The sequence below is a fragment of the Canis lupus genome, chromosome 15, assembly GCF_011100685.1.
Source record: "Canis lupus familiaris isolate Mischka breed German Shepherd chromosome 15, alternate assembly UU_Cfam_GSD_1.0, whole genome shotgun sequence".
Taxonomy (NCBI): Eukaryota; Metazoa; Chordata; class Mammalia; order Carnivora; family Canidae; genus Canis; species Canis lupus.
The window spans coordinates 40,026,660-40,566,035 of record NC_049236.1 but is presented as its reverse complement, the minus strand read 5'-3'; the positions used below and the strand labels follow the sequence as shown (position 1 = coordinate 40,566,035).

Here is a 539,376-nt window from a genome sequence, read left to right as displayed (position 1 = left end):
AAAGAAATTTATGATTAGCTATTGTCTTAGCTTGGGCTCCTGTAACAAAATGCCATAGACTGGACAGCATAAACAACAGACACTTATTTTCTCACTCTTCCAGAGAATTGAAATCTGAGATCAGGATGCCAGCAGATTTGGTTCCTGGTAAGAACTCTGTTCATGTTTGCAGATGGCCACCTTTTTAGGTGTGGCCTTACATGGTGGCAAGAGAGAACTCTGGTTTCTTCTTCTTAAAAGACATTAACCCTGCCATGGGGGCTCTACCCTTATGACCTCATGACAACCTAATTACCTCCAGAGGCCCACCTTCTAATACCATTTTATTGGGAGTTAGGGCTTCAACATATAAATTTGGGGGGAGGGTGGATGCAAACATTCAAATCATAACAGATACTGTTACAGACCCATAACTTCTGCCCTAGAGATAATAAAAGGGAGCAAAATAACTTTATGATCCACTTCGTAGGAAAAAAATTACTGGATTGACTCAATTAGGCAACCAGTCTACTGTTCGGATGGTTGAGAAATCTTACCCCTAAGAGATGGAAGCAGTACTAAAATCAGTATGTAACTCAATGGGGCATTTTATATGGAACCAAGGTAGAGTGGCACTAGTGGTCCCTCTAATATCTCTTGTGCCTTCAAAATCCTCACTGAAAGGGGGAAAAAAGAAGAGAATCAGTATAAAGTCTTGTTATAAGAGGAGCCATTTGCTTAGTATGATCAAGTTTTAGATCAATCCTGACTGTTTTCCCATACAATACATAAAATGTTTGCACTATATGCAGTTTTATAGGTTGTTCCTCAGTTCCTCGTAAAAATGGACATTAAGAGAATGATCCAATTATGTACAAAAAGCCTATAAAAATTTAGATCCTGAACCTAAAATTTGAGAACCAGATTTTGAATCTTACCTTGCCAAGATATTTGGAAGCCTTCTTCATTTAGCTATCACTCCATAAATATGGCATTTCTTGAGTGATAGAAATTTCTTAGATATACGGTCATCTGCAACAACATTTCAACTGAATACACACAAAAAACCCTGAGACTGTAGACTTTGTGGTTTCAACCCATGAAAAATAGATTCTGGAATAGGGACCCCTTTTTACCTTTGTCCCTTAAAGTGACTAGCAAAGTCCTGTCTGAACAGCAAGCTAGCGTCTCCTTCATTGATATCTCCCTATAAGTGTATAAAAATTTAAAAATCAAAGATGGTGACCAAAGCAAAGTGAATCTTTGTGAATTTGGAAATGCAGCCTCTTAAGTCTGAAGGGGTAGTTTGAGACCACTGAAGTTTCAGTGAATGGTGAGAGAAGCAAAGAGGATTAAATCAAGTTTCTGTTGTGTAAGTCTTTAGTGAAATTAGAGTTGGCACAGTTTTCTTTGAATCCGAGCCATATTTTGAAAACAAGGTGGGGCCACTGCCAAGAATAACCTGCCCTTTGACCACTGGGTATAAAGAAACTTAATAAGTTTTTGCAAATGCAGGACTTGTAGTCTCAGATGGGCCTCCTACTGTTATGGGTTGAATTATGTCCCCTCAAAAATGTATATGTCGAAGTCCTAACCCTAACCCTCAGTACCTTAGAACCTGACCTTATTTGAGAGAGGGTCTTTATAGAGATGATCAAGCCAAAATGAGATCATTAGGTGGAGGCAAAGGGCTTAGATTCTTAGGGCTGCTATAACAAATTGCCACAAACTGGGTGGCTTAAAACAACAGAAATTTATTTTCTTACAGCTCTGTAGTCATAAAGTCCAAGATCAAGGTGTCATGTTTTCTCTGAAGACTTTAGGGAAGAATTCTTCCTTCTATGCTGCTGGTGGTAACTAGCAATCCTTGGCATTGTTTAGTTTGTAGCTATATCACTCCAATCTCTGCCTACATTTTTACATGGTGTTCCCCTTTCTGTCTCTGTGTTCAAATTTCCCTCTTCTTATAAGGATACCAGTCATTGCATTAGGCCCCACCCTAATCCAGTATGATCTCATTTTAACTTAATTACATTTGCAAAGACCCTCATTGCAAATAAGGTCACATTCACAGTTACTGTGGCTTAGGATTTGAACATATATTTTTGGGGAACACAGTTCAGCCCACAACAGATGAGCAATCCAATCGGTGTCCATTACACAAAATTCAAACACTTTTGTTAGTTCCTGCCACTTTTGACTTTTCTTTGTCCTGGGATTAACTAGACCTTCTTATGCCAACAGCCTGACTTTTCAATCCCACTGTCTGTTAGCATACATCATCAGTCATCTCTTTTGTCATCCTTCTTATCTCTGAAGAAGGGTCTGGATAGGGTTATTGAATAAAATACAATTAAATTCGAATTTCAGCTGAATAATGGCTAATTTTATAGTTTAAGTATGTCCCAAATATTGCATGGGAGTCTTGAATTTTTATTTGCTAAATCTAGCAACCCATGTTCTGCACTTAAACACCTAAAAGTGTTCTAGATGGAGCATGTGTTCTCCAGGATGCCATCACACCAAAATATCTATACCTGACCTATCTTATTCAGTTAAATCACCTTTTTGTTGCCTGTTAGGATTTCAGTTTGAAACACCTAGTTTAGAGTTAGAAGCCACTTAGAAGGTGAAAGTTGGGTGGAAGGTGACCAGAGACTGAACTAAGGCAAAAATGTAGAGATGAAGAGAGGAAGGATGGATTTGAGAGCTATTAAGATACGGAATGAAGTATTTGATGCCTGTTTGAATGACCAGTTTCATTGTGGGCTACCAATTAGTTAATGGAAATAATAATAGAGAAGGAAATGAGGTTGTGGGGTGAGGTGGTAACTTTGTACTTAGTTGTGTTGGGTTTGGGGTGTCCTTTAGATGGTTGGATGTGGAATGCTCAGTGAAGAGGAGGGGCTGCAGATATAAGTTTAGAACTTTAAACATGTACTGAGATATGAAAGTTGAGATAGGAAAGTAGTTGGGATTTCCTAAAGAGAAACTATGGTGTTAGAAGAAAAGAAAATCCTGTGGAAGACCAATATTTAAACAGTAGAGAGAATCCAGCAAGAAAACAGATGTGATTAGGAAGTAGATGAACCAAGTAAGAAGATGGACAGACATGTTTGTGCATGGTAACATTGTAAAACATAAGAAAATAGTGGGATAGGACCTAAATATTCATCCATAGGGCATTGGGCAAATATATTTTACAACAAGCATACAATGAAACTCTAGACAGCTGAACAAAAAGTAAGGAAGCTTCTATGTACTGTTACAGAGGAATCTCAAAGACTTGTTACATTGTTAAGTGAAGAAAGAAAGGTGCAGGGGGGCCATCTATAGTATGTTGTGAATTCAGGCATAAAGAAGGGGAAATACGTATTGGGATTCATTTGTATATAAAGAGAAACAATCTCTGGAATGTTACACAAGGAGCTAGTATGAGTGGTCATTTATTGGGGGAAGGTAGGGATTGGTTAGATGAGGGGGCAGATGTGGGACAGAGAATTTTGACGATAATCATTTTTAGAGTCTTAGAATCTTCAGTTGGGTGAACATAACATGATACATAGTCTGTTTGAAATGTTACATCAATTGAAGAAGGAAGGAGGTAAGAAAGAGGAGAGGAAAGGAGGGAAGAAAAGGACGTGTTTAGATTCCACCAAGGTCTACCACAGGGTACTGGGAAGGCCATTTGGCTCAGGACATTTGGGAAAGGTCTCAAAATCACGTCTCCAAATGGAATTATACTTCCATTCACCAAGATTACATTTATCAGCAACTTTAAACTTGTGTCCTGTTATCAAGTATATTTTGAAGTAATGTTTTTATAAATACTTTAATTGCCCTTTCAATAGTATAATTTGTATACCATATTATGTTTTGTTTAAAAATTAACTTGTTGGGGGTCCCTGGGTGGTTCAGTTGGTTAAGCATCCAACTCTTGATTTTGGTTCAGGTTGTGATCTCAGGGTTTGTTAGATGGAGCACCGCATCAGACTCTGTGCTGGGAGGGGAGACTGTTTAGGATTCTCTCTCTCTCTCTCCCAGTCTCTAAAAAAATTGTTAAATTATTAACTTGTAAATATTTAAGAAAACCTGCACATCAAGTGACCATGTGTTTGCATTTATTTATTTTATAGAGTTGGGAGTTCCAGAAATAGTAATGGCCTGGACTTCTTTCTATGCGTTCCTGCATCAGACCTGACCCACTTGAGTTAATGACTGCATTTAGGAAAGCAGTCTTGGGTCTTCCATAACTTAAATATGATTCTTATTCATAGTAGGACCTCAAACCAAGTCAGTCTCATTAATTTTTATGTCTGGGTTGTTATACAAAAGTGTGTATTTGCAAACTGTTGCTTAGTTTGAACTGTGAAGATTTAAATGGAAACTTTGCTTCTACAATTTTTCTAGTATTGTTCAGTGGTTAGGAGTACTGGCTCCAGAACCAGACGGGGCTACATTCAGTCAGCTGCTCCAAATGTAAGCTGCAGTCATGGGCAAGTTAGTTAATTGTGATAAGTCTCTATATTCCCATCTGTAGCGTGGGTATAACAGTTGTTCCTATCAATTGTTATATCCACCTCATAGGGATATATATTGGGCAAATATATTTTACAAGATAAGAAAAAGTAAAAAAAAAATGTAGTAATGTCAAGCACTTAGAAACAGGGTCTGGCATATAATAGAAACTATGTACGTGTTGGCCATTATCCTTTTAGTAGAGTCCTAACAGGACCGGCAGTTTGGTGAGTGATGTGTTCAGTTCATTTGTTACTCAAACTACACATGATATCCCAGATGCCTAGATACATCAGGTGCTATGGTGACTTCTGGACAACAAAGCACAATCCCCATTTTCCATTTGCTAAAAACAAAAACAAAAACAAAAAAAACCCCCACACAACCCAAATATACAAATCTTTTAAAAAACCTTTGTGGATAGAGGGTCCCTAGCCCTTTATCTAAAGAGGGCTAAAGCAGGAATCTGGGCAGCCCCTGTGGCTCAGCAGTTTAGCGCTGCCTTTGGCCTGGAGTGTGATCCTGGAGGGGGGGAGGGGGGATCGAGTCCCCTGTTGGGCTCCCTGCATGGAGCCTTCCTGCTTCTCTCTCTGTCTCTAATAAATAAATAAAATCTTAAAAAAAAAAAAGCAGGAGTCCTCTGTGACTTACTTGCAAAGAACTCCCATCACTTCACAAGAATGAATAATACAAGGAGGTGTGTATTGAGGTCCCCAATGCCAGCTCTTCCTGCATATGCATCTGTGTGGCAATCCGAGCTGCCAACATTGGCATTGTATGGCGACATCAAGGACAGGGCTTGGTATGGAGACATACAGTTCCCAGAATTTGCCCTGTTGGCCCCCCATGGGGTGGCCTCTGTCCTGCTTTCCAAAAATTTTCCTCCAGCTAGTCTAAAGCTGAGATAATGAGCCTGTAAATTATTTACTTTGAAAATTCTGACTCTATTCTAGTTAAATCTTTTGTACACATTGTTAAATCACTTGCATAATATGAGAAACGTGGAGGGGGTCCTTCAGTGCATTCCTTTTCATTTTATTTAAAAGGAATTTATGGGGCTCTTTCACTTTGCATTAAGGATGAGAATGTGGAAGAAAGAAAGTGGGGTAAAAGTTAACATTTATTTAGCACTTTCTCTGTGCCTGGAAGTTTATATTTGTGTCTTTGTGGCGGGTGGGGGCGGGGGGAACCTAGACTAGACTAAGGTCTGTGAGGCCAAGGCCACATCACTACCCATCTGCATATGTACTGCAGCAACTAGCGCACTATCTTGTCTGTAGTAGGTGTTCCATGTACTGAACGATATGAATATATATATATATATATATATATATGTTATGTGTACACATGTCTGTCTATCCATCTGCCTAATTGGTGCTAAATCTCATGTCATTTAAAATTATAATTACCTTGGTCTCAGGGAAAGACCATACCAGAATTTCCATATCAAGTAACCGATTTTATACTTACAACCACAGGATAGCTGCAAAGCTAATTATTTTGTTATTATAGTCCTTTGACCATGAAGTTGTCTTTAGTGGTGTAGACTTAATTCATCTGTGGGTTTGATGAAAATAACTTTTTAATTAAAATAGTATCATTGAGCTTATTTTCATTATCCATAAAACAGAATTCCCTGTTTTCTTAGGGTGAAATTTGGGCATTGAAGAGCAGTTGGAGATAAAGCCATGCATATTGGAAAGTAGAGTGGTTGGGGGAGAGAGAAAGTGGGGTCACAGGAGATATATGTCTTAGACATTTTGGGTCAGGATTCAAAATTGAGATGAACTAATTGAAGACCTCATCTTCTAGGAGTTGTTTATGTCTTGTAATACTTTAAACATACATTAGGCCAGTGATTCCCAAAGTTTAGTCATTGTGCACTACCTTCACAATATTTGCTCCCAATATAGAGGGCTTCTAAAAGACAGGCAGCAAACTGAGATTTACCCTGAAAGTAATTAAAAGGAATGAAATGAATTTTCAAAGGAATAACTTTCTCCCCAGATAATTCAATATATTTTATTGCCTGTCTGAGCCCTCACCTAAAATGAGCCTCACCAAAAATTATATATATATATAATTGTATATAATATATATATCATCCCACTGTTTCAAAACATTTTGTTAGAGGATAAATTTCTCATAATTTTGACATTTGCTGCATGCACAATTTTTTGTTAGAAAAATGGAAGAAGAAGAAGAAAAAAAAAGAAAAATGGAAGAAGTAGTCTTCCATGCAGAAGTTTAGACATTTCAATTTAATGTGTCTGGTAGAGATTTTCCAGTTAAAAGCACACTGACCACAATGTCTTGCCCTCCCTTCACCTCTTATAATAAAAGAAAGTACCTTTTTAGGGGCCAACGGGGATAAGGGACCAATGGCCTATCGTAGTTCTAACATCAGTTACTGCTTTGGAAAAGTATCTTCTTTCATAGAAGCATCTACTGTCACTTGGGAGGAAGTCCCGAATATTGGTTCACAACCCTGATGATGTTTCTGGACTTAAGGGTTCTTCTTTCTAGAGGTCTTCCAGGCTATTGTCTATAGCTGTCAGTGCATTTTCCAGATAGGTCCTAGTTCTCCTTAATGCACGGCAGATCTCATCTCTCCCTGCACTTCATAGATACTTCAAGTCAAGGGCTGCAGAAATTTACTTGATAAAGGATTGCAGATTAGTACCAACCACATACTAATAGTAGAGTTGCATGAAATGCACATTTAACTTGTGTGTGAGAGAGTACAAATTGGAAACATGCCCAAATTGCCATGGTTGGTTTCTATCATGGCTTCTTCTGAGGCTGCTCTCAATTCTTTTACCTCTGGAAATCTTGAATGTTTTAAAAAAAAATTACGATTAGATCCCTTTTCTGTTTAATAGAGTGGTCGGTTTGTTAGAGATGTGTGTGTGTGTGTGTGTGTGTGTGTGAGAGAGAGAGAGAGAGAGAGAGAGAGAATCTGTGTCATGAATTCTTCCCCAGGTGGGGTGAGTTGAACTTTATTCCAACTCCATTGTTTTACTATCATAAGAATCCCAGTGGGAGGTCTTCATTCCTGAACAGACAAAACTCTTACAGTGCTGGCAATGCCAGCCACCCTACATATTCTCCAGTTTATTACTATGAAAGAACATAAATGTACATTCTTTTTTTTTTAAGATTTTATTTATTTATTCATGAGAGATACAGAGAGAGGTAGAGACACAGGCAGAGGGAGAAGCAGGATCCCTGCAGGGAGCCCGATGGGGAACTCAATTCTGAGACCCTGAGATATCACGACCCGAGCTGAAGGCAGATGCTCAACCACTGAGCCACCCAGGCATCCCATAAATGCACATTCTTATTAATATATATCTATACCTGAGCTCATAAAAATGACATCTAGGAATCTGAATTTTTTTTCTTAAATGGGCTTATAAGTGCATTGAGAATGTACCATATTCTTTTTTTTTTTAAAAGATTTATTTATTTGAGAGAGAGAGAGAGAAGACAAGCCAGGGGGAGGAGCAGAGGGAGAGAGAGAAGCAGATTCTCTCCTGAGCAGGGAGTCCGACTTGGGGCTTGATCCCAGGACCCTGAGATCATGACCTGAGCCAAAGGCAGATGCTTAACTGAGTGAGCCACCCAAGGCTCAGGTGCCCCAAGAGTGTATCATATTCTAAATAAATGCTCTCTAGATACAATTTTGGATATCAATTAAGGATTTCCTTTCATGTGCAAAAATTAAAGTGTTGATTACACACTAGCAGAAATAATAAAAGCTCTTTATTTATCAAACACTTAGAAAGCACTTACATGTCCTAGACACTATTCTAAATTGCTTTATAACAACTCATTTCAACTTTATTACAACCTTATGAGCACCTACTATGTGACTGTAAAGCATTGCACTTTATTACATTATTTCTTATTCTCACAATAATCCTGGAAGATACTTAGTAGTATTTCCAACGTTGTGACTACTGCTCAGAAATAAGAGGGACCCCAACCCCAAATTGGGTTTGCATGGCAAGACTGATGATGGCACATATATACCAAGAGGGTTTGGAAAGGTTTATTATATAATTAGACTTTTCTGGGAAAAGCAGGATGGCTCCTAAGGAGATGGCTTGAGAGAGAGCAAGGAAATGGGACTGGCTTGGGTGTTTTATTTTCTTTTGTTTTGTTTTATTTTGATAGGTAGGATTTGGGCCAGAGTGAGGATTTAGGGAATTTTGAACTTCCCATCAACATCAAAAGAGGGAGCATCTTGGCTTTCTCACCAGTTTTTCCACATGTAGGGAAAAAGGGGTGCAGCTTAAAAGCTCTCAGTAGTCAAACTTCAAAAAATGGAGTCAGATTATGTATTACACTGATTTTACCAATGAAGAAATTGAGATTCTATGAGATTATGTTTTGAATTAGGTATGATGTTAGATCAATCCTTTTATGTGTAATTTAGTCCACATTGTTCTGTGGTCACATACTAGGTACCCATCTTGAAAATGCACACCTCTCTGATTGAAAGGGAGTGAGAGACATAGGAAAACCAAAACACCATTGCAAATCTATCCATACCGATCGACTGGAAAAATAATGTAGCTTGGCATGGTGGAAGGAGCATGGCCTTTACAATTAGATTATTGTTTGGCTTTGCCTTGCTTTGCTTTGGATTTGTTCACCTTGCTGAGGCTTAGTGATACAGAATACCTCCAGTGACATGGAACTTTATGAGACATCCCATTCCGTTTTAGGAAATTTTTTTTGAAATTTCTTTCTTACATAATGGCATTGTGCTACATTAAGTATGGTCTATATATACATTCTTTGAACACTGGCATATCAAGACAAGTTGTCAGGAATTATAACGTATGAACACAACTGGCCATCTGGAGAAAATATGAAGGAGGACTTTGGGTATTAAAGAGTAGATATGGGGACAGTAAGAGCAAGTTCAACAACAGATGAGAGGAAGGCCATTCTCAGCCTTTTGGAAATCCAAAAGACACTGGAAATTACCCCAACTGAGGAAAAAGTTACAGTACTTAGAACATTCATTGATTATTCAGAATAATTTTGGTACAACACATTTGTTACTCAAATGTCACTTCAACGCTGTCCCAGGAAAGCTTAATTATCAGACTGGCTCTACATACAACAATTTTACAAGCCCCAAAGTAAATGCCTCTTTTGTAATTGTTCTGGCAAAAGTCCCAACTCTCATTGATCCACATTGGATCATGTACCCACATACCTGTCCATGAACCAATCACCGTTTTAATCACAGAACAATCACTCTTATCTGTTAGGCCTGAGTGACTCATTTGTGCACCCATGGTGTGTGGTAGTCAGCTTACCTGAACTGCATCGATGGAGAGCATGGTGGGGGGGGTAGATACCCATGCACACTGAAGCATTCCCTGAACTGAACAGTAAGAAAGTGATGCTGGGGAGGCGCAACAGCAGATGCTCATGACAGGTCTGCAAAGAGTGACCTGAATCAGTTTTCACTTACTTCTAACTGTGTGAGAACTCAGCATCTTCCTCAAAGGTAGCATTCACTTGGGCAATGCTTTGCTCTTCTTCCTCTCTCCCTGCTACCATGATTTCTTCAGCTTCTGGTCTTAATAGGTTTTCAGTAGATGGAGGGGAGATAGGACTCAAAGCATAGGCTTCCTTAGAGATACTGGGAGTTCAGGTAATCGTAGTATTCATAAGTCCCAATGCACAGAACCTAGTTCCAGGACCTTCATGCTGTGGATTCAGACCTTCCAGCACACATGCGTGCTTTCTCTATGACAGAGAAAATGGCTACTAACTACATCTTCAGAATTCTTTCATATTTATCATAGGCCATGTGTGCCTCTGATAATAATAGTAGTCATCATCTAAGGATTGCTTACAAATGAGTTTTTGGAACATTGCCTGTTCATAAGCTGGAAATTGCCTGTGAATTTGGAAATGTGAGCCAGCATTAACCTGACTAGACATGCTATTTTGGTCATAAACCAATAGAGTTTTATTTTCTTTTTCCTGTGTTTGACATAAATTCCTTTGCTCTATTTTTTTTTAAAAAGATTTTATTTATTTATTCATGAAAGACAGAGAGAGAGAGAGAGGCAGAGACACAGGCAGAGGAAGAAGCAGGCTCCATGCTGGGAGCCTGACGTGGGACTCAATCCGGGGTCTCTAGGATCAGGCCCTAGGCTGAAGGCGGCGCTAAACCACTGAGCCACCCAGGCCGCCCAATTCCTTTGCTCTAAATCATTTAACTATAGATACCCTTTCTTTCCGAGTTTTAAGTTTGTGGTGTATCTGTGATTTTAACCAATTTATCTTGCCTTTTCTGATCTATGTCTTAACTTACAGGGGATTCCAAATAGATGACAAATGTAAAGTCAATTTAAAGTGTCTAATGGAAAAAGAATAAAGTACTTGACTATCAGTATTCTTATAGCAAAATTTTCATAAAGATTATGATATCTCTTTGATTTCTCAATGTTTCAGAAGTACAGAGATGTCATTACAGAGGTATAATTACGAAGGTATCAAAACCAGGTTTTCCAATTTGGATTTAGAGATTTGTTTTAATTTACTATGCATCATTTCCAAGCTCCTTGACCTTCTAGATCCCCTAGACCATTCTTTTTTCTCTTTTCTTTTTAAAAATATATTTTTAGGGATCCCTGGGTGGCGCAGCGGTTTAGCGCCTGCCTTTGGCCCAGGGCGCTATCCTGGAGACACGGGATCGAATCCCACGTCGGGCTCCCGGTGCATGGAGCCTGCTTCTCCCTCTGCCTGTGTCTCTGCCTCTCTCTCTCTGTGTGACTATCATAAATAAATAAAAATTTTAAAAAATTTAAAAAATATATATATGTTTAAATTTATCTGACAGAGAGAGAGAGAGAGAGAAAGCACACGCATGTGAGCACAAGCAGGTAGAACAGCAGAGGGAGAGGGAGAAGCAGGCTCTCTGCTCAGCAGAAAGCCTGATATGGGGCTTTATCCCAGGATCCTGGGATCATGACCTGAGCTGAAGACAGACACTTAACCATCTGAGCCACCCAGGCAACCCCTTAGCCCATTCTTTTTTTTTTTTTAATAAATTTATTTTTATTGGTGTTCAATTTGTCAACATATAGAATAGCACCCAGTGCTCATCCCGTCAAGTGCCCCTCTCAGTGCCCGTCACCCAGTCACCCCCAACCCCGCCCACCTCCCCTTCCACCACCCCTAGTTCATTTCCCAGAGTTAGGAGTCTTTCATGTTCTGTCTCCCTTTCTGATATTTCCCACTTATTTTTTTCTCCTTTCCCCTTTATTCCCTTTCACTATTTTTATATTCCCCAAATGAATGAGAACATATAATGTTTGTCCTTCTCAGATTTGACTTATTTCACTCAGCATAATACCCTCCAGTTCCATCCACGTCTAAGCAAATGGTGGGTATTTGTCGTTTCTAATGGCTGAGTAATATTCCATTGTATACATAAAACCACATCTTCTTTATCCATTCATCTTTTGATGGACACCGAGGCTCCTTCCACAGTTAGGCTATTGTGGACATTGCTGCTATAAACATCGGGGTGCAGGTGTCCCGCCCTTAGCCCATTCTTAATGAATACATATACCAGCCATGGATACATACCACAGCAAACAGAGGGTGCAGGCAAGCTAATAATTTGGTTCCCCTTCAAAGTGATATTATTTAAGTTTGTATTCAATACCCCAGTCAAGCTTTCAGAGGAGACCCTTGGCTGACAGTTGATTGCAACCCTGTGTGAAACCATGAAGAAGAGTATCAAGGTAAGCCATGCCTGGATTCCTGACTCACAGAAACAGGGAGATAATAAACATGTGCTGTTTTAAGCCACTACATTTGCGGTACTTGTTACACAGCAATAGATTAATAAAGTACTGAGTTAACTAAACATATCTTTCAGAGACCTTACCATCTGTACTGGTCAGAACTCTTTGGGCTGCAGGCAACAGAAACCTACTCATATGTAAAAATGAGATTTATTGGCTGACATGCCTGAATGTCAAAGGGTATACCAAGTACCCTCAACCTCAAATCTACTAGAGGGGACTATAATTGACTCTTTTGGGGATATATGCCAGTATTGAACCAATCATTGTGTCTAGATGGATAGGGTGCTCTAAATAGATGGCTTGAGTTGCCCATATACGCTGGTAGTAGGGAAGCCTCACCATGAGGCTGAAAGCCTCACCATGTAATAATAGAGAGTTATAAAAAGGAAAATTGAAATTTCATTTCTAGAAGAGCAGGAAGTATATAGGGCAGGCAAAAGAGCAGCTGTCTACCATTCTGTCTTCTACCCAGCATTTCATGAAAATATTGCTTCCAACTTCATACAAACATTTCCAGAGAAAATCTGGTAAATATGGAGTACTAGGACTCTATAATTTTGGTGATTAAAAAAAACTTTTTACTTAACAATGGTGTGCATTGTAATACACACAGAAGAGTCCAGATGGGTGAGTTTTCATAAACTGAGTGTACCGTTATAGCCAGTACCCAGATCTAGAAATATTACCATCACCACAGAAGCCCTGCTGCATGCTCTTTTACAGTCATTATCCGCACTCCCCTTCCCCTTTCAAGGATAACCACTGTCCAGGAGCACCTGAGTGGCTCCATTGGTTGGTTGGTTTTGGCTCAGGTCATGATCTCACAAGTCATGTGATAGAGCCCTGTGTGGAGCCCTGCATGGAGCCACATGTCAGGTTTTGCTCCACTTGGAGTCCACTTGGGATTCTTTCCCTCATCCTGTCCCTCCTCCTCTGCCCCCTCAACCCCACTTATGTCTGTTCTCTCTCTCAAATAAATAAATAAATCTAAACAAACAAAAAAGAACCACTGTCCACTTCTAATAACATTGATTAATTTTGCCTATTTTAATATTTTATATAAAAGGAACAATAGTATATGCTCTCTTTCACTTTCGACTTCTTTACCCAACATTGTTTTCAAGATTCATCCATATTGCTATTATGGTTCTAAATTAGTCATTCCTATTTCTGTACAGAATTTCATTGTGTGACTACATTAAAATTTATTTATCCATTCTATTATTGATGTGCTCTCAGGAAATTTCCATTTTGGGGCAACTATTTAGAGTGCTGCTACAAACATGCTAGTACATGTTTTTTTGGGAACACATGTATGAATTTTTGTTAGTTATATAAATAGTAGAATTGTATACATTAACTTTAGTGCCAAACAATTTTCCAAGAGGTTGTGTCAATTTTTTAAATAATAAATTTATTTTTTATTGGTGTTCAATTTGCCATCATACAGAATAACACCCAGTGCTCATCCCTTCAAGTGCCCCCCTCAGTACCCGTCACCCATTCACCCCCACCCCCCACCCTCCTCCCCTTCCACCACCCCTAGTTCGTTTCTCAGAGTTAGGAGTCTTCATGTTCTGTCTCCCTTTCTGATATTTCCTACCCCTTTCTTCTCCCTTCCCTTCCACTATTATTTATATTCTCCAAATGAATGAGACCATATAATGTTTGTCCTTCTCCGATTGACTTATTTCACTCAGCATAATACCCTCCGGTTCCATCCATGTTGAAGCAAATGGTGGGTATTTGTCATTTCTAATGGTTGTGTCAATTTATATGCTCACTATTCGTGTATGTGGATTCTGATTGCTGCAAATCTTTGCCAAGTCCTAGTATTTTTCATCTTTTTCATTTTAGCCATTCTGGCAGGTTAGTTGTAATAACATATTATGGTTTTAATTTCTAATTCCCTGATGACTAATGAAGATTAACACTTTTTAATACACTTATTAGCTATTTGGTATCATTTTTAAAGTAAATCTTCTAGCTATTGTCCTATTGTCTTTTTCTTAATAATTTGTAGTTTATATATTCTGGATATAAATCATTTGTCAAATATATTATTGCAAATATCTTCTCCAACTTTATGGTTGCTTTTTCATTCATAACCTTGTCTTTTAATGAACAAAATTCTCAATTTTAACATAATCTAATTTATCAATTTTTCCTTTATGTTTAGTGGGTTTTATGTTCTATTTAAGAAACTTTTGCAAACCAATTGCAGCAATGTTTTATCATATCTCAGCGACACTTTAAGGGCCACAAATTTAGTGACTTCTCACTAATAATGGACATCAACTTAGGTTAATATTTCAGTTATTTTTGAAAGACCCTTGAGTTTTTTTGTTTGTGGGTAGAACCTGATTTAACCAGCAAATGTGTTTTGGAATGTTACATTTTAGTAAAATGTTATTTTCACCTATTTTTTGGAAGGTTATATTTTTCACTTTTCAAATTGGAAAGAAAACTCAAAGTGTTGGGCAGCCCTGGTGGTGCAGTGGTTTAGCACCACCTGTAGCCCAGGGCGTGATCCTGGAGACCCTGGATCGAGTCCCACGTCAAGCTCTCTGCATGGTGCCTGTTTCTGTCTCTGCCTCTCTCTGTGTCTCTATGAATAAATAAATAAATAAAATCTTAAAAATTTTTTTTAAAAAAGAAAACTCAAAGTAATATTTACTTTGTGAGAGATTGGCCTAAAGAAAAAAGCACCCATTTACTACAATGAGTTTTTGTTAGATGCTTTTTGGTAGCAAATCATTTACTCTCTCTTAGCCACAGTAAACACATCTGCAAGTTGGGGAATAATTCCTCACATGTCAATATCACAGTGTTTTTATGAAAATAACAGCAGCAGTAATAACAGTAACAATAAAATGATAAAATGCCTGCAATACACTAATTCTTTATGGTGTAATTACCATAGGAAGACACACTGTCAAGAAGTTTGGCAAATAAGAATGGGTATAACATAGAATCTGAGGCTTACTGCCCACTAAGAGTGATAGAAAGGTATCAAAAATGATTGCAATTATGAGGAAAATACAGTCTCTTCCATAAATTGTTCTGGTAAAACTGGATAGCTACATACAAAGGAATGAAACTGGTCCATTTTCTTATGCCATACACAAAAAAATAAAATCAAAATGGATTAAAGATGTAAACGTGAGACCCAAAACCATAAAATTCCTGGAAGAAAACATAGGCAGTATTTTTTGACATTGGCCATAGAAACATATTTTTAGATATGTCTCCTCAAGCAAGAGAAACAAAAGCCAAAATAAAGTATTGGGACTAAGTTAAAATAAGGCTTTTGTGCAGTGAAAGAAACCATCAACAAAACAAAAAGGCAACCTACTGAATGGAGAAGATATTTGCAAGTGATATATCTAGTAAGGGGTTAGTATCCAAAATATATAAAGAACTTACACAAGTAAATGGCCCCGCCAAAACAGTCTGATTAAAAATGAACAAAGGACTTGAGTAGACATTTTCCCAAAGAAGACATGCAGATGACCAATAGACACACGAAAAGATGCTCAACATAGTAATCATTATGGAAATGCAAATCAAAACCATAATGAGATATTACCTCATATCTGTCAGAATGGCTAGTATCAAAAAGACAAGATATAACAAGTGTTGGCAGAAGAAGTGGAGAAAAAGATGCACTGTTGTGAGAATACAAATTGGTGCAGCCACTGTAGAAAACAGTATGGAGATTCCTTAAAAAATTAAAAATAGAATTTTCATACATTCCAGTAATTCCATTACTGAATACTTACCCATATATAACAAAAACACTAATTTTTAAAAGACACTAATTTTTAAAAGACATATGCACCCCTATGTTTATTATAACTTCATTTACAATAGACAAGATATGGAAGCAACCCAAATGTCCATCCATGGATGAATGGGTAAAGAAGATGCGGTGTATATATATGGAATGGAATAATTAAAAAGGCATACAAAAGGGCCTTAAAGATCATGAAATCTTTTTTTAAAAGATTTTATTTATTTATTCATGAGACACACACACACACACACACACACACACACACACAGAGGCAGAGACATAGGCAGAGGGAGAAGCAGGCTCCACGTAGGGAGCCCTATATGGAACTTGATCCTGGGACTCCAGGACTACACCCTGGGCTGAAGGCAGGTGCTAAACCGCTGAGCCACCCAGGGATCCCCATGAAATCTTGAAAAGAAAAAAAAACCATGAAAGCATTTGCAACAAATGAATGGATCTAGAGGATATAATGCTAAGTGAAATAAGTCAGAGAAAGACAAATACCATATGATTTCACTTATGTGGACTTTAAGAAATTAGACAAATGAACAAAGAAGACAAACATATAAAACCAGGGCCTTATATACACAGAACAAACTGATGACTGCCAGATGGTAGGTGGGTGGGGGGCGGGTTGATGAAATAGATCAAGGGGAATAAGGGTGCACTTATTTTGGTGAGCACTGAGCAACGTATAGAATTGTGGAATCATTCTATCATACACTTGAAACTAAAATAAAATTGTAAATTATGCTTCAATAATAAAGATGTTCAAAAATGGAAGCAAGAAAGGGCTTTTTAGAGAAGGGGATCAGTAATTTTGCTTTGTTTTACTTAACTATTCTGTTGAGGTCTGTTCAAATATCTCCCTATTTCAACAAACCCCGAGATTTTTTTCAGGAAAAAAAATGATTGCAGTTTTTCATGAAGAAAGTTAATTTACCAGGGAGTAAACTCATTTGAATTTCTCTAGAGAAATCTTCTTTCTTATACACTTCTTCCCAAAAAACAGCAAAAGACTTAATAGAGTTACATGCCGATGATAAAACTAAGCCAGAGATAGAGCCAAATATATAAAATGTTTGGTAGTTGAATGCAAATCCTTAATCTGACACTAATATTTGATAACTTACACAAACTTGTGGTTCTGTTTTGTTAGTTTCTGCTCAGAATCTGGCTTTCTCATTGATTATTTTGGAAGGCTAACTACTTTTTTCAAAGCCTGCCATTAATTAAAGCCATTTTAGAACACTCTAAGCAGACAGCCCTTTATAAAGCCTATCAGAAAACCTGTCTGCTTACTTTTTAATGTTATTTTAAACCCAAAGTGGCATTAATCCTTCTTGGCATCACCTCACTTTAAAAGACTTTAGACTGTCTGAAATCATGATCACCTTCATGGAAGACTGTTGTCATAAGTTGTTTACATAGAAATGCCCTTGATATAGGCTTGCCAGAGTTAGCTAATAAAAATACAAGATGCCCAGTTACATTTGAATTTCAGATAAATATCAAATACTTTTTTAATATAAGTATGTTCCATTTTTATGCTTAAATTCAGATTTAGCTGGGCATCTTGTAATTTATCTGCAATCTCCACCCAGGTATTGAAGATAATTTAAAGAAAAGGATTTAAAAAAAAAAACTGCTTTGTATAAGTGGCATTACAGAACTAGAAAACACATCTAAATGATTTTTTTTTTTAAAAAGGATCACCTTATCTTAATATGAGACTTTACACCTCTATAGCCAAGAAAAGTATGCATCAGGAGACAACAAACCACAAAAATATGTGTATTTCATTAGCGTATACTGTTTATTACATCTTGACCAGTCTCTTAAACTAATAAAGTCCATTGTAACCTCTCTGAAGTCAGTCTAAGTTTATTTAATGAGTCAGATTGACTTAAAAAAAAACACTTTATGGAAGTATGATATGTAAAAAGTCATACATATTTAATATATACAACTCCGTGAGTTTGGGTAGGTCCACTGGTTTTATGCAAATATCGTAGGGAACAACGAATAAAACGAATAGAAAAAATGTACTACTATGCCAACAAATGAAATGGGGAATTTCCCATTGAAGATTAGTTTTAACTTTGATTAGTTCCTGGTCTCCACTTTGTTTCCTCTGATTTCAGTGGTGGAGAGGTACAAGAATCTGGAAGGGAGCGCCATAATGCCTCATGCCTTGTTTAACCATTATCTAGTACTAGCAACTTGTTCTTACATAACCCAAGCAGTAAAACACCATCAGCATACAGAGGACTTGACTTGATAGAAATGAGAGGGCTGGGACTGGGATGTATGAGGCATGCCTTCAGGAATTTTGTGTCCTTTTAAGTATTTTAATAATGCCTTATATACAGTCAGTGTTTTCCTGACACGGTATGCCTTCTATACTCAACATGAATTTCCTTTGAGTTACATTTCCTTATGCTCTTGGTAGCTATAGTTTTATATTTTAAGTGAAAGTTTACTTTTCAAAAAAAAAAAAAAAAAAGAAAGTTTACTTTTCTGTGGAAGGAAATTAATAGGGGAATTTTGCCAGAAGGCAGGCAAGGCAATAAGGAGGTTTTTTTGTTTTTTTTTTTGTACTGTCAATAAGAAGTATCTTTTAAAAACGTAGACTTTCTTTGATGAGCCAGTTTTTTTTTTTTTTTTTCAAGAATTGTATCTCAATGAGTACAAAGTGAGATTCCTGAAAGTTGGGAAAAAAGTTGAAGATTGTTACTGTTTTTGCAAATCTGATCTTGCAAATCTAAATCTTGCCTAAGGACAGAGAAATTAGGAGATTAAAGATAAAAGACTTGTTAAGAGATTCAAAGAAAATAAGCAAATAAAAAAGAAAAGAGAAAAGCAAAAGATTACATAAGAAAACACTTTATACACTATGTGACTTGGCTATAAATAATTATATAACCATAGTAAAACATATGCTGAATTTTTCTCTAACAAAAAATTATGATACATCTCTATGAGGAAAATTGGGGACAGGATGTGTGTGTGAAGATGAAGAAAGGAGGGACCTGATAAGGGCACTAAATCCTCAGTTTCCCTGGTAGGGGGGTAATAGAAAATACCTAAGCCTTAAAACATCAAGAAATAGCTATAGTACATAGCTACTTAGAAACCTGGGGTCAACACTAGAAGAAACAGCTAAAAGAATGAAAAACGGTTTTTCAGGAGTGAGGACTTGTCGGACGGGGGTGCTTTAGCTATAAGCCTTATAGTCTCATTTGACTTTTTAAAAATCATATACATGTATTAGCTTAATTAAATTAAAATTTTAATAAAACCAAGGACACCCCCCAATAAAACATGTCAAAATTTTTAAAATAATAAAACAAAAGGAGGGGACTGTTTTAGGGCATGGTGTGGGAATATATTCTTAGTTCCAAACATATTTTGTAAATAAATAAATAAGAAGACTTAGCTCCATCAATAGATTATAGAAAGATAGATATAATGTAGATATCCAGGTAGATATCCAGATAGGTATTAGAGAGATATATAAATATATATAGAGATATATAAATATATTACTCAGCCATAAAAAAGAATGATATTTTACCATTTATGACAAGGTAAATGGACCGAGACGGTATTGTGCTAAGTGAAATAAGTCACAGAACAACAAATACCATATTATATCATTTATATGTGGAATCAAAAAATAAACAAAAAGCAGAAATAGACCCATAAATCTAGAGAACAAATTGATGGCTGCCAGAAGGGAGGAGGGATGGGCAAAATGGGTGAAGGGGAATGGGAGATACAAGGTTCCCGTTATGGAGTGAATAAGTCATGGCAATAAATGGTAGGATCATAGGGGCTACAGTCAATTGTATTGTAATAGAGCTGTTTGGAGACAAATGGCAGCAACACTTGTGAGCTTGGCATAATGTATAGACTTGTTGAATGTTGTACACCTGGAACTAATGTAGCACTATGTGTCAACTATACTTCCATAAAAAAATGCAAAAAATAGACTTTAGGAGCATAACCTAGTCGTGAGGATGGGACTTTCTACCTTTCAGACTCAATCATGGTACGAGATCCACCTTAGGAAATTCTAGATACAGCTTGGCTTCCCCCACCTGGCTCTCTTGCTCAATCCTTTCCTGTTACATATTGGGGGTGAATAGCATTATTGCCTTTTGGAGGATTGCAAAGCACTAGCCTAACAAAGCTAATGTTTCTAGGACCAACGAACTCAGTTTTCCTAGAAATAAGCATGGGAATGAAGTTTTGAAGCCTAATGAACCTTTTTATGATCAGAGAATGAGTTGAGAAACTCAAACCTCCTTTCTGCCTTTGCTCTTTTCAAGAAGGTGAAGGGGCTTGTGATGGCACTGAGGGGGAAGGCTTTGGCCAGATTAAGCACACAGGGTGCTATGGGAAATAAATAAAATTGGACAGTAGATTCAGTTTAATGTGACTTTCAGAATTCTTTAGTCAACTTTCAAATTTGAGGGAGACAAGAGAAAGCTCTTAGTCTATTAGGTTAACACTTGGGTTTAGATTGGGGTGGGTGCTTTCCACGTGGCTAGCAAAATTCTTCCAACTTCTAGAATTTGAAAAACAGCCAGGGCTGAGCTGGGAGCATTTCTCACCACTGTGCTAAGCCAAGTTTCCCCTAGGACCCAATTATCTTTTGGCATCAAACAACCCTAGGCCAGTTAAAGTTTCAGCACTCCACCTGGTCTAGATGGCTGCCATTTTGGAGAAGAAAGGGGCAAAGGGGTTATTCACAGTGCCAGTGAGCAGAGCTCTCACAATGTGGGAAAGCATTCCTTCCCTTCTACCTTTACAAGAAAGGAAATTTGGGTGTTTGTGTTCTGCTATTGGCCCTTCTCCTTATCCCTGAGGCTCTGGGCCTATTTGGTATAGTAGATTGTTCTGTGCTAGTTCTGTTGCTGAGAGGACAACAATCCCTAGAGATGATTTTCTATTATTATAGATTTTTTTTGCTTTCTTCTTTTTAAAAAATATTTTTTTTATTTATTTATTTTGAGAGAGAGAGAGAGAGAGAGCACGAGCGAGCGAGAGGGAAGGGCAGAGGGAGAGGGAGACGCAGACTAGCAGGCTCTCTGCTGAGCGGACATAAGACTCCATCTCAGGATCATGACCTGAGCCAAAGGCAGATGCGTAACTGACTGAGCCACCCAGATACCCCTTTACTTTTCTTCTTAAGTCCTAGCTCTACAATGAGAATATAAGATTCTTGAAATTGAAGATGGTGAACAGATCTTTTGATCTGTTTATTTTATTTGATCTGATTCTATCATAGATCTTACACAATAGACCGTACTATATATGCTATGTGTTGATGATGACATTTACAAGTACTTTCCTCTATTTAAGCAGAATATTGAAAAATAGCCATCATAAAAAACCCGGGTTAGGTCTTCTTTTTGCTGATCTGCATATTCTAATTTTTCTACAATGACTGGGGGTGGGGGAGACCCTCTTCCTTCAATAACATTCTTGCCTCCTAAAAGGAAAAGGGGCCACAAATTGTATTGGAACATTAAAACTAATTTAAGTACACATATATATGTGTATATATATATACACATTAAAAAAATAGTTGAAGCTCTTTTATTGAATACTTTATGCCAGGAACTACTTTAAGCACTTGACATGTGTTAGCTCATTTAATCCTAAAAATTATTCTTGTAATCACTGATGTCTCACATTATATTAAGAAACATCCTATACTCAAAAGCTGGGCTATTTCCTGATTTTACGCAAGCAGACTGACATACTTACTTTATAATCCTAGTCATTATGATACAGTAACACCTGTCTGTACATTCATTTGAAAGGCTTTAGGGAAATGGTCAATATGTTGGCACAGAGGTGTGCCTTCACGCCATCGTGAAATCAGGACTCGTACATGTCACAAGTACAAACACAAGTGAACTAAAGAAATTATTTTTAATTAGTGGAGATTTTGAAACTGATGGTCTACTGGGTCCCACATCACTGCCTCATGACATAACAAGAACTCACTCACCAGGTGACAATTCTCCAAATATCCCCTCTGCTTAACTAATTCATAGTAAGGAGCATGGAGGGACCACACGTGCCCTTAAAATGATTCTATTTAAAGTGAAAGATAGCCTGTGTCATGGAGTTTTTGAGGTTGGCCTTCTAGCTCTGAGGATTCCCCCATCAGACGGGGCAATGGAAGCCACCTGAGATTCTCTGATCTTGCCAGGGAAGCGAAAATCATACGTAATGAAAGCAGAGAAGTTGGTGCCAACCCAAGGCCAACCCGTCACCCCACCCAAACCAGAAAAGCAGGAGCTGGATGCCATGGAATGTGCTAATTCCTCCTGCCAACCAGGCTGAGGGCTTCCTGATGAACAAATGGACTTGAGAGAACAGGTCGTGCCACTACTGTCAAACTGGAGCAGCCACTGCACGAATAACAGAATCTATCACTTTAAAGAAAATAATAATCATAAAGACTGTTAACAATGAAAACAATCCTACCTATTTAGATTGGCCTACTGACATTGTAAGAACATTTCTCCTCTGTGGCCCAGAGTGAAGAACAGATGCTATAGAGGGAAGAAGTAGGAGTAGCTATCGTTGGCAGAAAGAACAATCAGAATTTCGAAGCTGGGAAGTCCTAAGACCTTCCATTTCCCAAAGAGGAAACAGAGGCTCAAGAGCTTCAGAGACTTACCTGTGATGACACAGCACAGTCACTACCAGTATCCAGATTTCTGGACTTACTGTTCAGTGTGCTTTTCTCTTGGATATTACCTTTTTAAAAAAATAAAAATAAAATAACGTAACATTTCGGATAATGGAAAGTTTAGGAAAAAATTGCCCATGATCACAACTTTCCAATAACTACTGTCATTTTTGTTTTCTTCTAATGTCATTATTTTCAAGGCTTTAACGTAACTATAATCATTAATCATTTGTTTCTCTTTTTCAAACCAAAAGAATACGTGTTTTCTCCCTTAAAATTTAAGTGAATTTTTATGTTCCTATTATTACTTTTTTGTTGTTTCATATAGTTATGAACAGTTATATGAACTATATGTTCCTATAGTTAACATATAGTGTAATAATAGTTTCAGATATAGGGTTTAGTGATTCAGCACTTACATACAACCCCAAGTGCTCATCCCAAGTGTGGTCTTTAATCCCCATGACCCATTTAACACACTCATGCCCGTGCACCTCCCCTCCAGGATCTTCAGTGTGTTCGCTATAGTTAAGAGTTATGGTTTGCCTCTGTGTGTCTGTCTGTCTGTCCCCCTTTTCCCCTCACCATGTTCATGTGTTTCATTTCTTAAATTCCACATAAGAGTGAAGTCATATGGTTATTATTGAATGTCTGTAGACAGCAGTGTACCATTCCCTGTCCCACAGAACTAACGTTCTAGTGAGATAGAGATAGAATACATAAATAAGGAATGTACAATGTCCCCCAACCAATGAGGATAATTTATTTCTGAATAAAGGCCCTTGTGGGAGAAAATGTAGCTCATTTTCTCATAGGCTGAAATTGTAACTAGCATTAATTTCAATTGGAAAAACACTTTTTCTCGAAAGTCCATTTATGCTAAAAACAAAGCCAATCCTGTTAAAAATAGACACAATTCTACCACAGGTGAATAACTTTCCTAGGACTGTGCTCACAAAGCCTCTGTATGCTACCCAGTGTTTATGTAATTAAATGTTTTTTAAAAAAAGAGCAATAAAGAATAAAGACATGAATGAAAATGGTGTACAAGATGAATACTTCCATGAGTACTTTAAAGGGAGAAGCATGAGTGCTTATGCCAAACGTGCCGTGGCTTCCTAGCCCAAGAAGTCCAAATCCATCTTTCCGAATGTGAAGAATGACTCATGAGCTGAAATGAAGATATTACTTCTTTTAACATCCCCCCTACCTCTGCTGCAAATCCAGCACAGCAGAACTGAATAGAATCGTGGCAGGTAGTGGTAAGGAAACAAAAATTCAAAAATATTTTTAATATATTTTAATAAACATGTATGTAAATTATATGTACCTTGTGAGTACAGTCCTACAATTTATACATACACTATACATAGTATAGTGTACACATACATATATACATATATATATGTATGTATACTACTATACAGAGTATAACTAGTAGGCTAGAGTCTCTCTGGTTCAACCTCTTCTGGAAATGGCATTCAGTCTTTTGCTGGGGTGGTGGAGTAGCTGTTGCCCACGTGCCCAGGGTAGGGATAAAATTTCCTCATATATAGATTTTTCAACCAATTCTATTTTCAGCACCCCCGTCCCCAGCACTCTGTCCCCTTCAAGAACTATTGCTACTGCCAATTCCTGATCTTTTGGGGATTTGGGGGACACAAATAACCCTGCTTCCCAGGCTTCCTACTTTGTTGGCTTTAATTGTAGCTTCCTCTCTCTTCTAAGTAAGTTTCTACTTATTCATCTGCTTTCTAGCTCCCAAAATTTTATTCCTCTTCTTTTGTCTTTCATTCTGTTCCTCTTTTATGGCCTATGCTATTTTTGTTTCAGTACAGTCATGTCGTTGAGGTTTGAGAGGGAACAGAGGTGTATACGTGTTCAATCTGTCATGCTGTTTAAAAACTAGTTTTCTTTTAAATTGTAAAATATTTGCATACAGTTTAATGAATGATTATAAAGTGGGCAATCATTGACCAATGCTCAAATCAAGAGATAAGACGTTGCCAGCACCCTGAACACTCTTTATGTGTCCCTTCCAGAGGGCAATGAGCTCCCTCTCCCCAGAGATAATACCATTCTACCTTTTACGATTACAGCTTCCTTCTTTTTCCTTATGGTTTTACCACTGTTTGTAATCAGTGTGAAACAACACAGTCCAGTTTGGTCTATTTTGGAATTTTATATAGAGTCCTACAGTGCATATTCTTTTGTGTCTGACTTCTCTTGGCCAACTTTATCAAATTCTACTGTGTCATTGCACACATCCATTTTGATCATATGCGTATACTACAAACTCTTAATCCGTGTTACTGTGGATGCACTTTTGGGACTGTTTCCAGTTTCACATAAGCCTTATTGCTATGGATGTTCTTGTGTATACTCCTCAGTGCCCAGATACGTAAATTCCACTTGGTATACAACGAGAAGTGAAAATTTGGGGCCACACTGCATGAATACCTTCATCCTTATATTACCAGTCATTGTACAGAGTATTCATACCAACATTGCATGCATGTTTGCATGTTCCCACTGCCCTACATCCTCACCAATGCTTGGTGTTATTTGACTGTAGTTTTTGCCAATTTGGTATCTGTACAACCTGACATACTTAGCAGGAAATACAGTTGACCCTTGAACAACGTGGCTTTGTACTGTGTCTATCCACTTGTCAATGCATAGATTTTCAAAAAAATACAGAACAGTACTGTAAATGTATTTTCTCTTTCTTATGATTTTCTTAATAACATTTTCTTTTCTCTAGTTTATCCTATTGTAAAAATACAGTATATAATCTATATCTATATCTACACACACCATACAGAATATATGTTAACTAACTGTTAATATTATTGGTAAGGCTTCCTGTCAACAGCAGGCTATTATTCAGGGAGTCAAAGGTTATCTGTGGATTTCCACCATTCAGTTAGGGGCGTTGACCCTAACTGACCACACATTGGTCAAGAGTCAACTGTATTTTGCTTAGTTTTCCATGTATCTGCCATCACTTTATCACTCCCACTTTTTGAAAGAATTTTTAAAACTCCTCCCTCATCAAGGTCAAGCTGTAAGGCGATCTATATGCTTCATTGTTTTTTTCTTGGATATGTTCCACATAGAGCTTCCTAATCTCCCTGGATCCCCGGTTTCCTCACCCCCATGTCTTCCTCTTTCTGCATTTCTCCCTGCTTTTGTAGAGCACATTCTCCAGAAGCTTCATAAGAAATGTGTTTGAGAATACAATTTTGGAGACCTTGCATATTTGAAAACATCTTTATTGTCCTCTGACATTTGCTTGACAGTTTGACTGAGGTAGAATTTTAGGTTGGAAATAATTTTCTAAAGAATTTTGAAGGTACTTTATTGTCCGCTAGCTAACAATGTTGCTGTTGAAAAATCTGATGCGATTCTGATTTCTGATCTCTGTATGTGACTTCTTCTTTTTTTTTTTTTAATCTCTAGAACCATTTAGGCTTGTCTATGTATGAGGTTCTAACATTTCAGAATGTTAGGTCTTGATGTGGGTCTTTTTTCAAAAAAATATTTTATTTATCTATTTATTTAAGAAAGAGAGTGCATGTACTTGCAAGCCAGGAGAGGAGCAGAGTGAGGAAGACACAGAATCCCAAGCAGATTCTGTGCTGAGTATGGAGCCCAACATGGAGCTTGATCCCAGGATCCTGAGATCATGACCTGAGCTGAAATCCAGAGTCTGGTCGCTTAACCCATGTAGGCACCACGGTGCTCCTTTTTGTGGGTCTTTTTAAATTCACTATCTATATATTTGGTGAATACTTTCAATCTGAAGAATCATGTTCTCAAGATTTGGGGGAAATTTTTTAGAATTTTCCTTTGATAATTTCCTCCATGCAGGAAGCAAAGGGAAACCCTAAAATTGTAAAATCTTCTTTTAAAGATTTTATTTATTTATTTATTTATTTATTTATTTATTTATTTATTGAAAGATAGAGCATGAGCAGGAGAGATGGACAGAGGGAGAGGGAGAAGCAGACTCCTTGCTGCGCAGGGACCCCTCCATGCCAGGGCCCTGGGATCATGATCTGAGCTGAAGGCAGGATGCTTAACCGACTGAGCACCAAGCACTCTGTAATGTTTCTTTTCTAGTTTGTTTTTATCTCTGTCTTTCATGCAAAGGGTTTTTCTCTAATGGATAGTGATCCCTGACTATCCATTTGTATTAAGGAAAGAGGCACTAGAAACTAATGGGAAAGTGTGCGAAGGCTGGGCTCATTGATGAGAGGGCAACATTGTAGGATGGTCGGGGGGGGGGGGGGCGGCGGGCGGGCTGCTTTTTTATGGAACCCCTGAATGCCAGAATTCTCTTGGGCTGCTTGGTTACCTCAGGAAAAAATCCTCTCCAATCCTGCCTGAGGAAGGATACAAATCTGGGAGTCCTCATTCTGGGAGTCTCGTAGAGAAAAGAATGGGGAGGGTGTCTCGCCATTCATTATACAAATTTTCTCTAATCTCTGTCCGCTAGGAAACTGCCCCACTCTAGTCCTTAAGCTGTGATACAGGTGTCCTGAGCCAGAGGCTTTTGTTTGTTTTTTACTTTAACCTTTCCAGATTGTATCTGTAATTTTCCACCAAGAAGAAGGGAGAGGCACTTGCTTGACTACCGGTCCCAAAGCACTCCTTTTATTTTTTATTTTTATAAATTTATTTTTTATTGGTGTTCAATTTGCCAACATATAGAATAACACCCAGTGCGCATCCCATCAAGTGCCCACCTCAGTGCCCATCACCCAGTCACTCCCACCCCCCGCCCTCCTCTCCTTCCACCACCCTTAGTTCGTTTCCCAGAGTTAGGAGTCTTTCATGTTCTGTCTCCCTTTCTGATATTTCCCACTCATTTTTTCTCCATTCCCCTTTATATTCCCCAAATGAGTGAGACCATATAATGTTTGTCCTTCTCCGATTGACTTATTTCACTCAGCATAACACCCTCTAGTTCCATCCACGTCGAAACAAATGGTGGGTATTTGTCATTTCTAATGGCTGAGTAATATTCCATTGTATACATAAACCACATCTTCTTTATCCATTCATCTTTCGATGGAACCGAGGCTCCTTCCACAAGAATACAGTTGACCCTTTGACTATTGTGGACATTGCTGCTATAAGCATCGGGGTGCAGGTGTACGGGCGTTTCATTGCATCTGTATCTTTGGGGTAAATCCCCAGCAGTGCAATTGCTGGGTCGTAGGGCAGATCTATTTTTAACTCTTTGAAGAACCTCCACACAGTTTTCCAGAATGGCTGCACCAGTTCACATTCCCACCAACAGTGCAAGAGGGTTCCCCTTTCTCCACATCCTCTCCAACATTTGTGGTTTCCTGCTTTGTTAATTTTCCCCATTCTCACTGGTGTGAGGGGGTATCTCATTGTGGTTTTTATTTGTATTTCCCTGATGGCAAGTGATGCGGAGCATTTTCTCATGTGCTTATTGTCTATGTCTTCCTCTGTCTATGTCTATGTCTTTGTCTATGTCTTCCTCTGTGAGATTTCTGTTCATGTCTTTTGCCCATTTCATGATTGGATTGTTGTTTCTTTGGTGTTGAGTTTAATAAGTTCTTTATAGATCTTGGAAACTAGCCCTTTATCTGATGCGTCATTTGCAAATATCTTCTCCCATTCTGTAGGTTGTCTTTGGGTTTTGTTGACGGTATCTTTTACAATTGCACCCAAAAGCATAAGATACCTAGGAATAAACCTAACCAAAGAGGTAAAGGATCTATACCCTAAAAATTATAGAACACTTCTGAAAGAAATTGAGGAAGACACAAAGAGATGGAAAAATATTCCATGCTCATGGATTGGAAGAATTAATATTGTGAAAATGTCAATGTTACCCAGGGCAATTTACACGTTTAATGCAATCCCTATCAAAATAGCATGGACTTTCTTCAGAGAGTTGGAGCAAATTATTTTAAGATTTATGTGGAATCAGAAAAGACCTCGAATAGCCAGGGGAATATTAAAAAAGAAAACCATACCTGGGGGCATCACAATGCCAGATTTCAGGTTGTACTACAAAGCTGTGGTCATCAAGACAGTGTGGTACTGGCACAAAAACAGACACATAGATCAATGGAACAGAATAGAGAATCCAGAAGTGGACCCTCAATTTTATGGCCAACTAATATTCGACAAAGGAGGAAAGACTACCCACTGGAAAAAAGACAGTCTCTTCAATAAATGGTGCTAGGAAAATTGGACATCCACATGCAGAAGAATGAAACTAGACCACTCCCTTGCACCATACACAAAGATAAACTCAAAATGGATGAAAGATCTAAATGTGAGACAAGATTCCATCAAAATCCTAGAGGAGAACACAGGCAACACCTTTTTGAACTTGGCCACAGTAACTTCTTGCAAGATTCATCCATGAAGGCAAGAGAAACAAAAATGAACTATTGGGACTTCATCAAGATAAGAAGCTTTTGCACAGCAAAAGATACCGTCAACAAAGCACTCCTTAATATGAATCTTCTGGGTTTTCATTCTACCTCATACCCAACCTTTATAGAAGTATATGGCCCCTCCGATTTCTGACTCTTCCTTGGGCTATTATTGTACAAACTGCTTCGTTCTTATTGGCTTCCTTTCCTCAAGGTATTTCACAAGTGAGGAAAGCTGAAACCTATGTCACTTTCCCTTCGTCTGTCTGCATTCATTCTTCCCAAACTGTGGTGTTCATCTCATCTTGCCTTCACCCAGTCCTTATGGGCTGACACCTATTTTTACTCCTTTGATGCCATGTTAGTGGTAATTTATGAGGTACTGGGGTATGTACAAGGAATATATTTTAGTACATGTTTTTCTTTCTTTGTGTATAATTTTCTGTATCCAAAAGAAGACTTGAGATTCCTTGCAATAAAAGATACATACGTAGGAAAGGGTGAGACTTGGGGAAAACAACAAAAATCAAGTAGCAAAAGGAGGGAAATGTCTGTGCAAGAAAAGCAGGCTAAGGATCTGGGCTTTGATAGCACAAATATTGACCTTACTAATAAGCTGCTGTGGCAGTTTGCTAGAAGGAAAAATGTGAAGAGTTTCGTAGCCCCTATTATTTAGCAGGAAGCATACCAAGACATTAGATAAGACTTTTCCTGCTAAATGTATTGGGTTGGTAGATCCCATTATTTAGTAAAAGTACCTACCAAGACAACTCAGAATTGATTACATAGAGTTGGTTCGAGTGAGACTCAGATAAGAAAGACACAAAAAAAGATGTGTGTGGGAATAGAGATGCTAAGTACTGATTCATATACATCTTTCCCAACACAAATCATGTGACAATGGCAATTGTACTGAAATTTCCAACTTTACTCAATATTCCTAGGTGGAAGGATGTTAAGAAAGTACTCCTAGAGGAAATTGTGTACTTTTTATCTTTCTTTGCCAATTTAAAAAGATATTCTGAATTGTGATTGCTATTTCAAGGTAAATAGGCAGACAGTAGAAAAGTATATTGGTAGAACACTTTACTTTTCCTCTCAAAAACAAGAGGACCCCCCCCCCTTGGTAAGCATATGAGTAAATCTGGATTCAGGATCCAATAGAATCACTCTCAGATTTCCTAATTTCACTTCTGGAAATTTTGGGGGAAATTCTGGATGCCAACAAGCATCGTAAAGTAGGATCAGTACAGTAGATTTAGCATGTTTTTAAGGTAACAAACAGGGATAGGTTACAAAGATGGGCAAGCACAGTCCCTTTTCCCAAGGAGCTTATCTTCCATCCACAGGAGATAATAGAATGGCATAGACTTTTAACAGAGACACCTTTCAGAGTTTACCACCCTCCTACGTGGAGAACCAATCCCTCTTCCCTACCCTCAGGGTGAATCTATGCAGCCCATAATGAGAACCCTGCTCTTCTAGACAGGGATCAGATTAGATTAGATTAGAGGTCTGGGGACATGTAACCAAGGCTGCACCAAACGGATTTCTTCTCTCAGGTATTTATGTATTTATTTATTTATTTATTTATTTATTTATTTAAAAGATTTTATTTATTTATTCATGAGAGTCACAGAGAGAGATAGAGGGAGAAGCAGACTCCCTGCAGTGAGCCCGATGCCGGGGGTGGGGAGGGGGTAAGGGTGGGGGTGGGGTGGGGATGGGAATTGATCCCAGGACTCCAGGATCACGCCCTGAGCCAAAGGCAGAGGCTCAACCACTGAGCCATCCAGGGATTCAGAATTAGAATTCAAAGGTGCTGATGATTCTGTGCAGTCCACTGAATTAAGGGGATTTTTGACCGTGTACCTGTGGCAATGCAGAGAACACATCTGGAGAAAAAGAGGGAAAAAATTAAGCTGGCATATAGAATGGCTTTCCAGTTCCTGTTTTTGGACTCATAGCATCTATAAGATGCTCCTACATTAAGAGCCTTAATCAAAACAACTGCAATACTGTACTACCATGAAGGCCAACAAATGAGTATAAACATGCTACGAGAGCTAAAATAGTCGAGAGAGTATAGCAGGTGTACTGTAAAGCAGGTGGGATTAGGAGATCTTGTTTCCTGTTGAGTTTGAGTGCCAGGCACTGAGAACAGGAGAAAATGCTGTGTCTGTCCAAGAGAGTCATAATAAGTGCAATGATAGTAAATTTCACACAGTTGGCACATAATTCCAAGCCACATATTTGTTTAAATGATTGAACTGCTTGGCTTTAGCTTCTATTTCCTTCTTTATTTCCCTTTGAAAATGTTATACAAATAGCGCCAGCTCACAAAAAAATAAAATCTGAGATGGCTTTCTTTGCATACTGGCTTGGGTTAAATGCATTCTGTGGATTGTTTACCAAGGATCAGCTGGTAAATCATAAAGATGTATGACAATGAACAAGGAGGGCCTGAAGTAGAACTATGCCAGGTACTTTTGACTGGAGGGTCTATTTTACAGGAAAAACCCGGGAGTCACATTGCTTTACAAGAGTGACTCAGGTATTGTTAGTAATATTTCAAGGCAAGCCACCTAAAATATCACTGGAAATGATCTTGTTTTCCATATCTTAGCATCTTCATTTAAGTGTACATATTTATGTCTGCATTTTAACATCTATCTACATTTGAACTCTACAAAATATAGCATTGTGATTCGAAGAACAAATTCTGCTATCAGACCTGGAATAAAAATCTTAATTGTCACCATTTCCTTGGGCACATGTCTTTTTTGTTTGTTTGTTTGTTTTTGTTGTTGTTTTTTAAGATTTTATTTATTTATTCATGAAAGACACACAGAGAGAGGCAGAGACACAGGCAGAGAGAGAAGCAGGCCCTGTGCAGGGATCCCAATGCGGGACTCGATCCAGGGACTCCAGGATCATGCCCTGAACCAAAGGCAGATGCTTAACCACTGAGCCACCCGGGTGTCCCGGGCACATGTTTTCATCTTGCTAAGCCAGTTCCTTCATTTGAAAAATGGAGATGATTCCTACCTCAAGGGTAATTGTAAGAATTACACTAGTTAATTGCACAAGATGCTAAGCATGTTATATGTCACATAAAAAGGCTCCTTAAATAGGTATTATACTATTATAATTATACTATTATACTATCTCTATTAATAATATAGAAATTATCATGTTTAGAAGAGACTGTTCAGGATCAGAAATGTTTACTGAACGAAAAGACAGGCACCAATAGGTCAGATTTCTTCCTCTCCTTTGTGTTCTCTTACCTGCCTAAGAACTGGGACCCTCAACTCAGCGCACACTGTCACCAGAATCGCCCATTCATTTATCAAATAAAGCGGTCTAGAAACTAGGTGTATCTTCTGGTAAGAACCCGGACTGTTGAACTGTAAAGCTAAAAGTACAGGCGTGACAATCCTTGGACCCACGCCGCCTTATTTAAACGGTGCGTCCACTCAGGTGCCACTGGAGGCCCAGCGCTCCCTGCGGATCCGACGCCCGACGCAACCGGAGGCTCCAGTCCCCGTAGGTGTCCGCGGCGCTCGGCCTCCCGGCAGCCTAGCCCGAGCCGCACCTGCCCCGCCGAAGTCCCGGACGGAGGAGCTCGGCTGCTGCGGGGGGCGCAGAGGCCGCTGGCGGCGCCTTCCCGCGTCCTTACCTCCGCGGGGCCGGTCCGGGTCGGACACCTGCCGGCCGCCTCCGATCCCCGCCGCCCCGCCCGCCGCCCCGGGAATAAGAAGGGAGCGCGGGGCCGGTCGGGGTCCGACACCTGCCGGCCGCCTCCGATCCCCGCCGCCCCGCCCGCCGCGCCGGGAATAAGAGGGGAGCGCGGGGCCGGTCCGGGTCCGACACCTGCCGGCCGCCTCCGATCCCCGCCGCCCCGCCCGCCGCGCCGGGAATAAGAGGGGAGCGCGGGGCCGGTCCGGGTCCGACACCTGCCGGCCGCCTCCGATCCCCGCCGCCCCGCCCGCCGCGCCGGGAATAAGAGGGGAGCGCGGGGCCGGTCCGGGTCCGACACCTGCCGGCCGCCTCCGATCCCCGCCGCCCCGCCCGCCGCGCCGGGAATAAGAAGGGAGCGCGGGGCCGGTCGGGGTCCGACACCTGCCGGCCGCCTCCGATCCCCGCCGCCCCGCCCGCCGCACCGGGAATAAGAGGGGAGCGCGGGGCCGGTCCGGGTCCGACACCTGCCGGCCGCCTCCGATCCCCGCCGCCCCGCCCGCCGCGCCGGGAATAAGAGGGGAGCGCGGGGCCGGTCCGGGTCCGACACCTGCCGGCCGCCTCCGATCCCCGCCGCCCCGCCCGCCGCCCCGGGAATAAGAGGGGAGCGCGGGGCCGGTCGGGGTCCGACACCTGCCGGCCGCCTCCGATCCCCGCCGCCCCGCCCGCCGCGCCGGGAATAAGAGGGGAGCGCGGGGCCGGTCCGGGTCCGACACCTGCCGGCCGCCTCCGATCCCCGCCGCCCCGCCCGCCGCGCCGGGAATAAGAGGGGAGCGCGGGGCCGGTCCGGGTCCGACACCTGCCGGCCGCCTCCGATCCCCGCCGCCCCGCCCGCCGCGCCGGGAATAAGAGGGGAGCGCGGGGCCGGTCCGGGTCCGACACCTGCCGGCCGCCTCCGATCCCCGCCGCCCCGCCCGCCGCGCCGGGAATAAGAAGGGAGCGCGGGGCCGGTCGGGGTCCGACACCTGCCGGCCGCCTCCGATCCCCGCCGCCCCGCCCGCCGCGCCGGGAATAAGAAGGGAGCGCGGGGCCGGTCGGGGTCCGACACCTGCCGGCCGCCTCCGATCCCCGCCGCCCCGCCCGCCGCACCGGGAATAAGAGGGGAGCGCGGGGCCGGTCCGGGTCCGACACCTGCCGGCCGCCTCCGATCCCCGCCGCCCCGCCCGCCGCGCCGGGAATAAGAGGGGAGCGCGGGGCCGGTCCGGGTCCGACACCTGCCGGCCGCCTCCGATCCCCGCCGCCCCGCCCGCCGCGCCGGGAATAAGAAGGGAGCGCGGGGCCGGTCCGGGTCCGACACCTGCCGGCCGCCTCCGATCCCCGCCGCCCCGCCCGCCGCGCCGGGAGTAAGAAGGGAGCGCGGGGCCGGTCGGGCCGCTGGCCGCGGGGCCCGGGCTGTGAGCGCGGCAGGGCGAGCATGGGCGCGGCGCGGGGCATCGGCAGCTTCGCCGTGTGGGACTACGTGGTGTTCGCCGCGATGCTGCTCATCTCGGCCGCCATCGGCATCTACTACGCCTTCGCGGGGGGCGGCCAGCAGACGTCCAAGGACTTCCTGATGGGCGGCCGCAGGATGACCGCCGTGCCCGTGGCGTTGTCCCTCACCGCCAGCTTCATGTCGGCCGTCACCGTCCTGGGCACCCCCTCCGAGGTCTACCGTTTTGGGGCCATCTTCAGCATCTTCGCCATCACCTACTTCTTTGTGGTGGCCATCAGCGCCGAGGTCTTCCTCCCGGTGTTCTACAAGCTGGGGATCACCAGCACCTATGAGGTAGGGGGACAGTGGGCTGGGGACGAAGTGGACGGTCGGGAAGGGCTTTTCAGGATCGTGGGGGGATTTTCCGGGGAGGGGGGACCCACTACCGTAGCGGAATCTCTCCGCGTCCAGGTCCTCACCTCCGCTGCCCTCCCCTTTAGGTAGAGCCCGGTAGAGGCGACAGGATCTTGGAGGTGAGCTCAGCGAAGCAGGGCGGCTTCCGAAGTAAAGGGACTGATTCCGACTAGTGCTCCCTAAGGCCATTCCTTGTCTGCTTTAACATCTTTGATTCAGAGTCAAGGGGAAAGATTGTAGAACTTTTTATTTGGGGGAGAGCAAGTTGTTCAAGTCTTAGTCCCTCCTGGTCAAAAGGGACCCCCTTGTCCCAGGCCCACAGGCACCATTGTCAGTTCGTTCCCAGGACCCGGAATAGAATTTGCCGCCCCTCCCTTGGTGCCCTAACTCATCTCAGTACCTGGTGTGTGCGGCCAGATTCTACCACTCACTAGCTGGGTACACCTGGGTGACCCATTGTGCCCACTTTTTCATCCCAGAATGAAAATAATACCAATGACCCTACCCAGTCCTTGGGAGGATTAAATGAGGGGACTCAAGTGCAGCACTCACAGGAGTGTCTCCAGCCCAGCGAGTGAGGGATAAACGCTTGCTGGCTGAAAGTTTTTGTGGCGGTAGTGGCAGAGGTGGTCACCTTGGAGTCCCCCAGAGGATTTGGCCACAGGGCTCTTAGCCTCACCTTCTCCAAATGTGGAAAGATGATGAAGGAAAACCATGTCTCCTGTGGTTATAGTCTTTCTTCAGTTTTTGGAAGGAAAGGGCTTTGCAAAGATGGGGATGTTGGGTTTAGTTCAAAAAGCTATCAAATGGCACCTGGGTGGCTGGTAGTTAAGTGCCTCCCTTCAGCTCAGGGTGTGACCCCAGGGTCCTGGAATCAAGTCCCGTATCAGGGTCTCCACAGGGAGCTTGCCTCTCCCTCTCCCTCTCCCTGTGTCTCTCATGAATAAATAAATAAAATCTTAAAAAAGAAGAGCTGTGGAATGGGAGTGTGGGATGGGGGATAATAAAATCTCAGGGCAGTAGGGGGCCTGTTTAGTGCCCTCCGTGGTCTCCTTTACCGAGGTACTAGCCCATGAACAGCATGGACAAACCTGGTGTAGTTTCCTCTCTCACAGGTCATTATCCAGAGGATGCTGATGCTACTTCTTAGCAGTCACCTCAGTCTTTGAGTTTAGGTTACTGTCTCCTCTAAGTCACGGGAAGGTGATTTCCTAATGAGGCTGGCTCAACTGGTGCTGGCCATGGGGCCTCAATGGCACAAATGTTGGTGACAAAGTGCTTGGGCTATAGTGACGCCATCCAGGGCAAGGCCCCCGTGGGGCAGCAGTGCCTTCCCTTCACTCTGCCCATTGTGTTTGGGAAAGTTTAGTCATCATCCCTGAGGTGAGCAGGATGGAATTTCTCTGTTTTACTCATAGGTGGCAAATTGGCTGTTCCAGGCCAATCTCTGTTCTCTTTTTTTTTGACCCTTGCGGTGTTTTGAAAGAAAATTAATTTAACATTTATGATGTTGCAAGGTCAAATAGAATTCCAGATTCTAGCATCTTTTGAAAATTTAGAAGCCTGGTGACACTGGGCTCACATTCCCTGTGTGCAGAAACTCCAGTTTTAAGACCATGACTCTCACTCCCTGCTAATTTCTACATTGAGGCCTCATCATTGTCAGTGCCTAGTTACTTTTTTTTTTTTGGCCTTATGATAGAGAAACCTCTGTCTTCTTCATTTTGTCTTCCTCAAAAATGCAAAAGGGGAAAGGGAGAGGGGTGAAGGGGATACTTGGTTTGGAGGGAGATGTGAGAGGACTTATTTCTTAGTGGATATGAGGGATAGTCCAGTATTTTAATATACGAACATCTGGCCGATCCACTTGTGTGTGTTTCCTGATGAGCCCTTACCTTAGGCAGTTTGAGTCTGTGAGCTCTGCTCTGTAGTTAACTAACTCCAGGACTCAGAAAGAGCTCAAGAACCTGGCAAGAGGACTTCAGTCCCCAGAGGTGAATGCTCCTCTCATAAGCACTGACCTATGCCTCTTCGGAGCAGCGACATTAACTAAACCAGAAACAGAGTTCCCACATTTCTCCCGTGGTGGAGGCTGTTAGCAGGATTCCATCTAAAATGTCGCAAAAAGTTAATGTTTACTGAATGCTTAATACACATGTGGCACTGGGCAGCATGTTCTACACACGGTCATCATCCAACTCAGTACTCAAAAATGATCCTGAGGAGGGGGGGGGTTCCTCGGAGAGCCCCGTTCTGCAGATACAGTTAAGCTACAGAAGAGGATGAGGCCAAGTAGCCTGGAGGCCGTGCAGTGGTGTCTACTGGCTACTTCTAAGGCTTTGGTAAGTCTGTTTATGCCCCCCAGGCAGGGCTTATACATGCAGGGAGAACAGGAGAAGCAGAATAGAACACCTAGAGTCATGTTCATGCTGGCGGGTGCCCTGCAGCAGGTGTCAGCAAGGTTTGAGCACGTGCTTTGTCCCTGACAGTTGGCCACTGCAGACTCTTTCTTGTGCATATTTTTTGTTTGTTTTATGCTGAGAGTGGAACCATTTACACAGAATAACAAGTCCAGCATTGAGTGATACCCTGGCATTCTTGCTCAACTCCGAAATCTCTTTGTAAGAAACTTAAGAAATCTTATGTTTCTTTAGCTAGAATTGGCTGTTCAGAGCACATTTGTCATCTATTTATCCCTGTCTTCAAAGTTTAGGCCTGAGAGATGTTTATCCACTAGCAGACCTACAGACTAGTAGTATGATGCAGGAATCCAGTTTCATTCCCTGCTTCTGCAGGGTCTTTCTGGATCCATGAAATCTGTTTGTTGGAACTGAGCTTTCCAGGATATATGTGTATGTGTATGTATACATGTGTGCACATATATATGTATATATATGGATTATATTTATGTGTATATATTATTCATATGTAGTTATGTTAATATATATGTATGCTTATAATTGTGAATTAAGTATACCTGTGGATTTGGATACCAACTTCTTTTTTTAAAAAAAAAGATTTTATTTATTCATGAGAGACTCAGAGAAAGAGGCAGAGACACAGGCAGAGGGAGAGGCAGGCTCCTAACAGGAGCCTGGTGTGGGACTTGATCCCAGGTCCTGGGATTATGCCCTGAGCCTAATGGAGATGCTCAATCACTGGACCACCCAGGCGTCCCTGGATACCAACTTCTTAATATCTTAGTTTTGAATAATAGTTTATGATATTTCTCCATCCATTTATATCATTTGAGAGCCTCCAAACCCCTGCAAAGTAAGAGGGAAAAGAATTAATACTGTGATCCTCATTTTTAAGAGGAGGAGCTTGAGATCTTCAGTGACTACCCCGAGCTTGTGCCGTCTATGAGGGGGACTGGGTGGAGGGCTGGAACTCCTCCTAAACATGACACTGTGGTGTATAATTTTTTTCCCTGTCAATTGTTTTGGAAGGTCCCACTGTGTGTCAGTGCCACCTACTCACTCAAAGCCATGGTCAGTGTGCTAACTTATTTATTTAGAATAATATAGTTGTTCCCTGCCCAGGTTTGGGCATTGAACGGCTCTAGACTTGAATTGTGGTTCTGAGAGCTGTTAGGTTGCAATTTTGGTGTTCTCTCTGATCTCCGGTGCCCTCCCTGCTAAGAGGTATAATGGCCTCGGGGTTGTTGGGAGAACGTCCAGTGTACACAACGAGTACTCTATAGCCCTCACCTGTGATTCGAGAGCAAAAACATCTGGTGTCATTTCCCCTGATTATTACTTATGTCAGTTTTTCCTTCCTTTCCCCCCATGGTATATGAAAAGACTGTTTTCAGCTTTAAAATTCTAAGGGAGTAATAATATTCATGTTAAAGAAAATTTGAGATCCTAGCTTCCTTTTAACTCTAAAATTCTATGATTCTAGCTCTATAATATATTATGATATATAATGTAAGAGATGAGCAGACTATATTTTAAGATATAGCAGATGTCAAGGAGAATAGGAAAAATTAGCAGGGTTGTTGGCTTTGAACAGAAACTGACAGGCTGATTTAAGTAAAAAAAATAATAATTTATTTGGGAGGATATTGGGATAGCCCATAGAACAGAGTGAAAAACTGAACAAATAGTCTGTGAAAAGGACAGAAGCCAGAGAAGCCTCTTGAGGCCGCTGTCAGGATCAGTCTACTTCTGCTCCAATCATTTGTTCTTTATATTTTACCTCCAAGATCCAAATACCCATTGGAAAGAGGAGCCAATTGGCTGAGTGTGGGTCAGGTGACCCTCCCTGGGTCAGAAGAGGCAGGGCACCTCAATGGACAAGTCCATCACAATTGCCTGCTGTGGGAAATGGCTGATTCCCAAGTGAATCAGGGAGGTGTCTGAAGTCGATACCAAGAAAAAAAGAAGAACAGTGCTTTGCTCATTCTAAAAATGCAGAATATAATCCATTTATTTGATATTCTGGGAAAGCCAAAACTAGGGATGGAGAACAGATCAGTGATTGCCAAGGTTTGGGGGCTGGAGGGAAGTATGATCATAAAGAAACAACATACCAGAGTTCTCTGAGGGCAAGAGAACTGTCCAGTTCTCTGAGGGCAAGAGAACTGTCCTGTGTGTGTTAAACCCAGTGAACCATAATTTAAAGCGAGAGTAAATTTTGCTGTATGTAAAGAAAAATAGCAGGACATGACATAGGAATATGGAAGACAAATCCCTTATGAAGTTGCTTAAAATTTCTCTTCTAAAAATTTAAATTCAATGTAGTTAACATATAGTGAGTATATTATTAGTTTCGGGGGTAGAAGTTAATGATTCATCAGTCTTATCTAACACTCAGTGCTCTTCACGTCACGTGTCCTCCTTAATGACCGTCACCCCCTTACTCCATCCTCCCACCCTTCTTCCCCTCCGGCGACCCTCAATTTGTTTCCTATAGTTTAGAGTCTCATATGGTTTGCTTCCCTTTCTGTTTTTATCTTATTTTATTTTTTCCTCCCTTGACCTGTGTTCATCTGTTTTGTTTCTTAAATCCCACATACGATTGAAATCATATGGTATTCGTCTTTCTCTGAAATCTGACAGATTTCACTTAGCATAATACCCTCTAGTTTCATCCACATCTTGCAAATGGCAAGATTTTATTCTTTCTGATGGCTGAAGTTGCTTTGCATCTCTAACCCTTTTCCTTCTTACGCAGCCAATTTTTTTTTAGAGTAAGTAAAGTTTTCACGTATTAACCATTTTTTTCCTTTTTTTTTTTTTTTGGAAACAGTATTTAGAGCTTCGATTTAACAAATGTGTTCGTCTCTGTGGAACAGTCCTCTTCATTGTTCAAACAGTAAGTTACTCTCCACGAGCTTGCTTTACCTTTTGTTGTCTAAAATGTCGTCAACCAAGGCATCCAGGCTAAGCTTACACATGAAGGATAAAAAAAGAGGTGTTAAAAATAGGAGGAAACCAAAAAAGGGAAAACACTCATCGTTACACTGTGTCAACCCTTGAGATCATGAAAGAGTGTTTCAGCAAATGCCCCACTTCCTGGAAAAAATGATGGTTTAAGGGAATGCTAAATATTACATTAATCAAACAATAGTGATGTTGCTTCAGGAGCATGTGCCTTTTCCTATCCCACCTCCTCCTCCTCTTCTTCCCACCAAAGTGACTGAGGTGTTGTCACGGCCAAGATGACAACGATGTTTCAAAGAGCTGAGGTAGCTGATAGTAGGAATCGTAACAAAGAGAAAGCAACTAGTACAGTTTCATAGTATTTTTGCAGCATGTTTAGTAACAGGTTTGAAAAATAATAACTGACATGGGAAGACAATAGGATATAATTTCATTTGCTCAAGAGCATACTTAAAAAAAAATCAGTACTCTTTAAAAAAAGGAAACTTAAGCCCTGATTGAAGGAGTTACTGAGTGTAAGACAACAGAATCCTGCACTCTGAGGTTTTTAAAGTTTGAAAGTTTTTAAATGACGCAATCCAGTAGTACAAGGATATGTAAGTATAGATTTACTGGTTGACAAGAATGGAAAGCAAAGATTTGCCAAGCAATCAGTGACAGAGAACACTTTCTGCTTCTCATCCGGGTTGCCAGAGGCTTGTCATGATTGTTGTGTCATTCATATTGATCTTCCTCTTGGCAGCTGCGGGCTTTAGAGATGGGTTTGATAATGCAGGTCCAGGAAGGAGTTCTTGTTTGTTCTCGTCCCTATTTGTAATTCACTTCCCCAAACACAAGCTACCTAAGCATTTGTAAATGATTTAACTTGACTCTATTTTATATTTCTGTAAATTGCATAACTTATATTGGTCCTTAACGCTTCTGGCGTAAAAGCAAGGAACTCTTTGGGTCTGGTAGAGGTTCTGACACAGAACTGAGGGTGGTAGTTTGCATTTACCGACTGTTCAGACCCTCTTTGGATCATTTTTTAAAAGAAATTCCTACAATGAAAAGTGGGGAACAACTGTCAGGAAGATGTTCTGTGGTCACGTTTCCAAATCTTCAACTTGGTCGGGATAAGGACTGTGGAATGCTAGTTCATTCTTGCAAAAAAGAGGAAAGCTTTAGCATCTCCTATTTGAAGGACTTACTTCCATTGATATTCCATGTAATATAACCATACATCCAAGTATTATATAATATGGCTTTTTTCATAATATGTTTTCATAGAATAAACATAGAACCATAGGACAATAATATGTTTTTATAGAGTAAATCACATAGAATATATATGATATATTTGCAAGATCAAATGCAATAGAAATTATGTTCTGAGAAAAAAGACCATATTTATCATACTTCTGTATCCCTGATTGATAAATATTTGCTAGATGTATGAGTGAAAAATAATATATAATATAGAAAAGATGGAATACAGTTTTTGTTGGCTTTCGGGATTTTTTTAGTGCAAATGTATACTTTTGTTTAATTAATGAGCATGCAAACTTTTTAATATTGGTTTCCAAAATGTTCACTATTTTTCCAATTAGTTACATAGTGATTAATAATAGTTTGAAAGCATATGAATGAGGGACCATCTCCTTTTAAATTTGTATTCTTTCTTTCTAATTGTTTGCATTGAGGAGAATTGATATTAAGCTTAAGGTGATGGATCAGTGACTATCTGCTCTAAGCACCACGTGAAAAGTCCATCATTTTAACAAAGTTGGTGATATGAGATTTTCGTGACCTATGACCACATCACAAACAGAAAAGGAGTATAACATTTTTAAGTCACAAACAAATTTTATTAAGTATACTGAAACTACTGTTTTAATTCATTATTGAGTTTATAAAAAAAATTGGTGTTTTTTTTTTATAATTCATACAGTTTATTTGGTTTCTTTTTTTCCGTAGATTCTGTATACTGGAATCGTTATTTATGCCCCTGCCCTGGCTTTGAATCAAGGTACACTTTAGAATTACCCATTATGTCACTCACATTTTGGGGGTCATTTTTAATAGAACTTATTCTCACTTTGGGGAGATGGGGAGATGGAGGAATGTTTCCAGTAACCTGCATCAGCTTGAGGGGAGGAGCAAGATGAGTTTATTGTTTACTGTAGCAGCTTCTTTGGGTTCCTGGACTGATAGCTCCAAAAGACCTATGATTAATAGAAGGGCAGGCCTCCATTCCTTCAGGATGAATACCCACTATGGTCTAAGTCATGAATGGCTGCAGTTTCTTCCTTGGTGGCTATAATCTGGAGCTGCAATCAAAAGGCTTCTGTGTTACTCAGCTCCATCATAAAATCTGGCAGGGAGAGAGCTTTTCTTATTCTCATTTCTCATGTGGTCCAAAATGCAAGGGAAGGAGATCTATGCGATTTGAAATATCAGATCACTCTTAGTGACAAAAAATGAAAGATGGCGATGGTGTCCTTTTAAACAAATGGATGAAGACGGTCCTAACCAACATACTACTTACTCTACTCTGGATTTGGGCAGATCAAAGCCATGCCACTGGAATAGTTCACTGAGGCAAAGGTGCCTGTTAGTCATATCCTTAAAAGGCTTTGGGAGCACCCCATATCCTTTGTATTCTTATCAATCTGATGTGAGTTTATCTCTAAAACTTCCTTATAAAATGGACAAGTGGACTCTGATGGGAAAAATGTGATGCAGTTCCTGGAGTTAATATAAAATGGAAAAGCCCCACTAAATCCACACTCTTTCTTGCTTTCCTGTTAGGTAGACAGTAATTATTACCTGAGTTTATAAAGTACAACAGTATCATTACAAAGGACAATTCCATTATATAACATGCTCTTGAATTCTGAATGTCAGGCATGTTCCATGTCAATATTACCAACATCATGAAGGGATCATTTCATGTATAAAGAACTGAGCCATAAACTTCATAAGTTACCTATTGGCTATAAGTGTAATTAAAGATGTGACTTTAGGGTTTTAAAGTACAGTTCTGGCATCTATGAAGAAATCAAGGACTCTGTTCTTATCAATTTATTGAGCCATTCCCTAGGAATTAGGACCCAAGAGACTGCATTATTACCACTTGAATATCAGTTGTATATTTTACTGTGACCGAGGAAGTATGCACGAGCATAAATGTAGTACTTGGTGTGCAAAAGATGCTCCATAGAAAGTTGTTTAATGTTCTCTTGGTCCAATCACTTCTTTTTAACCTTTTTTTAAAAAAAATATAGAAAACTTCAAACATACACTGGAAAAAAAGAGAATGGTATGCTGAACTCTAACGTACCTTTAAGTCTACACTAAAAATGATCAACTCTTGGTTCAATTCACTGTTTCCCTCACTAGATTGTTTTGCTGTAAATCTGAAGCATTTCATCGTTTCATCTGAATTCAAAATCTTTTAAAAATAAGGAGATGCTAACTTTTTCCACTGAGGTATAACTGACACGTAACACTGTATTATATTATAATGATCCAAGATTTGTATATATTGCAAAATGACTACCACAATATCTAGTCAACATCAATCTTCATACATAGTTAGAAAACTTCTTTTTCTTGTGATGAGAGCTTTTAATATTTACCCACTTGGCAGCTTTCAAACACGCAATACAGAATTATTAATTATAGTCACTGTGCTGTCCATTACATCTCCATGACTTATGTATTTTATAACTGAAAGTTTGTACTAGGATGTGTTTTGTAAGCACAATTATACCATATTCATATCTAAAATGCTAACATTATTTTTAAAAATATCAAAATGAAGTTGGTGTTCAGATTTCCCTGATTTTTTTCAGTGTTTATTAGTTTCAGGATTCAAGCAAATTTATGTAATTGCAATTAGTTGATTTGTCTCTTAAGTTTCTCTTTCTTGCTTTTTTAAAAAAAGATTTTATTTATTTATTTGACAGAAAGAGAAAGCACAAGCGGGGAGGAGCAGATAGAAAGGGAGAAGGATGATGCAGGGCTCCATCCCAGGACCCCTGGCTCATGGCTTGAGCTGAAGGCAAATACTTAACCGACTGAGACATCCAAACACCCCTCTTTCTTGCTTTAAATTTTTTTTAAGTAGGCTCCACATCTAGTGTGATGCCCAATGCAGGGCTTGAACTTAACAACCCTGAGATCAAGACCTGAGCTGAGAGTGCTTAATTGACTGAGCCATCCAGGGACCCCTCTTGTTTTTTAAAATTAAAAACCATTTTTTGTTGAGATTCAGTTTATACATAACAAAATACACAGAAATTAAGTGTACAGTCAGACGAGCTTTAACAATTGTATACAGTTGTGTGATCACCACCCAATTCAAAATACAAACATTTTCAACTTCTAATCTCAGAAGACTTTTTTGTGCCTCCTTATAATAAATCCCCCCTGCCAACCCAGCTGCCACTTTCTGATTTTTATCACCCTAAATTGGTTTTCCTTGTCCTTTAGAGTTTGTGTAAATGGAATAATATAGTGCCTTTTTTTTTTTTTTTTTGGTAACTGGTTTCTTTTGCTCAACAAAATGTTTCTGAGATTCATTTGTTGCTATAAGTTGGTTCAGTTTAACATATTAGTTTCTTGATGCCTGGATAGAAGACTTAAAAAAGTAGATCCTAGCCAGCAATAGTTGTTTTAACCAATATTTTTCTTTTAGATATCATGGTAAAGCTCAGACCACCTCAATGACAAAAAATTTGGTCTTACTAAGGAATCTGCTTGATTGATAAACACTTTAGACCACACAATTAGCATTAGGTTACATACATCTTACAACAAATATTACCTCCTCTTGTTAAAATAAGCCAATGTGGAACTAGGAACGAAAAATGAGCTGTGCTTAAGTTCCTAAATATCACAGCATCACACTCATAGAAATCTTATCTTCCCCTTAAATAGTTCTCGTCCTATCAGATTTTTAAAATGTTAATAAAATAAAAACATCCCTGAAAATATATTACCAGAGAAAAGAGATTGAATACAACTACAAATAATTTGGGGGGGCAGCACTTAGTCTACTTCTTCCACACGTGATTTGTTGTCATCCCCTTTGAGAGATGACATCCCTTCTGTCATGGCAACATCACCATCATCAGCAGTGGGGTCGCCTTCATGGATAACAAGACCAGGTTTGGTCATCCTGTAGATCCTGGTAGCCTGTGTTTGGAGATCTGCTTTTGACACATTTTTATTTCTATTTCTACCTTGAACCCATGTAGTTAAACATACACCTGTTATGACCCAGAACAGGGCAGATGCGTGTATGAAATATAAGAGACACTGGGTTGTACCATTTTACGTGTCCACTGCACAATGTGTGCACATCCAAGTTACTCCAGGTGTGCTTTTGCCCTGGCTTTGAGTCAAGGTACATCTTAAATTTACGGATTATGTCACACATTCAGGACTAATTTATTATATAGGGAAACAATAGACTTTTGTATATTAATCTTGTATCCTGCAACCTTGCTATAATCACTTACTAGTTCCAGGGTTTTGTTTCATTGTTTTTTTTTTTTTTTTTACATCAATGATCATGTCATCTGTGAACAGAGAGAGTTTTATTTCTTCTTTCCCAGTCTATATACCTTTTGTTTCCTTTCTTGCCTTACTGCATTAGTAAGGACTTCTAGCACAATGTTAAGAAGGAGCAGTGAGAGGGGACATCCTTTTCTTGTACCTGATCTTAGTTGGAAAGGTTGGAGTCTCTCAGTATTAAGCAGGATGTTAGCTGTAGGATTTTTTAAAAAGTATTTTATTTATTTATTTATTTGAGAGAGAGAGTGAGTGAGCAGGGGCCATGGAGGGACAGAAGAAGAGGGAGCAGCTGACTCCCCACTGAGCAGGGAGCCCACCCTGGGACTCAATCCCAGCACCCCAGGAGCATGACCTGAGCCAAAGGCAGATGGTTAACCAACTGAACCACCCAGGTGCCCTTGCTGTAAGATTTTTGTAGACAGTCTTTATCAAGTTGAGAGACTTTTCCTTTATTCCTAGTTTTACCGAGAGATTTTATCATGGACATTGCATTTTGTGCAATGCTTTCTCTCCATCTTTTGATATGATCATGTGATATTTCTTTTTCAGTGTGTTGATATAATAGATTCCATTAATTGATTTTTAAATACTTGACTAGCCTTGCATACCTGGGATAAATCCCTCTTGGTCATGGTGTATAATTCTTTTTATACTCTTTTTGGATTCAATTTGCTAATCTTCAGTTTGTTGAGGATTTTTGCAACTGTGTTTGTGGGAAATATTGGTATGTAGTTTTCTTACAATGTCTTTATCTGGTTTTGGTATTAGAGCAACCCTGGCCTTATGGAATGAGTTAGGAAGTATTCCCTGTGCTTCTGTCTTCTGAAAGAGATTGCAGAGACTTGGTATAATTTCTTCCTTAAATTGATAGAAATTACCAGTCAACCCATTTGAGCCTAGAGCTTTCTGTTTTGAAAGGTTTTTAATTATTGATTCAATTCCTTTAATAGATATAGTCCTATTTAGATTATCTATTTCTTCTTGCATGAGTTTTGGCCCATTGTGTCTTTCAAGGAATTGGTCCATTTTATCTAGATTATCACATTTGTGGGCAAAGCTATTGTCCTTCCATTTAAAAAGAATGTAATATGCCCTCCACTTCTTAGATAAATGGTAGCAAATTATACAACTTTTCCCCTTCCTGGTTCCATCTTAGTAACATTTACAACTTGTCTGGTAGAATAGTGTGTTTATTTGAACCATGATGACACAAACTTTATGACCCAGTTCAGTCTGGATAACTACCTCATAGTATCAAGTTGTTTCATAGCTTTATTATAGCATAAAGGATTTTTCATGTATTTAATTTAGCCAATTTTGGATCTAGATATAGTCTCTGAGGATAGAAACCAGGTCCATTTAACTCATTGAGTAAAATTTTAAACTCCACTTGTTTGGGGGCATTTTATGAGATTTGGGCCTAGTTTTAGGCAAGAGTAGAGAGGAAAGTAGAAAGATAGGTACCCCATAAATGATATAGATTTCTACTGATGATTTTTTTGAGAAGTATTTTTATTTTACATGTTTCACAGTTATGCGTGCATTTTTCTTTTCTTTTTTCTTTTTTGCAGTCACAGGATTTGATCTGTGGGGCGCAGTAGTTGCAACAGGGGTGGTCTGCACATTCTACTGCACGCTGGTATGACAAGAACATTACTTCTTTCACTCACCCACTTGTTTTGCAAAATTGCAAATTCCAATAGTTGTATTCTACAAGCTGGGTTTCATACATGCTCTCCCTCTCCTGCCTCTCAACTTTACATTGATCATAACTGAAACTTTTGTCTTTTATTTGAACCATTGCAGTGGTCCTGAGTCTTGTCTCCTAATTCAGCCTTACTGTTGCTAAATTACTATAGTTGTGTTCATATTGTTCCTCAGCTTAGAAACCCGAGATAGGGATCCCTGGGTGGCGCAGCGGTTTGGCGCCTGCCTTTGGCCCAGGGCGCGATCCTGGAGACCCGCGATCGAATCCCACATTGGGCTCCCGGTGCATGGGGCCTGCTTCTCCCTCTGCCTGTGTTTCTGCCTCTCTCTCTCTCTCTCTCTCTCTGTGACTATCATAAAAAAAAAAAAAAAAGAAACCCAAGATAACTTTCCATAGCCTATAGGCAGGAATCATAGTAGAAATATATCACAACCAGATAGTATGGACACTGATTTTGGATGCTAGTCCCTAAGCAGTGGTGCAACTCTATGGCATATCTGATATACTAAGTCTTATGACTCTAGTTGCTGGATGTTTTAGAAGATGGGGATCTCAGGGAGGGAATAGTTCAGCCAAGGGCATAGGGACTGGAGGGAGACACTTGGGAAGTTTTTGGCAGTGGCTAGTACAAAACAATTTTAGTATTTCAAAAACTGGTATGACTTTCTATTTGCATACTTGATTGCATATCAGCCCTGCCTGTAAGATAAAATCTATGATATTGCCATCTGCAATTTGACTCTGAATTTTCTTCCCAGCAATATCCCTATACCATTTCACTCTGCTTCAAAATATTTATCTGGCCACACTCAACATGTCATGTACTTGGACTTATTTATACTTTTGCCCATGCTACTTTATCTTCTGGGATGAGCTTCATCTTTGCCTCTGCTTCTGTCTGAAGCCTTGGCTTAAATCACACTTTCTTTTGAAGGTTCTCCCAACCTTACTATCTACCACCTTAAGTGTATTCCTTGGCCAAGATCTATGTTTTCATTATTTTTGTCCAGCATAGTATATAAGCATGTAGATGATTAATAATGTCTGATACAAGCATTAATCCTAATATACTTTTCCCTCAAAGGGTGGTCTTAAAGCAGTTATCTGGACAGATGTTTTTCAAGTAGGGATCATGGTGGCTGGATTTGCATCTGTGATTATACAGGCTACGGTGATTCAAGGTGGGATCAGCACTATTCTAAATGATTCCTATAATGGTGGAAGATTAAACTTCTGGAAGTAAGTTGCTGTTTACCTTCTGGTCAATAGAACACACCTTTTATTTTTTTATTTTTCTGTAAAAATAATCTCATTGTTGAAATAGTAAATTTACATCAGAACACAAATAGATGGCTAAGAATGTGGTACAAAAAATTGAAGCTGACAAGTTAATGTGTAAAGGGTTTCCATAAGGTCTTTAACAGGTTAAAACAGTCAGATAGTTAGTTACCTGGTACTTAGGATGGTGCTTTCTCCTAAGAAAGGATTGATAGTGAAGGAGTGTTTTTCTTCCAAACATTAAAATCTGGAACTGGTCAAAGGGTAGAATAGAGTAATTCAGGAAGAGATAGTGTAGAAATAAGAAAAGAAACCTCTTAAGAGAAAAACACTAGAAGACCCTGTCATTTTGACAGCTTTTTGTTTCAAGCAGCATAGAGAATTTTTCTATTGATATTGCCCTGGCAATATATGGTATATTATTATTACATTTCATAACTGTATATGTGTATGAATATTTTATAATATTATATGTTATTTCTAGAGAATTGACTAGGGAGTTATGACTAATGTCTCAAGTCAGTATATTGTATGATTTAACATATCTTAAACAGCTACGTAGGCTTCTTAGAGAAAGACCAATAGCCCAGATATTTCATCACAAATATACCACACAACTTAAAAGAATATTTAAAACAACTTCCACTGTGGATCAGTAATATCATTCTTGTTATGTTCAACATGAAGAGGAACTCATTTTTACATGGACTGGCTAATTTCGTCTTTAAGCAGCCCTACTTTGAGACAGGCAACCTGAAATCACTGGCAAGAAGAAAGAAAAAATACTTCTAACTTGGTAGCTCTTTTTGGTTTGGTGAAAATGGTGCTAATGGTTAAGAAGAGCCTTTCAGAGATTGGACAGGGACAACATGTTAACTTGCAGAAATATTTTGAATTATAATGAATTAATTTCAACTATTTCAGTAATCTTTTTTTTAACCTCAAGATTCAGATTCTAAGGAAGAGCACCCCAATTGTCCTAGCTTGGGCATAATTCCATTCCTCAATTGGGGAAGAGCAGGACACACAAGATTTTAAGAAAGCATGATTATAATGCCATGGTAATTTTAGAACATGAAAATCTTTAAACTGCATTAACTGAGTTCTTAAGCTTGAATATAAATTAGAAGTATGACTGTACAGGTGCTGGAAGAGAAATTATATATGCAAAATGTATCAATTTTATGTTCATTTCAGTACCATACCTATTGCTGTTATGCACTAAAGAATTTCTCTGTTGCTCTCTTTTTAGTTTCATGCTCTTCTCTGATTATAGCATAGCAGACTTGTTTTTTAAAATTATTTATTTATTTAGTAGAGTTGTTTAAATAACAATTTCTAAGGTCACAGAACAATTTTTATGAAAGCTCAGAATAATTAGAACATTCATTTTCCCTTAATCCCCTCCAGAGTTTCTAGTTCTCTGAAAGTATCCATTTTTATTTCATTGAACTTAAGTTAGGAATATTTCTGCATTTTTTATTGCTTAATGAATTTGTACATATTTACATCTGTATGCATATTTGTGTAGGTATACATTGCTTGCTTCCAAAAAATATTCTAGGAGAATTTTCTGTAGTTTTTTGCTGATATTTCAGGTTTGTTTTCTGTTTCTTTTCATTTAGTTTTGATCCTAATCCTTTGCAAAGACATACATTCTGGACAATTATTATAGGAGGGACCTTCACATGGACCAGCATCTATGGTGTCAACCAATCCCAAGTGCAGAGATATATTTCCTGTAAAAGCAGATTCCAGGCAAAAATGTAAGCCAAACTATGGTATGGAAATCATTAATAACTATCAGTTGTCTTTATTGAGACTCTTTGATTAGTCAAGCTTTGCTCAGATTTAAGTCTTTTGTATCATGAAATTCCAAGAAATAAATGAGATATTTAGTTATAAAAGGATCAAGTAAAACAAAGTGGTACTGTATATTTTAAATCAGATATTTGAAATATTTAAAGTAAATCTTATCAAATAAATAAGCATTCATTGTGTTATCTATTTGCATAAGGAATTATGGAGGATAAAATTTTTATAAATATATGCTCTTATTGTGAAGGAACTTAACATCTAATTAGGAAAATATATACAAGTATGCAAAAAGTGAAATAACAGTAGAAAGGCGTGACAGCTCCATGGAACAATATAACAACGGAAGAAATGGTCCAGGACAATATATTGCTAGATATGCTGGTATATTTTATTTTTAGACACAGTCATGGGTTTATAACTCTGATCTAATACTTGCTACTTGAGTGATATTGGTCAGGTTACTTAGTCTTCCTGAGTCTCAGTTTCTAAACTTATAAATGAGCATAAGAAATATACATCTCATGAGATGTATTGTAAACTGCTGTGCTTGGCACACACTTAGTAGGAGTCCAGTAAATGTGACCTCTAATCATAGGACTGAAGACAGAGAATGAGTGAGAGATTCCTGTCAACCTGGAAGATCCTGAATAATGACCATATGTGGTCAAGTGGAGAACAGTGGGAGAACATTCCAGATAGACATTGATTTGGACACAGCCCAGAGGTCAGAAGGATGACATGGTCAGGGAATTCTCAGGCCCATCTTGGTTTGAGCAAAGAGCTGGTTCTTTCTCTCAGATCAGTACAGTGACTACCACTCCCCATGGTGATATATAAAGCTGGCTGAGCCCACAGACATTTAGGAACTTAAAAATTACAAATAGATTAAGAATAACAGGGTGGTTGGAGTAGGACAAGGAATGGAAATTCTATTTCTATTCAAAGGAGAACATGAAAATATTGTGATATCATATGTCATAACTCAATATATTGAGAGTAATTAGTTTAGACATTTTCTGTCTTTGGAAAATTCTATAGTAAAAGATCTACACAAAAATCAGTACAGTAACTGGATATAAAATCCTTCAAAAGTGAGCTGAGGAGTTCTGGTATTTTAAGGAACTTTGAAGTAATGTAATTTATACATCCAGTAATCCACTGGACTTTAAATCCATACTAGAGCTGATGCCTCTCCCATATTAATTGTGCATGTGCTCTTCTGTTGTTTTTTTGAAACATGAAACTCAAGTGGTCTATTTTATAACTAAGAGACCAGCATTAGAGCTCCTGAACTGTCTTAATAAGAAGCAATTTCCCTTGGAATGGCCCTGAGCAGACTCCCCAAGCTGAGAGGAACCATTTTATCCTATTTCTTAACACCGGCTCCAGGGGAAGAATGAATCCCAGTCAAAAAGTTAAGACCTACTGACATTGATTGATTCGGGACTGTATCAGATGTTGTTGATAAGTCATCTATGTGAATGGCATTTAAGTCAAATAAAACTATATAGTAAAATATTAAACTCAAATATGAACAAGGGTGTTTGAGCAGGAAAGTGTCTGGGTATATTTTCTGATGATTTGGAGAAGAGCTGTAGTTATATGCTATTTTTAGACAATAGCAAAACATACAGTAAATTTAGTCAGTCAAGGGAAAAGGCTAGCAATCTGTTGTTTCGCACCTGTTGAAGGTGGGTTCTCTTGAAACAGACTCTGAGATGGAAGTTGGCATGCTAGAGTCTGTGAGGGAATCACTACCTGTGGAAGAAAGCAAAGAGAAGAAAGCAGGATTGGCCGTAGAAGTTGGATTGTAATGCCTTCTCAGTCAAGGCCTTAGGGGAAGCCGTGAAGCTAGGCTGGCCCCAGATTTGTCCCAGGTTAGGATGAGGAGACTGGTCCTTTAAAATTGTGAATCCAGTAGTCATTGGAGACAGGCACCTCAGGGAAGGAGGCATGACTTTGGAGGTTGTACCTCTCTTCAGCCTAGGGCAGCTTGTTACACTATCCCCTACAGCACCACTGGGGGGAAAATGTAGATACCTCAGCGAGAGCAATGTTTACTATTCAACTGACTATCAAGACATAGAACTCAATGCCATTAGCACTCGTAATATCAATAACTACCTTTTAACAAATATTATTACATGCCAAGCACCGGGCTATATGATACATACTATTTCATCTTATAACTTTGTGAGGTAGGCATTGTTGTCTCTAGGTGTAAACGAAGAAGTGGAAGATCAGAGAAAATAAATTACTTGTCCAGGGTCACATATAGTAGAACCAAGATTTATGTTCATATCTGACCCCAGTGCAGTTATACAAACCTTTACAATCTCCTGGAACACATGCCAGGTATTATGATGTTGAATATTTGGGAAGATACCTGTTCAAGGAATGCAGGGTTGCCTTTCATACTTACTAGATGATATTACAAACCACATTTAAACAACTTTGATGAGTTGCTACGTAGATGCTAACAATGTTTAGCAGTTTATAACTGCATTACTTTTAATTTTTTATTTTTTTTATAACTGCATTACTTTTAAAAGGAAAATGAGTAATAGTTACTGCTCTGGTGACCCTTAAAAATCTTTATTTCATGACATGAAGCCCTGAAGTAGCATAACTGGATACCATTATGCAGCTGATAATGTTCATGGAACTCTGACCAGGAGGATACATTTATTCAATAGAGAACCCCCCCATCTATTCCAAGTATTTCCAAATACATTGTTGACTGACAGCAAAGGCAGAAGGTTAGGCTAGAATAAAATAGATAGCATTTTTTGATAACCAAAAGATAATGTGCATTTGTTGAGTAATCATGAAAATCTCTCCTGTTTATGTAACAAGTTTCCTAATCTTTGGGATGGAAATTACAATTGTCATTTGCTGGTTTGTTTTCATTTCCTTAGGTCTCTCTACATCAATCTTCTGGGACTCTGGGCAATTCTCATCTGCTCGGTGTTATGTGGGCTTGCCCTATATTCCAGGTACCATGACTGTGATCCTTGGACATCCAACAAAGTATCTGCACCAGACCAGGTTCAGTACCCTGTTTTACTTACATGTACAATAATGATATCCAGAAAGCTTATAATTGGCAGGACAGAGTCTTACTATTTTTGTAGAGAAACAGCAAATGAGTACAATATCATCACATTTAAATTTCTAGAAAGCATTTGGCAAAAATTTATTTTAGCAGGCATAGCAGAAATGAAGAATGCTGTATCCAAGATTAAAAGATTTAAATACCTGGAAAATTTCAAGCCTAGTGTTAAATAGAACTAGGTCAAGGCTGGGAGTAGAAATGTAAACACAGTTAAAGAAAAAAACCAAGCAAACACAAACCATGATAGTGTAAAACATTGTGTGTGTATTCTTAGATCACTTATTCATCAACGTTTTACCTTCCAGTTTTTAAATGATAGAGAAACAGATCTAATGAATGAACATTTATTGAGTATTAAGTATGAGATGAAATTCTGTGCCCAGAGCTTTGCATGATTTATCTCTTCTAGTTCTCATAAATAGTAGTTCTAATTTTAGGCATTAGGAAATGAGTAACTCACAGAGAGGTTATATTACTTGGCCAAGGTCACATAGCTGATAAATAAGAATAGTTGCAAGTACTCATCGTACTATTATAAATGCTTTATTTAAATTTCAACTTTGAACCCATAGTGCTATACTTTGAGGTAGGTGCCATGATTATCTCCCTTTCAAAGATGAGGAAACTTAAGTCATAGACAAGTTATATAATAGCCAGTAAACCTGGAACCAGATTTCAAGCCCAGGCAGGCTGCAGCCAGAGTCCTAACTTTAACCTCTATGCCTTATACCACCTTCCCAGAAAGTGTAGCTAGAATTCAAACCTAGGACTGCTGGACTTTGAAGCTTGAATTCCTTTTCTCAGAGTTCTTGCCAACATTATTTTCGGAGACGTTCTTCTAAATCAAGAGCCCAGGAGCCTCGTTAGATTGAAGATAGACTGGATTTTATGTTGATATAAATGCATCACATACTACTAGAAAAATGCAACTTTGTGTAATTGGAAAATTAGAGCCTTCTTGAGCTGTTCATCTGCACCCTATATTCACATGTATCCCTCTGTTCATAAATGGATCTTTCCCATTTGCTCAGATAATCTAAGAATCATGTTTGCTTTTCCCTTATATTCTCTCTTTCTGTGATTTTTGTCAATCTCCTTTTATTTGTATTTTATATCACGAAGACAATAAGGATGTTAAAAATGTTTCTCATGTATCCTCTCCTATCCTTGGATAACAACAACAAAAAATGTCTTACAAATTCCTACCCTTGAGACTCCTTGTCATAGACTGCATTCAGGATGTTTTTCATGCATGCACCTTTAAAGAGCCTGTGCTAATTTTTTTTTTAAAGGAATGCAGTTTCCTCCTACTTGGATGTTTCCAGTATTGTGTTAATTGTTGAGGAGCTAATTCAGTTAACATTTCCCTGGGGATACAATGGACATAAGGCACACTCTGTAGAAAGTCAGGTCAAAATCATAACCTGAGCAGAGCAAAGATACAGTTCTATGACACTCTGCTGGAGCTCACCCTGAGGAAGCAAGATTAATGTCTAGATATAATTTTACTATTTTTCCATCAGTCTCACCTGGCTGATTCTGTCCCCGAGGGGGCCATTCAGAATATGAAATATCACACCAAAGACTTTTGAGAAAGTTGATGTTAGGGTAGAGGATTTTAGATCTCATTATAACAATGACAATGGAAACTTGACTTTTGCTTATGTGTGGAATATTGTTAAGATATCTTGGGGAAATTGGGTCTTGATTTCATATACAGATAAGTGCTGTTCTTTCCGAGACTAAAAAAAATTAGTAAGCTTTGGATAAAGTGGAGACATTCTTAAAATGACACAGACCCTTGTAGCAGTGGACGGTGTTCTTTCATGTCCCATAACAAACTATTGTCAAATGAAATCAGAAAAGGCTGTTAAGATAGGACGTGACATCCACTCTGTACAATCAGAGACAGAATCAAGAATGTTTCAGTGCAAGTGAGGGGGGACCTCCTTCTAGAAAATTATCCTCTTAGGAACCTTTTGATTTAAAAAAAGCAGTTTTGTCAAAGACTGTCATGTAACATAGTACTGGAGTACTACACCTTCCCTTCCTTATTTAATATTTATTTTAAAGTAATTTATCAAAAATTAAGTTGATATCATGAACTTTTTAAAAAGAAGCAACTTCCTGAGGTTACTCCACTTGTCACTATGTCTCATACTGTATATGGCTATAATTACACTTTCAATCCTGAGTAGTGATTGAAGTTCTCAAAGATATCTTTGAGTCATCAAGTAAAGTTAAATGAATGCTGCTTACTTAAGCATAGAGATATGTAAAACATTTCCTTTAAAGTGATTTATTACTCTGAAGAATGAGAATAGCTACCTTTTATCAAGCATTTACTGTATTCCATGTACTATACTAAGAACTTTACATAGGTTATGTAATTTAACTTTTATAGCAAGTCTATGAGGTTAGTATTATTACCCCTATTTTACAGATGAGGAAACTGAGTCTTAGACAAGTAACAAAATCCATTTCTGTCTGAACTCAGAACCCATATCCTTAACTACTGTGCCATTCTTTCAAGAGTTAACACCAAAAGAGTTTACTTTTTCATATTTGGAAATTTCAATTATGTGGAATAGGTTCCTTTAATTCTTGATGAACACAAGATAAATGAGGCATTGGTTCATTTTATTTGATAGCAAATAGCACTTAGGAGTAAATTTTGGAATTTTTCAGCTCATGCCTTATTTGGTACTGGACATCTTGCAAGATTTTCCAGGACTTCCTGGACTTTTTGTGGCCTGTGCTTACAGCGGGACGTTAAGGTATGAACTATGACTCTAACAACACATGGTTTCCCCATTGGGATCTTTCTTTTGTTACTGGATATTTTGGGAGATAAAGCTGAATTCTGGACATGAGCACAAATGCCCCAACTTGGGTAATCTACTCCATGTATCCTTTCTGTTGGTCTCACTCTTATCCCTATGGACTGCCAATCTATTATCCTCAGTCTCCACTTTTAACTTGGTCTCTACTGTCTAATACATCATCACATACTCTGTAGAGTCACCATAATAATGATCAGTTGATGGTAGTTTTCACTGGTCATCAAAAATTGGTGCCTATAATCTTGGTTTGAAATGTATGTATAGCTGAAGTATGGTCAAATGGAAAATTAGAATGAAAACCTCCTATTACATGCTGAATAATATACACTGTTCAAAAAATCTTGTTCTGTATTTGAACTTATTCATTGTACTTTCTTCCAATGTTTGTGTCAGGGAATTCTTATTATTAACCATGTACAGCATATGTGTCTGAGGATCCAGGAAATTAATATTATTGATATTTATAACATAGATTTGTGAAAATTTATGACAGTCCTTTCTATACACAAAGAAAAATATATTTTAAAGTATATAGTAGTACTATACTACTATTATATAGTAGTACTATGTGGTCTGTGTGGATTCTTTCTATAGAAGCTGAGGATTTATTGCAAAGTGGAACCAATATAATATTGTTCTTTTTTGCCTATGGATCTTGCCTGAATCATTCTTGGATGATAACAGCTTCCAGAAAGAGGATGTTGTGATCATCAAAAATACGGCAGAAATCTGGTTATATTTCAGAAATGATAGTTTGTTCCCCCTGTCTTATTCCTATATAAAGTATTATTAAAGTTAAAATATAAATCAAGGGCGCCTGGTTGGCTCACTTGGCATGGGACTCCCTGCCCAGCTCAAACTCTCCCTCTCCCTATTCTCTGTCCTCCCACTCCTCCCTGCTTGTGCTCTCATAAATAAATAAATAAATAAATAAATAAATAAATAAATAAATAAATAAAATATTTTTAAAATAAAGTATTATATTTTATTATAAATATATATAATATATATAAAATCTCATAAATCAATTTTTCTCTTACAGCACAGTGTCCTCCAGTATTAATGCCTTAGCAGCAGTAACTGTGGAAGATCTAATTAAACCTCACTTCAGATCACTCTCAGAAAGGTCTCTCTCTTGGATTTCCCAGGGAATGAGTGAGTTTCCATTTCCATAATTCCATTTTGCCTCCAGGAGATGATTTTTAGAAATACCTGAAATTCTTTTCCATGGAAGATACAGAGTTAGAAAGTTAGAACTTCCAAGTATAAATGTATATATACATATGCATACCTCTGACTAAATGTAGTCATGCCATATTTGCAATCAAGATTTGAGGGACACTTCAAGCAATTAATTGTCAGGGGATCACAAGGAACAATTTCTAAGGTCCTTATATGGCTGTCCTTTTCTCACTTCTTCCTATCCCAAATTCTTAGCCACAGAAAATTATTCAACCTTTTTCCTTTTCAAACTTTAGCCAAGGGTTTTAAGAAATACCCTTAGCCAAGAGCCACACTTCTTCCTTATTACCTAAGAGAGCACTATCAGTTTAAAGTACATATATTTTCCATGTGTATGAATTGAAGATAAAGAAATAGTGTTCTGCTTTTTCACTTGATTATCTATTCGGTCTGTACATGTAGACTGACCTGGAGATAGTAATTTAAATTGTACAAGGAACTTCTATCGATAGATTGTAGGACCTTATTATGGGTTAAATATCAGTTGAATGGAAATATCAGTTTAAGACCTGAGTTCCCAGATGTCCCAAATGTAACAATCTGACTCAAAGAAATTTGTCTAGCATACTTCGTTCTTTATGTTTGACGTTGTGATCATATGTGTTCTGGAATGAGTGACTAACAGACTTGTTTTTTAAAAAGAATGTTTAACCTCAATCCAGTAACACTAATAGGCTGTCAAAGAAATAGTAAACAATATTCTATTTTGAGCCATAATTCTTTATGTAATTGTCTCGACTATAGCCTGGAATAAATACTTAATTTATATTCTTCAGTGTCCTTTAAATTTAAATAACATTGCATTGTTTTATTATGCACCCAATTTTAATCCTGGAGCATAATTTCAGAATGATACAATGTTTCCTGAAGAGTATTTAGATTGATTTATTATAGGATTATTGAAGCTGTATGATTTTAAATAGAAGCTTTTGAAGCCAGACAGACCCAATCTTGCTTTACCAATTTACTAGCTTCAAGTAAACCCAATAACCCAATACGGCTTGAATTTTTTGTATGAAAGATGGAACAAAAAATATTCATCTTGTGGGTACTATGAGGTTTAGAGATGATGAATATAAAATAAGAGGTACTAACTGGTGCTCAAGGAAGGATGTTGATAATAATAACAAATCAATTCTACTAGTATAGATGAGGTGTTCATTTACTTTGAAGGGTTATATATAAGTCATTGTCTTGAGGTATATATAGTAAGAACGTCATAGAGAATAACATGGCAAAAATAATTTGAATGTGTTTCCACTAACTTTGAATACCAAAACCCCACAGTGGTGACTAGTCATGAGCTATCAGAGAAGAATCAAGCTAAATATGTTAGAAATACTATTGACATTAGGATTTGGAGGCACAAAAAAATCATTGCGACATGAGCTCTTTGTAAAAACTTAATGCAAAATTTTCTTTCAGGTGCAATAAGGGTATTTACCCAATATATTTAACAAATTTGTGAGTGATAGTGTAAATAAGATAGATGTAAGGATGCACTAACTTTATGATGAGCAAAGTTATCAATTCTTTTTTGTGTGTGTTTTGATTTTGATGTGTGGGAAATTATATTGACAGATTTCAGGTGATTTGTGCTGAATGGAAATATTCAAAAATAAAAACCTGGAGGCGTGTGTGTAAGTTTTCCTATAATTTTAAAAGTAAAACATGTGTTTGGTGAAAATCTAGAAAATACTGAAAGCCAAAAGAGAAAAAAACATCCCATATTTCATAATCTAATCAGTAGTGGTGGCTTGAGAATTTCTATAAAGTTTGGGGAAACAATTTGGTAGGATGGGTAATATATTTGATACCATCTTTCTTTGTATTTAAGGAAAGGCTTAGAGATATTGATGGAGACAACAAGAGTGCTAGAGGTCTTAAACCACCCATTGGTATGGATTGTCACTTCCCAGAATAAATGAACACTTCAAATCAGAGGATGCTAATTTCTGATGTTTATTACTCCTTCCCCTCCCCCATCATGCCATACAGAGCAGAGCTGGATTGTGTCCTGTTTCTGGCAAACTGAAAACAGAGACCTGAGCCTTCCTTTATAAACAAATGTTTATGGAGGATTAGATTAATAACACAATAGTTCTTAGCTTTTAAGTCCCTATAGTTAATGCTAGGGATTTTTTTTTTACTTATATAACCTGATGTCATTAATCCTAGGTCACAATATCAGAATTTTCTTTCCTACTTGCACACTGCTGATCCTGTAGGAAAACACCTCTTCCTTTTTTTTTTGGCTGACTTGATGTATGTGGTCATTTTTCACCACAATCATATTAATTACTTTGAATCAAAGGTGGGGTAACTTATTCTGCTGAGAACTGTAATCCTCTGGGTCTGAATTTTACACTGGCTCTTATATCATCCATCTAGGTGTGCTGTTTGGAGTTCTGTGCATAGGAATGGCTGCACTGGCATCACTAATGGGAGCTTTGCTGCAGGTAAGAGCTGCTTCTTCAAGGTTTGAGTTATAAAAACTGAATTCTCCTTTTTTAAAAAAAATATTGGTATGACCGTCCTTCCAGTCTTCTCTATTCATCTGTACATAGCCATATCAAAGAACAGAGTTGACTAAATTCTTTAAAATTAAGCTTTCTATTTTGGTATAATTGTAGATGTATATGCAATTTAAAGAAATAATACAGAAAGATCCCATATACCCTTTACCTAGTTTTCCTCAATGGCATGAACTTATATTGATTTTTTTCCCTCTTTCCTTATGGATGTTCAGTTTCCTTATGGAAAATTTTCCATTGAAAAAAGACAACACCTATATAAAAGAATCAGTTAGGTAGGGTTTCTGGGTGGCTCAGTAATTTGGGCACCTGATTTGATTTTATCTCAGGTCATGATCTCAGGGTCAGGGGTTGACCCTGCTCAGCTCAGAGTCTGCTTGCCCCTTTCCCTCTGTTCCTCCCCCTGCTCTCTCTCTCTCTCTCTCTCTCACACACACACACACACTCTCTCTCTCTCTCTCAAATAAATAAAATATTTTTAAAAATCAGTTAGGCATATTTGTGTGAGCTTATTTCTGGTTTTTCTATTCTTTTCTATTAATCTATGTGTCTGTCCCTCTGCCAGTACTAGGTGGTCTTGATTTTTGTAGCTTTATCATAAGTCTAGAATCATGTACACTAACTCCTTCTACTGTATTCTTATTTTTCAAAATTGTTTTAGTTATTCCAGTTCCTTTGCCTTTCCATCTAAAGTTTAGAATGATAAACCATTAGCCACCCTTACTAAAAATAAAAGAGAAAGGACTCAAATTAATAAAATCACAAATGAAAAAGGAGAGATCACTACCAATACCAAGGAAATACAAACGATTTTTAAAACTTATTATGAGCAGCTATACACCAATAAATTAGGCAATCTAGAAGAAATGGATGCATTTCTGGAAAACCAAACTACCAAAACTGGAACAGGAAGAAATAGAAAACCTGAACAGGCCAATAACCAGGGAGGAAATTGAAGCAGTCATCAAAAACCTCCCAAGACACAAAAGTCCAGGGCCAGATGGCTTCCCAGGGGGAATTCTATCAAACGTTTAAAGAAGAAACAATACCTATTCTACTAAAGCTGTTCGGAAAGATAGAAAGAGATGGAATACTTCCAAACTCGTTCTATGAGGCCCGCATCACCTTAATTCCAAAACCAAAGACCCCACCAAAAAGAATTATGGACCAATATCCCTGAAGAACATGGATGCAAAGATTCTCAGCAAGATACTAGCCAAAAGGATCCAACAGTACATTAAGAAGATTATTCACTATGACCAAGTGGGATTTATCCCTGGGATGCAAGGCTGGTTCAACACTCATAAAACAATCAATGTGATTGATCATATCAACAAGAGAAAAAACAAGAACCATATGATCCTCTCAATAGATGTAGAAAAAGCATTTGACAAAATATAGCATCCATTCCTGATCAAAACTCTTCAGAGTAGGGGTAAAGGGAATATTCTTCAGCATCTTAAAAGCCGCCTACAAAAATCCCACAGCAAATCTCAGTCTCAATGCAGAAACACTGGGAGTCTTTCCCCTAAGATCAGGAACAAGACAGGGATGTCCACTCTCACCACTGCTATTCAACATAGTACTGGAAGTCCTAGCCTCAGTAATCAGGCAACAAAAAGACATTAAAGGCATTCAAATTGACAAAGAAGAAGTCAAACTCTCCCTCTTCGCAGATGACATGATACTGTACATAGAAAACCCAAAAGACTCCACCCCAAGATTGCTAGAACTCACACAGCAATTCGGCAGTGTGGCAGAATACAAAATCAATACCCAGAAATCAGTGGCATTTCTATACACTAACAATGAGACTGAAGAAAGAGAAATTAAGGAGTCAATCCCATTTACAATTGCACCCAAAAGCATAAGATACCTAGGAATAGACCTAACCAAAGAGGTAAAGAATCTATACCCTAAAAACTACAGAACACTTCTGAAAGAAATTGAGGAAGACACAAAGAGATGGAAAAATATTCCATGCTCATGGATTGGAAGAATTAATATTGTGAAAATGTCAATGTTACCCAGGGTAATTTACACGTTTAATGCAATCCATATCAAAATACCATGGACTTTCTTCAGAGAGTTGGAACAAATCATCTTAAGATTTGTGTGGAATCAGAAAAGACCCCAAATAGCCAGGGGATTTTTTTTAGCCACGGGAATATTAAAAAAGAAAACCATACCTGGGGGCATCACAATGCCAGCTTTCAGGTTGTACTACAAAGCTGTCGTCATCAAGACAGTGCGATACTGGCACAAAAACAGACACATAGATCAATGGAACAGAATAGAGAATCCAGAAATGGACCCTCAACTCTATGGTCAACTAATATTCGACAAAGCAGGAAAAACTATCCACTGGAAGAAAGTCTTTTCAATGAATAATCTGTATTTCTAAAAAATGTTGCTTAGATTTTGATACAATTGCATTAAACCTATATATTAATTTGGGGGAGAACTGACATCTTTACTATGTTGAATCTTTGAATCCATAAATATAGTATATCTCTTCAGGTATTTAGGTCTCTGATTTTTTTCATATCCATTGTGTAATTTTCAGTATATAAGTTCTGTATATGTTTAGTGAGATTTATGCTTCACAATTAAAAAATTTAGGTTTTTAAAAAAGATTTATTTGAGAGAGAGCAAGCATGAATGGGGATAGAGGCAGAGGGAGAGAATCTCAAGCAAACTCCCCACTGAGTGTGGAACCCAGTGAGGCGCTGGATCCCACAACCCTTCAGAACATGACCTGAGCCAAAATCTTGATTTGGATGTTTAACCAGCTGAGCCCCCAGGGGCCCCATAATTTTTTAAAAGTTTTTATTCTATTTCCAGTATATTAAGTAACATATACAGTGGTGTATTAGTTTCAGAGATACAATTTAGTGATTCAACAATTCCGTACATCACCTGGTTCTCATCATGACAAGTTTTTTCCTTCATCCCCATCCCCTGTTTAATCCATCCCCCAACCACCTCCCCTCTAGTAACCATCTGTTTGTTCTCTTTTGTTAAGAGTCTGTTTCTTGGTTCATCTCTCTTTCTCTCTCTCTCTTTTTTTTTACCTTTGCTGCTTTGTTTTGTTTCTTAAATTCCACATATGAGTAAAGTCATATGGTATTTGCCTTTCTCTGACCGACTTATTTCACATAGCATTATACTCTCATGCTCTATCCATGTCATTTAAATGGCAAGATTTCATTCTTTTTATGGTTGGCTACTATTCATATCTATTATATTGTGTTGTTTAATTTAGCCATTCTGATTGGTGTGAGGTGATATCTCCCTGTTGTTTTGGTTCACATTTCCCTGATGATGAGTGATGATGGGCATTTTTTAATGTGTCTGTTGGCTAGTATCTTCTTTGGAGAAGTGTTTGTTCATGTCTTCTGCCCATTTTTTATTGGGTTATTTGTTTTTTGGGTGTTGACTTTTATAATTTCTTTAAATATTTTGGATACAAACTCTTTATCAGATATGTCACTTGCAAAAATCTTCTCCCATTCAGTAAGTTGCCTTTTACTTTTGTGAATGGTTATCTTTACTATGCAGAGGCTTTTTATTTTGATGTAGTCCCAATGGTTTATTTTTGCTTTTGTTTCCTCTGCCTCCAGGGACCTATCTAGAGAGAAGTTGCTGTGGGCCATGTCAGAGAAGTTACTGCCTGTTCTCTCCTAGGATTTTTATGGTTTAAGGTCTCACATTTAGGACTTTCATCTATTTGAATTTATTTTCTGTGTAGTATTAGAAAGTGGTCCAGTTTCATTCTTTTGCAAGCTGCTGACCAGTTTTCCTGACACCATTTGTTGAAGAGACTGTTTTTTTCCCATTAGATAATCTTTACTGCTTTGTTGAAGATTAATTGACCATTTTCTGTTGTGTTTCATTGATCCATAGGTCTCTTTTTGCATTAGTATCACACTGTCTTGATCACTACAGCTTTGTAATATGACTTGAAGTCTGAAACTGTGATGCCTCGAGCTTTTTTTTTTTTCAAGCTTACTTTGGCTATTTGGCATCTTTTGTGGTTCCATATAAATTTTAGAATTGTATTTTGATAGTGATTGCATTAAATGTGTAGATTGGGTAGTATAGACATTTTGAGAATATCTGTTCTTCCAATCCATGAGAAGGGAATATATTTCCATTTCTTTGTGTCATCTTCAATGTATTTCATCAGTGCTTTATAGGTTTCAGAGAACAGGTGTTTCACTTCATTTGTTAAGTTTATTCCTAGCTATTTCATTGTTTTAGGTGTAATTGTAAATGGGATTGTTTTCTTAATTTGTCTTTCTTCTGCTTCTGCTTCATTATTGGTGTATAGAAATGCAACAGATTTGGAAGATCAGTTTGGTATCCTGCAACTTTATTCGCTGGTAATTGATCTGTTCAAATTTTCTATTTCTTCCTGTTTCAGTTTTCTTAGATTATGTTTCTAGGAATTTATTTCTTCTAGGTTGTCCAATTTGTTGTTTTCACAATATTCTCTTATAACTGTATTTCTGTGGTGTTGATTGTTATTTCTCCTCTCTCATTTGTAATTTTATTTATTTGAATCCTTTCTCTTTTTTTCTTGAGGCTTATCAGTTTTATTAATTTTTTCAAAGAACCAGGTCCTGGTTTTTATCAATCTGTTTTATGATTTTTTAGTTTCTGTATCAGTTTCTATATCATTTTTTCCTGCTCTAATCCTTATTGTTTCCTTCAATCTGCTGGTTTTAGGCATTGTTAATTTTTTTTTCTAGCTCATTTAGGTGTAATGTTAGGTTGTTTATTTGAGATTTTTCTTGCTTCTTGAGGTAGACCTATACTGCTATGAACTTCCCTCTTAGAACCACTTTCTGGAAAGCTTTTGAACCATTGTATTCTAATTTTCATTTGTTTCCATGTACTTTTATATTTCTTCTTTTGCTTCCTAGTTGACCCACTCATTATTTAGCATGATGTTATTTAACCTCCATGTATTCATGGTCTTTCAGATTTTTTTTTCTTGTGATTGACTTCTGGTTTCGTAGTGTTATGATCAAAAAAGATGCATGGTATGACCTAGATCTTTTTTAACTTGTTGAGGTTTGTTCTGTGGCTTAGTATGTGACCTACTCTGTAGAATGTTCCATGTGCACTTGAAAAGAATGTGTATTCTGCTGTTTGACAATTGAATGATTTGAATATATCTGTTAAATCCATCTGGTAGTGTGTCATTCAAAACCATTGTTTGCTTGATTTTCTGTTTAGATGATCTGTCCATTGTTGTAAGTGAGGTGTTAATATCCCCTAATATTATTGTATTACCATTAATTAGTGCATTTGTTTGTTACTAACTGTTTTATGTATTTTGACATCTTTACAATTATTATATCTTCTTGTTGGATTGTTCCTTTTATTATTATATAGTGTCCTTCTTTGTCTCTTATTAGAATCTTTTTTATTTTTAAAAGATTTTAAAAATTAATTAATTAATTAATTAATGGGGGAAGGGGCGAGGGAGAGGGTGAGAATCTCAAGCAGACTGTGCTGAGCATGGAGCCTGATGTGGGGTTCAATCTCACAACCCTGAGAGCATCACCTGAGCCAAAATCAAGCCACATGCTTACCTGACTGAGCCCACCCAAATGCTCTACAATCTTTTTTTTTAAGATTTTATTTATTTATTCAAAAAGAGACACAGAGAGAGAGAGAGAGAGAGAGGTGGGGACACAGGAAGATGGAGAAGCAGGGTCCACGCAGGGAGCCCGATGGAGGACTTGATCCCGGGTCTCCAGGTTCACTCCCTGGGATGAAGGCGGAGCTAAACTGCTGAGCCACCGGGCTGCCCTAGAATCTTTTTTTAAAGTCTAGTTTGTCTGATATAAGTATTGCCTCTCCAGCTTTCTTTTAACATCCATTTGCATATGGTTCTCCACCCTCTCATTTTTAATATGCAGGTGTGTTTAGGTCTAAAACGAGTCTCTTGCAAGAAACATATAGATGGATCTTGTTTTTTTTATCCTGTATTTTGATTGGGACATTTTTTCCATTTACATTTAAAGTAATTATTGATAGATATGTACTTATTGCCATTATATTACTTGTTTTGTGGTTGTTTCTGAAGACTTTCTCTGATCCTTTCTTGTCTTTTTTTCATGGTTTGCTGGTTTTCTTTTTCTTTCTTTTTCTTTTTTTTGCTGGTTTTCTTTAGTGATAAATTTAGGTTTCTTTCTCTTTATTCTTTGCATATTTATTAGCGTTTTTTGATTTGTGGTTACCATTAGATTTGTATATAACATCTTCTGCATATAGCAGTCTATATTAACTTTGAAACTATTCTTTACTCCTCTCCTCCTCAAGTTTCAGGTATATGTTGTCATATATTGCACCCTTTATTTTGTGAGTTCCTTAACTGATATTTTATAGAAATATTCACTTTTTATTCTTTTTGTGTTTCCTACCTTCATGCCATCACTTTTGATCTTTCCTTTCTACTCATAGAGTCCCCTTTAGTATTTCTTGCAGGGCTGGTTTAATGGTGATGAACTGCTTTAGTTTTTGTTTGTCTGAGAAACTCTTTATCTCTCCTTCTTTTCTGGATGATAGCCTTGTTGGATAGAATATTCTTGACTTTAAATTTTTCCCATTCAACATTTTGGATATATATCATGCCAGTCCTTTCTGACATGGGAAGTTTCTGCTGGAAAATCTGCTGATAGCCTTATGGGGTTTCCTTAATATGTAACTGTTGTCTTTTGTCTTGCTGCTTTTAAGATTCTTTTCTTTATAACTATATTTTGCCATTTTAATTACAATATGTCTTTGGTGTGGATATGCTTTTGTGGATTTTGTTGGGGATTCTCTGTGCCTCCTGGATCTGGATATCTGTTTCCTTTCCTAGATTAGGGAAGTTTTCAGCTATTCTTTCTTTTTTTTTTTCAGCTATTCTTTCTTTAGGTAAATTTTCTGCCCTCTCTTCTCTCTCTTCTTCTAGGATTCCTATAATATGAGTATTATTTGCTTGATGGAGTTACCAAGTTCTTTAAGTCTATTGTCATTTTTCATAATTTTTTTCTCTTTTTTGTTCAGCTTTATTACTTTCCATTAATATGTCTTTTAGGTCATTGATTTGTTCCTATGTTTCTTCCAGCCTGCTGTTCATTCCATCAGGAATGTTTCTGATTTCATTTATTAGGCCCTTTATCTCTACTATGTTATTCTTTATCTCTGTGCTAATGTGATAAGAAAAGCATATTTATGATTTCATTTATTGGGCCCTTTATCTCTGTTATGTTATTCCTTATTGCTGTGTTAATCTCTTTTCTCAAGTCCAGCAACTATTCTTTTTGTTTTTTTAATTTTTTTTTATTTATTTATGATAGTCACACAGAGAGAGAGAGAGAGAGAGAGAGAGAGAGAGGCAGAGACATAGGCAGAGGGAGAAGCAGGCTCCATGCACCGGGAGCCCGACGTGGGATTCGATCCCAGGTCTCCAGGATCGCGCCCTGGGCCAAAGGCAGGCGCCAAACCGCTGTGCCACCCAGGGATCCCCCAGCAACTATTCTTATGATCATTACTATAAATTCTCTATCAAGAATGTTACTTGTATCTGTTTCATTTAAATTCTAGCTGTGGCCTTGTCCCATTCTTTCATTTGGGGCAAATTCTTCTGTCCTCTCTCATCTAAATCTCCATGCCTGCTTCTGTGTGTTAGAAGAGTCAGCTACGCTTCTTGCTCTTGAAGCTAATGGCGTTATGAAGAAGAGGTTCTATAGCTCCCTGTGGTGTAGGGTCACCTGTTCGCCAGGGCCTGGTACTTCACAGAGTGTTTCCACTATGTGCTGGGTGCACTCTGCTGTGTGTCCTGGCCACTTTATCCCTCAGGCCAATTGTCTGCATAGGCTCTCTGCCTGTTGTGAGCAGTGTTTATTCCCTGACCTGGAATGTGGGGAATTTTAACTAGGTATACTCTGGTCTCCTTGTGAAATGTGACCTGTTGCCACAGCTGCCAGAACTGAGGCCCTACAGAATTCACAGGTAGGAAGACATGGTGTGGGCAGGGGTTAGGGCCAGTCTTCTGTGGGAGAGGTCCCACTGTAGTGGGACTGAGGCAAGTGTGACTGGGATGGGCAGTTCCAGTGGAGTGTGTGTGTAGGGGGATGTCTTGGTGTAAGCAAGTTAGGTAGTGAGCGTCAGCACTATGCCGGTGCCCACAGGTGGCCCTGTGTTTATGCTGAAGGGCAGTGGAGGCCAGTATCTTTGTTCCCAGAGGGGTCTCTCCATGAATGCTGCCTCTCTGGGACATGTTCCAAGAAAAGCAAATAACCTCCCCTACTGTGTGCCCCAGTTGCTCTTGAGGCTGTTTTCTTGCTGTATATTTTCTGGCTATTTGCCCTGCCTTCTCTCCAAGAGAAGCCCCAATGCCTCTGGGCTCTCCCCAGCCCACTGACCTTTAAAACTCTAGGCTTTAAGACCTGCTGGTTGCAAGAACTTCTGAAATTCAGCTCTTTTCACTCTCCAAGCCAATTACTCTAGGGAATTGTCTTCCTCATGCACTCTCCTGAGTGATAGTCTGTCTCTTGCCCTTCCCTGGGACCACAGCTCTCTTACCACCACAGTTGCCACAGTCTGTTTCTCTCCCAAACCATGTCTCTGCACTTCCTGCTTTCTCCCATGTGGTCTCTTCTCTACCTCTAGTTGTGGAGTTTGTTCTGCCTCTCTTCAAGTTGATTTCTGGAGTATGTAGGAGGAATTGATAGTTATAAAGTTGTATTCATGGGACAAGAGGATCCTAGGGTCCTCCTACTCTGCCACTATTTTCCGCCTTAATTTTTATGAGTCCTTATAAATGATATTGTATTTTTATTTTATTTTTTTTTTTTTTTAAATTTTTATTTATTTATGATAGTCACATCAGAGAGAGAGAGAGAGAGGCAGAGACACAGGCAGAGGGAGAAGCAGGCAGGCTCCATGCACTGGGAGCCCGATGTGGGATTCGATCCCAGGTCTCCAGGATCGCCCCCTGGGCCAAAGGCAGGCGCTAAACCGCTGCGCCACCCAGGGATCCCGATATTGTATTTTTAATGTTAGTGCCTATGTGTTTGTTAATATGTAGAAATACAATTGATATTTGTATATTTGTGTTGTATCCTGAGACCTTGCTGAATCTACTTATTAGTTCTTGGTATTTTCGACACAATCATGTCATCTTCAAACAGAGAGAGTTTTATTTCTTCCTTTCCAATCTGTATATATAGCTTCTCTTTCTTTATTGCACTGGCTTCAACTTCCATATAATATTGAATAAGAGTATTAAGAGTAGATACCCGTTCCTTGTCCCCCAGTCTGGATGAAAAAAAGCATTTAATCTTTCACTCTTAGATATAATGTTAGCTGTAAGACTTTAGTAGATGCCTTTACAAAATTGAGGAAATTCCCTATTTCCCATCTTTCTGAGAGTTTTTGTTTCTTATTATGGATGAATGTTGAATTTTGTCAAATGCTTTTCCTGCATTGATTGATATGGTAATATGATAGTTTTCTTTAGTCCTTTGACGTGATGAGTTACATTGATTGATTTTCAAATATTTAGCCAGCCTTGTATTCCTGGAATAAACTTCACTTGGTTGTGGTGTATATTTATTTTTATATATTTCTGAATTCTGTTAATATTGTGTTAAGGATTTTTGCATCATGAGGAATATTGATCTGTAGTTCTTTTTCATGTAATAGCTGTGTCTGGTTTTGACATCACAGTTATTCTAGCTTCATAAAATACATTGGGAATAATTCTCTGTTTTCTTTTTTTTATAATAATAAATTTATTTTTATTGGTGTTCGATTTGCCAACATACAGAATAACACCCAGTGCTCATCCCGTCAAGTGCCCCCCTCAGTACCCGTCACCCATCCATCCCCACCCCCCACCCTCCTCCCCTTCCACCACCCCCAGCTCATTTCCCAGAGTTAGGAGTCTTTATGTTCTGTCTCCCTTTCTGATGTTTCCCACCCATTTCTTCTCCCTTCCCTTCTATTCCCTTTCACTATTATTTATATTCCCCAAATGAATGAGAACATATAATGTTTGTCCTTCTCCGATTGACTCATTTAACTCAGCATAATACCCTCCAGGTCCATCCACGTTGAAGCAAATGGTGGGTATTTGTCATTTCTAATGGCTGAGTAATATTCCATTGTATACATAAACCACATCTTCTTTATCCATTCATCTTTCGATGGACACCGAGGCTCCTTCCACGTTTGGCTATTGTGGACATTGCTGCTATAAACTTTGGGGTGCAGGTGTCCCGGCATTTCACTGCATCTGTATCTTTGAGTAAATCCCCAGCAGTGCAATTGCTGGTTCGTAGGGCAGGTCTATTTTTAACTCTTTGAGGAACCTCCACACAGTTTTCCAGAGTGGCTGCACCAGTTCACATTCCCACCAACAGTGTAAGAGGGTTCCCTTTTCTCCGCATCCACTCCAACATTTGTGGTTTTCTGCCTTGTTAATTTCCCCCATTCTCACTGGTGTGAGGTGGTATCTCATTGTGGTTTTGATTTGTAATTCCCTGATGGCAAGTGACGCAGAGCATTTTCTCATGTGCATGTTGGCCATGTCTATGTCTTCCTCTGTGAGATTTCTCTTCATGTCTTTTGCCCATTTCATGATTGGATTATTTGTTTCTTTGCTGTTGAGTTTAATAAGTGCTTTATAGATCTTGGAAACTAGCCCTTTATCTGATAGGTCATTTGCAAATATCTTCTCCCATTCTGTAGGTTGTCTTTTAGTTTGGTTGACTGTATCCTTTGCTGTGCAAAAGCTTCTTATCTTGATGAAGTCCCAATAGTTCATTTTTGCTTTTGTTTCTTTTGCCTTCGTGGATGTATCTTGCAAGAAGTTACTGTGGCCGAGTTCAAGAAGGGTGTTGCCTGTGTTCTCCTCTAGGATTTGATGGACTCTTGTCTCACATTTAGATCTTTCATCCATTTTGAGTTTATCTTTGTGTATGGTGCAAGAGAGTGGTCTAGTTTCATTCTTCTGCATGTGGATGTCCAATTTTCCAGCACCATTTATTGAAGAGACTGTCTTTCTTCCAGTGGATAATATTTCCTCCTTTATTGAATATTAGTTGACCATAAAGTTGAGGGTCCACTTCTGGATTCTCTATTCTGTTCCATTGATCGATGTGTCTGTTTTTGTGCCAGTACCACACTGTCTTGATGACCACAGCTTTGTAGTACAACCTGAAATCTGGCATTGTGATGCCCCCAGCTATGGTTTTCTTTTTTAAAATTCCCCTGACTATTTGGGGTCTTTTCTGATTCCACACAAATCTTAAAATAATTTGTTCTAACTCTCTGAAGAAAGTCCATGGTATTTTGATAGGGATTGCATTAAACGTGTAAATTACCCTGGGTAACATTGACATTTTCACAGTATTAATTCTGCCAATCCATGAGCATGGAATATTTTTCCATCTCTTTGTGTCTTCCCCAATTTCTTTCAGAAGTGTTCTGTATTTTTTAGGGTATAGATCCTTTACCTCTTTGGTTAGGTTTATTCCTACGTATCTTATGCTTTTGGGTGCAATTGTAAATGGGATTGACTCCTTAATTTCTCTTTCTTCAGTCTCATTGTTAGTGTATAGAAATGCCACTCACTTCTGGGCATTGATTTTGTATCCTGCCACACTGCCAAATTGCTGTATGAGTTCTAGCAATCTTGGGGTGGAGGCTTTTGGGTTTTCCATGTACAGTATCATGTCATCTGCGAAGAGGGAGAGTTTGACTTCTTCTTTGCCCATTTGAATGCCTTTAATGTCTTTTTGTTGTCTGATTGCTGAGGCTAGGACTTCCAGTACCTATGTTGAATAGCAGTGGTGAGAGTGAACATCCCTGTCTTGTTCCTGATCTTAGGGGAAAGACTCCCAGTGCCTCCCCATTGAGAATTATATTTGCTGTGGGTTTTTCGTAGATGCCTTTTAAGATGTTGAGGAATATTCCCTCTATCCTTACACTCTGAAGAGTTTTGATCAGGAATGGATGCGGTATTTTGTCAAATGCTTTCTCTGCATCTATTGAGAGGATTGTATGGTTCTTGTTTTTTCTCTTGTTGATATGATCAATCACATTGATTGTTTTATGCGTGTTGAACCAGCCTTGTGTCCCGGGGATAAATCCTACTTGGTCATGGTGAATAATTTTCTTAATGTACTGTTGGATCCTTTTGCCTAGTATCTTGTTGAGAATTTTTGCATCCATGTTCATCAGGGATATTGGTCTGTAATTCTCCTTTTTTGTGGGGTCTTTGTCTGGTTTTGGAATTAAGGTGATGCTGGCCTCATAGAACGAGTTTGGAAGTACTCCATCTCTTTTCTATCTTTCCAAACAGCTTTAGTAGAAGAGGTATGGTTTCTTCTTTAAACGTTTGATAGAATTTCCCTGGGAAGCCATCTGGCCCTGGACTTTTGTGTCTTGGGAGGTTTTTGATGACTGCTTCAATTTCCTCCCTGGATATTGGCCTGTTCAGGTTTTCTATTTCTTCCTGTTCCAGTTTTGGTAGTTTGTGGCTTTCCAGAATTGCATCCATTTCTTCTAGATTGCCTAATTTATTGGCGTATAGCTGTTCATAAAATGTTTTTAAAATCGTTTGTATTTCCTTGGTGTTGGTAGTTATCTCTCCTTTCTCATTCATGATTTTATTAATTTGAGCCTTCTCTTTCTTCTTTTTAATAAGGCTGGCTAATGGTTTATCTATCTTATTAATTCCTTCAAAAAACCAACTCCTGGTTTTGTTGATCTGTTCCACACTTGGCAGTCTCTTTTTATTGGCATATTAGACCATCTTTTATACTTAATGTAATTATTGGTATGTTAGAGTGTAAGTCTGCCACTTTTTTATGTTTGTTCTTATTTTTTCCCCTTGCCTTCCTATGGGATACTTGCACATTTTTTAGAATCCATTTTTATTTAGCTGCATTGTTTTGAGTTTGCCTCTTAGTATATAGCATTTTCAATTGTTGCTTTAAGTAATACATTATATAAACTTGATACAATCTACTTGTCATTTTACCAGTTTGAGTATAAGACCCATATCTCCCTTTATGTCTGTTTATCTAGTTTTTAATACAGTTGTCAAATATTTACATAAAATTTCAATTATATTAAAATGTTATCATTTTTGCTTCAACAATGAAATGTACCTTAGAAAATTCAAGAGGAGAAGGAAAGCCTATTATATTTAGCCATATCTTTGCTTATTATATTCTTTCTTCTTTCCTGATATTCCAAGGTTCTTCCTTTTTATCATTTGTTTTCTTTTAGAGAACATTCCTTAGCCACTCTTTTAGCATAGATATACTAATAAAAATTGTGTTCATTTCCCTTCATCTTAATATGTATTGATGTCCCCTTTATTCTCAAAAGATATTTTTGTGGGGTATAGGATTCTGAGTCCACAGTTCTTTTTATCCAGCACTTAAAAAATATGTGCTACTTTCTTTTGGCTTCAATTATTTCTTGAAAAATTTGCTGTCACTCTGGTTATTTTCTTTATTTTTATTTTTTTAAATTTATTTTTTATTGGTGTTCAATTTGCCAACATATAGAATAACACCCAGTGCTCATCCCATAAAGTGCCCCCCTCAGTGCCTGTCACCCAGTCACCCCCACCCCCCGCCCACCTCCCCCTCCACCACCCCTAATTCGCTTCCCAGAGTGATTATTTTCCTCATATAGGCAAGGTGTCATTTTTCTCTGGCTACTTTCATTTTTTTTTTATTTTTTTTTCTGGCTACTTTTAGAATTTTTTCTTTGTTACTAGTTTTCAGAAATTTATTTCAGTGTATCTTGTCATGTATTTCTTTGGGTTTATCCCATTTGGAGTTTGCTCAACTTTTGAACCTGTAGGTTTATGTCTCTTGTAAAATTTGGGAAGTTCATACATTATTTCTTTGAGTACTTTTTAGCTTTGCTCTGTCTTTTCTCCTCTAGGGCTCTGATGACATGGATGTTAGATTTTTTTGTTATACTTACACAGATCCTGGAAACTAATTTCATTTTTTAAAAGACTATGTTCTCTCTATTGTTCAGATTGGGTAATTTCTATTGGGTTACCTTCCAGTTTGCTAATTCTTTCCTCTGTCTCTTCCTTTCTTTGTTGAACCCATCTATTGAGATTTTTATTTTATTTAGTATTCTTCAGTTAAAAAAATTTCCATTTGATTCTTTATATATGCTGTTTTTGCTGAGACAGTCTATTTTTTTCTAAGATCTTCTGTTTTTTTTTTTTTTTTTTCATTTATTTCTAGCATGTCCTAATTCCGGAAGCAGTCTTATTATGGCTGTCTTAAAATTTTGTCAAATAAGTCTGATATATCCATCACTTCTGTATTGGCATATATAAATGTCTTTTTTCATTCAGTTTAAGATCTTCCTAGTTCCTGCTCTAAAAAGGTGAATTTCAGTTGAAACCTGAACGTTTTCATATTATGTCATGGGACCCTAGATATTACTTACACCTTCTGTTTTAGTTTGCTTTCTCTGACACCACTTCAGCAGGGTAAGGGAAAATAATACTTTGTTACTGTCAGGTGGAGGTAGAAGCCCAGGTTCCCTATTTGGTCTCTATTAATACCCAGTAGAGTGACTTATTACTTCTCTGGGTGGAAGTAGTCTTCACTGACACCATGGTGAAGGTGATCTTGTCACTACTGGGCAATGTTGAAAGTCCTGATTCTCTGGTAGACCTCCTATGACCTTATCCCAGAAGGAATGGAAAGGGGTACTTTGTTATAGGCTTGTGGTGATGGAAACTAGGCTTCCTAGTTGGCCTTTTCTGATGTGTGTTAGGGGGAACACTTCATTCTATGATATTTGGCTGGAATTGTACAGTCATTTTCTAAAACTTTTCTGTCTTGTTTAGCTGCCCATTTTCTGATCTAGGTTTTGTGTCCCCCAACCTCCACACACCTGTTGTCATTTACCAGCTTCTTCAGCTCTAAGACTGGGATATATCAGGCAAAATAGATGCTCAGGGAACTCACCACTGTGTCATTCTTCATGTCCCAGAGGCCCTAGCCTGTCTGACCTTTTGTTATTCTCATGTTTGTTTTATATGTAATGTCCAGGATTTTTAGTTTTACAGCAGTATTCTTCTTCAGCATTTTCACTCTTTATGGTTTCAATTACCTATGGTCAATTGCAATCTGGAAGCAGGTGTTCCTCCTTCTGACTTGTCATCAGGTGGTCAACAGTAGCATAAACTGCATCATTTACCTCACTTCATTTCATCATGTAGGCCGTTAATCTCATATCATCACAAGAAGAGTGAATACAGTACAGTAAGTTATTTTGAGAGAGAGAGAGACCACAGTCATATAACTCACATTACAGTATATTATTATAATTATCCTATTTTATTATTAGTTATTGCTGTTAACCTCTTACCATGCCTAATTTATAAATTAAACTTTATCAAAGGTGTGTATATATATAGGAAAAAAATATAGTATATATAGTGTTCAGTACCATCTATGGTTTCAGGCATTCACTGGCGTTCTTAGAACAAATCACTTTCAGATAAGGTGGAGCAGACTACTGTATTAATAGGAAGAATAGGAAAAAAATATCTGCTTCATCTTTCCAGAAGTGGAAATACTTAATATTTTCCTGCCTAAGGTTTCCTTCTCTTTCTGTGGCATCTGCTAAATTTTTTGTTAGAGAACATTTTGTGTTGGAAAGCTCTTGCCTGCTTCTATGGAGGTGTTGGAACGTAGAGAACAAACTAATCTTTAGAATAGCCTCTTCTTTCTGAACCTTGCATGAATTACACTGTTTTTAGTGTCAAAACCTCAGCATAGACTTACCCACCCCTATCTGGGGTATTATTCAATTGTCTAAGTCTTATTTATTTTTCAAGTTTCAATATAAACATCCTTATACAAAAAGACCCTTTCTGTTCCCTGGATAAGTTTGAGTATCCCTCTTCTAAACATTCTCAAAGTACCTTGTGTTTCTCTTATTCTTATTTCCATGATCATACTTTATTGCAGTTATTTATATGATGTCTATTTTACTAAATAGTGTGTAATTCCATGAAGGTAAGAATTTTTTTGTCCAAAGTTGTATCAAATATCTGGTGTCTACTGCAGTGCTATGACATTTAACAAATTTGGATTGAATGTACTCATTTATGTATTTGCCCATAAACATCCACTTATCTGATTCACCCCAATTACTTCCTGGAACTTCTCTGGCCACATGACCACCTGGGCTCCCTCTCTGGGACTCCCGGACTTCCCCATCCAGAAAGTTGAAGGTCAAAACTAAGCAAAGCAGGTCCTCCAAACTCCTGCTTTAGATAGACCTAAGGCTTGGGTCCATTCTGATTGGTTATTGCTTATGGCATACCAGTTAGTAAAATAGTTTGATCTCATCCTGATTATATAAATTAATGAATGATGTCCAAAAGCTCCAAGCTTATCTAGCATATCTAAATGTGCTTTTTTCCATATTCTGCATTACTGCTTATAACTCTTATTGTGGTTGATTGGCCTTTTTTCATGTATCAGTTCTGGCCTGAGTATATACAGTGAGGTATTCTAGTACTGTCATCATAACCGCGGGCCAGTTCTTCCTTGCTTCATCTCTAACCAAGGTATTATTTCTTGAGACAGATCTTTTATGGGAGTATATTCCTTGTGCCTTCAAAACTGCCTCACAAGTCACACTGTCACGCCTGCTTCATGGGCCATGTGACTTATTTGACATTTTGTGGTGAAGTCTGTATTCCTTCCTACTGGGCTCTGGTTGGAGAGAAGTTGTGAAATGACTCCCCAGGATTATATTCCCAAAACATATCCTCCTCAAACACTAGCTCTTTGTCACCTGTATCCACACCCCATTCCCTAGTTCCACAAGGTAGGCTTTACATTTTTTTTTTTTTTAACCAAGAACTGCCATCTATATCCTATAAAATTTTTCTTGACTTGGTATTTTTTCTGTTTTACTGATTCTGTTATTAAGCCTCTTTACTCTGTAGACAAACCAGTGTGTTCACTAATCCTTATTTTATGGTTCTATTCACTCTTAAAAATTAGCCATTGGCTTATTGGGAACTCACATCTCTTGGAATTTTCAGTTTTTGCATTTCTCCATTATTCTCATTGTAATTGTAACTTTTTTTCTACTAGCATGATTTTTGGCATCTATACATCAAAGCAAAGGTTGCAGTTAGCCAATTCGATTTTATTTTATTTTTTATTTTTTATTTTTAAAGATTTTATTTATTTATTCATGAGAGAGAGAGAGAGAGAGAGAGAGAGAGAGAGAGAGAGGCAGAGACACAGGCAGAGGGAGAAGCAGGCTCCATGCAGGGAGCCTGATGTGGGACTTGATCCCTGGGCCTCTGGATCACGCCCTGGGCCAAAGGCAGGCGCTAAACCACTGGGCCACCGGGGCTGCCCTAGCCAATTAGATTTTAAATCTTTTTTGACATGATTTGATCAATCTTATTTTTTTAAATGATCATAGTTTTCATTTTAATTCCATTCTTTGGGAATCAAGGATGGCTTTCGGTTTCATTGCCAGCTGTGTTCACTTACAAATACTTATCCACAGTCTTGTTTTGCAAACGATTTTGAAACTATCAAAGCACAAAGAAGTGATGTGATTGATTATTATCACTTGCAAGAACAGTTGGGAGAAGTAGTATCTCTCTTGGCTGATGAATTCAAATAGGTGTTCCCATTGTCTTGTGATTCTATCTCTTTGTATTCTTCTTCCTTTGTTGAGGATACCTGAATGAATAGATGAATAGCTGAGATTGGGAAGCAGAAGCATTTCAAGTTCTGATCACCTATTTGCCAATGACAAGGGCGCCATGATTTTCAGAGGGAGATTGACTACTTTAAATCCTCATTCTGATGAAATTATTTTGAAACACTTGGTATTTGAGATTGCTAGTTGCTGACTTTTTATTATTTTTGCAGGCAGCACTCAGCATATTTGGCATGGTTGGTGGACCACTTCTGGGCTTGTTTGCTTTGGGCATTTTGGTTCCCTTTGCCAACTCAATTGTAAGTATAAAGAATGAATGTTGTGTAAAGCTTCTTTCCCAACAATAGTAGTGTCTCCACAATTTTTTCTCAGTTGGAAAGTTATAGTTGCTCTGATATCTGTCATTAGTGATGTGATGACTTAAAATACTCATACTGACTTCACTGGGGTATAAAATAAAGTGCTATGCACTGGGACTCTGCATATATGAAGCCAAATAGACACTGCCAAATTATATATTTTATAAATATTGTATAGCTAAATCATATATTACAACATAATTATATAACTAACAAAAATATAGAATATATAACATAACTAAAGAATATATATTATGGAACAATGTATATTGTATGTAATATGTATTATAACTATTATATAATATAACTAAAGGAGCAGCATTTATCTTTTTGCCCTTCTTGGAAAAATCACTAGGATTTATGTGATGAACATTTTTAAAATTTAAAAACAATTAATTAACATATAGTGCATTATTAGTTTCAGAGGTCACTAAACTCTGCCTCTGAAAATCACAAGGATTTAAAAAAAGGAGATCAGGGCAGCCTCCGTGGCTTAGCGGTTTAGCACTGCCTTCAGCCCAGGGCGTGATCCTGGAGACCTGGGATCAAGTCCCATGTCAGGCTCCCTGCGTGGAGCCTGCTTCTCCCTCTGCCTGTGTCTCTGCCTCTCCCTCTCTCTCTCTCTGTCTCTGTCTCTAATAAATAAATATAATCTAAAATAATAATAATAAATAAAGATAAATTTAAAAAGGAGATCAACAGGCTCAAACATGAAATATTTAAGGGCAATAGAGCTGAGGATACCTGTGAATAGCCAGAGTGCAGCAAAGAGAAGCAATAAGATAAACTCTTCACCACCTTGACCAGAGTGTTTATATTCCTGATATTTAAAGCTATGGTCCCAATATCATGGTCCCGGCCCCAGAGGTGTGATCATAATTGGGAATAAGTATCCAGAATGAGGTGATATCTCTTTTCCACATAGACACTTCTGTGCCTTTTTTAAAAAAGATTTTATTTATTCATTCACCAGAGACACACAGAGAGAGAGGCAGAGATACAGGCAGGAGGAGAAGCAGGCTCCACATAGGGAGCCTGATGTGGGACTCAATCCTAGGAATCCAGGATCATGCCCCCAGCCAAAAGCAGACGCTCAACCGTTGAGCCACTCAGTCATCCCACTTCTGTGCTTTGAAGTACTAAATTTTGTTTGGAATGAATGAAATTGAAGTTATTTCTATGAAAGCCAGGGGAAACTCCACTGAGTCAGTCCTGCTATAAGCTGAAGTTCAGGAAAAACTCATATGTGTGGTGGTTTCATACAGACATAGAATAACTTCAGAACTCTGATTTTACATTTGGAATTCCATTTTCTTCATGAGGCACTAGGGATTGGTAAGGTAGATACTAATAAAGGCTATTACTATTATTATTAATGGTATAATTCTTAAAGAAAATAATTCTCAGCAGATGGTGACGACACTTGTAGTAAGCATAGCATAATGTATAGAGATGCTGAATTACTGTGTTGTATCCTGAAACTAACATAACAATGTGTGTTGACTGTACTAAAAAATTTTTTTAAAGTAATTCTCAAAAAAAATTGTCAGTGAAATATCATATAAAAAGCTAGTTTGGTAGAAATGAATCACAATGAAAGAGAATAGTTTGAATTTACCTCAGAATGTTGAAGCTTTGATTAGACTCTTTGCATTATGAAATGCACAGTGCTTTGTTGAGTGTCTGAAACATTAGGAGAAACATTAGGACTTTTGGTTTTTGACATTTATAGCCACCATGGGTGGGTTGCCTCCAGAAAAGCTGCAGCAGACTAGGTCCCACATAATCTTTACTCAGGAGAAGTATGATACTATTCCCATCGTAGAAGGTACCCATTTTTACTATATCCATGTCTTTCATCAGCAGAATACCTACCCTTGCTTTGGAATGGACTTCCTGCCTCCCCCTCTCCCTCTATCCATCTCTCCCATCCTCTTCTTGTCCTTTTTTCTTTCCCTTCCTTTGCTTCTCCTTTCTCCCTCTTTCCCTCTCTTCCTCTCATTCATTCATTGAATATTTATGAACTAAGCACTGTCCTGGGAATAGAGAGCACTGAATATTTCTGCACTCGTGGGCTTTATGATTTTGTGGATCTTTGATCAAGCCATGGACAATACTGAGAATAAGCAAGTCTGGCCTGTCAACAGCTGGCCACACTACTATTCCAGCCTCATATTATTGCAAAAATTTATTGCATATCTGCTGTATGTCCAGCACTGTAGTTAAGTGCTTGGGTACCAAAACAAAACAAAATGTAATTCTGCTTTCAAGGTTCACAGCTTAATGAAAGAGCTCAAGTCTTTGTTCCTGACATAAATCCTCTGATCTTGTCATCAGCCTTCATTTTATCCCATCAACAGACCATTCTTTTTTCCTACCCTATGATTTTGCTTATGTTTCTCCCCTTACTTCATCTATTCCCCCCTGACCTCTCTATGGGGATCCCAAGGCACAAGCTGCCCTGACTTGTCTGGTCAGTATTCTTAAAGGAAGGGGGAGGGACACCTGGGTGGCTCAGCAGTTGAGTGTCTGCCTTTAGCTCAGGGTGTGACCCCGCAGTCCTGGGATCGAGTCCCACATCGGGCTCCCGGCATGGAGCCTGCTTTTCCTTCTGCCTGTGTCTCTGCCTCTCTCCCTCTGTGTCTCTCATGAATAAATGAATAAAATCTTTTTTTTAAAAAAAAGAAAGGGGGAAATTTTCACCACAGAAGAAGAAAGAGTCTTACCAGCTGAAGGTTTGCTTTTGTCCCCATCATTTGGAACCAGGGCTTAAGTCATTCAAGGTCTAACAGAACACATGGATACTGATGAAAAGCATAAATGAGGAACTCAGGTTTTCCAAAGATTGAGAAACCAAGTATCTTCCGAGAGGACATCTCTTCTTGTCTTTAGAAATACTTGGTGTGGTTGTACACACCAATCATTTGTGAAAACTGCTTCCTATTTTCCCCCTAATTATCCCGAAGCACAATTACAATCATGCATGTTGTTAAGTATGGGAATAAACTCTACATATGCTTTCCCCTTCATAGTCTCTTGTTGATTTGGCATACTATTTTTTCAGAGATTAAATAAAAATAAAGGGGGCAATTGACCTACTATCAACCATGTGATTGTTGTAGTTATTTGGGTGTGAAGAGAGGAGGAGGCTACAGCAGAGTGCTAGCTGTGGAAACAGAATAGACGGAATGAATTATGAGACTGACAAAACAAAAAGTAAGCAGGATAAGATAGGGATGTGGAAAGGGAATGGGGTTGTAGAGTGTCCAGGGCTCTGGGCTTAGGGATCAGTGGCCCATGCTGCCCTTTGCAAGAGGCAGGGACCTTGAGAAAAAGAAGGATTTTAGGAGAGAAGCCAGTAGATCTGGTTTAGGACCGTGTTGAGCTTAACTTTCTAATGTTAATTTCCATCTCAGAAAACTATATTATTTTTCTTTCAAAAACACTGTTGTTTTGCAGGGAGCACTTGCTGGTCTGATGGCTGGATTTGCTATTTCTTTGTGGGTTGGAATTGGAGCTCAACTTTATCCTCCACTGCCTGAGAGAACTATGCCATTAAGCCTTGAAACCTATGGCTGTAACAACACATACAATGCGACAAATTGGGTGACAACTACAGAAATGCCATTTACTAGTGCTTTTCAAGTACACAATGCTGAAAGGTATTGAATTAAGCTTTATAATGTCACATTTTAAAGAAATGCGTGTGACAGGTAGAGAACCCCAGTTGCTTTTTGTCTTGCTGCAGTGCTGTGATTTTCCCTAATTCTGAAATAGGTAGAGCCCTTGTGGCTTTCTGGCTGTAGTATTTTGTTCACAAACAGCAAAAATTGCTATATGTTCTTAATTTTGATAGATGCTTCTGCCTCACTTACAGAACTGAAGACTTGAATAGTGACAAAAAAATTCTGTTATGGGTAAATGCTACCAAATATCAGCTCTAGTTGAAAGCAAAATCATCTTTTTCAATTAAAAATGTTTTAAAATGAAAAGCAAAATTATAAAAGAAACTTTGCTTACATAGTTTTGAGGTATAGCCTTTATAGTCTAAAAGCTACAGTCATCTAAATATGTTAGATCATTGCCATTTGTTTAGGTTTAAAGATTCCAAATCTTTAGAGCACTGGCAATGAGTTGCAGTTGTGATCAACTCACTTGCTTGAGTTTTGTTTTTTTTTTTTTTTTAAACAGATTTTATTTATGTATTCATGAGAGACAGAGAGAGGCAGAGACATAAGCAAAGGGAGAAGCAGGTTCCCTGCAGGGAGCTCGATGTGGGACTTGATCCCAGGACCACGGGATCACGCCCTGAGCCTTAGGCAGATGCTGGGCCTCTGAGCCCAGCCACCCAGGCATCCTGACTTGCTAGAGTTTTCTGTATGCAGTGTACTTTTGGGCTTCTGGATCCTTATGTCATGTGATTTAATGAAATGATGTCTATCTGTTGGTAGGTGAGTGTTTTATAATATAGTGGACATAAGGGCAATACTTTAGTGGACAATTAAATGTCCAGCCTTAAAGCATAAACCCCTTGAAATATTCAAGGAATACAGAGATGAGGCTGCCACTCCCAAATTATTGCCTCCAGTTCCAGCTTTCCCAGAGTGAAACCATTAAAAACTCATTCCCTTTGGGTCAAGACATGGTGTCTCCCTCTTATACAGGATGCACTACTGAGAGAAGGAATGTGACTTACTATTAGTGATTCAGGTTCCAAGCAAAACTCAACTATGAGAATGCTTTTGCCAATGGAAGTTCAAGGCTGGTAAATGCTGCACAGGTAGAGAGAAAAGGTAGTTCCAGAGCTTGAGGCATATTTGGGGAGGTTTGACTAGGTGGGGTGCTTAATGTATTTCAGTGACAATTTGAAAGGTGGCAGTATGGCATAGATTTGGACTATGAATCAAAAGACCTGAGTTTTTCAGATGCTTTTGCTATTGTCTGGGGGAACTCAGAACAAGATAGTTGTCTGTATTTATTGTTTGTCCATTTAGATAACAACATCTGTCTTACCTTCCTCACAGAATTTTTGTATAGACCAAAGCAACAAATATTTATTGCCATGTATAACAGAAAATGAAACATGCAACAAAAGCACTTTGAAAAAAAAAGGGGGGGGGGTGAGGGGCAAGGAAATGCCGGGAGCAGTTTCGACAAGCACCAAAGCACTAATATATGTGGGGGAGGGGGGATGTAGTTGTTAGAATTAGAAAGGGAGAAAAAAATAATTGAAGGTACATGGGAGGACATTCAGGATGTCCTTGTTTTATGATTTTGCTTAGCATTTATCCTGATTGTGTAAATATCTCTCTTAATTTAAGAGTCTGCAGCAAAACAGTTATTTGGATTTGGAAACAAATAAATTAGCTGAAGTTTAGTATATGACTGGTACCATAATAACTGGTTTTATATGTTAGCTTACTTATAAAATAACAGGTAATAAGCAAGAATGCCTAAGAATGAACTATCTACGCAGTTCTTGGCTGGCCATTTAGGTAGTATCCCAAGAAAGCCTTCCCCTCCTATTCACAGTGGCTCCTGTCTACTAGGAAGTTATAGTTTAGCTGGAAAGAGTGTGCTAATATACAGAAAACAATTCAGTAAGTACAGTAAGTATAAAACTAGCATACAGGAAATAGTAATAAATACTTGATAAATATTTGTTAAAATAATGCATAGACATGGAGTGATTAGCATCAAGACTTTGGAAAGGTAGTAGTACTTGAAAGATACAGAGGTTGTCTAGAAGCAGAGGGTCTGGAAAGTTACAGAGAAACACCAGAAGGGAAATTGGGCGGGAAAATAAACACTTAAACAATATCCTGTGTTAAGTGGTATTCATAGGCGGTCGAGAGAGCAGAGAGGGTTCAAGCCTAACCCTTCCTAATGGAGTCAAGGAAACCTTCTCAGAGGAGGACTATGTGAGCTGGGGTTAATCAGGTGAGCAAGGTTTGGTGGGAAGGACAGAAGGAAGTGGGTATCACACGACAGAGAAGCAGTGTATGCAAAGGCATGGAGGTCTAAAGCCAATCTGGCATCGTAGTCGATCCCACTCAGTTTGGTGTTGCTAGACTAAGGTGGGGAGTAAACGACACAGCTGAAGATGAAACAGAATACCCTATGGTTGCCTAGATTCTGTGTTTCCATAACCTAGATTCAGTATTTAGTCTTTGATGTCCCAGTGCTTGTATGTATTGATAGATCATTGTAGTTTTAACTTACATTTCCTTGATGACCAGTTATGGTCAATATCTTTTTAGATGTTTTTTTGGCCATTGCCATCTAGATATCAACTTCTGTGACTTGTCTGTTGAAATCTTTGATCCAGTTTTAAATGGATTCTTAGGTTTTTTTCTTATTTATTTAGGAGTTTTTGATATGTTCTAGATACAAGATATATTTTGAAATAATTTTCTCCTGCTTTGTGTGTTGCCTTTTTACTCTCTGAATTATACTTTTTGGTAATCAGAATTTCATTTTAATTAAGTTCAACTTAATTAAAGTCTTTTTTTCTTTTAAGTTTTTATTTAAATACTAGTTAGTTAACACATAGTGTAATATTAGTTTCAGGATTAGAATTGAGTGATTTATCATTTACATAGAACACCCAATGCTCGTTACAACAAGATACCCATCACTCATTTAACCCATCCCTCCATCCACTTCCCCTCCAGTACACCTCAGTTTGTTCTCTATAGTTAAGAATCTGTTTTATGGTTTGCCTCTCCTTTTTACCCTTTTTGTTCATCTGTTTTGTTTCTTAAATTCCACATATAAGTGAAATCATAAGGTATTTGTCTTTCTCTGGCTGACTTACTTTGCTTAACATAATACAATCTAGCACCATCCACATTGTTGCAAATGACAAGATATTCATTTTCACGGTTAAGTAATATTCCATTGTATATATGTACCACATCTTTATTCATTCATCAGTCAATGGACTTTTGAGCTCTTTCCATAATTTGGCTATTGTTGATAATACTGCTATAAACATTGGGGCTCATGTATCTCTTCAAATCAGTATTTTTGTATCCTTTGGTAAATACCTAGTAGTGCAATTGCAGGATCATAGGGTAGTTCTGTGTTTAACTTTTTGAGGAACCTCCATACTGTTTTCCAGATTGGCTGCACCAACTTGCATTCCCACCAACAGTGTAAGAGGGTTTCCCTTTTTCCAAATCCTCATCAATATGTGTTGTTTGTTGTGCTGTTCATTTTAGTCATTCTGACAGGTGTGAGTTGATATACTATTGTAGTTTTGATTTGTATTTCCCTGATGATGAGTGATGTTGAGCATCTTTTTGTGTCTTCCAGCCATCTGGATGTCTTCTTTGGAGAAATTTCTATTCATGTCTTCTGTCAATTTCTTTTTTTTTAATTTATTTTTTTTTAATTTATTTTTTATTGGTGTTCAATTTACCAACATACAGAATAACCCCCAGTGCCCGTCACCCATTCACTCCCACCCCCCACCTCCTCCCCTTCTACCACCCCTAGTTCGTTTCCCAGAGTTAGCAGTCTTTACGTTCTGTCTCCCTTTCTGATATTTCCCACACATTTCTTCTCCCTTCCCTTATATTCCCTTTCACTATTATTTATATTCCCCAAATGAATGAGAACATATAATGTTTGTCCTTCTCTGACTGACTTACTTCACTCAGCATAATACCTTCCAGTTCCATCCACGTTGAAGCAAATGGTGGGTATTTGTCATTTCTAATAGCTGAGTAATATTCCATTGTATACATAAACCACATCTTCTTTATCCACTCATCTTTCGATGGACACCGAGGCTCCTTCCACAGTTTGGCTATTGTGGACATTGCTGCTAGAAACATCAGGGTGCAGGTGTCCCTGCATTTCATTGCATCTGTATCTTTGGGGTAAATCCCCAGCAGTGCAATTGCTGGGTCATAGGGCAGGTCTATTTTTAACTCTTTGAGGAACCTCCACACAGTTTTCCAGAGTGGCTGCACCAGTTCACATTCCCACCAACAGTGTAAGAGGGTTCCCTTTTCTCCGCATCCTCTCCAACATTTGTGGTTTCCTGCCTTGTTAATTTTCCCCATTCTCACTAGTGTGAGGTGGTATCTCATTGTGGTTTTGATTTGTATTTCCCTGATGGCAAGTGATGCAGAGCATTTTCTCATGTGCATGTTGGCCATGTCTATGTCTTCCTCTGTGAGATTTCTCTTCATGTCTTTTGCCCATTTCATGATTGGATTGTTTGTTTCTTTGGTGTTGAGTTTAATAAGTTCTTTATAGATCTTGGAAACTAGCCCTTTATCTGATAGGTCATTTGCAAATATCTTCTCCCATTCTGTAGGTTGTCTTTTAGTTTTGTTGACTGTATCCTCTGCTGTGCAAAAGCTTCTTATCTTGATGAAGTCCCAATAGTTCATTTTTGCTTTTGTTTCTTTTGCCTTCGTGGATGTATCTTGCAAGAAGTTACTGTGGCCGAGTTCAAAAAGGGTGTTGCCTGTGTTCTTCTCTAGGATTTTGATGGAATCTTGTCTCACATTTAGATCTTTCATCCATTTTGAGTTTATCTTTGTGTATGGTGCAAGAGAGTAGTCTAGTTTCATTCTTCTGCATGTGGATGTCCAATTTTCCCAGCATCATTTATTGAAGAGACTGTCTTTCTTCCAAGGGATAGTCTTTCCTCCTTTATCGAATATTAGTTGACCATAAAGTTCAGGGTCCACTTCTGGGTTCTCTATTCTGTTCCATTGATCTATGTGTCTGTTTTTGTGCCAGTACCACACTGTCTTGATGACCACAGCTTTGTAGTACAACCTGAAATCTGGCATTGTAATGCTATCTCTATCAAAATACCATGGACTTTCTTCAGAGAGTTAGAACAAATTATTTTAAGATTTGTGTGGAATCAGAAAAGACCCCAAATAGCCAGGGGAATTTTAAAAAAGAAAACCATATCTGGGGGCATCACAATGCCAGATTTCTGTCGATTTCTTAATTGGATTATTTGTTCTTTGGGTATTGAATTTGATGAGTTTTGTATAGATGTTGGATACTAGCCTTTGGATACTAGCCTTTGGATACTAGCCTTGCATACAGATCCTCCTCTTGGATCTGGTATGTCATTTGCAAATATCTTCTCCCATTCTGTTGGTTGCCTTTTGGTTTTGTTGACTGCTTCATTTGCTGTGCAGAAGCTTTTTATCTTGATGAAATTTCAATAGTTCATTTTTTTGCTTTTGTCTCCCTTGCCTCTGAAGATATGTCTAGCAAGAAGTTGCTATGGCCAAGGTTGAAGAGGTTGCTGTCTGTGTTCTTCTCTAGGATTTTGATGGATTCCTGTCTTACACTGAGGCCTTTCATCCATTTTGAGTTTATCTTTGTGAGTGGTACAAGAGAATGGTTCAGTTTCATTCTTCTGCATGTGACTGTCCAGTTTTCCCAGCAGCATTTATGGAAGATACTGTCTTTTTTCCGTTGGATATTCTTTCCAGCTTTGTCGAAGATTAGTTGACCATAGAGTTGAGGCTCTAATTCTGGGTTCTCTATTGTGTTCCATTGATCTATGTGTCTGTTTTGTGCCAGTACCACACTGTCTTGATGATTGCAGCTTTGTAATGGAGCTTGAAGCCTGGGATTGTGATGCCACCAGCTTTGGTTTTCTTTTTCAACATTCCTTTTTTTTTTTTTTTTTTTTTTTTCTTTTTCAACATTCCTCTGGTTATTGGGGCCTTTTCTGGTTCCATAAAAATTTTAGGATTATTTGTTTTAGCTCTTTGAAAAATGTCAATGATATTTTGATATGGGTTGCATTGAATGTATAAATTGCCCTGGGTAGCATGGACACTTTAACAATATTTATTCTTCCAATCCATGAACATGGAATGTTTTTCCATTTCTTTGTTTTCCTCGATTTCTTTCATAAGTGTTCCATAGTTTTCAGAGTACAGATCCTTTGCCTTTCTGCTTAGGTTTATTTGTAGGTATGTTATGGATTTTGGTGCAATTGTAAATGGGATCCATTCCTTAATTTCTTTTTCTTCTGTCTTGTTGTTAGTGTATAGAAATGTAACTGATTTCTGTGCATTGATTTTATATCCTGCCACATCGCTGAACTGTTGTATGAGTTCTAGCAATTTTGGGGTGGAGTCTTTTGGGTTTTCCGCATAAAATATCATGTCATCTGTGAAAGGAAAGAAAACCTGCAAACTCATTCTATGAGGTCAGCATAATCTTGATCCCCAAACCAAAGACCCCACCAAAAAAGAGAATTATAGACCAATATTCCTGATGAACATGGATGCTAAAATTCTCACCAAGGTACTAGCCAATGGGATCCAACAGTGCAAAATAGATTCTTCAGAACAACCAAGTGGGATTTATTCCTGGGCTGTAAAGGTGGCTCAACATTCGCAAATCAATCAGCATGATGCATCACATTAATAAAAGAAAGGACAAGAACACATTATTCTCTTCATTGATGCACAGAAAACATTTGACAAAATTCAGCATCCTTTCTTGATCGAAACTCTTCACAGTGTAGGGGAAAAGGGAACATACCTCAATATCATAAAGCCTTCTATGAAAAGCCCACAGTAAATGTCATTCTCAATGGGGAAAAACTGAAAGCTTTTCCCCTAAGGTCAGGAGCATGACAGAGATGCCCACGCTCACCACTGTTCTTCAAACGTCACTTCTTCACAAAGGCTTTCTTTGACCACACATTAGAGTGTAGTTCCTTTTTTCCACTCTGTTTCACATTACCTTGTTTTATGTTCCTTATAGCACTTTCCACCAGTGGAAATAATTATATTTATTAGTTTACTTGTTTGTTATATTTCTTTCTCCATGAGAATGCAAACTTTATGAGGGCAGGAGCCTTATAAACCTTTTTTTGTAGTAGACTTTCCAATGACAAGAACAGTGCCTGGGACATAAAGCAGAGTTGAATGAATACACATGGACATTTAGTATTATAGTATATGGTCAAGGTTAAGTCAAGATTTTAATTCTTTATCCAATAAGATAAAGTTAGAACAGCAGATTATGACATTAAAAACATTGTTAAATATTTTATTTTGACTTTGCCATGCATGACGATTATTGAGACTGCTGTAGTTGCTAGTAGCATCACATGAAATCTTACAGGTATGCTTTTGTTCTATTTTAGGACCCCACTGATGGATAACTGGTATTCTTTATCATATCTATACTTCAGTACTGTTGGAACTTTGGTAACGATGTTCATGGGAATGCTAATTAGTTTACCAACAGGTAACTTTCTAAATATTACTATTGTTGTATTTACCTCTTTTTAAAAAAGATTTTATTTATTTATTCATGAGAGACACACAGAGAGAGGCAAGACACAGGCAGAGGGAGAAGTAGGCTCCATGCAGGGAACCCGATATGGACTTGATCCCTGGACTCTGGGATCACACCCTGAGCCAAAGGCAGATGCTTAACTGCTGAGCCACCCCAGGCATCCCTGTATTTACCTCTATATTGGTTTTTATTATTTTTTAAATAAATTTATTTTTTATTGGTGTTCAATTTGACAACGTACAGAATAACACCCAGTGCTCATCCCGTCAAGTGCCCACCTCAGTGCCCGTCACCCAGTCACCCCCTCCCCCCGCCCACCTCCCCATCCACCACCCCTAGTTCGTTTCCCAGAGTTAGGAGTCTTTCACGTTCTGTCTCCCTTTCTGATCCTTTCTGATATTTCCCACTCATTTTTTCTCCTTTCCCCTTTATTCCCTTTCACTATTTTTTATATTACCCAAATGAATGAGACCATATAATGTTTGTCCTTCTCAGATTGACTTATTTCACTCAGCATAATACCCTCCAGTTCCATCCATGTCGAAGCAAATGGTGGGTATTTGTCGTTTCTAATGGCTGAGCAATATTCCATCTCTTTTATAGTATTTATGTTATTGCTCTATAGTCCTTTTAACAACTAGTTTACTTATTCCATTTTCCTCATGGAGATCTGAGTGCCTGTATTTGATTTGAAAGCAGAAGATTCTATCTGAACCTTTGTTCTGCTATTTACTAGCTGCATAAACTTAGGGAAGTCCATATAGCTACTCTGAGGCTCAGCGCTCTTATATGGTAAGTGAGGATGATGGTGATTGACTTGCCTATCTCACAGGTTGCTGTAAGATAAAAATAAAATGCTTGACAAAAATCATACATAGGTATCACAGTGCTAGGGATTTTACATGTGTTATTACAACAGTCCTGTGTCATGGTCTTTTCATTGTCCTAGGCTGACGTTTTAGACTGTAATGAAGTATACACATGTAAGGAATGATAATTACAGTCCTTACATCTAAACATAGGGTGAGGCTTTTTTTTTTCACATGTCCATAAACTTTAAAAACATTATTTAAAAAAAACAGACTGCTACTACACATAGTATTCATTGCTCTCTGGGATTGCTATAGAACTTTTATCCTGGGACTTCATTTTGTCCCCATTCTGTGAATTCCCTTGGTCTCCCTCCTGTGTTGGATTCTCTGCTGCCTATATCCCATTATTCTTAATTCTTGTTTATCCCCTTAATTGAATGGAGCACATCCGTTAGTGTGTCCTTGAGAAAGGGTAGACAAGAGGTTTTGAAGATGTGGTGTCCCCAGAAAAAAAAGATGTCTTTAATTCTCCCTTCTCCTCGATTGATCATTTGTTCAAGTAGAGAATCCTAAAAAAATAACTTTCTTGTTTCTGAGAGGATGTCTTAATTTCCTCTGAGCTCATTATGTTGTTATTGAGAATGCCAGGGGCATGCTACCTGCTGGCCCTTTGCATGTGATCCGTTTCACAATGACTGCTTTGCCCTAAGCCCTTGTGAGGGTCTTTTTGATCTGAAGACCCATGTCCTTCAGTTTGAGGACGTTCTTCTATATTATTTCTTTTGTAATTTCCCCTGATTTTCTGTTTTCTCTTTCTGGAAACTCTTAGTCCAATGTTTGAGTCTCAGACAGTTATCCTAATTTTCTTTTCTTTTCTCTCCTATCTTCCATCACTGTGTCTTTAGGTCTACCACATGGGATACTTTTCCAATTTCTTTTCCAATAATTCTCAAAGGAGCGCTCTGATCCAGTTTTAAGAATAGTCTGTAAGGAAAGGAGGGCAGGTAGGAAGCTATTGCAGTAATCCAGGTGAGCAATCATGGTGGCTCAAGCTCAAAGCAGGGTAGTAGTGGAGAGCTGGTGAGAAGTACGGGGCTCCTTGATTTCCTACATCCCCTCACCCCAGTACATTCATGGCAATCAGAGTGGGGGAAGCAGCCCCACTGCCCTCTTCATCAAATGTGCAATAACTGGTCAGAAATCCTATATATTGTCCTAGAATGTCTAATATCTTTGCTTTATGCTACAAAAAAGCTACCAACACTGTACCATTTGATAGAATTCTTTTTTTTAAAAGATTTTATTTATTTATTCATGAGAGACACAAAGAAAGAGGCAGAAACATAGGAAGAGGGAGAAGCAGGCTCTCTGTAGGGATCCCAATGTGAGACTCAACCACAGGACCCTGTGATCACAACCTAAGGTGAAAGCATAAGCTCAACCACTGAGCCACCCAGGTGTCCCCCACTTGATGGAATCCTATCAGTCATTGTTTTGTGGCTCCTAAAAAGCACTGCCTTTCAAACTTGTGTGATACTTATATTTATAATTAATAAATTATATTAATAATTGGTAATATTCATATAAGCATATCAACAATTATATTAATTATAATTATCATATATTACAATACATAATTATACATTTATAATAAAGTTTGTAGCTATTTATTACCTCTCAAACAGTTGTTTTAAACTATTCTTTCTTTTCAAAAAGGGCTTTACCTTTCTTCATAAATAAAATTATCAACACAATAGATTTATTCCTTTCTCTGTTTTCACATATTTTAAGACAGATTTTAAACTTCTTGTACCAATAACCCAATTATTCAGATCAGGAATACACCTAAACAATCTCCTTGTACTATTTGACCTTAGACTGTTACTCCACTCATTCATTTTTTTTTTTTTTTTTCCTTTAGGACACTGGGGTATCAGAGCATTCCCTTTGAGCACTCCCTTTTTCTTAAAAATTTTTTTCTGATGATCATATACAATCATATCTTTTGTTTTATAAAGTAATGCTTCATCTAGGTGAACAGGCATCCAGTGATAAAAAACAATTCAACTTTATTAATTTCACAAGTGACTTATTCTCACTTCACAGCAGTAGCGAGCACCTTGGGGGAAAAAATCTAGAAACATGAAATCCTAACTCTCCTTGGAATATAAATAGGAATACTAGGACTCAGTAAGAATTCAGGCCGTATAGATTTGGTTGGCATTTCATTTTCACCTAACCATGTACTGTGCACCGTGAGTGAGTCTGTCTCCTCATCCGTAAAGTGGAATAAATAATGCCCTAAGTAGACCCTGAGCTCTGACTGCAGTAATTGTTTTACTCATCTACAGGACCTAATAGAGTCTCTAGCCCATGGTAGGCACTCCACAGTGTTGAATGAATTAATTTAAAATTGATCCTGTCTCCAGAACACCAGAGGTTCCCATAATTAAAAGCCTAATTTTGTACTGAAGTGGTGTTCACAAATGTTAGAGGGCACGAAGAATACTTTGGAAATTTGGTAAAAATCAGGATTCAGTGGCCCCACCTCAGAGTTTCTGACAGTTTCTCCAGGTTGGAGTCCAGGAATCTGCATTTAAAGTACATCTGCTGAATGATTTGTACAAAAGTAGTTTGAAAACCATACAGTTTTAAAAAGCTTTATTTTTGATGTACAAATAAAATACCAAAACAAAGAATAATGTTAGGGAAGAGGAGTTGAATCAAACACCAATGATCATATTGATTTTTATTTAATTTATTCAATAATTCATAATTTCCTGCATTTCTTTATGCACATGTACGTTCATAGCCATCCAACTGGGGGAAAGGTACCACCTCTGTCTGAAGTAGAGACAAATGGCTTGATATTTCATTGGTGGATCATAGAGGATGTTTTTAAATAAGTTTCCCAACAGTTATGGGGCTCTTGGGTTAAGCACCATGTAAAGTAGGTGGCTTGCATTTAAGAGCCAACTCGTTCATCCTTAAACACTAGACTTATTTATCACAGTGAGCGGCTTGCAGAATCTGAGACTGAGAGAAGGGAAACAGTGAGCCAAGTCTTCAGCACTACGTAAAAGATTTTCTTTCTCTGTGTGTTTTATGAGTGCATAGAGTTGAACTTGCACAAGTTGGATGCTTGTATGATGGGCCATCACTGGGTGGTTAGGATATCTTTTTAACAATGAAAATAATGTAAATGTTTTTCAGGAGGAAGAAAACAAAACTTAGATCGCAGATTCCTACTAACCAAAGAGGACTTTTTATCCAATTTTGACATTTTTAAGAAGGTAAGTTGGCTTTCTTTCTCCTTAAATTAGTAAGACTGTGCTTTTATCACCAGGATAGAAGACTAGTTAGTCGTCAGATTCTCTTTTGAACTCTGATGGACAAGGAAGGAGCTTGCCTTATTCTTTGATGGTCTATTTCTGTTGTATCTCCCGTCTTCGATAGATTACAAAGCTGATTTAGAGAAGGAAAAGCAGTAACAATAATTTAGAATTGAATAGTGCCTTTTTCTAATCACTATGTTAACATTTTCTTTTAGAAGAAGCATATTTTAAGCTATAAATCTCACCCAGTAGAAGATGGTGGAACTGATAATCCTGCCTTCAACCATATTGAATTGAACTACACAGATCAAAGTGACAAGATCAGTGGGACTCATTTGTGACGTGCTGGTGACCTAGGTGATCTTAAACATTGATTTAGTTACATATGTTTTCTAAGATAATTGGATCAGGTTTAGATTTCTTTTTGAGGGGAGGGTTCTATTATGAGTAAAGTTTTGGTGGGAGGCTTTTGGGGAGTAAAATTTTGTTAAAGCAAAGTGCTGACTCTTCACTTACTATACTCATTAACTGTTGCTACTCTGGAGTTGAGTTTCAGCATCAGCATTTTCCTCTATTTCTCTCTTTTTTTTAAATGAAGCTGTAGTTTTAAAAGTTATGACCACATATATGCTGAAGGATTAATACACACATATACACACATACTTGATGGTCAAAAGACTATTCTTAAATTTGGGCATTATTGGAAATATTTTCCATGCATTTGATGCTAGCATATAAATTTCAGGTTTTGCCAAAATCAGAAGTAATACTGAAAAGAGCTTTTCTCCTTCTATGAGATACTCTATTTTTAGGAAACAATGAGGTGACAGATTTACATTGTCTAGATCTTTGCTTCTCATTGATTCATATCAGCCCTATCAGGGAGGATAGTAACCTTGGAACCAATTCTGGCTCAGGAGGGTGGTAGTCAAGAAGCATCCTGTTTGGGGCAGAACATGGGTCCCATGATGAATGTCTTTTTGGTGCTATGTATCCATTCTTGTGCCTTTTCACTAATTATCTGGAGCTCCTGGCTCACTGGCTGCTTATATTGCCTTACGCTCTGGTTCTTACACACAATCCTAGTTTCTCAGGTTGTGTTGTACACTTTACTCTGCTTGCCTTCCTATTTCCCTATTTACTCTATTGCCTTGGGTTTGTCTTGAGATGCCCCATGTGAATCATGCTACCCCAGACCTTGGTTCACTAAATTCCAGACTATAAATTAGAAACTCCTATGAGCCTGATATTAACAAAAGTACTTTCAACAGAGGTATTTAAGAATTTGGTGACCAAAGAACATTTATGTGATTCAGATGGTTAAATTCTGTGGAATTACATGATTATGTTGAATGATATTAATTTGCATGTCATCTAATTTGCAGTCAATTGATTTTAAAGGTACATAAGCTTAGGAGTCTTAAATTATGTGTATTCACCCATTTAAAGAGCTAAATTACATGGGCAAACACTACTGTTTTTTTAATGTTCTGGAATTATTAACCGTATGCTGTGTTCCATGCTTTAAAATTTCAAGTAGCAATCTCAAAGCTTGTTTTGTTAATTTTGCTGCATTTTTAACTAAAAGTTTGGTCACAGGCTTTTATCAATATTTCTTTTCTACAGTTGCCACATCTATTGTTTAGAAATGTGTTTCTTTTGTTTGTTTGTTTTACAATGTTTTAAAATAACGTGAGAAACATTTAGGCACATTAAAAATATTTTAGAATTAAATACTTTTTTGCTTATTTTCTCATATTTAGGAAAGTATGTTCTGTACATTTATAGGTTGCCAATTGAAAACATTAAGAAATCAAAGAAATAAAGTAGTGTTTATCTAAAGCAAAGAGATTTATATAACATTTAAATTAATGATGTGTTCAGATATTTCATATGTGTATAAATGTTATTTTTTAATCAACATATTTGTAAGCATACATCAAACTTTGTAAATCTTTCTACAATTTTTTAATGGGTAGGAAGATATAATCTTATTTGTTTTATGCAAGTGTGATTTGAACTCACTATTTACTAAGTGTAAGCACACGTCTGTAGAATGCTTCAATTTTGGAAATCAAAGTCCAGTTATTTAAATAATTCTTTTGTTTATCTAACTGCCGAGGGATATACAGTATGTTCGTAATGAGAGATCTGAGACTTCCATTCTTATTCACTTTTTTAAACAAAATATATCTTGTAACTTTGGGAACTGTTGGTATTTTTACCTTTATAAACACATAAGGGTGTCAGACCAAATTCTTAAGAAATAAAAGTACTGTTATTAATTATGAAATATAATTTATCTTATGTGAATCTTTGGGTAAAATCAAACAATGTAAAATGCTACCATATCATAATGTAAATGAATCATCTAATGTTCTTAATTATTTCTGAATCACAACAATCCCAACAGGAAGGAAAAGGAACATAACTAGTCTGTTTTCGTCATTGACAAATTGTATGACCTTGAATTTATCCTTAATCTCCTCTACTGATGGAATTTAAGACCAAATACTTAACTACCTTACAGAAATAATGTGAGTATAAAAGATCAGATAGCACTTTATTAGTTCAAATAATGTCACTTAACATTTTAATATGAATGGAAATCAAAATTTGAGTCAAGCTCACCTGCCAGTTTAAAAAAAAGACAAACTGTTCATAATTTGCAGTGTAATGATGTGGAGATAGTTCCTTCTCTAAAAAAATATGTGCCACAGAAATATTGAACTAGATTTAGGAATTAGCAAGATTATTCAGAGAGAATGAAACTTTAAGAAAGCTACAGACCAATTATATTCACTCAATAGAGAAATGAAAATTTTATATGCAGGATTTAAAATGGTATAAATGTATATGCATCTATTTGATTGCTTATGCATTAATGAACGTTTGGAAATATGTGAATACAGTTTTGGTTGTCACAGCTGGTGATGAGGTGCTACTGGCATCTAGGGATAGAATTCAGGGACGCTATCAAACATCCTATGACACATAGGCTAGCCCCTCTCCACAGCAAAAAATGCTCCTGCCTTGAATATCAGATTGTTGAGTTTAAGAAATCCTGTTTTAGAGGCTAAGGTTGCAATTGCAATTTTCCCTAAGTCACACATGTTGGTTTTGTTCCTTTAGGGAAATCACCTTGACTCTTCTATCTGATTATTCTCATCTACAGATTAGGATTAAGGTGTCACTGGCATATACCATGTTATGAAACAAAAAAATGACCATATATATTTTTCATAGCATTTTGAAAATATTAAGGAATATAAAATTGTAATTATGAAAACAACTCTTAAGAAAGTTTCATTTTGCAACATGATTTCCAACATTAATACATATTAAGATGAAGGAAATATTAAATATAGGAATATGAAGATTTCATAATTTTGTTTTATTTATGAAAACCTCAGAAATTGTAGTTAATTTGTTAACCACTCAGTGTCTGTCCATGATGTAGACTCAAGGGAGGGATGGACTTGAGATGAGGAATTAACTCTGTGTCAATTCCTGTAGAAAATTCTTAGTTTTTTCCAAGAATAGTTGATGATATAGAATCAACTGAGCGCACACACAGTACTGAAAATTCAGTACCCAGTTTAGCTATTGTAAAATTTACTTTTATATTTATGTGCCCATTGTGAAAAATCCTGAGGGAATTGAACTTAAGATGTAAAACATGTTTGCATGTCTGGCTTTTCAACTTGCTGATTAAACTCTCTACAAATGTCTTTGTTGTTGTCTTTTCTTGGGGAAGAAAATGTCAGATTGAATATAATTAAATTTATCAGCTTTTACAGAGAGTTATTTCCACTTTACCACATAAAGGACTCTTTATACTACATACATATTATAATATAAAAGTGTAAGCAAATAAACATGCAGGACTTTTTGTCACTGAAGAATATTTTATGCTTTAAGTTATTAACACTATTTGAAAATAAAAAGTAAGGTCTTCAAGAGTGAAAATTTCTTAGCCACTATCTCTTTGGATCTTCCCTCCTCCCATTTTCTCTGTAGTATAATTCTTTAACTTCTGTTAGAGGACTGGCATACCTCTTTATCCTATCCTCCATGTCTCCTATTCTGGTTCATATTTTCTATCTTTTTATATTTAAAAATTTCAGGATGTGTCCACACATATATATGAAAGGTCATTTTCTCTTCAGCTTCTCCTAACTGCTACTTAATCTATCCATTGAGTTTTCCATTTCAATGACTTTATTCTCTTCATTTTTAGAGTTGAATGTGCTTTTTCAAATTTTTCAAAGTTTCCTATTCTTTCCCAACATTGGGTTCTTCTTTCATTATGATTCCCAAATTATTCTTTTATCACTAATAATCTTAACCATATTTATTATTACTGTTATGTTATCTGAAACTCTTGATATGCTAATTCTTTTACTTGTTCATTTGCTTACTCTCCACCTTAGTGGTTTCTTTCCTCATGTAGTTGATCATTTAACTGAAAGTTTATCTTCAGCAGAGGTTGTAATTTTCCCAGTGAGTGTTCCCTGGGCTCCATTTAGTGAAAGTCTGTACAAAGAAGTGTCTAAATTATCTTTGGCTGTGCCCTTGTTTTAACTGCCTTCTACCAATCTTACATCATTATCTCAGGTTAGGGCTTCTGTCTTAGGTTCACAGTATCAATTTTCATCCCTTATCCACGCAAGGCCTGGGGTTTAGGGTTGGAGCCTCAGTTACTTTGTGCCCCATCAAAGACTTGGAAAGAGGCAAACTTTAAACCTCACTTTTTTTTTTTTTTTAAACCTCACTTTTAAATAATGGGGCAGTTCTTCAAGGCTTCAGGCTTTCAGGGATATTTGGAAGAGTGTTCTCACTCTTCCACATTCTGGAAGCAGAAACCTCATCTTTGCCCCTGTGAGGACCAAAGAACTCATCAAGAACTATACATACCTTCACAGGATGCTCAACATCTGCTGGTATCATTGCTATGGTTATGATTTTTTTAATTGAGGTAAAATTGGTATATAACATTATATTAGTTTGAAGTATAACCACATAATTTGGCATTTGCATACCCTGCAAAGTGATCCCCGTAATTAGTTACCATCTATCACTATACAGTTGGCACCCTTCGTTCTTTGCCCACCTCCCAACCCTCTTCCTTTCTGATAACCATCAAAATCATTTTTGTTTTTAAATATTTTATTTATTTATGGGGGAGAGAGAGAGACAGCGGAGCATGTGAGAGAGAGCACAAGTGGGGATGAGGGGCAGGCGGGGAGGGACAAGCAGACTCCCCACTGAGCAGGGAGCCTGATGTGGGGCTTGATCTCAGGACCCCAGGATCATGACCTGAGCTGAAGGGAGATGCTTAACCGAATGAGCCACCCAGGTGCCCCCAAAATAATTTTCTTTTCAATATTGGGACTGGTGTTTCCCTTTTTGTTTTTACAAGTTTGACTATGTATTAAAATTTTTGTTTTGTGACATATTTATCCAGAATTTCTGTGTTTATAGAAGAAGGGGGGCCCCCCTCTGTATGAGTATGGACCACAACTTTTTGAAAATCCTGTTCTTATTATTTTTTTCATTTTCTTAATCCTGGGCTATGGAAGCATAAGGAACTATTTAACACACTTAGCAATTCCGAAACAATGTGTAAAATAGGGTAATCTTTTATAAACTTAACACATGAATGCTGAGGTACATGGAGAGTCTTTTGTTTTTATATAAAAGCTTGATGAAGACATAATTCACACACCATACAGTCAACCAATTTGAAATATACAGCTTGATGCTTACTATATTCCCAGCATTATACAACCATTGCCACAATCTTAGAACATTTTCATCACCCACAAAAGCAGCCCCATATCCATTGTAGTCACTCCCCATTTTCTCCCAGCCCACTTAGCCCTAGGTGGCCACTGATCTACTTTCTGTCTTTACAGATTTGTCTATTCTGGTCATTTCATATAAATGAAATCACACAATATGTAGTCTCTTGTGACTGGCTTCTTTCACATAGCATGTTTTCAATGCTTATCCATGTCGTAGCATGTATCAGTACTTCATTTTTATAACCTTATGGCTATACCACATTTTATTTATCCATTTATCAGTTGAAAAACGTTTATATTTTTTCCGTGTTTAGGTTATTATGAATGATGATGCTCTGAACACTGTGTACAAGTTTTTGTGTGGACATATATTTTCATTTCTCTTGAGTATGTATCTCGCAGTGGAATCACTGGGTCATATGGTAACTATGCTTAACCATTTGAAGAACTGACAGTTTTCCAAAATATTTGCACATTTTACATTTCTATCAGCACTATCTAAGAGTTCTAATTTCTCTACATCTTGAAAAATGCTTGTTATTAACTATATTTTTTATTACAGCCATAGTGAGTGTGAAGTGGTATCTCATCATGGTTTTGACTTGCATTTCCCTAATAGTTAATGATGTTGAACATCTTTTATTGTTTATTGGTCATCTATGTGTCTTATTTGGAGATATGTCTATTTAGACCCTTTTTAATTGGCTTGTCTTTTTATTATTGAGTTGTAAGAGTTTTTTGCATATTCAATATTTGTCTTTTATCAAATAAAAAATGTGCAAACACTTCTTCCATTCTGAGGGTTGGAGAGTTTTCTTTTGATTGATAGTGTCTGAGTTATAGAGAAAAGTATTTTGAGACCTAAACAGAAGTAACTCTAATGTGATTTTAGAAAAATATAAAGCCTCCTAATCATATGCTTAAGGCAGAGTGGAAAACATGATGTTCGAATTAATAAGGCATGCAAAGTATGGTGCAATTTATCATAGGACCAGGTGTGAAGGTAGATGGAGGGGGAAAAAAGAAAGAGGTAGAGAGACAAAAGATAGGAGAGAGGTAAATATATAGATTTACCTTCCTGCTGAGGCCGTACATAGTGTCACTATGTAATGTTGCATAAAAGCTGGGATACCTAGGTGAAACCAAGACTGCAAAAAGGTGATAGGAGTCAATGAGTTGAAGAGACAAGGGGCTGGCTCAAGGAGGCCATCTACAGAGGAGATAATCAGGCAAAGAAGAAAGGTATGCGAGGAGGTTCTGTGGAAAGTATAATGGTGAGATAGAAAATTTAACCAATGACCTTCTGTATTCCCTGGAGCATTCATTTACCTCTTTGGCTCTTTCTCACATTCAAATAATCAGGTCTTTGATATTTATAGCTCAGAAAAGGGAGGCTTCAGGAAATGCCAGAGAAAAGAGGGATTTCTTCGAGGTTTTGAGTGTCAGAAGTCTACCCTTCTAGGTTAATAAGGATAAAATATCTTAGAAGATAAGAGCTTGGTTCTGAAACTTCTAGGGTAGAAATGGACCCCCTAAGATGGAAAGGTCTGAGAGAAGCAATGAGAATTAATTCATTGGTGTCTTAGAGGAGGGGTCTCTGTGCTCTACTCCATGTGCTGACCCAGGCATGGCAGCAGCAATGCCTGGCAGCAGTAGTTTGAAAACCAACACAACCCAGGCCCCAACTCCTAGTTAGAGATTAGAGCCACAAGACCCTAGTAAATACATAGCTAAGTGGTGTGTCTGGGCAGGCTGGGAACTTGGGGTGTTAGAAAAACTTTATCATGTTTCATGAGCACTGAAGCAGAAATTGCTACATTAGGTGTCCAGATGGATAGGACTTTCAATAGCTTCACAATTTCCTACAATCTAGTATAGTAGAAGAACAACACAATGATTTCTAAGCTCCCAAGGGCAGCACAGAGGTAAGGAAGAAAACGCTTATGAGAATCAGGCTCAAACAGGCTAAGATCTACTTAAACTAGCAATCAAGGATTTTATGGTTTCCAAACAGAACATGAGTATTATAAACTTAGAAATTAAAAAACAAAACAAAACAAAACAAAAACAACAACAACAACAAAAACAGGCAGGCGAAGGAGTGGTGATGGGAGGAAGAAATACCGTTCTCTTTTTAAGCAAGTAGTCAATAATCTAGCTAAAAATGGATTTCCGAGGGGAGGGGCAAGATGGCGGAAGAGTAGGGTCCCCAAATCACCTGTCCCCACCAAATTACCTAGATTAACCTTCAAATCATTCTGAAAATCTACAAATTCGGCCTGAGATTTAAAGAGAGAACAGCCGGAATGCTACAGTGAGAAGAGTTCGCTTCTATCAAGGTAGGAAGGGGGGGGGCGTGAAGAAATAAAGAAACAAAAGGCCTCCAAGGGGGAGGGGCCCGCGAGGAGCCGGGCTGAGGCCGGGGCGAGTGTCCCCAGGACAGGAGAGCCCCGTCCCGGAGAAGCAGGAGCTGCACCGACCTTCCCGGGCGGAAAGGGGCTCGCAGGGAGTTGGAGCAGGACCCAGGAGGGCGGGGATGCCCTCGGGCTCCCTGGGACACTAACAGACACCTGCGCCCCGGAGAGTGCGCCGAGCTCCCTAAGGGCTGCAGCGCGCACGGCGGGACCCGGAGCAGCTCGGAGGGGCTCGGGGGCGGCTCCGCGGAGGGGGCTGCGGGGCGGGAGCACGAATCCAACAGCGCAGGCTCCGGAGCACAGGGCGCCGGGACACAGCCCAGGATCCGGCCTCCCCCGGGACAGGCAGAGGCCGGGAGGGCCCAGGACAGCGAGGACGCTCCTGCCCCAGCTGAGCAGATCAGCGGCCCTGCCCCGGAGCCTCCAGGCCCTGCAGATGGAGAGCTCTGGAGCTACTGCGGGGGCTGACTCCAGGGCTCCAGAGCTGGCTGCCGCCACTGGGATTGTTCCTCCTGGGGCCTCACAGGGTAAACAACCCCCACTGAGTCTCACAGTGGCTTCACCAGATAAACAGGATAAACATAAGTCACTGAGCCCTACACCAGGCAGGGGGCAGAGCAGCTCCCCCAAGTGCTGACACCGGAAAATCAGCACAACAGGCCCCTCCCCCAGAAGACCAGCTAGACGGACAGGGGAAAAACAAATTATTGACCAAGCAACACTGGAAAGTTACAGGGGAAGTCAAGGGACTTACAGTATACAGAATCAGAGGATACTCCCCCGTGTTTTTTTTTTTTTTCTTTTTTCTTTTGATTTCTGTTTGCTTCCCCCACTCCCTTTTTTCCTTTTTTTCTTTTTTCTTTTTTTTTTCCTTTTTTCTTTTTTCTTTTCTTTCCTTCTTCCTCTTTTTCTCTTTTCCCAATACAACTTGTTTTTGGCCACTCTGCACTGAGCAAAATGACTAGAAGGAAAACCTCACCTCAAAAGAAAGAATCAGAAACAGTCCTCTCTCCCACAGAGTTACAAAATTTGGATTACAATTCAATGTCAGAAAGCCAATTGAGAAGCACTATTATAAAGCTACTGGTGACTCTAGAAAAAAGCATAAAGGACTCAAGAGACTTCATGACTGCAGAATTTAGATCGAATCAGGTAGAAATTAAAAATCAATCGAATGAGATGCAATCCAAACTAGAAGTCCTAACGACGAGGGTTAACAAGGTGGAAGAACAAGTGAGTGACAAAGAAGACAAGTTGATGGCAAAGAGGGAAACTGAGGAAAAAAGAGACAAACAAAGGACTATGAGGATAGATTTAGGGAAATAAATGACAGCCTGAGGAAGAAAAACCTACGTTTAATTGGGGTTCCCAAGGGCGCTGAATGGAACAGAGGTCCAGAATATGTATTTGAACAAATCATAGCTGAAAGCTTTCCTAATCTGGGAAGGGAAACAGGCATTTAGATCCAGGAAATAGAGAGATAACCCCCTAAAATCAATAAAAACCATTCAACACCTCGACATTTAATAGTTAAGCTTGCAAATTCCAAAGATAAAGAGAAGATCCTTAAAGCAGCAAGATACAAGAAATCCCTGACTTTTATGGGGAGGAGTATTAGGGTAACAGCAGACCTCTGCACAGAGACCTGGCAGGCCAGAAAGGGCTGGCAGGATATATTCAGGGTCCTAAATGAGAAGAACATGCAACCAAGAATACTTTATCCAGCAAGACTCTCATTCAGAATGGAAGGAGAGATAAAGAGCTTCCAAGACAGGAAGGAACTGAAAGGATATGTGACCTCCAAACCAGCTCTGCAAGAAATTTTAAGGGGACTCTCAAAATTCCCCTTTAAGAAGTCGTCCAATGGAACAATCCACAAAAACAAGGACTGAATAGATATCATGATGACACTAAACTCATACCTTTCAATAGTAACTCTGAACGTGAACGGGCTTAATGACCCCATCAAAAGGCGCAGGGTGTCAGACTAGATAAAAAAGCAGGACCCATCTATTTGCTGTCTACAAGAGACTCATTTTAGACAGAAGGACAGCCTGAAAATAAAAGGTTGGAGAACCATTTACCATTCAAATGGTCCTCAAAAGAAAGCAGGGTTAGCCATCCTTATATCAGATAAACTAAAATTTACCCCGAAGACTGTAGTGAGAAATGAAGAGGGACACTATACCATACTTAAAGGATCTATCCAACAAGAGGACTTAACAATCTTCAATATATATGCCCCGAATATGGGAGCTCTCAAATATATCAATCAATTAATAACCAAAGTTAAGACATACTTAGATAATAATACACTTATACTTGGTGACTTCAATCTAGCTCTTTCTATACTCGATAGGTCTTCTAAACAGAACATCTCCAAAGAAACGAGTTCTTAAATGATACACTGGACCAGATGGATTTCACAGATATCTACAGAACTTTACATCCAAACTCAACTGAAAGCACATTCTTCTGAAGTGCACATGGAACGTTCTCCAGAAGACCACATACTGGGTCACAAATCGGGTCTGAACCAATACCAAAAGATTGGGATCGACCCCTGCATATTCTCAGACCATAATGCCTTGAAATTAGCACTAAATCACAACAAGAAATTTGGAAGGGCTTCAAACACGTGAGGTTAAGGACCATCTTCCTAAAAGATGAAAGGGTCAACCAGGAAATTAGGGAAGAATTAAAAAGATTCATGGAAACTAATGAGAATGAATTACAACCACTCAAAATCTTTGGGATGCAGCAAAAGCAGTCCTGAAGGGGAAATACATCACAATACAAGCATCCATCCAAAAACTGGAAAAAACTCAAATACGAAAGCTAACCTTACACCTAAAGGAGCTAGAGATAAAACAGCAAATAGATCCTACACCCAGCAGAAGAAGAGAGTTAATAAAGATTCGAGCAGAACTCAATGAAATCGAGACCAGAAGAACTGTGGAACAGATCAACAGAACCAGGAGTTGGTTCTTTGAAAGAATTAATAAATAGATAAACCATTAGCCAGCCTTATTAAAAAGAAGAGAGAGAAGACTCAAATTAATAAAATCATGAATGAGAAAGGAGAGATCACTATCAACACCAAGGAAATACAAACGATTTTAAAAACATTTTATGAACAGCTATATGCCAATAAATTAGGCAATCTAGAAGAAATGGACACATACCTGGAAAGCCACAAACTACCAAAACTGGAACAGGAAGAAATAGAAAACCTGAACAGGCCAATATCCAGGGAGAAAATTGAAGCAGTCATCAAAAACCTCCCAAGACACAAAAGTCCAGGGCCAGATGGCTTCCCAGGGGAATTCTATCAAACGTTTAAAGAAGAAACCATACCTATTCTACTAAAGCTGTTTGGAAAGATAGAGATGGAGTACTTCCAAATTCATTCTATGAGGTCAGCATCACCTTAATTCCAAAACCAGACAAAGACCCCACAAAAAAGGAGAATTACAGGCCAATATCCCTGATGAACATGGATGCAAAAATTCTCAACAAGATACTAGGCAAAAGGATCCAACAGTACATTAAGAAAATTATTCACCATGACCAAGTAGGACTTATCCCCGAGACACAAGGCTGGTTCACCACTTGTAAAACAATCAATGTGATTCATCATATCAGCAAGAGAAAAACCAAGAACCATATGATCCTCTCAATAGATGCAGAGAAAGCATTTGACAAAATACCGCATCCATTCCTGATCAAAACTCTTCAGAGTGTAGGGATAGAGGGAATATTCCTCAACATCTTAAAAGGCAGCTACGAAAAACCAACAGCAAATATAATTCTCAATGGGGAGGCACTGGGAGCGTTTCCCCTAAGATCAGGAACAAGACAGGGATGTCCACTCTCACCACTGCTATTCAACATAGTACTGGAAGTCCTAGCCTCAGCAATCAGACCACAAAAAGACATTAAAGGCATTCAAATTGGCAAAGAAGTAGTCAAACTCTCCCTCTTCGCCGATGACATGATACTGTACATAGAAAACCCAAAAGCCTCCACCCCAAGATTGCTAGAACTCATACAGCAATTTGGCAGTGTGGCAGGATACAAAATCAATGCCCAGAAGTGAGTGACATTTCTATACACTAGCAATGAGACTGAAGAAAGAGAAATTAAGGAGTCAATCCCATTTACAATTGCACCCAAAAGCATAAGATACCTAGGAATAAACCTCACCAAAGAGGTAAAGGATCTATGCCCTAAAAAATACAGAACACTTCTGAAAGAAATTGGGGAAGACACAAAGAGATGGAAAAATATTCCATGCTCATGGATTGGCAGAATTAATATTATGAAAATGTCAATGTTACCCAGGGCAATTTACACATTTAATTCAATCCCTATCAAAATACCATGGACTTTATTCAGAGAGTTAGAACAAATTATTTTAAGATTTGTGTGGAATCAGAAAAGACCCTGAATAGCCAGGGGAATATTAAAAAAGAAAACCATATCTGGGGGCATCACAATGCCAGATTTCAGATTGTACTACAAAGCTGTGGTCATCAAGACAGTGTGGTACTGGCACAAAAACAGACACATAGATCAATGGAACAGAATAGAGAATCCAGAAGTGGACCCTCAACTTTATGGTCAACTAATATTCGATAAAGGAGGAAAGATTATCCACTGGAAGAAAGACAGTCTCTTCAATAGATGGTGCTGGGAAAATTGGACATCCACATGCAGAAGAATGAAACTAGACCACTCTCTTGCACCATACACAAAGATAAACTCAAAATGGATGAAAGATCTAAATGTGAGACAAGAGTCCATCAAATCCTAGAGGAGAACACAGGCAACACCCTTCTTGAACTCGGCCACAGTAACTTCTTGCAAGATACATCCACGAAGGCAAAAGAAACAAATAGCAAAAGAGCTATTGGGACTTCATCAAGATAAGAAGCTTTTGCACAGCAAAGGATACAGTCAACAAAACTCAAAGACAACCTACAGAATGGGAGAAGATATTTGCAAATGACATATCAGATAAAGGGCTAGTTTCCAAGATCTATAAAGAACTTCTTAAACTCAACACCAAAGAAACAAACAATCCAATCATGAAATGGGCAAAAGACATGAACAGAAATCTCACAGAGGAAGACATAGACATGGCCAACATGCACATGAGAAAATGCTCTGCGTCACTTGCCATCAGGGAATTACAAATCAAAACCACAATGAGATACCACCTCACACCAGTGAGAATGGGGGAAATTAACAAGGCAGGAAACCACAAATGTTGGAGAGGATGTGGAGAAAAGGGAACCCTCTTACACTGTTGGTGGGAATGTGAAATGGTGCAGCCACTCTGGAAAACTGTGTGGAGGTTCCTCAAAGAGTTAAAAAATAGACCTGCCCTACGACCCAGCAATTGCACTGCTGGGGATTTACCCCAAAGATACAGATGCAGTGAAACGCCGGGACACCTGCACCCCGATGTTTCTAGCAGCAATGTCCACAATAGCCAAACTGTGGAAGGAGCCTCAGTGTCCATAGAAAGATGAATGATAAAGAATGTGGTTTATGTATACAATGGAATATTAGCCATTAGAAATGACAAATACCCACCATTTGCTTCAATGTGGATGGACCTGGAGGGTATTATTCTGAATGAAATGAGTCAATCGGAGAAGGACAAACATTATATGGTCTCATTCATTTGGGGAATATAAATAATAGTGAAAGGGAATAGAAGGGAAGGGAGAAGAAATGTGTGGGAAATATCAGAAAGGGAGACAGAACATAAAGACACCTAACTCTGGGAAACGAGCTGGGGGTGGTGGAAGGGGAGGAGGGTGGGGGGGTGGGAGTGGATGGGTGACGGGCACTGAGGGGGGCACTTGACGGGATGAGCACTGGGTGTTATTCTGTATGATGGCAAATTGAATACCAATAAAAAATAAATTTATTATTAAAATATTAAAAAAAATAAAAATTGATTTCCATCTCAATGCGTTTTACGATCTCTTTTCTTAAATTTAGTCATCTGGGTCCACTGTTCTTAGCATCCCGAACAGAGTGTGGCCCAATAAATGCTTGTTGAATGAATGAATCAATACAATTCCTGTTTCTTAAAGCTTTCAATCACCTTTGGATTTGCTTGTTTTTAAGTGAGTGTCACTTGTTTAGTTCTCCAAGAAGCAGAGTCTAAGACAGAGTTTCACGTGTTTGCTCTTTATTAATGGAGAGCCTTTAGGATTAACACCTGTTGAAGGAAGACTAAAAAAACAGATCTGGACAGAGGTGGAGGTTGAGCTGCAGTGTTTATCCAAGAACAGTTTCTCCAGAGATTCTAAAGTGAGAGGAGCCCTTTAGAGTTATCCCAAGTTGGGCCAAGACAACTACAATTTCATGTTCCTGCATCAGTTAATCACTGATGTGGGTTATCACAGGAAGGGGCTTTGTCGTGGAGCAGGTGATCCTTTTAACGCAGCAGTTAAGAATGGTCTGAGAGAGGAACGCTGTCTGGCTTTACTACCCACAATGCCACGGCAAGAAGTCCTTCACTGAAGGAGGATCTCAGCAGTGTACTACAGTGTCCACTTAAAATATGCTTCTTCCAAAAGAAAATGTTAACATAGTGATTAGAAAAAGGCACTATTCAATTCTAAATTATTGTTACTGCTTTTCCTTCTCTAAATCAGCTTTGTAATCTATCGAAGGCGGGAGATACAACAGAAATAGACCATCAAAGAATAAGGCAAGCTCCTTCCTTGTCCATCAGAGTTCAAAAGAGAATCTGACGACTAACTAGTCTTCTATCCTGGTGATAAAAGCACAGTCTTACTAATTTAAGGAGAAAGAAAGCCAACTTACCTTCTTAAAAATGTCAAAATTGGATAAAAAGTCCTCTTTGGTTAGTAGGAATCTGCGATCTAAGTTTTGTTTTCTTCCTCCTGAAAAACATTTACATTATTTTCATTGTTAAAAAGATATCCTAACCACCCAGTGATGGCCCATCATACAAGCATCCAACTTGTGCAAGTTCAACTCTATGCACTCATAAAACACACAGAGAAAGAAAATCTTTTACGTAGTGCTGAAGACTTGGCTCACTGTTTCCCTTCTCTCAGTCTCAGATTCTGCAAGCCGCTCACTGTGATAAATAAGTCTAGTGTTTAAGGATGAACGAGTTGGCTCTTAAATGCAAGCCACCTACTTTACATGGTGCTTAACCCAAGAGCCCCATAACTGTTGGGAAACTTATTTAAAAACATCCTCTATGATCCACCAATGAAATATCAAGCCATTTGTCTACTTCAGACAGAGGTGGTACCTTTCCCCCAGTTGGATGGCTATGAACGTACATGTGCATAAAGAAATGCAGGAAATTATGAATTATTGAATAAATTAAATAAAAATCAATATGATCATTGGTGTTTGATTCAACTCCTCTTCCCTAACATTATTCTTTGTTTTGGTATTTTATTTGTACATCAAAAATAAAGCTTTTTAAAACTGTATGGTTTTCAAACTACTTTTGTACAAATCATTCAGCAGATGTACTTTAAATGCAGATTCCTGGACTCCAACCTGGAGAAACTGTCAGAAACTCTGAGGTGGGGCCACTGAATCCTGATTTTTACCAAATTTCCAAAGTATTCTTCGTGCCCTCTAACATTTGTGAACACCACTTCAGTACAAAATTAGGCTTTTAATTATGGGAACCTCTGGTGTTCTGGAGACAGGATCAATTTTAAATTAATTCATTCAACACTGTGGAGTGCCTACCATGGGCTAGAGACTCTATTAGGTCCTGTAGATGAGTAAAACAATTACTGCAGTCAGAGCTCAGGGTCTACTTAGGGCATTATTTATTCCACTTTACGGATAAGGAGACAGACTCACTCACGGTGCACAGTACATGGTTAGGTGAAAATGAAATGCCAACCAAATCTATACGGCCTGAATTCTTACTGAGTCCTAGTATTCCTATTTATATTCCAAGGAGAGTTAGGATTTCATGTTTCTAGATTTTTTCCCCCAAGGTGCTCGCTACTGCTGTGAAGTGAGAATAAGTCACTTGTGAAATTAATAAAGTTGAATTGTTTTTTATCACTGGATGCCTGTTCACCTAGATGAAGCATTACTTTATAAAACACCAGGGTGATATTCTCTAAAATATTGCACAGCCAGAGAAAACTAGGTTCGGCTTGAGTTGTAGGGTATATTAAAGTAATTCAAATTATATCAAAATATTGACTAGATCAGTAGTTTTCTAGTGGTCACTGGCCAACAGTATTAATACCACTTGAGTATTTGAAACAATTAAAATTCTCTGGCCCACCTTAGACCTACCAAATTAGGAACAACAGTGGTCCAGGTGATTGTAATGCATGCTAGAATAGTTTGAGAACTGCTGAACTAGATGATAATGAGCATTAGTAGGAAAAACAAACTGGGTTTATGACTAGCAAATAAACCATAAATGATTCCTTTGAAAATTGTTCAAATATTTACTCTATTTTGTTCACAGTATTTGGATATTTAACTTCAGCCCTCCAGTAGGATCACAACTTCCTAATTAGTGAGGCCTGAATGAATGAAAATTAAAAATTATCTCTTTGGGGGCCGATGTCTAGGCAAGCTGAGTGCAGCTCTACAGAGGACCACTAATAACAGTTCTGTATTTACCCTTCTCCCACTAGTGGATTGAGTATATCAAGTATTCAAAACCACTTGTGTAATGAATGTGTTGTTAAGCAAGCCTTCTTAAATTTTTTTGTGAAATTTATAAAACTGTTATGTAAATCTGGACAATTGATGGGCAATCTGGAGAAATTACTCAATATCCCTGTTGGATAAAACAATAGCGGTCATTTAAATCTGAGTCACTTTAATTTCTTCACTAGAGGATTAAAGTTAATGTCTTACACTTGTCCCTTTCACGATAAAATGTATTTACAGGAAAGTGAGCTTGAATCAGTTACATGCTATAAACCACCATGTCTCCCTCTCAGATTTATTTATTTATTTATTTATTTATTTATTTATTTATTTATTTATTTATTTATTTGAAGCAGCACTGAACACTTGACTGTAGGCGTCACACTCTGCTAGGCATTGAGGAAGGTTATGGTGTGGGGTTCTTGACCTCTATCATCTACAAGCTATGTGAGGGCACAACAGACATGCATGTGCTAGCTAAGCAAAGAGTCTGAGTGAACTTCCAGCAAGAGAGGAACTAGGGACATGACTTGTTGAGAGACGTACTTGTGGAACAGTTGGAGTTTGAGTTAGACCTTAAAGCTAGAGATGATCTGAACATGCAAAGAAGAGAGGGAATATGTTTTGCACGGAGTAGTACAAGCAAAGCTTTGGGAGGAGTGAAGGCATCCTCTCTTCTGGGGGTGTGAGAGGTAGCCCTGGCTAGCACGGAGATGGGACTGAGGTGAAAAATGTTGTGTAAGTAGAGTGGCCAGCTCTGAAGGCCAAGATGAAAGTGAGGTCTTTTACCAGAACTTTCCTGAGAATCATTTGAGGTTCTGGAGCATTGAATCTAGAAACATCTGCTGCCCGGCAGGGGCATTTGCTATCTTCTTAACCTGTCTCTACTGTACATTAGAATAATTACAGTGCTGACACTGAAGCAAACAAGAGAAGGGTACATGGGTTTCAATTTCCTTTAAGAACTTCTGGAAAGCTGGGACGCCTGGGTGGCTCAGCGGTTGAGTGTCTGCCTTTGGCTCAGGGCATGATCCCACAGTCCCGGGATTGAGTCCCACACTGGGCTCCCTCCATGAAGTCTGCTCCTCCCTCTGCCTGTGTCTCTGCCTCTCTCTGTGTGTCTCTCATGAATAAATAAACTCTTAAAAAAAAAAGGAACCTCCGGAAAGTGGTACATTTGTAGAAAGATGTCCTTTTAAAAAATCAGCAAAAATAAAATTTTGTCAGTTCCAAGATGAACCACCCTTGCTATTTGGATAACTTTATATCTCGAATCACTATTCCACTTCAAAGTGGAATCACTTTGAAGTCTCCAGATGGCTGAAGTTTTAATGAGGATTACAGTATTGAAGTAGGATATTTCTAATATTCTAGTCTCATAAAAACTTACAAGATTTGGTACATTAGAAAATCCTCAAATTATGGCATATTAAATATGCATGATATTTAAAATATTCCACCATCAAGACTGGGAAATAAAGTTTAACGTATTTTTTTATTTATTTATTTATGATAGTCACACACACACACACACAGAGAGGCAGAGACATAGGCAGAGGGAGAAGCAGGCTCCATGCACCGGGAGCCCGACGTGGGATTCGATCCCGGGTCTCCAGGATCGCGCCCTGGGCCAAAGGCAGGCGCTAAACTGCTGCGCCACCCAGAGATCCCAGTTTAACGTATTTTTTGATGGTTATATTATTTGTTTTTGCATGCATTCATCCAATAAACATTTGATTTCTTTTTTTTTTATTTTTCCAGTTTGTTGAGATATAATTGGCATACTGGGACATATACATGTAAGGTGTACAGCATAATATCTGACTTGCATATATTGTTGAAATGATTTAAGTTTAGTTAAAATTCATCATTGCCCATAGATACAAAATTTTTTTAAAGGTTGTTTTTCTTATGATGAGAACTTTAAAGATACACTCCGTTAAAAACTGAAATATCCATTCATCTTTTGATGGACACCGAGGCTCCTTCCACAGTTTGGCTATTGTGGACATTGCTGCTATAAGCATTGAGGTGCAGGAATGGACAAAGAAGCTGTGGTCTATGTATACAATGGAATATTACTCAGCCATTAGAAAAGACAAATACCCACTATTTGCTTCGACATGGACTGAACTGGAGGGTATTATGCTGAGTGAAATAAGTCAGTCAGAGAAGGACAAACATTATATGGTCTCATCCATTTGGGGAATATAAAACATAGTGAAAGGGAATAAAGGGGAAAGGAAAGAAAATGAGTGGGAAATATTAGTGAGGGTGACAGAGCGTGAGAGACCCCTAACTCTGGGAAATGAACAAGGGGTAGTGGAAAGGAAGGTGGGTGGGGGGAGGGGTGATGGGCACTGAGGGGGGCACTTGACGGGATGAGCACTATGTGTTATGCTATGTGTTGGCAAATCAAACTCCAATAAAAAATAGACTAAATGAATAAATAAATGAAAAAAGAACTGTGAAATATACCATAAAACAGTATTAATTATAGTCCTCCTGTTGTACATTATATCCCTAGTACTTATTTATATTTTTAAAATGTGATATAATAGATATAACATTATATTAGTTTTAGGTGTACTAGATAATTCAATATTTGTATATATTTTGAAATGATCACAGCAAGTCTAGTTAACATCCTTTTCGACAGCTATAATTTTTTCTTATATTGAAAACACTTAAGATTTATTCTCTAGCAACTTTCAAATATGAAATACAGTATTATTAACTATAATCACCGTGACATATATTATATCCCTCGGATTTTTTTATTTTATATATGGAAGTTTGTGCCTTTGACCACCTTCACCCATATCACTCATCCTCCACCTCTGACTACCATCAATCTGTCCTCCTTTTCTATGAGTTCAGTGTTGGGGATTTTGAGGAGTTAGTTTTTTAGCTTCCACATCTAAGTGAGATCATATAGTATTTGTTTTTCTCTTTCTGACTTATTTTGCTCAGCTGAATGCCCTCAAGGTCCACATGTGTTGTTGTTGCAAACGATAAGATTTCCTTCTTTTAACAGTTGAATAATATTCCATTATGTGTGTATCTACACTCACCACACACATCTATATACATAGCTATAAATGTATATATAGATATCTCATAATTTCTTTAGCCTTTCATTCATCAATAGACACTTAGGTTGCTTCCATGTCACGGCTATTATAAACAATTCCCCAATAAACACGAGTGTGCAGATAATTTTTTGAGTTAGTGTTTTTGTTTTCTTCGCATAAAATCCCAGAGTGAGGGGATACCTTATTGTGGTTTAGATTTGCACTTCTCTGATGATAGTGATGTTAAGCACCTTTTAATATGTCTGTTGGCCATCTGCATGTCCTTTTTGAAAAAAATGTCTGATCAGATCCTTGGCCGATTTTAATTGGATTTTTTATGGTTATTATATTAGTTCCTTTTTGATGGAAGTATAAATAACATACAATATTAGTTTTGGGTGCACAAAATACTGTTTCAACAATTCTATGCATTACTCAATCCATGATAATTGCAGTCATCATCTGTCACCATACAACGTTACTGCAATATTATTGACTATATTCCTTCCCTATGCTCTACTTCTTATCTCCATGACTTACTCATTTTGTAACTAGAAGTTTGTATCTCATAAGCTCTTTTATCTATCTCACCCATCTTTCTACCCACCTTCCCTGAGCAACCACTAGCTTGTTCTCTGTATTTTAGAGTCTGCTTTTTTTGTTTGTTTTATTTTTTAGAGTCCACATATAAGTGAAATCATAGGGTATTTGTCTTTTTCTGTCTTTTTTCATTTAGTATTATTTTAGGCCTATCCATATAGTCACAAATGGCAAGATCTTATCCTTCTTATGGCTGAATAATATTCCATTATATATATATATAATATTACAAAAGTGATATATAATATATATTCCATTAAATATAATATATATTATATACATATATATCACTTTTTTATCCATTCATCTATCAATGAACACCTGGGTTGCTTCCATATCTTGGCTTTTGTAAATAATCCTGTAATAAACATAGGGATACACATATTTTTTCAAATTAGAGTTTTTGTTTTCTTCAGTAAACATGCAGTAGTGGAAATATGGAATTACATTGTATTTCTATTTTTAATTTTTAAAAGAACTTCCATACTGTTTTCCAAAGTGGTTGCACCAGTTTACTCTTTCATTAACAGAGCACGAGGATTCCTTTCTCCACATCCTTGCCAACATTTGTTATTTCTTGTCCTTTTGAGTCTAGTCATTTTGACAGGTGTAAGGTGGTATCTCAATGTGGTTTCAATTTGCATTTCTGATAATTAGTGATTATAGTCCAATAGTAATAATTTTTGCACTTGTTTCCTGTGCCTCAGGAGACCTGTAGAAAATGTTGCTAATGCCCATGTCCAAGAGATAATCCTCTATATTTTCTCCTGGGAGTTTTATGTTCTCACATTCAGGTCTTTAATCCATTTTGAGCTTACATTTTTGTATATGGTGTTAGAAAGTGATCAAGTTTCAGCCTTCTGCATGTACCTATCCAGTTTTCCTACCACCATTTATGGAAGAGAGAGTCTTTCCCTCATTGTATATCCTTGCCTCTTTTGCTATAGATTAATAGGCAATATAAGCTTGAGTTTATTTCTGGACTCTATTTTATCCCATGGATATATGTGTTTATTTTTATGCCAGTACCATACTGTTTTGATTATTGTGTCTTTGTAGTATATCTTGAAATCTGAGGTTATGATAGCTCTAGCTGTGTTCCTTTTCTTTTCCTTAAGATTGCTTTGGCTATTCAGGGTCTCTTGTTCTGTACAAATTTTAGTATTATTTGTTCTAGTTCTGTTAAAAATGTTGAAATTTTGATAGGGATTGCATTGAAGCTGTAGATTGCTTTGGGGAGTATGGACATTTTAACAATATTAATTCTCCCAATGGGCATGCAATATATTTCCACTTCTTTGCATCATCTTCAATTTTTTTTTGATCTGTGTTTTATAGTTTTTAGACTACAGATCTTTCACCTCCTTGGTTAACTTTATTCCTAGGTATTTCATTATTTTTGGTGCAATTATAAATAGGATTGTTTTCTTAATTTCTCTTTCTGCCACTTTATTATTAGTGTATAGAAACAGCAGATTTTTGTATATTGGTTCTGTATCTTGCAACTTACTGAATTTATCAGTTCTAATAGTTTTTTTGTGTCATCTTTAGGATTTTATATATATAGTATGCCATCTGCAAATAGTGACAGGCTTACTTCTTCCTTACCAATTTGTATGCCTTTTATTTAATGTCTTATTGTTGCTGCTAGGTCTTTCAGTACTATGCAAATAAAAATGGTGAGAACAAACATTCTTGTTCTTGCCTTGTTCCTAATCTTAGAAGAAAAGCTCTCAGTTTTCATCATTGAATATAATGTTAGCTGTGGGTTTTTCCATATATGGCCTTTATTATGTTGAGTTGTCTTCTTTCTAAATCAACTTTGAGAGTTTTTTTTATCATGAATGGATGTTGTATTTTGTTAAATGCTTTTTATGCATCTATTGAAATGATCATATGGTTTTTATCTATTCTCTGGTGAATGTGACCTATCACATTGATTTGTGAATATTGAAACACAATTGTATCTCTGAAATAAATACTACTTGATTGTTGTAAATTATTTTCTTAAAATATATTGTTGAACTCAGTATGCTGATATTTTGTTGAGGATTTTTTGCATCTTTGTTCATCAGTGGTATTGACCTGTAGTTTTTTGTGGTGTTTTTTTTAAGATTTTTTATTTTATTTATTCATGAGAGACACAGTGACAAAGAGAGGCAGAGACACAGGCAGAGAGAGAAACAGGCTCCATGCAGGGAGCCCGACATGGGACTCAATCCCAAGTCTCCAGGATCACACCCTGGGCCAAAGGCAGCGCTAAACCACTGAGCCACCTGGGCTGCCCTCTTTTTTGTGGTGTTTTTGTCTGTCTTTTAATTCCAGCATAGTTAACATATAGTGTTATTATTAGTTTCATGTGTACACTATAGTGATTCAACAATTCTATACATTACTTAGCACTTACCGTAATAAGTGTACTCTTCAATCCCTGTCACTTATTTCACCCATTCCCTCACCCACCTTCCCTCTGGTAATCATCAGTTCTCTACAATTAAGAGTGTGATTCTTGGTTTGCCTCTTTTTTTTTCTTTGTTCGTTTGTTTTGTTTCTTAAATTCCATATATGAGTGAAATCATATGGTATTTGTTATCTCTGACTGACTTATTTCACTTAGCATTATACTCTCTAGATCCATCAATGACATTGCAATGGCTGAATAATATTCCATTATATATTTATATGCACATGTACCATATCTTCTTTATGCATTCATCTATCAGTGGACATGGGCTGCTATTATAATTTGGCTGTTGTAAATGATGCTGCAATAAATATAGGAGTGCATGTATCCCCTTCAATTAATGTTTTTTGTATTTTGGGGGTAAATATCTAGTAGTGTGATTACTGGGTCCTAGGGTAGTTCAACTTTTAACTTTGAGGAACCTTCATATTGTTTACCACAGTGGCTGCACCAGTTTTCATTCCCATCAACAGTGTAAGAGGTTTCCTTTTATTCCACATCCTTGACAAAAACTTTTGTTTCTTGTGTTGATTTTAGCCATTCTGACAGAGGTGAGGTGACATTTCTTTGTAGTTTTGATAATGACTGCCCGAGCATCTTTTCAATAGTGTCTATTGGCCATCTGTATGTCCTCTTTGGAGAAATGTCTATTCATGTCTTCTGCCTATTTTTAAATAGGATTATTTGTTTTTTGGGTATTGAGTTGTTACCAGTTTTTTATTCTGAATACTAACCCTTTATTGGATATGTCATTTGCAAATATCTTTTCCCATTCTGTAGGTTGTCTTTTAGTTTGTTGATTATTTTCTTTGTCGTGTGGAATCTTTTTATTTTGGTGTAGTCCCAATCGTTTAATTTTGCTTTTATTTCTCTTGCTTTAGGAGACCCATCTAGAAAAATGTTGCTACTGTCCATGTCATAGAAAGTACTGCCTGTGTTCTATTCTAGGACTTTTTTAATGGTTTGAAGTCTCACATTTAGGACTTTTATCCATTTTGAGTTTATTTTTGTATATAGTGTAAGAAAGTGGATCAGTTTCATCCTTTTACATGTACCTGTCTGGTTTTCCCAACAACATTCGTTGAAGAGACTTTTTCCCATTGCACATTCTCTCCTGCTTTGTTGATTAATTGACCATGGAATTGTGGGTTTATTTCTGGATTTTATATTCTGTTACATTGATCTATGTGTATTTTTGTGCCGGTACCATACTGTTTTAATTACTACAGCTTGTAATATAACTTGAAGTCTAGAATTGTGATACCACCAGCTTTGCTTTTCCTTTTCAAGATTGCTTTGGCTAGTCAGTGTCTTTTGTGGTTCCATATGAATTTTAGGATTGTTTGTTCTAGTTCTGAAAAAAATACTGTGGTGTTTTGATAGGGATTACATTAAATGTGTAGATTGCTCTGGGTAGTACAGACATTTTATGAATATTTGTTTTTCCAATCAATGAGAAGGGAGTATCTTTCCATTTCTTTGTGCCATCTTCAATTTCTTTCATCAGTGTTTTATAGTTTTTAGAGGGCAGATCTTTTACCTCTTCAGTTAGGTTTATTACTATTATATGTATTAGTGATTTTTGATTTATGGTTACCATCCAGTTTATATGGAACATCTTCTGCCGATAGCAGTCTGTATTAAGCTGATGGTTGCTTAATTTTTTTTTTTTTGGTTGGTTGATTAATTTTGAACTCATTCTTTGCTCCTTTCTCCTCCTTTATTCACATCCTTTTTGTTCTATGCTTCTCTTGACTGATTTTTACAGATTTGCTTAAATTTATTTTTTTTATTTTTGTGCTTTTTGTTTTTCTTAGTCTTATTTATGGTTTTATTTTCCACTCAGAGCCACCCTTAACATGTAGGGCTGGCTTAGTGGTCATAATTTTGTGGTCATAATTTACACTTTTGTTTTTCTGGGAAACTCTTACTCTCTCCTATCCTGAAAGATTACCTTGCTGGATAAAATATTCTTGGTTGCAGTTTTTCCCTTCCAGTACTTTAAATACATCATGCTACTTTCTTCTGATCTATAAAATTTCTGCTGAAAAATCACCTGATAGCCTTATGGGGTTTCCTTTGTATGTAATTGTTTTCTTTTCTCTTGCAACCTTTAAAATTATTTCTTTAGCACTGTGCTTCCTGTAGCCTACTATTTATTGTATTTTTTTAGTTCTTCATCTCTGATGTTATTTATCTTTTTGTCAAAGATCTCATTGATGCTCTCCACCTTTTTCTGAAGTCCTATGGGTATTTTTATGGGCATTACTTTAAATTCTGTATCAGGCATATTACTTATTTCTCCTTTCACTTGTATCTCCTGTTGCGATTTTGTCCTGTTCTTTCATTTGGGACATATTTTTCTGTCTCCTCATTTTGTCTGCCTCTTTGTGTCTACTTCTGTGTTAGGAAAGGCTTCTCTTGAAAGCAGAAGACCCATGAAAAAGAGGCCCTATAGTGACCTTCAGGGCAGTGTCCCCTGTTCACCAGAACCTGGCTCTTCAGGGGAGTCTCCTATGTGTGTTGCTTGCATCCTGCTATTGTGTCTGAGTTGCTTTTCTTTTCAGTCCAGATATCTGCACTGGCTCCTTGCCTTTTGTGGGCTGTGCTTGCTCTCTGTGATGTTAGTGAGACTCAGGCAGGCTGGCTTTGAGGGGCCATGACTACAGAAGGGTTTGTGCTGAGTGGTGGTGTTAGCAAAATTTGCACTGAGCCACCTGTCCTGGCCCTATCCTCCACAGCCCAGTGGCTTCTGGAAGCAAACCACACAGCAACTGAAGTGGCCAGGGACCTATAGCATCTGTTCATGCAGTAGCTGGGTATGGTGTCTGTGTGAGAAGTGTGGAGAAGTTTGGAACCTGGGGTATACAACGTCTCTGCATGCAGTGGCTGAATAGGGTGTGTGGGCTTTAGCAAGATTTGTGCAGAGCCACTAATCATAGGCCAGATCACCTGAAGTACAGTGGCCAGGAGCATACATGGCATTAAGAAAATTTGTGCTGAGCCCAGGGCCAAGGCCAGCAGGCTTGGAGTCCTCAGGAGAACTCATGGGCTGGGCTCTCTTCTAGCAGGTCAGGTAGCAAGGGTCTGTACAGTGCTGCCTCCTATACCTGGTTCTGTGTTTATCTTGGGGCAGGCGGAGGGGAGGAAAATGTCACTTGCCAGCTTCTTTGCTCCCTGAGAAGTCAGCCGACATGCTCCAAAATCAGTATAAACAGACTTCTCTCCTGTTATGTAAGCTGTTGCATCTATGTTGCCTCTCATTGGGCCGTTGTTTCTTTAAGCCAGGAGCCTGGCTGGCACTCACCCTCCCAATGCTGAGTCAGTTGACTTTTAAAGCCCCAGGCTCCAAGTGCCAGCGGTCGTACAATAAATAAACAAACAAACATATAAATAAATAAATAAATAAATAAATAAATAAATAAATAAAAGAAAAAATAATAAAATAAACAATTCCTGGGGATATAAGGCACAGCATATTGACTATAGTTAATAATATCGTATATTTGAAAGTTACTAAGAGAATGATCTTAACATTTCTCATCGCAAAAGAAAAAAATTTTGTAATTCTGTATGCTGATGGATATGAACTAGAGTTATTGTGGTGATCATTTTCTAATACATACACATTAAATTATTACATTGTGCACCTGCAACTAATATAATGTACATAAATTATATTGTGGTTAAAAATGTGATTATAAGAAATTTAAAAAATCTGCAGTAATAAAAAACAAACAAACAAACAAAGTCATGGGATTTAGCCCCTTCTAGTTTTCAAGACCAGACATTATAGGGATTCATTTTCTCCACGTGGGCTCCCTGGTGCTCTCCTTTCTGCAAGGCTGCAGCTCCCTCCCTCATACAGGCAGCTCCTGACACTGTTTTGCCCTTCCTAACCTCCCCAGTGAACTTCTGTACGTTTACTGGTGGAGTTTATTCTGTCTCTGGATCACTTTCTGGTTTATTTACTTAGATGTGAGTGACATCTGGTTGTAAACACGGGATGAGGGGAGCTTAGGGTTCTCCTACTCCCCATCTTCCCAAGGCTCTCCAGCATGATACCTCTGTTTTGTGTTTTGTTTTTCAAGATTGCACTAGCTATTCAGTGTCTTCTGTGGTTTCATACAAGCTTTAGGATTGTTCTAGTTCTGTGAAAAATGCTGTTGGTATTTTGATAGAGATTGCATTAAACCTGTAGATTGCTTTGGGAGTATGGACATTTTAACAATATTTGTCCTTCCAATCCATGAGAATGCCACTGATTTTTTTAAATGTTAATTGTTTCCTACAACTTTACTGAATTCGTTGATTAGATCTAACAGTTTTTTAGAATTTTAATCTATATATTTTCTCTCTATAAAATCTTCTGTAAATAGAGACAATTTTACTTCTTCCTTTGCATTTCTGATGTCTTTTATTTTTTTGTCTGACTGCAGTGGGTAGGACTTCAAGTGCTACGTTGAGTAGGAGTGGTAAGAATAGGCATCTTTGTTCTTGCTCTTAGAGGAATAGCTTTCAGCTTTTCACTATTGAGTATGTTAACTGAGGGATAGCCATATATGACCTTTATTATGTTGAAGTATGTGCCTTCTCTACGTAATTTGTTGGAAGTTATTATGAACAAATGTTGAATTTTCTCAAAAATTTTCTGTGCATCTATTGAAATAATCATGATTTTTTTCTATTGATGTGATGTATCACATTTATTGATTTGTGTATGTTGAACAATCATTGCACTCAGGGATAGATCCCACTGTATCATCGTGAAAGACCCTCTTTTTTAAAAAAAATATTTATTGAGAGATAGAGTATGCATAAGCAGGAGAGAGGGGCAGGAGGAGAGGGACAAGCAGACTCAGTGCTGAGTACAAGCCCAGGACTCTGGGATCATGACCTGAGCCCAATGCCGATGCTTAACCAACTGAGCCACCCAGGTTCCCCTGTGAATGATCCTCTTATGCTGCTGAATTCAGCTTACTGAGAATTTTTGCATCTTATTCATCAGGGACATTGGCCTGAAGTTTTCTTTCCTTATAGTGTCCTTCTTTGATTTTGGTATCAAAGTACTTCTAACCTTGCAAAATGAGTTTTATAGTCTTCTGTCTTATTTGATTTTTGTTAGGAAGATTTGAGAAGGATTGGCATTAATTCTTGCTTAAATATTTGGTAGACTATACCATTGAAGCCATCTGGCCTGGGCTTTTCTTCATTGGGAGATTTTTGAATGCTGATTTGATTACCTTATTAGAAATTGGTGTGTTCAGATTTTCTATTTCTTCCTGATTCAGTCTTGGTAGGTTGCATGTTTCTAGGAATGTTTTCATTTCTTCTAGGTACTCAAGTTTGTTGGCATGTGGTTGTTCTTAGTTGCCTTTTATGATCTTTATATTTCTGTAGATTCAGTTGTAATGTCTTTTTCATTTGTAATTTTTGTTGATTTAGTTTTGTTAAAAGTTTGTCAGTTTTAACAAAACGGTTTTATGAAAAGATAATCTTGAATTTTTTTCTATTTTTTATTTATGCTCTAATATTTCTTTCCTCTGCTACCTTTGGGCTGTTTTTATTCTGTTTCTAGTTCCTTATGGTGTAGAGGTAGGTTGTTTATTTGAACTAATTTCTTGTTTCTTAACGTAAGCATATGCTGTTATGAACTTCCCTCTTAGAACTGCTTTGTTGCATCCCATAGGTTCTAGTATATTGCGTTTCCATTTTCATTTGTTCCAAGTTATTTTTAATTTCTTCTTTGATCCATTGGTTGTTCAGGAGAACATTATTTAATCTCCATGCATTTATGAATTTTCCAGTTTCTCTCCTTTATTGATGCTAGTTTCATACCAGTATGGGCAGAGAAGATACTTGGTATGATTTCAGTCTTTCTGAATTTGCTAAAACTTATTTTGTAGTTTAACATATGGTCTATCCTAGAAAATGTTCCATGTGCCTTTGAGAAGAATGTGTCTTCTGGTGTTGTCAGAATGTTTCTTAGGTCCTTTAGGTCCATTTGGTCTATAGTGTTATTCAAATCTGCCGTTTCCTTTTGATTTTTTTTTTCTGTCTGGATGATCTATCCATTATTGAGAGTGGGTATTGAAGTCCCCAACTATTGTATTGCTGTTCATTTCTCCTTTTAGCTCTATTACCTTTGGTTTATATATTTAAGTATTCTGATGCTGGGTGCAAATATTTATAATTATTACATTTTCTAGATGGAGTAACCCCTTTATCATTCTTTGCCTTTTACCATTTTCGCTTAACACCTCTTTTGTCTGATAGAAGTATATCTACTCTTGAATTTTGTTTTGCTGGTTACCATTTATTTGAAATGTCTTTTCCTGTCTCTTCACTCAGTCTGATGTGTGTTTTTTAGGCAGCATATCATTGGATTTTGTTTTTGATGCATTTAGCCATTTTGTGTATTTTGAGGACCTGGATCAGGCAGACCTGCATCCCACCAAGCTTCCTGGTCATGGCTCTGCAGATAAATAAAACCACTGGATGGGACGACTTCTTGGGCATTGTAGCTGGTTGCTCATTTTTCCAAGATCTTACTGTTGGTTGTTGCAAGCCCCTCCACACTTTTCCACTCAATCAGATTTCCAGTGGTCAAGTCCTGCTGATTCATCTGTAATTCCTCTGGGGAAAATTGGAATGGGGACTGCTAAAAAGTAACCTACAACACTGGGGGTGCTGGATGTCCACACTGGGTTCTCTCCTCTCTCCCTGGAGGAACTGTAGGCTCAGGGGAGACCTGTTGGCATAGCACTGTACCAGTCTGGAGGAGGGGCAATATAGTCAGCATGTAGCTGTTTCTCTTACTCTTCCAATGTGTGGTTTTTTTTTTTTTTTTTTTTTTTTGGTCTCCATGTGGGGAGATAGAGAGTAAAGGAGGAAGAGAGGAAGAAAAGAACTGTATGTCAGAAACATATCAGGAATTGTGATCATAAGAAACACTTGGAATAGCAAAGGTGGAATCCACAGGCAAAAAAAAATTCTGGCTATAGTGTTAAGTTCAGTTTATGCTCAGACTAGATAGAAAGTGATACTTAAATGTTTACTTCTTTATCTTGACCAGTGTGTTCAGTAGTCCTCTACCTAGCTCTGAATGTTCATGGTCCATTCCAAATCCAAAGAGGGGCTCACAATTCTTTCCTTTGCCCCGGCTGCTCTCCCTGCCCCAAGGATTTATTGGGCTATGAGCATGGAGCTTCAGGCACAACAAACAAGAGTTACAGGTTGAGTCCAGTGCTGTGAGTTTTGTCTTATTGGAATGTCTCTTTCATTTCATCTCTTGAGACTTTTCATGGAAATTCCTCTCCCTGGGGTTGCTGTGAAGTATTTCACAGTCTACTTAGTCAATGATTGAAAAGAAAACTCTTTCAATGGCCTTTTGTCTTCAGTTTCCATAAAGTGTATCCTTAGTTTAGGCCCTGCTAGGGTTGGAATTTCACTCCTAGGAACACCAGGCCACAGAAAGACAAAACTAAGAAATAGTTGAAGTTCTGGTCTGCCCAAAGCCACTCTGACTGACTGCTTCTATATAAGCTAAGAAAACATCTAAGGTCTTTGGGAATCAATCAGCTGAAGAGAACACACATCTAAGAGGGGATAGTGTTTGATGGACATGGTAATGGGAACACTCTCATCCCTTTAGCTAACATAGGCAAGATGATAATATAGTTCAAGGGTAGGTTCTGCTATCTCCAGAACAAGAGTTACCACAACAGGAATGCTTAGAAATTTTTTTTTTTTTCCAAACAGATGGCTTCTTCCTTAGGATTAACAGACCAAACTAGTGTAAGCAGGGTAACTACGACAGCATAAGTGTCATTGGCTATATTTCCTTTTTCTTCAACAAAGTGTGTCAAGATCAACAAAGTGTGTGGCATTTTCCAAGTTTTTCTGAGTGATTTCTAATTAGTTGGGTTGGTACTCTAAAAAGGTAGCATAGAGACAAGATGGAAAAGGTGGATTTAGAAAAAATATAGTCTGTCTCAAAGGTGAAGTGATTTCTCAGGAGTGTGTGGGAGTAATAAACCTTTCTTTAAAGATCTCATTCTGATTTCTCTTATTTTATGAGAAAAAAACATGACAGAATTTCAGAAGGCCCAACTGAAAATATTCCGTGTGCATAAATTTATTTTAAATTTTATTGCATCACATTATACAAGCATTAAACATGGCTTCATGTTGATGATTATTTAAATGTGAAAATTTATCATTCATGTCATTACCCTTTTGGCTATTTACAGGTAAGGAATTTCTATGTACTTTATATATCTCTGTATTTGTATGTACATATGTAAGAATACATGACTATACATATGTACACACAGAAATACATCTATGGCCATACACATAGCTATAGATATGTCATATATAATAATCTCCTCAGAAAGATCTGAAATTAAAAAAAAAGAAAAAATTGTAAACAGGGTCTTGTCTGTATCATTTGGTGACATGGAATTAGGACATCACAACATTCTAGGAATGTGTGTCCAGGTGTCTGAATACCCTTATTCGCCCAGTGTCTGTAAAATTCATATGGGGTAGAATGCAAAAAAGGTAGCAAACAGGCTGAAAAACAGGCCCAGTATACAAGTTCCCCTTGGTTTTAAAAACTTGAGAATGTAACTGCCCATGATGTGCATGCTTGCTTGGTCAAGAATGGTCTATGGATAGATAGCAATTGTGTGCTGCAACGTGATTTCACAGCAGCATGATTTCCCAGGTAGTCCTTTAAGGGTGCTGACCCCCCTGCTGCTGCCAATGTCTGCGACATGCACTGCAGTTGCATTTTAGTCATTCACTTGAATGTGCTTTTGCACAGCTGGGAGAAGTAAACAGAATTCAGGTCCTTGGCTTGGAAATGAACTATTACCTAGGAAGAAAAAAGAAGGCATTGAAACCCTAGGTACACACAATGGCTTAAGAACACAGTGTACAATGGTTGGTTTGTACTCACCATGAGTCAAAGGCACTCAAAGAATTTGTAACCCCAAACTGAGTCAGGTATGGTATAAACATTATTGTGCCTGCTTTACAGATGAACAGACTGAGTCAGAAAGGCAGTCTGAAGCAAGGTGACATCCTGCCAACTGTTGGGGGAATAGAGACAGACAGACAAACACTATGCTTTCAAGCAAAAATTAGAAATGTCCTCTGGGGAGATAGCAGCCCTCAGTGATGAGGCCAGAAGAAACTCCCGACTGGTTACCAGCCCTGTAGCCCAACGTGGCCCCTAGATGGAGGTAATGCTACTGCTGCACCTTGGTCTCTAGCTACTGGAGCTCCTGGGAGCAGCTCTCTTCTCCGATGTCTGCCTCCTACCCTCAAACATGGCCACCTGGATAGTCACTCTTTCTCCTTGGATGGCTGACCAGAGCCAGAGAAGAGGTGATCAGAATGGGATTTGGGGCCAGGGGCTTGGAACCAATTCTAGGATCCCAGAAGGTTAAAGTTGCATAGGCTCTTAAAGTATTGCTCAGTCTAGCTTCTTTACTGTCGTAAAATGTGGAAATCAAATCCACATGAACACTCCATTCCAGGTCATACAGATAGAGAGTGGAAAAGTCTAGAATCTGGCAGACTATATAACAAAATAGTTAACAATAAGAACTCCGCCTAGTATTCTATAGCATTTTATTGTTTCACATGTGTCTCATATACATTGCCTTATTTGAGCTGCATATTGGTTCTGCCAAATGAGCAGGCTCAGAAAAATTAAGCAATTTTCCCAAAATCACAGACCCAAATGGCAGATCCGGGAAATGGGAAAATTACTGTTACAAAAAATGTCTTGCCTTTAGTGAGACCAAGGCCTACTTTGGAATTGAGGGTGGGGGTATTGTTCAATATCTATATACCACTCTTATCCCTGGGGGGTCTGGGTGATTTCCTCCAAGTCTACCCTCATCTCCCATTCATAACAGCCTCCTGGGCTCTTTACACAGATCTGGAACGACACAAATTCACTAACTTAACAACAAACATCTCTACAGATAGCTGCTACACATTAACTGGTATGGAAAGTGAAAAACCTAACTTTCCTTCCTGTATATTTAATTCTTTTAGAGGCCAAATTTTGAACAACATTTTCAAAGTTCATCTTCAAACCAGTGGAGACAGAGAAATTAAGGGTGAGGAAGGCAAAAGAAATGCCATAATGTCAGATTCACAGAGTACCAGAACTGAGAGCTCATCTAAGCATTTCATCGTTGAAGAAACTTAAGCCCAGAGGTTAATGGACTTGCCCAAGGACACACAGCCAATAGATTTGCCAGGGAGAAGGTTTCAAGACAACTTTCTGATAAGATATGTGGGAACATTCTGAAACTTCTTTACACTGTTTGTCGCCTTAATCCACTTAACCTTTATTGACTGAATTGCATTAATGGGTGCCATGTGCTTAATGCCATGTTAACTAGTAGGAAGGATAAAATTACCACCCAGAAAAACTTTCCTAAAGATGTTTACCATTCTGCTGGGGAAGCCTGATAACAGTTGGGAAAATCATAAATTAACAATACAGATCAATATATATGCCAATACATGTAGCACTGATGCAATAATCAGAGAAGTTTATAAGAAGTGAGTCTCACTGGGCTGATGAGTCTGGGGAAAACTTCTTAGAGGGTATGGTGTAACATGGATTATCCTGGGAAGAAACGATAAATGTTTCCATAGAAATGTTTCCTTCCTTCCATAGAGAGAAGGCCATCTTGGGTGGGATAAAAAGGTGGCTTTAATATCCTCAAGGCAACATGACTCTTCTTTCTGCTTAAGAAGAATCGCCAGACTGGGAGTAAAAGGGAGAGAGAAGGCTTATTTCAGGGAACACTGAGGCCAACTCCTAAAGGCATTGACTGCCAGGCCAAGAGTGGCATCGGAGGTAGATAAGAGTTGTAGGAATTATGTGCAAAGGGAAGAGAAAGTTAAATTACACAATTAAGAAACAATCTGGTTTGGGAAGCTTCTAAGGAGTTTGATTCCTATCAGTAGGACAATGGCAAGCTTTGATTCAAGGGAGTTTAAAGCATCCCTTTCAATCCAAGGAGAGGTTTTAGACTATGAGCACACCTCTCACCTACCTGGTCACGGCCACTCATTGTGGTGTGCTTTTCCATTTTTCTTCCTTTCCTTCCGTTCTTTCTGGAGACGCTCCAGTTCTGCTTCATACATCATCTCCTGAATCAAGTACTTCTCTCTTCTCATTCGATCCCTTAGATCTTTTGGGAGGTCTGGGATCAGATATGAAATGAGGTGCTTTATACAAAACACGAGATGCTAAAAACATAAAGGAGAATACAACACGTTAGATCTATTGCACCTCCTTAGCTGGAAAGAGATCTGGGAGGTGGTATAAGAACTCTCATTCCAGGGATGTGGAGCCTCTTGAGTGTCTGGAAAGTGGAATGAGGCCAGAGGATGTATGTGAGGAAAGAAGATCACAGGGATCGTGAGGACTGAACTTGGTCTGATAACACCTCACAGGGAATGAGGAAAGGAATCAGGAGAGAAGGTAGAGGAGTGGTCAGAGAATGCAAAGGAGAGCCAGAAGTACCTATACCATGGAGTCAGAAAACTCAGGGTTGAATCCTGGCTTTTATTACTTAAGAAATGTCTGCTTACCTGGGAAAAATTCACTCTGAGTTTCAATTTGCTCATGTATAGATCGGGCATTATTGTGAAAATCATAAGAAAATGTTTCAAAATGCTTTATCTATTGCTAAATTCACTTTGCCAATTTGACTGCAAGAATGATCAATAGGCCTTAAGAAAATGATCATTTCAGGAAGAAATTTTTTCTGGCACACTGCCACAAATTCTTTACACCTGACTTACTAACAGCTGAAACTAGAAACACTGTCATTTCTGTTTGTCTATATGATAATGACCAGTAAAGTACCAGATGATAATTTAAGAACTCTCATAATTCTAAAGTATTAGATAAGTGAATTCCCAGGAAGAACAGCTTATCTTTTCTTGGTTCCCTGGAATGAAGGAAAAAAAATGATGGAAGACGAGGTATAGGAAATGTCAAGTCTAAGGCAAGAGGCAGTCCTGGTTTGCATTAATCTGGCTTTAATATTATGTGACAGGAGATGAAATTTCCATTTATAAAGTACAGTCATAGAAATGCAAATGATTTCTAGTAGCAATTTTCTTAAAGACTAAAAGAAAACAGGCAATGTATTTTTACTGACATATAAGTAATTGCTAGGTAGATTTAAAGTTAATTTTGAGTCTTAGATAATGAATACTTATTTATGTCCTGAATGTAAGTAATGTCATGATGACACACAAAGAGAGGCTACCATTTGTGTGATACCCAACTTAGTTGTTTTCCAAACTATAGCCCCTGAACATCTACATCATAAAGAATCACCTCGGAGGGCTTGTGGAAAGCAAATGACAAACATGATGTATCTGAGTCTGTAGGAGTAGGGATGGAAAAAACTGCAATTTTCCTAACGTCGAATAACAATGGTCCTAGAACATTAGAATAATGATTTCTGATGTATCCACTAACAATCAACAATGGACTTTCAATCATTTCTTGGACAGCTCAAGGTGAAGAAAAAGATTTAAAAAAGAGGCTATATAATATTACTATAATACTTCTGAACATAAATAACCACGTTGAACGTTCTCACACTTGCATTCATGCATTATTCTTAGTTACTTAATTATGGCAAAGGAATTGGTTAAGAGAACATACCTCAAATACAATGATAAAAGCCAATCGAGCTGCTAGAACATGCCAGAATTGCAATGTGTAGCCATAGGGCACCAGTGAGTGCGGGGGGTCACGGTAGTCTCGGTATCTATAAATACATAGGAGAACAAATGTTATGTTCCGAACTATGATTTTCCTGACTCCCAAATCTCATTCATTCCCACATGTAGTCCTCATTCATGATAGATAGTTTAAAAAAGCTTCTCTATCCTAGACATTTGTCACTTATCCATTATTTTTTTCTTCTGGTAAAAGAGTATCTCTTCTCCTCTGGGGAATTATCCGTGTGGCTTAGGCAGGGCTCACCTTCATCCCTGATCCCAGTTCAAAAGATGACTCAGACGTGATCAATGAGACTCCTCATCAGGGCTTCTGTTAGAATGGTCATTTAGTGAATTATAATTAAATCCATCATAGACTGTGTGTGGAGAGAGTTTGCTTAGAATGAGGTCATGTGAGGGAAGCCTGGGTGGCTCAGCGGTTTAGCACCGCCTTCAGCCCAGGGCATGATCCTGGAGGCCCAGGATGGAGGCCCGCGTTGGGCTCCCTGCATGGAGCCTACTTCTCCCTCTGCCTGTGTCTCTGCCTCTCTCTCTCTCTCTCTCTCTCTCTGTCTCTCATGAATAAATAAATAAAATCTTAAAAAAAAAAAAGAATGAGGTCATGTGAAACAATGCAGAGCCAGTAGAGAAGCAGTGTCTTGCTGATGCTGCTGGAGGCTTGCGATCCAACCATTACTAACATTAGTATCATCCTGCCAACCTCCAGTTACCTGAACCAATGATGTTCTTTTTAAGTCAGTTTATACTGGATTTTTGCCACTTCCCACTAAAAAAGTCCTTTCTTTTAAAAAATTTTTTATTATTTTTTATTATTTTTTAAAAGTCCTTTCTAATATATGCTCCAACTATAACTTTTGAGTCTGCATCAAATTCCACAAATATTTGTTGAACACCCATTAGGAAGTAGGCACCTGTCCTAGGAACTTAAATCTGTGTGACTCCACTTTATTTTTGCCATTATCATTACTATCACAGGTAGAAAAACTGAAAAATTATTTTCCATATTATAGAGTTTCATGTTTCTTAGCCCAGTATTCTTTTCATTAGCCCCAGAAATGTGGAAAGATCTGGAGATGCTAATTCTTCTAATGCTTCTGTGTGTAAACACACCAAATTCCCATATCTGAGGAAAAGTTATGATTATCGAGGCGCTCATGTAAGATCGTACCTAACCTCAGGGTCAGCACTAAGTTGTGTGTGAGGATACAAGATAATTCCTGTGCAGAGCATCTTTTTTTTTTTTTTAATTACACACAATTGACATACAACGTTATATTGGTGTCAGGTATAGAACATACTGATTTGACAATTCTATACATTAGTGCTCATCACAATAAGTATAGTCACCATCTGTTATCATTCAATGTTAGCACAATATTGACTATATTTCTTATGCTTTACTTTTTCATCCTGGGACTTATTTTATAACTGGAAGTCTGTATCTCTTAATCCCCATTCTATTTAGCCTATTCCCCTACCCACTTCCCTCTGACAATCACCAGTGTGTTTAAGGGTCTGGTTTTTTTGTTCATTTATTTTTTTTTTAGGTTCCATATATAAGTGAAATCACATAGTATTTGTTTTTGTCTGGCTTATTTCACTTAGCATAATCTCCTCTAGGTCCATCCATAATGTCAAGATCTTGTTCTTTTTCATGGCTGAGTACTATTTCACTTTATGTATAAACTACCTCTTTAGGTACCTCAGCGGACTCTTGGGTTGCTCCATACCTTAGCTATTGTGAGCAATGCTTCAATAAAATGGGATACATGTATCTTTTCAAATCTGTTTTCGTTTTCTTTGGATAAATATCTAGTGTAGAATTACTAGAGTATATGGTATTTCTTATTTTTTGAGGAACCTCCATAATGTTTTCCACAGTGGTTGCACCTATTTACATTCCCACTAATAGTGCACAAGGATTCCCTTTTCCCCGTATCCCTGCTAACACTTATTTCTTGCCTTTTTGATACTAGCCATTCTGGCTGGTGTGAGGTGATATCCCATTGTGGTTTTGATTTGCATTTTGCTCATGGTTAGAGATGTTGAGTACCTTTTTATTTCTCTCATGGTCATCTGTATGTCTTCTTTGGGAAAATGTCTATTCAGATCCTCTGCCTATTTTTTTAATCTGATAGTTTCTCTTTTTTTGGTGTTAAGTTCTTTATATATTTTGGATATAAACCTCTTATCAGATGTATCAATTGCAAAAATCTACTCCCATTTACTAGGTTGCCATTTTTTAAAATTTAAATTCTATTAGCCAACACATAGTACATCATTAGTTTCAGATGTAGAGTTCAATTTCCTTTGCCTTGCAAAAGCTTTTTATTTCCATGTAGTCCCCATAGTTTATTTTTGCTTTGTTTTCCTTGCCTGAGAACACATATCCATAAATAATTTGCTGTGGTTGATGTCCAAGAGATTACTGCTCACCCAAACTCTCTTCCAGGAGTTTTATGGTTTCAGGTCTCATATTTAGGTCTTTAATCCATTCTGGGTTTATTTTTGTGTATGGTTATGAGAAAGTGGTTCAGTTTCATTATTTGCATGGAGCTGTCCAGTTTTCCCAACACCATTTGATTTTTTCCCCCACTGTATGTCTTGCCTCCTTTTTCATAGGTTAATTGACCACATAGATGTGGGGTTATTTCTGGACTGTCTATCCTTTTCCATTGATCTATTTGTCTTTTTTGTCCTGTGCAGAGTATTTTTGAAGAGTATTAAGGATTATAGAAATGAGCTGTCACTATTATCACAATCATCCTATTAATTATCATTAATACTTATGGTAAATAATAATAGTGTATTTATTTTGTCAGTAAAATTATATTTATGATGAGTATCTAGTGCTGAGATTAAAAATCAATCTATTAGTGCCTTTAAGCTGTTGGTTCTCTCTATAATGATGAGGATTAGGTAATTGCCTAGAACACTTTTATTCTGGTATATAGTTACATAAATAGCTCCTGTCAAAGGTCCAATTTATTCAAGAATAAAAGTTCTAACTTTCTTTTACTTTTTGCAGAGCACAACTAGTCAAGAATCAAAGTGTGTTTTCTACAATTAAAATAATGTGATTCCTATTGTCTTTAGCTACCTATATTTCAAATATAATCTGAATAAATATTCTAGAAGAAAAATGGCAGTATGCTTTTAATTATAGATATAGTTGGTTATTAGGTAAACATATATTTATAAAAGGAGGGGACCTGGGATGCCTGGGTGGCTCAGTGGTTGAGCGCCTGCCTTAGGCTCAGGTCATGATCCTGGGGTCCTGGGATCCAGTCCCGCTTCGGGCTCCCTGCAGGGAGCCTGCTTCTCTTTCTGCCTCTCTGTGTGTGTTTCTCATGAATAAATAATTTTTTTAAAAGGAGGGGACTTGAATATTTCAAGAGTTACCCTCATTAACTCCTTAAACTTAAAAAAAAATTTTAACTTTAAATTCAATTAGCCAACATAAAGTATATACTTAGTTACTTCACTAAAACAGAAAATTTTCAGAACCTACTGCTCCTTTCTTATTTATGCCTTAGCTGTGCTCTTGTGCCCTTCATGGTGACTGCTCAATCTCTCTTAGCTTCTCAGACTTTGTTCAGCTTTACTTTTGAAGAATATTAGTAAAGCTCTTTCTCCCCAGATCTCTTCTAAATTCATTGGGTAGAAAATCATGGTGTTATCCCCTAGACTGTTTCCAAAGACACCAATGTATTGTCCTCAAATTGCTGCTACACATTTGTAGCAAATAAATGAATTCATATATACATCTGTATAGTATAGTACAACCATTCATTAAAGTATGAGACTAGAAAGACGAAATATTTTTTATGACACAGTGAGAGAGATTATCAAACATGACTCTATTTGTAAAATTGGACATATATGCAAGTAGTTGCCCCTGCCCTCACTCCCATCCTACTGTTTGGCTCTCTGTGTTTCAGTTACCACATCCTCCCTGCCAGTCAGTAGGCACGTGATCTTCTTTTTATTGTCACAAGGTCAACGGTAGCCTAATCCTAGGGCACAATGCCTATATCATTTGCCTCACTTCATCTCCTCACATAGGCATTTTATCATCTCTTATCATCATGAGGTGAAGGGTGAGTACAGTGCTAGATATTTTGAGAGAGATACCGTATAGCTTTTCTTAACAGTATATTGTTATGATTATTGTTATAAATCTCTTACTGTGCCTAATTTATAAATTAAACTTTACTATGTAAGTGTGTAAAGAAAAAACATGGTATATATAGGTTTTGGTATCATTCAGTTTCAGGCATCCACTTGGGGTATTGGAATGTATCTCCCACCAATAATCGAAGACTACTGAAATGTGCGAAAATGAAAACACTTGTTTTTAGGTGGTGATCTTGCATTTTAATTAATGGATTTTTTATATTATTTAAATTAACATTTTTTACATTTTTAATATGTAGAAAGCACTTATATTCATGGTTACGGTGAGTTGGCAATATATCAGATAGTTTCTATACAGAGATCCAGTTGTTGAGAATCTATATCTCGGGATGCCTGCATGGCTCAGTGGTTGAGGATCTGCCTTGGGCTCAGGTCATGACCCCGGGGTCCTGGAATCGAGTCCTGCATTGGGCTCCCCGCAGGGAGCCTGCTTCTCCCTCTGCCTATATCTCTGCCTCTCTCTGTGTGTCTCTCATGAATAAATGAATAAATCTTAAAGAGAACATGCATCTGTTTGTTCAGCCCCTGTATAGTATACATCCATTTGTGGATCTATCACAGAGCTCTGCTAATTTGTGCACAAAGGAATGCAATGTACCTACACTGGCACTTAACTTCTGATTCTTGGTTTCAGATAGAAATTTTTAGGAAGTTCCAGTTTTCAGAAGCAGCAGGTCTCTGGCCTTCCTGCTCTCTAAAGCTACTGTATCATAAAGTCAAGTTTCTCTCTAGAAAACTTCTTATTGCTATTAGTGATGCTAATGAGTCTGGCTCTCTTGTGCTTCACTGCCCACAGCTGTCTCTCCAATCATGCACTCGCTGGAAAGCACACACAAACCAAGGCTGGGGTCTGCCTGATGTTATGATCTTAGGTAATTAATGAAACTTCTATGGACATCAGTTTTCCCTAGTAACACAATTAGGGTCTCTCCATCTCACCAGGATCTATAACTGTTGACTCTCACTCTTTTCTTTTAGCTTGCAGATGACTGTTTGAAGCAGAGCTCTCAGTTGAAGTGCTAGCCTACTTCTGATCCCACTGGCCTTTTCAATGAGGCAGGGGCTCGAGAGGTGCTCAGATGTCATTTGTGCCCCACACCTCTGTTTTTGATAGAGTGCTATTTTTTTTTTTTTTTTTTTTTGCCAAATGACAGTACATGTTTATTGTGCAAACAAAACACTTCCCTGGAAACAGACAGAAAGCCAAGCTTCAAAGCTAATTGAATCAATGTTTTACTTCTCTAATCTTCATTTAGTATCTTCAGAGAAACTAAGTGGTCCAGCGGTGTCAATGTTTGCAGGAATTTTTCCAAGTGAGTTAGAATTGTTTTCAAAACAAAACACTTGTAATTTCTTGGCTTCAATTTTACGTGTGGGAAAAGCAGGACGTTCCCACTTAGGTTATGGCTTGCAAACATTTTTTTTTCCACTTCCAGGTATACTTAATTCGTTCCCATTTTTAAAAATGTAAAAGTACATGTACATTTGAAAGAACGAGAGTGAACTTCAGATAACCGCCATCTAAGGTAAATCCTAGAACGTGGTTAGTAACTTAGAAATGCCTTGCTGGCAATCCCAGACACCCAGAGAGATAACTGCTATCTAATTTTCTGCTTTTCTTTATAGTTATACTACTTATGCAAGTGTTTCTGAGTAAAACTGCTGAGTTTGTCTGCTTTGAACTCTATATAAATGAAATCATAATGTATGTGTTATTTTGTGACTATACCTTTAATTAATATGCAATTTTTGAGTTCTCAATTCTATTCCATTTTCTATTTATTTGATTCTGTGACACCATTACACTGATTATAATTTTATACTAATTCTAACATAAAGTAAATCTCTACTATTATTCTTCAGAAGTATCTTGACTATTCTTCATCTTTTGCATTTCCATAGAACATTATTTTCAACTTCAGGTACAACCTCATCATATTTAATTTTTTAAACTAACCTCATTGATCCATTCATATTCTTCTCTCTAACCTTTATATTTATTTAATACTTAGTATGATAAACCCTCACTCATGTTTACCATGTAACGCAAGAATTAAAACATTTTCAGGAACTTAATTATACCTTACCCTCTTCTCCTGATTTGGCCTTGATGGTTTATATGTTTCAAGGAATTTATCCATTTCTTTGAGGCTGTCAAGTTGTTGGTATATAATTGTCCACTGGTCTCTTATGAGCCTTTGTTTTTCTGTGGTATCAGTTATCATGAAGTTCACTTCTCATTCATTTGAATATTTTTTTCTTGGAAAGTCTAGCTAAAGGTTCATCTATTTACTTATCTTTACAAAGAAGAACCACCTCCTAGTTTCATTGATCTTTTCTATTTGTTTTTAGTCTTATTTCTGCTCTGATTTTGTTACTTTCTTCCTTCTACTAACTTCATTCGTTTGTTCATTCATCTTTCCTTCCTTCCTTCTCCTGGAGGTATAAAGTTAGGTTGAGATTTTTCTTGTTTCTTGAGGTAGGCATTTATTGCTATGAACATTCCTCTTAGAATTGCTTTTACCGCATCTCATATGTTTTGGTACATTATATGTCTATTTCTAAATGTCTCTAGCTATGTCTTATTTCTCCTTTGACCCATTGGATGTTCAGTAGCATGTTTAATCTCCACATATTTGTGAGTTTTTCTAGTTTTCTTCTTGTAATTTCTCATTTCATACAATTGGCATTGGGATCAGAAGAGATGCTTCATGTGATTTCAATCTTCTTAAATTGTTTAAGACTTGTTTTGTGGCAGAACATGATCTATTCTATTTCTTTTTATTTTTAACTTAAATTCAATTAACATATGATGTATTATTAGTTTGAGGTTAGTGATTCATCAGTTGCATATAACATCCAGTGCATATTACATCAAGTACCCTCCTTAATGCCCATCACCCAGTTACCCTCATGATCTTCTGTTTTGTTTCTTAAATTCCACATATGAGTGAGATCATATGATAATCATCTTTCTCTGACTGATATATTTTGCTTAGCATAATACCCTCCAGTTCCATCCATGTCGATATAAATGGCAAGACTTCATTTTGATGGATGAGTAATATTCCTCTGTGTGTGTGTGTGTGTGTGTGTGTGTAAACACCATCTTCTTTATCCGCTCATCTATTGATGGACATTTGGGCTCTTTCCATAGTTTGGCTATTGTGGAAATTGCTGATGTAAACAATGGGGTGAGGTGCCCCTTAGGATCCCTATGTTTGTATCCTTTGGATAAATACCCAGTAGTGCAATTGCTGGGTCATAGGGTAGCTCTATTTTTAACTTCTTGAAGAACCTCCACATGTTTTCCAGAGTGGCTGCACCAGCTTGCATTCCCACCAACAGTGTAAGAGGTTCGTTCTCCTTTCTCCAAATCCTTGCCAACATCTGTTGTTTCCTGACTTGTTAATTTTAGCCATTCTCCCTGGTGTGAGGTGGTATCTCATTGTGGTTTTGATTTGTATTCTGGAGAATGTTTCACATGCACTTGAAATGTATGCATTCTGTTGCTTTTGGATCGAATGCTCTGTATATACCTATAAAATGTTGTACAGACCATTTATTTTATTGACTTTTCTGTCTGGATGATTTATCCTTTGTTGTAAGTGGGGTATTAAAGTTCTCTACTATTAGTTTAATGCTATCTATTTCTCCCTAGGTCTATTAATAATTGTTTTATATATCAGGTGTCTATTGGTTGGGTATGTTGGGAAATGTATCTTCTTGTTGGACTGACTAACCCTTTTATCATTATATAATGATCTTTGTCTATTACATTCTTTTAAAAAATCTGTATTTAAAGCAGACAACATAGTTATGTCAGCTTTCCTTAAGGTTTTATTTGCATGGAGTATCTTTTTTAATCCCTTCAGTTTCAGCCTATTTGTGTCCTTACATCAGAAGTGAGTCTCTTATAGGAAGCAAATAAATCAGTCTTGTCTTTTAATTCATTCAGCCACTCTGTCTTTTGATTGAAGAATTTATTTTAGAATTTACATTTAAAGTAGTTACTGATAGGTATGTACTTATTTGTTAATTATTTTCTGGCTATTTTGTAGTTCCTCTCTGTTCCTTTTCTTTTTTTTTTTTTTTCCTTGCTCTCTTCCTTTATGATTTGATGGCTTTCCTTAGTGGTGTGCTTGGATTCCTTTCTCTTTCATGAATCTATGAGGTTTTTTCTTTGTGGTTATTACAAGGCTTACATATAACAACTAACAGTTTATTTTAAGTTGATAATTATTTAGGTCAGATTACATTATGAAACTATATTTTTTACTCTACCTCCAACATTTTGTTCACATTTTCCATATTTTTATATCCCTTAACAAGTTAATGTAGTTATAATGATTATTACTAGTTTTGTCTTTTACCCTCATACTAACATTATAAATGATCATTTCCACTTATTTTCTATATATTTACCAGTGAAATTTATGCTTTCATCTATTTTCTTGTTACTAACTAGTACCCCTCCAGTTCAGCATAAAGAAATTTAACCTTAGAAATTAAAGGTTAATTCCTTTAACCTTTGTTAGGCTGGTCTGGTGGTGATGAAATCCTTTAGCTTTTGCTTGCCTGGAAAACTCTTCATTTCTCCTTCAGTTTTGAAGGACACTGTTGCTGAGCAGAATATTATTCATTGGCAGTTTTTTTTTCCTTTTGGCACTTTGAACAGATCATGCCATATCCTTCTGACCTATCAAGTTTCTACTGAGAAATCTGATCATTTTATTGGTGGGGGGGTTTCCCCTCATATGTAACAAGTTGTTTTTCTCTTACTGCTGTAAATATCCTTATCTTTAACTTTTGACATCTTCATTATGTCTTGGTGTGGGTCTCTTTGGATTACTCTTATTTGACTCCCTGGATCTGGATGTCTGGGTTCCACCTGAGAGATTCTGTTTTAATTTACTAGGTCACAGTTGGTCCAGAGGAGATTTTAAAATTCTCCAGTGGATTTTAATGCATGATCAAGGTTGAGAACCACTTCTTTAAACCCATTCAGTCAGAAAGGGCTGTCTAAGCAAAACCTCCCCATGGCAGAGCCAGCCCAGGTTTGGCTGAGTGCCATCCTCACCTGCAGTACTTGAGAGGAGTACCGGAGAACTCACTGCCATCAGACTCAGGCTCAGATCGGTTCTCAAAGTCAGAAATTCGAAACACAGATAAGCTGGCATTCACATAGCCAACCATGCACCTGAGAGAAAATGAATTCTATAATTAGAGCTCTGGTCACCTCTGCATCCAATTCACTGAAGTTTCTACTTCCTACAAACTCTTGCACTTATAAATGCCTTTAGCTGGATTTGCCTTGTCATAATCATTCAAATTAGGATACACTGAAAAACCCTCAGGAACAAGTCATTCTTTTATTCTAGTTCTTCTTGTTCAAAGTCATCATACAGACCATCACTATCCCAATTAATAGATGAAAGACAGTACTGCATGATTAGTATAAATTACAGGTAAGCCACAGTTTCTTTCCTTGATGATGTAAACACACATGCACACACAAACACATTCCTTTATTAATGAATACCTATATTCTCTCATAATACCCTGAATGTGACTGGTGTTACTATGCCTCCCCTCCAAACTCAAATCCCTTGCTATAGTCATGCTAGACTATATTCCCTGCATAAGCTTTCATATCTCTGTTCAGTTTGTCTTTTCTCTTGAGATTCCCTATTCATTTCTTTCTAAGTAGAAATTTTTCAATGACCAATTGAAATGGCACCCCATCTGGGAAGATGTCCTAATCTTCCCAGAAAAAGACTCATTTCTTCTTCTGTATGGTGCTGCCTATATCTAACTTCACCATTACCATACATATGGGTTTTCTTTAGATTGCAGGTGTTTTTTGGAGCAGAACAAGTGTCATAGGTATTTTTATATCCTAGGGCAGTTTTGTGTAGTGTAGGAATCCAGTAAATATCAAACTCAATTGACTTCATTTGAGGAAAGCTAAACTATCAGAGATAATATCACGGTCTTTAGAATGGATCAGAAATAAAGTTATTGCCTATATACCCTAGGGTTAATAAACTTACTGAGAACATGGCTTTTACTCTGTGCTAGGAGTCAGTATATTTCAATACTAAAAACTTGGGTTTGAGGGTCAAATTGTAGCTTTTCTGCTTTCTAACCATGCAAATTTAGTAAGTTATATAACTTCTTTAACTAACAAAAGTGACTACCTGATAGAGTCATTGTGGGGATTAAACAAAATGATACATGTAAAGCCAGGGACAGAGTGCTTAGCCTATAGCAAGATCTTAATTAAATGTGAGTGGCTACTATTAATTTATTTCTTGTACCTTGCAGAAGGTGCAATAAATAAATATTGATTTAATGAAAAAATCATAGCTTTCACATTCTCTCCATTAACTTGTCTGGCATGATTATTCCAAGATGCTGAACACCAAATCAAAATGATGACACAAACACAGACCTGATAGTACATGAGTTCTGTGTGTTGTCTTGCGCAAGACAAATCACTGAGGTTTTATCATGGCCTTAAAAAATGAACCAAGCAGAAGTACCCATTTATCAAGTCACTCATGGGTGAAACAAATGTTCAGTGGGTGTGTAACATGCCTTAATCCAACCAGCAGCAGGTCTCCCCTACCACTCTTTGGAAGGGTAATTTGGAATAATGTCTCCCTCCTCTTTGAACTGCCTGGAACAGGACATGAAAGCAAATTAGTGCTTTGATGATTATTAGCTGTCATAGAGAGTGAGCCGGTTTTTGTGAACTATAGAATACAGCAGAATCTTCTTAGGAGCTAAACAGTGGGAAAGGAAAGGAGCTCTGGAAACTGGCAGAAAACATGCCCAACATTGAAATGAAATATTCACAACCCCTCCTGCACTCTTTCTTACCTCCCAAGGCAGCCCTGTGGGTTTACTGAGATTAAGCAGTGGCCTAATGGCTGCTCTGTCCAAAAACTCGATTGAGAAAAAGCTAAATTTAAATAAAATACCAGCTTCATGGACAACACTCTACTTTCAAAATAAAGAGGATATATCTCTGACCTATTTATTAAGCATATTCATGTACTGTCAGTCATAAATCCAAGTTGAAAATGTGCCTTTGGCGGTTCTGTATTCCCGTGTACAAAGCATCACACATGGATCTAGTATGTGTCCATATAGTTATCAGCTGTGTAAGTCTTCCTTCCATTTCCTTTCCATAATCAGGGAAGGAGAGGGACTGCTAATATTGAACTGTCTGGGCATTTCTCAAAGTCTTTTCACTGCGGTAGAATCTTAGCTATTGTCCACAATAAATAGTTGAGGGTAGTCATCAATTCAGGGAAAGATTTCCCACAATTCCCTGTATGAAGTTCAGCCAATGGCATTCGTGTGTCAGTCTGGAGGAAACAGGCAGTAGCAGATCCCATGTCGATCCCTATCTGCTGTCAGGAGATCACTATGCCTCAATGTGGCACGCCACCAGCTCCAAGTTAGAGGAAAAATGAAGTAGTAACTAGAAAAAACTATCAGACCAAGGAAGGGTTTCTGTGAACATAAAAACACAAAGTTAATTTTCTTAAGGGGCTGGTAGAGGGCCCCTGAAGGTATTTCCAAGATAGGAGATTTAGAAAATATTTTATGTAAGGGTAGTATTGTTTGAATTATGATGCATGCCTCTTTCAAGTAAGTTCTGTGAAGACCACATTTATTTAAATATGAGAATTCTGGTTTAAAAATCATTCATGATGTACTGTTTCCAATCCTTTACTATAAGGAAAAAGATGAACTAATGATCATTAGTAATGAGTTTTAAGGGAAAGAAAAGAACTTGAAGTTGATTTTTGAATTTGTAGAATCCAGCTTAAACTGCAGAGTGTCTTTGAACTTTGCGATTAAATGTGCCTTTGTGTCACTATATCTAAAACCTCAAACAGAATGGGGATAGGGCCCAAACAATGAAAAAGCTAGAAGAAATAAGATCTGGTTTATGCATTTAGAGTCAAATGTGCCTTAGAGATAATAAATGACAAATTTATGAATTTATTTATAGATAGGCTAATAAGATGACAAAAGAAAGTGGACTTCTGACATTGCAATAAATATGACTGACTATATAAAGCATTGTCAGCTTTATGTTTTAAAACAAAACCTTGTAATTGGTTATGATGTTGATCTATTGACTTACAATTTGCAAAAATATATTCCTTATAATTTATTAAGATATTTGTGGTTTGTTCTGTGACAGTTTGAGCATTGTGCTCTTGATCAAGTCTCTAACTCCTTACGATCTTTTAGTTAGATCACTAAATCAGATATATACCTCACAATAATCCTAAGGCCTGCACATATTCTTAGAGAATGTTCCACAACTCTGGCCTGATAACAATGTAGTTAATTACATTCAATGGATAGGAGTGGAGGGCTCAAAATGATTTTTTTTGTGTTGTTTGAAAAATAATTTTAGTTTGTTGACTGAAATTTAACTCTGATCGACAGAACAATCTTATAGTATACACCTTCAATTTTGCTTCATAATTTCTATCTCCTGATGCATATCCAGAGATGACTTTAGTTCTCTAAGCACTTTTCTAGAGAGTTCAAGTGAAGATCTCCTGAAAGAGGAAGTGACTTTATTTTGCAAACACTGAATAATCTAATAAGCATGGACATTGGTCCAGGAATCTACCTAGGCAGGGTGCAGCAAAAATGCCTTAATAAATGTCTTAAGAGGAAAGATGAAACACTTGAAAGTTTCTTGTGTACCCACTGTGTGGAGAATATTGCCTCAAATCACGGTATTCCTCTCATGTTCAGATCTGGCTAGAAAATGAGAACGTCTTCCACTCTATGCCATGAAAATGCATTCACTGACCACTCATGATAGCAGTGAGATTGTGGTTGGAAGTCCCTCTGTCATAGGGACAAGGCATGTGACTGACTGACTCTGGGCATATGCATCAAACTCTCCTCTTTGGAGAAGCCAGCGAAAACTGAAAAAACAGTAAGAAGAAGGCATTGAGGCAGTCTGGAGTTTTGAGGTTGGCTTAGTTGGGGTACCCTTGATTTAGAGGCAGCTTCAATTGAAATGTGGCATTTCTATAGGTGAATGGGATCATAACAAGTGGAATTTGACTATGCACATACTACCCCAAAAGCCTTTGACATTCTAAAATTTGACAATGCTGCTCCGCCATGAGTTCAATCATTTCTAAAGTATTTCAAAATGGGCAAAAACAAAACAAAATAAAACAAAAACAAAAACAAAAACAAACCAAAAAACCTTAAAAAGGATAATAGTGTAGCTGGTGGAGCAGAAAATAAGATTCATGAATAAACTTATACAAATTTAACTATTTGAAAACAAGAAACATGACTAACAGATTAGAAGATAGAATGTAGATCTATAAACATTGAAAATGGCAGAAGTCTCTTAAGGGAAAGAGAAAGGTTATATGTAAAAAAAAATAGTCCAGGTGAGCCCCATAAAACTGAATCAAGGAGACTGTTAAATTTTAATCTCCATGAACATGTCTTAGCTCTAATAAACTGTCAACATTCTAAAGCTTTGATTCAGTATCAACTGCACATACATGTTCCTGCTTTATTTTTTGTGTTCCACCCAAACCAAGACAGGTTTCATTATATTTGCAATTGAGAAAAAAATTAAATAACCACTGGGACTTAAACCCCTGGGGAGTTTTCTCCTGTTAGATGAACTGGATAAACATTTATTGGCAATTGCCCCTGGGCCCTGTGGTTCAGGATGGAGAGCACTGTATGAGTCTAGGCTTTGCCTTCATGTGGGTTCTATCAGTTACTCTGCTTTGTGATTCTGGATTTAACCTCTCAATCTCCTTCTGTTCTTCAAAGTGAGGGTAATAATGCATGTCCCACTCCCAGGGTTGTTTTGAGAATCAAATGCAAAACAGACGGGAAAGTGGTTTAAACAAAGGCAAGCTTTTCTAGGCTCAGCCAAGCAGAGAATGTTGGCAATAGAATTAGAAAGAATAAGTGAATAGTATAACATGTCTTTAAATCTCTTAAAATGGGATGGTATGTTCACTTAAAGTTGCTAGATAATTAGTGTCTAATGGCCACATGATTATTATAGTAAAGAACTTTATAGAAGCCTCTTTGAATAGCTAGATAGTAAGCTTTATTACATTCAATCATCTATGCCTTAAAGCATTCATGTAGGATTAATAATGAAACTGGACCTAGGCTAGGGGTGCATGAATTTGGCTAACTTGATTTGGTAGCACTTTATTCCTTGGGGCTAATCCAACTACAGTGGTTATACAGGATTAGTTTAGTTCTGACTAGTAAACCAAGAGGCAGGGCTGCCTGTGTGAATTGTCATAGCCCACATGGGATAATTTCTGGGGTGTTAAAAAGACTCCCAAAACATACTCCACTGTGATCTACAGACATCTAAATCCCACAATTAGAACAGAATTATTTTATTTTTTGCCAAAGATTTTTTTCCCATTAAAGTATGTTAAATTTCTTGTCTCCGCCCAAGGTTATAGAAATGAAATCTAGGGGACATGTTTTAATTTTGCCTGGAATTTACCTGACCAGAAATACCCAGAAAGCTCTGGCTTTTGGGAATCACTTAGGTGATGCCATAGAATTGGATTTGCCTTGGGTAATATGTACATTGGTCAGGTCAATATCCAGGAAAGAATCATTCAGTTACTTATTCCACAAATATTTATAGAATACTTCTAGGGTACTTATCACATGGTTGCATATTTCCCATGTAGAACTTGCAAAGTCTCCATATGATGACACAAGAGGAATCAAATTGTAACTATCCTCTTACAAACTCATAAAGATGGCACAACTGTATACTAGAGCATGTGCTAATTTTTTTGGCTACACATACTAGCATAGCACCCATTTCTGAATTCACAGTAGGCAAGGGTCAGGGGTGGGAGAAATGATTAATTCCACCTAAAACGTGTATTATCTGTGTTGAGCCCCATCTTTTCAGTAGATGAGAATGTGTTTTCTTTGGCTGGTAGCGTCATCATAATTCTACCTCCCCCACTGCTGTCCTTCTCATCCTGGGTTACTCCAGTGCAGAAGCTTCTGTCTGAGTGTGCCAGCATCACACAGTGCATAGGAAATGGGGACTTCATGACAGTTTTAGGACAAACTTACTTTTGTCCAGCTTCTCCTTGGCCTGCACAAGGTCCATACTTATAAGCATACACCAAACGAGGGATAAAGTCAGATGTTATCGCTATGACAAATGCATTTGTAATAACAGAGAGAATGCCGATGCCTTCAAGGATTCCATACCAAATTCCTATTCAAAAAGAAGTGTTACCAGTGAGAATGGGGAAAATTAACAAGGCAGGAAACCACAAATGTTGGAGAGGATGTGGAGAAAGGGGAGCCCTCTTGCACTGTTGGTGGGAATGTGAACTGGTGCAGCCACTCTGGAAAACTGTGTGGAAGTTCCTCAAAGAGTTAAAAATAGATCTGCCCTACGAACCAGCAATTGCACTGCTGGGGATTTACCCCAAAGACACAGATGCAGTGAAACGCCGGGACACCTGCACGCCGATGTTTATAGCAGCAATGTCCACAACAGCCAAACTGTGGAAGGAGCCTTGGTGTCCATCGAAAGAGGAATGGACAAAAAAGCTGTGGTCTATGTATACAATGGAATATTACTCAGCCATTAGAAACAACATGGAACTGGAGGGTATTATGCTGAGTGAAATAAGTCAATCGGAGAAGGACAAACATATGGTCTCATTCATTTGGGGAATATAAAAAATAGTGAAAGGGAATAAAGGGGAAAGGAGAAAATGTGAGTGGGAAATATCAGAGAGGGAGACAGAACATAAGAGACTCCTAACTCTGGGAAACGAACAAGGGGTGGTAGAAAGGGAGGTGGGAGGGGGGTGGGGTGACTGGGTGTCGGGCACTGAGGGGGGCACTTGACGGGATGAGCAATGGGTGTTATTCTATTTGTTGGCAAATTGAACACCAATAAAAAATAAATTTATAAAAAAAGTGTTATATTAGTTCAAGACACAACAGCAGAAATAATAGTATAAAAACTACTGGGGAAACTAATTTTAACAGTCCTTTCAAATTACCCAATACTGACACTTGTAACCAAGAGTAAGAATTTGTACTTGCAGATGCTTTGGCTTTGAAGAAGTTTCTGTGGATGTGCTGATGCTCATGACTTACTGACTTGGTCAGGATCAAACGTAAGTCAGAGAGTTCTCATCAGCAATAAGGCACCAATACATTACCCAATAAGATGGGCACTCACACTGTCAAGTCACTACCAGGCTGGGAGCTCCTGAAGGGTGCAGACAGCTGGATGGGCCCAGCCCCTGTTGCGTTGACCCAGGGTAGGTGCTCACTGAATGTGGGTTTGTTTCATATGGAGGTTAAAGGCCACTGTGAGCCAAGACACACTGAGTGCCTGCTGGCTCTATACTAAGCATTTGATGCAGAAATGAATAAAAGATGGTCTCTGATCTCAAGCAGCACTCAAGAGGCTGCATCTGATTCAACTCAGCCTCTCCTGTCAAAGGCCAAAGCCATCTTCATCTTTAGAAAAACTGGATTGAGCTTTATGTGACTCAGGGAAACATTTGAGCAAGGGCAAAACAAAATAAAGCAAGTGGGAGATTACTTTAAAAAGGAAATAAGTGATAATAAATAAAAATTCTAGATTCCAAGTTCAAATAACCAAATTGAGTCTATTTAAGCACAAATTCTCCAGTACTGGAAATTATAAATTTCCAAATAGGCAGCTTTATTTCTTGTCTAACATTATTTAAAGCTAACATAATTATTCTTTTGCAAGAATAAGTTACTTCATCTTACATGGAAACCACTAGTAAAAAATTTAAGTTGATGTCTGTTTTTATTTTATCCACCAGATGGCTAATATCTTTAAAGAAAACATCAAATCCAACTTACCTATGTCTTTGGCCCTTGAAGCTAAAGGTCGCCTCCACTGTGTGACAAATTTGTAAGCATCCAGCCGAATTTCAATTATGTTATTCAGTAAGGCCAGAAGTGGTGCTAGGGGAAAAGCTGCCACGAAGATAGTTGTGAATCCAAACTGAAGAACTAGAGAAGAAATAACGAAAAAGAACTAAGAGTTTTGGTTTTTCCATTACTATTTTCAAAAGGATGATAATCTGAATACAAAAAGTACTTGGCTAAATGGATGATTGCATAGCTTGTTTTTGCCTTTTTAGACTATTTTAGAAAGTAACAACAAAATACTGTGATAATCACATCTATCAGCTCATTTAGTTTTCACAATAACCTACCCTTAGGTTCCTACATGTGAGGAAATAGAGGCATTAAGAGGCCAAGTAACTTGCTTGACACACAATTGAGAAGTAATTCTAATGTGAGTACTGTGGTTCCTGAGTCATGAAGAGCCTGTTGACTTCATCTCTGTGGCAATGCCACCTTCAGGGTGTTACCCATCTTTGATCACATTCATACCCCATGCCTATGCTGCTGGCTCTTCACCCACCAATAGGAACAGGCATCTCCCTTAGTTTTCTCCTTGGTTTCACCCTTCTGCTGACTTTCTTCTTTTCTTGGGTCAGTCCATCTACTCTCATGACCTCATTATCACTTCTCTGATAAGGATTCTCAATTTCCTCTCTCTCACCCTGAATCTTAGTGGGGAATTTCCAGTTGTCTGCTGTTATGCTATAGAAGCAACACTCTCCAAACCTTGATTCAATCATAAACCTCAATCTCATCTGTTCCTCCCTTCATGTCTTCCTTTCCATCAGATTAGTCTTGCATAAATACCAGGTCTCATCTAGCTTACCTTTCATGACCATTAGTCTCCACTCTTCCTACTAGAGGTCAGACTCTCACGTTCTAACGAACTTCTCTGCCTCAGACTTTCACCTCCCTCCCTCATCTCATTGCTGTCAATATTGGTTAAAGCCCATAATCAATCATATCAATCATCTCCCTATTTTGAATGTTTCAGAAGATTCTGTCTATAGATTAAATCTTAAACTTTTCACTGTGCCATTCAAGGATCTTCCAAACCTCATGTTCAAACATACCTCATGCCTGGACAGGTTTCCCAAATAATCCTCTATTTTAGTCACACTGGACTTCTGGTTTGATGGGGCCATATCATCTACTTAGTGTTTTTATTCATACGATGGTGAGATTCTATTCTTCCTTCAAGGGTAAGCTCCATGGGGCCTCTGGGGAACCTCTCATAATTGTAATTATTGCTTCCTTAGTAGCTCCTGCAACTCTGCTTATAGTGGAGAACTTACTTATTCTTTATTTTATGGCTCTTTTCCTGTATGTATGGTGCTGATTATTATGTTTAAATCTCTGATCTATTTTGAGTTCATTTTTTGTAAGTGATGTAAGACAGGAGTCCAATTTAATTTTTCTGCATGTGTCTATCCAGTTTTTCTAATACCATTTGTTGGAGACCATCCTTTCCCCATTAAGTATTCTTGGTTCTCTTGTCAAATATCAGTTGACCATACATGCAGGAGTTCCTATTTCATTCTATTTGTCTATATGTTTAATTTTATGGCAGTAAGATATGGTTTTTGTTACTATACTTATAACATAGTTTGAAATTAGGAAGTGTGATATTGTCAACTTTGTTCTTTTTCCACAGGGTTGTTTTGGCTATTCAGGGTTTTTGTGGTTCCATACAAATTTTAGTTTAGTTTTTGTTTGTTTGTTTCTGTGAAGAATGCCATTTGTATTTTAATGGAAATTGCACTGAATCTACAGACGGTTTTGGGTAGTATGGACATTTTAACAATATTAACTCTTTCAATCCATGAACACAGGATGTCTTTCCATTTGTGTCTTTTCAGTTTCATTCAGCAAAGTCCTGTAGGATTCATTGTACAGATCTGTCACTTCCTTGGTTAAATCTATTCCTAGGTACTGATTTTGATGCTCTTCTAAACGGACTAGTTTTATCTCTTTCAGATGTTTCATTATTAGTGTATAGAAACACAAATGATTTGTTGATTTTATACTGCAGCTTTACTGAAATTGTTGATTAGTGCTGACAGGTTTTTTTTTTTTTTTTTTGGTTGAATCTTTGAGATTTCCTATATATAAAATCATGAATTTCATTTGAAAATAGTGATAATTTTACTTCTTTTCTGATTTGGATGTCTTTTCTTTGTCTTGCTTAATTATTCTAGCTGGGATTTCCAGTACTTCATTGAATAAGAGTAGGGAGAGTGAATATCCTTGTCTTGTTCTTGATCTTAGAGGAAAAACTTTCAATTTTTTCTCCACTGAGTATGTTAGCTGTGGGTTTATCATATACAGTCTTTATTATGTTGAGGTATGTTCCTTCTATACCAAATCTGTTGAGAGTTTTTATAATGAAAGGGTGTTGTATTTTATCAAATGCTTTCTCTGAATCTGTTGAGATAATCATATGATTTTTCTCTCGCATTCTACTAATGTATTATATTCGACTTGCCTATTTTCAACCAGCCTGCATCCCAGGGATAAATCCCATTTGGTCATGGTGTTTGAGTTCAAGAAGATACTAAAATGATTAGTTTACTAATATTTTGTTGAGAATTTTTGCATTTATATTTATCCAGGATACTTGCTCATGGTTTTCATGTAGTATCCTTACCTGGGTTTGGTATCAGTATAATGCTGGGGTTGCAGAATGAGTTTGAAAATGTTCCCTCTTCTTTTTTTTGGAATAGTTTGAGAAGGATTTGTTATTAATTCTTCTTTAAATGTTTGGTAGAATTCACCAGTAAATCCATATGGTCCCAGGTTTGCTGTGGTAGGATATTTTTTATTACTGACTTAATCTCTTATTAGTGGTCTATTCAGATTTTCTATTCCTTCCTGATTCACTCTTACAGGTTTTATGTTTTTAGAAATCTATCCATTTCTTCTAGGTTATCTAATTTGTTGGCATGTAATTGTTCATTATAGTCTCATAATCCTATGTGTCTTTTTTCTTAGCTAAAGGTTTGTCAATTTTATTTTTTCGGAAAATCAGCTCTCAGTTTTGTTGATCTTGTCTATTGTTCTTCTGGTCTCTATTTCATTTATTTCTGTTTTGATCTTCATAATTTCCTTCCTTCTGGTAACTTTGGGCATAGTTCTTTTTTTCTAGTTCCTTGAGTATAGTTAGGATATTTGAGATCTTTAAAATTTCTTAATACATGCATTTATTGCTATAAACAGTATTCTCAAAAACTGTCTTTGTGATTTCTGAGAATGATGGCAGAGTAATAGGATGCTAAGCTCACCTTATAACTAGATATACCTAGTTAATGCCCACATCAGTATAAATAACCCAGAAAATGACCCAAAGATGGGCAGAACATACTTTCCACAGCTAATCATAGAGGACAGGCTATATCAAAAAAGAGTGAAGACACCATTGATAACCAAACTGACCTGTAAGACCATCCACTGGAGGAAGTGACACCACAGGCATGGAGAAAAGAGAAGAGTAGACTTCATATGATGCACCCCAGGTATGGGGAAACAGCCTTGGGAAGATGAATCCCCATAACATCTGGCTTTCTAAAAACTGATGAAGTGAAACACCTCTGGATTTCAAACAGTGGGGCGTAACACCTGGAACTTTTAAAAATTAGCAGCTCAGCTCTGGGAGATTTGGAGGGTGATAGGAAACTGAGTCCCTGCCTTTAAAGAGACAGCACAACAAATGACTCCATTGAGATACAGCATAAAAACAGCAATTGAAAAACACCTAGGATATATGGGAAATTTTATTTACTAATATCAAAGCATGTCCTGGAGAGGCAGGGATCTTCAGGAGACTTCTCCAAGAACAGAAGAGCTGGTTGAGTGCCATTTCCTTCCCTGTCTCCTAGCTTAGATACATGGATACCTGTGAAAATCATCATGAACACTTTCCACCTAGCTTGCTAACAGCTCACTCTGCTGCCATGCTCTCCTATGAACATGCCCCATCCAGCCCACCAGTGGCAGGAGTCCATTTAAGGCAGTTCCAAAGAGGTGGCATTGTGTAAGCAGCCTCCACAGTGGCCAGCAGTACTCCAAAGTGACTCATGCCCTGAGGAGAGGGGAAGATAAACCATAATTACCAGTCCAACTGCAACCCCAGCATTGGGCACATATCTGGTCTGACTGCAGGCCCCACCCAACAACAAAAGCCTCTCAGTGGACAAAGAAGTGGTGTACCGTACAATTTGGTGTGACTACAACCCTAGCAAATGCTTGGTTTGACCTACTCAAGCCCAAGATGGCCCCAGACTAGCCCACTAACAAAATAGAGACTAAATGGTGTCCACAACAAGCAAAGAGAGCTATTGAAGATGACTGAAGGCAAACATGGTTCAGCCCCAGTAGTATGGCATACAAAACGCACATAGGAGATACTCCTGAAGTGCCCAATTCTGGTGAACAGGGGACATTGCACTGTAGGTCAGTCCAGGATCTCTTCTTCAAAAGGCCACTACTTTCAAGACCAGGAGATGCAGTTGACTTTCTTAACACATAGAAACAGACACAGTGCGTTAGTTAGACAAAATGAGACAGAGGAATGTGTCCCAAATGAAAGAACAAAATCATAGCAAAAGAGCTATACAAACCAGAGATAAGCAATATGCCTGATAGAGAATTTAACGTATGGTCATAAAATACTCAGTGGACTTAAAAGTGGAGGATCTCAGTGACACTCCAAAGAAAGTGACAGAAAATATAAAAAAATGACCAATAAGACATGAAGAACTTAATAGCTGAACTTAAAAATACCCTATAGGAGATGAACATAGTAGATCAAGGGAAGCAAAAGTGACATGGAGGACAGAAACCTGGAAGACAACCAAACTGAATAGGAAAAAAATATATTAAAAAAATGAGACTAGATTAAGGGAATTTAGTGACATCATTAAGCAGAATAGCAGTCTCATTATGGGGATTCTAGAAGGAGAAGAAAGTAAAGGATGCAGAAAAGTTGAGAAATGAAACTGAAAACTTCCCAAATCTGGGGAAGGAAATAGAAGTCCAGATTTATGAGGCACAGAAAGCCCCCAACAAAATCAACCCAAAGGAGGTCCATACAAGACATATAATAATCAAAATGGCAAAAAGTAGCAATAAAGACAAAATTTTAAAAGCAGCAAGGGGAAAAAAATTACATACAAAGGAAACCCCATAAGGCTATCCAGTTGTTTTTTCAACAGAAACTTTTCAGGCCAGAAGAAAGTGGCATGATATACTCAAAGTGCTGCAAGGAAAAACTTGTGACCAAGAAAACTAATCCCCCAAGGCTGTTATTCAGAACAGAAGGAGAGATAAAGAATTTCCCAAATAAAACTTATAGGAATTCATCACCACTAAACCAGTCTTACAAGAAATTTTAAAGGGGATTCTCTGACTGGAAAGGAAAGACCAGAAGAAGGAAAAGTAGGAAGCACAAAAGCAGTAAAATTAAGTACATCTGTAAAAATCAAAATATTCACAAAATAAAAGGATGTAAAGTATGACACTATATATCTAAAATGTGGGGGAGAGGGAGAAAATTTAGTACTTTTAGAATGGGTTCAAACTTAAGTAACCACCAACTTAATATAGATTGCTATATGCATAAGATGCTATATATAAACCTAGTGGTAAACATGAATAAAAATCCGTAATATATATATACAAAAAAAATAGAAAGAAATACAAGTGTATCACCAAAGAAAGCCATAAACCTGTGAGAGAAGAGAGCAAGAGGAGAAACAGAATTACAAAACAACCATAAAAATCAATAACAAAATGGCACTAAGTACCTAAATATCAATTACTTTGTACACTGATTAAACAATCAAAAGACATAGGGTGACTGAATGATTAAAAAAGCAAGACCCATCCATATGCTGCCTACAAAAGATCCATTTCAGATGAAAAGACACATGCAGATTGAAAGTAAAGGGAAAAACATTTATCATGCAAATGAAAAGCAGGGTAGCAATATTTATGTCAGACAAAATAGACTTTAAAACAGACTGCTTAAATAAATTTAAAAACTAATAAAAATAAAAAATAAGCAGCGTGCAAAAATAGATACAAAAAAAACCACACACACACACAAAAGAAACCAGACTGTAACAAGAGAAAAAAGGACAACTACATATTTATAAACAATTCAATAAGAAGATACAATAATTATAAATATTTATGGGCCCAACATGGGAGCACTCAGATATATAAAGCAGCTATTAACAAACATAAAGGAAGTAATCAGTAATAGTACAAATAATAGTAGAAAAATCTACCACTCCATTTACATCAATGGATAGATGTTCCAAACAGAAAATCATCAAGGAAAGAGTGGCTTTGAATTGACACATTGGAAAAGATGGGTTTAACAGATACATTCAGAACATTCCAACCTAAAACAGCAGAATACATACTCTTTTCAAGTGCACACAGAACATTATCCAGAATAGATCACATTAGGCCACAAAACAAATCTCAACAAATTTGAAAGACTGAAATTATATTATAACTCTTTTCTGATTGCAATGCTATGAAACTAGAAATCAAACACAAGGAAAAATCTAGAAAGAACATAAATATATGGAAGTTAAATAATATGCTACTAAAAAATTAAATAAGTCAACCAAGAAAGCAAAGAGGAAATTAAAAAAAAATGCATGGAGACAAATGAAAATGAAAACACAGTGGTCCAAAATCTTTGGGATGCAGCAAAAGCTGTTCTAAGAGGGAAGATTATAGCAATACAGACCTACGTTGAAGCAAGAAAAACCTCAAATAAACAATCTAGCCATATACCTAAAGGAGCTAGAAAAAAAGAACAAACAAAACTCTAAACCAGTAGAAGGAAAAAAGTAATAAAGATTAGTGCAGAAATAAATGAAATAGAAAATTTAAAAAATATTAGAACAGATCAATGAAACCAGGAGATGATTTTTTTGGAAAGATCAATATAATGATAAACTTTTTGCCAGACTCATCAAAAAAAAAAAGAAAAAGAAAAAGACTCAAAATCAGAAATGAAAAAGGAGAAATAAGAACCAATACCACAGAGATACAAAGGATTATAAGAGAATATTATGAAAAATTACATGCCAAGAAATGGAACAAGCTAGAAGAAATAATTTCCTGGAAATATATAATCTCCTAAAACTGAATCAGGAGGAAATAGAAAATGTGATAGACTGATTACTAGCAACGAAACTGAATCAGTTATCAAACAACTTCCACCAAATGAAAAGTCCAGGACAGATAGCTTCACAGATGAATTCTATGAAACATTTAAGGAAGAGTTAATTCCTGTTCTTCTCAAACTACTCCAAAAAAACAGAAGAGAAAGGAAAACTTCCAAATTCATTCTATGAGGCCAGCATTACCCTGATACCAAAACCAGATAAAGACACTACATAAAAAGAGAACTACAAGCTATTATCTCATAAGTGCAATTATTCTCAACAAAATATTAGCAAACCAAATCCAACAATACATAAATAAATCATTCACCACGATCAGGTGGGATTCCTAGAATACAAGGGTGGTTTAATATTCATAAATCAATCAACATGATTTATCATGTCAATAAGAGAAAGGATAAAAACCAGATGTTCATTTCAATAGATGCAGAAAAGGCATTCAACAAATAAAACATCCACTCATGATAAAAAAAACAATCCTCAACAAAGTAGGTTTAGAGGGAATTTATCTCAACATAATAAAGGCCATATCTGAAAAACCCACAGCTAACATCATACTCAATGGTGAAAACAGAGCTTTTTCCCCTATGGTCAGGAACAAGACAAGGATGTCCACTCTCACCACTTTTATTCAACATAGTACTGGAAGTCCTAGGCACAGCAAGCAGACAAAAAGAAAAGGCATCCAAATTGCTAAGAAAGTAGTAAAGCTTTCATTATTTGCAGATTACATGATATATATATAGGAAACCATAAAGTCTTCACCAAAAAGCTACCAAAACTGATAAATGAATTCAGTAAAGTTGTGGAATGTAATATAAATATACATAAATCTGTTGTATTTCTACACACTAATAACAAAGTAAAAGAAAGAGAAGTTAGGAAAGCAATTCCATTTAACAATTGCGCCAAAAAATAATAAAATACCTAGGAATAAATTTAACCAAGGAAGTGAAAAACCTGTACTGTGAAAACTATAAAACATTGATCAAAAAAATTGAAGAGGATGCAAATGAAAATGTATTCCATGCTCACAGGTTGGGAGAATTAACATTATAAAAATGTCCACACTCCCCAAGGCAATCTGCAGGTTTAATGAAATCCCTATCAAAATACCAGCATCATTTTTCATAGAACTAAACTAATCCAAAAACCCAAAAATTTGTATGGAACCACAAAAGACCTTGAATAGCTAAAGCAATCTTGAAACAGAAGAACAAAACTAGACGTATCACAATCCCAGATTTCAAGATATACTACTAAGCTATAGTCATCAAAACAGTATGGTACAGGTGCAAAAGAGACACATAGATCATGGAACAGAATAGAGAGCCCAGAAATAAGCCCACAGTTATATGGTTAAGTCATCTACGATGGAGGAGACAAGAATGTGCAATGTGAAAAAAATCTCTTCAACAAATGTTGCTGGGAAAATTGGACAGCTACACATAAATGAATAAAATTGGACTACTTTCTCACTCTATATAGAAAAATAAACTCAAAATGGATTAAAGATCTAAATGTGAGATCTGAAACCATAAAAATCCTAAAAGAGAGCACAGGCAGTAATTTTTCCAACATTGGCCATAGTAACATTTTTCTAGATATGTCTTCTAAGGCAAGGGAAACAAAAGCAAAAATGAACTACTGAGAGTATATCAAAATAAAAAGCTTTTGCACAGCAAAGGAAACCATTAAGGAAACAAAAAGACAACCTAGTGAATTGGAGAAGATATTTGCAAATGATGAACCTGCTAAGGGATTAATATCCAAAATATATAAATAACTTAAAACAACACCAACCCCCCCCCCCCAACTAATGCAATGAAAAATTGGGCAGAAGACATGGAAGAAACATTTCTCCAAAAAGGACATACAGGGGCCCCTGGGTGTCTCAGTGGTTGAGCATCTATCTGCCTTTGGCTTGTGTCATGATCCTGGGGTCGTGGGATCGAGTCTCGCATCAGGCTCCCTGTGGGGAGCCTGCTTCTCCCTCTGCCTGTGTCTCTGCCTGTCTCTGTGTGTCTCTTGTGTATAAAGAAATAAAATCTTTTTAAAAAAGACATACAGATGGTGAATAGACGCATGAAGGGTGTTGAACATCACGCCATCAGGGAAATGCAAATCAAACCCACAATGAAATATTACCTCATACCCATCAGAATGACTAAAATAAAAACAACAAGTGTTAGGGAGGGTGTGGGGGAAGAAAGGAACCCTTGTACACTGTTGGTGGAAATGCAAACAAGTGCAGTCACTGTGGAAAACGGTATGGAGGTTCCTCAAAAAATTGAAAATACAATTATCATATGATTCAGTAATTCTACTACTGGGTATTTACCCAAAGACTACAAAAACACAAAATAAAAAAACAATGCACCCACCCCTATGTCTATTGCAGGATTACTTAAAATAGCTAAGACATGGAAGCAACCCAAAAGTCCACTGATAGATGCACTGAATGGATAAAGAAGGGGTGGTATTTATATACAATAGAATATTACTCAGCCATAAAAACACTGAAATCTTGCCATTTGCAACAACATGGTTGGACCTACAGGGTCTAATACTAAGTGAAATTGGTCAGAGAAAAACAAATACCATATGACTTAATTCATATTGGAGTTTAAGAAAAAAAACAAAGAAAAAAAAAAAAAGACCAAAAACCTTGACTCTTAAATATAGAGAACAAACTGGCAATTCCTGTGAAGGGAAGTGGGTAGGGTGATGAGTAAAATAGATGGGGATTAAAAGTACACTCATCATAGACGAGCACTGAGTAATGTACAGAACTGTACTGTACACCTGAAACTAATGTACGTTAATTGTACTGGAATTTTTTTTAAAAAACTGTCTTTCCTATACATTTTGGCATTTTGTATTTCCATTTTCATTTCTTTTGAAATACTTTATTTTCCTTTAGATTTCTTTGATCCATTGGTTGTTCAGAAGTGTGTTGTTTAGTTTCCAAAATTTGTAGATTTAAAGCTTTCCTCATTTTGAGTTTCATACCATTGGGGTTGGAATAGTTAGTTGGTATGATTTCAGTCCTCTTATTAAATTTGCTCATTTGTTTTGTGTCCTACCATATGATCTATCATGGAGAATATTCCATGTACATAAGAGAGAAATATGTATTCGGCTGCTATTGGAGGGAACATTCTATGTTTTATATGTGTTTAAGCCTACTTGGCCTAAAGTTTGGTTCGTTTCCAATGTTTCCTTGTTGATTGTCTACCTGGATGATCTATTCACTGCTGAGAGTGGAGTATTAAGTCCCCTGCTGTTATTATATTGATGTATTGATCCCTTTATTATTTTATAAGAGTTTTGTCTTGTTCCCATTTTTGCCTTGAATTCTATCTTGTCTGACACGAGTATGGCTAATCCTACTTTCCTTTGGTTTCTACTTGTATTCCTTTATGCTGAGTCCATGTGTGTCTTTAGAGCTGAAATGAGCCTCCTAATGGCAGCATATATTTGGCTCTTGTTTTTAATCCATCCAGTCGCTTTGTACCTTTTAATTAGTGAACTGAGTTCATTTACATTTAGAGTGACTATTGATATGTAAGGATTTACTACTGTCATCTTACCTTATGCCTTCTGGTTGTTTTGTACTTATATTGTTTATTTTTCCCTTTCTGTCTACCTCTTAAGTTTGTGTTTTCCACTGTGATATGCTCAGTCTTTTATTATGCTTCATGAATCAACTCCACATTTTTGCTTCATGGTTGCCATCTGGCTTATATAAAATATCTCATAGGCAAAACAGTCCATTTTATGCTGATAACAACTCATCTTCATTTGCCTATAAAGCCTCCACACTTTTTACTCCTCCCTTTTCATGTTTTTTTGATGTCACAATTTACCTTTTTATGCTGTAAGTTCACTAATAAAGTATAGTAGCTATAGTTATTTGTAATGCTTTTTTCTTTTAACCTTTATACTATAGTTAAAGGGTTAATACACTATCCTATTATAAGGTTAGTTTTCTATTCCAAATTCATTTTTTCACCTCTACCAGAGTTTTGTGTACCTTCATATGGTACCAAAGTCACCAATCAGCATCTTTTCGTTTCAGCTTGAAGAACTCTTTTAAGCATTTCTTGCAAGGCAGGTATAGTGGTGGTGTACTCCTTTAACTTTTGTTTGTATAGGAAAGCCTTAATTTCTCCTTCATATCTGAGGGATAACTGCCAGATAAAGTATTCTTAGTGGGTAATTTTTATCTTTCAGTAAATAAGCTGCTCTCTTGGCCTGTGGAGTTTCTGAGAAATCTGCTGCTAGCCTAATGAGGATTCCATTGCAGGTTACTTTTTCTCCCCCTGGATGCCTTTAAGATTCTTTATTACTGATTTTTGACATTTTCGTTATAATGTGTCTTGGAGAAGGTGTTTGGTTGATCTGTTTTGCATTGAGATAACATGGTGTTCTATTAGCTTTGTGCACTTGTATGTTCAATTCCTTTCCCTGATTTAGAAAGTTCTCAGCTATTTTTTCTTTAAATAAACTCTCTGACTCCCTCTCCCTCTCCTTATATTTGCTATTATGATTGAATCTGATACCTCTCATAGTGTTGCTCCATTTTTTAAAAATCTGAGTTCTCTATCCTCTTCTGAATTATTTCTATATTCATATCCTCAAAGTCATTTATTTTTTTCTTCCATCTGACCTTCTCTGTCACCTAATCCATGCTCTCTATTGCATTCTTCATCTTATTCACTGAATTCTTCTGCTCCAGAATTTCTACTTGGTTCTTTTTTAATAATTTTAATATCTTTGATAAAGACATCCTTCTGTTCATTAATTTTATTCCTGAACTCACTGAATTGCCTTTCTGAGTTTTTGTGAGCTGACTGGAATCCCAGGATCGAGTCCCACATCAGGCTCCCTGCATGGAGCCTGTTTCTCTCTCTGCCTATGTCTTTTCCTCTCTCTCTTTCTGTGTCTCTGATGAATAAATAAAATATTTTTAAAAAATAAAGAAAAAAAAGTATGACTAAGTATTTCCCTCAAGTTGCTGGGTTGGTGTAACAACTTTAACAATATCACCAAAAATCAGCAAAATTCACCACAGTAATAAAGAAGAAACATTTTAGTAGATTAGGAAAATTATTTGATAGAATTTAAGCTCTTCTTCTGTGTGAAGAAGAGAACATTGGGGAGTATCTGGGAGTAGAAATGCAAAAAAAAAAAAAAAAAAGAAAAGAAAAACCCTACATGTGCCTCAAGATGGAGGTGAGTATCAAAGAGAAACTCCACCTGCTGCATAATTTTGCTTCAGGTATACATTCTAGGAATACTCTACACAATGAAAATAGAGTTTACTACCTGTACCAACACAGAAGAATCTTATACACATGTTATTGAGTGAAAGAAGCCAGTTATAAATCAGTCCGTATTGTACAATTTCATTCACATGAAGATAAAAAAAAGGGCAAAATTAATCTATGGTATTAGAAATCAAGAGAGTGGTTAGTAAAGGTGTTATGACTTGGAGAGAAAGCAAAGAGCTTTCTTTGATAATGATATAATGATAACATTCTATTTCTTGATTGGCCACATGACATGGCAAACATTTTCTTTAAGGAGCCAGACAGTAAATATTTCAGGCATGGTAGGCCAGATAGTCTGTCAAAACTACTCAAGTCTATGGTTGGGCAAAACCAACTATAGATAATATGTAAATAAATGGATTTAGCTGTGAACCAATAAAACTTTATTTACAAAAACAGGCAGTAGACTCAATTTGGCCTGAAGGCTATAATTTGCCAAATTCTCACCTGTAGAGATTGGTAAATTTGTAAAATTTTATTAATCTGTACAGTTCTTTATATATTTTCTGAACTATATATTATACTTCAATGAATACATTTAAAAATATAAATAACAAAGCAGGGAAGTCATTAAGAAAACAAAATGAGAAGAACAGAAGGAAACAGGGTTCACTAGTCTGCTTGTGATGCTTCTGAGATTTGTTTCCTGCTGCAGCTACTGCAGTATTTGGAGCACTACTAATTCTAGCCACATAAAAGTTTCTTTTCAAGCACTCAATATACCAACATTATTGTTCATTTCCTTCTTTATGGGAGAAAGTCCAATAAAAGACCTCAAAATGGTTGGTTCTCTTAATGAATTTCCTTTATTAAATTTTATTATTAATGCCCACATTGATTTCTTCTCCTAAATCATATCATCCTCCAAGAAACATCACTAGATACTTAAGACATAAGCAATCTAATAACATTAAACATCAATTCCACCTCTCCTTTAATTTTCAGATTTTCCCAGAACTACTACTTTCAGAAGTCACACTCTCGCCCATCCCTAGCCACTCTTACCCCAATGTTACAGAGCCTAATCATAATTTTAAAAAGACAACAACTGGTACACACTCAATATATTTGCTAAGCAATTTTTTAAACTTCTCTCTCCTGGGAGAAAAGAACAGGGAAATAATAATGATGATACAAATAACATGTACCAAGTGTATCCTATGAGCCTCGTCATTGCTCTAAGCCCTTCTGTTCATTAACTCATTTAATCCACACAAAAACCCTCTGAGGTAGTTACTTTCATTATTATCCCCACTTCAGAGGTGAGAAAATTGAGATAGAGATTGTCCAAGGTTTCATAGTTAATAAGTAATAAGTGATAGAGTTAGGATCTGAACCCTGGTATTGTTTCCATGGCCTATGCTCTTGGATACATTGCTTGGGTACATGTACAACGTACAAGATAAATAGCGTGGGTTTGATTAATAAAGAAATCTAATTCCTTAAATGTAAGTGTAGCATAGCTTAAGTGTTCCCAGCTTCCTGCCATCCCCACCAAGAGAAATGGCTGCTCCCCATACCTGCTGCTGATGGATCCTGCAGCATCGACACTTTACTGCACTTACCCTTTATATCTCTAGCTTTCCCCCCTCTAGCCCATGGACTCTTTAAGAGTGGGGACCATGCCCTATTCCTTCTTGTAGCTCCAGTGCCAAACATAGCATCTGTTTGGACATAGCATAGCTCAATACATGTCTGCTAAATGAATGACTCAATCATGCTGTGAGTGATAACTCCCTTTTTTTTTTTTTTTTGGTTCACCAAGTTTTCCAACCCATTTTTGTTTCCTGGTGATTGATTACGAGGGACAGGACACGATGTCATGAAGAGGTTGAAGGCTTTTGGCAACATCTCAATGGATTGAGCTTCTTAAAGTAAGAAACTCCCTCCTCTGCATTCAGCTAGAGAACCCCTACACACTGCTTGCCTCAATGATAGAGGATGCATGTCTAGCTGAATATAGCTTGGGATCTAGAACTGGCATTTAGAATTAATAGGATAAAACAGGAGATTTGCATACTCATTTCTAAGTACTCATCGAAGAGTCCGTATGCATTCATGGGTTGAAGGTTGTAGTCCTTTTCCCACTGTGGGAAACTTATTTTCCTTTCAGGTCCGCGTTCTTGTCGTACTTTCCTTCTGGTCCACCAATTCTGAATTAACCTGCACAACAAGATCAATTCCTTAAAAAAGAAATAGATGACTATTCACAAGACCTAAGTTATAAGACAGAGTTCAAATACAGAACCACAGTTTAAAAATATTTAGGATAGGCTGCTAAGGAAATAAAAACCTTGGATTAGGAAGACAATATCAATGGCTATATCTCATGCATTTGCACTTGCAAATGAACAGAATGACTTTCTAACTATTCGTGAAATTGTCTCATGTTCCGTGTCTCCTTGGAAGTTTGGGTAGAGGACTAAGAACATCTAGAAACTGATCCTGTAGCACCATGGCAACACCCAGACCTCAGAGTAGAGGAAGGTTTGCCTAGCTGACTTAATTCAGGACCCATGGGCAGTCTTACCATGTGGACGCTGACCTGCATATTCTGACTGAGGGCCTGGAAGTTCTGCAAATCCACTAAATGCTTCCTCTTTTGGCACACTGAAGTCTGCGCATCCACAACTTGCCTGCTTTTAGTGTGAGCTCGACAGGGGCTCTGATTCCTGGTAAAATGCATCTTACACTGGTAAGGTTCTCACATTAATCCTCAATAACGTTCAGGAGTGCATCTTATGATATGGAACAGGGTTGAGGAAATGGGTGTGGGGATCAGGTCTGCATGCTATAGGGGACAAGGACAAGTTGAGGGGTAACCAAGAGTAGACATGCCTAAAATAGCCCCCAAACAAATTGTGAAATAAAGGAAATAATGGGGTGGGTATCAAAGACAAATGACCTCCTTCACAATTTTGCTCTCTATCCATATTAGACTAGAAGATAAAATGTTCTCTTGATGTCTCTGACATTTTAATAAATTATGGCTTATACTTTAAAGTAGCATGTAGTGCTAATTTTTAAATTTTATGCATTTATAAAAAAGCTTTATAGAAAACAGCAGGCACTTGGAAAACATTTTCTAGAAATAAATCTAAGAATGGAAAATTGCTGGCATAGGTTTTGAGAGCTAAGAGGTGACTTTTTCGAAGTGAACCAAGTTCTAGCTAATTGTTTTGGATGAGTGGTCCTCCTTGAAACCTAGAGTTCTCTAACCAAGCTGACATGAAAACCAGTAGGTGTGGAATTAAAGCAGAAATAGAAGTTGCTGATTTATGTTTCTTTAAAACTTCACTGACCAGAGCTAAACAAACAGAGCAGAAGTCAAGGTTACCTTTACAAAAATGATTCAACTTTTTGCCTGTTGTCATCAACTTAAACTATTATCAACTAGATGATCATAATTTTGCTGGTTAAGATATGTTGACTCCAGCTTCTTTTCTGCATCTCTAAACTTTCCTCTTTTCCATAAGTTCCTTTCCTGTACAGTTTGAATTTAAGGTCATTTAAAAAAATTACCAATCCTGATTTATCATGGGGGTGGGGGAGTAGAGCTCTATCTAGTTAATGGGTCATAACTAGTGAGAGCCTCGCAGTGCTAGAGCCTCAGGGTCGGAGGCATTATTTAAAGAAGCTGCAAGCAAGTGTTCAATATTTAGGGCCCCATGGAGACTTTGTTTAAAAGAATATTCACTATCTGTTGATACTCCTTATACTGAATCTTCCTAAAGAGCCAACGTTTATTACTTTCATGACTGCCTTTGAGTCACTGAGCATGAACACTGAGCTCTAGGCACCTGTACTGGCCTAACTGCTGAGTCTGCATTGCTTATCTTACTTGCCACACCTAGAAAAGCCAATAATGAGCAATGCTGCATCTCAATGGTAGAGGTCTATGGTACTTACGGGTAGCCAAGTTCCATGAAATTATTCCAGGTCTGCTTTAGCACCATTATAATACCCATTTGCATACAGAGATCAATAAGGCATCCACTAGGGTGGCACTGCAAGGTAAGCAAACACAGAGATTCCAGAATCAATGGAGAGGAAGAAAGAGTGTCTGGTTTCTAATCTGCACAAAGTTGCCCGAGGCTATTTACTGCAATGGGGTAGAAAATAAGGAGTGATGGAAGGATACAGACCTCTTCTAGTCTCCATCTGTTTATCAGCCTCAAGTAGGCACCTGGGTGTCCTGTAAATCTTCAACACACAGAAAAACAAACCATTAGTATCTGTAGGTCTAAGCTCTTGTTGACTATTATGCTCAGATTGGCACACCATCCAGTGAAAAGGACTGGTGTAGTCAGGTCTGAGAGAATCAGGAAACTCCAGGGCTGTTGTACGTACTGCAGCTCCTGGAATTCTCCAGGGAAAATTTTCCTTCTGAACTGTCTGGGCTGCTGACCACAGAGGCCAGCTCTTGCTGCTTGCATGTGACTCTGAACATTTTCTGTTAAATAAGTGCTCTGGCCTGTGTAACACACAGCATGTTGGACTGAAACACATTCTGATCTTTTTGAATAATAGTTAAAAAAAAAAAAACAGCTTTACTCTTTGACTAGAAGTCCACACTGACGTAGCTTGATACTGAGGGAAGCGACTGTATCTGTCCCATCAAAACCCAAAAGTCACCTGTTTCTGGTTCTTATCTCACAAAATATTTCCCAGTGCAAAGGAATTTATAGGACATTGACTACTTAACACAGGAGCCTTTCCCAATCCTAGCACTGCTGGATTCAGAAGCTGCCCACTCTCCTCTGGCATCCTGTGTCAGCCCTTTCCTGTCTGGATATCCTTCCCTCTGTGTGAAGGCAGATGTCCAGGACACACTGCAGGCCACCCTCCCCATTAGGCCCCCTGCTCATATAGATGTGAGATCCAGGGGCCTAACTCAGGTGCAGAGGGAGCCCACAGGTTTTAAAATCCATCCTTCACTTGTGCAAATGCTTTTCCTCTGTGAACCTTAGCAAGAAATGGTGCATAGGTCACTTGTGAGTGGAGCCACCGTTCTCCAGGAGGGGAATGGGAAGGGAGAGGAGGAGGCTGATCTCTTTTTACCCTTTTATAGATCACTCTAAAGGAGGTGCTCCTCTGTCACCCTCATCAGCGACCACTGAGTGCTCTGTCCCTGGCCTGCAGAACCATGGAGAGACCAGGTCCTTACCTTCCAAGGAAGAATGCGATGTAAAATGTGGAGCTGTTCAGATTGACAAACTGAAAGAGAAACATCTTCAGGGTGAAGCTGTTCTCCCACTCTGACTCTGTGCGAGGCTGTTCTGTGGACAAAAGGGGAGTAGAGCTTGCAAGGTTGCACTTGACCCCTCCTCAGCTCCCTCTGCCCCACTCCTTGTACACATAGGGTGGGAGCAGAGGTGTCCTAAGGGAGCCACAGGAGACCCCAGTTTGCCTATGTATGGCATGTGATGGAATGGACCACCCATGGGATCCTCAAGCTTGCAGAACAGTCCCAACAAGGGTGCAGGGAGCAGCACTGACTGATGTGTCGGAGGGTACGGAATATCTGGTTTGTTCTGCTGTGATGGGGTGTTCAAAGAGCCTGGAGGAGACAGCCAGGCTGAAGGGGCCTCATTCCCTTTTGCCCTTAATTTCCACCTGTGGGGTAGGGCCTGGGTGGGGTCAGGTCCCCTCCCGGCTCCTTATTAATTCCTTCTTCTCAAATTCTATTCTGGTGAAATGCCTGGTGCTGCTGCATAAGAGGGAGGCAGACCCCCTCTCAGAATGCTGAGACTCTCTGACTTCTGTGCCTGTCACCCTCATCCATCATTTTTCATTCTTATAGACAAATACCAAGGGGATGACCTCATTTTAGAGCTTTAATTGTATATCACCATCTGTATCTTACAGTATCCTGACCTCAGTCAGGCACCAATTCTCATCTCCTTGTATTTTGACTTCCATAAAGCAAATGCTCTTTGGACAGTGTTAGGAATCAAAATATGAATCAAACGTACAACTTGACACCTCACATCAAATGCACCTACCTTTCCTTCCCCAGGAACTGTATCCTCAACCCAAGCAACACCAAAGAAAATGTATTTAATGCCATCGTATGTTCTCTGTTTCCACATTTCCTAAGCTTCTAACTGCTTTTTACTATTTTACCCCATCAATTCCCTTTCCGCTAATTATCACTCAAAATGCTTGCTGCGAGCATATCTGAGAAGGGGAGGGAGAATCATATTTAACAAGGCTGTTGAAGGAAAAAAAAGACAAAGTATCTTTAAAGGGTTTTAGTTTTACTTCACTTCTGCTACTGAACTATTGGTTACACAGGAAGGTCTCTCAGGTTGTCAGGCAGCTGGGTGGGTGCCCAGGCATCCCAGCCACAGATGGGTCAGGGCTGTATCTCCCTGGCACCTTTGCCAGCCTGGATCAAGGTGCCACTGGACACAATCTGCCAAGGCAGTTACCTCTTCTGTGGATATAAGCCTCTTTCTGTCTTTTTGGGCAAGGGGTGGTAATGATGGAGGATTTTAATGACACTAAAAGAGACATGCCTGGTACCTAGCTAGCTCTGTATCTGGCAGATAGAAAAGCTCAATCAATGGCATCTTGTATTATAATGATTATTATAAATAAAGGCACTTTTGTGATTTCTTCCCCCTCCAGACAAGCTACCTATGGGAACGTGCTACAATAGGTGTATGTGTGTGGGAGCATGTAATTTTCTCAACTTGCATAGAGTAAAATGACTAATGTTTCATTAATAAAATTGGGACAATCTCTACATCTTGAAAATGTGGAAAATGTGCAGGGTACAGTCAGCTACCAGATTGTTCTAATGCTTTATGAAGTCAGAGAAGTGTTCTCAGGGGTGACTTGTCCAGATGAATGTTATTTCTATAAATGTCAGTAATGGTTAGGTGGCCTACATTCCTGGCAAAAGGCCCCCAGTCTTCAAAGCAATTAACCTTGCTGTGGATTCATGTGCCACGAAAACCTGATCCATCTCTAATTAAATAAAAATTATAGGTGATAGCAAATGAACTCTAAATGGCTCTGGGCATTTTATTCACTCCTTTTGTGCTACTATATTTTTTGTGCATGAAGAGAAAACCTGCTTTAAATTACATTAGCTCCTGAGAGATAATGTTTATGACTGGTTTGAAAGCTTTAAATAGGAATGATCCCCCAGTTACTAGATGTATTGAAAATGTCCTGTTGAAGGCAAAGAACTAATGTATGCAATTCAAAATAAAAAGAATATATTTCTTTTCAGCAGTGTTTCAGAGACATCTTTAAAAAGATAATTCCCAGACTACAATATTGTGCCATGAAATAAGAAGGGTCTCACTTACCTAAATTTGTCAGAAGAAGCGCAACTTTTTCATAGAGCTGTAAAATAAATTTCATATATTTAACAAAAAAACCCTGTTGATGCTATAAAATCCATAAGTATAAGGAAATAGGTAATCGAGTCATGAGTGAAAATAATTTCATTAACTGTTACTCAACAATGAAAACATTGTAAACAAACAGTTGTGTCCTTTCAGGGCAAGAAAGAAATGCACAAAGTCCCATTTTACTATTTTAAAAATCTCACTGTCTATGTGGGAGTGGATAATTCTGTGGCAACAGGGCTTGCTGCTTCTAATTGCCAGCTTGGTAAGGGATGCTGGGCAAATCACAACATCCCTGGACCTCGGCATCTCTAGGACTGATTCTGATGGTAAGATTTTGTAATCTCATTGTTTATGGACTGTTGTATTTTCTAAATGAGAGCATTCATAAATACAGAAGTAATGAAACCTTCCTGGGAACTCCTAAGGTTTTGATACTCTTGTTTTTCCATTAGTGCATCAGATGCATCCTTAACTCACCCAGCCATCTGGTAAATGGAGGGTCCTAAGAGGGAAGGGAAAGTGTGAGTGTGTGTGTGTGTGTGTGTGTGTGTGTGTATGTGTGTGAGTGCATCTGCACACATGTGTATGCATGTGTATATGGAAGTGCAGGGGTTACAGTTCAGGGAAAACCCAGCTCTAGGAGATTCCCCAGAAAGGGTATAAATCGAGAAAAAGAACAAGCGTCTTCTCTAAAATGAGAGATGGTAAGCTGGAAAGGAAAACTAGACAAAGGGATTGGAAAAACATGAAAATTAAGACCACATTTAGATTAAAAGAGTGAACATACATTGGTTAAAATTCCCTAGGCTGGAATTATGACTCTTCTTCCAGCCAGCAAGCTGTAGCGTTTGGGCACATTACCTCCTTTCTTCTTCAGACCACTGTTTTTCTTTTACGTGACTGAGAAAGGGTATTAGACTCATTGACCTTAAAAAGTCCTTCCAAACTTTTGAATTCTCTTATCCAAGACTTCTGCTAACTACAGAATTAGGTAAAATACTGATTGTAGGACTTTAAACTTTCAGCAAGGACTATAGTTTGCTATAGTAAGATAATTTATATGGTCAAGGTATCAAATTTTGTGTATAGAAGCCACAGGCTCTTGGAGTCAAAAACTAAAAGAAATTGGTGTGATTTTCAATAAGAAATCCTGTGGTACAGTCACACATTTTATCTGAAAAATACCGGTTAACCACAGATCAGGACAGATGTTTTAATAAACTATATTTTTACTGTTACAAATACACTCTATCATTAAAGTTAATTATGTAATTTTCAAGGAAAATTAGATTTGACTGGTGAGACACCCTTTTCAAAATACAATTTTTGATTATCCAGTTTATCCTTTCTGTCTTTTGTGTTGACACACTTTTGTCTATGTGCCTCACTTTGCATTTTTGTCCCACAGGTCTTCGTAGCTGGTGACATGCCAATGTTATTTTGGTTTGGACACTGAAAAAAATGGGACTCAAAAGAGGAGCAGCCTTGGAGTCAAAATATGATTAATATTAACCTTTTGAAAAATAAGGCAAAGTATACAAGGACATCACTGGAATCCATGGTATCTGTGAACATTTTGTAAATGTTGAAGATACACACAGATGGACAGTGAGGCTTTGAGCAGGATGCAACCACAAAGGGCACATAAGCAGAGGGCCTGACAGCCAGCAAGAGACCTTCAGATGAGTGCTTTCTGGAAAAGGTTTGATTTCTCATCAGGCAGTTGAGATAGAAATCATGGATGGTTTGTTCTGATAAAAGTGGTAGAAAATATGTTTCCAAACTGGATGCCACAAATTGTGAGTTAAAATCTGTGACTGTTGAAAAGCTTTCTAATCTTAGGTACATTTCCACAAGAAGCTATGAGTACTTCTATTTTGATCCTGTCTACCTAGTCAGTGCATGTGGGCTTGGTCTGATGCAAGCCGTATTTTCTGGTTCACTTTTTGGAATAAAACACTGTGGTTTTCACTGTTCAGAGTATAATGAAATAGCAGATTCTTATTGGTATGGCTGGGTAAAAAGGATGGTTATAACTTTTAGTTTCCTCCTGGGATATACTCTTTGTTGGCACCTTTTGTTTGTGACAACCATATTGAGATGTTCTTTGGTCCCTAGTGAAGAAGCATAGGATTTAAATGGTATGATAAGGAGCAAGAAAAGTCCAACCTATTCATTCCATCTCTGAAGGATTTATTTTTCAAGAAGAAATAAGATGAAAACTAGGAAGTGCCCCTTAGCCAGTCAATAAGAAGCATAATATTTTGTTGGGATTCAGAATACTTTTTTTTTTTTTTTGAAAGGGGGCTCTACTCTGGGAGCCCAATGTAGGGCTTGAACTCATGACCCTGAGATCAAGAGATGCTTAACTAAGTCACTCTGGTGCCCCCAAACGTAGAATATTTTTATCAAACAGATTTTATTTTTAAAGTACATACTACATAAGAGTAAATACATAACCCCCCCAAAACAAAAAAGAGTAAATACACATCATAAAATCTAGAAAATAGACACCCCTTATAGAGCTACTTCTTCAGTTAGGGTTGGACAACAGGGTATGTGACCTATAACAATATTATTTAAAAATTAGAGGCCGTACTGAACATAAGTTAAAAACCAATCTAGCTCTCAAGGTCTTTATATTCAATCAATGGAAAGTATTACTGATTCATGTTTAAATGGTTTTTTTTTTTTTTTTTTTTTTTTGGCAAGACCAGTATGGCCAAAATTTTAAATAGTTGAAAATAATTTATGTAGCTATAAAGATGCGTATTGTAGGGTCATGAAAATATCTTAAATTGAGTAATTTCAAAAGCCAGCAGATAGTTTCGTTATGAACTGGTCAAAACTACATTATAGTTACTAGTCTGTCATTTGTCACTTATGTGATACTTGCTTCTTAAGGACTTACTTTTTTATTTTTTGCATATTCTGATGAAAACCTTTCCAAACTATATTACACACTCAGTTGCCTTCATAATGAAACCTGCAAGGCTTTAGAGGGTAAGAGAGGACTATGAATGTGTGTGCTGAGCTGGGGATGTCATCAGAGAAGGGCTGAGGACAGTAAGCTGATTGCTTCTCACACAAAAAGGTCTTGGATGGTGCTTCTTTGAGAGTTCTTACGTATGTTTTTTTCTTTCTTTTCCCTTGCTATGGCTTGTATTTTCTGCCCTTGTCAGAATTCTTGCCTGAGTAACTTTCTGTATTTCTAGTCTGGTGTTGGTGAGAATTGGAACACCTAAGGTGTTCACCTGTACCTGAAATAAATGAAAATACCCCTTAAGTGTATTTGTAAGAATAGTACATGTGTAGACTATACATCATCCATTTTGGTGACTCTGAAATGCTTGTTAGATAAAACATGGAAACGCCTAGTAGTCTAGCTTCCAGCACATAGTAAGTGCTTTGTGTTGTCCATAACTATATAGTTTTCCCACTTCCTATGCTCCTTTCTCCATTTTTAGTTTACTTTCTCTTTTCTTGGTTGTGTCTCAGGAAGTAGAGATTGCGGGATTTCCAGTTAAAGCATGACTCTGACAACATTGGTATCTCTGCTCCAAATATATGAGCAGCCATGTATTTATAGAGTCATCACATGTATTTATTTCTTCAGATGTATAAATTAAATTTTAACAAGACATTAGAGAAAAAGAGAGCTTTAATTCATTGCAAATTACCTGGACGCAGAATCTTTCACTGCTCTGGCTGTTTGGTTAATTTCACTATGAATCACCCCCTTCTCAGTGCATATATTCCACGATTAGCTTTAAGGCTAGCAGAGTCCTGGAGGAGAGAGTGCCAGGGGTGCCACACATGCACTCTCAACCTCCACTTGACTGCAGAGTTACACAATCATATGTCAAGTGATCAACAACTACCCTTTTATCATTTTTAGAACTTCTGGATTCTGAAACTTATTTCTAAAATAATAAAGAATTTCCTGTGTATTTTAATAATAACAATAAATGGTAATAGTAATAGCAGTAATAATAAATCAACTACTTCATTAGTTTAGTGATTACTAGTTGACTTAATGCTAAATTAAGTTGTTTACTATTATTATTAATGTTTAAAAAGATTTTATTTATTTATTCATGAGGTACACAGAGAGAGGCAGAGACACAGGCAGAGGGAGAAGCAGGCTCCCTGCAGGGAGCCCCACGCAGGACTCAATCCCAGGATTCTGGGATCACGACCTGAGCTGAAGGCAGACTCTCAACCAATGAGCTCCCCAGGCATCCCCAATGTCAGTATTTTTATGTATAGGTTGACCTCAAATCTAACAATGTCAGCAAATAATGTTATTTGTTCTGAAAATAATAACAACAATTTACTGAGAGCCTACTATGTGCTAGGCCCTGTTCCAGACACAGGGAAATAGTAAGAGTAAAAAAAAAATAGCCAAAAGTTTTTGCCCTCATGGGCCTATATTCCAATGGAGAAGACATATAATATTAAATAAATTAAAAACAGCATATTTTAGGGTAATAAGTACCACAGAGAAACACAGAGCAGGCAAGGAGACAGGAAATTGTCAGGTGGCAGGAACAGGTTACAATTCTAAAACTGAGTGACCGTGGAAGCCTTGTATTAGAAAAGTAACATCTGAACAGAGACACGAAGGAGGTAAGGGAGCAAGCCATGCAGAGGCCATGGGGAAGCTATTCCAGGCAGAGAGACAGGCAAATAAAAAGCCCTGGAGTGAGAGCATGCCCAGCACATTTGGGGAACACAGGGAAGGCCAGCCTGGAGCAGGACGGGCAGAGTAAGCAGGGAGGAGACAAGGTCATACATGTTGCTGGGGCCAGAAGCAGAGGTCACAGGAAGACACGACCTTTTATTCTGACACAGGGGCTGGCTCACACGTAAGACACGCACATGAGCTGTTGTGAGGAGTCTAAACGTGGGAGCCAGGAGACCAGCTAGAGAGCCCCCAAGTGGGGGCTGCTGGGGTCATGGACCAAAGGGGGACTTGGAGATATGTGAGAAGTGCTCAAACGCTGGAGACAGACAGGGAGAGAAACAGAAGAGTCAAGGGTAAAGCTAAGGTTTCCAGCCTGAGCAGCTGCCTCAGGGGAAACTGGAGGGATCAACTCTGGAGGGAAAAGAGGGGATTTGGGTGAGGACAACGGGATGGGCAGTTGGATGTAGGAGTCGGGGGCTCAGCGGAGGCCTCCAGGCTGAAATACAGAGCTGGGAAAAGCCCGAAATTAACCCTAGCACCATCTTGAGGTGTCCCTTGAGGGTTAGCTTAAACAATGCTTTGGATACCTACCACTTTCCTGTCACTCAGAATCAGAAGGAAATGGTGGGAGGGGTGCCTGGGGGCTCAGGTCCTGATCTCGGGGTACTGGGATCAACCCCTACCTCACGTCATGGGCCCCCTGCTCATGCTCCCTCTTCTCTCTCAAATAGATGAATAAAATCTTTCAGACTCCTAAGTGCCTCCGTGGTTGAGCATCTGCCTTCAGCTCAGGTCCTGATAGATTCCCACTTTGGGCTCCCTGCTGGGAGCCTGCTTCTCCCTCTGCTTGTGTCTCTGCCCCTCTCTGTGTGTCTCTCATGAATAAATAAAATCTTAAAAAAAATAAAATCTTGGAGGAGGGGCAAGATGGCAGAAGAGTAAGGTCTCCAAATCACCTGTCCCCACCAAATTACCTAGATAACCTTCAAATTATCCTGAAAATCTACGAATTCGGCCTGAGATTTAAAGAGAGAACACCTGGAATGCTACAGTGAGAAGAGTTCGCGCTTCTATCAAGGTAGGAAGACGGGAAAAAAGAAATAAAGGAACAAAAGGCTTCTAAGGGGGAGGGGCCCCGCAAGGAGCCGGGCTAAGGCCGGGGCGAGTGTCCCCAGGACAGGAGAGCCCTGTCCCGGAGAAGCAGGAGCTGCACCAACCTTCCCGGGCGGAAAGGGGCTCCCAGGGAGTTGGAGCAGGACCCCAGGAGGGCAGGGATGCCCTCGGGCTCCCTGGGACACTAACAGACACCTGCGCCCCGGGAGAGCGTGCCAAGCTCCCTAAGGGCTGCAGCGCGCACGGCGGGACCCGGAGCAGCTCGGAGGGGCTCGGGCAGAGGAAGAGGCTCAGTGCGGAGGGGGCTGCGGGGCGGGAGCACGAATCCAACAGCGCAGGCTCCGGAGCACAGGGCGCCGGGACACAGCCCAGGATCCGGCCTCCCCTGGGGACAGGCAGAGGCCGGGAGGGCCCAGGACAGCAAGGACGCTCCTGCCCCGAGCTGAGCAGATCAGCGGCCCCGCCCCGGAGCCTCCAGGCCCTGCAGACGGAGAGCTCTGGAGTTACTGCGGGGGCTGACTCCAGGGCTCCAGAGCTGGCCCCGCCACTGCGGTTGTTCCTCCTGGGGCCTCACGGGGTAAACAACACCCACTGAGCCCTGCACCAGGCCGGGGGCAGAGCACCTCCCCCAAGTGCTAACACCTGAAAATCAACACAACAGACCCCCCCCCCCCCAGAAGACCAGCTAGACGGACAAGTTCCAGGGGAAGTCAAGGGACTTAAGGTATACAGAATCAGAAGATACATCCCCAGTGTTTTTTTGTTTTTTTTTTTGTTTTTTTTTTTTGTTTTTTGTTTTTTGTTTTTTGTTTTTTGCTTTTTGATTTGTTTGCTTCCCCCAACCCTTTTTTCCCCTTTCTTTCTTTTTCTATCTCTTTTTCTTCCTTTTTTTCTTTTTTCTTTTTCTCTTTTCTTTCCTTCTTTCTCTCCTCTCTTTTTCTCCTTTTCCCAAAAGAACTTGTTTTTGGCCACTCTGCACTGAGCAAGATGACTAGAAGGAAAACCTCACCTCAAAAGAAAGAATCAGAAACAGTCCTCTCTCCCACAGAGTTACAAAATCTGGATTACAATTCAATGTCAGAAAGCCAATTGAGAAGCACTATTATACAGCTACTGGGGGCTCTAGAAAAAAGCATAAAGGACTCAAGAGACTTCATGACTGCAGAATTTAGATCCAATCAGGTAGAAATTAAAAATCAATCGTTTGAGATGCAATCCAAACTAGAAGTCCTAACGACAAGGGTTAACGAGGTGGAAGAACGAGTGAGTGACATAGAAGACAAGTTGATGGCAAAAGGGGAAACTGAGGAAAAAAGAGACAAACAATTATAAGACCATGAAGATAGATATAAGACAGCCTGAGGAAGAAAAACCTACGTTTAATTGGGGTTCCTGAGGGCACCGAAAGGGACAGAGGGCCAGAATATGTATTTGGACAAATCATAGCTGAAAACTTTCCTAATCTGGGAAGGGAAACAGGCATTTAGATCCAGGAAATAGAGAGATCCCCCCCTAAAATCAATAAAAACCGTTCCACACCTCGACATTTAATAGTTAAGCTTGCAAATTCCAAAGATAAAGAGAAGATCCTTAAAGCAGCAAGAGACAAGAAATCCCTGACTTTTATGGGGAGGAGTATTAGGGTAACAGCAGACCTCTGCAGAGACCTGGCAGGCCAGAAAGGGCTGGCAGGATATATTCAGGGTCCTAAATGAGAAGAACATGCAACCAAGAATACTTTATCCAGCAAGGCTCTCATTCAAAATGGAAGGAGAGATAAAGAGCTTCCAAGACAGGCAGGCACTGAAAGAATATGTGCCCTCCAAACCAATTCTGCAAGAAATTTTAAGGGGGACTCTTAAAATTCCCCTTTAAGAAGAAGTTCAGTGGAACAATCCACAAAAACAAGGACTGAATAGATATCATGATGACACTAAACTCATACCTTTCAATAGTAACTCTGAACGTGAATGGGCTTAATGACCCCATCAAAAGGCGCAGGGTGTCAGACTGGATATAAAAGCAGGACCCATCTATTTGCTGTCTACAAGAGACTCATTTTAGACAGAAGGACACCTACAGCCTGAAAACAAAAGGTTGGAGAACCATTTACCATTCAAATGGTCCTCAAAAGAAAGCAGGGTTAGCCATCCTTATATCAGATAAACTAAAATTTACCCCGAAGACTGTAGTGAGAGATGAAGAGGGACACTATCTCATACTTAAAGGATCTATCCAACGAGAGGACTTAACAATCCTCAATATATATGTCCCGAATGTGGGAGCTGCCAAATATATAAATCAATTAATAACCAAAGTGAAGAAATACTTAGATAATAATACACTTATACTTGGTGACTTCAATCTAGCTCTTTCTATACTCGATAGGTCTTCTAAACAGAACATCTCCAAAGAAACGAGATCTTTAAATGATACACTGGACCAGATGGATTTCACAGATATCTACAGAACTTTACATCCAAACTCAACTGAAAGCACATTCTTCTGAAGTGCACATGGAACGTTCTCCAGAAGACCACATACTGGGTCACAAATCGGGTCTGAACCAATACCAAAAGATTGGGATCGTCCCCTGCATATTCTCAGACCATAATGCCTTGAAATTAGCACTAAATCACAACAAGAAGTTTGGAAGGGCTTCAAACACGTGAGGTTAAGGACCATCTTGCTAAAAGATGAAAGGGTCAACCAGGAAATTAAGGAAGAATTAAAAAGATTCATGGAAACAAATGAGAATGAAGATACAACCGTTCAAAATCTTTGGGATGCAGCAATAGCAGTCCTAAGGGGGAAATACATCGCAATACAAGCATCCATTCAAAAACTGGAAAGAACTCAAATACAAAAGCTAACCTTACACATAAAGGAGCTAGAGAAAAAACAGCAGATAGATCCTACACCCAACAGAAGAAGAGAGTTAATAACGATTCGAGCAGAACTCAATGAAATCGAGACCAGAATAACTGTGGAACAGATCAACAGAACCAGGAGTTGGTTCTTTGAAAGAATTAATAAGATAGATAAACCATTAGCTAGCCTTATAAAAAGAAGAGAGAGAAGACTCAAATTAATAAAATCATGAATGAGAAAGGAGAGATCACTACCAACACCAAGGAAATACAAACGATTTTAAAACATTATGAACAGCTATATGCCAATAAATGAGGCAATCTAGAAGAAATGGACGCATTCCTGGAAAGCCACAAACTACCAAAACTGGAACAGGAAGAAATACAAAACCTGAACAGGCCAATAACCAGGGAGAAACTTGAAGCGGTCATCAAAAACCTCCCAAGACACAAAAGTCCAGTGCCAGATGGCTTCCCAGGGGAATTCTAACAAACGTTTAAAGAAGAAACCATACCTATTCTATTAAAGCTGTTTGGAAAGATAGAAAGAGATGGAGTACTTCCAAATTCGTTCTATGAGGCCAGCATCACCTTAATTCCAAAACCAAAGACCCCACCAAAAAGGAGAATTACAGACCAATATCCCTGATGAACATGGATGCAAAAATTCTCAGCAAGATACTAGCCAAGAGGATCCAACAGTAGATGAAGAAAATTATTCACCATGACCAAGTAGGATTCATTCCCGGGACACAAGGCTGGTTCAACACTCGTAAAACAATCAATGTGATTCATCATATCAGCAAGAGAAAAACCAAGAACCATATGATCCTCTCAATAGATGCAGAGAAAGCATTTGACAAAATACAGCATCCATTCCTGATCAAAACTCTTCAGAGTGTAGGGATAGAGGGAACATTCCTCGACATCTTAAAAGCCATCTACAAAAAGCCCACAGCAAATATCATTCTCAATGGGGAAGCACTGGGAGCCTTTCCCCTAAGATCAGGAACAAGACAGGGTTGTCCACTCTCACCACTGCTATTCAACATAGTACTGGAAGTCCTAGCCTCAGCAATCAGACAACAAAAAGACATTAAAGGCATTCAAATTGGCAAAGAAGTCAAACTCTCTCTCTTCGCCAATGACATGACACTCTACATAGAAAACCCAAAAGCCTCCACCCCAAGATTGCTAGAACTCATACAGGAATTTGGTAGCGTGGCAGGATACAAAATCAATGCCCAGAAGTGAGTGGCATTTCTATACAATAACAATGAGACTGAAGAAAGAGAAATTAAGGAGTCAATCCCATTTACAATTGCACCCAAAAGTATAAGATACCTAGGAATAAACCTAACCAAAGAGGTAAAGGATCTATACCCTAAAACCTATAGAACACTTCTGAAAGAAATTGAGGAAGACACAAAGAGATGGAAAAATATTCCATGCTCATGGATTGGCAGAATTAATATTGTGAAAATGTCAATGTTACCGAGGGAAATTTACATGTTTAATGCAATACATATCAAAATACCATGGACTTTCTTCAGAGAGTTAGAACAAATTATTTTAAGATTTGTGTGGAATCCGAAAAGACCCTGAATAGCAAGGGGAATTTTAAAAAAGAAAACCATATTGGGGGCATCACAATGCCAGATTTCAGGTTGTACTACAAAGCTGTGGTCATCAAGACAGTGTGGTACTGGCACAAAAACAGACACATCGATCAATGGAACAGAATAGAGAATCCAGAAGTGGACCCTCAACTTTATGGTCAACTAATATTCGATAAAGGAGGAAAGACTATCCACTGGAAGAAAGACAGTTTCTTCAATAAATGGTGCTAGGAAAATTGGACATCCACATGCAGAAGAATGAACCACTCTTTCACCATACACAAAGATAAACTCAAAATGGATGAAAGATCTAAATGTGAGACAAGATTCCATCAAAATCCTAGAGGAGAACACAGGCAACACCCTTTTTGAACTCAGCCACAGTAACTTCTTGCAAGATACATCCACGAAGGCAAAAGAAACAAAAGCAAAAATGAACTATTGGAACTTCATCAAGATAAGAAGCTTTTGCACAGCAAAGGATACAGCCAACAAAACTAAAAGACAACCTACAGAATGGAGGAAGATATTTGCAAATGACATATCAGATAAAGGGCTAGTTTCCAAGATCTATAAAGAACTTCTTAAACTCAACACCAAAGAAACAAACAATCCAATCATGAAATGGGCAAAAGACATGAAGAGAAATCTCACAGAGGAAGACATAGACATGGCCAACACGCACATGAGAAAATGCTCTACATCACTTGCCATCAGGGAAATACAAATCAAAACCACAATGAGATACCACCTCACACTAGTGAGAATGGGGAAAATTAACAAGGCAGGAAACAACAAATGTTGGAGAGGGTGCGGAGAAAAGGGAACCCTCCTGCACTGTTGGTGGGAATGTGAACTGGTGCAGCCACTCTGGAAAACTGTGGAGGTTCCTCAAAGAGTTAAAAATAGACCTGCCCTATGACCCAGCAATTGCACTGTTGGGGATTTACCCCAAAGATACAGATGCAATGAAACGCCGGGACACCTGCACCCCGATGTTTCTAGCAGCAATGTCCACAATAGCCAAACTGTGGAAGGAGCCTTGGTGTCCATCAAAAGATGAATGGATAAAGAAGATGTGGTTTATGTATACAGTGGAATATTACTCAGCCATTAGAAATGACAAATACCCACCATTTGCTTCCACATGGATGGAACTGGAGGGTATTATGCTGAGTGAAGTAAGTCAATCTGAGAAGGACAAACATTATATGTTCTCATTCATTTGGGGAATATAAATAATAGTGAAAGGGAATATAAGGGAAGGGAGAAGAAATGTGTGGGAAATATCAGAAAGGGAGACAGAACATAAAGACTCCTAACTCTGGGAAACAAACTAGGGGTGGTGGAAGGGGAGGAGGGCCAGGGGTGGGGGTGAATGGGTGGCGGGCACTGAGGGGGGCACTTGACGGGATGAGCACTGGGTGTTATTATGTATGTTGGTAAATTGAACACCAATAAAAAACAAATTTAGTAAAAAAAATAAAATCTTTAAGAAAAACAAAAGGATATGGGAACCAACACTGTTGAACTATGTCACAGAGTCTGGTCTGGGCCTTCAAAATATGTTCTTTCTCTGAGTTTCTCCAAGGGGTATCCATACAGGGTTAACTCCCTGGGTAAATGAGGGAACTAAGATTTGGAGAGGGCTAGTAGCTTGCCTAATCTTCCCCCATAGGAAACCCTGGAGCTGAAATTTGCCTCAAGGCTTCTCAATCCATGGAACTGAGTGCATCTCCTGTCAGGCAGTTTGCTGCCCAGCCATCAGCTCTACATGACAGGCTGGGTCCCTCTCCCAAGAGAAGGAAACTGCAGCCCACATCTCTTCTCCATCAGGCTAGTTACCTGGTTATTCACTTACCACATTCAGCAGCATGATGATGCAGAAGTTGATGCACACAGCAGTCCCAGTGGTTGCAACCTGAGAGTTGTTCCTGATTAACGCCCACTTAAAGGCAGCGAATGTGCTGACAGTCACTACCCGGTAGATGACGATCCCAAACACGGCAGCGATCACCACACAGATCTGGGAGGAAGATGGAGACGCAGTGAGCACCAGCAGGGGAACGTCCCAGGAGGAGGTTTCGCTCCCCTGCAAAATCCCACCATTTGAAAACAAGGAAAGGAAATAAGGCAACAGTGGTATGGACTCGAGAAATCGCAATAAAATGCTTACTCTTCTTTGTGGTTAATACTCTCCTGCCTGTATTTTCTTTGTTGTTCAAACAGAAAAACCATAGTCCTCGAAAGCATAAACGCTGTAAGCTGGGGGGTAATGTCATATTGAGCAAGTATTAGATCGAGCATTTTTATTATAGAAATCTTATGATGTCATTCTTCTTTTGGATTGTTTTAGGATAAAAGCAAAGGCTTATTGGTGACATGTAGGACTCTATCTTGTTGAACGCCATGTTCTCTTGTGTCTGGGGCCTCCAGAACCTTTTGTTGTTTCAGATGGGCGCATCTTTAAGACCATTCCTTTGCCTAAAGTGCTGACCATCCCCTATGCCCATGCCAAATGCTCACATACATGTTTGTGCACGTGTGTACACACACACAGCTTGGTTAATATTTACTCCTTCATACCTCAGCTCAAGAATCCCTTCAGAACTAAAACTCTTCATGACCCTCAGACCTTCTAGTTGTTATATGGTACCTATACTCTTCTTTTAGCATCCAATTTATAATTTCTAACAATTTGTTAGTTTGATTATTGCCAGTTTCCCCCATCTAGAAAGTATAATAGTTCCCCACCCTGCTGCCCTTATTTATCTATGGGGGATATTTTTAAGGCACCCAGTGGAGACCTAATACCTCAGATAGTGCCAAACCCTATATACACCATATTTTTATGGGTATAATCTATGGGATTAACAACAGCAACTGATGATAAAAGAGGAAAATGCACTGTAATAAAGGCCATGTGAATATGGTCTCTGTCCCTCTCAAAATATCTTATTGTACTGTACTCACTCTTCTTGTGATGGTGTAAGACAATAAAATGCTCACACGATGAGATGAAATGAATAGGTATTGTGATTTAGCATTAGGCTACTACTGATCTTCTAAAGCTACGTTAGAAGGATCACTCGCTTCTAGCCTGGGGTTGACTGCAGGCACTAAATCCCAGAAGCAAAGCTGCAAATAAAGGGGGTGGGGACTATTATAAGCTCCATCAGGGCAGACATAACATCTGTTTTGCTTACCAGGGATTCTATAGTACCTTAGCATAATTACAGGTGCACAGTAAGCATCCAGCTATCAGTTGCTGAATAAGCCAACTGCGTGAGAGGTACGTAATTTCTTATTAATCAGCTATGAACTCCACATTGGGCAATACTTCTCTGAAGATTTCATGGTATGTGAAAAGAATACAACACATCTTCTATATACTGGGAATCTTAGACTCCAAAAAGTTTTGTGTCTTTCATTAGGTGATTCAGTGTATCAGAGTAAAGGCCTTCACCTACTTAGTTATCAAAAACTTTAAGCTGGGCCTCAGGATGGACTCTGCTGGTTTAGACATTGCTTTTCTTTATAGAAGCATTTCTCTGTTTCACACCAACTGTTTTTGGCTTCCTAATGAGTGACATGTTCGCTTGAGTATAAACTCTAGCTGGAACTGGCCAAAAACAACTGACCACATCTTAATCCTTGAGTTACTGCTAGGAAGATAGGGGAAATGTATATGGAATTTCAGACAATGTGGCAATATGGCGGAATGGACAGCTCACTGGACTCAGTCAGAAGTTGGGTCTGGGTCATAGCTCAGCTTCCACCTAGCATTGTGACTGTGGGCATGGAGTTTGTCCTCTCTGTGGCTTTGGCTTCCTATGCTCCATGTCACCCATATGAAGAGTAGAAAACACTTACTCTATGTCTACAGGTCTTGTAAGAAACAAAAAGCAAGACAATATCTATGAATGTCCTTAGGAAAGCCAAGGCTTGACACAATTGCTTACAGAGCAGTGTTGGTAGAAAGGTGTGGATTTGAATATTGGTCTGAGCCAAGGGACTGCTGGGCAGGCTGCCCACACTTTTGTCTCCCCGAGTTTATTTGGCTAAAAGGGGTCAGAGTGTCTAGATTTGCTGTCATCTTGTCCTTCCTCATCTAATGGTCTACAATACCTATTTACACACTCACCATTTGGAAAGAGGAAAGGAGAATCTTAACCACCCCTTACTGTTCTAAAATGATGCTTCTGAAAAATCAGCAAAAGTTTTGTTTGGTGATTAACAGGGTCAAAGTTGATTGCCCAATGACTTCTTTTTAGGAAAAGCCAACAATCCAGGTTCAAGTTAGTGTTTTTCAAAGCTGACATGACCATTATTGAATCTGGAAATCAATTTTAGGGGGATAGATCTGGCATTAATAAAAGACTATACTAAAAATAATAATCAGAGTATTGTATATTGCAGAGGTGAACACTGTTCAGTAACTCTGCTTAGTTTTGTGCATCTTCTGGCATAGCATATGCTGGGTCATGACAGAGGATGTGTTTCTTACACAGGGAGGCAAACAGAAAGAATTGGCACTCGGCTATCTACTGGCTGAATAAGCGCCTTCACCTTCTGGGCTCTGAGTTGTTCCATCTGTAATATGGGGACACCAGTCCCACTTCTGACCACCTCATGGAGTCATCGTGATGAATAAATAACAGAATGTGCAAAAATGTTTCGTAGAATTATGCAAATGCCTGATATGATTATTGTTGTTATCACACTACAGGTCTGTACTTTATGAAACAAAGAGTTTTGTAGAAAAGTTTCAAACCATAAAAAATATCCCAGATGCAGAAACAATAAGTCGGCTGCATTTATCTGCAAATGCTTGGTATGGTTCTGGCTTTCCCGAGATGGGATTCATTCGCTCCTTCTTGGAGTACTTAGCTTCAAACTGGGGCCGTATTTCTTCCTAAAGAACAGAGACACATTTTTTAATGCAATGGAGAGATATATACACAAAATAAAAAAATTAAGAAAACCCTTTTTTACTCTAATGTAACAAGCCGGAATCAACAGCTACCACTCTCATCAGTCAATCAGTGAGGTGGACTCAGAGACCTTAGGTTTAAATGTTTGGAAATTGGCCATTTGAAAAAAATCTAAAAGGGTGATGATCTAGACTTCTTATCACCAAGGCAATGCAAATTTAGACTAATAGTTAAGGGTCTCTGTTATCTTATTAAACTGTGAAGAAACAAATAGAATTAGCAAAGGGACCACCTCTCCTATCCCTAGCAGTTTGAAATAACTCCTAACCTTTTACATTTATTACCAGGGAATGATACAGACACCAGGGCAGAGAAAGTTTCTGAACAGCAAAATGTCTAGAATCCACATTGTGAGTTAGGACGGTGACATAAGCCATAGTTTTCTCCTACAATTAAAAAAAAAACAACTTTTTTTTTCAATTGAAGCAGCCAAAACCAAAGACTTCTATGTCTACAGGTCTCGTAGGAAACAAAAAGCAAGACAATAAATATGAATATACTTAGGAAAGCCAAGGCTTGACACAATTGTTTACAGAGCAGTGTCTGTAGAAAGGTATGGATTTGAATCTTGGTCTGAGCCAAGAGACCAAGGTAAAATCTACTTTTTAATAAATTCCTGTAGGAGTCATTCACCTTGAACCAGTAGATTTTCAATGTATTAATTGGTTTTTTGAAAACAAGGTAAACATCTTTCAAATCCAGTTAAAATCAAGGCAGCCCTAATTCTGAATCAAGTTGAAGTTTTGTTTCATTTAGTGGAGCCCCATCTATTGTGAAAAGCTTCTGACTAAAAAAGCAACTACGGGATTAGAAACAGGAAATCAGCAAGAGGGTATATACTAATGGGTTCTGGTTAGTTAAGTACCTCGTCTATGTGAATGTCTTACAAGAGGAGGGGAAATGAGTGGAAAATCTGGTGAAACAGAGATTGACTCAATCTAGGCAGAAACGCTCAGGACTTAGATGCAAAAGGCTGAGAGAGAGGGAAGACGGAGCTGCCACGAGAGAGGTTACAGATGACGGGCACAGTCTGGCCGTAGCCCATCTGTGTAGGAGGAAGGGCAGCCTCACTCCTGCTGCAGCATAAGCCCAGGGCTGGACTTCACCCAGTGACGGGCCATGGGTGAACGGCAGGGGGAGATGCAGCCCTAAACAGGTTCTGCTATCTTTTACTTATTTTAGGAAGTTACAACTTGAGAATATAAACAGAAAAGACCTGGAATCTTCTGGTTCTTTGGGGAACTCTGAATTGACTGGGCTATGAGTGACATCTAAGTTACTGAGTTCATTACCCAGGGACTTGAGGCCAATCCTGGAGCCAGACCTACAAGTCTGGGTGTCATGGGGATAAATTGCATCTCCCCTTGCCTCCCCCTGCAAATTCATTTGTCAAAGCCCTAATGGTCAATAAGTAACTCAGCATGTGACTGTCCTGGGACAGAGCCTTTCCAGAGGTAATTAAGGTCAAGTGATGTCATTAGAGTGGCCCCCTAATCCAACATGACTGGCTCTTTATACAAAATCTAGGCATGGACATGCACAGAGAAATGATGTGAATACACAGGAGGGAGGTGGCTGTCTATCAGCCATGGAGAGGAGCCTGCAACAGATCCTGCCCTCGGGAGGCACCAACTGTGCTAAGGCCTCGATCTCAGGCTTCTGGCTTTCAGAAATCTGAGCAACTAATTTCTTTCTGTTGCTTAAGCCACCCAGTCTGTGATCCTCTGTTAGGGCAGCCCCAGGCAACTAACGCCCTGGGTTATCCATGAAGAAGGCATACAGCAGGTTGGGGCTTTTCTGCCCAGCAATCTGAGTGCCACAGGCTTGTATATGAGGCATTTAGCCCCTTCCACCAAGGAGGCCTCTTGGGGAGTGATTTCTCCTGAGCATTTACCGACTTCCAATACTTCTAAGGCTTCACGGCTCTGGGCTCTGTCCAGGGTTCTGGAACGTTCACAGAAACCTGTCCTTGGAATTCTCTTACAAACTTTGCTTCCCTTGTCCCTCGAGCCGTAAAACTAGTATCTCCTGCTAAAGTAAAGTAAAGTAAAGTAAAGTAAAGTAAGTAAAGTAAAGTATAGTAAAGTAAAGTAAAGAAAAATTGCTACTAATTCTTCTGATGTGTCTACTGACAAGTGAAATGCTTCACTTAGCCATGGAGTCTTAATCTACTAAGCAATCACAATGTTGTCTCCTTTTAAATTCTGCTCATTTTTATACTACCCAAAGGTATTTTTCTTCTTTCTTTCTTTCTTTCTTTCTTTCTTTCTTTCTTTCTTTCTTTCTTTCTTTCTTCTTTCTTTCTTTCTCTCTTTTCTTCTTCTTTCTCCTTCTCCTTCTCCTCCTCCTCCTCCTCCTTCTTCTTCTTTTTTTTTTTTTTTTGCCAAGACAGGTATAAAAATGCTTTAGGGGCAACCTGACTTCTCACCCAGAGCCGAGAGTAATGACTTGGGAGGACTGTGTATTTGTCGATTTGCTTTTTGAAACAATCCGAGATCAATAAAACAAACCTCCTCTTCTTCCCAGTCAATCAGATCCCAGTCATAAGCAATTACGGCTCGCCGTCTTTTCCAGAACTCCAGGAAAACCGTGGCTGGAACAAGCAGAGAAATAAGAAGATGTGGTTAAATGAAACAAAGCTGTTAACTGTCACTGAATAATGAAGTCGTTGCAGAGAACGACAGTTGTTTGTGCAAGCATCCATGAATATCAGGATTTCTAGCTAAGCTTCATTTAACAAGGACCTTTTCTGAGAATTACTGAGCTGGTGTCAAACATAATGAAAAATTAAAGATTTCATTTAGAATTAAATTAAGCTGATTTGCAAGTCGAGGCAGGACAGACTTAGAATAACAAAGCTCCTGGGACATAAACATACAGAAAACCAAGTTACCAACATCTTTCTTACGGATAGAATATTTATTTTTAAAAGCAACGGGCAGGTAGGGGCATAAAAGCCAAAATAAAAACTGAGCAGTTTACATGCACTTGACTGGCAGTGATTTCTTGTCTCCCAAAGCCTCTGCACAACAGGATCTATGTAAAATGTATTTTACTATTTAATTGAAAGAAGCAATTTCACTCTACCCTTTTTCTCCAAACCATTCCTTTGTTGTCACATAAAAGTTTCCCTTGCATGCAAATTCTGTTAAGAACCTTTTTCATTGAGGTATATGGGTAGCTGGCCTTCCCACCCAGAGACATCTGGAGGTTTCTCCTTATTCAGCTAATGCCACTCAGTTCAATTATACAACAAGAGAGGGGAAATATCATCAAGACTTGACCTCGCTGCCTTGGAAGTCACAAGCCAAATGCCAGGACACACGATACATGCACATACACACACCATCACACTTTGAGGATGGCTGCAACTAAAGGTGAACATGGAACGGGTGGGTCTGTCACTCTTTAGCCTTTTGCTATAGTACTTAGACTAGCAGAGGCAAGGGTCAGGGCCAGCCCGGCAAGCAGGATTTTCTAATGTAGGCCTGTGTATTAACCCAAAAGTGTTAAGAAGGCTGTACACTTGTTCTCTGCCCCACCAATTATCTTGTCTTTGCATGCCCCCCTCACCCCGGGACAATTCTTTTAGTAAGTTCTCCGGTCGCTCGAGCAAATGGACTTTCTAAAGATTTTTCTCCTTTTTTTCTTTTTTTTTTTTTTTTTTGTCTCCAGAGTCTCCCCTGTCCTTGAAGGGACAATTCTTCACTAAGAGTCAGGACTGTCCCCTGTGGCCTCAAAGAGGCCCAACGGGGGACCATTCTGGGACAGCCCAGGCCACAGGATACCCTGTGCATCCAGGCTGTCTTACTGACTGCTGCTGCTGCTCCACCCAAGCCCTACCAACCCATCCGTGCATCTCATCTGAAGGAGCTGACGTCTAAGACAAATCAGGGGCTTTCAGAAACAGTCCATCACCTTTCTTCTCCCTAGCACGTGCTACATCCTGCTTGGAGGAGAGAGAAACTCTAACCAGTAATTCCCTTTCCTCTCTTCCATTCAAGAACTTGAGAGTATGAGAAGAAGAAACTAATTGCTTTTATAATTGCCATTCTTTTGTGTTTTTGTGTGAAAGTGCATTCTAAGAAGAATCTGCTGCTACCTCTAACCATGAACTAGGATCTCACCAAATATAGGTGGTCTCCTTTCAAGGCAAATCTTCAATCCCACACTCTTTATTATTCCATCTGTGATTTAAATCCCCTTGCCTAAACACTCACAGCCCTGGGAGCCCCCTGCACTTTGACTGTGCCTAGTTATGTGTGGCCTTATGTAGTGAATTCACATTTTCCTCTTTGTCTCCTTTGAAGCTGGTTTTATGTTAGCATATATAATTTGTCTTCTACTGCTAGATCACTCAGTACAATAAGTGTGATTAAAAAGTATTATTTCTTTGTTGGGTTGATTCTTACAAGACTTAAAAATTTCTAAGTGGTTTGTCACGGTTTTCTACTTTGCAAAATTCTTCCTGCAAAAAATTTTGGTCCAAAATACTTTTTTCAAAGTATCAGAAGGTTTAATCTCACTGCTCGTATTCCGAGCTCCTTAGATTCCAATCTATCTTTCTATACAAATAATGCTTTTTTTTTTTTTTTTTTTTTTTTAAACTTTTATTTATTTATGATAGGCACACAGTGAGAGAGAGAGAGGCAGAGACACAGGCAGAGGGAGAAGCAGGCTCCATGCACCGGGAGCCCGACGTGGGATTCGATCCCAGGTCTCCAGGACCGCGCCCTGGGCCAAAGGCAGGCGCCAAACCACTGCGCCACCCAGGGATCCCTGGATAATGCTTTTTTGAAAATGAGGTCTAGGCCTCGTCTGAGTGTCAGGGAGGCACACCAACTATAGAACAAGCCCCCATTTACCAGCACAGGATACAAGGCTCCTAATGACCCTGCTTGTGCCTACCTCTTTGCCCTAACTCATACTCTAGGCTCCAGGCTCCCTTACTAGCAGTCTTCACACCTGAGCTCTTACATCATTTTCTCAGCTTTGTCCATGCTATTTCTTCAGCTTATAATGTTCCATTTGGCCAAGTCCTACTCCTGCTTCCAGGTTTGGCCCTATGAGTTCTACAACCACTCCCTTTGAACCTTCTCTATACCCATGCTGAGCTGTGTAGGTAACTCTGGGTCAGTGCTGAGCATAGCACTCAGCATTTCAAAACAAGAGAAAAACTTTATCATTCCTATCACTAGTCATGGGCTTCTTGAGAATAAGGGCTATGTATTAGCTGCCCCTATATAACTGGGACCTAGCACAATGACTGGCATCCACAGAGGCACAGTAAATGGACAAATGACATGCTGTCATGAAAATGAATGCAATATGGCAAATTATTCTTTTCTTATTTATCTAGGCCCTATACAAAATTAGGGTAATTAGGGTATAAGTCTGAAAAACATGCAATTATATCTTGCGAATGCTTTATGCATCAGTGATGGTTAAATAATAAGTTACTAACATGAAAACTTAGTATCCTTCTCTTTTGCCTTGCAATAAAGTATCATTCTTTTTTCTTTTCTTTTCTTTCTTTCTTTTTTTTTTTTTTTTAGAGAGCGAGCGAGAAAGCAAGAGAGAGCACAGGAGCAGGGCAGGGGAAGGGCCAGAGATATATATAGAGAGAAAATGAATCTCAAGTAGGCTCCACACCTAGCACAGAAGCACAGAGCCCGACACTGGGCTCCATCTCACGACCCTGAGATCATGACCTAAGTCAAAATTAAGAGCTGGATGCTTAACTAACTGAACACCCAGGTGTGACAACAACATTCTGTTCTAATTATTACTCTTATGACCTTGTTGCATGGAACCTGAGGCAAGGACTTCCTTCCTTTGAGATGCATTATTGCCTTGTTCCACATAAAAGGACTATTGCTGGTGTTGCAGCCATCCACCTATGCTGTAGTTCTCAGATCTCCTTACTGTTAGATGTGGGCCAAAGGACAGTTCTCATCGGTGGAATGTGAACAGAAGTAATGTGATGTATGCCACTACTTGCCTGTTGATATCTTAAGACACTGAGGGTGCCTTTTCCACATTCTCTTTACCCTTTTGGATAGGTGGAACCCAAATGACTCAGGTGATATTATGCCAATGATGCCAAGGCCTGGGAGGATGGCCAACAACTTGTTTGTAGGAATAGGAGTCCCCAAATGACCATGTGATGGAGAGCTATCTGCCAGCCAGGAATGCTTACCCCATCTAATTACTGAGACACTGCACGAGGCATGAAGATGAAAAAAACTTACAAGTTACTTCTCTTACAGATTTTAAAATTTTTTTTTAACTTTTATTTATTTATGATAGTCACAGAGAGAGAGAGAGAGGCAGAGACACAGGCAGAGGGAGAAGCAGGCTCCATGCACCGGGAGCCTGACGTGGGATTCGATCCCGGGTCTCCAGGATCGCGCCCCGGGCCAAAGGCAGGCGCCAAACCGCTGCGCCACCCAGGGATCCCTCTTACAGATTTTAGATAGGGTGACATTGAGCCACAATATCTAAAACAGTATTAGTCTTAGTGATAAGATAGAGCTTTGCATGCTCTCATCTCTCTATACTCTCTTTTCTACTTTATACTACCTGTAGTACCAGTTAACCTACCCAAGAAGTTCATCTGAGGTGTTAACATTGGTGCCAAATAACAATCCCTTCACAACATTAGATAAATCTGAGACTTATGAATTTAAGTCTAGGTAGAATCATACACAGTTGAGAAGGTTGTCACATGTAGCCCATGAAGGATACAAATAGGACATAACAGTGTTCTGTAAGCCATGTTCCATTGCCATTTTCTTAAATTGAACAATTACTGTCAATTTCAAATGAATTTGTGGCAGACTTCTATGCATTTACCAAAACCATTTCTTGTCTTTCTAGGCATAGTTAGACTACATTTTCCAGTCTTTATGACAGTTAGATGTGGCCACATTTTGGCAAATGGAGAGTAAGCAGAAGTGATGATATATGTCAGCTTTGGACTAAAAAATTAGGAAGTGATTATGTAATCTCTATGCTTTTCTCCTTTTGAAGGGTGAGTGGAGAGGACTCTAAGGATCCAGAAGAAGATAGAGCCATAAAATAAAAGGAACCTGGGTACTTAAATGACCACATAGAAGTCTAACAACCAGAAACATGTGGTTGGGTTTCATGTGCATGTTTTTCTTTTTTTTAATGATTTATTTCATTATTTGAGAGAGTGTGAGAGAGCAAGTATGGGGGTGGGGGTTGGGAAGGGGGTGAATGCAGGCCTTGATCCCACAACCCTGAGATCATGACCTCAGTCAAAACCAAGAGTCAGACGCTTAACCTACTATGCCACCCAGGCGCCCCTCATGTGCATGGGTTCTGTTAAACATCTAGGTTTTGTTTTTTGTGTATTACAGCAGTTAACTGTAGTTATTCTAATGGATACAGGCTTTTTTGGAAAGTACAACTATGGTTAACATTTTGCAAACAGGAAGAAAAAAACCCACTGCGTTATTATTTTTGATGCCTTTTCTAAGGCATTTAGAGAGTCTTATGCAGGGAAATATCCCCTTTCAGCTGCATACTTTGGGTTCCATGGCAGGGTTGAGATACTGCACTGTTCAGTCATTTTAGGTCCTATGTTTTATTTTCTCAAAAGTCTGTCAAGGTGGGTATTATTTTCATCATCCTATGAATGAAGAATCTGAGATCCAAAGAAGTCACATGGCTAGTAAATTACAGAACTGGGATTTGAGCCAAATGTGGCTTTTTTTATTTTTTTATTTTTTGGTTGGGGGAACTTAAAACAGCACATTTATTCTTTTATAGTTTTAGAGGTTAGAATTTCAAAATCAAGGTGCTGGCAGTGTTAGTATCTATTGGAGGCTCTGAGGGAGAGTATCTTCTATGACTCTCTCCTAGCTCCTGGTAGTTGGTGGCAATTTTTGGCATCCCCTGGTTGCAGAAGTGTTATTCCGATTTCTTGTCTGTCTTCACATGGCATCCTAGCCTATGAGTGTCTGTCTCTCCATTTCCTATTCTTGTAAGGACACCAGCCATCCTGGGAATACAGTATGGCCTTGTCCTAACTTGATTACATCTTCAAAGACCTTATTTCCAAATAAAATCACTTGCATAGGCACCAGGAGCTAAGACTTACACTGTTTTGGAGGACACAATTCAAATCATAACAGAGTTATTTGGGCTATCAAAATGACCAGGGGAAACTAGCATTTAGGGTAAGAGTGAGGGATGCTACCTGTCTTGTAGCTAGAAGGTCACAGTCTAATCTGGGGCCTCTAATTTCTATTGAACCAAGAAGAGCCAAAAAGAAAAATAAAGCCTACTCTTTGAACCATAGGAGCACTTTGTTGTAACTAGTTATAAAAACCAAAGTACCATACCCCTGGTATAGTTCCCTGTGAGAGTCTGGCACTTACTCTCTATCCTTCCCTTAGGTCTATTCTTTTCTTCTGGAGGCCTGGAAAAACCCACATTTATTCTCAAAATTGCTAGGAATACATGATGCTAGTATTTTTGCCCTTTGGTAACATAATAGGTTTTCAAAGGCCTAATTTGATTCTTCATTTGGAAAATTTATAGCCTGGTAGTCCAGAAGAGAATTGTGTCTAATGCTAGAAAATTAATTATAAAGGCATGTTTACTTCTTATTTTTGAAAAAAAAAAATACCCAAGGGCTTTAAGATCCTATAGTTTAACTTCTTTCCTTAACTTGTCAAAAGATTATGTTCTATTTGTATAAAAACAAGAATTGAGCTGTGGCCAGCAATAAAATGAGTAGTATATAGGAAAAATAAAGGATGATTTTTATTTCGGTAAAGTGACCTGCTGTGTGATGATTCAAAGCATTTTGAGAAACTTGATCAGCATGATTCTCTTCCTAGGAAATCACACATAGTAATTTTTCTCCCAATTCTAATTTCCTTCTTTTTAAAAGTAAAATGAATAATACTAACAGATTTCATTATTTCAGTCCTTTATAACTTTCTGAGAATGTTCATTTAGAGAAGGTACAGGGGAGTTACATGGATGTGCTTCCCAAAAACTTAGAAATAGAGGAATGAGGTCACCCCCTGAGAGCTTAACTCATAAAATCTACACATAACGAATGAGCTTAGGGAGGAGTCACAAACTCAAATGCTACAATGACCAGATCAGTACAAAACCTAGAAGAGGAAACCACATAACAGGGAGTGGTCAGGAATGGGACCAGTGGGGAGTGTGAGTACCAAGTGATAGGTGTTCTTCAGTTTCCACTGATTACATTGTGGCCAGATATTCAATTTTTTTCAAAAGACACTGTAAACATGTACCTTCATGTGAACTATCTCAGTTTCAAAATCATAGTTTATTTGTATATTTTTAAAATTGGTGAGGGCCAGAGTATTTTTTAAAAGATTTTATTTATTTGAGAGAGTGGAGCATGAGAGAGAGTGCATGAGTAGCAGATGAAGGGCAGAGGGAGAGGGACAAACAGACACCCTACTGAATAGGGAACCCAATGTGGAGCTCAATCCCAGGACGCTGAGATCATGGCCTGAGCTACCTAGTGCCCTAGACCCAGAAGATTTTTATTAGTTGCTAATTTGCAACATCTGGAGTGGGCTTTGGCAATAATAATGCAAGTGAATGTAAATGAGTGAGTAGAGAGTTTGTAAAACACCCCAAAATGCCAAGATGAAGTTAATCTCAGGATCCAGGAAAAAATAGGAATGTGACTATATTTAAATGGAAGCTTAATTATTGGTATTAGAACCATTCTGGAGAAAGTTAATGTATCTAGATAGGGGGTTGCCAATCTGTAACTTAGGATAAACAAGGATCTTAGAATACAAATTTTGCAGTTTGAGCTAATGTAGGGTATTAAAGTGGTATCCTGACATAAACCCATCTCTAGGGGTATTCTATGAAATGAAATAAAGATGCCTAATATTCAGCAGAAAAAATAGTTCTTGCTCCTATTTTCCATTCATTTAACAGTTATTTACTGCATTCTTTTGATGTACTAGGGGTTTTGCTAGCTGCACCAGTTTCCAAGCTCAAACAGCAGATGATGAGTAATTTGGCTTCCTAAGTATTCTGATACAGGAAGACCAACTAGCTCTAGATGGTCATTATAAAATAATATTCTCTACCATATACTTGAATTTTCACATTCTGGATTATGCACTAGTGTTTGAAGAGTTCTGAAGAGGTGTCTGTAACCATAAGAGACTCTTAACCTTAGGAAACAAACTGAACTGGAGGAGAGGGGTGTAGGGGGATGAGATAACTGGCTGATGGACATTAAAGAGGGCACCTGATCTAATGAGCACTGGGTATTATGTAGGACTGGTGAATCACTGAACTCTACCTCTGAAAACCAATAATACATTATATGTTAATTAATTGAATGTAAATTTTAAAAAAGACTCCCTCCCCCACCCCAAAAAAAGAAGAGGTGTCTGTTTGCCCAAGTTCAATTATCTCTGGGTATTCAAAAGGTGCTTCTGAAAAAAAAAAGTGCTTCTGAACTGGTAAAAATGAGGCTACACCATGTCAGTTTCCCCAAGTAACTGCAATTGTTTGAGGCCCTGCCTCAGTGTATGCTTCCCTTCTATAAAAAGCCATCAAGCTGCAGGAGACTGAGGATTTTTGCTTCTACCCATAAGGATTAACTTCTCAATATAAGAAACTGTTTTCAGTACTGGACAAGAGATAATGCAGGACTGTGATCCTTGAGAGAAAAAAAATAAGTAAGGTAAGCCTTAAGATCACACCAGCTCATTGTTTGGAAGCCATTTACAGGATACAATTCAGGTGGAGGAACTCAGAGGTCTTACTGAGCTCGGGAGATTAGAGTGGGGAGAGTGAGGTGGCAAGAGTTTGTGGGGCAGAGTACCAGAGAGAAGGGAACTATGTTGAAAGAAAGCTCAAGGCATCAGTAACGAAGTCCTTTCTGCTCTTCACATGCATGGAGCAAAACTACATGAGGCTGTTTGATGGTAGCTAAACAATCCTCAGAATTCATAGAAAGAAAAAAAAGAGAAAAAATTCATGGAGATCTAAAAAAACGTTTACAATCTCACTAGTCAGAGTATGGAGATGTTGCAACACATAGCATGCATAAGAGGCCTCATAAAGGTCATCCCTTAGCAGTGGGTCTGGACCTAACCTAATAAGATAAAAACAAGTCTAAAGAAGATCTAACTGGACTGCAAGTGAATTAACTGCATACCTGAACAAAGTAAACAGTTAGGAAACATAATGAAAAACAAAATTCAACACTTTTCAGCATTTAATAAAAAATTACTAGACATACAAATAAGCAGGAAAATAAAGCCTATAAACAGGAGAAAATTCAACCAATCCCAGGGAGACAGCCCAGAACTGACAGAAATGATAGAATAAGGATGATAAAACAACTGTTATAAGTATGCTTTATATGTCAAGAAGGTAGATGAAAACATGAACACAACAAGGAGAATAATACCAGGCATAAAAAGTCCAACTGATTGAGATTTGAGAATGGAAAATGAAAGTTATGAAAAGAAAAATACAAAGGATAGATTAACAGAAGATTAGACTTCAAAAAAGATCAGTAAATCTGAAGACAAATCAATAGAAACAATACAAAAAGTAGATAACACAACGACTAAAAAACTGAAAAATGTGAACAAGGCATAAGTGACCTATAGAACAATACTAAGTGATTCTGGAAAAATTTCAAAATTGGATAAAAACGTAAACTTATTGATCTAAGAAACTTAATGAACCCCAATTGTAAGAAACACAAAGAAAATGACACAAAAGCACATATCAATCAAATTTCTTAGAATCAAAAGTAAAAAGTCTTCAAAGCAGACACAAAGAGAGGAAAATATTTTTTTTAAAGATTTTATTTATTTATTTGACAGAGAGAGTGAGCAAGCAAGCAGGGACAAAGGTAGGCAGAGGGAGAGAGAAGCAGGCTCCCCCCAGAGCAGGGAGCCTGATGCAGGGCTTGATCCCAGAACCCTGGGATTATGACCTGAGCCAAAGGCAGATGCTTAAGCAACTGAGCCACCCAGGAGCCCCCAAAGGAGGAAAATCTTATATAGAAAAAAAAAAAAAGAAAGAAAGAAAGAAAGAAAAGAAAGCAGATATCTTATAAAAACTGTGCAAACCTCCACGTAATGGAAAGGCATCCCTTAAGGCAGGGTTTTCAATCTTGACACAACTAACATTGTGTCAACTATTTTGATAATATAAGTCATTATTTTACATCACAGCATTCCATATGTTAGTGGCACTTTAATTTTCAGATTAAATGAGAATCTGAGATAAAACTATAGATGAGAATGCTGAGATAGAACTGTCAGATGATTTTCCAAAAGAAACTTAACTAGGCTATGTGACTTCAGGAAAAGATAGATTGTAAATTTAGCAATGTTTCTCAAACTCAACACTATTGATATCTCAGACCATTTGATTCCTTGTGTGTGGGGGTGTTGTTTTATGCATTGTATGATGTTTAGCAGCATCCCTGACTTCTGGGTACTGGATCCAGATGCCAATATCTTTCTCTCAGTTATGACAACCAAAAAATGTGTCTACACATTGCCTAAAGTCTCCTGAGAGGCAAAAAATCACTTCTGATTGAGAATCTGTGCTCTAAAGTATTGAAAGAAAACCCTGCCCACCTAGAATTCTATATCCAGCAACTATACCCATTCATGATAAAAACCCCATCCCCTAGAAATAGAAGTAAAATTCTTCAACTTGATAAAGGGGTATTTACAAAAATTTACATTTTCTATCATACTTAATAGTAAAAGACTTAATACTTTCCCCCCAACACTGAGAACAAGGGAAAGATGTCTGATACCATAACTTCTATCTAACATTATCTTGTCAGTGTAATAAGGCAAGAAAAAATTAAACCCATCTGGATTATTAAAAAAGAAACAAAATTATACTTATTTATAAATGTCATAATCATCCATGTTGAAAATCTCACGGAATCTACAAGAAAGCTGGTAGCAGCTATAAATGAGGATATTTATAGAATATGAGGTAAATGTACTAAAGTCAATTGCATTTTTATACAGTAGAAATGAGCAACTGGAAAGTAAAGTTACTGAAATAAAACTATTGATAAAAAGTCAAAAATACTAAATAAATAGTGATAAATTGAACAAAATATCCAAACCTGTACATTGAAAATAATTGCACAGAGAAATAATGAAATACTTAAATAAAAATTTAAATAATGTTCATAGATAGATATATTTGATATTGAGTTTTCAACCTTCCCAAAATGATCTCTTGATTCAACTCCATCACAGTAAAAATATTAACATCTTTTCTGGTAGAAACTGACAAATTGATTCTAAAATATACAGAGAAATGCAAAGTCCCTAAAATAGCCAAGACAATGTTTAAAACGACTAACACTTCAAGGATTACTATTATGCTATAATGATCAAGACAGTGTGTTATTGCCATAAAAGTACACATATCCCAAGAAACAAAAAACAAGGACTAGACAGCTTCACTGGTGAATTCTACCAAATATTTAAAGAAGAATTAATACTAATCCTTTCTCAAATTCTTCAAAAAAAATAGAAGAGGGGGTACCATTTCTTTTTTTTTAAAGATTTATTTATTTTAGAGAGACAGAAAGCAAGAATGAGCAAGTGGGGGGAAGTGGTAGAGGGAAAGAAACCCAAGCAGACTTCATGCTGAATGTGGAGCAGATGTGGGGTGTGATCCCATGACCTGGAGTTATGGCCTGAACTGAAATCCAGAATTGGATGCTTAACTGACTGAGCCACCCAGGTGCCCCAAGGAGGTACCATTTCTAAATTCATTTTGTGAGTCTAGAATTACCCTGATACCAAAACCAGACAAGGATGCTACAACAAAAGAAAATTACAGGGCAATATTGAGATGAATACAGATGCAAAATCCTCAACAAAATATTGGTAAATCACTGAGTTATATGTAAAGGGATAACTAAATTCTACTCCTGAAAGCAATATTACACTATATGTTAACAACCAGAATTTAAATAAAAACTTAAAAAAATTAAAAAGTAAAAAAGAAAATATTAGCAAACTAAACTTAACATTACAATAAACTGATCATTCACTGTGATCATGTGGGATTTACTCCAGGGATGCAAGGATGGTTCAATATCCATAAATCAATCAACATGATACACCACATTAACAAAATGAAGGATACAAATCTTATAATCATCTCAATAGATATAGAGAAAGCACTTGACAAAATTCAACGTTGATTTATGATAAAAACTCTCAACAAAGTGAGTGTAAAGGGAATGCACCTCAACATATTCAAGATCATGGAGGACAAGCCTACAACTACTAACGTTATACTTAATGGTGAGAAGCTGGAAGTTTTACCTCTAAGATCAAGAACAAGACAAGGATGCCTACTCTTACCACTTTTATCAACATAGTACTAGAAGTCCTAGCCACAGCAATTAGGGAAGAAAAAGAAATAAAAGGCATCCAAATTGAAAAGGAAGAAGTAAAACTGTTACTACTTGCAGATGACATGATACAGTGTGCAGAAAGACTAAAGATTCCAGTAAAAAAAAAAAAACTGTTAAAAAACATTAATAAACAAATTCAGGAAAGTTTCAGGATACAAAAACAATATATAAAATTTATATAATACATAGCTGCATCAAAAGAATAAAATAGCTAGGAATATATATATATATATATTCTATATATATATATATAGAATAGATTATATATATATATATATATAGAATAGATTATATATAGATATATATATATATAGAATAGATATATATATATATATATATATATATATCTATCTCCAAGGAGTTTGAAAGATCTGTACACTGAAAACTAAGACACAGTTAAGAAATTGAAAGAAGACACAATTAGAAGATACAAAGACACAAAGAAATTGAAGAAGACACAATTAAATGGAAAGATATTCCATGTTCATGGATTGGAAGAAATATTAATATTGTTAAAATGTCTATAAGCTATAGATTCAATAAAATCCCTATCAAAATTTCAATGGCATTTTTCACGGAAACAGAAAAAAAAAGAAACAATCCTAAAATTGTATGGGACCATAATAGACCCTAAATAGCCAAAGCAATCTTGAGAAAAAACAAAGGGAAGCATCACTCTTCCTTAAAGAACTACATATAGAAACTTTGAATTGTCATTAAAATAAGTTTATTTGTACATGCAGTCTAAACATAAAGAATAAAAGAAATCCCGTAAGCTGAGAGATACAGAGAACAGATTATGGTTTCCAGAAGTGGGGAGAAAGAGTGAAGGTGCTCAAAAGGTATGGATGTTTACTATAAAATATAAAACTATAAAATAAATGTCATGGGAATATAACATATAGCATAGTGATTATAATTAATAATACTCTATTGTTAGTTGCAAAGAGAGTAGATCTTAAAAGTTCTTAACAAGAAAAAAGTCTAAAATGATATGTGGTAATGGATGTTAATTAACTAGTGTTATTGCAGTAATCATTTTGCAGTGTAAGCAAATATTAAATTATTATGTTGTACACTTGAAACTAATATATCAATTATAGTTCAATAAAAATGATTTTTTTCAGGAGTACACATATAAACAAAAAACAATTCCAGATGTAGATCCACACACATGTGGGTAAATTTTGAGGAGGAAAAGGATAATCTTTCAAAAAGTGGTAATGGAACAACTGGCTATCCATTTATGCAAAGAAATAGATCTGACCTTCAACCTTAGATATAAAAATCAACTTGAAATAACCATGAATCTAAATATATGAGCTAAAACTATGAGCTTTTTATGAGAAGATATGGGACAAAATCTTAGAAACCTTGATTTTGGCAAAGATATCTTATTTTTTAAGATTTTATTTATTCATGATAGAGAGAGAGACACACACACAGGCAGAGACACAGGCAGAGGGAGAAGCAGGCTTCATACAGGGAGCCGATGTGGGACTCGATGCCAGGACTCCAGGATCATATCCTGGACCAATGGCAGGCGCTAAACTGCGGAGCCACCCAAGGATCCCTGGCAAAGATATCTTAAACAAAAAATTAAACGCATACACAGAAAAGAAAAAAAAAGTAAAACCTCTTGATTTTCTAAAGGCACTATTAAGAAAAGGAAATGCAAGCCTCAAAATGGGAAAAATATTTGCAAAAATATATAAAAAACGCTTTTAACTTAAAAGTAAGAAAATTCAATAACAAATGGATAGCATTTCTATACACTAACAATGAGAGTGAAGAAAGAGAAATTAAGGAGTCAATCCCATTTACAATTGCACCCAAAAGCATAAGGTACCTAGGAATAAACCTAACCAAAGAGGTAAAGGATCTATACCCTCAAAACTATAGAACACTTCTGAAAGAAATTGAGGAAGACACAAAGAGATGGAAAAATATTCTACGCTCATGGATTGGCATAATTAATATTGTGAAAATGTCAATGTTACCCAGGGCAATTTACACGTTTAATGCAATCCATATCAAAATACCATGGACTTTCTTCAAAGAGTTAGAACAAATTATTTTAAGATTTGTGTGGAATCAGAAAAGACCCCGAATAGCCAGGGGAATTTTAAAAAAGAAAACCATATCTGGGGGCATCACAATGCCAGATTTCAGGTTGTACTACAAAGCTGTGGTCATCAAGACAGTGTGGTACTGGCACAAAAACAGACACATAGATCAATGGAACAGAATAGAGAACCCAGAAGTGGACCCTCAACTTTATGGTCAACTAATATTCAATAAAGGAGGAAAGACTACCCATTGGAAGAAAGACAGTCTCTTCAATAAATGGTGCTGGGAAAATTGGACATCCACATGCAGAAGAATGAAACTAGACCACTCTCTTGCACCATACACAAAGATAAACTCAAAATGGATGAAAGATCTAAATGTGAGACAAGATTCCATCAAAATCCTAGAGAACACAGGCAACACCCTTTTTGCACTCAGCCACAGTAACTTCTTGCAAGATACATCCACGAAGGCAAAAGAAACAAAAGCAAAAATGAACTATTGGAACTTCATCAAGATAAGAAGCTTTTGCACAGCAAAGGATACAGTCAACAAAACTAAAAGACAACCTACAGAATGGGAGAAGATATTAGCAAATGACCTATCAGATAAAGGGCTAGTTTCCAAGATCTATAAAGAACTTATTAAACTCAACACCAAAGAAACAAACAATCCAATCATGAAATGGGCAAAAGACATGAACAGAAATCTCACAGAGGAAGACATAGACATGGCCAACACGCACATGAGAAAATGCTCTGCATCACTTGCCATCAGGGAAATTCAAATCAAAACCACAATGAGATACCACCTCACACCAGTGAGAATGGGGGAAATTAACAAGGCAGGAAACCACAAATGTTGGAGAGGATGTGGAGAAAAGGGAACCCTCTTACACTGTTGGTGGGAATGTGAACTGGTGCAGCCACTCTGGAAAACTGTGTGGAGGTTCCTCAAAGAATTAAAAATAGACCTGCCCTAGGACCCAGCAATTGCACTGTTGGGGATTTACCCCAAAGATACAGATGCAATGAAACACCGGGACACCTGCACCCCGATGTTTCTAGCAGCAATGTCCACAATAGCCAAACTGTGGAAGGAGCCTCGGTGTCCATCGAAAGATGAATGGATAAAGAAGATATGATTTATGTATACAATGGAATATTACTCAGCCATTAGAAACGACAAAACCCACCATTTGCTTCCACATGGATGGAACTGGAGGGTATTATGATGAGTGAAATAAGTCAATCGGAGAAGGACAAACATTATATGTTCTCATTCATTTGGGGAATATAAATAATAGTGAAAGGGAATAGAAGGGAAGGGAGAAGAAATGGGTAGGAAATATCAGAAAGGGAGACAGAACATGAAGACTCCTAACTCTCAGAAACGAGCTGGGGGTGGTGGAAGGGGAGGAGGGTGGGGGGTGTGGGTGGATGGGTGACAGGCACTGAGGGGGGCACTTGATGGGATGAGCACTGGGTGTTATTCTGTATGTTGGCAAATTGAACACCAATAAAAAATAAATTTATTATTATAAAAAAAAACATAGAATTTTTCCCAATTTATTTTATGAAGCTAGAATAACTGTGATGTCAAAACCAGACACAGAACTGGTCTGTGAACTACAGATCAATATTCCTCATGATGCAAAAATCCTTAACACAATATTAACATATAGAATTCAGAAATATGTAAAATAAATATACACCACAACCAAGTGACGTTTATTCCAGGAATACAAGGCTGGCTAAATATTTGAAAATCAATCAATGTAACTCATCACGTCAAAGGACTAAAGAAAACTATCATATTACCATATCAATCAATGTAGGAAAAGCATTTGACAAAATTCAACATTCATCCATAATAAGAAAAAAAAACTCTCAGAAAGATGGGAAATAGGGAGTTTCCTCAACTTTGTAAAGGCATCTACTAAAGTCTTACAGCTAACATTATATCTAAGAGTGAAAGATTAAATGCTTTCTTCATCCAGACTGGGGAACAAGGAACGGGTATCTACTCTTAATACTCTTATTCAACATTATATGGAAGTTGAAGGCAGTGCAATAAAAAAAGAAAAGCTAGATATACAGATTGGAAAGGAAGAAATAAAACTCTCTCTGTTTGAAGATGACATGATTGTGTAGAAAATATCAAGAACTAATAAGTAGATTCAGCAAGGTCTCAGGATACAACACAAATATACAAATACCAATTGTATTTGTACATATTAACAAACACACAGACACTAACATTAAAAATACAATATCATTTATAACGATTCATAAAAATTAAGGCGGAAAATTGTGGCAGAGTAGGAGGACCCTAGGATCCTCTTGTCCCATGAATAGAACTATATAACTATCAATTCCTTCTACATACTCCAGAAATCAACTTGAAGAGAGGCAGAACAAACTCCACAACTAGAGGTAGAGAAGAGACCACATGGGATAAAGCAGGAAGTGCAGAGAACACCAATAAAAAATAAATTTATTATTTAAAAAAATAAAAAATAATTAAAAAAAAACCAAAAAACAAATGGATAGCAATCTGAACAAACATTTCACTAAAGATGTGCAGAATTGAAATAAACTCATGAAAACATGTTCAACATCACTGGTCATTAGAGAAATGCAAATTAAAACCACAATGACATAACACTACACATCTACTAGAATGACTACAAAGATATAGACTGATAATTCCAAGTTTGTGAGAATGTGGAACACCTGAACTCTTATATAATGCTGGGAATGCAAAATGACAAAAGTATTTGGAAGACAATTTCTTATAAAGTTAGATGCTTTTCCTAAGATCAAACAATGTTCCTCCTAGTTATTTCCTCAAGAGAAATAGATACAAAGGCTTATGCAAATATGCACAAAATTATAATATCCAATGATTCTCAGCCTTATTTTTTAATAAGCTAAAAACTTAAAAGCTATTACTGTTGTAACAGCTAATGAATATTTGGCCAAATGTTCATTAATTAGTAAATGGATATACACATTTTTAGTATATCTAGGCAATGAAGTACCATTCTGTACTAAAAAGGAACCGACTACTGACATTTACAACAACATAAATGAATTTCAGTCACATTAATCATAGTGAAAAATGCCAAACACAAAACGCTAAATATCAAACGATTCTATTTGCACGACATTCTAAAAGGTGAAACTACAGTGGTAGAAAGCAGGTTAGAGGTCGCCAAGGGACTCACTGCAAAGTCATGAAGAAACTTTCTGAAGGATGAACATGTTCTATATGATCATTTTGGTGATGATCACATGACTATATACGTGTGACATTACTTACCAATTGTACACTCAAAGTTGGATTTTATATAAATTATACCTAAATAAAGGTGATAAAAACTTCCCATAATCCCCTCAATCTGGAGAAAAATTAACATTAATAATATGACATAACCTCTTTGTTTTCATTAGTATTTAATATACTTGAAGTCACTTTTTTTGTATACTTTATATCCTATATTCACCAATTTTTAAAATACAGTCTTCATGTTCTATTACCTGCTTTGAAAGACTAACTTTTAAAGGCAGCTTATAATTCCCTTAGTGATTCTTCTATTGTTGGATACTTATTTTGCCTATTATATATAACTAACACTAGGAAAACATATTTATGTATAAGGCTTTTATTCTGTAATTTAGATCTTTTCTAAAGCCCAATTCTGCATAATATTCTGACTGAACATTGTTATAGCCTTCTAAGTGGCCCAACTTCCATTCCCTGCTGCTGCTGCCAGAGTTACTTCCCAAGCACAATTGACGATGTCACTCCCCAGCTTATAACTTCAGCTGGCCTTCTGTTGTCTACAAGGTGAAGACATGGTTCCCTGTTGAAGCACAAGTATCTTATGATAAACAAGCCTCAATCCTCAATATACTCTCTGCTATGGGTTGAACTGTGTTTTCCCAAAGCCCCAAAGTCTGAATATGACCTTACTTGGAAATAAGGTAACTGCAGATTAACTAGTTAAGATGAGGATAGGCTCTTAATACAGTGTGATTAATCCAAAAGATGACCATGTGAAGCCACAGTGACAGGGGGAATGCAGGTGAAGATGGAGACAGAGATTGGAGTGATGCACCCACAGGCCAAGGAATGTCAAGGATTGCTGGCTGTCATAAGAATTTAGGGGAGAGACATGAACAGTTATCCTCTTTGAGTCCTCAAAAGGAACTGACCCTTTTCATACCCTGATTGTTGACTTCTAGTCTCCAGACAAGCAAGAGAATAAATTTCTGTTGTTTTAAGCCATCCGGTTTGGGGTCCTTTGTTACAGTTTCCTAGGAAACTAATACATACTAAATATCCCTATCGCATTGAATGGACTCCCTTTTCAGAGACTTGCCCATGCTGTTCTCAGTTCAGAATGTTTTCCACACCTCCCTTCAACCCCACTCTTTGCTTGGCAAATTTAAGACACAGTTTCAGGATCCCCTTTTGAATGAAACCATCTTTGCTTTTCCTTTCTGCTTCAGGAAGTTGGCAGCGTGGATCACCATTTTTCTATTGTAAGTTGGACTTAATATACTATAGTATAATTACCAACTCACCCTTGACATGAGTTTTTTAAGAACAGAGATCACATCTTACTCATTTTTTTTAAGAACAGAGATCACATCTTACTCATTTTTGTATACCCACTGCCAACTGATAGTGAGAATACATGGTCTGCTGAGTCATGAAATCTTAACATATCCTACAAAAGGTACATGATACAGACTTTGGAATGACTTCAGTTAGGCAGACCAAATCTGGTTTAAAATCCAGGTTCCATCACTTAGCAATTGCTGGGTCATTGTGGGCAAATCACATAAGCTATCTGAACCTTGATATGTTCATCGATAAGATAGGGATTATATATTTCTTCCTGGTAGGTTATGAAAAATTGATGAGGTGCCATATGTAACTACACTTACACACTTAATAGGCATTTAGTAAATATACATCTTTTAAAAATAAATATTCACTATTTTTTTGTTTTTTTAATAATAAATTTATTTTTTATTGGTGTTCAATTTGCCAACATACAGAATAACACCCAGTGCTCATCCTGTCAAGTGCCCCCCTCAGTGCCCGTCACCCATTCACCCCCACCTCCCGCCCTCCTCCCTTTCCACCACCTCTAGTTCGTTTCCCAGAGTTAGGAGTCTTCATGTTCTGTCTATATTCACTATTTTTATTGGACATATACATACGACTATAAAGTCAGTGTACATATGTAGAAATAAAAAGCAAGTATTATAAAACTTATTTTCAAAACTGAGACATACTTCATTTACAAATTACTGACAGACCATATAAAGAATCTGAATTTCCATGAAAATAATCACAATCTTGTTATTTTGATTGGAGAACATGGACCTTGATTTATTTATTTACTGAGGGCAATTTAATTTTTGGCAATGAAAGTAAAAGGAAAAGAAAACAGAAAAAAGAGAAAAAAAAACCCAAAATGAAGAAAAGAGAAAAATAATCTGCTTCCTGACAAGTCTCTGCCAACATCTAGGTCCCTAATGACTCATTTTTTTTCCCCTAGGGAGAAAGCTAATTTAGGCCAAAATTGTTCAGTCTCTTCAATCTTTCTGAACAAAAATGAACAATGAGGAAAGAAAGAGCCACATTGTGGTTTAAGCCCAGAGCCCTCGGGTCACATTGTACCTTGAGGGTCCCTGGGAGGTCCCTGCTATCACAAAGGTAGTGAGTTCTGTCAAGCTTTTAACCCCACACAAAGGCCCTTCCCAGCTGCTGAAGACTGGTTCCAAATGGAGCCCTGTTGTTTTTTCTGGTGAACACGCAAAGTAACAGAACAAACACATCAACCCCATCCTTCAGAGGTCTCATAAACCACTCACATCTGTTTTTAACATCTCTGTATCCAGCAATTTACCCAAAATAAAGTGCATTTGTTTTCTTAAATGTAACTTGTCAGTCATAAAAGATGAGCCTGAGACCTTAACCTGAGCTCTATTAGAATTGACACACTTTTATAGAGCATCACCATCACAAAACAGTATAAATGGGGCTGGGGACAAGTGTATAACAGACCTTTTTGATCTCTGAAGCAGGGTTACAAACAGTATATGATCTAGCAATAGAATGTAGAAGCTAAGAGTGCCCAGTTTAACTCCTGGTTTTGCCACTTTCTAGCTACTACCCCAGCTTCCTCATCTATCACATGAGGATAATAACAGTACCTTCCTCAAATGATGCTATAAAAATTAACTGATTAGGATGGTGTCTAACACATAGTAAGCCCTCAATAAGTGTATTCTATTATTAAAGATATTATTGGCCATTCCAGATTCCTGCAAAAAGCACGGACCCATCTACAAAGAAACATGCGGGGTAAATCATTCTTTTTTTCAAACTGTCACATTTCTGGGACCCATACAAGATTTAAGCAGTAAGCTGTCAACTAAGACAAAGCAATTCAGAGGATGAATTATTCCAGGCTTGCCTTGCCTAGAGTGTCCCTAAAATGTTCCCTTCTGCCCAAAGGTTATTGCAATACATCTATCAGATTTTTGCTGGATACCCTCTAAGGCCCAAGGACTGTCACATTTCTAATCTACCCATTTGCAACTCAGAAGCTTCTCAGCTCCAAGTTCTGGGCAGCCACCACCAATCAACTGAGGTTGGCAAGGATAAAATATAACTATTTGTTATCACCAGCATAAGACATTAAAACCTGCAAAGATGGGATCCAATTCCCCTTATAATGGTGGTACTGGGTGAGGGGTAGGGAAGATGACGACCTATGCCTATAGACAAATGTCATTATATCAAAATTTCACTTCTCTAGAGTCTCAGAAGATAAACTGGGAGAAGAAAACATTATTACAGTCAAAATTGGTGAAGTACTAAGTAAATAAGGGAGTTTTGTGTATTAATTCTTCCAGTAAATTACTTTCTATTCCTAAGAATTAACTTATTACATAGCAGACTCATGGGCCAAAGCAGAGCTGCCCAACAGGTATGCTAGGGATGATTACAGGTGTACAAGAGGTAATATTCCTTTCATCTCTTGGGGCAGGTAAGCAAAGGTACTTAGGGCAGTATCGTGTATCTCAGTATGCTGTGCAAATATTGCCATTTCATATGTGTGTCATGACTGGAAAAAGCTTGGGAACCACTGGTTTAATAGATGAATCCATTTTCTACAGTATCCTCAATGGTAACTATGGCAAAGCTTAAGCACTGGGTGGCTTATTATATATACTTCCTATTATGGTTACCAATACAAATATATTCTAGAAAAACCCAATACACATTCTTGATCTGAGAGCTCAGTCCCATAACCAAAATTCTGTTCTGATTAGCTTCCTTTGTTTGCAAGGGATGGAGAGGCACATGCATTAAGGTGTAGCACAGATAATGAGGGCTCTTCACAAGTCCTATCAAGGAATCCCATGGGAATTAAAAGACAGCCTATTCAAGAGACAGGATACAGAAGCCAGCAGTTTGAGAGACTTCAGCCACAAGAGATCCTAAGTCCTTACCCTGATATCCTAATAACACAATTTGGCTACATTCTCTCTTTCTCTTTGGGAGGCTCTCTTGCATTTTCTCCCAGTTGGCTACCAGTGAGCTTATGGACTCTCTACTTTATATATTTTTCACTAATACTTTGCTTTTGCTTCTTTCTAGGTTCTGATTTCTCATAACTTCAACCTGCTCATAACTTCTTCTGATCCTTACTTTTACCTCATGGTCAATCTCAATTTCCTTCTTTCTCCCCCCTTTCTGTCCTCTCTGGATCTTACAGTGTCAATTCCTATTCCTGACTCTGTCTCCACATTTTTCAATCCACATTGAAATGTGGATTATTCTTGAGAATAAGCCCATGGGTGACCTTGCCAGTTCTTCTTTGGGCAGAACCGTAGTTTTTCCTCCAGGCTATGGTTTGACTAGGTTCTTGGGCATCATGCTCCTTCAACAGAGCTGTAGTGGGAGAAACAATTTTCCTTTGAAGATTTCTAGATAGGGAAAACAGTATATCTAGAACAAGCCTCCTCAGGAGAACAAGATTTTTATATTTTCCATTGTCAAGGAGACCATTTAAACACATTCATTTTCTTATTTTTTTAAAAAAAAAACTTTTGATAATTTGCTTCTTTATCCCTTTTCTTTTTCCCATCCATCCATCCATCCATCCATCCAAAAAATGAATCTCTCTGTCTTCAAAAGAAATGTATGGAATTTGGGATCCCTGGGTGACTCAACAGTTTAGCACCTGCTTTCGGCCCAGGGTGTGATCCTGGAGACCCGGGATGGAGTCCCATAGCAGGCTCCCTGCATGGAGCCTGCTTCTCCCTCTCTCTCTCTCTTCTCTTCTCTCCCTCCCTCCCTCCCTCCCTCCCCCCCCCCCTCCCCGTCTCTCATGAATAAATAAATAAAATCTTAAAAAAAGAGAAACGTATGAACTCTCCAATAATTATAATGATCCTTGAGGAACACAAATCTACTAGGGGAGATAAACTGTGTTTGCAAATCATTTTAAGTGTCTGAAGAATACCCAAAACCAAATGTTACGAGGTTCAAAGGACGAAGATGACAATTCATCTAGTCTCTGAAAGATGGAGAAGATCTGATGTTCATTCCAGACAGAAGGAACAACATGAGCCTAAGGCTTGAGTTAGCAGAGTTTTGTAATATCAAAACAGAGATTCTAGCAGAAATGCATAATAATTGTGAAAAATTAAATTAAAACCAAGTTGAAAAAATAGAGTGTAAAAAAAAATCTTTCATTACTGCTCACTTACTCTTTCCACAGGGAAATCCTCTCTTCAAAGGTAATAACCATAAACTGCTATAAATTTTCCCAGACTCCTTTCTATCCTACTAAACCAAAACATTAAAATGATTTGATGAGAAAGATACTAAAACTCATTTTTCGAAGAAGTAGGTTAAGTACTTTCTTTGGGTTAAGAAATTCTTTAAGTGAATGTTCCATCACATTTTGTTATCATGGAGCTGTTGACTTAAACTGATGTAAAAGAACTCAATTCAGTTTTGTAAATAGCTCTCATTTTTAGGGGGTCATTTTAACCAGAACTGGAAGGAAGCCAGAGGTGAGTACTCATACTTTAGGGGGATGAAAAGATTTCACTCACAACAGAAAGTCCCACATACTTCAATGAGTACTTAGATCTTCACCAGATTTTTTGATATACTATAAATTTTTTTTTGTCTCCAACAGAAGGCGAATTTTACTTTAATAATGGAATATTGACGAAATTGTCAAAGGCTTAAGAGAAATCAGATGTATTTCTCCTCTACAACAGTGCTTTTTAAATAAACTAAATGATTTTTTTTTTTAGCCGCTCGAATCTAATAGAATGGCCGACTGAATTTATTTAAGCCTCTTTCTTTCACATTTACATGACAAAATCAAATTTCTGAAAGAACATGTTCTAGAGCATATGTGGGGAACTCAAGTTACATGGATGCAGGACACTTACCCCAAACTGCCATGAAAACAGCAAAGAATACAGTGGCTCCATTATCAAAGAGGTGGGTTACCTGGGAACATTATGAATCATAGTTAAACTAGTTTCTCATATACCAAGTTTCAATTCACAGTTTTTCAAAATAAAAATAAATGAATTTTGCGATGTTTCTTTGGGATATTTTCCTTTTGGATCATAATCAAGGAGGTCGTTCCTCCAATTATGAAGTTGTTTGGGTATGTAAGGAGGATCTGTTCCCTTTATGTAGGTATCATCAAGTTGAACATAAATTTATCAACAGCCCCAATACTGCTAAGAATTTTCTTTGATGCCCCATAAAAACTATTATACATGGACATATGTATATTATATACTTTTACTTAAGACTAGGAAGGTATTATTGCTGCTTTAAAGGCTTCTGATTTCTATTTTTAATGCCTCATTTATTCACTTGGAAAACCTGGCTATCTTGTCTGTGTAGTTTTGAACAAACACTTTCTGGGCTACCCTCTGGATTTTAGTATTACAAAGAAGAGAGAGTAGACCATTAACAAAATCCACTTCCACCTTTATTAAAGCCTCAGGTAATCACTGTATTTACCTATTACATATAACACAAAGACAGCTAGCAAATACTTTATTGCCAGATAATATATTCTATCACAAACACCACAGCAGAAAGCTATTTGTCCTGCAAAACTGCCATGGTCATTTCTGCCTCCAGGATAAATCACACCGTGTCATGCCAAATTGAAATGATGACTGATACATTCATTTTTTTTAAATTTATTTTTTATTGGTGTTCAATTTACTAACATACAGAATAACCCCCAGTGCCCATCACCCATTCACTCCCACCCCCCGTCCTCCTCCCCTTCTACCACCCCTAGTTCGTTTCCCAGAGTTAGCAGTCTTTACGTTCTGTCTCCCTTTCGGATATTTCCCACACATTTCTTCCCCCTTCCCTTATATTCCCTTTCACTATTATTTATATTCCCCAAATGAATGAGAACATATAATGTTTGTCCTTCTCCGACTGACTTACTTCACTCAGCATAATACCCTCCAGTTCCATCCACGTTGAAGCAAATGGTGGGTATTTGTCATTTCTAATAGCTGAGTAATATTCCATTGTATACATAAAAGATACATTCATAAAGCATAATCTTTTTTGGGTACTTTATAGCTCTCTATAAAATATACTTTACTGTCCCTTGGAGAATGTGCCAACTATAAACAGGTATTTTCCTTTTATATCAGAGTGTGAAGTATTTCAAAATTTTCCAAAAGTTCTTCTTTTTCTTTGAACATAGGAGAGATAAGCAGCATTAAAATACCTCATGTATACAAAAGGCAAAAGCCAATATTTCGTATGCTAGAGGGGAGTGTTAAATGGTATATTGCATATCATATAACACACTGAGCATTAAATCAAGCCTGAGATTTCCAGTGGTATGTGGCTGGTGTGCACTCTCTATTAGGGTATTTATAGGGTGTTGGTGGAAGTTGTAGCTTGTGCCATCAGATTAGATTCTGGAATCAGTTGTAGTGGTCATTGTTTTTGGCTGTTCACATTGTCTTTCTCCTTCCTCCTGGTAATAGATGCCTCTCATGTAGGTCCCTATGGGCATGTTGCTCAAAGAGAACCAATTAGAGTCCTTTCCTGGGACTGATAAACAAACATCTGGAGAGGGACATTTTTCTGCTGCAGTTACTTGGGAATATTTGAATCAGGAGGGGGGTGAGTTAGTAAGGATTTTTGGTTCCTACTAAAACGGTACGTTAAAATAGCCTGATGGCTCCCTTTGCCAAAATCAACCCTAGAGAAGCAGACAACAGATTCTGGGAACCAAAAAAACACAAAAACAAAGACCCTAAGGAACCCCAGGGGAGGTGGAAAGTTGCCTTGAACTGGTGTGTGTGTGTGTGTGTGTGTGTGTGTGTGTGTGTGTGTGTAGGAAGTGGTGGTATACAGGGAGAGTTAGTGGCAGTTCTCTAGCAGAGTGGAAGCTTATCATGGAACAAAACATAAGTTCTACTCTAGCCTCTCCCTCCATGGTCATTGGATATGTCTCCCATCAAATCAGCTGCAGCTGGTTCTTGGAGTAATATCAAGGATGCTCAGAGTTCTGACTGGCTGAGGAGAAAAGGAGATGCTCCCTGGCCAGCTGGCATTCTCTCCTCAGCCCAGGTCCTCTTAGACTCTAGGACTGGTAGATTGCAGTCAGGGGACAGTGGCTCCGCCCAATTCTGTTTTGTTCTAGGCAGATTTAAAAACGAAACTCTGACCAAAAAAGTCCTCTGGAAAAGTCAGCGCACAGTGGTGCCCGGGACAAACTGTCCTCTCCTTTCTGTAAATTCACCAGGACTGACAACTGAGGGCCTGGCCTCTGACCGTTACTCAAAAGTGGTTGACACCTCCAGGGGATAGGCATGCACAGGCCAACATAATGAAGTATTTGGGGAGGACAGCGGACTCCAAAGAATTCCAAACTAGGCAACATCAATGTTCTGAAACTGACATTCTGTAACAGCAGATCAAGCATTTTTAAAAAGCATACAAATTTGCTTAAGGAGATAAAGAAGACAGAAATCTCATATTGTGGCAATCGGTAGCCACCTTCCCTATCATGTGACAAGAACCTGTCTGCAGAAGGGTCATGCAGACAGAAAGCCAAAGAGCGACATCTTGGAGGACCAGTTTAGGCCTGGAGGCTCTTGTTCTCAGTGTGAGCTATTTTAGTATATTTTCCAGTGAAATGAGCCAATAAGTCCTTTCTGCTTAAGCCAATTTAAGTTGGCTTTCTGATCTTGCAAATGTAATGGCCGGAACTAAAGCATTCCTGACCAGCAGAACAGCCATTGATTAGAGTGATCTGGGCTCTGACTTGATCCAATATTCCTATGTATCCTCAGTCCTATGAAATTGGTTTGGCATTTCTAATAAATGCTTCTAAAGGAAACACTATAGACCTTCAATTCTTTCATTCTGAGACTTTTTCAGTTTTCATTTTACTAAATTTTTTAAGGCAAGACCAAATCTAAAATCAGGAATCCAAACTTCTTGTAGCCTCAGTATGGCACAATGATATGTTTTGCAGTCAGATAAATCAAGGCCTAGCTACTTACTACTGTGTGACCATGGATGACTAATTTTTACCTCTGAGTAAAATAAGAGTAATAACATCTATCTTGAAGTTGCTGTAAGAATTAGAAATAAAAATGTAGGTTGCCTAGATACTTTTATATCTACGGCCCAGCTATTATTATAATTAATACTGTTCTAGATCTTACGTTCAGTAGAATAACTGTTCAACTAGCTCCTATAAAATCGGAGCACTCTGAACTATCTATGATGAACCTTTCAGGGAATCATCACAGATCTCCTAAAAAGAAAACTTCACTCAAGTCCTATCTTTTCATGTAAAAAACAAATACCCTTAAACAACAATAACAATAAAAGACTGGCTTTCTGAGATTTCCCTCAAAGCAGAACTTTTACACCTGGGTCATTCAAGCTTAACTCATGATCTTTAAACAAAATTATATTACTGACCAAACTCTTGATTCTCATCAGATCTGTACTTCCTAAGCTCATTCTGTTAAATTTGTCCTCACTCACTCAGATCTGTATGTTCTCCAAAGGTAGGGAGAGTATTTTGTGTCTTTTTGGTCCCTTGCAAGCACTTATCTAAATCTTTCGAATATCACAGCTGGCTGCTGTGGTTTGGGTTCCACCCATATAGACTGGCCACTTGCAGTGCTATAGACATCATGGATGGGCGGCCTCCTGGGCTGTCTATCAAATGTTTTCTCATTTAAAACAAAACTCTGCTATGCCAATAGTATAATCAGATAGATCCAAACTGCAGGGATTGCAGACATTCAGTAAAGTCTGAAATGTATCTGAAATCTGAGCAAGTCAACATGTAGTAGTCTTGGAAAAGTCTTTAGCAGCCCATACTCAGCTATCGCTTTGTATTAGTGACACTGCCCATAAGTAAAAAATAAGGAATTAGATGAATGAGTCTAAAATTTTAATAAAGTAAGGCCTAACATGATAAAAACATGCAATAACATATAATAGATGTAATGATGCTATGTATTTGTTTTTTTTCAAAGGACTTTTCCATATATGTACTATCTTCTCTGGTCTTCATGACATGCCATGGGGCAGAGAAGGCAGGTATCATCACTGCCTGCATTTTAGAGATGAGAGAGCTCAGCCTCAAAGAGACTGTCTGTGCACACGGTCAAGGAGGCAAGTAGCTGAAGTAGTCTTGAATCTAATTTTTTTTTTTTTTTGACAACAACAATAATGAAGGAGGAAAGTCATGGCAGCTCTCATTGACTAAGAGCTTACCATCTGCCAAGCACTTTGCTCTGTACACATTTTATCTCACTTCTTATAACAATCATATGAAACAGGTATCACATTCTCCATCTTACAGATAAGAAAACTGCGGCTCAGAGGTAAATAACTTGTTCTGGGGCTGACAAGTGGTAAAGAGCAGAGTCAAGATCTGAGTCTTTCTCTGACTCTACCAACTGCACTCTTTGCAGTATGTACACTGTACCTTCCTGTGATGACAATCAGAGCTAATACATTTAAAGTACATATACAGTAAAAAAAAATATATATATATGTTTGAATTAGAACACCAAGTGATAGAGGTAACTTTCTCCTACAATATAAACTTGAGAATCAAAGACCAGAAATGACAAAAACAATACAGCTACCCTCTGTTCCTCATGAAAATACATGAAAAATTCAATCTACCCAGAATGCTGTAGATTTGAAATTACCTTGGCATAAACGCAGCTGTCTGACAGCCTCATGAATGGACAGTATTTATCGCACACAGGACACATGATGATATCTGTAGCTTGGCAGACTTCTTTACTGGAAAACAGAACAGAAAGGACTGCTTTTTAATGATAGCAGAGCATGTTTCCCCCTCCAATTTCACCAGAATCCTTAACCACTAAATAATATCCAGTAGATTAGATTTTTGTCTTTAGAAGCTTCCTAGTCATATCTGTTATTAATGTAAACAAGAGCCTGCACATTTTAATAATTTGATAAACCTACTCATTTATGAGGCTGTTTCTTGGCTTTACATATTAATAAGTTAAACTCTGAAAATACAGGAATCAAAACACTGGATGTTTTGCCCTAAATTATACAAAAGTCATTCACAACATTGCACAGATTTGAAGCAATTTCATACTGAACTGTAGGAACAGTCAGGTACCTAAAAGTGCCTGCCTCAATCTCTATGTGCATGATAAGTGAAAAGTAATAATGGAGGGATAAATAAAAATATGATGCATTAGTTCTAGGGGAAAACTACATTCCTATTTAACAATTTTACCAGAAAGTAAAATATTTTTGCAGGTGGGAGAATCAATCAACCACTTTTACTTTTGCAATCACTTCTAAAAGGCACATTTATTATTTATGATCATTGTCCAGCCTGGCAATAAAATCTCTGTGACTGCCTTAAACGGTATCTGGTGAGAGAGCTGAGATAATAATCCTCAATAGTGAATCATTCTTAAGGCCCCAACAAGTTGGTATGATGTCTTTCTGGCTTAGGTTTAAAGGGTCCTTGTCAAACACAGAATTCATAAAAAGGACTGTCAACCCACCATTTTTGCAGGATTAGCAGAAAAAGGTAAAAAGTCAGAGAAAGAGAGCCACTTTTAGCCAGCGAAGGAAAGCCATTTTTCCATGGACACAGAGTGGCCTATAAGTCCATAAAGGTAAACTCTGCTTTCTTGGTAACTGAAGACAACAGCCACACTGGCAATGGATGGAAGATCTAGTGAATTGAACCTCCTGAATTCTTCCCAGGAGGGACTGAGAAGGAAGTGAGGAGGAAAAGTGGGCCCACATATGGGAAGATCCCCCAAAGCACCATCACCCATTTCTAAATAGAAGCAAAGGCAGGCTTACCCAGAGCTCCCCCTACCTGACTTGGCAGTGATCCAGAGTGATGACTCCATACAAAAAGACGAACAGTCCAATGAAGGCAGCTGGGAAGAGCATGCCAGTGTACCAGCCCAACCAGGCAAAATACAACCCAATCTTCTCTCCAAAGTACCGCCTGTTTAAGACATGAGAGCCTTGCATATCATAGTGAAGTGTTTAGAGTTTAGGCATTATAATACTTTGCTCAATCATTTTACTTTGTAGCAGCCTTGATGATAAATAATGCATCCAAGAGAAGAGAGCGCTTGACCAAATTAAGGTTGTGGGCTTAAATTTCTTCTTCTTTTATTATATATCAGAAACAGAATGAGCATAAAAGAACATGATTATACACAAGCTTGTTCTCAGAACACAGAATAAACCCATGCCCATTCAGGAAGATACAACACTTAATACAGAACCAGGAGAATTTGAAACATGAGAGACAACACATAATCTCATCTTTGCCGTTTTTGAGGGTATGCTTGTTTGTAGCACATGTATTGTGATTACACATATCTTTAAAAATAGGAAACAAAGTTATTGTGAAGAACTTTAAGCACCCCTTTCAAGATTTCATAGCTTTCTAAGATGTTTACAATGATATGATCACAAGATATTAGAAACTCTAATTATGAAGATTCAACATGAGTCGATACTGAGAGCAACTTTTCCTTTTAAGTGATGATTTTTCACGTTTCAACATCTACCTCAACAAATACTTCTCTGAGATTAACTAGTCTGCGTAGTCCCCTGCAGTCTGCAAAGTTTACAAGTATCCAGGGAATTCCTTGAATTTCTTTTCCAAACACCATTAGTAATATAATTGACTTATGTTAGAATGTAACCCAAATTGCACTTTCTATGCCTCTCAAAAGCTTTATTTCATTAGTTGGAGGTTAATTCTTTTTAGTCTAATATAAGAATATTCTAATTATTTTTTTCATTCTCATTCTAAACACATGTTGTTTTGACCACCAGTTTCCAAATACTGGCTTCTGCTTTCCTCTTAGAATGTCCAGTAGTCCCTAAAAGCTCCTTAAAATGGGGTAAAGATGATTTATTTATCCTATCTTTCACTGTGTCCCAGAAGAAATTTTCTACTCTTGGAAGACTTTTCCAACAGACATTCAAATATGCAGATACATTCTTTCATTCATTCCACATATAAAACAACACCTTCCCTGTGGCAAATATTGTGCTAGGAGCTGAGGATACAATGATGAGCAAAGTAAGGTTGGTCCCTGCTCTTGTGCAGCTCACAGGATGACAGAGGATACAGATGTCAATCAATTAAAGAAATAAGTTTACAATTAGAATACTGGGAAAAGGGCTACAAAAGTAGAGGAATACAATTCCACAACGACATAAACCAAGACCATGTGACCACCCTAGTTAGGGAAGACTTCTCTGAGGAGGTGAGGAGGACCTGAGCCAAAGGCAGACACTCAACCACTGAGCCATCCAGGTACCCCCTGATCCTTGTCTTGGGAGAATGGGAAAATCCTAAGAGAGTTTTAACATTCAAGGGACATAATTAGATTTATATTCCAAAGAGATCACTCTGTCTGAGGGTAGAGAATAAACTGGAAGGGGCCAGGGTGGGAAAGAGGGAAACCAAGTATGGGACAACAGCTATAGTTCAGATTATTAGGTGAAGGACATAGTATGACAGAGGAGGTCCTGGGATGTGGCCAGAATTGAGAGACATGGGGGAAACAAAATCTATAGGACAAGAGCTATTTAAGAGATGAGATTCCCTAGATATCCACAACTTCATTCTACTCAAATATTGCTTATGCTTTTCATTTCCCTTCCTTTTAGCCAATACAAATCCTACTCTCTTCCAGGCTCAGCTCTACAGAGCTTTCTACAGAGGCACCAACCCATACCTATCCTTTCCATTTTTCCAAACTCTTATGAAATTTATCACCCTGGAGCACCTGGATTGCTCAGTCAGTTAGGCGTCTGCCTTTGGCTTGGGTTGTGATTCCAGGGACCTGGGATGGAGCCTCACATCGGGCTCCCTGCTCAGTGGGGAGTCTGCCTCTCTCTCTCTCCATCTCTCTCTGTTCCTCCCCCTACTCATGCTCTCTCTCAAGTAAATAAATAAAATCTTTAAAAAAATCATCTCTGGAAGGTATCATTGGTTGCCTGATCCAACCCCCAATCTCCATTAACAAAACAACTTATCACCTCCATCACACATTTTACCTAATTGTGCACAGTCTTGTATTGTTTTCTATTTGTTTCAAATATGCAGAAACTGTTTTCCTGAAGAAAACTGAGTTTCTCAGAGACTATTGTCTTTGGCAATAGTATTTAGCATCATACTAGAAACACAATGGGCAGTTAATACTCATTGACAAACTGCAAAGTCTTAAAATACTGTCAGGGAGGGCAGATATTTTGTTGCAGTAATTCTCTAATTTTTAATCAGTGTAATCCTGCAATATTGGGACCGAGGCTGGGAAGATCCCTGTGTTAGCATGTATTGAGACTCATCAAAAGAAAATGATCTTATCTCAGAAAATATTTTCCACTCACCCTGATCATCTGGATCATTTGTTACTAACACAAAAAGCAGTACACATTTCGTCAATGACCTTGAGTAACAACAGGAGTAAATGCTTAGTAACAATGACTCTGGCAGGAAGAATGATGGCCCGGGGAGACAAAATGTAAAGTGAGATGTCTTACTACTTCATTTTCCTCTGGGCTCATTTTTAAAAAGATTTTAAGATCTTTTTAAAGATTAAAAAGATTTTATTTATTCGAGAAAGAGCAAGAGAGAGAGAGAGAATGCATGAGGGAGGGGTTGGGGCAGAGGGAGAAGGACAGACTCCCTGCTGAGCAGGGAGCCCATGGTGGGGCTTGATCCCAGTACCCTGGTATCATGACCTGAGCTGAAGGTAGATGGCTAACCAACCAAGCCACCCAGGCGCCCCAGTTCTGGGTTCATCTTTTAAGGGCACTAGTGAAAGTAAAACAAATCCAGCTAGTCTAGGAAATGAGACATGATTTTCTTTCATATAAGGAATCCACAAAGTGTGGATTATTGCTACCCAATCTTAATGATCAGTCTCTAAATAATAAGACATCAGAGTATAAGGCTGCCATAGCAGAAAGTTGGACATAAATAGTTGAATAAAAAATATACTTCCACTGTACAATTATCAGAGGTTAAAAGCTGATAGGCTAATTTGACTTGCAGAATTAAAACAATCTTGAAAGGTTGTTAGTGGAAAATTACAATAAGCCTGTAATGTATTAGAATGACAGAACTCCATTTTTCCTACTTACACAGATAGTAACAGATATTCCATTTGTCACTAATATATGCAAGCACATCATCTTTCTGCAATTACCGATAGTTTGTCAATAAGGGTCATAGATGACCCGCTCCTTATAAAGTCCTGTTGGGGGGGGGGGCTGAGCTGACCTCACAGGCTCCTTCCTAAGGCCTTTTTGGAGGAAGCCCCATCCTCATCAGAGTGAGGTCTAGTTTCCTAAGAATGACCCATGTCTTCTGATGAGTTGCCTTCTTGAGATGAAGCCAGATTTGAGTAAGAGCTGTGTAACTCCGAGTTTCATCTTGTCCCAGCCGACAGTCTGCCCTAATCGTTCTGTGCAAGTTTAATGTTTGCAGCTGGTTAAGAACTCACCTTACAAGATCCAAAGGCTGGTATTTATACCACACGCCCCAGGAAGCCCAGCACTCATAGAGCAGATGTCGGTGGTTTTCCGCTCCATGAGTTCTAATGGAGTTTTTACTTCTGTAACTTCCCTGGGATAAAAACACAACTGCCAGTGAGGTTATACCCAAAAAAAGCCATAAAGAAAAGCTGATAGTAATACTAGTCTCTTACGGCAGAAGTAACAATAGGGGTAATTTAAAGAAGAAATGGATCCACACTACTGAAAGGAAAGCGGTTATCGTGGACACAATCTTGGTGATGCTCCCATGATTGTAAAAAGAACATGCTTGCTAGGAATCAGGCAGGTTTGAATGGATTCAAATTCAGCTCTGCTACTTTTTATGTAGAAGGTCTTAAACTCTCTGAGCCTCAGATTCTTGGTTCATAATGGAACTAATACTATGTGCCTTATTAGGTTTCTTTCATGGTTTAAGTGAATAGAGTGTCTTGCCTAAAGGTCATGCCCAAGACATAGCTCTCTTTTCCGTTTGTCTCAAGACAGAGTACTTGGTAAATAGCCATAGCTGTACACTTGCCTTCTCTACACAAAGCCCCTAAAATATAAAAGCTGGATGTAACCTCAAAGTTACAATTCAAATCCAATTCAACCATCTCAGGGAACAAATGAGGAGACCAAGGGCCAGAAAAGCAGAGGTTTTTTTTCCTGAGTTCAAGTTAGTGGCAATGCTAGTTTCACAAACAGAAAAAGTACTCTCTAGAAGTGGACTAATTTTTAACATTAACCTGAGAAGTTCTTTCTTAGTGGAAGGTGAACAAGGCTGAGCAACTAACTCAGGTTCTAGTTTCAGCTCAAACAACAACTCACACAGGAACTAAACGGGGCTAACCTTTCTCTAAATCACTGGTTAAATTTTTAACATGAAACAAGGGGAACAGTATCTGCCCTTCTTGCTTTTATGCCTCTGAAGGTTATTATGATGTTAAATAATATAATTAAGTTAAACTGAGAGGAAAGAGTCAATAGACGGATTTTGTTACTGTTGCTGCTGTTACTAATTTGGAAGGTTTCTTCTTAGAGAACACGGGGCTTTGTTGAGATATGAAAGCCAAAGAGAAGAGGCCTTGAGCTACTCTGTGGGGTTTTAGAGCTGCATCTTCTCAGACATCCTCCTACCTGCCAACTTCTCACCAAACAGATACTTCTGCTTACCTACCATTGCTCAGACACCGCCCTCACCAAGGGGAAGGGCTGGGCTGTGGGAGGATGCAGTTGTCACTGAAACATTTTTTTGAGAATGCCAGCTAATAACTACAGGAAGCCACATGATGTTTTTTGGGGGGGAGCAGAGTGATCTGTCTTTAGAGTTCAAAAATAACCTATGTGTGGCTTTAGAAAAACTTTGGGTCAAAATGTTTGCTTTTGTCATATGAAAAGGATCATTCCAAAAATGCTTCAGGGGAGTCTGTGAATAGCGTCTTGGGCCAAAGCTTCTAGTTTTCTTACTGAATAAGATTTGTAAAATTCTACATTACCTTTGTATCCTTGTGGTGTTTAAAACAACAGAAACAGCACTGTAAGCAACCCCCCCCCCAAAAAAAATAAAGGTATGCTTTGGAAAGAGTTGCCATTTGGGAACTGCTGGAGCTGTTCTCCGAGGTTTATTGGCAAACTGTTCACATTTTTTTTTTCTAACAGAAGACTTTTGGAACTCACTCCTAGGAGTTCCAGCCTAGCTATTTGTGGGATCCTACAGTGCATGGGCTACGAGAGTCATTGTTGTGCTCTATGCATCACACAGTAACTGATACAAAGTAGAGGCTCAATACCAAATACCATGAAGGTGACAACGATCTTTCACCAATCATGAGGACTATGTCCCTTAAAATCTATGTGTAAAAGAGAATTCTGAGTTACATAACCCAAGATTGAATGCGGACAACAGAGTTAAGGGTAATCACAGGTACATTTACTAAAGTCCTCATATAAGACAAAAATCATGTAGCAAATAAAAAGAATAACAAAATTTACATATCTTAAATGAGCAATAATAGGCAAAATACTCTTCATTTCCATTCATCACCCTTTGGGTACCAGAGACTTTTCAAGATGGCTCCTTCCTACTCTAAGGAATCACCATAGATTTCTTTGTTGCAGAGACTATGTATTTCAGGAACATTTTCCTCATGGGTCTGGTACCTCATGCAAATTTTCAATGCTTCTTTAATTTTATGACTTTGAGTCCCCTCAGCAATTCCTCTGGATTTGTGCTCATTGACTCTTGATTAAGTATTCTTACAATTACATAAAACAGATATATAGAAATAAATCTATGCTGGAGGAGTGATGTCACAATGCAAATAGGCCCTCCCTAATTATCTATTGAACAAATTAAATTCATTCTGAACAAATGTCATATCAGCAAACTCAACTGATGACTATTCCCAGAGCTGATTTAATAACAAGAAATTGACAGAGGAGGAGGAAAAGCAGGACAATACCTCATGCAGAGGAAATGCAGCTTCATAGGAGCCATTGGTAAGCAAACGATTCAGACCTAAAACAACAAACAAAGAAATTCAGTTTGAATTAATATTGAGTCTGACTCCTCATTCAAGATGAACGTAAGGGTGGTACTTTTTAGAGAAAACAATCTAGGCTTCCAAAAGTGATTCAAACCCAGCTGGGGACCCCAACAGTTTAGAAAGTTTCCTAGCTATCTGCTAGGAAATTGGACTCAAGCACTGGGAAATTAGATTTTCAAATAGAAACAAAACAGTGAAGCATACCTAGTATAGTGCCTGGCACAGAGATGGGAATATACTGAGAAAAGTAGATGAATCTATCATATAAAAAAAAGTTATTTTCTACCAAGAGCTCTTTTTATAATTTTCATCCAGAAGCTTCAATGTGGATAAATCTAACCCTTCTGCATTGGACTAGTGGTATGATTTTGAAAAAGTCACCTTGTCCTCAGACCTCAATTATCTCATACATAAAATGGGGAAGAGGTGTTGGATATGTGGAATTTTTTTTTTAGAGACATCATGTATCACAAGGGAGGGAAGGGCAGAGGGAGACACAGAGAGAGAATCTTAAGCAGGCTCCATGTTGGGCGTGGAGCCTGATGCAGGGCTCAACCTCACGACCTGACTGAGGTTAGGACCTGAGCTGAAATCAAGAGTTGGATATTTAACCAACTGAGCCAATTTGTGCCCTGGATATGTGGATTATTTTAAAAAGAGCTTTATTGAGGCCTAACTGATATACCATAAATGGCACAGATTTAAAGCACAGAATTCGGGAAGATCTGACTTCTATATGCACACCTGAAACCATCAGCACATCAAGATAGTGGACATATTCATACCCCAAAGTTTTATCATGCCACTTTGTAACTGCATTCCTCTCTACACCATCTCCAAGGCAGACACTGATTTGCATTGTCATTATCAGTTTGCATTTTCTAGAGTTTTATATAAATGGTATTATAGAGCATTACTCTTTTTTATCTGAATTCTTTCACTCGGGATAATTATTTTGAGATTTATCCATGTTGTAACTCTTTTTTTTTTATTGCTTGGCATTCCATCATATGGATATATAACTATTTATCTATTCCCCTTGATGTTTGTTTCCTGTCTTGAGCTATTACAAATAATGCCACTGTGAGCATTCATTTAGAAGTCTTTGTATGGATATCTGCTTTTATCTCTTTTGGGAAAATACTGAGAAGTGGAATAACTAGATCATATGGTGGATATATATTTAACATTATTTGCCATCTGCATATCTTCTCTTGTGAAATATCTGTTCAAATCTTATGCCATTAATTTTATTATTGTGTTATGATTTTAATATATTCTACATATTTTTCATTAGACATATGCTTTGATATTTTTTTCTCATAGGATGTGGATTCTCTTTTCATTCTCTTAAAAATATACTTCAGAGAGTAAAAGCCTTAATTTTGATGAAGCCCAATTTATCCTTTTTTTTTTTTTTTTTTTTTTTTTTTTACAAACAGTATTTAAGAAATTCCCAACTAACCCTAAGGCCACAAAGATTTTCTCCTGGAGTTTTTATAATTTTAGGTTTTATATTTAGATCTATGATCCATTTGGATTGATTTTTATATATGGGTTCATTTTTTTTTTTTTTGCATCTGGGTATGAATTGTTTCAGCACCATTTGTTGAAAAGAGAATCCTTTATACACTGAATTATCTGAGTCTTTGTCAAGAATCAATTGTCCACATATGTATGGCTCTACTTCTGGACTCTATTCTGTTCCACAGATCTATTTGTCTATCTTTACATCAATACTACACTCTTTTGATTACTATAGGTTTATAATAATTCTTGAAATCAAGTAGGGTTAGTCTTCCATTTGTGTTCTTTTTTTTTTTTTTCAAAGCTACTTTGGTTATTCTAGGTTATGTAATTTTATTCAGCTTGTCAATTTCCATAGACACATACACATGCACAAGATTGGGATTTTGTTTTTTTCTTTTTTAAAGATTTTATTTATTCATGAGAGACACAGAGAGTAGAGAGAGAGGCAGAGACATAAGCAGAGGGAGAAGCAGGCTCCATACAGGGAGCCTGATGTGGGACTCCATCCCGGGTCTCCAGGATCAGGCCTGGGCTGAAGTTGGCGCTAAACCGCTGAGCCACCCAGGCTGCCCCAACCTTGGGATTTTGACTGAGATTGCACTGAATCTACAGTTATTAAACTGGACAGAATTGACAATGTTGAGTCTTCTGATCCATGATCAGGGTATATTTATTTAAGTCTTAAATTTTTCTCACCAATGTTCTATAGTTTTCAGTGTATATACCTTACATATCTTTTTTTTTTTTTTAAAGATTTATTTATTTGAGAGAGATGAGGAGAGGCAGAGGGAGAAAGGAGAGAGTCTCAAGCAACCACACTGAGCATGGAGCCCAACGCAGGCCTCCATCTCACGACCCCAAGGACTATGACCTGAGTTGTAATCAAAAGTCGGATACTTAGCAGATTGTGCCACCCAGGCACCCCTTAACATATCTCCTGTCAGATAAGTATTTCATATTTTTTGATATTATTATAAATGGTATGGTCTTTAAATTTTTAATTCCTTAGTTGCTGGTTTATAGAAATACAACTGAGTTTTGTGTATCAGTTTTGTTTCTTGCAACATAGCTATACTCACCCTACTAGTGTTTTTGTAGATCCTGTTGGAACTTCTATACACATGGTTATGTCATCTGAGAATAAAGACAGTTTTATTTCTTTTTCAATTTGGATGCCTATTATTCTTTTTCTTGTCTTTCTTTTTACTACACTGGCTAGTAAAATGATGAATATGAGAGCAGACATACTTGTCCTGCTCCTTATCTTGAGGAAAAAAAGCATTTAGTTTTTAACATTAAGTATAATGTTAACTATAAGCATTTTATAGATGTACTTTATTGAGGTTGAGGAAATTCCTTTCTATTCATAGCTTGCTGAGTTTTTATCAGGAATGAATGTAGGATTTTGTCAAATACTTTTTCTGTGCCTCTGGAGATGACCATATTGTTTTCCTCTTTTATTTTGCCAAAGTATTAAACTATGTTGATTAATTTTAATAAACTCTACGCCAACTTACAGATCTGCATAAACCCTACTTGGTCATGATGGATTATATTTTTTATATATTGTTGAGTTTTATTTTAAACTTTGTTTATAATGTTTGCCTCTATTTTCATGAAGGATGTTTATTTGTAGTTTTCTAGTATAGTCTTTGCCTGGTTTGGGTACCTGGGTAATACTGCCCTATTCTCCATATTTCAATTTTGTGAAAGAGTTTAAAATTGGTATTATTTCTTTCTTGAATGTCTGATAGAATTCACCAGATAATCTGGGCAGGTAGGGGTATTTTTTGTGAGAAGATTTTCTTTCTTTCTTTTCCTTTCTTTCTTTCTTTCTTTCTTTCTTTCTTTCTTTCTTTCTTTCTTTCTTTCTTTCTTTCTCTTTCTTTCTTTCTTTCTTTCTTTCTTTCTTTCTTTCTTTCTTTCTTTCTCTCTCTCTCTCTCTCTCTCTCTCTCTTTCTTTCTTTTTTTTAAAGATTTTATTTATTTATTCATGAGAGACACAGAGAGAGAGAGAGGCAGAGACACAGGCAGAGGTAGGAGCAGGCTCCATATGCAGGGAGCCCGATGTGGGACTTGATCCTGTGACTTCAGGATCATGCCCTGGGCCAAAGGCAGGTGCTAAACCGCTGAGTCACCCAGGGATCCCTGTGAAAAGACTTTCAAGTACAAATTCAATTTCTTTAACATATATGGAGCTAATTAGGTTATTTCTTTTTTTAAATGCTTATATACATAAGTTCATTTTTTTCAAGTTCTTATTTAAACCCAAGTTAGTTAACATACAGTGTTATATTAGTGTCAGGTCTACGATATAGTGATTCAACACTTCCATACACCACCCAGCGCTCATCATGGTGCACTCCTTAATCCCCATCACCTATTTAACTCATACCCCCACCCACCTCCTTTCTGGTAGCCATTAGCTTATTCTATAGTGAAAAGTCTGTTTTTTGATTTAATCTCTCTTTTTGTCCCTTTGTGCATTTGTTTTGTTTCTTAAATTCCACATATGAGTGAAATCATATATTGTCTTTCCCTGACTTATTTTGCTTAATATAATACTCTCTAGCTCCACTCATGTCATTGCAAATGACAAGACTACCCCTGCTTGTGCTCTCTCTGTCAAACAAATAAATAAAAGTGTTAAAAACATAAACTAAAAAGCTGTAGTAATCAAAACAGTATAGTACTGGCACAAAAATAGACACATATATTAACAGAACAAAATAAAAAACCCAGAAATGAACCCACAATTATATAGTCAATTAATCTTCAACAAAGCAGGAAAGAATATCAAATGGGAAAAAGTCACTTCAACAAATGGTATTGGGAAAACTGGACAGCAACATGCAAAAGAATGAAACTGGATCATTTTCTTACACTATACAAAAATAAATTCAAGATGGATTAAAGACCTAAATGTGAGACCCGAGACCATAAAAATTATAAAAAAGAACACAGTAACTTCTTTTACATCAGGTATGTCTCCTGAGGCAACGGAAACAAAAACAAATACAAACTATTAGGACTTCCTCAAAATAAAAAGCTTAAGCACAGAAGGAAACAATCAACAAAACTAAAAGGCAACTTATGGAATGGGAGAAGATATTTGCAAATGACCTATCAGCTAAAGGGCTAATATCCAAAATATATAAAAAATACAACTCAACACCCAAAAAACAAATAACCTAATTAAAAATGGGCAGGAGATATGAATAGACATTTTTGGAAAGACATACAGATGGCCAATAGAACATGACAAGATTCTCATCATTATTTACCAGGAAAATGCAAATAAAAACTACAATAAGATATTACCTCACACCAATCAGAATGGCTTAAATCAACAACACAAGGTTATTTTTTTTCTTGAATGGGTTTTGATTATTTGCATCTGTCCAGAAATGTGTCCATTTAAGTTGTCAAACTTATTGACAAAAGGCTATTCACAATATTCCCTTAATATATCCCCAACTTTTTTGGTGGCAGCACCTCTACTATTCTTGGAAATTTAGGAATTTGTATTTTCTCTCTTTTCTTTCTGATAAGCCTGACAAGAAGTTTACATTAGTTTTCTATCACTGTGTAATAAATTACAAGAAATGTAGTAGCTAAAAACAAGAGCCATTTACTATCTCATACTTCTTTTGGTCAAAAGTCTGGGCATGCTCTACCTAGGTTCTCTGCTCTGGGTCTCACAACATCAAACTGCAAGTTTGGGCTAGACTGAATTCTTATCTGGAGGTTCAACTACAAAAGGATCCACTTCCAAGCTCCTTGGATTATTGACAGAACTGATTTCCTTGAGCTGACATTCATGACAACTTGCTTCTTAGAAACCAGCAACAGAGAGAGGGAGTCCCTGTTGCTGTAAGCGGCTGAGCTGGGGACAGGCCTAAACACTCTTTTAAAGGGCTTTCCTCCTTATGTCAGTCCCACCTAGGATTTTAAGTCAAAGTCAAACTGATTAAGAACTTTTTCACATCTGGAAGATCTCCTAAACTTTTCCACATAATGTAACACAATCACAGGAGTGACACAATCATCTATGCAATATTCCATTTGTTAAATGTAAGCTACATTTTCTACCTACACTTAAGGGGAAGGAATTACACAGGACATGACTCACTGGAGAATCACCTTGGGTGTGTTCACCACAAGGTTTATAAATTTTGTTTTGTTTTTAAAAGAAACAGCTTTTGGTTTCACTTATGTTATCTATTGTTTTTTCTGTTTTCTATTTCATTCACTTCTTCTATTATTTCCTTTCATCTACCTATTTTAATTCCTTTTTCTTTTTCTTGTTTCTTAAGGTGGAAGGGGGGTCATTAATTTTGACATTTCATTTCGTATATACACTATACATTTCTCCCTAAGTAATGCACACTTTTTGCATATATTGTTTTTGTTTTTATTGAGTATAACATACCAATTTTTCTTTTTTCACTGATGAGTTATTTAAAAGGTATTAGTTGTAAATGTTTGTAAAATTTCCAGAGATTATCTTCATATTAACATCTAATTTGTATCCTCTGTGGTCAAAAAACATAATCTGTCGAACTTGAATCCCTTTAGATCTATTAAGTCTTGTTTCATGTTCCCAAATATGGCCTATCTTGTTAATGTTCTACATGCACTTGAAAAAAACAAATAAAGAAGATGTGGTCAATGTATACAATGGAATATGACTCAGCCATTAGAAATGACAAATACCATTTGCTTCGACGTGGATGGAACTGGAGGGTATTATGTTGAGTGAAATAAGTCAATCGGAGAAGGACAAACATTATATGGTCTCATTCATCTGGGGAATATAAAAAATAGTGAAAGGGAATAAAGAGGAAAGGAGAAAAAATTAGTGGGAAATGTCAGGGAGGGAGACAGAACATGAGAGACTCCTAACTCTGGGAAACAAACTAGGGGTGGTGGAAGGGGAGGTGGGCAGGGGGTGGGGGTGACTGGATGACAGGCAGTGAGGGGGGCACTTGATGGGATGAGCACTGGGTGTTATTCTATATGTTGGCAAATTGAACACCAATAAAAAATAAATTTATACATCTGGAGAATATAAATAATAGTGAAAGGGAATAGAAGGGAAGGGAGAAGAAATGGGTAGGAAATATCAGAAAGGGAGACAGAACATAAAGACTCCTAACTCTGGGAAATGAACTAGGGGTGGTGGAAGGGGAGGAGGGCGGGGGGTGGGGGTGAATGGGTGACAGGCACTGAGGGGGGCACTTGATGGGATGAGCACTGGGTGTTATTCTGTATGTTGGCAAATTGAACACCAATAAAAAATAAATTTATTATTAAAAAAATAAAAAGAAAGAAAGAAAGAAAGAAAGAAAGAAAGAAAGAAAGAAAGAAAGAAAGAGAGAAAGAAAGAAAGAAAAACAACAGGTATTCTGCTATTGTTGGAGTGATCTAAAAGATTAATTATATTCACTGATAATGTTGTTCCGGTCTTCTAACCCCTACTGATTTTCTATTTATTCTATTAATTACTGAGAAAGAAGTATTGCAATATCCAACTATAATCGTGGAATTGTCTATTTTTCTTTGCAGTTCTGTCAGTTTTTGCAGTTTGAAGCTATAGGCTTTTAGGATTGTTATGTCCTCCTCATGAATTGATTGAATTTCCTTTTATCTCTGGTAATATTCTTTGCTCTGAAATCTATTGTGTCTGATATCAATATAGCCACTTCAGCTTTATTTTGGTTAAGCATGTTATAACTTTTTGGAACCTTTTACTTTTAACCCATTTGTGTCTTTAAAGTTTCTTGCAGGCAGCAAAGAATTAGGGCCTTCTAACCTCTGAATTTTGGATTGGGATCTTTAGAACACTTACATTCAATGCTCTGTGAATTAGGAGGTATTCCAATTTCACTGAAAATCCTTTGGGGTTGTTATTTCACTGGGTTTGGGTAGTTTCCTGATATATATGCACTAATTAGTACTCTGCTAAATACTTGAAGAGAGCCTTCTGATGATCTTCAGGGTTTCCTCTTGGCAGACCATTCTGCTTTTTTGGTACTTTGTTCTGTGAACTCTATTGTTGTCTCGTTGGACTTTCAGTAACATCTTCTCAACTTAGAGTATACCAGGTTCTTCCTCCCTGGGCTGCTATCTAGAAACTATGCCAAAGTCGGAAACTGATGCAATTGTAGCACTCATCTCATTTGTTTTCTGTCTCTCCAGGATCCCTATTCTTGGCTGCTGAATGTTCAGTGCCTTGAAAAGAATGGACTCCTACATTTTTTTTCTGTGTTTCCTTTGCTTGTTTCAGGTGGGAAAGTAAATCTTGTGGCTCCTATTCTGTCTTGGCCAAAAGTAGAAGTTACATGTGTTGGTCTTTCAGATCAAGACTTATGCTACTTCCTAAAATGAACCTCAAAGATGATGACTAGGAGGATGTCTCTCTGGTGGCTAATAAGGAAATGCCCCCTATCCTCTGGATCCTGGTAGAGTCCAGAGGCTTAGCCTCCCTGGGAAATGGAATATGTACTGATTCACTTTTTATTGATGGACAGTCAATCAATGTTTAGGTACTTTTAATCACAGTAACACAGTAATGTGTTTTAAGATGACTGACATTAACATTAAATGTCTAAGAAAAACACCTGAAATGCAAATACCTGTAGGGCTTTTGTATTTTGCCTAGCATGCAGGAAGCCCTCAATAAATAACCTTTGTAATGAATGAATAAATGATTATGTGGAAAGTTCTGATTTCCTGGAATCTTTACTGAGAATTCCACATATCTCATCAATAAACTTTCAAACATCTCAGATGTTAGAAAAAGCAGAATTCCCAGGGACCTTTAATAAGAGACCTTGATAATGACCCCTCTAATTTTATCATAATTTATCAAAGTCCTGTGAAGTGAGAAAGTGGTTAACATTTGAAGTCTACCACTTCACTAACTTCCCCTTTGAGCACCAATTTTGAAAATGTAACTCAATTTCAAAATTTACTTTATGTACTCACACTGTTAAATAAATATCTGTTGATCTATTAATTGCTCTATTTTGAAAGTGGATTTCAACAAGGTTTGATTTTCACAGTTGTAATAAATTCAGAGTGAATCTGGAAAACTTGCATAATAGTAGTTTACACTCCAGGAAAATGTCTTTAGGAAACACGTTTACAAATCAGTAGTTTTGTGTTATCTCTAATCAATGTTGGCTCATGGAAGATGCCACTTTCACTCATATACAGAATTTAAGAAACAAAACAAATGGGCAAAGGTTAAAAAAAAAAAAAAAAAAAAAAAAGAGGGAAGGTGGGAAACCAAGAAATAGAATCCTAATTGTAGAGAAGAAACTGATGGCTACCAGGGGAGATGAGTGGGAGAATGGCTTAAATTGGTGATGGGGGTTAAGCAGTGCACTTGTGATGAGCACCGGGTGTTGCATTAAATGTTGAATCACTATATTGTACACCTAAAATTAATATAATACTGTGTTAACTAACTGGAATTTAAATAAAAAATAAAAGACACTGGGATTCTTAAATAGAATTCTCTTTCATCAAATGAGAGAAACTTTTATAAAGGTCATTGCTTACTAGTAACAATACAACACTTCCTGCATTACTTCAGAATATTTACCTCAAATCGCTGTCTCTGTCCTTTTGGCTCCATCCTGACTACTTGTAAAAATAGCTCACATTTTGAGATGCAAAGTTAAGCACAATAATTGCTGAATGGCCATGTTGTACACAATTTTGACTCTAAGAATGCTGATGGTTAGACATTAATCATGTTTAAAAGATTTTCAATTCAGTTCAACAAACACTCCTACTCTATGCCAGAACTGCACTAGGCAATGATGATACAAACACCAACAGGGCAACTTAATTATAATTAAGGAGCTTTTTGTCCAACTACCAATTTTTAGGGATAGATTCTCAACACACTAGTGTATTCTAATAAATTGTGAGGTGTGATGCAAATTATAACATTAATGTTAGTGAAGGTACTGTTTGCATTTTATAAAATAATTCAGAATAGCTACTGCTATAATCATTTCATTTCCACTCATTTCTTAGAATTTTCATGATACAATGTTAATTGAATAGGTATGATAAAAGTTAGTGTAGTATACCCTAAGTTTGTTAAAATTACATGGGCAAATAGGGGCTAAATATGAAAAAAGTAATTAATGAAATATTTAAATTATTTAATCCACCAAAACGTTAACAGTGGTTCTCTTTAGGTGGTAGAATTTTCATAACATCACTGAAAATAAAGAATTCAAGATAATATGACTTGTACATGATTAATTATCAAATAAACACTCCAAGTTAATTGCCATAGGAATTCACAGGAAGAGAGAAGAATTCCTTCAATGACCTTCCAATGGTCATGGAGGACTTCATGGAGAGGACGTGTCTCAAGGATGGGTGACTGTTGCAGAGAACACAAAGATGTACCAGTCCACAACCCCGCTGTTAAGAAAGATCTAAATCAGGTTTGATTTTACCATACCCACCTGGAAAGACTCTCACTGAACATATTATTTCAGATGTATCCAGATTTGGACTAGATTGCTATAATTTTCTATTATATTTTAATTTATGCAGCTTGGGATCAGAGTAGTTTTTGGCAGCTTCAGCATACTAGTGACTCACACTGAGCTTGCATTCAACTAAACCTCTCAAGTCTGTTCTCTCATGATGTTGTTGAGCAACATTTCTCCCACACTGTACCAGAGTCGTTGTTTTGCTGAATTCGAGTGTAGGACTTTACATTTACAAACTATTAAATGTCATCTTGTTGGATTTGGCTGAGATTTCCAGATCACTGAGATCTTTTATGCTCCTGACTCCAATGACAAACATATTTAATGCATCCTTCCAGAGTCCATCGCACCTGAAAGTTTGATGGTCAGGCTGTGTAGGCCATGTACCAGTTATCAATATATTTGCTCCTTAGTTCCAAGAACACTTTCATTGCCTACCTTGCAATAATGGAGCTAGACCTTGCAAATACTTCTCCTTTACCAGGTTGTACAATGATAAACTTTGTCAGCAGAAGGCAATGAAAATACCCTGGAGGAAGAAGCTTGTCTTCCTGGTACCCGTGCTCTCCTCAGCAGGCTTCTGCAACACATGGCTTCTATGGTACCAACTTCCTGCAGGGCATGGTGGCCGGTAGCACATAGCACCTCCCCAAGGGCAGGTATCTCCTTGAAAAGCAGGGCTGTTGTGAAACACCTCCCAGTGAATGGCTTCCCTGGAACCCCTCTAGGCAGTTTTCCCCTTGTTCCCCCAGAAAACTGCTTTGCTACCTGCCTTGCTGTGAACCACAGCTATACCACTTCCAACAGAGTCTGGATCTCAGCTTTGTGGAGGGCATCTTCCTAGGAGTGGTAGCTGCCCCTAACACCTGCTATTTCTTTATTCCCTACAGTTCTCCTTACCCTTCATTAACCAATCCCTGATGACTCTGACTCGCTCATAGTTTTTATATTAAACTTTCCCTGTAAAAATTATGTGTGATTTTTGTCTCCTGACTAGACCCTGAGAGAGATAGCTCATTATTCATACTATTGATAAAAATCTTGTTTGGACAGAGTTAAGGACAAAGCCACCTGAATCCTGCTAATATATGTTAATCTGTTTAATAATGGAGACAATTTGGTAATATGGAAAGGTTCTCACAAAAATGCCCCAAATATAAATTATGAGTGTCCATCAATACATGAATGGATAAAGATGTGATAAATATACATACACCACCCCTCCCCCACACACATAATGGAATATTATTCAGCTGTAAAAAAGAATGAAATCTTGCCATTTGCAACAACATGGATGGATCTAGAAGATGTAATAGTAAGTGAAGTCAGTCAGAGGAAGACAAATAGTATATGATTTCACTCCCATGTAGGATATAAGAAACAAAATAAAGGAAAAAGGAGACAACCCAAAAGACAAACTCTTAACTAGTTAAAAGAGAACAAACTGGTAGTTACCAAAGGTGGGAAGGGGTGAGTCAGTGAAATAGGTGAAGAGGATTATGGTACACTTATCATGATGAGCACTGTGAATAGAATGGTTGAATCCCTATATTATACACCTTAAACTAACAACACTATGTTATTTATACTAGAATTTAAAAATAAATTTAAATAAAAATTAAAAAATAAAATACATATATATGAATTATGGAAGCTGTTTAATGGGGAAGGTGATTATTTGGAGAATGTCCTTATGTGTGACAGTTCATCTGTGCACTTGCCTAAAATAACTCCCCCCACCCTGCCGTCTTCCCACACCAGCCCCTTCTTGTCATCAGGTCTCAGGTCAAACCCCAGCTTCTCAGTGAAGCTTCCCCTGACCACTCCATCTCATCTTGAACTCACTATTTCCATTTTTTCATGTTACTCACTGTATTTACTTATTTGTTTATTGTCAGCTTTTAACTTCTTAAACATATACTCTAGGAGAGAACCAGGCCCAATATCTAGTCCAGTGCCTGGCACATAATAAGCACTCCATAAAAGATTTGTTAAACTGAAAGAATTTCTCCATGATCTTAGGTAAATGAGGTAACATGCTGTTTTAAAGAGATCTAAGGATGTAATAAGATTTTTACACTTGTGAGTTATCCATCTAGGGAGTTAGAGATTTTATAAATGATGAGCAGTTCTAGAATTGTTATATGAATTTACCACTTACCAATTTTGTTTTTTCCTTCTTCATACTTTATTCTTTGTAAAATATGATGTACGATTCTACTTCTTGTGGCATTGTTGAAGAAAGTGTCTTTGTTGTGTATGATGAAGCTGCACACACATATTGAAAACACAAGCTGAAGGTTAATGGGAGGTGATGAATCTAATCTTTGACATAATTTGGTGTTACTCATAGAGGTGTCTTCAGTCAGTCATAGAGAGGATAGTCTGGAACAGCACGAGAGAGCCCAGAGATCACACCAGGGACAGGAGGCTCACACCTCTCAGGAGTTTTGGTTTCAGTCTCCTGAGCATTAACATAATTATGCCAGGAAGGAGCTGGAGCTAAACGCAATTAAGAAACCTTAAAATAAACTAGTAGCAAGTTTAGGCCTCATATCTTGCTTTTTTCCTCAGGAAGATCATTAGATAAATTCACTAAAAATTTGTTTTGTTTTTATCCCCTCCTGTCTCCCACCCACCCCCTTCCATGTCACAACCACCTGGTTTTCAGAAAATTTAAGATCTGAAACTGGTTTGGATGGTGAATATAGGAGTTAGGTAATGAGCTCTGGTCTGACTCAGGACCTCTGTTCCTTCCCCATGTTTCTTGCTAGATGGGACACCTCTTCCAAAGCATATACTTAAAATCGCTTTCTTTCTCAGCCAGCGGCTGACCCAGCCACTGAAGTTTCTCATAGGGCTCATACACACACACACACACACACACACACACACACACACACCAAGACCCTGGTTTTCCACTGGATACTCCTACCCTCCTGAGAGGTTTTCCTGGTGACAGAGCTTCCAGGACCATATAATCCAGCATGAAATGGCCATGTCTCCCCTTCCTAGCAATGTGTTAAATGGTACAATACTAGACATAACTGTAAATATAATTGCTTCATAAATTAACTCAGCAAACTTTTGGTACCTCCTATGAGTTGGACACCATAGAAGGTATGGTATGTTGGCAGCAACGGCCTTCAAAACCCAGCTCAGAAGTCACCTCCTCCAGCAGGTCTCTTCACTCCTCCAATGCCACTCCTTCTCTGCAAAGAGTTCAGTCCCTCCTCTGTGCTACTTCTTATCTTGTAAGCACATCAATTTATCAATTATTCAGTATTATCATTTGTTTTTTCATTTGTTCATTCACTCATTCCTTCAGCAATTGTTTACTGAGGGCTCTGTCTAGAGTACTGATTACACAATAGTAAACAAAACAGGTAAAATCTCTGTTCTTGAGAGGCTCACAGTCTAGTGGGAAAGACAAACCATAAAGGAAATGAACATGATTGTATGGCAGAGATGGACAGAATCAACCTCCCTTTGCATCTCTGTATCCCACACAGGGCTGTGAACTCACTCAGGACAAAAGGCTGAATCATACTAATTTCTGTAGAACCAGTGTCTAGTGAGTGGCTGGTTCAAATACAGGTACAGGTTTTTGGATAGTAGTAAGTAAGGGCCATTGGTATGCACATTGGGGAAACTGCTATTAAATGTTTTTTTCAAGAAGATGGATTCCCAAGAGTAGTTCAAATATCAGGAAGAAGAGAGAAAACTGGCCTAGAGAAGATAGTCCAGGCATGGGGTCTAGTTTGGGAACAGCTGGGAATGTGAGTTTGGGATAACATACAAAAGGAATAAAGACCAGAGAATATGAAAATAAAATGCAAATCACATAAGCTGATTCCCCGGAGAAGTATTTTCCTCTCACTTTTACTTCCCTAGGAATCTGTTATAAAATACTGTTTTCAAAAAGTAATTTGACTTGGTGGATAAGAAATAAATGCTATGTGGGTGAATGAGGAAGCTGCAGAGCTTAGCTGGTATTTTCTTTAGGGTTTTCTGAAAACATTTTAATGCATCAAAGAGGAAGAGAGGAAAACTGAAAGTTACATTTAATGCAGCTCCTTTTATTTTATCTTCCACTGCGTTTTCACCGTATTTAAGACAGAACATTCCATTTTAATACCAAATAAAGATGCCATAAAGAAATAGACAAATAAAAAAGCCCATTTTTTGACTCACAATACCAGATGATAACTGAAAACTGATAAGCATGACCATGCTTGACAGGACAATTCTGGCCTAAAAGCCCATGTCCTTCCTCCATTAAATGGTTTTCTGCTTTCTTCTCCTTTTATAGCACCACATTACATTTTGTGAGCTCATGTAATAGTTCTCTATAATAAGCACTGCAGATGAGCTTCAAAATTTTGTTTTCCTCTTCCTTACATCTAGGTTGTACCTGGAGCCTGGAGGTTCTATAGTGGGAACAAATATATAGGGCACGTGCCAGGCACTATTCTAAGCATCCTAGATATATTAACTCATTCAATTCTTACAATCACCCAGGACACAGTATTTTATAGCTTCATCTTACAGGTGAAGAATCAGAGACAGTGAGTGATGCACCCAAAGTCACTCAACTAAGGGGGAGAGCCGGGATTTCAACTCAGGCCGTCTGGCTCCAGAGGTTGCCCTCTTACCCATTCATCTGTCTCTCTGTGTTAGAAACTTCCTGATTCCTGGAGGCTGACTTGCCTTGTGATCAGCCCAAGAGTTGCTCTACCTAGAATTCTTTCCTTGCTTCCACTCATTCTTTGAGCCTCATTTCAGGGCACATCTCCCTCTAAGGGTGTTCCTTGACCGAAAAGTGAGGTGGGCTACAATATGAGAGGGAAGGAGAAAACCATTTAATGCATAAGGAAGATGACCTTTAAGTTCTAACACTGCCCCTACTTCTACTTAAGACTTTGAAGTGAGACAGTCCACAGACTAAACCCTAATTTTGTCACTTACTATGTGGTATTGTAACTGTCTTTCAAGTTCCCTGGATATTGGTTTCCTTATCTGTGAAATGGAGATAACACTGTAATTACCTAGCTTTTTGCAGACTCAGATGAGAAGTCTTGCAGAGCCCCACTGTCTGGCATTTAATAAGGTCTTGGAGTTAGCTGTCATCTCGTTGCTGTTGCTTCGTATAGAAACTGTCTGCCTAACACACCTGACTTCTCTGGATGAGCTTGTTGAGGGCAGGGACTAGCCATGCTCATGTCTGAATTCCCAGCACTAGTACAGGGTGTGGCCCATGACAAGCCCTTACAATTGGCTCACATGGACTGACCTGTAGAATACCTGCTAACATTGGGGACTATGTTATAATGTTATAATATAATGACTAAATATCATTTCCTTTTATCTTGGCATCTACTGCTTCCTGGAAAGATTTCTACCCATTTCATCTTTCCAGCTATCACCTGAACCATTTTCTGCATGTTACCAAAGGATTTTCTTACAGAGTGTGAAACAATCTCATTTTCTCTGTCACTCTTTCACATTGAAGGGCCAAGAGAAGGCACAGTGATGATTCTTGAAATCATTGCTCTCAAGCTTTCCTTAGCCACTTAGCCAAAATGACCTTCTTCAAATGAAATCACTCACATACCCACATGCACACACACATCTTTTAGAAATGTATTCTATAAGTATGCTTACCCATGTACAAAGTGACAGATAATCAAAACACTCATTATGGCATGGGTTATAATAGCAAGATTCTAAAAAACGACTTAAATAATTCATCAGTGAGGGTTAAGATAAACAAATTATTATACAACTTAACAATGAAATACTCTGCATCTGTAAAGAGACAGAGGGTGTTCAATATAGATATAAAAAAAATCTTCAAGATACTACAGGAGAAAACAAGGTTCAAGAAAATCCCTCAGCCATTTGTATCAATCAAAGAGCCAAACATACACATATAAGGAAGTAGATATAAATGTAATGACATATTTATTTGCTTGTACATGCACATACTATGATAAGGACACATAGACATCCAGAAATACTAGCTGCCTCTGGGGAAAACTGGATGGCTGGAAAGGAAGGAAACTTCATTGACACATTTAAGAAATTTTTATCATATGCAAATACTACCTATAAAAATATGAAATATTTTTTAAAAGAAATTTTTAAAGGGAAAATGCAATTTCTGTTCTAGGTTTGTTCTCTACTTCACCTTGAAGGATAAGGAGTAGAATAAACTGAATTGGCAGGGGAATAATTATGTGATCAAGACTCTGCACATATATCTCCTTATACTACCCTTTGGAACAGTTATGCAATATGCCTGAAGTCACACAACTGAGAAAGTATTCAAAACCCATCTGTTGGTTCCAAATTTTCCTACTCATTTGTAAAAGGAACTGCTGAGAGCACATGCCTGCCTGTATGCATGTGTGTGTGAATAGGACTTTCTGGATGCTTTCATCTTGCCCCATGAGGAATGCCCTGCTGACCTGTCACCAAGTAATAGGCAAACCTGAGCCTAAAGTTCCTATTGACTCCCCTTGAGGATTTCTACTCCTGCTTTCTCTGGAGGTGAGCCACCCTCAGGTTTTACTTGAATCTCCCAATCTCCCCCTTGCTAGGAAGGGCAAAAACTGGAAGAGAATATGCCATGAAATTATGTTTTAGCTACAGACTCCCTGAAGCTGTGTTTATTTGCACTCTGTTCTATGTTCTCCTACAGCCAACTGTCCACAGGAGGGTTGGAAAGTACTGTGATATGCTGGTTGCAAACATCCTGTAAAATTCTGCTTGTTCTGTGCAAAGAACTGTTCACTGAGAGTGTAAAAGTGGTTAGGGGGTAGAAAGGGATGTGGGTATCATGCATGTATGTATTTTGAGTGAGGGTAATGCAAAGGTGGAAAGAACCTAGTTTCTCTCCTCAGAGGAGCCTCTATTCTTATTGGATAAAATGAGAAACACAAACATTCAAGGGTGTGAATTGGGGAAAGGTATTCATTAGAGCTGGGTATAAAATCAGCTTATCATCAAATGTGTTATCAACTGATTTTTAAAAAAATTTTCCTCTCAGGCAACAGCTATTAATTAACAGCTATTATTTGACCACACTTTCTTCACAATTAATTTATATGAATTATCTAGAGTCTAGTGCTGTTGAATAGGAATTTCTGAGATAATGAAAATGTTCTTTATCTATGCTGTCCAATATGGTAGCCACTAGTCACATGTCGCTACTGAACATTGAAACTGTGGATAGCACAAATGAGAAAGTAAGTTTTTACTTTTACTTAATTTAAACTGATTAAAATTAAAATATAAATAGCCACATGCAGCTAGTAGATAGGCAATTGCCTCAAATATGGAGCCAGTTTGAACATGTGGTCAAAGCCTCAGTAATGGGATCCTTATCCTGCATTTCCCTTTTGGCTACAAAAACTGGAGCAGGACAGTGAGCAAGGGGTGACAATGCCCTATAGGACTGTGTATAGGTCTTGGGTTCAAGTCTTCCTCTTCATTTTAGTTGTATGGCTTTGGGGAAGTCAATGAGTTTCTCTGGGATACAGTTACTTGTCAGGAAAATGAGGGTCATACAGTCTTAGTTGCCCAACAATGGGGTTAATCACAAAGTGAAGCTATAAAGTAGTGAGATAGATCATCAAACCTATGTGGTAGGTGACTGGACTCCACACGAGTCTAAGAGACAACTCGAACCCAACATGTCCCAAACAGAACTCTTGATCTATATACCCTTGTAAGGTAAAAATCTGCCTTCTCCCTCACCTTTCCCAACTTAAAAAAATGGCACTGTGGCACATTCAATTTCTCAAGTCACAAACTTGAGATGCATCCTTTATCCTCTCTTTCTCTCATGTCCAATATCCAATCAAATTCTTTGAGTTCCTTTTCCCAAATGTTATCCTGAATCTGATCCTTTATCACCCTCTTTGCTTTGAGGTTGTTTCCAAGAGCACTATAATAATTTCCTAACTATTCCAATTTCACTTTCTACCATCAGTTCATTCTCTACCTAACAAGGATCTTTTAAAACAAAATATCACCTCCTCTTCTATTTAAAACTCTTTATCAACCTCCTATAGATTTGGAATCAAGCCTAAACTCCTTTCCATGGTCTATATGCTCCTGCTACATGGTCTAGGCCTGCCTACACCAATGGTGCTTATCTCTTCTCTTCATCTTGCTCATTATAAACCAGCAACACTGCCTTTTCTTCTGCCCTTGGAAAAAACCCAGCTTGCCACTGTCCAGGGCTTCTGTTCATGCAACTCCCAGATTTTTGCATAACTTGTTTCTTTCCAACATTTAGGTCTCAATTTAAATGTCATCTCTTTAATACCTTAGCTAGGATAGTTACTCTCCTGTCTCACAAGTCTGTCTGTCTTTCTCTCTTCCATTACCTTGCTTTTTTTTCTTATGTTTTACTCTCTGAATTTTTGAGGGGTGGGAGAAGATGCATCTACATTTTCATTGTCTGCCTATCTTTCCCTCTAGAATGATTGCAACAACATATTGACTCCACATGAACCAGTGGAAAAACTGGCCAGCACAACTGCTGGGTTAACCCAGCACAACTGCTGACATAAAAGAATCATGAGCAAATAAAATGTGTTTTAAGTTACTAAATTTTCTGATAGATTGTTATGGAGTATAGGTGACCAATATGCCAGTCTTTTCTGATGGCTAAAGTTGTATTCTTTCATAATACAAAAGGAAAAGTGAAAGCAAATGCTTTGAAAAATATTTCAGAAAGCTTTCTCAATTAAACTTTTAAATAGAGATTTATTTTTTAACAAGGAGAAGCAAAGGTGATACAGTTAACCGTCACTTAAATTATGTCCTCAAATTAATGAAAAATCTAAGTAGGAACAAAGCAACCAATTAATTTTTTATGTGACAAACCTATTTTGAGAGTTTTTTTGGGCCTTAGGCACTGTGGTGCAATAACTAACTTCTTAAGTATAATTGTTATGAGTAAAACGATGAGATAACTATCAGGCCAAATACATAATATACATAATATTCAGAGTTCTGACCCTTTGGTAAAGATTTTAAAGCCTCTCCCTAGGATTAAGGTGATAAGCTGCTGAAATTTAAAGCAATGTGAGGAGACATTTTTCTTATTCCATTGGTCATTTCTAATTGTACTTCATGACATTATCTTTTCTATTTGAACATTAAATATAAATTAAGAAATACTTGCTCTTGAGACTTCCAGGTAAAGATGGGAAATTAAATACTTGCATTTAATTTGGCTTTCTCTCAAAAACCCATGAAAATAATAGTAATATGTGTATGTTTACATATAGGCATAAACCCTCAAGGAACAAAGCAGAAAGCAACAGCAATAAAATGTTGGAATGTGAGAAGCAGACTCACAGGTAGTAACAGACTTAGCAGATTCCCAAACCAGGTCTGGAAAATACCAAGAGCAGTCATATTTATACTACAAAATCTCATAAAATTTTAGAACTGGGGCACCAGTGGCCTCTGGAAGCAGGGTGAAAGGGATGTCAAAATAAATACTGAGATTGAAAGCTCTTTAGGAAGATGTTAGATCCTGAGATTTTCCCTGAAATTTAACAGAAGCCCAGAAAGTTGGTTTTTTTTTTTTTTTTTGTGAGAATTTTTTGTTTTTGTTTTTGTATGGGGTAATAATACAGCCCCTGAACTGTAAGACATCAGACATGGTTAGGGGTAGGGAAACTGGTAATGAAAACTGGTTTTCACTATGTGAATGTTTGCATCCTAGAAGCCAAGATTCCCAACGGTCTTCATCTGCTTAGGCTTCAGAACACTGGCAGCCAGGTTTTGACTTTCCAAGCAGGACACTGGCAGAGACTTCTCTGAGGAATCTGACCAGCTAAAGAGGAAAGATCAGAAGAGAAAGGGAATGGGGACTCCAAAATGAAACCCACCAGCCATTTCCCTACAACAAAATTACCAGTTGATGCGTCCCACCCACTACTCTGAAATTGTGCTCAAGTTTTACATTTCCTATTATTTAACATGGACAGAGAGCCAAAGATTACTGAGTATCTGAAGAATTCACTAACAAAGATAGAGAATAATAGAGAGAGCAAAAGCAAAACAGAAAGAAACATGTTAAGGATATTAGGCTCTGTGAAGTGGTGAAACATTAAAAAATATCATTATTCTCAGAAAGTTAAGATACTGTTATTGTAAAAACAGGTCAAAATAGGATTTTAAAAAGCCAGAATAACATGAAATTCAAAATAGTCTTTGTAAATTAAAACAAAGTGACAGCAAAATTTAAAAACATAATAGAAGCATTTGAAAATAAGTTGAAATCTTCTAGAAAATAAGTTCAGAAAAATCTCCTAGAGCAAAAATTTACAGATTAAATAAAAGGAGAGAAAAGACAGACATGAGAGGATCAGTTAGGAATCCTATAAAGAGGGATGCCTGGGTGGCTCAGTGGTTGAGCGGCTGCCTTAGGCTCAGGTCGTGACCCCGGGGTCCTGGGATGGAGTCCCACGTTGGGCTCCCCGTAGAGAGCCTGCTTCTCTCTCTGCCTGTGTCTCTGCCTCTCTCTGTGTGTCTCTCATGAACAAATAAATAAAATCTTTTTAAAAAAGGAATTCTACATATAAAGAAAGAAAAAGGGATAAATGATATGCAAAATTCAAAAATTATTCAAGAAAATTTCCCTCATTTGCAAATATCTTCTCCCATTCTGTAGGTTGTCTTTTAGTTTTGTTGACTGTATCCTTTGCTGTGCAAAAGCTTCTTATCTTGATGAAGTCCCAATAGTTCATTTTTGCTTTTGTTTCTTTTGCCTTCGTGGATGGATCTTGCAAGAAGTTACTGTGGCTGAGTTCAAAAAGGGTGTTGCCTGTGTTCTCCTCTAGGATTTTGATGGAATCTTGTCTCACATTTAGATCTTTCATCCATTTTGAGTTTATCTTTGTGTATGGTGCAAGGGAGTGGTCTAGTTTCATTCTTCTGCATGTGGATGTCTAATTTTCCCAGCATCATTTATTGAAGAGACTGTCTTTCTTCCAGTGGATAATCTTTCCTCCTTTATCAAATATTAGTTGACCATAAAGTTGAGGGTCCACTTCTGGATTCTCTATTCTGTTCCATTGATCGATGTGTCTGTTTTTGTGCCAGTACCACACAGTCTTGATGACCACAGCTTTGTAGTACAACCTGAAATCTGGCATTGTGATGCCCCCAGCTATGGTTTTCTTTCTTTATTTTAAATTTATTTTTTATTGGTGTTCAATTTACCAACATACAGAATAACCCCCAGTGCCCGTCACCCATTCACTCCCACGACCCCACCCTCCTCCCCTTCTACCACCCCTAGTTCGTTTCCCAGAGTTAGCAGTCTTTACGTTCTGTCTCCCTTTCTGATATTTCCCACACATTTCTTCTCCCTTCCCTTATATTCCCTTTCACTGTTATTTATATTCCCCACATGAATGAGAACATATAATGTTTGTCCTTCTCCGACTGACTTACTTCACTCAGCATAATACCCTCCAGTTCCATCCACGTTGAAGCAAATAGTGGGTATTTGTCATTTCTAATAGCTGAGTAATATTCCATTGTATACATAAAACACATCTTCTTTATCCATTCATCTTTCGATGGACACCGAGACTCCTTCCACAGTTTGGCTATTGTGGACATTGCTGCTAGAAACATCGGGGTGCAGGTGTCCCGGCGTTTCATTGCATCTGTATCTTTGGGGTAAATCCCCAACAGTGCAATTGCTGGGTCATAGGGCAGGTCTATTTTTAACTCTTTGAGGAACCTCCACACAGTTTTCCAGAGTGGCTGCATCAGTTCACATTCCCACCAACAGTGTAAGAGGGTTCCCTTTTCTCTGCATCCTCTCCAACATTTGTGGTTTCCTGCCTTGTTAATTTTCCCCATTCTTACTGGTGTGAGGTGGTATCTCATTGTGGTTTTGATTTGTATTTCCCTGATGGCAAGTGATGCAGAGCATTTTCTCATGTGCGTGTTGGCCATGTCTATGTCTTCCTCTGTGAGATTTCTGTTCATGTCTTTTGCCCATTTCATGATTGGATTGTTTGTTTCTTTGGTGTTGAGTTTAATAAGTTCTTTATAGATCTTGGATACTAGCCCTTTATCTGATAGGTCATTTGCAAATATCTTTTCCCATTCTGTAGGTTGTCTTTTAGTTTTGTTGACTGTATCCTTTGCTGTGCAAAAGCTTCTTATCTTGATGAAGTCCCAATAGTTCATTTTTGCTTTTGTTTCTTTTGCCTTCGTGGATGGATCTTGCAAGAAGTTACTGTGGCCGAGTTCAAAAAGGGTGTTGCCTGTGTTCTCCTCTAGGATCTTGATGGAATCTTGTCTCACATTTAGATCTTTCATCCATTTTGAATTTATCTTTGTGTATGGTGCAAGGGAGTGGTCTAGTTTCATTCTTCTGCATGTGGATGTCCAATTTTCCCAGCACCATTTATTGAAGAGACTGTCTTTCTTCCAGTGGATAATCTTTCCTCCTTTATCAAATATTAGTTGACCATAAAGTTGAGGGTCCACTTCTGGATTCTCTATTCTGTTCCATTGATCGATGTGTCTGTTTTTGTGCCAGTACCACACTGTCTTGATGACCACAGCTTTGTAGTACAACCTGAAATCTGGCATTCTGATGCCCCCAGCTATGGTTTTCTTTTTTAAAATTCCCCTGGCTATTTGGGGTCTTTTCTGATTCCACACAAATCTTAAAATAATTTGTTCTAACTCTCTGAAGAAAGTCCATGGTATTTTGATAGGGATTGCATTAAACGTGTATATTGCCCTGGATAACATTGACATTTTCACAATATTAATTCTGCCAATCCATGAGCATGGAATATTTTTCCATTTCTTTGTGTCTTCCTCAATTTCTTTCAGAAGTGTTCTATAGTTTTTAGGGTATAGATCCTTTACCTCTTTGGTTAGGTTTATTCTTAGGTATCTTATGCTTTTGGGTGCAATTGTAAATGGGATTGACTCCTTAATTTCTCTTTCAGTCTCATTGTTAGTGTATAGAAATGCCACTGATTTCTGGGCATTGATTTTGTATCCTGCCACGCTACCGAATTGCTGTATGAGTTCTAGCAATCTTGGGGTGGAGACTTTTGGGTTTTCTATGTAGAATATCATGTCATCGGCGAAGAGGGAGAGTTTGACTTCTTCTTTGCCAATTTGAATGCCTTTAATGTCTTTTTGTTGTCTGATTGCTGAGGCTAGGACTTCCAGTACTATGTTGAACAGCAGTGGTGAGAGTGGACATCCCTGTCTTGTTCCTGATCTTAGGGGAAAGGCTCCCAGTGCCCCCCCATTGAGAATGATATTTGCTGTGGGCTTTTCATAGATGGCTTTTAAGATGTTGAGGAATGTTCCCTCTATCCCTACACTCTGAAGAGTTTTGATCAGAAATGGATGCTGTATTTTGTCAAATGCTTTCTCTGCATCTAATGAGAGGATCATATGGTTCTTGGTTTTTCTCTTGCTGATATGATGAATCACATTGATTGTTTTACGGGTGTTGAACCAGCCTTGTGTCCCGGGGATAAATCCTACTTGGTCATGGTGAATAATTTTCTTAATGTACTGTTGGATCCTTTTGGCCAGTATCTTGTTGAGAATTTTTGCATCCATGTTCATCAGGGATATCGGTCTGTAATTCTCCTTTTTGGTGGGGTCTTTGTCTGGTTTTGGAATTAAGGTGATGCTGGCCTCATAGAACGAATTTGGAAGTACTCCATCTCTTTCTATCTTTCCAAACAGATTTAGGAGAATAGGTATGGTTTCTTCTTTAAACGTTTGATAGAATTCCCCTGGGAAGCCATCTGGCCCTGGACTCTTGTGTCTTGGGAGGTTTTTGATGACTGCTTCAATTTCCTCCCTGGTTATTGGCCTGTTAAGGTTTTGTATTTCTTCCTGTTCCAGTTTTGGTAGTTTGTGGCTTTCCAGGCATGCGTCCATTTCTTCTAGATTGCCTAATTTATTGGCGTATAGCTGTTCACAATATGTTTTTATTTTTTATTTTTTAAACAAAATTCACATTTTATTTAGGTTGAAATAAACTATACAAAATTGATTTTCTTCACCAAAAATAACAGCAATATTTTCTGTATTATTCCTAGATAACCACGAAAGATTTATTTTTGTAGGTTTTCCAGGTTTTGCTTATAAATCAAGACGAGGCAGTAGATATAGTCATGGAAAAAGACAGAGGAAAACAGACAAATCAGTTGTCAGTATCCATGGCCTCTGATCCTGTCTTGACCATGAACAGAGGTGTTCAACATACACCTGCTAAAAAGCTTACGAAGACATAGATGTTCAACATATACTTGCTAAACAGCTCATGAGGATGTAGGCTCAACAAAGGAATGTAAACAGTAACAACCCAATGTGGAACAATGGCAGGTTCTCTCATTCAAACTTTACCTATAACTTGTTCCTTCAAGTTCATTTGAAAAGACAAAATCTACACAGAAATCTTTGCTTGGCAAGCTCACTTTTCTCTCTGTCTGGTAACTCCCTTAACTCCATTATAGATTTGTAACATACTAAAACCCCTACTATTCAAAGGTCACTCGTGAGCTTCATTGCAACATTTTACAAAATGTACTCCTTCTTCCGACACCTCTTCAAAATTTATTTTTTCCTAAGAACTGATAGTTCAAATACCCGACAATTGGATCCAGTGATAACAAATGTTATGTCTAAAATGACTTAACTAAAACAATTCCCAAGTGCTATTAGCAGAGATCCCATAGAAGTGTAATGTGGCACTTTCAATGCTATCTTCTGGAAGAACAGTTATGTCTCCAAAGCACAGGAGTTCAATCAGGGGCCATTTTAAATAGGCAGATTATCAATGGCTAATGTACTTAATTAGAGGTCAATAAGTCAAGATATTCAGTGATTAAGTGGCCTACATACACCTGATAGATTTTCTTTCTGTAAGATGTTTCAAATTTCTTACAGAGTTTTCCAAATATCAAACATAAGAGAAAGCCTACTTTTAAAGTCTCTTAGGTATTTTCAATGGTTTCTGAGTTATCTGTAGGAAGCTCTGAATTAGTTGTATAGAGTTTGATATATGTGTCTACCATTAAATCCAGATCACGTTTTATATCAAAATTTATGTTAAGCAAAGCCAAGTTACTTGACCTTTGGTCTGTCAAAGTGTTCCTCAGGTATGCTTTGAGACACTTTCGCCCATTTTCATAGCGTTCATTCTCAACCTTCATCACAGGAAGAATACATAGGACTTTGAGCAATGCATAAAAATTAGGATAAAACTTGATGTCTGGTAGATGTAGGGCTTCATAAATGGTGGATGGAAGCTCTATATCTTTCCCTCTGTGTTTCCACTTGATTCTCCAGCAATGCAGCTCAGCTGAGAGTGTGTCAGGATTGGGCAGGTCACTTCTGTACATGTCAGCATGGTGCTCCTCCGATGTATTAAATTTGAGCTGTTCCATGACAGAGGGTACAAGAGATAAGCATTTAAGAGCTTTGAAGTGCTGTTCTGAGAATATATCTTTCAGTTCCTGAATAATGTGTTCCACTGTTGGAACACTTAGAGTTTCTTTATAGTAACTTTCAGAGGTGAGCTGAGATTCCAGGTTACCTTGCTGCGCTCTGCAGAATTTGCCAGGGAGTTTCATCTGAATATCTAGTTTAGTTGCCAAATTTGTGGCTTCTTCGAACCAAAATTCACGATAAACTTCAATATTTTCCATCACTTCATTTAGAGAATGCAGCACTGCAGTCAAGCTACCGGCTGCAAAGAAGACATCAGAGGTTTGCCCCTGGAGATTTTTCCCAAAGGCTCTTGTAAAAGATAGAACATTCTTAAGAACAACAATGGTAACAATGAAATCAAAATCTGTTACTGCACTACAGAGTACAAAAGCTCGACCAGCTATATAGTTATTCCATCTAATATTTGTATCACTATTTATACCATCTAAACATAGAACAAGTGCTTGTAGGAGATCCACTAAAATTTCAAAAGCATCATGCCTGCCTGTCCACTGAGAATGGCAGATTTCCTTCAGTTCTTTACCCTTTTCCTCATTATTCTGAAAGAGGACAGAAATTACATTGTCAAGCTCCAAAAGCAGTTGTGGAGATCGATGGAAGAACTAACAAACTTCCTCGATTGTTCCTGGTGCAACAGATACTCCCACAACAGGCACTGATTTTGCCAACCACATGTTTAAGGCACAGGAAGAACAAAGTGTGTAGACAGCTTGGGGATATTTCTCTAAAAGTCTAGAAGCAACAATTTTCATTTTGGAAGAAAATCCACTAGATACAATGTAAGCCTGACCACGACAATATTTCATATTTAACCCCCACTTCTCAATTATTGTAGTGTGAAATTTCACAGCCAAAATTTCCGCATTGGCTTCGTAAGGCAAGAAGCCCAAAAATTCCTCTCTCAGGTTATGAGATTCATCAACAAACCTCACCAACACAGGCAAGTGTTCTTCCCCTGCTATGTCCACTACATCATCAGTGATGATGGAAAAGAAGTGAGAGTCTCTCACTTCCCTGAGGGTTTCCTCCCGGATGCAGCTCTCACAGATTTCTAGCATCTGTTTCTGTTGTGTTTTTGAGCAGAACAATGTGTTAACTGCTGTTGTCTCAAAACGCTTTCTTAGAACCTCTTCACCAGAATTTATCCGGCACTCCAGCAGTGCTTGAAAGTTATCAGGAGTAAAGAGACCCTCTGGGATTTCATCAGTTTCATGCCCATCCAGAGGTATGTTTTGTTTTCCCATAAGAATCAAAATTTCAAATAAAGATTTTAGGTATTCTTTGTTTTCTTTCTCTTCGAGAGTCAAAGGTAAAATGTCTTCATCCTGTTCTTCACCCCCTTCTTCTGCACTGGGGTTCTGAGCATTGCTGTTGTTTATTTCTTTATGTTTGGGTTCCTGTTCAGAAGTTTCATCAATTTTTTTCTGTTTCAGTGTCCGGATTTCATCTTCACTCAATTCTTTTATTCGTTTTCTGTGTCTACTATGTGGATTGTTCAAATGACTGGTAAGATCAAATATTGTTGGTATTGCATTATCACGAAGAACTGTCCTATAAGGACTAGTTCTACAGATCATAGAGGTCTCAAAGTGTTTGGCACATAATCGATAATGTTTATTTAGTTGATCAGGTGTTTTATCTTCTAAATCTGCTATCCTACAATTCTCCACCCATTTCTGGCATCTGGCCGGATCCCGCGGGAACCTGAAGAAGGCCAGGTCTGACTGCGTGCTCTTCCTCGTGCAGTTGGGGGCAGCGCAGAAGTTCGGCATCGTCGCCCACCCACCGGCCGGCCCAGCCCTCCCCTCCCGCCTCCTCAGGGCAGCCCGCCTGCCCATCAGGGCCGGGGAGGGGAGCCAGGCCGGCCGGCTCGGCCAGGCCGAGCGCCCCATAATATGTTTTTAAAATCGTTTGTATTTCCTTGGTGTTGGTAGTGATCTCTCCTTTCTCATTCATGATTTTATTAATTTGAGTCTTCTCTCTCTTCTTTTTAATAAGGCTGGCTAATGGTTTATCTATCTTATTAATTCTTTCAAAGAACCAACTCCTGGTTCTGTTGATCTGTTCCAAAGTTCTTCTGGTCTCGATTTCGTTGAGTTCTGCTCGAATCTTTATTAACTTTCTTCTTCTCCTGGGTGTAGGATCTATTTGCTGTTCTTTCTCTAGCTCCTTTATATGTAAGGTTAGCTTTTGTATTTGAGTTCTTTCCAGTTTTTGAATGGATGCTTGTATTGTGATGTATTTCCCCCTTAGGACTGCTTTTGCTGCATCCCAAAGATTTTGAACGGATATAACTACATTCTCATTAGTTTCCATGAATCTTTTTAATTCTTCCTTAATTTCCTGGTTGACCCTTTCATCGTTTAGCAGGATGGTCCTTAACCTCCACGTGTTTGAGGTCCTTCCATACTTCTTGTTGTGATTTAGTTCTAATTTCAAGGCATTATGGTCTGAGAATATGCAGGGGACGATCCCAATCTTTTGGTATCGATTCAGACCCGATTTGTGACCCAGTATGTGGTCTATTCTGGAGAAAGTTCCATGTGCACTTGAGAAGAATGTGTATTCAGTTGAGTTTGTTTGTAAAGTTCTGTAGATATCTGTGAAATCCATCTGGTCCAGTGCATCATTTAAAGCTCTCGTTTCTTTGGAGATGTTGTGCTTAGAAGACCTATCGAGTAGGTCTTCTAACCTACTCGATTGAAGTCACCAAGTATAAGCATATTATTATCTAAGTATTTCTTCACTTTGGTTAATAATTGATTTATATATTTGGCAGCTCCCACATTCGGGGCATATATATTGAGGATTGTTAAGTCCTCTTGTTGGATAGATCCTTTAAGTATGATATAGTGTCCCTCTTCATCTCTCACTACAGTCTTCGGGGTAAATTTTAGTTTATCTGATATAAGGATGGCTACCCCTGCTTTCTTTTGAGGACCATTTGAATGGTAAATGGTTCTCCAACCTTTTATTTTCAGGTTGTAGGTGTCCTTCTGTCTAAAATGAGTCTCTTGTAGACAGCAAATAGATGGGTCCTGCTTTTTTATCCAGTCTGAAACCCTGCGCCTTTTGATGGGGTCATTAAGACCGTTCACGTTCAGAGTTACTATTGAGAGATATGAGTTTAGTGTCATCATGATATCTATTCTGTCCTTGTTTTTGTGGACTGTTCCACTGAACTTCTTCTTAAAGGGGAATTTTAAGAGTCCCCCTTATTTCTGGCAGAGCTGGTTTGGAGGTCACATATTCTTTCAGTTGCTGCCTGTCTTGGAAGCTCTTTATCTCTCCTTCCATTTTGAATGAGAGCCTTGCTGGATAAAGTATTCTTGGTTGCATGTTCTTCTCATTTAGGACCCTGAATATATCCTGTCTGTCCTTTCTGGCCTGCCAGGTGTCTGTGGAGAGGTCTGCTGTTACCCTAATACTCCTCCCCATAAAAGTCAGGGATTTCTTGTCTCTTGCTGCTTTAAGGATCTTCTCTTTATCTTTGGAATTTGCAAGCTTAACTATTAAATGTTGAGGTGTTGAACGGTTTTTATTGATTTTAGGGGGGGGATCTCTCTATTTCCTGGATCTGAATGCCTGTTTCCCTTCCCAGATTAGGAAAGTTTTCAGCTATGATTTGTCCAAATACATATTCTGGCCCTCTGTCCCTTTTGGTGCCCTCGGGAACACCAATTAAACGTAGGTTTTTCTTCCTCAGGCTGTCGTTTATTTCCCTTAATCTATCCTCATGTTCTTTTAATTGTTTGTCTCTTTTTTCCTCAGTTTCCCTCTTTGCTATCAACTTGTCTTCTATGTCACTCACTCGTTCTTCCACCTCGTTAACCCTCGTCGTTAGGACTTCTAGTTTGGATTGCATCTCATTCAATTGATTTTTAATTTCTGCCTGATAGCTCTAAATTCTGCAGTCATGAAGTCTCTTGAGTTCTTTATGCTTTTTTCTAGAGCCCCCAGTAGCTGTATAATAGTGCTTTTGAATTGGCTTTCTGACATTGAATTGTAATCCAGATTTTGTAACTCTGTGGGAGAGAGGACTGTTTCTGATTGTTTCTTTTGAGGTGAGGTTTTCCTTGTAGTCATTTTGCTCAGTGCAGAGTGGCCAAAAGCAAGTTGTATTCGGAAAAGGAGAAAAAGAGAGGAGAGAAAGAAGGAAAGAAAAGAGAAAGAGAAAAAAAAAGGAAGAAAAAAAGAAAAAAAAAAAGAAAAAGAGAAAGAAAAAGAAAGAAAGGGAAAAAAAAAGGGGTGGGGGAAGGAAACAAATCAAAAAGCAAAACAAAACAAAACAAAACAACAACAAAAAGGAACCACGGGTGAGTATCTTCTGATTCTGTGTACTTGAAGTCCCTTGGCTTCCCCTGGAATTTGTCCGTCTAGCTGGTCTTCTGGGGGAGCGGCCTGTTGTGCTGATTTTCAGGTGTTAGCATTTGGGGGAGCTGCTCTGCCCCCTGCCTGGTGCAGGGCTCAGTGGGGGTTGTTTACCCCGTGAGGCCCCAGGAGGAACAGCCCCAGTGGCGGGGCCAGCTCTGGAGCCCTGCATTCAGCTCCCGCAGTAGCTCCAGAGCTCTCCGTCTGCAGGGCTTGGAGGCTCTGGGGCGGGGCCGCTGATCTGCTCAGCTCGGGGCAGGACCGTCCTTGCTGTCCTGGGCCCTCCTGGCCTCTGCCTGTCCAGGGGGAGGCCGGATCCTGGGCTGTGTCCTGGCGCCCTGTGCTCCGGCGCCTGCGCTGTTGGATTCGCTCCCGCCCCGCAGCCCCCTCCGCGGAGCCGCCCCCGAGCCCCTCCGAGCTGCTCCGGGTCCCGCCGTGCGCGCTGCAGCCCTTAGGGAGCTCGGCGCACTCTCCGGGGCGCAGGTCCCTGTTACTGTCCCAGGGAGCCCGAGGGCATCCCTGCCCTCCTGGGTCCTGCTCCAACTCCCTGCGAGCCCCTTTCCGCCCGGGAAGGTCGGTGCAGCTCCTGCTTCTCCGGGACGGGGCTCTCCTGTCCTGGGGACACTCGCCCCGGCCTCAGCCCGGCTCCTCGCGGGGCCCCTCCCCCTTGGAGGCCTTTGTTTCTTTATTTCTTTTTTCCCGTCTTCCTACCTTGATAGAAGCGCGAACTCTTCTCACTGTAGCATTCCAGGTGTTCTCTCTTTAATTCTCAGGCCGAATTCATAGATTTTCAGGATAATTTGAAGGTTTTCTAGGTAATTTGGTGGAGACAGGTGATTTGGGGACCCTACTCTTCCGCCATCTTGCCCCTCCCCCTATGGTTTTCTTTTTTAAAATTCCCCTGGCTATTCGGGGTCTTTTCTAATTCCACACAAATCTTAAAATAATTTGTTCAAACTCTCTGAAGAAAGTCCATGGTATTTTGATAGGGATTGCATTAAACGAGATATTTGCAAATGGCGTATCAGATAAAGGACTAGTTTCCAAGATCTATAAAGAACTTCTTAAACTCAACACCAAAGAAACAAACAATCCAATCATGAAATGGGCAAAAGACATGAAGAGAAATCTCCCAGAGGAAGACATAGACATGGCCAACACGCACATGAGAAAATGCTCCGCATCACTTGCCATCAGGGAAATACAAATCAAAACCACAATGAGATACCACCTCACCCCAGTGAGAATGGGGAAAATTAACAAGGCAGGAAACCACAAATGTTGGAGAGGATGCGGAGAAAAGGGAACCCTCTTACACTGTTGGTGGGAATGTGAACTGGTGCAGCCCCTCTGGAAAACTGTGTGGAGGTTCCTCAAAGAGTTAAAAATAGACCTGCCCTACGACCCAGAAATTGCACTGCTGGGGATTTACCCCAAAGATACAGATGCAAAGAAACGCCGGGACACCTGCACCCCGATGTTTATAGCAGCAATGTCCACAATAGCCAAACTGTGGAAGGAGCCTCGGTGTCCATCGAAAGATGAGTGGATAAAGAAGATGTGGTTTATGTATACAATGGAATATTACTCAGCCATTAGAAATGACAAATACCCACCATTTGCTTCGACTTGGATGGAACTGGAGGATATTATGCTGAGTGAAATAAATCAATTGGAGAAGGACAAACGTTATATGTTCTCATTCATTTGGGGAATATAAATAATAGTGAAAGGGAATATAAGGGAAGGGAGAAGAAATGGGTAGGAAATATCAGAAAGGGAGTCAGAACATAAAGACTCCTAACTCTGGGAAACAAACTAGGAGTGGTGGAAGGGGAGGAGGGCAGAGGGAGGGGGTGAATGGGTGACAGGCACTGAGGGGGGCACTTGATGGGATGAGCACTGGGTGTTATTCTGTATGTTGGCAAATTGAACACCAATAAAAAATAAATTTATTATTTAAAAAAAAAAGAAAATTTCCCTCAACTGAAAAAGAGTAGTTAAGTTGAAAGAGTCCACTGATGATTCAATAAAACAGATGAATACAGAGCCACCACAAGACATGTTACACATGTTATTTGAGAACACTGGGGACAGAGAGAATACCATACAAACTCCCATAGAGGAGAAAACAGGTTACAATAGAGAGAATCAAGAATTGGAACACTTTTGAAGTTCCAAGTAGCAATATTGAGTTTTGGAATCAAAGGAACAACACGTTCAAAATTCTAAGGGAAAAGTATTTATGATCAAACAATCATAAAGAGTGAACACAATAAATATGTGCACTAGATTGCTATAGCTGTCTGACAAAGTCATAGAGATTAACAATAGAAACAATAGAAATTAATTTTCTCCCAGTTCTGGAGGAAGAAGCTGCCTCAAGCTTAGATGTAATTACTTTTTATACAACCAAAAGATTGTGGGCAAGAAAAGGAGAAGGAAAGCTGTAGGAAAGAGGACGAGAGAAAAAAGTGGTATCTTGGAATTGCTTTATATTCATGTTTAGCAATGGACAAAGAAAATCAACATATGTGGAAAACCCATATAGCAAAATTATCTATTCATATATTGTGTACATGTGTTTATTAATGAACAAATTTACTTAACATTTACCATAAACATATATACACTGTGCTAATTTCACATTACATAGGTATTATGAATTCCAATTTACAAATAAAAGAATTGAAGTTCAGAATCAAACAGCTTGTGAGTGTTACAGGGCTAGGATTTGGGGCCCAGGTCTCACAGACGCCAGAGCCTGTGTGAGCTCAAGCAGGAAGCCTTAAGGACAGACAATGTGAGTCATTCATCCTTGTCCAGCCCTACACAGTGCCTGTCAGAACTGTGCTTGATGTTGACTGAACTAAAATGGATACTCAGGACGCAAACATGAAAGCGCTGCAGTATTTAAATCTATCAGAGATCACTGTTATTTCCCATTCAAAAGTGAACCAGAATGAAGAGGAAATCTTTTTTTTTTTTTTTTAAATCTATAACAACAAGTTTGGAAACCTAGTAATTTCCTGATTAATCCTCAGACCAGATAAATCCAATTTAGAACAACCTAGGCCTCAGCTCTCTACTAATTAGGATGCTACTGTAATTGAGTCAATAGTAAGGTTTTGCCAAATTTACTAAGGCAATTGTCATTGCATGAATTGATCAGTCAGTGATTCATCTCTTGTCTTAGTCTGGTTTTGGTCAGAGGCCTTAATTTTGTATTCCCTTATTGGAGCTGAATAGGACTGAGTGCTGACCAAAGGGACAGATCTATCTGCTTTCTTGCAGTTCATCTATATTGTTGTGGTCAGCAAAGACCTAGAAACCCTGCCAAGCAACCACATAACTTGAGAGTTGGTAAAAATTTATTTTCCATAATTCCCTGATCTTTTTTCTTTTTTGACATTTTCCCCCCTTCCATTTTAGTGAGATCCTTTGTCTATCCCTGCAATAGGCAAAGTACCACCCCCCCCCCCCCCCTTAGCTCTTCCTTCCTCTCTTTTGTTTTTTAAAACTTTCATTTTACCCAGGGACATTTTAAATGCAGATAACTTTAGTCAAAGGATTAAAGTTTACACCGTAGAACTCCAGGTATTAGAGGTTATTGCTGTCTCTCGCTTAGCTCCCTTCTCTGTAATGCCTGAGCAGGGACTCCGCCAACTAGAGTTCTATTTTGTGCCTGGCTCTCTGATACGGCCTGCCAGTTGGGGGCCCTACAGGGAGACTGGAAGGGGAACAACAGTGGGTGAAGGGATCTGGTCTTTCTTATTTGCCTACTGTCCTGTCAATGTTGCTCCAGCAGTGATTTTTCAACCTCAAAGTGGCAAGTGGTTCCAGTTTCCATCTTAGAAACACCCCAAACTAGACTCATTGCATTGCCCTGTAACCCAAAGGTACTAACACCAGCAGAGCAGCCTTTTCTCCTCAGTGGTGTGGGGGTCAGTTCCAGGGAACAACCATCTTTGAGCTTCAAGGTTCTGATAAAACCCAACCTGTTCCTCCAGACCCCCTAGCCCTAGAGGCCCTAGCTCCTTCCTGCATCTCCTGCAGTTAATATCTGTGTGGACTCAACACTCCCGTGTCCCATGTGAGATTTTAGTTCTCTGATACTTATTTAACGGATGCCCAACATTAACCTCTCTGTTGAAACAACTGCAGGGTTTCAGTTTTCCTGAGTGGAGCCTGAGAGGTCCAGGGAGCTAGAAAGAGAAACATGGGGAAAAGGCCTTCTCTCTCTTTGAAATCACATACAATATAAACAACCATCTAGCTAGTCTGCTTGTTAATCTGACAGGAATATTATCATGGTATCAAGATGGTTTCTGAATTTGAATTTTGGAATATTTCTATTTCAAATCTTATTTCTACCCTACATACTTTTTCTTTCTTCTGCCTGTCTTTGCTAACTTGTAAGGAAACATTCCTTCCTAAAAGAATGGAGGGTGTTTAAAACAAAGCAATACAGTCCAGGACATCATCTGAACCCCAGAAAAGCTCACAGACTAATGTGTTATATAAATGTGACAAGACAAAATAATTTTGACAGAAGGTATTCCTGGGTAGATTGCTTTATTATTCCCAATTTGCTGCTTTTCTCTGTGAAGATTGTATATCCCTACCCATTATCATGGACTCACAGAGGAGTACGATTTCCCCTCCCATCTTCAAAATTGGCCCTGAGACTTATTTTGGCCAATGGATTATGAGCAGGAGTGATTACGGCACATCTAGGCAGAAATTTTAAGAGCCAGTGTGTGGCTTTGCCATTGCTTTCTCCCTCTGCCCCCAGAATGCATGTCTTAGGTAGAGGTTTTATCTTTAGCCAATACCCCATAAGAAAGAAGACATGTAAAGCAGAGCCTCAACTGGCCCAAAGCTAATATATTATGTGAGCAAGAAATACGTAAGCCACTTTGAGTAAGACATTGGGATTTGAGGGATGTTAGTGCAGCAGAATCTAGCATAATCTGACTGGAACAGTCAGATGATCCTGAAATTATGGCTTAATTGACTCTGTCCTGAAGATGATGGATTTTTTTTCTCCCTCGTGGAGAAACTATGCCAGTCCACAATAAAGTGATGGGAGAGAAGGGTGAGGTTTGTGGGGAGGAGAGGAGCAAAAAGCTGTGGAGGCTTCAGTAGAGGAGGGATATTTTTGTCAGAGGTAGTAAGGGAGGGTGTGAAGGAAGAAGAGAGGATAAAAAATGGTTGCTGAGACCATGTACTTGGCTTTTTTGTGTCCTTTGAGAAACTCGAGTAAAAACTGGAAATCCCTTCTAATTACTTTTTGCTGTAGTATGCTTTGTGTCACATGGAGATATGGAAACAAATAATCATGGTACAATATAATCACTGCCATAATCACAGTATTTACGAAGGCTAATGGGCCCAGAATTCTAACGCCATCTGAATGAGACACGAGGGGTTTTAAAAAGATGACAACATGGGCAGCCTGGGTGGCTCAGCAGTTTAGTGTCACCTTCAGCCCAGGGCATGATCTTGGAGACCCAGGACTGAGTCCTATGTCAGGCTCCCTGCATGGAGCCTGCTTCTCCCTCTGCCTGTCTCTTCTCTCTCTACTCTCTGTGTCTCTCGTGAATAAATAAATAAAATCTTAAAAAAAAAAAAAGATGATAACATCTGAACTAGTTCCTTTTTTTTTTTTTTTTAATTTTTATTTATTTATGATAGTCACACAGAGAGAGAGAGAGAGGCAGAGACATAGGCAGAGGGAGAAGCAGGCTCCATGCACCGGGAGCCCGACGTGGGATTCGATCCTGGGTCTCCAGGATCGCGCCCTGGGCCAAAGGCAGGCGCCAAACCGCTGCGCCACCCAGGGATCCCCTGAACTAGTTCCTGAGGGAAGAACAGGCTTTCACCAGAAAGTGAGGAGAAGAGCACACTTTAGGAAGATATATTGGGAGTCACAGGACAGTTAGGTAGCCACCGCTGCTGTATGGTAAGAACTTTCAGCACATTCAGACCAGGAAGCTGGGAGGAGGGGAGGAAAGTAGTTTTAAGTGCCATGCCCTAAGGAGTGTGAACTTGATCCCAAAGGGCTTAGGGAATCTTTGAAAGCTGTTAGGCAAGGAAACAATGCTACCACATGTGACAGTCAATTTATTCACTACTCAAGGATGAGGAAAGGTGCCTGGTTATGGGAAGAGGAAGGGTAGAAATCCAAGATATTCTGCTTGCCAGTCTGTGGGCTGTGAATTATTAGAGGAAGGATGTCCTAACTATACAAAGGCCTTATGTGGGCTAGTGGTAGGAGCCTTGCATGTGACCCCGCTACAGGGGTATGGTGGATATGGCAGTGCAGAAAGATGAAGAAGGTGAGTAGACTTAACAATTGTTCATGCAAGAGTTGGTGGTCACTTTGATTAAGGCAGTGGCAGTGAGGTCAGAAAGAAGGAGCTAAGCCAGAAGGACTGAGTAGTGATGGTGGACGATGAGGAGGATGGTAGTGTCCAGGTTGGTCAACATCCAGTGGTGATACCATTAGTCAGGGGTAGAAAACAGAAAGGTGTTATACTAGGGTGAGAGAAGTGGGAAAAAACATTTCTAAGACATTGTTCTGAGTTAGCAGCCATTTGAATAAAGTACTATTTGTGAAGGCCATAGGTTTAATTCCTCTCCCTGTTCTCCCCCGCCCCCCCAACCTGTGCTTTTCTCAGATGTGAGATGCATCCTGTGCAGGCTCTGGATTTTAGGTTCACAAAGCAGCCTCCCCAGATGTATTGCTTCCCATAGGGTGAGGTCAGGTGAGGCCAGGCCAAGAAGGATGTGTCAACCTGGAGCCTGCCTCCAAATCACCAAGGCCACTTCTGGTCTTTATGGGCCTCTCAGGTCTACCCCCCACCCCAAAGACACTTCTATGCCTACCAAGTAGCCAAGCTGTTTGCAGGAGACATGGATGGCACCTGGACATGGGGCTGATGTGTCCATGACAGGAGCCTGTGGCTCTTCAGCATGGGGCAGAGCTGTGGCTAGGAGGAAAAGAGAGTAGGCCATGAGGCTCAGCGGGGGCAGGGGGGCATTTTCCCCACACCTCACCAATGCAATGATTTTCTAAGAATCCTGAGAACTTAGAACTTTAAGTCTTCATGAAGGTATATTTGTCAAGGTAGTAAAAGAAACTGTTGTACTTGTTAACATGATTTATCACTTCTAATTATTTCGATGTATGGTCTATAAGCTTCATTTGTACTCTTGCCCCAAGCCTTACAGTTGTTACAAGCAGGAATTCCCTTCCTCTAGATTCAACAGTGCTGGTTTAAACAAGATAAATACATTGTCTTTCATCCCAAAATCCTAATGAAGATAAATATGAGAGCCTGGGTTGGAGTATGCAGGCAGAGTAGATACAAGTGAGCTTGTAGAATCTGACTGTTTGGGAGGACTGCCTGCTTCTCCTAGCTCTGTAACTCAGATCATTAACTAACCCTCTCTGTTCCATTTCTCCATTTCTGGGTGGCTATAACAACACTACCAGTCTCATGAGTAACCTGATGTCTGGTAAGTGCTTGGTGAATATTAGCTACAATATCTTGGAAAGAGCATGGGTTTGAAATCAGGCAGATTTGGGATTACCCAAAGTCTGCTTGTTACTGTGCAGCACTGGATAAAGTACTTAACATCTCTGAGTCTGAGTTCTACTTTCTGTAAAGAAAGGATAATGAAATTACATTGCAGGGATACGGCAAAGGTCAAATGAGAAGATGAATGAAAAACAGGCAGGACAGAGCTCCCTCACCGCCCCGACCTCCCTTGTTCCTCCTGACGGCTGTTGCAGATGATGAAGCATAACATAATGCTTCAACATGCACTCCATCCACAAATGCAGTGCTAGTCCCGTTGCTTCTCTTTTTGTTAACCCCTGCTTACTTTATTATATGTAAATGTGGCAAAACTTCCCTTTTCCTATAAATTCTTTAAGTTGCCTTTCTATCATTTTGTGAGTAAAACAGCATCTTTCCCATAAAATTTAATATGCCCAAGTTAAATATTTAAAATAAAAATACGTTCACAGATACAAATACACATATGAACACAAGATAGCATTGTCTACTACAGTATAATACTTGGCACACAATACATTAAAAGCATTTGTTGAATGAATTGACAAAAGAAATTAAACATAACACCAACAAATGGAAAGATATTCCATGGTGATGGACTGGAAGAATTGATACTGTTAAAATGTCCATATTTCCCAAAGCATTCTACAGACGATGCAATTCCTATCAAAACACCAATAGCATTTTTCAGAGAACTAGAACAAATAATACTAAAATTTATGTGTAACCACAAAAGACCCTGAATATCCAAAGCAATCTTAAGAAAGAAGAATGAAGCTAGAGGTATCATAACCCCAGATTTCAAGATACAGTCATCAAAACAGTATGGTACTGGCACAGAAACAGACACATAGATCCATGGAACAGAACAGAGAATTCAGAAATAAACTCATGCCTAAATGGTTGATTAATCTACAATGAAGGAGGTGAGAATATATAATGGGGAAAAGACAATTTTTCAATAACTGATACTGGGAAAACAGCTACCTACAAAAGAATGAAACTAGATCACTTTCTTCAATCATACACAAAAAAATAAACTCAAAATGGACTAAAGACCTAAATGTGAGACCTGAAACCACAAAAATCCTAGAAGAGAACACAGGCAATAATCTCTTGGATATCAACCTTAGCAATGGTTTAGTAGATATCTTTCTCAGGGCAAGACAAATACGTGCAAAAATAAACTATTGACACTCCACCAAATCGAAAAGCCTTTGCAAAGAAAACCATCAACAAAATGAAAAGACAGCCTACTAAATGGGAGAAGATATTTGCAAATGATATATCCAACAAGGGGTTAATATCTCTATAAAGAACTGATATAACTCGACAACAAAAAACAAAAAAAGCTTGAAACCAAACCAAAACCCAACTAATCTGATTTTAAAATGGACAAAGAGCCTGAATAGACATTTTTCCAAAGAAGATGTATAAATGGCTGACAGACACATAAAAGAGTACTCAATATCACTCATCATCAGGGAAGTGCAAATCAAACTACAATGAAATATCATCTCACACCAGCCAGAGTGGCTAGAATAAAAAATGCAAGAAAAACAAGTGTTGGAGAGGATGTCGAGTCAAAGGAACCCCTCATGTGCTGTTGGTGAGAATGTAGAAAACAATATAAAGTGTCCTCAAAAAATTAAAACTAGAAATACCATATGATCCAGTAATCTCACTACTAGATATTTACCCAAAGAAAACAAAAGCACTAATTCAAAAAGATATATGCCCTATGCTTATTGCAGCATTATTTACAATAGCCAACATATGATATCAACTCAAGTGTCCACCCATAGATGAATAAAGAGGTCTCACTCACACACACACACAATGGAATATTACTCAGCCATAAAAAGAATGAAACCTTGCCATTTGTGACAACATGGATGGACCTAGAGGGTATTATGCCAAGTGAAATAAGTCAGATAGAGAAAGACAAATACCATATGACTTTTCTTATATGTGTAATCTGCAAAAACAAAACAAATTAACAAAGAATCCAAAAAACACCTTTTAAGTAAGGAGAATGAACTAGTTGTTGCCCTAGGGGAAGGGTTGGGGGAATGGATGAAATAGTTAAAGGGGATTATGAGGTATAAACTTCCAGTTATAAAATAAATAACTCATAGAGATGAAGACTACAACATGGGGAATCTAGTCAACAATACTGTAATAATGTTATATGGTGACAGATGGTGACTACATTCACCATGGTGAGCACTGTATAGAATTGTTCTATCAATACATTGTACACCTGAAACTAATATAACACTATATGTTAATTATACTTCAATAAGATGTATTATTGAATGAATGAGTTAATAAATGAAAATCTATTTACAGGGCAGCCCGGGTGGCTCAGCAGTTTAGCGCCGCCTTCAGCCCAGGGCGTGATCCTGGAGCCCATGTCAGGCTCCCTACATGGAGTCTGCTTCTCCGTCTGCTGCTTTTCCCTCTGCCTGTGTCTCTGTCTCTCTATGTGTGTCTCATGAATAAAAAAAATAAATAAAATCATGTAAAAAAACTATTTACAAATGGATATATGGGAAAAAATGTCTAAGTGACTTATTCACAGTTGGTCCTATGGATACTAAGAGAACACAGCTAACTAACTACTAGGTCTCCAGACAGCCAAAACGTGTCTGCACTTTTCCCATACCACCAGGTGTATCTTTTGCCCTTCAACTAAACTCATTAAGTTATGTCCTACTTACTTAAAAGAAGCTGTGTCATCTTCAGAAACATAAATCTCAGACTGTGTGGCTTGTTTCATTTTCAACTCAGTACAAAACTTCCCAGGACAGAGATAGGTTTCCTCTGACTTCGTGGATCAATAAAAAAAACCTGCATATTGAGGATCCTAATGCCAAATAAGTGATTGCAATAAAACACGTGTTGTGAGACCTGCCATAAGTCATGGGGGCACTAAAAGAACATTAATCCTATCTAAATCAATATCAGTATCTCTTTGCCTAAAGGACTCTCTAAAGATTTCAGATTGATGAAAACACCAGAAAAACTCCAAACAGAAAATATTGAAACAGGCACATGCTGGAAGAATCTGTAGCTTCAGCCATCCATGGTGACAGGAGTTAGAAAACAAATGTACGTATATTACTGATAAATGTTAAATGGTGGTGTATCCTGCCTTTAGTCAGTTTGGGCTGCTATAACACACTTCCATAGCTGGGTGGGTGGCTTCTCAATTGAAATTTATTTCCAAGAGACTGGAAAACTGAGGTAAGGTGGTAGTCTGGTCAAGGTCTGGTGAGGGTCATCCTCTTCTGGTTACAGAGGTCTGGTTGCATTCTTTCATGGTGGGCATTAAGTTAGCTCTCTGGCCTCTTCTTTAAGGCACTCATCCCATTCCTGAGGGCTCCACTATCATGACCTAATCACTCCTAATACTATCACAGTGAGGATTAGATGTCAACGTATGAATTTGGGTGGGGGGCGGGAAGTGGGTGACATAAATGTTCAGTCTGTAACATATCCACACCACTGAATAACATTTAGCTGGAAGAAATGCTTTTCCAGTTCAGGTCAGAGGTTCAACTCTGCAAAAATTAGTCTTTGTCACCTCAGACTTGCCCTTTATACACTGACTGCAGTGTACAAATTTGACTGCAAATTTTCAGAGATTCTCCCAAGAATTCTTATTGTACTTGTGGTTCTTCTTCATCATCATTGTCACTATATCTACCAATTGTTGAGTGTTTTCTATGGGCCAGGTACTGGACTAAATATTTTACACAAATCATTTCATTTAAGGTCCCTAAATCCTATTGCCACAACCTTCTCTTCCTTCCTTCTTTTTTTTCCCCTCTGCCAGAACTTACCTGTCTTCTGTTCTGGATCCCTGGGGCTTTGCAGATTATACAGCTGTGTGAGGCGGAATAATGTCAATAACTTAATCCCTAGAATCTATGACTATTTTAAGCTATATGGCAAAGGGGAATTAATATTCCAGATAGAATTAGGGTTATTTGTCGGCTGACTTTATAGTAGGAAGATTATCCGGGACCATTTAGGCAGGCCCAGTGTAATCACAAGCATCCTTAAAAATGGAAGAAGAAGGAAGAAGAGTCAGAGAAGGAGATGGGATGACAGAAGCAGGGTCAGAGTGAAATGATGTGACGTGAAAAGAACTCAACCACCATTGCTGACTCTGAGGACAAAGTAACAGGCCCAGAGTCAAGAATGCAGCAGCCTCCAATGCTGGAGAGGGCAAAGAAACAGGTTCTCCCCCAGCAACTCCACCAAAGAATACGGCCCTGTCACGCCTTGATCTTAGCGCAGTGAGACCCATGGCAGACTTCTAACCTACAGGACCATAATACATTTTGCTAAGTCATGAAATTCATGGTGATTTTTTTTTACAGCAGCCATAGAAAACTGATATATAATGTCAAGAGGATAAGACTGGAGCCAGAGTGCCTTACGTGAGAATCTACATCTTACTACTTACCCACTGTGTTTCCTTGGGCAAGTCATTTAACCTCTCTGTTCCTGTTTCCTCCTTTATAAAAGTAGGGATAGTGACTATACCTCATTCACAAACCTAATATTCAACAAAATCCCTACTGTTGTGTTGAATTGCTCTCTCTGAAATTATCTGAGTTTTGAGGGAGGCCTTCTGGAACTACAATGCTCCAATGAACAACTAATCCTAATGCTGAAGCCTCTTAGGCTTGCATACAATTATGGCTGATAAGCAACCTGTAGGTCCAGTTTGAGTGATACCATGTAAAATGACCAAATGGCATCATACAATGATTTATAAAAATGAGTATCCACAGGCTTGCTTTTATTGTTTCTCAAACGCAAATACACACTTAAATGGAACATGAGGCTATTTGCTTTTTAATAAATTCTCAGCTATAATTTTTGTAGAATGTAATTCAAACAATTGAGATTTACATGAGGTTAGTTTAGGATATACTGTAATATTTTGATGATGTCTAAACTCCTCCAAAATGTTATAGCCACACGCAATTAGTTCTCCAGAACCATGCTGAGGTATCTACCAAAAACAGCCCTACACAATGTTTGCTCTAAGGGGTTGGTAAGGAAATTGTTCACTGCTTTATTCACAGCTCTTCCCACTTTCCCTGTGTAAGAATTTTATTTCTTTCAAATGCTAGGAAAATGCTAAAAAAAAAAAAAAAAAAAAAAAAAAAAAAACCTCTGCTTCACTAAGGGATTGGTTTTCCTCCTCTGATAATCAGAACTATGTGACTTACTATGTTTCTCTCTCCCTTCTACCCACTATGCTTAAAGCCCAGTTCGATGGCTCATTTATCAACCATTACAGAGAGATAGACCACTGAGGCCTGCAAATCTGAGCCTGTTTTTCTTTCTTCCTGAACTTGAATGCCTACTCTAAATTATATTCTCTTTAGTTCAGAATATTTACTTATATTTTACCATTTTATTTGTATGTTGAATCCACCTTAAATGTTTTAATGAATTCCAAGGGCATTTAGGTATATTTACATGCATCTGTTCACACTAGTGCAATGCTGCTAGAAGGTAAATTATACTTTGGCTCTGCCCACGTGGTATATACCCAAGGTATCAGCATTATGGAGAAAACACACTTCTCTCCTGTTTGCTAATCTGCCATTGACTGGAGTGACATGAGCAAGCTACTCAGTCTCTATGACTTTCATCATACTACCTCCACCCTCAGAGTTGTAATGCATCTATGATGCAACTCTGGAGTAGAGGAAGTATTTATAAATAGTGGCCATGGGGCATCTTGGTGGCTCAGTTGGTTAAGAGTCTGCCTTTGGCCCAGGTCATGATCCCAGGGTCCTACGACAGAGTCCCACATTGGGCTCCTTGCTCAGTGGGGAGTCTGCTTCTCCCTCTGCTCATGTGTGTGTTCTCTCTCTCTCTCTCTTTTTGTCTCTCAAATAAATATAATCTTAAAAGCAAATAAATACATGGGTGGCCACTACCACCTTATATCATCGCAATTGTTGCTACCACTACTTGAAAATAGCCTTTAGCCCATTGGCTGATTACTACTGTCCATGCCTCACTGCCATGGTTTCTTGGCTTATTCAGCTGAGAGGGCAAAGAGAGGTTCCAGAGAACCTTCCACCAACAGCCCTTTAGGAACTTTCTCCTGTTCTTACCAGCCCTCACTGGCCCTAGCACCAAGATTTCCATGGTTAGTGCTTTCTTGGGCAAAAGAGCCTTGTTGTTTTGTTATTCCCTAGACTTCTTTGTCATTCCTCAGGACCATGGTCTGGAAAGGGAGAAAAAAAGCATGTAAGCCAATTTTATGTCAAGTGGTCTTTTGATGTACACACTTGACATTTCCCACATGCACAAGATATATGAATTAAAAGGTATAATGTAGGACTTAAAAGTCTTGGGGTCAGGCATTAATCCTGATAACAGAACTCAAGAGCCACAAAACTGGATAGGGAAGATAGTCTATTAGCAAAATTGAGACCAAAGATAAATCAACAAGCCAGAGGTAAATTCAAGCAGAACACTGAGACCACAATTGACTGACTAGCTGACTGCGGCTTTCAACTTTTCATGTGGATGTTCTAGGCTTAGATGAAAGAACCAGATTCTGGATTCCTGGTGCTGTCCTTCAGCAGTGCCAACTCCGCTGCGGTCCTTTCCTGTTCTGCTATGTCTCATGATCATAACCATACCCTGGGTGCCACTGGCTGCCCTCAGGGGATTTCCTGCCCTCAGTTGCTCACAGTCTAGCAGGGGGAGAAAGGCATGCAAGCAAATATCATGTCAAGGGGTCCTTTTATAATGTCTAATTCAGGGATCCCTGGGTGGCACAATGGTTTGGTGCCTGCCTTTGGCCCAGGGCGCGATCCTGAGGACCCGGGATCGAATCCCACGTCGGGCTCCCGGTGAATGGAGCCTGCTTCTCCCTCTGCCTGTGTCTCTGCCTCTCTCTCTCTCTCTCTCTCTCTCTCTCTGTGTGACTATCATAAATAAATAAAAAGATAAATAAATAAATAAATAAATAAATAAATAAAATGTCTAATTCATACATACACCGGACACATGCTAAAACATTTTGTATACAACCAAGCTTTGCAAGGAAATGGGTTGATACTAAGTTATATGTGGTATATGTTTTCACTACAGACTTTTTAAAGCTAGAAATGTAAATCAATCAATTTATCTATCTCATCTCATTTAATCTCTCCTCTCCTCTCACTGGGATGTCTGCAGCTGTCCTCTGATTTCTGCTTCTACTCTTGCTTCCTACAGTCTGTTCTCAAAGGAGTCAGAATGATATTTTCAACAATTAAGTTAGACGATCTCTTTCCTTTGTAAAAGCCAAGGCTACATATGATCAGCCTCTCTCTTTCCCTTCTAACTCATCACTGTTGACTGTGTCATCATTTCTATTTCAGCCACAAAGGTCTTACTTTTCCCCCAAACACATCCATATGTGCTCACACATTTGGGCCTGTGCTTTGGCTTATTCCCTTACCTGGAACCCCCTCTCTGTTCCCTCCTCTTATCTCCTTCAAATCTTTTTCAAATCGTACCTTCTATCTGAGGTCTACAGAAGAATATAAACACCATCTTTTGAAAATTTAACCTGCACCCATATGCCCATGCCAGAGTTGTTCATTTTTAACACCCCTACTTCTCTTTTTCTCTTTTCCCATAGTATTTATCACATCCTAACAAGCTTTAAAATGGATTTTTAAAATGTTTACCTCAACACTACTGACACATAGGGCCAAAGACCTCTTTGCCATGGGGGTTGCCTGCACATGGAGTGATATTTAGCCCTCCATCCCCTTGATACCAGTAGCACTCTCCACTTCTAGTTGTGCAACCAAAAATGTTTCCAGACCTGGCCAAATCATGCCTCTGTTGGGAATCACTGGTTTATAATTTGTTGCCAGTTGGCCCCAGCCATAAGGTAAGCTCCAGGAGAGCAAGGATCTTGGCCTATTTGCTCACTGTTGATTCCCAACAACAGGCATGGAGCATGTGAATGATTGAGTACCTATTTAAACTTATGCACATACAACAAACACAACTTTCAAAATCTTCTATTAGGAAATAGTCAATATTTAATTTTACTTCATTTTTTTTACAAATTTTCATAAAAATAGACTAATGGTAATAACAGGAATAAAATTATAGGGAGAAACATTTTTTCTGCTTATATCTAACATATTTTCCTGAAAGGCAATTCAGAATTGATCTATTTCTTGAACGAATATATTGTACATCTATTATAAAAAGTGTCATGAATCTTTTCTACATTTCCTTTTCTCTACCAGCAAAAACCTTTATTTTGAGTATCAACCTTAAGAAGTAATTTCCTCAAGGATACCACTGCAAATGCCATTGTAAGAATGAAGGGTGATGATATTTAAGCAGGCCAACATTCAGAGGCAAGGAGGTGACAAGGAAAAAAATTAAATCTTAAATAGATTTGTCTGTCATCATTATCAGATTCAGCTAGAGTTTAAATGATCTCAGATAGTGGGTGGTCCTGCCAGAAGGGCATCATGTGATAAAAGACAGTACAGCAATGATTCTCAAATGGAGAGAGTGCTGTGATTTTGAACCCATCCTCCTCCCCTCCCTAGGAAAATTTGGCAATGTCTGGAGACATTTTTGGTTTTCATAACTAAGAGAGGAAGAAGCTGCTTCTAGCATCAAAAGGATAGAGGACAGTGATCTACTAACCATGCTAAGATGCACAGGACAGCTCCCTACAACAGGGTTATTCAGCCCAAAATGGCAACAGTGCAAATGCTGAGAAATCCTGTAGTGGAGTGCAATGCTTAAGAATGTGGAGTCTGGAGCCACCCTGTCTGAATCTGAAATTCTATTCCATCACTGAGACAGACTGCTTAGATGTTTAGAAACCTGTTTCCCTTTTCCCCTTGGGCACACATATGGACTAGTTATGATAGCATCCCTTGAGTAGAGGTAATTACATGACTGAACTCTGGTCCGTGAAATTTGGGTATAAGTGTTGTCCACCACTTCTTAGCCTGGCCCATAAAAACTTTCTACAAAATTACCCATCTCTCTTTTTCTATCCACCACATGCAAGAGATCTAGGGGACAGCAATTACTACACAGAAGTGGCCTGGATACCTGAATGGCTATGTGGAGTAGATATCCTCATGGTCCTATACTAGACAATGATGTGAACAACAAGGGAACTTCTATTGTGTTAAAGCACCAATATTCAGGGTCTCTTCAGTGGGTGGATTAGCCTAGTTATGTGATCTACTGCAGATTCCTTAATTTCTTTGTGCTTTTCTTTCCTCATCTGCAAAATGTTAACAATAACACCTCCTCTCTCATAGTGTTGTTGTAAGGATTAAGGTTCTTAAAATAATGTCTGGCATCTAGTAAGACCTTTCCTAACTGTAGGCATTTGGTGATATCATAAAATGAGCAATAGCATCATATGTTGACTTAGAGACATGCATACTCACTGGTTTGCCTCCACTGGTTCACAAACATTGATATGTGTTCAAATGGGTTGCCAGGCCATTTGTTTTTTAGTCGATTCTCAATTTTAAATTTTTGTGCAATATAGTTCAGAATATAAAGATCCATGATTGGATTATCCCATGTTGCCTTTATTACTCTCATCCTTACTCCATTCATTTAGTGGACAAACATTGAGCATCTGTGGTATGCTCGGCACTGTGTTAAGTATCAGAGATATAATTGTGAGCAAAATCAGACATGGTGTATGCCTCCATGGAGTTCAGTTTATCTGGAGAGTTTAAGGATTAATCATGTAACAACCAAATGATTATAAGGTTATATCATTTCAAATTGTTAAAATGTTATATAGGAAACATATGACTGAAAGAGAAAACAGCAAGAAGACCTGGTCTTTGGAAAGAGGAGAGGAGGGCTTCCCTGGGAAGAGTTCTGGAGCTGGGTTTTGAAGTATAAATGAGTAAGCTGGGGAAGGGGTAAGCAATGAGAAGAGAATTCCAAGAGAAAACACAGCATATGCAAATGCCCTGAGGGGAGGTGCATCCAAAGAACTGAGAGAGGCTGTATGTGACTGGATCATAAGAAGGGAGGGTGGAAGATAGTGAAGGCAGATAAGGCTGGAGAAGAGTTGACCACTTGATCAGGTCATCTGAGGCCTTGTAGGTCACCTTAATAATTTTGGCATTTATTCTAAGGTTTTTAAGCAGGATCAGGTGACATGATTAGATGTGCATTTTAAAAAGATCATTCCACATGCATTTGGGAGAATGGATTGGAGATGGGCAAGGATAGAACTGGTACATCACATCTGGTTTCAGAAGAGAGGTAATGATGGTGGAGATAGAGAAAATTTGTTAGATTACAGAGACACTTAGCTTGTAAAATTGTCAGCCATTGGATATGTAGTGGATGCAGGAAGCAGAGGTGAAGCAGAGGTCTAGAACAGCTTCCTGACTCTGGTTTCAACAACTGCACAAATATTAGTGCCATTTATTAGACTAGGGGTGATGGAAGTGGGCCACACTGGAGAAGAGGACGGATTGAATTTGGTCTGGGAGGAGTGTGCCTGAGCTAACTTCATAGCATCTACATTCTTTATTCACATGATTGTTCTATTTTCATTTTTTATCTATTCACTTCTCATTTAACAAATCATCATTAAGCACCAACTATGGGATTCAAAAATGATGATACAGACATAGACTTTCAAGAACTTTATAGTCTATATGGTTCTACATTAAGAGCTATAATAGAAAATAGAAGTATTATCAGGATACAGAAAAATGCACCTCACCAAGAATTTACTTCTAAAACCTAGAAGTGATATAACCTGTCTCCTAGTTCTATCCTCACCCAACTTCTATTCATTCTCCTGAGCGCATCATTCTGAGTGAATACAGAATGATGTTTTCAAAATGCATATCTAAGGTTGGAAGCCTTGGGAGGTTTTCTGAAGAAAACGCCCCTGATAAAACCTGAAAGAAGGGAATCTAAGGGAAAAAGTACACCAAGTAGAAGGAAGATGTGCAACAGAAGGTAGGGGGGCACCATGAGTTAAGAAGGTCCAAGTAGTTCATTGTGGATCACGTGCTCAACAGAGAATCGAAGCAGGATTTAGTGAGTCAGCTTAGGAGTCTGGGCTTTATCCTGATTTCAAAGTATTTTTAAGACTTCTTTTCCACTTTGATCATTATTTATTAGACTCCTAATTTTTTCTCTCTTTCTGCTACATTCATGTACACACACATACACACACACACAAATCTATTATTCTCATTTATTCCTAGACAAACACAATATCAAATATTCTGCAAAATCAAGAAGTCACATGGGATTTTGGACTGCATTCGGAAAACCAGGAAGTCATATTATGAGCCTTAGAGCTCATTCATCAGCTACTTCTAATTACTTTAAACCCATTACTGTCACCTTAGAGAAGCATCCACCCATAGGGAATTTTTTTTTTTTCTGATTGTATCAATCTTTTCCAACTAAACAGCCAGCACTCCTCGAGTCTCACTTTTACACATTCATTAAGGGGATTTTGTCTGCACAGTATGACAATTCTCAGAAAGAAATCCCCACTGTCCATGATGTTTAAGACTTGTGTTTAATTCTTCATCACCAGACTACATGATGGAACTCTCTAAACTACTCTCTTGATCCCACTGAGGCCTGATTCTTAGGTTTCCTTCCTTCCAACTATCCTTCTGCTTTTTTCCTCCTTCGTTCTCCTGTCTCAAAAGCTCATCTTCCACTGATCATCTCCTTTTGCAAACAATAATGCCAGGTTTTTTCACAACCTATGCCCATTCACAGAAAACCACTTTTAGTTCTTTAAACATCCCATTCTGTTTCATGCCCCTCTCTCTGTCTCTCTGTGTCTCTGTCTGTCTCTCTCTTCACACACACACACACACACACACACAGCGCAGAACCTAATGTTGGACTTGATCTCATGACCCCAAGATCATGACCTGAGCCAAATCAAGAGTGGGACGCTCAACTGACTGATCCAACCAGGTGCCCCATATCCATATACTTTTATACATATATTACTCTCTCGAGATATGGTTCTCCCATTACCTATCTGGACAAGTGTTATCCTTCAAGACCCATATCAAGCATTTTTGTGTGTGTGTTCAACTCTTAGGTTTTAGAGCCTCCATCCAAATCTGGAGTATGGAGCACTCTTTAAGTCACACCCATCATACTGTGTACAATTATTTAAAGTGGTCTTCTGTCTTTACTAGCTAGGCTGGGGCAAAGATTGTTTATTATTTGTCTTATATCCTCTGCACCTAGAGTGCCTGGCAAGAAGTTGACATGGAATCAGTGACTGTCAGATGAATTAATTATTCATTGAACCAATGCCCAAACATATTTTTAAAAAAAGGCCTCTCAAATCTGTGATAGAAAGGGTCAAGTAGGGATGCCTGGGTGGCTTAGTGGTTGAGCGTCAGCCTTTGGCCCAGGGCATGATCCTAGCATCCTGGAATCAAGTCCCAGGCTCCCCACAGGGAGCCTGTTTCTCCCTCTGCCTAGGTCTCTGTGTCTGTGTGTCTTTCATGAATAAATAAATAAAATCGTAAAAAGAAAAAAAAAGAAAAAGAAAAAGAAATGGCCGAAAACATCTGTGAGCCTATAAGCTATACAGTCCTTCTTTTATTATATATTTTAGAATACTTATAAAGTATAAAGGGTTTCATTCCTTAGGGATTCTGATGCATACCCAGGTGCTTCTGCCTTTGGGAAACTTGCTAAAAATTTTTTTCTAAAGCAAGAAAGAACATCAGGAAATGTAACCAGCATGAAGATGACCTTCCTCTTCTATTTACCTATATCTCTTTGAAGTAAAGCAAAACCCTAGGCACATACCCTATGTTTCATAGATTCTTCTGGCTACCTACTTATGAGCCATCTACTTATCCATTCATGATTCTATCCATCCAAAAACTGTAAGATGCTCCCTCACTGTTATGGTATTCTTTTAGACAGGTAAGAAGCAAAGGGAAAATTCTGCATATAAATCAGACTCTACTCCAGAAGAATTTAAAGCATACAATCACTTGCCTAAGAAACTTCAAGATGAACAACACAGGCATAGCAAAGGTTTAAGCTAAGAGCAGGAACATGTCAGCTCTCATTTATCTTTTTACCATAAAAAACACCCATAGGTCTTATCTTTGAGTTAACATGAAACCCTTTTCATTTTTTAGTTCCTGTGGAGGATTTAACTGGGATTTTAAGGTCAGGCTGTGAGTTTCATGTCTTTTTCACTGACTCTTTTAAATGCTCACATAATGTAGCTGGGTTGGCATCAATCTGACATGTGGAGGTCCAGAGTTTGGCTATTTTAGAGGCTTACAAAGTTGTTTCCCTTGTATTATATATTATATGTATAATATAGAACATCTATTCTTTAATTTTTCTTTTCTCCTTTATCCGCTAGAAGTCCAAAGACATTAACTGATTTTCTGTTGCTGGAACATGCCGCTGACCATACATTCCCTGCCACCTGACAAGTGCTTTTTGGTTTATTTCTTTTTCTCAAAGCTAGCAACTTATTTTTTTCCAAAAACAATGTTACCCTCCCCTTGGGTTGGACTCCCCTTGAGTAAGTAATTTCCTCCCCTTGAGTAAGTCATTTTGCTGTGTGTCTATGGCTAGAACAGGGAGAGCCAGGAATTTAGGTAAGTCATTTCCTCCCCTTGAGTAAGTCATTTTGCTGTGTCTATGGCTAGAATAGGGAGAGCCAGGAATTTGGGAATCTGGCTGAGAGCGAGGCTATGTCAAACTTATTTGCCTTTTGAGAGGCTGTTTTTGCTTAGTTTTTTACAGTTTTTGGCATGCTTCCCTCTCCTACTACTGACACCACTATTCCAATTCTTGTCTTCTCAGAAGTTCAGTTTCCTATCACTTTTGCAATTCCTCAAAGGCTCAATTACTTAGCCAACCCCCCCACCAACCCCCCCGCCACATGTCAAAAGTGACAAATTACTATCCAGAACCTGAAAGAAGAGCCAGCAACTGGGCTACTCAGGGATGTGGCTTCTCCTGGGGGCAACCTGGTAAGTTGCTCAAGAAAGGGAACTGAGAAGCGTGTGGAGACTGGTGAAATCAAACAAAAGACCCCTCTTTTCAATGGGGCCATGGGTAGACCAGTTTCCCTGTCTGCTGGTTGGAAATGGTGAGCGTGCAGGGGCTCGGAGCATGGGGACTGGCAGAGATGCAAAACGGAAAGAGCCTGGGTCTCTGAATCACCATGGAGAAGGTCATTCACCCAACACACACATGGATTCATGTTCTACTGTGTCAAGCCACGAAGACATGGGAATGGTCTGTTAGAACGGTCGGCTTACCCTAATACAGAAGGGACATGAACACTCACAGGACTTTCAGGGAAGAAAGGCACTCAGCTGTTCCTTCCACATGCCAAGGACTCAAAGGTGTGCAGGAGAAGGCTCTATCACAGCTGCATGTCCTTAGTAAGACAAGGGTTTTCACATGAAACACTCACTGGTGGATCCTTTGCTGGCTGAAAGGGGCAGTGTAGCAGTCATTCTCCTCCAGGTCTGGCAGTGTCTCCTTGTCCAGCCTCATGGGCTTCTTAGGTAACCATCTCCGAAACCTGCTTATTTGTTTATCGATCCTGTGGTACATGAAAGGCAAGACCAAAGGGTACAATATGTCAACAATACCCCAAAACACAGGCGGAAGTCTCTACAGAGCCATAATCACAACACCACACACACTAGACACTCTCACTTTATTCATGAAAGAAGAGAGCCTCAACTCCAGTGTTTTTTCAAATTTCGTCATGGGACTTCAATATTATTGTCTGTGAAACAATGGCTGAGAGTTACATGTTTACCCACATGTCAATAAACAACCATGGCTGGAAGCCTCTGGAAAGGAGGTGGATAGCCTTAACTCAAGCAAAGCAACAGAGACCTTAACTTCTTACATTCTGCAGGTTTTAGAAACTCATTTTGTATTTGGAAAATTTCCCCATCTTTTCTTGGTTAGGAAAGTGCTCTAGCTGTAGTTAACTTTCAGCAGGGCAGCCGACAGCACATCCCAGTGGGTTGACTGTGTGCAGAGAGCGTGATGTCATGATTTTCTTCCTGCCTCTCACATCTTCCCTGAACTGTCTCTCAGTAGACAGCAGCCTGTTTGGCTTTCATTCTGTCTTTCAAGCAGATTCCATGGTTCTCAAGGTATGGGGGCATGATGACACATGTGTCACTCTGGCCAGGGCATGCAATGATGCCAAATCACAGAAAACAACGGTGTCGTAAGGGCGGTTTACAAGCCACAGTTTTCCCCCTTCCCATGCCCTCTGACTTCTGCTGATGAAAACATCTGGCTTACAAGTGACCAGACTGTCATTCATTCACAGAAAACTACTAGAAGGAACAAAATCCACAGCACACTTGAAAACAACTGTGCTACTTCAGATGTCTATACCACTGAAGAAATATCTTCCAAGAGCATATATCAAGTAGCATCTCTGTGAGGCAGAATGAACAGGTACCATACTCATTTTACACATCACAAAAGAGACTCACAGTGGGTAGGTATCCAGCACTAATTACTCAGCCAGTGAATAAAGCTAGGAACAGAATGCAGGTTTTGGACTCTTGATTTTAGGGATCACCCCAAAGTAGTTGATACTGGAAATCTTCACTTAAGCACTACTGAGTGGATGGATTTCTCTAATGAAGAAAATATCTAAATGCCTTATAAGTCAAGGTGGCCCAGGTGGCTCAGTGGTTTAGTGCCGCCTTTGGCCCAGGGCGTGATCCTGGAGACCTGGGATGGAGTCCCACGTCGGGCTCCCTGTGTACAGCCTGCTTCTCCCTCTGCTTATCTGTCTCTCTCTCTCTGTCTCCCATAAATCAATCAATCAATCAATCAATCAATCTTAAAAAAACAAATGCCTATAAGTCTATTCATTAAAAACATACGGAATTTGGGCATGATTTTTTTCCAATTCAAAAAATATTTAACTGCAATTTATCCTTTTCAATGAAACTCCCAGGTGAAGGAATTGCTTTTTTATATAACCAATCAGCTCCAAGATGAAAAATAATGGTTAACTCTTTTACCATTTCTTTTATCCTCTGTAGGATTCCAGTTTCATCACAACCTCCTTTTGCCAGTGGTGGCTAGCCTTTTTTCAGAATCCCTGAAATTTCAAATTGGAAAGAATCTCACAACTTCTCTAGACCCTTCCTTTCAAAGACAACTAATACCTACTACATATACACACACAGAAATAAAGATTCAATTCAAGGTCATGTGCCCAGAAGAGAATAGTACATTGGAAGGGCCCAAAGCCCCAGGAAGAGGAAACAGTTCCCATCTTCTCCATTTTTCTTCCTCCTGGTCCTCTCCTCCCTCACCACTCTCTTTGAAGATACTCTCTTTAAAGTATAGTGACATAATGCGCACCAGAGACACAGTATGACATAGTGATTGAGAACATGGGGTTGAAGTATCTGGACTCAAATCCTGACTGTAAATATTAGCAGTGTGACCTTGGGCAAGTTATCCAACTTTCCTGTGCCTTAATTTCCTTATCTATAAAGTGGGCATGATAATGATACTCAATTCATAGGGTTGTGGTGATTCATCAATAGGTATCTAAAATCTCCAGAAAGGTGTCTGGTGTACACTAAGTACTGGCTATTACAATCTCTTTTTCCACAAAAAATAAGAATTTGAGCAACCAGCTTGCCTCTTAACATTTTTGTCTTTCTCTTCAATTCAAAGTTAATTGTGCTTCACCAGCATCTATAACTTGTCCAAGTTCAATGATTTAGTCCTTAAATTGACTCATACATTACACGTCCTAGGCTAAGCTGGTGGCCTTCCCCATAACTGTTAGCTTTATTTCATCTGATTACCTTTAAACTTGTTCAGGAAAGAGGACATTGGCCCAGAGGCTTTTCATAATAGAGCTTTTACCTCCCACACATCTCCAGTCTGCAGCACTAATCAGATTACATTTTGCAAGGTTCACATTCTTACAGGATCTGGGCTCTGCATGCAGTGACTATGAATTAAATCCAGCCGGGTACATTGCTCAGCATGGATAAAAACAAATAAAGCTGTGAAAAATCAGGCATAAATACTCTATGGGAATGAAATGGCAGCTTTCAGTAACAGCTTGTAGCACCACCATTTAAATGAAATGTGGGGATGGTGAAAAGAGAGTGGAACAGGGTAATGAAAATGATTCATTGAAAAATGAGGAGGGACCAGAAGTAGAAGGAAGATAGAGGAGGATCCTAAAAGAAGCTGGGATATATAATTGGAGTGCCTATGTCCTGGCTCTGTTGCCTATCAGCTGTGTGACCTTCCATGAATCACTCACCTTTTTAAGCATTATTTTAAAATGGGCTAATCATCATCATCACCATCTTACTACCTTGCAGGTTGTTAGGAAGCTTACAAAAGACGATGTACATGAAATGCTTTGGAGAAGCTGCCAGGCAAATAGAGTGTTATTAGCAACTTCTTGAGGACCAAGATAGGCTACTATAAAAGTGACAGAAAGTAGAGGAACTGGGATTTTAAAACAGTCAGGTGGAAGAAAGATATTCAAAAGATATCTTAAAACAAAACTCCTTAGACATTGGCTGGGGGTGGGAGTGTGTGAATCAGTCTTCAGTGGGGTAGCCTGAGCAAAAGCAGGATGACAAAACGTGGATGGCACAGGTTCTACTACACATGCTGGTCCACGCTGTGTGTTCTTTAAAATGACAGAAATACTCAAATGTACTCAGTGGTTTGTGCCCTCCTCTGGTTGGCAGACTAGCTCCTGAAAGAGGTGGCGCTCTAATCAATGGAACCTGTGAATATGTCACGTGACATGGCAAGAGGGACTTTGAAGACCTTTAGAATGGGAGAGCATCCTGGATCAATCAGGTAGACCCAGCCCAATCATATGAACCATTTAAAAGAGAACTTTGCTTAGCATAATACCCTCTAGCTAAGTGAAGTAAGCCAGAGAATGACAAATATCATTTCACTTGTATGTGGAATTTAAGAAACAAAACAGATGGACATAGGGGAAGGGAAGGAAAAATAAAATAAGACAAAATCAGAGAGGGAGACAAACCATAAAACTCTAGGAAACAAACTGAGGGTCACTGGAGGGGAGAGGGTGGGGGGATGGGGTAACTGGGTAATGGACATTAAGGAGGGCACTATATAAGGAGCTCTGGGTGTTGTACAAGACCCAAGTCAGGTTTCTGATTCTGCCGTTTCTTAGATACTACATGTTGCTGGTGATTTGGGCAATAATACCTTAGCTATATCATCTAAACAAACATGAGTTAATAAAGAGCTTTCATTTTCACAATATAATGGATAACCATTCTTATAGAATGATGGACTCTGAAGTTGAAGAAGGTTCAAAACTTAGTTGCACATCTCTCTAGTGATGAGTGCACCATGCTGGGCAAGCAACTAAACCTCTCTGAGTGAATGCACCTGTTTCATGAGTCAGTGCTTGGGATGGCACAGGATAACAAATATCAAGTGTTTGGTCAATGCCTTAGATGTACAAAATGCTTAGTTCAGTGGTGGTATCTAGGATGAAGAAGATGAGGATGATAAACTTTTACGTAGTATTGTCAATGGGAATTCAAGAGATAAGATTTTCACTTGTATATTGAGGTCCATGCTTCCGTCTTTCATCTAATAAACTTCCCTAAACAGGCAATCCTGAAATTCTCTAAGATATAGGAGTTAAGGAACCAACTAATTAGAAAGTATTCAATTTGTCGCTTAAGTATAGGCATTGAGCTTTACTTAATAAAGTCACCACTAACAGGGAAAAGCAAAGAGAAAATGTAGACTTCATGATTTAATATTGATTTTGGTTGGACACATTTGCTCTGTTTCTGCTATTTACTGAGCAAGAGCCTTCTTATAGACTACAAAAGTAAACCAATAAAGAGACAATGGATTGATCATCCATTGGGCATTTTTGGCCTTAACTTGTCAAGCTAATATCTGGACTAAAAGGTGGGTATTTTCATAGAAAGTTGCTATTACAGTAAGTTCAGGGTTCCCCTCCAAATTCTGGTTCACGGCAGGTCAGGTCCCGAGTAGCTGGAAAGAGTTGGCAGCACAGCATGAGCCAACGGCACAGATGGCCACCTCTGGTGTACTGTGCTTTCCAAGGTGGGCCTTGCAAATGTGCTTTGGGAAGTCTGCTTGAACCTCTTTGGCCCTTGGTCCCTTGGCTGTAAAGAGGAGACTGTCCTACCCACCTTAGGAGTGGTGGTGATTAAAGAAAAGACCACATACCAAAGGACTTCACTCCTCACACACTAACCCATCGGTAGGCCTGCCTACCTACCTACCTACCTACCTACCTACCTACCTACCTACTGTGTGCAGAGCCCCAACCTGGAAGCTGTAGGTATACCCCGAAGAAGACAAAGGCCTTTCCCTCGACCTGCTAACAACCCAGGAGGGAGTTTGTACTAATGACAACTTAATTAGGCTAAATTAAATGAAACAGGCTACTTCAGAGATACCTGCTTTTCCCCAGACCAGAATATTATAATAGCATCACGTTGCAAATAGATTACATTTTTTAGGAATGATATACCTAGAGGGAACCTACAGATAAACTTTTCTTTTTTTTAATGGAGGCACCACACAGAGCCCTCATTGCAATAAATGAAGCCCTCCTGGACTGATAACAGACAACAGGAGCCTTGGATTTCTTTTTCCTCTTCTGAAGCCAAGTCTCCTATATTTATAGCCTCTCCTTGGATAGGAGTTAGGATTCTTTTAGGTCACAAGGCTACTAACTGGGACAAACCTAAATATCTTATAGTCAAGTCCAAAGGCTTTGGGACATTTACATATATTAATTTTTAAAAGTAGGATGGAAAATACAAGTCATTTTGCCATTTGTATACTCAACTGATAAGACTGCAACTGCACTGAATGTATAATGTAGTAGGGGCAGCATTCTGCCAAATGGCTGCAAAGGATAACATCAAGCAAGTGTGTATGGGGGAGCAGATGGAAAAGGAATGAGTAGTGATGAGACTTCAGCTACAAGCCACCTACAATGATCAAATTTCTTCCTTTGCAATCACATCTTCTACAGACTGTATTTGCAGTATTTGGTGAAGGCAAAAAAAAAAGCCACCTACAATAATCACATTTGTTTCTTTGCAATCACATCTTCTACAGACTATTTGCAATATTTGGTGAAGGGGGAAAAAAAGCAGGCAGAAGATAGATGATAAATTCCCTTTCTTTACAGGATAGGCAATTTATAAAGCCTATTAAGTCTGCCCAAAGAATCAAAGAAGCATTTAAAAGACCAAGCACATGATGAAATAGGCTTTACTCAAAGAATGTATGTCTGAACTACATAACTGTGCTTTATGGGAGTCAGCTGATTTTTAAAAATAAAGATATTTGTGAAAAGACGCTGTATCTCCCTGTCTGCTCAGAAACCTTATATATCATTTCCCTCAGCATTAAAAGAGATAAGTTTGTTTCAGGGATGCTTTTATGAAGTAATGAAATTATCATGTATGTGGGTGAAACTAAAAGCTAAATTAAATATCCATATTTAGTATGACATGAGAAATTTAGAATACTGGAGTCAATGTTTTATCACTGGTATACAACCAGGATAGCAAGATGTAGATGTTCCCTTCGACTGGGCATGTCAGAGCTGGCTACAAAAATATACTCTCCATTGTCTAAATCTGTTCTGAGGTGAAACCAGAATTAAGATAGATACCAACATTTCTGACAAACTGCACTTTAAACATTACACCAGACATCAGGCTTCACTAAGGTACATGACTACAGGGATGTGGTAAGCAATGAAGCTTATCTTAGGAGGCATTCCAAATCCATGTGTCAGACTAACACAGTGAGTTAGGATTTCTTTTCCCTTCACCTTGAGTCTTCCAATGCCTAAATTCTTTTCTGGTTATGATTTATTTATTTTTAAAGATTTTATTTATTCATGAGAGACAGAAAGAGAGGCAGAGACACAGGCAGAGGGAGAAGCAGGCTCCATGCAGGGGAGCTTGATGTGGGACTCGATCCCAGGACCCCGGGATCACACCCTGAGCCAAAGGCAGATGCTCAACCACTGAGCCCCCCAGACATCCCTCTAGTTATGATTTATGCACTTGAAGTAGCACCAACTTTTTCAGGACAAAGATTACTGCTTAGTAACTTGTTCTTTCACTTCAAGAAACAAGGATTTCCCAGACTCTTACTCACTCAAAACCTCTCCCCTGCACACATGGAGACTATGTGATTGGTCACTTGTCAGAGTCTCTTCTCTTTCCTTCATCTTGGCTACTGTTCTCAAGCCTGTCCTCTCTCTATTTCCCTCTATCTCAAAATTTATCAAGGTAGTAATGAACCCGCACTGCCTCTGATTCATCAGGACCTTGTCCATTCTCCACCAGCTGTAATTTGGTTTCTATCACCTTCCTCTTCATGGTCATCATTATCAAAATGTAGTCCCAGATCAGCCACACTAGCATCACTTGGGAACTTGATAGAGCTGCAAATTATTGCACCTAACCTCAGACTCTGGGGAGGGGCCAGATAATCTGAGTACTGAGTACTGAAGATAGTCCTGATGTCCACTCAAGTTTGAGAACCACCTCTCACAGAGACTGCTATCATGGCAGTTATCACTAACTTCTAAATATTAAAAATCAGGGCAGCCCAGGTGGCTCAGCGGTTTAGTGCTGCCTTCCACCCAGGGTGTGATCCTGGAGACCTGGGATCAAGTCCCACGTCAGGCTCCCTGTATGGAGCCTGCTTCTCCCACTGCCTGTGTCTCTGCCTCTCTCTGTGTGTATCTCTCATGAATAAATAAATAAAATCTTTAAAAAATAAATATTAAAAATCAATTCTCATGTCTCAACTTCCATCAGAAGTTGAAGAACACCCATTCTTATGGCAACTCACTCCTGGTCCCTTTGACACTGCCCTCCCTTAGGTCTCCTCCTTCTTAAAATACTCTTTTTTATCTTCCTTCCATCTCTTCCTGCCTTCTTAACGTTAGTCTTTCCAAGGAATTGCCGCTGGCCTTCTTTCTGCACTTTACATCCTTCGCTGGGGAATTCCATCCACTCCTCTGGCTCAACTCATGACTTCTACACTTCTGACTCCTAAATTGGATTCTCTCGCTTTACTTCCAGTTTCAATTGCTTTGCCATCATTTCCAGAGGTCTTCAGGACATCTATGTGTCAAGGACCTATTGTGAGTTACCATACAGAATTATTAAAGCAAAAATCATCATTATTCTCACCTATAACTGTACCTCTGCTGGATATCCATTCTCCTTTTACCTACAACATTTTCCCAGTCCCTTAGATATGGGAACCTCTTTCTTTCCCCCATCTCTCAATTTCCAAGTACTTGCTAAGTTCTTTTGCCTATAATTTCACAGTCTTTCTCATTCACTTTACCTTTTTTGCTCTGTGGACTACTTTTTGTCTATCCAGGGCACACAACTATAATCTGAACATTCTTTGGAGTAAAAGCTGAAGAGACAGAGATATTAGGCTTATTTTAAGGAAGAACTTCCTAAAAGTTAGGTGCCCACAGTTGCATCCAGAAATTCCCTGTCTCCACAGAAGTTCAAACATGGGCTGACTGACCATATAGTAGAGGCTCAAGTATCTGCTGAATGGTTGGACTTGATGACATTTGTTATCCAATCCAACCTTGAGATTTATGGTTCCTTTTGTCACCATTTTCTATTAATCCTGCATTGCTCACCCCTCCCCCATAGTGAGAGAAAATGTTTCAGTTCCAAGTCTGTGTCTAACACTTTAGGAAGACCTGATTTTTCTATGCTTTCTTTTGTGATCTCATTTTTCTTCACTCAAAATCTTCTTACATGTGTAGAGATTCAGTTTTCCATTAACCCCACCTGCTATGTGCTAGGTGCTAGAAATAGAGAATTGGACAAGCCATCTTTGCCTTCATGTACCATCCGGGTAGAGAGATGGACATCTACATCATAGATGATAGCACAGGTCCAACCTTGTGTCTTAATAAGCCCTCCAGGTTATTCTGATGCTGGTTAAAGCGTAGAACTATTGAGGACTGCTGATATTGGTTAATGTGTTACAACAGGGCTTTATAGAAGGTCATTATGTGACAAGTAACTAATCTAAACCATGGTCAATCCAAATGCCATGGCTACCGTCTAAGCAAAGTACTGCTAGTAAGGATCTTGTACAGTATTAGTTTCTTTGGATGTCAATTCTTATTCATACTTTATTGAGTGCACATGCATTTGAGTAAACACACTAGACTATATCAGTTACTCTTATATTTATCATTCTGCATAGCACATAAACAGAGTAAGCTTGAATCTTAACTCAGAACTGAACAACAGGATTTTCAGAGAAATGCAATCATCTCCAAGTTTAACCATCAACCCAGCTGAGAGGGTGAATGATCACATAAGACCAATTAAAATTTTGAAATTAGATTTCCAGTCATCACAACAGAATCAAATTAAAGGACATCATTGATGCTTCCCCTTTCTCCCTGACTTCTCAGAAAATGAGAAACAAACTTTAGGAGGATACATAGTACATTAAAGGCAATCTTTAGTCAGTAGAATTTTGGATGCATGGGGGAGATTAAAAAAAAAGAAATTAGTAAGGGCTTCTAAGTCAGGTAATACATCTGCATACTTCATTAACAAAATGTTACTAACATAGGAGAGCACCACCCATGGGGAACTAAACAGCTATCAGCTTTTTGATATGCTTATCATCTGTCTGCACTTCAAAATTTCAAGTTACTTATGGTGTAGGGTGGGATTTGTATGGAAAAAATAACATTCAAACCAAAAATGTGCTGAACAGCTGGTTTTGGTGTGTGTGTGTGTGTGTGTGTGTGTGTGTGTGTGTGTTTTTTTGTAATTCATCTAATAGAACGGGCTAAAAACAAAGAAATATGGTCCCAACACACCTGCAGATAAATTCTGTCCCTCCAAGTGTAGAGAAGTCACAGGGAAAATTCTGAGAGAAACATTTCCATCTTTGCTTTTTTCTTTTCAGGCTAATCTGAAACAGCTGTTTTTGGATTGTGCATGGCAGCCAGTTTTGTCATGGGACGAAGGCCCATCCTCCCCAGCTTATAGTCCTTGTCATTGGTGGAACATACAAGCCAACATATCAAACACATCATGACAGAGCATGCTACTAACCTGCTCATGAACTTGTACCGGCGGGGCAGGTAATAGATTTTTCTCCTGGAAGAACAGCAAAAATGAAGCCAGTCGAGAAGAAAACCCATCGTCAGTTACAGTTTGAACTAGCAAGGAAGGAAAGGAGATTGAAGACAGAAGCCTGTAAGAGGTGAAGAAGAAAAAACTAAAAAGAGATTAACAGTGAGAAATGTAGTGGGATCACAGGCATGCATTTTTGAGTCATGAAATCTTATGAAATACTTTCCATTGATATTTCTTCCTCTCATTATCATAATTTTATATGGTTACTCCTAGCCTACACAGCTTGTGCAGAGCAAAGATTTAGAGCAATTGGTATTCATATGAATTTAACAGAGGTCAGCTTTTTTTCAAGGAATGAAGAAATGGATCGCCAGCCTGCTGACAACATGCACAACTTAACAGGCATACTATTATATTAACTAATATTTATACAACACTTTAAGTTTACAGAACACTTGTCCCATTTGATATAGGCAGGGTAATATAAAAAAGATGTATTTTATAACCAGTATGGGAAAAACACTAATCAACATCAACATCCTGCTGCAAATAACCACACTGGGAATACTGCCTAACCCCTGGCTCTGATTATAGGTGAATTAAAGAGGTAAAACAAAGAACCTTGAAAAGAATCTTTTAAAAGTGAGACTTGTTAAGTAAGGATGTGTTGTACTTCTGTCTGACTGAATTTTTTTAAAGCATCACAGATTAAAATGTAGGGTGTAATTTGAATGGAGAGCATATGGATTAGATGCTTTATAAAAATATAGTCAGCCTTTCCATATTTTGGGCTTCCACCAATGGAGTAGTAATGAAACTAATGTGGTTTATATGTATTCTGAACAGTTACTGAGCTCTCTCACTTATGGAAATGGAAGTTTACATACCATTTACTTTGCATATGTGTTAAAATTTAAAAATATATTCATGTTTTTAATAGGCAAAACTATAGAGACAATAAGATCAGTGGTTGCTAGGAGTTTGTTTTGAGGTGAGATGTGATGAACAAATGGAGTAAAGAGGATTTTTAGGGCAGTGAAACTATTATATGTGATACCTTAATGCTGGATACATGACATTATGGATTTTTCAAGACCCATAGAAATATACTACTCAGAGTGAACCCTAAAGTAAACTATGGACTTTAGATAATAATAAATCAACAGTGGTCCACTAATTGTAACAAATATACTAAACTAATGCAACATGTTAACAACAAGGAAACTGTGCATGGGGTGAGAGGAGATACATGGGAGCACTGTAGCATCAACTCAATTTTCTGTAAACCGAAAAATACCCTAAAATCAGTCTATTAATTAAAGAGCCCATATCCATGGATATTTAAGTATTTAAGAAGCAAATTTTGTTCACAACTTCCCATAAGAAAATTATTCTTCAACTTTGTTTTAAGCATTGTAGGAATAAAAAATCCATAGAGACTAAACCTGGGATTCAGAAGTGCAATCTACAGAAAACAATACACATAACATTCTTTGAGGCATTTACAGGTAGCCAAGCTGATGTTTTTACATTTTGTTGAAGTGATATGGCAGGAAAATTCTTCCTTTGGAAATACATAGATCTCCTTAGGCTAGAGTTATTTATCTGAAACACTGGACAAAATAATAGCACACATTTTAAATGCTTCAGGTTGTAGCTAGTGAAGCTATGCTTAGGTAAAAATCACATCAATATTAATGAGGCCAATTAATGTCCACACATTAACAGTATTTTCTCCTAAAACCGTCCTGCAGGAATACCCACATTTAAAAAGAAAATTATTATTCATAGTTATTATGCTTTTCATTTATTCCCTGGATCACATTCTCTTAATGTGGCATAAGGAAAATATTAATGCTGCTTGCAGGCAGCACTTTTCTGCTATGTACTGAGCATGTAGACGCATTAGCTATGACACTGTCAGGCCCTTCATATATGAGGTGCTTCCAGGCACCAGGAATTTGCTGTGCATTAACACTGCTCAAGTTTCTACATTCTGCTTAGATTCTTTGCTTGTGAAAGAGGTCTGGTGGAAGGTTTCGTGAGATTGCTGGGGAGGGATAACTCAACAATTTCACTAAGTTTTACTATATCATTTTTATCAAACATAGACTTTTGACTGCTGGCTATAAGATGTTGGTCTGATATATGACTGTATCTAAGCATAGATTTCTTTTCCTTTTGGTCTTTTTTTTTAAATAATAAACTTATTTTTTTATTGGTGTTCAATTTGCCAACATACAGAATAACACCCAGCGCTCATCCCGTCAAGTGCCCCCCTCAGTGCCCACCAACCAGTTACCCCCACCCCCCGCCCTCCTCCCCTTCCACCACCCCTAGTTCGTTTCCCAGAGTTAGGAGTCTTCCATGTTCTGTCTCCCTTTCTGATATTTCCTACCCATTCCTTTATGTGTGATATAGTATTAATCCATATTGGGTGGTTATAGCTTTGATAAATAACTGGCTTTCGTTATAATTATAGTGTAACAAATTTCAATAGAAACTAAATTGATATATGACTCACGGATTTTATATAATATTTTTAAATCCGTGGGTTCTCAGATTTCCTTTGTTACATTTTAAATACAAAAATAAATCAAAAGTTTAGAACTATGTTTATCTCAATTCCTCTGAGAATTTTGCCTTGACGTAAATAGATGCTAGAAATCTCAGCCTCTATTTTGACTTCGTATTAGAACATAAAGGCCAATAAACAAAGAAAATAAGATGCACCAGGGAGATACATTATAGACCTCTGAATGGAAATTGCCCTTCTCTAAATGTGTCCCTAGCACCTCTCTGTCTCTATAATTTTCCACAGGTCATTAAGAGGTATATTTTAGAATTGGCACCAGTTTGCCTGGTTTCTGTCATCTGACTTGGTCTTATTGGCAAACTGGGAATCAAAAGTATTTAATTCTTTATTCCTTTTAGAACTGTCCTTGGTACTAAATTCCTCCATCTCCTTTAGAAGATCCCATTATTTACTTCCCACATATCTTGGCATTTATAATTTCAAGTTTAATACTTTATTTCAATCTAGCAAATATAGATCACTTTTCCTTAATCTATATGGAAAATAAGAATATTCCCTATGAGATGAAGGTAAATTAATCCTTTAAACAACCAAGCAATTCCAGCAATTCACCTAAAATATTTTCTATTACCCTTGGAATAAATATCAATGTTTGTGCTTGCACAGTATTTAAGATCCAACTTTTTAAAATTTTAAAATAGTTTATTTTTAAAAATAGACCACATTTTCATGAAATTTTTTTGAATTTGCTTTAATGGAAGCAGATTTTAATGTCAGTTAGGACCTGCCTGGGGTCTAGCCATTCAAGAAGCAGGACATAGAGCTTCTGAAAATGGTATTCTGGGAATGAAAATGCTACTTGGACAAATGTTCCTTTCTCATAGGCACTTGACATATCTACCTGCTAAGAACTGAATTAGCCAGGAATTTTCACAAAAAGCCATGAAGTCATTAGAAGTCATGAAGACTTATGCATTTCCTAAACATCTTAAGATTTTTTTTCTAATAGTATTCCAGTCTGCATTTCAGTTTTATTTGTTTCAAGAGAGGAGCACATTAGTCTTACAGGGAAGCAGAAGAGAGTAGGGAAAATACATTTACACCTACCTGAAAGGCATTCTTACATTCATTTGTTCTGCATATCTTCCAAGCACTTCCCATGGGGCATGCAACTTCACAAAGATAATGTCACTATTTATTAGAGAGGACTGAAACAGAAAAAATAAACTAAATTGAAAAGTATATCCAAGTCTCCTATGATTTAAATTGAATTGGAACTTAGAACCCATATGGAGTTTAAGATTTGGGGCACTCTTCAGCAAAAAATTGGGTCCTTGTGTGAATATATTACTGTGTGTTAAGTGCTGGAGACCTGTGTGTGAACAAAAGAGATATGAGTGGTAGTTACATCCTGTGAACATACAAAAAAAAAAAAAAAAAAAAAAGAAAGAAAAAAAAAAGAAAGAAGGAAAGAAATAGACAAAACCAAGTTTAAAAGAAAGGGATAAATTCAGTAATGAATATTCTGAAGATAATGAATCTTAGAAGTTATGGGGAGGGGTGCACATGACTTAGGGCAAAGGGTCCAGAAAATGCCCCTTTGCAGAGGGAACATACAAATTTGAGACACAAAGGAGCCAGAGTTGGATAAGAGCATCGGATGAGTGTTCCAGGTACACAGGCCCTAAGCTGAGAAATAGATTGGCACATCTGACGTTCAAAGAACAGTAAGGAGAGTAGAATGGTTGGAGTGTATTCATCATGAAAATTAGCATACGAAGAGGCTGAAAAGGTGAGAGGAGCCAGGGTGTGCCGTGCTTTACCAGCCTGCAACAGGACAACTGGACATTATTTTAGGAACACTGAGAAGTCATTTTGATTCAGGTTTTCAGAGATCACTGTGGCTGCTGCGTGGGGAAAAATTATAAGAGAGAGCTTCAGTAAAAGCAGAGAGAGGAAGAGATGCTCTCAATCATCCAGGCAAAAGCAAAAATTGGTGGTGGTGGTAGAGACAGAGGTACTTGAGTGATTGAGTCTTGAATCTGGGTTGGTGTCAAGGAAGGCTTTTTCAAAGGACTGTGGTCTTTGGCCCAAAACTTTTGCTCCTGTTGGGCTTTTTATCCATACGGCACATAAACAGGGAAGTAAACTAGGACTTTACATTTTAATAACCACCCAACAACTTTTGGTCTATGTCTCTGGCCAAAAGGACATCTCCAATTAGGTTTTCTTTGTAAGTCATTTCCCAGGGGGAGGGCTGGGTTGTGGAAGGAGGTAGAAGGAAAATGAGAAAACCGAGCCAAGCCAGCTTAAATCAGAAAAGTGGTCTATTATTTAACCATATCTTTTTCACACAGGCTCATTCTGGACTGCATGCCATTTAAATTATTATAGTATAGGAATGTCAACAGATATGTTAGGCTTTTGTGGCTAGCCTCTCCTTGTAACAGTATTTATAAACAATCCAATGCTTTTACACAGTTGGCAAAAAAAGAGGCCCAAACTTATGGGGTAAGTTTGCACTACAGGGAATTGTTTTTCAATTGCAGATGATGTGCAATTGCAATACATTGCTCATATTTTCATTCAGAGTCTTCTTGCTGGGCTTATCAATATTGTACTTAATTTATTAAGAACTCTTCAAGATATTATGAAAATCAAATCGTATTCAACTACAAAGTTCCCAGAGACTCTAATGGTGCTGAATTTCCCAAGGGGAGTTTGGGCCTAGGCCCAAATCCACAATGGCGGGGGTACCCCTTGAGAGTGGTCTGAAAAATCAAACTTTCTGGCAATCCAGGCCAAAATGAGGTTTTATATTCTAGCTTGGGACAAGCAGATCTCTGACTGTAAGCCCCCTAAGAACAAGGAAAGTTTGTTATTCACAGTTAAATCCTCTGGTCCTAGCACAATGCCTGGTACAGAGGGAGCACACAACCAATACTTATATAATTCAAAATATGGTTAGTGAAATGTGAGCAGTTAGTCCTGGACCAGATGAAAGCTGCTTGTCTTGTGAAATAAGAAGTAAGTGCAGATGAGTGACTCTTTGAACCAACACAGCTGGTTACTGCAAATGAGGTGCCCACCCAGGGAACAGACAAGTCAGTACACCCTGAAGATGTGATGGACCAGTGCTGGATCTCTTTGCATGAACTGGTTTTCTATTTAGTAACCCATTATATCCAACCCTCTCCATACTGAGTGCTTAGAGCTATGCAGCCAGGGCGAGTTTGAATGAGCTCACAGGTGACAATGTCCATATAGAACATGGAGAAACTACATACATACACAAAAATCTCCATCCTGTCCCATTTATGTCTGCAGATGCAAAACTGAGATGGTCTCAGCGTATCAGTTGACCATTTTTGTACATTGGAAAAGACTTCCATTTGTTTTCCAACATATAGCACAGTTTTCAAGTTATAAAACAGAAGAAAGATTATTTTCTTTAAAAATGGATCTTATTGTTTATATTAAAGATATACTGGGATCCCTGGATGGCTCAGAAGTTTAGCTCCTGCCTTCGGCCCAGGGTGTGGTCGTGGAGTCCCGGGATCAAGTCCTATATCAGGCTCCCTGCATGGAGCCAACTTCTCCCTCTGCCTGTGTCTCTGCCTCTCTCTCTCTCTCTCTCTCTCTTTCTCTTTCTCTGTGCCTCTCATGAATAAATAAAATCTTTGAAGAAAAAAAAGATATACTTCAGAATTTGGGAGGGTTTTGTGGCTTTCCCACCTGAAAATGTTAATTGTGATAATAGGAATTCTTTAAATTCACTTAGCTTCTCTAAGGTTCTACATTCACCTGTTTCTTCTCCCATCTTCCTCTGAGACAAAGAAGAAAACTATACTACAAGAAATATGGGAATGTGACTGATTCACAGACTCAACCAAACTATGATTTATAGCAGAATACAATCTTAGGATATACCCTTCATGAAATTACTGTAATTGCTAGGTTTACAGAAAGTGAATAGAGTAGAAGAAAAATCTTTTTGTAGATAACCATGAATATATAAAAACATTAAAGAGAATACATTAAAATTTCTACTTAGGGCACATTTTAAATGCCACATGTCTGGGTGTGGAAAAGCCAAGTTCGTTACCTGAATACATAGTCAACTAAAATTCTAATGTGGGATCTCTACCACTTTCTTCATAAAAGTATAGCTGTTTTGATTCATTCAGCATGATAAAAATAACTTCATTTTGCTTATTTCAACAATAACTATAAAGCTATCACTTTATTATCATTTTCTAGAGCTTTATCATTTTGGAAGCACTTTCATATTGTTACGTCATTTTATTCCTACACAAACCACAATTGAGGCTTTCCTTCAATTTCTTAAAGGGGGAGAGAGAGGGGTCAAGTAATTCACTCACAGACTAACTGAACATTTATCCCAGAGATAACACTCACATCCCTTGACTCCCTTGTCAATTCTACTTAATAAATTCTGAGGTTTAAATAAATCCATGGTTATGTACATGCATTGAAGATGCATAATTTCTGAACTGTTCTTTTATCGGTTTATACAAGCTAATCTGAAGAGAATCCCATGTCTTAGAAAATAAACAACAACAAAAAAAGCAAAATAAGCTATTAATGAACAGAGATTTGATTTGAGACAATTAAAAGTTTTATTTTCATAATCTCGAGAAAAATGTTAGCTGAATTCCCTTGGATGATGATGGATGTCTGTCTATTCATAGGTCGTGTGTGTGTGTGTGTGTGTGTGTGTGTATGCATGCGTGAGGGGAAATTATTACTTATATTCAGTTTTTCAAGGAGGAACTGAACTTCAGCTCAGAAAAATAAATATGAAACAGATTACTTCTTATCATATGGTTCATATATCACTCTTTTCCCTACCACTGAATGATTATACTATTGTTTCTAAGTAGGTTTTTCCTCATTATTAAGTATTCCTTTCCACATAAATCCAAGTGTGCAAGTGACAAAGCAAAGAGAAATGAAAATGATTTTTTGAAACAGAGTTGTTTCATTAATATCCTGCCCCTTAGGTTAGAACCATGCGGAGAAGAAAAATGGCCATTGAGAGGAGTTTGGAAAAACATCCCTAGAAGAATGGCTGGAGAAATTAAGTAGTAGTATGAAAACTACCTGCAGTAAAAATAGATGATGTTCACAGAAAACATTCCTTCTTTCTTTCCTTCATTCAACACGATCCCATTCAATACCTTCTATGCACTAGATGCTAGGAGTGCAAGAATATATAAGTCCTGGTCCTTGTCTGGGTATATCAGGATTTAGTAAGGGTTAACCATGGCTAAGTCTAAGTCTGAAGGAACCCTGAGAGCCAAGCCCCAATTCCTGTCTCCCATCTCTCCATGGTCCCCAGGGTCTCTTATATGTTCCTTTAAGGACATTCATTCAGCAAGATTCGACAGATACTCACTGACTACTACATATCAGATACTCTGCAAGGTGCTGAATATATAAGGTAGACAGAATGCACAATTTAGAGTAGTAGACAAACATAAAACAACAAATAAACACATGGTTTAAAGTTATGAGTAGTGACAAAAAGGAAAAAAATGCTGTGGGAGACAAGAACTGGGGGCACCTGCTTTCGATTTCCTAGTTGACCTTTGAAGGTATGGCATCTAACATGAGGTCCAAAAGATGAGAGAGTGCTAGCCATGGAGAAGTCAAGTGAAGAGCATTCTAGACAGAGGGAACAGCAAGTACAAAGAACTAGAGATCACACCATAAATTGAAAGGCTCAGATGACTAGATATTGCAAAGTGTGAGGGAGAGTTACCTGAGATGGTCTGGAGAAAACATCTGTGGACAAACCATGCCAGACCAAGTTCAGATCATGCCAGACCAAGTTCAATGTGGTAAAGAGTTCAGATTTTATTTTGTAAGGTCACTGAGAAGTTAGAAATGGGTTCAAGGCAGAGAGGTAACAGAATTGCTTGTTTTATGATGTGTACTCTGAATATCCTGTGGAAAATGTCCCAGAGGGAATGTAGGACTTGGAAGTTCAATAGGAAAGTTATTCCAGTAGGTCAGCTGAGATAAGACGATGGCTGAAACCAGAAGTAGATATAGTGAGGACAAAATGGGACAGACTTGAGATCAATTTGGAGATAGATTTGAAAGGATTTGGGATTGGTGAAATGAGGAGAGAGAGAGAAAAAAATCCAGTGTCCAGATTAGTGGGCATGTTGCTTCACCTAGAAAAGTGGATGGATGGTAATACCACACAATGAATTAGAGAAGAATCAGGGAAAGGGTATCTGTTTTTTGGGGGGATGTTCTATGTTTGAGATCCCCGGGAGATTTTTACATACAGGTGTGAAGTAGGCAAATGAGTATGTGAGTCTGGCTCATGGCAAGTGTTGGGGAGATGGGCGTTATGAATTTGAGAATTACAGACACACCATTCGTACTTAAAAGCACAGAACTGGGCAGCCCAGGTGGCTCAGCGGTTTAGCGCCGTCTTTGGCCCAGGGCCTGATTCTGGAGACCCGGGATCAAGTCTCACGTCCGGCTCCCTGCATGGAGCCTGCTTCTCCCCCTGCCTGTGTCTCTGCCTCTCTCTCTCTCTCTCTCTCTCTCTCTCTCTCTCTCTCTCTCTGTCTCTCATGAATAAATAAATAAATTTTTTTTTAAAAAAGCACAGAACTTAATGAGAAGGAAGGACCAAGGACTAGGAACTAGGGCACATCAACATGGAGAAGGTCTGGGAGAGGAGAAAGCAATTATCAAAGACTAAGAAGGAGCCAACAGGTAGGTAGGTAGAAAACAAGAAGAGGGACAAACAGAAGCTGAGACTAATGGGGGTTTCTAGAAGGATGACAGCCCAGGGAACCCTTCCCACAGCTACCTCAGGCTGCTGCCTGATGCTGGCCTTATTCAGTAGTGCCATTTGTCCTATCTCTGCTGTGCAGCTGCCTCTTTGTGCTTACTGACACTGCCGCTTGACCCTGGCTCTGACGCTTATGCAGAGCTGAGGAGGAACTGTTTCCAACAGCGTTCCACTTGTTTCCTGGAAAGAAGCCAAGAACTTCCATAAGGAGTTGGAGCTGATTTCAAGGAGGGCACACAAGTACCAAGCCATGTGTCTTCCAAGTGCCTCTCACTGCCACACACAAACCAGCAGCAAAGAATGAAGCCTGCACACAGCTCCCTTTGTCCACACTGGGAAGAGATGTCAGCTCTCCCAGAGCACTTTGTCAAGGAGTCATAAGTGGCTTGAGTCTGTGCTCTGCACCTGGAGTTCCCTCTCTCTGGTTGTATGTTCTCCACATTTCTCCCAGGAATTCTCATCAAAAACTCCTGGTGACCTCTGAAAATATCTGACATGGACATGCAGATCGACCTCTCCTCTTCCTCAACGCCCTCATCACACACACAAGTGCTGATTTCAAAGAAAAAGCTCACTGCAATTTGAGTTCATTTTACATTGATGATATAGGTCTGAATGAGATTATGATCTTGTACACAGTCACACATGGATAGTGTGTGTGTGTGTGTGTGTATGTGTTTGTACATAAAGGAAACATCAGAAATCACATTTACCGCAGAAACCTTATTCTGGGAAAATTTTTAATCAATTTATTTTCATTTCAGGTCCCTTTTCACTGGTTGGTTTATATTAAAATGGAATGGTGACAATTCTTAAAAAGTAGCAGGAGAAAGTAAAGCAGTTTAAAAAGATTTGGTTAAAAAAAAGGATTTGGTTAATCACTTATATATCAAACATTTATTACATGTGTATTAATCACTAGCTCTGTGCTGGAAAAGTGTCATTTGTGTTATAATGAGGCAACTAACTCTGATGTGCCTTGGCCTATGCAAAATAGGAAATAGTTCCTGTCCATGAGAAGCAAATACTCCAGCCATGGAGATATAGTAACTACATATTTGAGTAGAATTATAAAACAAGAAATAAACAAGTGAATGATATATAACCTTTCTTTATACACTGGAAAAAAAATAAAGAAACTACTTGGTATAATGGTTAAAGGTCCTAGCTTTGGCATTTCTAAGCTTTGGAATTCCAGGTTCAAAGGCCAGATATGCTACCTTAGTAGCTGATGACCTTGAGCAAAATCATCTCTGTAAGCCTCCATTCTCTCATCTGTGAAATGTGAATGACAGCATTTACTTCAGATTTCTTCTGAGGACTACAAAGTTTAATGCATGTAAAGTAGTTAGTTCCTGGTGCACTAAAAATGTTCTTTAAATGTTTAGGAAAGTATGTGATTCATCAAAGGCATTTGAAAATATTTTCCAAAGTTAAAGCTTTCATTGAGGAACAAAAAATATTGCTTTCTTCCAACATGGTGTGCAATTTTGGCTGTGAATATATAGTAATGGAACATTAGGAATATTAGTATAAAGAGGTATTTGCTTAGAGGGACTAGGAAGGGCAGCTGCATGTGAGAACTGAAGACTGTTGCTCTCCATGGACATTACAGAGTGAATGTCTCGTTCAAGGGAGCCTGCCTCTCTCACTTGCAAGCTCTTTAGATTCCGGTTTCATCTTATATAAAAAATAAGACTGGGGTACATCTGTACCCAATAGGAAGAGGGAACAGGTGAAATGGGAGAATGAAATGGAAATCTGTTTAGAAACAGTCTCCACAAATCGAGGTTCGTCCACAGCACCCCAAGAAGTCTTGGGGCCCTACCAGAGATTGCCAAAGTTAAAAAGGCCCCTTTATCATCTGTAGGCCAACTGAACTCAAAAGATGATGTCAAATCCTTTTTTTAAACTTGAATAAAATGGTCTTAAAAGAGCTGGAATTTAGGTCACAGAAGACTAAAGAAGACCTAGGCATACATACTTTCCAAAAGTACTTAGAAGTATCCTTGGCTTGTCTTGAAAGATAACCATTGGCCAACAACCAACTGGGTGCTGCTGTGCAGTAGAAAGATCACCTGGGCAGGTTCTACTGCAGCTCTCCATTGCACACTTGGGTAAGTCATTTCACTCCTCTGACTCCAAGTTCCCCTCTGATCACACAGAGATAATGTGACCTCTGAGCTGCGAAATTTCAGGGCTATTTTGAGGCACAAACTGGAATAACCTGTGAAAGCATGTTGAAAACTACCCAGTCTTGGCCCTGTCTCTGACTGGACCTTCGATTTAAAATCTGGCTTCTGTGAACTGGTGCAGCCAAGAGGCTCCTCAAAGAGTTAAAAATAGATCTGCCCTACGACCCAGCAATTGCACTGCAAAGATACAGCAGCAATGAAGTGCCGGGACACCTGCACCCTGATGTTTATAGCACCAATGTCCACAATAGCCAAACTATGGAAGGAGCCTCGGTGTCCATCGAAAGATGAATGGATAAAGAAGATGTGGTTTATGTACACAATGGAATATTACTCAGCCATTAGAAACGACAAATACCCACCATTTGCTTCGACGTGTCTGGAACTGGAGGGTATCATGCTGAGTGAAATAAGTCAATCGGAGAAGGACAAACATTATATGGTCTCATTCATTTGGGGAATATAAATAATAGTGAAAGGGAATAAAGGGGAAGGGAGAAGAAATGGGTAGGAAATATCAGAAAGGGAGACAGAACATGGAAGACTCCTAACCCTGGGAAACGAACTAGGGGTGGTGGAAGGGGAGGACAGTGGGGGGTGGGAGTGACTGGTTGGCGGGCACTGAGGGGGGCACTTGATGGGATGAGCACTGGGTGTTATTCTGTATTTTAGCAAATTGAACACCAATAAAAAATGAATTTATTATTTAAAAAAAAAAACTGGCTTCTTCCTCTCAGCCCTTGGTTTCCTCACCTGAAGAAGGAAGGTCTGGAATCACTCAGTTTGTTCCAAACATACTCAGTAGAAGTATACCTGGAAATCATGGTGGTCTTTTCAGATGACCATGAATCTCATCCTGGGAACCGCAATTTAACACTCACTCACTTATCGATTTATGTACTCCACAAACCTTTCCTCAGAGCCTACAAGTTTTTAGGAAGACAGCTATGAATAAAACAACTGAATCATTGCTTCCATGAATTCTACTGGGGAGAGAGACTCTCAATAAATAGGTATATAATATTTCTGATGGTATGCTTTGAAGAACAAAGAGGGTTAAGGAAATAGAAAGTAATGGTGGGAAGAAGACGTTATTTTAGACAGAGTGGTGTGAATAGGCTTTTTGATAAGATGACATTTGAGCAGAAACCTGAAGAAAATGCATAAGAATGAAGTTTCATTATCCAGGGAAAAAACATTCCAGGCAGCAAGAAGAGTCAAAGGCAAGGGGCCTGAGGCATAAATATACTTCACATTTCATTTTATTGAGCACAAAGGGTCAAATAAGGTAGTCACTTGTACCTGTTCTGTATCCTCTTAGGCAAATAGCTGGATGTCACTTTCTCATAACTATACTCGTAGAAAAACAAAGCAACCCTTAAAATGCTGGGTCAAAAAAAAAGATATTAATTTCAGCTATAAACTCAGATAAGCCTCTTAGAGAAAAAGACTGCAGTGGTTTAGACTTGAAGACACATACAAATTGAAAGTGAAGGATTGAAAAAAAGATATTCCGTGAGAATAGAAGTGGAAAAAAAAAAAGGCAGGGTAGCAATACTTATAGAAAAAAATAGACTTTAAAGAAAGAGTGTAACAAGATACAGAGAAGAGCGTTACACAATGATGAAAGGATCAGTCCAACAAGAGGATATAACAACTGTAAATCTCTATGCACCCAAGATAGGAGCTCCTAAATATATAAAGCAAATATTAGCAGACATAAAAGTAAAAACTGACAATAATACAGTAATAGTAGGAGACTTTAGCACCCCCCCTTACATCACTGAATAGATCATTCAGACAGAAAAATCAACAAGAAAACAGTGGCTTTGAATGACACATTAGAACAGATGGACTAAGATATATACAGAACATTCTGTCCAAAAACAGCAGGATATTTTTTTCAAGTGCACACTGAATATTCTCCAAGAGAGATGTTATATGACAAAACAAGTTTCAATAAATTAAGAATATTTAAATCATATCAAGCATCTTTTCTGAGCAAAATGCCATGACTAGAAATCAAGTATAAGAATGAAAAATGGAAAAAAAAACCCTCAAACACGTGGAGACTTAACAATATTCCAATAAACCACCAATGGGTAAATGAAGAAATCAAAGAGGAAATAAAAAAACACATGCAGACAAAATAAAATGGAAACACAACTGCCCCAAATCTTTGAGACATAGCAAAAGCAATTCTGAAAGGGACTTTATAGTGATACAGGTTTACCTCAAGAAACAAGAAAAATCTCAAACAATCTAACCGTACATATAAAAAAAAATTAGAAAAGAAGGAATCAAGTAGAAGGAAAGTAATAATAAAGATCAGAGTAGAGGAGTGCCTTGGTGGCTGGGTCGGTTGAACATCTGGCTCTTGGTTTTGGCTCAGGTCATGACCTCAGTGCCGTGGGATCCAGCGATGCCTCAGGCTCTACACTCAGCAAGGAGTCTGCTGGAGATTCTCTTCCTCTCCCAGTGCCCCTCCCCCTGCTCATTCTCTCTCTTTTTAAAAAAGATTTTATTTATTTATTCATGAGAGATACAGAGAGAGGCAGAGACATAGGCAGAGGGAGAAGCAGGTTCCATGCAGGGAACCCAGTGTGGGACTCAATCCTGGGACTTTAGGATCACACCCTGGGCTAAAGGCAGGTGCTCGACCACTGAGCCACCCAGGTGTCCCTCTCTCTCTCTGTCTCTCAAATAATAGATAAAATCTTTTGAAGATCAGAGTATAAATAAATGAAATGGAGGGGAAAAAACAATAGAAAAGCTCAATGAAACCAAGAACGAGTTCCTTGAAAAGATAAGCAAAATTGATAAACCTTTAGCCAGATTCATCAAGACAAAAAGAGAGGATTCAAGTGTATAAATTTGTGAAACCACTGTGGAAAACAGTATGGTGGTTCCTCAAACAATTTAAAATAGAAATACTATACAATCCAATAATTCCATTACTGGGTATTTACCCAGAGAAAATGAAAACACTAATTCAAAAAATATATGCAGCCCTATGTTTATTGCAGCATTATTTACAATAGCCAAGTTATGGAAGCAACCCAAGTGTCCATAGATGGATGAATGAATAAAGAAGATGTGGGTTGATGTATGTGTGTTACCCTATATTATGCTAGGTGAAATAATTAAGACACAGAAAGACAAATACTTTAGATTCCACTTATATATGGAATCTATAAAACAAAATCAAGCAGAATCATAAATACAGAGAACAAAATGGGTAGTTGCTGGGAGGGTAAAGGAGATAATGAAGCACAAACTTCCAGTTATAAAATAAATCACAAAGATGAAAAGTATAACATAGGAAATATAGTCAATAAAACTAATAACGTTATATGGTGACAGATGGTAACATCACTTATGATGAGCATAGAATAATGTATAGAATTGTCAAATCACTATGCTGCACACCTGGAATTAATATAACATTGTAGGTCAGCCATGGTTCAATTGAAAAAAAAAATAGTGGCAGAGGCAGGAGCAGTTACATAGTGCTACCATATGCTAGAAAGTATTTTAGGGCTTTTAGGTAACGCAATCACCCAACCCTATGAAGCAGGCATTATTGCTGACAAACCAAAACACAAAGAGAGAGAGCACCTTTGGTAAGATCACAGAGCAAGTAAGGCATGGAGCCTAGGTTCTCAAGGCAGCTGGAGATCGAGAACAGCTGCTCCACAAGAGGAGAGCTGGGGCTAATATGATCATTTCTTTCTCATGGATTAAATTCTATTGTCATTTTGTTTTTCGGAAAAAATGTTTAGTTACACATTTGAATCCAGGGTATAGTGCATACAGTTCCCTCTACACATCCTAAAATAAATGTAAGGCCAGGATTAAAAACAAATCTGAAACCCAGTTCTACCACTCGCTACCGGTGTTTCTGGGCATGTTACTTAGTTCATGGGCCTCCATTTCTTCATCTGTAAAATGGGGATAACCTTATATACCCTGTAAGGTTGTTCTGAAACTGGCTGTACTATAAATGGCTGAATAAGGATTTCCTCTTCCTTCCAGAGTTAGAATGCTTGGTGGACATTCTGTGAACCCCGAGCTGATGCGAGAATTCCTTGGTGGACCAGGAATCTACTCTCTGAAACTGATGGAGAATTGTACATCTCTGGAGGGGCAAAGGGCTGGAAGTAATCACTAAGCAATTTCTGTTCCTCTCAGCAGGGCTGCCATCTAGCCAGTTGTGTGTCATGCCATCTAGCAACTTGTACTTTTCTGAGCTTCTATTTTCTCTGAAAAATGAGAGTGAACATCTCAAAGGAGATTTTTTTTCTTTTTTCTACTTGATTCCCTTAGGGACACATGAGAATTTATGAGTATAGTTCAAAGAAGCTCTTCAGCTGATTCCGATGTAATTCTCTGTCTACAACTCATGCACATACACACATTCTCACTATGCCCTGATGGATAGAAACCCCTGAGGTACTGTATATATTCCTAAGCAGCCACCCTTTTTCTTCCCTGAGAATGATGTTAGCATTGGCTGCAGGAGAGTGTGTGAAATGACCACTCACTTCTCCTCAGTAGAGCTTTAAGTGGGGTTGCCCATTCACGCTCTAGTCTCCTCTACTTGTTTTCCCTGGATGATCTCATCCCTTCCCAATGGATTTCAATGTCACCCATAGTCCAAAGTCTCACAGATTCTTATCTCTGGCCCAGACCTCTCTTCTGAGTTCTAGATAAGCATAGCCAACGACCACTGTGATACTTGCCTTTGGCTGTCTCATTGGCACATTGGACTCAATGTGTCTAAAATGGATCCACTTCTCCGGCAAAACTGCTCCTTCTCCTGGGTGCCCTTGGATTCAGGAAATGGCAAAATCAAGTTGCTCAAGTCCAGGCTTATCTTTGACTTTTCCTTTTTCCTTACCCTACTTACAATTTACTCACCATGTCTTATTGATTCTACCTCTTAAAATGCTTTTGAATCGGCCCTCTTCTCTCCATCTCCACTGCCACCATGCTCCTTTAAGACACCACAATCTATCTTCTCAAAGACGACAACAGCCTCTTAGCTGGGCTTGTTCCAATTCCATTCTTGCCTTGTGTATTCTCATTGGCAACAGAGACGTCTTTAAAAATGCACTATGATCCATGGTTTCCCGTGGCTCTCTGGAAAATCACTAAAGTGGTTATTTCATGCTATTCCTTCTTTCCCAAGGTTTCAATCACATGGGCCTTCTTTCTTCTTCTTTCTGAATCACCAAGCCCCTGACAATCTCAGGGTTTTCTCATAAGCTATTTTCTATGCCTAACAGATTCCATTCTCTTTCAGGTCTCAAGTTACACGGCAGGCAGAATTTTAATATTATCCCTAAGATTCCCACCCTCCTGGTGTACATGTCCTATATAACCCCCTCTCCTTGAGTGTGGGTGGAACCTGTGAATTTAAGTGAATATACCCATCACTTCTGGGATTGGGATACTGATCTGCTGACTTTGAGTTAATTGCAAACACAGATTATCCTGGATTGGCCTGAACTAATTGGGTGAGTCCTTAAAAGAGAGTCTCGAGATCAGAGAGATTCTGCTGCTGCTTTTGAGGAAGTGTGTTCTAAGAGAGTTTATGATGGCAAGGAATCATGAGTGGTTCTAGGAGCTGAGAGCAGTCCCTGGTTGGCAGGCAGCAATAAAATGGGGGTGTTGGTCCTACAACCTCTAGAAACTAAATTCTACTAATAACCGTGTGAGAGAAACTTAAGCTCCAGAAAGGAATGCAGCCTAGCTGACACCTGATGGCAGCCTTGTGGGATCCTAATTGAAAGAACCTGTTGAATTATAACTGGGCTCCTGACACCTGCGGAAACTATGAAATCATAAACATAGGTTATTTTAAACCTCTAAATTTGAAGGTATCTCCTATGCAGTAATATAAAACTAATACAGGTCACATTTCAAGGAGTTAATTTTGTAATTATGTATTACACTGTTGTCTCTAGGAGACTGTTTAGCTTCTCCACAGCTGTATTCCCAATACCCAGTATGTTACTAAGTACACAGTCATTGAGAACCAATGTTCCCTAAATTAATTTATGAACATCTTAGGATCTAGACTATGACTAGCTTTTTCATGTTGTTGATTACTTTGTTAAAATCTGATTAGATAGAAAAAAATCTTCTTCTTGCTACCACAAAGGTTTCAAAATGGCTTAAATTTATGAGGAGCTCAAGTAAGTACTCCTCTAGGTCACAATCAGGAGAGATCCAGTGCTAAGGACCTAAGCACAAATCTTCACACAGTTCATCAAAAGTTCCCTCTGTTGCTATTATGTGAACACCAATGCAACCTGCTATTGGTACTCTGCATCGACCCTGGTGATCCCTACACATCAAGGTTAGGAAACTTACTTCATCAGAATATCTAAAGAAAAATCAATGTTTGGTGTATTGGTCAAGATGGGCTAAGACTTAGAATATCTGAAATAAAGAATGTAAAATACCTAACTTCTTTATCGATTACATGTTTAAATAAATTACATTTACTGGATTAAATAAAACTATTAAAATTAATTTGATTTTTTTTTTTTTTACTTTTCACATATGATGACTAGAAAATTTTAAATTACCTAATTTTTATTGACTGGTACAATGATAAAGGTTTATATCTTGTTTTTGCTACCTGTCCATTGCAGGCCAGCTTACTTTAGTAATTCAGTTATTCATGATGATGGGTCACTGTGTCAGAGGGAAGAAAATCTCAGAGGGTCTCATAATGACACATGCCACTTCAGTGCTCATCCTATTGGACAGAAATGGTCATATGGATCCATTTGTCTATAAGACCATAGGTAGAGGGATTGTATCTGATGAGTAGTGTTAATACACACTGGCATTGAATAGCCTTCCTCCTACTTAGGATCACAGTATACCTAGTGTGTAAAGCAAGTATATTTTCTTCCTTACAACATAATAAATCATAAAATCATTCAAACAAACAACATTATTAAAGATAATCTTAACTACATCAAGCACTATATTGGCCCCTAGGGATATAGAGACAGCTAAGACATGTTCCTGCATCTCAGGGAACTCACATTTCAGGAGAGCCATTATTATACTAACTATAAATAGTGTGATAGATATGAACAGAAGTTGGTTTAACCTCCTATGGGAGAACAGGAGTGAAAATGCTCCTTTTGTGGATGCTCGCTCTGTGTAGCACTAAATCTCTCCTTGGAAGTAAGCGATGTCATTTCTGATCTACACAACCTGAGAAGTCCTTTCACTTGTTACAGATCATCATAACATCTCCCTATTCCTTCAAGATGGCATATTAGATAAGTTGAACATGAGGACATCTATATCATCACTGTTGTGCTTTATATTATCATAAATAATCAACCCACTGATAACTATTTACAGTTATGACCCAGCCAATAACCCGTGTGTCATTATGCCCTTACTAAATTACAGTGATTAACAAGTCATAAAATAAGCATGACCCAGAAAGGACAGATGAAAAGGGTGGCTGATGCCAGTGAATAAGCAATTTAACTTTGGAAAACCTTCTAATGAGCTTGGAAAGGTTATGACATCCTTCCTAGGCCTATTCTATTTATCTTTTGGTGGCATTGCTGATCAAAATTGGAGGATACAGTAATGGGGCACATAGCTGTATTGCTTACGAAGTGTTTTTTGCCTAAAGGTTATGAAAAAGTTGTCAAAGTTGAAGTCCATATGAGTTTCAATAACAGAGAAATGTACCTGATGGATTATACCCAACTTAAATCAGCATTATACCAGTGAGGAACTGATGTAACTTCTTTGCCTACTTTATAGGACTAAGATATCTATCTATCTATTGACAGACATAGATATAGATCTACTGATATAGGTTATTGGGTATTATCTGACATAATATATAAATGTTAAATATATTAGATTAAATATCAGATAATATAATAAATGTAATTATATTAGATAATGCATTTGAAACTATGCTGCATGGATTTAATTAATGTGTCCTTGAAACTGGATTCTCTTATCCTTCAAGGCAAATGGTCTTCTGAGCTTCCTGGACCACCACAGTAGGCTAGAACCATATCATGAGCTCTGGCCATTGAGCTGTGAGCAGAACCTTGAAGACTGCTGTGGGATTCACCTTCCCCTGCCACAGAGGCAGGTGTCTGGGTGAAGTTCCCCTGTAACTATAAGAGCAGTCTCCTTCCCTCTCCCCTATTATCCTGAGATCAAGAAATAAATCCTGTTGCCTTAAGTCCTGAGATGACGAAGCCTTGAGTGACATGTGGAAGTTATATAAAGATCTGCATGGAACTTCACAAGATCACAAAGGGATCTAGAAGGAAAAGGAACCCAGGAACAAGACTGAGGATCCTCCACCATTTGGAGGTCAAAGAGAAGAGGTAAGCAAGCAAGGAAGATTGAAAAAGCGTCCATGAAGAAGGTCCACAGCAAGAACATTTTTCAAGGCACAAATGATCCACCATGAGCAGCAATGCTGCTGACAATGGCAGTAAGATGACAGAGATAGCATGATTTCTGAATTTGGTCATGACTGACCCTTATGAAAGCAGTTTCTGTCGAATGAAGGAGAAAGCTCAGCCTGAGTAGTTTGAAAGGAAAATAGTAGTTGAGAAAGTGGAGACAGTGATCCTAGATAAAACTTTCAAGATTTCCTGTGAGGCAGACAAAAATGGGGCAGTCGTTGGAGGAGAACATGGGGGTCAAGGAATTTCTCTCTTTAAGATGTGAGCTACAGGAGCATGATTGTAATGACTGAGAAGAGAGCAAAAAATTATGATGCAGGAAAAAGAGGAGACAGTTACAGGAGCAATGTCCTTGAGAAGGTGAAATGAGAGGGGATATAGCAGATAATAGAATGGCTCCTGGGATAGCAATAGACACTTCATGCATAGCAACAAAGGGAAGATATGAATGGAGATATATACAGAAGATCCTACCCAACTGTTTCTGTTCTCTATCAGAGCATAGGCAAGGTTATCAGCAGAGCCTGTGTGTGGTGTTTTGTAGGGGAAGGTACAAAAGTGAGATGGCAGAGGGGCAAGAAGAGAATGTGGACTAATAGTTGGCCAACTCCCTCATCTATTTAGTCTTTGGTCAGATGTCACCTTCAGTGAGCCTCCTACTCGATACCCTAAATAAAATCAGAATCTTTTCACCCTCAGTACTCTCATATTCTATTCTACTCTCTCCTCTGCCATATCATTTGCCACCTTCTAACAATACTATGCTATTTTCTTATTTATTATGTTTATTTTTCACCATCTTCCCCATTAGAATGTGGGCACCATGAGGATAGGGCTTGTTTTGTTCACTGATGTTGATGATGATAGTGATGAAACAATAGCTAAAAACATGGTTGGGACAATTAATCAGCAGGCTCATTATCATATTCGATGTGACAGTTTCCAACATTTAAAATCACTCAAAGCAAGTTTCAGCTCCAAATATTTAAGGATTTACTTATAACTCTCCCTAAAGAGACTTCATTTAATATTTTTTAAGATTTATTTATTTATTTGAGGCAGGGCAGAGGGAGAGGGACTAAAATAATCTCAAGCAGATACTCTGCTGAGCATGTAACCCCAAGTGGGCTCAATCTCATTACCCTGAGATAATGACCTGAGCTGAAATCAAGAGCAATACGTCTAGCTACCCAAGGCGCCCCACAATACTTCATTTTAAAGGGATACAGAAGAACAAGTTCACTAAGTATAAACAGAAAAAAAAGGAAAATAACAAACTGAAGTTCAGTACTGACTTGGTGACTGCTTTTCTTTGTTTTGCCAACAAAATAGAGTGCTGTATGACATAATGAATTAAGACTAGTAGGTTTTTTTTTTCATTCCAATAGTGTATGTACAGAGAATAATTGCAGGGCAGAAGATCCCTTCCAGCAATCAGAAGTAACAGTGGATTCCTGAAACATAATGTATACAGTGTTACCCATGAGTTGCCGAATAAAGAACTAGATTTTAGAAGACCCACAGGCACTTATTAGTCTGAAAAGTTGAATCAAGGAAGCCTCAGATGAATGCCAGAGTGATTTACTGCTGTGTGCTCCAAAATAATATCCTGACTAAACCAAGAAACCTATAGACTGTGGAGGAAGAGAGGCCCCAAGAGGAGACATAATGCATTTCTGAAGCACTAATGGACATGAGGTCTTGGCGTGTGTAATTTTCTTTCCTGCCTTCTGGACTGCTAAGGTCAAGGGAAATAGAAAGCAGTACAGTTTCATTCTTCTGCTTGCTCTGTTCCCAGCCTTCCATAAAGCTCTTTATAATTTCAACATTTAGAAAAAGTCAGAATGGCAAACAGAGGTGAAAAACAACTCTAGTGAGCAACAAATATCATCTTCTTGGAAGACTATCACCATCTTGGTTAAGTTTGCAGGTAATGACTGGTACTGTTGGTGCACTAAAACTCTTGGTTTGAAAGAAATCCAGCAATTAGATGACTTCTTAAATAGAAGCACAAGGGGATGGATTTGGTTGCAGAGAAGCTAATTGATACTAGGGTAGATCACTTAAAAAAATAACTAAAAATGCATACCTGGCTATTATCCATCCAGTCATTAAGGCCTGGGAAAACAATTATATCTGACAGGATTATATTCATGGGAAATTCCTTAATGAACATAAACAATGTGAAAGTCAAAATGAAATGATGATCCAGGCACTATGATTTGTTTCGTGGGGAACCCCTTGCCGTCCTCATGGGATTTCCGTGAACTAATTAAATGGGGGAAGCAGAGGTACACAGAGGAGCCCTGAGTCCTCAATAGTATAAGGTATGCCTTTGCTCATACTGTTCCCTTTCTGGAATACCATGCCCTTTATTTTCCTTCTCAGTAAATACCTACTCATTTATTCATCCTTCAAGACCTAAGTCACTTCCTCAAACCTTCCTAAAACCTCTGGACAGAGTCTGAAGTCCCCTTATGCTTTCACAGAAACTTTTTAGGCAGACAGCCTAAATTAAACTAAACAAGTTTTTTTTGTACATTTTTTATTGGAGCTTGATTTGTAAACATCTAGCATAACACCCAGTGCTCATCCCATCAAGTGCCCCCCTCAGTGCCCATCACCCAGTCACCACAACCCCCCGTCCACCTCCTTTTCCACTACCCCTGGTTTGTTTCCCAGAGTTAGGAGTCTCTCATGTTGTGTCTCTCTCTGATATTTCTCACTCATTTTCTCTCCTTTCCCCTTTATTCCCTTTCACTATTTTTTATATTCCCCAAATAGATGAGACCATATAATGTTTGTCTTTCTCTGATTGACTTACTTTACTCAGCAGAATACCCTCCAGTTCCATCCACTTTGAAGCAAATGGTGGGTACTCATCATGGGTATGAGGCAGGTTCTATTTTCCAAAGATGGTCCTGAATAGCTTATTCATCCCACACATCTTCTAGAACCTTGCCACTCTCCATCAAGATGTAGAATCTGTCCCTTCCCTTTGATCCTCCCTCTGCCAATGCACTGTAGAGGAAGAAATGCTTCTGTGTCTAAGTCATAAAAATGCACTCTGCCTTATACTCTTGGAACCCAGCCACCATGTCACAGGGAAGCTTAAAGTCAAGGAGCCTCAGAAATTCCTATGGAGAGATCAGATGGAAAGGAACCAAGGTCCACAGCCCACAGGTCAGCTTGAGCTCTCTGCTGACAGCCAGCACTAATCTTCCAGCTCTGTGAGTCAACCATCTTAAAAAGGGGTCCACCAAAGCTCCTCTAGCTGATGCCCTGGAGCAGAGAAGAGCTATCCCTGCCAGCCCTGCAGATCTGAGAATAAATAAATGAATGGTATCTTAAGACACCAGTTCTAGAGTTATTATGCAACAATAGATAACCAGAATCCTTTTTTATTTTTGATTCTCCACTGCCTGGCACAGTGCCTGGAATATGATAGACACTCAATACACGTGTGTATGATGATCAATACTCTCACTCCACAAGAGTTGGAAGTGGTGGAGAGGACCTTCCTCTTTTATTCCTCTTATGGGCAGTTGTGGGGGAAGGAGTTTTCAACTTGTCTTTTCTTTTCCTCTCTGCATTACAAATACACAGATGTCTCTTTATGTGGGCTGTTGAGTTACTGTCTCCATGAGATTTTGTCCCAGTGAACTTAGCTCAGCTTTGAACAAAGAGAACCATTTGGTGGTAGCATCAAAACAAAACTGTAGCTGTAGAAAAGACACTGTGATTGTGGACAATTTGCTCAGCCATGCCCATGTGAAACACCAGAAAGGGCATTCCCACCACCATCTTGGTGGGGGTAGTATTAAGAGATTCATGACTTACAAATGTAAAACCATTTGGATATGACCGATTGGGGGCTGGCATAGCCCTAAGTGAAGGAATAGGTGGCTAGTCAATCTTGTTAGGAGGAGGGTTGATGGCTGCTTTATAATGTTTTTTGTAAGCTTGGCATCTCTGCCCCTTCCTAAGGCCTTCTCCTTATTGCTGAAAAAAAAAGCTAGGACTATATTTTTCAGAATCCTTTCCTGTGGAAAGATAACCAATGCTTAGGTGAAATCTGGAAAGTGGAGAAGAAGAAGCTGTTTTTCTACCCCAGGTAAACCATTAGAGACAAGGGATACATTATTGTGTACTTTATTTGTGTAAGTTAAAGACAGCTTCGGTAAGTTTTTTGAGAATCATCTGTGCCATACTCAGACATCTTGAGATCCCTAGTGGCTCCTATGCCAGCTCCTGGGACCCACCCCTATGGTCCTTCCAGAAATAGATGAAGATGGCTTCCTTACCTTCACTCACTACTAGCCTTTTCAGTAGTGGTGTAAGCTTCTACATTAAATGCTTCATTCTTGGAAGACACAGAATGGCTTGTCCTTATTCAGAGAACCCTAACTCTAGGCAGTTACAAGCAGTAGGGAAGACATGAAAAGAAGTAACTTTGATGTATGTGTAGACAAAAATGTGAAAGAACTCAGAAGAGGCTGCACCTGAACTGATAAATGGCAAAGAATAAATTAGAAAGACGGTTTGCAGCCAAACCCCGTCTTTGGCCTCCCAAAGACAGACAGCTCAAGTATTTGATATGTCCCTGATTTGTGCCCTGAGAGAAGTCATTTATATGCAATACACCACAGTCCTTCCCAGTCCTTCCCTCAGCCAAATCCAGCTGGTGCCCGCTCCTGTACTATACCCTCGTATTCAATACTACTTACTCTTCTTAACCTTGTCTGCCCACATAAGCAGAAATGCAAGACAAAAGTGAACAGTGGAAAACACTAAACTGCCTTAGAGTGTAGGGATTAGGAATGCAAATTTCAATTTCTCTGTGCTTAATAGTTCCCCCATTATTTTAGAAACTTTCTTTGAGTTTCTGGAATGAAATAGTGACTCCTACACAGTATTCCTGCATATTTTATCCATATTTGACATATCACTTCTGACATATTTGTTTATGTAATGCAATAAGGGCCAATACTCATTAGATATTTGATTAATGAATCCATCTGGAAATAGAGTCATCAGACACCAACAACTGCTCTTAAAGTATGCCTAAATGTAATAGGAAGTGAGTTAAACCTTGGTTCATGCCTCAAGGGACAGAGCTGCATCATCACTTTTGCAACCAAAGTATATCAGGCTTGGTTAATAAAATTTAGCTTACAATTCATCTTTTTCAACGTTTCCACTTACAAGGATTAAAAGTAGACTTTAAATTTACAGTTCTCTGGGCTGCTTCAAAACTTTGAAATCTCTCCATCTCCTTAATGAATAATTACTGTCATATCCCTAGTATATACTTTGAGTAATCTTCAGCAATTTAACATAACACATGGTAAAAACAACAGGAATAGAAATAACACCATAAAGAAAGGACTTCAGTTCCTCTAAGAGCTGCAACAATGCAGAGCCTACATTTGGTGTGTGATAAGTGATGACCATGCAAAATGTGTTTTACATTAGACAAGTTCAGTTTAGACCACTGAGGAAGTCTTTCATATTGTTTTGTCTTGTCTTGTGGGATGGTAACAATAGTTCATAACACCAACTCAGTTCTTCAGCTGTGTCTTGTATAATGGGTATTTTTTTCCCATTAATGTTGTTCTGTCTTTAGAAAAGAATGTGCGTGAATCACATAAAATATGTATTGATTTAGAATAAATTTTTGCGTAAATCAGCTTAAGATAACTTTGTACTGGTCATCGTGATCTGGCAACAGAAATGCTTTCCTAAACAAGCAAAAGCAGTAGAAACAATAATAATTAGGCCCTCATGATCCTGGAGACCTGTGATCGAGTCCCACGTTGGGCTTCCTGCACGGAGCCTGTATCTCCCTCTGCCTATCTCTCTCTCTCACGAATAAATAAATAAAATCTTTAAAAATAATAATAATTAGGCCCTCAGATACTTAACTGGTCTCAAAAATTATACTGAAAGTAAGGGATCTGTCAGGAAGAAGATAGACAGAGGGAGAGAAACAGAAGAGAGAGACAGAAGACAGGGAGACAGAGAGAATGAGACAGAGAAGAGACAGAGGAGAGAGGGCCCTCACCCACAATTTGATAAAACTGCCTTAAGATGGAGCAGTGAGAACAAGGACATGATTCGGATGAACTAATATGGGGTATTGACACCTTTTTGGTGACACCAAAAAGGACTAAGTCCTGGCAATGAGGTAAGACTTACCATTAGTATCTCTTGCTACCTACCAGATCCTTTCAGCATTCCCTAGACACAGTGCAAGGGCTCTGGGGCCAAGGGGTGATGGGGTTGAATGCCTGAGATCAGGAAGGACAGAACAGTCAAAACACAACAGCAAAGCACATGCAGTACACACCAGAGACACTCCCTGAAGTGCCAGGCCCTGAACACTCCACGACCTCTTCTTCATAAGGCCATTACTTTCATGAGCAGGAGATATAACTGGCTTTACTAGGACACAGAAAAAGGCAGAAACTTGGACAAAATGTTAAAAGCAAGTTTATCTCAAAAGAAAGAACAAGATAGGGCCATAGCCAGAGGTCTAAGTGAAACACATATAAGTAACATGACTGATGGAGAATTTAAAGTAACAATTATAAGGATACTCACTGGGCTTGAGAAAAGAAGATGAGTGAAACTGTTATAACACACATAAAGAATTTAAAAAAGAATGAATCTGAGATGAAGAATACAATAAGCAAGATTGTAAACAGGCTTGATGCTATGAACAGCAGGCCAGAAGAAGCAGAAGAATCAATTAATGCAGACCTAGAAGACAAAATAATGGAAAACTATAAAGTTGAACAAAAGAGAAAAAGAATTATGCAACATAAAAAGACACTTAGGGAACTCAGTGCCACATCAAACATAATGACATTCATATTACAGGAGATGCAGAAGAAGAAGAGAGTAAAGGGTCAGAAATTTCAAGAAATAATAGCAGAAAACTTCCCTAGTCTGGGCAAGGAAACAGACATCCAGATCGATCCAGAAGGCAGAGAACTCCCAACAAAATAAACAAAAGCAGGACAACACCAAGACATATTGTAATTTAATTTGCAAAATACAGTGATAAAAAAAAAATCTTAAAAGCAGCAAGACCAAAGTCCTTAACTTACAAGGGAAACTCTATAAGGCCAGCTGGAGATTCCTCACCAGAAACTTGGCAAGCCAGAAGAGCGTGACATAATCTACTCAAAGTGCTGAGTGGGAAAAGTTCTGCAGCCAAAAATACTCTCTCCAGCAAGGCTATCATTCAGAATAGAAGGAATTTTGTTTGTTTCCCAGACAAACAAAATCTAAAGAAGTTCATGACCACTAAACCAGATCTACAAGAAATATTAAAGGGGACTCTATGAGAGCAAAGAAGAGACCAAAAGTAACAAAGGAGGAGAGAAAATGTCCAGAAACTACCACAAAACAAGTAATCAAATGGCAGTAAATACATATCTATCAATAATTACTTTGAATGTAAATGGACTAAATGCTACAATCAAAAGATACAGGGTGTCAGAATGGACTTAAAAAAAAAAACAAGATCCATGTTATATACTGCTTACAAGAGACTAATTTTTGACCTAAAGACACCTGCAGCTTGAAAGTGAGGGTGTGGAGAGATATTTCTCATACAAATGAATATAAAAGAAAGTCAGAGTAGCAATATACATGTCAGACAAAATACACTTTTTTGTTCTTGTATTTTTTTTATCCTGCTTTGGTAATAGGGTAGTACTGACTCCATGGAATGATTTTGAATGTGTTCCTTCTATTTCATTATTTATAAGATTTGATAAAGATTGTCACAAATTATTATTTTTTTAATGTTTGGGAGAATTCATCAATGAAATCATGTGGGCATGGGTTTTCCTGTCCTAGGAGATCTGGGGTTCCTAGTTCAACTTTCATTCTTGTTATTGGTCTAAGAATATTTCTATTTCTTGGATTCAAGATTCATGATTCAATCATGGTAGCTCAAGCATTTTTAGGAATTATCTTTTTTTTTCTAAATTATCTGATATGTTAGTATGTAATTGCTTATAGTAATCTGTTATCACACTATGTATTTCTGTGGTTATCTGTTGTATTGTTTGCTCTTCCATTTCTCATTTTGGTTTTTGAGATGTCTCTCCCTTTTTATCTTAATGTAGTTAAAGCATTGCAACTTTGGTTTTTTGAAAAAAAAAAACTGGCCATTACTTTCAACATTACATTATTGTTTATTTTGGTCTCTATTTTATTTCTGATTTTTCTCTGTTATTTCCTTCCTTTACTAAATTTCAGCTAAGTTTCTTCTTTTTCTAGTTCTTTGTGGTGTTAAGTTTATTTGAACTTTTTTCTTAATACAAGCATTACAGCATCAATTTCACTTTAACATCTGCTTTTGCTGTATCCCATAGGTTTTAGAATATTGTGTTTTCTTTTTCTTTTTCGTTTTGATACCTATTTTGATTTGCCGTGTGATTTCTTATTTGGCTGATAGCTTGTAGAGTAGTGTGTTAATATTTAAATGTTAATATTTATATTGTAGATTTTCCAGTTTTGTTTTATTGTTGATCTTTAGTTTTGTACCACCTTTGTTGAAAAATATACTTGGTATGATTTCAGTCTTCTTAAATTTGTAGTATTTGTTATGTCTTTTAATGTGATTTAACCAGGGGATTATGTGTGTACTTGAAGAAAATCTGTATTCTATTTTTCTTGGATGGAATGTTTTATATACACTTTTAGAACCATGTATTCTTTTTATTTATTTATTTATTTTTATTTATTTATGATAGACACACACACAGAGGAGGGAGAGAGAGAGAGAGGCAGAGACACAGGCAGAGGGAGAAGCAGGCTCCACGCTGGGAGCCCAACGCGGGACTCGATCCCGGGACTCCAGGATTGCGCCCTGGGCCAAAGGCAGGCGCGAAACCGCTGAGCCACCCAGGGATCCCCTAGAACCATGTATTCTGAACTATGTTTCAAGTTAAAAAAATCCTAAAAATAAAAAATTAATCACTTTAATTGAGGGTGCTCACTTAAAGCATATCAGAGGGGTGGTGGGTGAAATAGGTGAAGGATATTAAGAACACACTTATCATAATGAGCGCTGAGTAACAATGTATAGAATTGTAGAATCATTATGTTGTACACTTGAAACTAATATAATACCGTATGTTAACTATAGTGGAACTAAAATTAAATGGAACCTTACCATTAAAATGGTAACCCCTAAAAGACACTATGACCTGAATGCTTTATGTCTCCCAAAAATATGTTGAAATCCTAATCCCCAACGTGATGATATTAAGAGATGAAAGCATCTGGAAGGTTATTAGGTCAGAAAGGTAGAAGCTTCATGAACAGGATTAGAGCCTTTATATATAAAAGAGACATCAGAGAGGTAGCTCACTCCTTCTGCCATGTGAAAACAGTGAGAAGGCAATGGCTATGAACCAGGACTCAGGGCCTCAGCAGGCACCAAATTTGTGGGTTGCTTGTTCTTGAACTTCCCAGTGTCCAGAACTGTGAGAAATTTCTATTGTTTATAAACCATCCAGTCTGTGGTATTTTGTTATAAGAGCCTGAATGGGCTAACACAGACCTTCAAGGAATCTCTAGGGCTTTGATGTTCAGAGAAAATCTGTTTTCTCTGCTCAGTGCTTATGATTGTCCTTAAATTGCTTTTTCCCTTTATCTCAACCTGAGACCCTTGATAATACATACATGTGACATATAAGAAAGTGGAGATTAAGTAAAGTAAGTCTCTCTCTTCAGGCCAGAAAACACTAGAGGACTGGAATTTGGATAGTTGAGTTTGTCCTGACACTCATTTATTTTAGACACTCATCATTATGGTTTTAACTGTGAAGAAAGGGAAGAGTCCCTGGTTCTCTTCTCCTCATATCTCAGAGCTCTGGATCCTGAGAGAGCATCTACAGCAACTAGCTGGATGTGGTTACAAAACATAAACAGGGATGTAAAATACAAAGGGTAGTATAGGCCAGAAGCCTGTGTAGGCAGAGAACATCTGAGTGAAATTAGAGTCTTAAATGGAGAAATCTTTGTGAAATTTTCCCTTGAATAGGGTAAAGCAAGACTAGGATGAGCAAACAAATACAGTTTAGTTGGTGTTATTGTGTTTGTTTGTTTGTTTGTTTGTTTGTTTGTTTTAAGCTCTGGATTGATCTATAACTTCATTCCCTAATGAACCCAAAACCAAATTCTCTGGAAGCAGATAAATACCTGAACCTTGACAATACTTAATTTGTTACCTGATGTATTCTGTTTTTCCAAGAACATTAAAGATAACCATTCATCTCATTAGTGCATTAACAATATATGGTCAGCTGATGTTCCTATTCCTAATGGCTATAGTTTAAGGAATTTACAAACTCTATGAAAATTTTTCTAAAGTTTATCTTGAAAAACTATTTTAAAAGTGTTAATATACTTTATTTAGCTATTATAATTATAATTATAATTATAATAGATTTATTAAATGCTTAAAATATGAGATATAGAGCTAAGCACTTGATATGAATTATCTCATTTAACTATCATAATAACCATGAAATATATCTCATTAGTCTCGTTTTGTAGTTGAGCTAACTTCCCTAGGAGTACACAGCTTTTAGTGGCAGAAAAAATAAGCACTGAGAATATCTAGCCCCAGACTCTTATTCATTTTATTAGGTACCTACAACTGTATAACAGATTATACCATGAACTTAGAGGCTTAAAATGACATAGAGTAGTGATCCCAGAGTTTCTGTAGGTCAGGAACCCAAGTACAACTTAGCTGGCTTTTCTGCTTTGGGGTCTTCACCAGGTTCCAATACAGCTCTCGTTTAGGGCTACCATCTCATCAGAGGCTCAGCTGAGGAAAGATGTGCTTTCAAATTCCCCCAGTTGTTGGTAGAATTCACCTCCTCATGGTTGTAGGACTGAGTTTCCTATTCTGTTGCTGGCTGTCAAGTGAGGGCAACTCTTGACTCCTAGAGGCCACCCCACCTTTTTTTGTACCTGACCCTCTTCACAGAATGTCTTACAAAATGGTAGTTTACTTCCTTAAATCCAACAAATAAGAGTCTTTCTAATGCCAGTCAGCTTGGGGTCTTATGTACCATAAACAATCACAGAAGTGACTTTCTACTACATTGGCTATAGCCTATGGTTAAAAGCAAGTCCCACATCCTGCCTGCATTTAAGGGGAGGAATTATACAAAGGTGTGAAAACCATGAGGCAGCCTTACTGACTTTAAGGTCGTTCCACCACAACCACTAGGCAAGTAAGAGTGGAACTGTGCTTGTGCCAACTTCTCAATCTTTGCCAAATCTGTACGCATCTACTATTTTAAATTATATTTAAATATTCTAAATTACATATTTTAATTGCCTTTATTTTCTTAAGCTGACCCACTTTTAAAATAAAGAGCTTTTATAACACAGACATATAGAGAAAAATCAATATTACTTGCCATAAAAAGAAGGTAAAACAAAGCAAAATAAAGGCAAAGTAAAAAAAAAAAAAACACAAAGATTTATACTGTACTATGTATTTACCTATATGGGCTCACTTAATTGTCATGCAATTCATGGTAAACAGTATCATCCTCTTTATTAAAAATACAGAAACTGAGATCCAGAAAAGTTTGGTAAGCCATTCAAGACAACACAGCTTGTAAGTGGTTGTAACAAGATTCAGATCCATGGCAACTGGCAGCCAAAGTGCACAAGAACTATGGTCTAGCACTCAACTCATCATGAATCCCAACTTTCCTGGTTCCTTTTCCTTTTCCTTACTCCACCTGTCTCCTCAGCCTTTCTCCTAACCTCTTCAACCCCAAGATCCATCTTCAAATACCAGACATCAATACAATATAAGAATGAGAGCAAGTATGCCCAGGTTTTACTGCTAGCTTTATCTCTTGTTGGCTTTTTCCCCTGGGGTAAAGTATTGCTTTGCCTCAGTTGTCTTATCTATAAAATGGGGGTGATAATAGTAGGAGCTTAATAAATAGGAGTTAAAATTTTAATACAGTTTTTATCACAGTCTCAAAGAAAAATGTCCAAGTCACCTAACCTTGAGTATTGTGTGTTTATTGCAGTTAGGTTTTCAATCCTTCTAGGGAACAAGTGAAAACAGAAAAAAATTTGACAGAATGCTTTATTTTGCTTTTTTTGTCTGTTTTTAAAGCTTACTATAATTAATCATGTTTGAGGGCAATGCCCTTGAGTAGGACTGAGAGGATGGAGTCTTGTGCCCAAAGAGTTGGCCTTAGCTAGGAGGATGGTCAGGATACCCTGAGCACTAGAGGGAAGGTTGTTCATGGGCACAGATGCAGGCAATGGTGTCCCTGCAATAGGAGGAACTTGTGGTCATTCTTTTCTTATTGCTTCAAGGACACTGCTCTGTAAATTCTTCCTTCATGCTTCTACAATGTCGATTTTGCCTCTCAGGTAAGTGATTTATATTAACATGAAAGCATGCAATTATTTCTCCTATCTTCAATAGAAAGAACTCTTTCCTGATGCAACTTCTTACTCCAGTTATCACTCCATTCTCTCTTTCAAAAGACCAATTTATCCCTGCTGACTCCAAGTCTTTTCCTGCCATTCTTTCCTGAATATACTTTGGTCATGCTTTCACCTCCACCTCCCCACAGAAATGTTCCTTGCCCAGCTCACCAAACTCCACATTGCTAAATTCAATAGCTAACTTTGGTCCTCATCTTTCTTGCTTCATCAGCAACATGTGACATGACAGCTCCTTCCTGGGCACCACACCCTCTGAGTTCCCTCCTGCTTCCTGCTGCTTACTCTCTACCCTCCAAATTCACAACACAGGTATGCCCCACATTCAATACTCAGATCTCTCTTCCATTTGTAGTCATTCCTTTGGAGAGTTCATCCCAATGTGTATCTCCCAGTCAGAGCTCTCCTGTATTCCAGATTCTTCTGTCCTACTCAACATCTCCATGCTTAACCTGTCTACGAGAGGACCCACACTTTTCTGCATCCCTGTAAACAGCAGCTCCTTCCTTCCAACTCCTTAAATGAGTAGTATGTAACAGATAAACAGCCTGTGACTCTTCTCTCTCACATCACTTACCCAACCTATTTGAAATTCCATAAGGTCTACTTTCTACTCTTATCAGCATCTCTGCTGTGTGTTTGAACAACCCACCATCCTCTTCTTCCAGAATCCTTGCAACAAATCTCCTAACTGATCTCCCTGCATCTGTCCTTGCTAGGACTCCCCAAATCAATATGTAACATGAATGACCTTAATAAAACAAAAATCAGATTTGTGTCATACCTCTGCTCAAAACTGTCCCAGGATGTCCTTGTCACTCAGAAAAGCTAGTATCCCAGTGACCACTAAGGCCTGATGTCATCCATCTGCCTTTGTCTCTCTGGTGTAATTCTTACTATTTTCCACCTTGCTCAGTAACTCCTGTTATATTGGCCTCCTCAGTGTACCATGAACACACCACGGAAGCTTCTGCCTCAGGGCCTTTGAACTTACTGTTCTCTTTTCATGGAAGAGAGGCCTACCCTTGCCAACTTCTACAAAGTTATAAGCCCCTTCCAACACTTTCTGCTTTACTTTCTTCCCCACAGTGTTTATTGATATTTTATGTATATTTACTTTTTTTTAAAAGATTTTATTTATTCATGAGAGAGAGAGAGAGAGACAGAGACAGAGACACAGGCAGAGGGAGAAGCAGGCTCCATGAAGAGAGCCCGACACGGGACTTGATCCCAGGTCTCCAGGATCACGCCCTGGGCTGACAGCAGCGCTAAACTGCTGAGCCACCTGGGCTGCCCATATTTACTTTTTAATTTTGTGCTTCAGTTCCAGCAGAAAAGGGCTTTTTGTTTTATTTACTGCTGAGTTCCTAGTACTCAAAGCAGGGCCTGGTGTAGAGGGAGCGTGCAAGTTTGGTGAATGAATTAACTATCATCAAAATGGTATGATTTATCTAATTATAGTTATTTTGTAATTACTAATGAGAGAGGTTTTACCCCCATGTTCTGTGTGAGTCTAAAGAGAAAAAGTGCTTCATTAATACAACTACTACTCACACATTCCAAACAATTCAAAAGTCATCCACAATTTGATTATTAATATGCAGGAAAAGATAAACTTCTCACTGATGATAACCATTATTTCAAAATAGGTACCAAAGGGCCAGTGATGGGCATACAATTTAAAATGAAAAAAAAAATCGAAATGGAAAATGCAAATAAGTAAATATGAGTTTACCTTTAAAAAGGAGATCTCTTTAAATAAACACTAAGCAGCAGATCATTTGGACCTAATAATACTTTACTTGGGAATTTTGCTGTGGACTACTTTCTCTAGGCTAATCTGGAAGATGAGTTACAGAATATTAAAGACCCAAGGTGCCAAAAGCAAGCAATTTGCTGCTGACTAATCAGGCAGAGACAATTTTTTTTTTTTTAGTAAAGATCAAATTTGACTATGTCTTCCCTTTTATCATGAATTGAAGATTCTCCTAGTTGTTTCTTGAAATTCAGCGTTAAAAGAGATGATGATTCTCTTACTACCAAAATGTTCAAAGACAGAGCCTGTCTTTACCGATGTGCAGGCAAAAACCTTAAGTCTGTGAAACATGTTTTCCATAATTGTTAGGCATCATGACACACACTGAATGAAGAAAAACACTAATCATAAAGTGTATTTAGTGTTAAGCATTTCAGACATGTATGGATTCACACCAGGCTTTCTAGGTTTTCTTTTTTCTTTTCCACCCTTAACTAAGTTCTTCGTTTCCTGTATAAGAGTGAAGCAACGTCTGGAAACTGAAATAGCTATTAATATTATTGTCTCTTTGCTATACCTGTTTATATAACACTTGATTTAAATAAGAGTGCTTTTGATGGCTTCTAAATCTAACAACACAATGTAGATACAAGTTAGTTATTCAACTAAGGGACATTTTATTTTAATTATTTGTGACAGGGAAAAAATGAATTTATCCATCATTTCCTGCTGCCTCCCAAGCAGAGAAGAACCTGCAAAGGCCCCTCTTGCTGAGCTTGCTGTGGCTATGAGAACACAAAACAGAGCTCAGAGGCTGAATGAGAGTCAATTGTGCCATGTATGCAAAAGGTGTGGGCTCCAGGAAAGACTGGAGCGGGGCAGTGGGAAAGTCTGCTTAGAAGGAAGGTTCCAGAAGGAGGAAAACCTAGTTGTTGGTAGTGGATAGAGGATTGTGGGGAACAGGATAAATAGGAAAGCTGTCATTCAGGGAAGACGTTTCAGAGGGAAAAGTTAAAAGAAGTGCTTAGATTAAGTTTTTATGAATTTTTCTATATGGTGACACCACCTTTTTTCTAATTGCTGTTTTTTTCTAGCATGCATGAAACAAATACCTAGCTTCTAAAATTTCAAAAAATTACAAATGAACAAAATCAGCTTGTATACAACCCAAACCATATAGCACACCATGGGTAGCACAACTGGGTAACACAATTCTCTGCTGCATGCTTTAATTCCAGGAGGTGGATACTGTAGCACAGATGATATATTAGGACACACAGAAGATGTACTATCTTTGTAGTACTGAGTATTATTCAGAAGTATTGGGCTTTTTGAGTTATAACTAATAAGTCATAAAATGGCATTAAAATGATCTAGGCAGAAGAAACCCCAGTAATGGAGAACATAGTTACAAAGCTTAAGATAGAAATCTCTCAGTAATTGAATAAAGCCACCCTGTTTTGATGGGAGTTAAGACTCAGAATCAGAATGGATTCGAAGAAAGACTTTCATTATTTAGGATCATGTGGCAATTCACATTGCTTGATATAAAAACTCTGAATAAGAAAGAAGAGTAAGAGATGAAGGAATGATTTTTTAAGGATAAGAATATTAATGCACTATCAGTGTTAAGAGAAGAGTATACAGTTGTCTCAATAGGCACTTAACAAGATTTATCAAAGATGTGTTCTGTGGGTAGAACAAAGATTTTCTGGAACCCCACAAAAGTGGAAACAGCAACACAGTTAACTCAGTGTGTTGCTCCAAGGAAATCTCCAACTGAGACAGTCTTCTGAGGAACCCGGATTCACTTTCCAAAGAAGCAGAACCTGTTATAGCCACAATCATCTCACCTTTGTTTTTTGCTTTAAGATCTATTTATTTATTTATTTGAGAGAGAGGTAACAAAAGAGAAAGAGTGCACATGAGAGAGCACACTTGTGAGAGGAGGGGCAGAGGGAGAGGGAGAGAAACGGAGAGAAGTATACTCTGCGCTGAGCCTCAGCTGGGAGCTATACTCTGCTCCATCTCAGTACCCTGAGGTCACAACCTGAGCAGAAATCAAGAGTCAGATGCTCAACGGACTGAGACACTAAAGCACCTCTCGCTATTTTTCTAATTCCCTTTTTGGAGAAATACTGCTTCTGTTTTCATAAATGCTCAAGAGTTGAGGTCAGTCTAACAGATCTGTAAGAGTCCCATATATCTAAAGTGTCCCAAGATCAGCTTGCAACCGCATGTACCATACAAAGAAAAACCTGGATGTCTGATTTCAAAGATCTATCCCTTCAGCCTTGATGAGCAGAATCAGAAGCAAACATTTTTAACTGCCAGTATGTTCTCCTCATTGACTATGAAAAACTCCAGAAGTTTTGCAAAATGTTTAAGGGAAATCTAAGAAGAGTTACATCGTCTAGCTAACAGGACCAGGTTCTATAAATGAGCATGGTATTCTGGGGTACACAACAATCTCATTGTGGGTTATTGTCAGAGGTGTGGCTGGGCCTTGGGTACCTTCCTTGGTAATTTTTCCCTTGAAAATCTCTAGACAGAGAAGGGAGGAAGGGGAAGAGAGAGAAAAACACAGGTAACTCTTGAGTTATGGAACCTTATTAAAAAAAAAAAAAGACTTCTGAATGTCTCTTAAAACTGGAATCATTTTCTAAATTCCAGGTGTTTTTGGCCATATCAGCCAGACAATCTCTCCTGGTATATGATGATGTCCAAGCTCATTACATTTCCTGAAATGGAAAAAGAGTCTCCAGAGTGGGACGATTATATCTTATCCAAAGTTTTCTTAAATCCATGCACTAGAACCCTCCAATCACAAAGAGCAACAGTAGACATAGGAAGTCAGGTAAAAAAAAAAAAAAGAAAAAAAGAAAAAAAAGGAAGTCAGGTAAATCATAACACTTTGAAACAAGTGATTTAATTGAAATGGAGTATTTTGATTTTAATGGATTCTTTTGGCATTAAAATGCTCCCAGAAGCAAACTGTGCTTCAAAAAACTAATTATTGGAACACTCCCCAAACATCGCAGACTGGCAAACTCTGCCCAAATGAAGTGTTCAGTTAACATAACAAACATAACATAATGGCTTATTTTTTAATTGCCTCTCGATATGAATAGATGCATATTTGTGTTTCTTCTTATCCAAGTAAACTACGTACCTCTTTCTCCATTTGTAATCCTTCTGCTCTAATATTTCGTTCAAACACTTCTCTCTTTTCGGTCTGTGGGTTAGATTTTCTGTACACAAGAATATAGTCAATCCGACACTTTCCATCTCTGAAGTAAAGTCCATTTGATTTGTTTTTTTCTGGCACTGTCTGCACAGAAAGAGAAAGAAACCAGTTTAAGACACTCATAAAACTGAGCCTAAGCCAATATTAAAGAATTAGAAGTCAATGAGTTTTCATTGTGTTTTCTCAAAATTACATTCTTATTAATGAAAAATGTAAGCAGTAGGGAACAAAAAATTAAAAATTGGAAAAAGAATGCAGTGAAAGTGAAAAAACTAAAGATACCTAACAATACCAAATGGTGGCAAGGATCTGGAACACCTGAGAATGATCATATTCTAAAAGTGAGAGTGAAAACCACTATACTTACTCTGGAAACACACTAGCAATATCTTGTAAAACTGAACATCTGCATAACACAAAACCCATAACAAGACAAATCCTTATTTAAGCAACTAAGAGATATGTATCTATAGCAGCACTGTTCATAGGAATAGAAAATCAAAAAATGTGAATCAATTCAAATGTCCATGGACAGGCAAATAGGTAAATAAATGGTAGAACCATCATGAAGTGGAAGATTATACAACAGTAAAAATGAATGAACTACAGTTACATCTAATAGTAAGCATGAATCTTAAAACAGTATTGATAGAAAAGAACCAAGTCATAGAAGACTTCATGCGACATGATTTTTAATAAAGCACAAAATAAACTGAATCTAGAAAGAAGTTATTAGGGCTGTGGATGTGCATGGTGAAGCTATTTTTAGAGCAAGAGAACTAAAAAAACAAAACAAAACAAAACAAAAATTCAAGAATATGGAACTTGTGATAAGGTAGTGACGAGATTAAAAGTAGCTCTGGTAGTTTTAGTGTTTCTCTAGTTCAACATTCCTCAAACTTTCTGTCCACAATAAGAAAAGACATTTTACTTTGTCGTATCTGTGTACATATGTAACATAACCAGTATCTGAGACAAAAGATTCACAAGACAATACTCATCCTTTCTACTTGTGTATGTGCTAATATTAATTTTCCATTCCACTAAAAATAACTGGAGTTATAACCTACAACTAGGTTGTCAACCTAATTTGAAAACTACCATCTTAGTTATAAGCTGGATAGTAGTTTAAGGTGTTCATTTTATTACAACTATGCTTCAAAACATATATGTAAGTTATAAATATTATTTTGTAGTGAGTACACACATAAAAATTAAAGAACAAAATAATATAATTTCATCTAGGCTCCAAAGGCTTGTTGTAATCATGTACAACACTGAAAGTGACCATCAAGTACAGGCTGGTTAGGCTACAGTCAAGTTTCTCAAGCTGATAGATTTCAAGAACATGTCCATGAATCTAGCAAGGAGAAGTGAGGGGTGGGGGCTGGCTACCTTTTCTGTAGGTCCAGTTTACATCAGGTTTCAAATAGTGGTAGATGGGAGGCAAATAAGCCAGACTCATTAGCAAGGCCATTGCTAGAATGGCAACTTTTTTTCACAAGTGCCATACATGCAACCTCATCCAAAAGGGAAAATATCAGCCAGTAGGGATGGAAATGTCACATCCTATGTCTTGGTACAAACATTTTCAATTGATGATCAATCCTCACTGATTTTTTTTTTTTTTTTGGTTTTTGCTTTGAGAGGTACTCAGAAGTCTTCCCAAACAAATGCTTTCTTAACAATTATTTGCTAAGCAAGGGAACTACTCTTGCTTAGATTTAGCACATCAGTATCTGTCTGCAAAAACAAGGTTTCAGCAATGGCATCAGGTTAGTAAAGCCTTAACCCTCCTGAGACTGTTTGCTTATTTGTAAGGTTAGGTGATGAGACTAGGTGCTCTTTGAGATCCTTCAGGAGACCCCTCTTTTATGCCACATCATGGCATTCAACGTAACTGTGTGAAGGGGTGACAAAGGTATGAAGTTTTTCTTTGAAAAAAAAAAAAAGTATATGGACAGTAGCAGTAGCATACGGTGTTGTCAGAAAGAGATTTAGGAAGCTTGGTAGAAGTAAACAATTTTCCCTGTTCAAAGGTGACATCCTGTCAATGGTTAACTGGCTCTGGAATAATAAATATAGTAAGAATATGCAATAAAGAAATGACTCTGATTTTGTGTTCCCATTACCTCTATCTAGTGCATATACAAAGAAGGTATTAAACTCCACTGAGACAAAATCTAAGCAAGAATGAATGCCCCTAACAAAAGTTGTTTTTTTTTTTTTCCAAAATGACACATGAACAAATGGATCTATTTACAATTGCAATAAGATTACAGAGGCAAATGGAAACTCAGGGAGGCTTTGAACAGGATAATCTACTGAGAGCTGGTCCATTTTGTGTCATTGTTCTATGTGTTGGGTGATTTATATGAGGAAGTCCATACTTGTAAAGCTTTCTCTCTCTGAGTGACACTCAGAATGTAGATTATCATAAAACGACAGGTGGCTTTAAGGATCTCCCTTTATATAAATGAAATGTCTCTAGGTATAAAAAGGGAAATATATCACTTAGTGAAAGTTTGTTTTAAGCACAGGTAGGTTCAGGATCACTGAAATGTGCTAGACTGATGAAGGAAATCAAAAGAATATAAGACCTGCCCCTTATTTTCCGGAAACCTACAGTTCAATGAGATAATGACTTTAAACAATCCATGGAATATGCTTCACAGATTCCTACCTGGGTGAAATACTGTATTTTTAAGAAATCATACACTTACCTCTCCCCCTGCTTCCAATCTGCTAGCATCATCTGAAGTACTGGTCAGGTTTCCAGGGTGAAGCAAAGAATCATCATCTTTGCAAGGACTGTTGACTGCTTCTAATTCATCAAAAAGAATATTGACATCCTTGGCCACTAAAACCAAAATAAATACGTTACAAGTGGGGTTAAGAATCTGGGATCTTGAAAACAATACCAAAATAGAAAATATCTCCCTGTGGCCTCATATTTTTTCATTGTTTCAATTACACCTTGAATGATAAGTATATTATTTCCTAAGGAGAAAAGGATGTGAGATGTAAAGCATGTTTGATCAAACAGTCTTGATTAGGCAAAATCCAGGACAATGTGAAGCAAAGTATCTCCATAATATAAATATAATTTGCCTTCCATGATAAGAAGAGGTGTTGCATTTTAGTTTTCCTTCACATACTTGTTTAGCATAAAGTACTTTCACTCAAGTCTTCTAAGAACTCATTAACTGTGTTAGACATAAACTTTTAAAATTTTATGATTTTATTCTTCATGAAAATGCCATACAACTTGCTAAGTGAACCCATGTGTGCGCCAACTGCAAGGTTGGGTAAGAGCTGTAATTTTCTTCCTTTGTTACTTCCCAAGGTCTAATAAAGAAAACCTCATACAGTAACAAAGCAGGCAGTTGGGTTTTCTGCATTTCTTCTTTCTCTAATCATGAACTGAAATCATGAAGTTACCCATTTAGGGGGTTTCCAAAGAGACTGTTGATGCCAATATACAGAGCCCTATGTATCAGAGCTCCAGATAAAGTCTATCACGTTCAAATGCATAGTGCCTTGCAGCATACCACAAATGACAGTTCAGTACTTGTAGCTGCAGATACATAGTGCCAGGTACAGGACGCTTCCTTAGCTACTCAAATTACAGACCAACATTGAAGTTACTTTTTCCTTTGATGCTTTAAAAATCTCTAAAGGTTTTTAACCCACCCTAAGCTGCTGCGCAGAATAATCTGTAGATGATATGGTACTATTTATATGTTACATACAGGAGTATTCATCCTTTCATTCAAAAAATTTTTAGAGATATGCACAGAGTTGTGTGATAGCTACACCCTGATGAATGAAAATGACAGGTCTTCCTGCCCTTGTGGGGTTAAGTAAACAAAACAAATAGTCATAGAATTATAAATTGCATTGAGTGCTATAAAGAAAAGAAAAGTTTGGATATAGAGAGAATAGAAATCATTTACTTAGATGACAGGTTCTAAAGCTACATCTAAATGTGTGACTTTAGGCAATTCATTTAACTTCTAAGTTCTTCTATAAAATAGAATAGGCATGGCAATAAAAATTAACATTTACTGCTTACTGTGATAGGCTGCTGATTCATGGCCCCCAAAGGTGATCTAAGTCCTGGAACATGTGAATATGTTACCTTCTATGGTAAAAAGGACTCTGTAGACATAATTAATTCAAGATTCTTAAAATGGGAGATTATTTTGGATTATATGAGTGGGCCCAATATAATTAAAAGGGAGGCAACAGGGTCAGAATCAGAGAGACAGATTAGAAGATGCTATGATAATTGGCTTTGAAAACAGAGGATAGAGCCATCAATCAAGGAATGCAGATGCCCTATAAAGTAGAGAAAGACAAGTAAACAGATTCTCCCCTAGGCCTGCAGAAGGAACAGTCTCACTGGTACCTTGATGACTTCCGACCTCCAGAACTGTAAGAAAATAAATCTGTGTTAAGTCAACAAGTTTGTTGTTAAATTGTGATAGCAGCAGAAGTAAATTAATACACTTACTACATGTTTTTAGGCTCTGCAGCTCCAAGGGAAAACACATTATGGTCTTTTCATACAAATGGGATTTAGGAGCACCTATGCTGTGCCAGGAACTCAAGAAAAGGAATAGTTTTGAGAGAGCACAGTATGTCGTGTTGTGGGGGATGTCAAGAGGAAAGTTAACTTCCCTGACAACCCTAAATAAACTGCCCCTCATCCAGTTATTCTCAATCCCCCCCACCACTACTCATTTCTTCACAGCACTTATCACAAACTGTAATTCAACTCTATATTCATTTGTTTATACTGTGTCCTGGGTATTTACCCTATGAGAATATAAGTTCCATAAGAACAGAGACCTTGTCTGTCTTTTTTTTTTTTTTTAATTTATTTTTTTTTTGGTGTTCAATTTACTAACATACAGAATAACACCCAGTGCCCGTCACCCATTCACTCCCACCCCCCGCCCTCCTCCCCTTCTACCACCCCTAGTTCGTTTCCCAGAGTTAGCAGTCTTTACGACCTTGTCTGTCTTGACATGTGTACAGAGGTCCTGGCACAGCCCTCAACATACATTTGTTTAATGACAGAATGATGATCTCAAGGTGGACATGGTCTAATGATGTCTGAGAGCCTCCTCTTCTCCAATAGCCTATGGTTCTAAGACCTTGCACATACATTTTTCCTAATGCATTTCTTATTCACAAGCCAGGAGATCCACAATTTCAGGTAGATACTAATTTTTAGTAGACAGTGATTCAATTTCAAGTAGATATTGATAAGACTTGAACAGAAGGATAAAAATATTTCAACAACATAGACCTGATTACTATTCTAAACCCCACCACTTAGCTGTGTGAACTTGTGCTCCCATTTCCTCACTGGTGAAACATATGGAAAACTCTCTCATGGCGGCTAAGAGGATTCCATGAGATCATATGTATGTTAGTCTGACACACGGCAGATCTGCAGGAAATGCTGGTTTATTGATTTTAGGCACTGGGACTTAAGTTAGCATTTGAGCCTTATCAACACAAGATAGCAGAAGAGGTGAGGCATTTACAAATTGGAACAGTGGTTATGAGGGGGTGGATTGGGGTAAGGTGTGAAATAAAAAAACGAAAGAGCACACTGAGATTCATGTTTAAGTGACTGACTGGCTCACCCTCAGGACAAACTCTTGAATATCCATCATCCATCAGTGAGAATTGCCCCTTCGCTTTTGCTAAGGACAGAAAATTACCAGAACATCTTCTACCAGCATCACCCTCTGGTGTTGGTACAATCGGTTCAACAAGCCCTATATATTCTGGGGTTCCCAACTGGACCATGTTGCCACCCTGGAGATATATGGCATTGTCCAGAGACACTTTTTATTATCATGGCTAAGGAGAGGGGGTAATGCTAACATCCAGTGGGTAGAGACCAAGGATACTGCTAAACATCCTACAAGGTACAGAATAGCCCTCTCCAAGAGTTATCTAACCCAAAACATCAATAGTGTTGAGCCTGAAAAATTGTGTTCTACATTAAAGACCCAACTATTTGATTCTAGAGGGACCAGCTAACTTGGAAAAGGAAGAGAAGCCCTTTGTTTCCCCTACACCTGCCCATCAGTATTATTGTCTGGAAGTTGTTAGGGGGCTAATGTTACCTAAGTGCTCAAGGGAAATCAGGTTGTTGTGCAACCTGATTTTTAGAGAATTAAGTGATATTAAGGCACCATTATCACCTGTCAGCCTCTCAAGAGCCTGAGCAGGGATTAAAGACGCTTATCTGTCAAAAAATGTTCAGCTGAACACAGGATCAGTAAGAAGACTATAGAACAGGTAGCAATTATACAGAGAGAAGAAACATGTACCCTTATCAATACTCCACTATTGTTACTGACAGAGCAGCTTTACAAGTGAAGTTTTAGAAACCATGTACAATATCCTTGGATGCAAACTTACATCATTTCTTTAAGGAGAAAAATAGCCCCAACTTCCAAAATTAATCAATTTTTAAAAATCTGTTTATACAACCAGTACTTGGTGGGTGCCTACCTTACCTGGACCCTATGCTGGGCTATATCAAGTACTGGACGCGGCAGCCATGGCCCCTGTCCTCACAGAGCTCACCATCAGTGACCGTGGCAGTGGGGCCTCTCCATCCAGGGCATGGATATGACAAAGATCCTCTACATACAAACAAGGTTACTTTTAATGGATCCCCTCACTTTCATCATACTTCTCCCCTCCCCAAAATGTTTGATAATTATCTGCTTAGTAGAATTCTGCTATTACGTCCATTAAATAAGAAAGAACCAAATGTTCTGAGGAGTTAATTAAGAATGACAAGAGGAGAAGGACCCCTGGGTGGTTTAGTCAACTAACTGTCCAACTCTTGGTTTCAGCTCATGAATCTCAGGGTTGGGAGATCAAGCCTGGTGTTAAGCGGCCATGTCGAGCTCCTCACCTCAAGCTCCTTACTCAGTGCAGTCTCTGCTTCAGATTCTTTCCCTCTCCCTCTGTCTCTCCTCTGTCCCTTTCATTCATAAACAAACAAATAAATAAATAAAATCTAAAAAAAAAACAACAACCCAAAACAAAAAAAAGAATGACAAGAGGAAAGAGAATGCAAAAGTTCCATGCAACCCAGAAACAGACCTGCACTGCATAAACTTGGGAAGGGCTATGTGAACAGAATTGGGAACGTGAGTGGCAACAGGTAGATGCCGTACATTTGGAAAGCAAGAAAGAGGCTCAAATGATTCTCCTTCACAAAAAAAAAAAAAAAAAAAAAAAAAAAAAAAACCCACAACCCCCCCCCCAAAAAAAAACAAAAAACAAACCCAAAACAGGCACTCAGCCTAAGAAGACCAGGGAACAAAACAGTAAAGACTTACATATAACAGCTACACAAGACTCAAGAACCTCAAATTGCCTGGGAGACCAAAAATCTGGTCAAGTCTGAGTAAAACTCAAACTCAGCATAGGGAAGTGATTTCTGTAGGCTAACTTGTTATACCATTCCAGAACAGAGACAGAGCAGAGAAATCAGAGGGCTATGAGGCAAGTAGATCCTGATGCTCTTTACGTGATGGGAAGGCAAATTTACCTCAACAGTACTGAATATGCTCATTAAATATTGGTGATTATTTATTTAGTGAAAATCATTTGGATTATTAGCCATTATTCATTCACCAGGGGGGAAAAGGTCACAAATATGTTTCAAGGGCTCAAATAAACAAGTTAAGTATCTTCTGACATTTGTTTACAGAGCCAGTATTTAGGTTAGCTGCTAGAGGTACAGACATGAACAAGACAAGTGTGGATGAAATCGAATCAGTGCCACAAAGGCAAGGAAAACAAAAAGTGTGTCTTTTAGAGAGATACCAAAAAATCAAAAAGCTCAACTCACTGCTTTTTTAACTCTATTCCTCAAATGCAGGAGAAAAACCCCACACCGGCATTATAGTACAGGAATACTTACATCTCAATATTTTCTAATGCAGAGAAAATAAAGTGAAATATTAGGCCACTGAAGACAACACGAGAGGACCGTGTAGTGTAATCCAGGTATCTATATTTGTCCTCCAGAGGGCCAGTTCATTTTACTATTTTTGTCCCGAGTTCCCAATTATTACATCTGATATTCAGAATTCTGAAGATATTGCATATTGACCTCAAAGCCTCATTACAAAACATGAAAAAAAGAACACCTTCAGCAATAATTTAGAATGGAAAAAATGGCTTGTTTAAATCTTAATTTGAACATTTAGCTAGCTGTTTTATAACAAGCTCATCTTTACATCTAGCCCTAGGGTCTTTTCTAGGTGAAGGCCCAAAGCAGTTCTAAAATTGACATAAGGACTGGCAAATAGGAGGTGCTCAGTGCCCATTTTTAAGTAAATAAAAACTAGTTATAAGATTCTATCCATTTTTTTCTCCATTCTAGTTATCTTAGTGCAATTGCTTGAAAGTATCTGTTTCTCTCTCAGAGATTGAATATGAAGAAGTGGGAAAGAAGACACTAAGCAGGGCACTCACTACATTGTATTGAGGACTTTCAGGTCTGTTTTCCCTTTTTGCCCTCAAAATACCTTAGGCAAGGGGATTATGAGTAAGAAGCCATGTTCAGAGACACTATGTAAGTAAGTGTCTCTCACACAGCTAGTAAGTGACAGAGATGAAATCTAACCGAGTTCTTACCCTTAAATCCATGTTGTTTCTAACTGGCTCCTTATTTCTGTGGAAAGCATCCTACTGTTCTTAAATCATGTTTGGCTTGGGGTGCGTGGGTGACTCAGCCCATTAAGCATCCAACTCTTGGTTTCCGTTCAGGTCATGGCCTTGGGGTCCTGGGATAGAGCCCTGTGTTGGGCTCCCTGCTCAGTGGGTCTGTTTCCCCCTTCTCCCTTTGCCCCTCCCGCCCTCTTCCTCGCTACTCATGCACTTGCTCGTGCTCTCTCTCTCTCTCTCTCTCAAATAAATAAATCTAAAAAAAAAAAAAAGCCATGTTTGGCTTTCAAGCACAGAAGTCCTTTAACTGTCATCCAACTATATTGTCATCATTTTAATATTTATCTGAATAAACCTAGACTTTACATCTGTCACTGAACAAGTCTGACACTTTAAAAAATTTAATATATCAAATGAAATGTTTTTAGAAATTCAGAGAAACACACAGACTCAGCACAGCTTTGAGGACCTTAGGCTGGAATTTTAAAGACCACACACTAAACATTTGTATGATACCAGCAAGCCTAGGACTCTGCTCAATATGCTTCAAATGAATCTTATAACGTCCCTAAGGCAGACACTGTTTGGTTTACCAATGAGAGGAAAAAAAAGGGCCTAATTTGGAAAACTCCAAATAAAGTAATTGGAAAAGACATAGATCCTCCTTTAGCTAGTTTTATTCCTTTCCAAAGGCCAGTGGCTTTCCAAGTGTGTTTCCTGTAACCCCAAAATCCTTTTGGAGGAGCTTCAGGGGCCACCGAATGGACAAAGAGGAAATTGAGTGGGCTATGCCCTCTACCCCCAGCTACTCCCAAACAACTCAGTCACCTGCTTTAAAGTTTGGAAACCTCTGCATTACAGCAACAATTAAATGGCTGTACTAACACCTCTCCAAAGAAAACCCAGGGAAAGAAAGCTAGGGTTCTAATTGTTATAGATACGAAAGTAAGCATTTTTTTCCTGCCATGGGCAGTTTACTTGAAATACTTTATTTTTTTTAATTTTTATTTATTTATGATAGTAACAGAGAGAGAGAGAGAGAGAGGCAGAGACATAGGCAGAGGGAGAAGCAGGCTCCATGCACTGGGAGCCTGACGTGGGATTCGATCCCGGGTCTCCAGGATCACGCCCTGGGCCAAAGGCAGGTGCCAAACCACTGCGCTACCCAGAGATTCCCTTGAAATACTTTAAAATTTAAAATATATCTTCGCAAAAAAAAAAGAAAAAAGAAAGAAGTTATAACATTTTTTAAAAATGTGGTTATTAAAAAATTTTCATTGGCATTTCCTGGCTCAGTAATAGTACCATTTATTAAAAAAAAAAACATAGACAATAGCATGGGGCACCCACAGGACAGTCTGTTACAGGGCAAACATCACTGACTTGTTCCTGGGACAGCATGTCCTATGGACTCTTCTTATGAAGAGTTTTTCTTTCTACTACTTCATTCTAAAGAAAAGGACAGAGACCTTGATTACTTCTATAACAAGGCAGATAATAATGGTACCTCTTATGACCTGAGAATGATACTTAGAAAAGAACCAAGTACCTAATTCAAGCTTTGCTCAATAGCCTTGGTTACCTTTTCACCATGTGAAATGAAGCCAATGATATTCTGCATCAAAGGTCTCAGATTCTCCTGACCATAGCTTGTTCTCCTTCTTTGGAAAGAATATGGATTCAGACAAGCTTTAACGTCTTTATCTTTTTGGTGAGAATAATACAATGTACCACATAGGATTGTTGAGAGGAATGACAAGGTACAGCCAACATTTATGCAGTACTTGCCATTTGCCAGGCACCATACTGAGGGCTTTACTAGATTTACTAGATTTACTCTAACTATGCCCCCCTCTATCAGATGTGGAAATTAAGGCAAATAGAGTTCAAGACTAAATATAATAATATGTGTAAAAGGTCAACCACAGAGTTGTCAGGCAAGATTATGTGTTCAATATATGTCAGCACCTCCCTCTTCCCCATCTTCCCCTTTGAAAAAGCATGACCATATGGATTAAAAATAAAATTGGAAATCAGGGCTCAAGAAATTGGATTCAAAATGACTCACTGGATGTCATTGAGAAATGACTCAGTCTCCACAGGCACAGAAGCACAAGAATGCCACCAGTGCAGGAACGGCACTGCATTTATATAGACACATATATAAGTACAGAGGGTCAGACTACAGGATAGCAATGATCCTTCCAGGATCCATGTTCCTATTTCAAACACTTTGCTTTTTGCTCTCTCTCCTTCATTAGGACCTAAGGGACTACATAACACAATAACGTGCCATGGTATGAGTGCCATGTGAGAGTCTCCACAGTCTATATCTATATATATTAGATATCAAGAAAAGAAAAACTAAGGACAAAGCAGGAGGGGTGATGGGTGACAAAAAATGGGGGGAGGGGAGAGGAATGATCTCTAGAAAAGGCTGGACACTGTTAATAATTTAAAGCAAGAATTGAAAGGTTGAGTATAACCTTTGAATGATATCTTTCTTATTGGTTTGCTAATATAATAAATGCCCATACACATACACACAATCACCTGCTTCATGCACCATAGAGCTTCAAATTCTCAATCTAATTTTAGAATGAAATATTTCTAAATGTCTACTTCACAAAAATGTCCAGATTTTTAAAATTGGGTGACTAAAAAAAAAGCAGAATATTTTTAATTGATATTATAGTACATAATATAGTAGGCACTAAAATCCTTGGACTGTTAGAGGGTATGAACCTTACTAGGCAAACTTAAGAGTAGGAATTGACCTCATGACCTCGTCATCATTACATCAAGTTAAATCTGTCTCTAAGTCCCCACTCCAATGGGCCTGGGAGACCATTTAATTCCAGTTATTGCCTGCCAACATCCTCACCCCTCTACCTCACCTATGCAGGACTGTAAAAGGTTATGGAGGTTTTATAAACAGCAGAATATTTGAGACCACTCAGATCTCCAAGTCACACTACTACTGCTGAGCCACCCACTTTACAAGTCTAGAATAGAATTCACTCCTTCATTTGGGGAATATAAATAATAGTGAAAGGGAATAGAGGGGAAGGGAGAAGAAATGGGTAGGAAATATCAGAAAGGGAGACAGAACATGGAAGACTCCTAACTCTGGGAAACGAACTAGGGGTGGTGGAAGGGGAGGAGGGCAAGGGGTGGGGGTGACTGGGCGGCGGGCACTGAGGGGGGCACTTGACGGGATGAGCACTGGGTGTTATTCTGTATGTTGGCAAATTGAACACCAATAAAAAATAAACTTATTATTAAAATAAATAAATAAATAAAATAAAAAATGAAAAAAAAAATTCAAGTGGAAAAAAAAAAAGAATTCACTCCTTCACTCGTTCATTAACAAAATTTGTTGAGCAACTACTATACCCAATACTCTGCTTAAGGTACTTGAGATACAACAAAGGAACCAGAAGATGAAGCTGCCACCTTCCCAGAGCCCCCAAAGTGCCCTGAATTATGGAAGATCTGCTCCTTCCTCTGGCTGGAGAATCTTAGCCAAGGCTGGCAGTTCAGGTGGCTCAGGTGCAGGCTCCCGACCAGTCATCTCTCTTTTCTCCACCACCCACAGGAAGCCATGCTACCACTGCAGGACAATCTAAGGGCCCTGGACAAGAAATTCCTTTTCTCCCTCTGTCTCTCTATGTGGCTGTCTCTGTGTGTATGTTGGTCTTTACTAAGCATTAGCCACTCAGAAGCCTGGGCTTTCAGAAACAGAAGCCCTGAACTTCAGGCAACACAGAGCTCTACTGAAACAAAGGAGTTCAGGGGACCTAGTTGCCATCTTGAAATGGGGAACAGAGCGGCGGGGGGGGGGGGGGGGGGGGAAGTACATCAAGGAAAACACAACACACACACACACAGCCTTACATTATACGGCTATATATAAATGCTTTCCTCAAAGCAATCAAGTTGTTTTCATTTTGAACCACAGAACAAATGTGATCTGTGTTTTAATTTCTTTTGAGCTGAACTGTGCACCAAGATGTTCACCATCACGTTAAAATACTATGTGTAACATAGTGCCTGCCTAGTACATGACAGGTGAGATGGATAGATGGATGAATGGATAAAATAACTCTTTCCTTCCTTACAAGCTATACAACTGTTATGAGGGAAGCCAAGAAACAATTTTTGGATGGCCAGCTACTATAGGACTTACTCTTTTAAACAGATGAAGCCATTGTTAGGGCATAAGCACCAGAGAAGAAAATGTAAACATATTTTTCAATGTAGAAGCATGAGTAAGAATTCTTGCATCAACACATAACAAAATATTAAAAAAAAAACTCCAGAGTAGTTCATTTTTTCTAATCATTTTTATTTAATTTTTCATTTTCAAAACAAGGGCCAACATACGATTAAATACTGACTATCGAATATTAACCATATAGCTCTGGGGAGGCATAACCAGTTTTTTACCTTTAAAATGGAGAAAACAGAAACTACTATTGTTTGTAGGGTTGTTTTAAGAATGAAAAGAGGTAGTATGGGGGCACATGGGTGGCTTAGATGGTTAAGTATCTGCCTTTGGTTCAGGTCATGATCTCAGGGTCTGGGATTGAGCCCCGCATCTGGCTTCCTTCTTAGTGGGTAACCTGCTTCTCCTTCTGCCCTTCCTCCTGCTCATGTGTGTGCGCGCGCTCTCTCTCTCCCTCTCTCTCTCTCTCAATTAAATAAAACTTAATTTGAAAAGAAAAGAATATGGAAGAGCACTTACCAATAATGGCTGGACTACCTTAGACACTCAAAAAATGTTTCAAATTCTCTCTTCTAGCTTGATCTTAAAGGTCATACATATACGTCCACAAAATTTCAAGAAAATAACGAAAACTTTCTATCTTAACAAAAACGTTTGTAGGAAAGAAGGAATTTCCTTGATGTCCAAATCCTATATATTTTTAAATTTTTGTAAGTTGGTCTCTCAAAGTTTGCTATAAACAATAATCTAAGGTACAGTCCCTTGAAGAACCAAACTATGTATTTTTATACTTAGAAATTTCAATTAACCTGTTAAATATCTGAATCATATTTGGAATGTAGGGTGAAACTGAAGGTAGGTAAATGGCCTAAATCTTTCCTACCAGAAATGACTCGGGCCATGTAGGCAGCTTCCCAAACCTATAGAGCATAAAACTTATTTTTTTTAATTTTTTATTTATTTGTGATAGTCACAGAGAGAGAGAGAGAATGAGGCAGAGACACAGGCAGAGGGAGAAGCAGGCTCTATGCACCGGGAGCCCGACATGGGATTCGATCCCGGGTCTCCAGGATCGCGCCCTGGGCCAAAGGCAGGCGCCAAACCACTGCGCCACCCAGGAATCCCTAAAACTTATTTTTTTAACAAGAAAATAGATTAGTTCCAAAGTATTAGAAAATTCTTAAACCTATAAAAAGTTGGGCAGCCCCAGTGGTGCAGTGGTTTGGCGCCACCTGCAGCCAGGGGTGTGATCTGGGGACCCAGGATCAAGTCCCATGTCGGGCTCCCTGCGTGGAGCTTGCTTCTCCCTCTGCCTGTCTCTCTCACTCCTTCTCTCTCTCTCTGTGTCTCTATGAATAAATAAATAAAATATTTTTTAAAAACCTATAAAAAGTTGATTTGCACTTTAAGTATATTTCCCTTTTCTTATTTTAAAATTTAAATATAATTCATAAACTTCTAAAGAACTCACTCACCATTCTAAACAATAAATGTTATCATATATGAATGTGCCTTTAGTAAGATATGCTAACATAATTTACTATAAAAAATAACTTCCTGAACATTTAATTCATTTTGATATAAGTTCATGAAGCCCTAAAAAATTTTAAGTTCATCTCCCACACTTACATAGAAGCCAACTTTTATCATTTATTAAAATTTTTAAAAAATCCTTTCAATACTATATAATCTATCATCTTTCAAATCAGATGAGGTAATTACAGAATTTTATAACTTTCCATGAAAAAATTATTTTCTCTTCAATGTCTATTAATTGGATTTTTAATCTCCTGGGGAGATTTTTTTCTCTGTTATTCATTAACTTAATATGAAGGGATTGCCCAAGCAGAACGAATAGCTGGTCCTCTTGTATTTTTCATTAAAAATATTTCTTTTAGAACCAGCCTCATCTTCAATTTCAGGATCCTTCCCCTTGATGTGTTTAAACCTCATACTGAGCACATTCAGAAAGAAATTAAATGAGGGATAGGAGACCCTCCATTCCTTCCTGGTCTCCATTCTTGATCATATTACCTTGGTATGTAACTTCTCCCACCCTCAGTTGTCCTACCTATAAAGTGAAAGCATTAATTATCTCAGAAGGTCAGGAAGGCAGTCTGATGACAAAAGGGAATAACTGTTATGGAAATCCCTAAAGTTGTTCATTAAAAATTTAGTATAGAAATACAGTGTCACAAAACCAAAAGTAGCAAAAAATTACAGTGGTTCTTCCTGCAGTGCTCTTCAGATCTAACCCCTTCGAGTGCAATACTGTAGAATACTACTTGATCTTAAAAGAGTATTACTATCTAGTATTAGAGCTCTAATAATAAAACACGAATGTGAATGACTTAGTCTATGATACCACCTCATCCATCCTCAATGCTAAATCTACAATTAGAGTAAATGTATTGATTATGACAAAATTCTTAGTAAAAACTATAAAACAAAGTAATGTAAGAAGAGAAAACAATGAAAATGCTTAGAAGACAGAAGTCACTTCTGGTTCACAGCCCATCATCAGTGACTCAAGACACCATTTTCGAGAATAAAGGTTTTATTTTAGGTTAGTATCAACATTTAGTTCTTACTACTCATATCTGAGCAAAGGAATAATATTCTAGTAATAGTATTCTCAAAAATTCTTTATTTGATCATGATTAATCAAGAAACCTAAAATATTATAGTACCTAGTGATTTATAAATATTACAATATTCTAAATATAGAACTCTAGTTCTTCCATCAGGCTTATTCAAAGACCCCAATACTATGTGGCTCAGTTTCACAAATTAAATCTTCATTTCACTAACCATCTCTTCTGGTCTCAAAATTATTTTACACAGTATCCCTCTTAAGACATTTTTTTAAGCTTGTCATTTAAGGTTTCTAGTTTTATTAACCCTCCCAAATATTAGAATAGTTTCTCCTTTCACGGTCAAATTAAAATTTGAGTGAAACTTACTTTCTTGTATTGCATTAAGAATCTCTGAAAAGTCCACATCACTCTTTGGGCCGTCAGGTAGTATTTGCATATCCAGCTGGTAGCCTTGCAAATCCACACCTCCTTCTAAAGAAATGAAAGATATTCATGGAGTTTGCACTGGTTATCAGAGAGCCCAGCATTAGGGTCCCAAAGAGAAGCAATGTCAAAATCTAAAATGAACAGTCAGCTGATTTGCCAATGATCCTCCCTTTTGGAAAAATGACTTTTCAAAAAAAAAATGAGAAACATTACCAGCCATTTGCTCCTTATGGGACCAAAAAGGTTTAATTGTATTTCCAATGTAAAAATAAGGCAATTACTTTATTAAAATACCACACACTTCATACTATTTACTGACGACTTCCTAGGTGAAGAATAAAACATGTTAGCCTCCAGCCAAGGACATTTAACATTCTCAGCTTCATATTGGCGAAAAAGTGACATTCAACAAATATACTTTATATAATCTCTAAAATTATAATAATTCATTCTTAGAAAAGGATTTAATATTCTTGCTATCACAGGAAAAAAGGTATCATTTTTCCCATCACAGTTTTGGACTTCCCTGCTACTTCATTTATTTCTCAGTTACACCAGGACACTTTTATTTATTCTGTGATGTAATTTAACCTCTTATATTTGATTTGTCTGATGTATTTCTGGTGTATTCTAAAGAGGGTTTTTTTTTTTAATGCTGTTCCACACACCTATAGAACATTTAAGGACGTCAAAGTCACCAAGATATCAAAAAGTAGTTTTATCACTACCAATAATAAACCTTTAAATGCTTCTTAAGGGATCCCTGGGTGGCGCAGAGGTTTGGCGCCTGCCTTTGGCCCAGGGCGCAATCCTGGAGACCTGGTGCATGGAGCCTGCTTCTCCCTCTGCCTCTCTCTCTCTCTCTCTCTCTCTCTCTCTCTCTCTCTCTGTGACTATCATAAATAAATAAAAATTAAAAAAAAAGAATGTTTAAAAAAATAAATAAATGCGTCTTAATATAGTCACTAAGAACATTTCCAATTCTGAGGAGTCTGGAAAGGCTAAAAAGCCAGTGCTAAAATAAAAAGATGGCCTAATGAATAGAGTGGGGCATGCCCTAGCTTTTAATGTTTTTGTAGAAATAATTATTTCATAAGCCCAGAAATTATTCTTAGCCTTGAATAAATTTCAGTTACATCCCTAAAACTCAAAAGAATATGACACAGTCACTATCATATAAGAATACTGATTCAAGAAGGGACATGGACACAAGTAACCTAATATAATAGAAAGTGAAGCTTCAGAAGGGCAGGAACTTTTACCTGCATGCACCTAATACCTAGAACAGTACCTAACCCTGAGTAGGCCCTCAACAAATGTAGGCTGAATGAATGACTACAGCTACGTGATAATTATAAAACAACGGCCCATGGAGCTTCAAGGAAAGCTATAAGCCCAGATTCTGGAGTCCTGCAAACCAGCATTGAAATTCTTATTAGAAAACACTGAATCTCTCTAAATCTTGGTTTCCTCCTCTATAAAATAGGGGTGATAATAATAGTCTCACAGAATAGCCATGAAGACTAAATGAGATAATGCATGAGAAGCTCTTAGCTGTCAAATGCTCAGTGCTCAGTAAATGGAAGCCATTACTATTCATCCATACTAATGTATTAAAGGAACATTGACATTTATATAGAAACCAGCTACTGAATAATGAGAAGGAAACCACAAGTCTGTTCTTTGGGACACCAGCATGCATTTCAGTGACTGTCAAGCACTGCAGGCACAGTGAACTTCTTAAATGCATGCACGTGGTGAAATTAACTGTTGAGACTAAGCTTCTCAACAGGAATTAAAATGGGTTATTTGGTTTTTCCCTCAGAATAAGTAGGGAGAAGTTCTGCTGCTTCTCAACCTCTGCTATGGGTAGCTGCCTTTGTTCTGTTCAATAACCAAAGACCTCATAATAGCAAAGACAAAAGATAAATAAGAATATTCAATACCACCTAAAGGCTGGCTCTGGGCTATGCACTCTATCATCTCATTTAGTCTCTACTTTTGAAAAGAAGGTGCCACAAGAAAGAATAATTTGTCCAAAGTCACACATATACTCAGTTGTAAAGATGCAACATCAATCTGGGCTCCTGCCAGTCTTAAATACCCCCCATATCAAAGCAGTTACAAATACAGGCTGTTAGAAATAAGAGAAATGGATTTACCAATAGTCCCATGTTCTAGTGCTTCAGACATGGACAAATATTATTATATAAACCAAAAAGCAAATGACTTGCTAAATAGACTAATAAATAGGAGCCCAACTTATTTATCTTTGTTTGTCTTGGTCAGGAGCTCATAAATTCACACAGAAGTAGTTTTGATTAATAACTACAATTCTTAATAACCAAAATTCTACAAATTTTTAACAATTGTTTTTTGTTAGAGAACAGTATAGGAATGTAAGAAGGCACAAAAGCAGCAACATAAAGGAGGTATTCAGGTCAATATAGTCTGCCTTTAAAGAATATTTAATGCTTAAGATATAATGAAAATGTGGGGAAATGGATATAAGGATACAGATAAATTTGTCCTAAGTATATATTTTTTTAAAAAAAACATCATTTTATATGACTAGAAAAAAAGACAGGAAGAAAACAGTCCAAATGGATACGCAGGTTATTTCTCACCTATAAAATTATGGGTATATTTTGCTTTATTCTTTATCTTCTCCATGTTTTTTACAATAAACATAAAATATTGTTATAATTTCAAAGTCATTGAAAATTCAGATTGTGGCAGTGGAGAACATTAATATTTGGAGTTCAGGATTCAAGACTTAAAGACTACAGATGTTAAGCCAGTAAGGGATTAATTTAACATAAAATTTTCTAAATCAATGCAATTCTTAAAATATAGAAGTTAAAGAGCTCCAAAGTCCAGGATGCAACAGTATTTATGGTAAACTGTGAAATCACATTTAGATTCCCTAAAATATAAGGTGTTTTCCTTCCTCTGCTCTAGAAGAAATATGAAACACACTTTCATAAAATGCAATATAAGGGGTATGGAACTTCTGGCAGGAAGTCATTCATTAAAGTCCAACATGACAAAGTAGGGGATGTTGTAATACAAGGACTTCTGTAAACTTTCCTAAATAGAAAGTGATCACTTCTGCAAGGACATTTTCAAATGAATCCTTCAAGGTGACAATCTTTACCTTTAGCACATACTGCCCAGTGAACAAGACAAAATACTTCAATACAAAAGTTCTATGTCTACTTTGAACTTCTAATATTTATTTGTTAGTTCGATAGTTTTGATGTGATTTCTAAAAAGTTGAAAATCAAAGCTCTCTCTACAGTCATAGGTGCCGAAGACTTTGAGTCAAAACACAAAGCTTTTTGCAGAGGCAAGATGGTGAAAAGGTCATGGTTTCAAACTGATGAAGATTTAAAATAAAATACACCTTCACTGGGCCTCAGTAATTGCCGTGCAACCTAATGTAATCCCAAGGAAACTAAACCAGTAAGGTTTTGTTTTTTTTTTTTTTTACCAGTAAGTTATATTAAAGAGAGAAACTGAAAACAGTCCTGAAGATGTGGAGAACATAATGAACAATTTTAAAAATCAAAAATAGCCAAAAATTTGTGTTATTTCCAAAACTGCTTTGAGCTTTTCTCATACTCGATTGAGTGATTATACTCAAATCTTAATTGTGATTTTGTTGTGTGAAAGTTGAAAGTAGTTTCAATTAAAAGTAACCTCGATAACTGCTTACATTTAATAAAAGATCTTCAGCTGAGCAAACAATATGTTAAAAATTCATTTTATTTATTTTTTTTAATTCATTTTAGATGTGTAACTGGCTTACACAGATTTAGCTAAATGTTTATATACAAAATGAACCAAAAAAAGAAAAAAAACAATCTCTAAACAGGAGTCTCGATTAGCACAAATGTCAGTGCCTCTCCCATTCTATCTCTGTCTATAGAAATCCCTTTTTACTTTTAAGGCTCATCCTAAATGCTCCACTTCAGGAAGCATTACTTGATCCTAACAAGCAAACACCATTTTCTACCATTTTTTTTGAAATTCTGTAGCTACCTATATTTTATCTTTTCTATGGCATACGTTTTCCATCAAAAATAAGGTAGGAAAAGTACCGAGTACAGACACAGACAACACGTGAGCTCCTATTTCTTCCCATCTAGATTTCTTCATCTCTAGCACCATCAACTAGACTGTAACAAAATGGAGGCCTGGGACCAAACTGCAGCTACATTTTTATCTCTTACAGAATCTAGATGAAGGCCTTTGAACAATTAAATTAGACAATTAAGGGCAGACCGGGTAGCTCAGCGGTTTAGTGCTGCCTTCAGCCCAGGGTGTGGTCCTGGAGACCCGGGATCAAGTCCCCACATCAGGCTCCCTGAATGGAATGGAGCCTGCTTCTCCTTCTGCCTGTGTCTGTGCCCACCCCCCTCTCTCTCATAAATAAAAAAAAATTAAATCTTAAAAAAAAATAAATTAGACAATTAAGCTCTTATACTGCAATTCCATGTTACTAGTAACAGTAGCTACAGACTGAGAAAACATCCCAGTTTTCTTTTGTAGTGCATCATTTTAAGGCAGCTTGATAAGTTGCCTATAAACTATGAGAGACATATTCTAGATCATACATTTAGTTTTTTGTGAATTCTTCTCAAATCTTGTCAAATAATAAAGGAAACACTGAGGTACCAACATCTCAAAGCTTATAATGAAAGTCAATAGTTGAGTTGTAAACCTTATCCCTTTCTCAACCCCAAATCTATTCCCTTAGCACAAATACTCACCAGAATTTGTTTTTACTTCTTTTGGCTATTTCCATGTAGGTGTTCCATTGTCTTGATCAATTTTATATATTACTTATTATTTCCTGCTCTAAGACCATATAAGTTATATTACTGTCACTTCCTCTAGTCCTCCACTCACCCCTCCAATCACTATTATTGTTATATTGCCTTAGTTTAATAACTTTAAATGACTTAAAATTCAATTTCTTGTTCAAATATAGATAGATCTTATATTTGCAAATTAACATAAAGTGGTATAAAAAGCAGATTCTGACATTACATTGACCTAAATTTGAATTCCATTTTTATGTGGCCCTGAGCCATTAAATAATGAGCCTCATTTTTCTTATTTATAAAATGGAAAGGATGAAATTTTTGAGAGGCTCCATTAAAAATTATGGGAAACAGTTTACATATATGCAAATATGGCTCATAGTGTTAGATCATTAGGTGATGATCTATTTTCTGTCTCATCTATCTAGTTTTAGAGGACATATGCCATCTCTGCAAAATGAAGGCCAATTCCAAGTTGAGGGTCTAGACTAAATAAAAACAATGCTTTAAAAAATTCTGTAATTGAATTTGGAATAGTTATTTCACGTTGAAACAGAAATAAAGAGAAGTGTGACAAGTCAAATCTTACCCTTTACCATGCAACAAAAAGGATGGGGAACTCTATAAAGTAGGCTAAAGGGGACAATGGTATTTTCTGTCATTTCCTCATAATTAATGATGCTTGATCTGAGCATCTGTCTATTATGTATTTATATTCTGCAAATAAAAATTGGCAATTCCTGTCCTGAGAGAAATTTTTAATACAAATTGTCAAATGCAACACTTTTACAGAATGGAAACAGTGATATATCAAAACTTGATATAAATATCTAAAATAAATCCTCACATGTAATATTTTTGAACTTAATAGACTGCAAAAAAAACACATCATTTTTGTAATTTAGAGTTTGTTTTCAATTCCTGATAGTGAATTCAGTGTTTATGACAGTGCTAAGATGAAGAACGGTATTAAGAAGGGGAAGAGGTACATATTGTCTTCTTTACAAACATTCCCTGCACTAGACAGCATTCAAGATATATCTTTTAAGAAGGAAGAAAATAAATTCAGTTCTTCTCAGGGATCTGAAATTGGAAACTCTAGATTCACATGTGGGATCTTCCACTGGTTTTAGAAAAACTTTCCATCTCTGTGTCTTAACTTCATTTACAGTGCTTACCAAAAATCTATTTAGCATGCCATAAGCTAAAAAGGCTTTGCAACAGAGGATGCTTTGTAAGTGCTATTGGAAAAAGACACAGGAATTGTTCATATTAGTGTTGCATCACTATGAATCTAGTGACATTGCAAGATCATTCTCTTACAAAAGAAAGCTCAGCATTAGAAGAAATCAACAGACTACTTCACCCACACCAGTCACTGTAAAAGCTAAAGACATTCCTTCAAATGATTAACATTGAGTAGTTCTATGGACTCCATTCTGGACAGAGTCCTGACTGGAGAACCACATTTGGCCTAATAGGGGTAGATGTTTTTCAGTTCTAAAATGGAAAAAAATCATTCCAGTGCTTCAGCCAGTAATGTCTGACTTTCAACAAAATTGTTTCCATGTTTCTCAGGATTGTCAAGACAGTAAACTCCTAAATTATAATGCATCCTTGTACTAGAAGTTCCAAAGTGGGCTTGGAAATCAGAGCTTCAAATCTCCAAAAGGCAGGAAGGATTTATGAGTCCTGCAGGCAGGGCTCCGTTGGGGGCAGAGCGAGGTGGTCTTCCAATTTTCCAGCTGTTGAGTTCTGTTGCTATGATGACAGGCATTCTTGCAGAGGAAGGGAAGAGAAAAACTCAGGATCAGGAGGAGTTGTGGATTAGAAACCATGAGACCTTTAGCATTACTATATTAGTTTATTCTCTTAACTTGCATGAGAAATCTACAGAAGAGCTTGAGATGAATGTACCAAGAGTATGGCCTTGCAAGACAACAGGAGTGCTATGGTTCTGTCCATTTTGAACATCACCCTCACCTCTAAGGAAATTAAGCAGTAGAAGCTTACTATTAATATTAACTATCTACTACAATTAAGGGCTTGGGTTGGGGTTAGGTCACTTGTTATATGATCTTGAGTTACATTGTTATTTAAATCTCTCCAAGCTTCTTAAATATAAAATTTTTGAAAAACCTTGGGCAGAAGATAGAGTCTTATGTTCCACAAAACACAATCTTTGTTCCAGAAATCAATCATTTGGTTTTTTTCTTGTGGCTGCCTATCTTACAGCTTTCCTTCATTCATTTTGTGCGCTCAAATGGTTATGAGAGATTCTTCAAAAAATTCTCTCTACATGTATCACATAAGTTGAAATATGTGCATAGGTCCCTCAGCAAAGGGAAAAGAAAATGCAAATATCTAAGCGAAGAATTTGATATATATTTTTAGAAAACACAATTTTGTTATTCAGCAAATGAGAGCAAGGAGCACAGATACCAATGCCCAAAATAACTTGTTTTCCTAAGCACCCCATATTTACTAAACTCACATCACACATTAAAAAAAAAAAACACTTAAAGAGGAAGAGATTCAAATGAAGGATGATTAGTGTTATTTCCAAATCACACCACTGACTGTTCTGAAAGACACAGCATTCACCTTCAACGCAATGAGAAATAAAACAAAAGTCCAAAGTAACTCCTATAAGTTTTCTACCACATAATTTCAAAGCCATGAGGAAGCTCTTATCTTCCAGTCACATGAAAAATCCATTTCACAAATAGAACAATTATGTAATTTCACCCAGCTTCAGATCTATTCAGGAAGAGTAGCCAGGTTCTTTAGGTTCAACTTCAGCCATAATTCTCAATGTTTGTTTACAGATAAAGTGATGAGAAAAACAAAATTTCACATTAAACTAATTCTCATCTTCAAGGGGAAAAAAAAATGACAGAGCTGGAAAAAAAAAAAAAACCCCACACTTGTAAGAAATTAAAGACATAGGTCTTAGGGTGTACCAATTACTAATTTTGTACTTTTGGGTAGCAATTTCATTTCCTGAGCCATAGTAAAATAGGAGTAATTCTACCTCATGGAATGCTGGAAGAACTAAGTGAGGTATAGGAGAAATATTCGTGAAAGCCCTTTGGAAACAATGAAGCATCATTCAATGTGATGTGGCTATATCATAATTATTATTGTTATAAAGAATGGCCATCCATTTGCTTTTTCCTTACTTTTTCCTCCTAAACCATTAGTTGAATCTCAACTTTCATTTTGACAGAACTAGAGATAAGTCAGACTTTGCTTGGCTTCTTAAGAAAAACACGAGTCTTTCATTTTTTTTAAAATATTTTATTTATTTATTCATGACAGACGGACAGAGAGAGAGAGAGTGACAGAGACAGAGACAGAGACACATGCAGAGAGAGAAGCAGGCTCCCCAGAGGAGACTGCGGAACTCAATCCCGGGTCCCCAGGATCACAACCAAAGCAGAAGGCAGACGCTCAACCTCTGAGCCCCCCAGGACTCCTGACACAAGTCTTTCTCGGCTTTTCAAAAAAATCTCTCCCTCCCTGCTCCTTATCTCTCCCTGTCCTCCTCCCCATAGTTCCTGGGACTGCTGTTTAAGACATGTAAGAGAACATGAAAGGCACCTGCTGAGTTCTGTTTCTTAATTTGAGACCAGATCTTGACATGAGGGCCAGAAAGCAATTGCTAAAACTCAGGGAAATGGGAATGTGTTTCATAATATTGGAACTAGAAAAAGGAAGGATTGAAACAAAACAAAAAAAAAAAAAAAAAAAAAAAAAACGAAAACAAAAAAACAAACAAAAACAAAGCCCTAACGCTGAGTACAACAAAAAAGAAGCTACAAAGTTAGAGCATCGCTTTTATAGGTTTTTCCGGTGGAATCTGACTGGTCCCCTCTTCAGTGTGGTCCTCTTATGCTAAGGTCTGAACTAGTATAGGGCTGGTAATTTAAATTTTTCCAAGGCTTTGTTATCCTAAGTTGCTAGAAATATATTGCCACCAAGTTGTTTGAAGAAGGAGGTAACATCAGCACACTGAGTGAATCAGACTACCTGATGTGGAATCCTTCCTCCATCATTTACTGGATGTATGTCCTTGGGCAAGGTATTTACCTTCTCTGTGTGTTAGTTTCCCCAGCCATGGAATAAGGATAACAACGTGAGATTATTAGGAGAATTAAATGAGACAAGGAATGCAAGCAGCTTAACAGTTCTTGAGGTTGACAGTATGGTTGAGACCTTAACAAATTGTAGTTGCAATTTTATTTACGTCAAACACTTAATACCTCTGTATACAGACAGAACTACAGACATTCTAGCTTCACTGGAAAAAACAAAATCCTCACATTTCTCTTGTGATATCAAGTTGTCCCAGGATTTATTTAGATACCATCTATACATAAGGGAAAAATAATCATGCATGAAGGGCTGCTCGGATTTTAAAATTAAAAGATAAAAGGAATTGTGTTAGAAGTTATTTGGGAAAACCATGAAATGTATCAGTAAAAACACCATTTTACAAACTCTAAAAGACTAATTCTGGGCTTGATGTATTCCCCTGGGACTGTATGATAGGCCAAATAGATAAAGGAAAAGCAATAGAGGAAATATTTTAGATTGCATAGGCTTGTAATTCTATTTTATATGGCACAGTCACTAAACTGAAATGATATGATCTATATCCAGTAAGTTTTACAGTTTCAAATTCAAAAAATTGCAATCAATGCTTCAGTTTACTCTGCTCTTAACCCTCATAGTCCCAAGCCTGGTGCTATTTAATACTTCTATCATTAGCCTATAAAGGGGAATAGAAAATAAAACTCATTAATTATGAGTGGCTAAAAGATAAGGTCAAATTGAAATCAACACACAAGAGAAACGTCTGAAACAATGAGAAGAAAAATGAAACCACACAAACACGAGACAAAGTTAAACAGCTCATGTGTCAGTACAGCACAGTAAAAACATCATCCCAGCACAAATTAACAGGGAAAACTGCTCTGTGGTACAGTGACTGAGCAAGAAAGGGTTCTGGGTGGGGGGGGGGGGTGGAAAGGGAGGTGGGCAGAGGGTGGGGGTGACTGGGTGATGGGCACCAAGGGGGGCACTTGATGGGATGAGCACTGGGTGTTATTCTATATGTTGGCAAATTGAACACCAATAAAAATAAATTTATATATTAAAAAAAAAGAAAGGGTTCTGGGACATATTCACTTACAGGCTTCTGAATTTTGTCTGTGATGGTGAAAACAAAAGTGATCACTATCTATTTATTACTGTGCACCTACTATGTGCCAAGGGTCATACTGAGCATTTTACATTAATGAATTTATTAGCTTGTCCTAACAATGCTGTATAGAGTTGCCAGACATAGTAGTACATAAAAATAGAGTACCCAGCTAAATTTTAATTTCAAATAAACAATTTTTTATTATAAATGTGTCCCAAGCAATATTGGGAAATACACCAAAGAGCCTTTGCTGTTTATTTGAAATTTATCCGTGAGTGCTGTATTTCATCTGGCAACTCTAACACCATGAAACAGGCATTATTATCCTCCTTTTGCTGCTGAGAAAAGTGAGATTTATAGAAGTTAAGTGGTTTGCCCAAGTCTGCATAGCCAGCAGGTAACATATCTGGGTTCAAAATCTCTAACAAAGCTTGATTCATAACCAGTACAATGCACTGTCTCTGTTACTATGTTCTCTCCTACATATGAGTGGCCATCCCTCCATCTGCCTGTTGATATTCTGGTTGACCTTCAAAGTCCAATTTGTAGACTATATAACCTTGTGAATCATTCTTAAATTTTTCCCACTAAGAATATTCCCTTAACTGTATTTATATCTTTGTTCCAGCTTTTAAAACCGCTTGACTTCTATTACAGCAGATTGTGTATGAGTCTATGTAGTGGACATTTTTCTATGTACATTTCTCTTTTCTAATATCCTCTTTATTTCTTTTTGGGGCAATGTCTTTTCCTTGCTATATGTAGCCCAGGTGGGAGGAGAAATTAAGGGGTGCTACAATCCAATTACAACAGCTGAAGGGAGAAGTCTTCTGTTCTATCTTTTCTTTTATCACCACCTACCCAGTCAAGGGAAAGGTATGTGCCCAATAAGACTGTCTCTCCCAAGTCTTTAAAACTTGAGCTAAATAATGCAAAACTAAGACAAATGGTAAGGGTTCATTCATTTGAGATAATCACATAATTCATTTTGGTTTCTGCTCCTTTTCCAAGGCGGGTTCCATCCATAGGCTTTCCATCCATATCCTCCAGATTTAAATTCCTGATTTGCTTGGATTAAATACTTAGTTTCAGTTGTTTATAAGCAAAGAACCCTGACTGATTATCTCTTTGGACATGACTGTAAGCTCCCTAAGGTCCATGTGTAATAGAGTTCTACACCATTCTAGTCCCAAGGAATTATCTTCCAAATAAATATTTGTTTGTACGTAGTAGGGACTCAGAAAAAATTGTAAACTCAAAGGGGGATAAATGAATTGAAGTTGTACAGGGCTAATGTCATAGAAGATCAAGAAGACTTTCGTTTTTTCTTTTTGTACTTCACAACCAGTCTGAGTGAGCTTTTAGAAAGCACTTTAAGAATTGGGATTATTAACTTTGTAAAAAGCAGATGGATCACTTAATAGGCCTCAATATTACTAAAATATCCATGATGTTTCTAAGATCTATGACTCACTACAAATAAGTTTGAGAGCTCTTTTATAATTTCCCAACAGAGAGCTATGATGCATTAGTGTAAGTATACTAAAAATAAAAGGATGTAACTGAAGTCACATCTATCTTGAAGAATAGTTTTAAATATACATATTTTATAACAGGCTTTTAATTATAATTTGTTTAATATAATTTTTAATTGTAATTCTGTGCCAAATAATTGCCTTTATTTGTATTTTCTACCATTAACCAATACAAGTAGGGTTCAATATCTATGATAAAATTACGGATAAACATAGTGATATGTTAAGGTGAGATCAGTGACTTGAGATATGCTAAATTATATCACACTGACATTACACCATGAGCAAATACCTTAACATTTCTTTAAATTTTTATTACATTGATGTCAGTGTAGGATGTCAAGTAAACACTGACTTGACTCTACCTGGGTCAGACATGAACAGAATACTCTATGTAATTCTGGGCACTGTACATTCAAAGAGGCAGAAATTGAATAAAATGCTTTCTAACAGCAGAGTGGGTAGGATAGTAAACAATCTGAACACCACATCACTGAAGGAAGCACTGAGGAAACTAGGAAATGTGTCAGTTGGCAAATAGCTCAAGATGAGTTTTTAAAAATTTTTTTTAATTTTTATTTATTTATGATAGTCACAGAGAGAGAGAGAGGCAGAGACACAGGCAGAGGGAGAAGCAGGCTCCATGCACCGGGAGCCCAACGTGGGATTCGATCCCGGGTCTCCAGGATCGCGCCCTGGGCCAAAGGCAGGCGCTAAACCGCTGCGCCACCCAGGGATCCCTCAAGATGAGTTTTTAAAGGAACATCATTTGAAAGAATTAGATTTAGTCTGTGTAACTTCAGAATGCAAACCTATACCCAATGGGTAGAATAGATTTCGACAAACAGCAAATAATCATTTAGTAAACCTTTTCTGAATAAAGCATGGGGTTAGTGGAGATGGAAAACATGAAGATAAATGGAATACAATTCCTGCCTTCCAGGAGAATGATGAAATCTAAAAAAACATATGGACTTTGATTAGGCTTCCAAATTCTGTAGAAGTACTAGGAAGTGGGAGACCAATTCTGACTAGTGAGATCTAGGAAGGCTTTTGAGAGGATATGGAATTGGGTTATGTTTTGAGAAATGAGATGGGATAGGTAGAGATTTACTGGGGCAAAGGGCATTTCCAAAAGTGAGAGGAGCTTATTTGAGAAATAGTGAAGAGCTATAGATGGTTATAGTAGAATAAGGCAGGCTGTGGTACAAAAGATAAGCCAGGAATCATAGAGAGAGGTTAAACTGCAGAGGGTTTGAAAAGCTGGACCCCCAAGCTTGCACTTTCTTCTGGAGAGTCATAAAGATTATTAAGTAGAGAAGGGATAGTATTACTGGTCTTCTTTGGTGGAACACTTGGGGATGGTCCAGAAAAATAAAGAAAGCTGTGGAAGGCAATTGTCCAAATCTCCCTTCCACTGGGCCCTACAGAATATTCCTCTTGTCATCAGTCTTTCCTCAGACTGTTCCCTTTATCATCTTGCTCTCATGAAAGCCTGGCTCTTCCAGAGCTCAATGCTTCCCTGTGGCTCTTTCCCATGGTACTATTTTTCTCCCATTGTCTTGACACCAACAGACCTGGAGAGGAGGAGGTATCTTCCTTGTGTCTTAATGTCACCTTCAGACCACTGGTCTTCCCTCTTCCCTAAACATCCCGGGTCTTGAATCTCAGGTTGTTATGTCACCTTCAGTCCTTCATCTGCATTTTCTTGCTGCCTCCAGGTCATGCTCTCTCATTTCTAGGTGAGGACAAGTCCTAGCTTATTATCCCTCTTCCAAACACTATTCAATTCTGATAGTTTCAATATATATATAGACAATCTTTCCCAAACCCTGGCCTCTCAGTCCCTGAGAATTGTTTCCTCCAATGGTCTTGCCCTCCACACTATTAAAGCCACACATTTCATACCCTAGTCTAGACCTTGCCATTACTAATAACAGCAAACTCCCCCATAATATCAATGCCAGGCATTCCACTCACTCTCTTATAACCACTTCTTAACTTTCTAGCTCTTCTTCTCCCTACCTTAAACTTGACACCCTTTCAACCCCTCTGGAACCTTCCACCAATTATCCTATCAATTTCCCACTGCTCCTCATTCCCTTATCAGCTTCATGCCCCTCTTTACCAAGTTTGAATCACATAACAAATTATTATCATTCCCTCTCATGCACCTTTGATTGTTTCTCTCTTTCCCTAATTCCTTGGGAAAACCACAACCCTGACTAAAATGTAATTGTCCATCTATTCTATGTCTTCATGGATATGCCTAAACAAAGTTAAAGAAAAACACACAACAGTGATGACCTGTCCTACTTCAATTTCATGACCATGAATCTCAGACAGCCCTTTAATGTGGGCTGGCTGGCAATCATATTTCCCCTGTCCATACCATCTATCATTATAACATGTCCCTCTCTAAACAAGGCTTTCTTCTCTTTCTCAGTGATGACCTTGCTCCCCATATTACAGATAAAGCTGACACAGTAGGAAAGAACTTTTTAGACCCTCATCACACTGCCAACAGCCACACATACTCTCCCTGCCCATCTGTAATCATAGATAATTTATTCATAATTCTATTGTGCATAGCTCTCCTCTCTGACACCCACATCATGAATTCTCCCCTCTTCTGAACATCATAAATTATCTGCTGAAGATATGCTATTTTGAAAAAACAAAATTATCCTTGACTTTACTTCTTCTCCAGGCAGGCAGGGCCTTATTTTCTTCACTAGCCTTCATAGCAAAATTGCTTTTAAAAAGTTGTCTATATTCACAATATCTAATTCATATCTTCCATTTTCTCCTAAGCCCATTTTAATCAAGGTTTCATCCCCACCACTTCACCAAAACTGTTCTTATCAAAATCACCATTGATCATCACTTTACTAAAATCAATGGCCAACTCTTAGCTCTCATCCTACTTGACGTTCAGCAACATTTAACCTCTCTTCTTGATAAACTTTGCTTCCAAAACATGTAATTTCTAGTTTCTCAACATCCCTGATGGTCATTATTTCCTGATCTTCATTCTCTCCTACCTTTACTATCAGAGTCACCTAGATTCCAGTCCTTAATCCTTTTTCCTTCTCCATCTTTACTTCTTCCATCTGTCATCTCTTTTTATCACATGGCTTTAAAGACCATTTATATGTCAACAACAGTTGATTTTATATATCTTTCTCAAAATAATCTCTCCAACTCCAGACATGCTTATTTCACCAGCCACAGGATCTCACCAGTTCTTGTTATTATCATGTCCACAATTGGACTTCTGATCTTGACCCCACTTCTTCCCTAAACCCCACCAAATCTGCCTCCCCTGCAGCCCTCTCATAACAGTTGATACCAATCCAATTTACTTAGGCCAAAAATCTCAGAACCATCCTTAGCTCTCCTTTCTCTCTTACCCGACATCCAATTCACTAGGAAATCCTGATGGTCCAACTTTAAAATACTTCCAGAATCCAAATTCTCACCACCATTTCTGCCACTCCTAGTTAGAGCTACTATCATCCCTTTTACCAGACTGTTATGATGGCCTCCAATCTGACCTTTCTCCTTTCACCCGCTCCTTATATAATGTATTCTCACATAGTTGCCAAAGTGGTCCTCTTAAAATATAAGTCACATCAGGGTTCCTGGGTGGCTCAGTCAGTTAAGCATCCCACTCTTGATTTTGACTCAGGTCATGATCTCAGGGTCCCAAGATCAAGCCCTACATTGGATTCTGTGCTCAGCGGGAAATCTGCTTGATGATTCTCTCTCCCTTTCCCCTTACCTGCTCTTGTGCTCTCAACACTCTCTCTCTGGAATAAATAAATCTTGGAAAAAAAGTCAGATCATGAGATTCTTCTGCTCAAACACCTGTAAGAATTCCCATTTTGCAAAGAGCTCTAAGTCTTTATAATGCCCTACAAAGCCCTGCTTCATCTGATCTATCTAGGTTGGTTTTCCCCCTCACTCCAGGCTCCGGGGTCTCCATGCTGTTCCTCAAACTTCTAGACTCACTCCTCATTTGCTGATGTTTCCCAAATACTTAAAGAGTGCCTGGTAATCTAAAAGGCCTTCAATAAACATTTGTCAAAAGAAAGTCAGGTAGAACAATTAGAAAGCTATTGTAATTTGTCAATGATATCCCAATAAAACTGGGAAAAAATGTAAAATAAAGCTATTGTAGTAGCCTGAAAAACAGCTAATGAAGGTTCAGTTTGATCCTACCTTGCAAATTGAAAGTGCAAAGATAAACAATCCAGAATCCCTGTCCTTGAAGACCTTATGGTGGAGAGGTAAGTAATTTCAAAATGTTAAAAGATAATGGAACAAAACCAGGGAATCCTAGAGGGAGCAGCATGAACAAAGGTTAGGAGACGTGAAATAGGATCATGTGTTGGAGAACTGAAAGCAAGTAAGTCAGATTAGATGCGATGATCTGGTTGATATGACTACTTGGCTAGACTACAGTCCCCCATTACTCAATGAACATTCTATATTCCTGTGAAGATGTTTTGTAGATATAATTAGTCTATAATCAGTTGCTTTCAGTAAAAAAGGTTATCCTAAATAATCTGAGCAGGACTTATCTAATCAATTGAAAGGTCTCAAAAGCTGAAATGAGCCTTCTCTGAAGAAATTCCTCCTATAGACAGTAGCTTCAGCTGCACCCAAAAGTTCCAGCACATCATTCATGATGGCCTGCTCTATGGATTTCAGACCTGCCTACACAGCCTTCCCAATTATCGAAGCCAATTTCTTGTAACAAATCTCTAAATATCCATCTTCTACTGGTTCCGCTTTTCTGGTTGAACTGGGACTGATATACTAGAATATAAAGCTTAACTCAGAAAGGGGCAAAAAAGATGAATGAGAGGCAGTAGGGTTACATTAGGAAGGGCATTTGTTTCTAACATACTCAGAGGTTTGGACTTTACCTCACAATCATCAGGATTAACAAGGTGAATGGCATGATTAAGGGTAGAGATGAATCACTATGGATTTGATATAAAAGATATACTGGGACAGGAAGCAAGAGGTAGAGAGATGCTGATGGTTGGGAAACCATCTAAGTTACCTATGAGATAAACAAGAGAACCAAGAAAGAAGCCAGGGAACAGTGTTGTGGGGAAAAAGTGATGGTCTGCTCTGGTCTAGTGCATTGGAAGAATGTGCCTCTCAGCATACTGTGATAAAAGGAGGTCACTAAGGGCCTCAAGAATATCTATGACAGAGTGAAGAATCTCGAAACCAGATTGTATTAGGTTCAAGAGTCGAAGGGAAGTGAGAAAGAAGAGAAAACAAGACTAGATTATTCTTTTAGAGGAGAAACATAGCAGAAGAAAGTTCAGTTGTCAAATGAAAACAAGAAGAATGGGAGAAGCTTAAGCCTTCTTCAGTCAAAGGCATGGGAGGGGGAAGTGACAAGAATGAGGGTACACATTCTCCTGAGTGAGGTTCAAGTGAGGAGAGGTGGCCAAGGTCATACGTAAGGCTTGGTCTTGAAAATTTGAGAAAGACCTTCACTTCCTGAAAACTGGAGGAAAGAGAAGTAGGATGAAAGTAAGCAGAGATAAATTTGGAGATGAAGGATAAGGCATCTGCAGTAATTCATGCCCAGTAGCTCTGGGATACACAGTGAGGTTAGGACACAAGGTTATAAGTTGAGAGAAAAATGGTATGTCATATCGAGAGATGGAGGCTCAGCTTTAGATGGGGCTGGGTGGCCACCTGCCACAACATAACACAGACAATCAGGATCAGGTGACAATTATACTAAAGGACTTCTGAACTGCCTTACAATTCAATGTTTCTATGAATCAGACAGGCAGAAACATGGCCTTATTCACTGATGTTTTCTCAGCACCCAAAACAATGCCTGGCATACAGAAGACACTTGATAAATTCACTGAATGAACAAATGAGTGAATGCTTAGATGAGCTTCTCATCCAAACAAGCAGATAAAATCTTTTAATTGAAATTATCTATTTTAAATAGACTCATTTTAACATTTTTAAGAAATCACAGATGTTTTCCAGAGCCTTGAAACTTAATACAACTCCAGTCTTCATCTTCATCTCCAGACATTATAGCCAAGGCAAGCCAAATAACTCAGGTTTCAAAGTGGACATTTTTACCTTGATTTTTTTCCCTGGACTATCTTAGAGCAAATTATCAAGAGAATGGCCAAATCTCTATTTTGTTTTATTATACACCAAGCTTTTTTGAACTAAGAGTTTGCTCAGATTTCCATTTAGATTCTATACTACCATAGGTAGAATGTAGCCTTAACCTTTTGACACATCAAGCTATTTCTCTCCTTATTGGTCTTGGTGACATTTACCACAGACCAAAGGGAAAAGAGGGGGGAAAAAACAAGACTTTTTAAAAAGGCAAGTTTAAAAAAATAAACATAAAAAAAGAAAAAGGTAATTTCAACTGGAATAAAAACATAAGGCAGGCAATATTAGGTTGCTACCAACATGGGTCTCTGTGGAACATTACCCACACGTTACCTGGATGGAAGACTTTGGTTTTCCCATTAGTGATTCCAGAAGAGCTTGCCTCCATTTTTATTGACCTTTGGCCTGGTGGAAGTGAGGAATGCCTGACCACGGGCAGGTGACGGGACCCTGGGCGGCTTGCCACACTTCGCCGTTGATGGATTTGCAAACGTTTTTCAGCCCCATGAATAGATAAACTTAAACCTGGAATGAGAAATAGCACCATTATCATTAAAGAAGTAAGTTCTGAATGGTTAAAATGCCAAATTATTTTCTGGCATGAAATACAGACAGCATAAGTAACTACAGTTCAAATACTCAAGGGACGCTAATAACACTAGAATTCTGATACTGATTGATTTTCACGTTTCATTATTCACTGAACATTATTTCATTCCAAAGTGGATATCCTCAGTTATCATGACAAGAGTTTTAGGAATGAAAATCCCATAATTTCAAATATTAAAATTCTTTCCAAAATTCTGGGAAAATATGCACTTATTTGGATTAGTTAACTGTTGCTGAGTTCCTAAATTGGAATTCCAATAAAAATCAAGCAATTCTTCTCTCTTTTTAAAAAATATTTTAATTCCAGTAGTTAATATACAATGTTATAGCAGTTTCAGGTGTGCAATATAGTGATTCAACAATTCCTTACATCACCCAGTGTTCATCACAAGTGCCCTCCTTCATCCCCATCACCTATATCACCCATCCCGCCACCCACCTCACCTCTGGTAACCATCAGTTTGTTCTCTATCACTGAGAGTCTGTTTCTTGGTTTATCTTTTTTTCTTCTGCTCATCTGTTTCTTAAATTCCACATGAGTGAAATCACATGGTATTTCACTTTCTCTGACTTATTTCACTTGGTATTATATTCTCTAGCTCCATCCATGTTGTTGCAAATGGCAAGATTTTATACTTTTATGGCTGAATAATATTCTATTATATATATCACATCTTCTTTTTTTTAAGATTTTATGTATTTATTCACAAGAGACACAAAGAGGCAGAGACATAGTTAGAGGGAGAAGCAGGCTCCCCATGGGGAGCCCATTGTGGGACTCGATCCCAGGACCCCAGGATCACGACCTCAGCCAAAGGCAGACGCGCAACCACTGAGCCCCCTAGGTGCCCCTATCTTTATTCATTCATCAATTGGTGGACACTTGGGCTGTTTCCATAATTTGGCTATTGTAGATGATGCTGCAAAAAAAAAAAAACACAGGGATGCACGAATCTCTTTGAATTAGTGTTTTTGTATTTTTTGGGTAAATATCCAGTAGTACGATTACTGGATCATGCAGTAGTTCTATTTTTAACTTTTGAGGAATCTCCATACAGTTTTCCACAGTGGCTTCACCAGTTTGCATTCCCACCAACAGTATAAAAGGGTTCCCTTACTCCACATACTCACCAACACTTATTTTTGTGTTGTTGATTTTAGCCACTCTGACAGGTGTAAGGTAATACCTGACTGTAGTTTTGATTTGCATTTCCCTGATGATGAATGATGTTGAGCATCTTTTCATGTGTCTGTTTCTTTGGAGAAATGTCTATTCATGTCTTCTGCCCATTTTGAGGGGCTTTAGGTGTTGAGTTTTTAAATATATTTTGGATACTAACCCTTTATCTGATATGCCACTTGCAAATATCCTCTCCCAATTAGTAGGCTGCGTTTTAGTTTTGCAGATGGTTTCCTTTGCTGTGCAGAAACTTTTTATTTTGATGTAGTCCCAATAGTATATATTTGCTTTTACTTATATAGTGTCCTTCTTTGTATCTTTTTACAGACTTTGATTTAAATATTGCTACTGCAGCTTCCTTTTGACAACCATTTGCATGATAAATGTTTCTCCAACCCCTCAATTTCAATCTGCAAGTGTCTTTAGGTCTGAAATGAATCTCTTGTAGGCAATATATAGATGGGTCTTGTTTTTTTATCCACTATCACTGTATTATTTTGATTAGAGCATTTAGTCCATTTATATTCAAGGTAATTATTGATAGATATGTATTAACTGCCATTTTGCTACTTGTTTTGTGGTTGTTTTTGTAGTTTTTCTAGATCCTTTCTTCTCTTTCTTTCATGGTTTATTAGTTTTCTTTATTGATGTATTTGGAGTCCTTTCTCTTTATTCTTTGCATATCTATTAGCAGGCTTTGATTTGTGGTTACCATGAGGTTTGTAGATAATATCTTACGCACATGGTAGTCTATATTAAGTTGATAGTCACTTAAGTTAAACTCATTTTTTATTCCTCTCCATGTTTTAGTTACATGGTATCATAGTTTATATCCTTTCATGGATCCCTTGACTGATTTTTTACAGAGATACTTATTTTTACAGCTTTTGTGTTTCCTACTCTTCATATTCTCATTTTTGGTCTCTCCTTTCCACTTAAAGAGTCCCCTTTAATATTATTTGTACGGCTGGTTTAGTGCTCATGAGCTCCTTTAGTTTTTGTCTATCTCTGAAACTCTATCTCTCCTTCTATTTTGAATGATAGCCTTGCGGGATAGAGTATTCTTGGCTATAGACTTTTCCTTCACAGCACTTTGAATATATCATGCCACTCTCTTCTGGCTTGCAAAGTTTCTGCTGAAAAATCCATGGATAGCCTTACACAGACTCCCTTGTTTGTAACTGATTTCTCTTGCTTTTAAATATTTTTTAAAAGATTTTATTTTTTTATTCATGAGAGACACAGAGAGAGGCAGACACAGGCAGAGAGAGAAGCAGGCTCCTTGCAGGGAGCTTGATGAGGGACTCGATCCCAGGACCCCAGGATCATGCCCGGAGCAAAAGGCAGATGCTCAACCACTGAGCCACCCAGGCATCCCACATTTAAATTTTTTTATGGCTAATTTTTACCATTTTGATTACCATGTATCTTGGTGTGGACCACCTTTGGTTGATTTTGTTGGGGGATCTCTACGCCTTCTGGATCTGGATATCTGTTTCCTTTCCCAGGTCAGGGAAGTTTTCAGCTACTATATCTTCAAATAAATTTTCTGTCTCCCTTTCTCTCTCGGCCTTCTAGGTTTCCTATAGTGCAATATTATTATGCTTGATGGAGTCACTGAGTTCCCTAAGTCTATTCTTGTTTTACATAAATTATTTTTTCTCTCAAATTTTCAGCTTTATTACTTGTCATTACTCTGTCTTCTAGTCAATTCATTCTTCTGCTTCTTCCAGCTTATTTATTCCATCAAGTTTATTTTTAATTTCATTTACTGCATTCTATATCTCTGATTGGTTCTTTTTCATGTTTTCTATCTCTGTATTAAGGGTCTCACTGAGGTCTTCCACTCTTTTCTCAAATCCAGTGGGTGTCTTTATGACCATTATTTTAAATTGTCTCTCAGGCATGTTACTTACATCCATTTCTCTTAGGTCTCTTGCTGTGGTTTTGTCCTGTTCTTTGTGACATATTCCTCTATCTCTTCATTTTGTCTAGTTCTCTGTGTCTGTTTCTGTGTGTTTGGGAAGTCAGCTACATCTCTTGCTCTTGAAAGTAGTGAGCCAGCTGTACACTTTTTAACTAAGTAGTGCTGGTCCTCCTCCGCAGGGGATGCACAGTGCTATTAGAGACCTGGGCCAACCTGGCTATTCCACGAACACCTCAGATGAGAAATGCAGTTTTAACAAAGCACCCACATCTTCCTTAGGGGGTCATGGGATATAATGTTGGCAAGGTTTGTGTGAGTCTTCTCAGGGATGGAATCTACAGCACTGGGACTGAGACAGGATTGGTTGGAGGGGCAGGGCACAGTGTAAGCAAGTTATGGGGGAGTGCTGGTGCCATGCTGGTTCCCACAGGTAGCTGTTTATGATGAGGGGTAGGGAAAGGAAATGGCATCTGCCAGCTCCTTTGCTTCTGGAAAAGTCTCTCAGCTAACTCAGATTAGTAACTATACTTCCTGTAAGCTCCAGATGCTTTTCAAACTGCTTATATCTTCAGAGGCTGTTTGCGGTGCTGTCTCTTTAAGGGCAAGGGCTCAGCTTCCTATTGCCCTCTGGGCTCTGAGAGCAGAGCTAGCTGATTTTTCAGGTTCCAAGCTGTAAGTCCTGCTGATGGTCAGTACTCACAAAATTCAGCCCTGATTCTCAGAGCCAAATGCTATAGGGATTTCTCTTTCCCTTATACGCTCCCTAGTCAGTCTGTTTCTCACCCCTCTCTTGACCCATGGCTCCCTCCCCTCAGCAGTTAGATTCATGGGGTTTAGGTTCCCACCAAGTCCTTGTCCTTCCTACTCTCTTGATGTGACCTCTTCATTACATTTAGTTGTGGATTTTGTTTGGCCAGTCTTTGGGTCCTTTTCTGAGTTGCTTGTTCTGAAGTGAGTATGATTCTAGTTGTATCTGTGAGATGAGATGAATTTAGAGTCCTGCTACTCTGGCATCTTCCCTGGGAGTCCCCAAGCAAATTTTAATTAAAAAAAAATCAAGCAACTTTTTCCACAGCATTCATGTACAGACCAGAGCTGAAGGCTGAACTCAGATTTAGGCCTCTGGTAATCTTAAAATTACATAACTTTTTAGAGCAAGTTATCCAGGAAAATTTCAAACATACTAAAGGCAAAAAGGATAGAATAATAAACCCCATGTAATCATCACCTAGCTTCAACAAATATCACTTTTCCATAAAGCTGGAGAGAAAAAAAGATTTTTCTCATCTTGTTTTTTCCGTTCCACTCCCTTTGTTGATTTGCTTCTTAGGTGCTAGTTTTTGTTTTTGTTTTAAAGATTTTATTTATTTGAGAGAAAGAGTGCACATGAGCAGGGGGGAGGGGCAGAGGGAGAAGCAGACTTCTAGCTGAGTGCTGAGCACAACGTGGGGCCTAAGACCCTGAGGTCATGACCAGAGCTGAAGGCACCTGCTCAACCACTTAACTGACTGAGTCACTGAGACACCCCTGGTGCTACAGTAGTTTAAAGCAAGCTCTAGACATCATGTAAATCTCATCAAAAACAATATTGATCATGTTGACTTGCATTGATTGTATCAATATGGACTATACCTACTGATTCATATGAACCATATAAAAAATTCAAGATATTTTAAAATAAAACAAGCAAAAGATTTTTAAAAAAGAACACACATTGATCACCATTAGAGTTTGCTAAAATACCAATTTGTTATTCAGAAAATTGATAAAGGGAAAGAAGCATCTATCCCTGCTTTTCCCTTACTAACTATATTTCAAGGTAACCAGACGGTTGATAAGATAAAGTTCTTCACTACAGATTTCCCAGTAATAAATTACTGATGAAAAAGAGAATTGGAAAATAACTTTAGAAGCCTTGGTGAAATATTAAAGATAAGTTTTGTCCAAAGAAGTCCTATGAAGACAGAGCTGGAATTCAAACTCTGAGAAGACTAAATTCAGATCTTTTAAAAAAGCCAAGGAAAGGTATTAGCCTTATTTAATGCCAATCAGCCAGGGGAACATGGTCAGGAATCATGCTATCTGATGGAGGAAAGCTGAGCTTCACCAAATCACAGAATTTTTTATTAAGAGGAGAATATCTTGAAATATGAAGGTAAAAATTTAGAGTTGGAAGCTACTTTAGTGGTTGGCTAATTAATTTGGTGCCTTATATGGATGAACAAACTGAGACCGACAGGGAGAAACAGTCTACTTATTATCAGTACTGGGAGGCCACAGTAAGAAGTCTACTAAAAACCCAGAAATGAAGGAAATAAAAGCCTTCCCAGAGGTATATTGTAAATCAGCAATCATGGGTCATGTCAGAGATATTATGATTTTCTCAGGTGCAACAGGTGTGAGCCTTCTACTCCTAGCCTGCTCCCTACTATGGTTGTATGTTCCATATTTCCAGAGAGATGCAAAACAAACATCTGTAGACACACCAAGACTCCAAAAGAATGCAGATAAATTTTCAGGTGACAGATGAGGGGCTAGCAGATATTTTAAGGCAACATCAGACAGTACATGCAGTCTGAGTCTGCAACCATGAAACAGACCACTCTTGAAAAAACACGTCTCCTTGTACCTATTTCAGAGGATTACTAGGCTAACGGAACCAGGACTGTGACTCAGTGTGGCACTTCCAGTTCTTATAAAACTCCCTTCAAGGTAGTATAAAATGTTAGAAATGACAATAAAAATTACACTGTGGAAATAAATGGTCTAGGTACTTGGAATTATTGAATTCTATATTAAAAATATAATAATGTAGATCGGGGGAAAATGTCAAAAAAAATCATGAGTATGGTCAGGAGAAGATGGATATGGGGAAGATGGGTATGTTATACTGGAATTAGGGAGGAATCCTTACTGCCTCAGCAAATCCATATAGTCCTCCAGAAATTAAGATTTCTCAGAGGTGCAGATAAAGGACCTGGTCCATCAGAGCTCTCTTCATACAATTGCTAAGTCTATGGGGGAGAGAGATATGTAAACCAATAGCATGTAATATGTCAAATATACTCCAGACATGAAAAGTTAACATTTATTGAAGACTTAGCAGTTACACATTCAGAAATGAATTGTCAGTCAATAAATTGCATCATCCAATTTGTTCTTAATTACTTTGGAAAAAAGTGTTGACGCTGATTATGTATTAAATGCCAGGTACTGCACCAAATATTGATTATTAACCCATTAATGCCTCACCCCAATCCTACAAGACAGAGAATTGGTATCTACATTTTACAGATAGGAAACCTGAGGCTCAAGAGGCAAAGTTATTTGTCCAAAGTCACACAAGTGAGTAACAAATTTTAACACTAGTTTTTTCCACTATAGCACGTGGCCTGATTAATTTAATTAACTTAATTAAATTAATTGAATGCCAGGCAATACATAGGCTGTTTTTGTGTGGGTGTTTTTGTTTGTTTTGTTTTGTTTTAGAGGGGGAGGGGGGTAGGGGCTGAGGAAGAAAAGAGTTTTTAGCAGGCTCCAAGCCCAGTGTGGAGCCTGATGCAGGGCTCAATTTCACAACCCTGAGATCATAACCTAAGCCAATCAAGAGTTGGACACTTAACTGACTGAGCTACCGAGGTGCCCCTACAAATGCTGTGTTAAGTCTACAGTGGTTCTAAATAATTTAAAAAGGCAAGGTTAGAAGGTATGGTATACTGACACTCCTATGACCCAAACTCTTATGAAACCATCTCTTTTCCATCCATTTTGAAATATCTTCCTCGTTTCTGACCAGCTATCAAATGCCTTAGTCAAAAAGAACCAGCCCAAACTGCACCTTCCCCTTGAAGCCCTTCCAGTCCCTCTAGCTCTGAGTCAATAAATACTCTGTCTCCAATCGTGCAGTGAGACTTTACCATGTAGTACTCTTAGACTCTCATTCACCTGTCAGCACATGGCTGTCCCATTTCTCCAACTATCTCAAGAGTCTCTAAGGGCAAGGATCTGTGTACTTCCCAGATTCCTTCCTCAGCTCTGAACAAAGTACACTCCATACAGAGACGTGGGATGACAGTTTGCCATTGGTTCCTTCTCCCTCTGCACAATGCATACCACATGGTGCAAAGACTTGCTGGGCATAGGTAGAGCAGATTCAAAAACCAGTCAAGGAAAAGGCATTGAGTATGTTGACCTATGCAACCAATTTTTAATTTCATGCTTCCTGTATCACTATATACTCATCATCTTTCCTAGAGTCTTTTAGGCCTGAAACTTGGCTGCTTTCCCTTGCTTCAGCACACAGCTTCTTCCCCAATGCACACTGCTGAGAAGGTGGAACCCAAGCCATGTTAAGTTTGTAATCTTTCCACCTTTCTACCTCCACATATCTTTCCAACAACAACAAAAAAAGTACCTTTTCCCTTGAGACCTATCTACCTTACTTGATAAAAGATATGGAAGCAGAACCTTGAGAAACACACACCTTTAGAGGTGAAGAGAGCAAGCATAGTAGATATTAAAATGTGAATGCTGGGGTCAGGGTTTCTGGGTCCAATTTTTGGCTAGTCCACCATTCCCTATCTATTTTACCTGTGCAAGTTATTTGATCTTTTGTGCCTCAGTTTAATCACCTATAAAATGGGGATAATAACAGTTTTAACAGTTTTTGCCTCACAGAGTCACGAGAATGAGTTAATACCTGCAAGGTACTTAGGGTAGTGCTCACCATACAGCAGGTGTTCAGTGCAAGGCAGAGGTCATCACTGCCCTCTATCCTATCAGGGTAGCCTGGGTGGCTCAGGGGTTTAGCGCTGCCTTCAGCCCAGAGCAGGATCCTGGAGACCCAGGATCGAGTCCCGCATTGGGCTCCCTGCATGGAGCCTGCTTCTCCCTCTGCCTCTTTCTCTCTCTCTCTCTCTATGTCTCTCATGAATAAATAAATACAAATCTTTTTAAAAAAAAGTTTATCCTATCAGTGACTTCCCTGAACTTTTCACTCTTACCCCTTAGGCCCTGGAATTTAATACCATTGCCCCTACCCATCTGTTTTTTAAACTTTTCCTTTGGTTTCCATGACATGCACACTTCTCACCACTCCCTCTCCTAACTGTAAACTCTCTTCTCTCCCTTGTTCTCCAAGGGCAGGGGTGGGGTGGGGTGTTAGTTTCCTTGGGCTACCATAACTTATTACCACTGCTCTGGTGGCTTGAAACAACAGAAATTTATTATCACCCTGTTCTGGAGGCTAGACATCTGAAATCAAGGTGTTAGGAGGACTGTGATTTCTCCAGAAGTTCTGTAGGTGGAATTTTCTCCTTGCTTCTCTTAGCCTCTCATGGGTGCTGCATTCCTTGGTATTTCTTGTTTGTGACAACATCGCTCCAATGTCTCTCTCCATTGTCTCATCACCTCCTATCTCCCTCTGCCTTTCTCTTATAAGGACATGCCTGTTGGCATTTAGGAGCCACCTGGATAAAACAAAATAATATCTTGATCTTAAGGTCCTTAATGACATCTACAAACTCTTTCCAAATAAGATCACTTCCACAAGGTCTACGGATTAGAACATGGATGTATATTTGGGGACCATTATCAGCCTACCACAGGGAGGGGGGGTTCCAAAGGTTTTGACTTTGCTATTTTTCTCTCCATCCTCTCTCCAAGTGATCTTGCAAATTTCACGTCTCCAGCTGTTGCCTTCATGAGGTTACCTCCCAAAGTCATTCTTGCTCTACCTCCCAAATTTCAAATCTATCTTTCCTACTTGGTTTGAATCCTTCTCCTGAGAAATTCGATGAGTCCACAGAAACACAGTAAATATTTAATATTTTGATAAGAGAAACAAGCTCAGACCTCTTTTAAATACCTCATATATTTTCCTTAAAATCCTATCTAAAATGTGAGTACTTTTCTCAATAAAATAAAATTCTTTGGTGCTCTTTCTCTCTGGCCCACTTCCAACTGCACTAGCTCTAGATGCATTGCAAAGTAGAAGTGCACCCATGTAAAAGTGATTTGCTTTCATCTAAATGTCACTCCTGTGATTCAGAAGAACTCTGTGCCACAGGAACATCTGCAGCTCTGTAGATGTTTTACAACTTGCAGCCATACCGTCTCTGTGTTGCATCACTCTCCTTGTCATTTCTTAGATAATTTACTTTTCAAACCAATGAAAACCTATGTTTTGAATGTCACTACCATAAGCAAAATATAAAACTTACGTATTCCTGATTAAGAAAAAAAGTAATTTGTGCAAGGGGATATTTATTTCTAGTTTCCTCTTTTTCTCAGATTTAACTGCAGAGTAGAGAACAAATCCAGCACTTCCTCTTTCCAAAACACTTATGAGAACAGAGGTGAAAATTCTCCTGGCTGCTTCTCAGGCTTAGAATTGCTTTCCCAAACTTCTGGAGCTTTTCTAGTATCTTCTTTTTATTGGGTTCAAAATACATGTTACAAAATATTTTATAAAATAGGCTGATACCCTCCCATATCCTTGGGATAAAGAAGACTCAAACATATAGATTGCATATAGCCAAAGGTGCACCCCAATTATTATCATCTTAGGTATATGTACATTACAGGGGGCAGAATTTTGCAACCTCCATCATGATGAGCTCAGGTGAACCCACAGCAAACATTATGAGGAGCTCTGAGTATCAGAAATGGTGGGTAACTGAATGTGAGTGCCTTCCAGGGAGCAGTCACAGATGCTGAGATGTAACCCATATGAGACCCCTTTGGAGGCCTGATGATGGAGCACTGTTTAGTCTTAGTAGACCTAACAAAAGGATTAGCTACAATCCAACCTTCTCTGGTCCTTGGGTGTGTCATGTAATCTTCTGTTTGGTCTCCCTGCATTGTAATAGGCCATTTGATGGCCTGGCATCAGCATATTACACAAATCTAGCAGTACCAACATATCAAAAGACATCAAAACTGCCAAGTTATTGTTATTTGTAATTTTTTTGTGACAGTTGTCTATCTAATACTACATGAACCTGGCATTCAAGCACTTTGAAAAAAAGACCAAAATGCTAAGGATTAGATATAATACTACCCAGATTTAACTCTTGGCTCAGTGTCTACATAAAAAAATTACAGAATCAGAATGGATAAGTCTGTAAGAATGTGTAACCAGCATTACTAAATTCAAATAAAGTGCTGGAGATAAATTATCAGGGTTTCTCTCCTTCAAACCCATCTTTAGACCAGAGACATGAAATGTGCTTGCATAATTTTGTCTGAGTTACTTATTCTCTGACCCCTCCCTATTTCAGCACTTCTAAGGGTCCTCTACAAGATCTACTCCTATTGGAGGGCCCCTTTTTCCATGGCTTTCCTTCGGGTAGGCTCTAATATTACCCTTGTTTCTTTACAAATAGTGAAGCCCCAACTATTGCTAGACCCTGAGTGCTTCACTACTCTTAACTTCCTTAACACAACCCCTCCTTTGCAACATAAGAATTCCCTTTATTAAAATATGTTCATTGGTTAGAATTCTGTTTTCTCTTGAGCCTTGGTTATCAGAGACTCAGAAATCCATCCCTTTTGATTTTAATACTTAAAGGTTCTACATCTTCATCAGTCAACAATATCATCATGGAAAACTTCCCTGGAAGGTTCTCAAAAACTTCATGTGTGCTATCCTTCACCTTTGCCCCCTAAGACTTTGTTGTTTTATGACATTTTAGTCATCTTTCTTTTTCTTTACTACTCTGAAGTCTAATCTAAACCCTGGATTTCTCACTTCACCTCATCCTGTGATATTTAACTTACCTGTATTTTTACATTCTCACTCAGGGAAGCAATGAGAAAATGGCTATGGAATTATTGTCATCTCATGAAAGTTTAAGGGTTTTCTTTGTGTTCTGTGGCCTTAGACACAATGTACTTCCCCTCTACTCCCCCCACCCCATACACAGATATAAAACTTCTAACAGAAAATTGTCATAGATTATATTTTAGGATGTAAACAAGATGGAAGTAAGCAATTACAAGAGTATAGCTTAAAATTAATACCTTGGGAAAGAGCTCTTTTTGAGACTTTCCATTGTTCATTGATTGATTCATGGAGCAAACATTTGTTAAGAGCTCACTATGCTAAGCACCAAGGATTCAAGGATTCAGAGATTAAGGGATAAAGTCCTTACACTCACAGAGCTCGAAGTCTGACAGAGGAGACATACCCTAGTCCTAAAGCAGCAAAGAGCTAGGGCTTCTAATGTCATCTGGAGAAAGATCAACACTTTCTGGGTTTAAAAAAAAAAAAAAAGATCAGGTCATTTGGGCTTTCCTTAAGCAGCTAGTGAAAAGGCACCTCTGGTTGACCTAAAACAAATTTAACTATTTGGCATTTTTCATAATAGAGTGGTGTTGTCAAATGTTATTACATCCAAGTACATAGAGTTGGGGGCAGGCAACAAAAATAACCAAGAAACTAGGTATCTACTTCACCTGGTAAAATCCACACATTGTGAAAAAGTGAACACTACAATTCCTAAATTTCAGTGGAACCACTTATTAAGTGATATCACCAAGTGAGCAACTTAAATAGCATAATATTAGACCTTAAGATCCTTGGACTCAACTTTAACTTAGCAGTCAATAAAATGTTCTAGAAGTGAAACAAAATGGTTTATTTCCAGGAACATCAAATGATAAACACTAATCCCCTAAAAGGAACATTACTTTAAATAAGATTTTGGTCATTTAGACAAATGAGCAAAAATTTAGTTAAAAAAATTTCTTTTTTTCTTTTAACAAAGTAACTTGTGTCTACTGACAATGAGCTCTACTTACTCTATCTTAGGCCTAATGACAGAAACAAGGATGATGGGGGCAGAATCTGTGCCCCTGCAAGGAAAAAAAAAAGTATATAGAAGTTACTCTAACAAAAGGGAGAGGTAAAAGGACCACAAGGAGGTATGATTCAGACTATGTGCACTCCAAGCACACTTCTCCTGTAAAGAGCTGTATAGTAAATATTTTTGGCTTTGTGGGCCATATGATCTCTGTTGCAATTACTCAACTCTGCTGGTATAGCCCCAAAGCAGCCATTGACAATATATAAACAAAGGAATGTGGCTGAGTTCCAATAAAGTTTTACTTTTAAAACCAGGCAATGGGTCAGGCTTGGTCCATTGGCTGTAGCATTCCCCACTCAGAGTTATGTGGATAGGCAAAGATGGAGGGAAAGAGCATTCCTGGCAACAGGGTATGAAAGAACAAAATGGGGATGCCTGGGTGGCTCAGCGGTTAGGACGTGATCCTGGAATTCCAGGATCAAATCCCACATCGGGCTCCCTACATGGAGTCTGCTTCTCCCTCTGCCTATGTCTCTGCTTCTCTCTCTGTGTGTGACTCTCATGAATAAATAAAATCTTAAAAAAAGAAAGAACAAAATTAATTCATGGAAGGAAAAGGTGTCCAGTTTCAAGCATGTTTAAGACGTGTGAGCAGTTAACATTGGCTCTTTAGACTGAAAGTAATAACAACTGACTTTTGTATGGAATTTTAAATTTTTTTAGACATTTTGTCAAGAGCCTTGAATGCTGCACTAAGAGTATAATCTTCTTTTTAGGACAGTGAGGAATCACTGAAGATATGTGAGCAAGGTTGGGAGGGTGCATCACTAGAACAGAGATTTAGGAAGAGATTGACTACTTCAACTGGGGAAAGAGATCACAGTAAGAACACAGGGTTCTGGGTCAGAACAGTGTAGTAAGGACACAAACAGATTCAAGAGAGGCTGAAAGTAGATTCCATAGAATTTAAGGATAACTTTTTGAGGTTTAGGGGTGTGAGGAGAGAATCAAAATTAACTTTGGATCTGGAGATAGTAACAGAAATAAAAACAGATGGGATATTTGATAGGCAAGATGTTGAGTTAAGTTTTGGATATTCTAGCTCTCTGGCTCCCCCTGGAAAAATAAGCCTTTTCCAAGGTATTAATTTTAAGCCATACTCTGGATTTGGACATCTAAATAAAATGTTCACCCAGCACTGCCAGAAATAGAGGTGTGGAGTTTGGAAATCTTTCTGGCTGGAGTTCTTTGCCTAGAACTGCACTGAAGGGGCCATTGAAGGAGACAGATTAATGCTAAAGCTCTGAGAGATACTATACTTTTTGTAGAGAAGAAATGAGAACTCAGATAAGTCTTGAGGGAACTTCTAGAAGGGGAGTAACCAAAACAACAGTGACAATAGCACTTGTTGAGGATTTATCATATGCCAGGCATCATTCTAAGAGTAATAAATATATTAACTCATTTAAACATTGTGTCAACCATATGTGGGACATACATATTATTGATTTCAATTTTACAGATGAGAAAATTAATGTATAGAAATAGCGTGTAAGTTACCCAAGGTCACACATAAGTGCCACAGCCATCATTTGAACTCAGGCAGCCTGACTACCTCACACAGCAATATTGCTTTCAGCAGAAGGGAGTCAAGTGGGCTGACTGCATGCTAAAGAAAGGTCAAAGAAGTTGAGAATGGACGAGAGAAAGGTTTAAAATGAAGTGAGACAGAAGTGGATGCCAAAACACAAGAAGCTGAAGAATGAGAAGATGGGAAATGAGCACAGGAACTGCAAACAGTGAATCCAATACACTGAATTCAGGTCCTGCAGCCAGTAGAATAATGGGTTTCCTGGAATCTGTGAATATGATACCTACACATAGCAAAGAGGAATCTGCAACTTGATTAAGGACTTTGATATGAGGGAGATTTTGTTGGGTTATATGGGGAAACCCAATCTCATCATCAGTCCTTAAAAGCAGACAGCCTTTTGTGGCTGGGGTCAAAGAGAGATGCTCTACTGCTGGCTCATGGAAGCAGCCACAAGGCAAAGAATGTGGCAGCTCTAGAAACTGGAAAAGGAAGGGAAACAAATTCTCCAGAGCCTCCAAAAAAAATTGATTTAGGCAATTGAGAACTGTGTCAAACTTCTACCTTTGAAGAACTTTCAGATAATACATTTGTGTCATTTTCAGCCACCAAGTGTGTGGCAATTTCTTACCATAGAAATAAAATACTAATCCAGGTTCCCATCTCTCCTTAATCACATTAGCAATTTTTTTAGCAATTTTTGCTAATGATTCCAATACCCTGGTCTATCAGCCTATCCCAGGCCACCAACACAGACAATGAGCTTTCCCCAGAGTCAGCATGGCCTCCCAGATGTTCAAGGCCGTGTACCTAGGGGACAAGGAAGGAGACAGATGGTGAAGTTGGTTCTGTCTGAATTTCCTTAACCAATATTTGATTTAACTGACCATAAAACAAATGTTAACTCAGAAAAGTCCAAAAATTTATCAAAACCAACTATAGAATACAACCCACTAATTATTTACTGACCAGCTCTATGCTAATAATGGTGCAATTAGATACTGAGCTGTATAAACCCTTGATTTAACAAATGTTTGAAGAACAGAACAAAATGACATTAAAATATATGCACTTTGAGATATAACTTTTTAATCAAATTTACAATTATTATTTCCAAAAGAATGATGAAGGTTACTAATGTGATTTGGGTTATAAAATTGATCTTAATTAATTTCAGTATTAATTAAATTTCTGACACTGTTAATAATGAAAATTTGTCTGGCAGACAATTTTTATACCTTAAGGTCCATCAGAGATGCCTTAAATTGTAAATGTATATTTTTCCTTTAACATTTAAAATAATTTATTCCCTACTTTGCAAAAATATTTAGCAAAAGGATTTGAGGTAGCTTAAAGCAAGGTACATTTTCATTCTAAACACTCTTTTGACAAAACACTCTTTTGACAAAACTGTTTTGTCATCTGTTACAGTGTTGAAAGCCTGCCCATAGCCAGAATTGGCCTAAATAACATGTTAGTCCAGATGGACTTAATAGATATACACAGTACATTCTATCCAATAGCCACAGAATACAAATTCTTCTCAAGTGCAATAGACCACTCTCCAAGATAGATCATATGTTAGGCCACAAACAGGTCCTAATAAATTTAGGAATACTGAAATAATATCAAGCATCACTTCTGACCACAATGATATAGAACTAGAAATTAATTATAAGAAAAAAGAAAAAATTTACAAATGTGTAGAGATTAAACATGTTCCTGAACAACCAACAGGTCAAAGACGAAATCAACAGGGAAATCAGAATATATGAGCCAAATAAAATGGTAACACAACATACTAAATGTATAGAGATCAGCAAAAGCAGTTCCAAGAGAGAAGCTTGTAGTGATAAACACCTACATTAAGAAAAAAGAAACGTCTCGAGACACCTGGGTGGCTCAGTGATTGATCATCTGCCTTTGACTCAGGGCATGATCCCAGAGACCTGGGATTGAGTCCCACATCAGGCTCCCTGCACGGAGCCTGCTTCTCCCTCTGCCTATGTCTCTGCCTCTTGTGCCCTTGTGTGTCTCTCATGAATAAATAAAAATCTTTAAAAAAAGAAAAAAGAAACATCTCAAATAAACAACCTAACTCTACACCTCATAGAACTAGAAAAGGAAAACAACTGAGGTCAAAGTTAGCAGAAGGAAGAAGCTAACAAAGATCAGAGTGAAAAGAAAACAGATTCAAAATATCAATGAAACAGAGAGTTGTTTTTTTTGAAACGATCAACAAAATTGACAAACCTTTAACTAGACTAAGAAAGAAAGAAAACTAAATATAAAAGAGGAATTATAACTGATAACACAGAAATACTAAGAATCAATAGAAAACTACTATTAAATAGTTGTATGCCAACAAAGTAGATAACCTAGAAAAAATGGATACATTCCTAGAAATGTAAAACCTACCAGTATTGGATCATAAATAAACAGAAAATGTGAATAGACTAATTACTAATAAGGAGATAAAAATCAATAATCAAAAGCTCCTAAGAAACAAGAATCTAAGACCAAATGGGTTCATTGGGGGAATTACCCACATTTTTAAAAAATGAATAGTAATCATTCTCAAACTCTTCAAAAAAAAAAAAAAAAAAACAACTAAAGAGGAGAGAACACATCTCAACTCGTGTTATATGAGGCCAACATTACCTTGATACCACTCCAGACAAGGACACTACAAGAAAAGGAAATTACAGGCCAATATCCCTGATGAACATCCTCAAAAATCCTCAGACATATTATTAGCAAATTCAATTCACCAATACATTAAAAAGATCATGCACCATGATCAACCTGGATTTATTCCTGGAATTATTTAGGCCAATTCTGGCTATAGGCAGGCTTTCAACATATGCAAATCAATATATGTGATACACCACATTGACGAAATGAAAAGATTAAAATATGATCATTTCAATAGATGCATAAAAAGCATTTGACAAAATTCAACATCCTTTCATAATAAAACTCTCAACAATCCGAGTATAGAGAAATGTACCTCAACCTAATAAAAATAAAAACATATGACAAGCCTATAGCAGAATACAAAACAACATGCAAAAATCAGTCACATTTCTATACACTAACAAACTATCTGAAAGAGAAATTAAGAGAACAATCTCAATAGTAGCATCAAAAAGAATAAAATATTTAGAAATAAATTTAACCAAGTAGTACACTGAAAAATCACAAAAAACTGAAGAAATTGAAGAAGACCCAAATAAATGATCAGATATTCCATGCTAATGAATTTGAAGAATATTGTTAAACTGTACATACTACCCAAAATAATCTACAGATTGAATACAGTCTATCAAAATTGAAACAGCATTTTGTCAGAAAAAGACAAATACTGTATGATCTCACTTCTATGTATAATCTTTAAAGAAAAAAAGAACTCATAGAAACAGCGGATAGAAATATAGTGTAGTGATTAAGAACAGATTCTGGGAGGAGGGGCGAGATGACGGAAGAGTAGGGTCCCCAAATCACCTGTCCCCACCAAATTACCTAGATTAACCTTCAAATCATCCTGAAAATCTACGAATTCGGCCTGAGATTTAAAGAGAGAACAGCTGGAGTGCTACAGTGAGAAGAGTTCGCGCTTCTATCAAGGTAGGAAGACGGGGAAAAAGAAATAAAGAAACAAAAGGCGTCCAAGGGGGAGGGGCCCCGCGAGGAGCCGGGCTGAGGCCGGGGCGAGTGTCCCCAGGACAGGAGAGCCCCGTCCCGGAGAAGTAGGAGCTGCACCAACCTTCCCGGGCGGAAAGGGCCTCGCAGGGAGGTGGAGCAGGACCCCAGGAGGGCGGGGATCTCCTCGGGCTCCCTGGGACACTAACAGACACCTGCGCGCCCAGGAGAGTGCGCCGAGCTCCCTAAGGGCTGCAGCGCGCACGGCGGGACCCGGAGCAGCTCGGAGGGGCTTGGGCGGCGGCTCCGCGGAGGGGGCTGCGGGGCGGGAGCGAATCCAACAGCGCAGGCTTCGGAGCACAGGGCGCCGGGACACAGCCCAGGATCCGGCCTCCCCCAGGACAGGCAGAGGCCGGGAGGGCCCAGGACCACAAGGACGCTCCTGCCCCGAGCTGAGCAGATCAGCGGCCCCGCCCCGGAGCCTCCAGGCCCTGCAGACCGAGAGCTCCGGAGCTACTGCAGGAGCTGACTCCAGGGCTCCAGAGCTGGCCCCGCCACTGCGGTTGTTCCTCCTGGGGCCTCACAGGGTAAACAACCCCCACTGAGCCCTGCACCAGGCAGGGGGCAGAGCAGCCCCCCCAAGTGCTAACACCTGAAAATCAGCACAACAGGCCCCTCCCCCAGAAGAGCAGCTAGACGGACAAGTTCCAGGGGAAGTCAAGGGACTTAAAGTACACAAAAACAGAAGATACTCCCCCGTGTTTTTTGTTTTTTTGTTTTTCTTTTTGATTTCTGATTTCTTCCCCCACCCTTTTTTTCCCCTTTCTTTCTTTTTCTTTCTCTTTTTCTTCTCTTTTTTCCTTTTTTCTTCCTTTTTTCTTTTTTTTTCTCTTTTCTTTCCTTCTTTCTCTCCTCTCTTTTTCTCCTTTTCCCAATACAACTTGTTTTTGGCCACTCTGCACTGAGCAAAATGACTACAAGGAAAACCTCACCTCAAAAGAAAGAATCAAAAACAGTCCTCTCTCCCACAGAGTTACAAAATCTGGATTACAATTCAATGTCAGAAAGCCAATTCAGAAGCACTATTATAGAGCTACTGGTGGCTCTAGAAAAAAGCATAAAGGACTCAAGAGACTTCATGACTGCAGAATTTAGATCCAATCAGGCAGAAATTAAAAATCAATTGAATGAGATGCAATCCAAACTAGAAGTCCTAACGACGAGGATGAACGAGGTGGAAGAACGAGTGAGTGACATAGAAGACAAGTTGCTGGCAAAGAGGGAAACTGAGGAAAAAAGAGACAATTAAAAGACCATGAAGACAGATTAAGGGAAATAAACCACAGCCTGAGGAAGAAAAACCTACGGTTAATTGGGGTTTCCAAGGGCGCTGAAAGGGCCAGAGGGCCAGAATATGTATTTGAACAAATCATAGCTGAAAACTTTCCTAATCTGAGAAGGATAACAGGCATTCAGATACAGGAAATAGAGAGATCCCCCCCTAAAATCAATAAAAACCATTCAACACCTCAACATTTAATAGTTAAGCTTGCAAATTCCAAAGATAAAGAGAAGATCCTTAAAGTAGCAAGAGACAAGAAATCCCTGACTTTTATGGGGAGGCATATTAGGGTAACAGCAGACCTCTCCACAGAGACCCGGAAGGCCAGAAAGGGCTGGCAGGATATATTCAGGGTCCTAAATGAGAAAAACATGCAACCAAGAATACTTTATCCAGCAAGGCTCTCATTCAGAATGGAAGGAGAAATAAAGAGCTTCCAAGACAGGCAGGAACTGAAAGAATATGTGACCACCAAACCAGCTCTGCAAGAAATTTTAATGGGGACTCTTAAAATTCCCCTTTAAGAAGAAGTTCAGTGGAACAATCCACAAAAACAAGGACTGAATAGATATCATGATGACACTAAACTCATATCTGTCAATAGTAACTCTGAACGTGAACGGGCTTAATGACCCCATCAAAAGGCACAGGGTTTCAGACTGGATAAAAAAGCAGGACCCATCTATTTGCTGTCTACAAGAGACTCATTTTAGACAGAAGGACACCTACAACCTGAAAATAAAAGGTTGGAGAACCATTTACCATTCAAATGGTCCTCAAAAGAAAGCAGGGTTAGCCATCCTTTTATCAGATAAACTAAAATTTACCCCGAAGACTGTAGTGAGAGATGAAGAGGGACACTATCTCATACTTAAAGGATCTACACAACAAGAGGACTTAACAATCCTCAATATATATGCCCCGAATGTGGGAGCTGTCAAACAAAAGCAAAAATGAACTATTGGGACTTCATCAAGATAAGAAGCTTTTGCACAGCAAAGGATACAGTCAACAAAACTAAAAGACAACCTACAGAATGGGAGAAGATATTTGCAAATGACCTATCAGATAAAGGGCTAGTTTCCAAGATCTATAAAGAACTTCTTAAACTCAACACCAAAGAAACAAACAATCCAATCATGAAATGGGCAAAAGACATGAACAGAAATCTCACAGAGGAAGACATAGCCATGGCCAACTTGCACATGAGAAAATGCTCTGCATCACTTGCCATCAGGGAAATACAAATCAAAACCACAATGAGATACCACCTCACACCAGTGAGAATGGGGAAAATTAACAAGGCAGGAAACCACAAATGTTCGAGAGGATGTGAAGAAAAGGGAACCCTCTTACACTGTTGGTGGGAATGTGAAATGATGCAGCCACTCTGGAAAACTGTGTGAAGGTTCCTCAAAGAGTTAAAAATAGACCTGCCCTACGACCCAGCAATTGCACTGCTGGGGATTTACCCCAAAGATGCAGATGCAATGAAACGCCGGGACACCTGCACCCCGATGTTTATAGCAGCAATGGCCATAATAGCCAAACTATGGAAGGAGCCTCGGTGTCCACTGAAAGATGAATGGATAAAGAAGATGTGGTTTATGTATACAATGGAATATTACTCAGCCATTAGAAACGACAAATACCCACCATTTGCTTCAATGTGGATGGAACCAGAGGGTATTATGCTGAGTGAAATAAGTCAATCGGAGAAGGACAGTGTATGTTCTCATTCATTTGGGGAATATAAATAATAGTGAAAGGGAATATAAGGGAAGGGAGAAGAAATGTGTGGGAAATACCAGAAAGGGAGACAGAACATAAAGACTCCTGACTCTGGGAAATGAACTAGGGGTGGTGGAAGTGGAGGAGGGTGGGGGGTCGGGGTGAATGGGTGACGGGCACTGAGGGGGGCACTTGATGGGATGAGCACCGGGTGTTGTTCTATATGTTGGTAAATTGAACACCAATAAAAAATTAATTTATTAAAAAAAAGAACAGATTCTGGATTCAAGTCTGGACTGAGACCTTGCATTTCTATGCCTCAATTTCCTCATATGTCAACAAAGGATACAGACAAAAATCTACTGCAAAGGAGCTACTGTAAAGATTAGGTAAGTCATGTGCTTAGAATCTGTCTCTAACAAGCCTCAATAAATATTAGCCATTGCTCTGTTACTACTAAGAAAGGACCTAAAGAATTTATTTCAGTCTTCTAGAAAAGTACACACACCATTCAAATTTTCCTATCTTGTTAGGTTCTTCAGGATCTGACTTCTAATAATCTCCCATAATTATCTATTTCTCAGCTCTCTGTCCACAACCTTTTTCCTGTTACCTGCCTCCAGCCATCCTACACTACTTCCCACAGTGTGTGTTGTGCTGTCACGACTCCCATAAACATGTGTATGCCATCTTCTCCACCTGGAGTACCTCCTCCACCCCCCAATCCTGCTCCACTATGACAAGCCTTACTTTCTTTTTTTTTTAATTTTAATTTTATTTTTTTATAAATTTACTTTATTGGTGTTCAATTTGCCAATATATAGAATAACACCCAGTGCTCATCCCGTCAAGTGCCCACCTCAGTGCCTGTCACCCAGACAATGAAACACCGGGACACCTGCACCCCAGTGTTTATAGCAGCAATGTCCACGATAGCCAAACTGTGGAAGTAGCCTCAGTGTCCATCGAAAGATAAATGGAAAAAGAAAATGTGGTTTATGTATACAATGGAATATTACTAAGCCCTACTTTCTTGTCTAGAAACCACCATTTGAAGTACCTTCCCCAGTTCTCAAGGAGATGTAAGTTCTCCCCTCCATGCTTTCTTGTCTAGATACCACCATTTGAAGTACCTTCCCCAATTCTCAAGGAGATATAAGTTCTCCTCCCCTCCATGCAGTGAAACTCTGCATATTTTTTATTGTAGCCATTATCCTATTACTTTGTAAGTGTCTACACATATAACTCTATCCCCTCTAGACTGTGTTCTCTCATTGATGTATCCCAAGTGGCTGGCACTTAGAAGACATTCAATAAATTTCTGTAGAAGGATTAAAGAAAAACAGGAACAGAAGGGAGTCAGCGAACATTACTGAATACCTCCTAGGTCCTTACTATTTCATCTGATGCTAGAAATACAAGATAAACAAGAAACGTCTCTACCTTCATTGTGCCCCAACTTCCTTGAAGAATAATTGACAAATAATATTGTATATATTTGGAGTATAAAACATAATGATTTGATATACAAATACATTATAGAATGATTACCAAGATCAAAGTAATTAACACATCTGTGATATCACATAGGTAATGCTTTTTCATGTGTCATGAAAACGCTCAAGATCTCAACAATTTCCAACTGTATGAAAAATGTCTATATACATGCTTCTCCAAATACTTAGCTTTTAATTCATCAAATACTTATTACACGTTTACAATATGCCTAGCACTGTGCTTAGTGCCAAAACAGATGCAAAAGGAGATGATAAGCTCTCAGGGATATCTGATCTCACAAGTAGACCACAATCACATTCATAAGCTCTAATTCCATCCCTGATCCCCAAATGAAGGTGGAGCTCACACCTATCTAAAGCTATTAGCTCCACTAGTGGAGGCTGAGACTAATACACAGGTCTCCAAACTTAATTTCTTACTCCTTTATCTACAACAGGATTTCCACTTGGACAGGAATTATACAAAATAGCAGGCAAAGTTGAGCAAATGATAATACTTCTAATATTGACAAGGATATATTTTAATAGCTTGTTTCACTATCAGAAAATTTAACAGCACTAGAAAATTTTAAAAGTGAGATTTATGGCACTAAACTAAAATACATTAATACCAAACAAGCCCTTTTCCCAACCGTGGGTCTACTCCTTCATTTATTTTTACAAACTTTCCTGCAATAGATCTTTTGATGCAGGGATGAAAGACAAAATACTTTCCCCTCCAGGAGCACAAAATCCACCCTCATGTGTGGTATGAAACAAGCATCATCCCAAGGGTTGGCTTCTCAGGAAACATGAATTCAAGTACCACAGACAGAGTTTTCAAGGTCTGAAGCTCAGAAATAAATATTGACTGGTGAATCACAGCATGCATCACTGAGAGCATAAAATTTAAGGTCTTTCAGTGGTTGATTCACTTCATTTAAAGAATTCTTACCAGTTTTAGGGATCAAATAAACCACAAAAAAGCTGATGTTTCTTTCATTATAAAATAAAATACATAATTGCCAACTAGACAGTAGCACTACTCAGGGATTATTGCCAATAGGTAATCATGCTAAACTGTGTTCAATCCTATTGCTTTAAGAAAATGTTATTTTATGTAATATATAACATCTATCAATTTTATATATACATTTTTATAAAATAACTATATATATTAATATATATATATATTATGTATATGAAATAACAAACTTTAGGGTGCCTGAGTGGCTCAGTTGGTTAAGCGTCTACCTTCAGCTCAGGTCATGATCCCAGGGTCCTGGGATCGAACCCTACATTGGGCTCCCTGCTCAGTGGGGAGCTTCCTCCTCCTTTTCCCTCTCCCTCTGCCTGCTGCTCCCCCTGCTTTTGCTCTGTCAAATAAATAAAATCTTTTAAAAACTAATAATTTATGTATAGAATATATAAATTCTATATATTATATGTGTGTACATATGGAGAATCAGTAGGAGTCTTGTCTTGGCTCTAAGTTGTTGATTATGATTTGGCTGCATGGGAACAAATTTTTAAATGGTAACACAGTTGGATATTTACGTATAAGAGGGACCTTCACTTAGTATCTGTCGGGAAACTGAACAAATTCTCCACTGGTTGTTGATGTTCTCACCAAGAAGTATCGTCGTTATTTGAGGACAACCACATAAAGAAAGTAAAGAGAATGAACACCTATAGAGTGCTCAACTTGTGTCGGACACAACACTGCATATGTATCATCTCACTGAATTCACTGAACTATAATTCCATGAGGATGAGACTAATTCACTTCTATCTCCTTAGCACCTTCTATATTACTTGGCACACTATAGGTGCTCAATAAATGTTGAATGGTTCCTTAACATAGCCCTGCAAATCACATGGGCAACAGAGGCAGTGCTCAAACTTGCTCAAACTTTCCTGCCCCACCAGCGTATCTTTAATGAATAATACTGCTTTGTGGGTCTGAAGGCCAGGATTTGTTGACTAGTTGAGAAACACGACATTTTGGATAACACTAGAAAAAAAACTGAGATACAAACCGTGGTATAATTCATCCACTCACCCCTGGGGGAAGGAGCATAGTATTGTAGCATCTATACTGATTAGTGAATGATATCAAGGACCACTCTCGAGTATGGTGTAGTACTCAAGCAGTGAGGTCTGGGGTCAGAGAACATTTATATTTGGATTCTGCCAATTACTAGCAAGTTCTCTGAACCTCAGTGTCTTCATCTGGTTATAGAACCAATTCTGTCTAGACCTCATTATCCTTCTAATCTAGACTTGCACCTGAGCAACAGAAAGACCCTGGTAAAGGGTCACCCAACCATGTAGACTGTAAATGGATGTTCGCAAAATCTCAAATGGGGACTCAGCCCCCCAAATCCTACCCTTTTATAGTAAGCTGACCTTTCAGTTCTCCACAGTGACTCACCAAACTCATGACACCTTCTACCATTACTTCCAACCTCACCATAGATACCATTAAAAAAGGGTGTTCGACCAAGAACCAACTTCAAATCACCAACCTACCTGAACCCATGGCCCCTCCCTTTGAGATGAAGACTCTTAAAATCACCTCCAACATGTCCTCCACATGCTCCCTTCTCACCTGATCAAGCGCTTTCCCCAGAACTCTTCCTTTTCTCACTACATCACCAGTGTCTCCATGTCCCCTGAGCTCCTCACACTGCAGATAAACATCCTTTACTTTAAAACACATTCCTTGGCCCAGCACCCCCTTCCAGCTATCACTACATTTTCCTACACCCTACCCCCCACAAAACTGCAGAGAGTCAGCTCAAAGACAAGTCTTCTTTCCATTCATTCCAATGAGCTTTCTGCCCTTTCTGCTCTACTCTGTGCCTCCTGCCAAAGTCACCAACGATCTCCATCTTGTCAAATCCCATGGTTATGTCTCTGTCTTTATTTTCCTTGAGTCTCTCACAACATCTTCCACCTTAAAAGTCTTTCCTTGCCTTGCCTGCAGGACCCCACACTCAATTTCCTCTACCTCACTAGGAATTTCTCCTAGGACCTATGAATTTATATATAATTTACAGGAGCTACTAAAGAATGAGAATGTGGGGCCCTTAAAAAATTAAGAATTCTAAGACAGCCACAGTAAACCATTAAACCAAGCATGGAGCCTTTTAAGCACAGGAGCCCCATGCACACAGCTCTGAAAGTCCATCCCATGCCCATGAAACTGGCTCTGGTTCCTTCCTCAAGATTAGAGGATCCCTAAACACCAACTTAAACCATTTTCTTCTATCTGTACCTTCCCTCTGAGGCTCTCATTTGCTCTCTAGGCTTAATAACCACATCTACGCTGATGATATCCACATTAAATTTTTAGTCCCAACTTCTCCTAAACTCCAGACATTTTTTTTTCTTTTTCTTTTCATTTCTTTTTCTTTTTCTCTTTTGAGAGAGCAAGTGAGTGCACAAGTGCAAGCGGTGATAGGGACGGGTCAGGGGTGGGTGCAGAGAGGGAGAGAGAGAGAGAGAGAGAGAGAGAGAGAGAGAAAATATTAAGCAGGCTCTATGCATAGTCCAGAGCCTAATGCGGGGGCTTCATCTCACAACCCTGAGACCATGACCTGAGGTCGAAATCAAGAGTCAGATACTTAACCAACTGGGACACCCAGGTGCCTCTCTAAGCTCCAGACTTCTTTATCCAACTGTCACCTTGGCAGCACGGTAGGAGATACTTCAAACTCGATAAGGCCAAGACAAAAAAACAAACAAAACCAACAACAACTTGTGCATTTCCCCACATCTGCCCCACAAAGTTGCCCCTGCCTCAGGTCTCTGATTTCAGTAAATGACATCATTCTCTCAGTTGCTTGTGCCCAAATTTGAAAGTCATTCTTGATTCCCCTGTTGTTTATATCAGATGCAACATGTCAAAAATCCTGTCAAAATATATACTCCTAATCACTGGGCGCCTGGGGGGCTCAATGGGTTAAACATCTGCCTTCGGCTCAGGTCATGATCCCCGGGTCCTAAGATCGAGCCCTGAATTGGGCTCCCTGCTCAGCGGAGATGGCGCCCTGCTTCTCCCTCTTCCTCTCCCTCTCCCTCTCCGTGCTGCTCTTGCCTACTTGTGCTATGTCAAATAAATAAAAATCTTTAAAAAATGTTAAAAGTAGTGTATAGAAATGCCAGGGATTTCTGGGCATTGATTTTGTATCCTGACATGCTACCAAATTGCTGTATGAGTTCTAGCGATCTCGGGGTGGAGGCTTTTGGGTTTTCTATGTAGAGTATCATGTCATCGGCGAAGAGGGAGAGTTTGACTTCTTCTTTGCCAATTTGAATCCCTTTAATGTCTTTTTGTTGTCTGATTGCTGAGGCTAGGACTTCCAGTACTATGTTGAATAGCAGTGGTGAGAGTGGACATCCCTGTCTTGTTCCTGATCTTAGAGGAAAGGCTCCCAGTGCTTCCCCATTGAGAATGATATTTGCTGTGGGTTTTTCGTAGATGGCTTTTAAGATGTCGAGGAATGTTCCCTCTATCCCTACACTCTGAAGAGTTTTGATCAGGAATGGATGCTGTATTTTGTCAAATGCTTTCTCTGCATCTAATGAGAGGATCATATGGTTCTTGGTTTTTCTCTTGCTGATATGATGAATCACATTGATTGTTTTACGAGTGTTGAACCAGCCTTGTGTCCTGGGAATGAATCCTAATTGGTCATGGTGAATAATTTTCTTAATGTATTATTGGATCCTATTGGCCAGTATCTTGTTGAGAATTTTTGCATCCATGTTCATCAGGGATATTGGTCTGTAATTCTCCTTTTTGATGGGGTCTTTGTCTGGTTTTGGAATTAAGGTGATGCTGGCCTCATAGAATGAATTTGGAAGTACTCCATCTCTTTCTATCTTTCCAAACAGCTTTAGTAGAATAGGTATGGTTTCTTCTTTAAACGTTTGTTAGAATTCCCCTGGGAAGCCATCTGACCTTGGACTTTTGTGTCTTGGGAGGTTTTAATGACTGCTTCAATTTTCTCCCTGGTTATTGGCCTGTTCAGGTTTTCTATTTCTTCCTGTTCCAGTTTTGGTAGTTTGTGGCTTTCCAGGAATGCGTCCATTTCTTCTAGATTGCCTAATTTATTGGCGTATAGCTGTTCATAATATGTTTTTAAAATCGTTTGTATTTCCTTGGTGTTGGTAGTGATCTCTCCTTTCTCATTCATGATTTTATTGATTTGAGTCTTCTCTCTCTTCTTTTTAATAAGGCTGGCTAATGGTTTATCTATTTTATTAATTCTTTCAAAGAACAAACTCCTGGTTTTGTTGATCTGTTCCACAGTTCTTCTGGTCTCAATTTCGTTGAGTTCTGCTCGAATCTTTATTAACTCTCTTCTTCTGCTGGGTGTAAGATCTATTTGCTGTTCTTTCTCTAGCTCCTTTATGTGTAAGGTTAGCTTTTGTATTTGAGTTCTTTCTAGTTTTTAGATGGATGCATGTATTGCGATGTATTTCCCCCTCAGGACTGCTTTTGCTGCATCCCAAAGATTTTGAACGGTTGTATCTTCATTCTCATTAGTTTCCATGAATCTTTTTAATTCTTCCTTAATTTCCTGGTTGACCCTTTCATCTTTTAGCAGGATGGTCCTTAACCTCACGTGTTTGAAGTCCTTCCAAACTTCTTGTTGTGATTTAGTTCTAATTTCAAGGCATTATGGTCTAAGAATATGCAGGGGACGATCCCAATCTTTTGGTATCGGTTCAGACCCGATTTGTGACCCAGTATGTGGTCTATTCTGGAGAAAGTTCCATGTGCACTTGAGAAGAATATGTATTCAGTAGAGTTTGGATGTAAAGTTCTGCAGATATCTGTGAAATCTATCTGGTCCAGTGTATCATTTAAAGATCTCGTGATCTCGTTTCTTTGGAGATGTTGTGTTTAGAAGACCTATCAAGTGTAGAAAGCACTAGATTGAAGTCACCAAGTATAAGTGTATTATTATCTAAGTGTATCTTAAATTTGGTTATTAATTGATTGATATATTTGGGAGCTCCCACATTCGGGGCATATATATTGAGGACTGTTAAGTCCTCTTGTTGTGTAGATCCTTTAAGTATGATATAGTGTCCCTCTTTATCTCTCACTACAGTCTTCGGGGTAAATTTTAGTTTATCTGATATAAGGATGGCTAACCCTGCTTTCTTTTGAGGACCACTTGAATGGCAAATGGTTCTCCAACCTTTTATTTCAGCTGTAGGTGTCCTTCTGTCTAAAATGAGTCTCTTGTAGACAGCAAATAGATGTGTCCTGCTTTTTTATCCAGTCTGACACCCTGCGCCTTTTGATGGGGTCATTAAGCCCGTTCACGTTCAGAGTTACTATTGAAAGATATGAGTTTAGTGTCATCATGTTTGATGGATTGTTTTTGTGGATTTTTTTTTTTTTTTGTGGATTGTTTTTGTGGATTGTTCCACTGAACTTCTTCTTAAAGGGGATTTTTGAAGATTTTTTGTGGATTGTTCCACTGAACAATTTGTGGATTATTCCACTGAACTTCTTCTTAAAGGGGAATTTTAAGAGTCCCCCTTAAAATTTCTGGCAGAGCTGGTTTGGTGGTCACATATTCTTTCAGTTCCTGCCTGTCTTGGAAGCTCTTTATCTCTCCCTCCATTCTGAATGAGAGCCTTGCTGGATAAAGTATTCTTGGTTGCATGTTTTTCTCATTTAGGACCCTGAATATATCCTGCCAGCCCTTTCTGGCCTTCCGGGTCTCTGTGGAGAGGTCTGCTGTTACCTTAATATTCCTCCCCATAAAAGTCAGGGATTTCTTGTCTCTTGCTGCTTTAAGGATCTTCTCTTTATCTTTGGAATTTCCAAGCTTAACTATTAAATGTCGAGGTGTTGAACGGTTTTTATTGATTTTAGGGGGGGAATCTCTCTATTTCCTGTATCTGAATGCCTGTTTCCCTTCCCAGATTAGGAAAGTTTTCAGCTGCGATTTGTTCAAATACATATTCTGGCCCTCTGGCCCTTTCAGCGCCCTTGGAAACCCCAATTAACCGTAGGTTTTTCTTCCTCAGGCTGTCATTTATTTCCCTAAATCTATCCTCATGGTCCTTTAATTATTTGTCTCTTTCGTCCTCAGTTTCCCTCTTTGCCATCAACTTGTCTTCTATGTCACTCACTCGTTCTTCCACCTCGTTAACCCTCTTCCCTAGGACTTCTAGTTTGGATTGCATCTCATTCAATTGATTTTTAATTTCTGCCTCATTAGATCTAAATTCTGCAGTCATGAAGTCTGAAGAAAGAGAAATTAAGGAGTCAATCCCATTTACAATTGCACACAAAAGCATAAGATACCCAGGAATAAACTTAACCAAAGATGTAAAGGATCTATACCCTCAAAACTATAGAACACTTCTGAAAGAAATTGAGGAAGACACAAAGAGATGGAAAAGTATTCCATGCTCATGGATTGGAAAAATGAATATTGTGAAAATGTCAATGTTACCCAGGGCAATTTACACGTTTAATGCAATCCCTATCAAAATACCATGCACTTTCTTCAGAGAGTTAGAACAAATTATTTTAAGATTTGTGTGGAATCAGAAAAGACCCCGAATAGCTAGGGGAATTTTAAAAAAGAAAACCATATCTGGGGGCATCACAACGCCAGATTTCAGGTTGTACTACAAAGCTGTGTTCATCAAGACACTGTGGTACTGGCACAAAAACAGACACATAGATCAATGGAACAGAATAGAGAACCCAGAAGTGGACCCTGAACTTTTTATGGTCATCTAATATTCGATAAAGAAGGAAAAACTATCCATTGGAAGAAAGTCTCTTCAATAAATGGTGCTGGGAAAATTGGACATCCACATGCAGAAGAATGAAACTAGACCACTCTCTTGCACCATACACAAAGATAAACTCAAAATGGATGAAAGATCTAAATGTGAGACAGATTCCATCAAAATCCTAGAGGAGAACACAGGCATCACCCTTTTTGAACTCAGCCATAGTAACTTCTTGCAAGATACATCTACGAAGGCAAAAGAAACAAAAGCAAAAATGAACTATTGGGACTTCATCAAGATACGAAGCTTTTGCACAGCAAAGGATACAGTCAACAAAACTAAAAGACAACCTACAGAATGGGAGAAGATATTTGCAAATGACGTATCAGATAAAGTGCTAGTTTCCAAGATCTATAAAGAACTTATTATACTCAACACCAAAGAAACAAACAATCCAATCATGAAATGGGCAAAAGACATGAAGAGAAATCTCACAGAGGTAGACATAGACATGGCCAACACGCACATGAGAAAATTCTCTGCATCACTTGCCATCAGGGAAATACAAATCAAAACCACAATGAGATACCACCTCACACCAGTGAGAATGGGGAAAATTGACAAGGCAGGAAACCACAAATGTTTAGAGGATGTGGAGAAAAGGGAACCCTCTTACACTGTTGGTGGGAATGTGAACTGGTGCAGCCACTCTGGAAAACTGTGTGGAGGTTCCTCAAAGAGTTAAAAATAGACCTGCCCTACGACCCAGCAATTGCACTATTGGGGATTTACCCCAAAGATGCAGATGCAATGAAACGCCGGGACACCTCCCCCCCATGTTTATAGCAGCAATGTCCACAATAGCCAAACTGTGGAAGGAGCCTCGGTGTCCATCGAAAGATGAATGGATAAAGAAGATGTGGTTTATGTATACAATGGAATATTACTCAGCCATTAGAAATGACAAATACCCACCATTTGCTTCAACGTGGATGGAACTGGAGGGTATTATGCTGGGTGAAAGCAGTCAATCGGAGAGGACAAACATTATATGTTCTCATTCATTTGGGGAATATAAATAATAGTGAAAGGGAATATAAGGGAAGGGAGAAGAAATGTGTGGGAAATACCAGAAAGGGAGACAGAACATAAAGACTCCTAACTCTGGGAAACGAACTAGGGGTGGTAAAGGGGGTGGAGGGCGGGGGGTGGGGGTGAATGGGTGACGGGCACTGAGGGGGGCACTTGACAGGATGAGCACTGGGTGTTATTCTGTATGTTGGCAAATTGAACACCAAGAAGAAATAAATTTATTATTAAAAAAATGTTAAAAGTATATATATCCCTAATCTGATCAACTTTTTACTACTGTTTCCACTTTAGCTTGATACTTAGCCCAGAGAAGCACAATAAGTATGTGCCAATGAACCAAATGGTAAATGGGGCTATTGTGAAAATTATGAGGCAATTAGGATAAAATTCTTATTACCAGTTGGTGCTCAATACATGGTGATTATAGATAATGTGATTAATAATAGCAACAGTACAGCTTTATTGTGGAAGAGACTAGCTAGCTATCCACCAAACCTGGTTCTTTTTTTCTTTTTTCTTTCCCCCTTGGGTACACACAGCTAGACTATATTCCCCAAGCCCCCGTTCCTGCAGTGTTGTGTCCATGTACCTGAGTTCCAACCAGTGGGATGAGGGCACAGGCCACATGTGCCACCCTGGCTCACAGAGCTTTCCTACAGGTAATCACCCATCTCCCTTCAGGGTGTCAGCATATTGGTATACCCCAGGGTGACCTTGGAAACCATGTGTTGATGATGGCAGAAGTCAGCCCTGGGTCCCTGGAAATGGGGCAGACTTCCACTTCCTCCCTTCAGGACAGTTGGATCTGACGTGAGATATGCCTGTTGTGTTCAGCCACAGTTGAGGTTTGTCTGCTACAGTGACTTGAATTAACACACACTCATCGCTTTTCTGGCAGCAGGGCTCTGGAGTTCCAGAAGGGGAGAGCCCCACAAAGGACCAGCTTATGAGTCCTAAACCATAGGATGTTGGAAGGAGCCTCTGAAAGTATCCTTTCCAGTAATTATTCTTTTTTAAAAAAGATTTTATTTATTCATGAGAAACAGGCAGAGGGAGAAGCAGGCTCCTTGTGGGGAGCCCAATGCAGGACTCCATTCCCGGACCCCAGATCATGACCTGAGCCAAAGGCAGATGCTCAACCACTGAGCACCCAGGCATCCTTCCAGGAATTATTCTATGTGACCTCAGGAGTCAGGCCAAGAGTAAACTTATGATTTCTGTCGTATTCTTTGCTGGCACATAGTGGGCACTCAGTAAGTATCTGTTAAATTAATAGACGGTGGGGAGAAAAGGTCCTAGGTACTTAGGACTGAATATCCTCTACTTCCTTATGAGAACCTCAGGGAAGCATTTGCACTATATGATAATTACTTTCAATGACTTGTAGGAATCACATAGTAAGTACTTTGTAGATGGCCAATGTGTCCCATTTTTATAAAATTACAGCTGCTTGAATATAAATTAAAGTGCAAATCAGGTCATTTTTGTGGCTTTTTCCTACAAATGTACAAATTAACAAGGTTCTTACGATAACATATTAGTTTATTAAAGCTAAAAGAGTAGCTAAATTGGATTTACATTTATTTTTAATGACTTGGTTCGCTGAAAATGTCCATTAATTCTGCAGCTAATCCTCATTATCACTTGGCATCACAGAGTAAAACATGAATGGTTTTACCATTTGGTTACCGGGACACACAAACCCCATGTTTCCGACTACACTGGCTTGCCAGGGGTGTTCAGAAAATGGAGCTGACCTCATGATCATGCATTCACTGTCCCTTGGGGGCTGGTGAGTATCCTTCTGCCATCCGCTGCTCCTTGGCTCCCACTCTGCCCTGTGACAGCATGTACAGCACTGTGCTATGACACAACTATTCTGTATTTATGTTTTCTTCATAACTGAAAGAAGGGCAAGGCAGCACAAGGTATTACTTTTGTAATTCTCAAAGCTTAAGTGAGAGCTTGGCATTTAATAGGTGCTTAATAAATGCTGAATGAATGAGTGGAAAAATACTGAAAAAGTTCATCCAGTAACCATTTGGCTGCTGAGACTAAGAAAACAGCATCACCAATGGATCATAAATTCAGTTTTTAGTGGCAATCCCATATACATGCAAAGACATGTCAGCTAACTTACTGCTCAAAATTCACTCAGTCAGCCATAATGCACTGAGCATCCCTGTGTACAGAAAGGTAAATAATTAACAGTCTGTGCTCTCAGGGCACTCAGTCTATAGGAGAAGACTTATAAAAAGATGCATTAACAAACCAAGAGGTATTTAGTGCTATAGCAGAAATGCATACAAAGTGCATGGGGTCACTGCTCTGGGAACAGCTAATTGCTTTTCATAGTCTCAAAAAAAAAAAAAAGAGCACTTCATAGAGAAGCAGGCCCTCAAGATATATATTAAAAGGAGTTAAAAAGTTTGGCGTGGAGAGAGAGGGGTTTCTCACAAACAGCACCCCATTTATTTTGTACAGAGTTTGATTAAAGAAAATTTTATCTATTGAAGAATATGGCTTAGAAACTTTCATGGGTATAATGGGTTATGTAGCACCTCTTTGTCTTGTCTAGTCCTTTCAATAAAACAGACATGATAAATGGCCTTCTTTCTTGCAGCAACACCTCATCAAAATTTAAGGTGATATAAAAACTCAGTGATCACAAAGTGATGGATGGAGATAGACCACTAGGAACTGCCCTAGTAAAATGATTTCCAGGGAATAATTAATAGCCCCATATATGGGGACAGTAATGTTAAGAGGCATGTGTGCCACCTATTAAGTGAGATTTTATGTCATCTTCTAGTACTGAGTAGGAAAGATGTGAAGAGTAAGAGGACCCATTCTCCAGACAACTAAGGACATATCCCAAAAATACCTGAAAATCACCACTGTGGAGGAGGACACTTAGAACCAATGAACCTGCATCCTTAACTTATAGAATGTTATATGATTTTATGTTTGGAAATCTAAAGTAATTTCAAGAGCAAATGAGAAAATAGTTCTTGTCTTGAACTAATACATATAGAACCCTGGATATTGATTTTTCTGGAATATGGATCACCTTGCCACACTACAAAAGTTTATTTATTGTTCTGCAGTCTCTAAAGGAAGGGCTTGCAAACCCTAATTAAAATTTAAATGAAAGTACTCATTAGATAAAAGTGACCCACAGGCTAAAGGATTAAAATAAATTATGCTATGATGGTACTTAAAGAAAATAGATAAAGGATGATTTTCTAAAAAAAAAAAAAAATTCCTACAAATCTATGGAATGATAAACTGTCATGTTTCAAGGACTATGCTGTAAAAAAAATTAAGGAAAACCAAAAAGAAATCTTCACTGTATTCATTTAGTTTTTCAATATAGCTAAGGCTGCTTAACTGAATTCCATCAGCTGAAAAACATAAGGATGTCTAAAGAAAGTGAAATAATTATTTTGTGAACTTAAAAACAGGAGCCATATGATGCTCTGGAGTTATAAATAAGGTACGTCAAAAATGAGATTGGCTGCATACCTGCATAAAATATTACAGGAAAATGTCAAAAGTGCTGACTCTGCCCCCCAACTTAGTATCATCTTAGCTCTTTTCTGGCAACCCCTCCTACACAGTTATAACTGCTTGGGTTCCAGAAACTGCTCTCTCCCATCACTGCTTCCGGCCTCTATATCCCTTTGTGAAATTCTTCTCAAATTATCCTAACCTGAACGTGCTGTTTTCTACTAAGACTGTAAAGTGGGATTCTCATGTATTTGAGAAATGCAGGCAACACCTCCTTGCCAAGAGAAAAGGAAAGCCCAATGACCCAGGCCAAGGGTGAAATCAGCTACTCAGCTGTCACCAGTGGTGGCAAGAAATTAAATACAGGTGGAAGGGAAGGTGCTGGGAGGTTAAGAGGCCTCATCTTTACTGCTCTGGTGATGGTAGTGATTAGAAATATTGTCAAGTTTCTTGCTTCTTCTTGCAGCCCTAGAAGGTGTACAAATGGAAAGTGAGAAATTGAAATCTGGGAATATACGATTGAGAGCATGCATGGAGAAGACAGAATGTTCCCATAGCTACTCATCTCCCACAGCATCACAACCCCTCATCTTCTAGAGTCACAGAGCAGGTGTGGCTGAGGACCAAGCCCAGAACCAGATTAGAAAGGCTGTAGAAAAGGCTGCAGTGCCAATCACATGATCAACTTCATCAGGTGTGTGATACTAAGGTAAGGTTTTGGTGGGCAAAGGCTGTGACCCTGATAAATGAGCAGAACCAGACAAAGACAAGAAGTCTGAACACACAAAATCCTCCTGCACGTGGAGACAGACATTTCCTCCCTAAGAAAATCAGCCTCTCCCTGCAAAATAACCTGTTGTTGGCTCATCCTCTCCCAGAACCCATTTCTACCACCTCTCATTGCCTCTAGGTCTATACCTAAGTTAGGTCCTAGGAAAGCCCAGAGAGAGGAGTAGCAGACAGCCAACGTGCCTCAGCACTTACAGAACCCTACTAATCTGCAGTGTCAGGAATCAGTAGAGGATTTGTGAGGTTTCAAGGGCATTGGTCTGGTTTAATTCAGTGACAGTGTATACTCACCTAAGCACCAGAGAGTGGCATCAGTGACTTGACAAATTGTCAAATTAAAGCCTGGAGTCAAAGGTGGCCTAAGTTTATGATATCACAGTGAACCTCCCTGCCATCCTGTACAGTAAGGGTCAGCAAACTATGGTCTGTGGGCCCAATCTGGACTGCTGTCTATTCTGGTATCATCCACAAACTAAGAATCATTTTTCAGTTCTTTTGATGTTAAAAAAAATAAACATACAAACAGCAACAAGAACCATTTCAGTCTTTGGCAAAAATAGTTAATGAATTTTGTGTCTTGATAAAATATTTACCATCTAACCCCACACAGAAGTTGAGTGAGCTGACTCCTACTGGAGCAGAAAGAGTCTAAAGCCTTAGAGAGCTGGGATGCTGAAGCGGCTTCATTATGAGCAATCACCACAACCAGAACTCCCACACTTCACAGAGACCGGGGAGGGAGGCACCCTTGAAAAGCTTGTGGTGGCTGTCCCCTGCAGGTGAGGATGGTATGTGGCAGGGAGGATGCTGAAATAAAATCAAGTTCTTTGATCTCAATGGAGATAAAGGGATCCATGAATGGTAGAAGCCAGCTGGTGGTACTTGACTGTCAGTGACAAGGTAGGTGCAACTAACCACAGGAATGAGAGGTAATCAGAGCCTTGATCCACAAGGTCAAGATTCCAAGAAATGAAATAAAAATAGGTTGACCTATAAAAATCCTACTTGACACATATTAGAGGAAATATTCTTGGTCTGATGGGCCAAAATCTAACGCAGTAGGGATTTCTAAGCCTCTCACTAAGTTTCACTAACTCAGCCTCTCCCTCTGTTGAAAAGCTGAGTTCTCCTGAGGATGACCCTACAATGCTGCCATAGGCATCCCTCAAGTCTTTCACAGAGGATCCTGTGGCTGTTGCTAGGGTGACTATGCACGAGAAAAGGAAAACATTCAGAACTTCCACTGACTAGGTACTGGATCTGAATTTACACTGCTCCCTGAAATACTGCTTTGGTGCACCATTCAAAGGAGGGAAGCTTGCAGAGATAGGGGATAAGAGCCTTGGCTTGAGTCTGCCTCACAGTAGGTCCACTGGCACTAGAGACTTATCCCAGGGCTACTTCCCCAGTCCTAGAATATATCGTGGAAATAGATATCTATCAATCAGCAAAACCCCCACAATGGCTCACTATTTGTTGAGTGAGGGTCACATGGATGCTCCTAGAACTACCCCTACCCAATAGAATAAGCTAAAATCATTGCCACACCTTAGGAGAATTGCAGAGATTGTTGCTACTACCCAAGACTGGAAGAATTAAAGGGTGGTGATTCCCATCTTATCTTTATTTAACTCAGAAAAGGCCAGATGGTTTGTAGAGACTATTGGGAGACAATCACAAACTGAACCAACTGGCTTTGCCAATCACAACTGCGGCTCCAGCAGCAGTATTTTTATTGTAGAAATCAACAGACTGTGGCATATGGTATGCAGCTACTAACCAGGCAAATGCTATTTCCTTCCATCCCCATAGTAAAGAAAATCAGAATTAATTTGCCTTCAGTTACTGGGGAAAACAGTATACCTATACTGTAGCATCAGATGTCTCTGTCCTGTCATTCTCTAGAGCATCCTGCCAACACCACTACTCATGGACTTGCCAGATGCCTTATTCATTTGCTCCATTATCTTATCCAACACTGCCTGTGTCCAAGGAATGTATTTGGAGACAAAAGAAGTGCAGCATTGCACTCTTGTCCATGCATTTACTGATCTTACAATTTTTCCCCCATAAAGAGCATTTTATATAATTTATCTCCTTCTCCACCAAAATATAGAAGGAGGAGAGGTAGAGACTCACTCTCACCCTAACACCTAACAACCCACTTATAGAATTTTTGCTTTTCATCCCCATGAACTTGGCCACCTGACCTGGGAAGTCTTAGTGCCTTAGTACTTGGTGACATGCTTCTAATCAGAAAACACAGCCAGAGTTGCACTGAGTTGGAAGCTGAGGTTGCTTTGGGTCATTTGGGTTGGCCATATGACTAAGCAGGCAAGAGAAGGACTCGCTGACTAAACCCAATTACCAGGGGGAGAAACTGGGCTAATGCAACATGGAGGACTATACTCCTCCATGGAACCAGGGAACATGGAAGCAACCTAACAAAGAAGGGACGGCCAGAACCAAGATTCTGCAGGAATAAAGGTTTGGTTCACCCTCATCGTGCCCTATCTAGCTGCGAAGCTGGAGGAAGTAAGGAGCACACTGAGTGAGGATGAGGAAAGACAACTCATGCAACAGGATCTAGCACTACAGCAGCTGTGCTTTGCATTGTTCCTTGCTCCTGGTTTGAGGAACAAGCGTCACCAAAGTGACTATTCAACAATGAGTCACAGCTGATGGGACTTCCTGAGACCCCTGTGAAGGCAACAAGGACATTACACTTACACAAAAGATAAATGCCTATACTGAGAAGCAAAAGCAGTAGAGAGTATTACCCACTGTCCCTCTGGATCTTCTCTCTACCCTCTCCATCCTGTCTTATGCCCTGAGAGGCTGACTTGGGAGCTTTTCTGCTCTGTGGCTTCTGGTTGGGTTCTGCCAGTGGGAGCCAGCAGTAGAAGACAGGAGAGCTAAAGGGGAGTGATGTCAGGGTATCAATGCCCCTATGTTCATTGCTGCCATCTGGAGGTCAATTTTAGGGTTGGCCTCTAGACTTAAGCAGACTCCAATAATGCATCTTCATTTTCAGCAACAACTGGCTGTATACCCTCCCTGCACAAGTTTACCAGAGGCCTCCATCCACCTCTACCCCCTCAGGCCTGGGGAGGGAGGTAAATAGAGCTACAATTACTAGCCCCAGAGTGCAGTACTGTCCTTGTGGTTTTCTTACATCCTGCCCACACCTTTGCAAATGGTCCCTTTATTACATTCTTCTCAAATTATCCTAATTTGAGTGTTCCATCTGTTTCATGCTGAGACCCAGATTTATATAGCACCAACAGGGTAAAACAAAATGCAGCTTTTGTGAGGCATTATTTTGTTTTTCTGTACACACAAGAAATACGATGAGATCAGCTCAAATAAAGTCCTTGAGGCAAAAAGCAGAGCTTATTATGAAAGGGGGATGTGTGTGTGTGAGACAGAGAGAGAGAGAGAGAGGGAGGGAGGTTGAAAAGGGGATTCCCACTGAGAAAGCTAACCCTAACGGAAGAGGAAGCCATAGTGACAAGGGAGAAAGAGACCCAGGCCTGTCTGGCCAGTTAGAATATCATATCCCCTTGGCCATTGTGATTGATTCAAAAATGAACATACAATGGTATTGGAGTGATATTTTGGGACTTTTGCCACAGTGAACCAGAGCAAGGTATCCACAGGGCTGGAGCCACTGTCAGCCACCTTGCAGCTAAGAGTAGACAGCCCACCTGAGAAAGACAATGATCTAGAGGAAAACTGAATCCCTGGATCAAATCGTGCCTGAAGCTAAATATTCCTTTGAATTTCTCTTTTGCTCAAAGCACTTCAAGTTGGGTGCTCTGTCACCTACAAGAGACAAAGTTCTTACTGTCAGTGACAAACCAAGGACGTAGTGGGATTAGTCCGCCCTGGGTGCAGGCATTAAAAGGGTAGATTATAAAGAATTTAAAAACAATAATAGAACCCATTATGAGTTAGTCTGATTTTTATTATCACCATTCACTAGTAATTTTTTTCACTAGTAATTTTTTAATAATAAATTTATTTTTTATTGGTGTTCAATTTGCCAACATACAGAATAACACCCAGTGCTCAACCCATCAAGTGCCCCCCTCAGTGCAAGTCACACATTCACCCCCACCCCCTGCCCTCCTCCCCTTCCACCACCCCTAGTTCGTTTTCCAGAGTTAGGGGTCTTTATGTTCTGTCTCCCTTTCTGATGTTTCCCACCCATTTCTTCTCCCTTCCCTTCTATTCCCTTTCACTATTATTTATATTCCCCAAATAAATGAGAACATATAATGTTTGTCCTTCTCCAATTGACTCCTTTCACTCAGCATAATACCCTCCAGTTCCATCCACGTTGAAGCAAATGGTGGGTATTTGTCATTTCTAATGGCTGAGTAATATTCCATTGTATACATAAACCACATCTTCTTGATCCATTCATCTTTCGATGGACACCGAGGCTTCTTCCACAGTTTGGCTATTGAGGACATTGCTGTTATAAACATCAGGGTGCAGGTGTCCTGGTGTTTCATTGCATCTGTATCTTTGGGGTAAATCCCCAACAGTGCAATTGCTGGGTCATAGGGCAGGTCTATTTTTAACTGTTTGAGGAACCTCCACACAGTTTTCCAGAGTGGCTGCACCAGTTCACATTCCCACCAACAGTGTAAGAGGGTTCCCTTTTCTCCACATCCTCTCCAACATTTGTGGTTTCCTGCCTTGTTAATTTTCCCCATTCTCACTGGTGTGAGGTGGTATCTCATTGTGGTTTTGATTTGTATTTCCCTGATGGCAAGTGATGTAGAGCATTTTCTCATGTGCGTGTTGGCCATGTCTATGTCTTCCTCTGTGAGATTTCTCTTCATGTCTTTTTAAACCATATCAAAATAGGGATCCCTGGGTGGCACAGCGGTTTGGCACCTGCCTTTGGCCCAGGGCGCGATCCTGAAGACCCGGGATCGAATCCCACATCGGGCTCCCGGTGCATGGAGCCTGCTTCTCCCTCTGCCTGTGTCTCTGCCTCTCCCTCTCTCTCTCTGTGTGTGTGACTATCATAAATAAATAAAAATTTATTTTAAAAAAATATCAAAATATTCTTCCCCCTGAAGTTCTAAATAATTCTGGCAGTGACTGTGAAGTTTAATAACATGCCATATATATATATATATATATATATATATATATATATATATATTATCTTTAAACTTAGTATTCTAATTGGCAATGAGCTCAGAGAACTCTCAATTCTCTAACTGACCTTCAGACTTAAGCCAACTCAAGTACACACTTTCATTTCAAAAATAAGTTTATTATGGGAGCTTGGAAGTGGGCCCAACTCAGCCTAGGAGAATGAGGAGAGCTTCTCAGAAAAGCCAACACTTCAACTGAGTATTGAAAGTCAGTGCCTTTATCTCATGTCTAAATAAGTCTAAAAGATCCCTAACTGGTCACCCATTCCCTGTTCTACCCACCTGACAATCTATTCTCATCACATTAGTCAGATCCTATTAAGACACACCTCTGCCCAAAAAAACACACAACAGCTTCCCACTTCATTCAGAACAAAGATCTAAACACATTGATTAAATTTAAAAAAAAAAAAAGGAAAAAAAAAGCCCTATGTGGTTTGTGCAACCCACCCCTAGCCTACCCCTCTGACTCGGGCAAGGATTCCTTCTTCTTCTTTGAATCCCTCAAGCATGCTTCTGCCTCAGAGCCTTTGTATTTGCCATTTCTCTTTACTGTGAATTTTTCAGTTCCTCTTCATCCCTGTGCTCATGGCTTTCCTTCTCACTTCCTTAAGGCATCTAATAAGCACCATATCAACCATATCTATCAGGCTTTCCTTTCCCTGCAAAAATTAGCATCACTGCCCTGCCGCACTCCCACATTCATGATCCCACTTATCCTCTTTATTATCACCACCTGGAATACTATATATTTACTTGTTAGTCATCGGTTTCTTCCAATAGAACTTAAGTTCTCCAAAAGCTATCTTCACGAGGCTTAGAGCAAAGGCTTGTGTAGAGTAGGCTCTTAATAAATATTTGAGAATAAATGAATAAACCCAGGGATTGGCTTTTTGGGCACTTGAGGATGTACTTAGACAAAAGACAAACATGAGGAAGTGTGTCGCATTTAGGGAATTTAAATTTAGGGAGGAGGGAGAGAATGGAAGTAGGCAAGTAGGAACGTGATCACAACAGCTTGGTGTATGCATGTTCTCCCAGATGCCTGAAATCCTTTTCAGGAAGAAAGAAATAAAATGGGGATGGTGAGAGGAGAAGAGGGATTGAAGCACAGCTTCCACTGGACCAAGGCAAGCACACAAAGTAGCCACATTGATAATTCCTCAATATTCAGAGTAACATGTATTAAGCACTTTTTAAACCAAGTAAAATTCTTCACAATCCCTAGTGAAATAATAAACTTTGAATCAATAACTATGCACTAGCCAAGCTTTAGCATCAGGATTTCTTCCTAATTATCATGCCCAGTGGAAAGATGGTCAAGATGCAAGCTCAGCACCTGCTGCAAACAAGTTTATATGAAAATACATCATCCCTCCCACCACAGTTGTACTAATGGTACTTAACTTTAAATAAGGCTTTTTAAAGGCCCTGGTGGCATGGAAAATACAACATTAAACTGTTCCTTTATGCCTGGAAAATTAGCCAAGAAGCTACCACCAAGGAGGTGAATGCACTTTGTGCAACCACAAACATTGAGATATTTAAAACCAAATAGTTATTGATCAACTATTATGTGCTAGGCAAATTTTTTGGTCCTTTTCATTAATCTATCATCATCTAGTGCCCACTAAACATCACACATAGTGCTAGGTGCCCAGGGTTAAGAAAGAATGAGACATCATCTTGCCCTTAAGGAGCCTCTAGAACCATGGCAGATCTATAAACACAACACTATAGTGCATTAGGTTAGGCACTACTAGAGAGATGCAGAAAAAGTGTGTCCTCAGAGTTAATACTCTAAAACTACGTTGATTTTTCAAGTCTGCAAATCATAATACCTTTCATCTGGTATTATGAGATTTGTATCTATTACACATTTTTTATGGGCCTAAGATGCTAGAAGAGTTTATGGTATTAATCAGGATGGATTACGTTTTGCCACAGAAACAAACAACCCCAAAAATCTCGGACTTAAAACAACAAATATTTATTTCTTGCTCAGGTTACATGCCCTGCTGTGAGTCAGCGAGGGGACTGTTCATATCATCACTCAGAGACTCCAGTTGAGAGCAGCTACTGTCAAAAATTAGAATACATTAAAGTATGCACTGATTCTTGAATCTTCTGCTCAGACGTGACATCTTTCACTACTACTCGCATTTCGCTGGCTCTGACAAGTCATATGGCCATATCTGAATTCAGTTGATCAGGGAAGAGCAACTGTATGATATTGTATCCCAAAGCGGGAAGGAATCAATTAATTGTGAACAGCCTGGAGGAAGTCTATCTTAAAGATGTAACGGAAGTGGAAATATAGGAAAGTGCTATTCCTGAACATGTTTATTATGTTACTTTGTGCCTTAAGTCTTGACTTTCCTTAAGGGTCCTTGCTCTTTTTCTTTAGGAGATGAAAATCCAGATGCACAATGACTCCTTTTGTGAAATTCCTACTCCTATTTGGCAACTGTGTGAATCTTGCTTCTAATACATGTTTGAGTCACTGCTGTTGGGAGTAATTAGAAAATGAGGAAACGAGGGTGGAAAATAGAGAAAGGAAGCAGGGCAGATGGCAGCAGAGAAGTGTTTTTTGCGATGAAATTATTGGCAAGAAACAGGAAGCTAAGGGAAAATAGACCCCAAATCCCGATACTCCACTTCATATCTGTAAGAAAAGAGGAAGTTAAGTCACACATGCATTGATTATTTTCTGTGCCTGGTTCTCCATTTCAAATAAGACAAAAGACTTTTTTACATGCCAGTTAATGTAAACAGAGGAAATTAAAAGGGATCTTCTTTGAATTATGAAGGAGTATAAAGTTTCTAAGAAGCAAGGAACGATAAGCAGAAATTAATTACATAATCCACCATATAAATATAAAAAATGTCTGTTTTCTATATCTAGTATGAGGTTTATAGTTTTATTTTAGCAAATATAAATTATGTATATGGTTTTCATAGGCATAATTTAAAAAAAAAATCTGCTCTTCCCAACCCATGAAATCCTCGATTTCAAATTCTTCTACTTCTGATGATAGAATTTATGTTTTCATACATATGTCCCTGGCAAGAAATTAAGGAATGGTTACATTTAATTTTCTTTGCTGGTTCTAATGGTTTGATTCCCAATGGAGGCCTTTAATATTTAATCTGTTTCATTTCATCTTCTTGCATTGACCTATTTAAGTAAGAAAAATCTTTCATAAGAGAAGTAGTAACATTTCATAATTTGGTTTAAGGAGGTTATAGTTCTGTTATAAACTCAGAGAGCTTCAGAGACCATCTAATTTCTTTCATCCCCATCTACCACTTCTCAAACAGCTGATTTAAAGCCCTCAACCTCTTACTTCACATGGGTGATTCAATGATGCCATCATTTTGACAGCTGAATCCTGAAAATCTAGATGTGGCACCACACCCATTGCATATAAGCTTCATAGGGAGGCAGAATGGCCTGGAGTTTATGAGTGAGGGGCTTAGAGTTGGTATCCCACAGTGTACTCATTAATTAGTGACCCTGGGCAAGTAATTACATTCACTGTGCCCTCATTTCCTCAATTAAGAGCTATAGTGAAGATTAAATAAAATCACGAATGTAAAGCATTAGTACCACACGTGGAAGATAATGAGTGCCCCACAAATGTTAGTAACTATTATTATCATCTAGTATTGTCATTCTCTAATGAGGAGCTTCTCTACCCTTAAGAACTTCTGGTTCGGCCTTGCCTGTTGTACATTTGAAATTGCCCATTTAAGGTTTCCTGTAACTTATAATGATTTATTATGCCTGCAAACTTCTTAGCAATAAAGAAGGGTTTTTAAAAACGTGATGATGTCCGCGACCCCTGGCAGAGACCTTCAAATGTACCTGGATGTCCCCTCAATCATTTCAAAAACACTTGAGCTTCCATATGCCCAGTAAAATCTGCTCCATGGCCATAGCTACCACACTGCACTGCTTCTCCTGAAACAAAAGCACCACCACCTTAAATCTTGATGAACCCAACTAACTAGAGAAGAAACCTAAATCCACGTGAGAATCATATTCTGCTCTTCTCTCCCTCAGCCTCACCCCTACCTCCAATCATTCAGAGAGGCCTGCCAAGTTTCCCTCTTAAATATTTTAAGATCCTCTGCTATCCTAAAAGATAAAGCTCATACTGTTTACCACAGCAAACACAATCTAGCCATTTAGTTTCTGCTTTAGATCTTGATACTCTCTGCCTCACAATTGATTCTCCTACAATATGAGATGGCTTTGGGTCCCATACCACCTTGCTTCTTCCTACTTCATGCCTTTATTCATACTGCAACACCTTTCCTTCACCACTGTCTTCATATGACTGGCAAACTTCTTCCTACCTACTCTTTATGATACAATATAAACCTCACCTTCCACAATTTCTCTCCCATCCACCTTGCCAAGCTAAAATAGCTGCCCCTCTTCTGTGTTTTCCAAATACCCTCTACCCATCTCTATCATTGTCTCCACTCTGTTTTACAATTATTGATTTTTCTATTTTCCCTGACCAGCTATGACTTGTCGCTGGCCATATACTTCATTCATCTTCTTCTCTTCAGAAGCAGTGCTCAGTATGGAGCCATGAAGAGATGTTCAACAAATATTTCCTGAAAAAGGGAACTAGTTTACCCTCAGATATACCTCAACATTATCAGTGTAAACCTGAAAAAGTTTCTTAAATTCTATAGCAATCACTTCTCTCATTTATAAAATAGAGAACGGGCTAAGTCCTCTGCCGACCATAAGTTACCATGATGCTACAACGTGTGCTTTTCTAAACCCAGCATTTGCAATGAGGTAAAAATGAAAACTCTGGCTGATTATATTCAAAACCATTTAGCAAAAAAGTACTCAAGATCTACAATCCAACAACCTTCTTCAATTTCATCTGCCACCTGCTCCTTTCCCTCACCCACTGGTCCAGCCACACGATCAATTTCAATGTTCTCTAAATGCACTGTAGAATTTTCCATGCCCCTGGCTTTGCCCATTAAGTTTTCTCAGCATGGAACATTGTCCAGCTTCTCCTTTCCCAGGGAGATCCCACTCTATCCTCTACCTATGGCTGAAATACAAGCTCTTCTGTGAAATTTCTTCCTTGATTAGATTTGACTACAGCATTTGTTCCTTTTGCCCTAATATTATAAAATGTAGCAAGCTACATCCTTGACTTCACTATAAGTTACTTGAAACATGAAGTAAATCTTATTCATCACTATGGTATTCAAAATGCACAGAGCTGCCCACACAGTAGGTGTTAAATAAATGCTTTTGGTTGCTGTGAAAATGTATTCCTAATGTTACTGTAAAATGAGAAAAATCCACTCAAAGGACAAATTGGCAATGCCTGAACCAGAATTTTTAATTGAACATCTTCCTTCCTGAGATTTTAGCCATAGAAAATAACGTAAAAGCTACATATGCAAAAAAAAAAATATATTCTGGAAAAAAAATATTTAAAATAATGTAAAACTGAAAACAGGAAACTTTAAGCATGACAGAGTACATCAATTCAAGAAACTATCATAAAGCGATTAAAAGTGGTAATCTGGGCAGCCCTGGTGGCTCAGCGGTTTAGCACCGCCTTCAGCCTGGGGTGTGATTCTGGAGAACCAGGATCAAGTCCCACGGCAGCCTCCCTGCATGGAGTCTGCTCCTCCCTCTACCTGTGTCTCTGCCTCTCTGTGTGTGTCTCTCATGAATAAATAAATAAAATCTTTTTTAAAAAGTCGTGATCTGAGGATTACTTAGAAATGTGGGGAAAAGTGTAAACGAGAGAATACAAAATTAAATATGCCGCATAGTTGTAACTACAAAATCCTATGTATAAAGATTTGAAGAATATCCAGAGACTACAAATAGATCATTCTGTTCCAATTATGGGATTATGGGGAAGTTTTCTTTTTTAATAAATTTCCTCCAATGTTAACATAAAGTTGTTTTAGTAAATAAAGATAATAATAAAAAGCTTAAGGAGAGAAAGTAGAAGTTAATGAAGATAAAGACAGAAATAAAGGAGAAGAAAGAACATGCTGAACCAAGATGACATTACTAACATACAGAAATCACAAAGTGATCAGAGCCAAGATTGAAAATAAGAAATGGAATACTTCAGCTACAAAAACAAATAAGAAACTCAATTCCTAATAAGAAAGCAGAAACTGGGGACACCTGAGTGGCTTAGTGGTTGAGCATCTGCCTTCAGCTCAGGTCATGATCCCGGGGTCCTGGGATCGAGTCCCACATCAAGCTCCCCGCAGGGAGCCTGCTTCTCCTTCTGCCTGTGTCTTTGCCTCTCTCTGGGTGTCTCTCATGAATAAATAAACTTTTTTTAAAAAAAGCAGAAATTGATACACTTTGGTCCAAATGGGTTTCAGATTAAGACATAAGAACCTAGGAACTTGGGTCATAGAGTGTATGAAGAGGCAAAAGAAATGGGCTTGGAACCACATGAGTTAAGAGCTAGTATTAAGTCTCCTTAAATCCCAGGAAAGCAAGATGTCATCCAGTCCATGAAAAGAAGGCAGGAGATAAACTCTGCCCACTAACTCAAGAAAGTAGTAAGGAATCTTGCTGATTGAACAATGCCATGAGAAGGAAAAAAGAAAAGCCACCTATGAGAAATCCAACCCTAGATTTACTCATGCATAGGTATAGAATCCAAATTCATATTTGCATGGAGTGAGACTCCTGAGTTGAAAATTGAGATAGAAACAGTTCAAGATACAGGTCAGTTAGAGGCAAACATAAAATGTTTCTGAAAGGAACCATGTAGGAGCCAAGACATATATAGAACCCCCCTCCACCAATGCACACATAAACAACTACAACAATCAAAACTCCTGCAGAAAGTCAATTCACAAGAGAAAGCTATAAACCACATGAGGAAATGGAACATGATGAAGAAGATTAAGTATATAAAGAATAATAATGTGTGCCTTAGGAACTAAAGAAATAGAAAACTTCTAAAGAGACAATATTTTACTATATCATATTAATGAAAAGGACAAGGACATAGTTCTATGAGAACATAAAGTTGTTTAAAAAGAACCAAAAGGAAGCCAACTTGAGAGTTAATAAACTAGAAGATAAAACTGGGGAAATCATGCAGAATACAGCACAAGGAAATGAAATGGAAAAATATACAAGATCCAGTAAGAAAGCATGAAGCATAGAATAGTCGACCCTGTATATACACAGGTTTCAAAATGAAAGAAGACAGTAGCAGGGGAGAAAATTCAAAACAGTGATTGAAAAATGTTCAGAACTGAAAGACACCATGGGTCTCTAATACTTCTTAACCTGACCACAGCTACCACAACTTAAAACTGCACTCCTTCAAAGAAAAGGGGAAATAGCTAAAACAAATAAAGACAACTGCCCACAAAGAAACCATAAGTAGACTGACAGATTTCTCATTAGCTAGAATAGATACAGGAAGCAGTCAAAAAATACCTTCCAAGAACTTTAAAAATTATCTTCTAAGAATTGAGGAAAAATAACTCATTTTATTTATTTTTTTAATAATAAATTTATTTTTTATTGGTGTTCCATTTGCCAACATACAGAATAACACCCAGTAACTCATTTTAGAATTCTATACACAGCAACACTATTATTCATGAATGAAGTAAAAGAGACATTTTCAAGAAAACAAGAAAGGTTTTACCAGGCATACAACCAAAGATGCTCCTTATTAAGAACAAAGTAGAATCCAGAAGGAATAAGTGAAAAGCAAAAAGCACTAATAAGCAAATAAGCTGGTTACTGTGTTGGTAAATCTACATTAAATTACTGACTATAAAAATAACAGCGGTTTAGTGCCGCCTGCAGCCTGGGGTGTGATCCTGGAGACCCGGAATCAAGTCCCATGTCGGGCTCCCTGCCTGGGGCCTGCTTCTCCCTCTGCCTGTGTCTCTGCCTCATTCTATCTCTCTTCTCTCTGAATAAATGAATAAATGAATAAATCTTTAAACAAAATAACAAGAAATAATGGTCAATATGGAGAGGACTAGAAAGTAGGTGTAAGTAAAATACTAAACCAAAGTACTACATAAAAGTGTGGGAAGATGGTTAAGCAGTATTTAGATCCTTGTGCTATTGGGAAAGGACAGGAATATTATCTTCAGCCCTTGACTAATATACATGTTAGACATCTATGGATGCTATTATTAACACTAGACTGTAATAATAAGTCAAGGAAAAATACTATAATTTATATATAAGGTAAAGGTAAGGAAAAGACTATAGACTTGAAGATTTGAAAGAAAAAAAACAAAAATTTTTTAAATGTCCACACCAAAAGGAAGAAAAAAAAATAGAGAAAAGAAAACTAGAAAGCACAGAGTATAAGTGAAGACAAAGGAAAGTTGAGGTTCCAGATTAAAGGAAACTAAAGAGATAAGACAACTAAATACAATGCCTATGCCCAGTGAGGAAAAACTTTGCTGTAAAGGACATTATTGGGACAATTAGGTTAATTTGACTATGGACTGCACATTAGATAATAGAATCAAACCAATGTTATATTTCTTGAAATTGATCATTGTACAGTAGCTTATAAAAAGATATCCTTGTTTTTAGAAGATATTTAGGACTATAGTGTCAAATAACTGCATCTGATTCCCAAATGGTTTAGGAATAGTTAGAATAAAAATATGAATAAACTAATAAAATAAATGCAGAAAAATGTTAACAATAAGAGAATCTAAATACAGAGTATTAAGAAATACATGGCACTATCCTTGTAACCTTTAAGTTTGAAATTTTTTAAAATAAAAAATTTAAAAGTCAACAGAATAAAGGAGAGAAATCATATGTATACTAGGGGAAAATGGGAAATTTCTCAATCTGATGATTAATTTGCAAAAAACAACATACTGAATGGTGAATTACTGAAAGTTTTTCTTTGAGATAGAGTACAAGGTATGTATGTATGCTATCACCAGTTCAACAATGAATAGATGAAATTAGCCAGGACAGTAAAACAAGAAAATTAAAAGGTTTGAAAAGAAACAAACATGACTATCATTATTTATAGATGATATGATTATATCCATTGAAAACCCAAGAGAATCTACAAATACATTTAGCAGTGTTGCTCAATATAATGTCAGTAATTTAAACATTAATTGTATCTCTAATACCAGCAATAAAGAGAAGATTAAAGAAAATATCATTGTTTGAGCATCAAAATAACAAATATCTAAGACTAAATCTAAAAATGCTATGCCTTATTATGTATAGAGAACAAGACTAAGAAAACTAAGTAGACTTAAATTAATAAAGAGCTACATATACTGTGTTCACATATGAAAAGTTTCAATATGTTTAAAATATCATTTCTCCTCCAAATTGGTCTCCAAATATTGCTCCAAAGCAATCTTAGTCAAGATCCTAACAGGTTTTACATGACAAGCTTATGCTAGAATTGATATGTAAATCCAAAAGACATAATAGAAGACCTTCTTGAAAAAGATAAATAAGAATCTTATGTTGCTTGGGATAGAAACACTATCTGTAGCCTTCAGTCACTATACATAAGAAACACTTCTGTGTACCTCAATTAATGGTAGACTTTAATAGGTCAAGGAAATATACTAATTTCTACAGTAAAGATAAGTGAAGGACTTTATAGGTTTCAAATGAACAGGGAAAAAAATAGATGAATTTGCCAAATGTTGGATAGCAAAAGTCACTTTAAAACTAAAGAAAGAGTAATATCACTGCATTAATTGATAAACAGACAATGCAGCAGAAGCAAGAGCTCATTGCTCTTGCTTGCAAATAAAAGTATATAAATTATAGCAACGATAATGACTAAGAAAGGAAATCTTTTAAATAAGCATGTTTAGATCTAAGTATGAGGGTAAAAACAATAAAGTTTCCAGAACACCTTATAAGAAAATATCTCTATGAATTTGGAGTAAGGAAAAATTTCCTCAATAGGACATATGATGTACTAACATCAAAGAAAAAGATTGATATATTAGATAACACTGAAATTAAGCAATTCTGTTTATAAAAGACATTATTAGGAAAGCTTTGAAAAATCAAGCTACAGACTGGGAGCAGATGTTTTCAACACATATCCCAGACAAATGGCTTGTATCCAGAAAATACAAAGAACTTCATATTAGTAAGAAAAAATAATTAAGTAGAAAAATGGGCAAGAGACTTGAACAGGCAACTCACCAAAGAGGAAATTCAAATGGTCACGAAACCTCTGAAAGGTATTCAACTTCATTAGTCATCAGGGAAATGCAAAACAAACTCTCAATAAGATACTCTTACACACACAGCACATGTATTATTAAATTGCTTCCAGAAAGGTTATACCAAGTTATACTTCCTAAAGGAATACCATTTCACTTTATGCATGCTAATTTTGAGTATTATCACTTTTATTTAATTTCTCAACTGAATGAGCCAGAGTAATAACAGTTTTTAGCCTGTATTTTTGGAATTTTATAGATTTTATCATTTTTACATATATATTGACTAGACCATGTATATTTTTCTTTTGAGACTCATCTGTACTGCTTCTACTACAGGCTGTCTGTTGTGGCAAACACTGTTAGTTCTCTTTCTTCACTAAGAATATGTAGATTGTACTCAAAGCAGCAACGTACCCAGTTCAAAACACTTGATCCTAGAGACTCCCCTGAAGATAAGAGCAGTTATGCGACCCACTTTGGGCCATGAAGTAATCAGATGCTTATTACTGGAAGTGCTGGAAAATAACTTGTTTCCTAATGAAAAAGGAACATCTTAGCTGCCCTCTATCCTTCCTCTTATTTCTCTTGTCTGGAATTAGTACTTCATTTTCAGAGGACAATTTTGTGAACAGGATAGCCACATACATGCTTAATAGAGTAGAAGAGGCCTATATCCTCGATGCCTTCCTAGAGGCTTCTGAGCTAGCCTTGATTTACCTTCCTACTGGCTTTCTTCAATGTGAGAAAAATTAAGCCCCATTAGGTTGAACCTTCACAGTAAGGTTTATCACATATATCTGAATGCAACCTAACTGGTACTTACAGATGAATTTTTTTTTTCAGATGAATTTTTTTTAAAAAAGGATAGGAAAGTTATTTTTTAAATATACTATTTTCACTAATTAATGTTGCAAATGGATTTTAGCAAGTTTATAAGCAATAAAACAGAAATTTCAAGAGTAAAAGGGTATACATGGTAGATACAGATGTATAAAATTTTTGAGAGAAAATTAAGCAGCTGAGTACTGAAAAATGTAGAAACATAAATGGACAATTTTCTGATAAACTATAAGCTAGCAAATTTAACCCAGAAAGGAGGAAAAACTAGATAATAATAAGAAAGTAAGAAATGGAAGGAGGAACACTTCCTCACCCACCTCCTACGTTTTCTGACCTTACCCTCCACCTTCCTCAGCCACACTAGACCTGTTGCCATTCATCCCACATGCCAGGCTGCTCTGAAATTATAAAAAATATATAGGAGAAAATATAGGTAAATTTCTGTCTGCATCATGGGTGTGGAAAGGATTTCTAAATACAAAAGCTAGGAAAGACTCACAATGAAAAACATCAATACATTTGATCTAAACGAAAATTTCCTGAACTTGCCTAATTCAAGAAAATTAAAATGCAAGCAAACTAGAATTCTCTGAAAAAAATATCTGTGACCATAGACATATAGTACACATGGAAACAGCATTAAAGATTTGTGAAGTATTAAATCTCCTAAAGACAGAAATACAAAGAACATGTAGGGATATATATATTTAATAAAAAGGATGAGGAAACGAGAAACAGATTTCTAAAATACTCTATTTCATTAATAAAAAGTTTAACCAAGAAGATTTAATTTTCATGGCTTTAAAAAAATAACAATGTTGAAAGACCATAGCGATATGGGCAATCTCATAAATTGATGACAGAGCTGTAAATTAGTAGAGTCTTGCTGGAAGCATTTTGGTAGTTTGTATCAAAAGTTTAAAAAATATTTATACCCTATGATCCAGTGTTGAGACTTTGAGGTATATATCTAGGGTAATTATATATGCAGACCAACATTCAAAGATAATGTCACTGCAGTGTATTTTATAAAAGCTGAAAACTGGAAACATATATCCCACAATAAAAGAATGGTTAAATAAATTATGTTGTATACATAACATGGACTATTAAATTCTTTAAATTATTTCAATGGGGCATTAACAACCTGGGAAATGTATATTAAAATATTATGGTAGTTGAAAAATGCAGGATGGCCACACAGGTTACAGAATAAACTTCTGATTACTTGAAAATACCTGTATCATCAAAAATGTCAAAGGAAATAGACCAAATATCAATAGCTTCTGTATTTATATTACAAGATTAAGATTTTATTCCCTTTTTATTTAATTTTTTATTCCCTTTTTAAAATATATTTCTGTATTTCCTAAAATTGTATTAGTGATCAGCAAAAAACAGAACAAATGGATCTTATTTAAAAAGACAATAAAATGCAAAAATATAGTGCTTGTGATTCAAGTTCTGGCAGTTTAATTATGAGCTACAGTGAATATTAATCATTCTATTGGGTATTTCAGATAAAATTGATGCCTATGATTTAGATATAAGGAATAATAGACTATCATTTGTAATGAGAGAAAAATCACCTAAGGCAAAAATCAATAATTCCAAAACAGAAAAACAAAAGAAAGTGATATTGAGCCTGGCACCAGTACTATGGAAAATTCTACCAGAAAGTGTTGTCCATAATCATGATCTCTTATCAAAATAGAAAGAATAAAAGAATGATTCTCTTTAGTGGGTAAGATGGTACCTGTGCAGGGAAGAAGAACCATGCCCATCTAGGTCAATCTTTAAACTGTCTCATTTCTGAAAAAAAAATAAATAAATAAATAAAAAATAAACTGTCTCAGTCAACTGTTGTGTTTGCTATTATTTACTACCATTTCCAAATTCCTTCCTTTAATCACACACACCACACACACACACACACACACACACACACACACAGTCCCCTCTCCAAGAATCAGTGACAGAATAGTGTTGAAACTGATGAAAACATGTTGAGAATTATCTTTATTAACAGTATTTAATCAAGTACCCTTAAATTATTAAATATTTAGTCTATAAACACAAACATTCTAAAAACTCAGCCTTACTGGTAACTCTCAGGTAGCTCAAGTTCCAACTGCCCTCAGATACTTCCAATTCATTTCCACCAACTCTATGTATTAAGAAAAGACCATGTGCTTAATGGTCAGAGCCACAGGTCCTAGATATTCAAGGTACCACTGGAGATTTATGAGATAATTGACAGGACAATTAAGATGATACCTATTTTTGGCAGTTTGCCAATATTATAAGATTATTGCAATTATTGTACCCAATAATCTAGCAAGTGTAACTCTAAAAATTTCCCTGCATATACAAACGTACATCCCAAATAACATGTACAAGGAATTTGGAGTAAGGAGTATTACTTGAGCATCAATAATAGATGCTCATAGATACAGCTTGAAATAGGAACCTAAATATCTATCAATAAGGTACTATAGTAAATGAATGGATTGGGATACATTCATAAAGTACATTACTTTGAAGTCGTAAGAGAGATAAAAGAGAAGGTCCTTATGTAGTCATTTACATCAGATGTTCACCAAAACATAACAGTCAGTAAAAAAAAAAAAAAAAATCTGAGTAAAACAAATGTTTAGCATATGGTACCATTTGTCTTTTATTTATTTTTTTTAAGATTTTATTTATTCATTCATGAGAACAGAGAGAGAGAGAGAGAGAGAGGCAGAGACATAGGCAAAGGGAGAAGCAGGCTCCATGCAGGGAGCCCGATGTGGGACTCGATCCTGGGACTCCAGGATCATGCTGTGGGCCAAAGGCAAGCGCTAAACCACTGAGCCACCCAGGGACCCCCACCATTTGTCTTTTAAAAGGTATAAAACTGCAGCCCTGATTGCCTTGAAGAAATTGGTAACTGGGGAACAAAGGCAGGAAGGAGACTTTTCTGTATATCTTCTTGTATCTCTAGAATTCTCAACAGGTTATACAGGTGTTACTGCTGTAAAAATAAAACACTTGAAAAATCCATACAGTACAATTTACCTGTATGTTCCTATTTCTCCAATATACACAATAACAGCCCAAGGTCTTTTTTTATTCTACTAAAATATGTGTCTATTGTAATAGGTAAATGTTCTCTGACTCAGAACAATGACAACCATCAAAATATCTAGCCAAAAATAAGGATTCTTTTATTTTCCTTATAAGTTCATTCATATCATTGATTTAACTATGATTAGTTGAATACTTTCCACTGGCCAACATCTGTGTTAGGGTTGCTAAGTAGAAAAGATAGAGGTCTTATTTTTTTTTAAGATTTATTTACTTGCTTATTTATTTAGGGGAAGAAAGAGAGAGAGAGAATACACACAAGCCTAGGAGGTAGTTGGAGGAGGGAAGAGAAAGAGAGGGAGAGAGAGAATCTAAAGCAGACTCCCCACTGAGTACAGAGCCTGATGTGAAGCTCCATCTCATGACCCTGAGATCATGACCTGAATGGAAATCAAGAGTCAGAAGTCACCCAGGTGTCCCAACAGCGGTCTTATTTTCAGATGCTCAATATACAGTAAGAAAGACAGAAGTAAACAAGCAATTTACTCAGTTCACAGCTATTTATTTGGCATCCACTATGTGCAGGGCAAATTAACACAGTGCAAGAAGTTTGGAAGGGAAGGGAAGAGCAAAGGCCAAGGACAGCCCAGAAAAGGGATGCCAATTCAATCAAAAGAGGACAGAGAGGTCCAAGAGGTAAGTAGGGATTACCCAGGGCATGGAAGGGTAGGAACTCTTCACCGTGTCCAAGTGTCGACAAAACCTGTGGTACATTCTGCAACCTACCAGTGCCCAAATTGGCTTGGTTTGGGAGAAAGTGCGAGAGGGTCATGAGGAGAAATGAACTTGGGAGCAATGGACCAGCAGAAGTGAGATCACAAAGGACCAAGTTGGTGCATTGAGATGTTAGCCCAAAAGCAATCAAAGGGACACTAACATTTTCACGCATTTGGGATTCCCACAGTTTCCTTTATTTTTAATCCTGCAGTTTCCAAATGTGATTGTACATCATTATCACCAAAAGAGCTTGATTTTCAGGTTCCACTTCAGACATACTGAATAATTTTAGAGCATGAGGCCCTGAATTTTTTTGTTTTTAAGATGTTTGGTGATCTTGATGGGATATCAAGTACAAGAATCACTGGTATCTAAAATCTCTGACAAAAGTTCAAAATACTTTGTTGATGGCTGAGAAAGAGACACACAGAGAGGTTCTGACTCCTCCCTCTCTATATAAATGTTGAGTAAGCAGAAAGCTGGCTTCAGTGGGATTTTCCCAACACTTAAGACAGAGAAAACGGAAAGCAGGAACAAGATAAATCAAGGCCCGCTCCCCAAAGGGGAACATTTACAAGTCTCCTCTTACAAGGAGAAAAAAATCCATGAGATCTCAGTAGACAGAGACAAAAAATTTCTTCTTTGATTTTTTTTTCAGTACAAAAGCAGATAGCACACTTTTAGCATTATTTTATCCCAGAAACATAGAGTTATCATATTGGGAATTCAGATGCACAGAGCATGCACAACCTCTATTGGCCTGAAAACTGCAAGGTCTTTTCACCATCTGAGGCAGAATGAGAAGCAGCAATTTGCTACCACGTATGCTTTACTGGGGACTTTAGCAAGAGCTTTACGTTCACAAATCTTTAATGCATTAAAGTAAACATTCTTCTCTATTTTGGGCTGTCTTCCTTTTTAAAATTCGTCTTGGCCACATTCTGAGGTATTTTGCAAGATAATTACACAGCAATTGTGAAATGAAAAACAAAAGGAATAAAAATTAAGGAAAGCTGAAGCACCCCCACAAAGATATATTTTTAAACATTTAATGGTCTTAAATCTAGATGAGTCACATACTGAATAAATGCCACCCACAGTCCCACCTGACCTGCATAGTGTTTTCTTCCAAAAAAGCTAAGTGTATGTTTATTTAATTTATTCAGTCATTTATTCCATGGGTATTTATTAGGCACCCACTCTGCATCAGGTACTGCGATAGATACAATGAAGCAATGATAGAAGAAATACAGAAAAGTCTCTTTCCTGCATTTACTTCTTATACTGGTGAAAACAGGCACCAGACAAAGCACAACAAGGACATGGGCTAAGTCCCATGAAATAAAGGCACAGGATGCTAAGGGAACATACAATTGTGGGGACCTAATCCAGCCTGAGGGTCATGGGGAACTTCCCTTATAGACTTGGCTAAAGATATGACCTGGAAAATAAGTAGGACTAGGACATAGAGAGGGATGGGAAGAGAAGGAGGGAGGAAGTATATGTGTGTGAATAGCTTAAGAGGCATGGCAGACAGGGAATGAGGGTATATTCCAGGTAGAGGGAAGAGCATGAGAAAATGAGCAGAAATGAGATAGAACATGCTCTGCTTGAGGAACTGAGAACATTCTTATGGCCAAGCATAGAAGGCAAAAGGAGAGTGTAAAGAGAGGAAGCTGGAAAGATAGGCAGGGGATAGATAAACATGATACTTAATTCACCCAGAACATTCTCGTGAATTAGTCAGAGACACATACTTTTGCCCCAGTTTACAATTAGCTCTAGAAAATAAAAGTTAAGTGTCTTGGACAAAGTCACCAAATTAAAGTCAGAAGTCTGCTGTAGTAGAACCTCTTATCTAATTGTTCTATCAGATGTTCAAATCAGGACATTGCTTTAGCTCCAAATTACATAAAGTTCATCATAACTTTTAAAAAGAGAATCAAAATGCATGCTATTCATACTTCCATTTGGACAAAGATCGAATTTGGAAGCTTCATAATTTTTATTTTCTATTGGAGGAATGTGTACTAAAGAATAACTTCTGATGTCTTAATAGATATTAGCATCAATAAAAAAAAGACTTTCTTTTTATAACAAATTGTTGAGTGATCTTACAGTTTTTTCAAAATGTTCCCATGGGAGCAAACTGAATAAACTATATGTTGGTTTTCTCTGTATTATTTATTTTGATTTCATGTAAATCTATGACTAATCTAAATAATAATTTCAACTGAAAAGTCAAATTATTGGTGTACCCAAAACTAACAATAAGATGACAAGAGAAAAAGTATGACCCTTATTATTGTGATCCTCAAGTTTTTAGTGCTTAGACTATTAATTCGTTCAGGTTTTGGGACTGTATAGAGGTAACACTAAACAAAGATATCTAGGTACTTTACTAATTAATTTGCAATCTAATTTATGCCTCACAATAACTGTAAGGTCAATGTATGAATGAATTAGGTTATATATTAGAAAACACACACTGAGCAGTTAAATAATTTTTATAAGCTTAGGACTTGTGAGGGGCAGTGCTCCAGGATCCAAATCCGTATCTGTGTGACCCCAAAACCTGGTTTCTAAGTTACAACCCAGGTCCTGGATTCTTTCCTTCCACAAGTCTTTCACTCACTTGAAGCATCCATGTCTTCTATTCAGTAAAATATTTGAACCAGATGGCATCAGATTTCATTTCCAATTCTAAATATCTGGTAACTTATATTGAAATTGTAAAGTAAATGTTATATATGCTATCCAAAAAAACAACTCTATAATAAAATATTACTTTTTCCCCATCTCCCCCCTCCCTGCCCTTCCCCCCACCCTCTTTATCTGGATGGCTGTCAGAGGGAACTATACAGTGTGCTTTTCAAAATTCTTTGGAAATTCATCATATAGACATGTGTCATGTAGACAATAAAAGAATTCTATAGAAGTATCTATCTTAAGCTATGCAAAAAGGAAGCAAATTTATTGGCTCATGTTTCTAAGATGTTCAGGGACAGGCTAATTTCAGTCACGGATGGATTCTCAAAAAACCACTGGCAAGAGACAAAGGAGAGACAGAGAGAGAGAGAGACGGCCTTAAGCTGAAAAGGGAGCAGAGACCTTGACTCCAAGCTATCTCTACTCTCTAAGCCCCAGAGTAGTTACCGTATGCTAGCCAGTCTTTTGCTCAGATGAACTTTTCTTTCAGGTGTCATCTCAAATGTCTAAGATTCCCTTAAACTCACATCCCCCTCTGGGTTTCACTCTCTCTGGCCCCTTTATAGATTCTTAAGAGAACTCAATGCACTCACCATCTCCATCTGCTTTCCTCTCCTTCTGTTCACTCCTTAATCCCTCCAATCTCCACCCCCCGCCCCCCAAATCCCACCAAAATCACTTTTGCTTAGGGCACGAGGACTTGCATCTTGCCAATATGATGCACCTTCTGTTCTTTCAGCTTCTTAATCTTCCAGAAGAACTTAACATGATAGACAGCTACCCTCCTCAAACTTCTCAGATTCAGCAATAAAATATTCTCCTGGCTTCCCCCCACCCCTTCCTCCCTGGCTGTTTCTTTTCAATCCTTCAGCTGTTGTGTAAGGACTTCAGATCCCTGAAGGCTGCCATATGGAGAGACATCGAGGAGAGAGAGTTGCCTGAGGAGTCCCCAGCCACTGGAGTCTTTCTAGCCAAACAATCTTTATGGGATGAAGAAGCTTTGAGAGGACCCTAGCCCCTGTTGCTGTTTGAAAGGACAACTAAGAACTATCTAGATGAGCCCACTCAACTCCCAGAATCATGAGGAGGGAAAAAAATTGTTAAAACTGAAACTTTTTTAAACAATAGCAATCTTCTCTTCCTCTACCTACCAATTAAATTGGATTTCACCAAGGTTTCTCCAGGGCTCTTTTCTTCTTTCTCCTCCTTGCCAATCTCCCTCATTCCCATAGTATTAATACGATGAATATATGGACCCTCCCAAATTCAACTCTTGTTTTGATTGTTCTGCTGGCTGGCTATCTATACCTCCATGTGGATGCCTCATAGGCTTCTCAAGCATAACATACTCCAACCTCCCTCTTTATCCCCCTCTCTCCAAAAAGCCAGCTTCTCTTCTGCTCTTCTCAATAAAGGGCTAGCTCCACCCTTCACCCATTAGATAGGCCAGAAACATCCTTCTGTCTTATCCCACACAGCTAGTCTACTGGCAGGTCTTATTAACTCAGCTCCCAAAATAGATCTTGAACCATTTTTCCCAAGTCCACTTCCCCATCCAGTCCAAACTACCATCCTCCTTCCTATAGACACAACTCTTAACCAGTCTCCTTCTAATACATTATTGGCAAGAGACAGAGGAATTGCCCTGAAATGAAATTCAGAGCATGTTACTCTCCTGCTGGAAACTAATAATGGCTCCCCAATCCATATAGGAGAAAACATAAAACCCAGTTTTACTTCCAAATACTTCCCCCTAGAACTGCAACTCATCCTTCCTATTTCTTTCTTCAGTATTACACTTCTTTCCTCTTGGCACTACTCCTGTTCCGCTTTACTGTTTTTCTTCATAGCCCTTAGCACCAGCTGGAATTATCATTCTGATTTACTTAACATCTAATTCCTGCCTCTAGAATGTAAGTCCTGTGAAGGCAGGCACCTTGTTTATCTTGTTCACCTCTGTAACCCTAATGCCCAGATTGGTGCCTGACATACAGTGGACACTGGGTAGATAATGAATGAATGAATGAATGAATGAAGCATTAACATCTTTGATATGCTTTGTCTTAAGTGAAAGAAATAAAGTAGTAAGTTTATTAGCTTAAATTCTTTCTGAAGATAAGTGTCTAATAACCAATATTCTTTCCTTCTGACCAGTTTTTCAATATGAACGGCATTATATATTTCAGACTAAATATATATTTATATATATTTCATACCAAACTCCTACCACCACTCTCAGATTATTCCATGCTACTCTATCAGCATGGTTGAATTATTTACCCTAAAATGAGTCATTAAGCTATTTCTTTCTCCTTGTTTAAAATTCTAGTCAAGTTAAAAGTAATTTGTCTATCTTGGAGGGATGGCAATATATTCCTAACAGTAACAGAATGTTATCTCCCTATTTTCTAAGTTAGAGGGTACTTTTTGATACGGTAAGGCCCTCCATTCTGTTGAACACCTTGATGAGGGTTTGGATATGATAAGTCTAGGGCCAGATATTAAGGAGAATTAAACTGCTCTATGAAAAGAAATTAAAGTTCTTAGGAACAGAGGAGTGAAGGATATTTTCTTAATATAGGTGAGAAATATTTTTATAGCTACAATATCATAGTAATGGGAAACTTTATCAATCCAGATGCTTCTTTAGGGAATCTGCTAATTCTTAACTGGCTTTGACCATTTGTTTTCTCAGAAACATGATTTGATGATGGTGGTAGTGACCACTAAAATTATTAAGTAGGCTCCACTCATGACCCTGAGATCAAGAGTCAGGTCCCAGTTGACTGAGCCACTCAGGCACCTCAGTGACCACTAAAATTATTAAGTGATGACTATGTACCAAGCACTGTCCTAAGCAACTGGACTTCAGTCTTCCTTACAACTTGCCTAGAGTCACCCAGAGAGTAAGTGGCAAAGTTGGATTTGAAACTATAACTGTCCCTGCTCTTGATCACTATGCTAACAGAAGAGCAAGAGCTCCCTTACCACAATTCCAACAAAGAACCACTGGCTGGTGATGCTGGTGAAACAGGAACTTTGGGAAAAAGAAATTGTATCATGTAGGAGTTTGTCCACAAAAGAAGAGAAAGACTAAGTAAAGACATGAACTTAGGATTTTAACAGAAATATTTATCAACCTTCGAAGTAAAGTAAGCATGATGTTATACTCAAGACATTCTAAATAGAAACCCACTTGCCTCAAAAGGAACCAGAGACTGTAGGACTGACATCTACCCATACACAGGTGCTTGTGTGTGCACATATGCACAAACAGCTCTGAAGAACAGGGAAAACAGTAGGCTTCTAGAGAAAATAACATAGGAGAGAACCTTCTGAGGGTGTCAGGTTATAAAACAAGCACACAGAACATGGAAGGGGAAACAAGTAACAAAGAATGAAACAGACGAGAAACACTGACCTGTAAGAATGTCAGTAAAGTCTAACTAAAAGAATGAGACAGAGCCTTTGAAAAATACCAAAGATGACAAAAAGGTTAGGCTATAAAAATGAAAACATTCAGAGCCAGAAAATGAGTAAGAATATTATGTCCTTGGCATTGGATCAGGGGGGAGAGGGAGGGACACCACAATATGAGCATTTATCAGAAACTATACAGTATATTTGGCCGAGCTACATGCCAGCGTTGGGTCCACCAATCTGGTTGACTCAGCTACAAGGAAGATTCTAGACAACCACAAGGAGGCGACACATCTTTCTTAAAACACAAAAATGTCATTGAAGATACACATTCAACTTCCATTATTGTCTGTTACAAGGAGCAAACAGAAAAAGGGAGACTAAATATTGTTTTTTTAAAAAAAGTACTTGACTAAGAAAACGATAATGAGAAAACCCCTAAATTGTTTCAATAAAGTTCTACCTTCAATAGGCCAGATATTTTCCTGTGCAACATTGAAGACCCAAGCCTCACTCATGTTGAACAGAATCAGCTGGTCTGTTAGAAAGAAAGGAGAAGTTATAAGAGGCATGGGGGCTCTGTGAGAATTGCTTCAATACGTCTATGAGGCTTATATCAAACAATCATATGTTGACCTGGAAATCAAAAAGCTGTTAGAGCTATACTGTTATGTGACTCAACCACCAAAACTTTTGGGCCCTGACCTTTGAGCATAATAAAACAATTTTTATTCATAATATTTCTCCCCAACAATGGTTAAGACTATTAAGAGATAAAAAAAAGACTATTAAGAGATATAATATGGTTATGGGTTGAGAGTTTAGACTCTGGAGCCACGCTGCCTCTGTTGGGAGTCCCAGATCTATTGCTTAGTAGCTGTGTGACCGTTGGCAAATGATGTTAAATCTTTGTGCCCTGGTCTCATCTATAAAACTGGAATGATGACAATATTGCTTATCTCACAGGGTTGCTATAAGGATTAAATATAAAATTCTTAGAACACATCTGGTACAGAGTAAGTGGTCAATAAACACTAGCTACCACTATCATTAGCATCATTGTCTTTATTACTGTTATTATCTTTTACTATTAAAAGAATAGCTGGCAGATCTGTTCCAAACACACGGCAAAGCCTGGATCCTTTGACATCCTCTCCTCAACCCACCCTTAAATAGTACTTTCCTCTGACCTCCTGTTATCATCAGCCCTTTTTACTTTCCATGTAAATTCCTTCTCTAGGATATCAACCCAGCTTCTCTCATGAGTTCCACACCTATGGTCTTTCAATGGTCTTCTGACATCCTCCCTCATTTAAACAAACCTTCCACGAGAACTTTACATATAACATCTCCCTCCTGGGTCTCCATTACCAATGGGATAAATTCAGATTTTTGAGCCAGCCTTCTTGTGTCCATCTCACTTGGCACTATTACAGTGTTTTCCTTTATCAGTGATCTAGACCCTGGCTCATGCTGTTCCCTTCACCTGGAATCTCTTTCTCCATTATTTCATAAACTTTCTCAAGAAGCATTTCCTGTGCCCTGCTAGAATACCTTTCTCCTTCCAGTAGAATCTCGCATTGTATTCCAAATATTCTAGTATCATAGCCCTCATCCCATGATATGTTAGTTAACGGCTTCTCTCCTTCTTGTTAAAAGTTTAAGGAAAAGACTTCATATTTAAATTCATCTTTGCTTACTTCACTCAGCATAATACCCTCCAATTCCATCCACATCGAAGCAAATGGTGGGCATTCGTCCTTTCTAATGGCTGAGTAATATTCGATTGTATGTGTGTATATGTGTGTATATATATATATATATACCACATTATGCTGAGTGAAGTAAGTCAATCGGAGAAGGACAATCATCATATGGTTTCATTCATATGGGAATATAAGAAATAGTGAAAGGGATTATAGGGGCAAGCAGGAAAATGAGTGGGAAAAATTAGAGAGGGAGATAAAACATGAGAGACTCCTAACTCTGGGAAATGAACAAGGGGTAGTGGAAGGGGAAGTGGGCAGGGGGGATGGGGTGACTGGGTGATGGGCACTGAGGGGGGCACTTGTTGGGATGAGCTCTGGGTGTTTTACTATATGTTGGCAAATCAAACTCCAATAAAAAATATTTTTAAAAATAATAAGAAATAAATTCATTTTTGCACCTGTAATGCCTAATACAATACCTGACACAAAATGTCTTTCAACTTGGGCTTCTGAGCCCAAGCAAGACTTTAATAGGTGTTTTAAACACTTAACACAAATTTACATTTCCATCTTTGGGGATTCCAAAAACTTACTGACAGATGGAATATAAATGGAAGTAAGTGAGAGGTATTTTGCAAAGATTATCGACTCCAATAAATATTGGTTTAGCAGACAGAATATTATAAGAAATGCTTTATATTTTTCTGGCATTGTCACATTTTTCACCTGATGAAGGGGCCCTCAGGCAGTGGTCCTGCTGTCACTAATTGAATTGTGTTTTCTCCATTTCAGCTTGGATTGTTTTGTTGATTCATGTAGCACCTTGCTTAATTAAAAAATACAAGCGTTGGGTTACATAAGAGCACCAAACTTCCACTTCACAATTCAAGAGGCCTGGTGGAAAGACCCTCTCAACATTAAGTAATACTAAATAGCTGAATATACTAGCAGCACTAGTTGCAATAGACAAATTCAAATTATCAGCTCCCTTATAGCTCCCTGCAGCCATTCGGGATGTGTTTCATTTTACATTTGGATGTTCTTTGGGTACACTGCAGAAAAAAATTACAATAACAAGTGCAAAAATTTCCACGTGGAGATAAAACAGTACAAATAAAGCAATAAATCAAGTCCCTATACTGCAGTAAGACAGTCAACTCCACTGGCATCACAAATCATGCAATTAATGCAGACATTATATGTATCTTTCCAAAATCTTTTTAGCAGTTTTTGTTTTCAGTATTTTGTAACATCAAAGCAATGATGCCAGGGACAGGAAAAATACTGAGTAGAGAATAAATTTCAGAGATTCAAATCCCAGTTCTTCCATCCTTTGTGACTTTTCCTTATTCCCTGTAATCTCTGTAAGCTTCACCTACATGTGATTAAGGAAAATAAGCTCCTCCTTACCTATTGTGCCCGAAATACTCATTGTTTAGTCACTCAAAATGAATTTTAAAATATATACATAAAAGATATATGCCAGTAGGGCACCAGGTGGTTTAGTGGGTTAAGCGTCTGACTCTTGATTTTGGCTCAGGTCATGATCTCACAGTGGAAGGATCCAGTGGGGTGTGGGGCTCTGTGCTGGATGCAGTCTGTTTCAGATTCTTTCTCCCTTTCCCTCCCCCTCTGCTCTTCCCCACACATGTTCTTTCTAAAATAAATATATATAAATCTTAAAAAAAAAAAAAAAAAGATACATGCCAGAAACTCTACAAGCAGTTAAGGAAATAAAATGAGTAAGATAAGTCTTTCCATTAAAGAGCTCACAGGCAGTTAGAAACCTAGCCAGGCCTGCTCTGCTGCCTGGGTGCAGCGAACCCCACCTGCATGCCTAATGTGGATACTCACTGTTGGGCTGGCTGAGAGACAGGGGCACCCAAAATAGCAGACATCTCAAATTGGGTCAAAATGGCTGATCTTCCAGCCAAAGCAGCCATGACTACCACATCATCCCCAGTAAATCGAAGCCTAGATGGAAACCGAAACTTTCCATCCAGGACTTTCCAGCCAGGGACCAACCCCATCGGCTGTACTATCCCCACCCCAGCCAGTCACCTAGGGACACGGTGTTCCCTTGCCTAATTTGGCAAGAGACCCACCCGGATCCGACCCGGAACCGGAACCGGAACCAATAAGGCTTAAAAACCCCCACACTCCCCAACCCCAGCGTGACTTCCCTGACTCGGGCCACCTCTCGAAGTCATGGAACCTCGCCCGGGAGTGCTCCCCATTAAAGCACTCTCGAACCTACTGCCTGGCTCTGCCGTTTTGTTTTGTTTTGTTTTAATTTCTCCGCCGTTCATTTTGGAAATAACCTAACACTCACTATAATGTACTGAAGTAGGTCTTTACACTCTGTACCTCCTATGAGACCATAAGGCCCATGGAAACAGAGGCCACATGTTGTTCATGCATTGCCTTCATGCTGGTCTACTTCTCACCTACGTCTCTGATCTCATCTCCTCCTCCTTCACTCCACTCCAACCATACCAGCCTCCCTGGTGTTCCTCAACATGCCAAGGGAACACATGCCTCAGGGCCTTTACATTTGTTGTTTCCTTTGACTTGATCTTTCTTCCTCTGCATATCTGCATTGCTTGCTCCCTGTGCAAATCAGTTTTTATTCAAATGTCCCCTTCTTAGAGACCTTCCTTGACACTTTTTGAAACTGCACATTCTGTCCCAAAACATTTTCTACCACCTTGCCATGTTTTAATTTTTCCTCCACCACCACCATTACTAACCCAATCCAAATTTTACTATTTGCTCGTCAGCAAGATACCCAAAGAAAGGAATGTTTATGTATACACTACTGAATACAGCATACACAACACTTACTTAGGTACTGGTGCACACAAAAGGAATTAGTAAATATGCAATGAATAAATTATAGGAACCCCAACAAAATAGTATGATACAATCTGCACTCTCAAAGAAATGAAAATTTCTGGAGGTTGAGGGGCAAAACTGGTAGGGAACATCTTGTTTGGTCACTAACCATCTATTTCTCCTTAACAACATCATTTTAAGTGGGTTAGCTATCTCCTACTACAGATAGTCTTTGGGGATGGTTAATCCAGGCACCTGGTCTTCTTCTAGGGCAATCAAAAAGGCAAATACTTTCATTGCCCTGGTGTAGCTGGGCTGAGCTCATTACATGGTCTCTTCCTATTCACATCCGAGAAACTGCCATAACAGTGGAAGAAGTGGTTGGAGTTCATTTATCTCAGCTGTGGCTCACTGATCAGACTGTTCCAGCTACAAGACTATTCACCAGATTCTTCATTCCTCATCCATGTGATACTGTCTTGTTCCTCTCCTCCCATCCATTTCCAGCCCTGGTTCTCCAGGCTCTGGTGAATTCTGTGGGCTACCCACAGCCTTCCCCCAAATTTTCTTTTCTCACTCAAGTTAGCCCAATCCATTTTTAAAGCTTCTAACCCAAGAGCCCCAACTAATATGACATGAAAAAGACAATCATTCACAGTGGTATTCATTTAGTGACAAATAATGTTCCCTATTTGGCTCAGAAAAGGATGTAAGTCCCACAGGTCTCACATAGGAGATGTAACCAGACCTAGTCCTGAAGAATAGACAGGATCTGGATGATCAAGAAGGGTGAGGCTCTGAGGCAAGGGAGACAAAACCGAGATTTTAACAATTCCTATGAGCCAGGCACTCTGCTGCACACCTGACCCACGAACCCACAACTAGCAAGAAAGTGGTAGAGCTTGGACTGGCGGTAATATCAAAGTGTTGTTTCAAGGGGATGTCAGATTAAGTGAGTAACAGAAAAGCTGCTTAATTCAAGATGAGCTGAAAGATTTGAGGTGAAGTATGAGACAGTAAATGATAGAACATTTCAGTTTAGATCTTCAGGCTATGACTACTCATCTCTGAATAGGATTCAGGAATGAAAGTGAGGCTTTGGTAAGAAACACAAATTTGAATATGGAATAGTGAATGAGTTATCTAAAATAGTAAACTAATGTATTTATGCTTATTACTAACAGCATGTTCCCTTTGTTTATTATTCTTTTTGTACAATGTTTTCCTTGATCTGCAACAAACCCCAATGACTATCATCAGGTACTGGAATAAAGATGTTAAATGTTAGTTTTTCATTTCCCAATCACTTAAAAATAGAGACTTGGCACTATAAGTCACCTATTCCTTTTTTCATTACACTGTCCAGTTCCTCAATACTTTTTCTTGAAACCATGCATACCCTACCCCATACCCTTCATATGGCCTTAGTTCTGGTTTCACAAATAAATGGAGAAAATAAACCACAGAGTGTTTTGAAAAAAAATTTTTTTTTACCTAGTTAGAAGTGTCAGTCCCAGGCAATCAGTCTGCTAAAAAGTCTAAAAATCAGTTGCTTAACACAAGTTTAAATATTTATTGAGCTTAAGTGTTTGAAACATTAGCAGGAAATGAACAATATATTAAAGATGAGATAGAGCTGAGAAAGAAGGCAATGATTGAAATCTTGTTTTCTTTACTTTCTCTTTAAGATGGTATCTTTAAGACCATGTAGCCTAAAATGGTCCAGTAAATTCATTTCTATTGTGATAAGATAAAAACTAACTCAGCACATCTTGAGAGGCAAGTGGTTTTGACTTAGGCCAGTGACTACCTGAAATCATTGATCAATAGGTCTGAAAACATACACACACACAAGCAAAAAGCAAAGACAGGAAAAAGAACTATTAGCTGAATATTCCTGACTACAGCAAATGTTCCAATATCAGCAACATAAAATAATGCTTCCCTAAGTGGACACTTTACACATGTTTCTGAGAAATCAGAATGACTCCTGAGGTGATGAGGGGACACTGGCAAATGTCATCAGTTCTACATGGGTTAGAAGACCAGGTTATTCAAAGAGACATTCTTTTCTCACTGCTAATTCTCCCTAATAGGTATTTCAAAGAAACCCTAGTCTTTCTTCTTTGCCGATTGGCCCCAACACCTGCCCTTACTCACCCTTTAGCAAGATCATAGTTTTGGTCATAGATTTCTTATAGAAAAGATTTCTTATAGAAAAAAATAGGTTTGGACCTCAGGGGGCCTGTCAGGCATCCTGAAATATAAGGGTACATAGTTCTCCTGCAAAGGTAATCCGTGTTCTTCCATGACAGGATGCATCTTTCAGAGTGATCTTGAAAATTCACACAGAGGATCATGGAAAGGTGAGCCTCCCTTTCTTAATCAGCCTCCATTCAGAGGCTGTACCGCATAATGGCTAAGCACCAGGATAGCAGGAACTGATAGGTCTCTGGTCAAATCCTGACTCTGACACCAGAGCTGAGTATAGGATTGGTATCCTATAAATCATATCATTTGTATGGTAATAAAGATGGTGACTGCCATATTTTAACTTCCCAATAAGTATTAACAACCAATATTTTCAATCGGAAAAGGACAAACATTATATGGTCTCATTCATTTGGGGAATATAAAAATTAGTGAAAGAGAATAAAGGGTAAGGAGAGAAAATGAGTGAAAATATCAGTGAGGGTGACAAAACATGAGAGACACCTAACTCTGGGAAATGAACAAGGCGTAGTGGAAGGGGAGATGGGTGGGAGGTTGGGGTGACTGGGTGATGGGCATGGAGGGGGGCACTTGGTGGGATGAGCACTGGGTGTTATGCTATATGTTGCCAAATTAAAAATTAAAAATTAAAAAAAAAACAATATTTTCATTAAAATTCAGGTACACAGGTTTTAGAAATGAAGACTCATTTTATAAATCATTTAGTTCCATCCATCACTCCACTAATAAGCTGTAGCCCAGAGAAGTAAGGCAACTTGCTCAAGGGGTCACAGCTAAGTGGCTTTAGTGGCAGAGAGCCACACAAAACCATGTTTGCCTACATCTAGGCCACTGGGCATTCTACTAGAGTACAACTTAAGCCAGGATCACAGATTTATAGTTCACTAACTACATTTTATTTAAGTTTATTAAACATACCCTATGGTCAAACTTGCACAGAGCCTTTTCCAATGCCAGTTCTTTGTAACTATACTCAGGAGCCCAGTGTTCTCAGATTGTTTTCTTCCTTCTCAGTCCCATCAAAACCAGCTCATCACTTTTCCATGAGCAGAAACAGTTAATTCTGGTACATATCACATAGTAGGCACACAAATATTCATTGAATAACTCAAAATTGAGTGACTTTATTTATGAAGCTACCTGTTCAAAAAACAAAAATTCAAAAGGAACCAATCTAATTTTAGCAAATCTCCATCAGAAAGCTGATAGAGGGATCCCTGGGTGGCTCATTGGTTTGACACCTGCTTTTGGCCCAGGGCGTGATCCTGGAGTCTGGGGATTGAGTCCCACATTGGGCCCCCTGCATGGAGCCTGCTTCTCCCTCTGCCTGTGTCTCTGCCTCTCTCTGTGTCTCTCATGAATAACTAAATAAAAATATTGAAAAAAAAAAAACAAAGCTGATAGAGAAAACATTTTCTTTTTTGGAGGTTCTCTCCAGGTACTTCCAAAATGTATAATTCACAAGTCATCAATATACTAAGAAGGCCTTATGCAAGGTACTTGGCATCAGGAAAATGGCTATATATCAACTATCAGATGTTTGTAACAATGTCAAAGAAAAGTCACCCAGTACAGTGTGGCAAGGTTTTAAATGTCACAGTGTTTCCTACCAAAGTACTTTTATCAATAGCCACAGGATCTTTATACAGTTTTAAACATCAGTTTAAAATGGCATATTTAGCCAAGTTACAATGCAATAAAAAACCCAACTTGTAAACACATTAAAATTTTAAAATGTACTGTACGCATGTTAAGCTCTTTGTGAGAGGGAAATATAGTTTTATGCCACTCACTAAGGTATAGGTCTAGTCTACTTTCCACAAGAATCAGGTTTCTTATAACACTTAATAAAAGCCTGCTATCACTGAAGCAGCAAAAAAAAAACAAAAAACAATTTTAAAAATCTTTTTAAAAAATAGCCAGACTTTTATGCACAAAGTAGATGTATAAACTGCCATTGAATACAAGTCCGATTAACCATGTCTTAAGATAAATATGCTGGAGTAGTGAAATAAAATGTGAGAAACGTTAGCTCAGCAGCCAGGTCACAACTGATGGCAGGCAAAGAACACTGTATGAAACCCCTGTTCACGCAAGGCAGGTGACAAAAGAGCCCTGGAAGAGAGGCTGGAGAGCCCACAGGATGTTCATTATTGCCCAAGAAGCAGCCCCCTAGGTGTCATTTGCTGTAAAAGCTGAGAGCAGATGGTCCCAGATGACAGAACCCACTATGGTGTCATCCCACATAAGGGAAAACTCACATTAAGATTAGTTAGGAGAATCTGTCTGGGTCCTACTCAAAGAATACATTGAAACACTCACATAGAAAACTGTAACATAAAAAAAAAAGAAAACTGTAACAGACTCCTAAATACTGTCTAATTTCCAAATCATTCTAAAAACATCATTCATTTTCTTAAGCAAATGTAAAACCATCCACTAATTAATCTCCTGGCTTTCCATCTCAGACTTACCACTGTCATTTGAAGAATAAAGTAGAAAAAGATGGTTTCCCCACTCATCTGGGGCTTCTTACATAGTCTCGACTTCAGCAACTCTATATTGCTTCAGAAACATGATTGACAAGCGGAAGAAGCAGCCAGCAGTCCAGCAATAAAAACCATCCTACATTTGGAGAGCATTTTACAGTTTATAAAAGCCCTCATGTCTATATTTTCACATAAGCCTCAATGCAAGGATATGCAATAAGCAAAATTACTATTTTTCTTTATAGACAGGAATTCTATTTCAAACAAATTAATGGACTTGCCCAAAGTCACACAATTATTGAGAAGAATCAATACATACTGTCATCGCTCTCTAACAGAGTACAGCAACCTAGACAAATTGTGGACACATTACCTGTGAAACCTACAAAAAATATGGAGTGACAGATAATTTTGCATAGACAACACATCATGGAAAGCTATGGTACCCATTTCACAGAGGACTAGGTCTTGGCATTCATTAAGCCAAAGAAAGAACTTCATACAAAGTTTTTTGTGCAGCTCACTATCCTTAAAATTCATTCCTCCTGTGGTGTTTCTATCAAGCATACCTCAATATGCATGACTTTAATATTGAGTGAATTACCTCATACTGATTTCTTCGCTGAATTCCACCCAGGAGAAATAAAAATATCTTCATGAAGCAAAATACTGGTTTTTACTTACATTCCAAAAATTCTAATGACAGAATTCCTACTAGTGATTTCTACACATATTGCACTATGTTAAGGGAGAACAAAGTCAATTTCTAACTTTTCCACTAGCACCGGGATAATCTAATAACTAAATTAAAAATCTCGAGATTAAAGTGGAAAGGGAAAGGGACCACCTTCTGCAGAGCAACTACTGCATGCCATACTTCGTGCTGCTGACCATTATACACAGACATGTATGTGCATTTGTGTGTTTTATATGCATATATAAAGAACTTCACAAGTACTACAATGATATGGATATAGACACATAAATCTCTAGAAATGCTCACAATTACTTTATGGGGTAGGGATTATTAAATTTATTGGACTGATGAGGAAATTGAGGATCAAGAGAGACCTAGTAAGTAACTTGCCTGGAGTAACTCACCTAATAAGCAGCAGTTAGTTACTTCTTGTTATTGCTGTTATTTTTTAAGTAGGCTCCATGCTCAGTGTGGAGTCCAATGTGGGGCTTGAACTCATAACCCTGAGATTACAATCTGAGTTATAATCAAAAGTCAGATGCCTAATGGACTGAGCCATCCAGGTGCACCCAACAACAACAGAGTCAGTTTTAAGCCAAGGTCTGTTAACACCAAAGAACTTGATTTTAACCCTACATTATAACAATATATATTGATTCAGTTTTTCCATATAGTAATGTATTGAAAGACATCAAGATATGTCTCTCACACATGGATTTCTACCGGCAGAGGACTCTAAAAAGGGCACTTTGTCTTAATTAAAGAAGAACAAAGTTTAACTTAAGGATCTAGTAAGCTGGGGTGCCTGGGTGGCTCAGCAGATGAGCATCTTCTTTCAGCTCAGGGCATGATCCCAGGGTCCTGGGATCAAGTCCCACATTGGGTTCCCCACAGTGAACCTCCTTTTCCCTCTGCCTATGTCTCTGCCCCTCTCTGTCTTTCATGAAAAAATATATAAAATCCCCCCCAAAAAAGAAAAGGATCTAGTAAGCTATATTAGGTTAAGAGAGAAGAAAAATACTTGTGTATGTATTTCTACCTTCACTTTTTGCCCCTGTTCTTATCTGATTCCCGCTTAACTCTTGGCCACAGGATACTGGCCTTCCTGTTATCTTTAAATAATAGTGAAAGGGAATATAAGGGAAGGGAGAAGAAATGTGTGGGAAATATCAGAAAGGGAGACAGAACATAAAGACTCCTAACTCTGGGAAACGAACTAGGGGTGGTGGAAGGGGAGGAGGGTGGGAGGTGGGGGTGAATGGGTGACGGGCACTGAGGGGGGCACTTGACGGGATGAGCACTGGGTGTTATTCTGTATGTTAGCAAATTGAACACCAATAAAAAATAAATTTAATATAAAAATAAATAAATAAATAAATAAATAAATAAATAAATAAATAAATAAAATCGTGTATAAAAAATCACTAATAAGGTGGTGCTGTGTAGCCTGTTATTTTCCTAAACTAAAATAGCACAAAACCAAAAACTTAAAAAAAAAAACAGGGACTCATAAATACTACTAATTTTGAGGATTTTTTTTTTCTTTTTTGCCTTCTACACACACAGGTGAAATCACTTAAAAGACTTGTACACTTTTTAGGAAACTGAGGGATTACTAAAGGTGGAAAAGCAGTAGCAGAGCTTCAGTGCCATAACCCTCCTTGCATGAGCCACTGCCACTTGGCAAATGGGAATGAGATTATCAATAATTAAACACAGTATCTAAAGATGAGAAACCAAATGATCCCATAATTGCCCTCTCTGGAGAATATACTGGGGAGAAGATGAGTGGGTAAATGTTAAATATATGTAAGCTTATCGAAAATACTACGAGGAACACAAATAAGGAAATGGTCTGAAGTTAGACTAGACAGCCTAGCCGGCCAAGACACAGACTGTGGACCCTACTCTGAATGTAAATGCTCAGCACCCCCTAGTGGCTGGTGCACATTTATAACAAAATTTTCTTTTACAAGAACACAATATTAAATCTCATTTCTAGAAATACGACTAAGATACAACCTACCTCTTTCTATCTGAAATCGTTTCAGGGGAATACTCACTCCCCTTAGCCCTATGGCACTAGAAATAGTTTCTCTAAGACATATATGTTAGAAGTGGTGGTAAATAATGAAAGCAGGATACATAGGATAAAGGGACTTCATGTAGGCTTTCTCCTTGGGAAACTGATCAGCTCTGGAACTTTTGCTAAAGTCCTTTCCATCTCAAATGGCTGGACTTCATACCTATCTTATTACACACAAAAACCAGAATCTAAACCATAAAGTAATCAATGCTAAGAACATTTTCTTTGTTATCTAAAACAATAATCTTACAGAATGGGACATGTCTAATTATATCAAGTATTGACATTTAATTTGCTTCCAAACCAATCATTTGTGAATTTGATTCATTCCGTTAATATTTATTGAACTACTATGTGCCAGGCATTCTTCCAGGCATAGCAGTAGACAAAGCAGAAAAAGAAATCCCTAGTTTCATTGACTTTACATCTTAGAGAGAAACAAACAATAATACATTTAATTGAAGTACATAGTTTCTTGGATTATAGACATTCTAAGGGGGAAAAAATCAAAGAAGGGGAGATATAAACTGTTATGGGGGAGGGGTTTCTTTTTTTTTGTTTTTTTTTTATACATTTAAATAAGAAAACCAGAGAGAAGTCCATGAAAAAGAGATTTTGAATAAAGACCTGAAGTAAGAAAGTGAGTCATGCATAAAATGATGGGAAAAGTACCCAGGCAGAAGGGAAACAGCAAGTATAAAGGTCTTTAGCAAGAACATAATTGGGTGGGCTCAGGATCATCAAAAGCACCTGGGTGGCTGAAATAAGGTATATTAGGAGGTGAAAAGTTGATCAGCGGAATACAGAAGAGTAAAGAGAGCCACAGCGTATAAGGGACATCATAGGGACTTTGGCTTTTATTCTGACTGAAGCAGGAAGCCATTATAGGGTTTCAGAAAAGAAGTGATATGATCTGACTTTAACATTTTGTAAAATTACTCTGGCTGCTGGATCGAGAAGACTTTGAAAGTGAAGATGAGGATGGGGCAGGGCATTAGCAAGGAAGACCAGGTGAAAATTCTTTAAAACTGAGAGAGAATGGTGGTTTACCCAAGGATGGACACAGTGGTATGGTGAGAACTGGTCAGATTCTGAGTACATTTTGAAGGTAGATCTGATAGAGGTAGGATATGAAAGAGTGCAGGAAAGGATGATACCAAAGGTTTCAGCCTGAGTAACGCAGAACAAATATACCATTAATTGAGATGGGGAAGACTGCAGGAGAAATTAGTTTGGGGAAAATATTGGAAGCTCGGTTTAGCCATGTTAAGTTTGGAATCTATGAAATCCCATACTTGGAAACGGCAGTAACAAGAAATATTTAACAAGAAATATTTCCGAAAGATTTTCACGTTGCATTTACAAGCAAACACAGTGCAAGTTAAGGAAATAGGGCATTGCAGTTGGGAGAAGGAAAACATCCCTACGACTGCTCACGGGCAATGCTAGTTCAGCACCGTGGACAGTGCCCGGTATATCTGCAGGCACAAAAAGAAAAAAAAAAAAAAAAGACAGTTATTTGTCATAGTACATCCTGAGTTCGATGAGCAGAACTCAATGTTCAATGAGTGGAACATTAATGGATCATCCTGGTTTTCTGTAGCCATTTTATTAGTTGCATCCATCAAATCATATCTTAATGAACAAATGGTCTCTTCAGTGGCCAATCATCATTTTCCTTATCTTTCTTTTAACTGAATCTTCATATCTTCTGATATATTTTTCTTTAAACACACACTTCAGAAAAAAATCTGCTTATACATTTTCCAGAGTTGTCCTGTTCGGTCATTTTCCATGTTCCAGCTCAAATTTTCAGTCTCTATTACATTGCCTTTCACTTCTAAACGTAACACTTTTCCAACTAGTCTATGGCCATTTATATAAAATATCACATCAACCACAGTAGAGCATGGTGCAACTAAAATGTCCATCATTGGTGCTTGGCTGAGGTCTGGATCATTACATTTCTCTGCCTAATGGTTTCACTATTCCAAATTCCCAGTGATTGATTGATTGATTGATTGATACCCAAGTTGGTTAATGTTGGTAACAAGTTCTATGATAAAGTAATTTTGTGCAATTTAAGCTTTTTATTTAATAATATCTAACATGTTATAAACAACAACACATGGATACTGCAGGGAAACCTCTGAAAATGTCTAGTCAATAGGCTATAATCAAAAATCCAGAATTACATCAATCCCTTTTTAAAAAGCTGAAAACACGAACAGACACACTTTGGATCGTTTACCAAAGCAGTGTTAGTTAAATTATGTGGGAATATGTTCATGTCCATACTTAAGGCTTTCAAATTTTCACACCAGGCTGGAAATTCGGTTATTAAAGTATAACCCCATATCTAACTTGGTCCTTCACAGGTGAGGCCTGGACAACATCCGAGTTCTACTTACTACAGTCTTTATCTCAGTCTTATTTATCCTAACATGTCCATTCTGTTCCTTAGATTTTGTATCCAGTTAATTATATGTGGCAGCATGGTGCTATTGTGGAAGCCCAATGGGTTTAAATTCCACATTAGCCTCTCTACCTACATATGATCTTGGCCTACATCATTGCATATATCTTAGCCTTAGTTTATACATCAAAAAATAAAAAAAATATTACAGAGTAGTTAGAAGATTAAATGGAATTATTTACATAGAGAGTCTAGCATAGCCAGGCTCATAACAGGCCCTCAAAAAATACTAGCCCTCCAGATAATCCAGTAATTCAGTATTTGTTTGTTTTCCCAAATGGCTATTAAGTAGATTGAAATGCTTTTTATTTGTAAACCAATAATAGCTACTACCTGATTCCTTAAATAAAAGATTTAAGATTCTATGTATGAAAATGTAGATAGTTGGGTCATATTCCTTCCTATGTCACTATTGATACCAGTGAAATTATTTTTAATTCAAGTAAAAGGATAATTCATGGTGAGAAACATGAGAAAGCTCACCATTTTATAACAAACAAATTCAATGTCAACTTTTCAGCAAAAATTTATAGATGATTTGCACAAAAATATTTTACTCCCATCTAGATATTAAGAATCTTTTTTTAAAATGGACAATTAAGCAAGTTAAAAAGTAAAACCACAATATTTGAATTTAATATTCATGATATACTTCCTTTGTTTCTGACTTCACTTAATGTGTCAATACTAATCTGTCATGGGAGTTTCTATGACAACTTAGTTTTCTGATCTGTGAAGCCATTTCCTCTGTGAAGTAAACATTCACTGTTTTTGTGTACTTCATTGATAAGATCTTTCCCACAGGCTGCCAGTGTTGCTTTATGCATCACATACTCAAATGTTTTGGACAACTAATTCATTCCCATCTGTGACAACTTGGCATTATCCAGAGTTGTATTTCTGTAGAATACAAGACTCTTTCTAAATCAGTTAATATGGCATTGTACTCTGGGACCAGAAGTCATTTTGTGCCCATCTAAGAAAATGCATTCTCTAGAAAAATCTCTAAATCTACAGACAAATTTAAACTAAATAGAATGAGTGTTTAGCTGGAGGTTTTCTGTGATGCTGTCTTTTATGTCTTTTTAAATTCCTAATGGAATTTCTTAATCTTGGAAAGGAATTTCTTAAAAGTTTCATTCATTCAATAAGCATTTACTACTCTGCAATACAGAATCTTTTTTTAAAGTGAAGAATTTGAGAGTTGGAGGAGCAAGCGATATGACTAATGTACAGAAGAGCCAAGTCTAACACCAGATCTTCCTGCTCCTAATCTAGTGCTCTTTCAAAAGTGCATAGTCTCCTACACAGCTTAAAAAGCTCTCAATTGTGAAAAACAAGCTCAGAAATCCTTGGTTTGATTTTTATGTTGGCATTGCTTTTTCAATTGCTCATCTGCCCATTAACACCCCCCAAAATTCTCAATATGAAGAAGGCCTGTCATTTGATGGCACTCTTAATAAATAAGTTTTTTAAAAGATTTTATTTATTTATTCATGAGACGCACAGAGAGAGAGAGAGAGAGAGTCAGAGACACAGGCAGAGGGAGAAGCAGGCTCCATGCAGGGAGCCCAATGTGGGACTCGATCCCAGGACTCCAGGATCACACCCTGGGCTGAAGGCAGGCACTAAACTGCTGAGCCACCCAGGGATCCCCTCATAAATAAGTTTTATAGCACTTTTATCCCTATTGTCTAACTGGTTGGTTACTGTACCAAAAAATCCAATTATCTTTGCTATATATGTACTCTAACCTAGTACATGTTTATGTAAACTTTAATTGCCTACCATTTCATCAAATCTACTCTGTGGTGTATAATAGCTCATTCTCCAAATAGATTTTGTTGCTACCTGCAGAGTCATCTCAAACTGTAAAACATAGTTTTATCAGATTTATAAAATACTAAGAGGTTGTACAGTTTGTAGTTTCATTCCATGTAGCTTCCATTCCAAGGGGGGAAAAAACCTAAGAACTTCATGGAGAAAAAAAGGAAATCTCTTGATTTATACAAATAAATTGGTTTTAAAAATTGTTAATATAAAACTGCTTTAAAATATCTGGTTCATGACTTAAGAAGGACATTATAAAGCCTTTAATTTCCCAGAATTCTATCCTACATGTGAAAGTAAAAGGTAGCGGTAATATATATCCCAACCGTCTGGCAAGCAACCACAAGAAATGAGGGAGAATGGGAAGTGTGGAAAAGAAGACATGGGTGTTTAAACAAAAAGGAGGGATCCCTGGGTGGTGCAGCAGTTTAGCGCATGCCTTTGGCCCAGGGCACGATCCTGGAGACCCGGGATCAAATCCCATGTCGGGCTCCCAGTGCATGGAGCCTGCTTCTCCCTCTGCCTATGTCTCTGCCTCTCTCTCTCTCTCTCTCTCTCTGTGTGTGTGACTATCATAAATAAATAAAAATTTAAAAAAATAAATAAAAAGGAGTGTCACTCTACCTTTAAGTGATATAACATATTTTATCAATTCTTTCTCATGATAATCTACTTATAGATGATTTCCTGAATTGGTATGGAATTTGAGCTGGCTTACCTTAGAATTTACCATGTGTATAAGTAAATTAATTTTTAAGTAGAAGACATAATTTGGCTGCCAATTTCCTATGAAGGCACAGTTTTAAAAAAAAGTATTTCTATGCCTTTAATAACCTGAATGTTTATATCATGTAGGAGGTCGGTGGCAAAGATGACACTGGACCCAGATATAACTGCAGCATAAAATTACTTCTGTGTATTATCCATAAATATAATTTAAAAAAACACATACTTGAATGAAAAAGTTAAGGTTGGATTTTTTTTTCAAGTAGATTTGTTGTTTTAAAGCAAAAAATAAAAAAGCATCAAGAGAAGGAAAATATAGATCAAAGTATAATGTAGTAAATTGTAAGGTCTGAAAAGAAATAACAAATAGAAATTCAAGTTTTAGCCACAAAGGTAATATGGATAAGAACTGCAAGGGTAAGGGGTACACATCTACTACAATGGGTAATGGTTCCCATGGGAAGTTTAAGCTCTATTACCTACTCCTCTGCCCCTCTCTATCAAGTACTAAACTGATCAAGATTTAAGACTCTGTCTTTAAAAAGGTCCCCCACCCACCCAGTAGCTCGGATAATACCCAGCTGACACTCTCTTATCCATCCTCTTTGCTCATTTTTTGGACCCCCTTGGAAAAAAAATGTTTCCTTCTGTCTTGCTCTATGGATGTGTGTGCAGAAGGTTAGGAGGGGGTGTTCATTCTCCCAGACTCTCTCACACACTTGCTGCCAGGTCCAGGGGCTGCTGTCTCACTTGAGAAGATGTGAGAAGGGGGACTGTCAAGTCTCAAAGCAGATGCTAACACTTGAACACTAGTAGGTGTGGACTTTTCGTTCAAATGGAAGTGGTTAGACCCAAGACTCGGGCTGGGAATTTGGAGGAAGAAGTGGAGAAGCACATCTGACTTGCTAACTGGTTCACAACAATCCAGCTTTGTGTGGGAGGTCTCCATGTGACAGCCCAGCTGCCTGTTTAGCACAGGGGTGAGCAGAAGACTCTGCTGGTAAGTCACTTCATTTGCTTTGTTTAGGTTTTGTTAAGCTGCTCAAAAGATCTGATCCTCAGTTTTTTTCTTTATTTTTGTACTCTCTATGGAATGCAATAGGAATCTATTTAGTGAGTGTGGGTCAGGGTGGGGATTATGGGCCCGAACACCAAAGAACCTTAGAACATTTTTCCATCAAGAAAAGCACTGGTCATGGATTGGAGTGTGGGACAAATAAACACTTACATTCAATGCTGATGACCATGTCAATGAAAAGAATATCTGGGGAGAAGCAGTTTGAGAATATCTATCAGAATTCAAAATATGTATAACTGTTGAGTGATAAATTCCATTTCTACATGTTAATACTACAGAAATGTTAGCCTATTTATTCTAAGAGTAGGTAGGACAATATTCACCAAGTCACTATATACAGCTCTGAAACACTAAAAAAGGCCTGTGTTTATCAATAGAGAAGACTCACCTAATTAATTGCACATTGTATGTATGATCTGGGAGTACCACACTGGGGTTAAAAAAAAGAATAAGGCTGTACATATGTACATGTACATAATCTGACATGTAACATGTTCCAAGATAAATTAACTGAAAAAAAGTTGAATATATACACAGATTCATTTTTTTAATTTCATATATTTGACTGACTCAATCTCTATTTCTATGATTATCTGAAAGCATACTGCTGAGGGTAGTTTAAGAGTAGCAGGGAGATAAATTGAGTCAGTTAATTTTTATTCTTCTACTGCATGTTGCTTTTTTAAAATATTTATTCATAAGAGACACAGAGAGAGAGAGAGAGACATAGGCAGAAGGAGAAGCAGGCTCCCTGCAGGGAGTCTGATGTGGGACTCGATCCCAGGACCTTGGGATCATGACCTAATCCAAAGGCAGATGCTCAACTACTGAGCCACCCAGGCGTCCCTCCATATTGATTTTTAATTATAAAAATAAAACATTTTAAAGTACCATACTAGGTATACTGATTTAAAAACTGCTACCAAACAGCTTAGAGAAAGGCAAAACCTTTTTCTGTTCCAGTCACTGATGCCTAGACTATCCCAAATAAAGCTCATTCTATATATCACATTTATTAGTTCTTAGAAATTGGTCTCTAAGCTTTGATTACCCATTTGATGGCATACTCAGGTACCATATGGCAGCTCACTAAATAGGACTACACTGGATAAACCATTTCTATAAATAAAACAACTGACAATTACCTTCAGGGCATCAACAGATAAATTTAGGAACCAGTCAGAAATACAGTAATGTCCCTTCAGTTCTGACAACTGTAAGCACTTCTATTCGAAAGTGTGCCAGCTATGGCATAGTGAGATTGTGCTAGGTAAATGAGCTCCAAGACTATTCAATAAAGTGCTGACCAACACAAAAGTAGGATATGAAAAAGGATGCCCAGCAAAGCACCATGCAGGTAAGTGGAACTTGCATCATTAATGAAGAAGTCAACCAGAAAAACCAGGGTCAGAATGTCCAAGCAGAAGGGAGAAGGATCCATTCCTTTATCATTTTCCCTTTCAGCACACACAAAAAGAAATTAAGACTACTCTGCATTGCAAACCAGGGATCAACTGGCCCTTGGGAGACACTATGGAGTTAAATCCAGAGGTGGAGGTAGTCCAGAATCTCTATTGCTAGTTTAAATTTTGCCTATACACCAGTTCCATTTTGAGGGGGCGAAAAGTAATTGACATAGCAGTAGAGAAAGAACTGTACAATATTACTGACAGCTCTAACACACTCAATTTCTTTTATCATGGGGAGTTAGAGATAAGCTTGCTGACATTTTTCTCAGTTTTGAGCCAAGTGTTTGATTTTCCTTGAGACAGTAATGCCACAAATGTATTTCAACACAGAATGAAAGAATTGTTCTATAATCATCCCCTATCATTGCTCTGTCAAATCTCATGCTACATAATAATCAGGGTAAAGAAAGGGGGCATTGGTTTTGAGAAACTGATCCTCTTGCTGGGGTGGAAAGAAAACCAGAAGAGACCCATCAGGTAGCTGTCTGAAAGTTTCTTTGGTAATAAAATGATGGAGTAAGATAGATTGAAGAATGAATGGGTTCCAGCAGTGTGGCAGGTTGAGGTCAGTTGGGAGGGCTTCTCTTCCACTCAACATCTACAAATGCTAAAATGTTGCTACACAATCACACAAGTTTTAAATGCCAAGTCAAGTAAGAAGGAAGAAGAGAGGTAGGCAAAGGGGACTAGAGGGAAAAAGAGACTCAAACACAGAGCAAAAAGCAGAAGCTATGTCAGGGGTGCCTAAAAACAGAAGAAATTTAGAGCCACCATATGCCAGACATTAGAGATAGAAAGACAAATAAGACATGGGACCACCATCAAAGGAACTTGGCATGGGCTTCAACTGGGGTTCTATGCAGGACATGGACAAGTGACAAGACAAAAGGCAGAGACCTCCTCCAACTTCTCCTTCTATAGCTACCTCAAGCCTTTCATGCTTTCACCACAGTCTTTAAAAGGCCTTGTAGGCAACAAATAAAAAACTATCTTACGCTTGGAAAAAGGGTGCTTGGTACCTATGCTTTGCTTCTAAAACCTTTATATCATAAAAATATGGAGCAGATAGGCTATAATCATTAATCACCACCAAGAATTTCAAAGTACACATTTCCTCCAAAATAATTTAGAATTCTACTAGCATTGATTGATTCTTAACTATCCCATGCCATAAAATTCAATATACTAAAATATTTTATACCACTGATGAATCTTACTTTAAATCATAGGGATGCATATCCACCCCTAAAGCTGTTATTTACTGAAATAGGTTTTCAAAGAAATTATAGTATTTACATTCGCCAACATTGATTACTTTTCTCCCCTTTTCTATAAATACTAGTAGTACCTATCCGACAGCATTGGAGAACTGTCACATTACTGAAAAAAATAAACATCTTCATCTATCCTGGGTTTTCTATGATCATAGTTAGCTTACATTTGAGAATACTGAATCAGAAAAAGTACAGAGTAGTAAAATTTGACATTTCTTCTCTACTTATGTTATTTAATCCATTCTAAATTATTGAAACACCATTCAATGATGTATCAGACAACTGAATTCTTTGTCATATTTATGCTATTCAGGTCATTTAAAACAGACAAACAAATATACAATCAGCCTAAGTTTGAGAATAAGAGATACTTAGGTTGAAAAAGTCCTTCCTAGGATAGGTGATCTAGCCTAGAATGTCTCAATCTTGGCACTATTGAGATTTGGGATGCATAATTCTTTGTTGTTGGTAGCTGTTCTGTGTGTTATGGATATGCTTAGCAGTAGCTCTGGTCTCTATGTACCAATAACATCCCCCCAATCATGATAATCAAAAATGTCTCCAGACATTGCCAAATGTCCCTTGTGGAACAAAATCATCTATAGTTGAGAACTACCAGCCTGCAAATTTGGAAATTGAATCACAGAGTTTCAGCCACTTACTCAAGGCCACAAAGCTAGAGTAAGGTATCACTGGGAATAGAGACAAATTATCTGAATCTTCGATTAATATTCTTTCAACAATGCCTCTCTGTTTCTCCCATTAGATATTACCATGTTAGGTACTTAATTCATTCATGGTCATTCATTGTTTACAATGATGAAGCTGATTAATAAATAATTTTTGAGGGCAGCCCAGGTGACTCAGCGGTTTAGCACCGCCTTCAGCCCAGGGCGTGATCCTGGAGTCCCGGAATCGAGTTCCGCGTCGGACCCCTGCATGGAGCCTGCTTCTCCCTCTGCCTGTGTCTCTGCCTCTCTCTCTTTCTCTCTCTCTCTCTCTCATGAATGAATAAATAAGTAAGTAAGTAAATAAATAAATAAATAAATAAAATCTTTAAAATAAATAAATAATTTTTTACGACTTTAAAAAATCAGTTAACTATTTGCACTACATGAAAACTTCCCCCACCTTCAATTTTCTTTTTCCTTGAGGGCAATCTAAGATTTACAAAAAATTAGCCTGGGATGATTTAATATGCTCAACTTTAGATGAACATATATCTAAGCTTCTACCATTTGTATACCCACTACTGCAGCTCACCCAAATTTTTCAAAGCCTAACATGACAATACCAGCATGCAGCCAAGATACAAATCTATTATACCACCAGCAATTTTAAAATGCAAATTTTCACATTATTCCTTTTTTAGTCCTTTGCCAACTGTCTGCTCTCTACAGCCAATCTTTATAAGGGCTCATCATAAAATTCTAGACCTAAATAGTTGTTTCGAACTTTGCAAAACATGAGCTTCAGCACATTGCTCTTCCGTTATACACACACTGTCTAGTATGTTCACCTTGCTAAGTCCTGTGTATAAAAGTAAATGAGACAGAGTGCTTACCTTTGAAAGACATATAATCCCATGTACAATATGCACAATTTTAAAATAATTCTACAAAAGGTGCCACGGTATCAAAAATCAGGAGCAACGAGCCCAAACTAGGATGTTGGGAAAGATTTCCTGAAGAAAGACACATATGAACTGAATTTTTAAGGACAATATATTAGAAAGCCAATCAAAAGTGGGAAGAGTATATCAATAAGGGAAATGGCAAAGGCAAAGGCCATGAAATAGTGGGAACTGCAATTTGTTATCTTTTAAACCATGAAAAGATAAGGTTAAGCAACTAAGGAGACCAGGATGCAAAGGTTTTCGAAAACAAATTACTCATGAATATGTTCCAAAGCAGACATATCCTCATTTAAAAACAGGATTAGTTTTTAACACACATGAATTAAATTTATATTAAGTATATTACAAAACCTATACATAATTAGAAAGTAAAAATTTTATTTTTGCCTGTGAAGCATAGTCCTACATTCCCAGTCTTAAGTTATGACAGTCTTCTGAATATTTTACAGAGAGATTGAACATTGTTGGTTAAATTGAGAGTAGGTTGGTCAAGTTGGCAATGTCTAGAAATCATGACCTTGTGGATTGTGATGGGCATGATTGGCTTGTGGGAAACTGATAGGAAAATCTAGTCCTCCTGGAATACGATTCATTATCCACAAATGACCTTGTGGATTGTGATGGGCATGATTGGCTTGTGAGTTGGTGAAAAACAGTCAAAAGAAATACCCGATAAAACTAAATCATATATAAAAATTGCTATAGAACAAGAAATTATAATAATTAGGAAAATCAGAAAACACTAAACAAATAGGTACTTAGTTTATTTTCATAAGCGTCTAAGTCCTCATAAGTCATGGATAACAGGCATGGTTTATACAAAACAACATAGAACAGATTAACAAATTAACAGATTCTTACTTGAAGAAAAGCTCCTAGCCCCACACAAAAGATAAGCAAATCAGCCTAATTTGTATCTTCAATTAATATAAAATGTCAAAAATGCTTATATTAAGTTGTTTTAATTATTCTCATTTAAACAACTTTTTCCATTGACCAAACAAAATTGGTCCTAAGTAATAAAGTAAAAGGGCTTCCAACTATTTCTGATATTAAGAAAATTCACTTCATCACAGTCATCAGGGAAAAGCAGATTAAAACAATTAGATATTAAAAAAAAACAATTAGATACCAGTCACATGTATTAGAATTGTCAAAATCCAGAATATTGATTGGTGAGGATATGGAGCAACAAAACTATCATCCAGTGCTGATGGGAATGCAAAACAGTACAGCCACTTGGAAGACAGTTTAAGGATTTCTTATAAAACTAAAAATACTCTCACCACATGATCCAGTAATACTACTGTTTAGTATTTACTCCAAGGAGTTGAAATTTTATGTCCACATAAATATCTGTCCACAAATATCTATAGCAACTTCATTCATAATGGCCAACACTTAGAAGCAACTAAGACGTCCTTCAGTAGGTGAACAGATAAGTAAACTGTAACATATCTAGACAATGGAATTTTATTCTATGCTAAAAAGAAATGAGCTATCAAGCCATGAAAAGGCAGTGGGGGTTGGGAGAGGAGGACATTAAAAGTGTATATTACTCAATGAAAAAAAGCCAAGCTGAAAAAGCTACCTAACTAAGTAATTCCAACTACAGCATATTCTGGTAAAAGCAATACTACAGAGGCAGTAAAAAGATCAGTGGTTGCTAGAGTTTGGGTGGAGAAGGGATGAAGAGGCAGAAGGATTCCCATCACAAAGGATTTTTCGGGCCATGAAAATACTCTATCATATCATGAGGATAAATACTATCACACATTTGTCCAAACCTACAGAATGTACAACATCAAGAATGAACCATAATGTAAACTATGGACTTTGTGCAATTATGAGGGGTCCACATAGATTTATCAACTGTAACAAATATACCTCTCTGATGAAGGATGTTGATCATAGGAGAGACAATGCAGGTGTGGGGTTAGTGGTCTGGGAAAATTATCTGTACTTTCTGCTCAATTTTGCTGTTAGCTGAAAACTGCCCTTAAAAATGTTAAGTCAAGGGATCCCTGGGTGGTGCAGCGGTTTGGCGCCTGCCTTTGGCCCAGGGCGCGATCCTGGAGACCCGGGATCGAATCCCATGTCGGGCTCCCGGTGCATGGAGCCTGCTTCTCCCTCTGCCTGTGTCTCTGCCTCTCTCTCTCTCTCTCTCTCTATCATAAATAAATAAAAATTTTAAAAAATGTTAAGTCAATAAAAAAAGAAAAGAAAAACAAAGTCTAGAGTATGAAAGTCAATGGCCAGTTTAGCAGATAAAAATATGGAACCCAACAACTGAACAACAGTGTTTCCTCCTGTCATTCATGGCTACAAAACTTATCCATCATGTTGGTAAGGAGACAGTGATTACATTATAGTAAAACCTGCTTTTCACATATATTATAATTTGTTAGATACATGGCTAAGTGAGGTGTTCAGTAAACCTGTTTCCAGATTCATTGCATTATTGCTCTGATTCTTCCTAAGTGTTTTGTTTTCAAAATCTCCAGCCATACTCAAACCAACCAAAAAGACCTACGCTTTGCCTAAACAGGTATTATAATCCTTGGTTCTATTGGGAACCAGTTAAATTACTCAGATACAACAATTGCTAATGGAAAATAAACTGTCTTCCAGTTTGGACCTTACCAAGCAGGCAAGTTCTACGAGTATACCCAAGTCAAAGAATCAAGTACTTTTGACCTTTTTAACTCATCCTTTGAAAATTCTCGATTGCATATACTTAAGGAACTATATAAATGCCCAGTCATGTCCATTAATTGAATTTTGTATTTTCCTAGATCTCTACAAAATAACCCAAAGGCAAATAGTAAAGGATTTACATGTCATATCTCTGCCTTCAAGAAAACTCTAAGTCGTTCCCCCACCAAATAAATATTAAAGATTTTTTCTCTAAAATTAAATGCTCTTTTCTCTACATAAAAAATAAATAAATTTGACTCAACAACTGAGTTTATAGGGCTAAGAACTCTGAAGACACATCAAGAAAAGAAGATACAAATCTTCAATTCTAAGAAGCTTACAATTGTAAAGCCTAGAACAAATAAGTAGTACTGTTAGAAAGGGTGCCACCATAAGCACATAAATTGCTTTGCAATGTTCACAGAAGATAAAATATAACCATAACTTTAATCTGATAGATTCCAGTTCACCCATTTTTACCAATTGCTTTATTTTATTAAAACCTCCTTCTCCTTTTATACCAAATTCATCCCTCAGTCATAGGTGATTCTAACATCTATGTATTTCTTAAATCCATTCACTTCTAACTTCACAGCCACTAACCTAGTCTGGTCTAGGCTCTAGACTACCTCATTTCTTGACTGAATTACTCCTATAGCCTGCTGAGCCACTCATACCCATTCCTTGCTTCCTCCTTAAATAGTTCATATCCCTTCCCAACCGTGGCTTTTGCAGATGCTGTTCCCTCCATCTGAGCTACTCTTAACCTACTCTAAACCAAATACCACCTCATCATCTTTCGGATCTTCATATAGATACCATTTTGTCAGAGAAGTCTTCCCCACAAATTAAATTATGATTCCCCAGTTATTCTTACTCATGTAATTTGCTTCTTACTATTCATAGCAACGACTATAATTTATCATATAGTCATGTATTAACTTCATATGTCAATCACACTGAACTCTAGGTTCTTTAAGGACAGAGATTACACCACATTTAATCACTATTGTATGCCCACTTTTAGCAGTTTGCCTGGCATATAGTATGCTCGGTAAGTATTTTAAATTAAAAAAAAATAAAATAAAAAAATAAAAAAACTATGTCATGTGGCTAGTGCTATGATAATTACATGTTTTAAATGCTTTGGGAACATAATTAAAGAACACTGATTTAAACGTATTTTAAAAATTAACTTCAATCTCTTCTAAATCATACCAAACTTTCCTCTTAACATTCATAGATCCCATCTGCCAATGTGCGAGAGGTATTTCTATACACAAATTGCACAGTGTAAGTATTCTTATTTATCACAATATTTAGATATGCCAAATTTTTCGATTGTTTAGTTTTATGGTCATAAATACTCAATCTCGTCCTCAAAAGACTCCAGTTCGTCAACGAAAATAGACACTCAAATTCACACATACTCATATATACAGTCTTACTAACAATAATGCCTAAAATAGTCTTATTTTAAAATTAGCAAGTCTAAATTATAGTCTAGACAAAATAGGAATTACCATTTATACTCATTTTATTTCTAGTTTCAAAGTATATGAAAACAAGTTTATAAAAACTTCTAACAAATTTAATCTGAATAAGTACATGGCAGTATAATAAGTGAAATACCATGGATTTTGCTAAATATTGAATATGTTATATGCTATATATTCAAGTTATCTATTAATGACTATTTCAGATCTCTAAATCATGAACATTAATTATTTATATAGAATGATTATATTTGTCTTTCATCAACAAATGTCAAATATCAATAATTTCAACACTTGAAATCCAAGTTCCAGGATTAACAAAGTCAATGATTGTATTATTACAACACATACTGGTTATAATAACTCTGAAAGCTCAAAGTAATTTGCTGAGGGCCACGGAGAGACTTAAATCCAGGCTTGTCAGATTCTATCACTCTACACAATGGCCAAATTGCAAATGGGTCACTTTTTGTATGATCTATTTAGACTACATTCCTATGCTTTCCATAATATTTAGGGAAATGACAATCATATTATATTTATATTACATATTATATTTATATGTAATTTTATATTAATATTTATATATTAAATATATAGTATCTGTCTATTATATTATTCTCTCTCTCGCTCTCTCTCTCATCCAGCCTCTCAGGCAGTCCTCTTGAATTCACTCCTTTTAAAATGATCTCAGAGCATCTACTTAATCTGTGAAAAAAAATCTCACAATCCTGCCCCACCAATTTATAGTCCTGTACCTATTGCCCCCTCTCCCCCTCTTTGTTCTCAGGGGAACTCTACTCACAGCTTTTCACATATTCAGGCTTGGACTACAGAGGAGATTCTAGAACCTCATGGCCCCTAAATTTCATCTGGTGGACATATATCAAGCTCAATTACAGTTCCTCTCACTTGGTTTAGACTAAAGGATGAGCACACTCCTTCCACTCCCACATGCTCAACAGGACCCCAACTTCAATCTCACACATAGGCTGGTGTAGACAGTAACTAATTCTGGCAGGATTCTTAACATCTTCTGAATGAGTAACTGATATGGACAAACCTATTTTACTAGTCTTTGTCTTTGGGATCTCTGGCAAAAGTGAGATAGAGCCTATTTTGATATCTTGTTGAATTTATAGTAATAAAAATATATGAAGAACTAGGAAAAAACACATCATTTTAAAAAATAAAAATAGGAGATCCTATCATTCACATGCTTTGATAAATGATAAAATTCTCATCCTGTCCCTTTTGCTTTCCTCCATCCTTAGCTTACTATTCCTGGGCATTTTGTCATGTGAACTTATAGTCTCTTAAAAATTAGAAGAAAAAAACACTCAGGAATATTAATGTATATAGGCATGACAAATCTTACTGATGTGATGAAAATATTTTAAAGCTGGTGATGATTTCACAACTTGAAAAATTTACTAAAAATTACTGATTTCTATAGAGTTGACCCTTAAACAACTGTGTAAGTCCACTTATATGCAGAATTTTTTTCAATAAATATATTAGAAAAATTGAGATTTTTGATATTTAAAAAAAAACTTGCAGATGAGCTGCATAGCCTAGAAATACAAAGAAATAAGGAAAAGTTGTTACTTTAAGAATACAGTATATAATATACAAAATATTTGTTAATCAAGTATTTATGTTATTGGTAAGACTTCCAATCAGTATCAGACTACCAGTAGTTGAGTTTCTGAGAAGTTGAAAGTTATATCCAGATTTTCGACAGTGCAGGGGATCAGCGACCCTAACCCCCACATTGTTCAAGTGTCAACTATACTTGAAATGGATGAATTATATGCTATGTACAATATACCTCATTAAAGTTAAGTTTTTAAATATGTCCTTCTATATTCTATAAGCCACCACAAAAAAAATTCCTGGGAAATATTATACAGTTTTCTAGAACTAAGGATATTTTTATTTGCTAGAATTAGTATAGACACAATCCGATCTGTTAGAATTATATTCAAGTATACAGCCAAGTACTGATGGGAACAAAAAGGAAAATTATAGCTAGAGGCTGACCTGACATTCTGTACAGGTACAAAAACTGGAGAACTGATCTAGAGCAAAGATTTGATGATCCAGGCAAGGAACTAATGCTGAGAGGGAGGAGGCTTCTCCTCTGCTGTCAAAGGCGGGGCATGAGGTGAAGTTACCAGGGATCAGAAAAGGAAAAAGGATGATAAAAGGATCAAGAGTTAAAAGATATGGGTCTTTGTCCTGATTCTGTTAGGGATTTCCTGACCTGAGTAATTCATTTTATCTGAGTCCCAGTTTTTGTTATCTATAAAATGAACCCTCAAATGACATATAATGATAATAACAATCCTTGCCTACCTCCCATAACTATTATAAAGATACAATAGGACAGTGTGTGTGAAGTATGCTGAAAAACACATTGTAGTATCAAGATGCTAACACTGCAAACAGGCTTAATGGGGAAACAAAAGATCTGCTTTTGCTTTGAAGGATTTAGCAGGTAATAGGACACTAGGCTGAAAATATCTTACCCTGACAGAGAATCCATATGAGTAACAGAGAGCACGTGTGCATGAACCACCATCAGACAACTTGTTAAAGGCTGGAGTCTGTAGGACCACAAATAGAAAAGTGGTCTCATCTGACTAAAAAAAGTTCCTAGAAATATTAGAATTTCTTAAAGGACATTAATAGTCTTTTTTTTTTAGTAAGAACAATGACTATTTTAGAGCTTTTCCAAAATTATATCTATAAATACATATGTGTACATATATACATATATATGAAAATAATTGTATTTCACATGGCACAATAGGTCTTCATACGGGTTGGTAGAAAAAACTCTGTATACCACCACCACGGGCCCTTCAAAGCAGTCACTCACACCACTACTAACAATTCCAATACCATCAACATCAATATTCCCAACAACCCCATCGCCACTAGCGACACACATAGACACACCTCTTGGCTATAAATTCCTAATTAAATTCTCTATGCTTGCTAAATAAACATGAAAAAAAAAAAAGGTATCTACACCAAGTAGGGAGAGATGCAGCATATCTTACTTAGAATTGAGCTTCCCTTCTTCCTTGATTCGCTATGGGACTTGTTAGTGCCACCCATGACCTTCCCTCTCCATGGAGACAGAGTACTGCCAGAATTGAGAGAGAAATCTAAATCTCATCAAATTTCTACCCTTTCCTTCTCAGGCTTAGTTTACTACTCTGGAAGAATTTATATTAACAACATCACTGTTCCTTTTAAAGTGGTGCTACAAACATATCCTAGTTCTTGAACCCAGCTGCGCATGTGCAACGTGATATTCCCAATGTAACAAAGTAGGAGAGAACTGGAGGAAGAGAGTCAACACCTGAGCACCCTTGGGCATTAGTCCCTCCTCTAGAAGAGTGTTCCCAGGTACAGGGAATAACAGTGCAAAGACTTGAGATTGTAAAGTGCATGGTGACCTGCTGCAGGACCAGCAAGGAGGGCACGGTGCGCTAGCTGAGTATGGCGGGAAATAAGATAGAGTGAGGAAAGCATTTAGGTCCAGGGAAAGTCAAAACAGGATTTTGAGCAGAGGACTGACATGACACGACTTACTGTTTTGTTTGTTTTTGTTTTGTTTTGTTTTATTTTATTCATTTATTCATGAGAGACACAAAGAGACAGAGAGAGAGAGAGGCAGAGACACAGGCAGAGGGGGAAGCAGGCTCCCTGCAAGATCCCGATGCAGGACTCGATCTCAGGACCCCAGGACCATACCCTGAGCCACAGGCAGACGCTCAACTATGGAACCACCCAGGCATCCCATCAGGACTTCTGTTTTAACAAGATAACCCTGGGCATCCACACTGAGGACACAGGGTAATAGTCAAGGTCACAGCAGGGAGGCTGCTGTGATGATTCAGTCACAACAGGACTGTAGCTCTGACCAAGGTGGTGGTGAAAGTGAAAGTGGCTGTAATGACATATTTTGAACCTATGCTCTTTACCTAACCTTCAACCTACCTTTGAGATTTTGTTTTGGGTAAAGGATGTATCAAGCTAACAATTATTTTGGTCATACTATAGGAACAAACACTTTTGTTCTTGTATCTCCTAAAAATTAAAAACAAAAGACAAATAAAAACCTATGTATCCCCCCCCACCAAAGTTTTGATTCCCACCCCCCATGGAGTTAAAGTTGACATCAGCATAAATTTATACAGAATTGCCAAAAATATAATTTCTGGCATATGTAAACAGTAAAATTTCAATACGTAACTTCTATTTCCCACCAGGATGGTTAATTTTATGTTTCAACTTCACTGGGCCACAAGGTATGCAGACTTTTGGTCCAACATTATCCTGGAACAGTTGTTTCTGGATGAGATCAACATTTGAATGAATAGAGCAGTTTGTCCTCCCTGAGGTAAGTGGGACTTTATCCAGTCAATTGAAGACCTGAATAGAACAAAAACGCTAATAGGGAACTCCTTCCTGACTGCCCTTATTTGGGATATTGGTCTCTTCCTGCCCTTGAACTAGAACTGAAACAATGGCTCTGCTTGGGTCCCAAGCCTGCTGGCTTTTGGACTGAAATTTATACCATTGGCTCTTCTGGATCTCCAGTTTGCCAAGAGCAGAATTTGGGATTTCTCTGCTTCCATAATCAAGAGTCAATTCCTTATTATCCCTCTTTTACTCTAAGATTTATTTATTCGTGAGAGACACAGAGAGAGAGGCAAAGACACAGGCAGAGGGAGAAGCAGGCTCCCTACAGGGAGCCCGATGCAGGACTTGATCCCAGGACTCCAGGATCATGCCCTGAGTCGAAGGCAGACACTCAACCACTGAGCCACCCAGGCATCCTACCATCATCCACTTTTAAAATAACTTAAGTTCAAGTGCCTCCTTACCAGTTGGAAAATTTATATAGTGACTTTTTCTTCTTTCTTCTTTGTGCAGTCTATCTTCCCACAGAAGTTAATCCCAAGATAGCATATGTTTATGTTAGGCAGTCTTTTATTGCTCACACCACTGTACTACTTGTGCAAGAAAATATTTCAAATTGCTGCTCTGTTCAGTGCCCAGGTGGATTCTACATCCATGCACAATGCATTACAGCAAGCTTTAGGACATATGAGAGATGCCTTTCTTCGCTAAAACGGGGACAGAGTAATTGTGAAAGGGCAGGGAGAAACGAGACTGAGAACACAGTCCAGATTTTGGAAACTGATGCCCTTTGAACCTTCCATGCTTTCCTAAGTGTTGAGGTACACCCCAGGAATACCTGTTTAAAGGCCCTGGAGCAGACCACCCATTTGAGCACTAAAGAACCTTCTATGTATCATCCTGGCCTAGCTGCTTGGTTCCACCCATTCTACCCTTGGAAATAAGGAGGGCAGCATTCTATTCAGGCAAATGTCTTTGTTCAGCACTCAGCTCACACTAAAGGACACCAACCCCAGCTTTAATAGGACACTCTGCTAGGGCAGTGTCTCCCCATAACTAGCCACACAGAACCACTGTGCTCTAGGCATCTGTAGGAGGGAGTAACACCACCTCTAAGATCAAAGTCAATGAGTAATTCTCAAAACCTCAGTTGAGAAAAACAATACACAGGAAAAGACTGAAGGACAAGTAGTTCATCCACTCTTCACCTCCCTGGGCCAAACCACATCCGCCGAGAATGGAGTACCTGAACAGAAATGTGCAGTTACTTTTACAAAATCTGCTTTGAAGCCATGCTATGAAAATAAATGTTTTAGGAGAATCAGCCTTACAAGACTTGATGATTTTCAAAACAAAACACAGTGTACTCTTTATGGGGAGTCCTAGGAGAAATTCTTGTCTGATGTTGGTGCCAAGAATACTTATAATCATCCTGAGCAACTGGCTTCTCTCTACTCCTACAAGAGCTTCCTCTTCTTGCTGGCTGACAAAGAGCTTAGCACCAAAGTTGTGGCTCTATGTCCTATGCTTAGGTCATTCTGACACACAGTTTAATTGCATACCTCATTCCATTCTATTCCCACCGTTTCTTCCTTGCTTTTTGAACTTTTACCGTGTCAAATATCATCTATTCCTTTCAGCAGCATAAAATTCCTTCTAGCAGGAGATAACAGACCTATAATTCCTAAATACGTACCTATGTGCTGAAGTTTTATCCTACAATCTCATGCTCCTTCCTATCCTTCTACATTCATGTACAGGGTCACTTCCCTTTAAAAGGTTGCCCTCTATTATGCTGAGTGAAATAAGTCAATTGGAGAAGGACAAACATTATATGGTCTCATTCATTTGGGGAATATAAATAATAGTGAAAGGGAATAGAGGGGAAGGGAGAAGAAATGGGTAGGAAATATCAGAAAGGGAGACAGAACATAAAGACTCCTAACTCTAGGAAACGAACTAGGGGTGGTGGAAGGGGAGGAGGGCAGGGAGTGGGGATGACTGGGTGGCAGGCACTGAGGGGGGCACTTGACGGGATGAGCACTGGGTGTTATTCTGTATGTTGGCAAATTGAACACCAATAAAAAATAAATTTATTATTACAATAAATAAATAAATAAATAAATAAATAAATAAATAAATAAATGGTTGCCCTCACCTTTTTTTAATGTTTGGAGTCATGACTATGCAATAGACTGTCATATTAAACCAGAGACACAGGGTAAAATAATTAGGGTCTCTAAAAGTAAATCAATATGAAACAGGGTCCAGCACTGAACAACAAAACAAAACAAAACAAACCAATCTGTTTCTAGGTTTTGATTAAGAATAATTTTCTGAGCTTCTACTTTGTGTCAGACACTAAGCTAGATGTAAAGAAAAGAAAAATAGGAATGGCTCATTCTGCAAAAAGACTACTATGGTCTGGGGAAGAGAAGGGAGGAATCGCTTAATGTCTATGTATCTAAAGGTAGGTAGATAGTATATCATTAACACAATCATCCAAGTCTATATAAGCCTATAGAAGTTATAAAAACAGAAGCCAATTAACAGAATAAAGATTTTATATTGACTGCCCTGGTTTAAGAGATGCCTTTGTATCCATCACTCTTGGTATAATAACTGAAGAAGTCTTCAATTTTGTGACTTAGGAGGACAACACAGATGAATTTAAGAAACAATAGACCCCACCCAATTCAATGAGGACTGCACACAGTTTACTGTACATACAGTTAACTAGAGAAAAACAGGTGTCAAACTAGAGCCCTTGAACAGTTAGGGCCAGGAGAACAGTTTCTAGTCCCATCCAGTTTTGATCTCTTGTCTTATACTGAGGAAATCTACCCAACCCACAGCAACTGGATCATTCTCGGGTATGGTTTTCATCCTCAATTTTGCAACAGATATCTGAATTCTTATGAACAGTCTAAAATCCATTTTTCAAAAGGCAAGGTCTGACCAAAGGGATACCTAGCTTGGATCCATGCAAAACTTTCAAGAACGTATTTTCTGTTTCATAATAGAACACATACCATGATTTACAGAAATATACTCATTATTTAGAATAGATAACACTGCATCTCTCAAAGATAACTTCCAAAGATAAGGGAACTCACCTTGACTCAACTCTCTGGAACATTTTATAACCTTTTTGCTAATAAAGGAAAGTACCTATAGCCTTTACAGAAAACTCTTAGCCCTTGGATAAAATGTTATGCAATTTTTGATTTTCAGCCACACTTAATTCATGTTCCCCATACTCCTAAGATCCAGGATCTGTGGGTTCTGTGTCCCCCACATTGTTCTTCTGACCCATGTCAATGCAAATAGGCTTCAATTTCTTATATTATTAAACACCCTGATTGCTGTTTGCTGAAAATTCTCAGACTGTGAAATTGCTTAAAATTAAAGTGTAGCCTCTTTATCAATTTTATTGCCCAGGAAACTAGACACCATTTATATACTTCCAATTAACCCTATTTAACACAGCTTCTTGGAGTAAGGCAATTCGAGGAATTCTCTATTGAATCATTTTACACATTTCCGTGTGGCTGACAAGTATACAGATGTATAGAAGAACCCTGCAAGAGTTCATGATGGCCCACTCACCACACTGACTGCAGTGACCACGCTTGCTACAGTGCCCTCCCCCGAGGCCCTGCAGCCATTCTTTTCTCATCTCCCTTTAAAATACTGCAAATTTTCTTCGCAGCAGTTCTCTTACCCACATTTGCCCATTTCACTTCCTAGGCATATCTTCCTGAAGCCTTTTAGCTCCAATTTGGAAACAGAACCATAATCCTACCACCTCTCAACCCCATAAAATGCCACCACCCTGGTCCACCATCACTTCTCCAGATTTCTGGACCCAGCCTCCTGATCTATTTACACCATGACTCCCTACGATCTGTTCTCCATGCAGCAAACAAGCAAATGCTTCCAAGGCTACCAGACCAATCATTATACCCCAGTACTCAAAACACTGCCCTGACTTCCCATCTCACTCTAACATCTAATTAATACCTGCCACGACCTCTGGCTCCCAGCTCCTCCTTTGTCACTCTTCTCCAGCTCTTCCAGTCTCTTTGCTATTCTTTAATTATGCCAAGCACCATGTTTTCTCAGGACCCTTGCACTAGCTGTTTTCTCTTCTTGGACACTCTTTCCCATGTATCCTTATATGGGAGGCTCATGCCCTCCCCCACTCCCTTTCTGGTCTCTATTCAACTATCACTCTGCCAAGAGGACTCCTGATGACCATGCTCCACACCATCCTCCCTTTGCCTTGCTTCATTGAACTTACAATGCCTGTCTTATCAGTTTATCAGCTTCTTGTTGGTCTCCTCCCACTCGAATATACTCTCACTGGAAGCAGAGAATGCATCTATCTTCTTCACTGCTGCATCCTAGAAGCCTAGCACAAAGCCTGGCCTATTGGTGAATGTAATCAATAATTGTTGAATGAATGAATCTTACATAGGATCCCCATCATTCTTAATTCCACAGCCCTAGTTTAAGAGAAAATAGTCTCACTGGGCTTTGTATTGTAACCTCCATACTAGTATTCCTGATTGTATACCCCTGCCCTTCCCATTTGTCTTCCAAATAGCTGCCAGAGTGATGTACTCTACAATCTGATCTTGTCTCTTCTGCTCAAAAATCGTCTCCAATGCCTACAGAATACAGGAAAACTTCCTCCGCATGTCACATAGTTTTTTGAGATGTGGCACCTGCCCATTGGCTAACCATCATCTCCTTCCATAGTCTCACAGACTAAATCACTTGTAACTCACTCATTTCCCAGAGACTTTGCACTTGCTCGTTTCTCCCCTAGACTCCCCACTTAGCAGCAGCTCATTTAAATGGTCCCAGTTCAGATGCCACCTCCTTAGTGAAGCCTTCCCTGATTATCCCAAGATAGCCTTAAACAGTCCTACTCCAGGATTCAATTCTTCCCTTCATATAATTTCAAGAAAGTACATTACTTTATTATATTGTTTTCAGGCCAGTCTCCTAGTGAACAGCAAATCCCTTGATGACATCTTATTAGCATATTCCTAACGCTTGACTGATAGTAAGTACTCGTTAAATGCCTCCTGAATTAACATATTAGTAGGCAAATAATAATACAAGACAATGTTACAGAACACTGTGCAAAAGGATCTGAGCAACTGGTGCTCTCAATTTGGGAGAAAAACACAATAAATTCAATTAGAGATTTAAGACAAATCTATAGTTATAGTTAGATCAACAATTCAAAAGATGGGGTTTTATTTTTTTTTTTTAAGAACCATTTTAGGCAGCTCCTTTTTTTAAAAGATTTTATTTATTTATTCATGAGAGACAGAGAGAGAGAGAAAGGTAGAGACACAGGCAGAGGGAGAGGCAAAGACACAGGCAGAGGGAGAGACAGAGACATAGGCAGAGGGAGAAGCATGCTCCATGCAGGGAGCCTGATCTGGGACTCGATCCTGGGTCTCCAGGATCACGCCCTGGGCTTAAGGCAGCACTAAACCGCTAAGCCACTGGGGCTGCCCAAAAGATGGGATTTTAAAAGAGAGATAAAAGAAAAAAAATGAGTCAATAACATCCCAATAACATCCCTCTATGCTAATTTTCAGTATTTTTCTCCTAGGTTATTTATTTATTCTATGGTGCCTGAAGAATGCTCCCATTCCCTTCTCATCCCTCAGTACCTCTGGAAACACATGAAGGCTTACACAAGAACCTATCATGAAAGCCTATTAAATTGTTTAAATAAAAACTACTATCAAGATATATGAAGAATACTTTAAAAACATTACTTAGATCCATAAAAAAGATTTGAGTAAATGGGAACATATACTCTGGCGACAGGTTGATTCAATTTCATAAATTCTCGATCTATAAACTTAATTCTTCCCCCAAAATATGATTTTTTCCTAGTACTAGACAATTTCTAAGGTTTATATAGAAAAAAAAAACATGTAAGAAGATGCAGGAAACTCCTGGAAGGAGGAATAAGAGGTGACAAGCCATACCAGATATTAAAACAAAACAAAACAAAAAAACTAGAGAGATACAAATCAAAACCACAATGAGATACCACCTCACACCAGTGAGAATGGGGCAAATTAACAAGGCAGGAAACCACAAATGTTGGAGAGGATGCGGAGAAAAGGGAACCCTCTTACACTGTTGGTGGGAATGTGAACTGGTGCAGCCACTCTGGAAAACTGTGTGGAGGTTCCTCAAAGAGTTGGGAATATACCTGCCCTACGACCCAGCAATTGCACTGTTGGGGATTTACCCCAAAGATACAAATGCAATGAAACGCCAGGACACCTGCACTCCGATGTTTATAGCAGCAATGGCCACGATAGCCAAACTGTGGAAGGAGCCTCAGTGTCCAACGAAAGATGAGTGGATAAAGAAGATGTGGTTTATGTATACAATGGAATATTACTCAGCCATTAGAAATGACAAATACCCATCATTTGCTTCAACGTGGATGGAACTGGAGGGTATTATGCTAAGTGAAGTAAGTCAGTCGGAGAAGGACAAACATTATATGTTCTCATTCATTTGGGGAATATAAATAATAGTGAAAGGGAATATAAGGGAAGGGAGAAGAAATGTGTGGGAAATATCAGAAAGGGAGACAGAACGTAAAGACTCCTAACTCTGGGAAACGAACTAGGGGTGGTAGAAGGGGAGGAGGGCGGGGGGTGGGAGTGAATGGGTGACGGGCACTGGGGGTTATTCTGTATGTTAGTAAATTGAACACCAATAAAAAATAAATTAAAAAAAAAACTAGAGAGATTAACAGTGTGGAACTAGTCAACAAACTAACAAGTAACAAAACAGAGCAAACCCCCCTAATAGTCCAAACTGCTTAAGGGGATTTAATAGAGGATGCTACCCTTTCATGCCACCTCTACCCTGGTCTAAGTAAACATCACCCTTCTCAAGAATTAACCTACAACAGGCAAAGAAAAGATACATAGCTCAAAAAATGTGTGGGGGGGCCACTAGATAGTTCTTGGGAAGAAATAAAATTGGATGTCTACTTCATTATTAAACTGAAATATGTGTGAATAAGGATAAAATCATTAAAATATATAAAAAGACACTGTTGAACCAGTTTTATAATCCCAAAGTGGATTAGGCTTTTTTGTTATTACATAAAATCCAGAAACAACAGAAGTAACATGACAAGTTTAATTACTTAAAACTTAAGAATTTCTTATCCCCAAAATGCAACAATATCAAAAGGCAGATGATAAAATAGGGGAAAATCATAAGGAAATATTAATTAATATATAAAGAGCTCCTAAAAATCAAGACCAAAAAAAAAAATCAAGACCAAAACTCAAAAGTGAGCTGGAAAAAAAATAATTAACAGACTGTTCACAGAAGAGGAAAATATAGGTAAACTTGCAAAAAGATGCTCAATCTAAACTATGAGATGATACTTTTTACCTAGAAGATTAGCAAAAAAAAATCAAAATGTTTGCTGGTGGGCTTAGGAATAAGGAAACAGGTGTTCTCATTCAGTGTTGTTGGGAGTACAAACGGGCACACTTCTGTCACTAGCAATTCAATAAGAGCTATCAAAATTTTAAGCCCACACACCCTGTGACCCAGGCATTCTGCTTTTAGAAATCTTTCCTACAAACTAAATGCCACATAACAACTCCTCCCTAACCACCCTGGCTCCATCTACACCAATCCCATCTCCTTGCTTATTCTCTCTAGGAAACCGCTTACACACACATACCACCTAAGGAGCAACCATCCCTAACCCCCCCCCCCCCGGTCCCTGTCAAAGGATTTTCATCTTATTTGCTGCTAGATTCTTGCTCCTTTTTCCCCCTCCACCTCACTTTTCTCTTTTCCTGCCAGAAAGTCACGTACTATGTCTAGTAGGTCCTCCTGCATGGACTCCTGAAGTCTTTCACTCCTTCAGTACCCCTGCTCATATGTCACTGTGATACTGACTTGCAACTCAAGTCAATTGAATAAGCATTTAAGAGACTAAGAGTAAAAACTGAGATCCTTCCAAAAAGTTTCACTATAAAAATCACTTATCTAAACATGAGGAAGAAAGGATGATCATCATTAGAAGAAAGTCTGCTAAGCAGGTGAAATACACACACATAAACTACACACAGAATTTCTCTAAACTCCTAACACCAGAGAGACAAATCATGGTAATGAGTTAACAACTGCTGGGCAACATGAGCACCTTGCAGACGCTGCACTAAGCAGGTCCATGTACGACTGCGTGATTTAACACTCACAATAACTCTATGAGGCAGGAACTGTTAGTTACTCTCATTTTTACAGTTGAGGACAATGATATATGAAGAGACTATGTGAACTGTCCAAGGTCCACAAGTGAGTAAGTGGCAGAGCAAGGATAGGAACCAGCCTGCCTGCCCTAGAGCCCAGGCTCTCCACCACCAGTAGACAGTCTCCTTTAAGCCCTAATTATTTGATGGGAAAGGTAGGAAGTATCGACCAAGAGCTTGCACAGGATGGAACAGAACACTGATACTAAGTTAAAGATCACGCATAACATGGCAGGAATTTTTTTTTTTAATTCATAAATACCGCTTTCTGTTTCAAGGCACCAATTCTAAGAACTGACTGACCCAGATATTCTATGCCAGGCAGGACCGGTTTGTATAAATGATGCCTCTCACTAGCTTTATCTTTCTTCCCTCCCTCCCAAACTGAAATTCCTTGCCCATTTCTCATATGTTCATTTTCTGGTTCACTCTTATCTCTCTCTATTGAGCTGTGCTCGCTGGTGATGTCGTCCATCATTTCCCTGTCCCCTTCCCAGGGCCAGAGCTCCCTAAGCTCAAGCTCCCAGTCTCCCCGAAGAACACTCCAACCTGCTCCCCTCAGGCTCAAGCGACAGACAGGTCTGTTTCCATCCTCTATTCTTCATCTAAATTTTGACAACTCTACCTTGAGAAAAATACTCATGGGCTCTGATGTCCATCTCACTTTTCTTTTACGTCATTTCCAGAGCAAAATGCCTGATTATAACTTTTTCACAGTACTCCAAATGTTTCAACAGCTGCACTTACCTAGGGGGGAAAATCCTCAAGATTGCAGTTTAGGTAGACGAGTCAGAAAATAAGTATAAAAACAGTGAGCTAAAAACACCGCATGGAGCCAAGTGATCTAAACATCATGAATACGTTCAGTAAATGGAAACCCCAAATATGAAGGTGACAGCAGGATAAACATTCTTCACTTTCACCACTGCGCACATCACCATCTCTCATGCTCTGCATCTACTAATGTGTTGGTCTGTTTGCTCCTCCCGTTTCTACCAGATCATTAGTTCCATGAAGGCAAGATGCAGATGGTTTTATTCTCCAGCGCCCAGAGCTGTGCCTGAAGCATAGGGAGTGCTTAAGAAGCACTTGCTTAGTGAGTGAGCCAATGAAGTGAGTTTCTTTTTTACCTCATCATCTCTCACTGAAGATCTATTTGCTTTCATGCTCTGGCCAACTGATCTAGAGATTAGCCTTACAACTCCTCCTTCAGTTACATCGGAGGTGGAGAGGCACCTGACCAGATCCAATTCTCAGATGCACAAAACTTAACTCACTGCTCCCTAAACACATGTTTCCTGATTCTTTTGGAAAAAAAAAAGAAAAAAGTAGGAAGAAGCACAGCAGAAATCGTACCTCGGCGATGGATGGGACTGATTACAGATAGAGCTTTTTAATAAGCTACTTTTTCACCAACATGAACACAGCTTATCCATTCATATCCCCACTAATTAATAAAATGATTGTATCCTTTGTAAAGAGCACAAAGCTAATTGTCAAATAAAAAAGAAATAAAAGTTTTATGAGGAATAAAGCACCAAAGGACCATGGGGTTCTTTACACTCCAAGTTTTTTTTTTTAATTTTTTTATTTATTTATGATAGTCATACAGAGAGAGAGAGAGAGGCAGAGACATTGGCAGAGGGAGAAGCAGGCTCCATGCACTGGGAGCCCGACATGGGACTCGATCCCGGGTCTCCAGGATCCCGCCCTGGGCCAAAGGCAGACGCTAAACTGCTGCACCACCCAGGGATCCCATTCTTTACACTCTAGATAGGATTTTCACAGGCACTTCAGTGACCTCCATCCTAAATTCTCTCTAGGTCTAAACTGATTGATTCAGATTACATTTCCTGGCTTCATTTCCTTGTGATGACTTTGAATGTCAAAGTGTACCCTCAAGGGTAAACGGGCTGGGTGAGAAGCAAACGTTTTATGTGGTTATGTACTGAGCAACTGCTCTCCTTCCCTGCTGAATACAGACTTTTGATTTAATTAAACCTGAGCAGAGACTCCATTTTGGCTATATCTAGACCCTATTAATGATCTCCCACCTTTCAGTAATAATAAACTGCCACTTGGCTCTTCTGATATGTATTCCCATCTCCCCCACCCAAAGGTCCCTGGTCTTTTTCTTCACGTCTTCATGTTCCGTTTCACCACCACCACTACCACCACCATCACCCAAGCCATCTCCCTGCTGACACACCATCAGATCTCCAGGTTCTGGCTCTGTCTGGAATGCCCTTTCTACCCCCTGCCTTATCTGCATATATCGACAGCCTTAGAATCTCTGTAATCCTCTGTCTCATAACCAGGTCATTCACACGTGAAACAAATCCTTACTGGTTTGTGGCTTTTAAAAAAATCTTTCCTTCCTGGGAACCTAAAACAATGCTTTATTTAGAAAAGACATTTAATAAGTTCTTGTTGTTTACTCTACGGAAACTCATCTGGAGACAAACATTTCTGGGGGCTCTCCATAGAATTTCTAATGGATTGCATCAGGATGGCTGCCAATCTCTCTTCCTTCTCAGTTTAACTCATAGAGTCACATTATTCTGAAAAACTTAAGTTCTCCACATACAGCAGGAGCTGCCAATACCAGCACCATAGGTTTTACATGGTGATTCCCATCAAGGATTACTGGGTATCATCTAGATATCGGTATCCGGCAGTCCACTTAAACCAGGCCTTGAGATACAGAGATGAACATACAGTCCCTGCCCTCAAAGAACAAAATGTCTATTTGGGGAAAAAGAACGGTAGACAAATAATCACAATACCATTTGTAAAGCCCTGTGATATCTTTGTACCGAGGGATATCAGAGGACAGACACTGCCTACCTAGTTCTGCTCTGCACACGAGGTCAGTGAAGGTGGTGAGTGTCACAAAGCATCCTTGAGAGGCCTTGAAAGTCAGTCTGAAGAGAGGAGAAACATTTTAAGCCGAGGAACCGGCACAGGCAAAGGCACTGGGTTCAGTGAGAGCAGTGGATATTTCTAAGCACTGCAGTAGGTTTGGTGCTTCTGAAACACTCCATAGGAGCTGCAGAAAAAGAGGCAAAACCAGCAAACACAGACCGCATATAATAACTGGCTTGCTGTGCAGGGCCAAGGGATTTTGTCTTTAACCCACGATTAGTTCCCTAGACACCATGCAACCCAGACCACACATTGAGGATTCCAGGGAACAGTTTTTCCAAAGAAGGGAACACTCATTTTGTGAATCACAATAGTACAAACAAGTTTAGCTAATTAATCTCTTTTGTTCAGTCGGGTAACAACAGAACAGAAGCTACGGATACTGTTTTGGAAAACTGTAAGGTACACATTACAAGGATGGCGAAGATGCCTTTTCAGGAAAAGAACTCATCAGTGGAATAAGCAGAAACAAGACCAAGAAAACAGCTTTTCAACTGGATCCTTTCACAACCCATGTGAAACAGTAAGATCACCAGCAAAGCATCAAGACAAACTCCAGGAAGCATAACCAGAGCCTGAATGCCCTGTCCTGGGCGATGGCAGCGTCCAGCTGTTTTACCACCAGATCCCTGCTGCATGGCATTTGGATGGACGCAACAGGTGCTCAATAAGTATCAGTTGAATAAATGGATGAATCAATCCATAAATATCACACCCTCCCAAAAAACTGATCAGTTCAATAGTTGAGATGCAGGAGGAAAAAACTAAGCACAGTATTTGTAAAATTCTTAAAATGTTCACAAGGAGAGCAAAACTGCAATGTAAAAAAATGCATTTCTACATAAACATGAACAACTTTCCACTAATATTGGCTTGATGTGACTCACGCTGACTGGTACAGCCACGTAATCTGCATGAAATGAACCCAGAAATAATGGACACCAGTGAGTTAGATGCCACAAAGCAGTTTTGTGAGCAATGAATGACACAGTAAGCATCAGCTGTGTATCGTGGAAAGGGTCCCACACCAGAAATGGAAAAAGAATCTGAGTAAATCCATGCACACTGCACCAAAACATCTTACCCAGGTGCTAACGGGACCTCCAACCCTGGGGAGGGCACTTAGCCTCCCTGAGCCTCAGCTTCCCTACCTAGGCAATGAGAGGGTTGATAAGACACTCCTCAAGGTCTTTTTTTTTTTTTTTTTTGAAAGTTAGGAGAAACATTTCAAAATGCACCAGGGTAAGCAGGTAATCAGAGTCATGATTCTATGATCAAGGGAATGTACAGCCTACCTCCTCTCCAAGAATATCTAACCTGGATCAATTGCCTTAAAAATTACCATCCAACTAGTAAAAAAAGAAGTAAAAATAACAGTTCATCCTTTTCAATAGTTGAGGGAGCCTTCTGAGATTGTCTGGCCCAAGCCCAAGGTAGCAGATAGGAGTCTGAGTTTCCCAGCAGTTGGTGCCTGGGGCTGCCCTGGAAGCCAGGGTCCTGAAGGCGTCCCACCGTGCCTAGCTGTCTTCTCCATCTCCAGACACTCATTCCCTCTGACACTCACAGGAGGTCCCCAGTGGGAGACCAACAGGAAAAATATAAGTAAGGAAATTCCTGCTGCATTACAAGATGTCTACTTTCTATAAGAATGGCTGCTGGCTCACACAGGCCAGGAGGTCATTGAGCAGATGCCTCATTATAAGGGTCAAGGATTCCTATTAGCAAGAAGGCTCCTGAAACATGCCATTATGTGTTTTTAACAATTTCTTGGATCTTCAGACTCAGGAGCCAACAGCTTGCCTGGAAAATTAAATGCTAAATAAAGGGAAGAATTTCCCCTTTCGTCTTGCATTATTTTGGGGCTGTGATTTGGTTCTCCTCCAAAATCCTGCCATCTCTCTCCACAACCCAAGAGATATAACTTGCAGCATAAACATTTATGACAGTCTGGCTAGATTATTATGCTCCTGAGGACATGATTTTCTTCTGCAAAGCTGTCTGGTGACTATGGTCCTAGATGAATTCAATAGGGAGGCACAGATCAAAAATGCAATATTTGACACAGCTCATGAAGCATTTCTTCTATTTTATACAATCCAAGTTGCCAATTGAATAGCAAGTTCCTTTCAAAGTAGATCACCCTCGTGTTAGAAGTGGTCTTGAATCTCTGTTAAAGAACAGTCCTCTCCCTAAGCAGCTTTATGTGGGAGTTATACATTCCTCTTTTTCCTCTGTTCAAAAAAGAGGCTCACAGAGAGATGGTAAAGGAACTACATTAATTATACTGGAAAAAGCAACAGAAAAATTCAGCCAACATCCCTAATAATGTGGTTCATCCAATTCCCAAAGAAACTCTGTGTCACATAATCACAGATTTTTTTCTACTCTGTAAAAATAGGCTCTATAAACTCCCCCACTTAATACAAAGACCTTTCAGGTAGTAAACATGTCAAGATTTGAGGACAGTCCAACCTAGACCGACCTAGAATGTCATTAATTAAAATGCAAAACTGATTCTATTTCTGGTCTTGGTAATCAACTATGGAAAATAGTTTCAATGACAAGAATGCCTGCAGAAGCATGAGGTTGTATTGGTATTAATGGGGGCAATTTCTTTCCCCATAAACAGGATTGCATATTGAACTCTGGAGTTCGGCTCCTAAGAGAGAAGCTGCAACCAAGTCTTCGTTAGCTATCAACTTCCACTGCCTGAGTTACTACATGTACACACATGCAGGCTCACAGACAGAAACACACATAAAGCCGAAGATGGAGAGAATAGAGATGAAGAGGATCAACAGGGAATACTGGTTTACAACAGAAGCTGCAGGTTCCAAACTAAACCACCACCAAAAGAGAAAGTAAAAGCACAGTTTCAACCAACCACAGCTGTCATTAAGGAGTGTGAAAAATGAATAAGTGCATCTACACCAATCTCAGAGCTTCCAGACCCATTTCAAATCAGCAACATGGGTTTCAAGGTGCAGCAGCTAAATTAATACACATGAATTAAAATGTGGTGATTTCATCAACCAAGAGGCTACTGGCTCCACTCAGCACCTCTTTTTATCAATTTTCCCCCCTGCAGTTGTTTTCTATGCTGCCTCAGAGACCCTGCAAAGGAATTAACAGGACACCATGCTGTGAGACAAGAAGATGCTGTAGAACGCATTATCCCAATTCAAAGAAATTCCCAAAGGCGTTATCTGGAGGAGGGGTGTAAGAAGTGGGGAAATCCCTACAAAAAAAAAAAAAAAGCAGCAGCAGCAGCTAGAAGATGCTGAGCAACAGCTTAGGAATTCTGTTCCTACTTTCTAAATGAGCATGCTGCAACTATTAAAAGTATACTCACATAACAGTCATAAGTAAACAGTACATTTGTGTATATGCTTGCATATATATGTATTACGTATACACACACACACAATTCTGCTTGCATGGGCAAACATTCTGCTCAGCAAGACAAAGAAGCCTAAGGAATTTTTTTTCCCTCTCAAAGCTAAAGTTGCTACTAATTAAAAGGAAATATTTTCAAATGCATCCAAAATTGCTTGCAGTGTGAAGTACGGAGCCTATTTCCATGACATACAAGCTGATTCTACTCTTTCCATATTGGGGAATACTTCAAATTGTGTTGCCAGGCACCTGATAAAAATCCTTGCAACTGGAGGGGGCAAAAAAGAGTAAGCAAAGTAAGAAGATACCATTAAGGATGAAAGTAAACAAGTAAGCTTGAAAGAACAATCAAAGGAAGCCAAGAAGTCTACTGGTCAGATCACAACACTGCTGTGAGCCACAGCTGAGTGTAGGAAAGAGAGGGGATATTAGAACGGCTCATCCAAACAATGCTGAAAGTATTTCAAACGTTACTTGAGGATTCAGGGACTATGGTCTGCAAGGGTCTTAATTTGTTTTGTTGTCATTAACCTGATATGCTGGTTTCACTCTGAAACGGGGCTATCATGTAAACATCCACAAATTCTTGCTCTTTATTTAAATGTATGCTTTCATGTAAGAACCCGCCACCAAATTTATCTACTTTGAACCCAGGGAATGGAATAAAAGCATATGCCGGATGTCATCACCACTATTTTAAGAAAAATCCACACAGGCAGTGGAAATAAAAGTGGTGAGAATGAGCAAGACAGTTAAGGAACTTTATATTCCAAAACTCCCAATCAACAGGGAGAACGACCAGAAATTTCCTACCACCTTTTTCTTCTCTCATTTGTTACAAAAAAAAAAAATCACATTTATTAGTGCAGTATCTTACAAATCACAGACTGAATTACATTTGATCGGAACCCTTCCTAAAGTGAAATGGACCAGAACTGGAAATACACACACACACACACACACACACAAAGACGACAACCCAGCTCCATCCCAAGGCTGGAGAAGAACTAAGGAGAACTACAACTGGGAAGCTGCTTCTTTGGAATGCCAAAATAATTCAACACACCTGCTACCAAAAACCAAAAGAGAAAAGAAAATCTTATACAGAGAGCTCCTCCCATCAAGCACCATTGAGAGCTACATCCAAATGCTCTTGGCTCCCTTTGGGCTGCAAGAGGCAGGGAGCCGGGAACAGACCTGAGCTGTGGTTCCGTCCGCAGCGAGCCTCAGGGTACCAGGTGAAGAATCAGGGCACGCTTCCAAGAGGGGTGCCCCAGAATCCGCCGGCTGCACGCTCTTCCCCGGAAACCTGCTTATTTTCACTTAGAGAAGTCCCACCTTTCCAGTAGCCTCAAAGCATCTCCCCCTCCCGGGAGGATGAAACTATGCTGTCCGCTTCAACATGTTCCTATGCTGTCTGCCCCGCCAGCCTCCCAACAGGATGTAAAGCACGGTTCGCCGCGCAGGCACCCTGCGATTCCACCGGCAAAGCGGCAGTGAGGTCATGAATCAGCCCATCCGCCGGTGCAGGATTCCTCCCGCCGCCAACCGACTGCCCAAGTGCAAAGCCCACAGGACCGGGCCCCCGGGACTCGGAGCAGGTGCTCCAAACGCCCCCCCCCCCCCCGCCCCCGCCCCGGCACAGGCACAGGCTCCGACACAACTCACGGGGGCCGCCGGGCTTCACCTGGGAAGACGGGAGAGTTTGCTTCGCGGGCCGCCCAGCCCCGGCCCCGCCGGTCCCAGAGCGCCCCCGGCACCCCAGGACTCATCTTGCCCAGATTTGTCGGTCCCCCTCCCCCCAACACTCCCGGCCGGCGCTGCGGTTCACTGCCGTGCACACTCCCGGCTGCCGCTTCAAGGACAAAGAGGGAGAGCGCTAAGGTTTCCATCACAGCCGAGAAGCTGGGGGTGGGGGGGATGGAAAAAATTAAAAATTAAGATTTAAAAAAAAAAAAAAGCCCAAACGGTCCGGACAATGAGCCCTGGCGTGTTAGTTAGCTGGATCACCCCAGACATGGCTCCAAGAGAAAAGGAGAAACGCAGAGGGAAGGTCACTACAGCTGAGCTGGGAAGAGAGCGAGCGAGCCGGAGCCTCCCGTTCACTGCCGCAGGAGCAGCTCGCTGGAGGCAAGCACTTACCATAAAAATAGGAAGAGTCCAAAGAAGGAGAAGGGAGCCTTTCTCGGTGTCTCCGGCAGAAAGAAATGCAGGCGAGGCCGAGGATGAGGCCGGCAAAGTGTTGACAGGCGACGAAGCCACCACACACAAGTCCTCTTCCGCGTCCCCTCGGCCTGCACGCACCGTGCGCGCTGGGAAAGCCCGAGAAGTCGGGGCAGGACCGGCTCCGAGGGCGAGGGCGAGGGCGAGGGCGAGGGCGAGCGAGCCGGGGAGGAAGCAGCCTGCTGGGTCCCCCCCGGCGCCTCGGAGCCTCGCGCGGCCCGGCCTCCCGCCGTGCAGGGGCGGCCGCGGCGGGGTGGGCTGGGCCCCGGGGTCGGGACGCGCGGGGAGAGGGGCCCCTCCGGAGTGGAGGGCACTGGCGGCCGGCGAGGGTGTCGGTGTTCCACATCAGTGCTGGGGCGGCCAATCAGCCCCGTGGGGGCCGCGGCGGGGCTGCGAGAGCGCGGGGACCGCGGGTTCCAGAGGGGCAGCACACCCCTGCCTCCGGCAGAACTTCCGCGGGACTGGCATCTCCCTCTCCATCCAGTTGCTGATAATATGCGCTGGTTTTTAAAAACAAGTTCTCAAGCCCTGTCGCGACACCAGAGGCTCAGGAAGTTTCCTGTGCACCCCCCCCCCCCCCACACACACACACACCACACACCCACACACACAGCATCTCTGCAAGATGCTGGACCTGAAACCCACCCTGAAGATCTCCTGGCATCTCCAAGCCAGACAAGCCTGCTAACGTGCACAGAGAGGTCACCCTGAGTACAGGAATGTCGCTTCTTTATGGCCAAGGCACAGGATGAGAGGACAAGGCACTTGTCTCCCTCTTACACAAGGGAAAGATTTAGGCAGAAAAGGGTCAAAAGGTCTCTCCAGAAGCTTGCCTCTCTGTTCCTTCATTTTCTTGGGCAATATAGGCACAGAAGTAATTGTTAGAGATGAACGTACAAAGACGGCTAAACGTTCCCCTGGAGGGCTCTTCAATCACCCTTAAAACAGGGAACTTGTGGTTTTGGGTGAACGACACCGCATAATAGTTCACAAGCACACTGTAGTGTGAGAAGCCAAGCTGGACTGATGAAGAGGGACAGGAGGAAACCCCTTCATGGGGACAGAGGGTGAGTAGACAAGCTGACACTCCTCCCTCTTGCATTTTCTCCCCATTCCATTTTCATACTGAACCTACCAACTTAGCACCTACACATGAACCTATTTTGGGTTGTGACAATTAGGGGAGTAGGTTCTAGAGTCAAATGCCAGTCAAACAGGACTCCATGCTAACACTTTAGAACTTTTTTTTTTTTTTTAAACGTGGGGAGATGGTCTCGGTTCACCTTGTCATCCTTGCAAGAAAGACCACTTTCCTTGTGCTAGCCAAGACTTACTGGGGAGACACACATGCTCCGAGGCTGGCTTTACAGGTGGCTGACGCAATACAGAGGGTTTCACTTTAGTGCTATCTTTCCCTAGAAATTAAAGTATCACCTGGGCATTTTGTGGTGCTCTCTACCCAGAGGCAAACTAACTTTGGGGAGCCTGAATCCCACAGCTTAAAAGGAAGGGCTGGGCTCCAAGGTGGCAGTTAACTCACCACCCAAATGAGTCACAGCAGGAAGCCATAAAAAAAAAAAATTCCACAAAGATGAACATAATAAGATGGAATTTCTGAAGTGAAGAAAGGACAGTTTGCCAGGGTAAGCCTATGTACATTCAGGAAGGAAAACCTGGAGGGCAGAGTCCCAAATCCCGTTCCATTATGCACCTCAGTTCACCTTCAACCAGCAGACATTTAAAGAACAGTCAACTAGGTTTCAGAGCTACAGAGATGAAAGCGGCAAACCCTGCTTTCAAGATGTGTAGAGTCTCATGGACACATTTTTTTTAAATATTTTATTTTATTTATCCATGAGAGACACACAGAGAGAGGCAGAGACACAAGCAGAGGGAGAAGCAGGCTCCCTGCGGGGAGCCTGATGTGGGACACAATCCCAGGTGTGGGACTTGATCCCAGGACCCAGGGATCACAACCTGAGCCCAAGGCAGAGGTCAACCGCTGAGCCCCCCAGGCGTCCTTCACGGACACATTTAAATCCTCTTTTCAAAATTTCAACACTGTTACTCTGGCCAAGACTGAAAGCGTCCTACTATCTTCATTCACATCCCTCCAACGAAACCAAGCCATGAAGTTGCACTTCAGACTCAAAGTTCTAAATTAGCTTAATAAGGTGTTTTCCATAACCCAAACCTCAGGAAATATGAATGTGCATGTTATTTTTTTAAAATCTCATTAAAATATAAAAGGTTTTTTAACTAAATGTTTGCTTTTATCAGCATCAACAGCTTCTGACACTGCAAAAACACGGGCAGCATAACAAAGAATATATTTAATAAGGGAATATTATTTAAAGCTCCCAAAGTAATTGAGATTAATACTGTTTATGGAACAGGTTCAATAGCTTGACTACACAGGGTGATAATGAAGCATGAAAACGATAAAACTGCAGAAGTACAAATGATTTAGATTAAATAATTGCACATCTATATAACATATAACAATTAGGTCAATGAAAATGGGTATTCCAGTCACTTACCCTGATGCAATTAAATTTTAAAGTTTGGCCACTACTCCCTTCCTCTCTCCTCAAAAGATGATAGAGCCACCTTCCATTTCAGATAGCAACAAATGCCAATCAAATTTTGTGAAGGACAAAATATCTAAGTCAATTAAACTTGGGACAATTTCTGGGACTGTATCTTGGCTCATAGGTATAACACCAGTATTGAATGCATCAGAGGTTCTCAATAAGAATTTTTAGATGGCCATTTGAATGACCAAGAGAATCTGCCCTAAGTTCTACAATGGCATGATTTAATACTTTTTTTTTCGAAGACTAGAAGGTAATTTAAATCATGTACCTATACCTGCTATTTGTTTTAAAAGAAAAAAAAAAAGATAGCTTTTTCAGGAAATTTGCTTCATAAAAGCCTGCTGACAGAGCTTAATGAAATCTGAAAGACCAGGATTCCTAAACCTTAGTCTTTTAATCCTGAAATGATTCTACTTTCCATAACCAGCCTGAAGATAAAAAGTAAAAACATACCTATTTTCTAGATGACCAAGAGGGTAAATGGAAGGAACTAATACATACTGAGCCCTACCTGGTGTCAGACTTTATTCAAGTGGCCTCACATACACGTCTTCACAGCACTCCCAGGACATGAACAGAATTATGTCCATTGCAGCAATTGGGCATCACGGAGGCTGAAGGAGCCTGCTTGCCCTTGAGGTAATACTAGTACATTAACCACCAGAACAGCCTCAAAATGCTGCTGCTTCTCCATGGAAACCCAGGACTTGGAAATATAGGAGAGAACCCCCCAAAATCTTTTTGACTAAACAGATCAGAGGACTTGGGGATTCTTCCCACAGTGTTATATGAATCTGGGTGAAGTAGGAATGAGACAAGTTCGTGTTAAAGCAGAAACACTCATTTTACCCCAGATTAAACATAACCCTTTTGTGCAACAGAAATGAATTCTTAATGCTTATAATTTGAAGAGCAAGCCATTAACATTTGTTATCTAATACCTAAATTCTCCTTCAGCATTCAGTGGGAAGCCTGAAATGGAAAGAGACTAAGTTGCTCTGCTAATGTTTCCCTACCAGAGGTCACTGGATGAGAATAATTTCTGCAAAGTGCTTAGTAGGTGGGCTTTCAAACAACAGCAGTTTCAAATACATAAAAGGTAAATAATCTGTAAAACATAAATTTAGGGGGATCCCTGGGTGGCTCAGTGGTTTAGTGCCTGCCTTTAGTCCAGAGCGTGATTCTGGAGCCCCAGGATCGAGTCCCACTTCAGGCTCCCTGCATTCTCCCTCTGCCTGTGTCTCTGCCTCTCATTCTCTGTGTCTCTCATGAGTAAATAAATAAAATCTTTAAAAAAAACAAAAATGCAAAAAACATAAATTTAGTCATAGCATTCACATCTTCAAAAATGTGTTTGTACCAGCATTTCTTAGCCAGAAGAATCCTATGGGATCAACAATCATATCACACAGTGAGGATCCCTAAGATCACAGACCTAAAACTTTCCCTTTTTAAAGACAGAAAAATAAATCAATGGTTGGCTTGAAGAATCAGAGAATTGAGTCTGGGGAGATGAAAACAAGGGGTGTGGTGTGTGTGTGTGTGTGTGTACAAATGGAAAACCAGTATGTGTATCCCAACATCCAACTGGTACGTCTTCACATCCAAATCCAATTAGTCTTTTAAGCCTCACTAACGTTACCCCAACAGTTCTCCTCAATGTGTAATTAGCCATGACAATCAATTCAGGGGCTTGTTCCTTCTCCTAAACTATTATAATAATTTCTGACTTTTCCCTTGTCCCAATCCTGTGACCCCTTGCCAATAGCATTTGCTTTCTAAAACATAGCAAAAGTATACTCATACCACTGCCTCGCTTAAAAACACCCTGGCATTCTCAGGCCAAATACAGCACTTCCTGAGCCTGGCACTCAAGGCCCATTACAGTTGGACTTCAATCTACCAGCATCATTTCCCATCATTCCTTCTTGCATTTCCTATGCTCTGTACACACCCAATTACCATGATAAAATGATGGGCTATTTGAGGAACAGTAAGTATGTTTTTCCTAGAACAACCTTCTCTCCCTGGAGAAAGCCTACTATTCATCCTTTAAAGCCCAGTGTATGGTTCTGTTCTTGGTGAAGCTTTCCCAAAGTGACTTAATCACATTTTCCTCTGTATTTTCATAGCATTATTTCTAGTCTTGTATAGTAACATTGTACTAAAACAATCTGTATCTTTTAACCTATTTGAGATCCTCTGATAGTCCCAGGGTCTGCCACACAATAGGAGCTCTATATATTCATGAGCGAGTCCATTTTTTATACCTCTTTTTTACAGGCAAAAGCATTTTGAAGAAGGCACAAATTTGTTTTCTGGATGTCTGAGGGACTACAGGCTTATGGGCCATATATACCTCCTCCTTCTATGGGGAGTCTCTGTGGTTTAAGGCAAGGACTCTGATTCTAATTCAGGGTTAAGCCAAGTCCCAACCTTGTTCCTTGCATCACCTCAGGTAATCTCATAACCTAAACGAGAAGAATAAAACAAGTTCTGCTTACCTTTGAGGGGTCTCCTGAGCCACAAATGAGGAACCAGGTAGTGTACCTTGCAAACTATAAAACTAAATGGTAGTGGGCAGAGTTATTGCCACTGTTATCATCGTTGCTTGATCGTTGTCAATATTCCATCAAAGCCATCACAAAATTCAAGACAAACATCTTCTGAAAGGCAGCCTAGGAGGCCAGTGACTCAGCACTTCTTCATTCCAAGTGCCTTGCTCAGTCCTGCCAGCCTGCAGTGAGGGGCAGTGGAAGAATCAGAAGGCCTGGGCTCAGGTCCTAAAAACCTTGTCCCTCACCCCCAGGTCCCTCCACCTAGGAGATGGGAGTCACAATGCCTATCTCACTAAGCTGCTGCAGGAGATGGGATAGATGCATTTGCAGGAGATGGGATAGATGCATTTATACGCAGTCTACATAAGTCTGAGTCTCTAATAAGCATTCCATTACTGGTTAGAAAAGTTGGCCATCTATCCCTCACTCTACAGTATCTACATACAGCCAACCACTGGCTCTCTTTCTGTTTCTTGAACTCACTGAGCTCATTCCCACCATAAGATCTGTGTATGTGTTTCCTCTGCCTGGAATCCCTCTTCTTGAGATCCAAGCATGGCCTCTCATCCAAAGGGCTTCCCTGACTCCGTCAATCATTTTCCAGCACATTACTATCTACTCTTCTCACATCTATCTCTATCTGTAACCATCTTATTTGATTATTGATTTAACATTTGTCCTCCGCATTATAAAGTAGGCTCCCTTTGGGCAAGGATGGTCTCTTGGGCCTACTGTGTCCCCAGAGCCCAAAAGTAAGTGTCCAGAACATGATATGTACTCTATATACATTTCTTGAATATTTATTGCATGAACAATATGTATATACTGTTTAACTGCTCCTATGTTCTCTACATGTATACAAAATTCTAATCATCCTTGACTATTGAAGGGGAATGAAATCTTGGAGGTCACTCAATTGGACACTCAGGACAATACCACAATGTTCAAGTTTATATAGATATCTAATAATGTATTAAAATGTTATTCAAGGACAAGGAGCACCTACATGTAATATGCCAACTCCTGCCCCATTAGAAACAGGAATTACCAAGAATGGCATACTGATTCTCACCTATACAGTAGGAACTGAAGAAGGGAGCAAAAATGTTAAATTATGTTTACTTCATGAATCAGGGGTTTGCTAGATCCTTATTTCACTTTTTCCTTCTCTTTTTTAATCTTAAAATTGCTCTGGCCCAAGCTTATCCTGAGAAGAAGTTGACAAGGTCCTTGAGCTCTGAAGCTTCACCTAGAACAAATGGTTTCAGATACGAGCAGCCCAGGAATCTAGGCAATTTCTCTCCCCTCCCAGGGAGCTATCTCAAAGGCAAGATACAGAAATCCTCCCGAGCCTGACCACATCATCCCTGTTTCTGATTAGCCCAGCCCGAGAGGAGGCCTAATAAATAAATAACCATGGCAATCCTGTATAATGTATGAAGGTTATTTTCCAATGGTCATCTGGAAGGACATAGTTTTCAATTAGAGTATTTTCAATTAGCAATAGCATGTCAATCTACAGAACAGGCATATGGATTTGTCATCGGCAGGAAACAGATTTCAAAAAAACCTAAGGAAAAAATATCCTAGACTCAATATCAAATGTATCTTCTTCTCCCTAACCTACTCTTTCTCTGGATTTCCTTTTTTCTATTTAAGAGCATCACTATGTGTGCTGTTGCTCAAATAAAATATTTATTGACCCTTACATAGAAGACTATTTTGGCTACTCTAAAGGGTGCCTAGAAATCTCAGCATCATTCTTTTAGCTTTAATTATTTATTTTAGAGAGAGAGTGAGAGAGAGCGAGCAGGAGGGGGAGAGAGAGGGGGAGAGAGAATCTCAAGAACACCTCCCCCCCACCAAGTGTGAAGCCTGATGCAGGGCTTGATCTCATGACCCTGAGATCATGCCCTGAGCTGAATCCAAGAGTGGGACCTTGAGCCACCCAGGTGCCCCCAGGCATCATTCTTTAACTCATCTTGCCCATATTCTCTCCAAAATATTTCTTTCTTCCATCCATCAGCTCCCCACTGCCACTGCCCCAAGTCTCCCCCGGGCTAACATGATGGTCTCAGAAGCAGCTTTTCCGACTTGCTTCTCAACTCTGTCCAATTCATCCCTCACAGCTACCTGATACTTTTTAAGTGAAAACACCATCATGCCCTCTCCCACGGAAAACCCTTCCCTGCTTCTGTGTGCAGGATGATGGATACTCCTTAAGTTGCAAGAGAGCCCCCAAGACTGTCCTCCTGTCTTTCTCCTCTTGCCACCACTTCCCATTTGACTCCTCCTATTCATCCATGTCCTAATATTCAGAGCTCTAGAATCTGCCAAGGTATTTAAAATTCCAGCATCCTGGCACAAGCTTTTTCTACTGCTTAGAGTTTCTCCTCCCTGCCCTTCTCCTCCTGAACTTTTACTCTGAGACCCAGTTCAAGCATCTCCCTCCTCTCTGAAGCATTTCTAGACACCCACTCCCTACACTCTAAAGTTAACCATTTCTACATCATGACACTGGTCACATGGCCTCCTGTCTTATTAGCAGATTTCTTCAGGAAAGTCCTAGTCCTGAATTTTATTTACTTTTGTATTCTCAGAAATGAACTCTCCCTGGACACACTCAATAAATGGTAATAGGGAGCCTGGGCTTCTCTGTGTATCTGACTCTTCTATTAGAGTCTGTGTTCCCTGAGGGAAGTAAAAGTATCTTTTCTTTCTGACCTCTCAGTTTATCACAATGCCTGGTATATATAGATACTCAGTTTGTATTTGTGGAATTGTTTTTAATATGATTGGGGGGGAAATCTTTGAATTCAACAAATTTAAAAATCCCCCTGAGCTGATTTTTTAATTAACATACTTTTTTATTTAAGAATTCTCCTTCTCCTTGAAATTATAGAACCCCACAGGCATTAATTTACTCCACAAAGATTCAACCTCTGAAACTCCTGGCTTTTAATGGTAACCCAACTAATTAAGGCACCTTGGGGACAATAAGGCATTCAAAACATACTTTCTACTTTGAATTGCCTGGCAAAGGAAAAGCTATTGATTTTCTTGAGCAGAAGGGCCTTCTTAGAGAAATTTCACCAATATTTAAGTTTGAAGAGGACAGAGCCCTGTGTTCCTGAATGTAGAATTTCACTTTTAAGAGCAGAATTTCACTGCCCCATGCAACATACAAGCACCATTACAAGAAGGGGTGTGGCTTAAGAAAGTAGGGAAAGACCTAAGGCCTATAATGGACCCTCCACACCAGCCAGAGGATTATCTCATTTTCTCACCCACTGCCCCTCCCTACCTCACAGGAAATTAGCTATGATGGATCTAAAGAACAGGAATGAAACTCCTCTGTCTGTAGCTGCAGTAGCCATTAGCACCTAAAGAACTAGTTTCCCCTTGGTGTGACTTAACTGGGGGACATCCTCATCAGCAAGTGACCCAAGTGACTGCAGATGCCTGCCCAAGTCAGCTGGGGTGAGGAGCAGAAGAACACCTGCATTCTTCATTCTTCCATAGTTACTGATCCACAAGCAGAAAAATCAAGAATGAACCATAGTATCAGAGCTACACATGTGATTATCTAGTCTGCCTCTTTTTATACAATTTCCCCTCATTTCTATATAACCAATCTTGAGTTCTATTATCAGAGTTGAGAGGAGAAACAGAATGAGCATTTTAAATAACTGTGACATGCTCATATTTTGGTAAAATGAAACTAGGCCATACACTGACCATTCTATACCTTCATAAGGATGGATTTTTCCATTTATGAATTTTTAAGAAATCCCTTGAACCTCTAACAAAAATAAATCTGTATCTCTGGTAGGAATGAAAAATCATAGAGCCACTTTAGAAAACGGTTTAGTGGTTTCTTTAAAACACATGCTTATACTCTTATCGTACAATCCAGCAACTGTACTCCTTATTTTTTACCCAAACGAGTTGAAAACCTATGTCCACACAAAAACCAGTATGCAAATATTTATAGCAGCTATATTCATAATTGCCAAGACTTATTAACACCCAAGTCCTTTGATAGGTGAATGTCCAAAAACACACATTCAGACAATGGAATATTATTAATTGGCGCTAAAAAACAAAATGACCTACCAAACCACTAATAGTCATGGAGGAAACTTGGATGTGTATTACACTAAGTGAAAAAAGCCAATATTAAAAGAGTACATATTGTATAATTCCAACTATATGACATTCTAGAAAACCCAAAACTATGGAGATAGTTAACAAGAAATGGATGTCAGGGTAGGTAGAGGAATAAGTTGAGAACAATAGAATTTTATGGCATATAACTACTCTATGATACCGTAATGGTAGACACATCATATATTTCATGGGTTTTGACAAAGACATAACGCCAAGAGTGATCCCTCACATTCACTATGGATTTTGGACGATGATAATGTGTTCATGTAGGTTCATCAGTTGTAAGAGACATGCCACTGTGGTGAGGTATGCTGATAATGGGGGAAGCAATGGGTATGGGGACAGATGTATACGTGAATCCTCTGTACCTGTACTCAGTTTCGTTGGGAACCTAAAACTGCTCTAAGGCAGTGTATTTAAGTACAAAAAAAGGAAAAAAAACACCTCACTTTCCCTAAAGACTATGGGGTCATTTTTTGTTTGTTTACAAATGTCAGTTGTCATATGAAATCGATACTTTTAGAAAATGAACTTTTTAAAAGAATAGTGAGGATTCCCCATACTCTAAGCAAAGTGAAGTCAAGTTCTAAGAAATTCACTGTGACAAACACAGATAAATCAAACGGCCCTGTCTTTATTACCTCAGAATCCCAACAATGAATGTGATAATGTCTGGAATGTTCCACTAATACAGTTTCTATTGACAAGGCCTAGAAAACCAGGACACTGAACATATTGTGAATTCCACTAAAAATTTTAAAAGAAATTAATTTTTTTTCTTTCCTTCTAAGACTCTTACCCTTTTAGGTTTATTCTATATTACTGCCTAGGAGTAACACAGGAAAAATGTGTTAGGATATTAAAAAATTGGCATGCAGGTCTCCATGCAGGACAAGAGAAAGGTAGCCACAAAGATTTATCCACATCTATAAATTGTCAGGTTTCAATTACAATTACAGGAAAATAAGAAAAGTGAATGGGAAGTCTTTACAAAAGAAGATTCTTAGAGTGGCTATGTCTGGAGAAAAGGAGGTGGTCAGAAAAGCATAAGGGAAACAAGGAGGGAAAGGGTGCAGTGTCAGTGAATAAAACACTGTTCTCCTTAAGTTCACAACATGGTAGGTTAAAAAGATAAATACTAGTACATAGCTAAATGCAGCACAGGCAGATAGTGATAAGCTCTAGGATATAGGTACAAGGTTGCGGTGGGATACAGGGGAATTTTAGAAGACCTTATGAGAAGGGCATATTTGGCTGGGCCTCAGAAATGGCAGGCTTTCTGCAGGTAGCAGTTAGGACCACCCATGAAGGCCACACCTAATAAAGTCATGGCCAGAAGTAAGACAGAACTGAGTCAGGAATGAATGAATTCATTTGTTCATTCACACATTCAAAAAGCATTTTTTTGGATCTGCCAGTGGCGGATATCACAGGTAGAAGAAGGAGATTAAGCAAAATGTGATGAGCAGGGATGAAACTGCACACAGCTTTAACATTAGGTTGCATTTGTTACAGTATAAGCAGAGTCTGGTGGAATGGATGATGTGGGTGTCTTGCTCACCATTAATTCCTCCCTCTTTCTAGTCTCCCTTCCCATACAGAGGCTGGCAAATTAAAACCTATATTTACCCGACTCCATGAAGCCAAGACTCTGAAGGAGAATTAGGTTCCATGAATTTGATGCATTTGCATGAGCTTTGGAAAGTGGAAACCAGAAAGACCATTTTGTTGACCTCTTTTGGCTGCTTTTCACTTTGGTAAGATTATAGAGGCATGATGTTTTCCCACATCACCATTCTGGGGTACATCATCCTGCTGGGCAGTTGGAAAGGCAGTTGATGGGCAATAGCACCACTGACTTCTTGATCCATGAACAACTATGGCTGGATGTTCTTAAACTCCAGATTTAAGGGGGACCCGGGTGGCTCAGTCAGTTAAGCATCTGTCTTCAGCTCAGGTCATGATCCCAGGATCCTGGGATCTAGCCCCCTACCACTTCTCAATCTCCCTCTCCCTCTGCCTGCTGCTCCCCCTGCTTGTACTTTCTCTGTCAAATACATAAAAACTCCAGACTTTTAGTAGAGACCTTACAGGTAGACCCTTGGTGCATCCTTCCTGTGTCTGCTCCTCTAACCCTCCTCCAATTTTATAATCCCTAATCCCCCATGTTAAATCCTTTCATGGGCAGTCCCAGTGGCTTAGCAGTTTAGCGCTGCCTTCGGCTTAGGGTGTGATCCTAGAGACCCAGGATCGAGTCCCACATCAGGCTCCCTGCGTGAAGCCTGCTTCTCCCTCTGCCTGTGTCTCTGCCTCTCTCTCTCTCTCTCTCTCTCTCTCTCTTTTTCTCTGTGTGTGTCTCTCATGAATAAATAAATAAAATCTTTTTAAAAAATCCTTTCATGATTGGAATACCTAGAGGGGCCTCTGCTTTCTACACTGAATCCTGATAGGGGGAGCCAATAAAGAGTTTCAAGCAAGAGAGATATAATCGGATATGGGCTTCAGGAAGAGACCTTGGTGGCTGCTTATACAAGATGGTTGGAGATAGATTTGGAAAACTCTTAGGAATGTCCAGCCTAGCCAATGTGCCTGCAATGTCAAGACTTAACAAAAATAGTTGTAATGGGAACAGAGAAAAAAGCAATGGAAATAAGATATTTCCTAAGTAGAACTTACAGGATCTATTGAAAATGGAGATTGGAGAAGAAATTTAAACTTGGTCCTATCAGAAGGGGTGGCAGGATATATTCAGGGTCCTAAATGAGAAGAACATGCAGCCAAGAATACTATATCCATCAAGGCTCTCATTCAGAATAGAAAGAGAGATAAAGAGCTTCCAAGATAGGCAGAAATGGAAAGAATATGTGACCACCAAACCAGCTCTGCAAGAAATATTAAGGGGGACTCTGTAAAAGAAAGAGGATGCCCAAAGAAGTAGTCCACAAAAACAGGGATTTTGATGACACTAAACTCTGAACGTGAATGGGCTTAATGATCCCATCAAAAGATGCAGGGTTTCACACTGTATAAAACAGCAACACCCATCTTTTTGCTGTCTACAAGAGCTCATTTTAGACCTAAGGACACCTCCAGCCTGAAAATGAAAGGTTGGAGAACAATTTACCATTCAAATGGTCCTCAAAAGAAAGCAGGGGTAGCCATCCTCATATCAGATAAATTAAAGTTTATCCCAAAGACTGTAGTAAGAGATGAAGAGGGACACTAGATCATACTTAAAAGATCTATCCAACAAGAGGACCTAACAATCATGAATATTTATGCTCCTAATGTGGGAGCTGCCAAGTATATCAATCAATTAATAACCAAAGTAAAGACATACTTGGATAATAATACACTAATACTGGGAGACTTCAACATGGCACTTTCTGCAAATGACAGATCTTCTAAGCATATCTCCAAAGAAACAAGAGCTTTAAATGATACACTGGACCAGATAGATTTCACAGATATTTACAGAACTTTACATCCAAACTCAACTGAATACACATTCTTCTCAAGTGTACATGGAACTTTCTCCAGAATAGACCACATACCGGGTCACAAATCAGATCTTAACTGATACCAAAAGACTGAGATCGTCTCCTGCATATTTTCAGACCATAAAGCTTTGAAACTTGAACTCAATGACAAGAAGAAATTTGGAAGAAATTCAAACATGTGGAGGTTAAAGAGCATCCTGCTGAAAGATGAAAGGATCAACCAGGAAATTAGAGAATAATTAAAAATATTTATGGAAACTAATGAGAATGAAGACACAACCTTTCAAATCTTTGGGATACAGCAAAAGCAGTCCTGAGAGAGAAATACATCACAATAGCATCCCTCAAAAAATTGGAAAGAACTCAAATATACAAGCTTTCCTTGCACCAAAAGGAACTGAAGAAAGAACAGCAAATAAAACCTACACCAAGCAGAAGAAGAGAGTTAATAAAGATTCGAGAAGAACTCAATAAAATAGAGACCAGAAGAACTGTAGAACAGATCAACAAAACCAGGAGTTGGTTCTTTGAAAGAATTAATAAGATAGATAAACCATTAGCCAGCCTTATTAAAAACAAAAGATAAAAGATTCTAATAAAATCATGAATGAAAAAGGAGAGATCACAACCAATACCAAGGAAATACAAACAATTTTAAAAACATATAATGAACAGCTATACGCCAATAAATTAGGCAATCTAGAAGAAATGGACGCATTTCTGGAAAACCACAAACTACCAAAACTGGAACAGGAAGAAATAGAAAACCTGAACAGGCCAATAACCAGGGAGGAAATTGAAGCAGTCATCAAAAACCTCCCAAGACACAAAAGTCCAGAGCCAGATGGCTTCCCAGGGTAATTCTATCAAACATTTAAAGAAGAAACAATACCTATTCTACTAAAGCTGTTCAGAAAGATAGAAAGGGATGGAATACTTCCAAACTCGTTCTATGAGACCAGCATCACCTTAATTCCAAAACCAAAGACCTCACCAAAAGGAGAATTACAGACCAATATCCCTGATGAACACAGCTGCAAAGATTCTCAACAAGATACTAGCCAATAGGATCCAACAATACATTAAGAAGATTATTCACCATGACCAAGTGGGATTTATCCCCAGGATGCAAGGCTGGTTCAACACTCGTAAAGCAATCAACGTGATTGATCATATCAACAAGAGAAAAAACAAGAACCATATGATCCCCTCAATAGATGCAGAGAAAGCATTTGACAAAATATAGCATCCATTCCTGATCAAAACTCTTCAGAGTGTAGGGATAGAAGGAACATTCCTGAGCATCCTAAAAGCCATCTATGAAAAGCCCATAGCAAATCTCATTCTCAATGGGAAAACACTGGGAGCCTTTCCCCTAAGATCAGGAACAAGACAGGGATGTCCACTCTCACCACTGCTATTCAACAAAGTACTAGAAGTCCTAGCTTCAGCAATCAGGCAACAAAAAGAAAAGCCATTCAAATTGGCAAAGAAGAAGTCAAACTCTCCCTCTTTGCAGATGACATAATACTGTACATAGAAAACCCAAAAGTCTCCACCCCAAGATTGCTAGAACTCATACAGCAATTTTGTATCCTGTGTCAGGATACAAAATCAATGTCCAGAAATCAGTGGCATTTCATAACAATGAGACTGAAGAAAGAGAAATTAAGGAGTCAATCCCATTTACAATTGCACCCAAAAGCAGAAGATACCTAGGAATAAACCTAACCAAAGAGGTAAAGGATCTATACTCTAAAAACTGCAGAACACTTCTGAAAGAAATTGAGGAAGACACAAAGAGATGGAAAAATATCCCATGCTCATGGATTGGAAGAATTAATATTGTGAAAATGTCTATGCTACCCAGGGCAATTTACACATTTAATTCAATCCCTATCAAAATACCATGGACTTTCTTTAGAGAGTTGGAACAAATTATCTTAAGATTTGTATGGAATCAGAAAAGATCCCGAATAGCCAGGGGAATATTGAAAAATAAAACCAGATCCGGGGGCATCATAATGCCGGATTTCAATTTGTACCACAAAGCTGTGGTCATCAAGACAGTGATGGTACTTGCACAAAAACGGATACAGAGATCAATGGAACAGAATAGAGAATCCAGAAGTGGGCCTTTAACTCTATGGTCAACTACTATTCAACAAAGCTTGAAAGACTATCCACTGGAAAAAGGACAGTCTCTTCAATAAATGGTGCTAGGAAAATTGGACATCCACATGCAGAAGGATGAAACTAGACCATTCTTTTACACCATACACAAAGATATACTCAAAATGGATGAAAGATCTAAATGTGAGACAAGAATCCATCAAAATCCTAGAGGAGAACATAGGCAACACCCTTTTTGAACTTGGCCACAGCAACTTCTTGCAAGATACGTCTATGATGGCAAGGGAAACAAAAGCAAAAATGAATGATTGGAACGTAATCAAGATAAAAATCTTCTGCACAGCAAAAGAAACAGTCAACAAAACTAAAAGACAACCTAAAGAATGGGAGAAGATATTTGCAAATGACCTATCAGATAAAGGGCTAGTATCCAAGATCTATAAAGAACTTATTAAATTCAACAGCAAAGAAACAAACAATCCAATCATGAAATGGGCAAAAGACATGAACAGAAATCTCACAGAGGAAGACATAGACATGGCCAACAAGCACATGAGAAAATGCTCCACATCACTTGCCATCAGGGAAATACAAATCAAAACCACAATGAGATACCACCTCACACCAGTGAGAATGGGGAAAATTAACAAGGCAGGAAACAACAAATGTTGGAGAGGATGTGGAGATAGGGGAACCCTCTTGCACTGTTGGTGGGAATGTGAACTAGTACAGCCACCCTGGAAGACTGTGTGGAGGTTCCTCAAAGAGTTAAAAATAGAACTGCCCTGCAACCCAGCAATTGCACTATTGGGGATTTACCCCAAAGATACAGATGCAGTGAAACAGCAGGACACCTGCACCCCAATGTTTATAGCAGCAATGTCCACAATAGCCAAACTGTGGAAGGAGCCTCGGTGTCCATCAAAAGATGAATGGATAAAGAAGATGTGGTCTATGTATACAATGGAATATTACTCAGCCTTTAGAAAGGATAAATACCCACCATTTGCTTCAACATGGATAGAACTGGAGGGTATTACTCTGAGTGAAGTAAGTCAATTGGAGAAGGACAAACATTGTATGGTCTCATCCATTTGGGGAATATAAAAAAATAGTGAAAGGGAATAAAGGGGAAAGGAGAGAAAATGAGTGGGAAATATCAGTGAGGGTGACAAAACATGAGAGACTCCTAACTCTGGGAAACGAACAAGGGGTGGTGGCAAGGGAGGTGGGCGGGCGGATGAGGTGACTGGGTGACAGGCACTGAGGGGGGGCACTTGACGGGATGAGTATTGGGTGTTATGCTATATGCTGGCAGTAAATAAACAAACTAACTAACTTGGCCCTATTTCATCCTAACTCTGTCAAGGTTCTCTGTCCTCTGCACTCTGTTCTTCACCATCACAGCATCCATCACACTTCCTTAAAACTCATCCTTCTCTCCAGGCTTCAGACCTTTATGCTCTTTGCTGCATCCTAAGTGCAGAGCACAATGAATGGCCCATAAAAGAATGAATGGTGCACACTGGTTGGGTGGATAGAATGGAGGAGGAAAAAAGGGAAGGAGGGAATCTCCAACCTCAGAGCTCCTGTGAGGATTCAGATTCTGTTAACCAAGTAATCACAGGGTGAGTACTGCTTGAATAATGTTGAATCTTGGATTAGATGGGGCATCCAGGTGAAAATAATTAGCACACCAGTAGACAGGAGTCTGGTGGCTAGGAAGTAGGAGTTTGACACAAATTTTGGAGTTACTACACAGAATGAAAACTCAGTGCTTCACAGAAAAGACAATGCCTCAGTAAAGTTTGGGTAATATACATATTATTACCACTATGAAGAGAAGAAAGTCTATAAAATGCCAGTCATCACTTGAGACATTTAATCATTACAACAGCTTATAAGTGAGTTCTTATTATCCTCATTTACAGAGAAGGAAACCGAAGCTCAGCAAAGTCAGGCACTGCCCAAGGTCACATACCTGTCGAGGACAGAGCTGAGGTTCAAATCCAGATATGCCAGACTCCAAAACCTGTGCTCATTATTGTCCCTCAGCCTCCATGAGAAGAATTAACAAAAGTGACAAAGAACCCAGTCAGAGAGGAAAGAAGAGAAGTAGAGTAATGCTAGAACATAAAAGCCAATTAAGTAGAGCAACAACAAGAAATCAGAGTAGACTAGAATATGCTCACAAGAATGCAAAGTCAATCAGGACCTTCTTTAACAAGAGCAAGATGCTTACGGGACAAAGAGAATAGTGAAAGGAGGAATCAGAGATGTGAGGGGTGAAGGCAATGAATAAGAAAGGTCCCCAAAAGATGGAAAGAATGGATGAGCAACCTTTAAGAAAGAAAGGAAAACAGACAAATTTTTAAGATCAAGTTGCAGTCCCTCACCTGATACCTACAAAGGAAATGACAAGTATCTGAGAAATGATTTCATTTGCCAATACACCTAACAGATATTAGGCACATGCACTGATCAGGCTACATACAAACAGAAACAATTTTCTTTTTTGATTGGAATTCTATCAATCTATTTTGTAGCACTGATTAGCTCGTGCAAATAAAAAGCTCTGATAGGAAGTGAAATCTGTCTTTGGTCAGCCAAAAGAAAGTGATCAGTAATTATCATTTATTAAATGTTGCCCTTTTTTCAGTCTTCCAAAATCCATGGCAGAGGATAATAAAAGGGTCTTTCATAGCAAAACAATTATTAACTGTCATTAAAGACTATGTCAGCAGAACTACGGAAATACACAGAATACAATCATATTATCTAAATAGCTACAAACATTGGAATGAGAAAAGAGAAAATGAAATATAATCAAGCAGTAAATAGATCGGTTAAGTCCAATCTAGTAGTGAAGCAACCCAGATGGATGATTATAGACCTAAATCAGACTGAAGAAGATATATCCAGAATCTATCAGATGACAACTTGTAAGACCATCTGTTCCATGTGGACATGTGGATTTAGAGACCTCCCTGGTATAGCAACTATGAAAGAGAGGTCTACATGTCCCCCATGGTTTTAAGAAAAATCCACCTGAACATCAGCACCTCCTCACCTCAAAACCTAGTAGAATGGTTGATGGTAGAATTACTTGTTTGGTGGGTAAACATCTGTTAAGCCTGGGAGTATCTAGAAATTCATGGAAATAATATAAATCTGTCATATCAGTATGTGTTTGATATTTAAAATGTTTATAATGTTTGAGAAAGTTTGGCACATTGGATAGCTAGCATATGATCAACACAATTCCAATGTAAATGTGATTCTGTGACTTCAAGTTAAAAGGTATGGCAGGACTTTGCTAAATTTGTTACAATACTGGAAGGTTTAGGAGTAGCTTCATCATATTATACATTTACTAGATTTATAATAATTAGGAAAATTTTATTAGTCAGGAAAATGAGGTCTTAAAAAAGAAAACAGAATATTAGAATTATTTTAATGCACTAGAGTGTTGAAGAGAATTTAATTAACTAAATGAGACCAAACTGTAGCCAGACTCCTTGTGACTATGAACATTTATATATAAAATTGAATAATAAGGTTTGTGAGTTTAAAGGTTTAAGGAAAAACTAGAATTTCAAATTTGAAACTTTAATAAAATATTAATGCTTAAATGGCTGGCAAATTCAAAATCTTTGGGAGCACAAAAGTCTAATCAAGGATAGCAAGAAACTCACATTGACATGGGTCACTGATAATGGAAAGACAAACACTTGGAACCTACATATCAAGCACCTACTGCATGTCATCAACAGAGAGAACAAAGATATATAAGATAGCGTGATGGGTGGAACAGAACAGAGAACCCAGAAATGTACCCTTAACTCTATGGTCAACTAATCTTCAACAAAGCAGGGAAGAATATCCAATGGAAAAAAGATAGTCTCTTCAACAAATGGTGGTGGGAAAATTGGACAGACACAAGCTGAAGAATGAAACTGGACCATTTCCTTATACCATACACAAAAAGAGACTTAAAATGAATAAAATACCTAAATGTGATACAGGAACCCATCAAATCCTAGAAGAGAATACAGGCAGCAATCTCTATGACCTTGGCAACAGCAACTTCTTGCTTGATACATCTCTAAAGGCAAGAGAAACAAAGGCAAAACTGAACTCTGGGACTTCATCAAGATAAAAAGCTTTTGCACAGCAAAGGTTAACAGTCAACAAACCAAAAGACAATCAACAGAATGGGAGACAGTATTTGCAAATGTCTTACCAGATAAAGGGCTAGTATCCAACATCTATAAAGAACTTAACAAGCTCAACATGCAAAAATCAAATAATCCAATCAAGAAATGGGCAGAAAACATGAACAAGACATTTCTCCAAAGACAACACACATGGCCAAGAGACACATGAAAAAATGCTCCACATCACTTGGCATCAGGGAAATACAAATCAAAATCTCAATAAGATCCCACCTCACACCAGTCAGAATGGCTAAAATTAACAAGTCAGGAAATGACAGATGAGGAGGAGGATGTGGAGAAAGGGGGAACCCTCTTACAGTGTTGGTGGGAATGCAAGCTGGTACAGCCACTCTGGAAAACAGTATGGAGGTCCCTCAAACAGTTGAAAATAGAGCTACCCTACAACCCAGCAATTGCACTACTAGGAATTTACCCCAAAGATAAAAACACAGTGATTCTAAGGGGCAACTACACCCTAATGCTTACAGCAGCACTGTCCACAATAGCCAAATGATGGAAAGAACCCAGATGTCCATCAACATATGAATGGATTAAAAAGATGTGGTCTATACATGTATAACAGAGTACTAATCAGCCATTAAAAAACAAAAATCAAGAATCTTGCCATTTCCAACTACATGGATGGAACTAGAGGGTATTATGCTACGCAAAATAAGTCAATCAGAGAAAGACAATGATCATATGATCTCACTCATAAATGGAATTTAAGAAACAAAACAGGATCATGGTGGAAAGGAGGGAAAAATAAAACAAGACAAAATCAGAGCAGAAGATAAACCATGAGACTCCTAATCATAGGAAACAAACAGAGGGTTGCTGGAGGGGAGAGGGTAGGGTACCTGGGTGATGGGCATTAAGGAGGGCACATGATATAATGAGCCCTGGGTGTTATATAAGATTGATGAATCACTGACCTCTACCTTTGAAACTAATAATACATTATATTAATTAATGGAAGTCTTTAAAAAAAGATAGCATGGTGGGAAGACACAAAGAAGCACAGATGAGCAACTGCAACATGACTGAGAAAAGTACCTCAAAAGGAAGAAGGGTCAGGCTGTTTGGGGAGCTTGGCACTCCCAAACCAGATCTGAGGGTTACAGGTTTCCCTGAAGAGCAAGCACTTCAAAGGGAGTAGAATGAGGAGCCACCTAGAACAGCAAGGGTCTCAGTCCTAGCAAACCAGGCAGTCATCTACAAAGAAAGGAGCAAAGAAGGTGGTTTTAAGGGATTTAGAGAGATCTCAAACACTCCCATGGTAGAATTAAAAAAAAAAAAAAAGACAAGAAGCCAGGCTGCATTGCCTGAAACAGGTTTTTTTCTGCTTGCATAGGGATGCTCCTTATACTGACTTACTATGACAATAGCAGCACTCAGCTGCATGCCTATATAAACCAGGAAAAAATCTGGAATCAATCTAGAAGAAACCGGAACCCATCTACTATGGAGGGGAATTTTTGGTTAACAAAAAAGGAGAATTCATAGCCCCTTAAAATATTAAACCTCAGTGGCATGTCAGCGACTGCATAGTCCTGTGTTCTCAGTCCTTCCTACCTTTCAGGAAAATAGATGCCAAAGCCCCATCCCAGGCCTGATCTATCACTCTTTGAGTCCCACAATATATATGTATAATTTGTTTTGTTACGGTGGTTTTTAGTAATAGCAATAGTAGCAGTTGCAATACACGTTCACTGTTAAACAAAACCTCAACCACCACAAGTATATAAAGAAATTTCCCTTCTTCCCCTTCCCTAACCCCAGAGGCATTTATTCCATAACGTGTATGAGTGTGTAAGTGTGTATTTTAAAGCCCTCCCCCAAAACTAACAGATAATGGGTTAATGGGTGGGTTTCCACTATAAAATTCAACCAACATTTCTTAAGACTGTCATAATAAAATGTCCAGGAAACAAAATCTTTCCAACTGATTAGGAGGCATAGCTAGGGTTGGCAACCACTGGTTTAAGCGATAACCCAAGTTTACAAACGAGAGAGCTTTGGGCTACAGAGGTAATGTTATGTGCCCCAAACCTAACAGGGTAGAGGGCAGCATCGGCCCACTGGACTTTCCCACTTTCTGTCCAGCATTCTTTCCAGCACACCACACAATCTCTAACAGGAGGGGCGACCACAGAGCGGACCAGGAAAGGAGACACAGGAGTTGCCTTTCTGGCCTTTAAATTATTAGGGGTTTTGTATTTTGATTCTTCCTTGTGGCAGAAAACAACACTGGAATTCAGTTGCCATCATCTTTAATTTTGTATGTTAATTAAATTATACATCGCTACCTTACGGACTCACTCTGCCTTCCAGTACTTTAAGATTCTACAGGAAACTTAAGCATACATTCACCCTCATTGGTCTTCAAACGTATCAGAGTCTACTGAAACTCCTTGCTATGGCAGAGAGCAAGAAAAAGGATGTTTTCTAAAATGTTAAGTGTTACCTCCTGAAGCCAATGAGGAATGACAATGTAAGAACATTCCTGATCATAGGTGAATACCAAGACATGAATTGCAATTTCTGAATGGGGGCTATTAGTATAAGTAAAGGATTGGAAAATAATCTTTGTAGACACTAAGATTCATTTTGTAGAAGGAAGTGGAAAGACATAAATTAAGTCTGAATTCCGAGCAATATCATTACAAAGTAAGGGCACTGTTTATTGCCAAATTTTACATGTAACAAAGGCAGCTTTTTCCCTTTCTCACTTAAAACTTAAACAAAGCCTAACTTATAGAATCTCTTTGTGAAAGAGCCCAAACATTAGGGAAACTAAATATTAAGGCTGTGTCTGCCAGCCCTAGGGAGAATTGTGGCAGCTGCCTCTTTGTCATGGCCTTTTGGTCTTCCCAGCAGTCAGTTCAAAACAGAAAAAGATAGACATAGAAATCAGGAGACCTGGTTTCTAGTCCTCGCTTTGTTGCTCAATTGCTTTTTCTCAGCCTCCTTACCTGCAAAAAAAATGGGGACTAAATGGTCTTTGAGGTGTCTTATAATGCTGAAACCCTGGACTGAATACCTGTATGTTCCATTTAAGACATTTGGCAGTGTCCCCAAGGAGTCATCTTAAATACCACTACCTGGATATTTTTCTCCTATGTTATCATTCTTGCTCGCCTTCCATTCATTCCTATCCAGTTCTTAAAAATGTAGTCTACAAAGAAGAGCAATCCCAAAAGGAAAAGAAAAGGCTAGAGTTATTTGAAAAGGCATTCCTTTTTCATTTTCTTTGATTAGTATTTGTAAAAGAAATAAATGCAAATAAATAAATGATAAACAAACAAACTGACCAGTGGGTGACCCCTGAAGATGAAGGAAATTTTATTCAGTCTTAAGTTAATCCTCAGAAACAACTCTACAGGCTGTAATTATTTTTTTAACCACAAATTCAAGTAGCCCTTTCACATTAAAAGGGTCCTTGAAAGATAGCCCATCAACAGACTCCAGCAATTACACTGGAGTCTATATTCCTTGACCCCCATAACAGAAGGTCTAGAAAGAAAAGTAGACTGAGGCCTCCCCCAGGCAGGGAAGCCCTGAATCATTTCTGGTGCTGAATCCCTAGGGTGATTTTGAACCAAACCATTAACTTACTTGAGTTCGTGGGTCTAGATCTCCATGGACTGCTCTGAGGAGTTCACCCTGACAGCCTCAGCTCCAGCAACCACTCTACTCACCACCAAGATGATGTCAGAAACATCTGAGCAGGGACGCCTGGGTGGCTGAGCAGTTGGGCATCTGTCTTCAGCTCAGGGTGTGATCCTGGAGTCCCGAGAACAAGTCTCACATCGGGCTCCCTGCATGGAGCCTGCTTCTCTCTCTTCCTATGTCTCTGCCTCTCTCTCTGTGTCTCTCTCGTAAATAAATAAATAAAATCTTTGAAAAAAAGAAAAGAAACATCTGAGCATCCAGGACCCAATGACATGCCTAGACTTGGGACGTTTGGGAGCCAGACTACCTGGCCGTGAGTCCTGTGTCTACCCATTGCTAGCTGTGTAACCTGGACAGGTTACCCCCCTCCTATATAATGGGAATAACAACTGCTATGTTCTAAAGTTTTATAAAGAGCAAGAGAACTAGTTTGTGAAGGAATAGCACTGGGCATTATGGCAAGCACTCACTAGATGTTTACCATCATCACTTAACCTTTTGGCACCTTTACTCGATGCTGCTTTTAGTCATGTATTGGCAAGAAGTCCGTAGTTACAGTACAGATTGCAAATTTTTTAAGATTATAAGTCCCTAAAAACGCAGCTGGGTGAAAGCTACTAAATGTTTTCCTTAACAAGCAAACGGCTCTTATTTCTAAAATGTCAGAATGGCAATCACGCAATCACACACACACACACACACACACACACACACACACACACAAATAACCTAGTTATCAGTTTCACCCCTGGAGAGACAACTAACAAAGATGTGAGCATCCTGCTCATTTTTCTCTCACTCCTTTACTATGTTCTAGGTACAACATTAAGGCTCTTATATGCATTATTTCATTTAATACTTAAAACAACACTATGGTAGAGACCAGAACTGTTTTCATTTTTCAGGTGAGCTACTTAAGATTCTGAAAGGACAAAAAACTTCCCCAAGGTCACACAATTAGGAAGTCTTGGATCTAGAAAGCGACCCCAGGTGTGACGACAAACTCCCAACCACTGTATCCCACTGCCACGTGTCATTTACACCCGCTTTGATGAAAGATATAAAGGAATTAATAATGCGAGAGATATGTGTGCACATTCATATGGGTCATTCTTCTTAGGGGAGAGGGTTCCAGTTTGGGTCTATGGCCTCCTTCTGATCTCCAAGTCACCCACATTCTACACATCATTTTTAAGAAATGTGTTTCCAAAGAACTCTACTTCCAGTAGTTACTTTCTGGAGGAAGGAACAATAATTCTATTTCAAAGACTGCTTAGTGTTTAGTTTTTCACTGCTCAAACACTGCTTAACGTGTTTAGTTTTTCACTCAGAAACCCTAAACAAGCATTCTTTAAATGCAAATTTGAAAAGCAAAGCATTTTTTTTAATTTATTTTTTATTGGTGTTCAATTTACTAACATACAGAATAACCCCCAGTGCCCATCACCCATTCACTCCCACCCCCCGCCCTCCTCCCCTTCTACCACCCCTAGTTCGTTTCCCAGAGTTAGCAGTCTTTACGTTCTGTCTCCCTTTCTGATATTTCCCACACATTTCTTCTCCCTTCCCTTATATTTCTTTTCACTATTATTTATATTCTCCAAATGAATGAGAACATATAATGTTTGTCCTTCTCCGACTGACTTACTTCACTCAGCATAATACCCTCCAGTTCCATCCACGTTGAAGCAAATGGTGGGTATTTGTCATTTCTAATAGCTGAGTAATATTCCATTGTATACATAAACCACATCTTCTTTATCCATTCATCTTTCGTTGGACACCGAGGCTCCTTCCACAGTTTGGCTATCGTGGCCATTGCTGCTATAAACATCGGGGTGCAGGTGTCCCGGCGTTTCATTGCATTTGTATCTTTGGGGTAAATCCCCAACAGTGCAATTGCTGGGTCATAGGGCAGGTATATTCCCAACTCTTTGAGGAACCTCCACACAGTTTTCCAGAGTGGCTGCACCAGTTCACATTCCCACCAACAGTGTAAGAGGGTTCCTTTTTCTCCGCAACCTCTCCAACATTTGTTGTTTCCTGCCTTGTTAATTTGCCCCATTCTCACTGGTGTGAGGTGGTATCTCATTGTGGTTTTGATTTGTATTTCCCTGATGGCAAGTGATGCAGAGCATTTTCTCATGTGCAAGTTGGCCATGGCTATGTCTTCCTCTGTGAGATTTCTCTTCATGTCTTTTGCCCATTTCATGATTGGATTGTTTGTTTCTTTGGTGTTGAGTTTGATAAGTTCTTTATAGATCTTGGAAACTAGCCCTTTATCTGATAGGTCATTTGCAAATATCTTCTCCCATTCTGTAAGTTGTCTTTTAGTTTTGTTGACTGTATCCTTTGCTGTGCAAAAGCTTCTTATCTTGATGAAGTCCCAATAGTTCATTTTTGCTTTTGTTTCTTTTGCCTTCGTGGATGTATCTTGCAAGAAGTTACTGTGGCCGAGTTCAAAAAGGGTGTTGCCTGTGTTCTCCTCTAGGATTTTGATGGAATCTTGTCTCACATTTAGATCTTTCATCCATTTTGAGTTTATCTTTGTGTATGGTGAAAGAGAGTGGTCTAGTTTCATTCTTCTGCATGTGGATGTCCAATTTTCCCAGCACCATTTATTGAAGAGACTGTCTTTCTTCCAATGGATAGTCTTTCCTCCTTTATCAAATATTAGTTGACCATAAAGTTCAGGGTCCGCTTCTGGGTTCTCTATTCTGTTCCACTGATCTATGTGTCTGTTTTTGTGCCAGTACCACACTGTCTTGATTACCACAGCTTTGTAGTACAACCTGAAATCTGGCATTGTGATGCCTCCAGCTATGGTTTTCTTTTTTAAAATTCCCCTGGCTATTCGGGGTCTTTTCTGATTCCAAAGCATTTTTATCTATAATTTTTTTTAAATTGTAGAGGGAAGGAGGAAGGTGGTCTAATCAGGCTTTGAATTGCATAGGCCTTTCTTAGAGTACAGTTCACTCTTTGTCTCAGAGAAGCACAACAAAAAGTACCTGCCCCATGAACATATCAGACTGAAGTACAGCTTGGAGAAGAGATTACACTGGAATTTTTTTTTGAACAAACTTGATACAATCACTGAGTTTCAACTGCACTTCTCCTATAGGTAGGTCCATTAAAATTATTCCTTTTTCATTTGTGAGATTGTCCAAAGAAAATTAGATGGGTTTTGCTATGGTGAAATTGAAAGTTATAGCAAAGGAAGCCCAAACTTCTTGTGTTCCAGTAGAAAACATATGACAGGGGTCATACCATTCTGGTTTGTATTTGACCAAGCATCATCCTGTTTGTGCACTGCAGGGAAGGGTGCAATGTGCATGCGCACTTCCCAAATGTCAATTCAAGAATGATGCATGCTCTCGCTCTATTCCCCATCAAGTATTTTCATCTGTTTGGACATTTCACCTCTACTCACTAAGGAATAAGTTAATCAAAAAACTCAATCTGTTTCAGGTGTTGCCTTCTCCAGGGATATAATCTCAAGATGTTGATCTCTTTTTCTATTCAATTAGTTATACCCTGTGACCTAAAAAATTATTGGGTTGCTCCAGTCTTTTCATTATAAAATGTTGTTGATGCAGTTCAGCACACCTTTAAGGAGGTCAAGATTTAATTTGCTTTGGGTTTTGTTTCTGGCTATTCTTAATATTCATTAAAACAGATCCTAGAGTATATTGTTCTCGATTGTTAAAATTACTTAACTTCCTTTTCTCAAACAAAGATTTTCTAGAGTTTATGGAGAAGAAGAAACCACACAAGACATGGAGGCAGTTTTGTTGTTCCTAGTCGGACTTTAGAATTACAGTTGGCAAACTTTCTATGAAGGGCCAGTAAATATTTTCTGCCTTGCAGGCCACAGTCTCTGCTACAACTACTCAACTCTGCTGTTGTAGCATGAAAGTAGCCAGAGATTATATGAAAAATTAGCATGATTGTGTTCTAAATAAAACTTTATTTACAAGACCAAGCGGTGGGCTACATGCAGTCCACGGGCCATAGTTTGCAAACCCTCTGAGACCACATGGAGAGGCTGAATTTCTAAGGATGGCTGATCCTCTACTCAACATAACAATAGAGGTTGTTTTAAAAATTGAGTGACTTGTATATTTTATATACTTGTCTACATATCTGTGTTATATGTCAAGATAAAGTTAGGTTTTGTTTTTAAGTAAGTGACTAAGTGATCCAGGGAGCTGGCTGGTCAAGGCTTAGAAGCAGGATACAAAGGGAAATTTCCTGGATAGGTCAAAGATTTTCACAGGCATTGAAAAATGTTTAAGTTGGAAAAAAGTTAATATTATATAGTCCAACCTCCTTTCCAATGGAAGGGTTATTTTTGCAACATCCCTGGCAGGTATTCAGTTAATTCCTGAGGGAAAAGGTTTCAGGCTGGATTGGGAGAGGGATTATCATTCTGTAAAGCAAAATTGCCCTTCTCTATTTCATTCAATAAATACCCCCTATGGACACCAAAAGCAAAGACAACAAAAGAAAAAAAAATTAAAAAGCTTCTGCACAGTAAGGAAAACCATCAACAAACTGAAAAGACAATCTATAGAATATGAGAAAATATTTGCAAATCATATATCTGATAAGGGTTTAATACCCCCAAAATCCCTACAACTCAATAATCAAAAATCTGATTAAAAACTGGGCAGAGGAACTGAATAGACAATTAAAATGGCTAACCTGTATACACGTGAAAAGATATTCAACATCACTAACCAGGGAAATGCAAATCAAAATGCAATGTCTGTTAGAATGGCTTCATTGAAAAGATGAAAAATAAGTGCTGGCAAGGATACAGAAAAGGGAATCCTTGACACTGTTGGTAGGAAGTAAATTGATACAATCACTATGGGAAATCGTATGGAAGTTCCTCAGATAATTAGGAAAAGAACTACCATATGAACCAGTAATCTTACTTCTGGATATATAGTCAAAAGAAATGGAAATGGGATATTGAAGAGTGATCTGCTCTCCCACGTTCATTGCAGCACTGAGTGTGTGTAGGTTTCCTCACACCAACAAGCAATTCCCACATACCAGCAGGGTGTGTAAGATTTCAACTCAATTTAACTCCATTCTAACACTACCTACCTAGAGACTATCAGATGCCACAGACAAGAGGCTCAGCCCCACAAGACAATCCTCCACTCAGGGCCAACTCCCAGCTGAGATTATACATTACCTGCACATCTAACCAACTAGCTAAGTGAAAATCAGAGGTTTCCAAAAACCTCTACTTGGCTTTAATTTGCTAAAACAGCTTATATAACCTAGACAAACATTTCACTTTTGGGAAACAGCGAGATGGAAGAGAAACATAGGGCAAGGAATGGGGGAAAGGCACAGAGCTTCCATGACCTATCTAAGTAGGCTCTTCTAGCATCTCCACATGCTCACCAATCCAGCAGCAATCTGAACCCTGACACTTTGGGATTTTAGGGAAGCTTCATTATGTAGTCCTGATGGTTTAAGTCATTGGCCATCGACAATTAATGAACCCTTCGCTCTTCTTCCCTTCTGAGACTGAAAGTTCTAACCCTCTAATCACATGATTATCTCCACTGGCAACCAACCTCCTTTATTAGTGCTTTATAGAAGTCACCTCATTCACAAGAGTTCCATTGCTCCCATCACTTAGAAAAGCCCAAGAGTATTAGGAACTCTGTACCAGAATCAGGGACAAAAAATTTATTATGAATCACAGTATCACAACAAGATACACATACACATACATGAATATTATCCAGCCATGAGAAAGAAGGAAATCCTGCCATCTGCAATATGGATGGATCCTGAGTTCATTACACTTAAGTGAAAAAGCCAGACAGAGAAAGAAATACTGCACGATATCATTTATATGTAGAATCTTAAAAAAAAAAAAAGTCATACTCATAGAAAATAGTAGAAAACTGGTGTTTGGGAGCTAGGGAAAACAGAAAGAGGTTGGTAAAAGGGTACAAACTTTCAAATAATAAATATTCTTATTCAATGACCAGGCTCAAATCCTAATGGTTGGCTCTGTGAGAGCATAAGCATCTAAGACAGGTCAGTGACTTAGGGAGTGAAAAGTGAAATGGAAGAAATAAGATAGGATGAAAAATAGTTAAAACAGAAGGTAAGAAAGTACAGTCATTAGGACTTAAAGATAACCACAGACAACCCAATTTAAAAATGGGGGAAGGACTCCAACATACGCTCCACAGACCTATGAAGAGACACTCCATGTCATCAGTAACCACAGAAATACAAAGTAAAAAACCACAATTAGTCATTGTTCCACATCCACCAGACTGGCAAAATGTCAAAGTGAGATACTTTCAGTGATGGCAAGGATTCAGAGCAAGGAGGACACTCAGAGCTGTTGTGGGGACTGAATGAGTTTATAGGTGTAAAGTGTTCAGAGGACTGCCAGGCACATGGTCAACAGCATGTGAGGTAGCCATCAGTCATCATTACCAGGTTGGTGAAATTACGTACTGATGCTGAAAGTGCAAATGGATATAACCAATCTAGCCTTTAAACCTGAGCAGGTTTACACCATATGGCCCAGCAATTTCACTCCTGGGTAGATCCCCAGAGAAACTCTCGCACCTAGAGACATATACAAGAGGATTCATAAAAAAAATTATTCTTTAAAAGAAAAAGATTTATTTATTTGAAGGAGAGAGAGGGACAGAGGGAGGAGTAGACCCTTTGCTTGGCACAGCACCCAACACCAAGCTCAATTTCATGACCTTGATATCACAACCTGAGCAGAAACTAAGAGTCGGACACTTAACTGAGTGTGCCACCCATGTGTCCCAAGAAAATTGTTCTTAGTAGCCCCAGACTGGAATCCTGCAAGTGTCCAAAAATGGCAGAATAGAGATGTTAGGTATATTAATACCTTGGAATACTACACAGGAACAGATATGAATACAATAATGGAGCAACAAGTTTTAAGTTTTGAAGGAAAAGAAGCCATGAACCAAATTTGTAACCCACACAATTGTTATTCCAAAGTGAAGGTATGGTAGAAATATTCTCAGGCATAGAAGATCTTATAGGCTTTGCCAAAGACACAAATTGAAAAACTTTTAAGCAAAGTTCCCATTATGAAAGCTACACCTGCCCGTAGCAACACAGATGAATCTCCGATTTATCTTCAGGTAAACAAAATCTCAAAAATATACTGTATGCTCCTGTTTATATAAAATTCAAAAAAACTGTTTTTAATGATACGTGCTAATTATACTTGAATTCTAAGAAATAAAAAAATTAAGTTTTTTTTTAAAAACTATGTATTGTTTAGGGATATGAATGTATAGTAAATCTATAAAATAAAGCTAGAAAATAAAAATCCCCAAACTTAGAAGAGTAGTTACCTTTAATGTGGGGGAAAGAAAATAAAATACACTCAGGGAGAGTCCACAGGAGTGTTTAAAGGCAAGGTTTGTGGCCTTTTGTTTAAGCTGGGTGGTGGATAAACAGGTGTTTGAGATATTGTCATTCTTTATCTTATGTACACTTTATATTTTATAACTACTCAATAATTAATAAACCTTTTTTAAAAAATTAAAGGAGAAGGACAGGTTACTTCTGACTGGGAAGAACCAGAAAAGTTGGCCACTATGATCAATAGGAGTCTTTCTTTTTTTTAATCAGCCTAACCGCTTGGTGGCAAGGCCTTGGGATTGTGCAACTGCATTGGACTCCAAGGGGGGAAAATTATCTACAATTAATTAGCATGCCCTGGTCACAGATCTCAAAGTGTCCATATTTCCTGAGGGTTTGGAACTCTTGAGTTGAGGTGTCCCCGGCCTATAGTCATCACATTATGCCACACCGTCTCCCTGTGACTCAAATGCCATCTATGTTGGGTGTTGAAAGAGATGCAGAGATTTGGGAGTGAAAGAATACAGGTCAAACAGAATGATATTTCAAGAAAACCAAAGAGCATTTTGGTTTCAGACCAAAATCTTCTAGTTCGAATTTAACCTATTCCTTTTTTCAAGAGTCCATGAGATGAGGAGTATTACAGAATCAACCATTGTAAAATCATTTCGATTTGGCTCTAAAAGGTATATTTTCAGAGACAGGCATATAAGAGAATTCTCAGCAACTTAAACCAATAGGTTAAATTTGGATTCTGGACGCCCCTCAGCACCTCTGCTCCTCCCACCGCAATCTTAGTGCCAGGCTCTGTGCTCTGCTCAAAAGATAGAAAAAGTCCCTGCCCCCAAGGATCTCAGCATCGCACTAAAAACAGTTAAGTAAATGCAATTCACACACCACACCTCTGCCCCAAACCAGAGCCTCTTACACTCTCAACTATGAGGTCTACGGATCTCCAGCCCTTTTATATTCTCTACACCAGCACTCCTGCCTGAACCAAGGGGTCAAATAGGTGCTGGCAGTTTCCAGCCACAAGTCTCCTTTCTCACTTCCTTCAACACAGAAGGTGATCTGAAGCCCTTACTTACATCTCAGAAAAGGGAATACAAGGAAACTGGCAGAAAGTACTTTATAAAAACCAAGATAGTCAGAATAATCTTTTTCAAACAGACATAAATGTTTTTTAGAGTAATTCTGCTTTGTCTCTTCTGAAAAGGCTATGGGTGATGATAGGACATAAAATATGGCTATTAAAAGTTAGAACTCATGTAATGCAAGGAAGAATCAAGATCCTTAAGCCAGGAATTTTCAAACTTTAAGGACCCTAAGAATAACCAGTGTTCCATCTAAAATGCAGATTATTGGGGTGCCTGGGGGGCTCAGTCAGTTAAGCATCTGCCTTCAGCTCAGGTCATGATCCCAGGATCCTGGAATGGAGCCCTGTATCAGGCTCCCTGCTCAGTCAGAAGTCTGCTTCTCGCTCTCCCTCTTCCCCCTGCTCTTGTTCTCTGTCTTGCTCTCTCTCTCTCTCTCTCTCAAGTAAATAAATAAAAAAAAATTAAATAAAATGCAGAGTATTAAGGCCCAAGGCCCGAGAAATCTACACCAGAACTGGGGAAAGGTCCAGAGGCCATTTGAACAGCACTCCAGGTGATTTCTGATGCTAATAGTCTAAGGACAGCCCTCCTAAAACTGACTTTGGCTGAAAGTCATTATAATTGCATGTTGAGCTTTAAGTTCTGGTAGTCAAAGCAAAAAAGGGGGAAATATGATATATTACATAACAAAGCAAAAAAGGGAAATCATAATATATTACATAACTATCACTATATTTACCTAGACAAATATTTTATACATTCTAAAAGTAATCTAACATTTTTTAAAAGATTTTATTTATTCATGAGAGACACACAGAGAGAGAGAGAGAGAGAGAGAGAGAGAGAGAGAGAGGCAGAGGGAGAAGCAGGCTCCATGCAGGTAGCCTGATGTGGGACTCAATCCCAGGACTCCAGGATCACACCCTAGGCCAAAGGCAGGCGCTAGGGGATCCCTGGGTGGCGCAGCGGTTTAGCGCCTGCCTTCGGCCCAGGGCGTGATCCTGGAGACCCGGGATCGAATCCCACATCAGGCTCCCGGTGCATGGAGCCTGCTTCTCTCTCTGCCTGTGTCTCTGCCTCTCTGCTTCTCTCTCTCTCTCTCTCTCTCTGTGTGACTATCATAAATAAATAAAGATTTTTAAAAAAGGCAGGTGCTAAACCGCTGAGCCACTCAGGGATCCCCTAACATGTGTTTTTATCACTATCCACATAGCAAACAATCTCTAAGCTGAATGACTTAAAATATGCAAATGCTATGTCCTAAAAGTTTGAATAATTTGATTGAGAAAAAAATTATAAAAATAATTATTAGTCAACTAAATTCTAGGTTTATTTTACCCCCGGAAATAATGTATTAAGCCAATATCCTATAACAATTTTAATTCTGTCTCTAGCTCCTAAGCCTCCCCAGGAGATAGCGTTCATATTGTTTAAGTTCAAGAGACTTAATGGAGCCCTACCATAGTCCTATGGGGTAGGAAACAAAGAGGTCATACTAGACATGGAAGTGAGTATGTCATTCTAAAACATACCTATACTTTATGATGTCCGTAGAACTGACAAAGACTTCCTAGGAGTTCTATAATCCAGATGACCTGTGCCCTTCTAGGATACATCTTTATATTTGTATATTCCTTTACAGTTCTTATCAAGATTTCCCATATTCATTAAAACAGCACAATAACCCTGCATGCGAATTTCTAACAGCCTTACATCACAAATCAGGAATCTAGGCTCAGAGATGCTAAGAGAGATGCCCAGTGGACAACAGCTGATAAGGGCAGAGGCAAGAATGAAACCCGAGGGTATCTTCCCTCCTTCCCCCTGGGATGACCATACTAGACACTCATCGTTAGATCCTAATACCAAAGTAGCAATTACATTTTTATTATCTTCGTGAATATCCTCTGAAGTCTTTCTGCATTATTTATGAAGAGGTCAGATCAATTGCAGGAACCAGCTAGATCATTAGCATTTTTTCTTTGTATTAAAAAAAAAATCACAAATGCATACTTTTCACGACATCCCTATTCTCTTGATGAGAAAGGTGAGATTTATAAGGATGCATGATGTTGTAATTAAATGAATGACACCCAAGAAAATTTATTTCTAAAGTTCTGTGAGAAAGCATGGATGTTTTGTAGGCTTTAAAAAATGACTCCATGAATAGGTTTATCTTTGTATTTTGGGTTTTTTTTTCTTAGTTTCAACAGAGAAGCTATTTGTCACATTGTAAATAGCTACCTAAACAGATGGTTCCTCACACATTAGATGCTATCAGAGGCACAGAGATTTGTGACATGACATTTTTAATATTTGGTAATTACGTAGATTTAAAGGATCAAAGTCAGATTCTATAAAAACATAATTTTGCCCTTATGATTAATGCTACTCCCACTCCCCCTAAAACATCTAAGTGCAACGTGAACTCAGTGTGGGGAAATCTAAAAATGTAGGGAAGTTGTAGCATTTTTAAGTCACAGAAAAATAGGCCTTTCATTCAAAGATACTAGTAAAAACTAATCTCAAAATATGGCACTTACTGCTCAAAGCTGTAACAAACCAAGTAAAGCAATTTGATTCAATGAACGCATCAAGGACCCATGATGCCCAGGCCCTGTGTTAAAAATACACTTAAAACACAGGAATAAGATGAAGTTCTTGATCCAGAGGCACTCAGAGACCCAAATGAGAGCTGGATGTGTAAGCACATAAGTTAAAATGCAGCATGAGGGCTGAAATAAATATAAAATGTACAAGGTCAATGTCAGAACATTTTCCATGGGTTTAAAATAATTTGTCATCTCCACAACCTTCATCCCACCCACTGTGTGAAACACGTGGGTTACAAAGCATTGAGGACTGGTCTCTGGCCCCTCTGGTTTGGTTTTGACCTTGTTTTCTGCTGAGTTAGAAGAAATATTCCGGTGAGCATCATGCATTCTGTAGATACAAAGACTCCAATCCTCTAGCACTACGATTCCATGTGGTCTCATGCAGCATGGGCTCTGCCATTCCTCAAACCTTGCCTGAATAGCTCTTCCTGCTGTTTTGTCCAACCGCTTTACTACATTAGTGAGCTCCTAAGAGTCTCTGGCCCAGTTAATGACTGACCAGACTTGAACACTTAGAGCCCAACTCAAAATCCAAAACTTCAAGCACTCACTCACTTCTCCAGAGAGTTTACTTTGCTGTCCACCGAGGATAATCAAGAAAATGTTTCATTCCGCCCCCACCCCCACCCCCCAGTTTTAGGAAAACAAGGCTTTACCACATTGTCATTCCTTCTCAGTACATTTCTTTAAGTAAATAAAGCAATTTGACATCTTTACTCGCTTTAACTGATGTCTTTCTTAGATAGGGTTCTCCTTGCAAACCCTAATTGCTGCTATGACAGTATCATCAAGCAAGCAGTACCACTAACTTACCTATAATCACCACAGCTGATGGACTCACTTCTCGTCATCCTCAATAAAGTGTAACCAAGAGGATCAGCTTTCGCTTTATACGTTACCAGCGTTGTTCCTTCCAGAACGCACATCTGGTTGAACGATGCCCCAAGGAAGCATACAAACAAAAACCATCACCTGGTAATTAGCCCAACCGTCCATGAGTATCAGGCAATTTTCCAGTTTAAAAGTAGTCTGCAGCTAAATGTATTAGGTGTCCTCAGAGGCCACTCTTACCCAAATGTGCACCACCACCACCACCAACACCTCCATCCCTGATCTTGGGTTTTCTCCTTGAGATGCTAAAAGAGGGCCCTCAGTTGAGGAAAGAAGTAGTTACTAGGCTTTTTGTTTAGAAGTCAGAGAGGAAGCTCACCATTTGACCAAGGAGCACGTACCTCTTCTACCATCAGGGTGAAGCACCAGTGCTGGCCCACACATAATGAACGTGGGGTAGACTAGTGAATGGATGCAAGAAGTTGGGTTATAAATCATAGTAAGATTCAAGGTCACTACACAAACGCCCACATGACTAAACTAAAGCACCCAAACACACAAACTGAGGGTGAAGCACTCTGGACACTGGTAGCAGCTCCTGCATCAGGGCTGGAAAGGGTGCAGGAGCCACTCATCTAGAAAGGCAGACAGACCAGAGAGGTCAGGAAGCTCATGCACAGTCACACAGCCAGGCCCCTAACTCTCCCCCTATACTGAAAGGGCAGCTGCAATTTGAGGAACAGTGTGGTACAGCCAGACAGGTACTAACTGTTAGACTTTGGGGCAACTACCTCCCATCTCTGTCCTTGGTTTTAACAGCTGTAAAATAAGGATAATGACCCCAAATGCTGACAGCTGAGGTAAATGCTGCCAATGTCACAATGAGCACACGAAGACACTGGACGCAGGACTTGGTGCACAGTGGGTACCCAATAGATATCAGCACCTTACCTTTCCCGTAAACATCACCTGAAATGGCCTCCTCCAAAGCCCAAAGCAGCTCTGCCTTCCCTTGGGATCAAGACCATGTGTCACATAGGGACAGAGGCAATGGAGTAACCATGTAAAGAAATGCATGGGAATGAGGAACCCTAAATTCAGAGTAGCACTTACCTCTAGGTAGCGTGGGGGAGGCGGGTAAAGGAAAGGTACATGAGGGCTTCAAATCTACCAGCAATATTGGAGGTCTTCAGGTAAGCGGTGGGTATGTGTTTCATATTTTAATGTGTTTCCTCCCATCTGAGACATTTCATAATAAATGGTTTATTAGACAAAAACCCTTGAGAAAAAGGCACATGGGACCACAAAGTGTATATATAATAGGGCAAAAAAGGGGGAAACTATGGGAATGTGGGAACTGTTCTGAACAAAACAGTAGGACTTGGGGGTGGGGGATCTCCAGGGAAATAGACCCAGGAAGCGTTCATCGCAACCATGAACTCTGTTACAGTTTCACCAGGCCCTCCTAAGCAAGGACATAGGGAAACACAGCATTGTTTAGATTTACATTTCCTTTTTTTTTTTTTTTTTTTTTTTTTTACATTCCCTTTCAAGCTTCAGGTTTGAGGTATAAGTGCCTTTTGTCCAGGGCCTGAAAAAAAAAAAAAGCAGGCACCTTGAATGGGTCACATTTCCTCAGTGAGGTGGCTCAGACCACAGATCTCAGCAGCTATGTTTTGTGTAGCCCCGTCCTGACAGCTCTGAAGATGCAGGAAAGAGAAGAATTAGGGGAGAAAAACAATTGAGCCAAGACAGAGGAATCTGTTATAAACTCCTTCTCTCCTCATTCTGGTCTCAGCCAAATTTTAAAAAGCTCTTATATTAATCTGTTCTTAATTTGACAGGGATATATGCATTTCACAAGGATGTTGTAGGTTCCTAACTAAACAGAATGAAAGCAATACCCCCACCATGTACAGGTGGCCTGTGTTTAGGGAGATGGGGAACTAAGAAGACCCGGTGAAAAGAAGAGATCTGCTGTCCAGAGACTAAACATGTTTCAATGTGTCTCTGAGCAAAAATGCCCTCTAAGTTTCCAAGTCCTCAAAGGAGTATATCAATAGCTAAGGATAGTGAGTTGAACAGTGCCTCCTACAATACACGTTCACCTAGAATCCCAGAAGGTGACCTTACTTGGAATGAGGGTCTTCACAGATATAATTCTTAAGGCGAGGATCTCAAGATAGTTCATCCCAGATTAGAATGGGTCCCTAATAGTGAAAGGGAATAGAGGGGAAGGGAGAAGAAATGGGTAGGAAATATCAGAAAGGGAGACAGAACATGGAAGACTCCTAACTCTGGGAAACAAGCTAGGGATGGTGAAGGGGAGGAGGGCAGGGGGGTGGGGGTGACTGGGTGGTGGGCACTGAGGGGGGCACTTGACGGGATGAGCACTGGGTGTTATTCTGTATGTTGGCAAATTGAACACCAATAAAAAAATAAATTTATTATTAAAAAAAAAGAATGGGTCCCTAAAGGGGCACCTGGGCGGCTCAGTCAGTAGAGTATCTGACTCTGCATTTTGGCTCAGGTCGTGGTCTCAGGGTCCTGGGATCGAGCCACACATCTGGCTCTGCACTCAGTGGGGATTCTTCTTAGGGGTCCTCTCCTTCTCCCTCTGCCCCTCGCCCTCCTTGCTCTCGTTCTCTCTCTCTTTCACATAAATAAATCTTTTAAAAAAAGAATGAGCCCTAAATCCAATAACAGCTGTCCTCCTAAGAGACAGAGAAGGGGAAAACACACCCAGGGGCAGCCACACGAAGACAAAACCTTCTTTGTGAAGACAAAGACAAAGAGGAGTCACCAGAAACTGGGAAAGGAAATTCTTCCCTAGAGTTGCTTGGAGGAAGCACAGTCCTGCTGATCTTTTGATTTCAAACTTCTGGCCTCTAGAATCCTTAGAGAAAACTTCCTGTCATTTCACACCACTAAGTCTATGGTAATCTGCTCACCATCCGAGGAAGCTAATAAACTGCCTTCCAGGGGCACTGTAAACATCACATAAGACTATGCATGTGAAAGCATACAAGGAACTATTTGGGGGAGGGGGGTGAGTGGTCACTATCTTTGAGTCACAGAATAACTTATCTTCTGTGAGGAAACAAATCCAAGACCTGCCCCCAAGGACATGTATCCAGTAGCTCTCTCCAGACAGGACTGTGAGAATGCTGGGGCTGCCTCCTCGTCTGGCTAGCTCTATACCTACTCACTCCACCTGCGTGGTGTGCCTTTGAGGAGGACTCAAGCATCAGCTGGTGCAGAAAAAAGGCACCCATCTGCTCTCGGATGCGGACCACATGCAAGCATCGCACTCTGAGGTCACCATCTGCACTAACAACTCACATCCAAGAACGGTTCAATGTCAACCTTACTCTAATCCCAAATGAGCAGGAACAAGCGCAGGTGACTCTGGGGCCAGAGTCTTTCCACAAACAGTGCAGTTCTGGGTCAGTATTTCAGAGCAGACCAACACCAGGCTGAAGAAGGAAGGGCCCAAGGCAAGGCCCTCAACTGTCAATCTCAGATCCAAAAAACCTTATCTAGGACATTCCCCACTATAATGTGATCTGGGGCATCTTGGGCATTTATTATTTTCCTTTATACCAAAACCCACAGGACTTGAGGGAATGGGGAGTAGATAGATATATGCTAATTGAAGTATGTGAGCAGAAAGAGCAACATCTCAGATGACACACAGAGAAGGAAAACGTGTTACAAGAACCATAAAGGAAAAGAAATGGAAAAGGATGGTGGGCTGGTCATCTTTGATGGATTCAATGGTAACTTTAGACTTCACAATTTGCTTGCATAAAAGCTGGTACTGTTTCCGTTTTATACATCAGAACAAAGATCAGGAGGCAGGTTGGCAATCTGTGTTCAGAGAACCGACATCCACTTATCAGGAATTAACAGTAGACTCGGTGGCCTTCAATGGTGTCTGAAATTCACATTCCTCAAGTGCAAAGTTTGCAGTCCCTCCATCCTCCATAAGGTCAAGGTTCTAGGATGCAGCACTTAAGGCCCTCACCATCAGGCCTCCCCTAGTAGTTACACCAGGGAAAGAAGAATCTATAGGAGTGATCAGAGATAAGACAAAAAAGAGGCAGGCAGGGACCCAATCATCCAGGGCTAAAGAAATCGAATTTTATTTTTTAGACAACTGGGAACCACTAAAGTTACAAAGGGAGTGACATAACCAGATGTGCACTTCAGAAAGATTAAGGCAACAGCCATGGGGAGAATGGACCAGAGAGACTCCAAGGAAGACCTGGGACTAAATACGGTCCAGATACCCGTAAAAAAGTTTGGACCAAGGCAGGGAGAGTGGAGATGAGGATGATACAGACTCAGCAAGGCTTACCGCCTGGATGTGGGGAACAGGACAAAGCAGAGAACCTAGGATTAGTCTAGTTTTCTGGCCAATTCAACAAGACATAAGATACAGAAGGGAGAGAGAAAAGAATTTGAGGCAAAAAGATAGTTTTTGGTTAAAAACCAAAGTCAGGGTGCTGTGGGACATCTATATGGACATGTCAAGAAAAAAAGTGAGAAAGGGTCAGGTGGAGGATCTCAGCCCGAAATGCAGAATGTAGACCTCAGATGAAATAGGATTAGTGGCTACAGACCAGGAGGGGCAGATGGAGTAAGAAAGGAGGCAAAGGGCAGACTTATTTAAGGGGCATATGTAGGGGAAGGTCTAGTGAGACAGAGGAATAAAACAGAACTCATGGCTGAAGAGCTTTAGGGAGGACACCTCCCAAGAGGTGAAATATCCCATAAAGGAAGAAAGGTAAGGATGGGAAAATATCTCCTGGGTATGGCAATTAGGTGGTCACTGATGACCTGAGAAGGATATATCCTATGCAGGGGTGGTAGTGGGGAGAAATGTCAGATGCAGAATTAAGGAATACAAGGTTAAAAAAAATTTACAAAAGGAAAAGAATGAGTGCTGGCTTCTCTTGGATGGAGTTTGGCTGTTAAGAGAAGGACTGTGGGCAGAAGCTGGAGGGGATTCAAGGTAAGAGTTGGCTTTTGCTTATTTTGTTTGGGTTTTGGGGGAGGTATTTTTTTTTTCATAGATTGAGAATTGAGCTTTGTTTCTCTGTGTATGAGATGTGGAATTAGTGAATGTATACACTAACTGGAAAGAAGGGGAACCGAGAAAGTAAAGTACCTAAAGAAACCAAAGGGACAGAACTCACTATTATAAACAGCAGCCATGAAACAAAGAAGGAGTGTGAAGGAAGGAGGTGATGAGAGAAGAGTGTAATCCAGCCCATTGTAACTATTTACATAATAATTTTCTCTTCTGGAAGCCTCAAAGGGACCAAGAACACCACATTTCCATTTTTACGTGCTCAATACTTTACACAATACAATTGCAGGTACACAGGAGGCACTCAGTAAGTGCCTTAAGATGACTTAAGTACAATACATAGATTTATGATCATGAAAATACAGTAATTGTGTGTTGGCCCTAAAAACCTTAAATTGATTGACTTTTTGAATCCTTACAGAAACAACAGTGTAGGTATTATCACTCCTACTTTATTTTTTTTATTTTTTTATTGGAGTTCAATTTGCCAACATAGAGCATAATACCCAGTGCTCATCCCGCCAAGTGCCCCCCTCAGTGCCCATCACCCAGTCATCCCAACCCCCCGCCCACCTCCCCTTCCACTACCCCTTGTTCATTTCCCAGAGTTAGGTGTCTCTCATGTTTTATCACTCTCACTGATATTTTCACTCATTTTCTCTCCTTTCCTTTTATTCCCTTTCACTAATTTTTATATTCCCCAAATGAATGAGACCATATAATGTTTGTCCTTTTCCAATTGACTTCTACTTTATTTTTAAACATTCAGAGTAATTAAGACCAAACTGAATGTTCATATTTCTTGTCTATTATTCTAGGTTTTAGTCAAATGATAAAAATATGTCTCAATAACTAGTGCAACGAAGCTTATACAGCAACTTTTCCTCAAGATGCAAGACAGACTTAAAAAAGAAATCGCATGTTGAGTTGGGTGAGATGAAGTATCACCTAATTGTCCTCCTGTCCCTTGTTAAGTCTTGAGCTTTCTGGTCAATTCCTATTTCATCACTAAACCACATTATAAAATAATTTTCTGTGTGCAAATTAAAGTGACACTTTCCTAAATCTTCAACTCAAAAATAATTAGCTTTGGCAGCCTTCACTATGTTGAAATTTGAAGCCACCAGTACAAACCATATAATTTCTTGAAGAAAACATGATGGGTGGCAAGGTCCTTAATAGTCTTGACAATGACTGTCTGGGGTTTTTGGATTTTCAAAGACAAAAGTAAAAACAAACAAGTGGGACTACGTCAGTCACATTAAAAGCTTCTACAAAGCCAAAGAAAACCATCAACAACATGCAAAGCCAACCTACAGAATACATGTATTCTTATGTTGTACACCTTAAATTAATACAATGTTATACATCAATTATATCTCCATAAAACTGGGAGGGAAAAATACTAGCAGGACAGATGGATAATGTAAAATATCCAAAATCACTTAGCTGGAACTTTTAAATCTTTGCCATTGCATTTTATTTAGTAAGGAGATGGTATCTAATGCTCCATAAAATGGTGACAGTAATACTAATGGAGCTTGGAGCCCTGACTTGGGATTAAGTACAGAAAACTACCCTTTCGTGCTTTTCCACTCAGACCCTCTTTGCCAACTATGCTGTTCTAAGGCTAAATGATCCTTTGATACAAGAGTAAGAAATTAAAATAGGAAAAGATTTGTCCTCTGTCAGGCTTTCCCTAGAACAGAGAAAACGGTTCAAGGTTTCAAAAGACTTCTCTGCATAGGGAAGGGAAGTAAGAGAGTATCAGCTGCAATATCAACAAAGGTGAAAGTAAGCAAAAGCAAAGTGAGTGCTCAAACTGCCAGGACAAGAAGTCATTGTGCTGATCAGGTGCTAGTAAACCGGGAAGAAATTTAAAGATAACACCATTAATGATAATCAGATGATAATCAAGGATGATTGTAATCAAAGTATAATGATTACTACCAAGAGTTTTAAGGATTAAGGACACAACTTTAGTTTAAGGACAGAACCAAGACTTCAACAACCAAGCCATTTAATTCAACAAAGATTGATCAATAATTATAGATCACTTACTGTCCAAGGCCACAGGGATCCAAATTCAAATCAGACATTTTCCCTGCCTGCATGGCGCTCACTGTCTGGCAGGATGATGACAGACACTCAACAAAGACTTGCTGCAGTTAGCTGTCTGAATAAGGTGCTATGGGGAACACAGAGCAAGGAGCATGGCAAAACCCTCACAAACACATGGTATTTGATCCAGATCTTAAATTTTAGCAGGAGAAGAGAAGGAAGAACAGGACAGTCTAGGTAAGAGTTCAGCATAAGTAAAGGCGGGAAGACACTACCATATACCAGCAGGGCCAGAACGTAGAGTCTTTGGAAGACACAGAGGTAAGAAGACAGGCCAGGCAAGAGCAGCAGAGTCTTAAACCCCATACTATGAAGTTCAGACTCAAATTACCAATCGTCCCTGACCACAGACGGTTTGCATTTTTGTTTTAAATTTTTTTATTGAAGTTCAATTTACCAACATTTAGCATAACACCCAGTGCTCATCCCACCAAGTGCCCCCCTCAGTGCCCATCACCCAGTCACCCCAAACCCCCACCCACTTCCCCTTCCACTACTCCTTGTTCATTTCCCAGAGTTAGGTGTCTCTCATGTTTTGTCACATTCACTGATATTTTCACTCATTTTCTCTCCTTTCCCTTATTCTCTTTCACTATTTTTTATATCCCCCAAATGAATGAGACCATATAATATTTGTCCTTTTCCCATTGACTTATTTCACTCTGCATAATACCTTCCAGGTCCCTCCATGTCGAAGCAAATAGTGGGTATTTGTCGTTTCTAATGGCTGAGTAATATTCCATTGTATACATAGACCACATCTTTATCCATTCATCTTTTGATGGACACTGAGGCTCTTTCCACAGTTTGGCTATTGTGGACATTGCTGCTACAAACATCGGTTATATTGGCAGGTGTCCCGGCGTTTCACTGCCACTGTATCTTTGGGGTAAATCCCCAGCAGTGCGATTGCTGGGTCATAGAGTAGTTCTATTTTTAACTCTTTGAGGAACCTCCACACAGTCTTCCAGAGTGGCTGTACCAGTTCACATTCCCACCAACAGTGCAAGAGGGTTCCCCTTTCTCCACATCCTCTCCAACGTTTGTTGTTTCCTGCCTTGTTAATTTTCCCCATTCTCACTGGTGTGAGGTAGCATCTAATTGTGGTTTTGATTGGTATTTCCCTGATGGCCAGTGATGCGGAGCATTTTCTCATATGCTTGTTGGCCATGTCTATGTCTTCCTCTGTGAGATTTCTGTTCATGTCTTTTGCCCATTTCATGATTGGATTGTTTGTTTCTTTGCTGTTGAGTTTAATAAGTTTTTTATAGATCTTGGATACTAGCCCTTTATCTGACAGGTCAGTTACCCAGGGCAATGTACACATTTAATGCAATCCCTATCAAAATACCATGGACTTTCTTCAGAGAGTTGGAACAAATCATCTTAAGATTTGTGTGGAATCAGAAAAGACCCCAAATAGCCAGGGGAATATTAAAAAAGAAAACCGTAGCTGGGGGCATCACAATGCCAGATTTCAGGTTGTACTACAAAGCTGTGGTCATCAAGACAGTGTGGTACTGGCACAAAAACAGGCACATAGATCAATGGAACAGAATAGAGAATCCAGAAGTGGACTCTCAACTTTATGGTCAACTAATATTCAACAAAGCAGGTTTGCATTTTTTAAATTTGTGTAACACATAAAATTTATCATTAGAAACATTTACTATATTCCTAATGTGTGAAACCACACCACTATCCAGTTCCAGAAAACTTCAAGCATTCCAAAAAAACACCCTATATATATTAAGCAATCACTCCTCATTTTCCCCTGGCAACCACTAATCTGCTTTCTGTGCCTACAGGTTTGCCTATTCTGGATATTTCATATAAATGGAATCATAAAATATACGGCCTCTTCTGTCCAGCTTCTTTCACTTAACACAATGTTTTCAAGGCTCATCTACACCATAGCATCTATCAGTACTTAATTCTGGATGAATAATGCCTCATTGTATGAGTATACCATATTTTCTTTATCCATTCATCAGTAGATAGACATCTAGACTCTTTATACTTTTTGGCTATTGTGAATAGTGCCACTATGAGACACTGGTGTACAAGTTTTTTTTTGAACACCCGTTTTCAATTCTTTTGAGAATGTACCTAGGAGTGGAATTCGTGGGTCATAGGATAATTCAATGTTCCAGTTACTGTAGAAGTACCAAACCCACTGATGGTTTTCAGGCCAAGGAATGGCATCTTGGGATTGAGGGTTTAGCCAATGATAGCCCGTGGCTGGTGAAGGATAGAAGAAACGGGTGAGTGACTGAAGACCAAGAAGCCATCCATGACACTTCTGCACTAGTCAGGAGTAGAAAGCTTTAATCCATGGTAGGGGAAGTGACCACAAGAATGAAGAAAGAGAAAAGGGTAGATTTGAGGTACATTTCTGAGGCAGAATGAGTAAGAAGTTGATGAACAACTAAATATGGGAAAGGATGGAAGAAATTTTATTTGTAGTTCTATGTTAGATCATGAATCACATGTTGACAATGCATTTCCTTGGACGGATGCTGGGCTTCAAAGAGGAGTCATGTCTTAGTGACCCTCTAATCTCCAGTGCTTTGAACAGGGAAACTGCTCCATAAGTGACCAAAGAACAGTGTCATTTCTGGCTGAATAATGATGCCTGCCATTATTCAGAAGAGAATGGACAGATCAGTACTGTTGATGAAGGGTTAAGAGGACTTTCTACTCTTTGAGAAACAGGATGGATAGTGATGCATGTCGTTGAAACAAGGAATGCTGAAATGGTTTAGACAGATGTTTATGGAAACAGAAAAGGATGTCCAGTAGACAGCTAGAAATTAAGAGAAAAGTCTCAGGGGAAAAAATTGGGACAAAAGACAATATTTTGACACAGGCTATTGGTAGCTTTACTCATTAGGATCTCTCATTTAGATATCTAATATCTAAATCAACTCCTAATACTTCATATATCAACTTCATAAATCAACTCAAAATATCGTAATACAATGGCATAAATATCTTCTCAGGAATAACTTGGGGAAAGGAATACAAACAATGATGTGGGATGTGGCTTAATCTAAATTATGCCCACAGCGAGGACTCAGGCATACCCGGCACATCTCATGTTAGCAGAACATGCAACTTTTGAGTATCTACTTTCCTAAGACTGCACTGGAAAGGAGGGCTACTATGAGAAGTCTGGATAAAAGGAAGATAATATAACCAGAGTATAGGGAGGACAGCATCATGTCTCTTTTGGGCAAATAACATAAGCTCAGCTCCAAGAACTCAGATCTGACACCCACTTGAGAAAAGGGCCTCCTTCGAGTCAAGGAAACAATGTATGTGAGAAAAGCTGTGATAAATGGTGTCATTGGCTCTAATTCTTTGTTCTTCCCTAATTCCACATCCTTTTGCCATGTAACTTTGCAGTGCCTCCCACTGAGAGACACTCCGCCCTATTCTTAACTCTGTGCCCAGCCATTTGACATGGTTTGGTCAATGGGACCTGAGCAAGTATGTTGCCAGCAAAAGCTTGCAAAGCTTTCTCTTTCATGACAGCACACCAGGGCTAACTTACTGGAGTATGGAAGACTTGTGGAACAGAGCAGAATCATCTAGTTGCTCCAGCTGAGGTCAGCTCAGATTGGCCAACAGTCAGCCAACCCTGAATGAACCCCACCCAGATCAACAGAGCCACCGAATTCCAGACGCACAAGTAAATGCTTATTAGTGTTGTATGTCACTGAGGTTTTGCGGTTGCTTGATATACAGTATTATTGTGATAATGGTCAATGGAAACAGGATCCTTTGCCACAGTTCTTTGTTAACTCACTGTGGAAATTTCAAAGAACATAGAGCCCATTTGTGGGATCCAGCTCTGAGACAGTCCCATTGTCACAGGCATCATGGAGGATTTAAGGAACATTAATAATCAGTCTTCAAAGAAATAGTTTCCTTATACAATAGATCTTGCACATATCTAAGAAAAAATGGTTCCTATGACCCCTACATGGTTTCAGAAGGATTCAAGGTAATAATGTTTTTCAATTTCTAAGCTGCAATTCTTTAGTAGGAATGACATCAATTTAATGGATCTTAATGAGCACTTTGGGGCGGGGGGGATGAATGGAATGAAAAATAGCAGAAAATATAACAAATAATAAAGCTAAGTGTCTTTTGAAACTTTTTTCAGTGGAGATGGAGGGAGGGCAGGATCACAATACAAAAGTATTCCTCACTCTAGGTGAGAGTCAAAAACAAAACTTGAAAGCCATAAACTGAGAGAAGGTAGCTGAATAGTATTTTAGAAGCCATGAAACTGGGCAGCCCAGCCCAGCCAACCTGAAGAGGCAGCAAGAGAAGGACAAGAAGGAATCGGTGGGCCAGGGTAATGAATAGCGGCTTTCACCCACATTTTAGGATTTTTAAAAACACCCCTGTCTACCGTACCTCATAAAAGCACCGTTTCACAAATGAAGAAATCAAGGCTCGAAGAGGTCGATCCCATCCCATGAAGGTAACAGGATATGTGACACAGCTCTGGAGACAAGCCGGGTTTCTGGTCTCCACGTTCCCACCAGAATCCTCACCAGCTCCTATGCATCCTCGAGGTCGCGCTCAACCTGCTGCCACACTCAGGGACTGCACCTGCTCTCCAAGTCTGGAGCACACACCCTGACGTCACACTCCCTAGTGGGCTTTGGTTCTTGGGCACTTGGGGCGAGTCACCGCCGCCCCCGCTGCGGGAGCAGGGATTCCCCTGCGCCTCCAGGTGGCTGGGCTCACCCTTGGCTGCCCTGCAGTGCCCCTCCCCTCCGCTGCACCTGCGCCCCCTGCTGCACCTGCGCTGGGGCTCCCGGGACCCCCCACTGCACCTGCGCTGGGCCTCCCGGCCCTGCTGCTGCACCTGCGCCCCCTGCTGCTCTGCGCTCCTCCTGCCACCTCCATGATCCACCAGCATCCCAGGAACCACCCCCCCCACCCCGCCCCCCAACACCGAGGCCCCAGCCACACCCAGGCCAGTGGCTGCGCTGCACCCCGCCAGCCGCCCCCCACCCGCGAGAACCCCCACTAGTGTCTGTCACCGAGCGGACCACACATTCTTATCATCCTTCCTTAAGGTCCACAGCGCCCACAGGCCCGCACCCCCACCATTCCGCAAGGGCCCGGCTGCCCTGCCACAGCACACCCCGCACCCGACGCGGTGCCCGACACACAGCAGGCACCTGGCAGGGCAGCTGTGAGCACGCACGGATCACACCACCTCTGAGGAGAGACGTTCAGCCAACTCTTACACTCTCCAACTAGAACCATAAGTCAGGGGTGGCCTTATTCTCCGAAAAAGAAGAAAACTGTGCAAAGTTTCCAAACACAGAGGCTCATGACAAGGTGAACAGGACCAGAGGGGGGCTCCTCGGTCCTTCGGCGGCCTCTGCTGGAGAAAGCTACCAGCCCAGCCTGAATCCAGGGCTCAGAAGATCTGCCCAGATGCTGGGCCTCTTTTTCCACAGAACCAAGCCCTGATCCTCTACCCAGTCTTGGCCTTCAAAATTATTTACAGTCTGGCTAGTGCCAACACACCTGCTGAATTCCGATGAGCACACCTCAAGTGCCCTCACCTACTTCAGCTCGGCACCCTAACAACCAAGCTGCCAGCGTCTCCTCCCCAACCTGCCGAGCTCTGCGGGACTTACTTCCCCAGGGCTGGAGAACTCCACAGCTCCTCCCCACACCTGCCCGGTTGTACCCTCTTCCTTCACTGCAACCAGCCAACACGCTGGGTGCCAGCTGCGCCACCCTACTCCCCCAGCCGCTACAAAGTGTCGGCACTCTATGGTGCTCAGCTGGGCCTCTCTTGAGGCCTTGCTCTCAAAGCAAAGTTCTCAAAGTCAGTCCCTTCCCAGCAGCAGATTGCATTCAGGCGATGATGGGAGGGTCCAAAAGCCCCATGGTGGGACAATTCTGTAGGGTCATCCCAGCTCCGGATCTCCCTTTGTGATGGGCTGAGTCCTTTGTGCAACATTACAGTCCAGATCATCTCTCTAATCTTCCACCCTTCCATCCCCCCTACACATACACACAAACACACACACACACACACACACACACACACACACACACACACTCACCTTGATCCCAAGGGCTCTCCGCAATAAACTTCTTACATGTACATCTCTGGTTCAGCATCTATTTCCCAGGGAGCCCAAACTAAGATAACTAAGTTCCCTCTCAAGTCAGTACCATGGTGGTTGGGTTTTTTGTTTGGTTTTTAGTGTCTAAACATTTATACTCATAGGTCAATAATTTTCCCATCCCAAGCAGACCTTCCACTTAAAGCTGGGGGTAAAGCAAATGTCTTTACAGAGCACAGTTTGGGGAACTCAGAGGCATGTTTTGATCAAAACAATACTACCAAGATTCTTCAAGAATATCCCTTCCTTTCACAGCACCTGCTTGTTGGTAACCATATGCTCTTTGGTATAATATTGTTATCTGCATCTTGTACTAAATTCCAAGCTCCACAACCATCACATGGGAGCTTGTTAGAAATGCAGAATCTCACCCCCATCCCTCCACAGCTACTAAGAGGATCTGGCTCTCCGGGTGATTTTCATTCACATTAAAGTTTGAGAATCTAGGGATCCCTGGGTGGCTTAGCGGTTTAGCGCCTCCCTTCAGCCCAGGGCATGATCCTGGAGACCCAGGATCGAGTCCCACGTCAGGCTCCCCCTAGGGAGCCTGCTTCTCTCTCTGCCTGTGTCTCTGCCTCTCTCTCTCTCTCTGTCTCTCATGAATTAATAAATAAGAAATCTTAAAAAAAAATAAAGTTTGAGAATCTCTGGTCTAAGCTCCGAAGCTTCAGTATCATATTTTAACTTTAAGGCATTACTCAGGATCTCCACTCACTCACATACCACATCTATTAATCACAAGTCCAATTAAACCTATCTCTAAAATGCCCATCATATCCACACCTTTGGACTGTTTCAACCAGGCCCGCTTATCTCTTGAGGACAACACTTTGAGTAGCAGGAGCTTAGACAACTAGATGAATAGATGACTTTATTGTAGCATCTGAATGCCTTTGATTCTAAAATATATTATTCTTTACAAATCAAATTAAATACAGCCTTAAGTCAAGCTTTTCAATTTCTTATACCAGAAATCCTCAAGTAACTTCACAGCTGCATCATTTAATTGACTTTGTCCTCATGTGCCATTAATCACTTCTTGATTCACTGGTGTCTTTAATCTTCTAAAACTAAATAACCACCACACACAGGGAAGGAATTAACAAGATTGTGCTAGAATCAGAAATCAAATGACAGGGCAGGGCCTTGAATTCTGAAAAGAACAATATAGCCAAATTTAAGAGAACAAAGGGAAATTAGGAACTCTGAAGAGAGCTCAGCAATTTATGTCTCTGAGTCAATTCTCTTGTCAAATGAATATTTCCAGTGATCCTCTTAGTCCTCAAGTGCAGGGAATCCCCAACTAATGTCAGTTTTTCTAAGAAGTGGCATATACATGGTGGTTAAGATTTTGGATCTGAATGCCAAAAAAAATTAGAAATACCAGAGTGACAGCTGAGAGAACCCAATTACCTCGTGCAACAGTATCTCTATGAACAACGCATTCAGTGTTGAACCTTGAAGGGAAGGACACAACTACTCTCAGCTGCCCTGGAATCAACCTTGGCACGCTGACCCACTGCCTAGAACTTCAGCCCCTTACCTAACCAACCTCCACTCAAATGCCTGCCCTTCTATTGTGATACCTTCTACCCAAACAGTGTTCCAGAAAACCACAAATCACCTTCCAAAAAACCAGGACAAGTGGTTTGACTTGTTATGACCACCCAACTTATACAGGTTAACCATCAGACACACATTTCACATAAACCTTACCGGGAAATCTTTTCCATAGCATACAATTAAAATTGAAACACTCCTGGCACCTTGGTGGCTTAGTTACGTAACCGACTCTTAGTTTCGGCTCAGCTCGTCATCTCAGAGTCCTGAGATCCAGCCCCAAGTCAGACTCAGAGAGGAGTCTCACTCGAGATTCTTTTTCCCTCTTCCTCTGCCCCTCCCACCCTAAATAACAAACAAAATCTTTAAAAAAATTGAAACACTCCTTCAGGGACATTTTGACAAAAGGAACCTTTTTTTTGTTGTTGTTGTTGTTAGAAGTTTTTTTTTTTTTTTAATTGTAGTTGACACACAATGTCACATGAGTTTCAGGTGAAAACTTTTAGAAGTTTTATTTTTTATTTTTTTTATATTTCTTTTTTTTTTTTAATCAAAAGGAACATTTTTAAGGCAGAGGAAGAAGCAGGTGTGTACCCACTCCATTAAAGAAGATTCATAGAGGGATGCCTGGATTGCTCAGCGGTTGGAGGTCTGCCTTCGGCTCGGGGCATAATCCCGGGGTCCTGGGATCGAGTTCCACATCAGGCTCCCCAGAGGGAGCCTGCTTCTCCCTCTCCCTGTGTCTCTGCCTGTCTCTCTGTGTGTCTTTCATGAATAAATAAATAAAATCTTAAAAAAAAAGAAACCATGAACGAATGCAATGAAGAGCAGCTACAAAGGGTCTAGCTTTTACCTGTATACCTATAGGTAAATATTATTAATCCAACTACATCAATAATCATGTTAAATGTCTAATACATCACTTGGAAAATGTCCTGTTTTCTGTAGCTGTCCTTCCACTACTCTGTATCGTGAACTGAGCTGGGCTAACACTTCAAGCAGAGCTTCTGGATTTAGTCTGACTGGTCACACAGTATGCAAGCAGGGGCAGGTCTGTGGGCATCTCTTGGCACCTCTAATAGGGAGACTATTCATCTCCCAGCTGGGTCACTTTACTCTCATGGTCATATCAGGAGCTCAATTTGCAGGGTCACTCTTTGTGGCACCTTACCTCTGAAATTTAAAATTCTCCTGTTTCCTTCAGCATCAATTCTGAATGTATCTAGTCACAATTTTGTTGAAAGAAATTAAATTCATGCTATTAAATAGATGCCCCTTCTAAAGTACTCTGTATTTCAGACAAATCCATGGTATCACCTTAGTCTGGTGTATCTCAGGTTTTCAGAGTTCACACATAAAGCAGCACTGGTAAGCTTACGAGGTCACTAGGAAAGGTAAATGAACATCTCCCATCCCACGTGAGACATAGTGCTGTGCTTAGACTGTGAGTACACAGGTAAGAGCTAGGCTCTTGGGAAGTGATCACCACTTTGAAACAGAGAATAGTCATTTACATCTTCCTTCCCTTTCACAAATGAGGGACATATTTATTTTTAAGATTTTATTTGCTTATTTGAGAGAAAGAGAGAGAGAGAATGCATGAGCAGGGGAAGAGGCGTGGGAGAGGGAGAAGCAGACACCTCAAGAAGAGGGAGCCCGATGCAGGGCTCAATCCCAGGACTCTGGGATCATGACCTGAGCCCAAGGCATATACTTAAATGACTGAGCCACCCAGGCGCCCCATAAGGAACATATTTAAAATCCATAAGAAATGTTTGGAATTCACTAAGGATCTCTTTCTAAAACCCAAATCTACCAGGAGACCACTAGGGGGAAAGTGGGGAGGCATGATGAGGCATGAGGCATGCAAAAGACAGGCAGGAGGAGGAGAGCATGACACAAAAGGTGTGAGTTCTCACTTTTTCCTGTGTAGAGAGATGCAAGGAGATTACCACAGGTCTTGGACACAAATGGAGCAGCTCTGATTTATGACATCACCTCAGAGGGCTATAAAGTGGGAGCCAGCAGGCAAGTATCACAGGCGTCACCTTGGGGCTCCTGGGTGGCTCACACAGGTAAGCATCTGACTCCTGGTTTCAGCTCAGCTCATGATCTCAGCATTGTGGGATCAAGCCCCACTGTCAGGCTCTGCCTCTGCAGGGAGTCTGCTTGAGATTTTCTCTCCCTCTGCCCCTCCCCCAGCTCATGCTGTCACTTGCGCTCCCTCTCTTTCTCTCTCTCTCTTTCTCTCTCTCTCTCTCGCTCTCGCTCTCACTCTTGCTCTCTCTCAATCTGTCTTAATAAATAAATAAATCTTATTTTTTTAATGACACCAAATGTGTGTGTGTGTGTGGGGGGGGGATCTCCCTCTTTGGAAAGAAATTCCCTCCATATCCATTCGATGAGGATACAGTTTGCAAAAGGCTCTTGTTAAAGATAAGGTCAAACTCATTACAACCCACAAATACATTCTCAACAATTAGGTTACCAGCTTACTCCCACTAAGCAGAACTCCAAAGAACAGGGACAGGTTCAATTGACGTAAGTCAATGATTTTTAACTGGGGACAATTTTGCTCACACACACACACACACACACACACACACACACACACACACCAGGGACATCTGGCAATGTTTGGAGATATTTTTGGTTGTCATAATGAGCATCCAGAGGGATAGAGGCCAGAGATGCTGCTAAACCTCTACGGTGCACAGGACAGCCCCCACAGCAAAGAATCACTCTGCTCAAAACGGTCAATAATGACAAGGCTGAGAAACTGATCAAGTGCACGAGAAGAGAAAAGGCCTAGGTGCAGCATGAAATAAAACTTAGGAAGAGTTTAAAGGACAGGAAGAAATACAGAAAAGGGAAAATCCAAAGTGCCAAAGGCACACTTTATCAAGGATAGCCTCAGAAAGAACAGAGCCCTAGAAATGCCACAATGGCAGGGCCCGTTGCAAGGGCAGGGTGCAACACCTAGGAAGAGAAACACAAAGGAAGGAAGGAAGTAGCATGAAGAATGAATGATGAACGTGAAACAATGAGTTAGTGACCATGTCGCATGCATTGCACAATGTTTAGCAGCATTCCTGGCCTCCAACACCCGAGTAGCTCCTCCTCACTTGGGTCAACCAAAAACATCTCTTGACATTGCCGAATGTCCGCCAGAAACAAAATCAGTTTTGGTTGAAAACTATTCTTCTAGAGAGTATCCTTTGGAATTAAAAAGATATAGTTTCCCCTCATTATTTCTTTCATCTTGGTCCTTCCTTCTAGGTTCAATTTCCTTCTTTTCTAAAACAGGCTTTTCAGTCATCCTTTCACTAGGGGTGCATGGGGTATACTTTCCCAATCTTTTTCCAAAAGAAAAATGTTTTAAAGCTGACCTCCCTCTTCAGTTATCATTTAGCTAGATTTATAATTCTGAATTGACTGTTACTTCCTTCAGTACTTTTAAGACATCAATCTACTATCCTCTGGCCATTATCACTACTATTGGAAAGTCTACCCTCAGTTTGTTTCTCATTTGTAAGAAATCTGTTTTTTCCCCTGAGAATTCTAATATTTTTGTTATTGTGTTTTGCTAACTCACCAGAATATGTTTATAATATGTGAATTTAATTTTACTTATTTTTCTTGGCACTCATTGTGTTCTTGAATCAAAATATTTGTATCTCTCGTCAATTCTGGGAAATTATTGTTGTTGCTTTTTAATATTCTATGTCTCTCCATTCTTTCTATTCTCTTAATCCATAAAAGGATTTCTATTCATTGCATGTTGGACTTTCTCATTCTGTCTTCTATATTTCAACCTCCTCCGTCTCGTTTTTCTGCCTCCTATCTCTCTATTCTGCATTTGGATTTCTTCAGCTCTATCTTCCAGGCCTAATTGTCTCTTCCACTGTGTCTAATCAACAGTTGAAACAGTCATAGAAAATACACTTCCTATATGCCAGGCTCAACAATGACCAAAAAATGCATGATTAAGACACCAATTCTCAATAGAAGAACTTTCCATCTAGTAGGCCAGCCACACACAAAAACTATTCTGCAGTCTAACAAGAGCAGAATTCAAGATGTCAATAGGAGCTGCCAGTGGAAACAGAAAGAGCGATTAAATATGCTGAGGAGAAAAAAAGAATTCACAGAGGAGGTCACCTGTTAGGTACATCTGAAGAAAAAAATTTCCTAGGAGGAGAGTATAAGGAAGGGTATCCATACAAATGGCACAGCATGTGCAAAATTGTGAATCTTTGAGGAACAGTAAAGAATACCATGTAACTACTGCATGGATGCATCTGAAGAGGGTGGTGAGAGATGTTAGGGGGTCAGGTAAGCTAGTCAGGAAGGCCCTCAAGTACCATATATGAAGGGTTTAGACTTTATTCTGTTGGCCATGGGGAAATAACACAAGTTTTCACAAGTGGCAGGAGAGGGCAGTAATGGAAGAAGGAAGAGAGAAAGACAGAGAGATGGATTTGGACAAGTGAACCCTGTGGACATGGAAGAATTAAGATGTAGGGAGGCTGGCTTTAAGACTGCTGTACTAGTCCAGGTAGAGATGATGAGAATTTGAGCTAGTCTCTGTTAGGGATGATGAGAATGCTCTTAATTGGAGATATTTCTCAGGTAAATATAATGCATGTGTTAGCCAGCTGGCTCTGGAGGCAGATCGCCAGCAGAGAGTTGAGCATGAGGACACCAACTTCTTGGCTTAGGAGTCTGGACAGACTGTGACACCATTAAATAGAGTAAGAAAATCAACTCTGAGAGCTACCAGGAGAAAGTTCCTTTAGTGGCACGTAATTTTGAGATGTCTGGGATACATCCAGGCTGAAAGTTCTGGAAGGCAAATACATCTTTAAAGCTTGGCAGGGAAATCAGACAGGGCAATAGCACTTTGGAGTCATCAGCATGCTGCTGGACACTGAATACAATGGGAGAGAGTGACTGAGAATCAGCTAGAGGCAGAGAGTGGCCAAAAATGCAAGTCATGTGCTGGTAGTGAAGCAAGTTGGAAAGCTTGATCATCAAAAACTGGGTATCAAATCTACCCAGAATGTCTGAGACAGAGCCAGTTCCCAGACTTCCCTCCTATGGTTCTCCCAAACTCATCTTATTTTAATTGAAGAAATAATTTAGTAACATCTTTTGTGCTCAATATATTTTCATGAATATATCTTCATATTATATTTTTATAATAGCATATTTTAATACTTTATTATTTATATGTTAATACTATGTTAATGAAATAATAACAAAAATGTGTATGTGATCACCTAATGTTAAATCTTCTATCTTAGCACTTACCACACTGAATTAAAATACTATATTTGCTTATATGTCTCCTCTGGCAGACTTTGAGCTCCTCAGGGGTGACACCTTATCACTTTTGTATTCCAAGGACTTATCACAGTACATGGCATGGAGTGGGAATTCGGTGTGTATCAGAGGATGGATGGCTAGAAGGATGAAAATGATGCAGCCAGCCAGACAATGGAGACTGTTTTTCCAACTTAACCTGCCTCAATTTATTTACTGATTAAAACATTCTCCACCATAAGGAAGGGGTGCCATGTCCAGGGCCACCATGCAGTTTCATAGGCTGTTCACTGTGCAAGGTGGCAAGTAGGGTTAGGTAAAGTCAAACCTAGAGAACCTATTGTAAGAGTTAGTCATGCAATAATGGGAAAGGATGATGGCACAGGATGATGGCAAGAGTAAACAGAGCTCAGTAAAAGGAGAATTCCAGAAACTCTAGTCATTTTGTGTCTTTTTAGTTGCTTCTAGAATTGTAGAGTGGGTTTATTAAATGGAAACATTATTTTTAAATATGTTTGGAGAAATTCTTAAGCATAAGAAAACTCCGACAATCAAGAGAGAAGTGTAAAGTGATTTTGTGACTAAAATGGGTTGGCTCCTCCAACATCAGACCTACAGCCTTGCAGAAGAGAGATGGCTTAGAAATGTGAAGGGATAGCTGGCACAGCCTGGAATCTTTAGGAAATTCTGGTGTAGTGGAACCACTTGTCTCACCCTAGAGGTTTCTTCAAACTAGCAAGGGAAGCAAAAACTAAAATATAAACAAATAATAACATCAACCTTATTAAAAAAGAAAAAAGAAAGTAAGGAGAAAGGAAACTGGATGCATTCACACAGAAATATGTATTAAAATCAATAAATTGTTGTAAAAAATCAAACAAATATATTTTGATTACATATAATCAAAATTGAGACTTACAGAAGCTATACTAGCATCTTTAATTTTCTATAATAAAATACTACATGCTCATTTAATATATCTGTAAATGCTGAGGATAACTTTATAAGCATAGAAATAAAAATAATAATAAACAATTGGGTGGGGAAAAAATCCAGAATTTTATTGCTAATGGAAAGTTCCCAGGAACGAAGAAAACTATGGGCTTTTAATTTGTTTTTGAAAATCTGCGAGTTAAAAATAGAAACCTCCTCTAGAAATTGGATCGCTTCTGAGGATGGCACTCTGTGGAAAGAAAAAGTCAACTTGTGGAGAAACGTGATAAAATGTTAATCTGGCAGCTGCCAGTTCATGCTCCTCTTTGCCAAAGAAATGCCAGAACCCTGCAGCTACCCTGGCCAAAAGCAGCACTGCAGTTTTTTTAACTTCAGACTTTATTAAGCTTTTAAAGTAAGCACAGAGTCCTTTTTCATTCACAATTACATCAAGACCCAGGAAATTTTGAAGTTCAACCCAGAGCGTGGTTTTTCTACTCTTAAATCAGTCCTCAGTTAGGCCTGGAAAGACAGTTCCTGTATGCAAATGTCCCTTAACAAGCCAGGCAAGACCATCTAGCCACTTAACCGAAGGGAACCCCAAGGCATCTAGAGAAACCTCAGAAACCAAACTCTCCGGAGAGGGTGGCCTGCAGAACACAGACTGCTGAAGCTTACTCCCTGCCATGGACACAGCCTCCCCGGAGGGGGGCGGGGGGGGCGAGAATGTGCATCGTTAACAAGTCGGTGGAGATCCTGCACATTTAGGGGAGCCTGCAGTCTCCTGTTTCAGACGTGGCTTTTGACAATCCCGAACTTCTGCAACATCAGCATCTCACCTCCAGATGGCGGCATCTATGAGCTGTTCAGTGTCATCCTGAATGTCGCATTGTCAACTTCATAGATTTATATTCCAGAACGGAGATTACCCGTTGGATTTGTCCGACTAAGCCATTACTTCTAAGTGCTATATCTACAGGAGAAAAATGTGGCAGGAGAGGTTTTTCATAATTTAAAGTGCCAAGTGAGACTTTAGAAATAAAAACAACGGGTTATCCTTGCATAAAGCATTCTTTAACTCATCTAAAGTGCAAGGTAAGTTATACATTTTAAGGCAATGTGTCGTGAGCATTTTTCTTGCCCTGGCTGTTTAAGTCATGACTCCCGGAGATCCCACAGATCGGCGGCTGGCAAACATTTTTCTGCAAAGGGCCGGACTGTAAATATCTTAGGCTTTGCGGGCCATACAGGCTCTGTCATAATTACTCAATTGGGCCATTGTCACTAAAAACCACCAGAGACAATAATACATAAATGAATGTGGCTATGTCCCAATACAACTTTATAATGAACAGTGAAATCTAAATTTCACATAATTTACATATGTCTCCAAATATCATGATTCTTTTTTTTCCAGCTTATGGTCTGAATATTTATCCCCTCATCCCCCAAATTCGTATGTTGAGATCCTAATACCTGAGGTGATGGTATTAAGGAGATGGGGCCTTCAGAAGATGTTTAGGTCAAAAAAAAAAAAAAAAGAAGATGTTTAGGTCATGAGGGTGGAGCCTGCAAGAATAAGATTAGTGTTCTCATAAAAGGGACCTCACAAAGATCCCTCGCCCCTTCCACCGTAGGAGGATAACATAAGAAGTCTAAGACCTGACCAAGGGCCCTCACCTGGCCCCGCTGGCACCCTGATCTTAAACCTCCAGCCTCCACGACTGTGATAAATAAGTTTCTGTTGTTTATAGACCACCTGGTCCGGGTATTGTTATAGCAGCTACAATCAATACTAAGTCAGACTTAATGAATGAACGATGACACCAATCATTTTTTAAAAAGTAAAACCTATTCCTAGTTCTTGAGCCACACAAATAACAGGTGGACAGCTCAGATTTGGCTGACAGGCAGCAGTTAGCAAAGCCCTGACAAAGAGCAATGTGGTGGCACAGCACGACTTGCTAGTAACTAAGGTATTCAAAAATGATGTTTCTGAAGACTAGAGTGTAGTCCATGAAAGATGCCTCATCACTAAACAGAGAATTAAAGACATCAAACAAAAATTCATATGACAAAACTCAGAATTCTGATGGGGAGTTGATTTCCAGATGATGTTTACCCAATAGAACCAACACCGTGGTCAAATATTCCTAAACACATCTAACCTTCCCCCTGGTATGGTCAAGCTACCAAGGGCCAGTGAATACAGGGGAATTGTCAGAGTCCACAGCATTGTACAAGCAGAAATGCAGATGCAGTTTGTTCAGGGAAATGCGTGAAGGAACCTGTAAGTGCAAGCTCTGAATCTCCATCAGAGAGCCAACACTCTTACCTGTCGTGTCTTGACTGAGGGTTTCCTGGCTGCTGCTGCTGTAAGAAGGCACTGGAGTGATGGACAGTGAGGCTGGGCAAGATAGAGGTGTGGCCAGCTCAGTCCTGTGGGTGAAGGATCGATGGTACACAGGGATGCCTGCATCTTTGGAGATGAAGAGAGGCAGATCTGATGGGAGGGTGGGTCTGCCTTGTGCATATGGATTTTTCCAGTGGGTGAGCCCAATTGCAACAGGCCCAGCAACATCATAACCTGGAGAGACAAACACATCAGGTTAGAAGCAGCAAGCAAAGCCTCCTACCTTATCTGTTTCTGTATTTCCCAAAAATCTGAGCTATGACTCAAATTGAACACCACTTGAGACTTGAGATAAGGATGCATGTTACTAATAAGCAGACAGGGATCGTCACACTTAATGGGTCGTGTTCACCACTCAACATACGTTTAGTAAGTGCATACCATGTGCAACTGTGTAGTTGTTGCCCATAAGGAACTCAGAGTCCCATAAAGGAGATAAGTATGATGTTCATAATGAAAAAAAAATTACTGAGGGCCTACTATGTGCTAGATACTTTGCACAACTGACACTAATCCTCACAGCATGTGTACAAGGAGACTGTTACTATTTCAACTCCATGGATGAGGAAACTGGATCGCAACTTGCCCTAGGTCAAGCAGCCAGTAAGTGCCAGAGGCAGAATTTAAGCCCAGATCTGTCTGACTCCAAAATCTGTGTTCTACCTCGTAAACCACAACTCACTACAGTACAAAGTAAGTTGAAAGAAACAGTTTAAAGCAGTACAGAGAAGTTCCCGCAGGATCTCATGGGAGGAAGCGCTCCTAGTTAGAGGGACTAGGTCACGGAGAGGGTGGTATGAACTCAGCCTTATAGGCAAGGGCTGTGACCCAGAGGCCAGAGGAGACAGAGGGATACATCTGTTCTGCAGATATGTTTTACGTAGCCCGTGCTTGCCTTAACTGGAAATAAAATGCAAATTCAAATAAACAACAATAAAAATCTAGAAAGTCCTTAAGAGAATCCAGCTTTCTGGCTTCTCTTGAAACATCTCTCTTGATCTTCTCCTAAAGACAAGCAACACGGGACCCCATTCCCAGATGGCAAGTGTTGGCCAGAGTGACCACAGCAGCTCCCCTCTTCGAGTGCACGAGACGGAGGGAATTGCAGTGGGCCGCAGTTCCCATCACTCCCTAATTTCTTAGTTCCAGCCCACTTCCCTCATTTATCTTCCATTCCTGACTTCTCCAAGCCTTTATATTTGCAACCTGGATAGAGAATTTAGGAATAGGAGTTTAATCTGGAAGGGAAATAAAAAGCAAAGATGGAAAGGTAGGTTGATATACAGGGTTGAGGGTCTTAAATGCCAATGTAAGAAAACGGAATTTTTTGGCAAGCAAAACAATATCCCTGAAAGTTTGTGAGCCGAGGATCCCATCATCGAATGGCAGCAGAAGTAGCCAGAATCTGTCCCTTCTCACTCTGGGCGGGTATCTCTCCTGGGAGGCCTCCCCTGTCACCCCCAAAGTTTTTGAAGCCTTTATGAAGTAACGGCCACTCAAGAGTGCTGGTGACGTGGGGACTGGAGGTGTCAGAAAAGAAAGTCTGAACTGGGGAGGGTGGGTCGAGGAATCAAGGAAGCCCAGAAGAGGTAACAAGGGAGGACACCTGTGTAGATTCTACAGCCTGAACCATGGTGTCAGGGGCAACCCACCCACACTGCACTGGAAATGCGGGAACAGGGTACAGGTCAAACAATCCCTACCTACATTTTACAGCCAAGTCTTTTATTTTATCTATGCCTGGATCCCTCATGAACCGAACCTCCCTCAAGGTTTGACGGTGTGTCAGTTGTCTTTGAAACTCTCTCCCAAAGTCCGTTTGGCTCTTTTCCTCCCTCCTCTCCCACTAGTACCTAACACAAAGCTGGGCTCAGAGCTGGCACCTAGTAGATTCCACTGTTCACTGGGTTCCTAGATGCCAGCAGCCAGGAGATGATGCAACAAGCTGTAGATGCAGCAAGCTGTAAAGGAGAGGCTAGGGAGGCATTCTCAAGGGACCGAATGTAAGTGTGGACAGGAGAAAAGGAGAAGTCCAAAGAGATACATGACGTGGACTAAAGAAAGGAGCTCAGGGCTACCAGGTAGGTCTGTCCCTCCCTAGCAAGATGTCTGAGAAGACTTGCGGCAAACAGAATTTCCTCATCCTCACCATGGCAGTCAGAACGACTGGCCTTGCAAGGGCTGAGTAAGGTTGGCTGTGTTTTTAGACACGAGGAGTTTGAGTTTCAGTGGAAGTATCTATGTGGAAATATCTGGAAGGTAGCTGGGGGAAATATTTGGAAATGAGGATTAAGAGAAATAGGACCAGAGCTATAAATCTAGCAGTTACCCACATAGAAGTCATGGGTGAGGCCTAGAAACAAATAATATTTCGCTGGCACAAAATAATAAATCCACTAAAAATGTTAATACTGCCTAACACTTACCGGCATCATCCTAAGGGACTACCAGCACCACCTCATTCAAACCTCGCAATAACCTTGCCAGGCAGATACTAATATTCTCATTTGACAGATAAGGAAACTGAGGCCAAAGGACATTATTACTTCTCCAAGAGCAAAGCTCCACAGAAGTAACAGTCAAGATTCAAGCCCAGGCTCACTGAAGACAACATGGGTGTGAAGAGAGCAAGTGGCAAGAGGGGTTCCAGGGGGCCTTGAAACGGGGCCCATCCCCCTACAAATCACCCTCATATTGTTTATTCCTTCCTGAACAACTTTTCACAGACCAATCCCAATGGACAAGAATGCTAGAGGAAAGGGAAATGGTGACACACTTGAGAATTGGCCTATCGGATTGTTTGGACTCTTCTGGGTAAGTCGCCTTCCTAAGAGGTGAGTTCTAGGATGTGGAACAGAGTGGTGATGAAGGTGAGTGCATCCCTCCTGAGTAAGGGCCCCAGGGCCGCCAGTGATGGCCAACAGGAACACAGATTCTCAGGGCTTGGAACTCTGAACCGAATGCTCCCGAGCCCAGGGCTGCCCTGGTCATGCTTGCTGGACTAAACCGCGGATGCAAATTTGTTGTGTGATCAATACTTTCCCAGAGCTCACTGGGCCCTAGAAATGAAATTCCAGGATTCTCCATTTAACTTGGCTTTCGTTATGTTTGTATTAAAAACTTGAAGAGGCGTTACCAGGGAACCCTTTTACAGTAGAGTGACTATCAGACCATGTTTTTCCCTTGCCTGTTGCTTCATTCGGAAATGTGCTCAAACTCCTCTTTCCCTTTCCACATTCCCAAGCTCCTCTCTGGAGTCATGATACCAAATAGAGCACAGCACAGAAGTGTCATGTGTAAAAGTCCCAGGGAAATCTGGATTCTCCATAATTCCAGATTTTACCATTTCTTTAATAAAAGGATAGCTGACTTATCATGTATCGTTGATTTGAAAAGACATTGTTCACATAGCTAACAAGCTCCTCCCCCCCCTTTTTTTGTTTAGAAAATGACCACATCATTTCCTTCAGAAATGGAGTTCTTTAGCAAAAATTTTAAACCATGCTATTGATAGAAATTAACTATATGATAATATCTGCATGATTATAATGGAATATAAACATACCAGCCTGGATTTGCAATGAGGTCAAAGTATTTTGAAGGGGTAACCAACCATCCAGGGGAACAGCTGGCGTCCAAATGTCCAAGAGCCAAGTAACAGAAATGTCACATTGGCAGCCAAGCCATTGTCCCTCATCCATCAACCTGTCCCTGGGCGGGGGGTGGGGAGGGAGTGGGGTCGGAGCAGGGGTTTCAGGTCCCTGGGAGTTCTAGGTCAACATCTCACCCAAAATTGTGAAAGGAGACATATAAGGAACATTCAAAACTGTAAGCTGTTTTAGAAAAAGCTGTTCATTAACTCTGATGTTTTAAAATCTCTCACACATGGGTAGAATCAGAGTTCACCATCAGAACATGAGGAGTTGTCCATGTCTCATGAATACATGGATTCCAGAAGGAGTCTTCTTCTGTTCCCAGTTGTCTTTGTCGTCATTGTTATTGTTCCTTAGCTGTTGTTTTGTTTGTTCGCCAACACTTCTTTGGACAGAACATGGGCTCTTGTATTCACAGGAAGCCCACAGGAATGCTATTTTCTTAAATGAAATGGATGAGTAAGTATTGAGTAAGAGAAGAACCCAGGTGCAGGAGATGAAAGAGAACAAAAAGAACTTTTAAAAAAAGAAACTGCTGTGTGACCCAGAGATCCGTCCTCCCCCTAGAACTTCAAGTCTAACTAAAGCTGTTCATTATTTTCTTCTTTTGCTATAAATATTGCTAAAGTTCTTTGTACCAGAGAGATGGTGGGAAGTGGGGGGGTGCCCGGGTGGCTCGGTGGGTTAGGCCCTGCCTCTGGCTCAGGTCCTGGGATGGAGCCCTGCCTTGGGCTCCCTGCTAAGCAGGGAGCTGCTTCTCCCTCTCCCACTGTCCCTCCTATGCTCATTCTCTCTCTCTCTCCCTCTTGCTCTCTCAAATAAATAAATAAAATATTAAAAAAAAAAAGACTGTGGGGCATGGACAGTGCCTGATGTCAGTGCAAAATCACCCCTCTCCCTCCTCCCAGCAGAGGCCCACTTTGGGCATTCGGCATACCTACCCCCCCCACACCATCAGCCACTGGGAAAGCTGACATTGCCCCCTTCCCTCCCCAGAAACTCTGACGTGTCCAAGGAGACTCTTACCTCCCCATCTCCCCTGCCAATGATGGGTTCAAGGTGGGGGGGGGTCGTGAGATCCACCCCTGCCCAATGGGATAGGAGCAGTGTGTGGGGGCTTCAGGAGAAGGTGTCAGCTCCGCAAGGGAAAGCCCGAGGAAGGCTCCAAAGCTCCTCTCCTGTGATCATTGTGCCTGAACACAATGCCTGGAACAATGGCAGCTACCTGGCTGCTGTACTAACATAAACTCAACCAGAAGGCAAATGGAAGGAGATCTTTGGCAACATCATGGAGCAGCTTCCTGAACCTGTCCCAAGGACAAACATGCCTTTGGGCCTCCTGTTATGTGAAATAAATTTCCTTATGGTTTCAGACACTTTGGGTCAGGGAACTGAAGCAACATTAAAGAGCCTTTTGGTGACCCCATCACCTTCTGAGAAAACTGTGTGTCATGCCCACCTCCCCTCAGAGGCACCTCTGCACTGGGAGGACCTGCTGTATCATCATCTAGGGCTGCTGATGAAGGACTACAAACTGGGCAGTTTATAAAAAACAAATTTATTCTCTCACAGCTTTGAAGGCTAGAGGTCTGAAATCAAGATGTCAGCAGGGCCGTGGTCTTTCCGAAGCCTCTAGGGAGAGCCTGTTCCATGCCTTTCTCTTAGTTTCTGAGGTTGCTGGCAATCCTTGGCATTCCTTGACTTGCACACACATCCCTCTAATCTCTGCCTGCACCATCATGCAATGTTTTTCCCCGTGTGTCCATGTGTCTTCTCCTCTACACCCACCATACTGGATTAGAAGGCCACCCTAATGGAGTCTCTTCTTAACTTGATTCTATCTGCAAAGACCCCATTTCCAAATAAAGTCACATTCAGAGGTTAGGACTTTCAGGGGACACAGTTCAACCCATAACACGCTAACATGGTGGCTGAGGCTGACTAGACAAGGTACAACATAAAGACTTGGAAGAAATAGATACTTGGTCATTGAGATGACCAAAATATATTCTCCAGATACATCTGGTCTTCATCCACAGTTGCTGAAAATGTGTCAGAACCATAGAAGTGACATGGGTGTCTTGTTACCAATGAAGGCGATTTTTGGTGTCAGAACTGAATTGAAATATCAAAAACCCCGCTGGTGTCTAAAAATTGCTTGGTACTGGTGGGGGGTGGGGAGAACCTCCACATACATTGGACTTGGAGCTAGGAACCCAAGAAGACCAGGAAAGGATGCTAGGCCTGTGGCAAATAGCAAGAGCATTGTCCAATGGGCACTAGATTACCTGGGTTCAAATTCCAGCTGCTCCTACCCATGGATCCCTCTGTAACATGTTAACCTCTCTAGAATTTAGTTTCCTCATCTGAAAAAAATGGGGGAAATAATAGTATCTGACCTGGAAGATTTTTGTGACGAGTAAATGAGTAAGTACAGAAAAAGCACCCAGCACAGTGCTTAGCACCGAGAAAGCTCCCACGTGCTCCTCAGGCACCTCAAGTCTGACATAGCTACCGTCTAAGCCATCAAGTCCTCTTCCTGTCTGCTGTATTTCTAGGGGTGGCTCAGACCCCCTGTCACCCTGACCCAAAGTCTCAAGGTACACCTGTCTTTCCCCCAGCCAGTCAATGACTAGTCCTGCCAGCACTCCCACATCTCTACCTCCAGACCTGCTCATATCCCACCTCTCAAGTCCATTACTGTCCCATGTCAAAAGCAAAGTCACAGCCACTTATTCTGTTATGACACCAGACCCCCAGCCCCACGAAATCCGTCTTGTTCACCATCAGAATCCCTTTCATTCATGTATTCATCTTGTCACCCTCCTCCTCTGAACCTCCCTCTACTTAACAAATGTCTTTAGGAAGTGATTGCCAGTTATTTAGTGTTTTCAAACCAGGGTCCATGAACACTCCACAAGAACTTCTTTTTTTAATTTATTTTTTAAGAACTTTTCTTTTTTAATTTTTCATTTTAAAGTTAATCATTTAAAAAGTCATAGACACATATTGTGGACCCAGTTCCACCACTTAATTTTAGCACCTAGATTTGCTTTTGTGTTTCCATCAAGTTGGCACCAATCAGTAAACCCAGTAAGAGATGAGGCAGATGGATGTGGCCAGGCACCTTCATACCAAGGGAAAATCCAATAACCTCACCAGCATTTGCAGAGGTTTCATAGTAGACTGAACAGAGTTATCATGAATACCTAGCAAAAAAGCTGTACTGAACTCAAAGACTCCACGCTGCTGCACCACACTGCATTACAAGTAACTGTCCCTCAGCAAAACAATGTCTAGCATATTAAATTAATGTGATATATTTGTAATATTTTTGCTTGTCAATGTTTTAAGTTTTACTTGTAAATTCAACTTGATTTGTATGGCTATTAATATGGCCATAAGGTTCCTATACTTAGTTTTATGTTTGAACACACTTAAGTATCATTATAATAATAAAAATAATTTAAATAAATTCTAGGGGTTCATAATTATTCTTTCTTTTTACAGGTGTCCACATTACTGAGTTTTGAATAGTACCCTCCTCATTTAGTCCCAATTAAACAAAATAATGTATATTAATGGCCAATACCAGCAATAGATGAATACAAATCTTAAAAAGGAAATCAATTTTATAATTAAGCACATAATAATACAGGTGATATACAAATTAATGAATCAAAGCAAATGATGAAATGTTGGGCAAACATGGGGATTTTTTTTTTTTTTTGAGCTACCTGTGATCTATGCAAAAGCAGTAAGAATCCACAAGAGGGTGCTCTAGCAAGGTAAGTTCACTGAGTATTAGCTCTGATTCTGAAAATACAGGCCCCTGCTAATATGTTTTCTACTCCCTCCTCAGCAACCCCACCCCAGGCATTTCCAAGCAATAATAAGTTCTACAAAACAACATGTCAAAATTGCTCACCTATGGTGATCTGGCTGACACAACTGTAGTAGCTGCCTGTCGTCGCAGAGGAAAGGTTATAACTCCCACTGCTCACATCTCTGTCTGTTGAAAAAAAAAATAAAACAGAAGGTTGATTACACCCTGGTAGATACCCTGAACACAGCACAAATAAATGAGTGCTGGTAGGCTACCCGGCTCCCTGTTCTGGGACGTCTCAGGCGCCTTCCTTAGTTCGCTCATTGATGCTTAGCTAGTGCTCAGTGCCAGGTGCTTGGAACACCCAACAAACATCCCAGACTGTTGCCCCACACAGGCAATCTCAGTTGGGCGCCACTATATATATATATATAATTTATATACACTTGACATGTGTATATAAACAGACGGGAAGAAGCAAGCTGAGAGGCAGAGAGACTCCTTTCTGGGGCCGCCGCAATCATCCCGCAATCATGACAAGTGAGGGCAGCCGGGCCACGGGGCAAGTGCTGCTGGGGACACAACAAAAGTGATACGGTGCCCTTCGGGGAAGGTACAACAGCCCGCACCAAATTGTGAGCAGAAAATGTTCTAGGTGCAGAAACCCAAACACTCCACGGACACAGCATCTTAGTATTCTCCTCCACATCGCATCGCGCATGAGGTAGGACAGGGTAGGCATCACCCCCGTCCGCCCCACCCCAGTCTCTGACGGGAAGGCTGAGAGGTCCCCGGGCCCCAGGCTCACACCAGGCTAGAATGGAGCCCACATCGAGATCAGAATGACTTCAAATTGTGTATGAAACACAGCAGGGCAAGTGGTTTTAAAATATCAAATAAATATATATTTTCTAAGATAAAACTCTACCAGGTTAGAGACAAAGAGTCATTATGATAATGGTTACCAAACTGATCTAAAAGAACTATTTGAATATTATGTAATATTTGGAAAACCCTGATCTATAAAATGGTGAAAATCAAAGGTTGGAGGGGAAGAAATAATTATTAGGAGTTAAGTTAATTGCGCTCAAAGAGAAGGGTTTACAGAAACATTCTGAGAGTCAGATTTTAATGAGACCATGATGTGGACCGGGGTCAAGAAGATGGTATGGTGTGTGAATGCCCTTAGAAGGAAAGAACAGCGGGGACGTGGACAGAAGGAAGGAAATGAGAAGCATCTGCAGGCATCCCTAATGTGCCCATGGTTTCAAAGCAGTTGGGAAACATTAACAAAGCAGATGGTGAGCCAGAGGGCAGAGAAATGGTAGTAGGACCCTCAGAAGGCACATCAAGGCCACTGTAGGTCCACAGACAGGAAGGTAAAATGTTAAAAAAAAATGTATATTTTAAAACTATTTTTAATGTGGGGAAAAATAATTTCAGCAAGTGCATGTGGCCACATTCTCCTCTAAGAAACATTCCCAGAGCATCCGCACTCTCTAGGGTATTTCTGGAACCTCAGACACACCCCCACCAGCACTGAGCAGGAAAGACCACACTGGTTCACACACATCTAAACCGCGGGCTTGTCAAGGACACAGCCACTCACTATTCAATTTGCGATTTCCAGAACTTAGTGCTGTGCCTGCCATCAGGTGAATCTTTAGAACATGTTCATTCGTTGAAAGAAAAAAAAAAGGACGCATGAAATTTAAAAAGAAATAAACAAATGACTATTTCCCTTTTCTGTTAGTATCCTTCATTAGAGGTTGCTGAGATCAGAGGAAGAACAGTGGGCAGGGAGTCCGTAGGCCTGTGTCTGAAGCCCCGTTCTGCTGCACATAAACTCTCATAAATTAGTCAAGCAGTTGGCCATTTCTACTTGAAAATGGTGACAATAATGCTTATCTCACTTTTTTTTTTTTTGGTGGTGGGTGGGTTGATGGGATATGGTTAATACAAATAAGTAGGCTACACAAATGCATAGTTAGCAAATAATTCAGTATATGTTTGTGGAATTGGCTGAATCACCAAAATCCAGACCTAAAACATATCTAACTGCTCTAAGGTTGTCATTTCTAATTCTTTGTAAACCACTTGCTAATGATCTGTCCTTAAAAGATTTTTGGAAGGGAGGAGAACTGCAAGGGAAAAGGTCAACGGCATCAAAGGTGATATATAAATAAGTATATATAGAGAAAAATTCACAAGCTTAGAAGTGGCTATGCATGGGAGGAAGAGGAAACAAATGAAGGAGAAAAGTGTACTTAGAAATCGGCAATCAACAAAGAAGCAGGATGTTGAATAAGGAATGAATGCTTGGGAAGAGGCCATAAATAAAACTTAATGGTTAAACTACTGAAATTTTAATAAAAGCTGAATGTTAAAACTAGGGCATTATTTTGGTGGCAATATTCTGAAAGACTCAAAGGACAAAAGTATAAAGACTTGTGGCAATTATGGCACAAGTTACTGCATTCTATGTAACAGAAGGTGCTTCCCCTCTATAGGAATTAAAATTAAAATGCTAGAGTTTTTTGAGGATAGGGTCTAAATATCTATTTAATCCTATAAGGCCCTATTGTAGGTAAAGAAAAAAAATCAGGTAACTAGTGGGAAAATTTGAGACTGTGAATGAGATTAATAAATCTTGTGGGTTTTGGGGTCAGCATCTACATTAGACAACCTGGCTCTAACCCTTGGGCACATCACTTCATCCATCTGTAGCTCTGTTTCCTTGTATGTATGGTGAGATAATGAAGACACTTACCTTGTAAGGTAGCACATACAAGGTGTTCAATTAGTGTAGGCTATGATTTATTTTGTACTTCGAGAGAACAGAGGATAGCCACAAAATGGAATGCCATACAGCAAAGAAAATAAATGAAATAAAGCTACACAAAATATTATGGGTAGATCTCACAAACACTGTTGAATGAAAGAAGCAACCCCGAACTTACTGATGAAAATTTCCACCATAGAACTAAATTATATCCTTTAGAGATGCATATATGGATGGTAAGACTGTAGAGTAACAAAAAAATTAGGACAGAAGTCAGCATGTGGTTCTGTGCAGTAGACAAGGACCATCTCTGACTCAGGAGAAGGTATGGGTAGGTGGGTAGGTTCTGCAGGACTGGAAATATTCTGTGCTTTGACTTAGGTAGTGGTCACACAGTAGTCCTTTTATAAGTACTCATTAAACTATAAATTTCTCTCTCCCCCATCCGTAGTTATGCTATGACTCACAGTAATTTTTTTAAAAGAAATAAAGAGGGGCAGAAATCATGACAGGGCAAACCAGGGATGCAAATTCTATAAAAACATCTAAGGAAAGGAGATGGTGGTGGAATCAGACAACACCAGTAATTGAGTACTGGCTCTTTACCAGGCGCTATGCTAAACATTGATTATTTCATTTACGTCCATATTTCACGTAAAGCTTCAAAACAGCTCTTTTAAGGTATGTATGGTTATTCCACTCTACAGATGAAGAACTAGAGGTTCACATAATTAGGGAACGTGCACATACTCATACTTCTGAGAAGTCATGAGCCTGGAATTAAAGCCCAGGTTTAGTCCTACGTGAGAAACTATTTGAGGACAGAGGGGAAGACAGAAGGAGGGCAGATTAATATCACAAGCTCAGATGGATTCCTCTGGTATCTGGTGCTAAATCTTTGACGGTCATTTATCTGATGTGCTAAGCATTGAGGTTCTACAGGGAACAAGGTGGACATCATCTTGTGTGTTTCTGTTAACAGAAATGTTGTGACCAAACTAACACACTTTTTTTTTTTTTTTGGTCTCAAATTATTTTGGGTATACTCCTCAACAGAATGCTCATGTAATAAAATAAAACATCACCCATTTCAACACTCACTCTATCTTACTTTCATCTTAACCACAGGAGAGAATAAAGGAAGCACTGCACCTATTTATTCTTTCCACTAGCTGCAGAATTCTAGGAAATACGTAGGCAAACCTAAACAAAAATTTTCGATATAAAATTATCATTATAATGCCTCATTTGGGAGATTTAAGAACAAAGAATAGAACTAAAATACTAAATAACAAAAGTATATGAGCCAGGAGTTGGGTACTCAAAGTCAAAGGGCTATTCAGGGGAGAGGTCAACATATCAGAGTTAAACAAAGTGTAATGAATAAGTATAGGATTTGTTAGGTATGATGTAAGTGAAAGTAGAAGAGTAATTATTAAAACAACAGAAATAGACTGTATTTCCAAACCAGTTTATCCTGCTCAAGGGAGAAACAGACACATGGTGGGGAAGAATGAGAGAGGGGATTTAACAATTAAAAAAAAAGTTGACTTAGAAAAAGGAAACAAATTGGAATAAAGCATAGGAATAAAAAAACAAAACAAAGAAATACAGTGTAAGATGCAAGAATTCAGTTCAAATAGATTAGCAATCACAATACATGTAAATGGTCCAAATTTGCTATTTAAGAGATTGTGAGAAAGATTTCTTTTAAAAAAAATGCTATTTATAAAAGAAATGCCTAAAACATAGGCATACAGAAATGTTAAAAGTAAAAGATACAAAAAAAAAAAAAAAACAAGCAAATACTAACCAAAATAAAGCCAGAGTAACTATGCTATTTTTAGATTAAAAAGGCTTTAAGGCAAAAAGCATCCTTAAGGATACAAAGAGTCAATTAATAATGATAAAAAGTTCAAGCTCAATGCCTCAGGAAGATACAAAAAATATTACATCTGTGCTTAAAATAAAATAACCTCAAAATACATGAAGCAAAAATTAATAGAACTGCAGGAAGAAACTGACAAATCCACCAGCATATGGTGGTGGTGGATTCAACACACACTAACTGGTTGAATAAGCAAAAATTTAGTAAAAATAAGGAAAATTTAAGGTCATACAACACTTGAGCATCTTATTAAAATGAAAAAATAATAAAGATCTTGATTTTGTAAGTCTTGGGTGGACCTAAATTTGGCTTTTCTTTTCTTTTTGTTTTTTAAAGTTTTACTGAGATAAAACTGATAATTGTATTTTGAATAGACTTTTAGCTGGTGCCAATGTTGCTGGTAGAGAGACTCCAGACTGAGGTAAAGCCCTCTCCTGGAATCCACAAAGCCTGGGAAAACATCTCACCACACCACCAACAACAACAAAAGGATGCGGATTTTTTTAAAAAGGAAAGACAATGTTTTCACTAAACCCTCAAAATCGTATCATAAATCTTCTTGCACACATGAACAGATGAAACAAGAATTCACCAAAAAGACAAATGATACGTAACTACTGACTATACAATAATAAACACCCTACAATTCCTTTCATAACTATCCACACTAGTGCACTGGAAATACTATTTCATTTTCAAAATACATATTTCTCACTTAGCATGAGCTACCTACTGCATCTGATTTTTTTAAATCACTTTAAATTGTTTATAAGAGGTTCTAGAGAAGCTACTAGTAAAAATAAAAAAAAATACCCACATAATGATATGTGTGTATGTACATAGGCCTCAGAAGTATTGGTGTGATTTATTCCATGTTTGCTGTATATTTTAGAGGCTTACAGAAAAGTTAATATTCAAGACCCGCCCTTTCTGCCAGGCCATAGGACCTGCCTATCATCAGCTAATCTCCCTGGGCTACGACTTCCTCCCTTTAGTCGTGACTGAAATTCATGCATTCAAAAATGTGTCGGCTGCCACCACATACAGGGGACACAGGCTAGCCCCAGGTAGGAACTGGTGCCTCCAGGGGTCAAACTGGTGCCTCCAGGGGTCTCACTAAGGTGCTGATGAATCATTTAAGGGCAGAAAGTGTATTTCCACTCAATGCAGCCCTTCCCATAAACACAGATCTCTTTACCACTACAATTAAAACAACCAATCGTCGTGCGGGATGCTAAATGGCGAATAGGGCTTTCTGTGTTTTCATAAAATGTTTGCATTTGTGCTTTCATGTGATTTTTGCAACAGCACGAGGAGACCATCAGGGCAGGTACCGGTTGTAAACGTACTAGCAGCAGCCTCTGTATCACCCATGGAACCTGAGTTAGACCCAAACCCCTGGAGGGCAGAGTTATCCTTTATTCATCCCGTGCCATAGTGCCTGGCTCTGCCTAATGCATAGAAGGCACAAGGAATGTTTGTCAAGGCCTCTAGCAGGCTTTCAAATACTTTAATCACCGTTCCTGAATTTTAAACACTGTGCCCGATACTCATTATCTCAGCTTCCCTTTGATTCCACTCTCACAGTCTCCACAGTGGCAAAAGCCCTTTCATGAGCTCTAATTAGACAAAAGTCTTTCCTTTCTTTCCGCCTTTACCTATGGGACTCCGTGTTGAAAATCCTATATTCTGTTTTCATTTTTCCCAGAAGGTAAAGATCCATTTCTCATTAGGACAACATAAGATTCGTGAAAACAGGCAGTTTTCGTTTTTTGTGTACCTCCAGGACCTACAACAGTGCCTGACACACAGTGAGCACTCAAAAAACATATGTTCTTTTGTTCTAGAAACTTCCTTAGTTGCCGTGAACCGTGTGTCTAGGGGGATGTTCTAAGAGAAAACTCCACATGGCTATGACAAAGAACGAAATGTTTGAAAGGAAAAGATTAAAATACTTCTTCACAGGATCAAAATGAAATTTTAATTTAACCTCACCCCCAGAAAGAGGCTTTTACAATGCGAAGGCTGAAGGTCAAAGAATAGTGTGTACCTGCTTGGCTGCAGCTTCTTAATCAAAAGGATCCTAACCGATGTTGACCATGAGTGTCTGGATCACATAGTAACAAGCATGCCAGGTGGTGGAGGGCAAAAATAAGTCATCAAATACCTCCTTGGATTTATTTTGTAAATAAAGCCTGAGTCCCAGGTAGTTTGCCTGCATCTGATTGTACCAAATGGTGTAGGATGCTTTTTGCCTTTTGCTTATTCCTCTTTTCCCAAAGGTAAAAGTTACTTTGCATGTCATCTGCAGTGGGGAGATGAGTTTTTAAAAACTTGTGTGCAGTGTACTGCCCCTGCCACGGTCCATCCATCCCAAAGGTTGAATGGCCAAGTTGTGATTGCCTGTCGCAGGTCGGGTACCATGCAGGGCACCCGGAACACAGAGATATAGGATACACAGCCATGTCCTCTGGGATTTTACAGCACACAGAAGACCTGGGTGGGAGAAAACTCACCCTGAGACCTCCTGGGGAAGGGGGCAGGGGGGAAGGGGGCAGAGGTGGGGGGCAAGGGGCAGGAGGAGGGACGTGGCCTGGTAAAGGAGGAGGTGGTGTGTTTCAGAGGTGGGGCCAAGGGCCAGACCCTGAGGAAGCCTGGGGTTATCAGTCATGCCCCCCCACCCCCTGCCCCTAGACAGGGGTGCTGGGACCTGGAAAGGTGTAGTCAGCTCCCCAAGGCCCTTGGTAACCAGGACCCCTAGAGAGGGAGGAGGGCTGTGGTGGCAGGGGCAGGAGGAGATGGGAGCAGGGGGTAAGGGGCCAAAGGGGACCAGGGGCACAGAAACCAGCTGGGAAGAGCCCCTGCTGTCCGAATGTGCCACGCGGACGGGGAACACGGTGAAGGACAGACAGGTGTCCGAAGAGGAACCTCGGCGCCTTAGAGGCTGAGTGCATGCGGGTGAGACTGCCAGGGTTCTGAGTCCTCCCGGTGCACCCAGCACAGGACCCACAGCACCCCGGCCACCGCCCCGCGGCACGAACGAGGACACTGAGCCCCATGAGCGGAATTCCTTTGCCACTGTACCGTTATTACGTTCCCGGGAGGACTCAGACGGGGCTGCAGGATTGTGGCCCAGGTGCCTACATGGAGCACAGTGGCCCTGGCCAACCCCAACAGGGGGTCACTGCCTCCCAGGGCCGCCCCAATGCCCCCTGCCACCTCTCCTCCACCTCTGTTGGCGCAGCTGTCCCTCCCGGCAATGCCCCCTAACTCGTCCCCTCTCCTCCACCTCCGTTGGCGCAGCTGTCCTTCCCCGCAATGCCCTCCTCCTCCAAGACCTCTTCGTCCCCCCACTCCGGCCCACAACCACATTATAAGTCTTAGGTCAGAAATGTGTCTCCTCAGGTGGAGAAATACAGAGATCTCCCTGGTTCAGGCCCCCCTGGGTCGGGCGAGGGCCTGGCATGCAGTTTGAGCCCAGCAGCCAGGCAGCTGGAGTCATTCTAGGGAAACAGGAACGGGAGGGGTTCTGTTTTCAATACTTGAGCTGCTAACCTGCAGCTGGGCACACAGGCACGGCCCCCTGGAAAGGTGATCTGAGCTGTGGATTTCCGCTGAGAAATCACCCCAACAAAAGTAAGTGAGAGGAGGGGAAACTCCTCTCACCCTTCCTCTGCCTCATTTCACGTGCCTGTTGCAGTGATGAGGCTTGGTTTTCCTGCCCCCCTCCCATGCCCTCTTCTAATCACAAGTGCTGGACTTCTGGTCACCCCTAGACTCTTAGCCTTCGCTCAAGCCATGCCTTCCACCTGGAATTACCCACACACACATCTGTTCCTTTTCCTCTCTTCCTAATAAAAATTGCATCATCCACTGAACAGATATTTGTTAGCGTACATGTTACAGTTACTGATTACCTGCATCTCATTTCACATTTTTGGAATATATAAGTCTAGATGGCTGTCTGAAAGTAAAAATGCGTGCTAAAATACAGAAAGAACAAGTTCCAATGTAGGATCAAAAATGCATATTTAGATGGGAAGCTAATGAGGTTTACTGGAGGCTGCTGCTAATGAAATGCATACACAAGCTAAATTTTTCTCTCAGGAACCTAAAACATACAGTCTACAGTATAACTGTACATTCTCTTGGCAGCCCCTGTGCTAAAGATAGGACTTAAGCATTTATTAAGTCAGTCAAATGAATATAAAAATCGAACCCTATAAATTCTGGGCAAGAAACTTAGATCATCCCCCATCGTGACAGCTAAACCCAAATCCAACAGAACTGAAAGGGAACATTCTTTTTAAAACAGTTCAGTTGTCAGAGAGATGACTTGTAGAAGGTTCCAGAGCTGGACCAAGCTCTCATCAGATAATGATCTCAACAGCATTCCGTGGGTGAGGAATATACTGAATGTGCTCAAATTTGTTCTTCCTTAACAAGTTCACTAGGATGGGAACCCCGACGGACTAACTTGTCTTGTCACGTCTTGAGTCAGTTTGCCTTGGGCCAAAGAATGAACGTGTACTTTGTTGGTCAAATACATTCACTACTTTATGGATATGGAAGGAAGAAGGGTGTTAAGAATATATTTAAACAAGCGCAACTTCTAATTGATATATAGTCACTGAAATCTGTTTCGGTTCCCTTTAAGGTCCTAAAGAGAAACCTGTGTAATTTTTAGCTGCCAGAAAAAAATGATCTACCCCTTTAATTACTGAAATATACTTGCTTTTCAAAACCAATTTCATGACTTCTGACTTCATTTTCTCTACCTGGGTGCCCAGTTAAGCTTTTAAAGTTTCTAGACATTTAAAGAACTGATTATCACCATCACTGACAGTATCCACAGGGGAGCATGTGAAATCTAACACGGTGGATCCCTCTGATAGAAGAAGGTGTAAAAAGAGATGTCTGGCAACAAAGACGCAAAAAAAAAAAAAAAAAAAAAAATCAGAATGTTGGATTATGCCCAGATGGTAACCTAAGAATGACAATGTTATGTGTACAACCTACAGCAGGAGTAAGAACAATTCACAGTCCAACAGAAGATGCACTAAGTTTAAAAAAAAAAAAAAGCCACTAGTATGCAATTCGTAATCTTTTCACAATTCCTTATCAGTTCACAAGGATCAACTGCAAACCCTCAGAGCCACCTGAGTGATCATTTTAAAACAGTTTAGATCTCCCCCCTCCCCCCAAAAAAGACTGACCCATTTAACCTTGGGAAAATGGCAGGGGACATCCCTGGCCTGGAGATGAAGCCTCCAAACAGAAAAGCAGCAAATTCCCTCCCACCAACCCCGGGCTTGGAGAGGTCCGTGCACAACATTCTCCAACAATTCTCATTACCTTCATGTATAAAACTCCCAAAACTAGATGTTATCACACAGCAACTGATTGCAAGCCAGGGGAGGGTGGGGGGAGACTGCTTGGGTTTCAGCCTCCTAGAACCCAATCTCTGCCGAAATCTCTGAAAGGTCTACAGAGAATTGCTTTTTCGTACAAAAGCAGTAATGTTAATAAAAGGGGAAAAAAAAAAAAAAAAAG

The 539,376-nt window shown here is 38.9% G+C and overlaps 2 protein-coding genes across 8 annotated transcripts; one reads left to right on the top strand and one right to left on the bottom strand.

Moving 5' to 3' along the window:
- Positions 1-34,394: 34,394 nt before the first annotated feature.
- Positions 34,395-97,637, top strand: SLC5A8 (solute carrier family 5 member 8). The gene is made up of 15 exons (XM_038558806.1): positions 34,395-34,789; positions 40,103-40,168; positions 42,193-42,244; positions 47,370-47,437; positions 48,591-48,745; positions 50,410-50,550; positions 53,521-53,650; positions 56,406-56,494; positions 57,603-57,715; positions 60,194-60,261; positions 78,306-78,392; positions 81,912-82,114; positions 89,605-89,708; positions 93,785-93,864; positions 94,122-97,637. The coding sequence occupies exons 1-15, from the start codon at positions 34,439-34,441 to the stop codon at positions 94,245-94,247; spliced, it is 1,833 nt and encodes a 610-aa protein (XP_038414734.1). The 5' UTR covers positions 34,395-34,438; the 3' UTR covers positions 94,248-97,637.
- Positions 97,638-125,078: 27,441 nt separating this feature from the next.
- On the bottom strand, positions 125,079-529,334 carry ANO4 (anoctamin 4). Of its 7 annotated transcripts, XM_038558801.1 has the most exons (29): positions 529,256-529,334; positions 521,597-521,848; positions 353,827-354,018; positions 335,681-335,785; positions 322,495-322,631; positions 319,697-319,855; positions 285,850-285,950; positions 282,183-282,227; positions 272,453-272,584; positions 232,602-232,708; positions 220,302-220,357; positions 217,809-217,930; positions 214,145-214,279; positions 212,976-213,072; positions 208,182-208,242; positions 184,649-184,731; positions 181,919-182,059; positions 179,006-179,170; positions 166,811-166,847; positions 164,656-164,767; positions 163,634-163,691; positions 163,398-163,495; positions 161,509-161,651; positions 146,900-147,052; positions 145,109-145,256; positions 139,044-139,163; positions 129,687-129,792; positions 128,056-128,251; positions 125,079-125,846 (listed from the first exon to the last, which is right to left on the bottom strand). In XM_038558801.1, the coding sequence occupies exons 3-28, from the start codon at positions 353,879-353,881 to the stop codon at positions 128,060-128,062; spliced, it is 2,868 nt and encodes a 955-aa protein (XP_038414729.1). In that variant the 5' UTR covers positions 353,882-354,018; positions 521,597-521,848; positions 529,256-529,334; the 3' UTR covers positions 125,079-125,846; positions 128,056-128,059. The 7 variants fall into 7 exon arrangements, with proteins under 7 accessions (XP_038414729.1, XP_038414730.1, XP_038414727.1 ...); XM_038558802.1 differs by lacking the exons at positions 521,597-521,848; positions 529,256-529,334 and adding an exon at positions 463,186-463,499; XM_038558799.1 differs by lacking the exons at positions 521,597-521,848; positions 529,256-529,334 and adding an exon at positions 462,731-463,075.
- Positions 529,335-539,376: the final 10,042 nt, after the last annotated feature.

Coding starts and splice junctions, on each gene's coding strand:
- SLC5A8 (XM_038558806.1), top strand. CDS start 34,439: ATGGGCGCGGCGCGGGGCATCGGCAGCTTCGCCGTGTGGGACTACGTG. Junction 34,790..40,102: donor GGATCACCAGCACCTATGAG/GTAGGGGGACAG, acceptor TTTTGGAAACAG/TATTTAGAGCTTCGATTTAA. Junction 93,865..94,121: donor ATTTTGACATTTTTAAGAAG/GTAAGTTGGCTT, acceptor ATTTTCTTTTAG/AAGAAGCATATTTTAAGCTA.
- ANO4 (XM_038558799.1), bottom strand. CDS start 462,935: ATGGAAACCTTAGCGCTCTCCCTCTTTGTCCTTGAAGCGGCAGCCGGG. Junction 163,692..164,655: donor ATCGCATTCTTCCTTGGAAG/GTAAGGACCTGG, acceptor TGTGTGTTGAAG/ATTTACAGGACACCCAGGTG. Junction 145,257..146,899: donor TTCAAGGGCCAAAGACATAG/GTAAGTTGGATT, acceptor CTTTTTGAATAG/GAATTTGGTATGGAATCCTT.